This window comes from Phycodurus eques, chromosome 9 (assembly GCF_024500275.1).
Source record: "Phycodurus eques isolate BA_2022a chromosome 9, UOR_Pequ_1.1, whole genome shotgun sequence".
NCBI classification, from domain to species: domain Eukaryota; kingdom Metazoa; phylum Chordata; class Actinopteri; order Syngnathiformes; family Syngnathidae; genus Phycodurus; species Phycodurus eques.
In genome coordinates this window covers 14009912-14580537 of record NC_084533.1, presented here as the reverse complement: position 1 = coordinate 14580537, position 570626 = coordinate 14009912, and the positions used below count along the sequence as shown (strand labels likewise).

At 41.1% G+C, this 570626-nt stretch overlaps 27 protein-coding genes across 48 annotated transcripts in view; 14 read left to right on the top strand and 13 right to left on the bottom strand.

Moving 5' to 3' along the window:
• The window catches only part of LOC133407941 (neuroligin-3-like), a 186886-nt gene extending 23640 nt beyond the window's left edge, over positions 1–163246 (top strand). The window contains exons 2-8 of one of the 2 annotated variants that reach the window (XM_061686304.1): positions 18098–18761; positions 19676–19735; positions 34596–34655; positions 44626–44775; positions 98930–99115; positions 145706–146495; positions 162146–163246. In XM_061686304.1, coding sequence (XP_061542288.1) covers positions 18290–18761; positions 19676–19735; positions 34596–34655; positions 44626–44775; positions 98930–99115; positions 145706–146495; positions 162146–163004 — 2577 coding nt within the window. In that variant the 5' untranslated portion in view covers positions 18098–18289 and the 3' untranslated portion in view covers positions 163005–163246. The remainder of the gene's footprint in view (positions 1–18097; positions 18762–19675; positions 19736–34595; positions 34656–44625; positions 44776–98929; positions 99116–145705; positions 146496–162145) is intronic. The other variant, XM_061686303.1, reaches the window with a different exon arrangement.
• A 16038-nt stretch (positions 163247–179284) lies between these two features.
• On the bottom strand, positions 179285–185309 carry si:dkey-27i16.2 (regulator of cell cycle RGCC-like). 2 transcript variants are annotated; one of them, XM_061686558.1, is made up of 5 exons: positions 185230–185309; positions 183869–184036; positions 182622–182702; positions 182027–182089; positions 179285–179874 (listed from the first exon to the last, which is right to left on the bottom strand). In XM_061686558.1, the coding sequence occupies exons 1-5, from the start codon at positions 185249–185251 to the stop codon at positions 179867–179869; spliced, it is 342 nt and encodes a 113-aa protein (XP_061542542.1). In that variant the 5' UTR covers positions 185252–185309; the 3' UTR covers positions 179285–179866. The 2 variants fall into 2 exon arrangements, with proteins under 2 accessions (XP_061542542.1, XP_061542543.1); XM_061686559.1 differs by having other exon boundaries at positions 183869–184033.
• An 8101-nt stretch (positions 185310–193410) lies between these two features.
• On the top strand, positions 193411–202140 carry LOC133407570 (myelin proteolipid protein-like). Its single transcript, XM_061685607.1, is given in 9 exon segments — positions 193411–193455; positions 193458–193497; positions 193500–193547; positions 197431–197617; positions 197956–198112; positions 198412–198580; positions 199820–199893; positions 199971–200036; positions 200398–202140. Coding segments are annotated over 9 exon segments (867 nt in total). The 3' UTR covers positions 200479–202140.
• A 1280-nt stretch (positions 202141–203420) lies between these two features.
• On the bottom strand, positions 203421–210974 carry rab9b (RAB9B, member RAS oncogene family). The gene is made up of 2 exons (XM_061686247.1): positions 210885–210974; positions 203421–209581 (listed from the first exon to the last, which is right to left on the bottom strand). Exon 2 carries the CDS (start codon positions 209564–209566, stop codon positions 208955–208957), a length of 612 nt encoding a protein of 203 aa, XP_061542231.1. The 5' UTR covers positions 209567–209581; positions 210885–210974; the 3' UTR covers positions 203421–208954.
• Positions 210975–212529: 1555 nt separating this feature from the next.
• Positions 212530–223115, top strand: fut11 (fucosyltransferase 11 (alpha (1,3) fucosyltransferase)). Of its 3 annotated transcripts, none has more exons than XM_061685473.1 (5): positions 212530–212687; positions 214495–214833; positions 218317–218481; positions 220240–220862; positions 221939–223115. In XM_061685473.1, exons 2-5 carry the CDS (start codon positions 214495–214497, stop codon positions 222087–222089), a joined length of 1278 nt encoding a protein of 425 aa, XP_061541457.1. In that variant the 5' UTR covers positions 212530–212687; the 3' UTR covers positions 222090–223115. The 3 variants fall into 3 exon arrangements, with proteins under 3 accessions (XP_061541457.1, XP_061541456.1, XP_061541455.1); XM_061685472.1 differs by having other exon boundaries at positions 218101–218481; XM_061685471.1 differs by lacking the exon at positions 212530–212687 and having other exon boundaries at positions 214483–214833; positions 218101–218481.
• On the bottom strand, positions 215022–242896 carry znf185 (zinc finger protein 185 with LIM domain). Of its 5 annotated transcripts, none has more exons than XR_009769173.1 (32): positions 242687–242896; positions 241871–241934; positions 240900–241017; positions 240689–240784; positions 240573–240599; positions 240447–240500; positions 240013–240060; positions 239848–239919; positions 239671–239751; positions 238049–238153; positions 237683–237958; positions 236202–236267; positions 235895–235963; positions 235542–235622; positions 235109–235183; positions 233553–233606; positions 233273–233326; positions 232902–232952; positions 232762–232806; positions 231955–231996; positions 230984–231049; positions 230761–230832; positions 230571–230633; positions 230216–230305; positions 229982–230029; positions 227371–227409; positions 226216–226269; positions 226055–226129; positions 225939–225959; positions 224720–224822; positions 223217–223410; positions 215022–215676 (listed from the first exon to the last, which is right to left on the bottom strand). XR_009769173.1 is itself a non-coding variant. In XM_061685468.1 (31 exons), exons 2-31 carry the CDS (start codon positions 241878–241880, stop codon positions 223309–223311), a joined length of 2157 nt encoding a protein of 718 aa, XP_061541452.1. In that variant the 5' UTR covers positions 241881–241934; positions 242687–242896; the 3' UTR covers positions 222195–223308. The 5 variants fall into 5 exon arrangements, 3 of the variants coding, with proteins under 3 accessions (XP_061541454.1, XP_061541453.1, XP_061541452.1); XR_009769174.1 differs by having other exon boundaries at positions 215022–215673; XM_061685468.1 differs by lacking the exon at positions 215022–215676 and having other exon boundaries at positions 222195–223410.
• A 3472-nt stretch (positions 242897–246368) lies between these two features.
• Positions 246369–255168, bottom strand: nsdhl (NAD(P) dependent steroid dehydrogenase-like). The gene is given in 10 exon segments (XM_061685849.1): positions 246369–247905; positions 248426–248528; positions 251155–251255; positions 251257–251298; positions 252567–252695; positions 252781–252927; positions 254761–254832; positions 254834–254923; positions 255002–255028; positions 255160–255168. Coding segments are annotated over 10 exon segments (1050 nt in total). The 5' UTR covers positions 255166–255168; the 3' UTR covers positions 246369–247572.
• A 535-nt stretch (positions 255169–255703) lies between these two features.
• cetn2 (centrin, EF-hand protein, 2) lies at positions 255704–262902 on the top strand. 2 transcript variants are annotated; one of them, XM_061685851.1, is made up of 6 exons: positions 255704–255781; positions 255977–256058; positions 256152–256313; positions 256747–256875; positions 260007–260144; positions 260945–262902. In XM_061685851.1, the coding sequence occupies exons 2-6, from the start codon at positions 256056–256058 to the stop codon at positions 261032–261034; spliced, it is 522 nt and encodes a 173-aa protein (XP_061541835.1). In that variant the 5' UTR covers positions 255704–255781; positions 255977–256055; the 3' UTR covers positions 261035–262902. The 2 variants fall into 2 exon arrangements, with proteins under 2 accessions (XP_061541835.1, XP_061541834.1); XM_061685850.1 differs by having other exon boundaries at positions 255734–255880.
• Positions 262903–263481: 579 nt separating this feature from the next.
• On the bottom strand, positions 263482–270741 carry gcna (germ cell nuclear acidic peptidase). Of its 2 annotated transcripts, XM_061685985.1 has the most exons (14): positions 270661–270741; positions 269958–270063; positions 269688–269868; positions 269529–269601; positions 269374–269429; positions 267476–267542; positions 267333–267388; positions 266829–267251; positions 266480–266636; positions 266233–266377; positions 266004–266139; positions 264838–265042; positions 264503–264750; positions 263482–264130 (listed from the first exon to the last, which is right to left on the bottom strand). In XM_061685985.1, exons 1-13 carry the CDS (start codon positions 270735–270737, stop codon positions 264504–264506), a joined length of 1929 nt encoding a protein of 642 aa, XP_061541969.1. In that variant the 5' UTR covers positions 270738–270741; the 3' UTR covers positions 263482–264130; position 264503. The 2 variants fall into 2 exon arrangements, with proteins under 2 accessions (XP_061541969.1, XP_061541970.1); XM_061685986.1 differs by lacking the exon at positions 263482–264130 and having other exon boundaries at positions 264607–264750; positions 264906–265042.
• A 661-nt stretch (positions 270742–271402) lies between these two features.
• LOC133407703 (serine/threonine-protein phosphatase 2A catalytic subunit alpha isoform-like) lies at positions 271403–279808 on the top strand. Of its 4 annotated transcripts, XM_061685863.1 has the most exons (8): positions 271403–271487; positions 272240–272358; positions 273978–274187; positions 274293–274466; positions 274557–274646; positions 275254–275415; positions 278678–278796; positions 278911–279808. In XM_061685863.1, exons 2-8 carry the CDS (start codon positions 272257–272259, stop codon positions 278981–278983), a joined length of 930 nt encoding a protein of 309 aa, XP_061541847.1. In that variant the 5' UTR covers positions 271403–271487; positions 272240–272256; the 3' UTR covers positions 278984–279808. The 4 variants fall into 4 exon arrangements, with proteins under 4 accessions (XP_061541847.1, XP_061541848.1, XP_061541845.1 ...); XM_061685864.1 differs by lacking the exon at positions 272240–272358 and having other exon boundaries at positions 271414–271487; XM_061685861.1 differs by lacking the exon at positions 271403–271487 and having other exon boundaries at positions 272144–272358.
• A 2845-nt stretch (positions 279809–282653) lies between these two features.
• On the top strand, positions 282654–295873 carry sfxn1 (sideroflexin 1). The gene is made up of 11 exons (XM_061684965.1): positions 282654–282750; positions 286878–287047; positions 287129–287299; positions 288198–288296; positions 288374–288449; positions 288729–288814; positions 290063–290190; positions 290273–290322; positions 290438–290487; positions 291874–291921; positions 291990–295873. Exons 2-11 carry the CDS (start codon positions 286884–286886, stop codon positions 292084–292086), a joined length of 969 nt encoding a protein of 322 aa, XP_061540949.1. The 5' UTR covers positions 282654–282750; positions 286878–286883; the 3' UTR covers positions 292087–295873.
• On the bottom strand, positions 295300–321144 carry atp7a (ATPase copper transporting alpha). Its single transcript, XM_061684964.1, is given in 24 exon segments — positions 295300–297357; positions 297432–297534; positions 298517–298634; positions 301782–301847; positions 301849–301986; positions 304977–305119; positions 305201–305347; positions 305418–305631; positions 305711–305893; positions 307225–307419; positions 308040–308174; positions 308259–308413; positions 308568–308695; positions 313116–313207; positions 313290–313523; positions 313610–313832; positions 314476–314552; positions 314698–314859; positions 315061–315224; positions 315303–315533; positions 315648–316424; positions 317447–317951; positions 319341–319464; positions 320900–321144. Coding segments are annotated over 23 exon segments (4584 nt in total). The 5' UTR covers positions 319461–319464; positions 320900–321144; the 3' UTR covers positions 295300–297083.
• A 2289-nt stretch (positions 321145–323433) lies between these two features.
• Positions 323434–343568, bottom strand: atp10b (ATPase phospholipid transporting 10B). Of its 2 annotated transcripts, XM_061686218.1 has the most exons (21): positions 343066–343568; positions 341433–341637; positions 341117–341202; positions 339980–340086; positions 339434–339565; positions 339079–339206; positions 338751–339003; positions 337428–337627; positions 335819–335977; positions 334606–335098; positions 334422–334522; positions 334209–334335; positions 333960–334144; positions 330332–330599; positions 328487–328563; positions 327336–327461; positions 327045–327245; positions 326722–326802; positions 326545–326649; positions 325579–325751; positions 323434–324033 (listed from the first exon to the last, which is right to left on the bottom strand). In XM_061686218.1, the coding sequence occupies exons 1-21, from the start codon at positions 343473–343475 to the stop codon at positions 323793–323795; spliced, it is 3858 nt and encodes a 1285-aa protein (XP_061542202.1). In that variant the 5' UTR covers positions 343476–343568; the 3' UTR covers positions 323434–323792. The 2 variants fall into 2 exon arrangements, with proteins under 2 accessions (XP_061542202.1, XP_061542203.1); XM_061686219.1 differs by lacking the exon at positions 326722–326802.
• A 7111-nt stretch (positions 343569–350679) lies between these two features.
• gabrb2a (gamma-aminobutyric acid type A receptor subunit beta2a) lies at positions 350680–399355 on the bottom strand. The gene is made up of 10 exons (XM_061686588.1): positions 399107–399355; positions 398907–399007; positions 398621–398688; positions 377735–377955; positions 361859–361941; positions 358614–358751; positions 357592–357744; positions 355801–356045; positions 355266–355406; positions 350680–352918 (listed from the first exon to the last, which is right to left on the bottom strand). Exons 1-10 carry the CDS (start codon positions 399178–399180, stop codon positions 352562–352564), a joined length of 1581 nt encoding a protein of 526 aa, XP_061542572.1. The 5' UTR covers positions 399181–399355; the 3' UTR covers positions 350680–352561.
• Positions 399356–400485: 1130 nt separating this feature from the next.
• Positions 400486–411599, bottom strand: gabra6a (gamma-aminobutyric acid type A receptor subunit alpha6a). Of its 3 annotated transcripts, XR_009769237.1 has the most exons (11): positions 411433–411599; positions 411234–411340; positions 410737–410804; positions 410134–410354; positions 409971–410053; positions 409738–409881; positions 408971–409123; positions 407040–407290; positions 404418–404665; positions 401404–402197; positions 400486–401306 (listed from the first exon to the last, which is right to left on the bottom strand). XR_009769237.1 is itself a non-coding variant. In XM_061686589.1 (10 exons), exons 1-10 carry the CDS (start codon positions 411480–411482, stop codon positions 402176–402178), a joined length of 1347 nt encoding a protein of 448 aa, XP_061542573.1. In that variant the 5' UTR covers positions 411483–411599; the 3' UTR covers positions 400486–402175. The 3 variants fall into 3 exon arrangements, 2 of the variants coding, with proteins under 2 accessions (XP_061542573.1, XP_061542574.1); XM_061686589.1 differs by having other exon boundaries at positions 400486–402197; XM_061686590.1 differs by lacking the exon at positions 408971–409123 and having other exon boundaries at positions 400486–402197.
• A 294-nt stretch (positions 411600–411893) lies between these two features.
• On the top strand, positions 411894–413611 carry nudcd2 (NudC domain containing 2). The gene is made up of 4 exons (XM_061686593.1): positions 411894–412243; positions 412869–412917; positions 413008–413159; positions 413243–413611. Exons 1-4 carry the CDS (start codon positions 412055–412057, stop codon positions 413324–413326), a joined length of 474 nt encoding a protein of 157 aa, XP_061542577.1. The 5' UTR covers positions 411894–412054; the 3' UTR covers positions 413327–413611.
• Positions 413577–426088, bottom strand: ccng1 (cyclin G1). 2 transcript variants are annotated; one of them, XM_061686591.1, is made up of 6 exons: positions 425895–426088; positions 422986–423249; positions 420183–420436; positions 419998–420076; positions 416262–416372; positions 413577–414558 (listed from the first exon to the last, which is right to left on the bottom strand). In XM_061686591.1, the coding sequence occupies exons 2-6, from the start codon at positions 423247–423249 to the stop codon at positions 414364–414366; spliced, it is 903 nt and encodes a 300-aa protein (XP_061542575.1). In that variant the 5' UTR covers positions 425895–426088; the 3' UTR covers positions 413577–414363. The 2 variants fall into 2 exon arrangements, with proteins under 2 accessions (XP_061542575.1, XP_061542576.1); XM_061686592.1 differs by having other exon boundaries at positions 413577–414555.
• A 655-nt stretch (positions 426089–426743) lies between these two features.
• On the bottom strand, positions 426744–441372 carry LOC133407846 (septin-8-A-like). 3 transcript variants are annotated; one of them, XM_061686129.1, is made up of 10 exons: positions 440951–441372; positions 437989–438103; positions 437669–437864; positions 437158–437344; positions 436927–437088; positions 436333–436429; positions 434331–434499; positions 432262–432394; positions 432006–432193; positions 426744–427910 (listed from the first exon to the last, which is right to left on the bottom strand). In XM_061686129.1, exons 1-10 carry the CDS (start codon positions 441047–441049, stop codon positions 427856–427858), a joined length of 1401 nt encoding a protein of 466 aa, XP_061542113.1. In that variant the 5' UTR covers positions 441050–441372; the 3' UTR covers positions 426744–427855. The 3 variants fall into 3 exon arrangements, with proteins under 3 accessions (XP_061542113.1, XP_061542116.1, XP_061542115.1); XM_061686132.1 differs by having other exon boundaries at positions 437158–437245; XM_061686131.1 differs by lacking the exon at positions 426744–427910 and adding an exon at positions 427960–430204.
• Positions 441373–442584: 1212 nt separating this feature from the next.
• sowahab (sosondowah ankyrin repeat domain family member Ab) lies at positions 442585–443881 on the top strand. The gene has a single exon (XM_061686344.1). The coding sequence runs from the start codon at positions 442616–442618 to the stop codon at positions 443786–443788; it is 1173 nt and encodes a 390-aa protein (XP_061542328.1). The 5' UTR covers positions 442585–442615; the 3' UTR covers positions 443789–443881.
• A 3226-nt stretch (positions 443882–447107) lies between these two features.
• On the top strand, positions 447108–458564 carry gdf9 (growth differentiation factor 9). Its single transcript, XM_061686145.1, has 2 exons — positions 447108–447453; positions 457672–458564. Exons 1-2 carry the CDS (start codon positions 447117–447119, stop codon positions 458562–458564), a joined length of 1230 nt encoding a protein of 409 aa, XP_061542129.1. The 5' UTR covers positions 447108–447116.
• A 933-nt stretch (positions 458565–459497) lies between these two features.
• On the top strand, positions 459498–462465 carry LOC133407626 (cytochrome b-c1 complex subunit 8). The gene is made up of 3 exons (XM_061685700.1): positions 459498–459573; positions 459933–460108; positions 462289–462465. The coding sequence occupies exons 2-3, from the start codon at positions 459955–459957 to the stop codon at positions 462381–462383; spliced, it is 249 nt and encodes an 82-aa protein (XP_061541684.1). The 5' UTR covers positions 459498–459573; positions 459933–459954; the 3' UTR covers positions 462384–462465.
• A 3695-nt stretch (positions 462466–466160) lies between these two features.
• On the top strand, positions 466161–484851 carry hspa4b (heat shock protein 4b). Of its 2 annotated transcripts, XM_061686603.1 has the most exons (20): positions 466161–466476; positions 468597–468654; positions 468821–468961; positions 469492–469614; positions 469798–469897; positions 471406–471539; positions 471623–471867; positions 471959–472035; positions 472121–472272; positions 475233–475339; positions 475429–475562; positions 476991–477175; positions 477276–477368; positions 477541–477696; positions 477774–477899; positions 477979–478086; positions 478175–478294; positions 478413–478574; positions 480108–480328; positions 484763–484851. In XM_061686603.1, the coding sequence occupies exons 1-19, from the start codon at positions 466370–466372 to the stop codon at positions 480309–480311; spliced, it is 2532 nt and encodes an 843-aa protein (XP_061542587.1). In that variant the 5' UTR covers positions 466161–466369; the 3' UTR covers positions 480312–480328; positions 484763–484851. The 2 variants fall into 2 exon arrangements, with proteins under 2 accessions (XP_061542587.1, XP_061542586.1); XM_061686602.1 differs by lacking the exon at positions 484763–484851 and having other exon boundaries at positions 466162–466476; positions 480108–480637.
• Positions 484852–487183: 2332 nt separating this feature from the next.
• On the top strand, positions 487184–494668 carry gnpda1 (glucosamine-6-phosphate deaminase 1). Its single transcript, XM_061686604.1, has 6 exons — positions 487184–487604; positions 487750–487851; positions 488964–489146; positions 489258–489442; positions 491402–491576; positions 494487–494668. Exons 1-6 carry the CDS (start codon positions 487481–487483, stop codon positions 494543–494545), a joined length of 828 nt encoding a protein of 275 aa, XP_061542588.1. The 5' UTR covers positions 487184–487480; the 3' UTR covers positions 494546–494668.
• A 137-nt stretch (positions 494669–494805) lies between these two features.
• Positions 494806–504816, top strand: LOC133408107 (NEDD4 family-interacting protein 1-like). Its single transcript, XM_061686605.1, has 8 exons — positions 494806–495137; positions 495784–495877; positions 498105–498244; positions 498321–498408; positions 499792–499916; positions 500646–500712; positions 500799–500911; positions 503360–504816. The coding sequence occupies exons 1-7, from the start codon at positions 495102–495104 to the stop codon at positions 500903–500905; spliced, it is 657 nt and encodes a 218-aa protein (XP_061542589.1). The 5' UTR covers positions 494806–495101; the 3' UTR covers positions 500906–500911; positions 503360–504816.
• Positions 504817–505433: 617 nt separating this feature from the next.
• fgf1a (fibroblast growth factor 1a) lies at positions 505434–509463 on the bottom strand. Of its 2 annotated transcripts, none has more exons than XM_061685719.1 (3): positions 509207–509463; positions 507191–507294; positions 505434–507110 (listed from the first exon to the last, which is right to left on the bottom strand). In XM_061685719.1, the coding sequence occupies exons 1-3, from the start codon at positions 509229–509231 to the stop codon at positions 506886–506888; spliced, it is 354 nt and encodes a 117-aa protein (XP_061541703.1). In that variant the 5' UTR covers positions 509232–509463; the 3' UTR covers positions 505434–506885. The 2 variants fall into 2 exon arrangements, with proteins under 2 accessions (XP_061541703.1, XP_061541702.1); XM_061685718.1 differs by lacking the exon at positions 509207–509463 and adding an exon at positions 507621–508267.
• Positions 509464–509942: 479 nt separating this feature from the next.
• nr3c1 (nuclear receptor subfamily 3, group C, member 1 (glucocorticoid receptor)) lies at positions 509943–537878 on the bottom strand. The gene is made up of 9 exons (XM_061686690.1): positions 537554–537878; positions 535774–536897; positions 518820–518980; positions 517877–517993; positions 517508–517786; positions 517221–517365; positions 516959–517089; positions 516706–516863; positions 509943–516249 (listed from the first exon to the last, which is right to left on the bottom strand). The coding sequence occupies exons 1-9, from the start codon at positions 537584–537586 to the stop codon at positions 516097–516099; spliced, it is 2301 nt and encodes a 766-aa protein (XP_061542674.1). The 5' UTR covers positions 537587–537878; the 3' UTR covers positions 509943–516096.
• Positions 537879–544005: 6127 nt separating this feature from the next.
• Positions 544006–566952, top strand: LOC133407679 (BTB/POZ domain-containing protein KCTD16-like). The gene is made up of 2 exons (XM_061685795.1): positions 544006–545260; positions 565641–566952. The coding sequence occupies exons 1-2, from the start codon at positions 544462–544464 to the stop codon at positions 566090–566092; spliced, it is 1251 nt and encodes a 416-aa protein (XP_061541779.1). The 5' UTR covers positions 544006–544461; the 3' UTR covers positions 566093–566952.
• The last annotated feature ends 3674 nt before the right edge of the window (positions 566953–570626 follow it).

Below are 570626 nucleotides of genomic sequence, written 5' to 3'. Positions count from 1 at the left end.
AAGCACTCAGTGTAGCGCTTCAGTGCCTTTTTGAAATGACACACAGCATAGTAAGTGTTCAAGATGATCAGCTCTTCAAAAGACTGGCTTTGTGTGGTTTATTACCATATACTGTATGTGTTTGTGTTTTGGTCTCTGCAAATGACGCTTCGTATGTGATCTTATTGTAATTAAAAGTATTTTCCTTGCAGGAAATGTGCTCCTGTTTGTCAGCATTACCATTGAGAATATCATCCTTATCATCCAATTTAAATTTATAGTCTATGCTTTTTATTTCTCGCACTTTTATCACATTAGTACAACGGCCATCCTTGATATTAACTATGTAGATGGTCATTCAGGCCAAGGACAAGTGAGCGTTCTTAAAGACACACTCAGTAGTAGCCACACTTCAGCTGATGGTATATAATGCATGACCAATGAACATGGTGCTGTCATTTGGCGCCATCCATTTTCAACATCGCTTATCCTGGTTAGAGTCGCGGGGCGCTGGAGCCTATCCCAGCTGACTTTGGGTGAAAGGCAGACTACACCCTGAACTGGTCGCCAGTTAGTCGCAGGGCACATATAGACATGGACAACCATTCACACCGTCAATGAGAGGGGACTGAACCCACGCTGCCCGCACCAAAGTCAGGCTAGTGTACCACTACACCATCAGTGGCTGACCTCAATTAACTTGCAGCAAACCTCCCAGTGCAGGTCCCTGTGTTTGTGAAGTGTTTATACAGTAGCTGCTTCAAAAAAATGGCATCCCAAACGCAACACAGTTCTATACTCGTCCACTCATCCAATCAATGTTCTGTGCTCCACATATTGCGAAACATTACCGAGTTACACTGAGTGAAAGGTTATGATTCTTGCTCAATAATTGATCAATATGCATTTAAGTGAGGTCTCTTTTCCAGGCAGTAACAAGCAGGACAAATGAGTTCAGGAGCAAAGAGAGCAGCATGAGTAATACACAGCAAGTGGCTGTCATAAACATTGATTTTCTCTCTATATGTAGAAATTTGCCGCGACTATTCCGTACACATGCAGGAATTTTTATAAGCGATAAATCCCAGGACAGAAAAAAAATCCATGCGCCTTTCTGCTCTAAGCCAGAACTGTATGTCAAGGCTGCCATATTGCTGTCCTAACAGTAGTGAAGACCTGCGTGACATACAGTGGGTACGGAAAGTATTCAGACCCTCTTAAATTTTTCACTCTTTGTTATATTGCAGTCATATGCTAAAATCATTTAAGTTCATTTTTTTCCTCATTAATTTACACACAGCACCCCATATCGACAGGAAAAAATGGCACTATTTAAATTTTTGCAGATTTATTAAAAAAGAAAAACTGAAATATCACACAACCATAAGTATTCAGACCCTTTGCTCAGTATTTAATAGAAGCACCCTTTTGAGTCTTTTTGTGAATGATGCAACAAGTTTTTCACACCTGGATTTTGGGGATGGCGGCACGGTTGTCGACTGGTTAGAGCGTCTGCCTCACAGTTCTGAGGTCCGGGGTTAAATCCCCGGCCCCGCCTGTGTGGAGTTTGCATGTTCTCCCCGTGCCTGCGTGGGTTTTCTCCGGGCACTCCGGTTTCCTCCCACATCCCAAAAACATGCATGGTAGGTTAATTGACAACTCTAAGATGCCCGTACGTGTGAATGTGAGTGCAAATGGTTGTTTATTTATATGTGCCCTGCGATTGGCTGGCAACCAGTTCAGGGTCTACCCCGCCTCCTGCCCGATGATAGCTGGGATAGGCTCCAGCACATCCGCGACCCTCATGAGGAGAAGTGCCTTTTTGCCTCACGTTTTTTGGATACTGTTGCCTTTACGGATTGCCTGCTTGTGTACCGACCTCTGCCCGTTTATTAACCCTCAACTGGTTGCCAGCCAATCGCAGGGCACATACAAACAAACAAACAAACAACCAACCATTCGCACTCACATTCTCACCTACGGGCAATTTAGAGTCTCCAATTAATGCATGTTTTTGGGAAGTGGGAGGAAACCGGAGTTCCCGGAGAAAACCCACGCAGGCACAGGGAGAACATGCAAACTCCACACAGGCGGGACCGGGGATTCAACCCGGGTCCTCAGAACTGTGAGGCTGACGCTCTAACCAGTCGGCCACCGTGCCACTTTGCAAATCATGTTCAACCTATATTTAATTGAATACACTACAAAGACAAGATTTTTAATGTTCAAACTGATAAACTTGATTGTTTTTAGCAAATAATCATTAACTTAGAATTTTATGGCTGCAAAACGTTCCAAAAAAGCTGGAACAGGAATTTAGGGATTTCATCAGCTACGGTCCATAATATCATCAAAAGCTTCAGAGAATCTGGAGAAACCACTGCATGTAAGCGGCAAGGCCGAAAACCAACATTGAATGCCCATGACCTTTGATCCTTCAGGCGGCATTGCATCAAAAACCGACATCAATGTGTAAAGGATATCACCACATGGGCTTGAGAACATCTCAGAAAACCAATGTCAGTAAATACAGTTCGGCGCTACATTCATAAGTGCAACTTGAAACTCTTCTATACAAAGCAAAAGCCATTTATCAACAACACCCAGAAACACCGCCGGCTTCTCTGGGCCCGAGCACATCTAAGATGGACTGATGAAAAGTGTTCTGTGGTCCGACGGGTCCACATTTCAAATTGTTTTTGGAAGTTGTGGACGTCGTGTCCTCCGGGTCAAAGAGGAAAAGAAACATCCTGACTGTTATGGACGCAAAGTTCAAAAGCCAGCATCTGTGATGGTATGGGGCTGTGTTAGTGCCAATGGCATGGGTAACTTACACATCAGTGAAGGCACCATTAATGCTGAAAGCTACCTACAGGTTTTGGAGAAACATATGCTGCTATCTCAGCAACGTCTTTTTCATGGACGCCCCTGCTTATTTCAGCAAGACAATGCCAAAGCACATTCTGCACGTGTTACAACAGCGTGGCTTTGTAGTAAAAGAGTGCGGGTACTAGACTGGCCTGCCTGCAGTCCAGGCCTGTCTCCCATTGAAAATGTGTGGTGCATTATGAAGCGTAAAATACGACAACGGAGACCCCGGAGAATGGGAAAGAATTCCACCTACAAAGCTTCAACAATTAGTGTCCTCAGTTCTCAAACGTTTATTGAATGTTGTTACAAGAAAAGGTGATGTAACACAGTGGTAAACATGACCCTATTCCAGCTTTTTTGGAACGTGTTCCAGCCATAAAATTCTAAGTTATTGATTATTTGCTAAAAACAATCAAGTTGATCAGTTTGAACATTAAATATCTTGTCTTTGTAGTGTATGCAATTAAATATAGGTTGAACATGATTTGCAAATCATTGTATTCTGTTTTTATTTATGTTTAACACAACGTCCCAACTTCATTGGAATTGGGGTTGGAGTAGGGCTGAGACGGAACGCTCTGCACGGAACAATATCCATTATGGACCACGGTTTTTCGGTTTTGCATTAGGACTTTGCACTTGCGGCGAGTTAAATAACACAAAACATGGCTTTTATGTGGTTGCTGGGTTCCACCAAATTATCAGCATGACTGATGAATTTTCTGTATCTCACTAATATATTTGTTTGCCTCTTGCGATAAAAAAGCGCAAAACCCTTTTGAATATGGGATACGAGCTGTTGGGTTCTTGTGTGCAAAACCACAGAGAGGAAAAGCCCTGCTGCGATCCTCCTCTCTATCCCTAATTGAGTGGTACATTAGTTATAATGTATCACAGTGATACAAACAACTTGTTGCTTGTAGTCACCACAAATGGAGGAAAAAAAATAGATATGTTGTGCTATTGTTTAGTTTTGTTCAGATGTTAGTGCTTCACTTTATGTTGCTGATCAATGTTTGTCAAAGCACATTCTTTTGTATGCACTAGTTCAAGGGTAAGAAATTTAATAGCCATTTTATATTTACCGCAGCTAAAATAAGTATTTAACATGTCACCATTTTTCTCACTAAATATACTTCGAAAGGTGCTATTGACCTTAAAATTTCACCAAATATTGGGAACAACCCAAGTAATCCATACATACAAAGAAAGTAGAACATATAAGCTCAGAAATTAAGTTGTGTGTAATAATGTGACATGACACTGGGATAAAGTATTGAACATGCCAACTTGGTTATAGGCGCATATCTAAACTTCGGAAAGTTCCAGTGAGCACAGTTGGGGCTATAATACGTAAGTGGAAAGCAAATCATACCACCATAAATTTCGCAAGATTTCTGACAGAGTAGTGCAAAGAATAATCAGAAGAGTTGTCCATGCACCAAGGACCACCTCTGGAGAGCTTCAAAAAGACCTGGAATTAGCAGGTACTGTTATCACAAGAATAACTGAACTGGTTAGCACATCTGCCTCACAGTTCTGGGGACCGGGGTTCAAATCCCAGCCCCGCCTCTGTGGAGTTTGCATGTTCTCCCCGTGCCTGGGTGGGTTTTCTCCGGGCACTCCGCTTTCCTACCACATCCCAAAAACATGCGTGGTAGGTTGATTGAAGTCTAAATTGAATTGAATTCATTGAATGTGAGTGGGCGGCACGGTGACCGACTGGTAAGAGCGTCAGCCTCACAGTTCTGATGACCTGGGTTCAATCCCCGGCCCTGCCTGTGTGGAGTTTGCATGTTCTCAACGTGCCTGTGTGGATTTTCTCCGGGCACTCCGGTTTCCTCCCACATCCCCAAAACATGGATAAATTGGAGACTCTAAATTAATTCTGTATTTGTTTTTAGCGGATATAATATTTAGCCTGCTCACCAAATTAGTTAATTAGCACGAGTAGAGTATGATAGGAAGGCTATTAGTTTTGCACATATCCAGTCGTAAAGCAAATTATAAGGCAAATTAAAGTTTTGACCTCATGATGGTTCTGCATTAAACAGACAGGAGATCCCTGAAGTCATTAGGACTAATCCTCTGAAGACCAGGGCATAATTGCACTGTAACCCATCTTGTGCAGATATTACACAAGATCAAAGTGTTGGAACGACCACTATTTCTACAGTAGTCATGTTGTGCCCTCATCAGCCACAATACCAGCACAAGCACATATGTAGAGAACCAATGCAAGAACTGTACTGGCAGTGTCAACTTAGCCTTAACATGTTTTGATTGGCACTTTCTGAGGTATTCATTTAACAATGTTTAATGATAATTAATGATTTTATAAAGATCAACGCTTGATTGTAGACTATATAGTCATACAATTAAATTAATGTGAATAGATTATTGTTATTGTCAATTACTTGGCCATTTTTTACTAAACTACTCATCGCATGGTCATTCTTAAGCCACAGCTGTGTTAGCAACGTACCGTAACTAGCCAAGTAAACAATTGTAACGGACACACCATTAAATATGACACCCAGCAACCCCCAGTCACGTGCTGTTCCACATACCTGCCTCGGCTGCCCCGCTGAGCCAGTCTGTGTACACAAGTCATCTAAGGCCTAAGCCTTGTCTACTTATTAAAGGAGAAGCACGGGAGATTTAACTTCCCATACGGATGCTAAATGAATTACCAGCCAGTCCGCAGGAGCTCGTCAAAGCTGAGACACAGACACTGGTTTCTCACTCGGATGCTAAGTTAACTAACTTTCACCCAGCCAGCCTGAAGAGTCTCACCAACAAAGACTTATTTTTTTGGGACACTAGCTTGATGACCAAAAAGGTGAGAAACCCACTGTTCGGTGGCTCCCCATGAAACAACAGTGACATTTGTTCCTTCTGTCTGGGACAATGGATGGAGCACTAGCGACACCCACAGGCACAGAAAGCTACTGCAACTCCGGAGGAACTAATCCCAATCCGCACCGAATTTGAATGATGTATGATATTTTAAGAACTTTACATGAACGTTCCCAGTGTTACCATCACAAGAACGCCACTAGTGATTGTATTTCTGCAAATTTGAATGTCTGATGTCAAATCTGTTTGTCAACTGAACCATATGAGATGTTTCACCCCACTAATATTAGTGTTCTCAACAACCACATACAATTGAAACATTCATTACAGGAAGTAAAGAGGTGTATCACAATGCAAAGCTGGAAAATGGTCGCGTTATCCTAAATGCAATAATTAATATTTAATCCCACTGGTTTTAAAATAATCCTAGGATGGAAAAGTAACATTAAGAGGCAATCTATCCTTTGGCCCCGGGGTGCGGGGGGGACCACCCCATTTTGGCTGGGCATAAAGGCCGGAGCCCCTCTTTGTTTGAGTGCGCTCGTTTGACCAACTTGCTGAAGACTGGCTCTGCCAGGAAACCCCACCTCTCACCACAAGATTGGCTGGCAACCAGTTCAGGGTGTACCCCGCCTCTCGTCCAGAGTCAGCTAAGATAGGCTCCAGCACACCCGCGACCCTAGTGAGTATAAGCGGTTCGGAAAATGGGTGGATGTAATAGATCCCGCCCTGCAAATGGCATCTGTGGGAGCTTCGATAATGACTATGCCATGCGTAAAGCCTTAATGTGTTTACATAGGGCTCGATTATAGGCACACCTAATACTGAGCCTGTGGTTTCTCTAAGAATCCCTGTGGTCTGCTTGAATGATAAGCTACTTTCAGTGTTTATTTTTTATTTATTTTTTAATCGATGCTGTACTCTGCAGTGAATCAATAGGAGTTGCAATGAACTGTTAAATATGTATTTGTCTTTTTTAAGCATTGAGTTGTTTTCCTTCTAATTGAGTCTTCTCGTTTTGATAAATACCCGTTCTCTGTCATATTGTTTCTCATAGTGCAATACGAGGGTGCTGTTGGGCATAAAGCTCTACTGGGGCACATGCCCCTATACTAAACACTTTGAAAATGTCAGCAAAAGCATATACTGTGAGACATAAACAATAGCAAGTCAGTAAACTCAAGTTGGTTTATTATTTCAGTATGAAAGTTAGGGTTGGGCATCCAGAATGGAGAACTGATTGGAACCGGGACTAACTAATCGTTCAAATTTAAAGATTCGGTTCCCAGTTTCGATGCCTAAAGTCCGCCGACCCCGGAGAAAAGTGTGGAAAACTAACGAAGAACAACGCGCAAAAAGACGTGCTTGTGCACAACGGCGGCGGCGAACAAAAGTGTGCCTTAAATTTCACAAATTCAACCTTAAATTAATGACCACTCGCCTCAGTGCAATGCTTGGATTAAGATTATATTGTGCAAAGGAGGCTTTCACGATGTGTGGAAATCTGACGTGCTCCCTCCCACTCCGCACCTCAGCCTACACCGCGCAGAGCTTCAGTGAAGTCAACTCTCAGTCAGTTGGGTGAGTCAAAGAATAAAATACGTCTTTGCCAACAATGAGGCAACTCACAAGGTAAATGGTTGGTTAGACTTTTGCACTGATGGTTTTTAGCGGTTATTTTAGTCTTCAAACCAACATAAGAGCTGATGACAGAAAAAAAAGATTAACATTGAGCTAAAACTTCACCAAATGTCAAACTACCAACTTTACATCACAATGAATTGGGACAAAATTCACATAAACGTTGTCTCGCAGTATCACAAACGCTAAACCTGTGCCTCATCGGTGGGTAGGTAAAGGAATCAACGGTTTATAGCATTTGGTTCCATTAGTTTTGTTTTCAAAATTCACCGGTGTCGTGTGGAGTTACTTTTCGTGCCAAAATGCTGATTTCCGGTGCATACCCTTCAAAATAAAAGGCTACAACCTTAACTTTTAGCTCAAACATTACTAAATGAATATTAAGTGAATTGGGTTAGTTCCAAACACATCGCCTTTTAGAAAAAACACACAAGGAATTTTTCTCCGGTAGTTGGAGCCGCTCTAGTACGACAACAGACAGTCGATTGACAGAGAACACTTTTGAGACATAAAGACATTGAGAAAAACAGTCACTGAGGGACTCAGCTCATTTTTACTGGGGCATAGCGACGCCCCTTGCAAAATGCTCATACAGTAAATTGTCTGACACACACACACGCACACACACAAACACACACACGCACCGACATGGTCATTCAAGAGAAAAATAGATGTTACACAGAACAGAGTGCCTCTATTTGAAAATTCTTGATCACATCAGTCCAAATCATTGAGTCCAGGGGCACAAACAGTTGTTTCGAGCACCGTCAGCATCTCACAGTATGGCCATTATTCACTTGCTGAGCAGCCACAGAGTTCATCTCAGTGCCTAGTATTTGTCTTATTTGTCCCACCTGGATCAGCTAAATCCATCCATCCATGCATCCATGCATCCATCCATCCAACCAACCATCTATCTGCTTCTGATACCACTCATACTGATAAGGGTTTGGGTAGGGAGGGCTAAAACCTGCTCTCGCAGACTTAGGGCAAAACAGGCATATGCACCCTGAACTGATCACCTGTCAATTGTAGGTAGAGCAACCTTCAATTACCTTACCATATCTCAATAACTTGTCTCACTAAGCAAGTACAGGTTGTGCAGTCAATAATTCAACCAAAATCTTCAGTAAAAATACCAGCTCTAAGTTTGTACAAAACTTCAGATATCAAACCACCGTCATATATGACATCAACATTGGGAGGCACTCGTTACTGCCACCCATTGATGATCGGCCAGAGGTGCGCATTTGACGAATATGTCACGTACACTTCGAACTGCTGTTTTGAGAATAAACCAAAACCAAATCTCCGCCAGCACCCGCCACGTTGACGATTGTACAGGGGGGCGCACTCAACGGGCGTCCATAAAGTGCATCAACTTGGACATTGTGTTTTTGGAGGGAAATCTCTGCCAGCAACCCCTTGCCCCTCCAACCCCCCTTTGACAATCGGCCAAGGGCCAATTGATGGTACAAAGCGCTATCCGGTCAAGGATGCCTCTGACGTTTGTTCTTGAAACATATTTACGAACTATATCTCACTATTATTTCCAATTGAGTACATGTTTTTGAAATCCAAACAAATTAACCCTATAGATTCTTCTGTACCAGTGTTGTAGTTTTTGGGCAAGTAATGGAAGCAGGCCATTGAGCCAGAATGAGGCTTATGGCTGCCACAACCTGACCATGCCAGCATCACTGTGGTGATTAGCAGTCAGAATGTGGTGCATGTTTGTCCTTGATTTGATGCCAAATCTTCTTAGCTATAATGATTGCCGAAGAGAGGAAAGAAAGTGAAGGCGAGGGTTCATGGGCCCTCACCCTGCTGGTATAGTGTCTCTGATGCCCAGCAGGAACTCTCCAAAGCCACAGTTTGGTTTTGACGTTCTAATGTTGTTATTTTGCTACATGCAGGTCTCCTCGATTTGAAACGGTATGTTGGTGTTAATCAGTCCAGTGAATTTCTATGAGGAGCATGCCTGTAAGAGGAATGCTTGAGTGCATGTGTACATTAATTATTGATTTTGCTGTTTTGAAATCAATGTCTGTCTGTTTGAATGAAACACGTGCCTATTTGAATGAAACACGTGTTAGCCAAGAATTCATAGATATGTATTCTCCGTAAAATCGACACAGGGAGGCCGCAGAGCAATCCCTTCATGATTGAAGCTGGTCTCAAAGCGGTGCCCCGGCTCTCTGGCTTTCTCTCTGCAGTGCACATTGCAAGGCGAGAAGCTAAATTAAGTTTTTGCTGTTGCCTCTCACATTTTAATGAGTTCAGCAGAGGTAACATTCTGATTCCTCTGGTTCCTGTCTTTCTGTCTCTTGTCATTTGTGTAATGATGCATCCAGCCTTGGTTCTCACTAGAAGCGTTTGTAATCAGTGATTACAAACTCTCGGGTCACATCGGTTCACTTCATTTCAAGTTAGATGTTCCCCAGAAATAATGTGGATGGCTTTATTTGAAACTTGGTACTATAAAAGAAGGTGTGGTCATTCAAGAGTGGGGAGACTGTCAAACTGTATTTACCCAGAACCCTTTTCACGTGTCCGTTTCAGCTCGTCTCCAATGCTTGTGGAGGCGTAGGTGTATAATCGACTCATGTTTTTCTGCAATTTACAGGTGTCTATGTTGAACATCAATGCTGTGGTGGTGGTATCGAGGAGAAACATTGTATTTTCTGGGATTTATACTGCTGTAAAAAGGTGACGCCTCCTTTGTGATGCTGTTGTTTTGGCAAATCGTTTTCTGACATAATAAGTAAGGAAGCAATCTTGTCTTTGTGGGTTTTTATTTCAAAAAAGAAGAAATCTTTGCAGAGAGAGGAAAAGGTACAAGTCGTCACGAGTCGTTACCCCTTACTGAAGTCCAAGCAAAAAAAATCACCTCCGTTATATAGAAGTGAAAGAGACAGAGAAGAAAAGCAAAGCAAAACGATTATCTTTCTCCAGCTGCACTCAACTTATCTTTATCGTAAAACAGCTAGTAGTCACAACTTGGCAGGGAACAACTAGTATGCACAGCATGGCCAGAAAACAGCTAGTTTAACCTCAGAGGTTCCACAGAGCTACAGCTCTGTGGAACCTCTGAGGTTAAACGCATCTGTTCTGGGATGTTGCTCAATCATTTGTTGGTATTTCAAAATATTTTGTTTTTCTTCATATAACTTTTATCACCAGGAAGATTCTTGACTGTTGAATGAGTGTAAAAATGGATAATGTTTTTAATTGGCTTCCGCTTATGCCATGCAACTTCCAGTGCATATTGTTATTGTCTTTCCTCCTCTGCTCTTCTCCTAACACCACTTGTGTGGCTGAACAAGCGAAAGAACGGTAAATCCTTTGACGTCCATATTTTAGAATATGTGTACGTAGAAAAGAAAAACACTCTTCTAGCATCTTCTAATGCGCACTGATCTGGGGTCATATGTGTTATGCTGAGGTCTCTTTTTGCATATTTAGAGGCATTGTTTTCTGGAAAACTGTACAAGTGCCTTAGTGTGGAGTCACTTGCAGTGTACAGTATGTCATTGCAATTGTCACCATTCATGCTAATGATAGCGACGGCACACCTGCCAACAACTAAATTGAATCTAATTAACTCAAAGTAAAGTTTTGCAGCTCTTCCTCATATTTAGCTGGGCTTGATGTACATTGTATGGCGACAAAATTGGGATTTGTTAATCCCATATGGCCCTGTTCGAATTTGAATCATGACAGCGTCAAGAGAAACAAATGCATAGAATCAAGCCTCTTCTATATAGGGATCACAGATAGATTGATATTATATATTCTTTCAACGCAAGCCTGATGTCATGGCACTTCTACTTAAACAACAGACCTGAAAGGAAAAAAACAAAGAAAAGAAAAGCACGTGCTGTACATTAAATTATCAGTTACAATGCTACATTTTGTTATGCAGTTGTTTATGTGCATTTTAGCTGCATGCACATGTGTGTTGTCTCAGGAGTTTAGTAAATGTAAACAATGACGTGGGAAATGATTCACTTGAAAGAAGATCAGATAATCAGATGCAGGAACTTTATCTGAACTGGGCACTTGCAGTTGATCTGCACTATAAATCAGCCTTTTTCCAACTTTACTTTCAAATGTATTGAATACAATTTTAGTTTATCCCCTACATTCTTTTATCAATAATTTAGCCCTGGACTGAAAGGCCTCAGGTCTTTTTGTCCTGACTGACATTGATATTATAGCTCATGACCCAACTCGCAGTTGAGGTGCCCTTGACCAAAGCTCATAACTCCTCCAATGACTCCGATGTCACCAATCCAGTGTCTCTTTGAGTTTGCCAAATGACAACAAAAAAGATCTTGATTCGGAATAAGCATGGAAAGGAATTGGACCCTCTGAATGCAAACATATCCTTTTGAGATCTGAGAATTTGGGAGAGGGGTTTGCTTAATGGGGTGTACTCGCTGAAGTGCCGTGTTACATTAAAGGCTAATAACCTCCCTTGCATTCAGCACAACACCCCCGCTTCCTTCCTCAGCCCACATCAACTGGCCTAGTCGTATTTATTATGGGCAGCAAGGCCATGGTGATGAGACGATCAATATTTCTGGGATGATGAGGGAGAACTCGAGCAGTCTTTCCCTTTCCCTCTGTTCCCCCCTTGCCAGTGCTTCAGCAGGTAGAGATCAAAGCACCTCTGAGATGCTGTTGGGGAGCGAGGTGGAGGGGGGAGACTGATGAAGTCCTTGCTGCTGTGTGTCCTCTAAACACACACACTCAATCACACTGTCCTATGTCCTTGCAATGTCCTGATTTAAAATGGTTTGACCTGATGTTTTTTTTCTCAACCAGAGGATTTTTTCCACCTCCTGTTGCAGTTGTAGTTGGAACTGAAAATCAGTTTTTCTAAGAACACACATAGACACGCACAAATGAGCCATAATAAAAAGTAGCAGATACCCTTCGCCGCAGTAACAGAAGAAACATCCTTTAATACATCAGTCCAGAAAATATTCTCTTCATAGTCTATGAGGTGTCCCAAGAAGACTTATTTTTCCCAAAAGGTGCCACCCAAAGTAGAGACCAACGAAATCCAGACATTTTGCAGCTCTTACCTTTTTAGTACTTTTCTCTTTTAACTGTGGCCTGCAGTGCAAACATTTCTTGAGTGAATGTGTAAATGTGAAATATTATTTGGGCTACACTGTAATATGAGTGAGTGAGAGGGGAGTTAAAAATCACAAGGGAAGTAATCTTTTCATACAGTTAAAATTTTCATCTTCGTCTCAAATTGTGAGCAGCCACCTAAGACTTTAAACTTGATACAATTTGAACCCAAATACTGGAACCTAATTCTGTTTGTGGGTAGGTTTCCTAATTAGTTAATGTTGTTTAGATACTGCTCATACTGTAAACGGCTCTGTATTCAAATATATGTGAAAATGAATACTACTGTTTCTGCGATGAATACAACAATGACTATTACTACTACTACTACTACTACTAATGCTACCAGTGTTGTAGCTGAATGAGTTAGATAAATGAAAGTTCTTATTGTGTTCATATTTTAGGCATTCATGAACTGAACGAAGTGCATTTCTGCCTGATAAACGTGATTGTGAATGTGATCGTTCTGGCGTCTGTGAACGGTTTTTGAGTGTCAGCTCATTTTTGTTTCATAGAGTGCCAGGTTTACTTGGAGAGTTCCAAGAGAAAACCCATCTAAACGCACTGGAAATACGTGTTCATATTATTTGGCAACGCCAGCCACCAACATCGTACGACCGCATGCGTCATCAAAAAGCGATGCAAAAGAGACTTGCTTGCAACTCACAGCAGCACTATGATGGTACGGTATCTTCCTATTATAATTTTCATGAATTGCACGTTGAGTATTGCACTTTGAGGTATTTCCTTTGTTTCCTACCTCAGCCTGGTTCCTACCTCAGATTGTATTTATTTGCACATAAAGGATTACAGTCCTGCTTTTGTTTTAATTCCTCATAAAAAAAAAAAGACCATTCAAGCAACACATTTTTCCTCATGTTTTTTCGTACTGTATGGTGAAGCTGCAACTAGTTGCTAGTTTGCACTGAATGGCTAGGAACAATATATAAAATATGGCAGGATTTTGAAGTTAATTGCTCGCAGCAACATATCGAAAAAACAAACTGAACTAGTTCATTTTTGGAACAGTGAATATATGTGTGCATATATATATATATATATATATATATATATATATATATATATATATATATATATGTGTGTGTGTGTGTGTGTGTATATAATTATAATAATAATAATATGAATGTGATATACTTATGATATATGTTTACACTTCTATACAGATGTAAAATATACACGCAAAATTTTGACAAATTCTTGTTGTTTTGATAGCTATTATTTCACTGCTTTTATTAACGTTTTAGGTTTTTGCAGTGGTTTCATTGCAGTACTGGTATTGTATCGAAGTTGGAATTTTGGTATTGTGGCCACACTAGACATAAATATGAATATAAATATGAATAGTATTGTTCGGTTAATTGAAGACTCTAATTTGTCCCTCGATGTGAATGTGTGTAGTTCTGGTATTGCATTTTATTAGATTACAATGATGTATCTAATACAATATCCAGGGAGAATACAGGATCTATAGCCACTGGAGCAGTGTTAAGTTTCTGAACCAAATAGACATAGATGCATGACATACATTCCATAGTGTTGTAGCCCTGCATCTGTAAACCCATGCATCCATTTCTTATGAAGCAGCAGTCCGCTTGTCCGCTGATCAGCGTGCCACTCGTGTTTCTGCACCACAAAATGGAATTGCACTGCTCTCCTCTGCTTTCTCTGTTATGACCTTGGGCTGCCATAGTCAGCCACAGACATTGGGGAAGCTATAACATCCGTTCTCCTTCTCTTCAACCATTAAACCCCTACCGCATTCCCCTCCCATTACCAAAGCCCAACTAGCAAAGCCACTTCAAATCATGTTGACCTGACCTAGCCGCAGAATTGCATCAGAGACACCGCCATCAGTGGCACTGATCCCTCCTCCCAGCTGAGCAATGAAAACAATCCACATAGCCCCCAAGTCTTCCATCTTCAGTCAGGCTGCTTCTGCCTGTACAGAGGGTGTCACAGCTGCTTCCACGCAGACAGTGGAGCAGGTGCAGCTGGTCACTCCCTCATGCTATCTTCACTTTTGCTGATGACATCATGCTAATTCGATGACACACGTGGCTGGCATAGACTCTTTGTGAATGATGTTCCCGTGGACTGCAGTAGATTCCGTGAGCCGCTGCAAACCGTCAACAAACACAAGGCTGTCATGTCTTGATGCTCTTATTATCCAGGAGTGTATCAAGAGGCTATATAGATACTGTATCCCTCCCCCAACAGTTCTCACTTGGGTGGAAGTAATCATATAATCTCTGAGAGAGATAGCGGCTTTGACGGTTGAGCAAGCACAGCTTCTGGAAATGAAACCATATCCCACTGTGATGAGCAAAGTGCGTGGAGCTCCCCAAAACAGTCTTGTGGTGTTGATTCTGAATTCCTCATGAGGTTGTGTTGAATCTTACCAAAACGTGCAGTATATGCTTCAATGGTACAACCCCAATTCCATTGAGGTTATAAAGGGATGAAGTTATGTTAAACATAAGCAGCTCAGAAAATGGATGGATGGATGGTTTTCTGAAGTGTTCCTGAGCCTTTGTGGTGATATCCTTTCACACTGATTTATGCCGCCTGAGGGATCGAAGGTCACGGTCATTCAATGTTGGTTTTCGGCCTTGCCGCTTACATGCAGTGATTTCTCCAGATTCTCTGAACAATTTGATGATATTATGGACCGTAGATGATGAAATCCCTAAATTCCTTGCAATTGTACGTTGAGGAACATTGTCCTTAAACTGTTCCACTATTTCTTCACGCACTAGTTCACAAAGAGGTGAACCTCGCCCCATCTTTGCTTGTAAATGACTGAGCAATTCAGGGAAGCTCCTTTTATACCCAATCATGGCACCCACCTGTTCCCAATTAGCCTGTTCACCTGTGGGATGTTCCAAACAGGTGTTTGATGAGCATTCCTCAACTTTCCCAGTCTTTTTTTTCCACTTGTGCCAGCTTTTTTGGAATGTTTTGCAGCCATAAAATTCTAAGTTAATGATTATTTGCTAAAAACAATAAAGTTTATCAGTTTGAACATTAAATATCTTGTCTTTGTAGTGTATTCAATTAAATATAGGTTGAACATGATTCGCAAATTTAACACAACACCCCAACTTCATTGGAATTGGGGTTGTAATTCTGGATTCAGCTCAATACAAAATACATTGTCATAGACTCCACCCATGATCAGGATTATGTACTGTGAATTAAAAGTGTTAATTCATCATTTTCTGATGCAATTTTGACTGTATATGTTCAATTATGATAATAAATGAATCCAAAATAAAACAAGGAATGAATACAGCAAAATAGAATACATTTAAGCCAGGAAAACCCATCCATCCATCCATTTTCTGAGCCGCTTCTCCTCACTAGGGCCGCGGGTGTGCTGGAGCCTATCCCAGTTGTCATCGGGCAGGAGGCGGGGTACACCCTGAACTGGTTGCCAGCCAATCGCAGGACACATATAAACAGACAACCATTTGCACTCACATTCACACCTACGGGTAATTTAGAGTTGTCAATTAACCTGGCATGCATGTTTTTGGGATGTGGGAGGAAACCGGAGTGCCCCGAGAAAACCCACGTAGGCACGGGGAGAACATGCAAACTCCACACAGGCGGGGCCGGGGATTGATCCCTGGTCCTCAGGACTGTGAGGCAGACGCTCTAAGCAGTCGTTTACTGTGCGGTGTCAGGAAAACCTCTGTATCTATTTATATCATAAAAGAGATAAAGTATATACTGCGATGGTTTAGAAATAATAAAACCATGTGAGAGACTTGTAGGTGGTGTTGCATTTCGAAGCAGTCAAGTCTAGGGGTGTAATGGTGTTTGTATTCATCACAGTTGGGTGCATGCAGTCATCCGTTAATATGCCTGTGTAGATTGCAGTATCTGCACTCCAAACCAGGTGGCGGTAAAGCACCTTGAACTGTTTGCCAACCGCTATTAAACAAAACACAAAAAGAAGAAAAGTTGGCGTCACGGCGAGTTCATATGAAAATAAGACCCACCGGCTTCATTCACATAAGCTTTATAAGAAAATTTGGGCTTTCCTGTGGAGTACAACAGCAATGGCGATTTGATTGGTGGATCGAACAAGGACAGTGTGTCGGCATTGTTCAATATCTATTTGGTATGTCCGTGGAAACAGGTCAAACATGCTACTGCATATTAGACACTTATCCCCAATGTTTTTAAGAAGCCTTTAGATCTGAAATTGGTGTTTATTTTTCCTGTTGTACCAAACACGTACCGAACCGTGACTTCTGTGTCCTTATATGAATATGAAGGACAAAATGGTGCAACATTGAATTGTATTAAAAAAAAAAAAAAACTATTAAAAGCAGGGCTGTTTAGTTAAATGGAAGGTCTACATTGTAGATTCCATATGTACCTACACTGGTTACTAGGGACATCAGGTGTTGCCAAAGTGGGAGGGTAAAATTAGGTTACCACTTATGTCCAAAGTATCACGTGTTGGTGGATGCTCATGCTGATTAAATAATCGGAACTAAATACGACTTCAAGGTTTGCTGCCTTCTCAACTGTATTGAGCCGACAGTGTAACTTTTCTGGCACATAATCCTTCATCAACACGTAGTCCCAAGCAATGGATGCCTCTTAATCTTCAGATTGGATGTGAGGGGGGACTTTTTCATCATCAGCAGGTGCTCTGTGTGCATGAGTTTCAAAGCATAACAGTCCATCACGTGCATGTGCTTTTGTGTAAGTAAGTGATGAAGATGGGCTCATCTGGAGCATCCTCCCTATGTATGGATGGATATATGCTTGAGCCACAGTTCCTGCAGATGGGAATAATAACCCAGTGATAAGAGCACCCCCAGGAACAGCCATGCTGCTGATGCATTACACTGTAAATTATTCAAATCATCTTTTTGAAGGCAAGACCCTCTCCTAAATTTTGGCTTTTCTTTGTAGAGCAAATGTTGCAGGATGATTGGTGGTGAGGGGTGCTTAGCTGCAGAAATTGAAAATTGATCAGGCAGTGTGTGGGAAGGTGATATCCCAGGCACCACAACTTTACCCTGGGACTTTTGATTAGCGTTTAAAGCTCTGTCACAGGAAGAAGCCTCACTGCATATAGCTACATCCTTCTCTGCCCCTTTTCTCTCAGGCTAGTGGGAGTTTGAATCTAAATTGTTCATACAGTATCTATACCAAAGGAAGAAGATGAAAATGCTTCATGAATTTTTCATCATGTGACTATATTCCTGTGTATGCAGATTACCCCCCCCTCCCCCATTTTTCCTCTCCATGTAAAGTTTGGTTTTGAAAATAGGAATGAGGGAAAAAAAATTGCAGTTGTTGGCTGCCACATATATCATTAGCATTATCAAGCACATCATGACAAGATGTCATGAAGTTAATCGCAACATCTAAGTCACTTGATCGTTTAGTCTGATGGTGGCACTTGCAAGAATTCTTGTCACGTTTATGTAAGCTGTTTTATGTCAGGACACAAAAGCACTCCGGCAGTCAATAAATATAACGGCCTCAAAGTGAAACGAGGCACACTGGTGAGCTGTCAGAAAACTGTCATTAATTCTCCTTTCTTCTTCTTTTGTAGCACGGGATAGAAGATCTGACAAGCAAGGAGAGACCTCTGTGAAGAGGAGCTGCAAAACTGTTTCTCATCCTTTCCAAGCTGCCAGAGTCCAGTATATCAGCCCATGATTAGCCTTCCTGTGGCTAGACTGCACGTCTAAGCTAAAGAACAGGAAAGTTGTATGTTGGTCACTTGCACTCGCTCTCGAGGACCATGTGGTATTCACCGAGGAGAAGTCGTACCCTTTTGCAGAACTGGAATGGACCCCACAGTTGCCCCAGTATCATTTTGTATTTGTGGGTATTAACATTTTCCTGGTGCTTTGCGGCAGTGAGAGGCCAAAGCTACCACCCCACTGTCAACACACAGTATGGCAAACTCCGAGGAGTGAGGGTACCTCTGCCCAGTGAGATCCTCGGCCCGGTGGACCAATATCTCGGGGTGCCATACGCTACCTCCCCTGTAGGGGAAAAACGCTTCATGCCCCCTGAACCTCCATCCTCCTGGTCAGGGATCAAAAACGCCACCCACTTTTCTCCAGTTTGCCCCCAAAATATTCACAACGCCGTACCAGAGATCATGATGCCCATATGGTTCACCTACAACCTGGATATAGTTACCACTTACATACAGGATCAACACGAGGATTGTCTTTATCTTAACATCTATGTTCCGACAGAGGATGGTGAGTGTGTCTAGTAGTCAGGATGAAACAAGTTCTCTCCTCCCTCTCTGTCACTTCTTTTTTTTTTTTTTTTTTTGTATTTTGCACAAGCATGACCTGTTGTCTGGCGCATGCTTTGTCTGTGTCAATCATCTCAACCTACCATCTTTAGTCTTTTCATCAACTCTCCCCCTTCCATGTCACTCTTAAAGGTTCCTCTTTTGATGACGAAATGACTTACAATGACAGAATCAAAGAAGGGAGACATTGGTTGTGCACTTTCCTACCCTCACTGTCTTGACTGTCTCGGGGTTATTAGTGATTAGTAGCTTGTCTTGTAAGCGACTGATCTTACTGAAGGTTGGTGAAATGCTCTGTCTGGTACATGAGAGGCCTGTGGCATCAACGTAACCTATGTAAGACCCTTTACTCTCCTCCTGAAATGGAGGTCTTGTATAGAAAAAAAAAAATCATAATAATGTGAGCCACACATTTCAGATTTGGATGTTATGAATGGCTGATATTATGGCACCAATGGAAAACTGCACATCAAAATGTGCTTGACCTCTAAAGCGCTCACAAATTCAAATGATTCAAACTGGCATTATTTCAATGTGTTATCTGAAAGTATAGCTCCAAATTGAGAAATCTGACCAGCAACTGTTTGGCCTGTAATGGGTCTTAAATAGAAGTGCATGTGAATATGGGCTTCCTGTGTCCCAGGATGCAGCAAATTCATTCTACCACTTAGGAATATTTCTGCAGCACCACCCACTTACTTTTTCAACAGGTCCTCTGTCATTCTTGTTGATGACTAAGGTGTTGGGATGAGGGGTGGGGTGGGGGTGGGGGGTAACAGGCTTGTTGCATGTTACCTGCAATATTTTCCAGAGCTATCTGTTATTTTGTAGTTTTTTTTCCCATTCATTTTACAGTCAAAAGAATATCCAAGGAATGTGCCAGGAAACCCAACAAGAAAATGTGTAGAAAAGGAGGTAGGTAAACAATCCTACATGAAATGTATTGAAAAAAAAAAAAAAACAGGAGGGCGACGCATCCTTCCAAAGCTGCCAATATCACCCTCAACCAAGTCAAAGTTCTAATGGGGATGAACGCAGGAGACACATCATCCTTGACCCGAGTGCGAGAGATGAGCGAGTGCTTGTGCTGCCTTGCATGAGGCTGTGCATGCATGCACTGCTGTATCAAGGAATGGAAAAAAATAAACAGGCCACTAAATAAATGATGCCGTTTGTCAAGCAATAGATGAAGAATAACCTGTATCTTATTTATTTTTCATGTCACTGTATTTTTTTGTCCTTTATTTGTTTTAATCTTGACTGCATCTGTTGATTAAATCAGAGGCAAGAGTGGGATTTTGTGAAATTAGACTATCAAAATTTTAACTTTTGTTATGCAAAGTAATACTTTATTGTATTGTACCGTCTTTCGACGCAATTCTATTTCAATAATTTGTCATGCAAGACACGCGAAAGTATCTCAGACTCAGCCGAAAGTCCAGCTCTTTAAAAAGTATGTTCTCAGAACAATTTAATAGGATAGTCTTCAAAAATAATGCTATGTGAAGAAAACGGCACTATCCCTAGTCCTAACTGTTAATGAAATTGTTACAGAATATATCATAATAACAGAAAGTTTGGGCATAAAAATCCATTAATTGATTAATAGTCATTAATAATTTGTTTGCTTGTGAGCATTTCGTTGTTCAGTTATAATGTCTTGAAGCAATTGAGTCAAAGAGTTTCCAATTTGAAAATAGCAGAGGGGCTGTTGATTCAACTACTGTAGTTTGCGGTCTTAAGGAGAACAAAGTTGAGCAACATTAATGTTGCCTCTGTTGTGGCATAACTCGTTTGGGCAGAATTCTTCTCCTCAATACAACACTGACATCTAAACAGGAGTTCAGAACACTTAGGCTACGTTCACATTGCAGGGCATGATGCCTACGGATTTTTTGTTAATCCGATCTATTTTATGTAGTCGTTGACATTGCTAAAAACAAATGCGGCTTCTACTGTAGAAGTAACGTGTCCGTGACGTCATACACATGCGCACAAAACAGGAATCGCCGTGTTAACAGAAGTACTATAAATATGGCCCCTTGTGTAAGTCTCGTCATGACACACTTGTGGCAATTTGAAGGATTTTGTGCGACTGGAGCCAACATTTTCTTATATTTATCAGTTCTAACGGATCTTCTTTTCGCCACTATTTCTGCTCTTTCGTCCGCCGTTGCCGTTCTGTGGTGTGTCTGTTTTGTCGAACAATTTTGACATTTGTCGCCGTTTGATGATTTGTAGGTCGGCTGAGCGCCCCTTGAGCTTCCATAATGCATTCGGCGTCGCATACATATCCGATTTATATCCACATATGAAAGAGGCCTGGGTCAGATATGAAAAATCGGAATTGTATTATTCACATTGACATGAAAAAATTAGACACGTCACATTGGGCAAAAAAATCGGAATTGCTGCAGTGTGAGCATAGTCTCAGAGAGATTAACGAGATTAAATAACTTGTAAAGTAAATTTATAGGTTTGTTTCTAAATATATTAGACATAACTGAAGATAATTGCTGAAAACATGAAAAGACTGAGAACTATAGTATGTAATACTGAATTGCAGATATTGCATTAAACTGTTTTTCACCATTTGTGTGTTCCTAATTTTTTGGGGCGAGGCTAAAACAGCTGCCCAGTTGGGTGACCAGGATGAGTCCCCGCTCCACCACTATATAATAACAAAATTTAAGAAAATATGTTTGCTATGTTTATTGATAGCCGTGTTTAAATGGCTAATGTTCGCTGTTAACAATACTTTTCTCTATCAAATTTAGAAGACATGTTTTTGCTTTACAGGGACACCAAAGGAAAACAATTGATTAATTAATTGATTGACTTTTCCCCTCGTTGGTCAAGGAAATGTAGTCAAATGCCCATCCCAGCACTGTATAGCCTTCATTTGTCTGGCTTGCCGGAGGCAGTATTTCTATGAGGATGCTCAAGAAACAGCTTCAAGCTCATGTTTTAGTAAAAATGTTCAGCTCACCAGAATATTCTAGAATGTTTAAATATCCATACAATTTCCTCCTGAATGCTCATGAGATCATGTTGCTTTTGACTGTATTAATGTATAGTGTTCCTGTGATATTTCACTGGTATTAAAGCTTCAATGTACACACAGGTATGGTCAAAGATACAAAAGCATTGACGTGCATGACCAGTCCAATTGCACTTTAAAATCACAGTGTAGTGTAAAAACACATGACCTATTCACAAAGTGTGCCTACAGGACTCAATAATTACATTTATACACACCATATCTTGCTCTACATTAATGATTTGGTTCCCAATTTCCATAGAAGCAATAGGCAGTGTGTGGCCTCACTCTGTGCACCCATACATTCTGCTTTGGTAAAACCAATTTTGTTCGAGACAGGCCCTCCAGGCACTTGTGCTTTGGAATAAGTCCCAGATGTGGAATATACACAGAAATATCCCTTTAATATTCCCGTTCCACTTGAATTTTGTTGTTGTTGAATTATCTCCCTCAGATCCGGTAATAGTAAAATGTTTCATGGATTGATTTTATGATGCATTATGATACGAAAAGGTGGTTGTAACATAAGCCCCCTGTTGCCATAAACATGAGGGGTCTCATTTACCCTCAAACCCTCACTTAATTTTAATGTCACTTTTTTTTTTAAACAAGCACGTCTTATATTCTTGGTTTCTGTTGAATTAGTGGTTGAATTAAGCAGAATTTATTCTTCTTGGGTAACAGGAATCAACCTGTGAATCCTACGTGCTTTTAGTTTCCAAAATACAACCTCAATGGTTGACTGAAATAGTTACAATCACTTGCCTACATTTGCATTGCAAACATAACTATATTTATTACAATAGTCAGACTTAAACCGAACACTACAACAGTACTAATAGGGGATTCTGTTTCAACAGTTGCAAAGCTTTAGGCCTGTCGTCTAGCCATACTGCTAATAATATTTTAATTCCCAATTTTGCAATATCTATAAATATGGTCCCCTGCAGGAAAACATGATTAATCCTCAGAAATAAGATCATATGCTTGTTTTTCCCAGCGTCGGCCCTCCCGCTCAGCATATGAAGTACATTTCTTACACAGTAATGCTCATCAAATGTGGAAAAATAGCCAATGAACCCTGAGAAATGCATCTGAGTTGTACGTTTGTTAGGGTTGCTGCTTTAGCTGTCACAATATGTAATCGCATAATATTGGACTGGACCCAAAAGCAGACAGAGGTGGAGGGAGTAGGGGAGAATGGTTTATTAAGAAGTTGCTCCAGGTCGTATTTCCAATGCGTGAGGGTGTTCCGAAGGAGCAAGGAACTGGCAGAAGGTGGACGGGCTTGACGGCGTGGTTGAAGCGGGCAGTGAAGCAGGACACACGGAAGCAATACTGGAAGCCGAGAATAACACAAGAGGATCGGTACAAGTGCGGATAGCCAGATCATCATCTTACAGTAATAATGCGATTCGAGTGCGAATACTCTGGTGCCGGATCCCTGGGTCAGGCAGCCTTAAATACAGGCAGTGATGAGTGCTGATTGGGAACAGGTGCGCAGGCGAGGGGGTAGTAATTGCTGGGGGGAGAGAGAGAGCGGGCATAAAAATACAGTCTATTCATTCTACATATGTTGTGTTAGACAACAATACCTAACTGCATTTCTAATTTATAACGTCACTGTGGATGAAATAGCAACGCTCACCTTCATTGTCGCCAAAATGTGTGCGAGAGATGAACGTTGCGAGCAGGTTCAATTGGAGTGAGTGGGAGCCGAGGACGAGCCAAACATCAAAATATCCGCCTCTCTTTTTGTTTTCCCCCACGTCCCCTTTCAGCTCACGTCAACAATCCAACGCTTAGTGAATTCTCCCTCACAATGATAGTAAGACCCCACATTGGAGGATCCTAACGCGACGTCGCTATGAACGCTTGGCTGAAGCCCAAGCCACAAGGCACCGCGATATCGCCAAGGACAATCAGAGCAAAGCTGTTTTACATATCTAAATTAAGAATAACAGCGATCCAATCACAGCAAAGGTTATTTACATGTTGAATATTATTGAGAAATCCGGTCATCTCAACTGCCAGGTGTAAAAGACCAACTAGAATAGCTTGAAAAAGTGCATCCTAGGCACTTTCAACCCAAATTATCTTGGAACCCCAATAAAAGGACATCCAATATTATGAAAAATAAATTATGGCACCTTTAATGGATCTTTAAGAAATACGAAATTAACACACCATAATTGTCAAATACATCTGTATACCTTCTCTCAGCATGCTGTAAATTATTGAGGGTTGCTTGGAAATCAGATATCAACGCTGCTCTTTGGCAAATTTTGTAAAATCTAACTCTTGGATGTTTTCTACGTGATGACTCCGATATAATTTACGAGAACTAGCAGCTTTTTTGTTTTGTTTGCTTTAATAGCGCGCTGTGTGTCTTAAATAGCTGAGTAGGTTGTCACCGAGGTTATGTGGAGGTGGTCAAATGTGCAAGCTCAGCACTGTAGACCTTCCTGCTCTCCCCCTCTCGCTTATAGTGCTCACGCAGGGCCTTTAGGGCACCAGAGACGGTGACCATGTTTCCAGTAGTGTATTTACATGTGCATTTTGAAATATCACATTAAACCCCGCAAATATTTAATGTGAATGCTGAAATGGTCAAGAAGGAATGAGTCGATTACCATTTACAAAGGTTAATGTACTGTAGCAAGTCATAGCAATTCATAGACATTCTGCAAATATCTCGTTGCTGTCCGATGACAACTGTGACATACAGTATTTGTGACATCTGTTTCACAACAGATATTTCAGAAAAAGACACAATGGATTAATTTGTACAGCGGTGTAAGAATACATTGTTACCACTATACTTTCTGTTTTTCATTTGACTGTTTTCGATTTTAGGGCTAGAAGTAAGTTACATACAAGTACTGTATTTACTGTAATAATGAATTTCCGACTGCCCTTGTCACAGTAAGTGATGGACTACAACTTGTTTGACATATGTACAAATTCAGGTTACTTCCTCGGAGTAGGAATGGAACTCCATCGCTAACCGAGGACCCCCGTTAGCTCTGTGCATTTATTGTTTTAAAATGTTTATCCTTAGTGTCCATGTATGAAAGAAAAGTATAAATTGTCATCAACGGAAAACACAATGCTATCATTGGACAGCAGTGATACATGCCCCAGTATAGGGATGACAAGCTAGCAATCTGATTGGATGCAAGCCTTTTGAAGCAATGTCATGACATCATCTGACCACCTCACCTGCCAGACAAAAATGGAATGCTTTGGCACTAAAAAGTGTTAGGGCTGAGAAAAGTGATCAGTCACCTGCCATGAATCAGCCAGCCTTTTTATGTGATTGAGTTTGACATTTTGGAGACATGAAGCTGTCATTAAGTGTTCCGGGTACTAAATATATGCATAGTAATAGTACAAAAAAAGGAAAGCAATTAATGCAAAATTGTGTTAGTATGAGTATCTCTCAGTATTCATCCAAGATGGAGGCAAAAACAAAGGATCTGCATATGAGTCACTGATTTGCACACTAATACCCAGTTGGGATTTTTGGTTTTGACACTAAAAACCTTTTCTAATGAATTAATTAATGCACTGATCCCAACATTAATGCGGACTGAATGATGAGGAAATGAAAGACCAGTGTGTCACGCTTTGTAAGCGGAAGGAGTGGCACTAACTCAGCGCTTATCTCATTGAACCAACTCCAATTATTCGCATGTTGCTGGTGAGTTGAAGGGTGCAGAAATTCGGGCACCGGTTCTCAGAAAATTAACATTGTCGATCAAATTGGAATCCTGCCAGCTCGAGACAACAAATTTGAAATTGCTTTTTGCTCTTAGTGAAGGGAGTTTTATAGTGTAAGCTAGGCTTGCAATTGCTTCGATTTGGAAGGACAGGCTTTATCTTTAAAATAATTTCACTTTGACATAAGATTTTCTCAGAATCGCACCCTATTGCTCTAATTCTCTGGGGGCAGAATTCTGGTGTTAAATTGGGTATTCTTTCTGTCTTGTGTTCCATCTGTTTGTAAAATATTACTTTACTCCAGGTCTCTCTCACTGTGAGTATAAAAACTGTTCCTAGAGTTATTCACAACAGTACCTCTGAGTAAGAGCTTCTGAGAGCCACTCTGGGATCATCCTTCCCAAAATTCAGTTTCCACAATTAGTCTGTTTGAGAAAAAGACAGTGAAATCGGTGTTACATTTGCCTCTATTTTGGGACATCCGAGAATCATTCCTATAAAGGCTGAAGACTGCCGTAACAGAGCCAGGTGCCGGGACTGAACAATCCCATGCAAAGGTTTGCAAACCAGTCAATTAAAAAGAAACTTTGGGCACTTTACAGTCCTACTAGATGGGAGGCTAGAGAGGAAAAAATACTGTGAAATACAGTAAGGTGATAAAGTATTGGACCCCTTCTCAAATGCTTATATTTTTGCATAATTTGCTGACTTCAATGTTTAAGATCATCAAATAAATTTAAATATCAGACAAATGTAACCCAAGTGAACTTAAAATGCTGTTTTTAAATTTCATTTATTACTCTTCAGTTAACTGGCCCTGTGAAAAATTAATGGCCCCCTAAGCCTGATAACCGGCCCAATCCCCACATGCTACCAGATCATGTCTGATCTCAGAAGCTAAGCAGGGTCGGTCCTGGTTAGTACTTGGGTGGGAAACCGCTTAGGAATACCAGGTGTTGGAGTTGGGCACTAGTCAAATCACCTGCTCCTGTAAAGAAAAAAAAAAAAAAATACAGATTACAGAAAGCGCAATTGTGACCGAATGTGCCTCCTGCCATTGAGAGTTCTAACTAAGCCTAATAACTGGGCCCAACCAGTTATCCTCAGCAGCTACAACTAAAGTCAAGTGTTTTCTATAACTGGCAGTGAGTTTTTCACATCTCTGTGGAGATATTTTCGCCCACTCTTCCGTGTGGAATTGTTGGAATTCAGCAAAAAACCAATGACCTTTTTAAGGTGCAATGCATTTAAATCGGATTCAAGTCTGAACTTTTAACTAGTCCAATCCAAAACCATTTTGTTTTTAAAGCCATTTAGTAGTTGAGTTGCTGGTGTGTTTTGGAATGTTATCCTGCTGTAGAACGCAAGTGTGCTTCAGCTTGAGGTCACAAACTGATGGCTGAACATTCTCCTTCAGGATTTTCTGTTAAAGAGCAGAATTCATGGTTCCGTTAATCAGAGCAAGTTGTCCTGATCCTGAAGGTTCTCCAAGTTGTACGGCTGTGTTTTGAGCAAATTCCCAGAAAGCATTGACTACATGAAAAAGATTGATTATCTGATGTGATTCCAATGCCACAAAAATAAGTAAAGATCACTTCCCAGTGAGAATCGATTGGAATTTCTTACCCTAATGCCTCAGGGAAAAATGCTTTTATTGAGAGGGTACAGCAAAATCTCCATGAGAAATGTCAGACAATGAAGAGAAATTAACGACACTAATCGGCTGCTGCTGCACACAAAACCAGGAAAACTACATATTGTCTGGTATCAACAGAAAGCTTGCAGTTCTCTGCACCTGTGGATTTAAGTCAAATCTACGTCATTACACCTTTTAACCAACAAGAGGCCGTAATACAGTCCCTTGTGATGTAAACAAAACTTCCTTGTTGCTAAACGCCGCTTCTGATCTTTAAACAGACATACACTATATTGCCAAAAATATTCACTCACCTGCCTTGACTCACGTATGATCTTTAGTGACAACATGCCCTTCTTAATCAATAGAGTTTAATATGGTCCACCGTTTATAGCTATAACTGCTTTAAGTCTTCTGAAAAGGCCTTCCACAAGGTTCACGAGTGTGTGTAGGGATTTTTTTCACCATTCTTCCGGAAACACATTTGTGAGGTCACAGTGATGTTGGACGAGAAGGCCTGACTCTCAGTCTGCACTCTAATTCATCCCAAAGCACAAAGTAAGGTCCATATAGACATGGATGAGAGAGTCTGGTGTGGATGACCTTGACTGGCCTTACACCAACCTGACACCAACCTGATAGAACACCTTTGGGATGAATTAGAGCACAGACTGAGAGCCAGGCCTTCTCATCTAACATCAGTGTGTGACCTCACAAATGCACTTCTGGAAGAATGGTAAAAAAAAATCCCATAAACAGACTCATAAACCTTGTGGACAGCCTTCCCAGAAGAGTTGAAGCTGTTATAGCTGCAAAAGGTGGACCGATGTCATATTGAACCCTATGGTTTAGGAATGGGATGTCACTTAAGTTCATATGTGAGTGAAGGCAGGTGAGCGAATATTTTTGGTAATATAGTGTATCTTCACCAAATGTTACCCGATTACCACAATCCATACATCATTGGAAAGCATTTTAATGCCTTCTCAGAAAATGTATATAACTCAAAACACGGCCGTGCGACTTCAAATGAGTTTTGTGTTGGAGGGTCACCTATATACATACAATGTATGTACTGTATATTTTTATTTATATTCATGTCAGTTTTAAAGACCACTCAATGTAGCGGTTATACGTCAGTTTTTCTCTCTTACACGTCATAACTAATTCAAAATAACCACTGAGAGGTGTTATGACACCAACAGTTTTGTAAGCTGTGATTGATCATAGTGATGTAACATTATTCCAGTGTGGTACCTGTGCTTTCTCTCGTACTCAGAAGCCTGTGGTGTTAACATGTTTTTTCCATTATCCACCACTAGAGAGACAGCAAGATTTTCTTTTCTTTTTTCTTTTTTTAAAAAACAAAACAAAACAGCTTTTTATTGTTTTTTTACTTCATTTTTCTGAGAGCCGCTGCTGCACAGTGTGAATTTTTGGCCGTCCTTTATGGCAGGATTACAGTCTCCTTAACCTTTCAGCTGCATTCTCCATCATTCGCTCTTGTGTGTCCCTTCCAAGCTGTTCTTTAACCTCTCCTCTGAGAGACAGATTGAGAGGGACAGAGAGGAGGAAGAGAGAGCAAGATCACAGACAGGAGGAGATACAGATCCGGCTTCTCTAGAAGAGGAAAATGGCCACGTGAGGATTGGAGACTGAATATAACGGCTTCAAATTGTCAAGCCTGCAACATTTCACATTTTCACAAAGTGCCGTTCCACATTCTGACCTTTCTGATATTTAACTCCGAGGCTCATCAATTGTCACGGAACCTTTTCCCTTTGCAAAGGAAAGGCAGTTACCATTCAGCCCTTCCCCTATGTATTGAAGAATTGTGGATTCATTTAATAAATCTCATATATGAGTGTATGAATGAATTAGTGCATGGTGTGGTTTCTTAATGACAAACCTCCAAGCCAAACTCCTTTTTTTTTTTGTCTTTGATTGCGCACTGATAAAAAGTAGCACTTTGCTCCACTTAATGTAACCAACAAGTCAGTTTTGGGTTATTTGATCAGATGAATGTGACAGGATTCCATTTTCCTTGTCCATGACCAGTACTAGCTATTCTAGATGGAGTCTTGGAAGCCTAATTCATTTTTTGAGTATGCCAAACTATTTCACCTCCTTTGAGTTTCAACTTTGAAGCTCAAATATAGTCTTGTCCCCAGAGTCGCTCCATATTTGGGCTTCATATTAAACTGTAGGTCTATATTTGACACATACAGGCTCACCCACCCCATGATTTATCGTGACAGAGCTACCCTGTCGACACCTGCCATCCAATCCATGCCTGTCTGAAGCACTCATACTCAATATGCTCACTGTTATTTACCCGTGTCAAATCTAGAGGAAGCCAGAATAACAGCAATGTGCCATAAAGAAGACTGAAAGCAAGTTGTTTAGCGTGCTAGCTGTTATTTTTCTATAATAAATGCCCAGATTCCCAAAATGCAAGATCTAAAATAATGTAGTGACTAGTACTTCCTGCTAAAGGAAACCATGAATTACATCTCCCATCAAAGCAAAAACATAGACTTTATTGTCTCAAAAAAATTATGTCAAAATTGCCAATGCAATTCCTGGAGCTGTAAAATCAGATTTCAGGTTTTTTATAATTTGTTAATAGCTCTTCTGTGTTTCTGTCTAAATCTTTTACCCGCCCACACAGTCATTTTAAACATCTTAATGTACAACCAACAGTTCATGGATGACCTCCGCTAAGAGGCTCTTTACTGTGTATCCGGCTATAGGTGTTTGTACAGTTGTTATATATACAATATATACATGTATATTAGTGGTGCAACAATACATGTATCTGTATCGAAACATTCGATACAGTGGTCACGGTTTGGTACGCACTAAATGACGATACATCATTTTATATTTGCTGTATAAACCTCTGACGATGAGGAGCTGTGCTAAGCTACTCCGCGTTACGCCTTCGTTGAGAGCAGATCCACTATGCTGCTTCTCACATGTTCATTCCGACCAAGGAAGGATGTATTCGGAAATTCACCCTGACGCCCTAACTCTACTCTCAGAGTGCGCGGTCCCGAGTGTAACAGAGCAGCCCTGGAGTAAATTTCCAAACGCACTCCAAGCAGCTGAGACAGAAGCTAATGTGCTGTTGCAACATGGCCATAGACCGTCCAGAAATCACCATCTTTTAAATCTGGTGTTTGGAACTGCTTTGGTTTGATTGTTAAGTATGCCCTAGCTGGCCAGCGTGTCGTAGACAAAACTGTCACAAGATGCTTGTCTACATCAGTGGAAATGCAACAAACATGACATCAAATTTACGCCGGCATCACCCCAATGAGAAAATAAGTGCCAGACAAAAACAAGGAGCACACGTCCCACTTATTTGGACACCATGAGTCAAAGAGGGAAAAAGAAATTGATCGTGCGATTGCTATTTTTATTGCTAGACAAGACCAGGTTTTATATCATGCTGCATGGACACTTGAGCCCCGTTATAAGAAATTTGCGAAACTTGTTGTTGCTCGGACCTCAGGCGACTGGATGTCAAGAGCTACGCAGAGTTACTTGACTTAACTCATTTAGTTCCAGAGACATATTAATACATTTTCACAAACCCATCTACTTAGTGCCAAAGTCGTATTAACACGTTTTCCGTGTTTTTAAATTTTCTTTACAAAATAAATTGTAATAGAGGGTTTGGCGCAGCGTCACAATATTTACCATAGGCTTGGGAAGGATTTTAGTATGGTAAATCGACCCTAGATGGGAGCTGTTGCTTTGATCAGAGCTTTGTCAGAGGAAGACGACATTCGTTGAGGGCCCATGTGGGCGTGGTGGGGAGTTGTAGGACCGTGGTTGAGAGAGAGAGACGGTGATCGACAGTTAAAGCGAAAAATCGTGGATAAATACAGACAGCTTACTCTAAAACAGAATTTTGCTAACCCCATCATCATCCTCTTCCCAAAAAACGGGAAAGGGATGACGCTACAACAATAAAGGGCGTGTAACTCTGGTTGCGTCGAGCGTTCGAAGGCCCCCGGTGAGATTGCGACCATATCACGGTCCACTTCCCCCGAAACGTTGGCTGGCGACGGCTATTCGGATTTGGATTACAATGAGCCTGATCCAGATTCGTCCTTAACTGGGACCAGCAGGGCGTTCTCCCCTGAGCCCCCAGAAAGTCACGGAAGAGGTAAGAACTTGCTAACTTCAAAGCTAACATCCATAGCTTGAGCGATTACTCCATTTACCATTTTTAAAATGCAACGTGCATAAATAAGCACGACAATTTGTCCTACGATACTACACGTTTCAAATTATGCATCCTGTAGACAAAAAACGTGGTGCATCGGTAGCTACTGTAGATGAATTGGATAGATTTTTTTAATTGTCGTTCTTTTATTTATAGACAGTGATTATTTATAGATAGTGATTTGTGTAATGTAGAATTTTTTCCCCCTTTCCTCATCGCACTGTAGCACCAACATAAATATTTTGTGGTAATTGTACATATTTCTAGAAATTGCAGTTGGTGCATACAGCAGCAGATGCACTCCTACAAGAAAGTATTTTTCTCCACTTCATACTGCAGCAATAATATATTTGTTTTATATGCTAATTGTTTATTTTTGTATCATTTACAGGAAATGCATCAAGCAGTGGTGGGGCTGTTCATGGCTTGTTGTTTGCTGACTGAGAACCCACTAAACTCACACACGCACGCACCCACCCACACATGCACACGCACACAGACACACGCACGCACACACGTGCGCACACACACACACAGCTGTACATATTTCAAAGTTCATTCATCATCAATTTAAAGATGCATGTGCTATATTTGTGAATAAACTTATTTTGCAATCAAAATACCCTTTTTTGTGTTATTTATGTTGTAATATAGTAGTGAAGCATTGTTTAGATATTTGAGGTGTCATAAAAGCAAAAAAAATGCTTGGAATGCATCGTTTCACAAAACGCTATTTTTCTTAGAAACAGGTATTTTCAAGAAACTTACCCTTGAACTGCTGTTTACTAGAGAACGGAAAAAGGTAGAAATAGTTTTTTTCCTGATGAAAGAAGTTCTTGTCTATGTTGCTATAGTTAGTTAGTTAGTTAGTGCTGTAGGCTTTCAAAAATCAGTCAAAATTTTAAAAAAATGGCTGGCACCTGGCTCTCCCATTTTCTGAAAAACGGCTAGCATTAAGTGAGTTAATTATGGCACAGTATTACCTCCAATGTGTTGTGATTTTACATAGAGAAATACATTTCCCATCACCTTTAAGTTCGTCCCGAAGACATTTTTTTTTTGTATTTCTTTGGCTTCTGAGCTGCATTGTAGTGTCGGAAAAAATAAGTTTGGGCACATTTCCCAGAAAACTAATAGTGCTGAAACAAACTGCCAACAGTTTATACATTTGTGAGCCCTATTTTGGTATTGAGAGATAAGCATCAGACCTACGTCAGCAACCAGAGGATAAGCAATGCTAGCATGCAGCTAGCCACCCCACATAAAAACTTATAATTCCTGCACAGTTTACCTGATTTGGATGTATATACCCTCAAAATAAAGCTAAAAGTCTGCCGTTAAAGCTTGTTCGTTTCAACCATGGCTTTTCTGAACCGTTCCACCCCTATATATATATATATATATATATATATAGAGAGAGAGAGAGAGAGAGAGAGAGAGAGAGAGAGCGAGAGAGAGAGAGAGAGAGAGAGCACGAGAGAGAGAATTTTTAGTTGGTCATTTGAAAAGTAGTTCACAAGCCATGACAAAGGGTTTGGCCACTCATGCCTTCGTACATTCCATATTAAAGCATTACATGAATTACGTCCAAATTCTCTAACAGGAAACTTGTTCTTTCTCACTGTGGCACTTCATTCCATCATTGAATTGCTACGAGTATGTTAATAACTGTTGTTATTGGTTTTTTTTTTGACAGAGCAACAGTTTTAAATTAACCTTACAAGTGATTTATGTTGGCCTCGTGATTGACTCTTCCACTGATTGACTGACAGCAATTTGCTATCCACAGGCCCTACTGTTTGCAGTCAAACAGATATGCACGGGAAACAGCTAAACTAAGTGTACAGCTGAGAACAAAAAAAAAAATTAAAATAGACCTGAGCACTGCAAGATTACATGATGTTCAGGTGCCCTGGAGGGTTTGCACTTTTATGCAGCACAATGACAACATCACATTACTTACTGGGCAGGGTGCAGAGACAAATTGTTCACGTTGGTGTGTGTAGGTGATACTCACAATCTTGTGTTTTATTCAAATGTAATCTCTCTGGAAGCTGAAATCCTTGCTCTTGCTTTGGCCTTGTAGTTTAAAACCTGATCTCTTGAGCATGTTCGTGTTAATTAGCATGTCATTAGCCAGTTAGCCCATTGTCTGCTGGCTTTTTTTTCTCCTTCTCTAAAGTCTCGTTAACAGCGAATGTTGAGAATTGGTACAAGGTGCATTTCTGAAGCAAATGTAAATCCCCTAAAGTATCATTTCGAAGCACTCAACCCTTTTTCAAAACATTTAAACACTGGAAACTAAACAAACGAACTCTGATTCTAAGGAGGAACTAATTTAGAATCCAGTCTTCTTCATTTTTACAATTACTCCACTTTCTGGAGCTTGTTGATGCTTTTAAAGTTGGTTAATTATATTCCTGGAAATGTATTATGATTCTTAAGTGTATGAATATGTATTCTCCGACTTTGTATTATTTGTGAATTCTGTAGTAGTGACAAATACCATTATTTTCTTATTAATGTTAATATTATTATTAATATTATACCATGTTAAGAAGGAGTAGCAGTACCAGTCTGGGGGAAAAAAACAAAAAAACGTGAAAGGTTTCAAGAAGAAAGTTATTTTTTTCTCATGATGAAATACTGTTGATACTAATGATGTTTAGGGGACAATAATTTTTTGGGTCACGTGAAACAATCCTTTACATTCGTCTCATAATATAACTTATTTATTCTTGTAAAATAAAAAACTTTACTATCCAAAGATAGTAAATATATGACAGTTTTTTAAAATGATTTTTTATTAGATTGATTTTCTCAAAATAAATTGTGTATCTTCTCACTAGATAATGAATTAATTTCTCCAAAACCTTTTTCTCCTAATATTGCAACTTTTTCTCATTCCTCATTTTTGTATGATATATTACTTTTTTTCCCCCCTCTATGGTCCTAATACTCCTTTGTACTAAATGTGAATGAATAATGTCAATTTTATGTTTGTTATGTGATCTCAACTGCTGCTGTGGTATTTTCATTGAAGACAAATGCAATGAAATAATCCACACTATTCTTAGTGCTGTTGCTTTTTTTGAAATTGCTTGTTCCTCTCTATGTCTCTGCCTGCTTCACCAAACAGGGGCCCATGCAAAAAAACAGGGTGAGGATTTATCGGATAACGACGGTGATGAAGACGAAGGTATTTTCATGGTGAACAAAGATGATGCATGGTTATTCCAAAAATTTTATTTTTTTCTTCATGTATCATTTTCTCCTTATAATGAATCACTGTCACACTGCAATATTTATTTATTGATTTATTCATTCATTCTTATTGTATTTCGAATGAATGAATGTGATCAGCATCTAAATTGAACCAGCGTTATCGCAAAAGAGTCAGATGAGATCAGGTGGCAACCAAGATAAAAGTCCCGCTTAACCCTTTTGAATGTCTGGTGTTGACAAGGTGTTTTTACAAGCGTACAGGTGGCGGTAAGAGTCCCCTGTGGAGGTATGTCCAGCCACAGCATTTGTGGCAAAAATGGCCAAGAGGAAGCGAGGCAGCGGTATCATATCAGCCTATTCAGCAGGTCTGCCAGCAGATTTAGATGAGGAGAGGCAGTTCATGAGGACCGCTGGAGAGGATTAGAGGCGAGCGGTGTTAAAAATGGAATATTGCTGCTCAGCAATCGTATTGTTCACTTTCCATATTTATCTTGGGATATTCCAGGCTCAGGCTGGATCTCCTGGTGAGATTAGAATGAGAGAAGATTCATGTGCTGCAACAGAAATGTCTTAAGTCTTGAAATCTTAAGCAAACCCTTGATATCTTGCCGCCTTTGCCTCCTTTAAGCCACACCAGGCCAGGTGATGCAAGCATGGTGTTGAGTATCGAGATAAAGCACTGTCAAGGATTGCATTTTTATAAAATATGTTGACACATTCTGTGAGAAGAGACTACTGGAAAGTCAGCTCATATAGGGGGAAGACACTATTGTTTGGTATTTGACTTCTCATTGATGCCGCGCTTCCTTCAAATTGCTGAAATTGGTTGGATCTTAAAAAGGCCATTGAGAAGAATTGTTTCCAGATGTTGACTTGTTTTCTCATCTCTCCAAAAAGCCTGATATATAACTTGATCACAGAATAGGAAGTGTTATGGCAAATTCCTTCAAGCCCAGGGTGAGCTCTTGCAACTTAAGGCAAGTTCCTTCCAGTCTGCAGCTTTGCATCCCTTCAAGGGAGGCCACATGCGTCTGCCTGGAGTCCCATGGAAAATGCTGACGAGGGTCGATCTGTTTGTCTGGCACGTCTCAACAGGCGTGTTCAGCTTGTTTGGTCTCTAAGCTGTGCAAAACTAGCCTGAGTGATATTGTGACACGTCTATTCGTTACCAAGCGGAACTAAAGCTATTTACAGAACAGCGTTGTAGAAAGCACAGTACCACACCAATGGATTCTCTGCCGCAGTGCTCTAGCTAATGCCTGTGTTGGCCATCAATCCTTTAACATGATCGAGAAGATTTTCATTGTTCTGGTAAATATGTGCTTTTGAAGCATCAGCCTGTGACAGAAAGACGGAAAGAAGAAGTGTTCCGGGACTTCCCTGTTCCTCTGTTATTCGCCCCCAAAGTATTGCCTCTTGAAAAGGGCACCATTCACTGAAGGATGGATGAGAATACAAGGCAAAACAAAAATTCCTCCCAAGTTGCCTCGCATTTTATTCTAGCGTACTATTACTGCGGGTAATAGTAATCCCCTTCTGGTGAATGCACTGCATATGTCACTGATGAAAATCGAATGTTAGTTTTAATGTTAAAGGGCAAGTAGAATAAGAACACACAGAGAACTCCCACTCACTCACTCCTTGGTGTTTCATCTCCCATCCACATTCTCATTCATTGTGCAGAGCTGCTGTATTCTATGGCTGCTCAGCACCTCCATCGCTCTGCCTCTGCATTACTATGCTGCCTCACTTGGCTGACTGTCTATCTGGGGATAATTTCCTCCCTCCCACTACCTTTGAGCTGTCCTCCCCCATTTTACAAGCCCCAAGACATGAACTTCAGATTTAGTCTTTTTTCTTTTTTTTTCTTTTTTTTAAATTGCAACAAAAAGAGCTTTCTCTGAAAACATACGTTTATTAGTATGTATTTACAACAACACCTAACACAACAGAATAACGGTGGCTGTGTCTATAATGTTCACTTTCGTCCAAATATTAAATAAAAATATCCCTTACCTGCTATTTGAATATAAAAACATATAAACTGATTTCTCCCTTGTTCAGTGCCACACCCTTTCACACTTTATTAACTATCGGTACAGGCATTTCTTTTAAAGTAATATTCTAAATGGGCATGAGAGCGTTCCCCATTTCACCAGTTCACCAGCATAAATAACAATAAGCCCTACAGTATAATTAATAAAATGTGCGTAAAATTTATGTGGGGCAAATCCAGAAAGTGAGGACGAGAGGAAGATTTCACCTAGCACCTCCACTATACATTGCTTTTTCTTTTACCATTGTTGTTCACTTTGACTTATATTACTGTGCAGCCAGCCTCCTTAGAGAGGCAGGCGGTGTGGCTAATTTGCATAAGAGGCCCATGCCTCATGCCAGAGAGGCATACTATTAATATTATTGTAGATTTAGCTATATTGTACTGAGCAGCCAGCACACAACTGTGTATACCACTATTTGCGTTACGACTACATTGCAATAAGTTCATCATATATTGCTGAGGTAGCATCATAAATGACGAAAAAGAAAAACACACCTAAAACCTTTCTCACATAGTGAACTTCATATTTTTCCCAAAAATGTTGATCAGTGTTCATCAGAGTGCAGAGATCAACAGAGATCACTCAACAGAGCGCAGAGCCTGTGAAAATGCACACAAACGGCCAAAAGCATAGCCTCTTCTACAGGTTAATGCAAAGGAAGGGCAACGGTAAAATTACCTGTTCATATACTGTACATCTTTCTGTCTGTCAGACTGTCCCTGAGGCTTCCCCTCTGAACGTCTGTTTTTCTTCTTCATGTCTTTCGGAGTGACAGTCAACCCAGTGGCACCGCCATAGTCTATTCAAATTCATCCTAGAACTCCCTGCGGCAACATGAGTGTGTAGGCCAAGTCGCCGTGATTTACGTTGTCCCACAATAGAGACCCAATTTTCCAGAGGCTGTTATTACACTGTAAATAGGCCGGTGCAAGCTTCCAGTCACCTAACTGCTGTTGTTTGATAAAAGTGGCGATGGAACTAGAGGAAACGAGGCTAAACATGGCTTTTGTGGACCAAGGTGCTCCCACTAATGAAAAGTAAAATGTGTGTCAGTTCGCCTGCCCGCTGTTTGGCTGCAGCTCCATTCAGGAAGGAGGCCTCCTGCGAGAATGTACACCCCAAACCATCAAATAAGTAAAGCAGGCACTAGAAAGTATAACCAATGCTTGCTTCCAAGCACCGACGAGGATAGGCACACAAACACAGTGCCAGGCAGCAGAGCCGAGACCCACCTCCCTAGGTATTACCATTAATTCCATTGCACGAGGATAAATGGATGCCCATTTAGCAAAGCCCCCAGCTCATCTCGGGGTGCCCGGGTGGGGAATGTTGAATCGACTTGGGGAGCAATTTGCACACCATTCCCTCCATCCCATTCTTTCTGATGTGACGCAGTAAGTATTCACAAGAAGATATTTTTAACTCACTACTAGTACTTGCATAGTATAACATAGTTGTTAACCTCTGAAAAATTAGGTCATTATATATATACTTTTACTGTTGAACTGTCAGTAGACACTAGACACCGACATTGTTCTAAGAATACTAAATACCTCTTACTTGAGGTTTGTCAATTCACTTGAACCAAAAAAGGAAAGAAAATCATAACTCGCAATCGTCGATTGTCATGTAATTAAAACATGCTGGTCAGCTTGCGTTTATAATCAACAAGTTGTCAAGTTGTTTTGCTTTCATGGGTTGTGCATCCAGTGACCCTCACTCTGAAATCCATTCTGTGGTTCGAAAAGTGCTTCATGAAATGGCACCCTGTGTGGACGCACATATAGCGCATACCAGAAACGGCCACTGAATACATTATTGTATGTGTATGTAAATATTAAAACTAACAACTGATGCCAAAATAATTTCTATCACCGATTCCAGATACAAGTTGTATTATTTATTATGTTACATGTTTTAACCACTCCTTAGATCATTCGATTGTAGTCCATTAGTGCTCGACGCCGTCTACATTACATACAAATGAGACTAATTTTGGAAAAATCACTGAAGGGCTCAAACAGGTTCAATAATGGTCTGGTTGAGTTGATAGGTTGACTCACCACAGGCACTGGCAGCCCACGCTATCTTTTTCTCTTGCCCTTTTGAAGTGTGAAGAAATAATTGGTGAAGAACAAGCATGTAAGACATAAAATCAGTCAATCCTAAACATGACCATTTGAATAATTTCATTGAAAAAGTTAAAAGGTTGGGTGATACCACTAGAGTTAATGCACATAAAAATAGTGTGTGCCAAACTCCACACCCAGTAAGCTTTTTACACCACAGTCCTGTCTACCGGATTTGGTGGCTCCCTATCCAATTTGGCCCCAATGCAAGTGGACTGAAAGTGAAAATGAAAAGTTAAAATCAATTTGTTAATCTGTCAGAGAATGTAATGGCTTTATTTAATACAGCAGAGTTTCAACTACATCATGAAATGTGTTGTTTTGGCCACTTGTATGTTTTGAAAATGGTTTTATAGTTGGTTTTCTTAAATGTATAGATACCTAGAAACCTTTTGAAAAATGTAAGTGTTTTGTGCATTTCTGCTGCTCAAAAATGCCAAGAATCAAAATCGTCCTTTGCACATGCACATCAAGGTTTCATGGAAAACAGTTATGGAGTTTTGGTGTCAAGCTCGCTAACTGATTACCAGTAGCAACTCTCGCACAGCATCCTTCCTGTTTGTTGATTATAACTTCGTTTGTTTTTATAATTGTACAGCTTTGAGGTTTGCATTGATGATAGAAACACATTCTCATTTCATTCTGGGGGCAAACATCTGTCTTTGTGTGTTAGGGAACCTAGGGTCCCCTCAAGTTATTTTTCTCAGCTGTCATCTATCTTTGGCTATCCTCTCTTTTCTATGCAGCACACCACACACTCCCTCTTGCCAACCTCACATTTAGACCACAAACCACCAGCCAAGCAGGAAGTCACCTTCACCCAAAGGTCATTGCTGCCATTACTCGTGCAGTGGGGATGCAAAGATTCATAGAGGAGGCACTCACTTTCACACTTCTTTCATGCAGGAGCTGCCATGCCAAGATTTTATTTTATTTTTTAATATACACCTGTGTTAGTCATGGAAATGTCAAGAGAACACCCAAACCAAAACTGGAAGGTAAAACAATGGATGCCAGCCTCTGAAAGTCAACTGGCGTCTCACTATTTTTTAAATCGTTTGTGTTACAGCCTTTTCCTTCATGTTAGCATTTTTCCCTTCAAGACCGAGTCACACACTCACACGCACACAAAAACATATGCACACACTCACACACAGAGTAACTCATTTGATGTGGATGAAAGGGAATGAAAGCAGATATTCGGTGACATTCCAAATATTGTCAGTGACTTGTAGCAGCTGTATAATTTGGTGTAATTACACAAAATGTTTTGCAAGCAGCTCCACAGCAAAGAAGAAAATATGCTGGCACTTTTAAATATGAAAACAGCCAGTAATGGACTTGTCATGACTAAAGTGTGAACCTTGGCCTGACAAGAACATTACAGTAGGATGCGTGTCATGTCCTGCCACATCAGGACATTGTCACACATCGCAACCCCCGCCACTGCCCCCACTCCACCTCCACCCCACCACAGACCTCATTGCGAGCCACTGACAGCCACCACGTTGCACCAAGTGTAGAATGCCAGCCGCTCTTATCTCCGCTTGCCTCTGTCCTGTGCCACAGTGTCAAGGCCTGTTTTTAATGTCAGATATCTAACTGATTTCAGTGAAGATGGATAGTGTCAAAGCACAAAGGCACAGATTGAGGGGCACATGGAGAAAGAGAGGGGCTAAATGACTGGGTTTCTCTTACAGAAGTAGAATATATTGACTAGGCTCAGGACTGGAGAATAGGGCCTGCCAGCAGCCCAATCAATCCACTACTCACTTGAAAGGTTCTGCTCCCATATGTCCTGTTAAAAGACGTGCTTTGCTATATTTTTGGAACTTGTCAGCGGAAGTGTTGACTACCACTTTTTCTCATCTCAGAGCAGAATCTAACAAATGTTTAGTAGGATTTCATATACAATAAAATACAATGCTCTGTACTGTGCAATAGCCGTAACAGAACAGCCGTAAGCGCATAGAATTCAACATTCAACTAATGTTTCTCTAAAATCCTCTGAGAAGCACACAGCTTTAGTTTAAAATACCAGCATGCATAACGTCATTTTAGACTAGACTTTACACCAATCTAATCGGTCTGATCGGTATCGGCCAATATTTAGCATTTTATGCTGATCGACTGATCGGCTTTAATGTCATAATTCGCCGATCAATGACGTTATTGATACAGTTATTAAAAAAAAAAAACATGTCATAGGTGTGAGACAGACAAGACGTCTGAGACAGACAACACAGATCAGACTACAAGACACATTTGCTCTTTCACGATTGCACTATGTCAGACTACTGCAATAAAATCATGTATTCCAATACCACCGCATCCCGTTTTTTACGATCATTGGGCTTTATCTTGGCAACTCAAATGCGACCGGATACACTCGTTACCGTGGCGACGACAAGAAGAGTGGATCGCGCCAACTGTATTATAACAACAAAATGGGGATAAACGTGTGTTGGTGGTCACCGGTGCTCAGGAGAGGACGTTCGTTTAAGGCTTGCTTGAGGTATCCCATACTTTTAATACGATACGGCTTGCAAGCAGGCAACAAAACGTTATGTCGCCTAGCAAGCTAGTGCTAGCACTAACGGTTGTGTGTAAACATGGCGCCGTTCTGTCGAATCATGCTCTAAAGCTTCGGTGTGGGTGAAGTAATTTAATGACAATAATTTAATTACAGTAAGTTAGCACCCATTATTTCTGTCATGTTGTACTGTTGGTTTGACCTGACTGATTAGAATACACGATCTGACTAGAGCAGTGATTTCCAACCTTTATTGAACATATTTTACAATTGAAAAATCTCACGGCACACCAACAAACAACATATCACAAAAAGTGCATACATTAATTACTGTATGTACTTCCTGCCATCTAATAGAAGACCATTAATTTGTTCTGTCTCTCACTATGCCTCACTGGCATAAATAGAGGAACAAATATACATTATTTATTGTAAATATAATTGTTTGAGCAATTAAGTACAAAAGTATATACAGTAAATTAACAGGTCACTTAAATAGACACATTGCTCCATCTTGTGATCGGATCGGTGATCGGTTATCGTTTTTTTTAACTCGCTGATTGGTGATCTGCCCCAAAAATCCTGATCGTGTAAAGACTATTTTAGAACTCAGAATAACGTGCAAGACAGCATTTTTTTTGTGTGGCATTTATGCTACACTTCAAGGCTATTGAGATAAGAATAATGTTAGAAGAGAAGCAGTGAAATATAATAATGTATAATAAGTTCTCTTGGTTAAGGTAGAGTGTTGTAGTTTATTAGAAGTTGATAACCTATTTTTACACTTGTGTGAGAAGTAAAAAAACATGAGGTTTGTGTTTGACACAAATCACCCTCCTATTCTGTCTTTGTCATTCAGTGTTAAAAGTTAACCGTTTTATTTTTCACGTTTTATATTTGTTATCAACAGCGGTTCACTTTTTTCCACGAGCATAATCGTGAAGAATAATAAAATACGTATTTTTTCTTTTTTAATCACAAGTAAAAAGAAATGTCTTCCTGTAATATACATTAAACACATAACAATTTGAAATGATGGAAAATAATAGTGTCTTCGTGACTAAATATAGTATTTTGGGCACAGCATGTTTTTGGAGTGCGTCACTGTCAGGGTTTGTCGATATAATATAGAGCTTTACTTACTATTCTCATTACATCTCAATGTGCAGCAGACTAGTATACCGTCGATATTGGTATTTATCTAAAATAAGTTGTAAATGTGGTCAAAGGGTTTCAGAGTGAAAGTGCGTTTTTGTCTGTGAGGAAAGTGTCAGTCAAATAATTTTTGATTCGTCTCGTCAGTTATTGCAAAAACAGCATGTCTTGTACAAAAATTCATAATTTTGTCTTTTTTAAAATGTTTTATTATTTAAATTATTTTCAATTGTGCATGCAGTTGTATTCCCACTGTACTGATATGTGCATTAATGAACTCTCCTTTTCTTTTCCAGCACCGGACACAGTGCACCCATGAAAATGTTTGATGTTATCTTGTTTTCTTGAGTTTTTTTTAAGGAGGGGGTCAATTACGTGTTGATTTGTTTGCCTTGACATCGATGAAAGAGTCAGGTCACAGTGTTCTGACTTTAGATCCCTATACCAATTATCAAACCCTATCTCAATTGTTAATAATATCCACTCACATCCAAATAATGTTGCTACTCAAATATGGAAATTCCATAAAATATTCAACGACAGTATTTGGCACAATTGGGTAAGCGAGTTGTTTATACATCTGTATGACTCTTCCCACATTAGATCAAATACAAAAATAGCTCTCAACAAATAGACCTAAGTGTATTATGTCACACTCCAAAAAGGGAATGAACTGTTGTCATGGTGACATGATGTGAATCAACAAAAAAAAGTGACTGATGACATTGACGTGACTAATTTATTTTCTTTTGTTTTTTTATTTTTTATTTTTTATTTCTGCCCCTTGTTCCTGCCTCATCTCCTATGTGTCTGTGGTACATCTATTTCTTTGTCTCTGTTTTCCCTTTGACTGTACCTCCCACATTGCCTTTACATCACACATCCTCTCCTCCTGTTGTTTAAAGACACGTGTACACAGAGAGGTGTCAGCTGTAAATCATATTTCACTGTTGTCCTTCCAGATACCTGTCCAATAAAGGCACAGCAAATTAAAAGTCAGCATTATATTATTATATATGCTATGCACATACGTTTGCATCGCTCTTAAACGTGTATCAACAAAATAGTGCTGTTCAGGATGTGGTAGAACTTTTAGAGTTTTCGCAGTCACTATAGCAACCGGGATACCATTTTATAAGGCCAGTTCAATCCAAACCCCTTGGTGTGTATTTTTCTTCTCAATTTTCTTTAGTTTTCTGAACTTTACCCTTTTTTAGTCACTCTGTTGCTTTCTTCATCACTTTTTTCCCTTTGCACCCCTTTTCATTCGCACCACTCTCAGAGTGTGAAGGGGTGGGGAGAAGTTGCGGGAAAGAGATGGCAGGAAGGCAGGAGGCAGACAGGGGCGAATCTGTGATTGAAAATGATACAAAGTGAGGGAGGGTGTGTGGCGGGGGGGCTGCAGGAGTGTAAATGAGAGAGACTTTTTGTCTTGTCTCCCCACTGCTCACTAATTCAGAAGACTATTCCTCAGACAGAGGCTTTTTTCTTCCCTTTACAGCAGTAAATGTGCCTTATCTGGCCGAAGTGTGAGTCCAGCTGGCCATCCATCTCTGGTTTGGGAGTACAATAAATAGCCCACAATGTCCTGCAACTCTGTGCAAACAAGTTAGTTAGCGCACACTGGCCCGTACTGGGGGGAAAAAAGAAAGGTGCATTGTGTAATTAGCGAGTGCTTTTTCCGATCACCGTCGAGTCAAATTAGCCCCTCTCAGTGAGGGAATAGGTCAGAGTAGCTTCCCTACTTGCCCATATTTAGGAAGTCTGTGTGCTTCCTGGAAAGCCAAACACAAGTTTAATAGTTTGTTTTCTTAGAGGTCAATTACACGTCGTTTGCAGCTGAGATGGCAATTTCTATAACAGAATCAATCTCAATATAATGAGTTGACATTCGGATGCTGGAGAAGCAATCGGATGATGCTTCCTTGCCCGTTAGAGCCGGTATCTGGGAGGTTACGGTCACTTTGTTTGTCGACCATCAAGCCTATGTGAATGTGGACTGAGTCGCCGTCAGCATCAATGGGCGAGCATCCAATGTGAATGTGGTAACGCTGGCCACTCTTGCAGACATACGAGACACCGGGGCCAAGCCTGTGATGGTCTACATCCACGGGGGATCCTACATGGAGGGGACGGGCAACATGATTGATGGCAGCGTCCTGGCGAGCTACGGGAATGTCATCGTTATCACCCTCAACTACCGTGTTGGAGTTCTTGGTAAGTTGTTTTTTTTTTCGGCATTTTCCAGCCACATTGCTTACGTTAAAGGATCTTTTTCTGGAGTAACTCTGGAGTTTGCTTGCTGGGTTACCATGATTTGTCATGTAAAGACAAGGGAAAATGATGCACTGGAAAGATGCAAAAACATAATAATCTGATGCTTGTGTATTATTGATCAGAGCATTCACTCATGCAGTGCCTAGGGCATGTTTATGACTCAACTGCAGAAGGAACCAGGTTTCTATTAGAGTTGAGGCCACTACATGAGGAAATATGGAATGTTGTGTCTTTCTTGTGCTGAAATAAAATAGATTTTTGCCAGTATATAAGATGTCGAGAAAAATATGAAATTTCGTCTGAGTTGAGTTTGGTTGCAAATTGATTCACACAGCTATATCATTCAGAAGTGTGAATGTGTTTGTACCTGACTGTCTGTAAGTGTGTTTGTGCGTGTGCGTGTGTTCATGAGGGTGGGGAGGGGAGTGGAGAGTATCTGAAAAAGTGAATAGAAAATGGAGTTTGTTACCACACTAACCAAGCTTTTTACCTACAGTATTTCATCCATCATCTAACCATCATGAATATAATTTCCTTAATATTTTTTAACACTATTGAGACTACTTTATTATTTTTTTAATTAATAGAATTTACACCATCAATTTGAAGCGATATAGGATCTTTGTCCTCATTGTATATTTTATGTGCGGCGTTCATTATTGATATGGCAACAAATTGGAGCATATTGTTTCCCTTCATAAACAAAGCTCAGCTTTTGGATTTAAACAAACCACTGCAGAATTTGCACAAGAGTGGGAATTGTTGCATAAATAAACATTAGTCACAGAGTCCACATAGTGCCTCAGCAATGTTATTTACCTTGTGATATTTACCAGGTTTTAGTAACATGAGCTCATATTATCCCCTGTGAATTCAGTTCATGTGATTCCAGTCGGGCGGCACGGTGGCCGACTGGTGAGAGCGTCAGCCTCAGTTCTGAGGAGCGGGGTTTGAATCCCGGCCCCGCCTGTGTGGAGTTTGCATGTCCTCCCCGTGCCTGCGTGGGGTTTCTCCGGGCACTCCGGTTTCCTCCCACATCCCAAAAACATGCATGAATTGGAGACTCTAAATTGCCCGTAAGTGTGAATGTGTGTGCAAATGGTTGTCTGTTTATGTGTGCCCTGCGATTGGCTGGCAACCAGTTCAGGGTGTACCCCGCCTCCTGCCCAATGATAGCTGGGATAGGCTCCAGCACGCCCGTGACCCTAGTGAGGAGAAGCGGCTCAGAAAATGGATGGATGGATGATTCCAATCGCTAAATTATTGATTGGAGTAAATCTGTGACTGCTTTCAATGCTACTTGAGATGTTTTTGTATTTTTGTATAAAACTCAAAACTATTGAGTGTCATTCGTTAATTACCCTACATAAATGGTTGACTTTGATTGGCATTTTGAGATATTTAATATATATTATTGTGGTTTTAGTTGTCAGTGGGAGGCATTTTCATCCATCCATCCATTTCCTACACCGCTTATCCTCACTAGAGTCACGGGCATGCTGGAGCCTATCCCAGCTAACTGCGGGCAGGAAGCGGGGTACACCCTGAGCTGGTTGCCAGCTAATCACAGGGCACATATAAACAAACAACCATTTGCACTTTAGAGACAATTTAGAGTCTTCAATTAACCTACAGTGCATGTTTTTGGGATGTGGGAGGTAATCGGAGTACCCGGGGAAATTCCACAGAGGCACGGGGAGAACATGCAAACTTCACACAGGCGAGGCCGGATTTGAACCCGGGTCCTCAGAACTGTGAGGCGGATGTGCTAACCACTCGCCCGATGTGCTAACCACTCGCCCAATGTGCTGCCGGGAGGCATTTCTACACAGAATATTAAAAATACATCCCAGTATGATGTAGCACAGTCCTATACCCTTGCAAAGTCTCTCTGACAAACCAAAATTTATCACGTAAGTAATAATAAATACCTCTAGCTAAAAATACAAGTAGCAAGCAGAAAGTACCTCAATGTAATGGAGTAAAGGTAGCATTTCCTCTTCACAAAAATACGTAAGTATAAGTAAAATGTGTGTTGCAATGAAACCACCCTGACAAGTCTAATTGATCCAGAAATGTACTTCATATAATGCAGTTGATGTAGGTTGTTACTACCCACCTCTGGTAATCAGACTTGGGAGGGTGGTAAAGTGGACCTGTCGATTCCTGGTTCAACGTGCTACATCCAACCACTGGTTTAAGGCTCAGCATCTAAGGCTAATAGACGTTAGGCGCGTTCATGCTCACATTACATTTATGGCCCTTCAATTATGAGTCAGATGTTGCTACTCTCATCGCCACATTTTGCTAAATGTCATTCTACATGCATGCACACACACCCTGCAAACAGTCATGTCAGTGCTCTAAACATGCGCATCCTCATGCACGTGCATACAAACACACAGATTACGCAACATGAAAAGAAAATCAATACATGCACACATGTGCTTGGCTCACATGCACAAACACACAGAGTTGATCTCTTGGTGAGCTCCTTCTGAGAAATGAGCAGAGAAGAAGTGATGCGTGTGCTTGGGTGATAATATAGCATGGTCCGATAATCTCCCCATGGTGCAGCTTTAACTGTTATTACCGACACACTCATACGGCACAAATAAATCCAAGGCCAGAGAGAAATCTCAGCCGTCTGGAACACCATTGCTCCAAAAGTGTGACCTATCATTGCCCCAATATAATATGTCACAATTGTTTTTTTAGCTAGTTTTCACATACTGAAGGACAGAGGTGACACTCTGTGCTTAAAGACCCTGTACATTTTTTCAATACATGATATATGTTTGAAGATGATTGCTGAAAGCATGTTCCAAGACTAAGAACTATATAGTACTGAATAGTTTAGATGTAGCATTCAACTCTTTTTCACCATTTCATTTGTCCTGATTTTTTGGGGGGCGTGGCTATAATAAAGGCTAAAAATGTTAGCTAATAACAGAAAAAGCAAGACTTACTTCAATGTATTTTTTTAAATATATTTTTGAACGCTAGAAGCTGTTGGTTTTAAGATGCCTAACGGCACAAGACTCGACACACTCGCCACAAATCATTCTCGGCATGACAATGTCTGAAGATTCTCTCAAGCAGTGATTCTCAAAGTGTGGTATGGGCACTAGAGGTGGCAAATAAAATTTATAATTTACTTGCTGCATTAGCGGAAGCAATTCAATGTAAATACACAAACAAACAAATAAATAAATAAAGATTCTGAAAAGTTCTTTGAATTAAGCTGCTTAAATGGACAAAGGAATAATTAGACAAGATAATGAGTTTAAAGTAAAAGCAGAGAAGGCAACTCGAACCATATTTTCTGACACTATCTCTCCAATGCTATCTGTGTGCAATCGGATTCTGGCATTAATAATGCAATAAACACCTTTGAAGTACACCCAACAGTCTGAATATTTAACTCAGACTCCAGAAACAAAAGGCTCTCACTAACAAATCTGTACTAAAATTTCTTTCAATGTGTGAATCAAAAAAACAAAACAAAACCAAACAAAAAAACATTTTCTCCAGCTTATTGCAACAAATTGACTCCAAAACCTTTCTAAATGTCAGTGATTAATGTTATATTCATGTTTCACTTGTTTTATTTGAGTTACACCATTTCTGCAGTTATTGTTTCCCCCAGCTTTTCGATGTTACTCCTAATGGATCAAAATTATTGAGAGATGCTGCTCAGTGTATTATGAAATATAGAGCCCTTATTTTGTTTCCCAAAGACAAGCTACAGTGCATATAATCTATTTTTCAGCATTGTTTTTGCACTTTTGTGATTATGCAGTCAATAGACAAACTGCATGAGTTGTTTAAATTCTGTTCTGACTGTGATGTTTTTAAAGACGCTGCCACTCTTGTTCCAATTAATGACGAGTCCACAAAGTTACTATCGTCCTCCTGCAGCTTGAAGCTCTGTGCTGCTGAAACGGTAATTATTGCTTCAAAGAGAACACCACAATTCTCCTGAATCCCCATTTAGAAACTTTCACATCTCAACCTCTCAATGTGAAGACGATTGAACTTCTCAGAGTTAATCGTTAATCACTTGTTGAACCACCGCGGGATGATTAGCACGCAGTGAGCTCTGAGTTGGGTCAGTCACTTCAGGTCAAAAACGCAAGAGGAGAGCTTGTATGTTAGAGTAACACTGTTTGGATCGCTGCTCATTGAGCTGCATGTGTGTGGAACAAACAGTATGGAACTGTTGTAGCTACATTCCCCTAAAAAAAAAAAGTTGGATCCGAGAGGCCAATACCTTTGTTTTTGCTGAAGACTGAAAATATTTGGTGATGACGTCAAAAGATAAAAATTAGACAATAGATTAACATTTCAGGTATTTACATCTGGATTTTGGCAGTACAACTTAGAAGAGGCACCTTTTGTTTTTAGAATCAGAATCAGAATCCTCGTTATTTGCCATGTCAAAAACACACAGGGAATTTGTCTCCGGTAGTTGGAGCCGCTCTAGTACGACAATAGACAGCCATTTTGACAGAAAATACTTGTGAGACATAAAAACATAAAAACACATTACGGAGAGTCACTTTGCAATAAAAAAGTTACCGGTAATGTGTTAATGCTGATACAATTACAGTTGTACAAATGATACAGAGTCCTCTAGCTTTAATTTAATAAGAAGAGGGAAGAAGCTGTTGGAATGTCTGCTTTTTTTTTTTTTTAGCTCGCATTGATCAATAGCGCCTACATGAGGGAAGAAGCTGGAAGAGATGGTGACCAGGATGTTGATGGTCCAAGAGGATTTTTCATGCTCTTGTCTTAGTTCTGGCGAACAAAAGTGTGTCTTAACTTTGTTAAAATGAATGACCAGTTGCCTCAGAGCAACACTTGGAATAAGATTATATTGTGCAAAGGAGGCTTTCACGATGTGTACCGTCTGACGCGCTGCGAGCATCAGCCTACATCGCGAGGAGCTTCAGTCAACTGGGTGAGTAAAACAATAAAATACGCCTATTGAGACAGCTAACAAGGTAAATGGTTGCTTGCACTATTGCACTGATGGTTTTTAGCATTTATTTTAGTCTTCAAACCAACGTAAGCACCGAAGTCAAAAAATAATAATAATACAAACAAAGCTTAACATTGGGATAAAACTTCACCGTAGCAACTTTACATCACAATGAATTGGGACAAAATTCAATCATCTGTTTTATGCCAGTTTGTACGCCTGATCTTTTCCACATACAGTGGGTACGGGAAGTATTCAGACACCCTTAAAATTGTCACTCTTTTTTATATTTCAGCCATTTGCTAAAATCATTTAAGTTCATTTTGTCCCACATTAATGTACACACAGCACCCCATATTGACAGAAAAAAATGGAATTGTTGAAATCTTTGCAGATTTATTAAAAAAGAAAAACTGAAATATCACACAGCCATAAGTATTTAGCCCCTTTGCTCAGTATTTAGGAGAAGCACCCTTTTGAGCTAATACAGCCATGAGTCTTTTTGGGAATGATGCAACAAGTTTTTCACACCTGGATTTGGGGATCTGCCATTCCTCCTTGCAGATCCTCTCCAGTTCTGTCAGGTTGGATGGTGAACGTTGGTGGTCAGCCATTTTCAGGTCTTTTCAGAGATGCTCAAATGGGTTTAAGTCAGGGCTCTGTCAAAAACAGTCACAGAGTTGTTCTGAAGCCACTCCTTCGTTATTTTAGCTGTGTGCTTAGGGTCATTGTCTTGTTGGAAGGTGCGCCTTTGGCCCAGTCTGAGGTTCTAAGCACTCTGGAGAAGGTTTTCGTCCAGGATATCCCTGTACTTGGCCACATTCATCTTTTCTTCGATTGCAACCAGTCTCCCTGTCCCTGCAGCTGAAAAACACACCCACAGCATGATGCTACCACCACCATGCTTCACTGTTGAGACTGTTCTGGACAGGTGCCTGGTTTTCTCCACACATGCCACTTAGAATTAAGGCCAACAATTTGTATCTTGGTCTCATCAGACCAGAGAATCTTATTTCTCACCATCTTGGAGTCCTTCAGGTGTTTTTTAGCAATCTCCATGCGGGTTTCATGTGTCTTGCACTTAGGAGAGGCTTCAGTCGAGATACTCTGCCATAAAGCCCCGACTGGTGGAGGGCTGAAGTAATGGTTGACTTTCTAGAACTTTCTCGTATCTCCCGACTGCATCTCTGTAGCTCAGCCACAGGGATCTTTGGGTTCTTCTTTACCTCTCTCACCAAGGCTCTTCTCCCCCAATTGCTCAGTTTGGCCTGACAGCCAACTCTAGGAAGATTCTGGTCTTGTGTTTAAGGACTGTGGAGGCCACTGTGCTCTTACGAATCTAAAGTGCAGCATAATTTTTTTTGTAACCTTGGCTAGATCTGTGCCTTGCCACAATTCTGTCTCTGAGCTCTTCAGGCAGTTCCTTTGACCTCATGATTCCTATTTGTTCTGACATGCACTGTGAGCCTGTAAGGTCTTATATAGACAGGTGTGTGGCTTTCCTAATCAAGTCCAATCTTTATAATCAAACACAGCTGGACTCCAATGAAGGTGTAGAACCATTTTAAGAATGATCAGAAGAAATGGACAGCACCTGAGTTATATATACTAGTGTCACAGCAAAGAGTCTGAATACTTATGGCTGTGTGATATTTCAGTTTTTCTTTTTTAATAAATCTGCAAAAATGTCAACAATCTCGTTTTTTTTCTGTCAATATGGGGTGCTGTGTGTACATTAATGAGGGAAAAAAAATTACTTAAATGATTTTACCAAATGGCTGCAATATTACAAATAATGAAAATTTTAAGGGGGTCTAAAAACTATCCATAACCACTGTAGTTTGCATTGGCTTCATCCCAAATGGAGCACACCATCTGGTGTTGTTAGGTTATTAGTTTATAGGTTTTTGATAACAGTTTGTTTGTCAATGTTGTGAACTCATGCATGTTGGTTAAATAAAATTACTGTAAAATGTCAGTCCATTGGTAGCCCAATACAATTCAGTTCAAGCATAAATGCTTCATAATAAGCCAGTAGTGATACATTTGCATTTTTGTCCTGAGGGCAGACACAGCCCACACCCTGATAGTTATACATCGAAAGCTGATTGATTACTGCCAAAACACAAGGGATAAAAACTCATCTTATGCTCATTTGTTGTCACAATAGTGAAAACAACAGCAATTGACATAAAAACAACAGGCATGCATAGAAATATAGCTGTAGGAAACAATCCTACTTATACAAAACAGTGCTCATATAGAATATTTAATCTTGAAACACCGAAGGGGTCTAACATTTTGATCACATAAAAAGTAAGGTAATGTTTACACTATGTTCCTAAAGGCCATGGCAGACCTGTTTGCCCGAAATGGAGTGCAGTGTGGGATTTTTATGTCATTTCCCCCCCCCTCCATATTCAAAGTCCTGCAGCGTTTGCTCATGGTCTATCATGATATCCATGAAGGGCCATAAGGTTGACAGGGTTGCTGAGTCCAGGAGGCTCAAAGGAACACTACGTTTGTGCCCGCGGTTTACCAAGGATCCCAGTACATTCCCCTGTGTTAGTCTTATGACCATCCCGTTTTGTCCATAGTGACCTCAAATGGGGCTTTCTTGGCTGCCGGGAAAGTTGTGTAACTGTAGTCTAAGCAGAATGAATAAGCACAGATGGATATTATAGTGCGGCACGGTGGTCGACTGGTTAGAGCGTCTGCCTCACGGTTCTGAGGACTGGGGTTCAGTCCCCGCCCTACCTGTGTGGAGTTTGCATGTTTTCCCCGTGCCTGCGTGGGTTTTCTCCGGGAACTCCAGTTTCCTCCCACATCCCAAAAACATGCATGGTAGGTTAATTGAAGTGCTCTAAATTGCCCCTCGGTGTGAATGTGAGTGCGAATGGTTGTCTGTTTATATGTGCCCTGCGATTGGCTGGCGACCAGTTCAGGGTGTATTCCGCCTCCTGCCCGATGATACCTGGGATAGGCTCCAGCATGCCCACGACCCTTGTGAGGATAAGGGGCTCAGAAAATGGATGGATGGATGGATATTATAGTTAAAGAAATGTAGGGACTTTGGATTGTGTAAAAATTTTAAAAATTTAAAAATGTTAATTCAACATAAGGTTCAGCCCACAATTAATAATATCCCGGGAAAATCAAATAAAAATTAATAAAAATGTGGCAAAAGACTGTGAAAAAAATGTTGTATTTGTGACATCAACGAGGTATTCATGTTTTCCTGTACCACTACATCTTAGTCATCTTAGTCTTCTCACTCTATTGCTGAAGCTATCCAAACAGTATGTATCCGAATGGATTAATCTCAAATTCATAGAAAAGTCATACCATATTGTTTAAATAAATCTATGATGATGATTTTATTTTATTTTTTTAATGATGTATTGCTTCATTGTATTGTTGCTCAGCTTTTGTATTTTAACCTTAAGTTCATGTTCCATCTGGTTGCAGATTTGGTATCCGGTATCGGAGAAGATCAGACATAACAATAAAATTCAACATTACAAACTTTTACCTACAGTTGGGATTAATATATTGAATTAACATAATTTTTTTTTTTTACTTTTTAACATATATTCAATTGAATACACTACAAAGACGACATTTAATGTTCAAACTGATGAATGTTTTTTTTTTTTTTTTTTTTTTTTTGCAATTACTCTCTCATTTTGAATTTGATGCCTGTAACACGTTCCCAGAAAGCTGCAAAGGGGGAAACAACAGACTGGGAATGTTGTTTGGAACATTCCACAGGTAAACAGATTAATTGGAAATGTGAGTGTCATGATAGGGTATAAAAGGAGCATCCCCGAAAGCCTCAATTGTTCACAAGTAAGGATGGGGTGAGGTTCACCATTTTGTGAACAACTGCATAAGTAAATAGTCCAACAGTTTAAAAACATTTCTCAACATACAATAACAAGGAATTTAGGGATTTCATCATCTCCAGTCGATAATGTAAAAAGATTCAGCGAGTCCCGAGACATGTAAGCGAGCAGGCTGAAAGCAATATTGAATGCCCATGACCTTCGATCTTTCAGGCGCCACAGCATTAAAAACCGACATCATTGTGTAAAGCACGGGTGTCAAACTCATTTTTGTCATGGGCCACATTGTTGGTATGGTTTCTCTCAGAGGGGCGTTATGACTGTGAAACCATAATAATCTACCTTGATGTGCCGGCTCAGCAACTCTGTACACCAGTTGACAAACATGCATTTGATATGTTGTTCATTCACTAATAAGTTTGATAGAAACACTATCGACTTTAATTACTTGTGCTGGGATCACTGATAACAATACAGGCTATACTAACATATCACCTCACAGGTTCTTATAGGTGTTTGGACACTAAAAAAAGAATCCCACCGCACCACTCGACAGCAGCACTGCCTTCCCCATTTTCCCACATCCTGTCCTGCCCTTTTCTGTCCTCTCTTATTTGGTTCTCTTGGTTAGTTATTGCATGTCCTCACCGGGTGTTCCCCCTCTAACCGCCCCCCCACACCTCAATCTAAAAATAACTGTTGTTGTAATGTGACTTGTGTTTAAATATCTAGACTGTCTCATTATTGTTCTGCTGTGGTTCTCACCCCTAGTCCCCTTGTCCACACTCTCCCCCTGTCTGTCCCCTAAAACCCCTTTCTGTCCAGCTACATTTTCAATAAACATCAGATTACTACTTTTTTTTTTTTTTTTAATTAAGCAGAGGGAGTATTTCAAGCTCCCCTATTGCACAGCAAAACTGTTCCAGCACAAAGGCATACAGATCCACTTCTGCAAGGCCATCCAGCTGAACAGGACAGGTTTAAAAAAAAAAAAAAAAAAAAAAAAAACAAAGAAACCTGAACAATGTTTCATCACCTCACCATTAGTATTAAGTGGCGGCTTGTCAATAAAGGGCACTAGGGTGCCGCCTTACCACTGCTGAGTCAAGTTGTGTTGGACAGAAGTGAAATAATGAAAATTCAAAAAAAAAAAATTACAATGAAAATATGACAAATGATGTGCATATCTATTTTTTGAGAAGTATAGTATACAGTAGTAGTATACAGTTATATAGTGTAGTATATACAGTTCCATCCATCCATTTTCCTGTACCGCTTTATCCTCACAAGGGTCGCAGGCGTGCTGGAGCCTATCCCAGCCATCTTCGGGCGAGAGGCGGGGTACACCCTCAAATGGTCGCCAGCCAATCGCAGGGCACATATAAACAAACAACCATTCGTGCACATTCACACCTGAGGGCAATTTAGAGTCTTCAATTAACCTACCATGCATGTTTTTGGGATGTGGGAGGAAACCGGAGTACCCGGAAAAAACCCACGCAGGCACGGAGAGAACATGCCTACTCCACACAGGCCGGCCCGGGATTTGAACCCGGTCCTCAGAACTGTGAGGAAGATGTGCTAACCAGTCGTCCACGTGCCGCCTAGTATACAGTTGATGAGTAAAGTTGACTTGTTTATCTCTGATGCAAATTCTGGTTTAGGGCGCATTAATGTTTTTCCATTGACTATCATTAAATGTTTGACATGCGCAGTCAGTCCTCATGCAATACAATAGATATTGCCAAGGTAGGGCGTTGGATTCCAGTGCCCTTTAACGTTAAAAGAGTTACTGTTAAACCCTCCCAACCCTATCACTGTTAAAAAAAGGGGTTTGGTGAGAAAGAAAATGCTTGCAATATCTCAACGTGAATATTTATTAAACATTATGATTTGAAATTTTGGTACAGCTTTCAGCAAGAGTCACAGAAGTTGACGCAAGTGATTTTCTTTCGCGGGCCATATGAAATGATGTCTTTACCGCTATAGTCACTGGCGGGAGCATCATTATGTTGTTTCAATACACCAGAGGGATCTGTGATCTGTAGTGCTAGGATGTGGCACGCGTTTTGCTTTTACACAATAGCACACAGCAAAATAGATGTTGTTTTGATCTGTATGAATTTGTAATAGTGTCAGAACAGTTGCATTTAAAAAAAAAAAAAAATAATAAATCATTTTTATGAATGCATAGTTGAATGAAGTTAATGAGGAATTAGGATAATTTATGCACTTGTATCTACAGAATTTGTAGGACAACACATGTAAATTGTGCAATTCACATATCTGTTTATGTCCATAGCGTTGCACTTTTGTCTTTACTGTTATAAAGATGGCTTATTAATGGTGACGTTATGAGAGTTCTAAATGATACTGGGAGTAATAATTATTTTATGCTTAGCATATGAAATATAAGAATGGAGTCCACTTATATAGCTCTTGAACTACACCATCATGGTGCCCAAAGTGCTTGCAGAGGCTCATGCATTCACCCAGTCACACACACATTCAAACAACAACGGTTGCTGCCATGCAAGGTGCTGCATATTTTGACAGCACAGTTGGTGCTGGGATTCGAACTGTCAACCCTTCGGTCACTCGACGAGACTAGATTTAGACTAACTTTGTCATTCAAGTATGCGCAAGTGTAGCGAAATTTCAATTGCATTTGGCTCAGTATTAAATTTTGAATAAGTAAAGTCAAATACATTTTAAAAATTCATGCATGTTGTCAGTATATACTTATGCAGTGGTAATATAAAAATACATGGAGCTGGATTTTGAGGAGTGCAGTTAATGTGCCGTGCAATTTAGTGAGAGTCAAAAATTGTCACGCCCTTATTTGCAATTTAGCAGCTTGATGGCCTGGGGGACAAAGGTATTTCGGAGCCTGGTAGTCCTGCACCGAATACTGCAGAACCTCTTTCCAGAGGCCAGCGGGGGGGACAGACCATACTGGGGGTTGGAGGAGTCATGCTGCTGATATTCTCGTTTCGGGATATGCAGAACGTCTGTGCCATGTCCTGAATGGAGGAGAGAGAAGTACGAATGACCTTCTCCGCTGTCCTCACCACTCTCTTCCCATTCTTCCAGTTGGTTGCGCTGCAGGCTCCACACCATGCAGAGATGCAGTTGGTGCTTGGTGCTTCTGTGGACTGTAGTGAGGATGGGTGGGGGCAGGTGGGCCCTCTTTACCAGTAATGCAGTGTGTACAGAACAGGAGAAGTTATTTGTGATGTGTACCCTCAGGAACTTGGTACTGCTGACCACTTCCACATCTGTGTTGTTAATCAGCATGAGATTGGGGTGTGGTTGGGCGGTTCTTCCTAAAGTTGACAATGATTTTGGCACCTTTAAAAAATAATAATAAAAAAGAATCCCTATTTTTATGGAGGATCTAACACATGTTTTAGATGACAAAGTCCTCTATCTATTTTTGTCAACAAGAGAAAAACATCTTACACTGAATGCCCAACAGGCGGCAGCACGTTGGTCGACTTGTTAGCACATCTTCCTCACAGTTCTGAGGACCGGGTTCAAATCCCGGGCCGGCCTGTGTGGAGTAGGCATGTTCTCCCCCCCCTAACGGGTTTAAATCCGGCCTCGCATGTGTGGAGTTTGCTTGTTCTCCCCGTGCCTGCGTGGGTTTTCTCCGGGCACTCCGGAGAAAACATTCCTTCCACATCCCAAAAATATGCACGGTAGGTTAACTGAAGACTCTAAATTGCCCATAGGTATGAATGTGACTGCAAATGGTTCTTTGTTTCTATGTGCCCTGCGATTGGCTGGCGACCAGTTCAGGGTGTACCCCGCCTCCTGCCCGCAGTTAGCTGGGATAGGCTCCAGCATGCCCGCGACCCTAGTGAGGTTAAGCGATATAGAAAATGGATGGATGGATGCCCAACAGGCTTTACCACAAGAGATGGACATTTGGAAATGACTTTTCTGAACTATTTTAGGGAAATTTCAGGTATGTTTGGCAAAGACGAAAATACATTTCCATAGTAGAGAAAAAAGCAAGAAGTGTATTTCAGTGGGCCTCCACCATTTGACCTGTTAATGGATTCCTCTATATTAACAAAGCTTTGGCAGAATTGAAGTCTGGATAACACTGACGACTTCAAACATTCTAAAGGATGGGCGCTCTTTTATCAATGTGTTTCTAGTTTGCATACAGTAGCTGCAGTAGGTTACACAATTCCACTGTCAGTTTTTTAAGTATAACGCTATGTAGTTTTAACACCAATCGGTAAAGCTTAGAAGTTAAGTTCAAAGCTGTGTTAATAAAGGTGTTTTTCATAAATACAAGTTATAATTTGTTCATGATTTTTTCCACACAATTTTATGAAGTCTTGTTGAGATTACAATTGCATTGGACTGCCATGAAATTAGTGTATCTATCTCTTAATTGTCTTTACCGTTTTAACTTTGTCTTTACAGTTATGGCCTAAATTTTCAATCATCAATAACTTTTAAAATAGGACTTCAAGCATGACTATTTCAGTATGGGAAACATTTATCCATAATCAAACCAAGGCAGCATAAAAACATTGGTCATATACGTAACCTTATTTTTGTGTGAAACTGCAGATATGTCTCCACAGCTAAATTGTAAGTTATACTGTATGCATGGCGAGAAATGACAAAAATAAACTACTCTTGCTAATTTTAGCCTCGTTGATGAGCATTAGCGCTAAACAGTGCAGCTTTGTACTGCAGAGTCTCCATGTTGGTTTAGCGACCCTTCTTGCTTCGCTCGGTCTCCTTTCAATTAAAATTCTTAACGTGTCTAGCAGCCACGTCAAGAACTTGTTTGTTGTTGTTTGTTACTGAGTCTCTAACAATGGTTAACTAGTAGTGGTTTAACATCACTTGCAAGCAGACCAAATAGTTACCTTTCAATGCACAAGGGGCGCTTTTCAGGGGTTTTCAGAGCGTGTTTCCCCCCTTTGTCACCACCTGCTGTTGCTGCAGTGTTGTATTAAGATGTGCTACAAAAATCCAACATCCAATCTCCTGTCGTTGTTAAGTCTTGAACCCAGATGGCTAATGCACTGTTAAGGAAATTGCATGCACCTTTTTCCTTTTACAACAAATTGCAAGGCACAAATTACATTGTTTTCTCAGTGCTTGACATTTTAGAATAGTGTGGCATACAGGAATCAATTTCAGGATACACCAGTGTTTTTCACTAACAAGACGTTGCAATACTTTTGCTAGCATAGATCATTTTTGCCCTTGAGACTATATGAGTCCGGGGATGCAAATGTCATGGAAACAATGAGTCCCAACCGAGTCCCTGCAACTTTATCATCACGGAATACAGATACAGTAATCTTACGTTATATCATGGTTCTTGCTTCGCGGACCTGCTATATTGCAGATTTTTATTCCAGGTGTTACTCTATTTTTTATACTGTTTGTACAATATTTTTGTGTTATCTATTGCTGTTTGTTCCCTCTCAGTATATTTTTATTATATGTGTTCAGGCCTGTCATGATATAAACATTTTTAGAACGATATATTTTCCCCAAAACTATCACGACAAATGATAATATCGTTGAGGTTTTTCATGCCACTGATATAATGATATGAGAATATAATAATTAAAGTCTCTCCCATTATGACCTAATACGAATCCTGGAGTCATTGCTTCTTATTGGTCATGTTGTCCAAGTTTTCCTGGATTGTATTCGAGCATCTGACACAATGGGCAATTCATACTGAACACATAGGTATTACCATTGCACTCACACAGCTGATTTACCTTTGGTTTTTGGCTGCACTCTCAACATTCAGTTCCAAAATTGGTTTATACTAGGCTTTTGTATCACTGGCTACATTTTACACTTTGTGACAGGTTTTATAAGGCCTATTACTGTATTATGAAGTGACCTTTTGTTGTAAGCTATTAAATGAGTGCTTCCTCAACCTTTAATGTGTTATTGCTTCCCACGCCCCCATGTAACGTAAAGATTGCATGACTTTTAGCAATTGTAATGAATGCCGGTGAAAGGTGGCTGACTTGGGTTCTTCTTAGCTAGAGAAAAGTAAAATGGACTAGACTGTGTGCCTACAGGGCAATGAGCTAATGTAGTGTAAAGTACATAAAAAGGCAAATGTTAAAAAAAGTAGTATTGTACTTTTTCTTTTATTTCCTTCATTTATTACCTCAAAACGGTCAAGCTCCGACATCGGAACGGTACATCAGTGTCAAAGGATGCCATCAGTTCCATACGTTTTATCCACTCGGGATTTTTTTGTCCTAGATTCTCTGTCAGACAAGTCTATGCCGAAGCTTCTTCTTTGTGGTGCCTGAAAGCTCTCTTTGTGGTCATTCTTTGCTTGAATGCTTTGTTTCACTTAGTACTCTGCTCTGGTGGGAAGTGTGGGCTTCCTAATGGCAGCACATTTCCTTCTGACTGCATTTGTCCTTAAGGGATTTGTAACTTCACAAAAACATAGTCGCTTCTTCTTCTTCTTCTTCAGGGCAAAACATATGCAGGTAACAGTTGTAGTGAACAAACACCAGCATTTACACCTTTCAAATCAGCCCTGAATGACATTATTGATCATCCAGAAGAGCTTTGTCGGGGCACTATTCATGTGGAGGAAGGGGAGGAGTTGTTAGCACTTATTTAGTGGACATGATCAATATAGCTTTACTGTCAAGCTGAAAAAGTGCAATGCTGCAAACTACCTTTAATTAGACTTCCCTGGACAAAACTGCTCTAGATTCAACTGCAGATATAACGTACGCCTCTCTAAGATTCCTGGGATACACTTGATAGATCAAAGTATCGAAACACATTTTAATCAACTTAATAAACGAGTACATGAGTTTTAATCAAGTTCGCAGTCATACAAGAATGGCAAACGGCTACAACGTACGCCCAGTCACTCCACACACAGAGTGACTAACTTGAGCTAACGTTCAAGCTGAAATGATCCTTTGCGCTTTCATATTTGCTGACGTCACAAAGACGATTGTCAAAATTACTGCAAGACTCCCGCTTAATTATACAGTGGCATTTGAAGTCTTGAATTAACATTACGGAGCTGTGCTCTCCCGCAAAGTGTAAAAAAAAAAATATATATATATAATTTTTTTTAAACACATTTCGCATTTGCAATCACCTTCTGGCAGTGGCGTGTGGTGCATTTCGGGCCCTCAGTCCGGGTTTAAGTGTCAAAATCAACATTTTAATTCAAAGGTCAGTGCCCAATTTAACCACCTGACCGTGACCTGTGACCTTTATTGATAATCAACAGCTATGAAATTCCCATTCATGAGCCAAGATTATTGTTTTATTAACTCAAAGTAATGGTGATTAGCATTGAGTGGGTATAGTGGACAACAAAATGATGCGTTTCTTCATTTCTTATCATTGTAAAACAATACATAAAAGTCCATTGTTATGCATATAATACCCAGGTTCATCCATGAAGCCTAATGAAACTGGTTAGTTACGTTTCGATCAAGCTTATAGCCGGGGCTGACCTTGTCTTGTTCTGAATTACCCCTTAATTATGCTGTTATAGGCCTAGATTTCTGGCAGAGTTCCCATGATGCAAACATCTCTCTCCTCCTCTCCATCTGTTCACCTTCATATCCTGTTAGCGAATGTTTCTAACATCATTTGCATCATCTCTGTGGAGGGACGTTAGCAAAACACTGTGACAATGATTATTATTATTATTAGGACTAGAAGTAGTGTCAGCATGTTATTTGTGTTGGCAGATGGCTACACTGAGGCTTCTTGAGGTTTCTGTCAGAGAGGAATTTGTCCTCACCACAGTCATCAAGTGAGTGCAGATTTGTTGGCTGGATTGAAACTGTATTGTAACTTGCAATACAGTTTTATTGCAATTTCTTTTGCTCACGATAACTAATATCTTGATGCGGCCATTATCAATTTTGCGATACGTCAGCAATGATGCAGCATCACAATATGTATGTGAAGAAGTGAAGAAAATGTGTAGAAAACCATTAAATGTATATCCATCCATTTTCTGAGTCGCTTATCCTCACAAGGGTCGCGGGAGTGCTGGAGCCTATCCCAGCTATCATCGGGCAGGAGGCGGGGTATACCCTGAACTGGTTGCCGGCCAATCGCAGGACACATATAAACAAACAATCATTCGCACTCACATTCACAGCTACGGGCAATTTAGAGACTTCAATGAACCTACCATTCATGTTTTTGGGATGTGGGAGCAAACCGGAGTGCCCGGAGAAAACCCACGCTGGCACTGGAGAACATGCAAACTCCACACAGGCAGCGCCGGGGATTGAACCCCGGTCCTCAGAACTGTGAGGCAGACACTGTAACCAGTGGTTCACCGTGCCACCACCATTAAACGTATAATGTAATAATGCAAAAGTGCACCTTTACTTAATAATTTTTGTCCAATTAATTATTATTTACATTTTAAAATGGCTGTTATTTGCCAGAATGAGCATCAGAAATGTAAATAATTTAACAGTTATCACTGTATGTTGTAAATAGGCTACGACTATGATATTTACGGAAATTTGTTTTCGACACTACAACGCTGCAGCACTCATATTCTATCACAACCGGAGAAGACTACAAACAGTACAACACAACAGAGAGACAGAAGACAACAGAAACCACAGGCACAATTCATAAAAGAAGCAATGAGATAATTTAGGACCATCGACCATGGACCATCTGTCCACCGTGCGGACAGAGCTTTCAGCCTCTGCCCCCGCCCCGTCTTTGGAACGCACTACCAACTGACCTCTGAAACACAGACTCATTAACCCTCTCCAAATGCAATCTCGAGACAGACCTATCAGGACTGCCTACTCACCTTAACACTTCCATATCATTTGCCATTTTAATTGATGTTGTATGTTCTGTTTATTTTATTTGTTGTATTGCTTGATTTATTGTAACTATGTTTGTACAGGGATTTTGAGTGTCTGGAAAGACATCTATAAATAAAATTAAATATTACTATTATTAGTATTATTTGTAATAGTATTATTCTATAGTTAGAAATGACAGTTAAATAGTGTTAAAATATGCTTGAAAATAAAAGTGACGACAATAACGTTTTATAAAATGCATAGGCAGACTTCAAAACATTCACGGTGACAAAAATCTGTTGCGATGAATCGCAATATCAACATTTTGTCCAAACCCTGATAGAGACCTGTATCAGAAAACATCCATCCATCCGTTTTCAACACCTCTTATCCTGGTTAGGATCACGGGGCACTGGAGACTATCCCAGCTGACTTCGGGCAAAAGGCGGACTACACCCTGAACTGGTTGCCAGGGTACATATAGACACAGACAACCATACTCACACTCACATACACACCGTCACTGAGTGGGAACTGGACCCACGCTGCCTGTACCAAAGCCAGGCGAGTGTACCACTACACCATCAGTGAGTGACCTGTATCAGAAAACATTTTCAGAGAAAACAGCTGTTGCGGTCCAGGGCTTTGAGTAGAACAATTGTAATGCAGAAAGAGTGCGTACGGCATTTGAGATGCGTCCATCATGGAGTATATCGCATGTCTAGATGCATTTATGTCTCGTCTTTTACGGCATAAATCATCAGATGCCAAAGATGACCACCGAGGTTAGCCGTCCTCTCGTGTGACAAGCATTCCTTACTGCTTCCACTACAAAGCACTGATGTAGAAGGGCGGAGGGAGAAGGGAATAAAAGCATGACGAGAAAAATTTTAAATTGCCACAGTGAAAGTGGATGGAGGAGGAAGAAAAGGATGTTGGATTAGAGATGACCTGGGGGCGTGGTTGGCAAAGAGTGGCACTTGAGGTGGCAGTGAAGGAGATTACTCTACAAATGTAGGTGGACATTTTGGGATAATGGATGGAAGTGGGCAGCGTAGCTGAGAAGGGCAAATAACAGCGTGTGGTGTGCTGTTATAGTGTGTGCAGTTGTACCAGTTGGAGGTACAAAGGTTCAGAGAGAAACGTGTGAACAATGTCTGGTCACGATGTTTTTAATCACAGTTCTCGAGTGCGAATTACATTATATTTAAATTGGCAAGACGTGAGAAACCTTTTTAAGGCAGTATATTTACCGTATATGGAGGAAAGTCTACATGGAAGAGCAGTAGTACAAACATGAAAGGCATTATATTACCCATGAGGCAATTACTGTAAATTGCGTCTCTTGCCATTTCTAGCAGGTCCTTCTTGAAGGTTCTTGATGTAATTTAACTACAAGGATGCTATTGACTTTCTGAATCAAGCATTTATTCTGATCACATCTTTGTCAACTGATTCCAAGCTGGGTCACTTGATTTTGACTAATAACCATTTTGTAATGGTTTTTAGTTAATTTCAGTAAAACATTTTTAGTAACCAATTTTATGTTAAATTTTTTTTTCAAATTGTATCCTATTTTCAGCCCCAAAATTATGTGCAATCGCAAACTTAATATGCCCCCCATGTCTTTAATTAAAATGGTACAAACATGGCTCCAGCCAGCCGTGCCCATCAAAGTTGGCCATTGTCCTGCGACAGCACCGCCGTACAAAAAGCCTTTAATGCTTCACATAAAGCAAACACCTGTGTACATTATCTTCCCAAACTCTTTTTCAAAGGTATTAGAGCCATGAGTGATTCAATAAATAAAACGATGAGCTGACAAAACCTTTGTATATAATGATAATATTAACAATATTGATGATTATAGCATACAGTAAACAAAAACCTAAAATTCACCTCATCTCTTGAAACTATACTATTACATAACAAACAATCAGGAAATAATAAAAATGTTTAAAAAAATTGGCTAAAAAAACATCCAGACTTTCAATATAGGCAAACAATTCTGCCGCGGAACACACACTAGTTTAATCTGGAAATATGCTTGTCTTTCACTACTGACATCACCAGGCTGACGCAGGTTTGGATCTAAATATGGGCGTGCCAAAATCTGAAAATCAAATATATCATGAGAAAACAAGCCTAAAATTACTATTGAGTCTATTTTGGGGGGATTTTCTTTCTGCAGACGTCATTTTCAAGTCCAGAACTATGGAATAACCGTCGAAGGTCACAGCATTAGAGAGGAGGCTTTGAATGGATCTCAGTAGGTAAATAAATGTCTCATCAAAGACAGGAAAGTAATAATGGACAGATATGTAAAATTGTTGGCACCTTTCCGTTAATGATGAAAAACCCACAATAGTAACTGAAATAACTTTAAACTAATAAAAGTAATAAATCAATAAAAATCATGTTGATTATTTTTTCTGGCCCATCAGACTTCTTGTAAAAGGAAATATAATTAAACTGGCCTGGATGAAAATGATTGTACCCTTAATATTTTGTTGAATGACCTTTTGAGTTAATCACTGTTATTTAATGATTTCAATAACTCTCAATGAGAACTCTGCACCAGCAAGTATTTTGGCCATTCTTCATGAGTTGTGAACAAGCTGCTCTAGATGTCTCAGGTTTCAAAGGTTCCTTAGGTCAGGGCTCATGGAAGGCCACTTGAGAATAGTAGCTATAGCAGTTCTTGAGTGTTTTTAGCTTTGAGTTTTGGTTCTTTATCCTGTTAGAGGACCTATAGCCTGCAGCTGAGACCATGCTTTCTTGCACTGGCCATCACATTTCACTCCAGAATATTCATTGATAGTCTTAAGAATTGATTTTATCCTGCTCAGATGCATTTTGTCTAATTGTAGTCTTGTCAGTTTCAAGTTATTTCAGTGACCATTATGCAATTTTGACTTTACCGTGTGTTACAAAGAACACTTTGAAACAGGGAGGAGGTGCTCTACAGTACTGGACCTGAAAGTGCTCTGGACTGGTCAAAAATGATTAGGTAGCTACAGAAAATGGTCGTGATCATTGGTAGTCACAAATCATGGCCATATCGCAGCAAAGATAACTCTTCAGACTCAACTTTTTACTGACCTAAAAGTCAAAGGAGACTCACTCTAAGAAGACAGAATAAATAGTTTGGAAAGGAAATCTAAATGGCTTGAAGGTGAAATGAAGGAGGCTATCAAAATACAGAACCATCTCTCAGCAGAGGAGGTCTACGGGACAATTTACCAACAATCATGTCCTTCCTTTTTCCCCCCTGGAGATGTAACAAACAATCATTTGGCCCTGCATGACTCCAAATAATCCAACAAGTGTCGTTGACACTTAGCCTCAGATAACTCAAGATTCTCTGAAACAGGCAGGCGTACTATTGAAGCCAGTGATGTAAATGACCTTGATAACAATGCCACAGAGGTTAAATATCTGATGCAACACAGGTGTCACTTTGAACTGATGAAGAGTGGATGTTGAGTCAAACACTTTTAAGTACTGTAGTATCCCAGCTAAATTGTGCTGTAATATATTTCTCCTGTAAACAAATTATAATGATGATATCTTTTCGGTCTCCTACTCCATTTACCAGGGTTATACTAACTAAGGACAATTTCTATTACTCGACCTGTTTGTACCTGTTTTTGCATTTCCTAGCTTGCTGAGCTAAAAACCTATGGGTGAACTAATTCATAACTCTCATTCTCCTTCATTGTTGTTTGTAAGCATGTTTAATTCTCATTGATGCTTTCAATGTTACATAGTTCATGCAGTTTCATACACTTCTAATTTGAAGTAGATATCAGACAAGCATACCTAGACTGTACTGCTACTATGCAGTGCAAAAGTGTGATTAGTTATATAAGGAGATTCTGTTACCATTCTATGCGTATAGAAAAAAACACAGCAAAAAAATAATAAAATCCTTAATATGACAAGACAGGGCAGCACGGTGGACAACTGATGAGCACATATGCCGCACAGTTCTGAGGGCCCGGGTTCAGATCCCGGCCCCGCCTGTGTGGAATTTGTATGTTCTCCCCGTGCCTGCGTGGGTATTCTCCGGGTACTCCGGTTTCCCTCCCACATCCCAAAAACATGCATGGTAGGTTAATTGAAGTCTCTAAATTGCCCTTAGGTGTGAATGTGCACGATTGGTTGTTTGTTTATATGTGCCCTGCGATTGGCTGGCGACCAGTTCCGGGTGTACCCTGCCTCTCGCTGTTCAGATAGCTGCGATAGGCTCCAGCACGCCCGCGACCCGAGTGAGGAGAAGCGGTAAAGAAAATGGATGGATGGATGGATGACAAGACAGTGAAACTGTATTCTTCCTCATGGTGTTTCTTCATCTTCTTCTGACTCAGTATTGTATTTGTTTTAGATTTCGGGTATAGGAGGATGACAACAGAAAGAAGTTTTGCATCAAGAGCAGGCAAAAGAGGGAAATTAAATGACAGTAGGACAAAGCATCTTACAGAAAGGAAGTCGTGCAGATGGTTGATATCGAACAATTCATTTGAAAATTACATATTTAGAGAGAATGTCATGGTTTGCCTGCAAATAACCCGAAAGCAAATCAAAATGCCATCATCTCATGCAAAGAGAATCACACTCAAATAAAGCTTTGTGATTGCATGTGATGTGTGAGTGTGTATGTGCTGCAAGTGCATGAAGGGCAAGTCATCTGCACAACACCTTTAGTCAAATGAATAATCTGTTTAATTTCCCAAAAATGACATTTCGGTTTTGCACTCATGCTGAACACTTCTCCAGCATTTATCAGTAACTTGAGTTACGTTGTTTAGCAGAGGATTAAATATGTTTTTCAAGGGTTTGGCTTTCTTGCAAAATAATTTAAAGCAAATGCAGCTTTTTATTAAATAAATATTCCAACTTTGTTAGGTACCTCTAATTAATCTAACGAGATACAATGCAAAAGCTGTATACAAAATGTTACTTTTACAAAACAATAGCCATGGAGGTGACGATTGGTGGTGACCGGTCTGTGCCAAGCTGGCCGTATCGGAGCAACGAGGGTGTATCCTTTGACATCCGCCCGGCACACGTGACAATTTGTGGGCTGAAAGTCCGTCTAAACTTGTGCCTGCTGTGACCATGTCTAAGTCCTGCACAGTAGGTAGACCGTTGGTCTAACGCAGTTTTGGTACCACAGGCAGATAGATATGAGATTCTCGCAGACGTGGGTTGGATTTCATGACGTATCACATTCGAAAATACAGTATGTGAACAGCAGGCATCAAATCAATTCAATGAACGCTTAATTGTTATGATTATGATGATTATTATTATTGTTATGGTTGTTAGTATTATTATTGTTATTAATATTATTATTATTTTTTTACTCATTCCACTGGCCAGCAGAGAAGGCACACGTAGAATCCTGGGGGTGGAGGGCGGTTCTTAAAGTGCCCACTTCGCGACAAATATCTGTGATCGCCCCCCAAGCCAACTTTACATCATCCACCCGCCGAAGTCAGTTCCGTATGAACGTACTTTGGGCACTTCAACCTCTCGGACTCGAGCAAATTAGTTTGTTCTTCGCCTTGTCAAAGGTCAGTGCACTTCTTGTGCACTACATTTAAAGGGAATGAAAGGAGCTTTGATTGGACAAGAGTGCAGTTGGCTGTGTTCATGCCCACACGAGCACAGACTGTCCCTTTTTTAAATACGCCGACTACGTGCATCTGCGAAATTATGAAAACCCGGTCTAACGCACCTCCGCGCCAAGCCCCGTTTGCACAGTCACTGAAAATAGTGTTTCTGGTGTCAACGTTGTCATCCAAACCCTGGTGTGCACCGAACAAGCAGACTTAGCCTGTTTGAAGAGGTGGTCTCTGTTCGCTTGCAACGGTAAACTCTTGGAAAGTTGACTTAAATACAAGGGTCAATGCTGGATGGACTGAAAATACAGACCAGTGTTGTGGTTTGGTCTGAACAAATTGTGAACACAGCCTTGATGAAACCATTTTAATTGATACACCAAAGCAAGCAACCATCAAACAGTATGGGACAGCTCGACTTTGCAATTTTGATGTTGATGTGGTATACTGTGCTGTTTTGATTGACACTATAAAAGAAGTATTAAATTAAACAAATTGGTTTATTATTGTTTTTGTTGTTATTTGCGACGATATGAGGATGACCAAAATATGCTCTGAATCACAACAGTCTTGTAAAGGCAGCTTTTGTTTTGATATCAGTAAATTGTGGACTTGTGCTTAATTTTGTGGCTGCTGAGTCTATACACCCGATGTAATAAATTAGAATTAGAAGAAGAAAGGACATAAAATGCACATTTTATAATATTGAGTCTATGGATTTAATTGAACGGTCAAAAAGAAAGATAGGAATGAAGAATAATTATATTGGGTTTTGATCATTTTATTGCCCATTCTGTTCAGATTTTTTTTCTTAAGTGGGTGGGAGGAAGAGACTTAATCAGCAGCCTTGCTTAATTGAGATTACTCTATTGAAGAAAAAAAAGCATTGTTCCTTACAAGCGAAAGTGGTTCAAGGGATTCTTGTACATGTGCGTCAGGTGCAGCTGAACGGTGGTTTCTCTTGAATAATAGCGGTGAAATGTGTTCATAAATCTTGAATGTCTTGTTGGAGCTGCATAGCTTCAGGTGCTGCCTGACATTCTCTCTGAGGAGCTGCTTGTCAAAGTGATGCTGGGCCTCTGGAGTCCCGTCTGTCTATCTCGCTGATTTCTTTTTAATAGTACTTGTTTCTCTTCTGCAGTATGAGCGTGGAAGCGAATAGCAGCAACACTTCACTTTTTTGTTTTTCCTTCTATCTGCACTTTATTTCCCCACATCCAATTGTATTCAATTCTGTTATTGCTAAATCAAAGCACTCTTGCCCGTTGCTTTGGGAACGCTGCAAAACAGCAACTCACATCTGGTTCATATATTGGCCAAGTGCCCGTGTGAGTTGTGACCTCATGCCACTTGTCCTTTACACTCAGTGGCTGCATGCTGGCAAGTTGACCTTTATCATTAACCCTGCTGCGTGGCTGTTATTTGAAGTCTTTATTATTCATGCTGTCCTCTGGGTATATTGTATACAGAGGATGAGGAGCATCAAGGAGGGATGCAGGGCGAGTCAGTGCATTTGCACTCAGCAATTATAGGACATTGCATTTGAAACAACCAGAAAATCCAGTAATTATAATACATAGCATCCATCCATGTTCTGAGCCGCTTCTCCTCACTAGGGTCGCGGGCGTGCTGGAGCCCATCCCAGCTGTCATCGGGCAGGAGGCGGGGTACACCCTCAACTGGTTGCCAGCCAATCGCAGGGCACATACAAACTAACAACCATTCGCACGCACAGTCACACCTACGAGCAATTTAGAGTCTTCAATTAATGCATGTTTTTGGGATGTGGGAGGAAACCGGAGTGCCCGGAGAAAACCCACGCAGGCACGGGGAGAACATGCAAACTCCACACAGGCGGGGGCGGGGATTGAACCCCGGTCCTGAGAACTGTGAGGCTGACGCTCTAACCAGTCGGCCACCGTGCCGGCTTCTTTTTAGAGTCAGAGTCAATCCATGTTGCTCACACCTTCCCTATGATTATAAAACTGATGTCTTTTAGTTCTATCCCAAATCAATGACATCTTTATCGCAACTATTTCCATTATCATCCGCCTCTGCCACTTGCTTTTATTCAACCCCATGCTGCTGTGAGCCTATAGTCAGCAGTCTCTGTCAAAAAGTAATCCTGTGCCTCTCCTGTTGGGCTGTGATTGTTTCGGCAGCTGCAGCAAAACGCAAACATGCAGTTGACACCCTACTTCTCCTCTGTCAACTACTCCATTTGAAACACACAATGTCAAAATGAATCCGAGCAAATCGTCTGATTGTATTATGCAGCCAATGTATCACCTTGGCCGTTACTTCTATTGGCCGTACAACATCATTTTCAACACAGTTTTATTCTGTAGCTTATTCAACACACACACTAACACACACTACGGTGAAAATCCCATATATCCTGTAGAACAACACATTTAACCACATTTAAAATGTGTAATTTAAAAAAAAGAATATATATATATATATATATATATATATACACAAGAGGAGAACCAGCGACTTTGTCAACTACTGGATGCTGTTTCAGGCTCACGTTTGTGCTACAAAAGCAGGTATTTAGCTATGCATTATTAACACTATTCCTAAAAGATTTCCCTCATGAAAACATCACAGTGCTTTGTTTCTAACCATTACTACTTAACTTTTTAGAACAGGGATTTAACTTTGGGTCCAGCTACGGACACTTTACAGGAGGGACATTTTTCCAAGGACCTCGTCATAAATCTAACACCACTTAAACATCTCCTTTCTAGGGAAAAAAAAGGGCTCAGCAATAAAATCATAGCTGAAATAATATAAATAACAATAAGCTGCTGTTTCCCCAGTCACTGATGGTGTAGTGGTACACTCGCCTGACTTTGGTGCAGGCAGCGTGGGTTCAGTTCCCACTCAGTGACGGTGTGAATGTGAGTGTGAATGGTTGTCTGTGTCTATATGTACCCTGTGACTGACTGGCGACCAGTTCAGGGTGTAGTCCGCCTTTCGCCCCAAGTCAGCTGGGATAGGCTCCAGCGTCCCGCAACCCTAACCAGGATAAGCGGTGTTGAAAATGGATGGATGGATGGATGGATGCTGTTTCCCCCTTTGTTTTATTGCAAAGCAATGCAATCAATCAATAAACCTTTCTTAAGAACACTCAGAGGCCATTAGAAAACACATACATTACAGTACACAATAAGACGAAAGTACATCAGGAAAATCTTTATATTTAATGACCCGATTCCCTTACAAGAAACAACAAGAATCTAAGAAATTTCACCTGCACTGTCCAGTATGCAGGTATTTATTTCACTGTCACGCTGGATGAGTTTTTGGCTAAAAAGTTACTGAATCAATTTCCAGCCACTGAATCGTTTCGGATTGTAACCAAGAACGTGATAATTTGACTGACCAAAATCAGCACAGGCCTGATTATTGGATGATACTAAAGATTATTCTTACCGATTATCCCTTGGATGGCCAAGCCACAGTCTGTGATCGTGACTTTCTACTAGTGGTGGGCTGCTACTACCACTACGACCACTGCTACTACTCAGTGGTCAGTGGTCAGGGCCAGCAAGACTTTCTCTGCTGGTTTAAACACCATCAGAAGCACCGACCTTTATTTACAACAGGAATTCTAATATTTGTTCTATGAAATTCTAGTGAATTGACTATTGTCTTCATTTCGCAGTGTTTCTCTTGGCTGCAGGGCTTACGGTAGTGTATGTGGGTGTTAGCAATCAGATTTCAGCCTCTATGGTCTGCCCAGGACCTTAAGAATTAGTTGTGCTGGTCGATGTAAATTCAAATTCACCCTCGATGACGTCAGCAATTTTCCATCCTCTGATTGGGTTGTCTGAGCAAAACTTGTTCCAGCCAACTTCAACTAGCACAACGCTTGTTTTACAATATGCACATATTAATACATTTAATAATCAGCATCTTTGGTGAGTTAAATATATTTTATTTCTTTGTTGTCATGTTATTTGAAAGATATTGATTCTGAACTCTCCAGGTGAAGTACATAGCACAGTGGCATGCTGTTACGTCTACTAGTAGTAGTAGGAGTAGTAGTAGTTTTTTAGATTTTCTTGCAGTGTAGATACCCTGTGGCACCATGCTGCCGCTCGCAGTTAAGTCAGTCTTCTGGTTTGGGGTAAGAGGCTCTCAATTGTCAGTGGAAATATCATCTGTGTGGGGTGTGCTGTGTTGGTCATTTCAAGTATGCCACACACACGGCAGTGAGAACACACATATTGACTGCTTATTGCCATTTGTGACATATTTCTCATTTTAAAAAGCTTATTCGCTCTGGCATCAACATCCAGGCCATGTTCAATGTTAAACACCCATCCATCCATCCATTTTCTGAGCCTCTTCTCCTCACTAGGGTCGCGGGCATGCTGGAGCCTATCCCAGCTATCATCGGGCAGGAGGCGGAGTACACCCTGAACTGGTTGCCAGCCAATCGCAGGGCACATACATACAAACAAACAACCATTCACACTCACATTCACACCTACGGGCAATTTAGAGTTGTCAATTAACCTAGCATGCATGTTTTTGGGATGGGGGAGGAAACTGGAGTGCCCGGAGAAAACCCACGCAGGCACGGTGAGAACATTCAAACGCCACACAGGCAGGGCCGGGGAGTGAATCCCGGTCCTCAGAACTGTGAGACAGACGCTCTAACCAGTTGTCAACCGTGCCACCCAAAGTCAAACAAATCCCCTCAATTTAATTAAGAAAACTGACCATGTCTACATGCTTAAATTATCTTGTATATGCTATGATTTTGGCTCGCTCGATTTTGCATCGAGAAGAGGTTCACCTGGTTACTATATACACTTGGTAAGTCCAATCATGCATCATGTAATATAAATGCAAAACACTTTGGCCTTGCACAATTTCCCATCATTAAAACTGTGCAAAGGAGAGCTATGCTGATTGTAAATGGTAACATTGAAGATTGGCGTTTTTTCAACCCCCTTTACCCTGTCTGAATCAATTGAACAAACTGGCACTATATTTGATGGCCTGTGAGCTGCAATTATTTGAACAATATTATTGCTGATGTAAGACGTGAAGTACTCCAGTGGAATTCAAATGGTGTTTGCAAGCTATCTGTGCTGCTGGCTAGTCCTTCAGGAGCTGAGGAAGGGCACAGAGCTCAATAACTCAATTCTTAACAATTAGCCCATGACTTGTTCCCCAGAAATGACTGAGATTATACTTTCAAAGCCTCACACGACATTATCGAAGAACTTGTTACCCTTTTTTTTAATCATACTTGTCCACTGATAAGATCGGACTTGATAAGCACCAAATTCATCATCAAACTGTTTAGGTGGCTTTTCTATTACTTTTTTTGTCTGCCTCAGCACGGATCTCATCGTGAGCACCACTCGCTCCACAAAAAAGAACAACTTTTTCCCCAGAGTTGCTAATAATTAGCAGCACATTTACATCATTACAAAAAAAAACACAGAGGTCGTCGTTTTCAATTATAAATGCATTGAGTAGTGCTTGTACATCTTTGATCAGACCTCATTGACTGCAACTATCTATGTGATTACTAGTACCCCCGCTCTCCCACACCTCCTTAAATTTCAGTCCAGCAAGGAGCAACCTTGGACTTCAGGCGACCTCACTGCATCACCTGAGTTTGATGTTATTAGATTGTCCAGGAAGGAGAAAGGTTGGACAAGCATAAGCAGTCCGTTGCACCTTGGATTTGGTCTGTGATATCTGGAGAAAGCGTTCACGAGGGTGGAAGAACAAATAGTCTGTGGGTGTTTGTGTGTGTGTCTGTCTGTTGGTAAGCTGTGCTTGTGTCTGTTCAGCCACATAAAACATGGCAGTGACATTTGGAGTGGTCTGCTCAGGAGTGGCCTCTCACACATTCAGGTATCATGCTCATGCTTTCCTTTGAATCCAGATGGGCTCATTGATTGAATTCTTTCAATTCTATTGAATTATAATATTACTGTATGTTTTTATCAAGTAAAATATTATAGAGTACAATTCAGCCAGGACAAGCCAGAAATGCCATTCTAAATGTAAGCACACGCACGTCCCATTGGTGGCATTATTTTAATGTTTAAGTTTGCTGATGATATACTGTTAAATGCAGTTAGCTGTATTTACAGCTATTTAATCATGGACACTATATTATGATAATGCCAGTCATCGGATGACAATAGAAAACAATGAAAAAGTCGAATTATTTTCTGCTATAACGCTGCAAACAAATCAGTGTCCTGTGCCAGTTACGGTTGGCACCGCCATTTAAATGCCCATTTACTCCCACCCCATATTGTAAAAAGCTAAACTCGTTTCCTCTGGAGCCAATTTGGCTTAATTAAGCGGCTTAGGGAGGTCATATTACTGATTTCATTTGAACTTATCAAATAATGCAGTGAGAGAGTACTGCAATATTTGCCCACACTACACCCTATTAAACACAGTAAAACTGTATATGCTCATCTATGGTTAACTATAATCATCATATATGTCATTATTCATAAGCTTTCCAAACGACTGGCAAAAAACTGTCTGGTATCCGTTATCTTTCTGGCATGCTCCCAAATTGGGCCTCCAATGTTTGGCCACTGAGCAACCTTGTTAAGTGAAATAATGAATAAATTGCCCAAGTAATTATGAAAACTGCTCACAAGCGGGACTAATGCTCCTGCTCATATAATTAGAGCAGGAAGCTGCCACTCAGAGTTACTCCTTGTGCCAGTCCAGAGGACAGGATGGTGGACAAGGCGCCACTTAGGATCCCAATACGGTACAAAACTAACAGCATTACACAGATAAAAGACTGGATGTTTTGTTTTAGCAGTGAGCAGAACCACACTACTGGGTTCAGCTACCCTGAGCCAAAGACTGGGAAAGCAGTAAATCACCTGTTTTCCAATGTGGAAGCAATTGCAAAGTGGCTAACAATTGTTCGATTGAAGAGGCATTGTCAATAACATATGTCTGCTCGTCTTGGAGAGATAATTTGTAGACATTAGAGTGTATTATCTATGGTCTAAGCCGTCAGTGGACACTCAAGTGAGGAAAGAGATGTATAAACACAAACATGGAATGATTCGATCGGTTAATTTGCCTTTTTTTAAAAATTATTATTATTTTTTATTGTTCTACACCTGCGAGTTGTTGGCTGCTGATCCTATCATACAGTCAGAGGGCCTGGCGACTGAAAACAATGTCCACCTACTAATATTGTGAATCCTTCTCTCCATTAGAACGTGTCTGTTCTCCTCTCCTTATTGGCAATGTGGTTGGGTCAGTAAACTGCCTCTAAGGGCTAAAGAGCTAACAAGAAAGCGTGTCACTTTGGTGGTGGCGAGCAGTGTTGCATGGGGCCAGAATGAGGAGGGCCACATCGGCCTTGGCTACCCTGAACCAGCAGAATGCAGTTTTTGTTATGAGTCGTTACCCCAGTCATTTCATTGATACATTGTAGCTGCATGCATCCACCCAAGCTCAGGTGAACCTCTCACTAGAGGCAGACTACATATCCTCTACTATGGAGAAAGTTAAAAAAAAATTAATCCATTATTATATTTTAGGGTGCATAAAGCTCTGCCAAATATGATTTCAATTTCTTTATGTTAACATCAATGCAGTCAGGAGAGGGTCTGTCCAGCAATATGAACAATGAAGTAATGCTGAAGATGACATGCTAACTTTGCTTTCGAACTTCTAGTCACTCCATTCACGTTCTAAAGGTGTGTAGGCTTGCAATCGTGAGGTGGGAGAATTGCTCGCTGAATGTTCAGAGCTTCTGTTTCCATGCTATTGTCGTATTGAGCAGATTAATGTTGGCAAGAGGAGTTGATCCTTAGCGAAGGTGTGCTTGCAGGCTTGACGTCATGACATAATCCATTTATCAAATCATTCAACTCCACACAATAAAAAAGTCTCCTTGTATGAATAATGTGCCTACGCCTACCTCACACACAAAATACATCCATCCATTTTCGCTTACACTCATGAGGGTGGTGAGCATTCACTCTCACACTCACATTCACGTCCTTGAAAAATTTAGTCTTCATTTTACCTAACATGCATTATTTTTGGAATTAGAAGAGCTAAACAAACAAGATACAGTAAGAGATAAATTTTTCTGAAGAGAATATACATTTTAAATAAATCACGTTGCCTTGATTTGATTTTAATCATGACTGAATAAAAAAAGTCAAACAATGCGGATTCAGCGTTTGAATTCTTCCATCCATCCATCCATTTTCTGAGCCGCTTCTCCTCAGTAGGGTCGCAGACGTGCTGGAGCCTTTCCCAGCTATCATCGGGCAGGAGGCGGGGTACACCCTGAACTGGTTGCCAGCCAATCGCAGGGCACATAAAAACAAACAATCATTCGCACTCTCAGTCACACCTACGGGCAATTTAGAGTCTCCAATGAATGCATGTTTTTGGGATGTGGGAGGAAACCGGAGTGCCCGGAGAAAACCCACGCAGAACTTGCAAACTCCACACAGGCGGGGCCGGGGATTGAACCCCAGTCCTCAGAACTGTGAGGCGGACACTCTAACCAGTCGCTAACCATGCCGCTCGTTTGACTTCCTGTCATCACATATTTTTTCCTAAAATGCTAATATAATTCCATCAGCACATTTGGCAGAAATTGGTTACACTCATTTATGTCTTCGGAAGGTTTATAACAGATGCCTTCACTCATGTTGTTGTTTGCACTATGCCTGTTGTAAAGCAGCAGAATGCACCCCACATAAACCTGTCGGCTTATACACCACACAAATACATTAACATCTGCGAAGAAATAAAGCAAACAATACTCAATTAAGGGAAGATACATCTGTGGTGTAGTCCATCCACCCATTTTCTGAGCCGCTTCTCCTCACTAGGGTCGCGGGCCTGCTGGAGCCTATCCCAGCTATCATCGGGCAGGAGGCGGGGTACACCCTGAACTGGTTGCCAGCCAATCGCAGGGCACATACAAACAAACAACCATTCGCACTCACATTCACACCTACGGGCAATTTAGAGTCTCCAATTAATGCATGTTTTTGGGATGTGGGAGGAAACCGGAGCGCCCGGAGAAAATCTGTGGTGTAGTATTACATCAAATTAGATGACTGACAAGCCCACCGTCAGGAGCATATACTATGCAGTAGCATTTTCTTATCCCATAGCCCTCCTTGGAAAATGGATAGAGGAATGGTAGAGAGGGGTGAAAGTACCGGGACAGGGGGTCATGTATTGAGTGCAGCGACAATTTCTTCCAACATTGTCCTGTCTTTATTCTGCTTCATCAGCAGGTGCTCTAAAGCGGGGGATGTCGTATTTAATGAAATTACCCATAAGGGCTGCTCCTTCATTTATTAATTTATTGGGGGATGGGGTGTAAATGTGGGTGAAGGGCAATGGATGAACTCCTCTCAGATCAGTGTGTTTGTGCTCTCTGAAATGTGAAACATAGACGGCTGACATAACCAGAGCTGACAGTTGCAAACGTCCTCGGCTGAAAGAGGACTAGTCGACTATTCCAATTGAGCCTCGTTCAGGAAGCGAAGAGATAACCTTCTAAGTAGACTTTTCACCGATTTTATCGGCCTGATCGGTATCGGCTGATACTTAGCATTTTATGCTGCTCTGCTGATCAGCTTTAATGTCATGATTCGCCAATCCGATCAATGACGTCATTGATCGGCTTCGCAAAAGACATTTACTCCGCGTCGCCATCGTGCACAGTATATTTTAATCCAAAAGCAAGTTTATTTTTAGCCTTGTCGCGTGTCTTTTGACGTAGTACTGTAAATATCTGACGACCAATAAAGTTATGTAAAACAAAAAAACATGTCAGCGGTGTGGGACAGATAAGACGTCTGAGACAGACAACACGTGATTGCTCTTTCACGATTGCACTATGTCAGACTACTGCAATAAAATCTTGTATTCCGATACCGCCGCATCCCGTTTTTTACGATCATTGGGCTTTATCTTGGGCTTTAACTATATTATGAGGACAAAATGGGGAAAATCATGTGTTGATGGTCACCGGTACTTAGGACAGGATCGGACTTAGGACAGGATCGGACGTTCATTTAAGGCTTGCTTGAGGTACAAGCATACATTTTACATTTTAATAAGATACTTACAAGTAGACTTACCATTGTGATGTCCACTAAATTGTGGCAACATAATTGAGTTACCTTCTGTCTGTGTAATTTCCATTACTTTTTAAGAAGGATTAATCTGACTCCATTTTATCTGAGGAAGTTTTGTCTGACAGATTTGTCATTTGGTGTGCTGTCTGATCGTCGATGCTATCTATGCTAGTGACAGATGTTTGTGTGGCGCTCTTTTGCCAAAAGTCAGATCCATAAACCTTTTACTGACACCTGATGGATTTTAAGCTGATGGCTGAGCCCTGTTGCTTTTTCATCTCCAACTGACACCTGACTCTGACACCTGAGGATATCCCAGAATGTACACAGTACTCTGGGGTTGTTGTCAGAGGCTGTCAGTTTTGGAAAAAAACATTTGCAATGCAGAACTAGCAATAAAGTTGTGTTATTTTTATATATATGCGATATATATTTATATATAAACAATTAGGTGGATTATCATCCAGAATTGCATGCTTTAAGTAGCCGTAAAACAAACACACATCGGTTGCAACAAATAGATCTGTTATATATCTGCATTTCTGTTGATGAAGTTCATAGTTCACAATGCTTCTTTGCTCTCCAAAAAGGTGTTCTTGTATAAACAAGCAACCGCAACGACAGTTTTTTTTCTCAGTTTTTAGTCATATACAGCCCCAAAATACATTTCAAACAAATGTTGCTTATTAGTTAGCTTAAGTTTACATACTGGATGTTGCTATATACTGTAGTTCAAACACATTTTGCAATGAGTTTGCATCCACACTGAAAAAAAAAAAAGAAAGCTAAACAATGTATTGATGAGGACACATGGATTGGAGGACACTTTGAGTTTCACTTTCAAATGTGATGCATGACATAGCCAAACATTTTCATCGATCGATATGATTTGATTAATATACATTTGGCTGAATACCGATGTTCATTCTATATTATAATGCCTAAATTGTCAAACTGTGAAGAAACATGTATTTCATTAAAGCTACATTCAACTCACATTTTTGTCTACGATATCCATTTTTGTTGGTCATGTATAGTTAATTTTATATTGAATATGTTGTATCACCAGCGGAAAAAAAAATCGTATTTTTCTAGAAATACTGTGCATGTGCAAAAACCACAGCGACCGACTTCTAAACAATAGCGAGTCCACTCTGTTGCACTAAAAACCCAACCATTTGACCCAAAAATAATTGGTTTGGTTGGCCATCATTTCTTTTTAAAAATACATTAATCCTTAGAGTACACTCATTGAAATTCAGTATTCAGCAGACTATGGCTATTTATTCCATTACATAAGCAAGACTTTTATTCACTATTACTATTACTATTATTAAATAGCATTCTACTATCTTAGATTGCATTATATATTGTGAAATACAATAACTAAAAAGATAGTTTGACTACTTCATCATAGGGCGTCTCATTTTTAACATCCACTTGGGTTGCTAAATGTGTTTTCGTGTCTGCTCAAGGGTTAAAAGAAGAATAAAGGTAATTCACTTAAACCAGATAAATAGAAATGACTAATCTGTAGTGGTTCCAGTAATTAATTCTTACCGGAAAAGACTCATTAGGCCAAAACCAGATTCTGGATTTTTTCTAAAATGCAAGCACCAAGCAAAATATGTTGCTCGCTACAGTATCATGGTCACCCCTCCATCCTATTCTGTGGTCTGTACTGTGAGTGTAGCCAACTTATAGGGTGTGCGGCGCAAATCCACGGTGACATTTTATCTAACAGTTTATCTAACTGGGGCTTGAGCTATACTGCCGAAGTGTCAGGCAAATTTCAGGGCGATGAAGCGATGGAAGAAAGACAAACAAACAGAGGACTGGCACCGTCTCCCATCGCCAACCGCTGAATCTGTGCACAGGCAGCCGACATCTCTGGGGACTGCGGGAAGCTGAGATGAAATAGAAAGCAAGATCTAACCTTTTTATTGTTATTGTTGGAACCTAGTTTTTTCATCTGGCTAGAGTAAAAGGGAGAGTGACGCAGTGAAATGAAAAAGGAATTACTTCAAGACCTCTGCTTGAAACAGGACTTCAGTATCAATTGGAGGGGGAGAAAATAAAGCAAAGAATAATGACATCTTCTGTGAGATGGGTACAATGGTACATGCAGATTGTGTTGCAGGTACCAATCGCAGTCACACTACCTCTTCTGTAAAAATGTTTTGGTAATAATTCACAGAATTCCAAAGGGTTTTAATTCATTTTTCATTTCCCCCCCCCCCCCTGTTCTCAACGTGAGGGAACAGCAACGTTTCAACAACAAAGGAATAAATATGTAAGGCCAAGCGCAACCACACAGTTAAAGTAAATCCATTATACACATGATCCCACCATGTGGTTTCAGTCTGCACAGCAGACTTTGGACATCCAACTGACATAATGCCATATCAAAGATCTTCTTTGTCGGTAAGTATTCTTTGCAAGCCACATAAATACAAGCCTCACATTCAATTTACCAACTTGGAATAGGGAGACTTGTGGTATCCCCGTGATACGACAGGGACTGATGTCAGTGTACTTAGGAGGGGAGGCATCACAGTAGATGCTGAGACAGGTTCAATCTCAACTGCGACCCTAATAATGATAAGCAGTATATACAATTGATGGGTGGAGCATACAGAATGTAGACATACAGTAGCTTGTTCTCTCATTATGCCGAAAGTCACACACAAGTAATGTCCAATATCTAACTGACTTCACGTCTAAAATACACCACTATATTGTATCGTATTGCGTTGTATTGTATTGTTTACAAAAGTGGGTTGAACATACTGTAGATTGTCTTCCACAACTGATGAGAAGCACAGGGGGGGGGGGGGGGGGGGGGGGGGGAGAATACTGTATATATACTACATACTGTATATAGCTAGAATGTCACTCATTATAGGGCTGCTTTCCGCCAATGCAACTATACTAACAAAGAGAAACAAAGTTGTGGAGTGTCGTATTTGTTGCTGTCTGTTTGTTAATTTGCACAACTTCCTGTTTCATGGAGGATGATGACCAGATAAATGGTACCATTATGATTGTAAGGAGGTGGGTGGTTCCATTGATGTCATGAACCGTGGATGTGAAACTCATTCATTCAAATTCATCTTTACCCAGATCCTCTTTTTATATGTTCTTCTTTTGTCCATCCTTAGCACAGTTTAATGGAAATCAGTTTTATAATATATGCATAATACTTTTCTGTCCTACTATTTACTGTTTTATTATGAAACTTTAAAAAAATAATTATTAAAAAAAAAAGGCTATGGCAGCCTAACACTTTTGCATTACTTTATATATTCCTTAAGATGTACTAAGTGCAGATGTTGAGCAGCCTAATTAAAGCTACGGCCAAATGAGACCTTCCATCCCTACCCCCTCAAGTCTGTGGAGGTGGGATTAACCTCTTGACGGCTTTACAGGCAGATGAGGAGGAGCAGGAGATACCAACCACAATTCTCAATTGGAGCTGAATCCCCAAGAGACTCTGAATCTCTGGAGGAAAGCTCCAGTCTTCCCTGATGTAGCAGCCTGCACTGCCTTCACATCAATTGATCCTCTTGTACAGTGAAGAAGAAGAGAGTCACAGCAGTCATTTGGAGAAGAGTCCTGAAAGTTCAGATGTTGATTGAGAGATACTTTAACATTGAGGGGCAAGGAGGAAAGTCCAACATGCATTTAAGCCGACCAATGTTAAAGTTCAGAGGAGACAGTAAGAGGTTTGAAATGAGGTTTAGCACCTCTGCTTAGTTGCAGGAGACATTTGGAAAGAGGGTATAAACATCCTTTACAGGTGACGGACGCTGCAAACTCAGCCCCGACTCTGTTGTTTGATGGTGTCAAGCTTTGTGGAACTGCCCAGTGAGGAGGTTAGACCTTTTTAAACTTGTGTTTTGTGTGCACTCAATGTGATGGTGGGTACAGATCTTGCACTGTATTTCACAGTAAATATGTAGCATTACCACTGGCTCAAATGCTGGCTCCCTGTGCCATCGTTCCAGCACTTCATCAAATTGATATTGTGAGAAATACACAGCCATTGCCTGGTTGTTAGTTTGTAAATACAGCAATACTTTACTCCTGTTTCCACTGGCTCTAGCCCTGTTTTTTGTTGTTGTTTTAAACAATGGGAATGGTCACTTGGGAGCAGCTAATGAGAGTGAAAGCAAAAGTGCTGTCAGTTTAGCTAGATTGATTAAAGGGCCTAAACTGAAGCCTTACAGATCAGTGCATCTTTGAGAGCTGTGCAATGGGTTGGGGCAAAAGAAATGGAGGGTCAGGGGGGTTGTTTGTGGCCAAGGTGTACATGTCCTCCACGTGTCTAACTTGCACATTGTGCGTTAAGTGTGTTGCTGTTTGAAGAACTAATTGAAATGAGAGGCGATGTGCGAGTCTCAGCCAACACGGCCGGTCCATTTGTCAGGATGACATCACTGTACTCACACCCCATCCATCTACGCCCAACAGCACACAGCCATGCTCGTGACTAATATATATGCCTTTCTCACTACCTTGCATACAGTACACACCCTCGTCCCCTTATACTGCCATGGCGACACACATGCGCCAGTATAAACAAACAGATGGATGCCATGCTGGTCGCTTATATGCTATGGCACCGCCATTTACTTGCCTGAGCTTAGTGTCCAAAGTGTCTCTCGCTCACACACATGCACGCACGCACGCACACACACACACACACACACACACACACACACGGAGTCCCTGCTTTGTTTGGCTTGTGCAGGTTGTATACACTTGCTTACCCTTTCATTAAATATACCTGCACGATGTAATCAAGCCAACACTGAGGGGATGCCATTAATTCTATCTTTACGAAGCTTGTGAATTTACACCTTTTGTTGACACTGTCAGAGCGGTCGTAATTCTACTTTATTACTTGATTAGTGGAGTCATAGTGGCTGATGGATATGAAAGGCAGTGGCTTCTGGCTCTGTTCTCAGATGTGACCAATACATGAGGGATGCCTCTATAATCAATATAAAGTTTATACCTCTGTAATAGTGTCAATCAAAACTGAAGACTATTATTCTGGAACTTCGAAGGTTGCACACACGTAGAAACGTGCCGCAGCAGCTGGGAAGACAGATTTATTCTGGAATATGCTGATGATTCTGTTATAGTTAGCCTGCTACAAGGAAACGAAAAAGGCCATGGTCCATTTGTCTCTGACTTTGTTGACTGCTGTGACAGATCTTTTTTACAGATGAACATCTCCAAAACAAAAGACGTGTATTGAGTTCCAAGGGCTCAGAAACTCACCATCATAAAAGGTTAGACGGTGGAGTGTGTGGAAAATTATAAATATCTGGGGGGCCATTTTTGACAATAAGCTAAACTTTAAGGCGAACTGTGAAGCTGGGTACAAGAAGGGGAACCAGCGTTTACATTGTCTCAGAAAACTTGGTTTTTTTTACCTCTTTTTCTACTGCTGTTTTATTAAATCTGGTGGGCTAATAGACTGATAGGCGTCATAGCTGAATCTAGAATCCCTGTCTTGCAAACAGGTTAGCTGGGTCTATCCTCGAAGCAGGGGTGGTTTCTGATATGGGTTATATGGGCAGCCGCCAAGGGTGGCATTCTCTGGGGGGCAGCACTCCCTCTGCAAGACAAATGGCTCTATTTTCTAGACAGCTGTGCTTCAGCGTAAAAACTGGCGCATCTTGATTTTTCCCGAAAGACTCGCGGTGCATGTTTGCACCGCGTGACCACTTTGCACCAAGTGGGGCTCGTCGGCGCAGCGAGGGTGTGCCTTTGGAGATGTGCTTGGGGAAGTGATATTTTGGTGTCAGAAATATAAAATATAATTAATTAATTTAAAAAAAATAATTAAAATATAAAATATAAAATTAATCTAAAGTTTCGCCTACTGGGACCACATCTAGGTTTTGGTGTGGGTGATCTGGCGCAATTTTGGTGAATTTGATTGGGGCACATGCAGGCAGACAGACATGCAAGCTCCTCGTACATGAGTGGAAGATGACAGACTTATTTCAACAGCAGGCATCCAGCCCTCTCAGTCATTGTGGAAATCAAGTCATTGAACGCATTGTTATTATCATTACCATTATTATCCATCCATCCATTTTCTTTACCGCTTATCCTCACTGGGGTCTCGGGCTGCTGGAGCCTATCCCAGCTATCTTCGGGCGGGAGGCGGGGTACACCCTGAACCGGTCACCAGCCAATGGTAGGGAACATAGAAACACTCACATTCACTCTTACGGCCAATTTAGGGTCTTCAATTAACCTACCATGCATGTTTTTGGGATGTGGGAGGAAACCAGAGTGCCCGGAGAAAACCCAAACCCACCTAGCCACGGGGAGAGCATGCAAACTCCACACAGGCGGGGCTGGGATTTGAAACCCGGTCCCCAGAACTATGAGGCAGATGTGCTAACCAGTCGCTCACCGTGCCGGCATTACCATTATTATATTATTTTAAATCATTCCATGTACTGGCCGGCACACAGCTATGGTGTACGGGTGGTGGTGGAGACAAATGATCGTTGGAGGGCATATACTGTACAGTAGATACATGCGGTAGACAGACATATTTAAGTTGCCAGCAGTTTTCACCACCTCATTCTGTATTTCTAATAAGGGTACCCACCAACATTCAATGCTCCAGTCACGCACGGATCGCTGAGTCATCTTCTGCATATAGAGACGTCTCCATGCCAGACTATTGTGCCGCTTTTAAAGGGAATGACAGAAGCCGCTTCGACTGGACAAGACTGAAGTCGGCTGCGATGACGCCCACACCAGCACAGAAATCCAACTTTTAATTGCGCTAGGGGTACGCCAGTCCATGAAATTACTTAAACCGGGTCTAGCCCGCCTCCTCATAGAGTTATGCCAAGCGGAGCGCTGGATTTGTGCTAATCACGAAAATAAAGCCCAGTGTTTAGCGAGTTTACAACTGTAATTGAATAATATCATAATTGTGCAGATAAACAAGATGTCTTTCATATTAATTCATAGTTCATTTGCCTTCATTTAGCGTAAGCCTAACCTATAAAACCAAAATATGTATGAGATTAATTTATACAGATTAATTTATTTGTTAAAAAATAATAATTTGTTTGTTGAAAAAAATGTGGGAAAAGGACCTTGAAAAAATATCACATTGTCACGAACGGATGGAGAATGGAGGCGGAGGCTGGGAGGTTGTGATGTACAGTTTATTGAAAATGGAAATGCAGACGATCCTTGAGATGCGCTGGCGGGTTGTTGAGGCAGAGAATGCATGGCAGGCAGTGACGAGGACAGGCGGCTGGCTTGGCGGCAGTAATCCGCTTGGCGAGGGGCACGGAGGAAACACTGAGGACAAGGAAAAACACGGAGGTCAGAACAATGACAAGGGTTTGCGTAGTTTACGTGGAGACTGGGGAGCCGTTGTACTGCTGGAGAAACTTCAATACTGTGGTGAGAGTTTCCGGGATCTGGCAGGCTTTTATGCAGGTGGTAACGAGGGCTGATTGGTGACAGGTGCGCGGCCGAAGAAGGTGCTGGAAAGAGAGAGATGGGAGGTGAGAGAGAGAGGGCGAGATGGCTCCAACCGCAGTACTGCAGGGCGGCTCATGATACACATGATAAATCGCAGTCGTAAAATTGAGGGGAAAAAAATTGCAGTTAGATTATATTCCAAACTGGCCTAGTCAAAGTACAGACTTGAATCCGATTGAAATGCAGTGGCATGACCTTAAAAAGGCTGTTCACGCTCGAAAACCCTCCATTTTTGCTGAATTCAAACCATTCTGCAAGGAAGAGTGCGCCAAAATATCTCAATAGAGATGTGAAAGACATCATTGCCAGTTATAGAAAACGCTTGATTTCAGTTGTTGCTACTGAGGATGGCCCAACCAGTTATTAGGTTTAGGAGGCCATTAATTTTTCACACATTGGCAGGTAGTTTTTTTTCCCTTAATAAATTGAATCACCATTTAAAAACAGAATTTTATCTTCACTTGGGTTATATTTGTCTGATATTTACATTTGTTTTATGAACTTAAACATTAAAGTGGGGAACATCCTTTGCAACTAATTTGAAGACAAATGAAAACCAGCACACTGTGCCCATTCCTGTAGCCAAGTTTCATTGTAGGGCGAGCTTTCAGAAGACAAATAACATGACTAATTCTAAGGTGCCGTGCTAAACAGCGAGGGAACATTGTTCATGTAATGTGCTGCTGAGCTACAACGCACATTGGAAGGATTTGTATTTGACCAATACAAAGAAGAATGAAAAATGTGAAGGAAAAATGTGAGAAAATTATTGTACAACACCAGATGTTTAGCTATAAAATAGTTGACTTTCCACTATGTTCCAATAAGGATCACACAAAAAGTGAAAAAGTAAGTACCCCCCTTGTTAAATCATGAATTAATTTTGACTAATCACAATTTTTAGTTAATTTTCACAGATCACAGTCAGGCCTGATTTCCTCCATACCTGTTCAATCAAGAAATCACTTGAACGGAATCTATCCCGACAAAAGATCTAAAAAATTAATCTTATTATGTCTGTGGGAATGAGGAGTGCAACAACCTGTTGAAAGGAGAGCTTTGTATCTCCACTAAATGATGGCTCTTCTCAGTTGTTCACAAGCAAGAATTGGGCGAGGTTAACCACTGCATGAGCAAAGAGCATTTTAAGAACAATGTTTCTCAATGTACAATTCTAAGAAATGTAGGGTTTTCATCATCTACTGTCCATAATATATCAAAAGATTCAGAGAATCTGGAGAAATCTCTGCACGCAAGGCTGAAAACCAACAGTGAATGCCTGTGACCTATCCCCTCAGGCGGCACTGCATTCAAAACCGGCATCATTGTGTAAAGGATATTGCCAGGAGGGCTCGGGAACACGTCATTCCCAGACCATTGCCAGTTAACACAGTTCGTCCATACAACTGCAATTGAAAGTTATAGTAAATCTCTACCATGCAAACTGAAAGCTATGTATCACCCAGAAATGCTACCGGCTTATCTGGGCTCAAGCTCATCTGAGATGGACTGACACAAAGTGTGCTGTGGTCTGACGAATCCACATAAAGTGTTTTTGGAAATCATGGACATCGTGTCCTCCAGGCCAAAGAGGAAAAGGACCATCGGGATTGTTACTGTATAAGCACAAAGTTCAAAAGCCAGCATCTGTGATGGTATGGGGGTGTGTTAGTGCCCATGGAATGGGTAACTTGGACATCTGTGAAGGCCCCATTTATGCTACAGGTTTTGGAGCAACATAAGCAGTGTCTTTTCAGGGATGTTCCAATTTATTTCAGCAAGATAATGCCAAGTCACATTCTGCATGTGTCACAACAGCGTGGCTTTGAAGTAAAAGCATACAAATACTAGACTGTCCTGACAGAAGTCCTGAACTCTCTCCCAATGAAAATGTGTGGCGCATTATGAAGTGTAAAATACGACAACAGAGACGCCGGACAGTTGAGCAACTGAAGTTGTACATCAAGTAAGAATGGGAAATAATTCCACTTGCAAACCTTCAACAATTAGTGCCCTCAGTTCCCAAACACTTACTGAGTGCTGTTAAGTTGATCAGTTTGGATATTAAATATCTTGTCTTTGTATACTGTATTCAATTAAATATACTGTAGGTTGAAGACGGCACGGTGGGTGACTGGTTAGCACATCTGCCTCACAGTTCTGAGGACCGGGTTCAAATCTACCCTCCCCTGTGTGGATTTTGCATGTTCTCCCTGTACCTGCGTTCTCCCTGTACCAAAACATGCATGGTAGATTACTTGAAGACAATGAATTGCCTGTAGGTGTGAATGTGAGTGTGAAAGGTTATTTCTCGATATGTGGCCTGCAATTGGCTGGCGACGAGTTCAGTGTATATCTCGCCTCTCGCCCAAGGATCGCTGGGAAAGGCTCCAGCACGCCCACGACCCTTGTGAGACAAGCGGTACGGAAAATTGATGGATGGATGGATACTGTAGGTTGAAAAGTATTTTTAAATAATTGTATTCTGTTTTTATATTTATGTTTTAAACAACATACCAACCGCATTAGAATTGGGGTTTGTCGGTCAGATTTGCACATTTTCATGCCACACTTTTGAACTTACACAAACACATGCACACAAAGAGGTGGCACATCAGGCAGTTTCTTTGTTACAGGGAAGAGGGAGGGAAATGATCTTGACTATAAAAACGCTTTCTAAAAAGGAGTTGGAAAATTGTGAAATGTCTCCCAACGAGCCATTTTCTTCCAAGTGGAACCAAAGCGCTGCTTAACCTCGCAGTTGTGCCTCTTCAACACCAGTCTTTTTCTCTCCCTTGGCGGGATTGTGTAGGCACGCCTCCGCACCAGCTGTGAGATGCTGCGTCCTCCTCAATGTAAAAGCATTTGACTGCCTTTGACAAGTAACTGTCTGTGCTCAAAGCAATGATGTGTAGAAAGTGTGGTACTGGAAAAAAAATGCATGTAATGGAATGCTTTGCCAGTAAGGGAGACAAATGCAGCAAAAGTGAAAATGGACTGTAGAAAGGAGTTTGTCAAGCAAATAATGAAGCTTCTCCTGCAAAGTAAAAGAAATCTCACAAATGTTTATAAATTAATTTCATGTACTAAATCAATGCACTTACCAATCACCAAATGGGAAGAATACCTCTCCATGTGTGCTGACCGTAGCTACTGGATACAGATTTGTAACAACACATTTAGAATGACAAAAATCTACAGCTTATACAATATAAAGTGCTCCATAGAACACACTTTATTCAGTTAACTATGCATAAAATGGGCTTCTCTCCATCTAATATATGCGTGCATAGCACCAAAAATACCCAGGACACCTATTTTCATGCTATATGGGAATGTACACCAAGTCAATGCTTTAGGTCTTCGGTTATACAAAAACTCTCGTATATTTTAAACTGCAGGATTCCACTTTCCCCAAGATTGTGCATACTTGGCCACTTAAGCATAATTTACCTCCCTAATAAATATTCACAATCATTAGTTGTCGCGTTAGCTACCGCTAAGAAAACAATTCTATTAAACTAGAAAAACAAAAAAGCTATTAACATCAATCAGTAGCTAAATCTCATCATAGAATATATTGCGTTGGAAAAAATGTCAGCAGAACGAAAAAAATCAATTACACATATAAGTAGATAGCTGGTCACCTTTCCTCAACATGCTAAATGTAGACTCTAGATTCCTTTGCCTGAGTAGGGTGCCATTTGACAATAGCAAGACTATTTTCATAAGTGTGAAAGTAAACAATGGAATTCTATATTTTTTTGTTGTCGAGGTTCTTTGTTGTCGAGGTTGTTCTATTTATTCGAGGTTGTTCTATTTATTCTATTCTATTTATGTATTTTTATTTTCCCACATTTTAGATCGGTTTGCATGGTGAAAAGACACATGCATGCTGTGGGGATCTTCTCCTCTTGTCTCTGTGTTTGCTGTTCCGGAGTCTTTTTTTTCACTCCTTCCTGATCTCGGGGGTGGGGGGAAACCGCTGGGGTGACCTCCTGGGGAGTAATGGTGGTGTGATGGTGACTCGCGCATGTTCCGTGGGTGCTGGGGTGATGCCGGCTGGCACCCGCCTGGGTCCCCCTCTTTGGCATCTGGTGGGGCCCCCCTGTCGCTCTTCGGGCCTGCTTCCTCCTCTTCTTTCCGTTCCTTGCGTCCCGCTGCGGTCGCCTCTTCCTCCTACCATGGGGGAGCCAGGCGGTCCCCTGCTGGCTATGGGGCCTGCTGTGGGGTTCTTTTCCCTTCCTGGTTTGGGGTGAGGGGGTCCACATCCCACGCTCAGGGCCGAGTAGTGGGTGCTGGCGGGTGCGTGCGTGTGTGTGTGTGTGGGGGGGGGGGGGGGGGGGGTTGAGGGGGCAGGGTTGATGCTGTGGGTCTGGGTGGGATGGCCCTCTTCGTCGGTGGTTGTCCGGCCTAATGGGCCTGACCTATCATGGCCCGCGGCTGCACCTTATCGTTCCCTTGTCGGGTGCCCTTATCCGCCCTCTTTCCAACAAACAAGGGACAATCTCCCGCCCTCGGGCTGGGCGTGGACTGGCTGCATCACGGACCCTGCGGGTTGGGGGGCGTCTGGGTCTCCTGTGAGTGGGGGGGGGGCGTGTGTGTGGTGGGGTAGGTGGTGTGGGGTGGGCTTGGGTGGTTGGCTGGGCGGTGGCATTGGGTCCCTATGGCCTCCACTGGGTTGCCGGGTGTCGGGGCGCCTCGGTGGGGCCGGCGGACCGCCCTGGGTCCCTCGGTGTGGGACATGTCCCGTCCACCGGGCTGCTCTCGGGTGGACCCCTGGGCCTGATCCCGCCCCTCGATTGATTGGGCGGGTTCCTCAGCCGCCGCGGTGCGGCCACAGCAAATACTTCTGTCTGTCTTTGTGCATGTAAAATGGTATCAATTCACTTGCATGTATCTGCAGGCACACAGCCCTTGGACTCTTTCACTGGGTGTGGGGTCATGCACTTACTGAAACAAATAACTCACAAATACGGAAATTGGTTGTGTATCCCCTCACTTATACTCTCGTCCTGTAGACTTTCATAATTTACTTAATTAATGCCAAATCATTACATTATCTCCAACAATGCCACAAAAGAAGGAAAAAAAAGAAGAAGAAGCTTTATGAGTTTATGTCTGTCAGTCTGTCTGTCTGCCTGCCGCTAATGAAAGAATTAGACCAAGCTAAATATTTTCAAAACTTTTACCACAATTAATGTGACATGTAACCTCAACTGAAAAAAATATTTAATCTTTTTCAGAGGAAACGTCAAAAAAATACAAGTGGGATAATATGGTTGTACAAGTGTGTACACCCTCATATATCTGGGGATATGGCTGTGTTCTGAATTAACCAATTACATTCAAAATCAGTCACTGGGAGTCAGCACACATGCATGATGCTGCCACTACCATGTTTCACTATATGTTTGGTGTTCTTTTGGTGGTGAGCAGTGTTATATTTCCCCCAAATATAACTTTTGGAACTAAGGCCAATACAACTGGGTAGAGCTTTGCTGAGCGAGACACAACATTAGATACACTACTATAATTAATTAATTAATTCTGGAGCTGTATCAAACGTGTTTCTTTTACTACACATCTAATAAGTGCGGCACGGTGGACAACTGGTTAGCACATCCACCTCACAGTTCTGAGCACCGGGGTTCAAATCCCGGCCCAGCCTGTGTGGAGTTTGTATGTTCTCACCGTACCTGCTTGGGTTTTCTCCGGGAACTCCGCTTTTCTCCCACAACCCGTGGTAGGTTGATTTAAGACTCTAAATTGAATTTAATTCATTGAATGTGAGTGTGAATGGTTGTTTGTTTCTATATCCCCTGCGATTGGCTGGCGACCAGTTCAGGATGTACCCCGTCTCTCGCCCGAAGATAGCTGGGATAGGCTCCAGCACGCCTGCGACCCGAGTGAGGATAAGCGGAACAGAAGATGAATGAATGAAGTTTTGATTGACACTGTCAGAGAGATATTCTTTTAACACATTTTTTTCTAATTGTTTTTTTGTTTGTAGTGATGTAGAATTCCTCAGTATGATGCAGGGCAGTTCTATACTGCACCATATAATGGCTATCTGACAGTGGCAATCTAAATTGAGCATTATCGTTTTGGTAAAGACAGATTATTCATAAAAACAGATTATTCATTGGTCTATGCAGTTCTAGCTAATGGGATGTCCAGTGAGTGTACATAGTTTGAACAATTTTTAACCACTTTTTGTCCTATGGAATTGTAATTTTTGAAGTCTCTCGTCTCCTCTTTCCAACTCTTTCCAACTCTGTGTGATGTTATGTAAATGGTCTTCAGTGTTCAGGAAGCCATAAAGAGGCTTCCTTGTGCTTGCATGCCCTTTTTTTTGTCCCTTTCCCTTGCTCTCAGATCAGACTGATCTGACTCCAGCCGTGCCGTTGGGCATCGAGCTGTAAACAGGAGCCGATCCGAGTGGCAATCACCGTCATTCAAACCCATCCTATACTATTTTCTAAAAACCCAAACATGCACCACCCCTAACTCTCTTTGTGAATGATGTGCCACTGGTTTTCTCATTTTGCTTGTCGTGAGCTTGACACACAGACCCTTTATTTGCCCCCTTCCCTCCTCTGCTTCCTATCCACACCCCAGAGACTCCTATTCAGCTCGGGCCTGGCTGGCGGGAAGTTGGAGCTCTTTTGTAGTGTAGGATTCTTAAGGGAGGCTGTCAAGGCTGTGACTGTGTGGGCCTTTATTTCCCCAGAGAAGAGAAGGGGGGAACAGATAGAGGGAGAGTACAAGATAGAGATGGGGGGGAAGTACCGAGGAAGGGTTTGGACACAGACCGCCTTGTTAACCAGCACCCCCAAAGAGATAGAGGATGAGAGGCAGAAAGACATGGAAAAGGCAAAAAGGGATGAAAACTTGCCTTCCTTTACATCATCGCTGTTTTTCCCCAACCTCCTCCCTTTTATTCTTCTCCTTCCTATCCGTTCCCTCCATCTGTCTCTGTGTAAGCTGACTCTACAGCTCAATAAGATACTTTTGCCCTACTCCTCACCCATCTTTGACCCCACCTCACCTTCTGCCATTACTTCACACACATTCTATTATCCGGCATATCAAGCTAAGAGAGATGTCTTAGGTTGGAGCGATCGTTATCATCACCTCTTTCCGCTCTAGCGTGAGTTATAGCCCTCAATATGGAAACAGACATTTAAATCATAATCAAGCAATACGTATGTGGTGAGGAAAGGGTAAAGGAAATCACTCCCACAGCTCAGGAGGGAGAAAGAGACATGGTGGTTATACTGAGAATGGCGCACCAGGCTATTGATAAAATAAAAAAACATCACAGCACAAAATACATTATGTGGCAACACGCTTGGAAAAAGAAACTGTTCCAGGTGACGAAATATAAACGGAGAGCTACTACATATGATACGCCAATGGCCACAGCATTTCTCCACAGTGATGCTTCAGCGCCGGCAGCGAGGCCATGCTGCCTACCTTAAGTGACCCTCATGGCTCATGTGAAACTATGCACAGTTGTTCCCCGACAAGAACAATGCAAGGTGACAGGTGTATGCTGGCCGGACTGAGACCTGGTCAAAGCTCGACTCTGCCTCTCAGGCTGCGATCAGGTCTCAATCCGTGCCACTGCAAGAAAATACCATAGCACAAGAAGAGACATGGTCGTGTCAGAATGTCATCCAGTTATCAGTTCAGACATGTTCCGACAGGCAGAGGAGAACAGAGAGACTGATGTTAATCCATGCTGTGTGTTTACAGTAAATAAGAAACGCTAATCTAATCTCTCATCCATCTGACAAAGAGACGTCGGACTCCATGATCTGCCATCTATTGCAAAGATTTTTCAAGTTATTCACAAGCATGGCCTTAAGATAAAGATGCATGTAAGACAAGTTCACAGAAGAATTTCTGTTACTGTACTTGAATATTAGATTTAAGAATAAATTATTAAAGAGGCTTGATATAAATGTTTATTTGTATGAATCCATCTTTCTAGTGCAGTTCAACTTCAGGGCATACGCCTTTCTTTTGTCAAAACAAAGTGTTTGTCACAAAACCATTTGAGCTCAAACTGCAAAATAAGGTATTTTATCTAAAAGCATGTTTTTCTGTTTTTCTTGTGAATAAACTTTACCCTGTCAGCTTTTAATTATAGTATGTTAATACTATATTTGTTGATTTCAGTTATAATTGTTCTCTTTTATATTTAATATTGAATTCATTTCACCTCAGCCATCATAAATCTTTATTAACAGTCCAAGGAATGTGTTATGTAACATTTTACTATTACCGGTAATCACTTTTAATCATACAACTTAGCATTAGGCATAACAGTAAAATGTATACGTAAATCCCCTTTGACTAATGCTTAGTGTGGGTGTGTGGGCGCGCATGTGTGTGTGCAGACGCATACACAACTTTCCCATGTACAGTAGTTTCTACTTTACCGATTCTATGGTTATCAACCTCTTTGCCGTCGCTAGTTCCTTTCTGAGGTGGCAAAACAAGCAAAGAATTGCCCAAACCCACTTGGTGGGGTTAATCCTTTAGATGCTAACAGGGTTTACATCTCGCGAGAGCTGCAGAAGATTTAAAATGGAGATTAAGACATATATCCAGACCTCTAAAGCATTCGAAAGTTGAGACTCCCAGTCATCTTTTTTTGTGAGAAATTGATTGTTTGTACGTACATTGTTGCTTACAGTAAATCTAAAAAGCAGACTGAAAAGGTTGTTTGATACACAGCTGATGTATTTAAGGGCCAGACAATGGCAACAAACATCAGACCGTAAATGTGCGCAGTACGGCCAAGCATAAAAACAATTGCATTGCTATCTTAATTGCTTTCCAAAGAAAGTATTTCCAATTTAGCCATCGCCAGCAGCTATACAATTATTATTTCAACAGTAGTGCCTGCAGCTTGTCCTGTTGTTTCAGATAGTGGCTTTCCACCTCTCTACATTATAATGGCCACATTTATTTACAAATGCAGGTGCATCAGCCTGGTGAAACAAAGAGTCCCCACTGAACGAAGCATTGGATAGCATTTTATTCTGCAAGATGGTTTTGCAATTCTGATTGATCATATTTTGTCATCCTATAACGACTTATATCAACTCATCTTTAATTTCCAGAGTAAATTGTGGCTATTTCTTTCCATTTAGGATCGTAGTTGCAGTCAATCTCTTTGCTTGAAATACACATGGGACACAAGGATGGATGGACTTTACACCTACAAGTGTGACAGTGACAATGGAAGGAAATATGGTGTTGGCTTCCACTTTTGCAGATATCCAACCTTCTTCACTTGGGAGACTGTACAAGATTTTAGAGTGTTGAGGCACAGGTGTGAGTTCATTTAGAAGGGCCCGTATCACAATATATCTTTCATGTAGTTCATCCCAAGAATGTTTGATAATGTTGTAGTCAGGACGCTCCTGTTGCTTCATAGCAAACTCATCCAGTCCTTGCCTGTATGGACCTTGCTTTATTCACAGAAAAGAAAGAAAATTTCCTTCTTTTATACATATCCACAAAGTTGGAAGAATTGATATTCCAACAATATTCTTTGCACGATGAAGAATAAAATTTGTTTAACTCGTGTCACATGCACAGGTGCCCCAAACTGTTTGTGTTCTGTAGTGTGATTGTTTCTCTTGCTGGTTAAGTTCCCACTCAGTGGCAGTATGAATCTGAGTGTGAATGGTTGAATGTCTCAATAAATTATGTGCCCTGTGATTGACTGGTGACCAGTCCAGGGTGAAGTCTGCCTTTTGCCCGAAATCTGCTGGGGAAAAACACCAGCTCCCCACGACTGAACTGGAGAGGAATTTCTTTATTGTTTATGGATGGATGAATGTTTCTCCTGCCAGTTATCGATGATATACCACCACTTTGCACAGCAGAAATAAAGTAAACAAAAACAAAGAACTAAAAAAATTAGTCAAAATCACACAATATCATTACTCATGCATAAGAAAGTGATGTGATTGCCACTCCTGCCAGTTTGTAATGATAACTGCCACCATGCAGACAGAACAACTCCAGGAAAGCCAAGAAATCAGGACAGATGCAGTCATGTAATGTTTTATCATGAAGTGATGATACCCGTAAAAGCATGAATGAGTGCAGAGGGCAGCGTGATTGTGGACCAGTGAGCTATCCAATTGTCTTAGTGCGAGCCCGCCTTAAAGTACCTGGCCACACTCCCCATTGATTAATATATTTCATAGGGAGTGTGTGTCAATATCTAAGTCCATCTGATGTACTTCATAAGTTGACCGTCACACGGTAACCTAAATAAGTTTGATTCTCGGGATAGTGTGGTCTCTCTAACCAGCACCCAGAAGAAGATGGTACAAGTCTGTTGCCCTTTCGTGGGGATGGCACACATGGAGGAGCAGTGGGAGAAGAAGTGAATGAAAAGCTCTTGAAATGGAGTCTTCCCCTCCCCTCCTCTGCCTGTCTTTTTCTATTCCTCCGCCTGTCTCGTTGGCGCTCTCTCTCTCTCTTTCTCTGCATGTGCCACGCTGCTCTGTCATCCTCAGGGATGCGTCTGAAGGAGACCATCTGTTGATCCATTTGTCGTCTCCTTTGCTGCCTGTGCCACTTCCTACTCATCCTATTCATGGTCAGGCTCGGCTTTTCCGATGCCACACAGTTGTGGCCAATAGGTGGGCGGGGGCATGGCAGGTGCGATGTTGAGGGCGAGGCAGGCTGTCTATCATGGTGGATTCACACAAAGGGGAAAGATAAAAGGTCGTTAGGACAAACACTCTTCGGGCATAGCGTAAACAGCTAATGAGTCCCGAGCAGCTGCTTTCTAATCTGTGTTTATCCAAAGTGATCATTGCTCTGTCTGACCTGGGTCAGAAACACAGATTTTATCTTTTTTGTCTTCAAAGCATTTCTCTTTCATCCCACAGGGCTTGGAGACAGTCCTCATCATTACATAGAGGCATCAACCATGAAATAGAAACAAAGCTTTGAAACACTGAAGGGAATGCAAACCACAGCCACATTCACTGCTTGTGATATGTTTAGCAGTCTTTGGAGGGAGGGGTGTTTCTTTGTGTCCACACGTCTCAGAGTTGTCACCTCGCATGCATGTTCTCTGGTTTGATGGACACTGAGTCCACCGTCGGGACTTTAGGGAGCGCCTGCCTTTGATCTTCTCCCTTGGCTCTCGATTACCCATCATTCAGCAGGGCTCAGGCATGTGAGAGCCGGTTGGGAGTGGGCGTGTTAGTACATTATGAGGTCTGATGGGCCCAGGAGAGAGTCATTGTCCAAATCGGACATCATAGAGCAGATGACACAGTGGGAATGTACATGGATAGTACCTGCTAGAAATGTCAAGTGAGGAATGTTAAAGCTGAAGATAAAATATGCTCTTGTTGTGGCTTCAAAATATGACCATTGCACCCTTTTTCAATGACTCATAAGTTTTTCATCCGAACTGATCAATATGGGTGTTCATCTGGGGGAGACGTGACATTGATTTGCCGTAAGGTACGAGATGACGTGGTCTCACACACTCCTGTTTTACCAATAACCTTGTCATCTAATAAGTCATGATTTCACCCTCGATGTCAACTGGAATGATGGTTAGCAAATAACCTTTCAGGTTGAAGATGCATGGTTATAGGCAGTACACTATACGGCCAAACGTATTGAGAGACAACCACTGAATGAAACATGGACTATTGAAGGATGGACTATTCATGTTTGAGTTCTCATTTTTCTTTTAGACACAAACACTGAAAGAATCAGTCTAAATGAGACACTCTAACTAACAGTTGAGGAGAACTTGGACTTGTTGGCATGTCGGCCACGGTACAGTGGTACCCCAATTTACAAGTTTTTCCAGATACGAGCCATCGCTTGGCCAATTTTTATTTTATTTTTTTTTTTGTCTTGAATTGCGAGTGAAAATTTGAGTTCAAAGCTGTTTATGGCCACTTACAATTGAAGTTTACTTTAACACTAAAACAAAACAAAAAGAATTACACATTTAAACAAACGAAAAAACTTTGTCTCAAAAAACGTATGGCTAGCTTAATGCTAACACATAATGGCAAATGTCATAGAAAGGCTAATTATAAAACTTTTAGCAACTTATATTTGAACAAGCGGTAGCAACACATTTAGACCGAACATACAACAACACTCATAGGTATACTGTATATTCGTTTTTATTTGCAGAAAAAAAGCAAAAATCACTGCAGCTTAGTTACGCATTTTTCGTCTGTTTCATCGTTAAATCTACACGTGGAATGTCCGTATATATTACACCGCCCCCTGGTGGCCAAAGCACACACACACCAGAATGAGCAGCACAATGCCAATTGAATTATTATGATGCACAAATTGTTTAATTCTTTACATGCTATTTAATTATGTTATTTCAGTATGTTTATATAAATTATACAACTGTAAATTGCTATTTTTCTGATTAAAACCACATTATACAATTTTTGTTGATGTTGTTTGAGGCGCTGGAATGGATTAATGGCATTTCTATCGATGTCAATTGAGAAAGAGGATTTGAGATTCAAGCATTTTGAGCTATGAGCATTGTCACGGAACCAATTAAACTCATGAATCAAGACAACACTGTACTTTAATTTGAGAAGATATTGCAGTGAAAATAGGAGGCTGTGCGGTATAAAATTGCACTGTCGAGCGCTAAGGCATGCTAACATTAGCATTAATATTAATGAATGAATGTGGTTGGATGTTGGATTTCGTGGTCGGAAGGGCCGTAGGCGCAGAATGGCAGCCACGCTTCCGTCAAACTGCCCCAGGGTAGCTGTGGCTACACAAGTAGCTTACCCCCACCTGGGAGTGACTGTGGACTGAATGAATAATATGTGCAATTGCATCTGCCAGTGGAAAAGCATTGGTAGAAGCTAAAGTTATAGTCGGAGGACTAACTCCACATTTTACTTCATGTTGGCATAAAGATCACTTGTTCCATGGACCATGTTTCACGCAAGTCTCAAACATCCCACTGTGCTTAGACTTTATACAAAAGCACATTTTAGCACCCAGTATAAGTGTTTAACAATATGTCTACAATATATGCATTTTCAAATCTCTTTATCTGCATGTGTTTCAGGCTTCCTCAGTACTGGGGACCAGGCTGCTAAAGGGAACTACGGGCTGCTGGATCAGATCCAGGCTTTAAGGTGGATCAGTGAGAACATCGGCTTCTTTGGAGGAGATTCTAACCGTATCACTGTGTTCGGTTCTGGCATCGGAGCTTCCTGCGTCAGTCTGCTAACCCTTTCCCACCACTCTGAAGGTACGTAAGGTGCTGTCAAAATTGGGGTGGGGTTACGGGGTGAATCTGGCAAAGGCAGAGAGCCAGTCATTGAGTAAAGTACAGTACAGAATGACAAATATTGTATGGAGCAGGTGTTTGCATTTCAATCATTGTGTTGTTCAATACCACGGGGAAATTCCACATGTGGGTCTTGCGATGCTTTGCTGCTTTTGCGCGTATCCCCTCGCCTCCTTTTAGATGTCAGAGATGAGCCGGCGGGTATAATGTTTTTTTTGTGAACAAGATTAAAAAACATGATGCACTTTGGAAGAGCCATTCAGTCCTGCTAAAGGACGCACACGTACACACAGAGACAGACACAGACACACACCCGCACACACACACACACACAAACCACTCTTAGAATTACAATGTTGTTTCTCCTCAGGCTTCCTTAATGCTATCTCATAATGATATACTACTCTCGTTGGCCGTGTCTTTTTTACTAAATGCGGCATGTGTGCTTAACCTGGACTCGCTATAAGAATCCCTCATAGACGTACTTCCCTAATGCTTCATTGAATTAAGGAGCCCTACTGCTTATACGTAAATTCTGGCTTCGGCTTACTGCAACGAGCCACCGCTGTGGGATCCATCCGTGAATGTAAGCTTCCTGCTACACCCTCCTGAGCAGCGGAGTAACTGCATCATTCTTAACCTTGAATTATTACTTTCACTCACATATTTACTCATCCAGTTGAACTAGTTCTTTTGCATCCATTCCGTTGTAAAGTTATGTTTATGTGGTGGTTAATATTCTAAATTAGAAATCGTAACATTTTACATCCATACAAATATTTACTCTGCTTGTAAAGCAGCCACTAACAAGGTCATTTGGACAAGCATGGTTGGCAGCATAAAATGCTTTAACTGTACATACACGGCATTGAGGTGGATTTATAACCATTTTGCATGATGCTAGACAAGGTTGAATCTTTAAATAGTTTTTTATTTTTGATGCTCAGTATTTTTTTATATGTTTGCCGCACTCCAATTTGCATTCAAATATTAATAATTGCCTCGATTTCATCAGATGGGTGATGGCTGCCTCACAGTTCTGAGGACCCGGGTTCAATCCCCGGCCCCGCCTGTGTGGAGTTTGCATGTTCTCCCCGTGCCTGCGTGGGTTTTCTCCGGGCACTCCGGTTTCCTCCCACATCCCAAAAACATGCATTAATTGGAGACTCTAAATTGACCGTAGGTGTGAATGTGAGTGCGGATGGTTGTTTGTTTGTACGTGCCCTGCGATTGGCTGGCAACCAGTTCAGGGTGTAACCCGCCTCCTGCCCGATGACAGCTGGGATAGGCTCCAGCACGCCCGCGACCCTAGTGAGGAGAAGCGGCTCAGAAAATGGATGGATGGATGGATGGGTGATGGCTGCTGTTGGATTATTTTTTTTATTTTTATTTTTTTACTATTAAAGCTGCTTTTATTCCTACTCTATAATGCTACGCCTCATGTAGCATGTTATTATACTGCCAGTGAAACCATCTCCTCCCTCCTAGTAAATGGGATATTACCGGGTTTGTTCCCTCCACCTGAATGGTAATGTATGTGACACTGATGGGTGAAAAAGAGCCAGGAAAAACTCGAAAGTTATTTGGAAGTTAGAAAGAGGAAGCCAGAACTTGCAGCAATTTATCCAATGGCAATCTGTTTTAAAACATCATTTCATCAAATTTGGTATTGGATCAGAATTTTTTTTAAAAACAAATTAAATATAGTCGGCTACAACAACCTCTGCCTCCTCCATCTCTTCCATACCAATCTTTTTTTTTTTTTATCCCATTATACTGTCTCACTGTAGCCACAATTGGTAGGATGTTCATGTTTCCAAGACAACACAGACAACAAGAATAGAAAGCATCTGGAAAGCGGCGACGAAACTGAAGTAAGAATCCATATTCAAATGCATTATACAATGGTTCGAGCACACCTGCTTTTTGGTGGCCTCTAGTAATGGATTTGTGTAATGATTTCTTATACATGTTTGCATCTGCTCGTCGTTAGGAAGAAATATTGTGTTGAGTACCTTGCACTATGGAAATTAGAGTAGGAGACAAAATGGGAAACAATGTGTCATTGTTTTTAGCGCTTTGAAATATTTTTGGCCAGTGATGACAATAGAAAAACCTGTGTAGAGTCAAACTGTCACCATCATAAAACAGTGGACAGGTGTTGTGTTTAAAAGGGACAATTGTGAGGATAAGCGGCTCAGAAAATGGATGCATTTACTTTTTATAGTCAGGTTTGCAAACCAAGTGTGAAATTAAACAATCAAGTAAATCTTAAGTCATCTGCCTATTTAATGAAATTTTGTCTGTGATCGCTCACAGACACAATTTAGTTTTTCATTTCCACCCCTCTATTATCAAACTGTTAAGCTTATTAATGTAACAACCACCCTCACACTGAATTTCTCAGCAAATGACAGCAATGTTCAACAGCGAAAGAACCCCTTTGAGGAGGCAGCCGAAGCACTTTTTACTTACTACAATTACTGTATGTCAAATTCAAAAGATGCTGCAGTGTTGATTAGCGTTAGCTAATAGCAATACCTGCATTAGCTTCTGAAAACAATGTTACAGTTATATTCGACTAAGCTGTAGACGTGGCAGTGAGGGGTATTTGTTTTTGGCAATGTCATGTTGTCATGTCCAAAGCCACTACACTTTGCTACGATTGAAATGCATGTGAAAACTCAATTGGATCTTTATTTAATGTAGTTGAGACTCAGTGCCAGCCTCAGATTTGATCATCGCCATCTAACCGCCTCTCCAAGCACGAGGGAAGGGAGGAGGGGGAGAGGAGAAGCAGCAATAAAACAGTCCAAAATCCAGATGTCAGGGGGTAAGGCATAGCAAGAGGAAACTTGCACGTGGAACACCACTTTAGAGGTGTATTTTCCCTCAAATGTTGGCCTACTGTACTTCCGACCTCGAGCATTTGACCATATAGGTGCCACTGTAGAAACAGTTTTGTCAAACTGAATTTGGCACTCAGTAGAATATCATCCAATATGACAGCAAGGGATACGCCTTCATATACAGTATGCACTCACACGCATTGTCTTTCTTATTGTGTGGCTCAGAGGCAGGATAATGAGGCCCAGGTTAGAGAGGTAAATCAGGGATGGCACACTGTTTTAGAGCTCCCTGGTGTTTGTGTGTGTGTGTGTGTGTGGGTGTGGGTGTATGTATGGATGTTTTCTAATGACAGTAATCCCACTTGCACTGTACATAGCCTGTCATGGCTGCCTGCAGAGCGTGCTTTCTATGAAACGCAACGTCTTTCGGTGGCAGTGTGACAACTTACTTGAGATGCTCCATGCACCTCCTGAAGCCTATTTAATAAGCTGGATCCTCCTATATCATCCTAGCCCTCCGGCCTCTCTTTGATTGCCTGCTCCTCTGGCCTGGCCTTGGTGGCGTCTCCATGTGGGCATGCCAATGGCTTCCAGTCATAGGGTACATCCATCACGAGCCCCCCACTCCCTATGGCCCACATGAAGCCTGGCCTGGTCATCCTCTCGTGAGGGCTGCATTTTTTTAGACCCGGGTTCCTACCCGGCCTCTTCCATCTAATCCCCTCTTCACTGCACCCATCTGTCTCCCTGCCTTCACTGACAGTAAAAGCATGTTCGGGCCACACGCTTCCTCTCTATGTCTCCCTAGCCCTTTCTTTTCCCTTACTCATCTGCAGGATGTACAGTGTTTCACCATTAGTAAGATGGTCTCCCTGTCTGCTGTGTGCCAAACAATCAAGCTGCACATCTGAGACTCTGGAAGCAGGAATGGTCATTAAAAGCTCAGCCTCCCTCGGCAGGAGAGCATTTTTGACCAGCTTATTAAATGTAGATCAACAGAGGGGGATCTATGTCCCCTTCTTCTTCTTCTCTGGCTTCAAGACAAAATGGCAGCTGAAGAAGTTCAGATGCAAGGACATTAGCCAGTCCTGAGGATTATGTATCTGGCATCGCGCTGGCACTTTTTGAACATGCGAATGTGTCTTTTTCTCTATGTCCTAATCATAATTGGGATATTTTGCATTTTTTTTTCTGCTAATGAGCATCTTACCAAAAGCATGGGACAATATAAATGCATAATGCTTACAGTATTTGTTCAACTGAACTTGTATGATTTCCCATTATATACCACAACAATAAATTTAAAATATATCAGGTTCCCTGAAAATGGGAAGTTGGGTTAAGTTAAGTTAAGTTAAGTTAAGTTAAGACCTGTGCACATGTAGACTTTGCTTTGGTATCCAAAAAAGAAAATAACTTGAATGCTTTTCTCACAGAGTTCACACAATGATTATATTTGCTTGGCAGCATCAATTTCTACATCACATACTGTATAGAGGCAACACTTAGATTAATAAGGTATGTCTGCACGTGTCCACACAGGTTTGTCGTCCACAGACTTGGGGGAATGGGTTGCAGAAGCACTGAAGGTCGTTTCCCCCCCCCCCCCCTCTTCCTGTAAGCAATCAGGATAAAAGCTCTGCTTAGGAGCAAGTGCTTCTGTTTTAATGGAACATCTTGGAAATTAAAGACAGCAAGTGTGGAGGATCCTTCATGCCAATGTCAGCTTTCATTTTTATTAAGACTTCTGGGTTATTGGGGACTATAAATGTGTGTGTTAAATGCCTTGGCTTTATTACACTGGTGCAACACGTGCTGTCTTTTGAAATTCAAGACACCGCTTAGAAAACAGTCCAGCCCCTAGAAGCGCACTAAGGGAAGAAAGAAGCTTAATTGTCAGCAAAGTGTGACAGTTTTCTTTTTATGTGTGAACCATAGCCTAGATGCTGGTTAAAAACAAAACAGGATTGGACATCCTGAAATATTCAAAACATGAGCAGCTATTACTTTAATGGCTGTTCTATAGTATCTCGAGTCCTTCTGATTAATGCACTTTGCAAAGGATGTGACTTAATGTGTACATGATGTATTACTATACATTTTTTCTTCACTGATTAGGTGGGAAACACACAGTCTTCAATGAGAGTGATTTAAGTGTGATATAATGGCACACTTTCATGCCTCGTATGCTTAAAATGAACAGCCTAATTCAAATTTACTCTGCAATCACTACTTTGGTAATGTGTTTTTGCCAACTGAGGTTAATTTGGGAATATTTGTTCCAGTAAACTGTACAATGACTGCTATTCACTGAATTAAATTGGCAAATCTAATAATTACTACAATTTAAAAATATATTTCATTTATTTGATCTTGGTGGCACGGTGGACTGGTTAGCACATCTGCTCTAGGACCAGAGTTCAAATCCGGCCTCCAACTGTGTGGAGTTTGCATGTTCTCCCCGTGCCTGTGTGTTTTTTATTCCGGGGAACTCCGGTTTCCTCCCACATTCCAAAAACATGCGTGGTAGGTTGATTGAAGACTCTAAATTGCCCGTACGTGTGAATGTGGGTATGAATGGTTGTTTGTCTATTAGTGTCCTGCGATTGGCTGGCAACCAGTTCATGGTGTACCCCGCCTCTCGGTCAGAGTTAGCTGGGATAGGCTCCAGCACGCCCGCAACCCTAGTGAGGATAAGCAGTATGGAAAATGGATGGATGGATGACCTTGCTACAGTCACACCTCTATTAAGAACATCTGGTCTTGATAATGTGAGAGATGTAATTGCCCTCATTTTTTGCAGCTCAGATTGCAAAGACTGGAAACATCTTTTACTCAGCCCTAAAATAATAAATCCCCTTTCCTAATTTTCAAAATTTAACATTTTTCTTCCACCTTAATCTGAACAGTTGTCCCATTAATCCAAATGTGTTGTCACTGTCACGTTCACTAGCTGTGAGCATTTGTGTAATAAAAACTGTCAAGCAGATAATGCCAAATTTGATAGCAATTCAGCCTTTAACAATTGGATATTGAGTAATTTCTTTGGATGTTCTTTTTAAATTGTGACTGTTTCAGTCACATCATTTTTATGTGAACTTCATTACTGTTGTAACGATGCACTGTATTACAGTTTCATATGTACTGAATAAGGAGCATGGGCTTCACAGTATTACATGCTATTTATTACGCTTGTTACTACTAATGTCTCTGCTTACAGTACTTGAAATTTAACTCAGGGAGCACAATATTTCAAGGTATAATGGAACTGTAATGAATACCACCAGCATGACTTCACTAAGAGCATAAACAGACATCCCTTTACGGCTCCACATGTGATTTAACGGCACACGTCTGACACGACTGCTGCATTGCTCCTGGCGTGTATTTAAATATGTGGCGCAAATAAGACCGACAACAATATTATTGGACCGCAAATCAGTCTTAATCTGTAAATCATGCTGATACAGTTGCTGGATTTCAAGTCCACATTGCTCTGAGGTTCCAGCCTCTGCTGTGCCCGTCATTTAAAGTATGCATTGAACACCATCTCTTCCAGGATGCTTGTCATCCTCAGATTTGTTCAAGGTTAGAATTCATGAGGAAATGATTGAAATAATCAGTTCCAAGGTCAAATTCATCATTAAAACGTTATTGACTGTACAGGTTTGAAGTAACATTCTAACATTATTAAAGTCCCTGTAATGTGAAAATCAATGTCTTATAAATTAGACATACCACAGAGAAGAGTGTTGTAAACAACCCTGCCAGCTTTGAATGATCCCCAAGTATGTAAAATGAGGCTTCAAAATTGTGAAAAATCAAGCCGTTGTCTTTGCCCTCAAACGCTGTGGGCGTGTCCACTAAATGAGTGAATGATGGATGCTCCCTTGTCTGGCATCTTTTTTATGCCTACACATTCCTACACGTTTGAGCCTCAAAATATATATCTGCTTAAAGCTAGCGGTGGCTGGAATATACTGTATGCAACGCGTTGCGTCAACGCTTTCCGTGCCGCGACAAGATCCACAAACTACCTCACAGCTAACTGGCTTCCGGGACTCCTCTTGCATGGCGTCGCCTCCTTGCTTGGGAATTTAATTAATGACACCATGCTGTTCTGTAAATGGTGGCATCCAGGGAAGATGCATTTCTGGGGTATTGGCATGGCTAGCTAGCTAACTGTACGGTGTAGTGGTGGAAATGGGCTATGTAATAATAACTAAGTAAGTCACAATTGCGCTGATAACCACTGATGCAAATGAAGACACTCAAGTACAGAATATACAGTATATATATAGTTGGGGAGGGGCGACTCATGCCCAAGTGCCTCACTGGGAGCTTTTTTTAGTCATGCCTCAAAAATTGAGAAAACTAATATGGTGAAAAACAGTTTAATGCCATATCGCTACAATTCAGTACTACATTATTCTTCTTCTTTGCACGTTTTCAGCATTTATCTTCAAACATATGTAATGTATTTAGAAGTGTATTTTTTTTAATTGAATTGATTTCAATAAGTTAAAATTTTGGTTTCATAGTTTATCACATTTTTCCTCATTTGCCAATGCTGCTACACTTCTGTTGTGGCATCACTAAAATCAAACCAAAAAAAAAAAAACACACTTGAGGAGTTCTTCGTATAGGTGCTCTCTAGACTAAAGCCTAGTGATACACTGGAGGCTGCCTTTTTATGCTGTAGTCTGACAAAGGCGGTTCAAACTGTTTTTTTTTTTTTTTTTAATGCAGTTTTAGAGGCTTATTTTTGTGATTAAACACAAAATGATATGACAGGTTTTTATTTCGCTACTTGCTATTCTGTGTAATTTTTCCTAAATCTTCGTCTGATTAGGAGAGCCAGCGTCCTCCTCTTATCTTTAGAAGTCAGACAAGGAACACAGTTATAACAATCTCTCATGCTTCCAATTGCACATTAACCAAACCTAAAACTCAAAGAGACATAATGTCGGCCCACCTCCTTTTGCATTCATCAAACCGAGCAGAAAAGTTACTGGAAATGGTTTGCCCTTATTCACTGCTGCATCTTGAAATATCGACATGTAATCTAAGGTCAATATGAATGCTGCCCAAAATTACCCATTGGTACAAAATGGAAAAGGAGGCTTGTAAAGCTATATAGATGAAGGATGTGTAAGAGTTGTGCTATAGCTCTGCCTTAACTTTATTTTTACACCTTTGAAAATAACGTGTGAATTTGCTCTATGAAAGTGAGACAGCCTAGGAAACTCCCACTGTGGAATCAACACCTCCATAATGTCCTCTCTCAGTGCTCACATCTCAAGGTGGTGATCGCTCTCGGCGTAGCTATCCATTGACAGCAGACTTTTAACTTTTAAAGGCAGCTTTGCTTGAGCTTGGAAGAGGGAAGATAGCGGCATATAGGCACAAGCCTGTGGCAGCCATTGTTGTGCAAATGCAATGTGGTTGAGGGAAAACTGAACAATTGTCAAAAATGAATAGAACCCATTTCTGAGCTGTCAAAGGGTTTCGGCACCTCGACACTGTAAAGTTATCTTAGTGTTTGGTGCTTTCTGATTTTCCTGTTTGTTGAAAAGGTCTCTCTACATATCACGGTGTGAAAAACAGACATGCGAGATGAGAGACTGGGAACACACACACACACACACACACACACACACACACACACACACACACACACACACACACACACACACACACACACACACACACACACACACACACACACACACACACACACACACACACACACACACACACACACACACACACACACACACACACACACACACACACACACACACACTCCCCTACAGACAGTACACGGTGGCCGACTAGTTAGAGCGTCAGCCTCACAGTTCTGAGGAGCGGGGTTCAATCCCCGGCCCCGCCTGTTTGGAGTTTGCATGTTCTCCTTGTGCCTGTGTGGGTTTTCTCCGGGCGCTCCGGTTTCCTCCCACATCCCAAAAACATGGATTAATTGGAGACTCTAAATTGCCCGTAGGTGTGACTGTGAGTGCGAATGGTTGTTTGCTTGTACGTGCCCTGCGATTGGCTGGCAACCAGTTCAGGGTGTACCCCGCCTCCCTGCCCGATGACAGCTGGGATAGGCTCCAGCATGCCTGCGACCTTAGTGAGGAGAAGCGGCTCAGAAAATGTTTTTGGACTGTGGGATAAGGCAGGAGCACCTTGAGGGTGCTCACACATGCACAGGGAGAACATGCAAGCTCAACACCGAACGACCAGAGCATACTCATTAACAGACATGCATTATTCAAAGAGAAATTAGCAAAAAGTGGCACAAAAAACATTACGAGGTTAACATAAGTAAATAAATAAATACAATGAACGGACCTCACCTTTATCTGGATTAGCACCAAAATTTCATGGGTTTCCTCTTTACCGAGTTTCATAGAAATAAGTAATTTCCTAGTTTTTATCAATAGACAAGTACATAATAATGTACTTGTACTACAGAGTTAATGCAATGTTTTAAAAAGATGGTTCCAATCCAGTGTGAGGTAACACTGCTGGGCTGTCCATCAGCTGCAGGCAGATTTAGTCAACCCATGCCAGTGGAGAGGGGAGGAATGAAAAATTGACAAATTGCCCAAAAACAGTGTGAGCAGTTGATTCTGCTGGTCCTGCCATCAGTCTGTCTCTGCTTGCCGCAGGTGCTTGAACCTATAAAACATGGAGTTATAGGTGCTAAAATGTCGAAAACTAACTCATTGAAAATAGCAGGGGGGTGATTGAGTGCTTCAGTAAATCCTTCCTTTCAAACGGATAGCTCAGGTCAATGCATACATTGGCGCCTCCAAGGTGGCACACAACCCCTTACGTGACAGTTATCCACTTCCAATTTCTTTGGTTTTGGTTTTATTATTCCCCCCCCCCCCCCCCCCCCCCCCCCATTGGATGTAATGTGGCGGCATGGTGGACGACTGGTTAGAGCATCTGCCTCACAGTTCTGAGGACCGGGGTTCAATCCCCGGCCCCGCCTGTGTGGAGTTTGCATGTTCTGCCCGTGCCTGCATGGGTTTTCTCCGGGCACTCCGGTTTCCTCCCACATCCCAAAAACATGCATTAATTGAATACTCTAAATTGCCCGTAGGTGTGAATGTGAGTGTGAATGGTTGTTTGTTTATATGTACCCTGCGATTGGCTGGCAACCAGTTCAGGGTGTACCCCGCATCCTGCCCGATGACAGCTGGGATAGGCTCCAGCCCTCCCGCGACCCTTGTGAGGATAAGCGGCTCAGATAATGGATGGATGGATGGATGATGGATGTAATTGACTTTAAATATACATGTAACATGACAGAGTCAAATTGGCAAATAGGCAAAATAACATTCTAAAATGTCTTATTTAAATGTGAAGTGTAAAAATAGGTTAACCACGCAAACATTTAAAAAAAAGTACTCAGTTTGATGGCTGATGATTTATAGAAGTGTAGTGGGAGTTGCGCTGAATGAAGTTAACTGTTGTATATAACACCAAAACAAAATAGAAATTGAATGAATCTTTTTCATAGTTGTAGCACATCTGCCTTGCTCCCCGGTTCAAATCTCAGCTCAGGATCTCCTGTGTAGAATCCTGTGGTGGAGACTGCGACCAAACTGCGACCTTTTTTTCAGCTTGTGTGATTACAAATTTCATCTTGTTGCATTTGCGCGTTTTAATGGCTGAAAGTCGCCTTTTTTTCCACTGCAATCTCCTCCTCTTGCACGCGCGCAAGCGAGAGAGAGAGAGAGAGAGCGCTGTGACGCCGCGTCAGTCATTGTTTTGTAATTCCATTTGAGTCAAAAGCAACCTGCTTGGCTGCCTGCTGCAACATACATAATTGACTGCTTCTTCCTGATAAGACACGCTATTATCATAGCACCGTCACGTACATGCGCATCACATGGCGGTCCAGCACACCTGGGATAGGGTCGAGCACACCCGCGACCCTACTGGGGATAAGCGGTGCGGAAAATGGATGGATGGAACTACCTACTCCATGAATTATGGTCCAAAAGAGCATTAAATTCTTTTTTTTTTTTTTTTTTTTTTTTTTTTTTTTTAAATCACTGGATTACGTGAAATTTGTGTTACTGGCTGGCTAGCTCCCCACGCTGTGCATGAACTGAGCCAGTCTATCTATGACTGCCGGGCCACTTTTCCCCCCCAGTCCGCCCCTGATCTATCTATCTATCTAAGTCTGTCTGTCTGTCTGTCTGTCTATCTATCTATCTAAAACCTGTTAGCAGACGTATGACGATACGTGCAAAGATAAAAAGCCCAAACTCCTTTAAAGAGGTTTGTATAGGAAAACAAATTATCATTAAAATAAACTGCAATAATTGCAGTAGTAATGATTTATCCATGTTCTGTTTGGGACAATGATTTTAAATAGGTACATTGGTTTGTTTTGGGCGGCACGGTGGCCGACTGGTTAGAGCGTCAGCCTCACAGTTCTGAGGACCCGGGTTCAATCCCCGGCCCCGACTGTGTGGAGTTCTCCCCGTGCCTGCGTGGATTTTCTCCGGGCACTCCGGTTTCCTCCCACATCCCAAAAACATGCATAAATTGGAGACTCTAAATTGCCCGTAGGTGTGACTGTGAGTGCGAATGGTTGTCTGTTTGTATGTGCCCTGCGATTGGCTGGCAACCAGTTTAGGGTCTACCCCGCCTCCTGCCCGATGACAGCTGGGATAGGCTCCAGCACGCCCGAGAGCCTAGTGAGGAGAAGCGGCTCAGAAAATGGATGGATGGATGGTTTGTTTTAATTTGCAAAATAATAATCATCAAAATTCAGTAGTTTTCCCAAGGGATGAGGGCTAGGAGCCCTCACTATAAGAACTGGCCCCTCTGAGTCGAACCAATAATCAAATAAAAGTAAAGCCTTTTTTTTTTTTTTTTGTTTGTTTTTTTTTTTATACATTTAACTGACCTGTTTTATCTGCTATTGCATTGTTGCGGACAAACTTCTTGTTCACAGTCACATATTTTGCAAATATTATATCTCTCGTCACTACCAATCAAAACTATGGTATGCCTTGGTCATGCTGTACATAATTGTATTGTGGTGGGACTGTAAAATGGTGGGATTGTAAAATGGTGGGACCAAATCAAGTCTGATGCGACAAACCTTTTTAGTCGCAATAGTGCTATTCGTGCAAAGGTTAGTGTAGAGCCCTGTCATGCTTACCTTGGAGTACAGGAGTAAAGTGGGTTTCCTCCCACATTCCAGAATACATGCACATTAGATTAATTAAAGACTAAATTGTCCATAGGTGTGAATGTGGGCGCGAATGGTTGTTTGTTTGTGTCGTGCGATTTTGGTGGCCACCAGCCCAAGATGCAGTCCGTCTCTCATCCAAAATCGGCTGGAATAGGCTCCAGCTTAGCCTGATGACGACAAGTGGTTTAGAAAATGGATGGTGGATGTTCCAAAGTAAAACTGTTGCCATTACAGAAACTTTAAAGACAATATTTTAAGTGAGTAGTTACTTTTCTGTCATACACTGATCTCACGTGACCTCACTCATGACTTTCATATTCGGCAAGTTTTAGTGCAACCTTCCCTGGATGGCTGTGAGAAAGTCAGCTATATGAACCACTGCTGAATGAATGATCATTTTGAGGCATATTTTTTTCTGAATTTTACTTTCATGTCAAATTCCAATTTGAGAAGTTGGACTTTTAAAGTTGCGCTGTACCTGTAGCCCAGGTCTGCAACCGTACCAACGGCTTTGGCAACTTGTGCAACATGTAGCCCACACAGGCTGCCTCAGCAATATTCTCCAAGACAATACAAGAAGAGCCATCTGGTGATGTCGCACTGAGGTTGCTTTTGGAATCTAAATTGCGTCTGATGAACGAGGTGACAAAAGACGATGTTGTCTCTTGATGAGCCGCAGTCCCCCAGCGAAGGCTTTGGCTAAGTCATTAATTCAGGTGAATGCTATCCACAAATCATCTCTGATAAATTATTGTCAAGAGTGTATTCATACACATGCTAATGGACAGTGACAGCCATGGAGGAGGTGGCTGCAGCTCCAGGCTGTGCCCCAGCATACTTTGATCCTGTTAGTATTTAGATCAATTAAAGCAACAGCGTCATCATATTACAGAGCAGAGGGTCTCGTCTGTTTCCTGTCTCGGTCGGTCTAATAGCTTGATGGAGATGTATGGCTGTCGTTCCGTCTAACAATTTTACCTAATCTCACAGGCATTTTCTTAACCTCCTCTCGCTGCTTCTGACAGCATTTTCGTTCTCGTCGCCTACCCTCCTTCGTGTTCTTGCACTCTCTATCTCTCACTCTCTCTGGCAGCGGTGTAAAGCATCCTTTATAGAGCCATGCATGGGTGTCTGTGTGAGTGGGAGAGAGCGACTTGGCACTGCTCGTGGTCCCACCTGCAGAGGAAGCACCGACAGCTGAGCACCAGGGGCCCAGTTCATCCCACCTCCCCCCTCTATTGCCTCTTCCTCTGCCCATCTCAGCATCTCCACTGATCTCCCACCTCCTCCTCCTCTTTTCACACCTTCTCTCGCTTTCCATCTCACCCTCACTTTGTTGCACACAAATTTCGCCCACTTCCTCCTAACACCATTTTATCTTTGTCAGACATTTTTCGTACATTCGCCATTACACACTTTTAATGCTTCGTAAAGCCCGTTTGCCATATCTTAGCATGCAAGCTGCAGAGGCCCGTGTTGTTTAGCTGTTTTCGTGATTGTTTACCAGATGAACAACCACAGTGTAATTAACCAACCTTTGCCCGTTCGTGATGACCACAAGCCTTGTTTGCTTGTTGTTGCTGGCAGCCCACCTCTGCGGCGAGCCAGGTCGCCTCTTCAGCAACTGTGCATCTGTTTCTCTCTGCTCAAAGCACTCCGTGCCTTTGAATACAAATAGATACCGTGGCTATGACTAGGAGTGGTCGCTGTTCCCTTTGTCAATTTCACAGGTTTGAAGCATGTGATTTATAAACGGCTTCCTCAGCAGGAAGGGAAAATTACCTTAAACTGTATTACCATTTTTTTAAATTTATTTATTTATTTTTTGAACACTGTTGACTAATTATGAGCTTGGAGGATTATGATACTACCCCAGAACATTCTTTTCATCACTGTGTGATAAGAAGCCCATTCTGTACAGTATACATTACATAACCTATTATGTTGTAAATATATTCTGGTGTGTTTCTCCATGTGATTGAAAGAATGTAATCCATTAAGACCATCTCGTTCTGTGTTTGTGCGTTACTGTGTGATCATGCCCTCACATCAGCAGCCTGTCTGCTGAGATGATCCCTGTGCAATGTAAATGCATTAGCCTTCCATGTGAAATTTGCATAGTTGGAGCACAAAGAATTCCCAAATGAGAGAAACTTGGGCAAACGTGCTGACAAGCAGGAAGCGCCACTATAAGGGGCCAACACTGTGCAACCTGACAGAACAAGAGCATGCAACGTGTGTGCGGCTGTAAAAGGTTTTAAATTTAGAGAGGCAATAGAGGCCATTAATCCTGCTCAGTGCTCAACAGCAAATCGACTGTACAGATCCAGCGCCACTTTTGGAAAACAGTATTACCTGTTTACGATCCTGTAACTTTAAATAGATTCCCTTCGTGTACATAAAAAAAATCAATATCCAATTATGTAATGTATACATTCATAAGTACCCATATAAAATAGATGCATCGTCACAATTTGCATGTAGCTGCATTGCCATCACGCAACCCAACTAGTGACTTATAGTGCTAGTTCCAAAATCAGCCGAACAAATTGACTTTTGACGTGGTAGCAGTTTGACACAGCTTTTGTATTTCAAATATGTGCTTTGAGAAATGTGTTTTGAAAACTGGACTCATCATAGGTCAATCAACATCACAGAAAATATTTTTTTTCACTTTATCAGATTTTTTTTAGTTTCAAGAATAAAGTGGAAATCGTGAAAAGAAATGTAATGATAACGTTCCAATCATATTTTTACCAGAAGATCAGGGCACTAAGTATATAAGTAGATTGTTCTAATATTGTCCCCTATCCCGCTCACAGCCCCGAAGGCTTCTCAGACATGCTCTCTGGGGATTGCTTTGATATGCTGCGACGTATTAACGAGTTGTCGTGCCTAATTCATTTCTGACTTTGGCACATTTTCATGGCGACAGCACCTCTCCTCATTCTTACACTAGAGAATTGCAATTTCTATTTCTGCCTTTTAAAGTCTGCCCAAGTTTTGAGTTAACATTTTCACTCTTAAAATGCAAGCACTGATTTTAAACAGCAATGCACCTTGAAAACTAGCGCTAGCGCAACAAATTAGCAAGAGGCTTTTGTGAATGCATAAGGAAATGCTTAGAGGTTTCGTTGACAAGAGAGAGTGATGAAGTAAATCACAAACGAGTTTTGTCCCCGTATGTTCGATGACAAGAAGAGCAAATGAAAGAGTAAAACAAAACTCCATCCATGAGCAGACTAACACAAGAAAGCAAGTGTTTCCTCAAAGTTGTTCGTAATGAGCTCTTCAGTATTCACTACCGAGGCACTCGTAAGTAGCTGTGTGAAAAATTTGCGGAGTACTCCAAACTGCCTACTTTCACACCTAAGCCAATCCATCTAATTGCTCAAAATGAATACTGTAAGTGTAGACTCTCAGAATCACGAACAGCCCCTCTTGAAAAGCATCCTTCATAAAGAGCATGCTCCAGTCCTTGCAGCTAACGGGACTGTTGAACTGTTAGTCTTACTCCAAGGTGACCCACATCAACATCGTCATTTAACTCAACCAAATAGTGCTTTTTATGAGCACAAGATAATGCTGCATCATGTTTTTATTAGTAGGCATCGCTCTTAAAATATTCCTGCGTGCTTGAGTGAAGAGTGGAGAGCCTGCAACCTCTGCAGTATTTCACATGTGAACAAACTGATATGGCATACCATTAATCTTGATGAATGCTCATTTACGCGTACAGTATAATGACGTGGAATCCAACCTTTAAACCTGCTGATTGTTCTTCAAGAAAAGCGTTGTGCATTCCACTGTCATCGATTGTTTTTACTTCCTAGCACAGGACCCATAAAAGTCTTTTTTCGCCTGTTATGCTATTCTTAGGCGGCACGGTGGGCGACTGGTTAGAGCGTCTGCCTCACAGTTCTGAGCACCAGGGTTCAATCCCCGGCCCCGCCTATGTGGAGTTTGCATGTTCTCCCCGTGCCTGCGTGGGTTTTCTCCGGGCACTCCGGTTTCCTCCCACACCTCAAAAACATGCATGGTAGGTTAATCGAAGACGCTAAATTGCCCGTAGGTGTGAATGTGAGTGCAAATGGTTGTTTGTTTGTATGTGCCCTGCGATTAGCTGGCAAACAGTTCATGGTGAACCCCGCCTCCTGCCCGATGATAGCTGGAATAGGCTCCAGCACTCCCACGACGCTAGTGAGGATAAGCGGGTCAGAAAATGGATGGATGTATGGATGCTATTCTTACAGCTCCACTCAGAGCCACTATCTAATTGGTGCCTTTGTGGTCGTATTGGCGACGCTATCCTCCACCCAGACCTCTTATGAGGCCTGTGAGTAATGCTGATTCTCTGCCTGGGTGTCTGTGGCTGTTCTCCTCCACGTCCCGGCACTCCTGCTTGCTCGGTGAAGGCTTCATTAAGCAGGAATGGGAGGTGGTATCTGAGAGAGAGAACAGCTGTTAAGCTAAGCGCGTGCATTGTTAGCCAGCCTCTTCCGTATGGCTAACTGCCGAGATCAGTCCCCAAGCTTCTAATAGAATGCTCATTAGGAGGGAGGAGGGCGAGTCGATGGGAAACAGCGCCGCTGTGCATTCTCGGCCATTTGTCCTCTCCCTCTGGTCTCTATTAAACAGGTGTATGGAGCAAACCATCCCTCCGTCGACCGAGCGCATCTGAACCATGACCCAGGCACCCTGCAATGTACAGTGGCTGCATAGTGAGCCGAGTTCTCCTTGGAGACAGCTACTAGCGGGTGTGATACCAAAAACATGCAGGTACGGAAAGATGCAAGGTTTAAAACAAACAGAAACCCCACAGGACAGACAGGCGATACCTTGTGTGTCAGCGTCCTCGAGATAGGATCTGTGTGTGCTTGCGTGCGTGTGTTCAGACAATGTCCCTCCAGCATTGCAGTGTTAAAGTCTTCAAACACTGTAGATGGTACTGCATTAATTTGTCAGAAAGCCAAAAGCACAAGTGTGTTTCCTCGTGTCACAACTCATGAAGATGGTAAGGACGATGGAAAGCTGTGACACAGAGAGATGCCACTGTGAATATTTAAATTGTGCTCATGGGAACAGCGACATATCAGAGCCAAAAATAGGCTCTCTGTCACAGCAGAAACCTACCCTAGGCTTGATTTCACCACCACTGACTGCGAGTAGAGATTTGCCAGCATGCAAATTCTTTCATTCTTTCATTCATTTTCCGTACCACTTATCCATACTAGGGTCGCAGGCGTGCTGGAGCCTATCCCAGCTATTTTTGAGTGAGAGGCAGGTTACACCCAGAACTGGTCGCCAGCCAATCGCAGGGCACATATAGACAAACAACCACTTGAACTCACATTCACACCTAGGGGCAATTTCGAGTGTTCAATTAACCTACCATGCATGTTTTTGGAATGTGGGAGGAAGCCGGAGTACACAAGAAAACCCACGTAGGCACGGAGAGAACATGCAAACTCAACACAGGCGATGCCAGATTTGAACCTGGGTCCTCAGAACTGTGAGGCAGTTCCAAGGCATGATGATGCCGCCCCTATATTATATTATATTATATTATATTATATTATATTATATTATATTATATTATATTATATTATATTATATTATATTATATTATATTGTATTATATTATATTATATTATATTATATTATCCATTTTCCATTTTCCATCCATTTTCTGAGTCGCTTCTCCTCACTAGGGTCGCGGGCGTGCTGGAGCCCATCCCATCTATCTTCGGGCAGGAGATACTCTGAACTGGTTGCCATCCAATCGCAGGGCACATACAAACAAACAACCATTCACACTCACAGTCACACCTACGGGCAATTTAGAGACTTCAATGAACCTACCATTCATGTTTTTGGGCTGTGGGAATAATTATATTATATTATATATATATATATAATATTATATTATATTATATTATATTATATTACATTATTTATAATATATAAATTATTTATATATATATATATATATGATATATATATATATATATATAAATCTGCAATCAAGTAAAACGCTTCAGCAGAGAACAAACATGGCTTTATATTTATGCAGTTAATCAAAACAGTATCTAACATCTAAAACAGCATTTAATTGCCTTTAAAACAGAACAATTTTGATAAAAACAGAAACTCAAGGCACAATCACACTGTAATAATCACCTCCATACAAAAGCGCACTTGACACACACAAAATATGCATTGTTTGACTCGTGGGAGTGCTTTAGACCAGGACTGCACTGTTTATTGTTTTTTTATTTGTTTGTTTTTGCAGGAATTTAGAATTACAACTTTATTCACATAATTTTACGATAGTGTTCATTTATTTTCATAATCCAAATAATCATATCAATTGAAAGGAAAAGTTACATTAATTCCATGTATCAGAAAATGATGACATACTCTACATGCTTGGACATGGATGAGTGGAGGGCAGGGGAGGGAAGGAGAGCCTTACGACAGTACTTACTAAAGTCTTGTGTTTTTACTTTGTGCACACAAGGGTCATTATCCCAAAAACTACAAGGAAGAAGCTTGCTTCTAACAATATCAGTGTTATGTGTTGGATGCCCTCATATCCATTTCTGTGTTACGACACTGAGTACACCTGCATGATATAATGACGTCCAATACGAGAGCTGTATGAAATTCTGCCTTCACAAAGCTAATAATGCTCAGTTTGGGTTCTATTATAGCCACTTTTGGACAATTCAAATGCAAGAAAACTTTTTTATTATTATTCCTTATTTAGAGTTGAGTTAAACACTTCGAGTAAAATGGGTTCCATTCTAGACTCAACACATGAGAATTGAGAATGTGCCAAAAATGGCCACAAGCAATCTGAAAGGATAAGAAAACTGAACAAGGCCATTCTGTCAGTAAAAAATATACATTATAGTAATCCCCAACCACGGAGTCATGGACCCGTACCGGACTGCAGGCTGTTTGGTACTGTGTCTCACAGAAAGACTAAAAAAAAATGGAATCAGAATCAGAATCATCTTTATTTGCCAAGTATGTCCAAAACACACAAGGAATTTGTCTCCGGTAGTTGGAGCCGCTCTAGTACAACAGACAGTCAATTTACAGAACACTTTGGGGACATAAAGACATTGACAAAAAACAATTGTGCAAAAAGATGCAGAGTCCTCTAGCACTTAGAGCAGTTCGAATGACTAATATTGCAATAGTACTACTATTCGAATTAGTCATTCGAATAGTAGTTCGAATGACTAATATTGCAATAGTCCATTGTGCAAAGGGCGCTGAGACTTCAAGGAGTGTATGCGGTTTAAAGTGACGAGTAGTGCGATCATCTGGGACAATGTTGGTTGTGCAAATGTTACAGATACTCCTCAATCAGTGTGCAAATGGAGCAGATGCTACTCTGGCATGAGTGGCCAGTATATGCAAATAGTGCAGCATGGCGAGACAACTACAGTCAGTGCACGAGTAATACATAATTGGCCCCACAGAAAGGTGACAACGAACTCAAGTCAAAAAAAATAAAAAATAAATAATAATTTCCAGCTTGTTGTAATGGAATTATAGGTTAGGTGTTTAAGAAGTTGATCGCAAGAGGGAAGAAGCTGTTGGAATGTCTACTAGTTCTAGTTTGCGTTGATCGGTAGCGCCTACCTGAGGGAAGGAGCTGGAAGAGCCGGTGACCGGGGTGCAGACGGTCCGAGAGGATTTTGCACGCCCTTGTCTTAGTTCTGGCAGCGTGAAAGTCCTCAATGGTGGGTAGGGGGGTACCGACAATCCTTTCAGCAGTTTTGATTGTCCGTTGCAGTCGGAGTTTGTCCTTTTTTGTAGCAGCAACAAACCAGACTGTGATGGAAGAACAGGACTGATTCGATGACCGCTGTGTAGAACTGTCTCAGCAGCTCCGGTGGCAGGCCGTGCTTTCTCAGAAGCCGCAGGAAGTACATCCTCTGCTGGGCCTTTTTGAGGACGGAGTTGATGTTGGTCGCCCACTTCAGGTCCTGAGAAATTGTAATTCCCAGGAACTTGAAGGTCTCGACGGTTGACACAAGGCAGCTGGACAACGTGAGGGGCAGCTGTGGCGAAGGATGCCTCCTGATGTCCACGATCATCTCTACCGTCTTGAGCGTGTTCAGCTCCAGGTTGTGTCGGCCGCACCACAGCTCCAGCCGCTCCGCTTCCTGTCGATATGCAGACTCGTCACCGTCCTTGATGAGGCCGATGACAGTGGTGTCATCTGCAAACTTCAGGAGCTTGACAGTCGGGTTCGCTGAGGTGCAGTCGTTCGTGTAGAGAGAGAAGAACAGCGGAGAGAGGACACAACCTTGGGGCGCCCCAGTGCTGATGCTGCGTGTGGATGAGGTGGCCTCCCCCAGCCTGACCTGCTGTGTCCTGCCCATCAGAAAGCTGTAAATCCACTGGCAGATGGCAGGTGAGACGCTGAGCTGGAGAAGCTTGGTTGAAAGCAGTTCAGGGATGATGGTGTTGAACGCTGAGCTGAAGTCCACGAACAGGATCCTCGCATAGGTCCCTGCACTGTCGAGGTGTTCTAGGATGAAGTGCAGTCCCATGTTGACTGCATCATCCGCAGACCTGTTCGCTTGGTAGTCAAACTGCAGGGGGTCCAGCAGGGGACCTGTGACACTCTTGAGGTGGTCCAGCACGAGACGTTCAAAGGACTTCACGACCACAGATGTCAAAGCGACAGGCCTGTAGTCATTCAGACCAGAGATTGCAGGTTTCTTGGGGACTGGAATGATGGTGGAGCGTTTGAAACAGGATGGAACTTCGCTCATTTCCAAAGATCTGTTGAAGATCTGAGTGAAGACTAGAGCGAGCTGGTCCGCGCAGACTTTGAGGCAGGATGGGGACACATGGTCCGGTCCTGCCGCTTTGTTAATCTTCTGTTGTTTGAAGATGCGTCTCACATCCTGTTCATGGATGGTTAACGCAGAAGTCAGAGGTGTGGTTGTGGTCGCGGGTGCGGCCGGGTGGGTGTGTGGAGTGAAACTGTCCTTTTCAAATCTGCAATAGAAGGTATTCAAGTCGTTGGCTAGTGTGCTATTGTTCTCAGCTTGGGGGGATCGTCGCTTGTAATTAGTCAGTGATTGGAATGCATGCCAGACTGATTTTGAGTCGTTCGCGCAATCAGGCAACTACATCCAGTTTTAATGGTCAGTTGTATTTGTAATCATTTGTTTTTATTTGTTTCTACGGTGACCTGTCAAAATGTCTTATTAATAGGCTTGGGGAGCACTGCTTTATTGTATGTGTATTTGGTAGCTTGAACATACAGAAAATGGAGGAGACATGGTCACAACACACACAACCCCGTAGATATGGATACTGTACAACTGTTGCCCTGGCATCTCCAGCTCCTATGGGATTAAATGTTGTTAAATTTTGGCCTGCGTAAATATTACTCCCCTCCCCCATCTCAACCCATCTCACCTCAGATCCGTGCACGAGCAAACAAATACACACGTCCACACGCAGAGTGCACGTGTACATGTAAGTCCATGTATCGTCCCACTTCAGGGGATTTGATGTAGCTACAGCTGTTCTCCTCCTGGCACGGGAGGCAAGGAAACACAACAGAGAGAGGAGAGTATGTGAAAAATAGGGAAACGGACAGATTGCGGTGAATTGCCTTTTACTACGGAAGTAAAAAAGAAGAATTATGCACTCTCTCACGCACCTATTTTCTTTTTGTTACCCCTCTACTGCATACAGCCTGGTTCAAATGTATAAGACTGATAATCAGAGGTGTGTCCGCTGATGCAGAAAGCGCAACTTAATGCCCTCGCTGCACAGCGACACAGCCTCCGCCACAGCAACAGCAAAAAGCTATGTGGCCCCTAGGCGACACTTGACGTGCGCACGGCACAAATTGTTGCCACGGAGATCATCTCTCGTGATTGGTCCGTTTTAGTCACATGCTGTGATGACGTACTCAGCTATTTAGCCGCACATAACACCTGCGCTGCCGCCTTCTCGATCGATTTTGCAATATAATTAAACGCTGGTCATCTAGGTCCATTTGTTCTAGCAGGCACTGTACCACGGTCGCCATTGTTGTTGCTTTGTTCCTTGTTCCGGAAAGTAAAAACGGCTAGCAGAATTGGCCATAAAATGCAGAGGAAACTCCACCCTGTGGTGTCCTAGCCAATACCATCCGTAGCGACACCCCCGACTTGGAGGAGTACTGCAGCACATTTTCAAAAGAGCGCGCGTGGGTTGCGCTCGAGTATGAAGGCAAACTGCGCACGGGATAGCCTCAGTGACGTCAGCGTGGTCGCCGCCCGCGCGAGTCTAAATAAGTTTAAGACTGCCAACATTGTTCCTCAGCATGCACTATATAAACAAAAGTATTGAGATACACTTCTTAAGTAATATTTGGGCTGACTGTTAAGCCTTCATCTTTGCAAGACCTTTTGAACAATTCAATACTTTTTACTACAGTTGCAAAATTACGGGAATTTAGAAAATTTAAATATATGGGATTAATGGGGATTAAAAGGAAATTACAAAATTGCAGTTGTGCCCTTAAATTTAGTTGAAATGGGAAAAATGTATTATGCACACTTATGAATTACAAATTCATAACTGGTGGCACGGTGACTTGGTGGCACTGGTTAGCACATCTGCCTCACAGTTGTGAGGACCCTGGTTCAAATCGCGGCCCAGCCTGTGTGGCGTTTGCATGTTCTCCCCGTGCCTGGGTGAGTTTTCTCCGGGCACTACGGTTTCCTCCCACACCACATCCCAAAAACATGCGTGGTAGATTGATTGAAGACTCTGAATTGCCGTAGGTGTGAATGTGAGTGCGAATGGTTGTTTGTTTCTATGTGCCCTGCGATTGGCTGGCGACCGGTTCAGGGTGTACCCCACCTCCCGCCCGAAGATAGCTGGGATAGGCTCCAGCAGCCCGCGACCCTAGTGAGGATAAGCGGTAAAGAAAATGGATGGATGGATATTTATAACTGACACAGTCAATATTTATGTTACTTTAATTGCAAGTCCACTGATGAATAAACAAAATCCTCTTATTTTATGATCGCTATGATTAGAGCTGCAGCCATCGAATACTTTAGTATTCGCGTATCCTACTAAAACTTTTGTCGAGTAATCGAGTATTTGGATAATTTTTTTTGTTTGTTTAATTTTTCATCTAAATAAAATGTAATTTATTTTTGTAAGTTTTGCTTGCTTAAAGTGCAGTTATGAATACACAAGAAAAAACAACCCATTTCACTTTATAATTATTGACCAATTGGTTTAGTTTTTTAGATAACTGTATTTTTTTCTTAAATTCACACTGAGCAGTAAACTGTATTTTATTGTCTCTTAAACATTTTCAATGAGGCAATTTCAAACACAAATAAAAATAAATAAAAAACAAATATAAATCAACTTCTGTTTAAACTTTGCATTCTTGTAAGTATAAAAAACATAAGGCATTAATTTAAAAAGGCATAAACAGCCTTTATGTTGTGCGCGTTAACTAGAACAGTTAGCATTTTAGCATCCAACATAATACAGTATGTGCAGTACACGGTGTATATGTGGCCTACGGTATATATTTTGACTCTACCGATCAATTGCAATACCGCTTGTTGATGACGTCATTGTATCTGCGTTGTGTGAAAAGGGCTTCAAGCATGTCTGACCATGGAGCTGGAGGAGCTGCCAGCCCTTTAAGTGCTACGTGCGTCAAAGTCAAACAGTCAGCCATCCTCCCTTCTTTCCTGGCTGCTCGAGAGCTACTACTTTATCCGTTTTTACTTCCAAAGGGTGGAATGACCACGTGTCCCAGTATGTTTGTCCATATAGTGTATATTGAAGCAGATTAAACCCCTCAAGGGTAGAAATCACACAATTCCCCTTACAGTATCTGGGCCACAGCCCAAGCAGCTGTGCTGGCTTTCGGAAGGCTTTGCTCAAAGCATTTTAATTTAACTGTATGTAGTGCTGCTCTGCCACACGTCTATAAGGTCATATTGGTTTACTATGCTCTGAAACTGTGAGTAAATATGAGCGTGTGTATTAGATTTGGGGGGCCCCGAGATGAAATCTGATTTTCGTGAGCTTAGCGGGAGCGATGGCTTGCTGTTACACGTCCACACATTCAAAGCCACATCTGGGAGCTCCTATCAAATAGACATAAGGTTCATGTTAACCGTGAGCCTATTTCCTTGAAACAACTCCACATCCTTGTTTGTGTAGCACACCGTTAACATTGACTCTTTATGGATAAACATGCTATGGCATCCCTCTTTCACATCGGTCATTGCAATTCCTGCCAGAGCATGCGGGGATGCTTTTTAGGAGGTGGATCTTGTAATGAAGACAATTAAGCAGTGAGATGACTCAGCGGATATTGAGGAGTGACAGTTAATTTTAGTCAGAGGTGTGTGCCAATTGATAACAGATTGATGTCACAAACTGGCTTGGACAAGTAATTAATATCTATCACACCATCTCCATTTAGGACACTAATGTATCATATTGAATGTCATTGGAGAAAAAATTGGAGTGACAGGAAACATCTAAATGTCTGGCTCTGTGTCAACCTCGTTTGAGCTTAGGATCATATACGTTGGCCAACAACCCCCTTCATACATAGCAGGTCAGAATTTAACTGATTAATTACAAGTCAGCATCATTCCATAGATATAAAAAGGCAGAATCGTGACACCTGTATCTTCTTTGTAATGAGTGCATGCTCAGTGCTATTTTCTCATGCAAAGAACTTCTACTGCCCTTAATCCCCTCTTATCCTCCCATGACCTGCACCCCTCCCCCCACCACTCTGCCTTTAGTGGTAAAATGAGAATGGATGCCCACAAACCCGTTTATCCATGTCTGTGTATTTTCGACTTTTGCCTTAGAGTAGGCAGAAATCATCAATCCATCCATCCATTTTCTGAGCAGCTTATCCTCACTAGGGTCGCGGGAGTGCTGGAGCCTATCGCAGCCACCATCGGGCAGGAGGCGGGGTACACCTTGAACTGGTTGCCAGCCAATCGCAGGGCACATATAAACAAACAACCATTCGCACTCAAATTCACACCTACGGGCAATTTAGAGTCTTCAATCAACCTACCATGGATGTGTTTGGGATGTGGGAGGAAACCGGAATTCCAGGAGAAAACCCACGCAGGCACGGGGAGAACATGCAAACTCCACACAGGCGGGGCCGGGGATTGAATTCCGGTCCTCAGAACTGTGAGGCAGACGCTCTAACCATTCGCCCACCGTGCCACCTAGGCAGAAATCAGGGAAGCCAAATTGATGAATGCTTTTGTCCGCACGTTTTAATCTCAATTACCAAGTCAGCATCACCACAACACTGTGTCTCTCTATCAAAATAAAGCGATTTAAATTGATTGATTCACATTAGCGTTGTGACTGATCACGGCTCACGGGCTGAATGTTGAATTCCTCTGTGGGCAGCACATTTAACTCTTAAATGTCTGAATTTCTAGTTGATTTAATTTGTTTGAGTCAGTTTCATGGTCAGCCAGAAGAACTTTCCCAAGCCAAATTTATGGCAGCAAATGTCATAACCTCGTTTTCTCAATGTGCACTTATAGTAAGTGGCTAAGGTAGCTCAAGAGTCTGCCACAGTAATTGACTCAATGGGACTTTACCGTATGAACCAAGAGGCTCTGAATGCAGACATAGTGCTCTCCAGGGATAGCCTGTTGTCAAACTGCTGCTATTCAACACAGATAAGACACACAAACACACACACTCTCACTCATGCACACACTAGAATGGCACTCAAAAGACAGCACTATTTTGGATTCTGGGAAGGGCGTTTGTGACTCAAATGAGAAAAAGAAGATATTCAATTAAGATTATTAGTTGGTTAGTAAGGATGTTACTTCCTGGTTCACAGAAAATGCCATTTGTCAGTGGATGGGACTTATTAGCATTTGCAACAACTATAAGATAATATAGATTCCTCTATTCCTCCAGCAAACCGTTATCTAAAACAGTTTGTGTTTTTACACAAACATGCATTGCACATTAATTTAAGATTATGAATTGCCCATAGGTGTGAGTTTGAGTGGGAATTGTTGTTTGTTTATATATGGCCTGCCATTTGCTGGTGACCAGTCCAGGCTGTCATCAAAAGTCAGCTGAGATAGGCTCCAGCTCATCCACGCCCCCACTGAGGAAAAGTTCAGTAAGAAATGGATGGATGGATGGTATGTACTGGAGTAGGCTCCCTCTTGGTACTGGAAGATGACGTAAAACTGCAGAACCGTACCATTTTTTTATTCAGGAATGGGACAAACTGTCCTAATGTGACTCAAACTGCAAGAGAAAATACATGGGTTTAATAATAGTGGAAGAAATGTGGAGTGGTGTATTTGTGGATACTTGCTGAGTCATTAAGCATAAGCATTCTGGAGTGGTGAAACAGTTCCATTCTGACCCAAATATGAAAAAGCAAAAATAAATACTTCTGACAAAAGTGAAAAAAATCTGTGCCCCCCAAATTTTTGTTTTTTTTGGTTTATATGTCCATGACATTGAAGACTACTTTCTGGTTAATGGAGAATGTCAGAATATATTGGGTGACAAGTCTATTAATTCCATTCCGCAAGGAGAACGGTTCCATTTTGATGCCATTCATCAATTCATCCATCCATCCATCCGTCCATTTTCTATACCCCTTATCATGTTCAAGGTCGTTGGGGGCTGACTCGGTCAAAAGGTCAACTGCACCCTGGACTGGTCACACTCAATCACAGGGCACATAGAGACCAATCAACCATTCACACTCACATGCACACTGTCGCCAAGTGGGAACTGAACCCATGCTGCCTACACATAAAGAAGGCAATTAAATAACTACCAGTTACTCCATTGTGATTCATACAGCAACTATAAGTAAATTGTTCTAACTGTATGTTGTTGGGTTGTTGTTTTTTTGCACCATTATTTCATAGGTTCTCCCGTTGCTTGGCACTTTTTACATGGCTTCAGAAAATATTGTCAAAATCAGCTGTGTAGTTTTTGTTTAATCGTGCTAAAGAACAAACTTATTTTTGTATTTTTTTGAGTAAGGCTCATGTCCACGGTGTGTGTGGACTAGGCAAGCGCCTAGCATCTCCATCCTATTTCCATTCACTGTTCATATGGCATGGCACGAATTAGGCTAAGCCCGCATGGCATCTGGCCACAGGGTTGGTGGCACAATGAGCAGAGCAGGGGCCAGTGGTGTCAGACACTGGGCGAGAAGCAACACACAAATGCACACAGCTGGAAGAATGTTTACGCTGCTGAAACCTGAGCCCAGTCTTGCACGTTCATGTCTGCTTCTCAAGTTAATCAGCTTGGATGCAGCTGCTGGTGTGACCGCTGACCCTTAAGGAGGTTGTAATAGGTGGAGCCATTCTAATAGGAATAGATCTATCATTTTGCAAGAGGAGCAGGAATTGCAGAACATCAGGGGAGAGACTTTCTTTTTCCAAATCCTTCTGATTATGGTTCATTAACAGTGTTTTACAGCATTGTTGATGGTCTTGGTCAGGAAAAAAAGGTTGCACTGCGTGTGGTGCCTAATTAGCTTGCTAAATTACATGACTGAGTGTGCCCACCAGTGCTCGTCTTGTGGGTGTACTGTATTGTAAATATGACATTTAGCCTAAAGATATTTGGCATTTGCTGGAATAGGATTGGACAACCATTGAGAAACAATTCATATGCAGAGGGTGCGCATGTGCAGCACGTTTATGCTCTTTGTGTACATGCAAATTGTGTACCCTTTGAATGGATGCTGTAGTCAGATAGGATCAGACAGACTCTTAAAGGCTTCTAAGCCAGATCAAATGTATTAAAAGAAAAGGGCCGTCATAAGCAATGCGATCCACCCACTGTCTCCCTCTAGATTGGTATCCATCTCTCCACCTTCAATACCCCCACAGCTAATTTGTTTCTGCAAGCGCTTAGGTCAATTTGCCGTTCAATTTTTGCCTGTCTTTATTTCTTCCCATCATTGGTCTAAACCCGTCTGGATCCCCTCAAGGGGACGTAAACCCCTTGAGATGATTTGTCTGTCACAAATGCAACTGTGCCCTCTCAGTGGCTTTCCTTGGCTCAAAAAAATGAGTTACATCCATCCCATCTGGCTGTCACAGGCAAAATGTAGCCAAGAATAGAAGCTTGCCATCCTTCCACATTTCATGGCTGAGCTGACAAAGTCATGTGTGACTTATATCTTTGACCCTTCAAGTGACATACTCTACATCTGATTTGTACTTAAGGAGCTTTTCAGTGTACTCTTTGTCTCTTGTTGTTGGTTGTTGCTGCACATGAGCTTTAAGGTTGCTCAGATGTGAAAAATATTGTATATTTAGAAACATTAGGCATCATGACTTTGACTCCTGTCGCACTGCTATCACGCGGACCATCCTCCAATTAAGCACAGTGTCTGTGGAAACTATAGGCTATAATCATTTCCTCTCAGCTCCCTGATCTGGAATCTATTTGTGGACACAGCAGGAGGTGAGGGAGAAATCAGAAAACATCTTTAACAACTTGTCTCATCTAATGAGATTAGCAGAGCCGCTTACACAGTCATGACATAGAGATACACACAGATAACCCTGTAATAACTCATTATTCTTCCCTTTCCCGCGTTGGCGCCGATTTGAGGTGGCGTGCATGTTGTTGTGCCCCATATCAGACCCATATCTAAACACAACCACGGAATTGAGCGAGCGTGGTGAATGTCGCCTCGAATGCTAGAACACAATGAAGGACATGGAGATAACAGCCTTTGCTTCTCACAGACTGCGGCATTAGTGACACATGAGTGCAAATGGAAAAATTCAGCTTGTAGGCACCTTGTGTTAACGCTCTATTGATACTTCCATATTTAAACTACCCAAATTTTGGGGGAAATACGCCTTTAAATTTTAATTATCATCATTAGCAACTTCATGCCAGACTTCAGTCAGTATCAGTGGGTTAACTCTGTGTGTGTTTTGCATTTACTTTGTCTTTTTTCTTGGCTGTAATGTAAACCTGACGACATAATAGAGATTAATTATGTGATAATCCTTCTTATTTTTCCACTTGCATGACCTTTCAAAGTCTAAACGTTATGCCTGGATCAGACTGCAAGACAAATTTGGTCTTTCACATTTACATAATGTCAGACTACTGCCATAAAATCTTGGCATATCCGAAAACCACGGTATTCCAAAACCACCGTATCCCGTCTTTTACAATCACTGAGCTTCATCTTGGCAAATCAAACACTGTCGGAGTGGCTTAATCAGAAAACGTCTCACCGGATGCACCATGGCGACGACAATAACAATGGATCGCGCCAATGTATTGTGTTGGGAAAAAAAGAACAAAATGAGGAAAAACGTGGTGGTCATTACCAGTGCTCGGGAGAAGACGTTCATTCAAGGATTGCTGAAGGTATGTTGCCGGCATTCTGTCGAATCAAGCTCTAAAGCTTCGGTAAACATTGGTTTGTGCACATGAATAAATGTTGACAACTGTATGCAAGTATGTTGACAACGTCAAGCACGGGAGGCGATGCGCCAGTCCCAATACACAATCCTATTCGTCGACATCAAGGTGCGCTGTTGGAGAGTTGTCAGTGATATGTCACATGACAAGGAAGATATCCAAAAAAATGAAACATGCTATACTTCATTCCAGCGTCGTAGAGCTATCGTAGGGCCAAATCGTTGGTCATGGATTATGTCACACTAAGCAAAGCAAAGCAAATTTATTTCATACACAGGGTAACTCATTGTGCTTTACATGATAAAAAGCATTTAGGGAGTCATCTTCTTGCTGGTCTCGTTGCTAATAGTAGGCTTGTGCTAATTAGCAGGCCACGCTCACGTAAGGGGGTATCAAAAAATATTGGAATATGGCAACAACTGACTACAAAAAATGTACAGTCCCACAGGTTTACAAATATCCAGTAGTCGCTGCTTCTAATTTTTTTGGAAGAAAAACAAGCTTATCTGTAAGTAAAATGTAAACAGAGGCGAACCAAGCAGAGCGAGCAGAAAAGCATTTGGACTGTGTGAGAGTGTCTGCACTGCTGCTACTGCCACAACAGAAAGTTTTGTCCTTCCCGCCAAAATATGTCGGGCACGATCTGGGAAATTGCCCGCAATAGCTAATCAGGCCAATATTGGGGCTAAAATCCTGTAGTTTGATCTAGGCATAACAAGCTCACCGCCTGCTGACAAGCTGTTATAGATGCATCAATCCATTTTATACCGCTTATTCATTTCAGGGTCACACCCTGGACTGGTCACTAGTCAGTCACAAGGCACAAACAAACCACCATTCACACATACGGACAAATTAGAATTATCAATTCAACTCAAATGGATCTATTTTGAATGTGTGAAAAAGCCGTAGTACCTGGAGAAACCCCACACAAGCATGGAGTAAACATGCAAACTCCCCACAGAAAGGTCAGAGCTGAGATTTAAATCCAGAACCTCTGACTATGAGGCAGAAATCCTCGGCACATATTCCACTGTGCCGACAGCTTAGTACAGTGATTTAATGATTTTGCGTCCTTACAATTATTTTTTTTTTTTACTCGATGTAATTGTTACTCGTGTGATAGTTAAGAATGAAAAAAAATGAGGTGCTTGCCTTGAAGAGGCACCATAACTTTTATTTATTTGTCATGAAATTTAAAAGTCTAAAGAGTGTTTTAGTGGGAGTTTAAAAAATTATAAATAGATACATGAATAAATGAATTAGTAGATTAATAAATAGCTAACTAATTAATAAATAAATTAGCTAAACACTAAACCAAACAGGTGAGTCTTGAGCCTCCTTTTAGAAGCATCAACAGTCTCTGTGTTCCTGATGCCGTCTGGGAGGCTGTTCCAAATGCGTGGGCCGTAATGACTGAATGCAGCCTCTCCATAGGTTTTTGTTCTAGTTTTTTTAAGAATGAAAAGGCCAGAGGACCTCAGGACCCAAGAGATATATAATAATGATATGATGGGCCAAGATCATTAAGACATTTAAAAACTAGTTAAAGAACCTTAAAACCGTTAGGGTCATGGATGAGCTGGAGCGTGTCCTAGGTGATGCGACAGGTGGGGTGCACAGATTCACACTCACTTTCACACCAAAGAGCAATTTAGAGTCTTCAATAAAACTAACACGCATGTTTCTGGAATGAGGGAGGAAGCCAGAGTACCTGGAGAAAACCTATGCAAGTACAACCCCAATTCCAATGAAGTTGGGACGTTGTGTTAAACATAAATAAAAACAGAATACAATTATTTGCAAATCATGTTCAACCTATATTTAATTTAATACACTACAAAGACAAGATAATTCATGTTCAAACTGATAAACTTTATTGTTTTTAGCAAATAATCATTAACTTGGAATTTTATGGCTTCAACACGTTCCAAAAAAGCTGGGACAAGTGGAAAAAAAGACATCAAACACCTGTTTGGAGCGTCCCACAGATGAACAGGCTAATTGGGAACAGGTGGGTGCCATGATTGGGTATAAAAGGAGCTTCCTTGAATTGCTCAGTCATTCACAAGCAAAGATGGGGCGAGAGTGTGTGTGAGAAAGTAGTCAAACGGTTTAAGGACAATGTTCCTCAACGTACAATTGCAAGGAATTTCGGAATGTCATCATCTACGGTCCATAATATCACCAAAGGGTTCAGAGAATCTGAAGAAATCACTGCATGTAAGCGGCAAGGCCGAAAACCAACATTGAATGCCCGTGACCTTCGATCCCTCAGGCGGCACTGCATCAAAAACCGACATCAATGTGTAAAGGATATCACCACATGGGCTCAGGAACACTTCAGAAAACCAATGTGAGTAAATACAGTTCAGCGCTACATCCATAAGTGAAACTTGAAACTCTACTATGCAAAGCAAAAGCCATTTATCAACAACACCCAGAAATGCAGCCGGCTTCTCTGGGCCCGAACTCATCTAAGATGGACTGATGCAAAGTGGAAAAGTGTTCTGTGGTCCGACGAGTCCACATTTCAAATTATTTTTGGAAATTGTGGACGTTGTGTCCTCCAGGCCAAAGAGGAAAAGAACCATCTGGACTGTTATGGATGCAAATTTCAAAGGCCAGCATCTGTGATGGTATGGGGCTGTGTTAGTGCCAATGGCATGGGTAACTTACACATCTGTGAAGGCACCATTAATGCTGAAAGGTACATACAGGTTTTGGAGAAACATATGCTGCCATCCAAGCAACTTCTTTTTCATGGACGCCCCCCTGCTTATTTCAGCAAGACAATGCCAAACCACATTCTGCATGTGTTACAACAGCGTGGCTTCGTAGTAAAAAAAAAAAATGTGTGGCGCATTATGAAGTGTAAAATATGACAAAGGAGACCCCGGACTGTTGAACATCTGAAGCTGTACATCAAGCAAGAATGGGAAAGAATTCCACCTACAAAGCTTCAACAATTAGTCCTCAGTTCCCAAACGTTTATTGAATGTTGTTAAAAGAAAAGGTGATGTAACACAGTGGTAAACATGACCCTGTCCCAGCTTTTTTTGGAACGTGTTGCAGCCATAAAATTCTAAGTTAATCATTATTTGCTAAAAACAATCAAGTTTATCAGTTTGAACATTAAATATATTGTCTTTGTAGTGTATTCAATTAAATATAGGTTGAACATGATTTGCAAATAATTGTATTCTGTTTTTATTTATGTTTAGCATAACGTCCCAACTTCATTGGAATTGGGGTTGTACAAAGAGAACAAAAACTCCACTGGAGTCTGAAGGCCATAATTGAAATTCAGACACAGAACCTCAGAAATGTGAGACACACTAGGTCATCTTGCGTTTTTTTTTTTTACACATCCGAATGTAAAACTGTTACTTAAAATATTGCATATACAGTAGGTTTTATGATGGTGATAGCTTGACCCCGTAGCAGATTCGTTCCATCATCCATTACCAATCAGAACAAATTACCAAGTTTATTTAAACATATTGTTGTTTGGCCTTTAATGTTCCACTGTACTAAAAAAATAACCGCTATAACCATTAAGTGATGAGACATAGTCTAAGTCTATGTTCAAACTGCAGGGTATGATGACCAATTCAGATTTTTTTGTCAAATCCGATCTTTTTATGTAGTCGTTCACATTACAAAAACAAATGCTACATCTAATGTGGACAAAATGAGTCTGTGGTGGCATCATACACATGCGCATAATACAGGACATCACCATGTGCATGTGCACAAACATGAGGCGCTATCTGTTTACAAAACAAAAGTAAAAGTGGCCCTGCGTGTAGCAAGTTTGTGGCAATTTCAAGGATTTTGTGCAACCGGAGCCAACATTTTCTTATATTTATCAGTTCTAAAGCATCTTCTTTTTTCCACTTACTGTGACTAAGTCCGCCATATGCATTTGTGTGTCTGTTTTGTTGAACAATTCTTACGTTTGTCACCTTTTGATGACATACTGTGCGTCCAAACTGCACTCGCATCCGACAGAGATTCAATTTATAGCCACATACAAAAGGGCCGTGGGTCGGATTTAAACAAAAATGGAGTTGTACTGTTCACATTGACATGAAAAAAATCAGATCCATGTCACATTAGGCAAAATAAAAATAGGAATTGACCTGCAGTCTGAACATGGCCTAAGTGGGTGCAAATACAATAGCATTTCCTCCACACATGGATTCAATGTCATTTTTAAATAAATAAAAGCATTGTACGACTTGGAGTGCCACATACAAGTCTATCGTCCCAAACAATACATCACAAATGCAACAAATTTCTAAAACAATCACACAGAATTGATTTAAACAATTCTGTTTTAGCCTGTTACGACATTATACAAAACACGGCGAAACATTCCAAAGTAGTAAGCCTAAAGAAATTCAACAAATTACAGTGCAAATTATTTTGTACTCAGGTTCTGCCTCCCTGATGATGAACAGCCAGAATAATGCGTTCAAGTAGGAGATGGAACCCTGCTGTACTGTGCATACAGACAGAAGGATGTGCTTGTATTGTATGTGTGAGCAGTGTGTTGTATTGACCAGTTAATGCTGCTTGTCTCATCATAATTTTTAGGACATACAACACTCACCAGTCTCGGATGCATATCGATCAGCAGTATAGCCCGTCAATTAGGTCATTTTTATTTATCCTCTTCTTACCCATTCTTGCCTCTTGCCATATCCTCTCCTCTCATTTCTCACTCACTTCCCTTTCTCCTCCAACCTTCCTATCAGTCTTCTTTGCTCTACTTTTCTATTTCCTCCCTTTTTTCCCCTCCATCCACACTTACGGATCAAACTCTTTATCTGGCCAAAGCTGTTGCCTGCAGGCAAGCAGGCAAGCTCTTCAGCGGCTCGAGCTGAAGACCAAACAACGTTATATAAGGTTAGCATGAACCACGTCTCACATTGATAGATGACAACACCGGCCCCTCAAACACGGCCTCTTTTATGGTCCGGATAAAGAACAAGAAGGTCAGTCCTTCTGTTTTAAACTCTGCTGCTCTTAACTAAAATACTGTATTGCCATGGCAACTCCAGGAAAGTGAATTTAAATTGTGTAGGTTGGTAGTAGTCTCTTTTGTGCCTATTTATCACGATTATACTTCCTAAATGTATAAGATTGAGGAACCATGGCAGGTTGTATTTGGGGAATCTCGTGACATTATATTTGTTGTGTCCAACTGTACATGTAATACAAAGTAACAGCCTTATATGGATTACTGCTCACACATGCAAACACACTCTGTAGCTTAGATACAAGGATTGCACCATCCAACTTTCCATGCTCCTGATTCCGTCAGATGCATTTTGAAGTTGACGGGTTTGATGTTGGACAGAGACTTAATGGACCAGAAGCATGATGTAAAGTAGGTGCTGTTTCTGGGCTTCTGGACCAAATGTGAAATTATCCGTAGGCTAATGCATGATTTGACCACAGACCCTAGTGTTTAAGTAGCTGTAGCCGCAAGACTGGAGCAGCAAGACGGTAGCCATGGCGACAGGCAGCTTTAACCCTACGACTGCAAGTGACCAAAGATGTAAACTGGGGCTAATTCATAGACCTGAGGTGAAACAAACCACTTCAGATAGCTTTATCATCCATAACATTCATCCATCCATTATCCACACCGCTTATCCTCACTAGGGTCGCGGTTATGCTGTAGCCTATCCCAGGTAACTGCGGGCAGGAGGCGGGGTACACCCTGAACTGGTTGCCAGCCAATCGCAGGGCACATAGAAACAAACAAGCATTCGCACTCACATTCATACCTACAGACAATTTAGGGTCTTTAACCTACCGTGCATGTTTTTGGGATGTGGGAGGAAACCGGAGTACCTGGAGAAAACCCACGCAGGCACGGGGTGAACATGCAACCTCCACACAAACAGGGCCGGGATTTGAACCCCGGTCCTCAGAACTGTGAGCCAGATGTGCTAACCAGTCATTCACTGAGCCGCCTTAGCTTTATCATTTGGTGTAAAATAATGATTCCTTGTTGGAGATGAAGCTTAAAATGAATAATAGAAAAAACAGCATAGAGGGAAAGAGTGAAACTTCGCAAGATTTTCACTACACATATTATTTAGTTTTTCATTTTTAAACAGAGGGTACGCTGTATAGTGCACTGGTCTGTGGAGATTTGCTTACAGTGAGAAGATGGTGAAGGTAAGATAGCTCAGAGGATTCAGCCTTCGTTGGGCGCAGGCTTATGCCTAATAATTAGAAGGGGGGAACTCAGCACGGGCCCACGGAACAGAGACAGCGAGAGCTCGATCGAGAGCGATGCAAAAGAGAGCAAGGGAAAGATTAAAGAGGAGGAAGAAGCATGTAGAACATCTAGCAGGAGCTGTAGGGAGAGAGCAGTGTGAAAAAGAACATTCTGTTTGTCTTGTCATATTGCTTGTGAGGAAATTTGAAAGATTTAGATTAGATTTAGATTAGCTCTTTGAAATGCTCAGTTTTGTTTTGGATTTGCAATGTTTGTCAAATTTGACTTTGATATACCAAACATTCAAGGTCATCCGATAGCTATCACATTTTTCCCTTTTTCCACTCATCGGTAACTACTCAGCTCTGCTCTACTCTATTCAGGTACTAGCTGGTACTATTTCTAGTACCTGGTCAGTCAGGGTTCAAAGCATGTGGAGGTGATACAAACAACACTCGCTGGTCACTAAAATACATGGAAATGCAAAAAATACACGTTTGTATGCTGCAGTTGTGCTGTCTAGTCTCTAAATTGCTGCTTTTTTCTTCCTGCTCAATCACCATGTACCGTGAATACAAATCTTCTTTCCTGCAATGTTACCTCCACCAAGCGCAAAGGTGAGCGGTTTCGTTGGCTCCCATGAGTTGATTGGTTTGTGTTTTAGTTACAAAAATATAATTTTACACTTTGCCAGGAATGATTTATGTTAGTATGGAAACCACATTCTTTCCACTACTGTCTTTCTAGTAGTTGTTCGTTAGCGAGGCTTGTGACTGATACGCAGCATGGTTTTCATGGTTTCTATTTTTTTAGGGGGTCCTTGGTTTATGACGGTTTATGACGGTTTATGACTGTATAACATTACAAAGTTACAAACAGTGCACAGGAGTAATTTGTGCAGCGGTTTTAAGAATACGGCATCATTTGGCATGAGAAGTTGTTGTGATTTCCAAACAAATATTTTCTGTAATTTTGACTTATATGTTAGTGTAGGTTAGTGATAGACCTTGGTGTGTTGCGGTTTATTATACAAATCTGGGTCATGTTGTTGTCATAAACCGAGGGCCCCCTGTACTTTTCCACTGTACAGCGAAGCCAAGGAAAGTGGTCGAACACTACAGATTTTCTTTGCTCTCTTGATGACATTATAAAGGCCTTTTCACACTGCACATAGCGGATCACACCTATTCATTGTTTATGAGCTGCATCGCAATGGCAAACGCCCAAAATTTAAAATGTTCAATTCGGACAGCAGCGCACTGTGACGACAGGCAGTGCATCCAATAGGAGAGATGGTGATGGAGTGATTTTAGAGTGACAACAGCAAGAGATTTTGGATTTGGAGGACATAATAATAACGCTGTGAACCAGTGTCCCCATCTTGGGGACAAAAGATAAATGATGTACCGTGATTTGCTAAAAAGGCACAGTGATGCATGGAGATCTCCACTATCTTGAATATACTAGGTTGGTTGAAAATTGTAGAAATGTGTGACATTAGCAGTTTTAACTATAGAAACGTTAAGCTAAAATATAGCATAGCCCCACATGCGTCACTTGTATCACAACTATCTATCTAACTATAAGCAAGTAACTACTGGTACTTTACGTTACACCAGGCTACTCCTTGTTTGGTAGGTCCGCAACCAGTACCAAATAGAGTATGTACTGTACATACTTGCGCCTGGCCGCCATCATCCTTGCACCATCCTGTGCTCTGCCCAGCAATGAACACCATGAAAACCAAGGGCACTGTGAAAACGGATTAATACTGTAACGTTTTGTTTCTTTATTGTTTTTTTAAATCGCCTCCTATATCCCAGGGCTAAACTGATGAATTTCACTCCTGATGCTCCTGTTACATTTGCCAGCTGTTCCAGATTACAAACTATCACACTCATTTACAGTGCTTTGTGGCTTCATCGCTAACAGAACATCCTTGTCCATTAACACACATACATGCTGCTAATTGCAGGAGCAGTGATCCAAAGCACTCCTGTGTCATGTTACTCTCTCCAGAGATGGCCTATTGGCTTGTTCAAACCAGAATTTAATCCAAATTACACTTGTCCAAAGATAGTGTGAGACCGCAGTTGTGAATTGTGGCTCTCTAACCTATCCAAGAGTCATCAACTTTTTTCCCCTCCCTATATCGACAATAAATTATTCCCAGAACCCACACTACCAATCCGGAGCCTGAACCACATGCCCGTTTAATGGGTGTCTAGTGAGGGGGCAGTACGGCCAAGGTCAGCTCTCCACAGCGTTGAGATGGCAGCGGTGCTCTGCGACAGCATTTTAGCAGCGACCCAATGAGCGATTACCTCGCAGCTCCAGTCATAATTCAGTGTGACCTCAATCTGCCAGCAACGCTATGCTTTGATGGATCTGCTCATGGTTTAGGTGTTGGGTCCTAGCATGTCAAACAGGCAGATAACAATAGGGCGATCTGTTGCTTCTACAAAGGAAAACCATTTAGATAGGAACTTACAGTGAGTGTGTTTCTTTTTTTAAGCAACGTAAAGAGTTTCTTAACTACAATGTTACTAACATTAACCCCATCACGATGATGCATGTGTGCCGATTTATCATCTGTATGTCATATCAATCAAAGTCAGCTCTGACACACCTGCACACACACACACACACACATATACATCCTGCTGTGGATAATTAGTGGATTCTGTCAGTGGGTGATCAGTGCGAGTGCTCCCACCCCACGGCTCTTTCTCTCTCTCTCTCTCTCTCTCTCTCGCTCTCTCTCTCTCTCTCTCTCTCTCTCTCTCTCTCTCTCACACTCTCTCTCTTTTTCTCGCTGACCTTCCCCTGTGGGCTTGCTAACACAGTGGGGCTCATCACACACAGCTCTAATACATATTTATTGCCCCGATGACAGCTCCTGTGCGCTAGATTTATTTGATTCTTGGAAAACAATAGTGAAGCCCAACTCACTCTTGCGCTCTTTCATCAAACAAAGCAAAAGATAAATCTCGTGGTGTCAGGCCTGTTCAGTTCTCCTCAGCAGTCAGCCATCTGCAGCTTTTGACGCACACGCTGGCAGGACCATGCAGGCCCTGCATTCTTAGCATTCCTTTAAATTTATGTAAATATACTTAATATAGGCGGCACGGTGGACGACTGGTTAGAGCGTCAGCCTCACAGTTCTGAGGACCCGGGTTCAATCCTCGGCCCCGCCTGTGTGGAGTTTGCATGTTCTTCCCGTGCCTGCGTGGGTTTTCTCCGGGCACTCCGGTTTCCTCCCACATCCCAAAAACATGCATAGTAGGTTAATTGACAACTCTAAATTGCCCGTACGTGTGAATGTGAGTGCGGATGGTTGTTTGTTTGTATTTGCGCTGCGATTGGCTGGCAACCAGTTCAGGGTGTACCCCGCCTCCTGCCCGATGATAGCTGGGATAGGCTCCAGCACGCCCGCGACCCTAGTGAAGAGAAGCGGATGGATGGATGGATGGATACTTAATATAAAGTACACTGTATGGACCTCTCAGAGGATGGAAAGATGGGGCCTTTGGTTACCATTATTGCCTGCAGACAATGGTTCTGCACAACTTGCAAACAACGTTACATACGACATCTGATATTTATGTACCGATACTGAAAACAGAAAATGCCTTAAAATGGTACCTTGACTTACGAGTTTAGTTCGTTCCCTTACCAAGCACCTGACCAAATTTACTCATATATCAAATACATCCCCCCCATCCCCAAAAAAAACATTATTTGTTTTAATAAAGAAAAAAAGCTCTGTATTGTATGAAAACAAAAGAGAATGTAAAAGTGTAATTACTGCTCTTACACTGTAGTGTTATTACTGTTTGTACACTGTAGTATTCGTGTGTTGATGTGTGCTTTTAGGGGGTGTGGCGTAGTGAGTGACATCAGGAGCTGGAGCAGGTTAGTCTGCATGTGACAGCTGGGTGTGAGTTGGCGGCCTACAGCAGCTCCTTGAGAGTGTCCTCATTTAATATTTGTGTGTTTGACAGTTTGTCCCTTCAATAGACATCTGACAGTGCATCGGTGACTGTGGCTATTTAGTCATCTTATCAAGTTTCAGGGTGAACTAAGGTGTCCACCCCAACTATCTTTGCTCACTTAACAGATTAAGAGCTGTGTACCAATACTTTCAACCAAATATGCCTTGTTGATCACAGACCTTCCCTCCAGGCAAATATGTTCTCCTTCAACGTATGATCAAAATGTTTAAAAGTGGCGATGGCAACAAAGGGCAAACTCCCTGAACCATCTATGCCTTTTCTTGCTCTTCATTAAGTTGAGATGTGAAGAAAGGACTAAGGAGAGGGGAAACAAGGGCAGGGGAGGATAGTGAGAAGGATGGTTAGGTGCAATACAGTACATCCTCCCACCCACACCAGTAAATTGCATTTTATAGCTGTCACTCTGCTTTCAAAGTCGGTGTAATCCTCGACATCTGCTTCTGCTACCTGAGATGCAGCACAGGCCGGCACCCTGCATAGACGCACCGCTGATAGGTCAGCTTGAAGGGCAGTGGTGCTCATGGTGGCTTTCACATCCAATGTGATTCATTTTGTCGAAAAAGAAACAACGAACAAAAACTCCAGATTTACAGAGAAATCCATTTCCCGCAAATCTTCTTATTGGCATTTCTGACAAATACTGTATGTCTGTGGTCCAGAGGCTATTTTGTAGTGGTCAAACTGTTTTAAAAGTAAATTGTTTTGGCATTTTCTATATCGCTTGTCCTCTCATTAGGGTCGTGGGTAAACTGGAGCCTATCCCAGCTGACTTTTGGTGAGATGCAGGATACATCCTGGACTGGTCGGCTGTCAGCTGCAGTGCACATATAGACAAACAACCATTCATATTCACATTCACACTTGGACAGTTTAGAGTCTTCAATGAACCTACTATTCATGTTGTTAGAATGTGGGAAGAAGAAGGAGTACCCGAAGAAAAGCCACGAAAGCACATGGAGCATATCCAAACTCCAAACAGGAAAGCCTGAGCTAAGATTCAAACCCAGAACCTCTCGACTGTGAGGAAGACGTTCTAAACACCAGTTCACCATGCTGCTGACTATATTTCACTTTATGCCAAACAAATCCAATCCACCAGCATTGTTGTAACTAAACGAGCTCAATGAATGAAAGTTCATGAACTTGTTTTTTGCGAACGTGAACTCAACTTAGTTCATTTCTGCCTCATGAACATAATTGAGAACCCACTCATTCTGGCATCAAAGAACAGTTTTCCAACGGAAGTTCATTTTCATTCAAGAGTGCCAGGTTTTGTGAGGGACTTCCAGGAAAAAATTGTCTTGAACACACTATATCGGCAGATAAATGTTGTATTTAGCAACTGATTCAGTGCTGCCATGGCTGCCATTCATGGCAGGCACTTCGCAGCTGTATTCAGGGAGATTATGTACGTGAATGTGTTCTTTGATGGTTCTTTTGTAATACAGTACATAATTGTAAAAATTGATTAGGCCTACTAGGAAAATTATTTAAACTTTAAAATATGAAGCTTTGTTATTGATGTATGAGGTTCCATGACTGGTGTCCAAAAAGATAATTAAAACCCAAAGTACAAGTTTTCCCCTTCAGTGTAAACCAGACGATCAACCAGCACGTTTACAGAGATCCTGTGACATTTGCTTCGTTCAGTATGCGAAAAGACTCAAGAGCTGTGGCAGGACACCTCATGGCTGCTTCACAATGACATCGCTCCTGGGAAGCTGACTGGTCCTGGTCTAGAACAACATACCCATGCTGGAGCAACCTCCCTACTCACCCGACCTGGATCTGTGTGATTTTTTTTCCTTTTTCCCAAGGTCAAGAGGGTTATCAAGGGGACCTGTTTTGAAGACTTGGACGACATGAAGATGGCCGTGACAAATGAGCTGCTGAGGATGCCGGAAGAATCCTTCCAGGAGTGTATGAAGGCGTGGGAGAGAAGGCTGCGAATATGTGTTAGATTCCGGACAGATTATTTTGAATGGGGAAAACGTAGTTTGGATTTGAAATATATGTTTGGTGACATCAGTCCTGGAACCTTTCTGACACACCTCGCAAATAGTTTTATATACTGTATAGTGCTCCTCATTGGTTGAGGTCAAAATTCTTTGAAAGACAAACCAAGACGTGTTTTGAATATATCTTTAAAGTTTTAGAATGATTGGATGGTCAATGAGTTATGACCAATTTGCTGCTTAGCCCTGTCCCTGCATAGAGGTTTTGGTTTATGGATCATGGCCAATAAAATGCCAAAGGAATAACTTCATAGGACTATATGACTATAACGCAGGATAATTCATTTTAGCAAATGAGACCGCATGTTTCACATTATTGCTATGTCAATGTCTACAATATCTATTGTCTTTGCATCATTGCAATTAGAGTGGTTCACATAGCTGATTTAAATGTAGGTGGCAGGGGATGAATTCTCATTCAGTGTGCAGTTCACAAACACAATTGTAAATGATCAGTCTAGGTTGTCTCAACTGAGATAGGTTCTTCAGAATAGATAATCCATCCGGAATAGGGCTGGATGATATATTGTTTGAGCATCGTCATCGCTATGTACGTGTGCGCAAAAGACAAAATCGCAGGGTCCGCTGCGATGTTAGTGTACTTAATATGCAGTGAATCAACTGTAATATTAACAAAGACCAGCAGAGGGACATACAAATAAGATTACCGTCGACGTTACGGTAGATTATAACCAGAGGTGGGTAGTGTAGCCAAATATTGTACTCAAGTAAAAGTACTGTTACTTTAGAATTATATGACTTAAGTAAAAGTAAAAAGTAGTCCTCCAAATATTTACATGAGTAAGAGAAAGTACTCAGTGAAAAAAACTACTTAGAGTAACTGATGAGTAACTTCTGATAAAAAAAATAAAAATAAATAAAAGATCAGAGCATGACCGTCAAATAATATAAAAATATTTTATGGGAGTCCACACACACCTGCCACCATTTCAAGTCCCCATAAACCAACAACACATGCATTGGGCATGAAACATTATTTCCTTTATTCACTTAAATGACCGAATAAAGAAGCTGTTTGCTGACCAGACTTATTGATAGTGTGAATGTGTGTGAGAGAGAGAAAGCGAGAGAGAGAGAGAGAGAGAGAGAGAGATTAAGATTACATACAGCATGGCACATATCACCAAGAATCATGTTTTACAGTGTTTTATGACCATAAAATAGGGCTAATGTTGCAAGGTGCACTGCCAAAACAACAATAGAAACATCTGCAAGTTCCTGCAGGATGTTTTCTCAAGTCCGAAGTGGGCTGAAATATCCACGTTTGGACAGACGCAAAACAAAAAGCTGTTGTTTTTTGGAGTCTCTAAAGTAAACACTCGCGTGGCTGTTTTTTTCCCCCCCAAAATGAGTCATTTTGATAGGCCTGTGAAGGCTTTGTGTGCGGTCATGTGACTTCCTTGTACCGTATGATTGGTGACTTGAAGTCAAATGACACGAGTGATCACGTTGGATTGGCGCAACGGCACCCTACGCGGAAGTCAAAGATGAAGTATAAAAGTAGATCGCGCACGCAATAATGGATAAATAAAAGTAGCGAGTGGCATGTTGATGATTGTAACAGAGTAAAAGTATCGATTCTTCTTAACATAAATACTCAAGTAAAAGTAAAAAGTATGGTGCATTCGAACTACTCTGACAAGTACAATTTATCCAAAATGTTACTTGAGTAAATGTAACGGAGTAAACATAGCGTGTTACTACCCACCTCTGATTATAACCCTTCAAACAACACACAGAGCAGCCCAGACTGTTATATACTTATCTCATTGTATGATAACTATAAATGAGGACACAGGAAACAATGTACACCAGCTGCGTTTCATGTATCGCTCTTCAGAATGAAATTAATGTGCGTCGCAACAGATTACATTTGGGGGGACAGAGGGGTGTACTCAGGTGTACACAACAAAGTGTGTCTTTTAAACTACTGTACTCAAATATAGAAATAAAATAAAATGCATATTATGTTAAAACGTGTGTTTAAAATAACAGATTGATTTTAAAAAATTAAGTGCTAGAATGTGGTGCAGTATAACTGGGCATGAAAATAAATTATTTCAACTTTGTGTCCGGACTGTTACCTACTCAATACTACAGTGCATTTAAATACTGTGTAGACTTCACACAAATGACGCAGTAAAAGTTTTTTGCATAATTTCTTTTCTACTGAAACTACTATAAACTGCCGAAATAACATAGAGAGGGGAAAAAGAGAAATGTGTGCTGGTTTTCACGTCACAAGTGTTATCCTGTATTTTTTCATATTGCAATGTACAGTATATCACAGGTTTATAAAAATTCAAAATGTCATTTTTTTCCAATATCGTGCAGCCCTAGTCCGGAACAACCTGCACATTTTGCTCTTGAATAGATTTGAACTTTTTTTTTTTTTAGAGATGATTTTTCTATTAAGCGTGATTTTAAAAATATGGATATTTTTGGTGCACAGCAATTTCTGTGCTGTTGCTTGTCTCAGCATTCACACAACATCCGCACAGAAGGTATTACTATCAGAACCTACAGCAAAGTGTACCTTGTAGTGTAACTTTAAAAAACATTTAACAGTTCACCCATGCAGACAAATTAATTCTACTTACTACTTGCGATCAAATGTAAATGGGAGTGTAAATAAACACTTAATCTTTGCCAAGAAGAAATAAGCCCCCCGCTGCCACTGATTAAGGCTACCAAAGTGATATATCTGGCACTTAAGTCTTCTGTTTACCTCATAAGCACAGAGACTTCAGCAGCCACCCACACTGATGTTGAAATATTACTCTTGAACTCTGCATGCCAGCATGTGTCTCCACACGACGTAGTGGAAACATCTTGTTACCACTCGTAATGACTTGGCGTCTTTTGGGCCTGCCACCATCACAATGTCAGTGGAATTCCATCACTGTGACCATAACGATGACATAAACAATAAAGCAGCATGGTCAAGCAGTTGAATCTTGGCCTCTGACTCAAAGATTGGTAAAGCAGCACTGGTGCTGTAATGCTGAGACACGATAAAAGATGCGAGGAAATCATATCGCAAACAGAGGAGATGTCACCTTTAATCTGCTCTATGTAATGTGAAACATTTTCAGAGGGGTGCAATTTAATTATTTCTGAGGAAATTATATTTCCTATTTGGGATGTATGCCTTGTGGTGGAAAGTCATCTCGGATTTCCTTTATTCTGCACTGCAACTAAACAGTGATTTAATTTGGGAGAGAACCTATGAGACTGTATATTTGTTTGTGTTGGTTTCCGCTACACACACAAAACACTATCAACTAACATCATAGGAGGTCGGTGTCGTAATGTTTTTTATTGCCATACATCACAAGCGCTTTCTTTCAGTGTATTCCACCAAGTTGTATTTTCTTGGCAAATAAATCTGCACAACTTCATTTATTCCGTACATAAAGTGTAGTTTACTTTTATTTATAGCAGTCCACCCACAATGTCAAGTAGAAGGAAATGTTCATGGACATTTTCAATGGGGGGCTAAAAAAATAAATACAATAAACAGTTGTATAAGTAGTTGTATCTATAAAAGGTAAATGGCAATAGAGAGAGACTTTCATGAATAACCAGCTAAGTGATTGATATATCATTCAATGTCCATGACTTGTAGAATAACACGATAACAATGACAAAAATAGAACCGTGAATATATGTATGAAGAGCAAGAATTCAACAGTATATGTAGATTCTCAGTCATCCAGGTCATTAGTAACCCACAAAAGTTGATTTGAAAGCAACAAGACAATTTAGTGGTCGTTTCACTTTAAATCCAGAAGGCTTTCACCTTTAGTCCAAGCCTTTTGGAGGTTGAGGAGAAATCCAATTACTTTTGATTCCACTTTTGTAAAATGTATGGACAACAAATATTGACACCTTTTCTGTAGTAGCTCAGTTATCAGAGCGAGATACTATTTGGATAACAGTGAGTCTTTACTGCTATCAGTCCAGTTTGTACCCCATCCAGTCAACTGGTGTTGACTCCGGCTTCCCCGTGACCCTGAATAAGATAAGCAGTAGAAAATTAATGAATGATTTAAAGTTAAAATGTATTCAGCTTTGCAGACCTTACTTCCCTGAATATTTATTTTCATGTTCCTTCTGTTCTATGTGCCCTGCGATTGGCTGGCGACCAGTTCAGGGTGTACCCCGCCTCCTGCCCGAAGATAGCTGGATTAGTCTCCAGCATGCCCGGGACCCTAGTGAGGATAAGCGGTACAGAAAATGGATGGATGTTCCTTCTGTTTTTATGCATTGTTTCTGTGCATTCTCTCATTGTGGCAAAAAAAAAACTGCAGCGCCATATTTGCAGCATCTGCCTCAGACGAGCATACAGATTATTACTGTGGGAGTTGTAGAGATGGGAAGGGAAATGACAGAGTGCCGGTGCTCTTGTTTCTCTGCAAGCAGTCTGTAAGACCAGGCCATCTGTGCGTTCATTATCACAGACATGATTCTATTATTGTAGGCATCTATTATTGTCCAATGCGGGAGCAAGAACTTGTTGTCACTCTGGGCTTTGTTGTTCTTATCAGCTGTGCAGCTGACAGTCAGGTCTCGAATATGACAGCAGCCAAATGAACAGCTATTGTGTTGTGTAGCACCTAACTGAATTATCCATGAGACACACCAAGTATGATCTGTTCTTTGTGTTCTTGTGCAGGCCTCTTCCACCGAGCCATCATTCAGAGCGGCTCAGCGCTGTCCAGCTGGGCGGTGAATTACCAGCCGGTCAAGTATACACGTCTTCTGGCGGAGAAGGTGGGCTGTAACGTCTTGGACACATTAGACATGGTGGACTGTCTGAGGAAGAAGAGCTCCAGGGAGCTTGTGGAGCAGGACATACAACCCGCAAGGTACCACGTGTCTTTTGGACCTGTAATCGATGGCGACGTCATACCAGATGACCCTGAGATCCTTATGGAGCAGGGTGAGTTCCTCAACTATGATATAATGCTGGGGGTCAACCAAGGCGAGGGGCTGCGCTTTGTGGAGAATGTGGTGGACTCCGAGGACGGTGTCTCTGGAAATGACTTTGACTTCTCTGTGTCTGACTTTGTGGACAGTCTGTACGGATACCCGGAGGGTAAAGACACTCTGAGAGAGACCATTAAATTCATGTACACAGACTGGGCAGACAAGGAAAATCCAGAAACCAGGCGCAAAACGTTGGTGGCTCTGTTCACCGACCACCAGTGGGTGGAGCCCTCTGTTGTAACGGCAGATCTCCATGCTCGCTATGGCTCACCCACCTACTTTTATGCCTTCTACCACCACTGCCAGAGTCTCATGAAGCCTGCCTGGTCAGATGCCGCCCACGGGGATGAGGTGCCGTATGTTTTTGGAATTCCAATGATCGGTCCAACTGACCTTTTCCCCTGCAACTTCTCAAAGAACGATGTCATGCTCAGTGCTGTGGTAATGACCTACTGGACCAACTTTGCCAAGACTGGGTGAGTCAATGCCTATCTTTGAGGCCCCTTATTAAGGTGACTATTGTTAGGATGTTGTCAGGATTCTATAAAAAAAAAAAACATAAAAAAAACCAGTAAAGTTTATACAGTGATATGATATAAGGAATAAACAAGGTGATATCAGGACATTTCTGTATTAATTAAATGTGTCAAGTTAAACGAGTTTTAAAGTTAAACGAGTTTTAAATCAAAACTTGCTGCACTATATTATAACATTATCAGTGGAAAGTTGCAGAAGAAATCCAATCAGAGTCCTATTAAAGGGAGTTGTGTACCACATGAAATAGGATGTAGCAAAAAGGAAGTGCCACAAAGGGCACATTTGGGACTGGGGAAAAAAAAAAGTAACTGATATTTTTTTTAGAGGTGTCTTTGAAATAAATGTGACACATTGAAAACGAGGAAAATTAAATGTACCTCCAGAGTGTGTGCAATGCAATGCTCAGCTGACTTTTTGGATTGAGTACAAGGCCTGTATGCGTCTGTGTCTGCACCTTTCGGTATTTTATTTTGGACGGGGGAGTTGAAAATGCTATCTGTGCTCCATTGTAGTCAGGTCCTGAAAGATACCATGACTTATCAGAGAGGCAACAGTTGCCCTCGCTGGTATTGATTTCTTCAGCTTGGACCCAGACGCTCACTCAAGCCCAGGGTGACCCTCCCTACCTCCATTCTCAATTTCACCTCTGGCCATTACAAAGTACAAGGCCATTTTTGCACAACTACTCATCATTTCGAATAACTGAAATTTAATTAGACAATCCATGCATGCTAGCAAGCTATTGATCTCATCTTGAGGGGGCTATACTGTGGGGGGGAGGGGACAGACAGTGTCTACATCATCCACTGCTCAATCAGGTTGACTCTGACATCCAAACGTCTGGCTTATAGGCCAGCGTGGCCACCAGCACAACTTGATGCATGAGCTGCTAATGACAGACAAGTGCAGATGGACTGATGTCAGCTGTTTGGCTCCTCAGGCGAACCACTGAGGTCGGACCCAACAGCTGTCTCCTCTGCCTATTTTGTCTAAGCATATTCAGAACATAACTTGGTAGACATACACAGAAAGTATAGAGAATGACTTGTGTACCTCATATGTACATGAAATTTTAGCAAATCTATAATGACTATGTATAATTACAATATTGCGCCATACAGCACAGACCTCAACCTAAGACCAAACTGCTAACAAACGTGATCAGGTATAAACAGTAGTTATATACTTATGTACAGTGCTGTAAAAAGTATTTACCCCCTTCCTGATTACTGTTTGTTTTTGCATATGTATCACACCTGTTTCAGATCATCACACCATCACCATGGGGGGTGGCAATCAGAAGTGGTCTTGTTGCAGCATATTCTGGTAGTCATTCGGCTTTACACGATCAGGATTTTTGGGTTTTAAAAAAAACGATAACCTATCACTGGTCCAATCACCTGCGTGCGAGCCGTATTATATTAAAAGTATGTGAACATACCTCAAGCAGTCCTTGAATTAAAGTCCTGTCCTGAGCACCGGTGACCAACACCACGTTTTTTCTCATTTCGTTCTTATCATACACGTGATCCATTGTTGTTGTCGTCGCCATGGTAACGAGTGTATCCAATCGTGTTTGATTTAACAAGGTAAAGCCCAGTGATCGTAACAGACGATAAGCGGTGGTATCGGAATACAAGATTTTATTGCATTAGTCTCACATAGTGCAATCATGAAAGACCAAATTTGTCCTTTAGTCTGATCCAGACATTACGTGTTGTCTGTCTCAGAAGTGTTGTCTGTCCCACACCGCCAACGTTTTTTTAAAAATAACTTTATTGCCAGTCAGATATTTACAATACTATGTCAAAAGACATGCGACAAGGTTAAAAATAAACTAGCTTTTGGATTCAAATATACTGTACACGATGGCGACGCAGAGTAAATGTCTATTGCGGAGCCGATCAATGACGTCATTGATCAGATCGGCGAATTATGATATTAAAGCTGATCAGCCGATAAGCATAAAATGCTCATTATTGGCCGATTCCGATCAAGCCGATCAGATCGGTGGAAAGTCTAGTAGTCATCCAGTTCCTGAAGCAGTCCCAGACCAATAGCTCAAGTTCTATGTTATTTTAACAACACATAATCTGAGTGTTGCCAGTGAAATTTAACTCAGCTGTCCAAAAACTATGGTTAATCACACTTAACTCATGATTTAACAAAGGAGGGCATTTATTTTATCACATAGGGCCAGATAGGTTTGGATTTTATTTCCCTTAATAACTAACATTTTCATTTAAAAACTGCATTTTTATAGGTGAGATATTAAAATTGGCTTGAAGGTCTGAAACATTTTAGTGTGATAAATATTAAAAGGTGGAGACACGGTGAAGGACTAGTTAGCACATCTGCCTCACAGTTTTGAGAACCGGGGTTCAAATCCCGGCCTCGCCTGTGTGGAGGTTGCATGTTCTCCCTGTGCCTGCGTGGGTTTTCTCCAGGTACATCCCAAAAACATGCATGGTAGGTTGATTAAAGATTCGAAATTGCCCGTAGGTTTGAAAGTGAGTGCGAGTGGTTGTTTGTTTATATGTGCCCTGCGATTGGCTGGCGACCAGTTCAGGGTGTACCCCGCCTCTCGCTCGAAGATAGCTGGGATAGCCTGCGAACCTAGTGAGGATAAGCGGGACAGAAAATGGATGTAAATGGTAATATTCAAAAGAATGAGAAATCAGCAAGGGGGCAAATACTTTTTGTACAGTACAGTACACAGTACAATAAGTATTTGGGAACTGAAGACACTAATTGTTTAAGCTTTGTAGGTGGAATGTTACAAGTATGCTCAGAATCTGAATCAGAATCAGAATCATCTTTATGTGCCAAGTATGTACAAAAAACACACAAGGAATTTGTCTCCGGTAGTTGGAGCCGCTCTAGTACGACAACAGATGGAACACTTTTGAGACATAAAGACATTGAGAAAAACAGTCACTGAGCAATAAAGTGTTGCTAGTTATCTGGTAATGCCGGTAAAAAAATATTATTATTTTTTTTGACAATTGTGCAAAAAGATGCAGAGTCCTCTAGCACTTAGAGCAGTTTGAATGACTATTATAGCAATAGTCCGGTGCAATGATCATTGTGCAAAGGGCGCCGAGAGGAATGTATGCAGTTTAAAGTGACTAGTATTGCGATAATCTGGGACAATGTTGATTGTGCAAATGTTGCAAATACTCCTCAGTCAGTGTGCAAGTGGTGCAGATGCTATTCTGGCATGAGTGGCCAGTATTGGTCAAAAACAGATATGCAAATCGTGCAGCATGGCGAGACTACTACAGTGAGTGAACGAGTAATTTATAATTGGCTTGACAGAAATGTGACAACAAACTAAAAAAAAAAATTGGCAGCATGTTGCAATGGAATTGTAGGTTAGCTGTTTAAGAAGTTGATTGCAAGAGGGAATAAGCTGTTGGAAAGTCTGCTAGTTCTAGTTTGCATTGATCGGTAGCGCCTAGCTGAGGGGAGGAGCTGGAAGAGCCCGTGACCGGGATGTGGTGGGTCCGAGAGGATTTTGCATGCGCTTGTCTTAGTTCTGGCAGTGTGAAAGTCCTCAAGGGTGGGTAGGAGGGTACCGACAATCTTTTAAGCAGTTTTGATTGTCCGTTGCAGTCGGAGTTTGTCCTTTTTTGTAGCAGCACCAAACCAGACTATGATGGAAGAACACAGGACTGATTCGATGACCGCTGTGTAGAACTGCCTCAGCACCTCCCGTGGCAAGCCGTGCTTTCTCAGAAGTTTTGCACTTTATAGTGTGTGTCACATTTTCAATGGGAGAAAGGTCTGGGCTACTGGCAGGCCAGTCCAGTACTACATAGCGTTGTTTCTGGGTATTGTTGATATATGGCTTTTGCTTTGCATGGTAGAGTTTTGACTTTAATTTGTAGACGTAGCGATGAACTGTTAATTGACAATGTTTTTTCTGAATATCCGTTTCACCGGTTTTTAATACAGTGCCGCCTGAGGGATAGAAGGTCACGGGCATTCACTGTTGGTTTTCAGCCTTGCCGCTTACGCGCAGAGATTTCTCCAGATTCTCTGCATCTTTTGATGATATTACAGACCGTAGATGATGAAATCCCTAAATTCCTTGAAATTGTACCTTGAGAAATGTTGTTCTTAAACTGTCGGACTATTTGTTCACAATGTTTTTCACAACGTGTTAAACCTCACCCCATCCTTGTTTGTAAACAACTGAGCCTTTTTGGAATGCTCCTTTTATACCCAGTCATGACACTCACCTGTTTCCAATTAACCTGTTCACCGGTGGTATGTTCCAAACAGGTGTTTTTTTGAGAATTCCTCAACTTTCCCAGTCTTTTGTTGCTCTTGTCCCAGCTTTCTTTTAAAGCTGTTGCATCGAATTCAAAATGAGAGAATGTTTGCAACAAACAATAACGTTCATCAGTCTGCATCATCTTTGTAGTGTATTCAATTGAATATAGGTTGAAAATGATTTCCAAATCATTGTATTCTGTTTTGATTTACGTTTTAGACAATATCCCTACAATGGAAATGGGATATATATATATATATATATGTGTATATATATATATATATATATATATATATATATATATATATATATATACACTGTATATGCATGTGTGTGAAGTTACATGATGAGTTGAGCATCATCATCTTGTTCTGTGCACCTACAGAAAACACTCTGTGCTTCTTCAAAGAGTCATTTTATTCCAAATAAAGGACTGTACCATCAGTTCTTGGTGAAGACTCCTCAAGCCTATTTCCTATAGTTCATTGTCCTCATTTATACCACACTTGGGGATAAACAGCTCACTCCAGCGCCACCCAAGTCCAGTCTGGCTCTGGAGGACATCACTTTAATTAGGATCTGGTTGAATTCCTTTTGACTTCTAAGCTCGCAACAGCAGTTCTCATTCCTTCCCCCTTTTCCAAATGCTCACGATGAGCGAACCCAGATCGCACTTCCTCTCCTCAACTGTAAACCGCCTGTCAAAACATGTGTGACGCTATGTTGAGACACTTGTGCTGCATGTCAACTGTGTGTATGATACCGGCTTTCCCCCTAAAGCCCTTCCTGTCCCTGGCTCTCATGTGTCATCTTTACAGAGCAAATTCCATCCCTTGCACATTTTTTTTTCATCATAGTCACCGAACATAAAAGAACACACAGGGTACTCACTGTCAAATCTTCTTAGTGTGCGTGTACAATTTTGTGCATGGTTGTGAGTGTGTGTGTTTCCTCTTTTTTAGGGGTGACAATGGTGATATAGTTCCGCGATTTATGAATAGAGGGATAGTTGGACGGACAAATGATGCCTGGATGGAACTGTCGTTCCAGTTAGCATTGTCTTTTTCCTAATATCTATAGAAGGACTAATAGATAGATAAATAGCAGCAGAAGAAGACCAATGGACAGTCCAAAGAATAGATAACAGAGTGATAGTTGGACAGATAGATTGATTGACAGAGGGACAGCTAGATAGATGGATTAATGGATGGACAGAAGGATAGATCAACAGATTGATGGATATTCAAATTTATGGATCAACAGATAAACAGAGGTGCTGATTGACAAGGATAGTCAGACATATAGACATAAGTATGGAAGAACAGGATGGAGCAATGTTTGGATGAACAGACAGATGGAACAATGGATGGCACGATGGACAGAGTGACAATGTAGATGAAAGAACAAAGCAGATGGATGGATTGATAGGCAACGGAATTGCGACTGTATCAATGATGCAGGGAGAGATAGATGCTGGCTACATTAGCAGAAGATGACATAAAGAACATATTTAGATAAAAGAACATTCAAAACATTGCATTGCATTACAATCGCTGACCAATTACAAGCGACAATCACCCCAAGCTGAGAACAATAATACACTAGCCAACAATTTGAACACCTTCTACTGCAGATTTGAAAAGGACACTTTCACACCCCACACCCACCCAGCCGCACCACCATCACACCTCTGACGTCTGCTTTGACCATCCACGAACAGGATGTGAGACGCATCTTCAAACAACAAAATATTAACAAAGCGGCAGTCCCAGACCTTGTGTCCCCATCCTGCCTCAAAGTCTCCGTGGATCAGCTCGCTCCACTCCTCACACAGATCTTCAATAGATCTCTGGAACTGTGCGAAGTACCATCCTGTTTCAAACGCTCCACCATCATTCCAGTTCCCAAGAAACCTGCAGACCTGGACCACCTCAAGAGCGTCACAGGTCCACTGCTGGACCCCGAGGCGCCCAAAGGTTGTGTCCTCTCTCTGCTGCTCTTCTCTCTCTACGAACGACTACACCTCAACGCACCCGGCTGTCAAACTCCTGAAGTTTGCAGACGACACCACAGTCATCGGCCTCATCAAAGACGGTGACGAGTCTGCGTATCGACAGGAAGTGAAGCGGCTGGAGCTGTGATGCGGCCGACACAACCTGGAGCTCAATACGCTCAAGACTGTAGAGATGATCATGAACTTCAGGAGGCATCCTTCGCCACAGCTGCCCCTCACGCTGTCCAACTGCCCTGTGTCAACCGTTGATACCTTCAAGTTCCTTGGAATTATAGTCGCTCAGGACCTGAAGTGAGAGATCAGCATCAACTCTATCCTCAGAAAGGCCCAGCATAGGATGTACTACCTGCGGCTTCTGAGGAAGCATGGCCTGCCACGGGAGCTTTTGAGGCAGTTCGATACCGCAGTCATCGAATCAGTCCCGTGTTCTTCCAAAACAGTCTGGTTTGGTGCTGCAACAAAAAAGGACAAACTCCGACTGCAACGGACAATCAAAATTGCTGAAAAGATTGTCAGTACCCCCCTACCCACCCTTGAGGACTTGCACGGTAAGACAAGAGCATGCAAAATCCTCTTGTACCCTCCAAATCCTGGTCACCACCTCTTCCAGCTCCTTTCCTCAGGTAGGCGCGACCGAACATCCATCCATCCATCATTTTCTGAGCCGCTTCTCCTCACAAGGGTCGCGGGAGTACTGGAGCCCATCCCAGCTATCATCGGGCAGTAGGCGGGGTACAGCCTGAACTGGTTGCCAGCCAATCGCAGGGCACATATAAACAAAGAACCATTGGCACTCACATTCACACCAACGGGCAATTTAGAGTTGTCAATTAACCTACCATGCATGTTTTTTTGGGATGTGGGAGGAAACCGGAGTGCCCGGAGAAAACCCACGCAGGCACGGGGAGAACATGCAAACTCCACACAGGCGGGGCCGGGGATTGAACCCCGCACCTCAGAACTGTGAGGCAGAGGCTCTAACTTGTCGGCCAGCGTGCCGCCCGCTACCGAACGATGCAAACTAAAACAAGCAGACATTCCAACAGCCTCTTCCCTCTTGCCATTAACTTCTTAAACAGCTAACTTACAATTCCATTTCAACATTCCTCCAATTTTTTGTCTTGAGTTTGTTGTCACATTTCTTTCGGGCCAATTACACATTACACACAGTGACTTGGATAAGTAACTTGATTACCGGTCTGGAAATAGTCATGTATTAGTTTACTTGAAAAAAAAAAAAAAAGTCATCATATTAGAGTGGCATCACTGCAGATAACAAACCAATTATATCACATGAATTTTCTTCGACAACAACCTTTGAACCGTGCCTCCAAAACCTTTGTCTTGTGTCCACATGCTGCAACTTTCACACAATCGCAAACAACAAATAGAAGCACAGCGTGTGCACAGACATCCAAAAGCACTGGCGGAGCACTTCAGAAAAAGACAGAATGATGAAAAGGAATCAAAGATCAGTCACTACATATCATTAGTGCTATAAATATGTCAGTCCAACTTTCCAATTGGTTGTTTTTTTGTGTTTTTTTTTTTACTGCTGGCTTGTGCTTATTTCCCTCATCTGTGTGTGAGTACTGCCACATGCTGTGCAAGGTCTTGCTAGGTATAGTTAAAGAGCACAGCACAGTCATGTGTTGATTCTTTATTTATTCTTTTGGTCTTTCCCTATCCCTGCTCCATCTTACTCTCTCATTAGTCTGTAGAGCCTACTAAAATAATACTACTCTAGCTGAGCTAAAATATACAGGATTGATTGCTTTGTCTCCAGCGACTATGTACAGTGGGTACGGAAAGTATTCACACCACCATAAAATGTTCACTCGTTGTTATATTGCATCCATTTGCTAAAATCATATTAATTCATTTTCTTTCCTCGTTAATAGAAACACAGCACCCCATATTGACAGAGAAAAAATGGAATTGTTGAAATTTTTGCAGATTTATTAAAAAACTAAAACTGAAATATCACACAGCCTTAAGTATTTGAACCCTTTGCTCAGTATTTAGTAGAAGCACCCTTTTGAGCTAATACAGCCATGAGTCTTTTTGGGAATGAAGCAACAAGTTTTTCTCCACACATACCGCTTAGAATTAAGGCCAAAAACTCAATAGATGCAAATACAGTGAATGCATAAAACTCAATAACATTAGTTTGTAAACCGAATTTTCATTTGAATATCCCCGTCAATATAGTGACTTGTCAAGGACGGTACCTCGCTGTTGTTCTGCTTGACCATTGGTCAGTCGTGCTCGGTCACAAACTTCAAAGAACTCGAGAGTTGTGATTTCCCTCTCTATTTACTTATGGCATTTTTGTTTTTGTTCTTTTGCTGCGGCCAGTCGAACATTTGGAAGTCAAGGCAGCCGCAACAACAATTGTTAATAGTGTGTTACCGTGACATGCCGCCTTTCCGCCAATGTGCTCCGGGGCAGGGGGGGAATCCAAACCTACATGGCCATGGCTGACCGCAACCCCCCCCCCACACACACACAGACACACAACACACACACACACACTTAACTGGTTTATCATTTCATATTTCAATTTCTGTAGCCACACCCAGGCGTGATATTGGCACACCTGTTCTCATGCTCTAAAAATAGGACCTGCCTGAATAAGTGAAGCAGACCAAAAGATCCTCAAAAGCTAGACATCATGCCAAGATCTAAAGAAATCCAGGAGCAAATCAGAAAGAAAGTAACTGTGTGATAAACCATGAATGAAACCATGTATTCTGCTGTCTACCAAAAATTCCTGGAGGAGAATGTCCGGCCATCTGTTCGTGACTTTATTGTCACTGCCACAGGAACAATGAAAATCCGTTAGGCATCTCATAATTTGCAGCATTGAGAAAAATTAATTTTCAAAAAGACACACTGATTTACACAAAATAGAATTATTTATTAATATTCACATTTGGGATAATTTCCATATTATGACATGGTGGTACTGTAATTATTAACATTCAGGTATTGCACAGATTTTTTTATTTGAAGAAAATTGAAATATACATCACAAAATGTATCGAACATACACTTGAAATAGAAATAACAATATGACGTTAAGAATTTTTTTTTTTAAAGAACATAACATATTTAAATACAGTATCTACATTTTAGCTGGAAAGCCTCAGTCTCATGTCATTTATGTTTATATTCCTCTTAAAGGAAGTCTTGAATTACATTTTGTGTCTCTTTTCTTTTTTTGCACTAGCTGGGCTTGTAGTTCTGGAGTGTTGTGTGCTGTTGTGGAAGGTGGTCTTGTGTTAACAAAATGGCAAAAACTGGTCAAAGCCACTGCAGTTAACCACACACCTATGGGGGAAATGGAGACACTGCGTAACAACACGGTGCCCATAAACAATGTGATGCCGATTTAACCAATGACAGAGCAGTGCGGTGAGTTCACAGAGGGACCAGACTTTCTACGACTTTGGGAAGGGGTTGTCCGTGCACCCTCCAGTGGCCAAAATTAGCAACAACAGTTAATTGTATTTAAAAATGGCAGTGAATGTGTTCTCTATCCTCAAGGGCCGAATCACAACCCCTGACGGGCCGGTTCTGGCATGCGGGCCATACGTTTGACGTCCCTGGTTTAAGTAATGCAGAGATACTGACATGCTAACTTGTCTAACCTTTGTACTAGCTTGGCTATTGCTCTGTTTACTTTCATCGGTGTATGGAGTTGCTATCGAGTGATGGGAGAATTGCTCTCTGAATGTCCTGGACTTCTGTTAACATGCCCGTGTTGTTGAGCAGATTGGATGTAGGCCCTTGTTAACATTGTGCTGTTCTTCTTTAGACCAGATAATAGTTGAGACTGAATTGACAGCACCTCTCCTGGTTATAGTCAAGCCGATTAATCACAGATCATTTCCACACGTAGTACCCAACCTGCAGTCGTTGAAACACCATGGCCACAAACAGCTCTATGTCCACTCCACTGAATTAGGCACTCAATTGATTGGAGATTGATTGTTACTATTGTCGGCAATATTTGGATTTGGATCTGAGAAGGTAAGAAGTGAAGTAGCTCGTTAAGGGGTGTGGATACCATTGATCAGTGTCCATGCCAAGGGCTCAATGGAATGAGAGGAGGGGACGTAAATCTATATAGTGACGTCCATAAGTTAGTGGTTGTTATATTGATAAATGACAACTTTAACAAATGTAGACTATTGATATGGTGGTTTCAATACAGAAAAAGGAATACAGATAATGTACTGAAGGAGTTTCGTTTTTGCTGCTCATTTAATGAAAAAAATAATAAGGAATGGTCCAAGAGCTGTGTCCTCCAACACCTCAGCACTCTCCAAAGTCACATCGTTTCGCCTCGCATCACTTAGCCCATTGAACTGAAGGCTGCCATTAAATATAAAGCATGCATCACTCAGCCGTCCACCCCAGCATACAACCACACCAAGGGCAAAAGAGCACGGCCTGATAATTTGCACGCTGTCCTACGAAGCAGCTGACAAGTATTAGATAAAACGTGTTTAAGAAAAAGCAACTCAGAATGCAAGGTAAAGTGTTTGGAGTGAAAATTCAAATGAAATGCTTACTTTGTGTTACCTGGTAAGTAGATAAACAGCTGCAGGTGACGCATTTGTTACACAACGTTAACAACAATAACCTCAACCTTCAAAAGGCTTTAACTTTGCATATTTTAACAGCTTAGCAAAATGAGCATCAGTGCCTCAGATTTAATGTGCCTCACTTCGCATTATATGGTGAGGCTATAACTTAGCTCTGGAATTCAGAGATGTTGAGTGTAGTGAAAATAGATTTTTGTCTTCTGCCTTGGGGCAGTTAAACGTGTCTTTTCAGATTTGGTGATGTCTAGGTCTATGATCATTCAAGCGCTTCAAATTATATCAGGATGAAAAGAGGAGGGAGGTACATGGGAAAGGGAAAAATGATATTCATTCTATCCCCTTATCTACCTTTTACATCAGAGCTTCCAGACAGTGTTTGGAATAGATAATGAGCCTAGAGTTGTTCTAACTGTCATACATATAAAGTATAAGCATAGTTGAGTTTGTCATGCATGTGGCACATCTTCTCATGGAGAAGCTTTAAAAATTTCATTTTAAGGCTGGAGAAGATCACTGTCTCCACTACAGTGCACGTGCGGCCCTTAAGTCATTACACCTGGATTGCATCTGTAATGCAAAGGCACGTTCACATAGGAAGACAGCTACACAAGCCTAAGAGACGAAAACATACTGCACATGGTCAATGGATTGCATTTATGTAGCGCTTTAATTACACCATCACGGTGCCCAAAAAAAAAAAAAAGCGCTTTACAGATGCTCACTCATTGACGCACACTTTCATACACTAATGGGCGGCTGCTGCCATGCGAGGTGCTGCCAGTCCCAGTGGCAGCATTTTTTGGCTGTGTCTTGCCCAAGGGCACATTGACAGCGGACAGTCGGAGCCGGGATTCAAACCGTCGACCCTTCGGTCACTGGATGACCGGCTCTACCAATTGAACCACAGCCTCCCCGTACATAAACTTACTTACATCCACAAACTCCCAGTCAATCACAAAAAAAAAAACGGCAACACTTAAACCTATATTATGTAAGTTGTCACCCCCTACGCTCTAATTCAGTATTACAACGGACCCGTCAATTCGTTATGACGTAGGCGTATGTGATCATTCTACAACATTTTTCGTCTGTTGTAAAGAACAGCAAATGGGAAAAAAGGGATTCCACGGAAGCGGCAGTTGTTGTTTTGTGCATACATTGCTTGGACGGTATAAACGTTGTTTATTTTACGTCAAGCACCTTCTTGGGCAGCCAAACAAGGGTGAAAATGAGGTTGATGTTTTTTTTGTAAAACAACAAAAACAAAACAAAAATTAAAGTGTTACATACTCTAGTTTTAAACACGTATGACTAGCCAAGGTCAGAGTGGGTCAGTAGGCCAAGCAGAGAGGCAGCGGGGACAATGGAAGCTGTGCTTCATGGTACCACAAGCTTGTGAACACATCAGAATGGGTGTGAAAGGCCATTAAAACACCTTTTATCAGTGTAAAAATCCTCCTCCAGTGCCTGAAGTCCAGCCACAGCTCAAGTGCAAAAGAAAGTTTGAAATGATGGTATCGGAAGTGTTAGTGGAAGACACACAGCATATTACAAAATTAAAGAAAATAAATCTTTTGTTCCATTAATTTGGGTTAAGCCTGAAACCATGTAAAATCCATGTTTTGTTTAACTTGTCCTGACTGCCCATCCAATCTTGGGTTTGCCCGGTTAGTAGATTAGCTTCATCATTTTCATCACTTGTTTTTGCATGTGCAGGTCTTTAGTAAATCAGGCCTTTAGCGCCATTTTTAACACCAGAGTTTATCTGATCAGCATTTAGAGTCAAATCTGCATGCCCTATTCAGATTGCTATATTTTAATATTTATTATATTATATATATATATATATATATATATATATATATATATATATATATATATATATATATATATATATATATTGTATTTAATATTTTATAATTTTCCTTTGCTGCTATTCCGAAATTTGGGAGATGGGCTGACACTTTTATCAGGTTAGTGTTTGATTGTTAGCATGTCTATATACTGTATATGTATAAATCATAGGTCAGAAACACCATCATTTTCCTTATAAGGTTTTCTTATATGACTGTAACCAGTGTTATTTAAATCACGTCTTGACTTAGAAAAAATATCATACACCATCAATTTTGTGTGTGTTTCAGCAAGTTGTTCATCAATTTACAGCTATTTGCAATGGCAGGCATTACCTAAGCATGTTTGTTGTTCATTCAAGTCAATTTAACCACAGATGGATGCCCTATCGAATTCTTTGTGTGCATTCATTTTCAGCTGAAACAGCTTTTTTAAACTGCATCTAGCACTCTATCTAAACCTGCTCCCTGCGGACACAGATTGGTTTATGAGATTTAGCCAAGTACTTTTTAGCTCTTTTTGTTATCACAATTCGCCAAATTGACCCAGCTGAGATGTGAGCTTTCATGGCGTATATGGAACTGCCCGGAATTTCCATTAACTGAGATTGCTCTGACCCCCTCATTGTTGTCATGGGCGTGTATGTACATGGGCGGTGGAGATTTGCGTGAGTGTGTGTACGTGTGTGTGTGTGTGTGTGTGTGAAAGAGGCTGGCAGGCTGCAGACAAGCACGTCTCCATTGACGTCCTGTTCCCTGGCATGTTGTGCACAGGGAGATCAATATGACCTTACCTCCACCAGCTGCTGCTTTGAAACTTAATTACTGATATTCAGCTACAAAGTCATCATAGTCTGCCTGTCAATATTCATTGGGGATCATTACGGGCCTAATAAAAGTGGTTATTTACAGGCTGCTCTGCTGACATGGGCCCAGGTCCAGGGATTCAGCTTTAGCCATCTCAATTTGTTTTACCTCTCTCTCTCTCTCTCTATCTCTATCTCTCTCTCTCTCTCTCTCTCTCTCTCTCTCTCTCTCTCTCATACCTATCCCTTTCTTCCTATTCAGCTCTCCCAGAAGCACTGACCTGAAAAAGAAAAATTGATAGCAGTGAAACGACCTTCTGGCATTGTTTTTAATTCTCTTGTTTGAAAGTTTCCAAACATAAGGTCCAATGCCAAAAATATTCTCTAAATCCCAAAATAAATTTGAACTTGGCGTGCCACTAACATGTCAATCAAACCCGCAAAGGGAAATTTCATGACATTTGTAGAAATGTCACGCGGCTCCTTGCTTCTTTTCAACCTCTCGTACTCAAGTGATTATTGTGTTTTCAAGGCTGCGGCATTCTTTTTCAGGTCTATTCTTTGCAAACAAAAGTTACAGTGGTGACTGTGGAACTTCCACCCACGACACTTTATTGAAATAAAGACTTGTTTGATTGCGGGAGATTTCTTTATGATGAGTAGTATAATAAATATGCAAAAGAGCGTCAAGCCTGAAATGTCAAATAGTGAAACAGTGAACTCTTTAGCGCAAACGTAGTACTGCATCTAAAAAGATATCTCACCGTCTTTTGAGCTTTTCCTGGTAGCCACTCACACACACACACACACACAGTGGGTTGCGCATATCCCACTCAATATCTTGATTAATATGGTCCACTTTACATCAGTTCACGAGATGCCAATGCACACTGCGCTGCCTTCCCTGAGCAATTAGCAGAAGGGCTCCACCAGTGTTGGATTATCAACAACAAGATGCCTCCTGACGTGAGCCCTAAAGCCTGCTGATTTATTCATATGTGTTTACTTAAAAAGCCCCTGCCCTGGTTTTTGTGGCCAGACTGCATCCGAACTGAATTAAGAGCAACATCTGGGGAGGGAGACGAGATGGCGAGTGTAGTGGCTGTGGAGTGGGGGTTTGGGGACGAGATGGCTGAGGTTTAGTAGTCTGCTGAGTGAGAGGCCCTACAAATGCTGCATGGAGATGTTGTGCTTGAGCATTAACCGTGCATGTGGTTTTGGGAATTGAACTGCATGAAGTGGATTCAGCTTCTGAAGGTTTAGTAGGGACCAGTGTAGTGCAATGTAGTTCAATTAAAAACTGCAGTCTGTTCTGCCATGAGCTTTTTCAAGGCCCAAAAAACAGGTTGTGTTTTCTTTTGTGTTTGTGAGTGCCTCCTTGAAATCCACTTACTAGTGGATTTCAAATCCACTAGTAAGTGGATTTCAAATCCACTAGAAATCCACTTACTAGGCCATAAATGTAAAATAATGAAATGGAAAAACTAACAACAACAAAAAAAGAAAAATTCCTTAGCTTTGCTGCTGTCATTGGACTGCAAACTTGATTGGGTAGGAAACTAATTCATTGCACGCCATTCGTAACCACGAAACGTTGTAAGTAGAGACCACTGTAAACCGAGGACCCCTTGTGAGGACCGGAACTTCTATCTCTGTGTGTGGTAAATTTCACACAGCACTTTAACATTAGTATGACATCTCAAGTGGTAAAGATGGCACAATATAAAATAACAAATGTATGTAACTACAAAACCATCATTTGTGCTATAAAATAAAAATGTGTAAAAAGAAAATTATATACAATTTTTAACACTGCATCACAATGCATATTCTTTTAACTTTTAATGGGCAACCTCTGAGCCCATGATAAAAATTTGCGTATGAAGTGAACGCTAAGCAAACTGGACCAAATGCACAACATACAGTATATCTCCTTACATTGGTCCAGCTCAGAGTGCCTGTGTGTGAACACAGCTTAAGTCAACTTATTTAACGATCCTATTGCATCTGTGTCTTCTCTGCAGGGATCCCAACAAACCCGTTCCCCAGGACACAAAGTTCATCCACACCAAGGCCAACCGCTTTGAGGAAGTTGCATGGTCCAAGTACAACCCCCAGGACCAGTTGTACCTTCACATCGGCCTCAAGCCACGGGTCCGCGACCACTACCGAGCCACCAAAGTGGCCTTCTGGAAGCACCTTGTGCCCCATCTGTACAATCTTCACGACATGTTCCACTACACCTCCACCACAACCAAAGTGCCCCCGCCAGATACAACGCAGAACACCCTGTCCACCAAGAGGCCCAACGGTAAGACCACCTGGCCCTTTAACACCAAGCGGCCCCCCATGTCGCCGGCCTACAACAGCGAAGACAAAGACTCCTGGAGCGACGACAAGGAGTCTGGGCCTCTAGTGGTGGAGAACCCGCGGGATTACTCGACAGAGCTCAGTGTCACCATCGCGGTGGGGGCCTCTCTGCTCTTCCTCAATGTACTAGCATTCGCAGCCCTCTACTACCGCAAGGACAAGCGGCGGCAGGAGTCGAGCCACGGCCAGCCCAGCCCGCAGCGCCAGACCACCTCCAACGACATTGGGCACCACGCGCCCGAGGAGGAGATCATGTCGCTGCAGATGAACCAGACGCACCACGAGTGCGAGGCGGGGAACAGCAACGAGGGGGCGCTGCGCTTGGCCTCGCTACCCGATTACACGCTCACCCTGCGGCGCTCTCCGGACGACATTCCCCTTATGACGCCCAACACCATTACCATGATCCCTAATTCCCTGGTGGGGATGCCCAACCTGCACCCTTACAACACATTCACAACAGGCTTCAACTCCACCGGCCTGCCGCATTCCCACTCGACCACGCGCGTATAGCTTTAAGGAGGCCAGATGAGGAGGTGGATAGGCAGCGATGCTGATGGAGGAGAAGCAAATGATTCAACATAACGGAGCGGAGGATTGTGTTTTATAAATACCACAGAGATGGGGGAATGGCAGATTAAAACGTGAAGAGATTTAACGAGACTTTTTCTATGGGGACAGTCGCTGAGAGCTCTCTACGGATGTGAAGTTGTGCAGAGCTGCCAAAATCAAACTGCTTTCCTTCTCCTCATCAGGGGAGGGATTGTGTTTTTTTTTCTTGCGTTGTGTCTTTTTTTTTTTTTTTTTTTTTTCTAAAAATCATCATTTTAAAAGCCTTTTAAGTGGACTAAGAAAATAGCCACTGATTTTTTTTCTTGAATTCATAACAAAAACAAACTAAAGTGCTTTTTAATTTCCCAATCCTCCTTCCTCCTGGATACTCGCATCTTGTTTTTAATTGCTTCTTTCTTTTGTTTTCAATGCCTTACAAAGCTTGTTCTTTTTTGTCATAATTTCTGTTCCAACAGACTATACTGAGAGGAGTGTGACAGAAAGACTAACTTCAGGATGGGAAATTAGCGGATATGCAGATGTAGAGATTTTAAATCCCGTTTTGGGAAACTTTTTGGTTGGTTTTTGCTCCTGTTTGCTACACAACATGAATGGTTAGATCTTTATTGGGTTAGTTTGCATAGAAGGGTTTGCCAATGACAGCTCTGGCTTGGGGACAAATGCTTTGTTACTGTGATTGTTTTTGTTAAGAAGTGCATCTTTTACAGCCAATTTACCTGTTAAGCTATCTGATCAGATTTCAACCAAGTGTGCACGTACACATGCTGCTTGTGTGCTGTGTACCATGAGTGTTCCACGAGGAACATGAGAGGTGAGTGAGTGAACATGTGAGTGTACGCGTGCGTCTACTTTTTCGTTTTTAGTAGGTTGTGCAATGTGCTTTTGGGGTGGGGGGGGGATCAAGGCAGAATACTTTTTCCATGTTGTTGATTTTGGTTGATCACAAGTCGTGTTTCTGCTGCGTCTCTTGGTGTCTGTCTTTGCGAAATAGCACTATTGATATTTTTTTTTTCAAAGTTATATATGTCTAATTTTGCTTAAAGATGATAAAATAAATCTATTATTTTACATGTAAGAGAAAAAGATAGCTTAAAGAAGCAACTGAACTAACTGGCGTGTGCACTTTGTAAGATTCTCTTCAAGAGCAGCAGACAGTGGCCTGTTTGCACTGAGAGAACCTACATCAGTGCACACTTGTACGTATTTCTTTCAATATATATATAAATATGGGCATACATACATATATGTATAGGGCTTCTATGGCGAAACCGATCCCACTTACAAAAGAAATATATAAAAGCACCAACACAAATGATTCCAAGATGACCATCCCTAGCCAACAACACTCAAGGTGTCTTTGTAAGAGCTCTATATGTATATTTATGTATGAAATATTTAATATTTATTTATGTATACCAGATGCATACATGCTGATTGTGCCATGTACCAAATTAAAACAGTAAAAAAAAAAAAGGAATACAAAGTTTCACACGTTTTTCATTTCCATCTTCTCTTCTTTGGACTTTCTATCATTTCCACTTGAATGAGTAAAAGAAAAAATATTCTCACACAGCAAGAGCGAAGTCAGCCTCGGGACATCCTCTCTGTACCTCCCTCATGCTCTCTTCACATCTCAATTTTCACTCTCTCTCTCTCTCTCTCTCTCTCGTTCCCTGTCTTTCTATCTCAGTCTCTCTGCTGAAACCTTTGAGAAAGGGGCTAACAATTTAGGGCCTGTGTGCATAACTCTACATTTTACTGTAATTCATGCAAAGTAGTGCTGCAGCAATGGGAGATTGTGGAGCGATTGCATTGATGCACATACTCACATTGCATCTTTTAATTTATTATTACTCTCAGGGTTTACTGATTCTGTCATTAAAACTGACAATTTCCATTAACCATCATAGCTTTGCACAAATTACCTCCCAATGTGTCTAAAAGAACAATAACACAATCTGACTGCTTGAAACTAAATCAGTCTTCTTTGATACCTCAACATTATTCTATTAAAACCTTGATTTAGGATTTGGAGAGTAGCAGAGCGAAAAATCCCAATCTGGTCAGATCATCACAAATCCTGCTAGTAGCAGAAAGAGGAAAAGGGTTATGTGAGGGGAGATGCTTATGGGTTGATCTGTGTGAGTCATCTGTAAGAGTCATATTCTAATCCTGCTTTATATGGGTCACACCTCCTTGAAAAACACAGTTGGAGTCTACCTGCTGAAAAATTATATATTGTAATGCTTTAATCATATGTTTTCGGAGTTCGCACGCTGCATCTCAACTTTAAATTGGATTGTAAATGGTACAAATTTAACATAATTTGGGTAGGAAAAAATACTTTCAATGCTGATTGAAACACAACATGAATTAGTTTAGTCATCATTCAACTGTTTTTGTCTTTCTCTTCCATTTTGTAAATACGTATTACAAATAGTCAAAGGTGGGTAGGAATGTTTTTCATTTACTCCGTTACATTTACTCAAGTAGCATTTTTGGATAAATTGTACTTGCCGACGTAGTTTTAATGCAGCATACTTTTTACTGCAACTTATATTAAGAAAAACGGTACTTTTACTCCGTTACAATGATCTACATCCTGCTTGCTACATTTATTTATCAATTATTGCTTATTTAACAATTTTTTTCCTGTGCGATCTGTTTAGACCACGACTTCCACATTGGGCGCTGTTTGCTCCAATACAACGTAACTGCTGGTGACGAACGCAAGTATTATAGCTATCTGCACTCCTGTGTCAGAACACAAAATCAATCTTTACGCAATGATATCCTTCTTTATTTACAAGGACCCAAGTCATCACTTCATTAATTTTTTTAACCTCATTATTACATTTTCGCAATTATCAGAATATGCTATCAATTGGTCAAAATCAATAATACTCCCTATAACGACAAACTCATGGAATCCTGCGGACCACAATCCAAACTTTCCAATTCCGACAGGAAATATCAAATAGCTAGGCATTAATATCACAGCGAAACAGAGTTAAATAATCTAAACCATGTACCTCTACAGGAAAAAAATTGCGATGACTTGTAATGTTGGAGCATCCTTCCTATCTCACTTTTAGGGCGTATAGCTACGATACACGTTAAAATGTTACCTCAAATTAACTATTTCTTTTCAATGACCCCATTCAAACCCACGTTAAAATGGTTCCAAATGCTCGACTCTGCCATTTTAAATATTTACTCTAAAAATAAGAAAAATAGAATTAGCCTATCTACCATACACAAAGGTAAAACAGAAGGGGGACTTGACATACCCAACTTCAAACACTATCACTTAGCTAGCCAAATACAGTACCTCATTAAATGGTTACATCCAAATGTTGAACAACAATCTCGGCTGGATCTAGAACAGAACCTCCCATGTATCAGTACAAGTCTCAAATGCCACAATTGTTTTGAGAATCCAATTATTGCAGCCACTTTATCAGCTTGGTGGAAAAATCTAGAAACCACGCAATCTCAGTTAGCACTGTATCATTCCTCCCCAATCTGGCACAATCCAAATTTTGGGATTAACAAAATATCCCTTTACTGCAGCACATGGAAACAAACTGGAACTGGCCATCTACATCCCTTATTCAAAAATGGAAAATGGATGGATCGTTTCATCCATCCATCCATTTTCCGTACCGCTTATCGTCATTAGGGTCGTGGGCGTGCCGGAGCCTCCCCCAGCTATCTTTGGGCTATCTGAACTGGTCGCCAGCCAATCGCAGGGTACATGTAAACAAACAACCATTCGCACTCACATGCATACCAACGGGCAATTTAGAGTCTTCAATTAACCTACCATGCATGTTTTGGGGATGTGGGAGGAAACCGGAATACCCGGAGAAAACATACGCAAGCACAGGGAGAACATGCAAACTCCACACAGGCGAGGCCGGGATTTGAATCCAGGTCCTCAGAACTGTGAGGCAGATGTGCTAACCAGTCGGTCACCGTGTCGCCGGATTCATGTCATGTGAAAGATTATTCCCAGAATTTCAAATTAGAGGTGGCAACTTCCCACCACACCACTCATCAGTAGCACTGCCTTGCTCATTCACACATCCTGTCCTGCCCTTTTCTGTTGTATCTCATCTTGTGCTATTGGTTAATTGTTGCATGTCCTCACCAGGTGTGTCCCCCCCCCCTTCCCCCATCCACAAATAAGAACACGAATTGACTGATGTAACGTTACATGTGGTCCAATATATAGACGGTCTAACTATTGTTCTGCTGTGGTTGGCACCCCTTTTCCCCTTGTCCACTCTGTCCCTCTGTCTGTCCCCTAAAACCCTTTTCTGTCCAGTTGCATTTTCAATAAACATCAGAATATTTAAAAAAGAAGCAGAGGAAGTATTTCAAACTCCCCTGTTGCACAGCAAAACTGTTCCAGCACAAAAAGCATAGAGATCCAGCATTCTGCATGGCGATACAGCTGAACAGGACAGGTTTAAAAAACAAAACAAAAAGAGAGAAAACAGCTTGTGGTAAGTTTCAGATGTTTTTGTTGTTGATTTGGCTCTGCATATTAGCTCACATTAGCCCTATTTTATAGTCATATAACTGTAAAACATTTGGGGTACGTGCTAATCTTAAACCCGCGTGCACTCCAAACACACACACACACTCACACACTGCACCTTCACATTTTGTTATAGTTTATTTTAGTTGTATTTTATTTTATTTTCATGCTATGACAAATCAGAAGTTCACCATTTACTCTGTAATTGATTAGTTTTCTTCACTGAGTACTAAAGTATTTTTTGTGAGGATTCATTTTTACTTTTACTTGAGTAATATTACTTTTAAGTAACAGTACTCTTACTTGAGTACAATATTTGGCTACTCTACCCACCTCTGCAAATAGTTCCAGAAATATTTGGACAGCTTTATTAATATATTTTCTACAACCCCAATTCCAATGAAGTTGGGATGTTGAAACAGAATACAATGATTTGCAAATCATGTTCGACCTATATTTAATTGAATACACTACAAATACAAGATATTTAATGTTCAAACTGATAAACTTGATTGTATTTAGCAAATAATAATTATCTTTGAATTTTATGGCTGCAACACGTTCCAAAAAAGCTGGGGCAGGGTCATGTTTACCACTGAGTTACATCACCTTTTCTTTTAACAACATTCAATAAAGGTTTGGTAACTGAGGACACTAATTGTTAAAAGCTTTGGAGGTGGAATTCTTTCCCATTCTTGCTTGATGTACAGCTTCAGCTTCTCCGTTGTCGTATTTTACGCTTCATAATGCGCCACACATTTTCAACGGGAGACAGGTCTGGACTGCAGGCAGGCCAGTCTAGTACCCGCACTCTTTTACTACGAAGCCACGCTGTTGTAACACGTGCAGAATGTGCTTTCTCATTATCTTGCTGAAATAAGTAGAAAAAGACGTTGCTTGGATGGCAGCATATGTTTCTCCAAAACCTGTATGTACCTTTCAGCATTAATGCTGCCTTGACAGATGTGTAAGTTACCCATGCCATTGGCACTAACACAGCCACATACATACCACCAGTGGTGATATCCTTTACACATTGATGTCGGTTTTTGATGCAGTGCCGCCTGAGGGATCGAAGGTCTCGGGCATTCAATGTCCAAACAAGTATTTGATGAGCATTCCTCAACTTTCTCAGTCTTTTTTTGCCACCTGTACCAGCTTTTTTGGAACGTGTTGCAGCCATAAAATTCTAAGTTAATGATTATTTGCCTGCGATTGGCTGGCAACTAGTTCAGGGTGTATCCTGCCTCCTGCCCGATGATAGCTGGGATAGGTGGATGCATGGATGGATGATTATTTGCAAAAAACAATAACGTTTATCAGTTTGAACATTAAATATCGTGTCTTTGTAGTGTATTCAATTAAATATAGGTTGAACATGAGATGCAAATCATTGTATTCTGTTTTTATTTATGTTTAACACTCATGTCCCAACTTCATTGGAATTGGGGTTGTAGAAAATATATTAATAAACCTGTCCAAATATTTCTGGAACTATTTGCAGAGGTAGGTAGAGTAGCCAAATATTGTACTCAAGTAAGAGTACTGTTACTTGAAAGTAATATTACTCAAGTACACAGCATCACATAGAATTGGGGGGGGGGGGGGAAGAAACAAGACTGATGCATAAACTTTCAGCTTTGTTACTTACTCAGAGTACCTCCCTACAAAGGCTTCTCAATGACAGTATTTGGACAAAGTAGCATCATTGTAACCACTATACTATACTATAATACATGAATACTTACTATACTCAGAATGAAAAGTTTATATTAACAAGACAAATCATAGTCCACGAAAAATCAATCATCCAAAAGAATGACAACGCATCATATATGTTTCAAAAACAATCTTAAAGCTTCATCATAACATAAGTTAACATGGTTGTAGCCCGTAAAAAGCATTGAAAAACACCCTTTTGCCTTGCCCAAATGTTGTAAAACCCTCATCACCTTTGCTATAAAAGGTTTAGTTTAGTCCATTATCGGTTTGCCAGTTGGACTCAGGAACTCCACTTCAACACACCTGCACTTCGGAGACAAAGGAATCCCCATTTTCTGGTAACCTCAAATTTGTTTCTACCAAATGGTGACATTACCTGAGAAAAGTGATTCTAGTATTGACTAAAGAAACTCGAGCTAATGCTTCCTTTGCCTATGATATACTTTAGCTTACCATATGCAGAAGAGGAAATAGGCAAGTGCATGACTAATATTTTTGTGAAAACTCTTAAAGCTGAAAGTCTACACTTCAATTACATTTAAATGTTTTCTTTCCAACCCTTGTGAGTATAAGCGGTTAATAAAATGGATGGTTGGATGTTTCCTTCCAAATCCATTATGGGGGTATATAAAGACAATGATTGAAATTGTAATTGTACAAATACATGTGGCGCTAACTGTAAGTGAACTAGCGCTTTTCAAATTGGTTTTCGAATTATGTTGGCCTGCTTCTGATCCGTCTGGGAGGTCAGTTTCACCACACACACGCACATACACACACGCACCACACACACGGGCAGTTGGCTAAAATTGAGTGGTGGAGTTGTGAGTATCAAAGGGAAGCAAATGTCATGGGAGGGCAACTTGTTTTTGCCATTTACTTCTCCCATATGCTGCAGCAGCAGAGCAGATGTCACGGACTATTGGCTGGGTGGACCCGGTCGTCTCTGTGGACCCTTTTTTGCAGGATGCGTGTGCCTGTGAAGAGGCTATATATCATTACGTCTGTTGGCCCAATGGGGAAGAACTGCAGCAAGAGAGGGATTGGGGTCAAACTTCTTGTGCCATCAGAAAGCGGCGAGAAATTAGTTCAAACTTGCTGTGACAAGAATCACCATAGGCAGAAAAATAGGCCACTTATGAAGACGATTCTTCCACAGTGGAGATTAGTTTGCACTTGACTGAATGAGTGTTTTTGGAAGTGATGTCAGTCAAGGCCTGGTTGAAAGAAGACCCTGGTGGGCTTTGTTGCGGCTGAAGCTGAAGTCAGTCAGTGTTTCCCCAATGACGGAATAAAGATATAGCTTTTCGTCCAGAGAAAAAAATATTTGGCGTAGCCTATTTACAGACATGGCCAATGGTTCTCGCAATGATTCATAGTTTTTGTTCCGCTGCTTTCTTTACCCAAATTGAGATTCACATGGCTTTTACAATGTTGCAATGAGCAGTGTCACAAAGGACTTCCTGAATTTCTCTTTTTATAGATTTTAAAATATAAAAATACACGATGTAGAAACATACTTAATCAGTACGGTGGGGGGTACAGTGAACACGTCTTCTATTTCCAAGCCTAGTATGTTGTATATTTTCAAGTTTTCCTAAAGAAGCACCTCTGCTCTTATTAAAAAAAAAAATAATCCACTGCTTTTGATTTTGTTTTATTATCCACAATCCTGCACAAACACCAAAAATTCATGCTGCAATGTTTGCTTAGGCATGACACACCGAAACCTTTTCCAATTTTACATTTTTTTATTTTTTTTTATCTGCTACAGACTCCAAACATAAAGATAAAAAAAATCAGGCATTCAACAGTTTTGGTCATCAGGTGTGTGGTGTGTTCTGAGAATCTCAACACAGCAGACCACACACATTGCATTCCCGATCTCACAGTCTTGCGTGATCACACGTGAGCTCACAAAACCGAAAAAGAAGAAACACTTCCGGATGCACGCCTATGTTTCCCGAATTTTCCCGAAGGTTGCCGGAGTCAACAGCCTTGTACAATGTTGATGTTCTCGAAAAACGACTTGCTTTGGCAAATACTTCTTACCGTCTGGGGAACCCACTTTTCTACATAAATAAACACAGGGTAAGACGCTACAGTATTTGTCAATCTTAGGTGCTTCTTTGATTGGCTATGTTCTGTTCCACATCACCACTGTTGACGTCATGACTCGGGAGAAGTCGGTGTTGCCCACAGACATGAAGAGTTTTGGTTGTAAATATTGACACATTCATTATTTAAGATTTTCGGGCCCGACCCTAAAATCGGGACCTAAGGTCAATCTTATAGGATAATCTTGGTCGGGAAGAGGCAGAATCAACACAAAAACAGGCCGATGGTCTTTGGGTGTGTACTGGGTCTTAGGCACTGGCAAGCGGTAGCACATGCCTTCACAGTGATCAGACACATAAAATCAGAAATCTTGGCAAGTCGGGCCATAGGACTACATTGCACCACATAGCGAAGAATCAACAGGCATGGCATGAACAAAACAGCAATGTAAAGATTATGAGGGTATAATGCACTTTATATACGGTATACACATTTGATAGCACCTAGTGGTGCCAGTTTTTATGGGTTCTTTGAAAGGTTTCTGTGAAAATTGGAAAATGCTTCATCCTGTGCACAGAAAAAGCTGTTTGGATAAAGCATTTTAGATTATGTTTAAACTTTGATTTTTCAGCTGACCTCAAAGTGAACATCTTAAATCAAGTTAAGGTCATTAAAAGCAGAAGCAATATGGCTGTTTTATATACTCTATAGAAGTGTAAAGAACAACAGCATTCTATAGTCTATTTATATAAGCAGGCCCACCAGTCCCTGGCTTAAAGCTGCATGTCTCCCACATAATGATCTTAAAGATGTATGGTCTCGAGAAAGCGGAAGCTGCTGGGGCTAAAGCCTGTATGCTCCCAGTGTGTAGAAACGGCAAATAACAAAGTAGGAAACAAGTAGGTTTGATCCCTATGCACTCTTATCTGTCCTGTATGGTGTACTGTAAAACCTCTACAATGTGTGACACCTCATTTGTCTTAGTGCTTGTTCCTGGGAACTTTTACAGTAAGGGTATATTGTTGTCTCTAACTACACTCATATTTCTAAACATTATCTTGCAGCCTCATGGCTACACTGCCTGGTCATTCATCGCCTCTTGAAGATTGCCTCGCCTTTGAGCTGCATCAGCTGGAGTTCACCGTCAGATGGCAGTCCACTAATGCAGCGGTCCCCAACCACCGGTCCGCGGACCGGTACCGGGCCGTGAGGCATTTGTTAGCAGGCCGCAGAGAAAGAATGACCAATTTATATCATTTTTGTTGTATTGCAATTCGCATGTCAATGTGTTTTATTTTGAAAATTGACCGGCTCTTCTCCGCCGCAACAGCTGCCCTTCTCAATTGACACGTCGAGACTGCACAGAACGTTTCCGTTTCCGGTCCCAGCCGGCTCGAACGCTTCTGTTTCCGGTCCGAGTGGGCTGGCTAACGGCGGCAGAGTTCAAAGAACGAAATCATTTCATAAACTAATTCAGCTCATTACGTTTACTGAAAAGATTTGTTCTGATATTAATGAGAATACCATGTTTAGACTAGTAGGGGCACATAGAATAGAGAAATGAAAATAAATTCTAGGGTTTAAATCCCTTTAAATCCTCTTGTGTTTTCATGCATTTTTCATGTGAAATGTGCATTGATACACAATATTAAAACCCTATGTCAAAAGAATTACTTACATAATACAAACCCTAACCTCTAAACAAAAAACCAACCTCAAACCAAAACTGTAACCTGTGATTACAAACCCCAAGTCCAATGAAGTTGGGACATTGTGTAAATTGTAAATAAAAACAGAATACAATGATTTGCGAAGCCTTTTCAATTCAATGTTGCTTTTTGGCATCGCCGCTCACGTGCAGCGATTTCTCCACATTCTCAAAACATTTGAAGATATTATGGACCATAGATGATGAAACCCCTACATTCCTTGCAATTGCGCGTTGAGAAACATTCTTAAACTATTGAACTGTTTGCTCATGCAGTTGTTCACAAAGTGGAAAACCTCGCCCTATCCTTACTTGTGAACAACTGAGCCTTTCGAGGTGCTCCTTTTATACACAATCATGACACCTGTTTCCAATGAACCTGTTCATCTGTGGAATGTTCCAAACGGGTGTTGTTGTTTTTTTTCTTTTTAAGCAATCCTCAAAATGAAAGATCCCAGTCTTTTATTACCCCTGTCCCATCTTTTTTGGAATGTTTTTGAGGCATCAAATTCAAAATGAGAGACTATTTGCAAAAAAAAAAACTCAGTTCGGTTTGAGCAGTAAATATCTTGTCTTAGTAATGTATGATATATAGGTTGAAAATGAATTACAAATCATTATATTCTGTTTTTATTTCAGAATCAGAATCATCAGAATCATCTTTATTTGCCAAGTATGTCCAAAACACACAAGGAATTTGTCTCCGGTAGTTGGAGCCGCTCTAGTACAACAGACAGTCAATTTACAGAACAATTTGGAGACATAAAGACATTGACAAAAAACAATTGTGCAAAAAGATGCAGAGTCCTCTAGCACGAGCAGTTCGAATGACTAATATTGCAATAGTCCGGTGCAATGACCATTGCGCAAAGGGCGCTGAGACTTCAAGGAGTGTATGCGGTTTAAAGTAACGAGTAGTGCGATCATCTGGGACAATGTTGGTTGTGCAAATGTTACAGATACTCCTCAATCAGTGTGCAAATGGAGCAGATGCTACTCTGGCATGAGTGGCCAGTAGTTTATGGTTTACACAATGTACAAACGTCTTTGGGATTGGGGTTTGTAGAACCTTAATTCTAACGCAACACTAACCACTAATCCTAACTTTAATTTTACCTATTATAACACGAACTCGAGGGGCACGGTGACCGACTGGTTAGCACATCTGCCTCACAGTTCTGAGGACCGGGGATCAAGTCCCGGCCCCGCCTGTGTGGAGTTTGCATGTTCTCCTCGTGTCTGCGTGGGTTTTCTCCGGTTTCCTCCCACATCCCAAAAACATGCAGGGATCTCTAAACACAAGCGCGAGATATAGCATTATTATGCGTCCCACTTGAGTTCTAGGAAGGAAACACCCTGCTGCAATATGATTGGCTGCTGCATCCAACGGGAAAGTATGAATTGGCCTTTGCACTGCCCCAGGTGACCAAGGCGCGCACACAAGAATGAGCAGCACAACGTGCATTGAAATGAATGAGAAAGTTTGACAAAAAAATGATTATTTTTCATTCTATTTAATTATCTGTCCATCCATCCATTCTTTGTATCACTTACCCTCACTGGGGTTGCACACCTACCCCAGCTGATTTCGGGCGAGCGGCAGGGTACACCCTGAACTGGTGACTATCCAACAGCAACTATTTAATTATGTCATTACTGTATGTTTTTATTATGTATAATATTATAGTGTGCTATTTTTCCTCATTAAAATAACACATTACAAAATGTGTTGTTGTATTTTGGGGCAGCTGGAACAGATTGGCACTTTCATTCATTTCAATGAGGAAAGATGATCTGTGCTTGTTATTTTGTGCATGCATATATTTGTGTTTTGAGTTACAAACATGGTCAAAGGTCAAATTAAACTCATATCTCGAGGCACCATTGTATCATACTTAACATACTGTACTGTATAACATGGGTAATGAGGAACTAAGACGAATGTGGATTATTCAGAACATTAAAAAGGTTTTTCATGGCTAGTAGATAACTTACAGTCAAGATAGTAAAAGGCCAATAGATCAATTGTCAATAGTGTTAAGGTTTCAGTTGTGATTTCAAGTAAATGGTCTGTTTGAATTCAAAGAGGAACTGTGGAGTGAAATCCCCATTCAGTCAGCTGTGACGTAGTGGTTCATTTTCAGTGTATGGAAGGCCGCGTGACTCACATTCTTTGGGCATGATCTACCCTGACAGGAGTTTCCTGTTGCATACAATGAAGACTGTACAGTCTGAGAGACAAACAGGAAACGAGGTGGCGTAGGTGGATTCTGTATTTCCAGTATATTAGGGCAGCTACAAACATCTATATTTTGTGAAAGTTTCCATTGCACGACTTTAACCACTACACTTCTGTTGTACTGTGATAATATCCTCAATATTAAGTAATTTGAATGTAGTTTTGTTTAATGAGATATGCATCAACTTAATATTTGGCTCAGGCTCCCCACAACCCTGTACAGGATACGCTGTAGGGTTCAACTTGAATATGATGAGTGACATTTAAGTTCCCTTCATAGACAAAACTGAAATGAATTACTTTATGTTCTCATGGATATATTTTTCTATTTTATAGCAAGTGATCCAACATGCAGTAATATTTGTGGTGAAAGCCACAGTCAAGCTGTTTGTGGCTTAGGTTAGCCATTCGTTCTGCTGTGGATCAGAACATGGCGTTTGCTGCTGTGTCACAATACATAAAAAGCTTGCTTTGATGCCATAGTAAAGTTGACAGGTTTTACTGGTTCAACCCCTCGCGCTACTTTCTGTGGGTTCAACAAAGGAGTGATGCGGGTCCTCTCAGGCACCAGTGAAAATCAATGCACGTGTGGTCGCGTGTGTGCTGTGCGGCCACAATTGGCCCACAGCGCAGGCCATATCTCGAGTTCATTTACTCCACGTCTGATAATAACAAGTGTCTCCTCTCTGCTGTACTCAATTACATCTTCATTAGGTTGCTAACTTGCTTCCAACTAACCATCAACGTGCATGCAGATTTTAAGTCTGTGTGACATTAATTTCCAAGATGCCTGAGTCCACAGGTGAAGGGAGTGAGGGCTACACCATGATACGTATTATATCTTCATCTCTCAGGAGCATTCAGTGTCTTGAGGCGCAGTCTCCGGTCTCATCATAGCATCAATTCATTTTAAATTATCCACTGAACTCAGTTCCTTCATCATTTACTCTAGGCTGTCTCCAAACAAGATGAGTGGCTGACACAGTGACCTCCCTTTGAGTGTCTGCCAGTCAAATTCAAGACGCATTATAATTAGTAGATAAACAGTCTGAGAGCGTTGCTATTCCAGAAGCTGATATGCTGTATCAGATTCCACTGAAGAGCACAGACTCATATTGCATAGTTAACAGCAATACACTCCCTGGACACCTCATTAGGTACAGTTTACACAATCTAATGACATGAAGTAACAAGCGCTGTATCAAACGTTTGGCTTTAATTAACGTAATAATGCTCAGTTTTAAATAACACTGTCACAAAAGTAGTATTAAGTATTTTACCCTCTTGTGTACATGTACTGAAATAATGTCCTCTGGTAATTATAATATATTAGAAGTAGTAGCAGTCATAATAGTAGAACAATAGTTGTATTACTCTCTCAAGGTAAACCAGCTTAGAAATAACAAATGCACTAAATTGATGTCTAAATGTTCTGGATGACACAGCGTGACTTTGCAATGTATTCATATTTGTATGGCAGCATGGTGGATGAGTGATCACCACATCTCCCACACAGTCGGTCCCGGTTCAAATCTCGGCTGAGGCCCTGCTCGCCCCATCCTTGCGTGGGCTTTCTCCCACATTCCCACAGGTTCGTGAAAACTCTAAATTGCCCATAGGAGTCAATGTCTGAAAATGGTTCCTTGTTTGTTTGTGATGGACTGGCCACCAGTGCAGGTTGTATGCAGCCATCCCCTCGCCCACAGTCAGCTAGGATAGACTTCTGCAACCCTGATTAGAACAAGTGGTACAGAAAATGGATGGTTGTGTTTTATCTATTCATTGTATGTATGTATGTATGTATGTATCACAATTGTTATTCTTGTTTTCTATTTTGTAGTATTAATCTTTGTCATGTATTTAATCAAAATAAAAATTGTATTGTCATTATCATAGGATTTACCTCCACCACTTCTGTCATGTCTCATTTTTTGACTAATGCAGTACTTCTAGGCTGTAACGGATCCCTGGATGGTGATTTTTTTTCTAGACAATTGAATTTTAAGTCATTGGAAGAGGGCTTCTCTTTGAATTACATTGAATTGCTGGGCAGCTTCTACCTCCTGAGACACTGCGTCCTTTGGCGAGGTTACAGTTGGGCAGAATTCTCTGCATCCCTATTTGTCACTTAAAGGAAGTTACAGCGAATGACAAACAGATGCAGCTTTGAAGAAGCTTGAGCATTTTTAATGATGATTATTTGCAGCTACATTAGTGCTGTTTAAGAAGAACAAGACAATGAGAATAAGAGGAACAAGATAATGTATATATTTTTGTCCCCCCATGGCTACACTCTCCTTCATCCCTTTACAAATCAGCTCCGGCTTCTTTCTCGCTCAGTGTAGGTAAAATATTTGGATAGAGTTCAGAGAGGAGGCATAGTCCGTGAAGCGAAGGGCTGTTAATAAGACAAACAGTGAGGGAGAGTATCTTAAATAAACAGCCCTCCTTCCTTTGGCCACTGGCGCCATGTCAACAAGTAGCGTGTGTGTGTGTGTGTAGGTATGTGTGTGACGGCTTTCAGCAGACACCTCTCATACGACGTTTAAGAAGGGGAAAAAAAACTTAAAACTAAGTCACTGTGACTTTAAGCAAAGGACTATACATTCCTAGTCGAATGATTTTTCACCGGTCCATCTCTTATTGTGTTAATAAGAAAGAGATTTTTATTTAATTAGGGTATATGAATATCCATCCTTTTTCTCTAGTGCTTGTCCTCATTAGGGTCGCAGGTGAGCTGGCGCCTACTGTGGCTGAATTTGGGTGAGAGGCAGGACGCACCCCGGACTGCGTGGTCCCCAGTCAGTCACAAGGCACGTACCTTATAGACATACAACCGTACACACTCACACCTGTATTAAATAAATACAACTGGGGGGGGAAAAAGCATTTATTTGAAGAATAATTTGCTATTGTTAGCTGCTAGCATTATCTGCTAACTAGCTAGCCAACGACTGGCTAGCTGCTCATCACTTGTTCGTGCTGCATTTTACAGTTGTTAACACCTCTTTATGCTCGTGTGACAGGTATCGAGATACATAAATGAATGTTTCATATTACTTGGTGCGCTTCTTCTTACGCATGAATAATTGGAACATTTTATATAAAACGGCTGTAGAATTATAAAATAATTTTTGGACAATTTGACTCTTGCGAAAGACTTAGTGCCACAGTGAAATGTTTTTTTTTTTTAAGTTACACAAAAATAATGTTCATAAAATGATAGTATTATGTGGGGGGAAAAGGCATTCGTTACTTTTTAAGAGGTTGTATTTTATGATGTGAAAGTTGTAATAGAGCTTCACAGGGTATTTTATTTATTTCTATTTTTACTTTCAATGTGGTTAAGTATCTTTATAGACTGGATTAATTAAGTCTTATTTGTTTCTTATGGGACAAAATGTCGACCTCCAAGGTCAGCATTCCAAACAAGGTGTCTTTTATACTACAAAGAGATATTTATTTTATTTTTTTACAAAATCTCATTAGAACATTCTGTCTCCATCGTTAGAGCGGGGGTCACAGCCTACATTGGCTTGCAGAACAAAGTTAAAATGTGCATTGTTGTTTCACAGTGCCTTTGACGCACTTCCTCTTCAAGCTGTCTCGTGTCTGAACTAAATTTGTGGCTTTCCTGATGTGTTGGCAGAAGTGAAACTCAAAGCACCATCAGCACACACATACAGGAAACAAAGGTACAGTGCACACAATGAAGAATGGTTGAGGACGTGCAGCAGACATCAGACATCTGCTTTGTTATAATACACCGCAGCAAAAATCACACTGCAGCAAATGTGAGGCCATATTGAATGTTGTTTCTTGTCAAGTATACATTTGAAATGTTCGTGTTGAAAACAAAATGTGCCCAGCAAATGTCACCCTTTTTATTAGAAACTAAATCCAATGTATTTAACTTAACAACTTAAAGGGCACAAAAAGGAAAGAAGTCCTACCAAATGGAGCTTTATTTATAAACTACATGCATTCACCTTCATGACATTTGATATATATATTTTTTAAAAAGAGCAATAACAAGAACTGTACAGTGAAAATAACATAATACAAATGACATTTTTATATTACTCAGTAGGGACTTAAAGTTAAACTAAAGTGCTGCATAGTTTTGCTTCACAAAGCCTCCTTAAAAAGCATGCCAAAGGAATTGGGGCGATTTCCTGGTTTAGTACAGTTGGGAATTTCAAATGAGGCATAAACTTATTCCGAGGACTGGAGGCAGCTTTCTTCTGTCAGACAGATGGAGGTTTATCTAGATTTGGGAATATGTCACACATCTTGAAGACGATGCTGCAGGCTCCTCGTCTTGTGGACAAGGACGCAAAGTCGTCGGGGGTTTTGTGCCTTTTTTTGAAACACCCTTTTAATTCTGACTTTAACCTTTTCCCTTAAAGCAACGAGAGGAGGGCTCGCTCCCTCGAATGTGCTTTGGTTTAGATCCGTCCTTCTGCTCGGCGGCAGTCGGCCGCGCTGCCCCCCTCCAGCCTGTTTTCGCCTCCTCTTAACGCGGCTCTTCACATCTCTGCAAAAGAAAAAAAGATGAGCATAATGCTCCGCAGGCAGATTAGGAGACGGGCATATGAGATCTCAAGCAAACTTGTGTGGACTAAGATGGGCGTTTTCAAGATAAAAGGGTGTAATGATTCATTTGTAATATTAATGATCTTTTTGATGACAGTGCTTGTCATGAAACAGCCAAGCTTTACTGCTCACACCAGAAGAAGAATCACCTTCATTTTTATGATTACATGCATATTGACAAAATATGTCCTCTGCCTTTTCACCCATCACAGTATTGAACACAGCAAAGACTGTGCGAAAATATGTTGTGAATAAGTTACTTGACTGATGACTTGTCTAACCCAAGCAACGACTTGACTTAACATGCTTGAAATTTAGTGGTGACTCGATTTTCCTTAAATAAAATGTATCCATCCATTTTCTACACAGTTTATCTTCACTGGGGCCGCGGGTATGCTGGAGCCTATTCCAGCTAACCTGTGGGCAAGGGGCGGGGTACACCCTGAACTGGTCACCTGCCAATCACATAAAATGTATTTAATATAAATTACTGTAATCAGCATGTATATTGGCTGATGACTAGAATGAAATTGACAACAGAACTTTGCCGAAAAAGATACACAATTTATAAGGTTATTTCATAACCACCATTGTTGAGGGTCAATGACTTAAACAGTATATTCTGACAAAGCAACCACCACAAAGATCTTATGTGCCCTTATGCTGCCTGCTAACAGGCCAGCAATACCTGTAAAACACCCAAAGTTCCTGTCCCTGCTCCATTAAGTGTCTGTCACAAATTTTCAAAGGGTGAGTGGTTATACTTTATTTTAGTGGTAAACTTGCTTATACAAGTAGTTGATCAACAGGTAAGAATTTAGAAATATTACCTAAAACATTGCCTGGGCTCTATTTTCATGACTAATGCAAATCAAGAATTGCGCTTGGCGTAACTCTGCGAAGAGGCCTGTGTGCTGCGTGTTGGCCAGTGCTATGATTTCAAAATATATAATAATGATAAAAATAATGAATTAACTCAAAGTCAATGAGCATCATGAAGCAGATGATTTTATTATATGCGACAGTATTGTCTTGCAATTTTGTGGTTCCTCTATACTGCACCCCACTTGAGCCTGTGAAGACATTTGGTCTGATTGCGACAACAACAGGAGCAAACTTGATTGCGCATGCAAAGAGCTGATCTACAAACCAGGTGCACCCAGAATTACTTCTGTCAAATGGGCAAAATTGCATACTAATTTTGCATCTCCCGACCTGAATGTGTAGAATATTGAGAGGCATGCACAATGTGATTCATCAAACCTGAGACAAATTTCAGTGGCTCATTTACATAGCGCATCCAAAGGGAGGGGTAACTCGGCACCACAGTTGAGTTGAAGCGACGGCAAAAACGGATCTTTTCCGATGAAATGCCAGAAACACAAATGACTGAGACGTGCGGTCTATTCAGCAAGCCAATTTTGGATCTTCTGAATAATCAAAGGGCTGACTTGGAGCAAGTCACAAGAAGGAGTCATATATCAATACGACAAAACTGCATTTTCTTGTGTCGGGGTCGGTTCATCGCAATGTGACTGTGTTTTTCTGGTGTGCTATCTAAACTTTTACACAAAATGTTATGGATGGACACACACAGTACATCAAATTACCATCCACTTGATGCGTTACTTTGGCTTCGCCAAAATTATTGGAACGATAGATTACTTTTCTGTAACTCAGTAATATGTTTTTATGCCTCTTCCACTAAAACCATTCCATAATTCCATCACTTCCAATTTCATTTTGCACTTGTGGTGCTTTCTCAAATGTTCCCTTGGTGAACACCATCACAGCTACCAAAAGTGCAAAACCCCCATTTAAGGAGGCCGGTCCCCATCACATTTACACCTGTTCCCAATTAGACCACAATCTGTTAGCGGGAACACACAGTTGAGGACCCCCTATTTGTGATATTCGTAAATCAATTAAGCCTATGGTGTTTGTGCACAAGAAGCACTCAGTGATACAAAGAGAATATGGCACTATGTATGTGGCTTTACACACTACTACTGTGGCTTTCCGTGTCTAAGTGTGTCATTGAGGAAGAGCAAAAAAAATGACTGATAGAAGGTATAATTTCCTTAACTACCCACCAGCAAGTTCCCGGTCCAACACATCAATAAAGCTCTCCAGCTCTCTTGTGTCTCCCAGCTTGGCTGCAAAAAGAGGACAGAGAGAAAAAGAATCAGGGGAAGAAAAAAAAACACAGGGCAATGGAAAGATTTTGAAGCACAGTTCATTTTTGTAGTATTTCCATTGAATCATCTGCTGTGAAGTAACAGAATATCAGATGAACTGCTTTTAGACAAGGAAGATATTCTATTTTATTTTACAAACTGAGTTAAAGTTCATCCAAAAAACTTGACAGCTTGGAACCTCCCACAGGATTCTGTCTGCATAACTTTCTGACGTGGAATCAAAGGAATCGGCTCCTCCTGGCCACCCTTGTTTGTTCCCATTGAAATGTAACAGTCCTCATACATATGCAGCCAAATACAGCTGCATACAAGATGAGGTACTGTGACACAACACAAAAGGCGCTGCAGGAGACACCCCAGCCACAGAAGCATAGGCATTGTTGTGTAAAAAAACAAACAAACAGCTTTATGTGCCAAACGTGATAGTGATCACAGCGAGAACAACAGCGATCTGGATGGAGATACGCATGCTGAAGGACGCCTCCAGTACCTTTTGGTGGCAGCGTTAAGCCTGCTGTGTGCAGCTCCTCCTCGCTAGCGTTCAAACTGTTCCCCAAAGATGCTTCACTGCCTGCGGGGGAGAACAATTACAAGACTGCACTCACTAGACACAACATTAGGTACATATATGTGTACATACAGTATTTTGTATTATTTATATAATCATAGAATGTTTTCGAAATGTCTATTATTGAAACAGGTTCTACTATACATATAGTGTATTGATTGGCTTACAATATAAATAATCATTTGAATAAATATCAGGTTGTGTTTAAATATGTTGAGTTGTTTGTAGTTTATTGTAGTAATAGTACTAATAATAGAAATTAAATGTAAGATATTTCCTTTTATTATTTTGATCACTGATATAAGTTTACATGTACAATACTGGACAAAAGTCAGGAACCGTTAGGTGAGTTGTTTTGGCAATTCTATAATGACCATATAGTGTATCGCTAGACCTCCGCCAAGGCTGAACCTTTACAAAAAAAATGGGGGAAGAAATAATTACGTGTCATAATTATATGACATTATATTATTATTATATTATATTATTATTATATATATATATATATATATATATATATTATAATAATATATATATATATATATATATTATATTAATTATATGAAGCCATACAATTCTAAGTTAATGATTATTTGCTAAAAACAATCAAGTTTATCAGTTTGAAGATTAAAATATCTTGTCTTTGTAGTGTATTCAATTAAATATAGGTTGAACATGATTTGAAAATCATTGTATTCTGTTTTTATTTATGTTTAACACAACGTCCCATCTTCATTGGAATTGGGGTTGTATTATATTAGATTTCAATAAATTGCTCAGGTATACCTTGTATACAGTCGTGGCCGTCAAGAAAAATTTAAATAAAGCAATTCAACACAAGTAAAGAGCTGTAGGCGACAAAATAAAGGCAAATGTGTCCAATGACTCCCAAGGTTTAGCTTTTGTCCAAAGCTTCCATTGTGAAACGTTAGAGATCAAAAACACATAGTCACGAGCACACAAGGGAGCAAAAGGACGCACTTCAATTTTTTGTCTTATGACTATCACGCAGTAAAAAGGCACTATTATTCAAGGTATATATGGATGTTATCCTCTGGTACCATTCAAATAATGCAAATTAAAAGTGCTAAACTTGGAGGAATTATCAAGAAAGAATATACTCCTACACAGACTAATATTGGGTTTTAGAGGTTGATCATTTTGCCTACTGTAATCAGAGTCTTCAACCTCGCTGTCGTCTCCCAGTGCAGTGCGACTCTTGGCCTCCAGCAGCACGTGCTCGTATGCATGGCGGCTGCTTTGAGGGGCGGCCTGCAGCTCCTTCACCACATCCTGGAACTCTTGCAGCAAATCATGCAGCTCCAGCTCTAAGTCTGCTGGGAAAATTTCACAGCAGTTTAAGACAAATTACATATACGCACTGAAAAAGCCTGTGAGAAAGGATACTTTAAAAAAACAAAAAAATCCAATTTCATATTAATTTGGGCAGCACGGTGGACGACTGGTTATCGCGTCAGCCTCACAATTCTGAGGAGCGGGGTTCAATCCCCGGTCCCGCCTGTTTGGAGTTTGCATATTCTCCCCGTGCTCGCGTGGGTTTTCTCCGGGCACTCCGGTTTCCTCCCACATCCCAAAAACATGCACGTTAATTGAAAACTCTAAATTGCCAGTAGGTGTGAATGTGAGTGTTAATGGTTGTTTGTGTTTATGTGCCCTGCGATTGGCTGGCAACCAATTCAGGGTGTACCGATGACAGCTGGGATAGGCTCCAGCACGCCCGCGACCCTAGTGAGGAGGAACGGCTCAAAAAATAGATGGATGGATGTTAATAAGCAGGGTTGTATTAAAGAGAGCACCTATGGTGTTTTGGGGGCATACAAAACAATAATAAAAAAATACCTTTCCAAATCAAATATGTTTGATTGAAATCAAATAAAACCTTCAGCCTATACTGAAAGTCAATGTAATAGGATACTTTAAGTGAAGGTGGGCGAATAAACAGCCCGTAAGGCATAAAACATCTCGGTGGTGATAAAACACCCAAACTGTTAAGTGTGATATTGATCGTAATATCTCAAATAAAGCCAAATTGTAAGCTGTGGGCTGTGGTTAAATGAAATTTTATGCAATTTCTATAAAATGGGGAGGGGGGGGGATACTTCCAATTTTCTTTAAAAGGAGAAAACAGTCCCTTGTGGAATATACTGAAGTTAAGACATTGACAAATTACTTTGGAGTCTGAATATATGCGCACATTTTGGGGAGGAGAATCAGCACTTGTTGGATGACAAAAATTGTGTCTATGGTGCACATTAAAATGAAAGTAGAAATGTCAAATATGAAACATTACAGCTGTTATAAAACAGAATGTGAGGTGAGTAAAAAGTGAAAGTGTAGCACAGTTTAAATAAGATGTGACTGGGCAAGAAATAGGTTTCTAAAAGACAAAATATAGCTTACAGCTTCTCTGAGAACAATTCTGTTGGTGGCTGTTTCTTCTTAAATGGCTATCTGATCCTCATCAGTACACCACTTGTAAACTAATGGCTCATATAGATACTGGACTCACCTGAAGTCACTCCTGAGGACATAGTCGCACAAATCTAGAGAAGAAATAAAGAGAGGACTGCTGGGATCAAGGCGTTTCTGTGCTGGCTGAAGCTGACTGTAGTTGTTATATACAGCTGAGATTGGGGGAGGAGGAGCCAGACGCATGCTGGAAAACTTGACTTCTACTGTAAGTGGAAAGAAATGGGAGGAGAAGCTTGAAAGAAAACCACACATGTCAGACATACAGGAAAGGGCTATTACGCAACATAGGCTGAGGCTTAAATGTTTTTTCCTATGAAATGTTGTGGAATTCCTCCTTTCACTTACTTATACAGGCTGTGCTTAGTAACACTGATAGTAATATAGTACATTAAACACTGAAATTATAATCATCAGTGCATATGCGTTCCTAATATCCCATAATAGGCAACACTATGCATTGGAAAATTAAAAATGCCTTTTTGCAAATATGCTTTCTAACTAGATTAACAAAAACTCAAAGTTGGGAACTTTAATTGTGACAGAGATATTGATGAGTCTTGAAAGGTTACTGACGGTGTAATTGTTCACTTGCCATGCAGGCAGCGGGGGTTCATTCCCACTCAGTGCTGATGAGTGTAAGTGTGACCGGTGGTTTGCAGATGTGCCCTTTGATTGAGTTGGCGACCTGTGCGGCTGGTCAGCGCCCTTTCAGCTCCCTTGCCCTGTACCGGATGGCTGTTTAGGTGTCCACAGTAGCAGCTGGTCAATAGAGAAAACATTATTTTCCTTGAAAACAAAATAGTTAAATACAAATATTGATAATACCTTGTGATTAGCTGGTAACCAGTTCAGGGAGTACTATATATTTGTATCAATTTCACATGAGCAGTATAAATAGTATAGTTAATGATGAATAAAGCTGTTTTGTTCATCTCTTTTGGCTGATTTCGTGACTTATCTCCAGTCTTGAGTGCGCAAATCTTTTACCAATGATTCTCGTCAATGCCCCTCTCATCATCCCAAATAAGCAAATGCTGCAACTTTATCTGTAAAAGCAGGCTTTTAATACAGATCTAATATTTGATCACAATACATTGTCCCAAATAAAGTTTCTGGTATGCAATATTTACCTTCTTAGTGCAGCAAGACATACACAATGAAACTGGCCTCACAGCAGAAAGTTACCACTTCCTTTTTGTGTCTTTCCACAACTGCTGCTCCGGGCACTCCGGTTTCCTCCCACATCCCAAAAACATGCATGGTAGGTTAATTGACAACTCTAAATTGCCCGTAGGTGTGAATGCGAGTGCGAATGGTTGTTTGTTTGTATGTGCCCTGCGATTGGCTGGTAACCAGTTCTGGGTGTACCCCGCCTCCTGCCCGATGATAGCTGGGATAGGCTCCAGCACGCCCGCGACCCTAGTGAGGAGAAGCGGCTCATAAAATGGATGGATGGAAATGAAATTTTTAGCAGTGCAGGTATGCATTGCTGCCTCATTACTTCAGGTTCCCTCACTGCTGGGGAACACTGGTAGCCTGTGGCCTAATGGGAATAGAGCTTCTCTTTACTGGGCTGAAAGAGTGAGTCAAGAGTCAAGCCAGAAGAAATGTCGTGAATATCAACTTCTTGTGGAATGTCATTACTGCAAGAGAGAATCACTGTGTATTGTTAATCACCTCATGTGCACCTTACAAAAGTATAAATGTATTTAAGGTGTGATAGAGCAGTTGAAAAAGAGTTTGGTGAGAGTAATTGCATGACTTTAAGTTGGGCGGACACCCCATTTCCTTCATTATACAGATGTCAGGTTTTAAAACGAGCTGCGCACTGAGGCATGAAGTTGAAACCTTAACTCTACCTTGGAAAACTTCAATAGGTGGTCAGGCAAAAATAAAACAAAAAGGATTTCAAATCATGAGAAAAATGGAATACACAGGCTTTTTTCTTTTATCGTGGAGAAATAACACATACTGCTCACAGCTGGTTCCTTCTCTCATAAGAATCTGCTGGTCATGAGCCTTCCAGACACAAGAAGTGGAAGAAAAGGAGTGAGGTATTTTGGCTGGCTCAATTTTCCAGATCCAAACCAATTTATGACTCACGAATATCTGCGTATGGATAAAACACAGGGAATGTCTACACTACTGAGCAGGAAAAGGATCGTGAAGCAGTCTTCCTCGAGGTGACTGAAGAAAAGAGATGCATTATTCTACACAATGTCATGGGACCCACAGAAGACCTTGCACAGTTTACCCTGTTATTGCAGACATCAGTAGCCATTGTTTCCACCAACAAATAGGCCTACAGTACAGTTCCATTCAGCAAGTCACTACACACTTTTGAAATCCTAATCTTGTTGGTCATTATACCATGGGGTGTGTAATTGGGATGAAGATAGTTTAGCCATCTATGTAAATAGTCTGACATCACACCATGATAAAAATAAGACACAGTGTAACAAAGAAGAGGAATGTGACATAGTAAACAAAAGATAATAATGGTGGACATTCTGCATTTGTTTTTGTTCTTCTTGGAATGTGTTCTTCCTAATCCCATTGTCTCACAGAGCAGACAATTCTGTCAACCAATGACATGACTACAGTGTGTGTAGCTCCACCCTTTATGTACTACTTTGACAAACCATTTTTCAGGCAAGAGGGGTGTTTTTTTAAATATTATGTTTCAAACAAGTACCGTAACTTCTCATGTATAATGTGCACCCATGTATAATACGCACCCCCAAAGTTGACCTCAAAAAATTCTGGATTTTTTTATCTACTGAGATACACCACACAACATATTGGTGTTTCAGGACAGCGCCACAGACACAGATATACTCCCCGATTCTTAGAATCTCCGTGCGAGCCAAAAAGATCTTTAGCCTTAATAGCCTCACTGGGCACATCAGACCAATACACAACATCCACAATTCCAACACTGACAAGCTTTTTTTGTTGTAATGGTTAGCCAGCAGCAATCACTGCCTTCCACCATACACTCAGGTGTCATATATTCTACAAAATACAAACCAGGAGCCAGTGATAACTATTCCATCCAAAGCACTGCATCAAAGCAGGAGTACCGTGGAGCAGAGAACCAGCCCACACCTGTCTGGAGTTTTAGAATTTGATTGACAGCAGCTTTCAAGACGCTCCCTTTGAATGTTTTCTTTTTAACTTTGAGCTCTGAAAATGATAAATATCTGCTTTCCACCTCAAAGACATTGCGATGTAAGGTGAACATCTTATTTTACCTGGTAGTACGCCGACAATTATCTGAAGCATTTGACATCATTTACATCCAAACATGTCATAAAGGTGTTATAAAAATGCCACAGAGAATGCATAAACAGTTTGAGGGGGTAAAAACACTGCTCAAGATGCAGACAGTGTATACAAGCTGAACAAAGACATATTAACATATTAGACCATGGCACAGGTAATAAAATAAAATAAAATATATAAATAAAATACCTCTACCTTTGTGTACACAGATCTGGAAAGAGATACTAAAACTTTTTTTTAGTATGCAACTATATGCATACATGCAAAGTGGTACTTACTGTATATTGTACAGTGGTTTGCTTGCCTGACTTCCATGGAGGAAGTGCGTGTTTAATTCCTATTCAGTGATGGTATGAATGTTTGTCTGTGTCTGTTTGTCTATACCTGTTTGTGCCCTGTGACTGACTGGCGATCCGTCCAGGGTGTAGCCTCCCTTTTGCCTGAAGTCAGCCGAGACAGGATCTAGTTAGCTCTTTTTTTTCTACTTTTTTGAGAATATACCAAGAATTGAAACAGACATCCATCCATTTCTGAGCCGCTTCTCCTCACTAGGGTCGTGGGCGTGCTGGAACCTATCCCAGCTATCATCGGGCAGGAGGCGGGGTACACCCTGAACTGGTTGCCAGCCAAACGCAGGTCACATACAAACAAACAACCATTTGCACTCACAGTCACACCGATGGGCAATTTAGAGTTGTCAATTAACCTACCATGCACGTTTTTGGGATGATGGAGGAAACCGGAGTGCCTGGAGAAAACCCACGCAGGCACGGGGGAACATGCAAACTCCACACAGGCGGGGCCGGGGATTGAACCCCGTTCCTCAGAACTGTGAGGCAGCCGCTCTAACCAGTCGGCTACCGTGCCGCCTTGAAACAGACGGTTGGATGTTATTAATTACAGCAGACGGCCAAAATGCACTGTACATGGGACAATGGCCTAGCAATCATCCAGTCTATTACATTTCTTTAACCAAGGTCATTGTAGAGGACATCAGTTTCAACAATCCAAAAGTAGTCTTTCCCAACAGTACCTTAGAGTTCAACTGTTTCTCCAGCAGCCATTTCTAGTGCAAAGATCATGAAGGTGTACACAGTATCAAGTGCAGTCACTCTTGAGTAGATTCACTGCCAAAGGCTGTCATATTGGTTCAACGTTTGATATTGAGAAACATTTAGGAGAGCATCATCACTTCATTTTGGACAGTCATGCAAGGAAACTAGCTCCACCTATCACCATGGTGTAGGTTAATCTGCTGTTGAATGAGAGAGCTAGTGTTGGCGCGTTGCCAATTGAACAATGCATCCACCTGGACAGGACTGCCTGACCTTTTGGTTTAAAAAGCTTCAAAGGTTTGTCTGACACAGTCAGTGTACTAGGGTGTGATGCTCACATCCATCTGCTAGCTTGGTGGTGGCAACTGCTCTTATCCTCAAACATTGGGGGAAGAAATCAACAACACAGCAAGAAAAGGCACTTCGATGAGAATGACATTGCACCCAAAGACAAATATGCCTTAAATGAGTGGTGAAATTAAGCAAGCAACATGTCATCTTCATTTGCACACTGTCAGGGAGAAAATAAGCCTGAATAGTAATTAAATATTTGTTAAAGGCTTCTTTTATTTTAATAATGCAGTTTGTTGAATGTGAGTGTGGATGGTTATTTGTTTATATGTGCCCTGCGATTGGCTGGCGACCAATTCAGGGTGTACCCCACCTCCCGCCCGAAGATAGCTGGGATAGGCTCCAGCAGCCCGCGACCCTAGTGAGGATAAGCGGAAAAGAAAATGGATGGATGGATGGTATGTTTGGGACCCTGAAGAAGGTTAATTACACATTTGAGCCTTTAGCTGAAGAAAGTTTGGGATGCCCTGCTCTAAACGAGGTACAATCTACACTAATGTACCCCAAAGGTCGAATAATTTGATTCCAGGGTAAATGCTTGCATAATTTTCCAGGGCCAAAAAAGCAGTAAAAGTGTCAAGGGCACAAAAGCAGTACCTTTGCGGGCACACTGTAGGGACTAGCCTTTGTTCTTCTAAATATAGTACAATGCTGTACTGTCTTTTGCAGAGAATAGCTCTGTGAGTGTTTATAAAATATATATATTTATATATATATATATATGTATATGTATATGACATGAATGCATGAATGAATCGCTGCAGTCACCACAAAATCTCAGCAGGGCATCACTAAAACCCTCATAATAATATAGTCATCAGCCGAAGGGATTGCATTCCCTGTGACCCCTGCAGAGAAAAGTCAACCTCGGTAATGGACTCCTGATATGATTGGGCCTTTCTCAGAATCGCACCTCTTATCATGTTGGCGAGTGATGTAGTTAGACACATAAAGGAGATGTATTGTTCCCCCTGTGTGGAGGTGGTGAAAGTCCCCAGAGAGGAAGCAGGATGACGAAAGTCCCCAGGATGACGGCGGGAGGCCCTACGAGAGCCAGCTGACGGAAAGCCAAAGGTGAGGCTTATTCGCTTCTCAGTCACAGAGTTGGATCGCAACCAAAAGTTATATTTGATTGTAACCAAACAGGCTCATTTTTTTAATCAAAGCAACCATACTATGTTCAAATAAATCAGTTAATAATAAATCAGTTAATCTGCAAATTACGCAAATTGGGCAGGGGGGTTTTACCTGGGGTTGTAACATAAACAAACACTTCACACCAAAAATTCAGGTACCACTAATGGATTATACCAGAAAGAGAGGTCAGGTGCTGTCCCCTCAGCAACAGCACTCCACAATGTAGCATGAAGATTGACTTGACTGGGTACCATATTCTATACCGGACTATATAGCTGCCGGGGTAAGCAGCTCCAGTCTTCTTCTTTTCCTTTGGGCTTGTCCCTTTAGGGGTCGCCACAGCACGTCATCCTTTTCCATGTAAGCCTATCTCCTGCATCCTCCTCTCGAACATCAACTGCCCTCATGTCTTCCCTCATGACATCCATCAACTTTCTCTTTGGTCTTCCTCTCACTCTATTGCCTGGCAGCTCCATCATCATCATCCTTCTACCAATATACTCACTATTTCTCCTCTGGACGTGTCTAAACCATCGAAGTCTGCTCTCTCTAACTTTGTCTCTAAAACATCGAACCTTGGCTGTCCCTCTGATGAGCCTCTCCTCGATCCTCTCAGTGTCCCACGTCTTCTAAGCTAACCTTTTTCCTTGTATGATTTCATTCAAACCAAGGTTGAACATTTTGGCCATAATTCCAAAAGGTAGTTTGTCACAAAAACAACATTGATCATCACCAAAAGAACACCATACCTACAGTGAAGAATTGCACTGGCGGCATCATGCTTTGGACTGTTTTTCTTCAGCTGGAACTGCGGCCTTAGCTAAGGTGGAGTGAGTTCTGAACAGTTCAAAATAGCTGTCAGTGGGTTCTGCTAGAAAACACAAAATGTCAGGGAAAGCCTACTAGAACAACTAAACTTTATTTGGTATTAAAAAGCGGCACTTTCAATGGTAGAAGGTGTGTGCTGGTTAATTTTGAATACAGTCACATCCCAGTAATAAGAGGGTGTGCACACCTGTGCAACCACATTCTTTCAGTTGAATATTTTTACTTCCTCTCTCCAAAGTATGGTGATGGGGGGAAATCCACATTTGAGCGTAGTAAAACATGACTTAACCGCCTGGTTAGAGGAGAGTAAGCCTTGTATAACTTGGCTGTCTCTCTGAGGATTTTCTCACTGGTAGCTCCAAAATAAATTATCTAATGGGGCTGTTCTGTCAGAGTAATTTGTAGAGGAAATAAAAAGCTCCATGACAAAATCACACATCCACCATTTGCAAAATTATATATTTCATGAAACGAACTCACGTGGGGCCTAAATTAAAGCACATTTTTTAAAAAAATTCACTTGCTGATAATAGCTAGACATTTTTCAAGACAGGATTATTGGATGTTAAGCGATGCAAAGGATAACGTTATGGAATGAGACTTGGGAGAGGTTGTGGCAGAGGAAAACTGCCACCTTGTGGTCGTAATGAAGTGCAGGCTTTTTTGCTCTCTCTTTTCTTTTTTGGCCTGAGCCTATTTGGAAGTTCTTTGAAATACCAGGACAAAAACTACAAGATCAATTTGTTCATTTTCGGATTCAGATTACTTTTTTTTTTTTAGATACTGGGCCCAGGCAATCACAGGGCGCAGATTCAGAAAATGTTATACCCGGAGGACAAGTAAGGAAGCAGAGAGCAGCACAGTTATTGACGTTTGATAGATAGATGATGAAAACTCCTGAGCCCTGATTCAAACCCTGAACCTCAAAACTGTCTAAATGTGCTAAATTACCCCTAATCCACCATGCTGAGCATACAAAGCAGAATTTTGACAAATATTCACATTTATTTTTGTATGATATTTTTGAGATCTTAAATTTAAAAAATAAATTCCAATAGCCAAGAAAACTGACACACATTCTTTACATTGAGTTCCCTACTGGGCCTGGAATTTAATAATGTTGAAGATAATTTCCATTAAATTCTGTAAATTACCATTTATTCCTGAGGGAATTGGTTTCCAATTTAAGAGTTATATGAATTTTGTAATCCTCGACATGACTGACCAAAACTGACGTTGTCCCAATTTTTTATTTTGGCCCACCGTGAATTTGAGTTTGACATCCTTGACCTAAACGAATCGTGTCCGTTTCTCATCCTGTTTAAAAGTGACTTTAAAGTTTCTGCAAGACTCCAAGATAACAGTGATTGATTTTTTTTTTTTTTTTTTTTTTTAAAGTCCCAATTTGCATGTATTGCAAGTCGCTCTTGTACGAGAATGCGTCTATGCATAAAATAACAACGAAGTCTGTGAGAAACTTGGCCTCTTCATAATCCCCCCCCCGCCTTTGGAGCTCACTGAAAGGCGACATTGTTGCTTTAAGGTTGTTGTAGCAATCGCCGATGGCTCTGTCCATTGTTGGAGGGAGTTGGATTGATAACACGGGGGCCGAGTTGGCGGATTCGGTGCATATCGTCAGTGGAAGAGCTGCAAGCAGGACACAAGCCCTCGCGTCCTCAACGCATCCTGGCAGACATGGGTGAGACTTCAGCCTCCTTTGCTTCTCCTTTTGCTTTTTTTTTTAATCACTTCTGCTCGAACTTCACCCTCGTAATTTGGTTTCACTGGCGGACGCTATTGCCGACGTAGAGGTCTGCCACTCAACAAGTGACGCTCCACTGATTTGTAAGGGACTATTTCATGCTTTGGCTTTATGCTCTAATTCATTTTGTGTAACGTATTTAAAACAAAAAAAAAAGTTTATTTGTAACTATTAGCGAGTACAAAATATAACTATAACTTCTATATTTATATAACTATCACTTTTACAGCCTCGTCCTTCGCATGACGTCACGAATTGGTTAATTGCCACAAGGTGCCTTTTGATCGTTAATACGTGTGCGCCACTGTGGAGCCACTTCGACAGTACTGGAGGCACACCAATACAATAAGCTGTACAAAACTACAGATTCATAGTGCCATCTGAATAAGATGAAGAACATGTGGTTATGACAATGACAATCATAAACTTAGTTACATTAAAATCTCATCATAATTTGTAAGAGCAGCTCTAATGTTTGAATGTGGAGGTGTACCTAATGTTGTGGCCACTCAGTATGGGGAGCGATTTGTCTCCAATTTTCTTACACAAATATAATTGTGATTTACGCGTTTTTCAGATCCACAAATATATCCGCGTTTTACACGTGTTTTTCCAAATCCACAAATATATCCACGACTTTCAACGTTTTTGAGAGCCACAAATATAGCCGCGGTTTACAAGTTTTTTTTTTTTTATGTTACGTGTGTTTATCATGACTTATCATTTGTAAATATTCCCATAAAAATTCATCAACGGAGACAGCAACACTGCCGCCTAGTGGATGGAGGGACGGGCCTTCCCACTCGTGTGAATATTCTCAACTTGTGTGTATGAATATCTTGAAACCTGCGTTACGTTTGTCTCAAAAATAAATGCGCGTGGCGGCTGATCCACAAACGCACCTTTAACAATTCACAAGCAGAAGTGAATATTTACAAACGATAAGTTACAAAACATACAAACATACAACATACAAAAAACATACAAAAAAAACATGTAAATTGTGGATAGATTTGTGGATTTAAAACGTGTAAATCGTGGATATATTTATGGATTTAAAAAATGGGTAACTCGCACATATATATTTGTGTAAATAATTTTGAGACAAATCTCTCCCCTCAAATCAGGCTGTTGTGTTTTTGTGCGTACAGAATGGGCTTTTGATGCTCTCACCTGCCTCCCAGTGGGTGGAGGTGGGGGACTAGCAGGGTGTTTTTGCTCGGAAAAGGTGTGAAATAACTGTGAATGATGTCTGTCTCTTTCATAGCCTGACTGTGATTTGCTTTGCAACTTTGTTCAGGCTCTCACCCAATAGCAGTTGAGACTGGCCTGTGGCCATGTACCAAACCTTTAATGGATGGTTGCGTGTTATTTTCTCCCTGCTTCTCTGCTGGTCTAATGTGTGGGGGGGTGGGGGGGGAGATTTCTTCCCTATAGGCTGTGATTTTGAAAAGTGGGCCACTATGAGTAAAGCGAGCATGCACACATACACACTTGGCTAGTACAGCTATGTCCTTGTGTTACGTACTGTACCGTATATGCTTGGCACCACTGCATTGGTACCAACCACAGTCTGTCATCCTGTGTGTACATACTTGCATGAAGTTTTGCATTGGCATGGATTCACACTGTTGGATTGTTAGCTTTTACAGCCACATGACTGCTCGCCACTATCACACTTTCTCCTCTGAAGGAAGTCAATGAATGTGTGCGTACGAATCTTAATCATAGAGGTGCCTCTGGGCTTTGTTTGTGGGACATTGGCGGCCCTTGTGCCCCACCACGCCGTGGGACAAAGACTGTTGTCTTTGCAGGCACAAAAGCAGCATCTCTCTTCGTCAACCTCCCCCTTTTTCTCACAGTGGCCATGCTGCCTCATGAATGGAGTCAGGGTGTGAGCTGGGGTCACATCAGACGCATGCCCTTGACCACTGCATCCATTCAGACAACACATCACTTTAAGAATTTGTAGCTTTAGAAAGTGAAGAAAGATTTGTTTGGCAGCAGATGGCTGTTGAGAGGGACCCATACTTAAACGCTATGGTAATGCAATAGTTAGGTTTTTTTTTTTTGGGGGGTGGGGGGTGAAAATATGTTCATTTTTATTTAACGAAGAAGCCAATGTGAAAAATGTTGAACACGTCATATGGAATAGAACACTAAATTTGCTCTGACAAACTCAGGCAGACATAACAAATTTAACTTATTGTAACATGAATTTGTAGAGAAGAATGGACAAACTACCGGCGCAGTATAAAAATTCATATATTGAAATTCCCTCTTTATTCCCATGTCTCGAGTTTCCTCGCAATCCATATAATGTAAGGCAACTGATGCAAAAAAGGGAGCCATTTTGTGAAACAGAATTTTTTTTTATCTTTACCAACAAATATTCCCTCATCGCAAGGAGGCAGACAGTGTTAAATGCCCTTTGTCAACATCACCATTCATTCATTCATTTTCCATCGCGCTTATCCTCACGCGGGTAGCGGGCATGCTGGAGCCGATCCCAGCTATCTTCGGGCGAGAGGCGGGGTACACCCTGAATTGGTCGCCAGCCAATCGCAGGGTACATATAAGCAGCCATTCACACTCCCATTCACACCTACGGGCAATTTAGAGTCTCCAATTAATGCATGTTTTTGGGATGTGGGAGGAAACCGGAGTACCCGGAGAAAACCCATGCAGGTACGGGGAGAACACGCAAACTCCACACAGGCCAGGCTGGATTTGAACCCGGGTCCTCAGAACTGTGAGGCGGATGTGCTAACCAGTCGTTCACCATGCCGCCCTCATATCACCAATGAAAGCACATTTAAATGGTATGATAGTAGAATACAGTCGAAGTGTGAGTAAAGCGTAAACGATGATGTGATTTAGTATGGCTTCATTTGTCCTGTCACAGTTTTACTTTCTAATTTGTGGTATTCTCAAGAAGTAGTCTTACATATATATTCTTATTCACTTTATTTTATAGGTAACACACAGAGGTAACATGGCATCCATATTTCTACTTTCTGCCACACTGTTCTTTTTTTTCTTTTTTCTTTTCTCATTCCTTCATCTTTTATCTATGTACTCCTTTTACATAGTGCCCCTAGTGTTGATATGGAATTTATTTTGATTTGTAATACATCCATCCATCCATTTCCCATACCGCTTATCCTCACCAGGGTTGCGGGCGTGCTGGGGCCTATCCCAGCTGACTCTGGGCGAGAGGCAGGGTACACCCTGAGCTGGTTGCCAGCCAATTGCAGGGAACATACTGTGTAAACAAACAACCGCACTCATATTCACAGGCAGATGTGCTAACCATCACCGTCATCTACCGTGGCATACATTTTGTAATATAAGAATACATAAAATAAAATATTTTCATATAGTCAGCCAGAACTTCTAGTATTGAAAAGTTATCAATGCGTGTTTTTGTTTGCACGTTAAGGACAAAAGTCCTGTTTTTGTTTTAATTCCTCATTTAAAAAAAGCCCATTCAAGCAGCACATTTTTCCTCATGTTTTTGAGATTGTAGGGTGAAAGCTGCAGCTGGCTACTAGTGTGGACTGAATGGGTGCCAACAATGGAGAAATTCAATGCCAGTATTTTGAGGGTAATATCCCTTCAGCAACATATTGAGAACAAAACAAAAACAAAACTAGTTCATTTCTGGAATGGTGGATTTGGTTCGAAATTTTGAATTATGAACTGAAGTAGTCATTTTTGAAATGGTATACAGAACTTTGAACTAGTTCGCGTAGAAAATCAACTTTCCCAACACTGCCAGTCGCTAATACAGTCTGTCCCGACTTGGCGGTGGTTGCAGGTTGCTATGAGTGCTGTATGCGTTGCCTGGGTGGGATACCATACTGCTCTCTGGTCGCCACACTGCTGTGCTTCTCTGGCATCGCCCTCTTCTGTGGATGTGGACATCAGGCACTCACCGAGACCGAAAGGCTCATCGAGACTTACTTTGCCCGTAACCTGCAGGATTACATCACCCTTGCTTACATGTATGTGGTACATTTAATTTAGGGATGGGCGTTTAATTATGTATTTGGTTAATGGCGAAAAAGTTGTTTTATTCATGTTGCGACTAAACTATTTGATTCATTATCATGCTATAGTTTGTAGTACATGTCGATGTTTTGCCAATACAGTTTTGTCACTTTAACCAAATTTCGAATATGGTTCATGAGTTGATAAATTTGGGGGATAGCAGATGTCATGTTGTTGTTCTAGTTAAGACAGAATAAAAGTGATTATTTCACAATCAGCGTAATGATTGGATTATTAGGTCTGTATTTTGAAAACCTGCATCTTGACCAGTGGCTCTCCTCCTCCCTCTTAGCATTCAGTATTTCCAGTACGTCATCTACGGCTTGGCCTCTTTTTTCTTCCTCTACTGCATCATGCTGCTGGCAGAAGGCTTTTACACCACCAGCGTTGCCAAGCAAACCTTTGGGGAGTTCCGGAGCACCATGTGTGGCCGCTGCCTCAGCTCCACGGTGAGAGGGCCCGCAGTGGGTACGAGTAATGGGGATCGGGGAGATTGGATGTGGCTTAATACACATCGGTCCCGGTGTGTGCCCGAGCTGAAAATTCAAAGGCCTGTTAAAAGCTCTTTGGGGAAGATGAGGGTACAAAGCATGTGTGAGTGATTGTGTAGAAGGAGGGGTAGGGAGACATAAAGACATATTAAGTGAAGTAATCAGAGAAGAGGTTAATGTGGTCACCAAATGAGGCACATAAAAACACACTTGGAAGGCTCAGAGGCAAATGATGTTCATCCTGCTTTCTCGCGTAGTTTATAGTGATGACATACGTGCTGTCTCTGCTGTGGCTGTTGGTGTTCGCCTTGTCGACTCTGCCCGTCTACTTCTTCTACAACATGGGTGCCACCTGCCACACCATCGACGTCTTGACCGAGACCCCGGCGAGCATCAACCAGCTGTGTGTGGATGCACGGCAATATGGTAAAGTCCACATCGTTGTCCGCTGATGTTTTCCAGCGAATCCCAATTCAGTCCAACAAGTAGTCAATAACATATTGACTTTATTATTCTTGCCAAAACAATATAGATGTTGGAAAGCTACCTCCAGCAAGAAGCTTTAGATTTCAGAGGAAAGGGGGAGGGGTTGTTATGTAAAAGTTCCTCTCAACAGTTTTCAATACCCCAGCATGGATTTTTGATGGAAAATTTTAATGTTGGATTTATCTCACCCAACATTATAAAAAATAGACACAAAAGGAATGAAGACGCTGGTTTATTTTTCTCATGAGGAGGGCGCATGGGAGATTGTTCAGGTTACAGCCTCTCAACACGCTCTAAACAATCTCCCCCGTCGTACATTTATTTGAAAATAGGAGGGTTTTACAAGACACAATGTTCTAAGCACTAAAACACAACACAAAACATGGGACCAGACCAACACCTGTCACGTCCCCGACCACATCCGATCACGTCCTTGGTCAAGGCGCCCTTCCATGGGATGATGCTGAGTCATCTTCTTGAAGGCGAGACATCTTTCTTTCTAAAAAATGTCCATAATACTAATGCAAGCTAAGCAAATAAATGATAACTTCTAAAATATATTTAACACTCTCCAAGAAATGTTTATGTGCGCATGCGTGTGCATGTTAGACTTGGTTTCATAAGATCTCAAAAGTAAGGGCGCTGTGCACATGACAATGTAGTAGCTGATGGCTTTAGGAGCTGACAGATATTTTCTTATCTAGTTATGAGAAAAAAAAATGTAATTAAAAAAATCTTCAAATTATATCCTTTTGTTTCGATTTGAAAAAAAGTTTATGAATCTAATTCACATTGTGTATTTGGCAGCTTTTAAAACATCAAACATCCTATTTTACACACTTAAAGCAAATAGAAATATTATTGGCTAAGATTTTGTTTCCTTTTTCTCATTCATTTTGCTGGTGAAAAACCTCTGCAGGGAACTCCCCTGCTGCTTTTTAATAAACAGGAAGTAAAAATAACAGGCTGAATTTCTAGCAGTCGCTCAAAAGCAGAGTTGTTTTTTTTTTTTTTTTTTTTTTTTTTTTTTGTTAATGGAGACATCAATAAGCTTTGGGACCGAGGCTTGTGAGGTTTCTGGGTATTTTATAGAGTGTGTGGAGGAATAACAAGCCTGAAATCATAAATCGTGCAGGTGATGATTGCATCCAATTGATTAGAGCAACCTGACGTCAACAGGGCTCCTGCCGTGGAACGCAGTGCCAGGAAAAGCTTGTGGAATAACTCTGTCTACAGTTTGCAAGACCAGGGAGGTAATGGAGGCCAGAGGCTGTGCTCTAAATAGACATGTTACAGTATATAAGCACTAATGCAAATCCTCTCCTATCAGTACCGAATGACCTACGACCTCTACATCGCTGCCTTCGTCGGCGCGGGCATCACGCTCATGGCTCTGGTGAGTTATTATCCAGCCATTGGGGTCCTTTTTCCTTTCGCTCGTACACAGCGGTATTTAAGGCTCATGTGAGTTGTGACGCTACAAGCGGAGGCGGCGAGGCATCTCAGGCCTGCATGACTGATGACTTTTAGGACTATCGCTTACTGTTCCCCATTCTCAGCTGACAATAAACATCATCATAGTGCTGTAATGTCTGCTGGTTTCCCAGCCAGGCAAATGGTGGGCCCATTATACTCCCATGCCCCATTACATAGCCTATTACACGGGTGGGATCAAATTAATGTCATTACCACTTAATCATGTCTTTGTTTTTCCTGTCTTCTAATGAGTCAACCCGTCTGCTGTTTTCTTTTTGCAGCTGACCTATACCATGTCAACCACCTATAACTTTGCGGTGTTGCGCTATCTGGGGAGGAAGGGCATAGGTGCACGGTGTTAGGCTCGCCAGCTTCCTGTCTGCACACAACAAGGCTGAATTAAAGGGACTGCAACCATTTTCTTCCTTCCCATCACTTGTCAGTGTAACAACTTTTCGGGGTCTTCAGGGCCACAGACTTTCAAATGTTTTTTGTTATTTCTTTACATCTTGCATTGTTGTTTTACTTTTTTTATGAGGGCTGAGGGTTGCGATACATTTTACTCTTATGTCACACCACTAAGCCTGTGATTTCGAGGATGAGGGCTTTTTACTTGGTTAACGGTTAGTGTCTAGATACAATTAATGAAAGATTATACTTTCCACTATACTCAAAAATAGCTCAAAAAGCAGTAATTAATTAACATGAACTCAATAACAGCCAATTTGCAAGCACATGCAGCGGACAATGGGGATTATGCGGTAACCTTGGCTGTCGTTCCTCACATCTGGTTGTCATGGTGACAGACAAGCACGCATTTGCAGTCTCGCAGCTAACCTCTGGGACTTTTCTCACGAGCTGGCGAGCAGCCTCAACAATAGAGTTGGGTCTTTTTGGAAAAAGTGGCCAATGAGAAGTTAGTTTGGGGGCCAGCTGCAAGACAAGTCTCCACCAGAGGTTATGTGTCAAGGGGAAAGGGTCCTGTAGACAAAGAGAGGTCGTGACCTTTCTACAGCGTCCATGGGGCTCCTCTGGGACAGCAACCATGACCTCCACTTCTTGTTGAATAATAGAAATGATGGATTGTGAGTGAGTTGGCTAAAGGAATTGTAGATAATTTGGCTATTTCTTCCTCACAACAAAAGGACTTTCTTGTTAAGTTTGAACGAGTACGATCTGAATTTGTTTCTCATACTTGTGAGATGACTAAAGTGTTAAATTGCCAAGTAACCTCACTGGACAAAAATCACTTCTGAAATGACTCAGCTTTAAAACCACAGTACAGCACACTTACTGTACCTGCCATTCTTATAGGATGAACACTAATAATATCGAGAAACATTTGCAAGAGCTCTTATGAATTCCACCTTAACACGTATAGCGTGCTTGTCGCACTTTGAGGTTTTACTGAATGAAAATCGAGTTATAAATCAACTGTATTATTATTATTATTACTACTCTATTTTGATTGCCACTGTGAAATGTATTTTGGCAGTTGGACTCCACTGCATCATACTGAGTGGTCATCTAATGGAGCTAAACAAGTATAGTAACAACATACAGTATTAGAGAACACCTCTTATTATAAGACATGCATTTCTCCACAATTGCAAACTATAACTACAACCTGTTCGATAGCGTCAATCAAAGCTAAGCATTAGTATATTTTCTAAGTCAGAGTGAGTGTTATAGCTCTTGCACTAGATGAATTGGGACACCATGGACATTGCTGTTCTTGTATAGAGATATTAATGACTCATTTTATTACATGACTGAGGTACTTTGAATTTGCATTATGGCTCGCATTCTCAAGGAATTTTGTTGTAGTTCTTGTATAACATCTTTTGACTTACTGAGACAGTATTAACTTTTAGGCTTCTTTTTTTTTAACTAGCAACATAGTTTTATTTTTGGTGAAAGCTTTATCTGGCTGCAAGTAGAGCATTCGTTAAGTGGCAGCTGGCTGTTTGATTATACTGTATGCTTTTCTGTTGTTGGTATTTGATAATAAAAGGAACATTTTAGTTTGTGTGCAGAGTACCTGAAAGATGTATTCACCCTGCATCCTTGGCTTCTTGACACATTGTGCTGCGGGGATGCAGTGTTTTTGTTAGCCATTTTGTATTCGCTCCTCTTTTGTCCTCCATGCAGCTGGCGATGAACCAGGAGAACCTGAGGAGGCTGAGGTGCAGGGCCAAGAAGGGAGGCTATGACCTGCATGGCCAGCTTCTGCAGGATCGAGGAGGAATGCTGTGCTCCCCCTACCCTGAAAATTTATCTGACAGTTCCTGACAAATGTCATTGTAATTAATTACTGTTGCAACCTATGATTCCCTTCATTATTTTCTGTTTTCATGGGAAATTGGCTTTTTTGTGTTTGCGTACTGAACCATTTTACCCTGATTGCTTGCTAGTTTTGTTTGAACTGAGCCATTATAGGTCAGTATCGAGTGCCAGTTTGCTGTTCTGATCTTCCCTGACTGTGCCTATATTCCTTTCGTTCACAATATAATCTGTGGGGAATTAGAGTGTGAGTGGTTAATCCGTGCTATGGGTTTTTTTTTTTTTTTTAAATTGTGAAGGAAGAATAAAAATGCAATTACCCACTGCAAGAACAGAAATACTGGGCTACCTGGCCATTGCACCTGGACAAGAGGGAAAATTTCCCTTCTTAGCTGAAGCAAACAAAAAATGTACTTCTGTTTTACATTAGAACAGTAAGTATGAAGAACCAAGGGTTCTAATCTGAGTCTATATTTTACCGATAGTGAAAAAGGACTACTTGGTAAGAATATTTTGTGGACTCGACTGTTAATTCAATTGTTTCTGGAAGCAATTGAGGACAACATACAGTGGTGTGAAGAGGTGTTTGCACCGTTCCTGATTTTGTATATTCTTGCATGTTTGTCACACTTAAATGTTTCACATCATCAAACAAATTTAAACAAAGACAACGCATAAACAAAAATATATATATATTATAAATAGAAAAATAACATAGTTGTTTGGTCAAATACCAATTCCTATTATATAGTTACTGTACTTGTAACAAAGGAAATTGAAAGCCAATACCTACTGCTAATTTGCAATATAATGAATGTTTCACTTGTGAGCACTCTGAAATGGCATCATAATGTATCATTTTGACAGTGGAGGTTATTGCTGTAAATGCAAATATTTCCAGAGAAATATTCAAATTATAAAATCATAACAGTGCACTATTTCACAGATCCACAAGGCAAGACAGAAGCACCCACTGTTGCATGCACAAAAACACAAAATAGGTTTCATAGATTTAGTTTGTTTTATTTCACATTCAATCAATGACAACCAGTCTTATCAAATGTAGTGCAAAAAGTTTAGCAAGGGAAGAAACAAGATCGTGAAAAACAAGTTGGACATTACAACTTTCACATAATTTTAACCAAATTCACTATTTTGAACAAAACAGATGTTTAGTGTCATTTGGGCAATTACGAAATATGTGCCCCTTGATTATTTGTTTCAGGCATTAATGGGGACCGCCCAAATTAGGTTTTACATTCATAAATATTAAAACAACGAGATGATAAGTACTGTAGGTCATGTGATCTGCTTATGAATAACAGACTTTTGTCTATGACAGATTTCAGGTAAACATTGTTAGGCTACATCTTTTTAGCAGGACAAGGAACACTGAATATTGAAATGTACCGGGAAGGGCAAAAGGATTCTGTTTAAGTCAAAGAACATCAACAATGACATGTGAGTGGGATGGCCTTACAATGCCCAGCTCAGTTCACACTCCAGACACAGTACAGGTACACACTCTCTGTCCAACAATTCATCTTTAAATCTACTTACTAAACTTATATTTTAAAAAAAAACAACAACAACAAAAACAGGCGGGCAGTACATGAATAGCTTGGGTTCAGTTTCACAGTGACGCTTGATTATACACACCCACTTACAGTGAGGTCCAGAATCATTTGGACAATGACAGTGACAATTTGTTTGTGGTTGAAAAGCTCTTGAATTGAAGTCTACACTTCAATCACATTTCATCTTCAAATCTACTGTGGTTTATGAAAGCAAAATTAGAAAAACCTTGATATTGTCCACATACAGTATTACTGGAACTACGCGCACACACACGCACACTCACAGCTGTTTTATAACACAGATATTATCAGCAGTAAACACAAGGCTGGCAGCATAAGACAACATGTGAAAACATGGTGCTACAATGCCATGGAAATCATCTTATTAAAGCAACATGTTGTGTCCAATACAATAATTTAAGCAGCAATCAATATATTGATGAGAATTAAAAATCACAAATATTTTCTAAAGGTTTTCAAAAACTTGTACCAAATGTAAAGTCACATGTACTGAAGACACGTTGAAATGAAATTGAAGTACCACTTAGCAGAAATTAGGTAAACATCGTAGTTTTGGGAATACTTAAATGTATGGTTCACCCGGTAGTGTATGGATGACGTTTAGAAGCGGTGTGCAATGTGCACGGCTTTATCTTTGTACTCACATTCAACTGAGGTCTACATGTGTGTAATAGAAGCTATCAGTGAAACCAAGGAGACCTTCGGAATGAGTGTAGTAGTGAGTGTAGTATTTTTATAAAAGGACTGGATTGTTAAACCTTGTCACACAATCAAGAAGGTAGAATCAAAAGCATGCCCTAATTAGGAAAACATTTTTTCAGTGCAATAATCATAGCCTCCTTTTCACAACAGAGAAACAAACCCATCCATTCCTGGTACAAATAATACGCAGTGTTGGCAAAGCGAATTAACGGCACACAAACGGAATGGAGGGGATTCTCACAGAGAAATAAACAGCAGTTTATAAACAGTTAGAGGCAGGGAAATTAAAAAACACTGGCCAAATACAGTACGTGAATCACCGGAAATAAAATAACACCTGGAGCTTCAGTTTAGGTTGGTCGTAAAAACAGCAAAACAGCTGCGGGGGGGGGAACAAAGCTCACAATTCCCTTTTTATTGATGACAATAAAGACAATAATACATATTAGAGCTGTGGCAATCGCTGCTTCGTACCGACACTGTATCAGTTATGATCACGTTCATGCCTGGTTGGATTACAGATGCTGTCAGCTTACAAACAGTAAATACTTTACTTCTCCTGATAGCATTCAACTGTTAACGTATAACACTGGCTGCTGAGTCACTCCAGGAGATATTAAGTGTGCTTTGAAAAACATTTGTCCATTTGTGTACCTAATAACTGACATTTTTTACTTCACTGTCAACGAAATACTCCTGAACCTCCATAGCTGAACGCCCCAAATGTGATAACATTTTAGTTGAACTCCAAATTATATGGAAACATATTCCTTGAAAGTAAAGTCAAACTGTTATCATGCAAGACGAGATAAAAGCAAATCTCATGAGATATCAGCTAACTGAGTATTTAAAGCATGGTGTCAAACTCAAGGCCCGGGGGCCAGATCCATCCCGCCACATCATTTGATGTGGCCCGCGAAAGCAAATCATGTGCGTCAACTTCCATGATTCTTGCTAAAGTCTAAACCTAAATTTCTAATTGTCATACGTAATAATAATGTTGAGAGTTATTCCTCAATCTGTTGTGTATAATGTAATAAAATGATGAGGCGATTAAACAGTTACAGTTACAAATATTTGTGACCCCTTCCTGATTTCTCTTTTTTTTTTTTTTGCATGTTTGTTACACTTAAATGTTTTCCATCTTCCAACAAATTTAAATATTACTCAAAGATAACACAAGTAAACACAAAATGCAGTTTTTAAATGAATGAATGATTGTTGTAATTCAGCCACATTGGATGTTTTTTTAGCATGAACCACCTTTTTAAGGTCATGCCACAGAGTCTCAATAGGATTCAGGTCAGGGACTTTGACTAGGCCACTCTAAAGTCTTCATTTTGTTTTTCTTCAACCATTCAGAGGTGGACTTGCTGGTGTGTTTTGGATCATTGTCCTGCTACAGAACCCAAGTTCGTTTCAGCTTTAGGTCATGAGCAGATGGTCGGACATTCTTCTCCAGGATTTTTTTGTTAGACATCCAAATCTATGGTTCCATTTATCACAGCAAGTTTTCCAGGTCCTGAACCAGCAAAACAGCCTGAAGACCATCACACTACCACCTCCCTATTTTCCTGTTGGTATTTTTCTGAAATGCACAGTTACTTTTATGCCAGATGCAATGGGACACACACCTTCCAAAAAGTTCAAATTTTGTCTCGTAAGACCACAGAGTATTTTCCCAAAAGTCTTAGGGATCATCAAGATGTCTTCTGGGAAAATTGAGATGAGCCTTAATGTTCTTTTTGCTCACAAGTGGTTTTCATCATGGAACTCTGCCATGCCGCCACTTTTGCCCAGTCTCTTTCTTATGGTAGAGTGATGAACACTAACCTTAACTGAGGCAAGTGAGGCCTGCATTTCTTTGGATGTTATTGTACGGTCTTTTGTGACCCATTGGATAAGTCATCAGTGCACTTTTGGGGTAATTTTGGTCGAACGGCCACTCCTGGGAAGGTTCACCACTGTTCTATGTTTTTGCCATTTGTGGATAACTGATCATTTAAAAATGGCTTTATAACCTATTGCACACTGATAGACCTCAATTACTTTCTTTCTCAGTTGTTCCTGAATTTCTTTATATCTACAGATGATGTGTAGCTTTTGGGGCTCTTTTGGTTTACTTTACTTTGTCAGGCAGGTCCTATTTAAGTGATTCCTTTCCAGGTGTGGCAGTATCGGGCCTGGGTGCAGCTAGCGAAATTGAACTCAGATATAATAAAGCACAGTTATGTTTTAACAGCGGGAGCAATAATTTTTTCACACAGGGCCATGTAGGTTTGGATTTTTTTCTCTCTTAATAATAAAAAAACTTAATTTAAGAACTCCATTTTGTGTTTACTTGTGTTGCCATTGACTAATATTTAAATTTGTTTGATGATGGGGAACATTTAAATGTGACAAACAAACACAATAAGAAATCAGGAAGTCGGCAAACACTTTTTCACACTACTGTATATGGTTTCACTGTCATCCCAGCCGTTGAGGAAAATCGTAACTACAATTTGGCCCGCGACAAAAATGTGCTTTTTCACCCCTGATTTAAAGGATTACTGTAACTCCAAGATGGCCAAGAGAAGTGTGATGCTAATCATAGAAAAGAAAACTGTGGCATAGGAAATTGCCTGACTGCTTACTACAATATGAACAATACAATTTTAAAAAGTGAATGCTAATATAAATAGCAGGGTGCTGAAAGCAAAAATGAATAATGAAAACTAAAACTGTAAAACTTTACTTGGGGGGGTTATGAGGTTCTTTCCAAATTCCATATTTTCCCCAAAACTATCAAACTATTATCAAACTATAATATCGTTTTTCTTTATGCCTCTGAAATGATGAAAAATAAGGCCCGCCCTCAAGCTGCAAGACTTTGTGGTTGGTCCGCTGAAGACGAGCCCTTCACCTGTCAATCAAATATATGTTGATGTTCGCTGTATTTAACTACTGGCTGAATAACGTGTGCCATTGAGGTTACGCTTAATAACCAGTTAACTTGTGTTAACCGGGGACTAATACACACAACAACACGGAGCGAGCCGCTGACATTTTCAACTGGTTTGCCGCGGTGGAGCGAGATGTTTAGCTCCTTAGCTCATGGGCTGGCAAACATAATAAACAATTAACTTTCCCCTGTGTATTAACTGGGGACTCACAACAACTCAGAGCAAAGTGCATTTTAAACGACGTTGCCGCGATGCAGTGATCTGTTAGCTCCTTAACTCATTACCTCACAAGCTTGTAAGCTAGCAAACATAATAAACAGTTAACTTTCCCGTGTGTGTGTTAATTGGAGACCAGCACACACAACAACTCGGAGCGACGCGCTGATGTTTTAAACAACATCGCTGCTGTGGAGGGAGCTGTTTAGCTCCTTAACTCCCTAGCTTGATAGCTTGCGGGCTAGTTCGTTAGCTTGCAGGCTAGCTTGTTAGCTCGTGGGCTAGCGACCATAATAAACGGTGAACTTTCCCTGAAGTGTCTCTGTTGCGTGAAACTACGCGCTGCACGAGGAGCAAGGCTGTGAAGTATTGGAGGGAGCAAACACCGGCAAGAGTGTACCGGTCTTCCGGTGTTCCATGAACCCACTAGCAGCAAATGACACAGCCATTCAACTGTCAGCCCACCACAACAACGACAATTTCTCGAGTCCGGAAAAACTGTCGTGTCCATTTTATTTGTCAAAAGATAAGTCGATATAGTAATTGTTGTGACAGGCCAATGCGCAACCCTAATGAGGACAAGCAGTATTGAAAATTGACAAATGGTTCCAAAAAGTAACTTCTCTTCGAGCTTAGTTGAGAATGTTTAAATGTCACTTGAAACCTTACTTGAAATTAGACCAACATGAAGTCAACCAGCGCCACAGAATGGATTGTGTTCGACTTTGGAAGTTCTACTTGTAATCGTTCTGGAAGCAATATGGATGCAAATCTGTATGAGACAACGGATGCAAAGTTTGGTATGAGGATGAGTGTGCAATGTGCAACATTACTGGAAGCAGACAAAGCACAAGAAGAGTGTTTCAGCACGGCTGTACCTTGGTTGGGGCTAAAACCCTTTTATAACGGCAGCACGCTTGACACTGCTCTCCTCAGATTACACCTTATCAGCATTAATAAAGAATTAAGCCTCCACTGTATCTTATCCAAAAAAAAATCACAGAACAACATGTACCTGCTCTACATGTACCATAAACAGCAACTCACTGGCTCTCAAATCCACCCACGGGCAGAGAGGTTTCAAACCTGACCCGTCAGCAGCAGGACCTATGAGATATTTTGCGGTTGCCATGGAGATCTATAGTCCCACTCAGTACCGAGTGGTCAATATGATCCTCGGTGGCCAAAACCTCCCTGACAGCTGCCTCGAATGCGGCTGTGACATTCGTGTCGTCCTTAGCGCTGGTCTCAAAGTAAGGACAGCAGCCGTTCTCCTCGCACCAGGCCCGCGCTTCGTCCTCCCCTACTTCCCTCTGCTCCATGTCCACCTTGTTGCCCAGCACCACAAAAGGGAACCGCTCAGGATCTTTCACATCAGAGTAATACATGAACTCCTTCTTCCAGCCGCCAAGGTTCTGAAAGCTCTGCAGGTCATTCACGGCAAATGTAAGCAGGCAGCAGTCAGCGCCTCGGTAGAAAGGCGTGCGCAAGGACTTGAAACGCTCCTGGCCGGCGGTGTCCCAGATTTGAAGGGTGACAAGACGTCCATCAACTTCAAGGTCCCTGTTGAGGAACTCTACACCGATGGTGTGAAATGACTGAGAGTCGAAACGATCTGTGACGAAGCGGTTCATCAAGGAGGACTTCCCCACTCCTCCATCGCCAAGCAGGATCACCTTCAGCAAGAGGCTCTTCCCGCTCATCATGCTCAGCCCTCCTCCCTGGGTCGCAGACAACAAACAGCAACTCAATTCATTCTTAAAGGAGACAGGATGTCAAAAACATTGCCGGTAATCAAAAGACAGGTTTTAACAAAGCTGAGCCCAGCTTTAAAATTGAAAATAACAGTCCTGTAGGTTGTGGTAATGCCCATTACAAAGAGGTTGACAGGTGCGAAGCAACTCAAAGAGAATGTGAATGACAGGCGTTTCCACAATAATACAGCAATCCCCACTATGTCAGATTTAGCGGTAAGTTTGTAAAGGGGTGGAAGGTTTCTACAAGTCGAAACAAGTGGACAAAAAGTCTACACACCCCTGTTCAAATGCCATGTTTCTGTGATATAAAAAGTGAAACCAAGATAAATCCCTGTATATTCTCTGTATATTATGTGTCATGAATGTTTTTAATGTGTGGAAGGGTAATTTCTGGCTTAAACTATACAAAAATCTCTTAAAAGTCTTTCGAGGAGTTTGACTTTTCGCTGCGGTTTTTTGGAGGGGAACCCACATGAAAAACAGGGATTACGGCATACATAAAGCATTCTTACTCTTACCCATATTTTTGTATACCAGTAAGCACAAAAACTAAATCAGTCATACCCAAAAAAAAAAACCTTGATTAAAAACTAACAAACATATAAACAAATGCAGGCCAAAACAATATTAAATATTAAATTATACATATTACACTTTCATATATACCTTATACATTTTGACAGTGTCATTTTGGTAACTCTCGTCAAATTGCTACTGTGTGTGTGTGAAATTCATGTACAAAGGCTAAAGCACTGAATGACAGCGTTGACGAATGTTCCTGTATTTAACAATGTTCTAGATGTTAGAAAGTAGCATTTGTCGAATACAGCTACCTATCAGTGACTCATATCATTATGTTAACCAACAAGAACAACAAACTTAAGGTTTATTATAGCCCAACCCCACAGCGTCAACAACAGTGACGTTTGAAACCACCACTGCACATGCGCAAACATGTACCGGCTTGCATGAAGCTAATTGCTATTATCGTTTTACTGAGTCTATATCATGAGAAAGTGTTTTTATGAGCACACAAAACAACAGAGTTTAAAACAAAAAATCTGACGTATCACGAAATCTCCTTTTCAACTAAGTTGGCAAGCTAGCCGGCTACTGTGGTCGGCTTGTTTACATTCCATGCTGATCATGCTAGCCTATAGCATCAGAGCATTCAAAGAGTTTGAACATGCTTTACAAGCTGCATACGAACGAGTTAGGTAGTGTTATACTACACTTCCATGTCGAAGCATTTAATACGTGCACTTACCCCCGTCCGTGATGGTTAATATTATGTTATTGTCCCACTCCCCTACATCGGACTGAGATTGCTTGTAGTGACGTAAGCGCGCCCATTGGGTAGGCGCAAGGAAGGCACCACCCAGAAACAGCAAGGTCTCAAAGACAGTCAATTTACTTTTCGGATTTAGTCACTTGGGGTGGCCAGGGCAAACCACTACGACTGCAAAGAGTTTGTTTATTCATGTTTATCTTCAACTATCCATCCATCCATCCATTTTCTGAGCTGCTTCTCCTCACTAGGGTCACGGGCGTGCTGGAGCCTAGCCCAGCTAACTTCGGGCGAGAGGCGGGGTACCCGGAGAAAACCCACGCAGGCACGGGGAGAACATGCAAACTCCACACAGGCGAGGCTGGGATTTGAACCCCGGCCCTCAGAACTGTGAGGCAGATGTGCTAACCAGTCGCCTGACGTGCCGCCCTTTTGAGACATACAATTTTAATTCACACATTGACAGATAATTGTAAACAAAGACCTTTCGTTCTTTCTTTCTTTCTGACACACATGATGATTCGCTGATGTGTCTAATCACCACAGTATAGTGCCAACTACTGGCGAGGAGTACTTACACCATGTCAGTTTTTTTTTTTACCTTAAGTATCGGTAGCTGGTATCGGCAGCCTTCACGAGTACCCGATACCTACAAATAAGGCTGGTATTGGCCCGATATTTAGTCGCATGGGAGGCATGGTGGTAGACTGGTTAGCACATCTGCCTCACAGTTCTGAGGACTGGGGTTAAAATCCCGGCCCCGCCTGTGTGGAGTTTACATGTTCTCCCTGTGCCTGTGTGGGTTTTCTCCGGGTACTCCAGTTTCCTCCCAGATCTCATAAACATGCATGGTAGGTTGATTGAAGACTTTAAAATGCCTGTAGGTGTGAATCATTGTTTGTTTATATGTGCCCTGTGATTGGCTGGCGACCAGTTCAGGGTGTAGCCCGCCTCCCGCCCGAACATAGCTGTGCAGCACGCCCGCCACCCTCGTGAGGATAAGCGGTACAGAAAATGGATGGATGAATTTAGTCGCACATTAAGTTGGTTGATTTTAATGCTTTTATGAGTTTTTATTTTTTACAATATTGATTCATTTGTTTCTTAAAATCATATAATTAGTTTAATCATTAGTTGTATTAATTTATATATTCGTTAATTGATTTATTGTAATTAATAAAACAAAATAGAGTAAATAAACATTTTTGGTTAATTAATTCACTTATTATAAATGCCATACATAAATGAGAATTATTTTTTACATTTTACAAACACATTTTAATATTTTTTTAAATGTCATCCACGAATGACTTGGATCATCTATTCGTTTTAAAAGTAAAATGTGGCCCGACTTTAGCACAAGTTTTCCCACCTCTGGTTTAAACCATATATGACACAGGTAAAAGTCAGTTATTTTAGTTGCACTATTCTTCAGTAAAAGCTGTCCCAAAATCATGTGCATGTGTTTTTCTTTTATCACGGCAAGTAGAGTGGATGATTCTAAAATCAATTTACGCATTTGTAAACCTGTGCTGAGCCCTTACCACTATTGAACTCCAGGGGGTAACAGTGTGTAGCTGTACTGCTTTGGAACGTAGAAGAAGAATCCAGAAGTAGTGTTTTTTTGTTTTTTTTAATTCCCTCCAGCTTCATGTATTCTTTGACCAAACTGCATCCTGTCATCCCATAGCAACCATAACATTACTTTAACCCAGTGTATTAAATTCCACTTTTGGATACGTAAGAGGTCGGAACTTCTATGCGTCTACAACGGTAACGAAGGTGAGAAGTACTTTTTTGTTTCCCCCAATGTTAAATGCTCTGACAGCGCTCTAAAGCAAATCTGCGGTTATTTAATATGAGCCCGAAACATTTAAAACCTCCGTTGCACGGTGGACGACTGGTTAGCACATCTGCCTCACAGTTCTGAGGACCGGGTTTCAAATCCCGGCCTCGCCTGTGTGGAGCTTGCATGTTCTCCCCGTGCCTGCGTGGGTTTTCTCCGGGTACTCCGGTTTATTCCCACATCCCAAAAACATGCATGGTAGGTTGATTGAATACTCTAAATTGCCCGTAGGTGTGAATGGCTGTTTGCTTTTACTCCACTATGACCAAAGAGCTGTCAAAGGACACCAGAAATAAAATTGTAGACCTGCACCAGCCTGGGAAGAGGTAAGCAGCTTGGTATGAACAAATCAACTGTGTTTTTATTAGAAAATGGAAGACATACAAGACCACTGATAATCTCCCTCGATCTGGGGCTTCAGGCAAGAGCTCACCCTGTGGGCTCAAAATGATCACAAGAACGGTGAACAAAAATCCCAGAACCATACGGGGAGGGTGGGGGTATGACCTGCAGAGACCTGGGACCAAAATAACAAAGGCTACCATCAGTAACACACTATGCCACCAGGGACTCAAATCCCCCTGCTTAAGCCAGTACATGTCCAGGCCGTCTGACGTTTGCTGGAGAGCATTTGGATGATCCAGAAGACGATTGGGAGAATGTCATATGGTCAGATGAAGCCAAAATAGAACTTTTGGTAAAAACTCATCTTGTTGTGTTTGGAGGAGAAAGAATGCTGAGTTGCATCCAAAGAACACCATACCTACTGTGAAGAATGGGGGTGGAAACATCATGCATTGGGGCTGCTTTTTAGCAAAGGGACCAGGACGACTGATCCCTGTAAAGGAAAGAATGAATGGGGCCATGTGTCGATAGATTTTGACTGAAAACCTCCTTCCATCAGCAAGGGCATTGAAGATGGCTGGGCCCTTCAGCATGGCAATGATCCCAAACACACGGGCCGGACAACGAAGGGGTGGCTTCGTAAGAAGTATTTCAAGGTCCTGCAGTGGCCTAGCCAGTCTCCAGATCTCAACCCCATAGAAAATATTTTGGTTATCAAGAACCCCACGTCAAATGTTCATTTTTAGTTAATGCTGCAGGCTGTTAAGAAAATGGATGATCATAATTTGGACACCTTTTTTTTTTAAACCATGCAAACGTTTTTGACCCAGCCCCCTAAAAGAATCTGAATCGAGAATCGTTTGGAACCGGAATCAAAATGAGGAACCTGAATTGGGACCGTAATCGCTCAAATTCAAACTATGCCCAACCCTAAAGAGGACTGACCACGCAAAGGAGGCACATCTATAGGGAACTTCATAGTCACCTCTACTTGTAGCTCTGGTGATTCTGCCTGAAGTTGGCTTCAGCCTCACATAATCTGTTAATGCTGGTGATGTGAATCTGTGGAGTTTTGTATATACTACAAAAGTATATAGTATAGAAATATCGTAAATTATAATAAAAATCTTTAAAAGTGGCAAAATGTAATCGATTACGTTTCCAGTACTGTATATGATAGTGATGGCATGAGATCCTAGCAAATATTTTGAGCGCCCTTTTATGTAACAATTCAATCTGTTTGAGAGTAACTTCATCAGCAAGAGTCCAGTTTGTAAAACAATAGTTGATGTGTGAGTAAATCATAGCATGTAAAAATACATTTGCTCCTGTATGAAGAATGTGTTTTGTGCTTTATGATAACTTGCTAATTATAAATGTTGCATTATGTTCTTTCAGATGGCGGGGAGAGGCAGGCTGGTGTCCTGTTTGTGTTTGGGTCTGTTTGGTGTCCTGTGTTGGGTGTGGGTATCCTTTGCGTCCTTCCCTGATGAACAGCGTATCATGGTGTCATATGATACACTGGACCAAGGACCTTTTAAGCCCCAGAGTGCTCTCAGTGACATTGAGCTTTCCCCAATGAGTTCATACCGTGGGCCTGGCAACCAAGACCAGCGTAGCAACAAGGAACTGCCTATTATCCTGTGGTGGAGCGCAGGCTTATTCCCACATTTTCCTGGAGATACTGAACGAATTGACTGTGCCACATCGTCCTGCCTGGCCACAAGTAACCGCAAGGTACTGGAATTTTAACAGTGGTTCTCAAATTTCTTACAGTGAGAGTACAGTGAGAAGAAAAAGAATGTGAACCCTTTGGAATTTCTTACATTTTGCATTAATTGGTCATAAAATCTTCATCTAAATCCTGAGAATAAAGGAAACTTCTTAAACTAATATCACACAAACAATTATAAGGTTTCAAATGTTTATAGAACATATGGAAACACTCACAGGACAGGGAGGAAAACTAAGTGAACACTTGGATGTAATAACTGGTTGACCCTCCTTGGCAACCTCAACCAAACATTTCCTGTAGTTGCAGATCAGACGTGCACAATGATCAGGATGAATTTTGGACCATTCCTCTTTACAAAACAGTTCCGGTTCAGCAAGATTCCTGGGATGTCTGGTGCGAACGGCTCTCTTGAAGTCATGCCACAGCATCTCAGTTGGGTTGAGGTCAGGACTTTGTCTGGGCCACGCCAGAACATGTATCTTATTCTTCTCAAGCCACTCTGTGTTTTGGACTGTTGCAACACCTATTCTCTTTTGAGCTGCAACTGTTGGCCTCATGTTCTGCAAAATCTCTTGATAAACTTGTGAATTCATTTTTCCATTGATCATAGCAATTGATGAGTGATTAAATTAAGTGTAAAGTAACTCTGGTGGTGGGGAGCAAAATTAAGAAGACAAAGGCAGAGTAGAGAGCCATGTGTTGGAAGCTGAGATAGGATGAGTGTTGTGTGGCTTTTCGAGAAGGGGTGAGACAGGCTCTTGGCGGGCAGGAGGAGCTTCCAGAAGACTGGACCACTACAGCCAAGATGATCAGAGAGACGGGCAGGAGATTACTTGGTGTATCTTCTGGTAGGAAAGGGAGAAGGAGACTTAGTGGTGGCACCTTAAAGTACAGGAAATAGGTTAGCTGAGAAGTGGGACACTGAGAGGACAGAGGCGACATGAATACATTGAGATGCGACATAGGGCAAAGTTAGAGGTGGCAAAGGCCAAACAAGAGGTATATGATGACATGTATGCCAGGTTGGACAGTAAAGAAGGAGAAAAAAAATCTATACATGTTGGCCAGACAGAGAGATAGACATGGGAAGGATATGCAGCAGGTTAGGGTGATTAAGGATAGAGATGGAAATATATAGAGATGGAAGTATGTTGAATGGTGCCTGTAGTGTAATGGATAGATGGAAAGAATATTTTGAGGAGTTGATGAATGAGGAAAATGAGAGCAAAGGAAAAGTAGAAGATGCAAGTGTGGTGCAATGGTTAGTAAGGGGGAAGTTAGAAAGGCACTAAAGAGGATGACAAATGGACAACAAAGGCCCACTGGACATACATGTGGAGGAATAGAAGCATCTAGCAGAGGTGGGTGGGTGTTTTTGTTTTACCAGGTTGTTCAACAAAATTCTCGTGTGTGAGAAGATGCCTGAGGAATTGAGGGAAAATGTGCTGGTGCTGATGTTTTAGAACAAGGGTGATGTGTAGAGCTGTGGGAACTATAGCGGAATAAAGTTGATGAGCCACACAAAATTTATAGGAAAGAGTAGTGGGGGCTAGACTCAGGACAGAAGTGAATATTTACGAACAACAGTATGTTTTCATGCCAAGGAAGAGTACCACAGATGTATTATTTACCTTGAAAGTGTCAATGGAAAAGTACAGAGAATGTGAGAAGGCGCTACATTGCATCTTTGTAGATCTAGAGGAAGCCTATGACAGTCCCCAGAGAGGAACTGTGGTACTACATGCGGAGGTCTGGAGTGGCAGAGAAGTATGTTAGAATAATACAGGAGATGTATGAGGGCAGCAGAACAGTGGTGAGGTGTGGTGTAGGTGTGACAGAGGAGTTTAAGGTGGAGGTGGGACTGCATCAGGGATTAGCCCTGGGCCCCTTCCTGTTTGCAGTGGTGATGGATAGGCTGACACATGAGGTTAGATTGTAATCCCTGTGGACCATGATGTTCGCAGATGACATGATCTGCAGTGAAAGCAGGGAGCAGATGGAGGAGCAGTTCGAAGTAAGGTACCATATACCTGTCTGTGCATGAATGAGAGGCATGGGGGGTGGGGGTCGGGGGGATAAGTGAGGCTACAAGGAGAAGAGATGGCGAGGGTGGAGGACTTTAAATACTCGGGGTCAATAGTCCAGAGCAATGTTGAGTGTGGTAAGGAGGTGAAGAAACTGGTCCAAGCAAGTTGTAACAGGTGGAGGAAAGTGTCAGGTGTTTTGTGTGACAGAAGAGTCTCTGCGAGGATGAAGGGCAAAGTTTATAAGACAGTGGTGTGGAAGCAGAGCTGGAGGTGGCGGAAATGTAGATGTTGAGGTTCTCTCTAGGAGTGACCAGGTTGGATAGGATTAGAAATGAGCTCATCAGAGGGACAGCGAAGGTTAGATGTTTTGGAGAGAAAGTTAGAGAGAGCAGACTTCGATGGTTTGGACACATCCACAGGAGAGAGAGTGAGTATATTGGTAGAAGGATGATGAGGATGGAGCTGAGTTCGAGGAAGACCAAAGAGGAGGTTGATAGATGTAGTGAGGGAAGACATGAGGTCAGTTGGTGTTAGAGAGGAGGATGCGGAAGAAGCTTACATGGAAAAAAGATGACGCGCTGGAAAAGAAGATTGCAACTAAAATAAATAATAATTGTACCTGAATCAATGTTTAAAGACAAACAGTTGTTCAAGGTAAAATGCAAATATACTGAACAGTTAAATACAACTGAAATGTACTTAGCCAGTGATTCTTTTGTGTACCATTAGAGGGAGCCCACATCCTGCTAGTGTACTTGCAGAGCCATAAATTATCTGGACTGCTTTAACCCCGTTAGGGTTGCAAGTGAACTGGAGCCAATAACTGCTGATTTTGGGCGAGAGGCGGACATGGACTTAGTCGCCAGCCAATCGCAGGGCACATACAGTATACGCATAAAAATAACCATTCACACCACTGGACAATTTAGAGTCTTCACTTAACATTCATGTTAACCATGGGGAGAACATGGAAACTCCACACAGGTAGGCTCGAGCTGAGAGTTGAACCTAGAACCTTGGAGCTGTGAGGCAGAAGTGCTAACCAGTAGGCCTCTGTTGTCCAAAAACTAAAATAAAGTAAAACTTCTCAGCTTTTGATGTCCTATGGACGTAATGGAGAGTAATATTTAAAAAATAATGCTTTTAATTAGTCATCATACTGTACTTTCAGCTGGAATTTATAGGTAATTTCTGTATGCAATGTAGTTCAATCAGTAATCTTTTGAATTGAATGATCGTAAGGTCCAGCTGTACAAAAGGACAGCATCCATCATCTTCTATGGAACGGACTTCCGCGCCTACGAAGCACCGCTCCCTCGTCTCCACCACCAGACATGGTGTCTTTTCCATGAAGAGTCCCCCATGAATAACTACCTCCTATCTCACGGCCCGGGCATCAGGCTGTTCAACTACACTGCTACGTTTCGCCGGGAGTCTGACTACCCTTTGACTCTGCAGTGGCTGCCATCTCTGAGCTACCTGCTGGAGCCTACAGTGGTGTCTCTCAAGGAGAAGAACCGGCTGAGGCGAGAGGGCTTGGCCCCCGTACTCTACATGCAATCTCACTGTGACGTGCCCTCTGATAGAGACAGATACGTCAGAGAACTCATGAAGTACATTGAGGTAATGCACACGCCATATTTGGTAAAAGTCAGTGTTTGTGGTTGTTTACAGTAATTTATTTTCAAGTAAACTCTTGTTTAAACTGAGTCCTGCAGTAAATGTTTAGTACATGAAATCAAATGAAAGGCTGATCATGTAGTCATGCAAGGAGAGATTCAGATGAAAGGTGAGCTGGGGTGGTGGAGACAATGCCAGCCAGCAGCAGACTAGCAATTCTGCAACAACTAGCACATTTTTGTCCGGAGTGGGACTTGAACCAGTGTCCTCTGACTCCAACACCAAAGTCCTAACAGACGGTGGTACTGGGTTTATTTTCCTCTTTGAATAGTTTTCCTTCTGAATGCACCAACTCTTACATTTTATTCAGTTCATTACATTAAACACATTAACTTTGACTTGTCTCTTATTTAAGTTATGCCTGGATGAGACTACAAGACAAACTTGGTCTTTCCCTGATTGCACTACGTCAGACAACCGCCATAAAATCAGTGGCAGTGGCAAAACTAGACGACATGTATTCCGATTCTGTCTTTTACGATCACTGGGCTTTATCTTGTCAAATCAAACACTGTCGTAGTGACGGAACCAGAAAACGTCTCACTTGTCGACGCAACCGGATAAACTCGTTACCATGGAAATGACAACAACTATGCGCCGCCCCAATGTATTGTGAGGGTGGGGGGGACAAAAGGAGGAAAAATGTGTGGTGCTCGGGAGAGGACGTTCATTCAAGGATTGGTCGAGGTATGTTCACATACTTTTAATACGATATGGCTCACAAGCAGGCAACAAAACGATATGTAACCTAGCAAGCTAGTGCTAGCACTAACGGTTGTATGTAAACATGCAGCCATTCTGTCGAATCATGTTCTAAGGCGTCAGTAAACATTGGTTTGTGCGCGTGAATAAATGTTGACAACGGCGTGCGAGTATGTTGACAACGGCAAGCACAGGAGGCGATGCGCCGGTCACAATACTATTGGTCGATGTCAAGGTGCGCTGTCGTTGATATGTCCCACTACACGGAAGATATCCAAAAAATCAAACATGCTAGACTTTTCATTTTGGCGTCATAGGGCTATCGTAGGGTCAAATCGTTGTTTGTGGATTGTGTCACACTACAAGATATTTTGTCTTTCCCGACAAAATGAGTCAAGCCCGATCTTGGAAATCGGCTTGCGATAGCGTATCGGGCCAATATCGGGGCTTAATCCTGTAGTTTGATCTAGGTATTAGCTTCCATTTCTTATTCCCTATATTTATTGTTTATTATTTCCTGTTGCTAGCCTTTCAATATGTGTGGCAATAATAATTGTATGTTTCTTTATTTATTACAATATATTTTCAATTTCTTTTTAATTTAAATAGTTGTTTCAACATCATGGATTGAGTATTAATATATTTTTGTTTTATGGAAAGGATATTGTATTTTATTACTTGTGTAAAAAGTTCTTCCATATGAAGCTAGAAATGTTTGTTACTACTACAGTGAACTCCCCTCTATTCGTGGGAGATAGGGTCGGAGCCCTGCTGCAAATAGCTCAAATCTGTGGATAATTGAAGCCCCCACTGCACAAAAAGGTTTATAACTGCCTATCGATGCCACAGCATGTGGCAAGCACTACTTTGGTCTAAATGAAGCTCCTCAACTCATTTGAACATAGTTCCTAGGCACCCCAAAAAAGTCTGCTAATATGTGAATTTGCATATGGCGAAACGCATATATATGGGGTTCACTGCATAGTTTCTCCTCTTCAGGTGGATTCTTACGGTAAATGTCTGAACAACAAAGCTCTGCCTGCACATCTAGAAGACACATCCACGGCCACAGGCGAGGAGGCCTCCTTCATGAGATTTGTCGGCCGCTACAAGTTCCACCTGGCGCTGGAGAACGGCCACTGCCAAGACTACATGACTGAAAAGCTATGGCGGCCCCTCCGCCAGGGCTGTGTTCCTGTGTACCGGGGCTCTCCTGTGGTGGCAGACTGGATGCCCAACAACCACTCCATCATCATAATCGATGACTTCCCCTCACCTAAAGCTCTCGCCAGCTTCCTCAAATTTCTAGATGAGAACGACAATGAATATGCCAAATATTTGGCATTCAAAAACATCCACAGTGTCACTAACACTCATTTGCTGGAGGCTCTTGAGACCCGCGAATGGGGGGTCAACGACATGAGCAAACCCAACTACTTGAATGGATTTGAGTGCTATGTGTGTGACCGTGAGAATGCACGGCTGGCTGCAGAGCGAGCCAGTAGAAAAGCTCCTGAGATAAACCTGCCTCCAAAACCAAAGATGGCCACCAACGCTCACATGGGATGCCCTCTTCCCAGCCCGGGGTACAGAGAAGTCCAAGACCTGCCTGCAGATGACGGGTGAGTCAGTTCTAAACTCAGCTAGTTCTGTCCTTCCAAAGCCTTGTTGCACGAACTGATGAATCTTGCTCAGATGACAGGCGAAACGTCTTCTAATACAACCAGAACAGTCCAGTTGTGATCGATTCAATGCCCAGAGAATCAAGAGTGGTGTTTGTAGATGAGCGGAGTCCAGCACCATAAGCTAATTTAGCATTTTTTTATTAGTCTATTCATGTTACCAAATCAGATATTGTATATAATTCACAGTAAAACGATGATTTATACTTTTGTGACTTAATACATTTCAGAGTCTGCACTTTTATACTTTTAAGAACAGGAGCTGGATCAGTGCTTTTACCAGAGAATTTTTGAATGCCAGAAGCTGGTGGTTTTTAAGCTGACAAAGGCACAACGCATTTGCCATGAATCATTCTTGTCGGCAACAACATCAAACAATTCTTTAAAATAAGTCCATGGATGGGGAATAATATCATTGCTCATCCAAATCTTTTGCTGGTGTCATTAATGCTCCCTGGTTCCTCCATGTCGGTGCTGTCAGTTTTTTTCCCCTCTTCATAAGACTGAGATTTTAGTTAATCAAGAAATCCATCGCATCATCTCTTTCTTACGTCACTTTTTTATCCGTGGAGGTGGTTGGGAAAAAATAACAAGGCTACTGTATTTTGACAGTGTACAGAGTAGAAAGTACAGATATCTGTGTTCAAATGTGGGGAATAAAAATATAATCTGTCAGAAAAATATATACGCCATTAAACTACAGATACCTGAAAAATCAGTATTTGTACTTTGTTCTTTCATATCACTGGATGCCATGATGTCCTTAAGGCATCATTGGATCCCTTGAAAGGGGCTGTATAAAAATATAAGTTATTGTCTTTTATTATTATGACAGCAAACTGGTTAAGATTGAATCAACAGCGTCTCTGCTGGTTGCAGCCAAGCAGTGCACTCGGCTTCAAGATGATTAATCCGCACAACAGTTTTAACGATCAATTAATAGCCTAATCTATGATGCCCACGTTTAATTAAAATATCTTCTGTGATGGGTTTAATGTTGACGTGTCTGTCTGCAGATGGTTGCAAATGTGGCCTCAGGACTACTGGCAGAGCCTGGACCAAGCTGAGGGGCTGGAGGCTCTGATAAGGACAAACGAGTCGGATCCTGCACTGTTGTGGAAGCACATCCAAAGAATCACCGTGAGGCGAGCCAGAGGCAAACATTGATGGCGGCCTTAAACAGGCCAAGGAGGATGGAAGACATCCAAGAGTCCAGATGTGCTCCACAGAATGCAGAAACTTTTTTTTTTTCTTTCTAATGAGGGAATGAAGCACATGCCTTATTTGCACCTGCGCTACAAAACAGCTGTTCTCCAATGGGCAGTTCAATTGATTTTGGTATTTTTTTTAAGGCACATACTTCAAGTTCAATAATGTTAAGGTGCTGGGCATTAACTTTAAATTGTGTCCAGCACAGTTACTCCGTAGGGGCACATTGTCATTCTGAGGGGGGGGCGTGTTTGCATTGGAGTGATGCCAAGCTCAAATTCAGTGTGCCAAGTGAGCCCTGCCCAACTGTGTGTGAGGACAATCAGGACAGAAGCCACTGGACTTAATTAGCGCCCCCCCCACCACCCCTTTTTTTATTTTTTTTTATGTGACAATGCAAAGAAAAATTTTACTCAGCTGATATTTTAACAGTTTGCCACCAATTGTATGACATGGTGTAATGATATGTGAAATTATTTTTTTTTTATCAAGCTTTTTGTACAACATGCAAATGAGCACACTATATGTTTTTATACCTGTATAAATGTTTTATTTTGTGAACAAGCATCAGTAAACCAGTGAACAGACATGTATTTAGAATATTTTGTAAGAAGTCATATTTAAGCTAATTAAATATAAATATATTATACTCCGTAATGGCAGTATTATTCAATACAGATTTTCAGTTAAGCCCAAAATTATACATGCACGACCAAGTTTTGAGAAGATGGCTTTTTTAAATTATTTTAACTTCAAGCACAATCCTACAGCATTCTAATGAACTTTTTTTTTTTTTTTTTTTTTTAAACATTTGACATCTTCCAAGGTGTTTGAATTGGACACAAACAATAATGGGAATAGCAAATGCATTTTCCCTTAATGTCTTATTGTTTTGCCACGTGTCAACTCAAAATGTGGTCATTGTACGAATACATTTGGGCTTAATTGTATCTGACGTGCCGACAAATCCTTAAGTTACACTTTCACCAGCAGGAAAAAGAACGTGTTTTGCCAATGAAAATCTTGTCTTGCGTGAAAGTAATTGAATGTAATTATTTTTATTGCTCGTTAGTCTCTTGGCTCACCCTAAACCACCATCCTTCTCGCATTGAAGCAGTCCAAACTTGGTGGAAGAAGGCCGCTTCTCACTTTAAATGCAAATGACGAGCCGCTGCGATTAATCGAAGGCTGCAGAGTAGCAACTTTCACAGTGGACTTTGCCTTTGTGCAGGAACATGTTGTAGATGAGGTCTCCCATCGGCTTCCAGCATGAGGCACACTGAAATTTAGGGAAGGGGTCATTAGAAAAAGTCCTTAAATGGGGGGGGGGGTTACTCATTTCTTTGCCCCTAAACACACTGGTGACAACTACATAATAATAACCCTAAATAACTATTGACACACACACACAAGAACACGAAACCCTATGCTGCCTCCAGGACATCTTAATGTCCAAGGATGGAGCATGGTGCAATTGGTGATTTCTCACTGTCATCTTATCCTGGTCTCATCTCAAGTTCTCTTGTAAAACCTGTCGTATAAATACCAAAACAGGATACTGAAGATGGTTTCTACCTGATGTACTGCTCTCCTATCACAAAAAGATAGCGTGCAATAAAGGCAGATACACCCATCCATCCATCTTCTAAAGCGCTTGTCCTTATTAGGGTCACGTTTCGATGAAGCTTTTCTTAGCTGACTTGGGGTGAGAGACATTGTACACCTTGGACTCATTGCCAGCCTATCGCAGGGCACATAAAGACAAACAACCGGTCGCACTCACACCTGTGCATTGTTTAGAGCCCTCAATTAACCTAACAAGTCTGTTTTCGGAATGTGGGAGGAAGCCAAAGAGAGGAGGAGGAGAACAGGCAAATTCCAACACACGAGAGCCTGAGACAAGATCTGAACATGGGATCGCTCAGCTGAGGCAGACGTGCTAACACCTACGCTACTGTGCTGCCCATAAATTTAGATACAAGTATGCAAGCATACACACTAATGAGTGAGGAACAAGCAGCTACAAATGAGACCTTTCCCAACACACATTCTTCCGGTGTGTCGACAAGAGCGGCAGTCCTTTCACTGCTCTGCTTTTTATGTTACCATTTGCTTGGTCAAATTCATTAATGTCATTCATGTATTTTATTGTATTGCTCAAGTTGTATTAATCAGTCAGACAGACCTATTACAGTAGTTACATGTCTAGTTCTATGGTTATCATCACACTTTTCCACGGCACCATTGGCACCCTAGTGTAGTGGCATCACAAAAAAAAAAAAAAAAAAAAGAAGCCAAAAGGGAAGCAAAACAAACCATAAATACAAAGGTAAAGCATGTTTGAAGGAAGGCGCAATGGGGTTTTATATTTGTATTTCTCGGCACGTGCCACAACCAGTCGGGCCTCAGGAAGTCACTGGCCAAGAAAGACTTTTGCCTCTTGGCAGTCATTGTGTCAAACTTGCTTATCAATTTATTCTTATTTATTCCTCCTTTAAATTTGTTTTATTTGAAAGCACACACAATGATCAGTCCCCTCCTAAATTTCAACAGAAATACAGTATATCAAAGAACTGATACCGAATTACCTTGAAACATTGCGGGTGGCAGCTAATGTTAAGGTGCTCGATGGTGATCTTGGCATCATTGCCCACCAGCTGCCCACAGTATGTGCAGGGGGAGGAGAGAGAGCTGCAGGAGGAACACATGAAGATGATTTTGGAGGCAATTGCTTGAATCAAAAACATCAATAACCTATCACACTTTCTATTAGGATACTTGGAATTCTAAAAATGTCTCTCCTTAGCTCTGTAGTGGAACTATTAAGTATAAATGATTTTTAAATGAAGAAAAAGTTTATAGACTGCAGCAATTAAGCCTCGACTAACTGGTGGATGGATGTCAAATTACAAGACACATTTCAGAAAGACGGGATGTGAAAAATCTTTTTTTAGAAAAAAGTATGAATATATGTATGTTTTCATTGATTTTGCAAAATAAAATAAAAGGCAGATTTGATGTTATATGTTTTTGGTTGTTACAAAAAACAAAGTGGAGAAAATAGATAATAATAACAATAAGAACAACAGCAATAATAATACAGTGGTGCCTGGAGATACAATTTCTATGACCGTGCCCGAAACGCAAAACATTTGCATCTCAAATTATCTATCCTCATTGGAATGGATTAAAATGAGTTTAATCTGTTCATCATATGAGTCTTTTTTGGAGAGGATAAAGAATATGCATGTGAGTATTGTTACATTGTCTCCCTACATGTGTTCCTGCACCGTTTGTGTTCAAATAGCCATTGCTTAAAAGGGTCATGACACCGCAACACAGATGCTATTCCTTAGCCTGTCTATGGTGTTTTGCATGGTCTGTTAGCATTAAGCTAAACAAACTTATCTAATGCAAAGCTATGTTGTTGTTGGTGTTTTTTTTTTAATACACAACATGTAATTCTCTTTGTTTGATGTTTAGTTTGACAGTAAACAGATTGAGAGTGGTGATGCCAAATGATGGCTCATATCTCGAGAAACTTGTAAGTCTGGTCACTCATATCTCAAGGCACCACTGTAGTCGTAGTAGTAGTAGCAGTCATAGTAATAGTAATACTAATAATAATAATTCGTTGCCAAGCATCTAAAGTCCACACTGCGTGGATTGATAGAAAACAGTTAAGATCTGAACATCCGTGGAAGAACTACATATGGAATTATGATATTTGGAAAACCATCAAGAGGGAGTTCTGTACAAAGAAAGCAACAACCTCATTCAGATAACCTCCTTGGTGGAGGTAGTTACCTGGAGTAAGAGGAGGACCAGCTGGAAAAGCCGCAGACAAAAGGCAATGTCATCAAGATGTGAGCCAAAATCATTATTCAGCAGTATTTCTTATCAATAAGATAAATAAGACATACCTATTGATTGCATCTGTGGCATTATGGGAGGACATTTCTGTGGTATCGACATACTCCTTCACGTACACAAAAGCCCTTAAACAAGCACGAACACACGCAGGATCAAGATGAGTTTAGACATCATGAATATTAGTTCTCACTTTGATTGAAATTATTCTCACTTTTTGGTGTCGGGTTCTGGTGTGGGGGTGCGTGGGGCCTCCACGAGCACGGTCCTGGTGTCAGACAGTGCATCGTTAGTCTCATCGCTCACTCACGGGTGACAGCGATGATGCGCACACACACAAGACACACGCTGCATCTGCTCAATACAGCTCAGGAAGATAATCATTTTCTGTCATCGCCGGTAAATGTCGTGCTGCTTGAAGAGCCGTTTGACAAAGGGATACCTCTAATGCGCATCGTTAATCGTGTGGGGTGGTGGTGTTAGGAAGGAAACGAAGAAACTGGGCGACAGTAGGAAGGCAGATGAAAATTGAAAGAAATTTCACTGATGACTTGCTCCAAGTAGGTGTTGCAGTCACTACTGTTTATGGTCGCGAGTGTGCTGGAGCCTATCCAGCTGAACTGGGCCAGAGGCAGGGTACACAAAATAAAATAAATACACCTTGTTAGATTAATTGAGGGCTCGAATAAAGAACAAAGTCAGTTACATATACATTCAAACATTTTTCATCTATGAATGACCTGGCCCATCTGTCTGTTGTAAAACTCTAATGTGGCTCTTAGCACAAAGGTTTGCTCACTCCCTAACCTGGATAGGTAAACTCAATTTAAGAAATAATAATTCAAATTTTGAAGTCATTAAACATTAGTTGAATAAATGAAGTGAACTACCTTTAATGTAGTCAAGCGCCTAACAGAATGGAATATTTAGGTTAAACGTACTCATAACCAAGTTACAGGAACTGAAGTTTAAATTAAATTATTCCCCACTCATTTATTTAACTCAGCCTGTGAAAATTCATGCCCATGTTAATTGTGCAAAGTGACAACCTCACACATAGGCCCTTCCGGTAAGCGGCCTCCATTTGTTCCATTGTCACTTCATCCAGTTGTAATGGCCCTGTATTTGTTTTGACATTATTTAGCTTCATATGCAGATAGAAATCTCAAAATAAGCCCGACATGACAAATGTGTGAAGAGCAAACAAGGCATTTCTCTCATCAAGCAAATATGATAGTCATACATAATAACATTGTTGTTCAGCCTCACCAGACTGATAAAAGAGCTTCGACTGCAAGTGTGTTAGAGCAGACAAGATGACCAACCAGCAGAGCAAACAGACCGAACTTTCACAAGATCACGAACTCACCGATCCATCGACAGCCCCTCCTGTTCGCTGTAGTTCTGCCTGGAATATGAAAGAGAGCTGGATTAGACTTTCACTGTCGGTTGGAGCTGTCAATATGCTGGACATGTTCCAGTAAAGAGGGATTTTGTCCATCCATCCATCTCTGAGATCCTCCTGGATGACCGAGCTTCTCACCCTATCTCTAAGGGAGAGCCCGGATACCCTGCGGAGGAAACTCATTTCGGCCGCTTGTATCTGTGATCTTGTTCTTTCGGTCACGACCCACAGCTCGTGACCATAGGTGAGAGTAGGAACGTAGATCGACCGGTAAATCGAGAGCTTCGCCTTTCGGCTTAGCTCCTTCTTTACCACAACGGATCGATACAAAGTTCGCATCACTGCAGACGCTGCACCGATCCGCCTGTCGATCTCCAGTTCCATTCTTCCCTCACTCGTGAACAAGACCCCAAGATACTTGAACTCCTCCACTTGGGGCAGGATCTAATCCCCGACCTGGAGAGGGCACGCCACCCTTTTCCGACTGAAGACCATGGTCTCAGATTTGGAGGTGCTGATTCTCATCCCAGCCGCTTCACACTCCGCTGCGAACTGCTCCAGTGAGAGTTGGAGCTCACGGCTTGATGAAGCCAACAAAACCACATCATCTGCAAAAAGCAGAGATGCAATACTGAGGCCACCAAACCGCACCCCCTCTACGCCTCGGCTGCGCCTTGAAATTCTGTCCATAAATGTTATGAACAGAATCGGTGACAAACGGGCAGCCTTGGCGGAGTCCAACCCTCACCGGAAACGAGTCCGACTTACTGCCGGATATGCAGACCAAACTCTGACTCCGGTCGTACAGGGACCGAACAGCCCATATCAGGGGGTTCGGTACCCCATACTCCCGAAGCACCCCCCACAGGACCCCCCGAGGGACACGGTCGAACGCCTTCTCCAAGTCCACAAAACACATGTAGACTGGTTGGGTTACCGCTCATGCACCCTCAAGGATCCTGCTGAGAGTGTAGAGCTGGTCCACTGTTCCACGGCCAGGATGAAGACCACACTGCTCCTCCTGAATCTGAGATTCAACTTCCCGACGGACCCTCCTCTCCAGCACCCCTGAATAGACCTTACCAGGGAGGCTGAGGAGTGTGATCCCCCTGTAGTTGGAACACACCCTCCGGTCCCCCTTCTTAAAATGGGGGACCACCACCCCAGTCTGCCAATCCAGAAGCACTGTCCCCGATGTCCACGCGATGTTGCAGAGACGTGTCAACCAGGACAGCCCTACAACATCCAGAGCCTTTACTCCGGGCGAATCTCATCCATCATCCTCTCATCCTTGCCACCGAGGAGCTTTTTAACCACCTCGGTGAACTCAACCCCAGAGATTGGAGAGCCAGCTTCAGAGAACCCAGACTCTGCTTCCTCATGGGAAGGCGTGTCGGTGGAATTGAGGAGGTCTTCTATTCTCCCCACCGGCTCACAACGTCCCGAGTCGAAGTCAGCAGCGCCCAATCCCCACTATACACAGTGTTGATGGTGCACTGCTTCCCCCTCCTGAGACGCCGGATGGTGGACCAGAATTTCCTCGAAGCCGTCCGGAAGACTTTCTCCATGGCCTCACCGAACTCCTCCCATACCAGAGTTTTTGCTTCAGCAACCACCAAAGCTGCATTCCCCTTGGCCAGCCGGTACCCATCAGCTGCCTCAGGAGTCCCACAGGCCAAAAAGACCCTGAACCGGTTGCGAGCCAATCGCAGGGCACATAGAAACAAACAACTAGTCACACTCACATTCACACCTACAGGCAATTTAGAGTCTTCAATTAACCGACCATACATGTTCTTTGGATGTGGGAGAAAACCGATAAAACATGCAAACACCACACAGGGGGGGATTTGAACCCCGGTCCCCAGAACTGTGAGGCAGATGTGCTAACCAGTTGTCCACCGTGCCTCCATAGGAAGTTAAGTTGGGGAATTTTAAAGGTGGACAACATAAATCTGTAAATGTTTGTAAATTAATGTAGCTATTTTGTCTAATAAATACAAATTAAATCAATCAATTTTGTTTTTCATAAACGGACAAGCATGCAAACTGATTCTAAAAATGTGGATGAATGAAATGTTTTCATTGGTCGACGGACATTATATCAATTGAACATATTTGCGGAGCCAGATTTATTTTTGTTACCCACCCATCCATTTTCCTAGTTCTCATTAGGGTTGTGGTTAAATTCACACCTAAGCACAATTATATTACATTAACTCCATTGACCGCCATGTTTTTGAAAGTGGCAGGTAGAAGGAGTACCTGGAGAAAACCCACGCAGACATGGGCAGAACATGCAAAGCCCACCCAGGACCTCAGAACTATGAGACAGACGTGCGAACCACAACACTTATTATTTGATGATATATATCATTTCATATATCGAATTTTAATCTTAAAATTCGATATATGAAATGGTATATATCATCCAAATGTGGTCTCAATACCCTTACTGTAGCATACAGGCTGATTTTAGCTGATATTTGATTTTACTGTATTTCCCTTACTTCCCACTTCTTCCCATTATTTCCCCTGGAGAGGATCCAAGTTTGAAAACTCTTGAATTTCCTACCTGACAGTGGTGATGGTTGTGACTGTGTGCATCTGCGAGTCCTCTAGGCTACAAAACACATCAAATAGCAGCATTATGTAAGTGAAGTTTCCACTTAGGTTTAGCTTGTTTTCAATTAAATGCTTAACAGCCTCTTAATTTCCACGCACTCATAAATCCTGCTAGAATGGTAAAAAGGGAAGAAAAACGGATTTAATTTGCATCTAATGAGCTCCGCAATGGGGAGATGAATACCTCTCCTCCTCCTCTTCCAGTGTAGTGTTAGGGATAGTATACATAGAGGGGGACGTCCACCTGTCCCATGGTGAGTCATTTTCTTTGGACCTGAAAACACAAGACAATGGGGAACCTCACATCGTGCACACTATAGGAGAAAAAGGCATGCGTTGACCACGCTTATGACAAATCTATTTCTGATATCCGACCTATTTTTATCAGCACCAGTGCACAATGTATTCTGGCTCGACGAACAGAGTGTTCATGCTGCAAAAGCCTCACCGTATAGTGAAAGGGAGTCGGGTCAGACGAATAAAGGGAGCAAGATCGCTCCAACCCTCCTCCACCGCTTTTAAATCAAAAGGTGACTTACTTTCTCTCAAACATAACCAGAGTCTGTTGTTCCTCCTGTTGGCCTACACCTGGAGCCTCTTGGCTGAGCGAGAACGAGAACACATACATTGAAAGGCTTTTAGTGTGTAATGGGCAAGGGGCAGAGCTGAACTAAACATGCTGGACTACACCGAGTGGAGGCGTAAGAGTAAATCGAAGTGTGTCATCACCTCTCTTCTGTGGTGGTCTGCAGAGGCGTTGTTGTTTCCCACGTGCGCGCCCACGACCGGTGAGTGCTTAGACTGAAGAGGAGGTGAGACATGATGGAGGAGTCGTGGCGCATGGAGCCGCACAACAAAATAAGCGCATTGTTTAAGAAAGGGATGTGTACGGCTCCCCACACTCACTCATGTATCCATTACACATTCGCGCGCACCAAGCTGAGGCAAATACCTTGTGGCGGTGGTGTCGATAGGGATGACATCATCTACAAGCGATTCCACGACCTGACTGCTTATACTGGTCAAAATACACACACAAAACACAGTTAATCAATAAAAAAATGGGCATGTTGACGTGGGTGGTGGATTGTGGTAAGCACAATCAAATGTTCTGGGTTCGAAACTCGGCTCAGACCGTCATGCTTGCAGATTCTATATTGTCTCCAGTGATTCTCCATTTTGAGTGGGTTATTGCCAGGTGGTTAAAAATTACAGGGGGTCTTCAATGGTTATTGCTGCCACAGGAGCGTCAACCAGTTATTAAATCCAAGGGTTCACTTACATTTTTCTCCCTGTCCTGTGAATATTTACGTTATTTTCAATAAAAATATCCAAACGTAAATGTTTGTGTGGTATTAATTTAAGCAGACAATTTAGTCTTGTGATTTAGATGAAGATCAGAACAACTCATACACATTAACAGAATGCATTTTCTTCATGTTCTCGTGTTCTTGCATGGTTTTCTGTAGGGACTCCAACTTTCTCCCACAATCCAAAAACATGCATGTAAGGTTCAATGAAGACTCAAAATTGCTCCCGGGAGAAAAATGTGAGTGTGAACCGTTATTTGTCTATATGTGCTCTGTGATGGACTGATAACCAATTCAAAGTGTACCCCATCTGTCGCCCCTCAACCTTAATTTATTTTCGTAGTTATATCTCATCGTGTCTTCTTAGGGGGACAAATATTTAACTTGGCTTCTAGTGCTGACATGCTAAACTGATTAATTAAACCATTAACTGATATTTAATCAACTTAAATGGCCTAAAGTCATTTGCTAATTTATGTCAACACAATGTAAAAATTTAGTCAAGAGAAATATGCATTTAATAATGCAAAGCATTACTAGATTAATTAGAATAAATAATGACAGACTTCAAGAGCTTACTTGGTGTCGGCTTAGTGGAGATATAAGAACTTACGTGATTTCTGGTTCTTTCTTCTCCATGAAACTGTGTGATGAACTAAAAAAAAGAAAAAAAAAAGCATATTACATTTAAAATAAAAATATAAGCAAGGCTTGTTAAAGCCAGAGTAAAGTCATATTTCTCACAAGAATTAGTGAGATATTATAACAAAAGTAATGCACTGCAATTAGTAAAAATCTAGTTTAAAATGTATTATACAGTGAGACCTCAAAAGGACAACAACCTGAAGGCACTTTGGAGCTCTTATTATGTTACATTTTGTTCTAAGATATTATTTATATATTTAATCATTCATTCATTAGGGGGGGGGGGGGGGGTTCTTTTTTGTGTACCAGTGATGTCAAAGGGGGAAAATTGTATAACTAGGAAAGGGTCACAAGGCTTTATGAACTGAATAATAATAATAATAATAATATATAGTGGTTTAGCTTATGATAGCTTATGATAAAAAAAAAATAAAAAACTTAAAACATTGTCTGTACAGTTATAAAGGTTTTCTAATGGCAACAATGTGACCCTGGAACTAATTGATTCACTTTACATTATTTGCTAAGACACAGTTATTAGTCCACCGGCACCACTTTGTGTTGAACTTTAGGGGTTCCACTGACAATTTTATTGTAATTATTTGATTAATTGTTGTGAGAACATATTGGAAGATGATAGCAGCTGATTACAATACAATACACAATGAAACTGTTGTAGTCCCAATCATAACACGTGCCTCTGCTCGTACTGTATGAGCAGCACAAGCAGCACTCACAATAGAGGAAGGTGGAATTTGTATGACCCATTCTGTACCTGTTGATGGAAATATCTGAGAGGGGCTGCAGCAGGTCAGAGGAGCTGCAGAAGAGAAAAGTGACTCATAATCACATCGTGCTGCATTATGCATGACGCGAGCTTCAAAACAGTCACAGCTCCCAACCCAATATGATTACCTGTTTGGGGATGTGGTCCCTAACGGGTACGGATCAAATGGATCAGCTGAGCTGAAACACAATTTCACACTGATTTCACTCTCAATTGTCAGCACGACGCGTCTGGTGTCACATTGACTCTTAATGGAAATATGTAATGTGTTATGAATGGTAAACAGAAAGACAGCTGGACTGGGCGGCCAAGTTCGAATTACAATGATGATCAAAATGTCTTTGAACAATTTAGTATTCTGCTGCTCAGTTGCAAAATCAACCAAACTAAATCATTACTATTTAAATTCATCGTCACCCCGATAAGAATAAACACAAGGAAAAATTGAACTCTTCACCACATTCAACCAAACATGCCCAGTCAAAGTGAGTCAAACTACCTGAACTCAGTTACTGTGGTGGTCACACGTGAGTTTAAGTGGTCGTGCTCCTCGCTGCGAGGTGATGGCGAGGTGGAGAGGGAAGGAGCGAGGGAATGCATGAATGACGTGATGAGTGGAGAGAAAAAAAGGGCATGCAAAGGTTAGTGTGGTTTTTCTCATGCACTATTTACATTGACAGTACTGACAGACACGCAAATATTTGACCGGGACAAGATGGATTTTGTGTGTGTTTGTGTGTGTGTGTGTGTGTGTGTGGGGATGTGTGTGCTTGCCATACCTGTTCTCAGTAATGGTTACAGTTTGGGTGGTTATAGTGACAGTCTCTGTGTTGCTGACGGGCAGAGAGATACAACATTCAGAGTCAGTACAGATGATTTATTAGTCTCCAGACCCAAAAAAACATTTTCTACAAAGACCTCCTCTGATTGCATCTAACTTTGGATTGTTTTCAGCCTAACTGGGTACATCAGAGGCTGGCGGAGACAAACAAAGCAGCGGTACTTCATCAGAACAGAACATTCTCTTCTATTGTCAGTCGTGCAGATAAGATGTTTCAAAGTGTCAGCTTGAAGAAACCTTTTTTTTTTTTTTTAAATGAATTTACAGTTGATCTCATATTAAGGAATGGTACATGGAATACTGAAAACTAAAGTGCTTTAGGTAAAGTCAATGGCTACTTTGCAGCGCTGTCATGCCATGCATTTTCAACACATATGATCAAATCAAACCTTTCTAAAGTTCCACCATGTTGCTACTCACAATCATATATACAGCCTCGCTGTATAGTCTTTGCAGTCAGAAGTGACGTAAAACTAGCCAGCAGAAAATGCATTACAGTCTTCTATATTTCGTTTTTATATCATTTTAAGATAGAAAAGATATTAATTACAGTCTGGTACAGCATGTAACTAGAAAGGCACTCACATTAATCAGTACCGAAGAAGTAGCTCTCACTCTCTCAAAAAGGTTGGTGAGCCCTGGTCTAAATGAAGCTCCTTCAACATATTTCTTTGGCACCAAGATGCCACAAAAAGGTGGCAAAGCAATACTTTTATTGTTTTGGCTTGAGCACAAAAACAGTGAGTGAGTTTTTCGGGGATAGCCTGCCGCCCAAAAATTTGCAATTTGGTGAATTTGGGAATACCAAACCGTAAATATACAGGGCTTCACTGTGTAACATATTTGCAGCTACTGTCTGAAAGTGTTCAATGTATTACCACCATATGGTCACAAAATGGTGGGAAATGACCATGAAATAACTAAAGGTACAATGGGTCCTTAGTTTCCTTCATACGACATTTTGAGGTTACATATGACACGCGGCATAAAAATGGATGGATGGATGTTTAACTTTTATGAAAACTAAAAAATTAAAACTCTGTTGTAAAACCGAGCACCCGCTCTACTGTTTGCGCATGAGAACATTGTGACAGTACATATCAATGGTTTAACCTCAGGCATTTACAGTTGGCATCTTATGGATGTTGTACATTCAGTAGTTGTACATAGGAATTTGCATAATCCTGTCAAAAATATAATTAACTTAAAAAAAAAAAAGAGAGAGAGAGAGAGAGAGAGAGAGAAGAAGTGTACACAGCGGTAGATGTCTGTGCTGATAAGAATTAGCAGTGCAGTCACAGATGGCGAGCAAAGGCTTTTTCAACAGTTTTCCTCCCTACGTGCTTTCTTTCGACTGCATTAATTTGAGGTAGAACTGGACTTTGCTGGATATGAAATGCAAAGCAACGTATACCTTGCCACTGACAAAGAAAGCACTGATTTGAAATGTAATCAAAATATATTTTCTTTTTTTCTTTAGGGCTTTTTCTGTACCTTTCAAATTCAGTGTGCAGATCCTGGCTCCACTGTACGTGGCTGGAGGGATCAAGCAGTTCAGGTTCATCTCGACTGCAGAGGCGGAAAGATAACAGGAGGTAAAGGGGGGGGGGGGCAAAAATAAATACGAATCACTAAAGTAAGGAAAATTATTCTGATCGGTCTGACCCAGGAAATGAGAGGAAATATGAAAGGTTACATACCAGAAGAAGGTGCAAGTGGAGGAGAATGTTATGTTATGTTATATTATGTTATGTGTTTTTGGTATGATATATGGTGGGTTGTGTTACAGGTACAGACTTCAGAGCAGAGCAGTTTAACTTAAGCAGAGGGAGGGAATACTATAAAAAAAGCCCAACAGTGCCACCTTGTGATTTGAGTTCTAAAACAATGTTAGTGCCTTTCATTTGACTGTGTGTATTTAACAAACCCAGAAATGAGATTCAAGAGATCGAGATCCTCTGTTCTTGCTTCATGGTTGCTGAGTGCTGGAGTTGGATCATGTTCCTTTCTATAAACATTAACACAGATCAATGAACCTACTTGGCACACACACACACACACACACGCACGCGCATACACACACACACATGCATGTATGCACACACAGAATTATGTCTTCTTTTTAGTCATGTCTAATTTGGAACCAACCCTTGTCTGGTATTTTTAGCGAGCTGTAAATGAGATGTGACTACTTTGAAGTGCAGAGTGGAGAACTGCCATTATGTGACTTCTTGCCAACACTGCCATGAAATGAAAGAGAAAGTAGTTTTAGTTGTGTACCCGTCCTCTGAGCCAGTGTCCGCTGAGCCTTCCTCTTCCTTTGCCAGCCCTGGCTCGCCATCATTGAAGCTGAAGTGAAAATGAAGAAAAAAATATGCTGTTTATCTTCTTATCAGATGGCATGCTAAGCTGAGACATAACATGTCAGTGCCAAAGGGGAGGGGGGTTCCTCCTTCCATTTACAAACAGGTGACAAGTTAAAAAAAATCAACAATAAGTTTCTTTCTCTCAGGCTGGATTGAAAAATACTTGATCATTTTATGTACTGACACATATAGATTTGCACATGCAGTGTTGCCGCCAATACCTGGTTGAGTTTGAGTCTGATGGAATGAGGTTTTCATACAAGGCAGTGAGCGTTTCAACTCTGGAGCTGTGAAGACAAAGAGCAAATGCATGGAATTCCTGGTCAAATTCTCCTTGACACATTTGTCAAGACGGAATGCAAGCTGGCTATTGAAATACTATACATACCACTGCTAATCATTTAGAGGGCACTCACAAAAATTCAAAATTTCATGACAAAAATATACAGTACTGTAAAATAATTATAAATCAATAGAGTATAATATACTTTTCTTTCATTACATGTAACTATAACCTATAAGCTGTGTCATATTGGTTTATGTAGCACAAAAGCGCTACTGGGCCTGACATTTGACAGTTAGTTGCAGTTCTGATTTGGATAACTTTCATTTGAATCTGATCTGTGCTCCAAATATTTGCATTCTTTGGATATTAATTATTGAATTATTTCAATATTAGGGTAATGATCATCACAAGTAACAAGGCATACCAAAAAAAAAATAATAATACGATAATAATACTATGATACTAATAATGCCATGCTTATACACCAGTCACAAAAAGTATATTACACAAAAAGGATATTAAGCTTTAGGCTGAAATTTCAGCATGAACCTACATTGCACTTTAACCTTTACAGTTGACCTTCTCAAACATTTTAAAAGCCCATGTCCAAGTTCTCAATGTTTTAGAACCTTTTGCACAATTTGCTGTCCTCAACATGTGTTCCATCCATGAATGGACCAATACATTTCCTGGCTCTATTAGAATTGTTATTTTAACAGTCACACGTTCACATTCTGACATCATGAGACCAACACGACACCTTACAATTACCATCAAAGGACTTCAAATAGAATTTTCTCAGAGGGAATGGGCTACTGAGCTTCGTGTCACCAAATGTCATCAGCAGGTTGCATCAGAGATACACAAAGACTGGAGGAGTCACAGAAAGGCATGGAAGTGGACATACTTCCATTCATGGATCAAGCACCAGATCCTTGTTCGAGAACAGAAAATTGTGAAAAAAGTACTAAAACACAGAACAATTGGACAAACGTTTAGAGATGGTCAAATTAGGTTCACCTGTAAAGGTTATAGTGCATTTTAGGTTTGTCCTGCAATTTGACCCGAAAACCTAATATCCCTAACTTTTTATTGGCTTATTACACTGTAGCTATCATTTTCTAATCACCCTATGTATTATAATTACCCTATGTAACTACTTCCGGGGAGCATAATATTAGAAACAGTTCACAGAGCAGTATTACACAGCTGTAAATGACAACGACAATTATTAACACTGCCAAATGAATACCTCTGCACAGATGTGCACAGATGCTGTTTTTCTTCAAAACGGTTCTTATCCGCATTAGCTTTTGCATGTCAGACTAAGTTATGATAGCAACACAAGGTTAAGTAATTAAAATATTTCTACAACTGATCCAGCTACAATGTTCAGTAACTTGGCGAATTTCTGACCTTGAACCTTCAGAAACTTCTGGTTCTTCATGAATTGGGACAAGATGAGTGTCAGCAGCTTCTGCATCATCATGTTCGGAATGGGTGGAAACAACGTGAAGATAATCAGCGATGAGTTCGGGGAGGGGAACGGCCACCTTGATGCAGTCTTCAAACGAGTCCTTGTCCGGAGCGGACACCGCAGGGGGGTCTTCTTTCACAGGCTCAGGGCGGGCCACCTCCACCTTTGGAGGCTCATTAACAGTGACAACAGATGTCTTGACACTTGAGTCGACTCTGTTAACAAGACAGACAATGTGGCAAATTGACAGGCGAGAGAGAAGACCGCTGATTGCCATTCTAATAGACACTTGGTAGAGGATTTACTTGTTTTGTGTTTTGGGTGGTTCTGGTACAGAAGCGACAGATGTGATGGGGATGACAGGGGAGGGGAGCACAGCGTGGACTGAGGCATCATCTGCTATCGCCGCCCTGCACATATGGAGCACACACACACAAATACAAGTGTTTGAGGTAGTCTGCATTGGATCACATTGAGTCTCTCTACTTATCGTACGATTTCTGAGAGACAAGCATTCGCAAACATGAGATTGTACACCATAAAAAGTACGGTATTATTTTTAAATTACAGTGGAACTTCCAAAGTTGAATAGCCCAAAGGTGGTACAATTTGGAGTTCAATTAAAAAAAAAAAAAAAAAAAAAAGAGAAAAAGTCAAAGTCATTCGCAAAATCACCTATTCGTAAATATTTTTGGGAATCTCTCCTCCGTTATTTATGAAAACCTCACATATTCACTGTTTTTGTATTCAAGCCAAAGTAATACAATTATTACTTTGGCGCCATCTTGTGACATTTTGGTGCCGAACTATGTTCAAGTAGGTTGAGGCTCTTCATTATGTAAAAGTAGTGCTTTGTCGCCATTTTGTGGCATCCAAAAGCAATTATTAACCTTTTATTGGTGGGCATCAATTATTCGGGAATAGTGGGTGAACACTGTCATAAATGTAAAACAAGAAAACCATCATCATGTGTGACATAATACGAGAGAAGTGAGCAAATCTCGCGAGACTTCAGTTCAGTTAAGGTTTAACACTACAAGTGTGTTTTTTATTCTTTGTCGTGATGCCACCACAGAAGCGGTACCAGTGATGACGAGGACGAAAATGTGACGATAATAACCATTGAACCAGAAATTGAACTCATTACAACGCAGGAAAGGGGCAAGCACATTCATTCCAGCAATACATATTAATTTCAGCAACTCCCATAAAATCCTACGACGTGACAGTATCACTCTGAAACAAAACTTTCTATTCCTGAGTAGTTACACTTTTTTTTTTTTTCCTAAACAAAATTGACTTTACATTATGGTGGAAAAGATATGTGAACAATTCTTCTGAATCCAAACATCTTAAACAGCTTGCGTTCTACTTTTGAGGTTCCACTTTGCCATGTGTCTGCTGAGGGAGTTAAGCATTGAGAGTAACACAGTTGATTATCTTAAAGCACTTAATACCATAACTTTATAAAGGGACAAGATGTTCCTTACAGATGTTTGACCTAATTTTCTCAATCCAAACACTTACAGGTGCTAAAATACTGGATTTTTCTCTCGAATATGATCAGTGTATAAACGAAGAAAATAAAATGATGGAATGGCATTGCTGGAAGATCACAGCACATCCTGGCACTTACTGATCATCCGATAAGATCGTTCTGATGATCAATACGAAACAGAAAGCATATTTGCAACATACCTGAGGATGGATATTGTATGCTGTGATACATTAATGTAATAGTCATCAAAAAAGTTATATAGCTGACTTTCTGATACAACTTTAGAGGGACTAAAGTATTTTACCTTTTAGCCTCAAATGGTGTGTGTATTTTTTATTTTTTATTTTTTATATATATACATAGAGACTTCTTATAAGAGCAGAACATACAAGCACGTCTTTTCCAAAGCTGCAGAAAGTCAAGACATACTCAAATTTCTGAGCGGCAGAGAGCACATAAGACCGTTGTCTGGCTGCAGATTTGTTGAGGACGTTGCTGGCTGCTGCCGTGCTGAAAAGGGAGACAATGTGGTGTTAATGCGATCTCTCAGCAGGTAAGGTTTAAATTGGACACTGTGTGCGTGCAGGCGTGCGGAGAAAGTCCTACCGTTTCATCTGCTCCTCATTGCTAATCTTGCTCTCCTCGTTCTCATCAGCGGGCTTCGCCGTGTGTGGAGCGCTAAGGACCACAAACACATAACCGCGCACGCCTCACGATATTCATTCATATTCAAGCTTCTTCACAGTCAATACAACTGCTTTGCGAGCTTACATTTTCTTGTAGCCCTCTGAATGTCTTTTGGTGAGTTTTGATGTCCCACTGCCAAAACAAAATATACCACAATGAAAAGCTTAGGTCACAAGTCTGAGAACACAAGGAGATCTAGTACTTAGAGCTATACACAATTCTGTTGGTGGAAAGGATTGTGTTGTTTCCACAATACATCAAGTTGTTGGCTTATGACTGTAAAAACTCATGCATGATTTTATGACCTTTCAGATAGATTATGGTACAACTATCGGGCTCCTTTCCAGTGGATCCACCTTCAATATTCAGTCTAGGGGGCAGAGACCCTCTCCGTATTTTAGAGAATACTACTTCTTTTGTCTTCTTTTCCAACTCTCTCGTCTTAGACGCTTTAATATTGTGCAACTGTACATAATGCTGTGGTTAGTTAGCGTACGAATCAGAGCGGTGGCCCTTACCTAATGCCATTGGAAGTACTTGTAGAAGAGGAAGCAGGCTTGGTGAAAACACCCCTGTATGAACAACAAAAATCTATTCATAAAGTATTCTTAGTTCTGCAGTATTTGCACCAGTGTTGTACTTACCTGATCATGAATCCTGAAGTTGGTGATCTAAATTTAAAACAAAGACTTCATATCGGCACATATCATGTCATCTTTTTCAAATGAGGAAATGCAATTGTGATTTACAAAGCATTTACTTTTCACTGTCAGCCTTGATTGGTGCAGTGGAAGTGGGTGAAGACACTGGACTGGTTGGTGCTCCATTCTGACGTCTGGCCCTTAATTCTGCCATCCTGCAAGAACAGACGATGGCTTCTTTTAATCCGTCCAGTTCATGAGTCAGTCAGTGAGTGAGTGAGAGAGTAGGGAGGCAATGTAAATATTCAGAAGTGGGAGGGGCAATCGTACCACGGCTTCTCTTCTTCAGGTTGAACCTCAGTTTCACTGCTCTGGTTCATCCAGCTGCCATCATCCTTCAGCTTGGTCCTGACTTTGGTGGTACGAAACACAGTTGCTTTTTCCTCCCCTGAATATAAAATAAATAACTTGTTAACATTTATAATGATATTTTCCCCGCACATATGAGAAACACTTTTCAGAATGATGCAGCGCAGTTTTACACCGAACTACAACAGCAATAATAAACGTTACCCGATTTCCTCTCTGACCGTATCAATCAAAATTGATCATTAGGATCTATTGGCTTGCGCTAAGGCCATTCAAGAATATTATTCAGTTAAAGAATGGCAAGCTAAGTACAATGCGAACCACAAAGCTACAATCATAAATTCGTAAATGCCATATTTTTTTGTAAACATCTGTGACACCACTCCAGTCATCCATGCACTGGCTCCCTGTAAATTTTAATTTCACTTACAGAGCCCTCAATAGTGCGGTTTCTCCATACTTGGTGTCATTATTGTCCTGTTAGGTCACAGTGGTTGCTGACTACCTTTTAATGAATGTCCCTGACATGGGATTAAACACTGTGAGTGGGTATTTTAAAAAATAAGTTCAAACAATTTTTTTTTGGGGTAGGCATTCTAGTAAGACTAGATTGTTTTTCATTTGTTTTGATATTTATATATTTTGATTTATTTTTTTTCCCCTTTCATATAAATAAAATGTACTTACTGGTACTCACATCTTGATAGGTTTATTTCTAGACCATTGTGGATACAGTCAGGTAGAATCATAAAAACTCCAAAATCAATCAAAATACTTCAGAACATAACTATTTTACCTTTGAGGGTGGATAAGAGCAAGTATGCTCCCTTACAATTGCATACAATCAGAACAATGAGACAATAACATTCCCCATCTCAGAGACACGCCCTGTGATGACCCATTATTGGGCGAGACACTTTCGTCCTACTCACCCGTTGACATGCTTCTCCCAGAGGTTTTCTCTTGATTCGTCTTCACTGGTTCTTATCAGGCCGCCTGAAAAATATGCACGACACACTCAGATATGGGAGGGCACAAACGAGAAACAGTACAGATTAACTAACGAACGGCTGTTTTGATAGGAATCACCCTTCCCACACTTTGTTCCCTCCCCAAAAAAAAAAGAACATGTGTGCTGAGAGGAATTCCTTTTACTCAATCTTTAAATATGTAGAGGAGCCTGTCTTTCCACTTCCCTAAAAGAAAAGAAAAAAGCTGCTATTGCCTAAATAGCCAAGCATCCTCTGGAATAAAACATGTCAACAGAAGGATTTGTGTTATGCTTGCTTATATTCAAACGCCTTAAACGCATTTTCAGTCCAAAAAAATAAACAAAATAAAAAATGAAAAAAATGAAAATCCCAGGAAATGTCATAAAAAAAGACAATGAATGTTGCTTTATCGAGAAAATGGACAAGCAACCAATTGGGGTGAAATTCCTGGTGCAAGTACAGGAAAAACTCCCACAATTGGGAATTCACTCCCTCAGTATCTTATGAGATTATTATTACCGCAATAATTACTGCGAGTAAATACACACAGGCCTCAAAATACCAAGGTTTAAGACACTTGTCCGCATAAAACTATCGATGATTAATGAAGCGTGTTTGAAAGGTGTAAGAAACAGGACAGACAACTTCATTGACAGGCAACTGTGGCAAGGAAACACAGAAATCATTTGCACAGAATGATAGATGACTTCAATCATTCACCCTAAAACAGGAAGTATCAAAAATGACAGTACCAACCTGTCTCACTTTATTATCCAGATGGGCTCCTAGCAGCGTATTGTCCTGCTCAGCGTGCCAGCTGAAAAGTAGGTATGTGTACGTATCTGTTTGAGGTCTTGTGTCTGACAGGTGTCTTGAGCTTCAGGTACGGGCGTGAACGCTAACAAGCCAAGCCAGTCAAGGAGGGGAGCAGACGTGTGGGGTGGAGCACTGTGTTTGTAACACTGTGACTAATACAGGTTGCTTGGCAATCACTTTGTTCTTTGAGAGTGAGCGAGCAAATCGCTGCTTTGCATGTGGCCGAGTACCAACAGGGGAGAAAAGGATGACATGGCAACAAGGGCCGAGACGTTGGTAATGTCTCCGGCGGCAACGAGAACTGCTCTCATGCTCATGAGGCACGAAGCACACGTCGTTAACATGAGACCAGCAGCAAATACAGAGTTGAGCGAAATACTGAGCAAAGATTATGAGCAAGGTGGTGGTAGGTGCCTTGAGATATTACTGTACTAACATGCGTAGTGGTGGGAAGTAATGAAGTACAAATACCTTGTCATTGTACATAAGTAGATTTTCCAGATATCTGTGAGTCACTGGGGCATTATTCATTTTCAGAGGTCCTTTTTACTTTAACTCTCTTCATTTGAAAACAGATATCTGCACTTTCTACTTGTTACGTCATCAAAACAGGTTTGTTGCATTTCTCTAATGTATTTCTTTATTGTAGAGAATTGTTTGATATTGTTGGCTGCAAGAATAATTTTTGGCAAATGAAAAAAAGACACGCTTCTGATGTTTAAAAACATGTGTAGTGTATTTTTTGGTCTTTGTTAAAATTAGGGAGCTTAGCATTTATCGTTAGACACTTCACAATGTTAGCAAAGCTATGGGAACACATTTAAATAGCATAAAAGCCAACGCGAGCTCGCTCTTTGCAACATGTCGTCTTCTAATATGAGCAGTGCAAGTGAATAAAACAGGGAAACAACTTTGTGTGTAGAAAGTAAAAACAGGGCGGCACGGTGGCCGACTGGTTAGGACGTCTGCCTCACAGTTCTGAGGACCCGGGTTCAAATCCGGCGTCACCTGTGCGGAGTTTGCATGTTCTCCCCCATGCCTGCATGGGTTTTCTCCAGGTATTCCGGTTTCCTCCCACATCCCCCAAAACATGCATGATAGGTTAATTGAGGACTCTAAATTACATTTTCATTCTAATATGATAGGGGTACATTCATTCATTCATTCATTCATCTTCCGTTCCCCTTATTCTCACTAGGGTCAGGGGCATGCTGGAGCCTATCCCAGCATATAACTGCATATACGTAGAGTTGTGCTCGTAAGTTTACATGCCCTGGCAGAATTTGTGAAATATTATTATCATCATTTTTTTTTAAATACAACTGATGACTGAACAACAACCATCATTAATTTCTTTATGGTTAGGTTTTGTTTAATGATAATGCTTTTCTGAAATGCTTGACAGATGAATTTGAATCCCATTAAAATAAAAGAGAGAGAGAGATTTAGCCACTGTGTACGACTGATGTTGTCAGTTAAGGTCGTCGACAGGTCAGGAGGAATGTGGTAGTGTTTACTTCATTTTGTTACTGTTTGTTCACTATAGAGATTGAAAGAAGACTGGCAGCTGTTTCCATCTTCCCTCTATCCAAGCCACCTGCTATGGATAACAATTAATTCTAACTAGCAGTGGCAGGCTATATTTAATGATGATATTTACTGCTGATTGAATGATGTTTACTTTAACAGAGAAATGCAGTTCAGTAATTTAAGCCAATTTTACTTTCAAATAGGCACATTGCTCTTTAGCTTCTCTTATTAAATGAGCCCAAACTTGGGAAATTCTCCATCTTTAAAGCTCTTCTTTTCCTCCTGGCTCACGCTTACTGCTATGTGAGTCAACAGTGTGGTAAAATAATCACAGCAAAATCCCGCAATATAGAAAATAATCCATGATATAAATACAATTTTAAAAAATCCCATGATGATATCGCGGGGGACGACTACTTTGACTTTTACCATGTTTTTGTTTTGTTTTACACAAGTATCTGTACTTCTACTTAAGTACAGAGTGCGAGTACTTTTGTACAGGGCACAGGTAGGTAAAAAACATGGCAACATACGTATGTCCTGAACATTTTGTGCAGCAGGAAAACACATTATGGACACCTGTTGTTTCTACAAAAAAACAATCATGCTCTGGAAAAAAAAAAAACATTTACAATGAGAAGGGTGTGAATCGATTGTGCAACAAGTCTGCAGTCAGATGGCGAAAGCAAGCAAAGTTTCACTCGGCGTGGCACATGTAAATGCTCGGGTCTATTGCCTCAGCTGGATCCGTCTCCCTTTATTTCCCCTGAAGCGGCAAACCAGTTTGACGGCCTTGGCCAAGTGGCTGCGATTCCAGCAGTCAATCATGAGGAATTACGGTTGCTGGAGAAGAATTAAAAAGAGAATGTAACATATCTGGCCATGATGCCACCAACGTAATAAGGCCAGATGTTTGATATATTGAATATGTGGACAAGTGGACAGAGTTATTTAAGAATGAATAAAATTAACACAGAATCTCAGCATCCTGACAAGTTACAACACGGGTGTCAAACTCGAGGCCTGCGGGACAGATCTGGCAAAAGCTTGCCACAATTTTTCCACAACTTCTGTTCAAAACTAGTTCGCGATCATAAAAAATATAATATTCAAATGCAGAGACAATTATGTATTTGACGGAGTGATTATTAGAGTTCCCACAAAGAATATATTAGAAAAACGACAAGGAATGTAATTGCCTCACGATCTAGCCATACGCGTTGTCCATTACAAACACAGTGCAGCTCAGCATCTGTCTTGTAGACATCATGGTTAGCGAGATGCTTTTGGCAGAATACCAAACTTGGTAACTCATTTGAAACAGCATCACGTGACTGTGAAGATCAGTGCAAAAAATTGTGTGGTGCAAAATACAAATCAAATACATTTTTAGTACTGTTGCATTTGTCTGCATCCTTTATTTCCCAAGAAAACAAACTATTGATGTTGCACTTCCCTAAAAAGAAAATATGCTGGCTGTTGGTTATAGTTTAGATGCCATTAAGTCTGTTCCTGTTTTCACAAAACTTAAGCAGTTTGTTCCCTCACTCGACCCCACGTAAACCATGACCTTCAAACCAAGGTGCATATCGAATGGTGATATTTAACATACAGTTACACCCCTGGCGATTATACATTTATGGGGCTGCTGATGCAGAGTGGAAATCACTATGAGAGCACAAGGGGAGAGAAAGCAAAATGCCAGGGTCACAGAACTTACATGACAACATAAATCCAATGTTTCAATTATTGGGCCTTATTAACTCTCCCTAACTTTGGCTCAGGACTCAATGTGGGTTGTCGTCTATCAGTATAAAATCCAGTGAGCTATTTGTCAAATAGATAAATTCATGACAAAGTGCTTTTTAATTCACATTTGCTGTAATAAGATATCAGTTTGTTGTGTTCTTCATCATATTTTTACTCTATGACTATACATGATGTATTGTAATACATTTGGGTCCCAAACTGGCCTGGGCTGCGAAATGTTGTTTTTACAGGCCAGAGCACTCATTGAAATATTTGGACGGTTCAATTCAAGTACTGAATTACAATATTTTAGTCACTTCACAACAACAACAAAATCTTTGCATTTATTTAATTGTATTGAAGTACAGTACATTTTTATAACAGCTTTCTATCATCTGGGAAAGAGGTCCAATAAGATATTTAGAGTTTGGCTACAGGGCTCTTAGCATTAGTGAGAATAGGCAATAAAGGACAGGAAGAGTCAGTGTTGTAATTCATTACATAAAGCATCAGATGAAATGGAAGGCAGCCTTCAAGGGCCACTTCTGTTCCTTGAATCAAAAAATACAAAGGCATATCTTCATGGACTTTTGCTTTGCGCAATACACTCACTACAATGCGGGAAAGGGAAACAGAATTTGGGTGCTCACTTGTAATGGCAACTAATAACATTGCGGACTGATAACTTGGACAGAACACAGAGATAACATGACATGTCTTGTAAAAAATATCTTGAAGCAGTTTTTATTATGAATGTGTGTGTATAGAACAAGAGCCTCCAATCTACGTAATCCAATGAGATCCAATACAAAAGATAGAACAAATATTCTGCCTAAAAACATAATGTTCAGTTTTGATTGACATTTATTATTATGGTTATATTTAAGAGTGGACTAGAACTGCCCTGCATCAGATTTGTTAGCTTGTTTAGCAACAGTTAAACCCCGAAATCATTCATATCTTGGACAATTTTGGGGCATAAACACATTTTTCTTTGTTGTGGCATGGAAAAGGACATACTGTGCAAATGCTTTTCAATTTGAATAATTCTTCATATACCTAATCTTTCCCAAAATATGAATCACCATCCATTTTCTACACCACTTATCCTGTTCAGGTTTATAGGGAGCTGGTGCCAATTCTGACTAAAGAGATGGATGAGATGACCCTTCACGTCTGTCATTGGGAACTGAACCCACGGTGCCTGCACAAAAGTCAGGCGAGTGAACCACTACATCTGTGAACTCAATATTAAACGGTGTTGATTCTTCCACCCTTTGACAGTGAATAAGCATAATTACAGTTCTAAATCCAGTATTTTAGACTCATTTTCTATTGGATCACATTAGATACTGCAGGTGTGGTTGGTGAACCTTCTGACTGAAAGGACAAACTACTGCTATCTGCTGGTGCAAATGTAACATTACAATAGAAAAGGCACAAAAATGCTGCCCACCTGCAAGGTTTCATAGTTTGAAATGGTGTCCACTTAGATTAGTCCATTCAGTGCATGTGCCTCAACTGCTACTATGACTTTTACTCTACTATTAAGCATTCTGCCTGAGATGAGGATAGCTTTGCACAGTACGTGTGATCCCCTCCTTCAGGCTGACCAGCGGCTTGTAGCCCATGTCCTGCTTGGCTCTGTCACAGCTGTAGTAGTGGTGGGTACCGGCCAGAGCCACTCTCATTGGCGTAAACGTAGGTTTGAAGGACATCAGGGGGCGAAGCAGCAGAGCCAGCAGCCAAAGCAGAACGGCCAGACCATACACGAGCATATAGGGCAGGTGGTAACGTGGAGCAGCGTAACCCAGACCAACCAACAAGTCTGACATGAAGTCCCAAAACCGAACCGGTTCATCATTAGTGATATGATATGGCTAGAGAAAACAAAACAAAAAAAAAAAGTTTTCAGCAGGCTAATGCAAAATATATAGAGGCGTTTCCCAACCTTTACTGAGCCAAGGAACATATTTTACATCAGAAATTCTCACTGCACACTACCAAGCAAAAATGTCACAAAACCTATGTTTACTGAAATAATGATGATCTGGTCTCCATTTTCTCCCAAATGTACCTACTCAGTGCTAAATTCTGGCCTGTTTAATTGAGCACAATGCTATTATTCTGTAGTATGAATGGTAACAAGTGCATACACAGCTTAATTGTACCTTCTGTCATCTAGTGAAAGAGCATTTAATTTTTCCACCTGTCACTATAAATTGCTGGCATAGATAGAAGAGCAGAGAAATTATTTGTAGGATATAAATAATTTTGGACCAATTAGCTGAAATCGGATAATGTCCTGTGGCATATCTGATGATCTCTTTGGAGTCAAGACACGCTGTAGCTGGGATTCACTGGTGTACACTATACGTTTTAGATTTTATTCCCACTCACCTTTCCACATATGGGAGAGTCGGGCCTCAGGTGCTCAGCAGCCAGGATGTGTCCGTGTACAACGTTTTCTACAAAGGTGAAATCCACCAGGTTGGTACCGTCACTGGAGAACACATGAAATGAAGACCAAAGGCAAGAAACATATTTGAGTCACCTTAGTTTTACAAAGCCAAAGGGCTGCCATACATTGATTTTTAGTTGGGGAGGACTGCAAATCACTCCTTGACACATTAGGTTAGATCAACAGAAAGTGTGTATGCTACTAAAACCAATACATTTTTCAATAATCGACCCAACACGTGAATGTGGTTATAAGTTGAGGTATTTCTATATGTAAAACTAAGTGAAAAATAAAAGAAAGTCCGCACAAGATATGAACATACAGTATTCCACAGAAGAAACACGCAACAGCTACCTAGTTTACATACTCTACTTTGTGAATTAAAAGGTCAACGGAAAATACCCAGCATACCGTATTTTTACGACCATAAGGCGCACCGTATTAAATGGTGCAGTCTCAGTTACGTGGTCCATTTCTGTATTTAACACATCCATAAAGGCGCACCGTATTAATGGGCGAAGGCTTGGTAAAACATACGCTAGCTTAAAACATACGGTAGTATGCATGAACGCTAAAACAATGTTTTTAAAAAGGCAGCGGGAGCAAAACTGAGTTCGGTTGTACTTTATTGAAGTATTTAACAAAGAACTCACGTTATTTTTTGATCAATCCTCATCCACAAATCCATCAAAGTCCTCATGTTCTTTATCCGAAATGAACAGCTGGGCAAGTTCTCAATCAAACACGGCAGGTTCGCGTCAGTCTCGTTGCCGTACGGCTTTTACGAAAGCTCGAACAACAGTGCAAGCAGACACGTTAGCCCAAGCATCCACAATCCATTCACTAATTGTGGCGTAACTCGCCCGGCACTGCCTCCTAGTCTTCGTAAAGCTGGGTTCACCCTCTGTCATCCATCGCTCCCACGCCGCTCGCAACTTCACTTTGAACGCCCGAGTTATTGCAATCAGTCGAATGATGACTGTAGAGACTCTTCTCGCGGCTGTTCTTTACTCAATCCATTGGCCGAGTTGGTCTTCCAACTCAGGCCACCTCGCCTTGTTTCCACATTTTGTTTTTCTTTTTTTCCCCGTGGAAACTCAGCTTCGTCTTCTTGACTTGGCGAAGCTCGTTTTCCTGGTTCCTCCACTTGCGAACCATGGATTCGTTGAGCTTGAATTCTCTCGTGGCTGCTCGATTCTCACGGTCCTCCGCGTAACTAATAGCTTGCAGTTTAAACTGTGCTTCGTAAGCATGTCTCTTCGTGGGTGCCATTTTCGGGGGTCCTTAGCCAAACCGATGCACATACCGGAACTATATACCGACTGGGGGTGTGTCTTTAGCCTCCTTTGTCACGCGCACCCTTCCCCCTTTATGTCCGCATGCTGTCCTCAGTCACGTCCGCCTTCCTCTATATAAGCAGCGTGTCGGCAGGAAATGCTCCCAGTCAGTCAAGCGGAGCGCTCATTAAAGTCGCACAACAACATTTATAGAGTTTGGAACTCGGTGCACACATAAGGCGCGCCGCATTGTAAGGCGCCCTGTCCATTTTGGACAAAATTTAAGACTTTTAAGTGCGCCTTATGGTCATGAAAATACAGTAATTGGCTTTCACGTCACTGTACCTAGTCAGCGAAGCCCTATACTAGCTATTGTATTCCCATTGGAAATAGCACCTTATGAAATACAATTTCTAGTCCTGGTAAGCCAAGTAATAGCACATGAGTGTTTCCCACTGTAACAAATACAGCCAAAATAGACATCTGTCAGCTTACCCTGTTGCTGTCCCTTAGATGCTGCTGTATTATACTCCACAGTCTCCACTTTGCTGCAGGGGCCCATTTTCTTTCTTACCTCAGTCTCTTTTGATACAAATGTTTCCCTTTAGTGGCCATCAGCCAGAAAGTAAATACTGTACAGTAGACCCTCATTCTCCGCCATTGGTGTTTGTTCGCGTCTCATGCGTACTGATGCGCGGAATACAACGGATTTCACGGTTTCTCGTACGATTACTTTGAATAGGCAAATTGGTCATGGTGGTGGGGATGTATTTGGTCATGTGTCCATGCGTCACATACACCCACGGCGTGTATGATTTGCTGTCTCCACAAGTAAAAACTCCCGACACATCCCGTAAATGTAAGTCGCTCTACTCATAATGTCAGGGCTCCACCTCCCCCCAAGGGCAAAGTAACAGAAGCCAGGCACGCTATTGGCTCAGCAGTTTATAGGACGGGGTGCCCGATCATGAACGGCTAAATTCAGCAAGACAAGAAATAGGGAGGGTGACACGTAAAATAAATCTTGATCATTGGGGTAATTTGACAGAAGCGTGTCACAGACATGCTGTTAAGACACCTGGGAACTATATTAAATAATATATTGCATTAAATAACGAGAAGTAGCTCAGTTACACTGTGCATGTACTGAGTGACGCATGTTTTTGAGAACATTCAATAAATCATGTTTTGTCAGCAGCCTTCAAACGGGTGGGTGCAGTTCTACAAGCATTGCAGATTGCTATGCCGATAGTACAGCTGTAAAACACGACAGACAAGAATCAAATACTGCATGTAGTGACAAACTGCTACTGCCACAATGCTATGCTTCCACTGCAACATTTTATAGATCAACAAATAAATGAATTATGAATAATATAATGCTGACTCACCCAATGATGAACTTCATCTTGCCCTTGCGAGCTGTATCCACCAGAATGGGGACCAGCTGCGGGTCCCGAGGTCCGAAGATGCCATGAGGACGGATGGCAACAGGTGACGAAACCCTTCTGCTTGTCACAAGCCTCCAGGACCAACTTGGACACAAACATGCAAAAACAAAATGCGAGAAAACATGCATTAGTGTGACAGTTTGTGACTGAAGGCAAGTGGTAAAGGATTACACTATTTTTAACCACAGCGTTGTCAACGGTTTTTATTTAATTGATGTTGGATGCAGTACAAGTGTGGCCAGTGACCAAAAGGCCCCAGGTTTGATTCCCCCATTGACACAGGTATGCAACGCTGACGTGCCTCTGAGCAAGGCACCACAATTGCTTCCATGTTTCACTAATTATGTTCCCTGGTACTATAATTATGCCGATTTTCTGGAATTGAACACGCTGTAGACTATTACTAAGGCAGAAATACAGTAACTATTTGTATGAAAAACACTTTTAGGCCATAATTATAAAACTGAAATAAAAAGGAGCAAACGTGGTGGTAAGTGGCTTGTGATGACATTCTTACGCCACCGCACAAACTAGTTCATTGCACGACATTGGTAACCTCGAAACACCGTATGTCGCTAGTCGTAAACAGAGACCCATCTGAAGTTTGATGTCTCTTCACAGAGCTATGAACACCATTACTCTGCACAATACCAAACTGGTATGGAGTTCAGAACATAATTAAAATTATATTTACCCATTTACAATTAGCCCCCTTTTTTTAAGGTCTTGTATACAGTATTGTAGTTAGTTTTCTACCGTAGCTGATAAATGTATTCACCTTTATGCGACTAGATTAGATCCCCCGCTGTACTGACTCAGCAGCAGAATCCCAGCTCCACATTCAGAACCAAAACAAGCAATCTCTACTAAACTGACCTCAACACTGAGCAGAAAGTGGATCAATTGCCACTCACACCGTTTGTAACTGAATTGCCTGTAATCATTGGTGCATTATGAATATAGTGTTTACTATTTTAGTTGTAAATATTTGATTGTTTTTTTTGCTAATCTAGCATTTTACCAAATATGTGATTGATGAAAAACAAGGAAGTGTGAAATGAGAACTTTGTTTTTTCTTTTCCGTCTTCTCCTCCCTTGCCCCTCAGTGTAGAAGGTAAAAAGCACAAAGCAGGAAAATGACACAGGCAGGTTCAAATGTTAATTTCAGTATATACCGCAGGGAATAAAATAAATAAAAAGTGGAAAAAAACGCCATGCTGCAAATTTTGTTTGTTAAATAAAGTTTGGAAACCCCTGTATGCAGAGGTGGTGTTAATGCATGCAAAAGTACATCATAATGTAAAACGATGTTGAAAGATGCCAAACTACATTGAAAATGTCCTCTCTCCTACCTTCTCTTGCTCGATCTTGGTCTCTGTGTAGTAGTCAATAGGCTTCTTGGCATAGGGCAAATCTTCTCTCCCATTCTTTATGTCAGATCCCTCAAACACCACGCTAGCACTACTTGTCAGCACCAATTTCTGACAACAACAAAAATGTTGAAACCCTTGTGTATTCTCTCTTATATGTACTACACCGCTGACCTCTTTAGCCAGCTCGTCTCACCTGTACTCCGACTTCAGTGCAGGCCTGAATGACAGTGCTTGTACCTTGAATGTTGACCCTCTCAAACAGGCCCCTGTCGTCACTAGCGGGTGACGGAGAGGCACAGTGGAACACCAGAGAGACACCCTTAAGTGCTGGCAGCAGAGCCTGAAGGAAAATAGCACAAAGTAGTGGTCTCCAACCACCGAGCCGCGGGCCATTTGGTATTGGGCCAAAGAATTGTATCAATTGTGTTGAACTGATTGTTGATAGCGGCACTGTGGACGACTGGTTAGAGAGTCTACCTCACAGTTCTGGGGACAGGGGTTCAAATCCCGGCCCCGGCTGTGTGGAGTTTGCATGTTCTCCCCGTGCTTGCGTGGGTTTTCTCCGGGCACTCCGGTTTCCTCTCACATCCCAAAAAAATGCATGGTAGGTTAATTGAAGACCCTAAATTGCTCGTAGGTGTGAATGTGAGTGCGAATGGTCGTTTGTTTAAATGTGCCCTGCGATTGGCTGCCAAACGGTTCAGGATTTACCCCGCCTCCTGCCCAAAGATAGCTGGGATAGGCTCCAGCACTCCCGTGACCCTTGTGAGGATAAGTGGCTCGGAAAATGGATGGATTGAGGGATGATTGTTGATTCAAGGTGACTCGAAACAAATGAGGCTGAAGATAGTGCACTACTCTGCTTCAAACAACAGAGATTAATTCTCAAGTACTTTGTCATTTACAGTCTACAAAAAGCAGAAAATGGAGTCAATCCATCCATTGTTATATATTGTTTGTCCTCATTAGGGTAGCTGCAGCCTATCCCAGCCGACTTTGGGTGAGAGGCAAGGTACACAAGTCACTCGTCACCAGTCAATCGCAGGGCACATATAGACAATCATTCACACACACATTCATACCTCCTACACATTAATATTCCTCTCGTTTGCGTTCTAGTTTTCTGGTTACTCCATGAGTGAGGAGGTTGCAGCCTAATAGTTGGAAAATCCATTTGTGCTGCGCCGAGTTGTCAACTAATGGTGAGCATCTGCAGGGCATTTGCATTTTCTGTAAAATACCATGTCCATTTCTAAAAATCTTTTATGTCATTATTTGGACGATGCTTACGCTGTAAGGAGTATGGCCCCATACAGTAGTATGAATATGAAGGACAGACTCACCATTCAGTTGCACCGTGAGTCACCCCTTTGTTTGGGATCATCATCAATCTATTGAATGTCTTATAACAAAAGGCAACACCGTTTTAAATGTACAGCATAAATTCTAACATTATTGGCAACTTCCCATGACACATCCATCCATGTTCTATCGTGCTTGTCCTCATTACGGTCACAGGAGAGCTGGAAGCTATCCCAACTGACTTTGGGCAAGGTGCTGGGTGGACCCTGGACTGGTTGCGAGTCAGTCGGGGCACATTTATTAAAAAACATTCACACTCACATTCAACTTAAGAGTCTTCAATTAACCCAACATGCATATTTCTGAAATATAGGAGGAGGCTCAAGTACACAGGGAAACCCCATGCAAGCATGGGAAAAACATGCAAACTTAACACGGGAAGGCCCAAGCAGAACTGCAAACCAAGAACCTCAGAACTGCGAGGCAGGCATAATAACCAGTCGACAACCATGCTGCCCCACATAATATCAAAATGAATACCTCACTGACAGTATCCAACCAATTTTAGCATTACTTTTGTAAATAAGTGATGATTTTACCGTGAAAGCGTACCTACTTTTATTGCTGGGGACTGTGTATCAGTAACTTTGTAAAGTAAATAAATTGTGATATTGTGCATTTCTGCCATTTGGCATTAAGCTTCTTGGATCAAAACTCTTTACCTATGAACAGAGTTGAATCAACTTTTCTATTTTTAAAGAGCCATGTTACCCACTCGAATTATTCAGGGAAGGAGCCTTCATGAAATCACGCAAACATTCAGCATGCAGGTTGGAAGTTGTTCTGCCGGCCAAGAGGATGGAGCCCTCACCTGCAAGTTGCAGAGGTCTCCCTGGTGGAAGGTGACGCCCGGCAGCTCGTAGCTCTGTCGTATGTCGAATACCTGACACAGTGTAGCCACGCTCCACCAGCTTCTCCACCAGGTGTCTGCCCAGGAAACCTGAGCCCCCTATTACCGCACAGCGCTTACTACTCTGAAAGACACATGGCGTCATCTGGTCAGACGCCATAAGAGAAAACTTTTAGAAGAGAAACAAACTGGTATAACTCACCGGTCGAACCCGCGTGGCCATATTCAGCTGGAAAAAAATAGGATAAAGTAATGGTAGTGTTGTGTGATTTTAGATTTTAAAACACCACAGACAGCCACGAATGAATGTGTGACGCTTTGTTCCAGTGAGTTTTGAACAGGTACCATGTGTGCTGTTACCTGCATCAATGAATCGGCCGAGTGAGTTCTTACCACTGATTGGCAAGCATCAGAATGACGTTTTATATCAGCCAATCAGAAAACGAAAACGTCAAAGAACGCCACAATTTGGGCCAATCACATACGTTTTCTGTTCCTGCGGTTGAAAGAACCACCACGGGTTGGACACTATTCATTTGGTAACTTGTTAATTTGTGTAAACAAATCCAGTTTTCATTATTAGTCACAACTGAGACGGTCCTAAGAACAATAAACATCAACACGGGAGAATATATTGTTTCGTTATTGTATTATCCTGCCTTAGATTTTTCCAAACGCCTGTATTCATTCCGTCACAGTAATAACTGACGGGATCTTTTCAAAAGAAAATCAATATAATATATATTTTTTAAATTCTATATATTATAAATGATTGCGATTCTCACGTTTTAGTTGTTCACAGTGTACCAACATTATCGTTTTACTATTTCCGTCCAATCGAGTCGCTTTTTCCCTATCCCGTGATTATCAACAACCAATCATCGTTTTCCCCAAATGGTATATTTGATTATATTTACCACTTCCGCCCGTTCCAGCTCCCCAACACCATTTCTGATGGGGTTGTCTTTTCCGGGCAAAGAGAGTGAGCAAAACAAACGTCTCCAGAACCAACAGCTGCTTCTACACGAACGACTCTGGAAAACGTTCCGTTTATTTACATCCTCGTCACTATCCATACGGTGTAAATTCCAAAGTTGGTTTTTTTGAGGCGAGGTGGTGGTGGTTGATATGTGCATCTGAATTTAAATACAAAAAATACATCCCTTTTTCTCTCCAGGGAGTCTCCGAAGCCTGTAAATCCAAGTTACATTAACTGGATAATAGCGGATTTGCTTAGCCAGGCAAATACATCAATAATGGTGAGTAAAAATAACTCACGATGTTGACGGATATGACTCGATTGTATACAGTACATGTTATCATCTTGAGAGGCTTGTTTGCGTGTCCACTAGGCGTGTGCCAAGAGGCCATCCTTGCAGGGGCCGGTGCCTCCCCCTCGTAAGAAGACGAACCCCAAACCTGAGCTTACTGAAGAGCAGAAGCAGGAGATCAGGGAAGCCTTTGAGCTCTTTGACACCGATGGCGCTGGATACATTGATGTCAAGGAACTCAAGGTAAAGAGGGTTCCAACAGGTGTGTATCGAGACAGGATGGGGGAAAAAATTATCATCTAATTATACAAATTTTAATCCACAAGGGAAATGCATTGGTTATTATGTATGGAACTATTTAAAATACATTTTAATTATGTACAGTATTTCTTGAAATAGTGGTCGTCTCCTCAATCAAAATACACATATGATAAAGAATTACAGTACACTCAACATGTATTTGTCACCCTCTGGTTGAGATTACTTGATTTTGCTGGGGCAGTACTATCATGCAAATGCAAACTACACCTTTGATTACAGTTAGAACAGGGGACAGCGTTGCGACAAAGCAAGGGACACTCAGTGTTGCTACCCCTGGCCAGTATTTGCATAGTAGATATGGTGGTATTTATTTAATAAAAGTAGTATATTCAATTAATTCTGTTCTCTGTGCAAGGTTGCCATGAGAGCTCTGGGGTTTGAACCAAAGAAAGAGGAGATTAAGAAGATGATTGGTGAAGTCGACAAGGATGCCACAGGGAAGATCTCCTTTAGCAATTTCCTCAGTGTCACGACACAGAAGATGGTAACTATATTAACCTATTGGTTAGAAAATTTCAAGACATTTACACGGGAAAAAAATTGCATTTTTTCCCCCCCCCAAAATTGTTAAATCTATAATATAATCTATTATATAATATAACAACTTTAATATAATCTATAATATAATTATGGACTTTAAATAGTGTATAGTTGTGAAATATATTGTAGCACAATTATGGTTAATATGGAATTTAAAAAAAAAAAAAAAAAAGTTCCACGAAAAAAATGGCACAAACACCCTGATTTGCACTATGCATTCCATCACATGCAATAATCATGTCTAAAAATGGATGAAAATTACAGGCCTCTCTCATATTTTTACAGTAAGTGAGAGAACTTGCACAATTGGTGGCTGACTAAATACCTTTTTGCCCCACTGTAAGTAGTTTACTTGCTACCATGGAAGCGATGGTCATTGACTTACAATGCGTTGACAGAGGACGCAAGGAGAACTTTCGCCTGTATGGCTTGGCAGCGGGTGGGGTGTGGGGGTGGGGATAGCGTGCACCAAGCGGCTGTTCAATGTGGACGCGCCGGTAAGGTCAGACACTGAATTTTTTTTCCATTATACGGAAGAATCAGTGTTACGGCCGTAATGAGTCAACGTTTAGTGCTTTCCGTTCCAAAATACGGACATTCGATAACATTTGGCAGCTCTGTAAAACAGTGAGTGCATGAATAATATACAGGTCTTTGACAGAGATGTCCAAATTGGCAGCATGTTGCTATGAAATTGTAAGAGGTTCATGGCAAGAGGGAAGAAGCTGTTGGAATGTCTGCCGGTTTTAGTTTCCATTGTTCGATAATGCCTACCTGAAGGAAGGAGCTGGAATAGGTGGTGACCAGGATGTGGAGGGTCCAAGAAGATTTTGCATGCCCTTGTTTTAGTTCTGGCAGCGTGCAAGTCCTCAAAAGTGTGTAGGTGGGTTCAGGAATTCCTTAGGCAGGCTTGACTGTCCGTTGCAGTCTGATTGTGTCCTCCTTTGTTGCAGCACCAAACCAGACTGTGATGGATGAATAGAGAACCAACTCAATGACTGCTGTGTAGAACTGCCTCAACAGCTCCTCTGGCAGGCCGTGGTTCCTCAGAAGCTGCAGGAAGTACATCCTCTGCTGGGCCTTTTTGAGGATGAAGTTGATGTTGGTCTCCCACTTCAGGTCCTGAGAGACTAATTCCCAGGAACTTGGTCTCGACGGTTGACATAGGGAAGTTGGACAACATGGGGGCAGCTGTGGCGAAGGATGGTTCCTGAAGGTCACAATAATCTCTACCATCTTGAGCTTGTTCAGCTCCACATTGTGTTGGCCGCACCAAAGCTCCAGCTGCTCCACTTCCTGTCGATACTGCAGACTCGACACGGTCTTTGATGAGGCCGATGACTGTGGTGTCATCTGCAAACTTCAGGAGTTTGAGAGTTGGGTGCATTGAGGTTTTCCCAGGAACTTGGTCTTGACGGTTGACATAGGGCAGTTGTACAACGAGGGGCAGCTGTGGCGAAAGATGTTACCTGACGTTCACAATAATCTCAACCATATTGAGCTTCTTCAGATCCACGTTGTGTTGGCCGCACCAAAGCTCCAGCCGCTCCACTTCCTGTGGATACGCAGACACGTCACCATCTTTGATGAGGCAGATGACTGTGATGTTGTCTGCAAACTTTAGGAGTTTGACAGTCGGGTGTGTTGAGGTGCAGTCATTTGTGTAGAGAGAGAAAAGCAGCAGAGGACACATCCTTTGGGGGGCCCCTGTGCTGATGGTGCATGTGGATGAGGTGGTGTCGCCTAGCCTCATCTGCTGTGTCCTGCCCATCAGGAAGCTCTAAATCCACTGACAGATGACAGGCGAGACGTTGAGCTGGAAAAGCTTAGAGGAGAGGAGTTTGGGGATGATGGTGTTGAACGCAGAGCTGAAGTCCACAAACAGGATCCTCGGATAGGTCGCCGTTGAGGTGTTCCAGGATAAAGCGCAGTCCCATGTTCACTGTGTCATCCATCTGTTTGCCCGATAGCAAAGTGCACGGGGTCCAGCAGGGGTCCTGTGACGCTCTTGAGGTGGTCCAGTATGTGGCGTTCAAAGGACTTCATGACGACAGATATCAGGGCGACAGGTCTGTAGTCACTGATTGTACAGGGCTCTGTCCCTACTCTGATAGGTGTCCTCTTAAGCCTGGCGAAAGTGGTGAAGTTTGGCAGAGAACCACGGCTTGTTGTCACTGAACGTGCAAAATGTTGGTCCACACAGCTTCACAGAAAGCTGATGTAGAATGTAATCGTGTCTGTACGTTCAGCCAAGCTGCCAGTTGAAGTTTCAAAGACACGCCCATATGTCCAGTCTAAACAGTCTTGAAGTTCCAATCTTCGCTTCATTGGTCCACCTCTTCAGTTTTCACCACAGGCTTCACACGTTTACGTTTGTTCCTGAATGTTGGTATTAAGTGAATTAAACAGTGATCAGACGAGCCCAAAGCTGCACGAGTCCTTCAGTGTGGTATAGCAGTGGTCTAGAACGCTGTTTTCCCTGGTGGGACAGTCAATGTGCTAGGGAGTTCGTGGTTGAATTTTGCTTTGTTGAAGTTCCTAAGAATAATGAGGGGTGAATCTGGGTGCTTTTTTCAAGTTCGTTTACTTGTTCAGCCAGCGTTTGCGGTGCGGCGTTCGTGTTAGCCTGATTTACAGACTGACTTACAGTTCAAAAACAGTGACTTCATGTCCGGGCTGAAATGTGTGATGAGCTCTGTGACATCGCTACACCATTTTTCGTTGATGTAGAAGCATAGCCCGCCATCTTTTGTTTTCTCTGAAAGCGCTGTGTCGCTGTCCACTCAGTGAGGCCGGGGCAGCAGTATGGCGCCGTCGGAAATACATTCACAAAGCCAAGTCTCCGTGAAGCAGTGGGCGGCAGAAAGTGCAAAGTCTTTACTGGTCTTTGTGAGGATATGAAGCTTGTCCATTTTGGTGGGTAGAGAGCGCCAAGGCGTCCACCCGTGTAGGCGCCAAACTTTTTCAAACAGTAAATTGATCAGATACCTTTTAAGGCCTCAGTCAATGCCACAGAATTTAGATTTGAACGTTTCATCACAGGTTTGAATAAAACTGCTCTTCATTTCATTCAAGGCCGATAAGGATTCCAAAGAGGAGATACTGAAAGCTTTCCGCCTATTTGACGACGACGAGACCGGTAGGATCTCCTTCAAGAACCTCAAGAGAGTCGCAAAGGAGCTTGGAGAAAACCTCACAGATGAAGAGCTGCAGGTAAGAAATTTCCCAAAAGTTTCCAGTAAATTTCAATGGGAAGTTAAGTAATTTCGTAAGTAACAAAGTGGGCGACTGGTTAGCACATCTGCCTCACAGTTCTGAGGACCCGGGTTCAAATCCGGCCTCCGCTGTGCCGAGTTTGCATGTTCTCCCCGTGCCTGCGTGGGTTTTCTCCAGTTTCAATATATATGTGTGTGTGTGTGTGTATATATGTGTGTATATTAAAAGGTGTGACATTTAAACAGCTAATTACACATTCCACTAACACAACCCTTCCCTACCTAAATATTAACAAAGTCCCATTTGAAATGTTAAATAAAAAGTGCCCCTCTCCATCCAAAAAGTCCCATTCAGCTTGCAAATACACCTTTCAAACATCTCAAGTGTAGAAGTAGTTTTGTATATTTATCATTCTTTCCTACCTTGTTAAATTATTGTTGATAATTAGTGAGAAATCGATTAGTCTTCATATACGTATTTTTGAACAGTAATTACACAACTGAAGGTAATTTTGTTAAATTTTTAATGTATCATTAGCATTAATCAGTAACTAACAAGTAGCTCTCTGTCTTTACTGACACCTATAACCAATTGTAAACCAGTACAAGGGAGCACTGCTAATTGGCAATTACTCTATAGGGTTTCTGTTCTTACCGCAACCCATGTGAGGATAAGCGGCTCAGAAAATGGATGGATGGTTGGTTTGTGTTGTTAAAAAAATTGGGGTTGATTGGGTTGCAGATATGATAATGATCTTGCTGCTTGATTGACATGTACACCTATTGTCCTGTATGAAGGAAATGATTGAGGAAGCAGACAGAGATGGAGATGGAGAAGTGAACCAGCAAGAGTTCCTAAGGATTATGAAGAAAACCTGCCTGTACTGATGGTAACGTTTGGTGTCACATGGAAAGCCACCTCGCTTTTGTCCTCTCTCAAATTGTATTGTATTGTGTCAAAAGATTGGACGTAAATCGTGTTAAATCTCATCAAGAGGTCCATTAATGTCCAAGATGCTCTTCTTCAGGATGCTGCACTTTTGTGAAGATTATATTGGCAATTGCTCATTGTTGAAAAGATTTCAGTGCTTGCTTTAATACAGTCCACACAGCTCATTCCAACGTTATCGAATACCGTCTGTCCATTTATATTGTCTATTCTAGATTGATTGTCAGTCAGTATGAACAGTCAATTATCTAACCGTGATCAGGCAGGCATCAGTGAGTGATGGAGCAGAATAATAAAATGGTATCAATTTGAGAATTTCCACCCAAGTTTCAGCGTGGAACAAAGTGGTAAGTTCAAATCACATGCAAACTCTTACATGATCAGTATTATAGTTACACATTATGGATGCTGTGCTGATACTAGTTTTGCTGTGCTCTGTATTTTTCAATGTTTATATATTGTATAGTGCATGTACAACCCCAATTCCAATGAAGTTGGGACGTTGTGTTAAACATAAAAACATAATGCAATGATTTGCAAATCATGTTCAACCTATATTTAATTGAATACACTACAAAGACATTTAATTTTAAAACTGATCAACTTGATTGTTTTTAGCAAATAATCATGAACTTAGAATTTTATGGCTCCAACACATTCCAAAAAAGCTGGCACAGGTGGCAAAAAAGACTGAGAAAGTTGAGGAATACTCATCAAACACCTGTTTGGAACATCCCACAGGTGAACAGGCTAATTGGAAACAGGTGGGTGCCATGATTGGGTATAAAAGGAGCTGCTCAGTCATTCACAAGCAAATATGGGGCAAGGTTCACCTCTGTGAACAAGTGCGTGAGAAAATAGTCGAACAGTTTAAGGACAATGTTCCTCAACGTACAATTGCAATGAATTTAGGGATTACATCATCTACGGTCCATAATACCATCAAAAGGTTCAGAGAATCTGGAGAAATCACTGCATGTAAGTGGCAAGGCCGAAAAACAAACATTGAAGGCCCGTGACCTTTGATCCCTTAGGGGGCACTGCATCAAAAACCGACATCAATGTGTAAATGATGTCACCACATGGGCTCAGGAACACTTCAGAAAACCAATGCCAGTAAATACAGTTCGGCGCTACATCCGTAAGTGCAACTTGAAACGCTACTATGCAACGCAAAAGCCATTTATCAACAACACCCAGAAACGCCGCCGGCTTCTCTGGGCCTGAGCTCCTCTAAGATGGACTGATGCAAAGTGGAAAAGTGTTCTGTGGTCCGAAGAGTCCACATTTCAAATAGTTCTTGGAAATTGTGGACGTCGGTTCCTCCGGGCCAAAGACCTGTCTCCCATTGAAAACGTGTGGCGCATTATGAAGCGTAAAATACGACAACGGAAACACCGGACAGTTGAAGCTGTACATCGAGCAAGAATGGGAAATAATTCAACCTACAAAGCTTCAATAATTAGTGTCCTCAGTTCCCAAATCCAAAACATTTATTGAATGTTGTTAAAAGAAAAGGTGATGTAACACAATGGTAAACATGACCCTGTCCCAGCTTTTTTGGAACGTGTTGCAGCCATAAAATTCTAAGTTAATGCTTATTTGCTAAAAATAGTAGTTTATCAGTTTGAACATTAAATATATTTGTAGTATATTCAATTAAATATAGGTTGAACATGATTTGCAAATCATTGTTTTTATTTATTTTTAAAACAATGTCACAACAACTTCATTGGAATTGGCGTTGCAAAACAATTCCAAGAATAGCAGTATTTATGGTACAGATAAGAATAAATATTTAAGCATTGCTGACGTTTCATTTGTTATTAATCTGTTATAAATAAGGGACAGAATGGTGGATGAGTAGTTAGCACATCAGCATCACAGTTCTGAGGTTCGGGGTTTGAATCTTGGCTCCAGCCTTCCTTTGTACAGTGCATGTTAACCCCCGTCCTTTGCGGCGGTTTTTTTCCTCACACATTCCCCAAAAATACACGTTATATGAAGACTCTAAATTGTCCACAGATGTCAGTACGAGTGTGAATGTTTGTTTGTCTACTGTGTGTCCTGCGACTGACTGGTGACCAGTCCGGAGCGTACGCTGCCTCTCGTCCAAAGTCAGCTAGGAGAGTCTCCACCTCACCTGTGGCCCCAATAAAGACAAGGGCTGTAGAAAATTGATGGATGTTATGAAGACCTGTTGCCTCTGCACAAGAACTTCATTGTAGGCCTGCTGCGAAGCCAACCAGCCCATATTACTATCCTACATATTATCAAAAACTACTTCATTCTTATTCTGCCATTCCCCATTCTCCCCGACAAATTTTGCATGCACCGTCTAACGTAGCTGCACAAATGAGGTACCAAAAGATTTGGCTCAGATCGCAATTAATTTTTATTTTTTTTTAACTTCTTATCATGACGACACAATTCCCTAAAACTACCCCAAAAAAGTCCTATTGAAAATGTAGCGCCGTGTCAAAAAGTGTAACATTGTTCCCAGTACGTATTCAAAATGTTCAGCTCATTCAATTTACCTTGGGAATAATTTTCAACATTCGAAAAATTCCCAGGTACCAAGATTTTTTACATTTTTCGTCAACAAAATCCCCACATCAGTACGTAATTCACCATGTTCTTCAACATTTCTTGAACTATTCAAACTACAAAATATGTTATACATTACCCAAATTCTTCTACAAAATTGTACATTATTCCACATACCCACAAAATTTGCAACATTAGCACTTGAAGCTTGATTCTTTTTGCCTCGGAATGATCATCATACAGCAATGTAATGTGACCAAATCATATCTTGTCATTTTAGACCCCTGTGCACGCCATAGGGTCACTTGCATGCACTTGAACCCCTGGTCCTTCTGGATCTGAGAGGTGGGCCTGTGGGGATACGGGGCCTGTTTCCCCGTCCTCCTCTTGGGTCTGGTTGTGTCAGTGTTGCCCTCCTGGGGGATGCCGGTCCCGGGGCTGCTCTCAGTCCCTGGGTGCCAGGGAGGCGCCCGCTATTTTCGTTAGTTCTGCACGGACAGTTTTAATTTTTTCTCCTCTGCATAAACCAAACAAACTCGTATGATACTATATCATAGAAGTCCACTTGATTGTTGGCTTTTTGAATTTTATTATTTCAATTAAATGAACTTTAATTTTGATACATAAAAACTATTTGTAGTCAAAACTTGACAATTTGAGCAGCGATAACAACGAACTCATTAGCTGCCATCCATATATAAAAGTTCACAATCTCTACTCACGAACCTAAACTGCACAATCACATTCAACCATGACCATTTCACTGAAAAACATTGATAGCTGCGCTCAAGTTATTGTTATTAGGACATTGCAGATATTCAGCAGGTTTTATTGTCATTCTGTTGCTATGTTCCACTTACCTCAGAGGTCTGAACTTTGAAAGTCACTTAGTTTATTCTTAGAGGCAAAGTCTTTGCTGAGTTTCCGCATGACTTCTGCATGGCTCTGCTTTGCCAGCTGCTGGCGTACAGACCCATAATTCTCTTTCACAAATTTGGCGAAAGGCGTAGGAGGACGAGGCTTGGATGATGTGAGCAGGACAAGTTTACCGGTGCAACGTGCACACACGAACTTCTGGGTGTCCAGGGACTTGGAATGACGCCCGATCCTGCAGACAACCGCAGCCTTATTAACACTGAAGTAGGTGTCACATGAAATGCCTGTTTCATCTGAAAAAGGGAAGTATGTCACATACGTATTCTGACAGCCAGTGCACTGGTACTGGAATTTGTACTTGATGTCATAATTGTGGCAGCGATTCACCATCGGCAGCTCAGGGTGCACCAGGGTGGACTTCCTTGCATATAGCTTCCATACGCTTCCGTGTCCATCCCTCACGCCGTTGATCAGCCAGGTCGCAGCATGGCACATCTCATGGATCAGTGTGTCTCGGAGGCGATCTAGGAGGGCCGGACGTTTCCATCAACATTTTTGGGAGAAATTGTACTATGCATGACTAACTTTACAATTTCAGAGACCTGCAAACAAATGTTCAACAAAGATCTCCAAACTTGATGATGAATGCTACCGGGTTAATGTCTGTTGTGCAGTAAGGGCCATATTTTCCTGTGTGCATTTTATTTTCTCTTTATTTTGCACTGCAGTTTTGTGCAGTATGGCAACATTGGCAAACACCTTTATTGACATGAAGGCTCCGCTCTCTAGCCAGACGAATCACCCCCTGACAGGTGCTTATGATTAGGGCACGACCGATATGGATTTTTTGGAGGCCAATACAGATTCTGACATTTGGCAGAAAAATAAATTTGATAACCCATTAATCGGCCATCTAATTTTAAAAAATATAATTAATATTTTTGTATTTTATTTGCTACTCATTTATTTTTGGGTTTTTCTTTTAAATATTAAAAGTTGACTTTTGGTAGTTATATGTATTGGATCGGGACTCGGTATCGGCAGATACTTAAAATCAAAGACTTGGACTCTGGTGCAAAAAAAGTGATCAAGACATCCCTAGATTAAATAAACATGCCCTCTTACAAAGTGTGAGTGTAGCTGGGGCGGAACTGACCAATTACCTATCAGCTACATTAGGCATTTAAAAATTTAATGTGTGCATTTGCTTTTTCAAGGATTTATATTAAATTCACAAGTCTGAGGAAAGGTACAGATTACAGGCTTTCCACACAGCCTCAGCTATCATAAATCACGCCTCTTTTGTGTTTCCGCATTCATTCAGAGTTTATGCGTGGTGGGTGTGTATGGATGGGCGAATACGTGTCGGGAGACTATGGCCCCAAGCGTTCTGTTGGATACAACTGTTCACTGATCTACACATTACATACCATATTGTGATAGTTTTCTGGCTAAACAGTAGAACCACATTAATAAAAGGACTACCTGCAGAATCACAGACTTTCTCGGATAGTTCGATGCGAGCGTAACGGTCCCCTCTACCTCGCTCCTGTCCAGTGATACAGTAGCCTGCTGTTTGCCGCATCTTTTTGTTCCAAGTCACGGACATATTGATGGGGAGCTAGAGAGGTCAGTCAAGAAAACAAATAATTTAATAAGTCATACAAAATGCAAAATTTCATTAAAGAGATGCAATGAGGGGAAACTACTATACCTTTCCATCAAACACACTGCTGTTGTACATCTGGTACAGTTTGCCTGTAAGTTCTTCCTTTTTTTGCTTAAAATAATGGCAATAACTGGAGGCAGGGTTCGATAGGGACTCCAAGAAGCAACCTGGGGTTTTGCACAATGCTAGTCTGGAGGAAAGACAAACAACAAAAGAAAGCAACTGTTGTAGGTACAGTATATGTGAAAGCATTTCAGTCTCGGGTCAAGAAAATAATTTAATAAAGATGTACCTGCTGATGGAGGTGTGTCTGGGCTCTGTCTGGCTCAGTGTCAGCTTTAAGGTGGTGCTTTTCCCAGGAGTCTTTGCATCCAAAGTTTTTCCACCTAATGACCTGGGTTTAGCCAGCTGCTGGATGGGAAGTGACACAGGAGGGTCCTCACTGAATTCTGCATGAAAAAAAGAAAAACAGGAGACGGCAGATATTCAACCAAAATGGTCAGTTTCAGAGCATTTATCATATGATTAATATGTGCCCCTTAGAAACACAATGTAATATGTCCACCGAGAGCAAGGCATGATGGCGTGACAAAAACACTTTAATATTACTCCCAAACAAACATGATACGTTTTTCTTGCACCTTTGTTGGTCTTAGGTGTGCACATAGCACCAGTGAATGTGTTCTTCTTTCTAAGCCTGTCCAGTAATGACATGAATTCCTCTTCTGAACTGGATGAGTTCTCCAGCTTGGAAGGAGCTGAAAGTGTCCGCTTGGGAGAAAGCGGAGACGTTGCAGTACGGTGGGAAGGCCGAGGAAAAACGAAGGAGATGGGCGGCGAATACGGTGATGGTGGGGTGTACGTTTGGTCGCAAGGCACGGAGTTGTTCTCATTGGGTTTTGGCAGAGAATTTGGCTTTGAGCGGCGAGTCCTCCAAGTGGTCTTGATGGTAATATCATCCTCATCCTCACTGTCACTGATGAACACCGAGGAGACACATTGAGACAGTGGCAGTGGTCTCCTGAATTTATTTTGGGTGGCCAGAGTGTTGCTCTTCTTAGGCACTGGAGGATAATGGAGAGGAAACAATCACAATTGTGCAGTGTGACAAGAAAAGTCAGTGCTGATGAGATCAGTAAGAATACCTTTAAAGGATGATTTTGTCTGAACGAAGTCATCATCCACAATGAAATTTTTAAGGCTTTTGGATAAAAACAGATTTCAAAGATTTTTAGAGCAGCAACTGTAATACAGTAATACAAATTTGGATTACAATTTAAATATTCACCTGTCCTCACTTTCACTCTCTGATACTTTCTTGGACTTGGTTGATGGAGTTTTCACACGTTGCAGGACTAAATATACACAGAAAGATTAGTATTATGTCACATACGATCGTCAATAATTTCAATTCAGCGGGCCATTAATCAAGCTTGCTTTGTCCGCCAAAGGGTGCACACCTCACCCCGTGACGTGCAGCGGGCCACAGTTTGGGTGACAACCCTAACGACGTTGCGCTGGACTTCCAGAAGCTACTCTGATTGCTATCGGGCTGGCAAAGGGCCACGCAATTCCGTCGAATGGCCACTGCATGGAATAAGGGCACTTGGTGTTCATGTAGTGGGGCGGACTGACTTGTGCTGTTCCCTGGTGATGTTAGCGTGACCCCGTTTTAGCCCTACCCAAAAAATCTGGACAACTGAGATAAGGCTCAGTTTTTATTGACACAGTCAGAGAGGTGTTGATATTTATGGTTGTGGTTTGTAGTGGTGTTCGATGGGCCAAACTAGCAATTCTCAGTGGGATGCTGTGAAATTGTACACCACTGCAAACTGCAATCAAATGAATAAACATGTTACTTAAAGGTCCCGTATTTTGCCAATCCAACTTTTTTCTAGTAGTTGGGATGTAATATTGTCTCTATGGTACATCAGTGAACTTGTGAAATATAAATTCAAATTGTCCACGCATTCTTGACCTCCAGACGTTTTCTCTACAGAGGCCTGAAATCAGGTGATTTGAATTTCTACATCTTATCTACGTCACTAGCGAAGATCTCCGCCTACCTCTCCGCCCCTGAGCCAGCGCTGTCAAAATAACGAACACAAGCTCTCTCAAATCGGTCTTCTACACTGAGGTAACCAATCAGAGAAAAGGGGGCAGTCTTAGCCAAATACGGACAAAGTGGATGCAAAACTGGGTCAATCAGAAGTAGCTGTCAGAGGGGCCTTTTCACTGGCTATATGATCCAGCTCACCCGTTGACCCTAGTGAAAAAAATGGAAAGGATGGATGCATATTTAAAGAACAGTGCTAATGTTCAAACTGCATAATGCTACAGTGGCTTACAACAATATTAATTATACTTTTGAGGATTAAAACATCTATTTTTGATGAACACTTAGTCCCACTGCACTACTGTATTTAAATGTTGGTCATTATGGTGGTACTTGGAAGGCCAAGTATTTTCTTTTTGTGGTACTTGGTGTACCACTGCATTAGATAATGCACAAATGAATGGACTATTATGCAGTAAAAGGCATCTTACATTTTTCAAAACCACCACTATCATCATCATCTGAGCTCACTACAAGAACACAAATTGTAAAAAATGAACACGTTAGAAGTGGTTTTCAAGGTGACGCCTTATACAACTCATAAGCAAAATGAAAACTGTATTCTACAGGTGTATCTTCACAGAATTGAAGGTAAGTAAACATACCTTCTTTGAAGTATGTTTAGTTTTTGGAGTGCACTGGCTCACAAGAACAAAGGAATGAAATAAACAGTATTTGCGGAATTGGTGTAATGTTAGGTTGATTGGAGACACTAAATTGCCCGTAGGTGTGAATGTGAGTGTGAATGGTTGTTTGTTTCTATGTGCCCTGCGATTGGCTGACGACCGGTTCAGGGTGTACCCCGCCTCCTGCCCGAAAATAGCTGGGATAGGCTCCAGCAGCCTCCGACCCTAGTGAGGATAAGCGGTAAAGAAAATGGATGGATGGGTGTAATGCTAAACTATCTAATGCTGATGCACATATAGGCCTACTACACTACTGTATTTAAATGTTGGTCATTATGGTAGTAGTTGGAGAGTATTTTCTTTTGGTGGTACTTGAAAAATATGACAACCACTGCATCAGATAATGCACGAATGAATGAAATCTATTTCAAAAAGCCAACTTACATTTTTCAAAACCGCCACTATCATCATCATCATCATCTGAGCTTACTGTAAAAACACTTGAATTGTAAAGAAAGAACAAATTAGAAGTGGTTTTCAAGGTGAAGTCATATACAACATGCTGTATGCAAAAGCAAAGTGAAAATACTGTATCCCACCTGTCTGTCTTCACAGAACTGCATGGTTTCTTTGAGGCACATTTAGTTTTTGGAGTGGCCCAGTTCACAAGAACTAAGAAATGTAACAAACAGTATTCATGGATTTTGGTATAACGTTAAACTAGGTCAAATGCGGTTCCAAGGTTTCATCTCACTCACGTTGGTCAAATTCATCATCACTGGAGTCAGTCAAAACAGGGTTTTTGTATACATTGCCGTTGAAGTGCTGGTTCTCTTTGTCTTCCTCCTCAGAGAGATAATGGACAGGCGACACTGATTGGTCTCCAAAATGATCCCCACTTGTGGCACCACGGCGTTGCTTCCCAATCACATTAATCAGCTAGAAAAAGGAAGTAAAAACTAACATATATTAGCAGATACAAATGAAGGCAACACATTACATCTACTATTCGAATACCAATGACAAACCTTCTTTTCTGCAATGTCCAGCCCATCGTACCCCGTCCAGCCCATCTTTTTGGAAACTCGTTCAAATAACTTGTGAGTATCATCATTCATCATTTCCGCCATAAAACTACACAAAACAGGAAGAGTCATTTAATATCACATTTCCGTTTGATTTTCATATGCCAAAAAGCATACAGTAAGAAAGGAAATTAAAATTAGCCGAATAACAATGACAATATATCAGAGTTCGTTTTCATAATACTTAAAGTCGCTTTACTGGGGGGGAAGGGGAAAAAAGCGTGACTAGGGAAAGGCAAAGACACATGAGGGGGGTGAAGCAAAATAAAATAGCATAATAGCCTAAACCATCTTAGGTTACTGGCACAATCTCAATTAAAAAAAACACTAATGTGCTCGCTAATTATTGTGTTTTTCTTTTCTGTCACTGTAGATTCTGAGTCATCCAGGTCATGGTAATTCGCAAAGGTTGAATCGCGACAACTGTACTCTTCTTGTTTGCTCTTGTTTTCCGAAAACGTATAAAAAATAAAAAAATAAAAATAAAAAATAAATGCCTTGGGCAATTATGCCATTAGCTAACAACGTCAACAAGAAAAAGACAACTGTGTAGATGATCTAGTTAGCATGAAAGGTGCTATATGTGCTCCAGCAAAGTAACGTTACTCGACTCAGTTGTTATTTCTGAGGTAGTTTTGAGAATTACCCAAACGCTTGCAAAAAGACTTGTTCCGAGATCGTGAAATTTTCTTCGGCGGCTTGGAAAAAGGGGCGACGGCACATAAGTAGAAACTGCAAATTCGAATCCCGTGGCCTTTCCTATTCTTAATGGACCAATGAGACCAGGCTTTATTCTACAGTGAAGGACCAACCACGGAAGAGCTTGTACAGGGTCTGCCTGATTTGTAGGCTACGTCACAGGTGTCGACACATCAACGCACGAGCTCAAAACAGATAAATGCCATGCCTCCGTGGCGACCATGTTTGCAGGGGCAACGTTCAAAACGGGTCAATCACGATCGTCTTTGCAGCTGCAAAGTTGTAAAGAGTAACTGTGTTGACTATATTTTACTCGAATATGATCCCTCTTAAGACATTTGTGGTGATAGTAATAATTTAGCCCCGCAGACTGCTCATTTGTGACACGTCAATGACGTGACGTCATATTTAGTAGACGAGATTAGATTAGATGTCCTCCACCGTTAAAAAATAAAATAAATAAAAAATATATATATATATATATATATATTCATTCCCAACCGAGTCATGCTTCTGAATTAATCGGCTGTGTCTCCATTCAGTGTGTCCCCCCGTACCCCCCGTCGGAGGCTGCATTTGAAGGATGGTGACATCTTTGGCCCGCTCGAAGGGTGTCTGAATTCTAAACACAACGGCTCCTTCCAGTTGACGACTTGTCTTTGTCCACTGCTCAGCCAAGCTCTCCATCCCGATAAAGTATCCTAGAAGCATATTTCATTATTCTTTACCCGAAGGCGCAAAGTCTGGATGATCTAAATTTATCAAAATGTCATTGTAAGTACTGTTCTGTTAAGTACTGTTTTTACTTATTTGAACATCCATCGTCTTGACATGTATCCGTCAATCCCCTAAATATATATATTGTTTTGTTTAATAAATGACGTTAATAAGGCTGAACGTGGACACAGTGCTGGATACAGAAAGCGTGCTTCACAACATCATTTTCTTCTTAGGAGCATCTGTGTAACTGTACTATGTAAAATGTATAAATGTATTTACCCAAGTACAGTACAAAACCGCATGGCAAACATTGAAAAAAAAAAAGAAATGGGATTAAGTGGAATATTTTGTGTTTGCTGGTGTATTTTTTTCATTATTATTATTATTATTATTATTACGATAATGCCAAATGTCTGTCAAATTTCAATTTTTCCAATTTTGCTTTTTTTTGTTTCAGATTTAAAACAACAAAGAAGTCACTTTTTCGTGTTTAAATTGCCAAGTGAAAGTAGAGAGAACAAATGATACAGTATTGTTTTATCCCGATGCGCGCCAAGGATTCGATTGTTCTCATTATCCGCAGCATGACTGTTCCACTTTTTCCAGGAGAGGGCAGGCGACCCAACAAAAGAGCGCACGTCAGGGTGACATAAATTCTATGATGTAATAATACAAACAAAAGCTATCATCTCCCTTGAAGCGATGACACGGGCTGAACATTGCTCAAATAAACATACACCCAGTTTGTTTGGACTTAGTATGACCCGTTTATGTTGTCCTCATGATTTTCCTTTGGGATTTGAAAGGAGGCACCAACTTGGACATGGATGAAAAGTCAGTCAGTAAAGAGTTGGACATGTGGATTGAACAGCTCAATGAGTGCAAGCAACTGCGGGAAAATCAAGTCCAAGAACTTTGTGAAAGGGTAGGACTTGCTATGGGAAAGGCACCTTACATTTTGAGATCCATTTGCACCAGCTGCATTTATTGCACTGTAAAGTAAATAATGTCAATGTTTGAGTTACTATGTTCCTTCCAATTGTGTTTCTTTTTACTGTATATTTTATTTTATTTATTGTTGTTGTTTGCTCCAGTTGTTAGCACATCTGCCTCACAGTCAAGAGGTAGAGGTTCGACTCTTGGCCCGGTCCTTACTGTGCGCCGTAGTACTTCCCCCCCAGATCCTAAAACCTGCTTTTTAGGCTAATATCGAAAAGTCTCAATTACCCACTACTCGTGTGAATGGTTGTCTGTCTATTGCGATTGGCTGGCGACCAGTTTAGGCTTGCTCCAGCTCAACCTTGACCCGAATGAGGACATTTCATGAAAAATGGAAAGCTGGATAAAGCATGCATGACTGCCTCACTGTTGACATTCAGGTCCTGGGTTTGAATCTTTGCTCAGGCCTGTGTGAAGTTTCCACTGTTCTCACTATCTCACACACACACACACACACACAATGCATCTTCCCTTAGTTTCTTAGTTCGTCTGTAGTGTGTGCGCCCTGCAGAGATGTTGAAAATGCGGCAGGGAACCCAAGCAATTGCCTGTAGAGCCCTGAGCTGAAGGGGGCCCCAAGAGATGGCTGACATTGGCCCACATCAATGGCAAAACAATGGCACTGCTTTAAACACTACGACAACAGGTCGGGAATCCCCCCCATAGTGCTCCTTACTTGCTATTGCTGGGAAGCCCCAAGAAATGGCTGATATTGGTGCGGTGGAACGACAGACGTAGACACTGCAATGACACATCGGGGTTTAGGAGTCTTCCTAATTGGCCCCCTTACAGCCAGGCTTGTTTTTGTTTTGAGGGGAAGTGGGGATCCTTGCCTGGGGTCCCCAGGGGGTCTAGAAACACCCCTGCAATTGAACTCACGACCACTCCATGGTGTATCCTGCCTCTCACCCAAAGTCATTTGGGATAGGCTGCAGTTTACCCGCGAGCCTAATGATGAGAAAGAATCCCTATAGAAAATTGATCGATAATTCGGTGCTGGCCCAAGGCTTTGTGAGGCCTTAAGTAGAATTTGATTTGGATGCCCTCTCCCACAATGTCCATCCATTTTCAACACCGCTTATCCTGGTTAGGGTCGCAGGACACCGGAGCCTATCCCAGCTGACTTCGGGCGAAAGGCGGACGACACCCTGAACTGGTCGCCAGTCAGTCGCAGGGCACATATAGACACGGACAACCATTCGCACTCACATTCACAACGTCACTGAGTGGGAACTGAACCCACGCTGCCTGCACCAAAGTCAGGCGAGTGTACCACTACACCATCAGTGACTTCTCCCATAATGTTTACATGTTTAATGTGTTAAAAAAAAAAAAAAAAAGCCATTTAGTTTGCTTACGCCCCTGGCCGGTTCTGAGTGAATTACTGTACATTGAGACAGCTTTTGATGAACATGGAAAGGCATATGCTATATATAATAATGTTGGTGTTTTGGAGGCTTGTCTAAGTCCCAAATGTATGCTGCCCACACCCACACTGCATCACGGTGTCCCCCATTCTTTTGTTTCCTTTGACTCCATGTCAAGGCTAAGGAGATCCTGGAAAAGGAGTCCAACGTGCAGGAGGTGAGATGCCCGGTGACGGTTTGTGGAGATGTTCACGGTCAGTTTTATGACCTCATGGAGCTTTTCAAGATTGGCGGGAAGTCCCCCGACACCAACTATCTCTTCATGGGCGACTATGTGGACAGAGGCCATTATTCTGTGGAGACAGTGACACTCCTTGTTTGTCTGAAGGTATAAAAACGATACACTGCAGCGATCGCACTATGATTGCTCTTGTACAATAGGAGGAGAGCACCTTTGCCTGATTCGTTGAGCTGCTGACATTTTGGCCCCCAGGTCAGATTTCGTGAAAGAATCACCATTCTGAGAGGGAACCATGAGACGAGACAGCTCACACATGTGTACGGCTTCTACGACGAGTGCTTGATGAAATATGGAAATGCCAATGTTTGGAAGTACTTTACTGATCTTTTCGATTATTTGCCCTTGACTGCTCTGGTAGATAACCAGGTGAGAATCTGTACAAGATCCAGGTAAACCCCGTCTCGGCAATGCATGTAAAGTCAATGTTCTTTTTAAAAAAAACTTTTTTTTAAAAAGATTTTGTGCCTGCATGGAGGATTGTCTCCTTCAATAGTCACACTGGAAAACATCCGAGCACTGGATCGCTTGCAGGAGGTTCCTCACGAGGTACGAATTACATTACAGTGGAACTTCAAAGGCAGGTGTCGGCAAAGTACGGCACAGGGGCCACATATAGCTTGCTACATTCTTTAATTCAGCCATTGAACTTTTACATTATCAAGAGTCTTGTAATATTTTATTAGCCTAATAACATATATGTTATTAGGCTCACGATATGTTGCATCGTTTAAGCTGATTTCCCCCCCACCCCCACCCACCCAATTTGTTTTTCTTTCATTCATATCATTGGTTAATTTATTTATTGTAGATAAAATAAAAGGGATGGACAATTTTACATATTTTGTATTTATATCTGTGCTGGGTTGAGAGTGTCACCATCATTAAAGCTTAATCAACTGTTGGGATAACAAAGTATGCTTTGAACATTACCATACCAATAACTTCACCACAAGTAATAAGTAAAATACATTGATAGAATAATTAATTCTATAATATCAAAGGGGCAAGGCAAAGGTGAGTCATGAGTCGGGTGTTCAGTTTTAGAGATACATTTTTTATATATATATATTAAGGGGCATGTGGTCTTATTGGACCGTAACGTTTGGAAACCGAAGTGTACAATAAACAACACTTGTTTTTCTCCGCATTTTAGGGTCCAATGTGTGACCTGTTATGGTCCGATCCAGATGAGCACTGTGGATGGGACATCTCGCTCCGTGGTGCCGGTTACACCTTTGGCCAGGACATCTCAGAGACTTTTAACCATGCAAACGGCCTTACTTTAGTTTCACGAGCCCACCAGCTGGAAATGGAGGTACCTGGTGAAATCTATTGGGATCCAATACGCGCTGTATCAAAAATTCAGACTTTACAGATATAACTACAACGTATCCTTCCAAATTGTTTAAATGTGGTATATGAACAGTATAAATTCAATAAAACAACCAGGCTCCAATTTTAAGGTCAGCTCAAATGAATTTAATAACTGACTTTTCAACAGCTAAAAACTAGAACTGGGCACCCAGTCGTTGTCTATGATCCGTGATGTGCACGCGTAAATATTTACTTCAAAAGTGTTTCAACAAAAGTGTTTTGCTTCTGTCTTACATATACAGTGACTGGCTACAACTTTCTGACCGACTAACATATCAAAAAGCTGTACACAGAATTCTGACTTTTTAGAGATAATAAGGTAATCTCAAGGACACTGTGAGAGAGGCAATCATTTCACAATGTCTTCATAATTCTTGGTTGTAATTTGCAGTCGTGTAGAACTGTATTACACCAGACTGACAGGTGTGCTGAGTACTTTGAATGTCATGTAGCTACTGTAGCTGCTAATAAGACGACTGTCTTAAAAACATCACCTTGCTATGGAAAGCCATTGAACTATTTAATTGATATCCTTCATAACCACCTTAAGGTCCATGTAATTAGTCCACTTTCTTGCCCTGTTAATTGAATACCTCTCTGAAAATGTCAAATGAAATCCAAATTATTTCTAAGTTACTTAGTAAACAGCAGCCTTTGAACAAAGTATACTGTACAAGAATAATATGAGGGGTTACATAAAAGATTAGGAACAAAACAAGTAAGAATATGAAAATGTAATAATGTACACAAGGACAGAAAGGACAATCAAAATCAACAACTCATGCTAGGTTGAAAGCCAAAGTATAAAAATTAGATTTAAAAACATTTATCGAAGGTGCCTGTCTGATGAAGAGTCAGTGGCAGTATCCGTCAAAACTGAGCATTATTTGTAAAGGATGATTTGTTGATACATCTCTTGTATTGGAGCTTCAACGATTGTACATAATGTGTCAGATACAGTGATACCTGGACTTACAGTGTGAGCAGAGGTGGGTAGAGTAACCAAATATTGTACTCAAGTAAGAGTACTGTTACTTTAGAATAATATGACTCAAGTAAAAGTAAAAAGTAGTCCTCCAAATAATTACCTGAGTAAGAGTAAAGAACTACTCAATGTAAAAAAGTGAGTGACTCCTGAGTAACTTCTAATTGTTTAAATCAGAGCATGAACGTCAAATAAAATTTAAAAAACTGAATAAAATATGAATGTGCAATTCAGATACTGCTGAACAGTATCACTTCATCTAAACTATAATTAATCCAATCTTTACAAAATAAAATCTTTGTAAAATAACAAACGAAGGCAAATTCAGCTCCAAGAAATATTCTTATATTGTTTCCACTTGTTAAACAGCACAATACTGTAGGCCAGTGATCTCCAACCTTTATGGAGTGAAGGCACATATTTTACAATTGGAAAATGTCACGGCACACCAACAAACAAAAATGTCACAAAAAGTGGAAACATTAATTAGTTTACGTACTTCCTGCCATCTAATTGAGGAGCATTTATTTGTTCTGTGTCACTATGCCTCACTGGCATAAATAGAGGAACAAAGATACATTATTTCTTGGAAATTAATAATTTTTTGAGGAGTTAAGTAAAGTTTGATAATTTCCCACGGCACACCTGAAGATCGCTCATGGCACACTAATGTGCCAAGGCACACTTGTTGGGAATCACTGCTGTAGGCTCACCGGGCAGACTACAAAAACAGGAACAAGGCTTCAGTGGATATTAAAATGTAAAATAATTTTAAGCAAGATAAATGATTTAAAAACGTTTTCCACCATTAATGTGACCTATAATTTGAACAACTCAAATGATTCATTTGTATCTTTTTAAGAGGGGAGGTGAAAATAAACAACTGAAACAAACTTGCATGTGATTGACTTGGACTTGATTTAACTTGCTGCATTCTTGGCCAGGTCACCATTGCAAAAGAGATGTTCTGTTTTAACTGGTCCTTTACCTGGTTGAATCAAGTTTAAATCAAATAAATACAAATAAATCTGGTTGGACAATGATGCACTCCCTCTTATAACTGGCATGTGGCAGTGTTCAGAAGTAACCGATTACATTCAGACCCATGTTCAGTGGGAGTCCACGCACACCTGCCGCCATTTCAATGTTTAAGTGGAAAAAAACGACGCGCACAGCTCCCGTCGACTGCTTCAACAATGGAGCCACTGAACATGTCTCCAATCTCCATCAGGATGTGGTCGAAGTTCTGCTGGAGGCACGATTTGAAACTTTTTCTGACGGGACTCTGCCAGGCGTTCCCTGCAGACCCTCACAATACGTTTGGGTCTGCCAAGTTGGACCGGCATCTTCTGCCACCATTGGAGCCAACACCACCAGGTGGTGATTTGGTTGACAGTTCCGCCCCTCTCTTGACCCGAGTGTCCAAGACATACGGCCGCAAGACCAATGACAACCACAAAGTCAATCTTCAAACTGCGGCTTAGGGTGTCAAGTACACATACAGACACCCTTATGTCTGAACATGGTGTCCATTATGGGCAATCCATGAGGAGCACAGAAGTCCAATGCCAGAATACCGCTCTGGTGGAGGAATCTCAGGGTGGTCCGTTCCTTTTGATCACGCCCTTCCAGGTCTCACTGTCATTCCCCATCTGAACATTGAAGTCCCCCAGCAGAACAAGGAAATCCCCAGCCGGCGCGCTCTCCAGTACCCCCTGTAAGGATTCCAAAAAGGTTGAGTACTCACAGGCAGAAACAACGGTCAAGACCCATCCCCCTACTCAAAGGCAGAGGGAGGCTACCATTTCGTCCACCGGGGTGAAGCCCAACAAACAGGCAATGAGGCGGGATCAATAAGTACCGTATGTCCACACCTGCTCGGTGCGTCTCATTAAGGCAATAAATCATGATGCACAAACTGTTTAACTAGGTGCATTCTATTTAATTATATTACTTCTGCACGTTTTTATAAAACAACAATACTGCATAGTGCCACGCAGCATATTAAAAAAATATTGGCGGGTGTTTTCTTGGGGGCTGTAACGGATTAATGGAATTTACATTCATTTCAATGGGGAAAGATTATTTTAGATACAATTGTTTTGAGTTACAGGTGTGGTCACTGAAGTGTTACACTCGTAAGTCCAGGCATCACTATATTCTTTTTGTCTGTAGCCAATGCAGACTAATCATGTAACCCTCAAACCTCCCTGTTCAGGGCTTTAACTGGTACCATGACAAAAATGTTGTGACGATCTTCAGTGCACCAAACTATTGTTATCGTTGTGGAAACAAGGCAGCGATCATGGAACTTGAAGACACACTGAAATGCTCCTTGTAAGTTATTTTCTAACATTCATTTAGAATTTTGCAATAATGAATTGTGACTGAAGCTCTTTAAGAATCCATCATTCGAATTTACACTGACAAATATATCTCTTTGCTTGCCAGCCAACAGTTTGACCCCGCCCCGCGCAAAGGAGAGCCCCAATTGTCGTGGCGATCTCCAGACTACTTCCTCTAAAGATCTTGAGATGGTGAACTTTGGTCAACAAATGTGTGCCACCATATTGATAAAGAACTGGAAGCAGGAACTCTATCATAGACCTCTGCACATCAAAAAGACTGCAAAACTATTGTCAAACAGGAAGGACATTTGCGTAATAGCACTTAGGCCAGTGATGTATCATTATCAGAGATCTGAAATTATTCTGTTCTTTGTGCAATATTTAATTTTCTGTCAGAGCAATGGCATCACATTTTGCATACTCTGCAAAATTGCAAATGGTATCAACGGTGATGATAACGTCATAGTTTGCAGACACTAATTAAGCACAGATGCCTAGAAATACTTAATTGAGCGATGATGGCAAAGGAAAAAAAGACTGTCTGGGTGATACATAACTGCATATCATATAAATTCACAGATACCATGCACATAGGGCTTGTAGGGTCTATGAATAGCGTGGGGGTTGCCATCAGAGTAATCTAATTTGACACATGGGAAGCGTTATAATTTTCTGTCATGCTGTGATGTGATCTCTCTTTGCAGGGGCAGATGAGTCCCAAATACCGCCAAAGTCGAACACCACAAAAGTGGTACAGCTTGGACTTCTACCAATTTTCTGGGGGCAAAAATAGGACTTCAATTTCACCAAAAGTGTTAAAACCATGTGTAACTGTCTGTGAAACCGATTTCATTCCCTATGTAAATGTATTTTTCATGTTATAAAAATACAAATTAGATTTTGAGTTCAGGAAGTATTTTGAAAAATTAATAAATAGGAATATAAATAAAAGACAATAAATAGAGTTAAAAGGTTTATGTAATAGCAAAGCAAATTTATATAGCGTATTTCATACCCAAGGTAGCTCAATGTGCTTTACACGATTAAAAACATTTTAAAAAAAAGAAAAACAGCTTATAAATATTTAAAACAAAGATACAAATAAAAATACAATCAAAACAGCTTTCAGTGCAAGAAAGATCATTTCAAAATGGAAGTGCTCTAAAAACATGAGAGAAAAAGAGTTTTTAACATGCACTTAAAACATTCACAGTTGGAACTGATGTCACTTTTGTTGGCATCTGTTTGCATTGTTTGGGCGAGAGGCGGGAGTATTTTAGGGGGAACTGTTTCCGCAGACACAGCTTTTAAGTCCAGAATTTTGGAATTACCCCCCCCCCCCACCTCAGGTGAGTAAAACGCACAGACAACAATTATGGGGAAACACAAAAACATCTAACATTATGATTGACACGTATAGTTCCCGCATTTAGAACATGTCGATAGGCATGCTGAGAAATGGTCCACTTCTCCAGTTGCTACGATACGTACTTTAATAAATATAATTGTGATATTGCACCAACGCCTGTGTGCGCGCGTGCATGCATGCTGCGTGCGTGCGTGTACATGTGTTGAATACAACTGTTTCTTTTGACAAACCCCTGGCCCCCCTGACTGAAATTGGTCTAGAACCACCACTGGATGAACACTTATGACTACTGTGCTACTGTATTTTAATGTTCATAATGGTGGTGCTTGGAGAAGTAAGTATTTTTTAAGTGATACTTGGTGTAAAACGTTTGAGAGCCACTGACTTAAACAATATCTAATGTTTACATGGCCAAGCTGCCTGACAACTCAAAAATCATTCCGGCAATACTTATTAAAGCCACGAGGGAATGTGGCTTTGCATACACCGTCCTGACTCTTCTGCATTCTGTCCCTCAAGCATCAATAATTTTAAATTATTGGTATTTTATTTATGGTTAGCCTCTGCACACTGTTAACACTGTTTTAATTATTACACTGTAGAGTTTCAAAGGTTTTATGGTAGTAACAGTTTCACCCAGAAACAAATGTATCCACTTTACATAAGCTAGATGCAAAAGATTCAATTCCTTAACCCTCTCGACCAGGGATGTCAAACTCATTTTTGTCGTGGGCCACATTGTAGTTACGATTTACCCCATATAAATGTTTAATTGCCTCATATAATTATTACATGGACACAACAACTTGAGGGATAACTAGTTTTGAAATCAGAAGACAAGGATGATAATTTATTCAACTATCATTTAAGTTGCTGTAAAAAGTGGTTTGGTAACAAAAAAATGCAATGTAATATCTCAACATTATTGTTTATTTCATATGACCATTTAACATTTTAGTACAGATTTTTCACAAGAACTCATGGAAGTTGACGCATATGATTCAGTTTCACGAGCCACATAAAATGTGGCGGGCCGGATCTGGCCCCAGGGCCTTGAGTTTGACACCTATGCTCGAGACCAGGGGTGTCAAACTCAAATTCACGGGCCAAAAATAAAAACTGGGACAAAGTTGCGGGCCAAACTCAATATTGAATGAAAAATCACTGCAATGTGCATGTTTCCCCTTTCTGCAGAAATGTAGTTTAAATGTTGCTTAAACATTGAATCTGCAATAAACAAACTTTAACATTATAAACACGAGAAATCAAATTTGCGATAAAAGACATCAGTGGTAGTTGTTGTTTTGTATTTAAATAGATAACATGAATTCTTCTGTCTCTCCATCTTCTATTTATTTATTTCCAACTACCGTTCTCTTTGATGTAAATCTTTTTTTAAAGGTCAAAAACGAAACAACTCCAAAAAAATAAAGTTTTTCAATAAAAATCCAAACCTCAAACTATTAACAGTGCCCTGCCTAGGAGTTGATAAAGGGCATTAAAAAAAACTTTTAAAAAAACATAAATTCAATTATGTTATATTCTTGGTTACAGCCACGTTGCTCCGCACACGACAAACAGGTCTGTCTTTTACTTTAGTGAACTGACAATCTGCCTCCCACCTATCTTGGAAGTTAAATGTTTTCCATCTTTCGTTTGTCCATTTTTGGGAAGGTGAAGTGTAAATTTGCTCGAGGAGACTGGTAGCATAGTTGCTAACGACTGCAACAGAAAGGGAAGGGGCGCTCGCCGGCCTAGACTGATGGGCCGACACACTAGCAAAACTTTCTCGGATTTGTAATATTAGTGGCGCATGTGCTATAGACTGGCGGGCCAGCTCTTAATACACGTTTAATATGGTCGTGCGGGCCAATTATAATTACATCCTGGGCCAAATTTGGCCCCCGGGCCTGAATTTAACATGTATGCTCTAGACTGAGGCATTCCGTCCTGCCTCAACTTCAATTAATCTAGCATGCGTGTTTTGGGGGCGTTGGAGGAAGCAGGAATACCCAGAGAATACCCACTCAAGCCCAGAGTGAGTTTGCAAACTCTAAAACAATTCCGTGGCTGAGATTCGAACCAAATGATCAAAAGTGTAAGGAAGATGTGCTTTAACCACTACATCACTGTGCTGCCTCTTACATAAATTCCTATATATTTTTAAATGAATATTTTTTTTCTTTGGAGGTTCCACTAAGTTGTTTATGTGCTTGTGTGTCTGAAAAGCCGCTACACTAAAAATGCATCAAGCCAGCATGTGTGAAGGGGCCACTACGGGAAGCTCCGTTTTAAAATAAAGGTCTCTTCGTGAAACTGGCAAACGGTGAAATGAATTTTCTCAACTGACCTAATGTCGTTTCCCAGCCGAATTAAAAGATTATATTAAAAAAAAAAATAATAATAATCTTCCCACTGAGTCGCGTACGTGTGCTTACTTTTAATGTGTCGTCCGGCTGCTTCCGGTATGGGTCGTGTGCGATGTGGCGTGTGTGCGGTGCTGACTGTTCGCTAAATTAGCTGGCTGCAGCCATTCAGGGACATCTCTCACGGAGCGCCGGAGCCCTCAGTGCAGTAAGTCATCTATTATTCAAAGTCCAAATGAAATGTTGTTGCGAGCGTGTTGGTGCGCGTGCCGAGGTTGTGTGGATGTGGCGTCGCTGTAGTTGAATCCTCCTGAACGCACAGCTGCCCGCACCGCCGAATTCATCTGCGCTCGAAACGGGATATATTGTCCATTTATTTGCTCCCAATTGTAAGCTCGCTGTTTTGTTTCAAGATCCAGTCCAGATCGGACTGGTTTGGTTCAGGTTGTCACGCACAGCGCGTTGAAGCACTTCTCGGAGGTGCGCAAAAACAGAACACCCCCCCCCCCCCCCCCCGAAATTGCTGAAAATATAAGCAATATTAAACGATAAAATGATGTGGATCGTACGCAGACAATTGGTGGTTAATGTGTAGCCACGCAGGCCCGCTGTGATTGGCTGAGAGTGACGGCACACGCCGCTGAGAGCTTGCTGATCACGGTCCAAAGTTCATCCTCCCCACATCACCTTCATTAACAATTAAAAGTATTGATTAACGCAGCGCGAGCCCAACCCCCCGCTGGGCTTCATACAAAGCACAGAATCAAGCAAACTGGCCTTTTTTGTTTTTTTCTTCTTCTGGCTGTTCCAACCCGCGAGTTGAATTCAATTGGAAGAGCGTGCACATCCTTCCAGCTGCACATTAGTGTTCATGTGTCACTCAGTCCAGCCAGCAGCCATGATTGGTGCAATTCCAGGAGGAGTTTCATCACCCTGCAGCAAATCCTTGCAGAGATTTACATTTGGAGCAAAAATGGTTAAAAACCAGATCCGACTAGGAGCAATGCGTCCACAGAACATGTTCATGGCAGTGCAGGCCAGTTTTATCTGGCTGCCTGTCTTTCCTCTTACCCCGACACAAACTATAATGAATGCACCAACATCTAAATAATTGTTGTATAATGTGCACTGAAATCCTTCAAAGCTGCTTGTAGGCAGCTATGAACGGACGGTATGGAATAGCAAGCGTAACCGTAGTAACATGATATACAGCACCTACACATTCAAATGACATTTATTTCTGCAGCTGTATCCAAAAGTGTGCCTTTTACACACGTGTCTACTAAACTGCTTGTAGACATATACTCAAGAATATTCAACAGTTTAAAAACACGCAAATTGAAGAGTATATTCAGGTTCCATGAAGAAACATTTCAATTCGGGATAGTGGATCCCACTGGCATCTTCTCATTGAAGGCTGTCATACTAATTTTTGTCACAGCTCACCGGCAACGTTGGTTTCCCTCACAGGGTCTGTTATGTCTATGAACCCATGCGTGCAGTAAATGTATAATTCTCTCATCACATTATTATACAGAGAGTTCACAACAAATTGATGGATATGTTTCAAAAACAGAAGGGAAACAACTATTGGTCAACTTAATTTTGAAAAGGGATATAGTCTGGTTCTTTTAGGAAGAAACATGAGGTAAACACTCAATTTGCAATAGCGGCCACTGTAAAAGGACCATAACTTTGACATCCGTGTTCCATTGCATTCTAATACAAGGGGTATTGGGTTGCAGTTGTAATAAAGTCACAATTAGAGTCGTGGAAAACACATCAAGGCTACAAATACAAAATAAATCAAATGAAAAAAAAGCAATTATGGTGGTAACTGAGCGTGGATTCTTGTGCCACATGACAATGTATTCCTACGCCGCTGCCCAAATGAGTTCGTTGCGCGCTGTTTGTAAATTCCAAACGTCATAATTTGGGATGTACCGTCTGTATACAACTTTATTTCTTGAAAATATAACTTTTTTCTAAAATATACCACTCCCACCCAAAAAAGTCACGACCTTTATAAAAATAGGATTTGCTTTTTTTCCATTGAAAATCTGTTACCCCCCCCCCCCTCTAATTACTTTTTTTCTTAAAATATACAACTAAAAACTACAAAATTGGTACTGAACCCAATCACGAATAGTAAGAATCCATGAGTAACTTACACCCCGGACTGCTCAGAAAAGGTTTATTATTGCCTATCGATGCCACAGGATGCCACCAAAGCACTACTCTACTGAAGAAGCACCTCAACTTACTTCAACATAGTTCCTTGGCACCAAGATGCCACAAGATGGTGCCAAAGCAATAATAATATTGGCTTGAGCACAAGACAAGCAAACAACAGCGGATAGGTTACAAAATAATTCAGCAAATAGGTGAATTCGCAATTGCCAAACTGCGACTGTGAGGGGGTTCACTGTATTTCGTGAAAAGGGACACGGTATATATTTGTATAAGAAAAACACTTCTTGGCAATTAAATGAAAATAAGTACAGTGTTTCTTGTGCAGCACTATTTTTTAGGCTTTACATGATCAGGATTTTTGGGACCGATCAGCGAGTTTAAAAAAACGATCACCGAGCCCATCGCAAGATGGAGGAATGTGTCTATTTAAATGACCTGTTCATTTACTGTATATACTTGTGTACTTAATTGCTCAAAACATTATATTTACAATAAATCATTTATCTTGGTTCCTCTATTTATGCCAGTAAGGCATAGTGGCAGACAGAACAAATGATAAATGGTCTTCTATTAGATGGCAGGAAGTAAATACAGTAATTAATGTGTACACTTTTTGTGGCATTTTCGTTTGTTGGTGTCCCGTGAGATTTTTCAATTGGAAAATATGTTCCTTGGCTCCATAAAGGTTGGAAATCACTGCTCTAGTCAGATCGTGTATTCTAATCAGTCAGCTCAAGCCAACATTACAACATGACAGAAATAATGGGTGCTAACTTACTGTAATCAAATTACTTTATTTTTGATTAAATTACTTCACCCACACCGAATCTTTAGAGCCTGATTCGACAGAACGTTGGCATGTTTACGGCCGACCGTTCGTGCTACCGCTAGCCTGCTAGGCTACATAACATTTTATTGCCTGCTTGTGAGCCGTATCGTATTAAAAGTACCTGAACATACCTCAAGCAAGCCTTAAACGAACGTCCTCTCCTGTCCTGAGCACCGGTGACCACCAACACACGTTTTTCTCCATTTTGTCCATATAATACAAAGTCGGCTCACTCCACTCTTGTTGTCATCGCCACGGTAAAGAGTGTATCCGGTCGCATTTGAGTTGACATGATAAAGCCCAATGATCGTAAAAAACGGGATGCGGTAGTATCGGAAAACAAGATTTTATTGCAGTAGTCTGACAGTGCAATCGTGAAAGAGCAAATGTGTCTTGTAGTCTGATCCGGCAATTACATGTTGTCTGTCTCAGACGTGTTGTCTGTCCCACGCCGCCGTTTTTTTCTTTTTTTTTAATAACTTTATTGGCCGTCAAATATTTCCAATACTACATCAAAAGACGCGACAAGGCTAAAAATAAACTAGGTTTTGGATTCAAATATACTATGCACGCGGCGATGCGGAGTAAACGTCTTTTGCGGAGCCGATCAATGACGTCATTGATCGGATCGGCGAATGATGACATTAAAGCCTATCAGCCGATCAGCTAAATATTGGCCGATACCGATAAGGCCGATAAAATCGGTGTGAAGTCTAACTATTTTGTGTCATTTCTAGCCGCGTAAGCCTGAAATGTTACACCAAAACGTTGATAAGGAACCTGCTCGGCCAATGTGCGACCAGTGACCGTTTACGTAACTAACATGGCATCGGCTTGGCACATTTGGAAGGCTGGCAACCTGCTTTTGTCAATGGAATGAATTGCGGCCAGAGTACTAAATAAAATGGTTGTTTGTTAGAGCATGGTGGAATTGTGATAATCTCTTTTGCCTCACAATTCTGTGGTTTGGGCTTCCAATTGTTCCAGCCTTCCTGTGTGGCGTTTACGTGTTCTCCCAGTAATTACGTCTTTGTCCCCTGGCAACTCTGGCTTCCTCCATTCAAAAACATTCAGGTTAACTGAAGACTCTAAATTGGCCATCAGTGTGAATGTGAGTGTGAATTGTTGTTTGTCTATGCTTTTTGTGCCCTGCGATTGTCTGGTGGCCAGTTCAGGTTATCCACCGCCTCTCGCCCATACCAGCTGGGATAGGCTCCAGCTCACCCGTTATTCTAACTAGGACAAATGGTACAGAAAATTAATGAATGGATGGCTTTATTTTAAATTTTTAAACAATATTTTCCTTTCACCAGATAAATATGGCTGCAGAGCTCTCCACGTCCATCAACATCAAGGAGCCCCGTTGGGACCAGAGCACGTTTATGGGCCGCGCTAAGCATTTCTTCACCGTCACTGACCCACGGAACGTCCTCCTCACCAATGAACAGTTAGAACGTGCGCACAAAATCATCACCGACTACAGGTAAGCCAGGCAAGCAGCTGCCAAAGCCACCGCCGAACGCACAAAGCCAGAGTTCTTATCCAGATGTTTACGGTCCCCCAGAAAAGGCGTAGTCTCACCGGGGCTGACAGAAGATGAATTGTGGAGAGCCAAATATGTCTTTGACTCCGCTTTCCATCCGGATACCGGCGAGAAGATGATCCTGATTGGCCGCATGTCAGCGCAGGTTCCGATGAACATGACCATCACTGGATGCATGATGACATTTTACAAGTAAGAGCTTGCAGGAACTTGCTAGCTGCTACAAATAACTAGAATGGTTGGACCTGTGGCTCTGCAAAACCATCACCACATCATTCACTATCAAAATTGGGTGAGTGAGAGGGTTGGAGCCACTTTTTTTGACCATTCAAGGTTGCCATACTTTTTACTAATGTTCTGGGGCAGTATGTTCTAGTGCTAGGTGATATGGCGACATATCAGAATCAGATCAGAATCATCTTTAGTTGCCAAGTATGTCCAAAACACACAAGGAATTTGTCTCCGGTAGTTGGAGCCGCTCTAGTACAACAGACAGTCAATTTACAGAACACTTTGGGGACATAAAGACATTGACAAAAAACAATTGTGAAAAAAGATGCAGAGTCCTCTAGCACTTAGAGCAGTTCGAATGACTAATATTGCAATAGTCCGGTGCAATGACCATTGTGCAAAGGGCGCTGAGCTATATCGTGGGGACAATAGAAAAATGTCTGTTGTGTCGGTTTTCAAGCAAAGATTTCTACAATGTATTCTGTAGGGCTGAAACGAGTCAGTTCAGTGCGAGCGTCTTCTCCGTGGTCCTTGCGAGTGTTTTTTTTTTTTTTTTTTTTTTTAAATAAAAAAAATAACCAAGCCATGGCTCTTAACTAAAAAAAAAAACCAAAACTCTTAAGTTGGGCCACTTGTAAGTCAAGATACCACTGCAGATATATTTCTGCTTGCTCACTTCCTTAGTTGTGGTAATAGAACAGATATTTAGGGACTTTCATATACATACACTTGTTATTTGTAGTTAGGTGTTATTAGAAAAAAGTTGCAAATTGAAAGCAGCGGAGCCCCGCTAACCCCGTAGAACTAATGAGAAACGTACGAGAAGCTGTGTGAATGTTCTCCTTTCCGCATCCCTCAGGACCACTCCAGCTGTGTTGTTCTGGCAATGGATCAATCAGTCTTTCAACGCAATCGTGAACTACACCAACAGGAGCGGCGACGCTCCCATCACGGTCAGGTATGGCAGCAGCAGGCATGATGCCTGGATCCCATCAGCCCCTTCATTCGCCGCTGATGTGCTTCTCTTGTTTGCAGTCAGCTTGGCACAGCGTATGTATCTGCCACCACAGGGGCAGTAGCCACCGCTCTAGGACTAAACGCACTAACAAAGGTATCAGTTCATCTAACTCCATTCTACTTCTCATTTTAACGGGCTGACCTCAAGCGCTCGGGTAGTGCTGACATGATATTAGCCGTGCACAAATAGCCTCTTTGTCCAAGAGGAGCCTAATTATTCACGGGGTCGTGCTCTGGAGTCGGCGTGTCTCCCTGCCAGCTCAGTGTTATTCATGCTGATTTATACTCGGGGAAACTTGGATGCATACGCCATTTCAGGGATGGATCTTGTTCCTCTATTGTGTTTTTTGAAGCCTCTTCTCTCTCGCTGCAGCACGTCTCACCTCTGATCGGACGCTTTGTTCCGTTCGCTGCTGTGGCCGCTGCAAACTGCATCAACATCCCACTGATGAGGCAAAGGTAAGGTGTGAGGAGTTCACCTTAAGACAAATAACTTAGTTGGGATTAGTTCCCCAATTTATGTTTGTTTAGTGAAAATGCCACACTCTTACACACACAACAAACACGAGTCACATGTTCAAAGTTGTGTGTGACACCATAAACCCTTCACAGTGTTTCACCCTGCTGGCCTTTCACAGAGGATAAAAATTCCAACTGGAAACTCACAAGCTCGTTTCCTCATATTATGACTAGATCTAATACTGTATCCTAGCAGTAATCATGGCTCCACAATTTTAAAAGAAGAAAAATTATATAGTACAGAAAGTGAAATCTCTAAAGCTGAACACAATCCATTGCGGAACGCTGGTCAACTTTAGACCTATAGGAAGTACTGTCCCTACAATTAAAAAAATAATAATAATTGGTTCCGGTGTCCAAATTGTCCCTATCATAAATCCTCAAACTCTGTAAGCTCAAAAATGCAATTCTAGTAATTACTAATGCATCCATTTTCTAAAGCGCTTGTCCTCATTAGGGCCACGGGTGATCTGGAGCCAAGCTCAGCTGTTTTGGGACAAGAGACAGGGTGCACCCTAGACTGGTCACCTGCCAATTACAGTGAACATATAGACAAAGAACCATTACCACTCACATTCACACGTATGGAGGATTTAGTGTCGTCGCTGAATCTAACATGCATGGCTTTGGAACGTGGGAGGAGCCAGAATACACTGAGAAAACCCGGGCAAGCACAGGGAGAACATGCAAACTCCACACAGGACGTAGGGATTTCAACCCATTTGCTTGCGTGCTTCATGTAACCTCCTGTCGATATTCTTCCATTGTGATGTCCTTCTTTTGGAATGAGTACCACAAAAAGCCAAACAAATATCAGAACATGTTGCCTGAAAAATGAATATGTTGTTGCTTACGGAACTGAACTCTACTAAGATACAGTAAGGTTGTGAACTAAGAAATTATATGTGACTTTAAAGGAGTATTTTCCCTTGTTTGGTCTGAATTGAACTTCAACAACTATGACAGAAAAAGAGTAATAGTGGTTATAATTTGGTAGCGGTGATGATTTGAGTTGCCTTGGGCACCTTGACAGTATTGCAAATCACTCTGCTTTACTGAACATTAGCTTGAATTACAGTGGCCTTTAGGGTCAGAAAGGTTCAACACATACTTTTGCATAGTCTTCACATAAAAGCGTCATCCTTCAGTTACTATAAAAGTTGAATTATCTTTGTTCCTTGTCTCCAGGGAACTGAAACACGGCATTCCCATAACAGATGAGAACGACAACAGGATAGGAGAATCGACCAAAGCGGCTCAGCAGGCCATCTCTCAGGTTGTAGTCTCAAGGATCCTAATGGCCTCTCCAGGAATGGGTACCAGGATCTACTTTGCATCATCAGTCACATGCAAAGATGGCTTTTCTCTATCTACTCTTCCTCCTCCTTTTCTTTCTAGCCATCCCACCCTTTCTAATGAACCATTTGGAGAAGAAGGCCTTTCTGAAGGTAAGACATGAAGATTGATTAAATAGTGAGGGTCAGATGTTGTTCACACAGAGAGAAAGAAGCAGCAGGGCATAGGGAATTCACTGTGTTTGTCCCCCCCACCTGCTCCTTTCAGAGATTCCCATGGATGAGTGCACCAATTCAAGTCAGCCTGGTGGGATTCTGGTGAGTGGTCTCTGACTGTCAACCTAATTAGTTGGTGTTTCTTCCATACATCTTTAAAGTGAGTTGAATCACTTAAGTTTTGAGTCAAACACTGTAAAGTAGCTAAAAATTGTACTCAAGAGTAGTTACTTATGATGACAAACTGAATAGTAAAAAGTAGTCCTTCAAATAGTTACTTGAGTAAGTACTTAGTGGAAAAAAATAAAAAAAAATAATTGAAATTCCGAGTAACTGAGTGTTATCCACATAACAGTGGAAGCGCGAATTGAATTTATGGAAAATATTCCCAAAAGGTAGGCTATAGGCTAAAAAATGGAGGGGGTGGGCATACATACATTACATATACACAACAATTGTATGGATAACTTATTTTGAAATCAGAATCCGGTACAAAATTACTTGTTCAACTATTATTCAATTTATTTTAAAAAGGGGGTTGGTAACAAAACAATGCTAGCAATGTCAACTTTATTCAAAATGAGTACAATTTGCTATTTTGGTATTTTCTCTTTTGGCAAGAAACATTAAGTCAACGTAGATGATTTGCTTTCACGGGCCACTTAAAATGATGTGGCGCACCGGATCTGGCCCCCGGGCCTTGAGTTTGACACCTGTGGCCTATACTGTTTTTTTTTTTCTAGTTGAGCAAGCTCAGGGTACATAGTGAAATTCAAGGCCATAGCTGTAGAAAGTTGAAAGCATCAAACAAACGAAGACTCAAGCATGAACCTGAACCTGAATCTAAAATATGTGCCTGAAGCAGGCCTATCCTAAGACCAGAGTCAGCTGCCAGAAGGTGGTTGTTGGTGATCTTGCTGGTGAATAATGGGCTGTTCAAGGGTAACAGGTCAGCACGAGGCTGCGGGGGATGTGCCCATTATTAGTGTGCCACAAGTGCGCAACAAATTGACACCTCGTAAGTCACGCCTTTTTTTCCCCCTCTCTGATCGGTTATTTTTTCTCGGGCATGGTGGTTTCTTGTATTTCAAATTTGAGGCACAGATTTTTCCACAGGTCAAATATTTATCTTGTCCTACTGTCCAGTCCTAATGACTGTTTTAACAAACATGACCAAAAAGTGATTTTCTTTAACATTTTAACATGTTTGACTATCACAATTGCAAAAAGAAGACAAACCACTTTTAATGGTAAAACAAACAAACAACCCCCCAAAAAAACACTGCTTACAACTGATGACGCCTTTGGTGGAATTAACAAAAGCTTTCACAAAAAATTAAAAGTCAAACACACACACACACTTGGTGACTTTGAGCCGCTGCCATCTAAAAATTAACTAACACTTTCCATAAAATGTCTGAATTAATTGTTACAACCTTGGTTTCCACCTTAACGCTACATTCATCACGCTTTCATTGCCGTTTTCAGCCTGGTGTTTGCAACTCCGCTGTGTTGTGCATTGTTCCCCCAGAAGAGGTGAGTGAAAGGCTAAAATCTGTATAGAATTTTGAAGATGGAATTAATAATACGCATGCACCGTCCAGCTCTATTTCGGTTAGTCGCCTGGAACCTGAGCTGCAAGAGAAGATCCGGGCCAGCCAACCAGGCCTGGAGAGAGTCTACTTCAACAAGGGGCTATGAGAGCCTCGCCCACCAGTGTCCAAACGCCGCCATGACCAGGTCGCTGGTCCTCCTCATTCAGTGTGCCAAAGTTAAGTTTGCATCTGCTCATTTCACACGGACACTCTTGCCTCTGTCAATAGTGTGAATTTTATTTTATTTAAATGCCATTTTTGTGTATGTGCAGTATTTTTTAAATAGTTTTTTCACTTCATTATTCAAATATCTCTGGAGTTGTGCCAAATCTACATTACCTCTGAACGACCTCAACCTGCTGTTTCATTACATTCCCTCAATAACTTTATTTTTGCCAAATGAGCGACCATTCAAAAAGGCTTATTTATCTCCAGGGAACCACTTTTTAAATGGAGGCAACCATTAATTGATCAACACGGTGCTATTTCAAAACCCTCACGATCCGTTTTCCTCATTTTATTTATTGTGCTTGACACAAGCACTAGCAACCACTCCTCACAACATTCAGTAGCGCTTTTATTCTTTTCAATATTCTGTATTTCCTCATAGTATGGGATAATTTACCAAAATTTGCTTGCTTGTATTTGCTTGTCCACCATGCTGGAGATCGAAGACTGAGTCATGTTTGTTTTCGTTCTACTCAGTTAATATCAGCTATGCTATACATTTTCCAATCACCTTAGGTGTGATAAGATGAGGCTATAAAGTGGGCATAGTACCGTACAGAGCAACTTTGGATGCAGTGGCAAAGACAGGACATGATGACAAAGTGATAATGAGGAAAAGGGATAGATACAAATGGATGGCTGGACGAACGTTCTGACATCTTTAGGCTGCCAACTAGTTAAAACTGAATCTCTGCCGGTTGCAGTCAAGTAGTGTACTCCCTTTAGCCTCAAATGCTTTAACACACCCTTAATCTACAATCAATTCCACACAGTTGAGAAAATTCTCATGAATTATGCCCATCCCTAATAATTACAACAAGCTTTTCTCTGAGCGGGGAAAGGAGCTGTCAATTTGAAGTGTCGCATGTAATCACATCGGCTATCTGAGGCCACTATTTGAGGAAATATGGTACCAGAAATGTTCATTTTAAATACGTCATGCCTTACAGAAGTTTATTTGATGTTTTAAGCAGCACCTCATGAGGATTAAACTATACCACAGAAAGTGGTTTTAGAGTGGTGAATTTTAACAATTCAGTTTTATAATGGTACAATATGTTATTATACTATTTTAGTGTAATTTTGAGTTATTAATAGACTTGAGTATTTGGAAAGCTTACCAAATACAGTTTACGACAATAATAGAATCCAACATCACGCTGGCACAAGGCAAGCTCATTTACAGTGGGTACGGAAACTCTTTGTTATATTGCAGACATTTGTTAAAATCATTTTTCCTTTTTTTTTCCCTCATTAATGTACACACACATGTACACTATGTTGAGAATAAAAACTGAATTGTTGAAATATTTGCAGATTTATGAAAAAAGAAACACTGAAATATCACACAGCCATAAGTATTCAGACCCTTTGCTCCGTATTTAGTAGAAGCACCTTTTTGAGCCAATACAGCCATGAGTATTTTTGGGAATGATGCAACAATTTTTTCACACCTGGATTTGGGGATCCTCTGCCATTCCTCCTTGCAGATCCTCTCCAGTTCTGTCAGGTTGGATGGTGAACGTTGGTGGACAGCCATTTTCAGGTTTCTCCAGAGATGCTCAATTGGGTTTAAGTCAGGGCTCTGGCTGGGCCATTCAAAAACAGTCACGGAGTTGTTCTGAAGCCACTCCTTCGATATTTTAGCTGTGTGTTTTGGGTCATTGTCTTGTTGGAAGGTGAACCTTTGGTCCAGTCTGAGGTTCTGAGCACTCTGGAGAAGGTTTTCGTCCAGGATATCCCTGTACTTGGCCGCATTCATCTTTCCTTCGATTGCAACCAGTCATCTCATCAGACCAGAGAATCTTATTTCTCACCATCTTGAAGTCCTTCAGGTGTTTTTTAGCAAACTCCATGTGGGCTTTTATGTGTCTTGCACTGAGGAGAGGCTTCCGTAGGGCCACTCTGCCATAAAGCCCCCACTGGTGGAGGGCGGCAGTGATGGTTGACTTTCTAGAACTTTCTCCCATTTCCAGACTGCATCTCTGGAGCTCAGCCACAGTGATCTTTGGGTTCTTCTTTACCTCTCTCACCAATTTCTCAGTTTGGCCGGAAGGCCAGCTCTAGGAAGGGTTCTGGTCATCCCAAACGTCTTCCATTTAAGGATTATGGAGGCCACGGTGCTCTTAGGAACCTTAAGTGCAGCAGAAATGTTTTGTAACCTTGGCCAGATCTGTGCCTTGCCACAATTCTGTCTCTGAGCTCTTCAGGCAGTTCCTTTGACCTCATAATTCTCATTTGCTCTGACATGCACTGTGAGCTGTAAGGTCTTATATAGACAGCTGTGTGGCTTTCCTAATCAAGTCCAATCAGTATAATCAAACACAGCTGCACTCCAATGAAGATGATCAGAAGAAATGGATGGCACCAGAGTTAAATATGAGTGTCACAACAAAGGACCTGAATACTTATGGCTCTGTGATATTTCAGTTCTTTTTTAATAAATATGCAAAAATAATAATAATAATCTGTCAATATGAGGTCCTGTGTGTACATTGAGGGGAAAAAAATAAATGTAATTTTAGCAAATGGCTGCAATATAACAAAGAGTGAAACATTTAAGGGGGTCTGAATACTTTCCGTACCCACTGTACTGCCTTACTTAGTTTTTTTTTATTTGATAGTTTTATACTATTGACCTTGGAAGTGTTTTCCTTCAAATATTTACAGGACTTCTGGTTTTACAACTGCATTGGTGTAGGTTAGTGATAGACCATTGGGTAATCCAACAAATTCAGGTTAAGTCGTCACCATAGGAACAGAAATCTGTTGTAAACCAAGGACCAATGTACGCACTTATGATGGTTCACACGTCCTCATCATCATGTCATTTAATTGTAGAAAGCTTTATCAGTATTACATAAAGTTTAAGACTCAAAGGAGGATATTTAATATCAAAATAAGCAGGCGCCATCTCGCCTACCTGGACTATAGTGGTCACTTTAATTTATACAGCACATAATTCTAAATCTGGCCAGAGAACCTGGCCACTTGTAAAACATCAGGGATGGCAAAAACAAAACAATATATAGAAGAAAAAAAAATAATTACAAGCAAAAACCTTGATTGATATTTTGTATATCGAATTTAATCCAACAAATGCACGTTTAAATCAAATGTTCGTGAACGTCAATTCCATTGCTCATCATCATGGTGTGATCACTGTAAAGATGTTTAATAGTCTCTGAATCTACTATTGGTGTATTGTACGAGTAACTTGATTTAAATAGTGTTTCCAGAGAGGTGTTTGCAGCTGGTATGAAGTGGCATCTGTTCTTGTCGTCAAAGTGAACTGAATGTAACGTTTTCCTGCTCCAGACAAGTCTTCGTCCACGAAAGCACAATATTGGAATGCTGACATGAAATGCTGCACTTTTGTTTCATTTTTTTGTAACCCTTCAACCAATGTTGTTTAGTTAACCTTTGACCAGCTGAGGGAGTAGCACAAAATTCCTATTTTAATGTTTACTTGACTTTTTTTACATTGATTTTCTTAACATAATTGAATCCAATGAGAGATAATCCCTCTTGAATGCTGTACATCTCAAACTACTACACAAACTAGTGGAAACTGTCCCAAAAAATTAAATAAAAAATACAAGTGATCATGTGAAGGAGTAAATCATAAGAATTCTGTATTTCAAAAAATTAAATGGCGTTTGGTTGTGCAGTTCACCGACTCTGTGATTTTTATGTGAATGATGAACCTGCCATCGTTAGGCACGTGACAAAAAACATGATTACATAAAATTATTATTATTTATTCCAAGGCACAGTATCTTAGAACAGGGGAGGAGGTTTTTTTCAAAATCATCCTAATTTCAACAAAAACATAACATTGAACTAATGTTATAATTTAGAATAAATTATGAGCATTTTGGCTCATTTTGTGTGTGTGTGTGGTGGGGGGTTGCTGTTGCGGATTCAATGTTTTTATGAGTCATAGCCCTAGGTTCCCCACTTCTGACTTAGGACATTCAGGGCACACTTAACTTTATTTAACGGTACATGTACACAGAATGCGTTGCTTGGACAGGCTGGTGTGATAATGCTCAGTGGACTTCAGACACGTCATTGGGAAAGCAGCAAAACCAAAGAGAGCGGGCGTGGACTCTGGTGTGACAAAATGCTGACTTTAAAAAATGCAGACAGCGCCAAAAGTGAAGAGGGGGGGAAAAAAAGCAGTAATATAGCCTAACAGTAAACCATTCATTATAGTAAGATGTGCCACAACTTATGCAAACACACAAGAAGCTTTGAAGCAGTAACACATGACACTACATTAACGCCATGCGACCAGTACTGATGGCCTAAATGCACTTGTGTGACATCAATAGGAAACTGCATGACAATGAGCAGCACAAATGTAACAAGATAACAGCACATTACATCCAGTAAAGTGAACGCCTATACGTCGTCATAGATGCACGTGAGGATCCAAGGTGCTTTCTTTGGAATGTGCTGGACTTTGCCATGATGGCCTTTCCACTGGCACTTGGCTAACACGGTTTCCAACTCACTCTCAAGTGTCATTTGGATCTTCCACATAGATTTAGATGAACATAAGATAAATACGGCTAAATATAAATATAATATACAACAATGAATGAAAAAGAACTAAAACATGAAAAGGTCTTTGGATACATAGCCGTGTAGGACGGCTTGTCTGAGGATGCCAGAGGGCTCTGACCTCAACATAAAGAAACATGGGAGAGAAGAGCAAGTGAGCCGGTTTGCTCTGAAGTGCTCGTGATTCCGAACGAAGGCCCACACGCTCTCTTGGAGTTAAGTGTGATGCCATCCAGACAGCGCCATTAGCGAAGACGCACAGGGGGGAAGAACGCAGCTACCTCGGGCACTTTGTGACAGGGTCCTTCAGCAGACGTCCTCGTCGCACGGCGGCTCCCCCACCAGGAGCGAGTGTTTGTCTGGCTCACTGAGCACCAGGCTGTGGATCGAGTGCTTGTCAGAGCGCAGCGAATTGATGGACGCCCGGCTGTAGTTGACGATGCGGTCGAGGAGGCTGAGCTTGGGCGAGGATCGCCGTAGCTCGCCCATGCCGATGTGGACGCTGACGTCGGACAGGCTGCCCTGCCGCCTGTCGCTGCCCAGCCGGGTCTCGAGCTTCTCTGCGCTGGGCTTGGTATAGCTAAACAAAAGGCGCACAGTGAAAAGGCGGACTGCGTGAATGCGGATTTAAAGGCATGTCACAGGGAAGATTACCATTTGAGTAGAAGCGAGGACAAAACCACAGAGACTGAAGATAGCGCCATGGCAGCAGAGCCCATCCATGGCTGTAACACCAGACCAACAGGAAGGAACACACCTGAGGACGCACATGCTTCAATTTAACACTAATTTGATCTCAACAGAGTGACAGTGAGAAGATGCTGAGATAAAAAAAAAAATTTCAAGAAAGGTGTAATTTTACATTAAAAAGTTGTCATTTTCTGAAAACAACCTAGTGAGAAAGTTTTAATAAGGAAATGTTTGTAGTATTATTATTTAAATGAATAATTTTTTTGTACAACAATAAAACAAAAACAATGAGAAGGAGAATAAAGTCATGATAAAAAATGTTTCAAGAATAAAAGTGAAATATGGACTGAGGAAAAATAAATTTAAAAAAATAAATTTGAAGTGAGAATAAAAAAAGCACTCGACTCAAGACCGTGGGAATACATTTGTATTATTGCAAGACAAATTATTTAAATGTTGGAGAATAAAGTAAAAATATTTCAAGAAACTCAATTCTAGATTTATGAGACCATATGAAAAGCCAAGCATAAAACCTGAATATTAGGTGAGAAAAACAAATGTAATTTATGAGACTAAAGTAATATTCTTAAGTGAATAAATGTGTAATATTACAAGAATAAAAACGTACTGTACATTTATAAATTTACAGGCTTAATGAGTAAAAAACAAATTGAAGAATAATGAAAATCAGAATAAATGTTAAAAAAAATAACAAACTTTAAATGTTTAAGTACTTCCCCTCTCTAAAATATTTTTTTTCCCAATTGAGTTGCACAGATTATAGGTCACATTAATTGTGGAAAAAGTGACGAAATGATTGATCTTTGGCTCATGTTTTTATATCACAGAAACCAGGAAATTGAACAGGGGTGTGTAGACTTTTCTATATCCATTTCATGCACACGCATACTTCTTACTTGAACATTTACTGTTGAGATGAAGATTGTTCAGCATTTTGTCAAGTTATATTTTAGTGTACCAATCACAATCTTTGGTTTCCAGAGCTGTTGAGGCCCTTTGCGATCAGACACATGGCTGTGGTCTTTTACCTGCAGCGATGGGAATGCCAACCAGATTGTAGATGAGAGCAAAGACAAAGTTGATCCTGATCCTCTTGACTGTCTTTTTCGAGAGGTCGATACTGCTAACCACATCCAGCAGGTCATTCTGTCAACACAAGGAGAAAAAAAAAAAATCAAAATAAATCACTCGTATGAAGAGTAGTATAATACACACGAATTTGAAGCTTTTTCAAACAAATGACAAAAAGGTTTACCACATTTGAGAATTGCACATCAAAAAGTCAGTCAACAAAATTAAGTGTAAATATATGTATTGTTAGCTCAACGTTTTCTCTTCAGTTACACACAGAAATGACAAGATTGCTCAAAGCAGATTCTCAATACCAGTCCATCGAAAATTTACATTAGTCCCAGTTGTGTAATTTTTGTTGCATTAATTTGTTTTGTTTTTTTCTCCTAAACTTGGTTAATTAAAATGTATTTGTCTCATTCATTCATCAAATTAAATCAGTTAATAGACACACAGTATATTGTAATTGTAATTAAAACTAAATATATTAGTGACTGCGATTGGCTGGCGACCAGTTCAGGGTCGCCAGCCTCTCGCCCGACGTCAGCTGAGATAGGCGCCAGCACGCCCGCGACCCTAGTGGTGATAAGCGGTACAAAAAAAAGGATGGATAATATTCATGAAATGAACTACTTTTACAGTAAAATGCATTCAATACATTTATTTGAATAACAATTAATTTTACATAATAAAATGGAAAAAGGCGGCATGGTGTACGACTGGTTAGAGCGTCTGCCTCACAGGTCTGAGGACTGGGGTTCAATCCCCGGCCCCGCCTGTGTGGAATTTGCATGTTCTCCCCGTGCCTGCGTGGGTTTTCTCCGGGCACTCCGGTTTCCTCCCACATCCCAAAAACATGCATGGTAGGTTAATTGAAGTCTCTAAATTGCCCGTAGGTGTGAACGTGAGTGCGGATGGTTGTTTGTTTGTATGTGCCCTGTTCCGGGTGTACCCCGCCTCCTGCCTGATGATAGCTGGGATAGGCTACAGCACTCCCGCGACCCTTGTGAGGATAAGTGGCTCAGAAAATAGATGGATGAATGGAAAAATTTACATATCCCACTGTCGGTTCAAATCCTGGCACCATGCGGGCTTTCATGTGTCTTGCACTGAGGAGAGGCTTCTGTCGGGCCACTCTGCCATAAAGCCCCAACTGGTGGAGGGCTGCAGTGATGGTTGACTTTCTACACCATTCTCCCATCTCCCGACTGAATCTCTGGAGCGAAGCCACAGTGACCTTTGGGTTCTTCTTTACCTTACTCACAAAGGCTCTTCTCACCCGATTGCTCAGTTTGGCCGGACGGCCAGCTCTAGGAAAGGTTCTGGTCATCCTAAACGTCTTCCATTTCAGGATTATGGAGGCCACTGTGCTCTAAGGAAGATTAAGTGCAGCAGAATTTTTTTTGTAACCTTGACCAGATCTGTGTCTTGCCACAATTCTGTCTCTGAACTCTTCAGGCAGTTCCTTTGACCTCATGATTCTCATTTGCTCTGATATGCACTGTGAACTGTAAGGTCTTATATAGACAGGTGTGTGGCTTTCCTAATCGAGTCGAATAAGTATAATCAAACACAGCTGGAGTCCAATGTAGGTGTAGAACCATCAAGGATGATCAGAAGAAATGGACGGCACCCAAGTTAGATATATAAGTGCCACAGCAAAGGGTCTGAATACTTATGGCTGTGTGATATTTCAGTTTTTCTTTTTTAATAAATCTGCAAAACTTCCAACAATTATTTTTTTTTCTGTCAATATGGGGTGCTGTGTGTACATTAATGAGGAAAAACATGAACTTAAATGATTTTAGCAAATGGCTGCAATATAACAAAGAGTGAAAAATTTAAGGGGTCTGAATACTTTCCATACCCACTGTATACCCTTGCGCACTAACAACACAACACTGCTCCAAAATCATGTTCAGGCGGAAAATGTAATATTCTTTATAAAAAAAATTACTGCGCTGTCTTAAATTCAAATTGATGGATGCGTCACTGGGCACCAGCTGTCCACATCACAGTAAGCAGAGACCAAGACCGTACAAAAAGCCTTTAACACTTCACAAAAGCGAACGACTATGTCACATCATCTTCTCAAACGTTTTTTCAAAGGTCTACTGACAAACCCCACGGATTAAACGGATATTTTACTTCCATATTATAAAAATTTACCTTTATGGCTCACGGGCTTCCTTCTGCAACAAAGCATATTGCGATCGATTTTAACAAAACGAGCCCCACTCAAATGTATCTAACGTAACTATTTTAAACTGTTATTGTCTATTAAAAAACATCCAGACTTTCAATCTCGGCGACAATTATGCTGCACGGCTCCTGCAGACTAAGGGAAGAGGCAGAGTTTTATAACACTTCTCCAACAGTTGAGCGTTCAAGAGCATTGATAGATTTGTTCTCAAGCTATTTTCAACACTTTAAATTGGTTAATGTGTAAAATAACAGATTAGGTTGGGACAGACTGATTTATGAAAAAATAGGAAATTGCCCAACGGCACGGTGAAAGACTGGTTAGCACATCTGACTCACAGTTCTGAGGACCCGGGTTCAAATCCAGCCTTGCCTGTGTGGAGTTTGTAAGTTCTTCCAGTGCCTGCGCGGGTTTTCTCCGGGTACTCCAGTTTTCTCCCACATCCCAAAAACATGGGTGGTAGGTTAAATGAAGACACTAAATTGTCCGTAAGTGTGAATGTGAGTGCGAATGGTTGTTTGTTATATGTGCCCTGCGATTGGCTGGCGACCAGGTCAGGGTGTACCCCGCCTCTCGCCCGAAGATAGCTAGGATAGGTTCCACCACGCCCGCGACGCTAGTGAGGATAAGCGGTACAGAAAATGAATGAATTAATTAATTACATTGACCATATTTGGACATACGGCGTTTCCTCCCGACGACGGTATGTCACACACACATTTAAACTATCCATCCATTTTCTATTTTTTTTTTTTATACTTCATCTACAAATTACTTTCCATTTTCAAAATCAAATGTGACCCTTGAGCATAAAAGTTTGCCCAACACTGCTCAAAATCAATACAGGATCTGTATCCAACAATTCTGCCTTTACAAACATAATAAAGTTCAGTTTTGATTGATGGCTCCAGAGGTATTTTCTTAAGGAAATAAACTTGTAACCAAAACAGCACTTCTCTAACAGTTCTAATCAGAATGGCACATTTTCTTATGAGAGCATAAGAGCAAAACATTCGCACCCTGATCAAGACCACGTCAGCTGCCTCGATGGCCACATCAGTGCCGGTTCCAATGGCAATTCCGACAGTCTGCCATGGCCAGAGCGGGTGAATCATTGATGCCGTCGCCCACCATGGCGACCCTTTTTCCCGACTGCTGCAGCTGCTCCACCTTGGCCACCTTGTGGGAGGGCAGCACCTCCGCAAACACCTTCCTGATGCCCACCTGAGGCAGGGAGAAGACATGCAAGTGGGTTCAATATTTAGATTTATGACTGCAAAATTGCATTAATTCTCAAAGAGAATTAACCAGGAATTGATTAAATTAAAAGTTGGCTCTTAATAGAAAACTTACCGTAAATATAGTTGGGGAAAATACATTTTAGCAGAATTCTGACTAAAACAACCAGCTTTTATGTACAACCCCAATTCCCAAGTTGGGACATTGTGTTAAACTTGAATAAAAATAGAACACAATGATTTGCAAATCATGTTCAACCTATATTTAATTGAATACACTATAAAGACAAGATACTTCATGTTCAAACAGGGCAATCTAGCATACTACTTGCACTTTTTTACTACGAAGCCACGCTGTTGTACCACCTGCAGAAAGTGGTTTGGCATTGTCTTGCTGAAATAAGCAGGGCTGTCCATGAAAAAGATGTTGCTTGGATGGCAGCATATGTTTCTCCAAAACCTGTATGTACCTTTCACCATTAATGGTGCCTTCACAGATGTGTAAATTACCCATGCCATTGGCACGAACACAGCCCCATACCATCACAGATGCTGGCTTTTGAACTTTGCATCCATAACAATCCGGATGGTTCTTTTCCTCTTTGGCCCGGAGGACACGAGGCCCATAAAATTCTAAGTTAATGATTATTTGCTAAAAACAATCACGTTTATCAGTTTGAACATTACGTATCTTGTCTTTGTAGTGCATTCAATTAAATATAGGTTGAACGTGATTTACAAATAATTGTATTCTGTTTTTATTTGTTTACCACAACGTCCCAACTTCATTGGAATTGGGGTTGTATATACCTGTGTACTGTATACTGAGTACTGTATCCATCCATCCATCCATTATCTGTACCGCTTATCCTCACTAGGGTCGCGGGCGTGCTGGAGTCCATCCCAGCTCAAAACTATTCTCTAGCATTTTAGACAAAAGTGAAAACATCAATGACCACTAGGGGGCATTCAAGGATGGGCCACTGACATAGGTTTAGGTCAAATCAACATTACAACATGACAGAAATAATGGGTGCTAACTTACTGGAATTAAATTATTTTGCAATTAAATTACTTTAATAAATACTGTTAATGACACACTTACTCTAACTTTCTCACTGTCCCGCCTATATGTACGGGTGTTGTCCAGAGTTTGCGTCCGTTTGGCTTTTCCTTCCCCCACCATGCTGCGTTGCGTGAACGCGGCATGTTCCTCCTTGTGTACATTCTACAGGTGCCCGATCAAATTTGTTGTGTTGAAGCATTTAGCTGACGTTCCCCACGACGTACTTCAGCTGTGCCCAGACTGCAAATAACTTAACGTGTTGTTTGTCTGAGACACCGCAAAATAGTCCCACACCGAGGATGTGTTTTTTCACCAACAAGATTGGGAGGGGAAAAATAAATAAATAAATAAACGTTCTTGGCCGTCAGATAGTTACAGTACTCCGCCACAAGACAATGCTAAAAATAAACTAGCTTTTGGATTCATACGAGACGGCGACACGGAGTTAAATGTCTTTTGCGGAGCCGATCGATTATGTCATTGATTGCATCGGCTAATTATGACATGAAAGCCGATCAGCATAAAATGCTAATAATCGGCCGATACCGATCACACTGATCAAAAAAAGAACTCTGTTAAGCTCTAGAAATCATCATACATGTCTATAAATTTTTGCATCCATCCGAAAATCTTGACAACCTCAACTGACTCGTCACACCATGCAAAATACAGCGGGAAATATTCAGAAAAAAAGTGCAGTTATCCACGTACCTTGTAAATGCATAAATAAAAACAAAAAAATTGTGGCGGTGCATGAAAAAAAACAAACCCAAACCAAACTCTTTTGTACTAAAGCTGTTTACTGACATTTTCTACTATTCAATTGTTTAAAATATTTCTACAGAGGGAGTAATGTTGGTGGACAATATTAGGTTCATAAGTTAATTAACAACATAAATGCTTCCTACCATATATATATATATATATATATATATATATATATATATATATATATATATATATCATTATTTTGGTACAACTGAATATGTTTATGTGCAAGAGACTATTATTAGTGGCTAAGACATCTGAGACTGTAATGGGGTCCTTCAAACCCATAATAAGGGTCCTGTAATTTTCAAGTGACAACATCTAGCTATTGTCGTCACACGTGGCTGTAATTGCTGCTGATGTGCTTTGGGTTGCAGTTGAGTAAGAGTGCTAAAGTTATAGTCATAACTTGGGGTCCTTCAAACCTGGAAAAAGGGCCCTTTAATCTTCAGTAGACAATCTCCAGCTATTGTTGTCACATGGCTGTAATTGTTGCTGATGTGCTGTGTGAGGCAGTGTTGGACAGTAAAAGAGATTATTTTTCACATTCCCCCCTCATGCCTGGATTTTTGTGTGTGTGACAATAATGTGTTCTCCATCCCACACAGGCCAGATTGGACCCTCTGACGGCCCAGTTGTGGCCTACGGGCTGTAGGTTTGAAACCCTTGACCTAGACCTTTTTGAAAGGAGAGAGGCTCTTTTCATTTAATGTTGTGAATGAAATTTTGTTTATGAATCTGTTGGGTCTGCGGGATGAGTAATATTTAACACAACATTTAACATGATTTTGTTCTTCAATGAAATAAATGGTTATTCAATCAAATATTTCAAACTTAAAATGTCATACTTTTTAATTGTATTATTTGCTTGCATGTCTAACCATGACAAAACAAAAGGTTTGTATCTATGCTTGTCATGTGTCATATGGTTACTTTCCAAATTTCCCAGCTAAACTTTCCATGGAAATTTACCAAAAACTTTCTGGAAATGTTCCACCCTTTTGCAACCACACACAGAATTGTAGTGTGACATTATTTATAATGGTGATGGCACATTTTCCCGAAAGGCTTGATGAGCGCCAATGTGTATTAAAATGAATATGCAGCCACAGAGATAACACATTTCTGCGAGTGAGGCCCACCTGTGCAGCAATGGCCCGTGCCGTCTTGCTGTTATCTCCCGTCATCAACACAACCTCCAAGCCCATGCTGGTCAGAGTTTGGACTGCCAACTCAGCTTCCGGTTTCACTGTGTCCGCTATGGCTATCATGGCACACAGCAGATCTAAAAGGCAGCTAAAGTTAAACATTTTCTTTTCATATTTTAAATCTATAACATTCTTGTGTTTTCACTTTCTGTACTCACTGTCTACAGCAACCAGGACGGCAGTGCGTCCTTTGCGCTCATGCTCGGTCATGGCATTATCGATATCATGCGGGATCTGCAGACAATTCCTCCTCATCCACTCACGATTGCCAATGAGGACGATGTAGCTTGCAGTCTGGGCCAGGCCTGAAGACACACAACACTTAATTAACACCACAACATAGAGTAGAAAATGAGTGTTGGAAATGTGGCGTACTGAGTGGCTGTGGGTCCATGATAAGAGGATGGGAGCTGGTGGACGTGAGGGTGTCTCTCATCTGAACAAGCATGCTGTTGCGTTGGTTGTTGTCCTCGCTGTCGCTGTCTGCATGCTTTGACAGCATCTCTGTGTTGGTGACCAGACACCGGATGCCGCAGCCCGGCACGGCCTGGAAGTCTGTGCACATGCCGAGCGAGTCTGTGCCAAGCTCCTGCATGCACATAGCAATGTATTGTCACCTATCCTAGTGCTCAGAAAACAGCACTTAAATGGTTTAGGTTGAAACCAACCTGCTTGCAGTACTTGGTGATAGCCGCTCCCAGAGGGTGCTCGCTGTTGTTCTCTGCTGTGCCCACGATGGCGAGCAGCCGAGAGCGAGGCATCTTGTTACCTTCCACAACTATTTTGACCTGGATAACGTCTGGAGCGCCATATGTAATGGTCCCGGTCTTATCAAACACCACTGATTGGACCTGTGAAATTATGTTTTCTTTTAGTAATTTAAACAGAGAAACCTTCGACGGTATTTGCCCAGGAATCTAGAAGCATCTACAGTATTGTTAAAAAGTCTTAGGATTGTGTTAGAAAATCACCCAATACAGCTAGAATTACACCCAGGCAGAACTGTTAATGCAACATCCCTCAATAAAGTTTTGTGGAAATTAATTTTATATTATTGGCATAACCTGTTTCCTTAATGTTCAAAATGACTGCTCTGGAAAAATGTCAATTAAACCAGCAGTAACCCAAGACTTGCCTGGGACTGCCTAGTGACCAATCTAGGGTGTAGCTGCTTACATATGATGTATTTTCCTGTGTAGCATGGTGGACTTGTGGTTAGCATGTCCGCCTGACAAGATTTGGGATTCTTATCGGAGCAGAGGCCTCCCTGAGAGCAGCAATGTGAAAATATTTCCCAAAAATGACAGTCTGTCAAAATGCTGGCTGGAATGGCTGCTTCAACCTAAGTACAACGCACTAAGTATTTTGAAAATCAGATGATGGGTTTTGAAGAATTTTTTTGTGTGTGTCAGATAACGTTGCTTTTTTTGGCAAACATTTTTGTGTAATATCGCAGATAGAAAATCTGGTCAATAAAACACCTTCAAATTAGAATAAACAACATATCTCAGAATATCTCCTGGACTCTTTCATTTCATCTGCTACTTGGGGAACCCCTTCTCCGATTGGCTGACAAGTTTCAGTCCCAAATAGCCAACAAATAGCTGGTACGGGCCGAAATTCCAAAGGGTTCTCCAAGTCGACATTTACCATGTAAATTACGGTGACATCTCAAACGACCCTAAAAACTCAATTTAAGCAGTGCATTATTCGTGAGAAGAGCAGTATTGGCAGTAGAATAGGCCATGTCTCTAGCCATCAGTTGTTTTGTCCTGATTTGTTAGGGGGATTTTAGAGACGTTTGAAGTGCTCCTTCCAAATAATAATAATAAAAAAAAAAAAAAAACTTAAGAAAATTCCACAAAAATAGTGACCATTTGTCACATGGCTACTGTGAGTTTACATTTTTCCCCATGCTTTGTGGGTTTTCTCAGGGTACTCCAGTTTATTAAGACTAAATCATCCATATGTGTGAATGTGAGTGCTTGTTTGTCTATAGGTGCCTTGCAATTGACTGACAACCAGTCCACAGTGTGCACCGCCTATTGCACAGTCAGCTGAGATAGGTCCTAGTTCCCAACCAACCAGCCTGAGCGTTTAGAAATGAATGGAAGGACTAAGTCTTTTGCACATTACCATATGTATTTTCAACACGCATGCCTGAGTACTGTTATTAACACACCTTATGTGCCATTTCCAGAGGTTCCCCTCCTTTTATCAGGATGCCATTTTGGGCTCCAACCCCAGTGCCCACCATGACAGCCGTTGGGGTCGCCAGACCGAGGGAGCAGGGGCAAGCAATGCACAACACAGTTATGGAGGCCTGAAAAGCGAAGCGAATCACTGCCTCCGTCCTGGAAATGCTCTTGTCGTAACCCTGCAATGAGTAACGGGAACATTTTACAAAACTGAACTGCAAACATTTCCAACCCTATTTTTGCAGGAACCTTTAAAAAGGTTGGACAAGAGCAGAAGAGCGTCAATGGATAAGTGGAACATTAGCAGCCATGTTCTAAAAGTATATATTAAAAAAAATAAAAATAAAGGATTTGGAATTATCAGGTAATATAGATGCATCTGAATAAATTTTAATATTTTATTAAAATAAAATTTTTCCAAGTAGTTCAGTTAAAAAAGTGAAAGTCTAATATCAGAAGATTAAATATAAATCACATTTTTATCATTTCTGTTCACAAATGTTAATAATATATATCTTGTATTTAATATGATTAATAATATACACTATTAATATACAAATACAAATTAATATATATATATATATATATATATATATATAACGTTCAGTATTTACACTATAATATGTATAAGAATAAATAATCACACTTAGTGGACCAACTGTTTTTTGTTTTTTTTTATGCCTGGGTGAAAAAGGATTCTATCTGAGATCTGAGGTGCAGCTTGTTTGTCTATTCAGAGAACAGGCAATTAATTGATGGCCATATTTGAGAAAATACAGTAAATCACCAGAACACTCACAGGAAAGTATTTTTCCACAAGAGGGAAATCGAGGAACCCAATTACAATCCAGGAAATCAAAGTGAGGACTGACACGCCGACGATGAAGGGTACAAAGTAGCCACTGATCTTATCAGCATACTGCTGGATAGGAGCCTAAAAAAGAAACACAGAGAATCAGACGCCTTAATCACATGGAAGAAAGAGCATACAGGCCAGATTCAGAATCCCATGACGCACCTTTGAGGTCTGAGCCTCTTCAACTAGTTTGACAATCTGTGACAACGTGGTGTCCATGCCAACATGTGTAGCGCTGACAAGCAGAGAGCCATTCTGGTTAATGGAGCCTGCAATCACAACACTCCCTGGCTTCTTTGTCACGGGCATGGCCTCACCTAGAGTTTCAAAGCAACAGTTGGTCAGAAAGAACCCGTCTATTGTAATTAGCTTTCCAATTTCAAGATCATAATTTAAAAGCAATCAGCTTTCCAGTTTTGAGCTCTAAATTTGAAAGTTACAACTACTTGGCTTTTTTACAGTGAGACCAACCTGTGATGAGAGACTCGTCCGCCATGGAATGTCCTTCAAGAACTCTGCCATCAACTGGAAACTTTCCACCAGGGACTACTTTTACCACATCACCCCTCTGCACCAGCTCAACATCCACTTGATCCTCACTGGAAACAAGCCACAGGGAAAGACCGAGTCAACAAGAATTGCGTGCTTGGAGACGACTCTATAGATATTGTATATGGGCACAACATCATGACCACTTTTACAGTATAATGATAATGAAGACAAATCTGTATCAAATATTCTGCCTTTACAAAAAAATAACGTTAAAGTTTTGATTGACACTGTCAGGGAGCTATTCATTTAACAATATGTTCGTAATTTTAATGGTAGGTGTATTTTAACAGGGAGAGACAGAATATCAAAAAGGAAATCCAGAAAATCACATAAAACGTAAAATTTACCGTATTTTCCGGACTATAAATCGGTCCAGCCAAAAAATGCATAATAAAGAAGGAAAAAAAACATAAGTCGCACTGGACTATAAATTGCATTCGTCTGGGGAAATTTATTTGATAAACTCCAACACCAAGAACAGACATTTCATCTTGAAAGGCAATTTATAATAAAAAATAGAATAGAGAGCATCAGGTTGAATAGGTGGACGGTATGCTAACGTAACACATTCAGCTAACGTTACCGCTAATGTTGAAATGATCAATTTTCAGAGGTACAGAAGTAGCAGGTACAGATACACAGGCCTAGAGCGTCCCCTTGCGGTTGTCAGTGTGAAAATAATGTGAAATTATATAATAATGTGTTAATAATTTCACATATACATCGCTCCGGAGTATAAATCGCACCCCCGGCTAAACTATGACAAACACTGAGATTTATAGTGTGAAAAATACGGTAGATTATTTTGCAACCCTAACTGAGGGAAACATGTATTTGATCTCCTATCAAAACATAACTTGGTAGTTGGTGGAGAACCCCTTATTGGCCAGTACAGAGGACCACTCCTCGTTGCAGATTCTCTCCTAATCCATAAGGTTTCGAGTCTGTGCCTTGACAACTCGGAAGCTTCAGCTCCCTCCACAGATTTTCTATGGGATTTAAGTCTAGAGACTGGCTTGGCTGCTCCATGACCTTAATGTGCTTCTTCTTTAGCCACTCTTTCATTTCCTTGGCTGTGTGCCTTAGGTCATCGTCGTGCTGGAAGCCCCATCCACGACCCATCATACATTTTCCGGGTGAGAGGAGGAGGTTGTCACCCAGGATTTCACAGTAGAAGGCTCCATCCACATTTCCCTCGATGCGGTGAAGTTTACCTGCCCCCTTTCCAGAAAAACACCCCCAAAGCATAATGCTTCAACCTCCATGCTTCACAGTGGGGATGGTGTTCTTGGGGTCATAGTCTTAATTATTCTTCCTCCAAACACAGTCCAGTCAAATTGATTACAAACAGCTCAATTTTTGTCTCATGTGCCCACATCACCTTCTCGCAATCATTCAGGTGATTATTGTCAAACTTCGGACGGGCCTGTACATGTGCCTTCTTGAGCAGGGGGACCTTACAGGCGGTGCAGGATTTTAATCTATTACGGTGTAGTGTGTTACCAATATTTGTCTTGGTAACTGTGGTCTCAGCTGCCTTGAGATCTTTAACAAGCTCCTCCCGTGTAGTTCTGGGCCTCACTTTTCTCTTGATCATTGATACCCCCCACAAGGTTAAATTTTATGTTTATTCCATTTTCTAATTATTGCACCAACAGTTGTCTCCTTCTTACCCAGCCTCTTGCCAATGTCTTGTAGCCTATTCCAGCCTTGTGCAGGTCTACAATCTTGTCCCTGATGTCCTTAGAAGGTTCTTTGGTCTTAACCATGATTGAGACGTTGGTGTCTAATTGATTGATTCTGTGAACAGGTGTCTTTCTACTGGTAACAAGTTGAAATAGGTGTCTTTCGCACAGCTAATGGGTTTAGATTAGGAGTACTCTCTTAAAGTGAGAGGACTTGTTTGTGGAAGCCACGTTTATTGTTGGTAGATGATGAAATATTTCACTAAATGAAATGCAAAGACGTTTTTATCTTTTTTTTTTTAAAACGTGATTTTATTTTAGATATTCTGTCTCTCACTGTTAACATAAAACTACCATTAAAATTATAGAATGCTAGTGTCTTTGTCAGTGGGTGAACTTACAAAATCAGTGAGGGATCAAATAATAATTTCCTCCACGGTATGTCCTTAATGCACACTACTACCACCTGCAGTTCAAATGAAACTGTCTTCTGAATTACATAAAACCAAAGAAAAAAAGAATCTCTAATTTCCTCGAAATTAACAAATATATTTTTTGCCATGTTAAGAGCTCATGTACTGTGACAAACAGAAAATCTAAAAAAAAGCCAAATGTGTTCTGTGCACCAAAACATTTTAAGATCTATAGTACCCATTGGGGCTTTGCCCGGTGGGGTACAATAACTAGTTTTGTGGGGCTTTTGGATGAGAGTTTTATATACAGTGCCGTGAAAAAGTGTTGGACCCCTTCTCAGATTCTTATATTTTTGCAAAGTTTCCCACTTTCATGTTAAAGATCATCATCAAAAAAATGTAAATATCAGACAAATATAACCCAAGTGAACTTAAAATGCTGTTTTTAAATGGTTATTTCATTTAGGGCAAAAAAATAAAAACTATTCAAAGTTACCTGGGCCTGTGTGAAAAAGTAATTACCCCACTTGTTAAATCATTAATTTATTATGGGTAATCACAACTTCTGGTTAATTTTTACTGATCACACCCAAGCCTGATTACCTCCAGAACTGTTCAATTAAGAAATCACTTAAAGGTCAGATGACAAGCAGCTCTGGGGTCAGTTAAAATTCATATTTGCATTTATATGTAATACATGCATGCAACTTCCAGCAAGTTTTCAATCATAGTTTAGCTAAAAATGAGGTTTTTATGACGCATATTGAGTCCTCCCCGAACATACCCGAAGCTCAAGACACCGGGGTGTGGTTATTCTATCCACCACAAGGGCTACCAGAAGTGACGTCCTAATTGACAAACACAGAGCGCTACACTCTATACACAATGGCGAGCAACGTGTTGGAATATGAGGAGGAGGAGCATTTCGACATACAGGAGCACCCAACTGAACTTGGCATCGTCAAATCGTACGTGTTTGAGCCGATCAGGAGGTCGGAACAGTGACGACGACGAGCAGCCAAGTAGCAGCTGTACAACAGAAAAAGAGAGTGGCCACTGGCTCGATGTGACGGTATGTCAAAAGCATGTCTTTTTATCCAGTCATGCCTTGAAATAATGGCACGCCAAGAGTACCAATATTTTTTTAGCACGACTATACGTATTATATATTCATATATGTTTCAGTGATTCGGCACAAGCTTTTACATAGTATGCAGTATTCCTATATATTGTGTGCCCCTCGCTCGAGTAGCGTTATAACACGCCAGACAGAAAGTCTTTGCCGTGTCTGTTGGCTTGTCATGTAGGCAAAAGTACAGACGATAGTACTGAGAAGTATTGCGTGGATCTTTTTTTCCTACTCGCCAGTCCATAGTAACCATAATAGAGTCGGTAGGTATATACAAGGAAATGCTCACCTCTTGTCTGCGCCGCTACACCGCGGCACCGTGGTGGCTGCGAGATTAGTTTTCTTGCTGGTGGTTGAGGTCCCAATGGCCGTAGGAAAAAAGGTTGGCACTGCAGCTGGTTTCAGGCTCTACCACTGTATTCAATTCTTTCTGCTAAGTCTTTCTCATGGCGGTTCTAAGTGATCAGCACAGTTTGGAATGCTTGCTAGGCACCCATAGCTGACCACGTTTCTATCCACTAGTCACGAATGCCTTTTTCAATAAATGTTTTTAAATCTTTGTCCTCTGACCTTTAAACAGAACCTGTCTGACAAAAGATCTAAAAAAGCTGCAACAAAATGGCACGATCCAAACAAATTCAAGAACAGTCAAGAAATAAAGTAATTGACATAAATCAGTCTGGAAAGGGTTACAAAAGCCATTTCTAAAGTTTTAGGATTCCACCGAACCATAGGGAGAGCCATGAACCTCAAATGGAGAAATTATGGAACACGGGTGAACCTACCCAGGAGTGGCTGGCCTACAAAGATTATCACAAGAGAACAGCAATGCCTCATCCAGGAGGTCACAAAGAACAACTTCTAAAGAACTGCAGGTCACTGTTAAGGTCAGTGTTCATGAAACAACAATAAGGAAGAGACTGGGCAAAAATGGCACCCATTGCAGAGTTCCAAGGCGAAAACCACTACTGACCAAAAATAACAAAGGCTTGTCTTTTGCAAAAAATAAAAACAACTGAATGATTCCCAAGATTTTTGAGAGAATATTATTGAACTTCAACTTTAAAGTGGGGAAACTATGCAAAAATATAAGAATTTGAGAAGGAGGCCAACACGTTTTCACAGCACTGTAATCCTGTGGAGAATGTCAAATATGGAGATTCTGTTGCATCATATTGGCCTTAGCCAAGCACAAACATTTACACAGTGAGTGACCAAAAGGATCACAAGCAAGCAATACCTTAGAATGGATGAATTGCTATTGAGAGTGACCACTGTGGCCTCAGTGGCTTGCAAAGACATGAGCTTGGAAAGAGCCTCAGAGGTTTTGCTCTAAAGGAAGAAATACAGAGAAAAATATATGGGCTACTGCAATTCCACATGGTACATTCAATGTCTTATCAATAATTTCAACCTTGGCTATCTGCTCCAACCAGCGTCCCATGGAGATGAAGACAAAGAGCATAGGCGGTGTGTCGAAAAAGGTGATGGGGTTGACTTTTGCTTTCTCCACCATGGCCACTATTAGTACGATGGAGGAGTACGTGAAGGCTATGGAGGTGGCCAGGACTATAAGCACGTCCATGTTGGCAGATCTGTGTTTCACTGCTTTGTAGGCTTGAATGTAGAAGTAGCGACCGCCAATGAACTAAATAGAGAAGACTTATAAGAAAGGCTTCAGCCACTGATCTACACACACAGGTGGAGGAGTAGGTAAGAAACCTTATGACTCACCTGCACAGGCACACAAAAGAGGAAAGAGAGGAGGTTCATGACAGAGAGGCCTGGGAGCAACTGTCTCTCCAGGAACATGGTGGCATGGAAGAGGTTGAGGTCCTTGGCCGTGGCGTTGTGCTGGTGTGAAACGTTCATCTGGTGGTCCATGATGATCATGTATATCATCATACCCATCACCGGCAAACAGAATATTAGGCTCACCAGGAAAGACTTCCTCCACCTCAGAGAGCAGAAACATTTGAAGTTACTCAGAGAAACATCAATATAATGAATTTTCCCCAAATTCAAACACAATATAAAGGATGCTAAAATCTCATGCCCCCGGCGGTAACAGGTCTTCATTTCATGGGACTTATTTCATGAGATTTTGTTCATCTTTTTAACTTATGGCAACTGAGCACTATAACTAGAACTACTATAACTCCCAAAAGGGCAGCTTTTTCCTCATCTATTTTGGATCATGTCTCTGGAAGAGCCTTCTTGTGGCCCCTCAAAACGTATGTGAACTTGAGATTTACCGTCACAGACAGGCTTTCAGTTCAATTATATTATTATTATTTTAACAACTATAACATTTGATTTTCAATTGACTTATTTTCTCTTATCTTGTGTACAATGTATTTAAAATATTTATTCAGTCATCTGTTTATTTATAGCTGCTGTGTGACTGTGTGTGTGTTTAATTGATCAAAAAAGTGGAAAGCAATTGTGAGTTATCGTAAATACACTGTTGTTAGGTTTTTGAAAGTAGCAAAATGTTTTATATGTGGGATTGATTTTTAGTACTTCAATCTCAGAATTCCAAAGTATGTAGAGCAAAGAGTTTTGTTAAGATATTGCATTTGTTGCAAAATTCTTCTCACTGTCGTATCTCTTTGCTGTGGTCCAAGTGGCTGGCAGCACGGTCCCTTCTCACCAGTGATGCTTCAAAACCCAAATTCTAAAAACACAATACAGCATTGATTTTGTTAAATTTGTTTCAAAACTCAACCTCCAACTTTATCTTAAAAGTAAATTCATTTTCATTCCGACTGACAACTATTGAACAAATACAAATACTGAACAGCACCAAAGAAGTGTCGTACCCTAATCAGCTTGATGATGTCTCGTGGTCCTATCACTTCGGAGTCGTACTTAATGTGTGCTTTGTTGGTTGCTAAGGCAACAGAGGCATATATAATCCCATTTTCTTTCATAAGGCTGGATTCGATTTTGTGGACACATGAAGCACAAGTCATTCCCCTTACCTGGAAATAGGTGGAATAAACAGACGAAAGGTACAGAGGTTTAACAAGGTGACGTGAAATGATTTAACACTACTGCGGCCCAGTAGTTGACGACCTCTGCATTACATAGTCATCTTTTTCAACTATATATGGATTTTTTTTTATTTTTTATTATTGTGTATGTAATTACAGTGTTGAATAAACAACTGACATATAACTCACCACTAATTCCAGGTTTCCATCTGAACCTTCATAATTCTCCATGACTGAGGCAGAGAAGCCGAGCTCGTTTACACACTCTACAATCTTCACAGGGTCAATCATTTCGGCATTATACCGCACCTCGGCCTTACTGGCCATTAATGCTACCAGAACGGTGTAGATACCTGCCAAAAATGAATATTTTGAAGTCTACAAATGATTCAATTTAAAAGAAAACATGTTCTCTACATAATGTTACCGACCAGATTCATTTTTGAGGTTTCGCTCAATGTTTGCCACACATGACGCGCAGGTCATGCCTCGAATCTGGATGAAACACTTGTCGGCACTTGAGTGCTTGTCTCTCTTGTCCCTTTTGCAATCCAGGGGTATCTGTTTGAGGGGGCTGCTGTCGAGTTCCTTATCTTTCATTGGTGCTACACTTGAAGACTTGAGGACACTGGGACATGACACAGTTGGGAGGGGATTGGGCTCTGTGGGCAACAAATCATTGCAGGAAAAAAAACTTGATTAACAATAATATAACATGACAGTATTACAGCAGAATTTTATTATTCTATTAAAATTGATGATGGTGATAGTCTCACCGGGTATGGAGGCATCAAATCCCATATCTTCTATGGCATCCCTCAGCTCTTCTGAGGAGGTCAACAGGGGGTCATATTCAAAAAAGCCCTGCTGATCGGCCAGAGAGACGTGGGCTGACATCACACCTTTCCTCTGAGACATCATGCCTTCTATTGACTGGACGCAGGAATTGCATGTCATGCCCTCAATGTAAATCTTGGCCATGGATGCCAGAGGCTGGATAAAACAAGGTTGGGAAACAGCAGGTTTGGCCAGGAATCCTTCAAACGGTTGAGGTGAAGATAAAGCAGGTGGAGGGGAGTTTGCTGGAGGGCTTAGAACCCCAGAAGAGTCCCAGGGTTGAGTCTTGAAGTTGCCCGGAGGAAGTGCTTCAATTGCCTGCTGCAACTGAGGCACTGCGACTTTCAGTGGATCAAAGCAGATTGAGGCTTTCTCCTCCTCGAGAGAGACCACCACAGAGGATACACCAGGTAACGTGGAGATATTGTCTTGGATATAGACCACACAGGATTGACAGTGCATGCCTTTCACCCTGAGCGCCACCAGAGTCGTGTCAATAAAGATTTCTGTCTCTTGAGAAGTGTCTAATGGCAAAGAAGCACTCGTTTTTTGAGAATCAGCAAAACGTTCAACTTCACCAATGGACAATTGCAGAGGGCGTGGTTTAGACTTTACACAGGCCTTAAAGCCGGCCAAAGAAATCTGGTCAATGATGGTCTGAACACTGATGAGGTAAGGCAGGTACACAATCGTAGCTTCCTGAGAATCTAAAATTACTGCGAAAAATTAGAGAGTGGAAAAACACAAATGTCAACAGAGCCGCAGGCTGTATAAAATCTTCAGCTTCTACAAAAGACAAGAATAATGGTCAGTTTTAATTTACATTCTCACAGCCATATTTAGTATTCATGTACTAGTGTTATATAACTAATCCTGAAAACTTTGTCTCAGCCTTCTACCAGTTGAAGAACATATCCAGAGTGAAGGGGTGCATGTTCCAAGAAGACCAGGAGAAATTAATGCATGCTTTTATCTCCAGTAGACTTGACTATTGTAATAGTCTCCTGACTGGACTCCCCCAAAAGAGCATTAACCAGCTGCAGCTCATTCAGAAGGCTGCAGCTCGGGATCTGACCAGAACAAAGAGATCAGAACATATTACTCCAATTCTAAAGCCTCAACGCTAGCTCCCTGTCACCTTTAGAATATATTTTAAAGTTCTGCTACTGGTCTATAAATCACTAAATGGTTTAGGTCCTGAATACATAAAAGATATACTAATGGAATACAAACCCAGTAGGGCTCTGAGATCGACAGACTCAGTTCAAATGGAGGAGCACAGAATCCAAAGCAAAGATGGTGAAGCAGCATTTAGCCATTATGCTGCACACAAATGGAATAAGCTGCCAACCGAAGTGAAGTCAGCTCTAAGTGTGAATGTTTTTAAGTACAGGTGGAAAACTATTATTTTTTTCCTCATGCTTATGATTAAGCATTTTAGAGCATTTCCATTTTTTTTAAATGATCTTTCTTGCACCATACTTCTCTTTAGAAATTTTAGAAAGCTGTCTTTTATTTTTCTGTACTTTGTTTCTTAAATGTCTTTTGATCTTTGTTTTTAAAATGTTTTTAACCATGTAAAGCACATTGAGTAACCTATATAAATACATTTCCCTTGCCTTGCCTATTGTGTTGACTCATTTTGGCTACAGCGCTCATTAGGATTCAGTGCAGTTCGACACCAGTGAAAACTACAATGACAGTGTATTAAACAGCATGATCAATAATTAGGTTTCACCTTTGACCTTTTCAATCCCTTTCAATTTTCCAATCTTCCCCTCAATCGTGGTGGTGCAGGAATGACAGGTCATGCCTTCAATGCTCATCTTCAGGAGCGCTGCTCTGGTTTCGGTGTTGTGAGATGAAGATATGCGCAAGTCTTTGGGCACAGGGCTGCTAGGAGTGGCATTCTCAGATGGCGAGAGGCTCAAAATGACTTCAGTGAGCTCCTTCACTGCTGTCAAAGACGAGGCAAAGGTGACGGTGAGGCCCTCTTCCGTCTGACTCTCTCTGACATCCAGTACTCCTGGAATCTGAGACAGCATCTCCATAGCCTCCCTTCGAGCTACAGACGTCAGTCCTGATGTTGGGATCAGCTGGGTGTCAGTGCAAACGGGTGTGGTCGCGCCGGACGTAGATAAACTTGATTCAAACCCCATGTCATCGATGGCCTCTAACAGGGATGTTACGCTCTGTTGGCTGTCATTAAAAATGATTGTGGCATTCGTCTGCTCTAAAGAGACCTACAAAATAAGAACAACCATGTGTTGAAATTACTTTCAAAAGGATTTACAAAATTCAATAAAAATTTCGTTCGATTGGTTTGGAGACTTTTGTCAATAAAATTCATAACCATTTTTCAAGTAGGCAGCAAAGAAGGATATGTATTTGGGATGTATAATGACAAAAAGAACGACTAATTCAAAAAAGAGGAATTCCAGAAATTGTCCTCATGGTGTTTCTGAGAACAACACAGCGTGAAAGTGCATCTACTACTTAAGCAAGGCAGGATAAAGTGAATAGAAAAAGGTAACGATACCCCAGTATTTCATTAGAAACTTGATGAATAAAGTTTACAATCCAAATTATTATGGAAAAACACGCCTCTAAACGTCATAGTTGGAACCACCATCAGGCATGATTTCGAGCACCTCAGCATATCTCATGGCATAGTTCAACGAGCATCACATAAGTAACGTGCAGGGCATGTTTTGCTTTTTTGGGTGACACTAGTTTCCACAAGAACAGCCTCAACCAGGGGTGTTACATGAAGAACATGAGACTAAACACAAACAGTGGGTGTTAAAATATTTCTGTAAGTTTTTACTCATTTTATTCAGATAAGGGCCATTTTTAAAATGTAACCATAAATACTACCTTCATTTACTGTACATTTTCACTAAATGTCATTTCAGGCTCAAATTAACGCCAACTGAAAGACTATTTTATCTACATTATTACTGCAGTATGAAAGAAAGATTATAAACTGGGTCCACATGCTTTTAACAACATGATGATCCTTGTTGTTCTCTTCTTTCAGAAAGCAGAAACATGTGACACACTGGAGGGATCATTTGACTCAGTGATACATTGCAAAGCAAAGTGGAGGTTTAGCACTCTGGATTAGATATTTGTTTTTGTTTCAATGAGAATTGGGACTAAGGTCTAAGAATACCACATATATATAGATTACCATAAGAGGGCCGAGATTCTGTAAAAAGACAAAGACAAATAACATTTCCTGTGGGTGCGGCGTATCGACCGGCTGTCAGAGTCCTGCAAAGGGCAGAACTCCATCTTGAACATACAACTGCATTATCTTTGTCATTTAATCTCAGCCTGGGGGTAAACAAAAAAAACAGGCCTCAATTACTGCAATTTAGCCCTTGTGGCTACATTGCTATTACCTGGTTTTAAATCAAGATTGGCCTGGCTAGTCAAGAATGCGCTGCAAAACGTCATCTTTGATCAGTTTAATACAAACAGAAATCTCAATCCCTATGTGTTCAGATTTTAAGAATTATCACAACGTGATTAAGATTGTGGTTTGAACCGGAAGCATTTGTGTCATAGGTCTGCACACTGCTGGTGGTGAGATGAAATCAGTTATTAAATGAACAAATAGTAATTACCTTTATGTGTATTACACCTTGCAGAGAACCAATTTTCTGCTCTATGGATTGGACACAGGAGCCACAAGTCATGCCCCCCACACCAAGGGTGACGTCACACACACTGCCTTCCTGTGTCATGATTCTAAAACAAAAGGACAACTTTCATCAGGCAATTTTTCTGTACCGCTTATCCCCATAGGGTCGCGGGCGTGCTGGAGCCCACCCCAGCTCAAAATTATTCTCTAGCATTTTAGACAAAAGTGAAAACATCAATGACCTCTAGGGGGCATTCAAGGATTGTCCACTGACATAAGTTTAGGTCAAATCAACATTACAGAAATAATGGGTGCTAAGTTACTGTAATTACATTACTTTATTCCATCCATTTTCTTTGCCGCTTATCCTCACTAGGGTCGCGGGCTGCTGGAGCCTATCCCAGCTATCTTCGGGCAGGAGGCACGGTACACCCTGAACCGGTCGCCAGCCAATCGCAGGTCACATACAAACAAACAAACACTTACATTCGCACCTACGGGTAATTTAGAGTCTTCAATCAACCTACCATGCATGATTTTGGGATGTGGGAGGAAACCGGAGTGCCCGGCGAAAACCCACGCAGGCACGGGGAGAACACATCTTCGGAATGCTTTAAAATGAAATTATTTTCAATGGCCATTAATTATCCGCAAAATTCGTTATTTGTAGTCTGGAGTATCCGGAGAAAACCCCCCCAGGCACGGGGAGAACATGCAAACTCCACAGAGGCGGGGCCGGGATTTGAACCCCAGTCCCTAGAACTGTGAGGCAGATGTGCTAACCAGTTGCTCACCGTGCCGGCTAATTTACTTTATTTTGCAATTAAATTATTTAATTAATACTTACTCTAACTCACTTCAGTTGTGCACAGACTGCAAATAACTTACGTGTTGTTTGTCTGAGAGACCACAAAATTGTCCCACACCGACAAGAATGAAAACAACTTTCTTGGCCGTCAGATAGTTACAGTACTGCGCCACAAGACACGTGACATGGCTTAAAAAAACTAGCTTTTGGATTCATACGCGACGGCGACGCGGAGTTAAATGTCTTGTGCGGAGCCGATCGATGACGTCATTGACCGGATCGGCGAATTATGACTATTATTATGACTATTATAAAATCCTAATTATCGGTCGATACCGATCACACCGATCAGATCGGCGTAAAGTCTAGTATAAACATAACTACTTGTTTAAAGTTAGTCATCAGGGGAATGGTACAAAGGACCACAGACGACAGTAATTACCTGTTTGAATATGGCAGCAAATGAGTGACGGTACAGAAATCTGGTTATTCTTCGATTGATGATTCAAAAGAAAATCGGTGCTGGTTTCACCCCGAATGTGAGGAAACACTGAGCAAACAGGAAGGCTATTTGCTGACTTGCTTCGCTGAAGAAAACACATTGTGTACGACTTCACTATTTAGTAAGCTGCGGAGTAAAAACCGATCTTTCTTGGAAGGAACTGCAGTACAAAATAAAGTCGACCAAAAAGTAAAAAATTGAAAAATTAAAAATGGAGACACGAAGTTCTTACCTTAAAACTAAAGTGGCAGTCAGCTACTAGGGTAGTAGCATTAGCCACCTTGCTTCTTGTCGTCACCCTTCCTTGCGTGCTACAATGCAGACGAGTTGTCTCAGCATTGTCTGCGCGTCGAGGAAACTGCTCTTAATAATAGTCTCCAAAAATAGTTGTTTGTCACTGTGACAAAACTCAACGCAGTCGAGCTCTTTTGTTTCCTTTTCTCATACCGACGTGACTGACTGACTGCTACCGTGCGACGTCACTACAAATGGGCGTGGCTGAGCCAGAAAAATCCATGGCAACCGTACAAGAGATTGTGACCCCGATTTTTGTTTTACAGGCTACATCATTTGTAATGACACGATGACGGAATAAAATCTTATGGCAGATCAAGAGTGCCGAAATAAAATAAAATAAAATAAAATAAAAATGTCATGAAGTATTTATTTATTTATTTCAGTACTTGTTTATTTATTTCAGTATTTAATTATGTAAATGTATTTCATAATTTTAATATTATTTTGGGTTTTCCAAATGGTCAGGGCCCCTAAATGACCAATTATTTAATAAGAGAAAAAACAAATACCACATTATAAATACATTTTAATTGAGCAATTTTTAGGGGAAATCTGCAGGCCATAATTTCCTTACTCATAGTCTGACAATTAAAAATAACACAGGTGCAACACAACAGCATCTCCTTCTCCAAATCATAGTCACCATTAAATAAATGAGTCCAACGACCATAGCGTATGGTTCATGGCCTTTGTGTTGCTTCATGGCATGGCACAAGAAGCTACTTGGTGACAAGTCAAGCGGCAATTGTAATCCTTGAAAGGGGAACGTAATATGGAAAATTGACTTTTTAATTGCTTGTATGCAAATACTGTATATGGGTGTTCGGAAAGCCTGCACACCCACTAAGAGTGAAATTCTACAGCCAAATTAATCTTTTGTGAGCTGCCTACTTATCTAGGGGGGGGGAAGGCATCTATGATTGAGCTCATTTAGCAAATGTACATATCACTGCCCTCACACTAAGTTTCTCCACTTATGACATGGCAGCCAGGTTGGAACCATTTTCAAGCAACAGCCAGAGTCCAGCCGGTGGAATACATGGAAGCCAAAGTACATAGTAATGACAATGATTACATTGTAATGTGGTCGTGGATTGCTGATTACGACCTACATTTAAAGCTCTACAACCTTCGCCTGAGTATTAACACTTTGTGGCTCACCGGCCCACCCTCGTACTTCCAGGTTTTTTTTGTGGTATGACAGTAACTATCCTACGACCCTCTACTGTAGTCACCCGATTGTTTTCTTCCTAGTGGTGGGCAAGTGAAACCTCATGAAACACTGAGGCTTTCGTAACAATTGTGCCGGGAAAGATTCAAAGCTTCAAGGCTTCAGTGACGGTGACATCAGGTGGACAACGGAAGCCATAGCAACCTCTCAAGAGCACCACTGAAGCACAGGCACTGTTTCCCATGACAGCAATACAATTTCAGAAAAGTCCGTATGACCATTCAAGTGTTTTGTTGATTCATACCAAATAATGATTATATCGTAATTACAATATACAGATGCTCTCCCCCATTCTCTAAAACACATTCCAGATTAACCCAAAGAATAAATGAAAGGCTATTGAGCCAATGACACACACTGAAAGACTATGAGCCAATGAAAAGCTTCGAAACATTTTGAAGGAATGAAGCGCCAAGCGAAACAGTGATGCTCGAACGTCATCGGTCACGTGACACTGTTATTTTTGCTACAAGCTCCGACACAACGTTTCGAAGCTCCAAGGCCTCGGTATCATTTGCCCATCACGAGTTCCTCCTCATCCCCAGTGTTCCTCCTGTGCCTTCCTCGCCGCCTGCTCCAGCCGCGCCGCCAAGCCGCTCCAGCTGCTCACGTTCCCGCTTCCTGCTCGCTCCTTGTCCTGCCGGTCCACCACCCCGCCTCAGATACCCTTACCCTGTGCCAACCTGCAATAAACCATTCTTAATCTACTCCCTCCGCCTCAGTCTGCTCTCGGGTCCAATCCAACTCTCATCGTGAGACAAGGAACGTTTTTAAATTATTAAAAAAAAAATCCATAGTTTGTCACATGTAAAATAGAACGATTAAAAAATTTGGCATAGTACACTGTAGGATCTCCCATGTCCAATTGGTCTGTGTATATTTGTGGCATCCTACACGTCTTTATTATAGTCTCCAACGTGTCTTGAATTGCTGCGTATTGTACAGACGAGTGTAGTGAGGCGCAATCGACCATTTTAATGTCTCCTCGTCTGTCCCTTTGACCTTTGTGTAGTAGTATTTGTCCAACACTAGAGCGCAGCATCGATTAAACTGCAGGTTATGGGACGTTATGTAACTGCTCTGCTCGCGCTACTACAGTATACTGAAGTATGCCTATGATAAGTCAAGCCCTTTTTTTACAAGTGGTTTAAGTTAAAGCATTGCATTTCCATAATACTTTCTTCTATTAACTATGCAGTGCATTTGAAGAGTTCAAAACACACACACGCACACACACGCACAGACTAACGACAATTAATTCCATCACATAGGCAGTGAAATCATGTGTCATTTACAGAGTTAAATTTAAAAAAAATCCCTCCACAATGGGCATGTTTTACCATGTGCCCTGAATTCCCATCAGGACTTTAGCTGGTTGTTGTTCACTGTGGCACCGAATGAGTAAAAGAAGAAGGTTGAATCACATTTCATGTCATAGGAGACTGAAGTCTTTCACTCCCTACTGAAAGTGCTCCATGAAGAAAAGCTCCACCATGGGACATTTCCACTGGTGAGCTACCTCCAGGTGTAAAAAAAAAAAAAATGTTCATAATAAATTATCCCTCTCATTGTAGTACAGTATTTGTGCAGTCTTGTTTTATATTTTAAATGACCTCAGTGTGATTTCATTCCCTAAGGAATCAGGGGAAGTTGGGGTCCGAGAAGTGGTGGGAGAAGGTGGAGTGCAGAGCTCGGAGCGTTTGACCTCCTCTCCACCCCTGAAGCCCCTCCACTCTTTGATCCACGCTTCCTTTGTGGAGGCATCCAGGCCGTCCAGATGCCGGGCTTGCACAATCGGGGAGGGGGAGATAGAGTTCCTCATCACGTGAAACATGTACCTGGGGGAAAGAGTGCGCTGGTGAGAAAGTAGGCCAGTGAAAAACATGCTGCACTTTGATGTAAATCAGGGCATTCCTTCAAAATATCATCACTTTGAGAGACATCGACGGGCAGGGGGATGCTGAGAAGTAGCCATTCATGATCTTTATAGTTAATTATCTTTGTAAATCTTTACAAATCCAAAACAATCTGTTAATAGTGGAATCGTGAATTTTAATGAACCGAGGGCAGTTAAAATGGCAGCAATTCACAACAGACGTTTATCTAAATGTCTACTTTTTCAAATGTTATTGACCAAGAACACACGGTACCAAATGTATATGCCAATACAGCAATGATTCTCAAAGTGTGGTACACGGGCTCGCTCTGATGGTATTCAAAAGAATCAATAAGTTAAAAATACAAATAAAATGTACATTTAAAACATGCAGTACAATCAAAGGTATTAGAAGGAAGCTTGTAGCTATGCCTACAAACTGTTAAAACTACTAAAAGTACATTTTTTAAATTTTCAAGCACAATACATTTTTCAAGTACAGTTCAATTGTATTTAACTTTTAAGCACAGGACAAGCACATTTCTAATTGCATTGCAATTTAATCATGAATAGCTGTTTGTTTTTAAACATATACTTAAGTCAATTTTTTATTTAAATTTGATGTGCAATACATTATAATTGAATCCTTATTTAAGTACAGTATTTTCTTTTCCTATACTTAGGCAAAGTGCTAATCTTCAAACTGCATGTTACAGTTGCTTAAAGGAATAGATTATATTATTTTCATAAGTATGTATCATAAATATGGACGCACAGTGGACAACTGGTTAACACATCCGGCACACAGTTCTGAAGTCGTGGAATCTGGACTTCTTGTGTGGAGTTTGAAAACATGGACGGTAGGTTAACTGAAGAGTCTTAATTGTCCGTAGGTGTGAATGGTCATTTATGTGCCCCGCGATTGGCTTGCGACCAGTTCATGGTGCACCCCGCTTCTCAGCGTCAGCTGGGATAGGCACCAGCACACACGTGAGCCTAATGAATATAAGCGGTACAGCGAATGGATGGATATAATAATATCATAAATACTTTTTAGGAATAAAACCTCTGCCCATTTTTTGATGAACACTTAGGCCAACTATTCTACTGTATTTTAATTTAGGCTATTATGGTGGTACTTGGCGAGCTATGTATTTTTTTAGGTGGTACTTAGTGGAAAAAAGTTTGAGAATCACTGTCAGAGTCTTCCTCTGCTATATTCCAGTTCATCGTTCTCACCCCTGCTATATCATTCAGCGATGGTTTTAATCGTTTTTTACAACATTCTCACATACCCTCGCACGTGGGAAAGGAGAGCCACGGATTTATTGAACTCAGAGAGAATAGTAAAACACATGGACACAATTAGCACACTTACGCAGGAGCTGTTGTGGACCACAGATCACGCCCAAACACTCACTGTCACTCATTGACTGTCACCTCCACAAAGCTAGGCCTTGAGTTGTTTCAGTGTAAAGCAAAGTTGAGACAATATTTACAATGGTACCTGGGCAGTAGGGCCACCACTGTTGTGATGATGCAGATAAGGTAGAAAATTGGGTCTTTCAATTGGTTCTGGAGCGTCCAGTGGGAGTTGCAGGTAACACAGGAAGTGTATAACAGCGTCAGGATCAAGGATACAGCAACACTGCCTAGCATGATGATCCAGTGAACCACAGTCTGCAAAGCACACACACAAAAAAAGCAATGGCAACACTGTAGTTCCATATTTTGTCAGAAACATTGACAGTTTAACCACCAAAGTCAAACACTCAAAAAAAATGGTACAGTTAGGCCTGCGGCCTAAAGTCATCAAGGACAATGCTCGTTGGCAAATTGTGACAAAAGGATCACTCCAAAATACTGACATTGTCCTGGTTCTTTTTTTTGTTTTGTTTTTTGGAGTGGGCTTCCAAAGTCCTTTTTGCCTGCCCCCCCCCCAAGGGGCCTAGAAACGCTCCTTAGTTTGGAAGTCAAAAAGAAAATACTGGAAATATTTGCCACAAAAGACAAAACTTCAAACCATCATAATGTGTGATGTAACATGAAGAGCTGCCTTTTTCTCTTTTTCTTTTTTTCAATGCCACCAAAGGGTACTATTGCACCAGTAATGACAAAGACAATAACGTGAGTGTCCATAGAAACACACAGGGAAATTACTGCATCCTGGAAAATCATCTGCTGCTCAGTAAAATACAATTAATTAAATACGAATATCATACATCAATACATTTTACCAAGCAGATGCTAATAATTAAATTCATGTATTATACATGACATTAATTGTTAGACGTTTTAAAATGCAGTGAACATTGAATAAAAGATGTGTGTTGGCAATAGTTTTAGCCTGGAAGAAATAAAATCATTCAAATTAATTATCTTCGACAGTTTTTCTATTGTTTTATAATGGTTTTGAAATTAAAACAACTTAAATTTAACCAGTGTCATGACTTTTTTTTGGTTTGGTACTCACCCAGGCTTGGATCTCTATTGACAGATGCAACAGGATGGTAATTAAGGAAACTGCATTTAAAGGAGTTCCAAATGTGAAAACATCAACATCCGAATCCTGGTACGCCTGCACAAAATAAAACATGGTGTAGTGAAAATGTAGACTGATGGTAGACTCCACAGCCAAGTGTTCTCTTACCAAGTATGGAATGAAGAAGCAAATGAGACTCTGATAGAAGGCATCAAGCATGGAAACCCAGAAGGTGGAAAAACGATATTTCTAAAATGTTGATGCACAAAACATGTCACTATATTAAAGCTTTGACTGGATTTACCTACACTCTCCTTATGAGCTATTAGACAAATTGCTGGCGTTTATAATTTTTCAAATGCCACTGTACAAGGAAAGTCAATTTTCCTGTGACTGCCTGGCAACCATTCCAGGGTGTAGTCTGCTTTTTTTTCTCTGGAAGTTGCTGAGTTAGGTTTCAGCTCTAGGATGCAATGGATGGATGGACTGACCCCTGCACCTTGTCCGGTCCGATAAAGTTCAGGAACACCGAGCAGCACCTCTGCCGAAACATCTTTGTCCATGATCCCAAACATGATGGGAGGTACAGATGTGAAGAAGAGGTTGAAGAAAATCAGCAGCCAGTAGTCCAACATGGCGGTCGCTGTGAATCCACAATAGAACTGATACCAGAAGAGCAGATTGACATTGGCCTGGAGAAGTGGGTGACATGACACAAAAGTTGGTTAGATGACCAGAGGGCAGGCAGAGTATACATACCCCAGCTCCATATGTAGACCCACCAAATTCTTAAAGAAGAAGTAAATGATCATATTGGCCAAACGAGTGTAGCACCAGTGTCCGTGAACCAGCAGCAGCTTTTTAAGGTGTTTGAAGCGAGAAATCGCAAAATCACTCGCCATGACTGCCTGCAAATGACACAACGCAATTACACATTTGTAATATGTCTGTGTAGATTCTCTGTCATAGAGATCATGGTAATAAACCCGACTGTTCTTGTTTGTTGAAGACGTTTCACCTTTAATCCAAAAGGCTCCTTCAGTTCTAAAATTTTAGATTTAGAGATTCATGAGCCTGGAGGGATAGCTCATGGCTTGTGCCCTCTTCTGTTCATAGATTATCTCAATTGGTGGTGAATAGAAGTGGAGGGAGTTGGAAGACGGGGGGGATGATATTCAATGATTTTGGCTACTCTGTTATGTGGGCCTGGGTGGCTGGGTGGTTTCAGCAAGCTGCACAATGAAGGACAGGGGTATCAGTTATTGGGTGGGCTTCATTTATTGTTTTCTGGAGGGCAGTATTGGTTGTTGCGGCCCTTAGATATCTCAGTGCTATTGCTTGGTGGTGTTGTCTTACAGTTTGAATGCCCGTTATGGTATGAGTATAATGGTTGCTAATGTTGAATGGGAGTCTGTTTGCCAGTTTTAATGTTTTGCTTTAAATGGTTTGCAAACATTTCAGTTGATTGTCAGAGATAGTGATCCAGGCGTAAAAAGTAATATTACGAGCTGTTTTGCAACAAGACGTGTGAACGATGCATGCAAGACGGCCATTTTACCAACCAAACTGGACAACAAAAACAACCTATTATTGACCACCCCCAAGGAACAGACCCACTGACGCATACATAGGGAGACTCCACACCTAAAATTGTACAACTAAAGAAGCCTTTTGGATTAAAGATGAAACGTCTTCAACAAACAAGAACAGTCCAGTTGCCTTAATCCAACCTTTGCGGATACATATTTGTGTATTTTTTAATCAAAAGTATTCTATGAGGAATGTTAGACAGTCCTTAGTATATTTTTCTATTTTACAAGCAAACACATTTCATGTCAAATACAATATTCCATGTATTGACAGATAATATTTCAAACATTAAGTACAGTTTCACTCAAATTCTTGCGTCTTGGGTAAAAGGCTTGATTCTAACCTGCATACCCTCCTGACCGGAAATCCCGATCCCAATATCGGCTGCTTGGATCATGTTAACATCATTGGCACCATCACCTGTGGTCACATTGTTGGATGTTGTAATTTGAAGTGCAGATGTGGAGGTTTGTTAATACATTAACATCCATTGACTATTTAGAAATTCCTTTTGATTGTAAAAGCAAGCATTGAACAATGTTCCAATCTGCTGACTCATGCATGCCATGGAAGTGCACTAAACACAACAAACTTGCTCCTCTTATTTTCAATGAGTCTCTCTGGGCAAAAATAACGGGACTGCTGATAGAAACAAAAAAACAAAAAGAGTTGGTCTCACTTTTGCATCCATAACAACTTCTACGCTTCGTCACAAAATGCATTTGTGGGAATTTCTATTCATCCAAATTAACATGTGTGAGCTGATATTGGACCAGCTCGGTCTTGCTCATGGTCTCCATTATAGTTTCCTCCGAAGATGTTTGCTGGGTTTGTTGAAAGGGCATTCATAGTCTTCAACACAAAACTCATCCAAGCATTCAGTTTTGGGCCTCAATTTTTTTGCACTGGAAAACTCAAACTGTTCTCCACCCAGTTGCAAACATATACTGTACACAACTCACAAAAACATAGATTTTACCATAAATCTAAATTGCACTATATCCATAACAAGTTAACTTAATTTGACCTTCTCTCAACTTTTGAATTAGAAAAAAATACCTCTACAGGCTGCACGCAGCCACTCGGCCCGTGCCTTTGGAACAGCCTGCCAAACGGCATCAGCAACACAACGACTGTTGATGCTTTTAGAAGGAAGCTCAAGATTCACCTGTTTGGTTTCGCTTTTAACTGAATTATTTATTATTTATTGAGCTTTTAAATGTTTTCTCGATTATTTATGTCGACATTTAATCATCTCCTCATTTATGTATTAATTTATCTATGTATTTTTTATCCAATTATATTTTATCTCCTATTTTCCTTCAGTTTTTATTCTGTCCTATTGTCTCATAGTCTTTTTAAGTTTTTGTCCAGTGACTCCTCATGAGAGCCTCCACGCTGGGACATGTGTTCGGTCTGCCCGCGGTGATGTCATCCTGCAGTTTCCCCGGACCCGGTCTACCCGGTCATGGTGGTCTCTGTGGCGGTATCCTCTGTGGCTGCGGGGCATGGCACCTCTCGGTGTGGATGGCTCCCATAGGTTGTCTTTCCTCAGATCCTCAGTGCCTTGCCATGTTTTTACACTATCGTGTATGCATAAGTGCGAGGGTGTGTGTTCATATGTGTGTGTTTGTGTTTAGGAGGGCTGGGGTTTTGTATATTTCTTGCTATTTTAACTGTAATATTTTTTTTTTTATCTCTGTAGAGCACTGTGTTGTATTTTTTACATATTGAAAGTGCTACATAAATAAAATTGTATTTGAATATCCTTAACCTTTTGTGAGTAGTGTAGTTTTCCAATATCTTGGTGATGAATTAAAATTCCGGACAACACAGGGCCAACCCCTGAATGACTAATTAATTCATTTAAGAAATGAAAGAGATGTGTCCCAATACCTTTGTCCAAATGCTTCTCAGTAAGACATGGCTGGGGGAAAAAATAACTATTGGGATGAACTAAACAAAGTCTTTCAGGAAACGTCTCTCCTGCTCAATGACTTTGGTTGCCCTAAAAACAAACATTAGTCTACAGTAATCAATTAATTGGTCTATAAGGACAAAGAACGTTAAACAATTACACAACAACCCTGTTGTTTTTCTGCCTGAGAGAGGATAACAGGATCAATAATGAATGACAATATATAGTTTAACACAAGTCCAAACTGTAGAAACGATCTTATTGACCTACCGACAGCTAGAGTCATGACCCTGAGCTTCTCCCTGATGAGCTTCACCACTCCGCGCTTCTGCAAGGGTGTGACTCGACAGCAGAGCACAGAGCGGCAACGCTTTGCCAACTCCACAAAGCGGCCCTGCAGATCTTTCGACAGAAGCATGGCCAGGGTGCGTCCATCGATCACGAGCGAGATGTCTGGGGTAGTATCCACGTTACGAGGGTCGTTTTCATAGCTCCTCACCTCCTCCAGAGTGCAGTCCAAGATGGAAGTGCATACAAGCTAAATAAACATGAATATTATTTAGCTTTGAATTCCAGTTACAGGCAGTGAAAATATAAGAAAATAAGTGACGTCTGACTATGGGGTGCCATTTGTAAAGCTGTTCACGCCAAAAATAACAGCAACAATTTGTCACATTTAGCTTCAAAACGTTTTTACGAAACTGGTGTGAATTTTCGAGAGTCACTTTTCTGCACATTTAGAACAATATTTGTCAACTTAAAAGTTAAATGCAAATATTAAATATTACACCTAAATCTCAAATCTAAATGTTAACATGTATTTAAATGTTAAATATTTATGTAAATATAAAACCTAAATCTAAATTTTAAATATATATATATATATATATATATATATATATATATATATATATATATGTGTGTGTGTGTGTGTGTGTGTGTGTGTGAAATTTAAAAACTAAATGTTAAATATAAATATGAAAATTAAATATAAATGTTAAATGCTAAATATAAATGTTTCGGGTCGAACTAAATATTTTGTTAATATGCAAATCCACACTGCCAAGAAACGGAAGTACTAAAATAAAAGCTGCGTTTGTAGCGTCAAATAACATTTAAAAAATAAATAAAATAAAAATGAAATAAATATACAGGGAAAATGAGCCTGGGAAATATATTATCACTCCCTAAAATAACAAACCAGTTCTGGAAACTTTATTTGACGAGTACTTTGAGTGTTTCGTGTCACTTTTCTGAAGAAGTGTTACGTGGAACTAGCCAGAGACCGCCAGAACCAGAGACCGTACTCTGAGGCCTGCCCGCCTCACAGTGCTTGCTCGCCAGCCGCAAAAGAGCGGACGTCAGCCCTGGAGGTAGATTTGGAAAAACAAGTGGCAAGGGGGTGAGGGGAGAAAAAAAGAACTTTTGCTGCTGCTGTAGTTCTTCTTTTCCACCCTGGCATTTCAGCACCACCCTCCTCCTTCCCTCCTTGCGCTCCCGGCTCCCGCGACGTCCACACGAATGGTCGCTTTCTGCTTCGGTTGTCCAGCGCTGAAGGTGGACGGCGGCCGATGGCAGAGGCGCTGCGGCAGATGCCGGCGGCTGTGTTAGCTAGCTAGCTTCCTTGCTTGAGAAAGGAGGCTGAAGTCCCAGCCGGTGACGATTTCCGGAGGGAGAAGCGGCATCTTCCAGATGCACTCAGCCATAACCCATTGCAGAGCTGTGGCGAAGTGGCACTTCTTCATAAAGGTGACATTAAATACTCAAAGTACGCGTCAAATAAAGTTTCCCCCAATAGGTTTGTTATTTCAGGTGGTGATCATCTATGTTCAAGGGTCCATTTCCCTGTATAAGATGTTTTTTAATACGGTTTTTGACACAATAAAACACACACCTGTTATTTTGGTACTTCCGTTTCTTGGCTGTGTACATTAGCTAAGTATTTCTTTCGACCTGAAACATTTAGATTTAACATTTATATTTAAATATATATTCAACATTTAGTTTGAATATTTATATTTAAAATTTATACATATACATATTTAAGATTCATATTTGGATATACATGTATTTAACAGGTGGCACAGTGGCCGACTGGTTAGAGCGTCTACCTCACAGTTCGGAGAACCTGGGTTCAATCCCCGGCCCCGACTGTGTGGAGTTTGCACGTTCTCCCCGTGCCTGCGTGGGTTTTCTCCGGGCACTCCGGTTTCCTCCCACATCCCAAAAACATGCACGGTAGTTTAATTGACGACTCTAAATTGCCCGTAGATGTGAGTGCGGATGGTTGTTTGTTTGTATGTGCCCTGCGATTGGCTGGCAACCGGTTCAGGGTGTACCCCGCCTCCTGCCCGATGATAGCTGGGATAGGCTCCAGCAGGCCCGCGACCCTAGTGAGGAGAAGCGGCTCAGAAAATGGATGGATGTATTTAACATTTTAATATATATTTAGCATTTAGATTCAAGATTTAGGTGTAACATTTAAAATTTGGATTTAACTATAAATTTGACAAATCTTGTTCTAAATGTGCAAAAAAGTGACTCTCCAAAAGTCACACCATTTTTTTTAAACACTGTTTGAAGCTAAATGTGTCACAATTATCAGTGTGAGCTGCTTTACAAACGCCCCCCACACCCCCCTACAGCTGACCACAGCCTAACATCATAGAAAATCGGTCACATATCCTGTTTTGTTTCTATCAACCCTGCACAGTCAAAATATTGATATTATATATAATATTAAGTGTGAAGTGATGATGGCTGGTCAATGCTGGTAAAAAAAAATAGGTGAACCAATAAGGCTCCACTCTAAATCACAGGAAAAGAAACATTTCCTGTGAGGGTTCAATATTAGGTTATTAATTAGATATGAAAGTTTTAGTTATTGGATTGGCAGGAACTGAGTCCATGTATCATCCATGGTAAGCCCAAAGTGAGATCTAGAAAGCTCCCTGTGTATCACCTCCAGACCAAAAAAGATGTACTGAAATTCAAGGCTATCTCAGACATTTGATTAACATACTTGGGCAGCTCGTTATAAGTGGCTCCAGCCTTTGCTGCATCACCGGACACTCGGACATTTCTCAGAGAGATTTGACCTTTTGTTATATTATAAAAGTGCTCAAATTTTTAGGTGACTTTAAAAATGAGGGGCAAGTCAATGTCAAAGTTTAAAGCTTAATTAAGTGACCATCACGAAAATTCAATGCGGTCTTCTGAAATTGGCGATGAGAAATATTTTCATGTCACAATATAATTCAATAAATAGTATATTTTTATTCCTGTGAAGTTTTACATTCACATCTGAGATCAAGATAAATAATTGGAAAACCTTTCCACCATTAATTCGATCTTTAACTTGTACAACGCAATGAAAAATAAAATATTTTTTGTAATGGCAAATTTAAAAAAAACAACAACAGCAACTGACATAAATTGGTTGTACAAGTGTGCACACCCGCTCATAAGTGGGGATGTGGCTGTGTTCAGAATTAACCAGTCACATTCAAACTCATGTCAAATGGGAGTCACCTCATACCTTGCTTGCGTGGGTTTTCTCAGGGTACTCCAGCTTCTTCCCACATTCCGAAAACATGCATGTGAGGTTCAATGAAGCCTCCAAATTGTCTTAGGTGTGAATGTGAGTGTTTTTTTTTTGTTTGCTTTGCTTGTTTTTTGTCTCTGTGCGTCCTGTTATTGACTGTTGACCCATCCAGGTTGTACCCTGCCCCTCGCCAAAATTCAGATGGGATAGGCTCCAGCTCATGCGTGACCCAAATGAGGATAAGTGCTATCGAAAATGTAGATATGCGTGGATGCATGGATTTAATAAGCCTATTCTCTTCTATTTTGTTGATGCCACAAGATGCCACAAGATGTCGCCAAAGCAACACCTCACCTTGTTTTTGCAGCTCATGTTAATCACCAGGTCTTCGTCTTCCAGCAGCCTGCAGGCATAGCCGATGTTGACAGCCGTCTCTGGCTTGTCACCAGTCAGCACCCACATCTTGATCCCTGCTTCCCGCAGTGCCAAGATGGTGTCTGGAACGCTCTCTTGCAGACGGTCCTCAATGCCTGTCGCCCCTATAGGAAGATGATTTACAGACATATGTATGTTCTACAGGTGTGCGGATGGCTCGGTTGTTACCCAGTAGGGTGAGGTTTGTCTCCAGCTGCACAGCAGTGTCCATAATGAGTTCCTCTCTGCCGTCGATGGCAGCCATAGCGCTCTGTCTGTTCACGAACCAGACATCATAGTCTTTGGCGCTCACAACCTAAAGCGCACGCATCAAAATCAAGGCGCTGTTGCAATTGCAGGACAAAAACATACTCGTAATTGTTCATATTCTTCAGTGTCTACCTTCTTTGCAAAGCAAAGCGTACGCAGCCCTTCTTTAGCATAGCAGTCAAGGTGATACTGAGTATCTGCTACAATATTCTTCTGGTTTCCACTAAGATGTTCTGAAAATGAAGAGACAGAAAAAATATTCATAAGATTTCATTTTGTATATTAATTCATTACAGCATTTACAAAGTATCTTTACCCGCATATGGTGCACCGAGCAGCTCCATGATAGAGTAGTCTGCACCTTTGGTGTACAGAACACACTCTTTGGTGATGGGATGTCGCACCAGCACAGACATTCTCTTTCTGTTGGAGTCAAAGGACAGGATGTCGAGCACCTCAAAGGCCAGGATCTGACCCAACGGCAGCCTCACTGTCACACTGTTGGGGGTGCGGCTCAGCAGAATGAAGCCATACGCTTTGGCGGCATACACCAAAGCTGCCTCGTCTGGACTCTCTGCCTCATAGCACATACTGCTGGACTCATCACTCCTACCACGTGATGTGAAAACTCCTGAGTCATCCACTTTTTGAAAGGTGGTAAAGCGATCGTCCTCTTTAAAAGAGGTCTCTGAGAAGGTTCTGTCCCTTTTGGATGCAAATATGTTGCGAAGAGAGCTTGCCTTTTTGAAGAAGTTTGAGAAATTATCCAATGGATTAGTTGACTGGAAGGAGCACGGATGCTCTTGCGTCTGAAAAAAAAAAGAAACATTTGTTTATCATAGGACATTTTTTCTAAGCTGTATGGTGATGGCAGCTATCAGCTCTGTTTAAAATGTTAAGTCACAATACCAAGGGACAGCTGATTTCCCCAATTTTCCAGCTTCCACAATAACTAAATTAATGGAAGTGACCCCGACTGTCCTGAAAATCTCACCTTTAATACAAAGCTAATTTAGCAAAAACAAATTAGGAGCAATTTAGCACTGACCGCAGTGCTAAACAAATGGATAATAAATTTCATTCTGAGAGAAGCAAATAAATTTGAATTAAACCTGCAAGAAGGTCAAATCATGTATAACCCCATGACAACATACTTAAAATCATCAAATAAGGAGCATGCAATATTTCAGTTGATTCTGAATTTTGAGCAGAATTTAAGACCATTTCTTGGCAAATATTTTAAGAAATGGGAAGACTTGCTGCAATTCTTAAAAAATAATCCAATCTTCTTATGTTAATCGGGGGAATTGAAAAATAATTGTACTTTATTTTTCTTTTGTTTTTTTATTCGTAAATAATTAAAAAGACTGACGACAATGTGTGAGGTAGGCCCATGTGGGTTGGCCACTTGGTGTATGGCACTAAAACAAAATGTCTAGTATTTCTATTAAAAGAACAAAACCCTGTGTCATCTTTTCTCGCTTTCATCGTTATTTCCCATCCACAGTGACAGTAAACAGAACACTCACACTCTGTCTCCGAGCCGTTGCCATGGAAACCACCACCGTGTTGCAAATGGCGAGAGCCAGAAAAAAGTCTAGGCATGGATCCATCTTCTGGCTGCTGCTTCGACTCTCTACGTTGCTGACCTGCTGGAGCAGCTTCCTGTCTGGAATCACCTGTGTTTCCTGTGCGAGTGAAGTGGATCAGGCTATTAATTCTATAGTTTGTGAGGATTTAAAAAGCTGCTTACTCTTATTTAGGGTAGGGGAGAAGAGTATATTTGATCATTCAACATCTTCATAACATCTTCAAAGAATAAGCAGAAAAAAAAGACTCTGTATCATGTTTACATACAGTAAATATATAGACAGGTGGACAGATGGATGAACAGCCAGGTACACTGTAGCTACTTTACATACTGTGTAAAGTACATCTGGTCTGAGGGTTTCAGTTTGAGCTCATTGGATACTTTTTCAGTCACGTTTCTTTTGGCCTCTTCCCTCCAGAGACAAATATTGACACAGAACTACTCTACCGTAATGTATAGTATGATGAATCTATTTTGCATGTTTTCCGTTTATGTGACATCGGTGGTCCAAGCCAAATGGCGCCCAGCGTGACCATATGCCCAATCACGGACACTTGGACAACTTTGAGCCAAGATGAATGTGCTCATCACTGACGTCTCATGGTTTCACCATCTGCAACGGCTGTTGGGCCCAAATAGTCTATTGACCAAAGGATGAGTGAATACAAATTGGTAGTTTGAGCTTTATAGTGATTTTATGGGCAGTATGTTCAAAAAAGGCCCTTATGCGCTCTTCTTATTTGGAGATATACAGAACTGTGCAAAGGTTTTAAACCACTATTAGCTTTTCTTTTCTTTCATTTAATTCCCCGGTAGCTATTTTGACATGCTAAAACAATAAATTAAATTAAATAAATTGTAAGTCACACGTAGCAAGAAGAGTAAAAAAAATATAAAACTATTTCCAATAAACTTTGTTGAAGGGCAGCGCAAGAGTCAAGAATTTTGGATTCCTATTAAATTATGTGAAGATCTGGATAAAGGTGTGAATACAGAAATGTATTTTCACAGTTTAGTCACTGACATCAATGGATTCTTCCATTTCACAAAATTATAACCATCTGTGTATTTGTCGTCCTCCATGCACAAGGATGTAGCCTGCTAACTAACAAACACTATTTTCATTTTTTTTTGGTTATTGTTTGTCCTTGACGCAGGTACAGTATATGCACAGTATATGCAGTTGAAATCGTATATGTTCTCCGACATTCATTGAGGAAAGCAGCTGTAAGTAGTTCATAAAGTGTCATTATTTGCTGTACATTTTTATAAACCTTTTTAAGCGTACCTTTATTGGCAAGTGGGACCAGGTAGTTATTATTATTAGTAGTTATTAGTCCCATTATTAGTGTGTAGGAATGAGTGTTTTTGTAGACCTGACCTTGGGTAACCTATTTAGACCCTCGTGGCTCATGCACAGTCAAGACAATTACTGATGATTGTTCCAGTTGTTTGGCTGCCTCATAGTATCAAACCAAGCAAGTCTAAAGCCCCCCCGGATCCTTCTAGCATCTCTAGAATCAAATCTTGACTGGCGCTCATCCTACCAGGGGACTGCTGAAGGCCACGTTGCTCTGGGCGTTTTCTGCAAACTTGTTTTTGTGTCTGCTTTCATGACGCCGTTGTCTGCCTTCATGGCTACGGTCTTCAGCATCCAGAGACCATACAGGCTGTGGGGGTTGTGGCTGCTGGTTAAAGATGACCTCCTCTTCGGATTCTGGCTCATCAATAACAGCCAAGCGGATGGCTGAAACCCCCCCAAAACAGTGTTATGTTCTGATTTAAAAACAAGTGAACCTAAGATTAGATCCAAACAATCCGAAAGTATTTTACCCAACATTCATGATATTTACCGTCCAATGAAAGACCTTGCTTTAACACTGTCAACATTACTTTTCATCTTATCTGCTAAAATAATACAGTTATTTCTATGTAAAGTATGTTGTTGAAAAAAAAACAAAAAAAAACATTCATTCTCATTTAAAGTGTCCAAATTGTGGAAGTAAATGTTTGCAAAATTGCATTGGTGGTTACTGGAAGGTTTCCAAAATGTTACTGAAACATTTTTAACTCGTTGGAACTGGATTGAACAATAACTCAATACGCAAAGCTACATGCATAACAGCAATCTGGACTAATGAGCAATTTTCCTCACTTCCGATCAAAGTCAGCAAATGCCGAATCTCATAGGTCTGACAAACAAGACTCAATTGTTAGCTCGTGTAACATTGTACAACATGTCTCACAAGTCATTCACCACAATAAAAAAGACAATGAGAAGAGTTTACAATCACAATTTTGTAACCGGATAACCTAAGCCTAGCTTGCTGGTTAGTCTTCGTGTACTATTCTTTCTTGCCGTTTCTATTTTTGGGGAGTCTGGATGCCCTGTGGCATCATGCTGCCTTTTACAGGTCAGTTCCGTTACTACAATGGGAGACTTGCGATTGTCGGTGGAGATCTTGTTGTGTGTGTGGGGTGCTGTGCTCGTCATCTCAAGTACACCGCGCACTATAGGAGCAGTAAGAATACACCTGCTTTATACACTTGCAGAGCTAACTTTTTAGCAACGAATTCTCACTCTGTTCACTACCACAATCCGGTACATCTTCATTCTAGATTTTAAAATAACACCCTCTAGCATGTCGACATGCCATTGCAGTGAGCAATTGTTTGTAAAAGTTCAACAATGGACAATAAAGTTACTATCTTTGACACTGAGTCACTATTGGTTTCTTCTTAAATATTGTTGATACTTATCGAGGTATTCGTGCATGAGGGTTACTTGCACAATGCGTATGAAATTCAAATATGATATAATACATAAACAAACAAAGTATATCTGCTGTAAAAGGCTTGCTGATGTTTACCGTTCTCTTTGTGCGGGTACTCTGTGCCCATGATGGAGCAACGTCGAAACACCATCTTGTTTTCGGTGAGCGTGCCTGTCTTGTCGGAGAAGATGTACTCAATCTGTCCCAGGTCCTCTGTAATGTTCAGAGCTTTACACTGTATTCGGCTGTCTGTCTCTTCATCATAAAGGTCTATGTCATGAGTAATGAAAAGGATCTGGCCAATCTTCACCAGCTCAATGGAAACATAGAGGGAAATAGGGATCAGGACCTGGAAGAAGATATGGCAATCAATAAAAAGTCAACTTTTTCAAAGATAAATTAAGAGGTCAAGACTTGTTTCCACCTGCAGCAGGATGATCATGCTGAAGAACATGTAGAAGCTGGACAGACTGGGACTGTCCACATGGCCGTTGTTGTCAGGCACCAGGTAAGGGGGCACACCAGGTAGTGCCTGCCGCCAAAAGAAGTGACCTAAATGTGTGAGGGCATGAGGCTTAATCACATCGACTGGCACAAAGAGGGAGGCTATTTTTGGCGTCACACCTTTACCCACCCCCCATCGTCATCCAGCAAAATGGGCTTGGGGGCAAAATGACCATTCAACAGCTGGTACAAATGAATCACCGGTTTGAAAGCTTTTAAACATAAACTGATGTGCATAATGATTTCATGATTTAGTTATGTAATTCATCACCGACCTAGTGCTCCGACGAGACACATGGCGAGGAGCAGAATGACGCAAAATATGACGTCCACGTTCAGTTTCCGCTCCAGTTTGCTGCGCTTGTATCTTGGCCCGTTGTTGTTCAGCATTGCCTTGGTTTCATGGCCTTAAGGACGGGACAATAAGGCTTTAGCATTCATTTGAACACACACACTCAATATGACTCTAATGGGGCCAACACTGGAAGAAAATTGAACATTAAACCTTGAAAATGCCTTTGTCGGGAACGCAAATCAGGAACATCATGGATACAGAGCTCATTTTGGCTTTTGTTTTGTGCTAATAAGTCAGTGTTAACACACTAACAGATGATTGCTACCAAACCTACTCACCATTAGCATCCTGCCTTACAGATCCCAGAAGATATTAGCTAAAAGAGTAAGAGTGTGTGTGTGTATATATTACATATACATACACAGACAGACATAGATAGATAACAAAATTTCAAAAGGGCAATCATATGAACTGTATATGAAGTGTAAATCCTTCTTTTGAGATGGTAGAAAAAGCTGAACAATACCTGCATACACCACAAAGCCGACAGCATGGTCAGTATTTCTGACAGTGCAACCTCGAAGCAGCAAACTCTCAATTCCCGCACCCACCTTTTCTTTTGTGGGTTTCTCCCTGTGGCAGAAGAAAGAATATTCCTTGTTAGACATTCATTGTATACATCCCACATTTTCAATCATCTGCCTTTAAGGACGTAGCTGGGCCGCAAGATTTGTAAGCCCCGGGGAAATTGATTTGAGTCTATTACAGCTCTAATGATGCCTCTGATGGTATCAGAAAGTGCAGCGAGTGGGTAGGAATTAGGTTTTACTTCGCTCTGAAAGGTTTCATGAATCCAGGGATCGATCCATCTCTAACATCAAATCCCTTAAACTATTTTTGTTTTGAAAAAAATATACATTGAATGTTAACTGTGTGTGTTTCACCTTTTCCTTTTTTGAAACCTTTATTTTGACAAGGAGGACAATGTCAAGAAAAGAAGAAAAATATCCACTGGAAACTCATTTAAAGCAGCAAGATTCCAGAGATGTCCAAACATTTTTGTCCAACATTACAGATTGCTTCAGTGTCATGATAGTTTTAAATTATTGCCAGTCACCATCCATCCATCCGTTTTCGACCGCCCACGTACTCATTAGAGTTGTGCGTAAGCTGGAGTCTATCCCAGCTGCCTGGGCGTAAGGCGGAACACGCCCTGGACTGGTGGCGAGTCGATCGCAGGGCAGTAGATGACTAAGCAGAATTTTTGGGGGGATTGTGCTGTCTGGTCTGAAGAAGTGCTGAGTGAATATGTAAACTGCTACATGTTCTCATGCTAGCCGTAAATTGGTTAGTTGCCCAATTCTTATCACTTGTGAACAAATTATATTACGTTTATTACCGGTTTTCATTTTTCTTATCATAATTATCTTGCAACGGTCCATTTCTGTTGCAGTCAGCTATGTTAAAATGTCACTCAAATCATTGCCTGAACAGTTAATATATGCTTCACGATGGTGACTGTTTTCACTACTGAAATAATTTTTCTGAATATAATTAAACTCATTGGGAAATCTTGATTTGAAATCTGATCCATTCAGAATGGACCAGTGTCACGGAATTGATTGTGTTTGACTTTTGAGGTTCTACGATGTTTGATACTCACACATAACACTTGAAGTGATTCAGATTGTTGTTGGGCCTTTCACACACCACAACGCTGTTGAAACTTTCAGGTTGGAAGTCGGGCTCCTATGGAAAGTAAGCGGGGCTTGATGTCATGTAACCAATCCTTCCCAAGTGACATCATGATAATTCGTTCAGACACCCAGCAACGCACCACTTAAGGTATGGCATCCAACTGGTGCGGTATTCATATCAGCAGCTTTCATCACTAATTGTGCATATTCGGTAAGCTTACGTTGCTTTGGCCGTCATCACTAATGACAAAAAGAGTGAACGTAATTACTGGTTGTGCTCACCGTGACGCAGAGGCCGGGAACCACCTTCCTCTCTTTGAGGTTGGTCTCTCCATCCAGATTGGAGGACTCTATGTGGCACACGCCATTGCGGTCTGATGTGTGCAGGAGCAGGAGGTCTGCAGAGATGATTTCATTGCAAAGCGCCTTCACAAAATCACCCACTCGCACATCCTTCCAACGCCGCTCCACAAACTGCTTGTGTTTCCTGAAAGACCCACCATTATTGTTTTCACAGGAGACATGAGGAATTTGTACACCCATGCATGCCACTTGTAGAAATTGAATCAAGAGGCCTTTCTGCCCTCAGGTTGTGAGGTTTCCCATGGAAAATATTGTGTACGTAGCTGTACTGGAAGTGCTGGCTAATTAGCAGTGACAGACAACTGCAGGTATGCTGCTCTTCATGTATGACCTGATCGGGTAGCTTCCTCACAACACCACACCTGGTACACAATGAGCCGGAGTGTAGGCTATGTAATTTTAGCCTCTTGTGTTTTGCCATGAATCACTTCTATATACCTGTATCCATCCATTTGCACTTTATATAGCATAAAAATGCCTTCTATCAATCTATCGAGCTATCTATCTATTAGATATTCTATTTACAATTGGTTCAGATGTGTTCAACCTGTCATTATTAAAGAGAAAGGTGACCTTAGACAACCTTAATGAGCTGGCCTTGAAGATTAGCAATAGTTTCTTGTTTGGGACACTTGAGCGCAGGATTGTTGACAAGAGTGTGTAGTTGAGATAAAGTAGATTAGATGGCCCGGATGATAAGGCACATCAGAGCGTTCTCTTTGTATGTGTGTTGAAACCCACAACAGACTTTTTGCAAGAACTTGTTGTTTTGGAAATTAGCCATCCATTTTGTTGCACTGACTTTAAAACACTCTCGCCTGCAAATTACCATCGTAAAAAAGTATAGCATGTCCAACCAGAGAGTTAGGAGAGCTGCTTATTTCACTGCTTGAGGGTGAGGTGACAGGTGTCTGTCTCGGGTCTCCACTCACTCCACCTGGACTGACACACAAACACCCCAACATCCCCGCTGACTAATTTTTGTGCGAAGTATGAAAACAAGCAGCTGCCGGTTCGAATGATAATCCCTCATGGAGGTTAAACTCATCACTGGGAAGTCTTGTGGAACATTTCAGCCTCACATGCAGAGGAAATCCACACACTCCCCACCTTCTCCTCCTCCTCTCACTGTACTCCAAAATCACACCACTGAAAGGGTTGGAAAAATGACAGTTTTATCCTCCTTTGTACATTATTCATTTTACACCAGTGATTCAAAAATAGATACCCGCTAACCTTAGTGTCTCTGCTGACACAACACCCAGTTGAGGCTTTCATCAAATGTGCACAATGCCGTGGCAAGATATATTGTTGTGAGCCTCTTCAAAAGAGAAATAATCTCCCACACAATTTCTATTTCTAAGTCAAGAATTCCCACAGGGGGCTCAAACACAGAGGAGGAGGAGGAGAAAACACACACATGAGCACACACACGCACACACACATTGTGGGACACTGGGCGCACACACTTATGCAGATGTTCAGTTTGATCACAGGGGTGCCACGAATGCACCGTTCTCTTTTCAATGCACACGTGAAGTTAGGATGTTACCTGCTGTAGATGAAGCACACCATGTTATTGAGCTTCCTGTCCGACTGGTACCTCCTGAAGTCCTCCCAAGCGTCTTTGAGGGCAGTGAGAGACAGGATGACACAGATGGGGATAAGAGCCACCTCAGGCTCAAAGGCGTTCACCACGGGCACAAAATTGAGGATAGCCAGGCCAACGAAGTAGAGGTTTGCCAGACGGTGAAACTGTTCAAAGAGGTTCATGGGTAAAAAGAGGAGGAGGGTGTATTTGGTGGTCTTGATAGCGTTTCCGGGCAAATAGCGGTTGGGTTGCTTCTTCTTCGCCAGGCCTTCATAAGGCAGATTGGACGCCAAGTGGCGGAGGTCATTCTCCCTTATCCTTTGACCTCTCAGGTTATCCCAGATCAGGGCCAGAGGGTTCCACCACGCCATGGAAAAGCTCTCTGTTCTACTGCTTCTCAACAAGCTCCCTTTCTTCCCATTCTCTCTGCTGCCTCACTCTTTCAGCTAGTGTGTATAGCCTTATTCAAGTACCAGCACCTTGCTGAGTAGCTCCGCCCTTTGTATTGACAGGTGTGTTCACATTCCTAAAGTCATTCAGTTTCCAAAAGAGAAGAACTGCAGTGTCATGTATATGTCTTCGGACTTCATTATTTTACCTATCCTGTTTGGCTGCTTGGTCATGCAGGTGGCGATGCAAGTTTTTATTCCAAAAGAGTTTTGCTGTGCAACAGCCGAGTTTGATATACAGTGTTCCAACATATTTGCAATTTGTGAATTCACCTATTCAGATTTTTGGGGGGCTCTATCCTCTATTATTCACTCAGAAACTTACTGATTCAGTTTTTTGACCGAAAATAAAAGTGTTGCTTTGGCGACATCTTCTGGCATCTTGGTGCTAAGGAACTATGTTGAAGTTAACATCAACACACTGTAGTTCCTCCATAGAAGAGCTTAGTTTAGCCATTGCCCTGTCTAGTAGAAAAAAAGTAGTGCTATGCTGCCATTTTGTGACATCGATAGGCAATTATAAACCTTTTCGTCTTTTTGTAAGTGTTTCGACTTTTGTTTTTGTGTTTCCTGAAATGTTAGTGTTTCGTCTTTTGTGTTTGTGTTTTCTGAAATGTTAAAGTGTTTCACAATTTGTTACATTGTTTTGCTCTTCCAGGCCACCGTATATAACACACAGAGAGGTTCAAATAAAACAAAAAATGATAAGTAAATAAATTTAAGACAAATGTCAGTCATAAAAAGAGCAATAAAATCAGCAAAAAATAAAATAAATAAAGATAAAAGAGTCAAAATCTCACTGGGAATCAAGACCAAGGAGAAGAGATGACTTTTAAGAAGTGACTTAAAGAGGTAAAGAGGATGTCTGTCTAATGTGTTGAGGCAGTTTGTTCCATAGTTTTGGAGCGGCAACTTCAGCCGAGCTTTAGGGACAGTCAGAATCAGTTGGCTAGCCAACCTAAGAGAGCAAGTGGGCTCATAAGGGTGAAGAAACTCAGAGAGGTAGAATAGGACAAGAGCATTTAATGATTTAAATGCAAATAAAATAATTGTAAAATGAATACTGAAGTGCAGTGACAGCCAGTGCAACGAAATGTGCTTAAATGTACATGTACTAGTTAAATGACGTGCAGCAACCTTCTGTACTATCTGCAGACAACATTTTTTTATTTTTTTTTTGGTCCTGTTCGGTCAAGCAAAATGAAGGTGCTAAGGTATAATCTTTATGCCGGAACAGTTTTACTGTGTCACAGTGGAGTTTTTAAGCTGCCGCTGTGGTTTCTTAGTATTATAATTGATGATTATTTTGAATCAGTCGATCAGTCGAACACCTGCACGTGCAGGACTAATTATAACAACTTCAATTAGCATAATGGTGAGTTGTATTTTTTAAGCGGAAATAAAGTCAGAGGTCAACACTTCTTGTTATATTGTAAATGTCTTCTTTATCTGATGCAGGTTACTTCAATCTACGATTTATTCTAAAAAAATACTTGTAAAACACTGCATCGTAAGCCGCCATCTTTACATCATTCTGCGTGCAAATGTCACGAGAATATAACGTAACATGGCCCCCTCCTTCATGGAGTGCAAGTGACGTTAGAGATAATATACAGTAGCTACTAGCTATGACTTTCCCTAACGTCTGAGCCTAGTTTGTTAAATGAATTGGTAGGAACTGCAACTGTGTCAGGTTGTCAGCATCAATGGTAAGTGTGCATATTCAATTTTGTATATTAAAGTGGCTCATAAAAGTACTCCGCCGGCTCTCGCGAGTCTATTGGGCATTTCTGTAGCTAGCTGCAAGCCGCTAACGTCAGCGAGCTAACGCCGTTATTAGACCATTTAATCAATGACAGCGTAATAAATTTAGCAATTGAATATCATTTCGGGACGGTGTTGATGTTACTGGCAACAGTAGATTATGGTAATATGAACTGCAGTCAGGACAGCATCCAGTCAAGGAGTCAAGGTCGGGCCGGCAGGGCTGCGCTGGCCTATGGTCAATGATAGGTGAGCGTTGTTCATGCCGGAAGCTTTGATGAGGTGCGGTGGCCAATTTCAAAATAGAAGCATAACAACAATTCTCAGGGCATTAAAGTGATTGCAACTGGACTGTTCTGTTTGTCCAGTGTGAACAAGACAAACGAACAGGATGTTAAGCATGTCTTTAAATAACAAAAGATCAACAAAGCGGCAGCCCCAGACAGTGTGTCTCCCTCCTGCTTGAAAGTCTGTGCAGACCAGCCCGCTCCAGTTTTAACGCAGATCTTCAATAGATCAAGTCCCATCCCGCCTCAAACGTTCTACCATCATCCCCAAGAAACCTGCACTTTATCTGTTTGTGGACTTCAGCGCTGCGGCGTTCAACACCATCATCCTCAAACTCCTCTCCTCTAAGCTTCTCCAGCGCAACGTCTCGCCTTCCATCTGCCAGTGGATTTACAGCTTCCTAACCGGCAGGATACAGCAGGTGAGGGTGGATCTCATCCACACGCACCATCAGCACAGGCCCCACCCCCCCCCTCCCCCATGGATGTGTCCTCTCTCTGCTGCTTTTCTTTCTCTACACAAATGACTGCACCTCAACGCACCCGACCGTCAAACTCCTGAAGTTTGCAGACGACACTACTGTCATCGGCCTCATCAAAGACGGTGACGAGTCGACAGGAAGTGGAGCGGCTGGAGCTTTGGTTTGGCCAACACAACGTGGAGCTGAACAAGCTCAAGATGGTAGAGATTATTGTGAACTTCAGGAAACATCCTTCGCCATGTTGTCCAGAGAGGTGCTGCCAATTTTGCACATCTCTGTCGGACACCTGTATATTATTCATGCAATCACTGTTTTACAGAACTGCCAAATGTTACCGGACGTCCGTATTTTGTTAAGGAAATCACTCAACGTTGAGTCATTACGGCCGTAACATTATTTGTTTCGTATATTGGGGACAAAATTCAGTGTCTGACCTGACCGGCACGTCCACATTGAACAGCTGCTTAGTGCACGATTCATCTTCAATGCCCTTGCTGATGGAAGGAGGTTTTCACTCAACATCTCATGATACATGGCCCCATTCATTCTTTCCTTTAAACGGATAAGTCGTCCCGGTCCCTTTGCAGAAAAACAGCCCCAAAGCATGATGTTTCCACCCCCATGTTTCACAGTAGGTATGGTGTTCTTCAGCATTCTTTCTCCTCCAAACACGACAAGTTGAGTTTTTACTAAAAAGCTCTATTTTGGTTTCATCTGACTATATTACATTCTCCCAATCCTCTTCTGGATCACCCAAATGCTCTCTAGTAAATTTCAGACAGGCCTGGACATGTACTGGCTTAAGCAGGGGGACACGTCTGGCACTGCAGGATTTAAGTCCCTGGCGGCGTAGTGTGTTTCTGATGGTAGCCTTTGTTACTTTGGTCCCAGCTCTCTGCAGGTCATTTACTGGGTCCCCCTGTGTGGTTCTGGGATTTTTGCTCACGTTCTTGTGATCATTTTGACCCCAAGGGGTGAGATCTTGTGTGGAGCCCCAGATCGAGGGAGATTATCAGTGTTTTTGTTTGTCGTCCATTTTCTAATAATTGCTCCCACAGTTGATTTCTTCACACCAAGATGCTTACCTATTGCAGAGTCAGTCTTCCCAGCCTGGTGTAGGCCTACGATTTTGTTTCTGGTGTCCTTTGAGAGGTCTTTGGGCATAGTGGACTTTGGAGTGTGACGGTTTGAGTTTGTGGTCTTTTATACTGATGATAAGTTCAAACAGGTGCCATTAATACAGGTAACGAGTGGAGGACAGAGGAGCCTCTTAAAGAAGTTGTTGCACGTCTGTGAGAGCCAGAAAGGTGACCAAATACTAATTTTTCCACCATAATTTGCTAATAAATTCTTTAAAAATCAGAAAATGTGATTTTCTGGATTTTCTTTTTTTTTTCTCATTTTGTCTCTCATAGGTGAGGTATACCTATGATGATAATTACAGGCCTCTCTCATCTTTTTAAGTGAGACAACTTACACAATTGGTGGCTGACTAAATACTTTTTTGCCCCACTGTAGTCTCGAGTGTGAAATGATCTATGGTCTTGTATGTTCAAATTAAAGAATGTTGGCACACTCCAAACTTTCATTTGTCCACAGCTACATTTTGCAGATGTTTACAGTTTAAGAGATGCAAACATCATCCATTTTGGTGGCATCTCAATGTATTCGTTGTTAGAAATCAAACATTAGTTGTGTATTATTATCAGCTAGAACAAAATCCCTTTTAAAATATTAAATATTCAGTGTTTTGCAATATGAAATATTCACTATAGCAGCCATTTGAGGGCTGTAACAGTGTTGAGGTCAAGGAAGCGAGTGCAGCAGAGTGGAGTGATAAATAACTCGTTTTCCTTTTCTTCCTCTCCATGGCTTCTTTTTTTCCAAGTAGTCATTATTTCCTGTGGACCCAAGTGAACAAGGTGCGTCCACACGAATGTGGCTCTGCATTTACGTCACCTCTTTTCCATCCATAATGCATCCCAGGTTTCAATGCTCACATCTCTATTCGACCCCCCTTTTCTACTCGCTCACTGTATCAGTTTTGTTGTTCACCCACTCGTACAGAAAACAGATACAAAGCTACATATAGTTGAAACCAGATGTTAACATATTTTATATGAAAAGACATACACTTTTTTTCCCACTGTCTGACGTGAAATAAGACAAAACATTTACTTTTTTAGATCAATTTCAATTACCAAAATGATTTCTATTTGGGCACGGTGTGCGATTGGTTAGAGCGTTTGCCTCACAGTTCTGAGGACCGGGGTTCAATCCCCGGCCCCGCCCGTGTGGAGTTTGCATGTTCTCCCCGTTCCTGCGTGGGTTTTCTCCGGGCACTCTGGTTTCCTCCCACATCCCAAAAACATGCATGGCAGGTTTATTGACAACTAAATTGCCCGTAGGTGTGAATGTGAGTGCGAATGGTTGTTTGTTTTGTATGTGCCCTGCGATTGGTTGGCAACCAGTTCAGGGTCTACCCCGCCTCCTGTCCGATGATAGCTGGGATTGGCTCCAACACGCCCGCGACCCGAGTGAGGAGAAGCGGCTCACAAAATGGATCGATGGATTTCTATTTGCTAAATGCCAGAATAATAAGGGAAGTATTTTTAAGGACAGTTTTTCATTACTTTTTTCAAAGTCATAAGTTTATATACAGTAAGATCACTATGGTTTTAAACAATTTGGAAAGCCCAGGTGATGGTGTAATGGCTTTGGAAGCTTCTGATAGGTTTATTGACAAGATATGACTTATTTAGAGACACACCCGTGGATGTATTTGAAGGCACGCCTGGAACACACTACTTCTGTGTGTAACATCGTTGGAAAGTCAAAAGAATCAGGAAGACATTTTTGGACTTGCACAAGTGTGGTTTCATCCTTGGGTGCAATTTCCACATGCCTGAAGGTGCCACGTTCATACGTTAAAAAAATAAAATAATAATAATAATAATAAATAAATTAATAATTATAATATTGATAATAATAATAAGAAGAAAACCATTCCACTTGTGGGCAACATGGGTTTGTTTTACTTCAGAAGGGCCTGGGGCACTTCACAAAATAGATGGCATTATGCAGAAATAACATTATGTAGAAATAACGAAGCAACGTCTCAACATCAGCCAAGAAGTTAAAGCTTGGATGCAAATGGGTCTTCCAAATGGATAATGACATGAAGCATACTGGCAAATTAGTTACAAAGTGGCTTCAGGATAACAAAGTTAATGCGAGCAAGGCGGTCTACAAACTTTGCTCAGTTACAACAAGTGCTATGCTCAAGAGGAATGAGACAAAATTCCTGCCAAGTATTGTGAGAATCTGGTGGAAGGATATCCAAAACCTTTGACCCAGTCATACAGTTTAAAGGCAAAGTACCAAATACGAACGAAATGTATGTAAAATTCTGAATTTGAAGAAAGTGAGGAGAAATTGTCTAAAAATTAAAAACAATCCTCTACTTATTCTGGCATCTAGCAAATAAAAATAATTGTGGTAATCCTGAGTGACCTAAACAAAGAAAAGTTTAGTCTGATATCACATCACACAGTGAGGGGAAAAAAGTGTTTATGTGGTGTATGTAAACTTCTGCTTTTAACTGTATTTGGCAACGAGTCAAAATGAACACCACATGCCTTATAAACATACAGTAGTACCATGTGACAATACGAATGACAAAGTTATAATTGAATACAGTGTCACCAAAAAAATATTACATTTCATAGTTTAATAACATAGTCAATTCTTGCTCAAATGACTTAAAATTCTAACGGGTAAAGGCTCAATTAAGTTCGTTTTACTTGATGAAAATTAGCATTAAAAGGCATTTTGTGTGTTAGGATATGCTCGAAAACAGGCAAACGTTTGCAGCACACGTTTTTTTTTTGTTTTGTTTTTTAGGACGTTTAATAAAAATACAATTAACTGAAAAGAGGATTTGGACATGGCACAAAAAATTCAAAGAGGAAGGCTGTCTACAGACGGCAAAGAGATCTGGACGATCACCGGTAGCGCACAACTCTGAACAGTACTTGCACCCTTTTTTGACTGTTCTGAGTCATTGCTTGACCTTATTCCAACACAAAAAAAATTATCCGCAAAGGTTGAATCAAGGCAACTGGACCGTTCTTGTTTGCCGTGACCTGGATGACAGAGAATCTGCACTAACAACATACAAAATGCCCTTTCATTGCTAGTGATGTCATTCTTCACCCTCTGAAAAAAAAAATAGTAAAACATTAAACTGAGTTTGTTTTTACACATCTCGTTAGTATTTGATGTCATTTGATTAAACTATGTGATTAAACTACGAAAATATCGGGGAACCCCTGTGTAATGAGAGAGAAATAGTCACTGACTTCGATGCGGGCAGCGTGGGTTCAGTTCCCACTCTGTCACAGTGTGAATGAGTCTGAATGGGTGTCTATCTGTACATGTGCCCTGTGATTGACTGGCAAACTATTCCAGGGTGTTATCCGCCTACTGCCTTTCACCCAAAGACAGCTGGGATAGGCTCCAGCTCCATCTGAGCCTGAACAGGATAAGCAGGACAGTACAGGAAATGGATGGAAAGAGAAGTACAGCACATTGAATATAAAAAGTCTACACACCAATGTTCAAATTTCAGGTTTTAGTTATATATAACAAATGAGACCAAGATAAATCATTGAAACAATTTCTTCACCTTTAATATGGCCCAACTCTATTAAAGAAAAAAAATAATCTTTTCGAGAGGGAAAGTAAAAATAAACAACTGCAATAATGTGATCGCACGAGTGTGAACATCCTCTTGTAGCAGGGATGTAGCTGTGTTAAAAATGAACCAAACACATTCAAACTCATAAGGAATGGGAGTTTCCAATCATGTTTGTGAGTGCTCAATGAAGCAATAATAGTCTTATTAGTGTGAGCCCTGCCAAGAAAATGCCACCTTGCACTTTGTTATTGAAGTGATAGACTGTATTGTTTTAATTGAATTTAGATACATCTTCATAGTTGTTGACAATCATTACACAACATATTTACAGTCTTTATGAAATATTACAATTGGAATTTACATAAACTTTGTACAAAATATGCCTGACTTCAATGCCTGGATAGCAGGGTCCTTGTGTTAAGTTGTTTGCAGAGAACAAAACATGGACCCGGTAGCCACTGGTGTCTGGAAGTGCTTCAGTTTCAGCAAGGAGGTGCTTCAGTCATTCCATTAAAAAGAAAGAAAAGGAAGAAAAGTCCAAAAAGCACATGAACAGCAAAGTTGTGAATTTGTGTTTCATTTGTCTTTTTTTTTCTTTTCTTTTTTTTTTTTTTTTTTAACTCTGTTGAATTGCTCCTTTCTTATTTTTTTGACAGAATGGAAAATTATTTATGTGTAATTCAACTGCAAAACAACAACAGTTAAATAGAATAAATTGATATTTACACGTGAGTATTGATTTATAAAAATGAATCATCTCTTTTTCTTTTAACATGATTTATATTTATCTACATTTTTTTTTCAGAACAGAAACCTAACCACAATGAAACGTGTCATACTTCTATCATTCAATTCTACTGTTAAAAATGATTGTGGATTGCCATGTTTATGCAGCTACTCATTGCAATGAAAGGGTAGCCAATTAATTTCTACCACCAGTTTGTCCTGTAAAGCCATTCCTCGCCTCTAAAGCTCTTCTCACCATGGCATAAAATAAGGAAGAGTCATGTTCTTTTTTTGCTTAAAAAAGCAAAACACGGTGAAATGGACTTGATTTGGTCCGTGCTGCAAAAGCAAAAAGCAAAACATATATGTGAAAATGTCCAACAATGTCGCTCCTTCATGACATGTCCATGTGTTTTTCCTTTTTCGATCCAGCATTGGCACCGCAAATGTCATCCAAAGCTGCTTTTTCCAACTTCCACACTTTCCTTTGCACGACATCATCACTATCGTTCTCATCACAAATAAGATGCAAATGAAATCAAACGTGAGCATGCTTTGTAAAGGATGTTTTGGATTTACAGTAATTATAGGAAAATAGACTATCAAGGATGACTCCTTTTAAAATCATTTATAAAGCTTTCCCGGATGCAGACGGCTCGGCTACCAAGTAAATAGATACTGAATAAAACAAATCCTTAAAGTATATGCAAACACAAGCATAAATATTTGATCCACAGAGTAAGCTACGAATGACAAGTATTAGTGATATATTGAAATTCCTGCACCATTACTGTCCTTTGAAAACTCTTGTTTTTAAAGTTTGTCCAATCCGCAGAAGGTGTTTCCCAAATGCTAAAAGAGTCACAGAAGTGTTGGTGCTGCTGCTGTCTGTCCAAAATGTCTTTGCATTCTCCTCAAGTTGTCGAAAAGGAACCCGCTAAAAGGTGGTGCACCGATTCTCTCTCATTCACTCAATCACACCATCTCTCTATTCCCGCTAAATTCCCAGCTCCCCATCTTTGCGTGCCTGCCTCAAGATGGCCGCCGCGCTTAATGGACGTAGTAGAGCCAGTAGACCACATTGAAGAAGGAGAAGACGGTGGGGAAGATCATCCTTGACCACTTATCAATAGAGTTCACGTCGGACAAGTCCGGGATGTTCACCTTGAGCTGCGAAGCCCGTCTCCGTAGACGCGACTTCTTCTGAGCGTGGCGCTCCAAGTCGCTGTGGCCATAGTTCTGGCGGGCCATGGCCGCCCGGCGGTACTGCAGTGTGGAGCTGTCGTAGGCCAGCATAGTGTTGCGGGGGTCTCCGGGCGCTCCCAACCCCCGAGACAGATCCCCGGCACCCCCCATTTCGTTCTTCATCTCCAGGGTGCTGAACAGGATGTTGTCATCGGGAGTCATCTGTAGCGTGAGGTTGCAAAGATAGGTGGCGCCATGAGAAGTGACTGCTCGTGAGAAATCTAAGAAAGCTAACGTCAGCTACACAATGCACACATGAAGTGAACATTTTACTTACTACAGAGGTAATGCACATTGTCACTAGCGATACGTTCTAATGACTTAGAAAAGCAGTACAGTGGAACCTCTTTGCCGGTCAAACTATTCGGAATTTACAGTGGACTAACTGTAAGAATTCTGTTGACCGTGCGGAGCTGACCATTGATATATTCGCACGGTCGTGATTCTGGAACCTGTCCTTCTTTATGCACTGATTTTGTCCTCAGACCAAAGCCCTGTCTTATATAAAATCATCGCCATATAGGTGACAAGGAACTAAGGGGGTGCTTCAATTAGCAATCTAATCGAAAAGTCGTGCGTGCTGCCATCTTGTGGCATTGATGTATCTGTTTGGTATGATATTTATTCATTGAATCCGTTTTTTATTGTGACTGACTCTGTAGGCAGGCGAGGTGGGGGACACATGGGCACAAACTGTACATGTCATCAGTGTACACGCTGGGGAAAAGGCAATGAGCGATTGTCATTAAAACAGCGTCATACATGGCCATTCAAGGTGTTTTTTGGTTTTCTTTTTTTACATTTTACATCAGGTACTATTAGGATTTAGAGCAGCGGTTCTCAAAGTGTGATACTAGTACTACTGATAAGTGAGCTCCTTCTCGTGGTACAGGAAAGAATCACTGAATTAAATGCTCAAATTGTACATAGAGTTACAGTGGATTTTTTTTTTTAATCCATCAGAGTACATTTTTTAAGAACAGTTCAGATATATTTAACTTTTTTTTTCCAAGATGGCGCTGTGAAGTAAGCATCCGTCTTTAAGCGCTGTGGTGCTGTTAGTTTTTGTTTTGTGTGTGTCTTTTTTTTGCCATTTGGTGTTTGTTGTCCCTTGTGCGGGCCCGTGGTGGACTTTGTTTTGATTTCCCCTTATTTAAGCAAAGAACAATACATTTGAACAATAAACAATATTATTAGATAAACCTAAAAAAAATACACTGCCTCAATGTTGACGAACGCTTAGGCCTACTATGCTACTGTATTTCGACCAATGATGCAATTCCTCAAGCAATGAAGGCAAAATACTTTTTTGAAATAACATTTTAAAATATAGATAACCCTATTAGAGGCAGCACAGTGGACTATTGGTTGGCACATCGGGCTTACAGTTGTGACGTCGCCTTCCCGTGTGGAGTATGCATGTTCTCCATGTGCTTGTAAGTACTCCCGTTTCCTCCCACATTTCAAAATCATGCTTCTTAGGTTCACTGAATACTGTGGATAATAGTGTGATTGGTGACTTGTACTGTATGTGTCCTGCGATTGGCCAGCAACCAGTCCAACATGTACCCCACCTCTCACCCAGTCAGCTGAGGACAAGCACTATAGGGGATGATGGATGACAGTCTTTATGTGAGGTGCCCTTTGGAAATTCTATAATAATATATTCCAAATCCAAACAAATAGGACGAATGGTTTGGTTTTGATTTATGAGGTTCCACTGTGCATTTTCTAAACTATTGATCATCTGCCACAGTATATGATAATATAACCACAGCACTTATGACATAACATTCCTGGAAAAGCAAAACACACTCCACAAACTAATTTAATCTCAGAATTTCAACCGGCATGGCTGAAATTCTATTGATTCTCAACAAAGACAAACATAATTAAATCAAAGACGAAGCAAGGCAAAGGAAAATGTGACAGGAGAAGGTTGAGAGAAACTGTAGGGACTTGGCAGAGATGGAGGAGAGGCTAAAAAGGTTCAGGTGGGTCAGGAAAGGTGAATTCACGTGAACATTTCTTCATCCATCGCCTGACTTCTAAGGAAAACGTCCCAATATCAGCTAATCGTCTTGTTGGAAATTGAGTATTGTTTTTGAAGTGAAGCCACTAGAAGTCATACCACTGAATGATCAAACAATCCTATTTTACTCACAGTGACTTTACTGTATTTGTATCTCAATTATTCTACTATAGCTACTGATGCGTTCTCCTCTTGTGTGATATTGGTAATTGTCCATCGATTTTAATGTACAGCTCAAGTTGAATTCAGGGTAAGCCTGCAGAAATTAAACTGCTAAGCTGTGGACGTCAGGAAAATGCATGAAGAGCAAACCAAGAGAGGGAGAAAAAACACAATGGTGGAAGTGATGATCAAAGTTGCCTTAAAAAAATCTAGAGAACTCAAAGAGATGCACAAAAAACTAACAGCATTTTCCTCTGATCGGGATCGATTCAGGTAGATGACATCATTAGTTTTGACTTTCAAAACCTCCAGTACCTTATTTCTTTGCTCGCCTAGTCCTAATGCGGCATCGTCCACAAAGATGGGATCCCACATCGAGTCATACGCGTCAATTTCCCTCTGTTTCATTCTGGCATACAGAGCATCATCTCTCTGAACTACATTTCCCACCAGCCACTGCAAGCATACAAAATCAGCACTGTTACTTCTGGAAAGTTGTAGCTTGCCACACTCACAAGGAAAGGGTGTTTTTATTTCATGTCATTGTTTTAATGTTGCTGTTGTTGGCGCTAGCTTCAGAATAAAAGAAAAAATGGGGAGGCCACATCCTGGGATTTTTGCAAGGTGCCTTGCCCTTTGAGAGACACAGCAACATGGAGATCAAGTGCAACAACGCCACTCATAGCTTCTGCATTCACTCCTTCGGAAGCACACACAAGTATAAATGGAGTGTAAAGAGAGATTCAGCATTGGTCACATTGATCTGGAGAGAAGAAGTCATTGGCAACCAGCACACACACGCACACACACATAACAAATCTTCTCACAGGAGCAGTGCCTGCACGTGTACCTTGTTGGGGTCGGGTCGAAGCTTTTCGTTATTGGCCGTGGCTGCCTTCTCAGCCGCTTTCTTCTGCCGTTGCGGGCCCTGGCCAAAGAAGATGTAGTTGACGAAGGCGTACTCCAGCAGGGCGAGGAAGACGAACACGAAGCAACCCATCAGGTACATGTCTATGGCCTTCACATAGGGGATCTTAGGGAGCGTCTCTCGCAAGTGTGTGTTGATGGTGGTCATGGTCAGCACCGTGGTGATCCCTGGAAAGCAGCCACACCATTAAGGAGAAGATTGAGTTCAAGCCAAAACATGGAGAGGTGTGCTATGGAAAATTATGAAATTTCAATTTATTGGACTGAAAATGTATATTTATTCACTACAAACGTATCTTCTATCTATGCCAGTTACGTGTAGTGACAGGCAGAACACTGAAATGCTCTTCCACTAGATGGCAGAAGGTACAATTAACCCGTTGCCATTCAAACAACTGAATTATTATCAATTACTGTTATTTCATTATATACATTTTTGGGTGACATTTTTGTTTGGTGGTGTGCCGTGAGATTTTTGTGATGTGAAATATGTGCCTTGGCTCAATAAAGGTTGGGAAACATTGTCTTTGCAACGTGTTTGTTCATATTTCAAGAAAGGATGAAGGGCAATTTACACTGAACAAGAACATAAATGCAACACTATTGTTTTGCTCCCATTTTTCATTAACTAAAAAAAAGACAAATTTGCCCAAAATGTCAGTCAAATCTGCAAGACGTTAGTTTGCCAGTATCAAAGCATTAACTCGTATACTCAAATATCCTGTAAAAATCTTTTCTTCTTCTTTTTCTTCATCTTCTTTTACTGTTTCTTCGTCTTCTTATTATTATTACTCGTATTACTATTGTACTTGTTCACTATGACCATGTAATAAAATGATGCAGAAATATCTCCCAAAACCTCGATGGAATAAAAGTGCATGTGTGTGTTGATGAGTTAATGAGTGTTTATAATGTATGCAATTACATGACAAACAAACTGTAGGCAAAATAAATTGCAAACTGCTATCAAACATCTGCTGTTAGTCAACAGCACAAATCACCTGTTTTTTGTGTTGTTGTTTTTTATGTAGACGCATTGTGCTTGATACAAATTAGTCATCTGCATGCACAATCTGCATTTGGTCAGATTCACATGTATTATAAATAACACAGCGGTCTGTGTAGCTCGCAGCCTCATGTCTCATTGGCTGCACTTGCTCGCTGCTGCACGTTAGCAGGACGCTGCAAGCGGGCAGATCACGAAATTACGTTAGCCTCCAAACATCCCATGCGGGGTTCCAACCTGCATGTGTCCCACTTCGGAACACAAATGGTGCGTGACATGAATGACACGCATAAACGCTCGGAGCCAGCTCCTCCTGCGGCTCCGACCTTGCGAGCTGAACAGAAAAATTGAGCTTCGTGGCATTTTATTTTAGTGTGGCTAAGAAATATGAAAAAGTGTGTTAATGTAAAGGGGCTTCACTTAGCTAGCCGGTGAGAGACAGTCAGGCAGAGAGAAAGACAGCACGCTTCAAGGTCGTGCCGCTTTGGCTCTCTCTGCATGAGTCATGCATGGAGTCATTTGAACAGCAGACATTTAGCTAGGCAGCCTATCACAGTCTGCTATCAGTAGCATGCTTAAAGCTAATGAGAAAACCAGTCAAAACACACATTAGACGCATGAAAGACACAATGGTGCCTTCAATGTATGTGAAATGGCTTTCGATGATGTAACTCGGGGTTATTGTTAGCAGCAGCCAGGCCATCCTACCCAGGGCCACTCTGGCAGCAGAGGCATCGTAGTTGATCCAGAAGGAGACCCAGGAGAGGATGGTAATCAGGATGGAAGGCATGTATGTCTGCAGGATGAAGTAACCAATGTTCCTCTTCAGTTTGAAGCTGAGGGACAGGCGGGGATAGGAACCTGAAGGAGGAAGAAGGAATGAAAATGGATTTTTACTCAATGATGCCCACTAATGTCCATACTGAGCAATTGTATCTGACAGTAATGTCAAATCCAGGGATGTCAATCGATCAATTTTTCATATCAGACATAAACACACTTGAATTGTGATTAATCGCCATTAATCACAGGCGCCAGATTAAGCACACAGAGTGCCACATTTTGCTTTGAGATGGTATTTTAAACTTGAGCTTCGATGAAAAGAGATTTCAGTGCTGCGCTGTATGAAAATGACCTTTGTTTTTTTCAAAAGTCCCATCGGGGTGACTTTTGAAGCAAAATCTGCCGCCGAGCACACCGGTCGGAATCTCCTTACTTATAATTTCCACTGGTGTAAAAATTGACCCGATCACTGACCATATAGAAACCTGCACCGCATTTAGGATATTCATCGGCCAATTAAGGTAAAGCAGCGTGTGTGGCCAAAATAAACTGTGTGATTAATCTGAGGTAATATATATGAAATATGTTTTTGTGATTAAGCATGAGTTATCCCTTTAACTTTGACAGCCCTGGTAAAATCTCAGTAATTGTTCCCCCACATATTTGATAAACTGCCTATGTGCTGAGGTTGTTGTTTTTTTTCTTTTGGGGGTGGGGGTGGGGGTGAGGCTAACCTCTGTTATTGACTAAAAAACTCATTTACTGTATTCACTGTTTTTGTGCTCAGGCCAAAGCCCTCTCTAATATAAAAGTATTACTTTGGCACCATCCTGTGACCTCTTGGTGCTAAGAAACTAAACTTCAGTGTCATTAGTTGGGGCAGCACTCAGTCCCTGAAACACTGTACAGATCTGGTCAGTGAGAAGAGTAAGTGTCGCTTTGGGTACCTGTAGAGAAGACCACCTTCGTGGAGATGAGTTTATAGTCGACGATAGAAAACTGTGGCAACTCGATCCTGTCAACGCCGGACACTGCACCTTCTCCTCCTCGCCAGTAAAACTCAATATCATCTGTAGTGTAACCATCTGTCGAGCAGAAAGCAAAAAGCTGTACACTTAGGGAAACACACACATTTCACCTCATTTCGTGGACATCATGACAACCACAGGGTCCGTTGTTAGAGATAATGTCACAAATCAGAATGAACACATTTAAAAAAAATAAAAACATTCAGAAATGGCCAATGAAAACAGAAACATATTGTACTTAATATTTTCCTAAAGGCTCCATTTGGGATTAGCCTTTGAAGTTGGTAATAGTGAAAAATGAAGTGAAACAGACAATGATTTTAGTCAATTCTTCTCCAGTATGAGTGCTTAAAGAGGAGGATGCTATTCATGTGGCACAGCTTGAAGCAGGCATCAGGTGCAGGTGGAGATGGGCCTGGCTCAAGTTGGAGGCCAAAACAAAACAGCAAAGAAATGAGGCAAATTTAAGATTGTAAATCTTAAATTACAAATTTAAGATTGTAAATTTAAGATTGTAAATCTTAAATTTGTACATCAACATGTATTTGAACGGTGGAAATAAATGTTTTTCTGCGTGAAGGAAAATGTGTTGATTTTACCCTGTTGTACTCTTCAGTCTTCCAGATTGCTTCATTTATGTTAAAATTTAAAAAAATTATCTGCGTGGACCGGGGGATCCCCCAGATGCCCCCCTATAATGTTTTTTTGTTTTGTTTTTTGTCACCTTTTTCATGCCTTTGGTGTTTGCATGTCTGTGTGTAAAAAGTGTATTGACATGTTTTTGGAACAATATATATTATGTTTGGATAAACCTCTTGGAAGGTTGATTGCTTTTTGTGTATGTGCGTGTGTGTGGCCTCTGTCTGCATAAGAAGTGAAAGCAGCAAAGATGTGTTTTCCGGCCATCGAAGGGAATCAGGTGCCTAATCAATCATTGGAGATTTATTGAAATGATCACAAAATTCTTAATTTCTGTGCTAATGAAAGAGAAATTCTTCAGGGCACCACTAATGATATCAGTGATGAGAATGTGGCCATGCACTTAAAATAACAGGACGCTTGACTGCCTAAATTCAGTGTTGCATGTAACAGTGTGATGTCATCGTTTGGATCGACTTATGTTCTGAAGCCTCAAATATATGGCAACCTGACCAATTTGCTATTGTTAGAACCGACATAACCAGACTTGGGTAGTAAAATGGCACTGAATGTAGTAGCAGCTTGTCAAGCATAAGGTAGCAAAAGAAAACACTGACATGATGTACACTATCTTATTTTGTTTGGGTTACCTATCCATTTTCTATACCGCTTATCCTCCTTAGACACAAGATTGTGTGTATAAAAAATAAGACCAAGAAAAACAATTTAAAAATCTATTTCCACCAATGTGCAACGTGACACAATTTTCTTCAGTCTTTTTTAGAAAGGATGCGTACACCTTCACATTCACATTTGAGCCTCGTTTTTGGGTGATTTTGTTCTGATCCCATGAAACCAAGATTTAACTTTTGGGCCATGATTCCAAAAGCTACAGTATATTTGCCACAACGACAACATTGCTCAGCACCAAAAGAACACCATGCCTACAGTGAAGCAACAGCAGCCATTGTGGCCGTTTGTCTTCAATTGGAACTTTACAGTCCTAGTCAAGGTGGAGGGAAATATGAACTGCTCCAAATACCAGTTAGTGAAAAGAAAAAAACTTCAGCCTACAGCTAGAAAACTAAAGAAAATTTCAGGAAAAGCATACTGGAACATCTGAACTTTCTTTGGGGTTAATCAGAGGCACTTTATATGGTGGCTGTTGTGTGCTGACTCCTATTAAACATGAGTTTGAAAGTTACAAGGGTGTGTGCACATTTGTACAGCAACATTAGCTCAGTTGTTTATTTTTACTTTCACCATTGAAAAGATTGAAAATAAAATCGAATGAGTTTTACAGATGATAGTACACATTTATCGTGGAAACACTTTAGAAATGATTTCTTGTTCTCATTTTTCTAATATCACAAAAACCTGGTATTTGAACGCGGTTGTGTAGACTTTTTATATCCACAGTACACTTGCAATGAATGATCAAATGTTACTTAATACATTGCCTGTATTATTATATTATAGTTTTATTTCTATTGTTTCCTATGGAAAATTGCAAAATCCAAACAAATCAGAGCTAAACCAATGTTCAACCAGAGGTTCCACTGAAAATGTTCTATGCCTCGGTTACAGCACAGCATGCAGAACAAGTGGCGGCGTCCTTGTTGCTGGAGCACGGGGCTATCCGGGCTTTTAAGACTCAGGTCTGTTAAAAATGTATCAAGTTTATCAAGTCAAATGAGAGTTCTCTGCGCTCATTAGTCTGAATAAAATAGCATGTTCTGGGATGAAGCAATTGCAACGTTAAAACTGCTGCCAGTTAATCCATATGAGAGCACATACTGTCTGCTGATCAAAACCGGGCCTGCATGCCTCAGTGTGTGTGTGTGCCTGACAGGAGAGGGGGAGAGGGAAAAAAGAGGTTACGAGTGATAGAGAGAAAGAGATAAAAAGGCTGCAGGATGAGAGTGTGCAAAGAAAAGAGATGAGGAAGTGATGAGGAGAGAGATGCCAAGCGTAATGGAAGAGGAGCAGAGAGAAGCGGTTCTGACCCACCACTGGGTTTTTTTTTTCTACGCTTACCGCCGGCACTTAATTCCGGCAACACTGTGATGAAACCCAGAAAGAGTGAGCCCTACACCGCATCGCAGCCCCATAATCCTCCTCCCCAGGGACCCAGATAAAGCACAACAAGGACCTCATCTTTGTCTCTCATATTCCACTCTCGCTCCCCTCCTCTTCATAGTGCTGTAAAATCACAAACTCCATGAGAAATGAGCTCTTTGTACCTTGCAAACATGCCAACGTAACATCTACAAACACTGGACCTAATCAAGCCAGTGTAGCTGAATTAATTAGGGTGGATGTTATCAGTCGGTGAACCATTAGTGATGTTCCCGCTTCTGTATTTCCTCATATCTCATCAGCCTCTCTCAGCATTTTACATCCCGCCTTATCACGTCGCTTTCTACCGTGCGCTTTCTTCAAAAACCCACAGACCTGCATGCGTATGTGGGATCTACGTTGGTGAGTGGGAGTGAGAGCCCGTTGTCAGGGACGACGGTACTTACAGCTTTCGATCTCCAGGGTGCAGTTTTGCTCATCGAGAGGGTAACGGCGCAGGTCCATCATGCAGGCTGCCGTGGTGGTGATCCTAAACGCACAAAATACACCGGTCCGTTTGCTTTGAGCTTCATTAAAGGGTAGGCGTCTCGATAAAGCATAATAATAACAAGTATTCATAGAACAGAACAATACAATAAACAATATCATCAAGTGTGAGGTTAAAAAACTTGCCGGTTTTGAAATGACTCTTGAACACAGACGCTATTGATCGCATTCCAGTTATTATTCACGCATAGCATTTTTATGATTTACAGATTGCACGCGATGAAGTAACAAAGCAGCTTTTCACTCGACAATGTGAACTGAAGCTCGTTTTCTACTACACAGTGGTTACTTGCACCAAGTTTACCATTAAATGGGGTAGCAGCAGTTTGGCAGATAGAGGATAATTGTTTTGTTTTTTTAAAAATAGGCTTCAAGCTGTTCAATGACACTCCAAGTTGAAGCTCACGCTCAAACTAAACATACAACAATGAGAATTACACTTTCTGTATTTAAAACAACCAAATAGCTTTTCCTCAAAAAAAAAAAAAAGTTTGCTTAACTTAATGCTGACAAACAAGTTAAAATGCCATAAATGGGCTAACAAATAGGATCAATGTAGCTATGTTATAACGCTTTAACAAACAGATATTTGAATACAAACAGTGCATCAACACATGTAGACAGACAATATAGCCGCGTCGATTCGTTCCTCTAAGAAAAACAACATATTACTGCAGCTTACTGAGTCACTTACAGTGGTTGTGAACCCCTTCTTCATTTTTGTCTGCATGACGGTATTGTACTGTCCCTGGCGGCCAATTTGTGCACACCAGAATGTGCCACAATGAATTAATCATGATGCACAAACTGTTTCATTCTTTTAATTCTATTGAATTACAGTATGTAATTTCTAGATATTTTTATGAAGTACAATATTGTAGTGTGATATTTTTCTTATTAAAAACATTAAACATTGTTTTTTTTGGGGGGGGGGCTGCAATGGATTAATGGCATTTCCATTGATTTCATTGGGGAAAGATGATTTGAGATACTTTTTATGAATTATGGGCGTCTCATTGAAATAATTTAACTCTCAAGGCACCACTGTAATTCAATATTTTAAGTCACGTCAATATTCTCAATTAAAACTAATTAAAAACCATTCCAGTCCCCCCCCAAAAAAACATGTTATGTTTTTTTAATAAAGAAATTAAACTATAGTCTCTTTTGGCGATTTCCATGATTACAATTTTAGTTACAATTGAAAAATAGCCGCAAAAGCTCAGATTTCTTTTCATATCATTTCCTCCTACTAAAGCCAACACTTGTGATTTGCCATTCTGCTGTAGTCTCAAACAAACATTTTCCACACTCTTAGCCAACCTTCAATAATGGTAAAGACATGGCCCACTGAATTTCCTTTTGAAAATCAATTAATTGTATTGATAAGAGTATATGAATTATTGGCAGTTGTTATCCATCAAAAGGTCATAATTGTTTATAATAAAATACAATTATTAGAAAGTAACAGTTTTCAAACTTTAAATGCCAAAATGTGTTTACCGTTAGGTGTCCGAAATTAAGTTTAATGATTTGCAACATCTTTTCTTAAGATGCCTGTGAATATTCTAATTCATCCTGGTCATTTGATTCTCGGGGCATTGAATCGATCGCTGCTGGACAGTTCTGGTTGTCTTAGACGACGTTTCGCCTCTCATCATTTTCTGAAGATGCTAATTAGAATTTTGGATATTGAGTACATGTACAGGATTTTTCTTCTATTGCTGAGGATACCTTTTCCATGAAAACTAACACAAATGCATCCTAGTGTCTTCAGAGTTCCTTTTTTTGGTTCTTTTACAAACAGTCCTTCTTTGTCACTGAAGCTGTCTTTACCATTAATGCCGCTGGAGAGAGCCTCATTACGTTGTTGCAATAGACCAGAGGGATCTGTGAACTGAAGTGCCAGGTTGAGGCAGTCATTTTGCATTCACACAATAGCAGACAGCAAAATAAATGGTGTTATTTCTGAGATATGCATTCATATGTATGAATTTGTGAAAGTGTCTGAACTATTGCATGTCTTTACCGTTATTATGATTGTATAAAGAGAAACTGTAATGTGTTTAATGGATCGTCAGGATCATTGATGCACTTGTATCTGCAACACATGTAAATTGTGTAACTCACCCGATTCTTATATTGCTGTTTATGTCTTTACCGTTATGCTCTTTTGTCTTTACTGTTACAAAAAGAACTGTATTTCAAAGTGCCACTGCCTTTTGCTCTGACAATAAGGATTGCCTTTACTATGAATGCCTAATATTTGAAATCATCAATAATTGAATTGAAATTGAAAAGAGGACTTTAATAAGCATGCCTGTTTCAGCATGGGAGACATTTACCCAAATAAAACCAAAGTGGCATAAAAAAATGGCTAAATCTTCATTTGTGTCATTGAACAACTTATATGAAAATGACCCACATACTGACCATTATTTTTCTGACTTATAAAAAGGTGGTCCATGGATGTTGGCGCTCCTATGTCTGCGCATGTCCGCATGCATGCGCGTGCGTGCATGCGCGTGCGTGCGTGTTTCCTGACATTTCCCCCATGCACATGTCCCTGATATTTGCTCTGGGGGGACACACAGTGCGCAAAGTGGAAATGTAAAAATAAGAAAACAACATCATCCAGGCTGAGATGCTATATGATTTAAGTAAAGTCAATTTTTAATAGGAAGGATACTCCCATTTGTCTGTGTGTAACCAATTAAGCCTACATAAAGCAAGCTTCAATATACAGTATAACCAATCTTAAGTCTGGTACACATAACATTATTTTTAAAATGTGACTGAAAAAAATCCACATGGCTGTTGCAAATGGCTGGTGAACAGTCCACGTTTTCCCCTAAAATCAACTTGGACAGGGTGCAGATTACTCTTGACACGAACAAAGACAAGCAGTATAGAAAATAGATGGTTAGATGGCCATGTATGTCCTTTAATGCCTGTGCCATGTCTGTCCTTAAAGTCGTAAGAAATCATCAAATGACGCCATCACCTTATTAAAGAAAATGTTTCTTTTCCCCCCCGCAATTTACAACAGTTCCCAGTTGACAAAACATGTCTGTGATCATCAAGGAACAAGAATTATAGCACATGTTGGCGCGAGTCACTTTTTTGAAAAACAACTATCGGGGTCAGAAAAGGCTAACTATAGCGACAAAGTCACTAAGTTGGCGACACCGATCTATCTCATGTGCCAAAGCAGGAGACTGGTGCAGTACAGAGATTGAGCAATGAGAGGAGGCATGATGCTACAGGGCATCCAGAATGAAGGAAAACACAAAGAAGAACGAGGAGTAGATGAAATAGAGGAAGCAACGGTTTTGCTTACTGTATCCGGTAACTACAAACCCCAATTCCAATGGCGTTGGGACATTGTGTAAAAGGTAAATAAAAACAGAATACAATGATTAGCAAATCCTTTTCAACCTATATTCAATTCAACACACTACAATAACAAGATATGTCATGTTCAAACTAATGAACGTTATTGTGGGTTGTTTGTTTTGGGTTTTTTTTAGCAAATATTCTCTCACTTTGAATTTGATGCCTGCAACATGTTTAAAAAATCTGGGGCAGGGACAAAAGATTGGAAAATGTGAGGAATGCTCAAAAAACAGCACTTTGGAAGATTCCACATGTGAACAGGTTAATTGGAAACAGGTGAGTGTCATGGTTGGATATAAAAGGAGCATCCCCTAAAGGCTCAGTTGTTCATGAATAAGGATGGGGAGAGGTTCACCACTTGTGAACAACTACGTAAGCAAATAGTCCAACTGTTTAAGAACAACATTTCTCAACATACAATTGCAAGGAATTTAGGAATTTCATCATCTACAGTCCATAATATCACCAAAAGATTCAGAGAATCTGGAGAAAGGCTGAAAACCAAACCATGGCTGCACATGACCTTCGATTCCTCAGGCAGCACTCCATTAAAAACCGGGATGATTGTGTAAAACATATTGCTACATGGGCTCAGGAACACTTCAAAAAAACCATTGTCAGTTAGCACAGTTCGTCGTTACATCTACAAATACAAGTGAAAACTCCACCATGTACAGCGAAAGCCATATATTAACAATACCCAGGAACGCAGTCAGCTTCTCTGGGCATATGCTCATCTGAGATGGATTGACGCAAAGTGGGAAAACTGTGCTGTGGTCTGATGAGTCCACATTTCAAATTGTTTTTGGAGCTCATGGACGTCATGTGCTCTGGGCCAACGGGGAAAAGGACCATCTGGATTGTTATCAGTACAAACTTCAAAGGCCAGCATCTGTGGTGGTGTGTTAGTGCCAGAGGTGGGACCAAGTCATTGTTGTGCAAGTCACAAGTCCCACCTCTTTGCCCTCAACTCCTGAATCAAGACCCAAGTCGAGACAGGCAAGTCGCAAGTCTTTTCGAATCATTTTAACACAAATAACAACAAAATAAAAATATATTTTAATATATATAATATTGGCGGTGGACGACTGGTTAGAGCGTCAGCCTCACAGTTCTGAGGACCCGGGTTCAATCCCCCGCCCCGCCTGTGTGGAGTTTGCATGTTCTCCCCGTGCCTGCGTGGGTTTTCTCCAGGCACTCCGGTTTCCTCCCACATCCCAAAAACATGCACGTTAATTGAAAACTCTAAATTGCCCGTACGTGTGAATGTGAGTGCGAATGGTTGGTTGTTTGTATGCGCTCTGCGATTGGCTGGCAACCAGTTCAGGGTGTTGCATTGAACCTTTATCAGAAAACTGGGGGTCTGATCAAAATGTTTGCTCTTTCAAAGCCAATCGTCAAGGGCTCAGTACATTACCCATTCAAAACTGATGGATAGTACGTTTTCAGTTATTCTATGAAAATGCTATTCTATGACTTACTTTTTGTCACTTTATTTCTGAAGGGACATTAAACAGACCAAACCCAAATAATAATTTGCATCCAGTAGTGCAGCAATTAGTTATCGAATATTCTACTGACAATTCTATCGGAATAATCAAGTATCATGATAAAATATATTTTTGATTTGTAAAAGAGCAATTGTGAATACACAAGAGAAAATGAGACATTTCACTTACTAAAGAAAGACCAATTGGTTTCTTCTTTTAAATAATGAACAGTATTTTTGTTAAATTCACATTGTGCATAGAGCAGGAAACTGCATTTTGTTGTCGACAAACTTTTCTAGTGAGAACATTTCAAATAGATTTCAGTTTAAACTTGGCATTTCTTGTGAGTATCAAAAACATAAGGCGATGTTTAAAAGGAGGAATACAAGTTTGTCATCTTGTCATAAAGGCACAATTTTTTTTTTTTTTTTTTTTAATGTATACCTTATTTAATATTCACATTTATAGCTGATTTCTGTTGTAGTTTTTTTTTTCCATGTGTGTCAGAGTGACAGCTTGTTCAATTCCTTTACAAGAGCATGCCCATCAGGGCGTTAACGGTCTAAAGATAATACAAACTAACTATAGTGTGGTATACTTTGACCTTAAAAAATCAGTTATATCTGCAACATTATGTTGTCACTATTCATATTTTCCTGTAGTATAACAATACGTGACACATAGACCTAAAGAGAAACTACGAATTTTGGTTTCTCAGTGCTTTGGTCAAAGTACCAAGTCTTTTCAAGTCAATGGGTTCAAGTCCAAGTGAAGTTACGAGTCATTGCTGTTCAAGTCCAAGTCGAGTTGCAAGTCTTGTAACATTGTCAAGTCAAATCTAAAGTCATCAAATTCATGACTCGAGTCCAAGTCATGTGACTCGAATCCACATCTCTGGTTAGTGCCATGGCACGGGTAACTTGCACATCTGTGAAAGCACCATGAATGTTGAAAGGAACATCTCTCCCTAAGATCATAGTGAGGATAAGCGATAAAGAAAATGGATGGATGGATGAGGTACATACAGGTTTTGGAGCAACACATGCTGCCATCCAAGCAACGTCTTTTTCAGGGACGTCTCTGCTTATTTCAGCAAGACAATGCCAAGCCACATTAGACTGGCCTGCCAGTTGTCCAGACCTGTCTCCCATTGCAAATGTGTGGTGCATTTTGTAACGCAAAGCAGTTATGATAACAGAGGCCCTATCCAATTATCAACATTTTATATACAATACTGTGCAAAGGTCACCATCTCCACCTTGTTATGACCATTTAATAAACAAAACTGCTTTGACATCAATTTAACTGATCCGCAAGGCAGCTTTTTCCATTCGACAGCCTTCAAGCTTGTTACCACTCGTTTCTCTGCCACTTGAAGTGATATTGTACATGAACAGAATTGTGATCATTGTTAGATTATCTTATGTCACATAAGAAAAGGAAAAAGGGGCCATATTGTGGTCACACAGTTTTTAAACAAAGAGCGAATCAGTCTGACAGTTCCTCTTAGCATACGCCCAGCAACACGCACACGACAACTTGGTCCGAGCTGAGTTGGGCAGGGCCAAAGCCCGGAGGCTGTTTGGTTGTAACCATGGAGACGTCATCTACGCCTTTAAGCTTCATACACACTGATTGATGTAAAACATGATAGCATCATGCCAATAATAACAACCATAATAATCTGTATTGGTTGTGGCCTTTGGTTGTGGCCTTTGGTTACCTTGTCATTCATGATCACTCTCAAGTCCATCCATTCATTCATCCATACATCCATTTTCTTCCACTTATTCGGAGTTGGGTCACGGGGGCAGCAGCCTAAGGAGGAAAACCCAAACGTCCCTTTCCCCAGCTAATTGGGTCAGCAGCTTCAGGGAGATTCCGAGGCCTTCCAAGGCCACCCGAGAGACATAGTCTCTCCAGCGTATCCTGGGTCATCCCTGGGGCCTCATCCCGGTGGGAAATCCCAGGAACACTTCACCAGGGATGTGTCCAGAAGGCATCGGAACCAGATGCCCGAGGCAGCTCATCTGGCTCCTCTCGATGCGGAAGAGCAGCGGCTTGACTCTGAGCCCCTCCTGGATGACCAAGCTTCTCACCCTATCTCTAAGGGAAATCCTGGACACACCGCAGAGGAAACTCATTTCGGCCACTTGTCTCTGCAATCTTGTTCTTTTGGTCATTACCAACAGCTCGTGACCATCAGTGAGGGTAGGAATGTAGATCAACCCGTAAACTGGGGCTTTGCCTTTCGGCGGAGCTCCTTCTTCACCATAACAGACGATACAGAGTTTGCATCACCAATCTGCCTGTCAATCTCCCGGTCCATTCTTCCCTCACTCACGAAAAAGAGACCAAGATACTTGAATCCTCCACTTGGGGCAGGATCTCATTCTTGACCTGGAGAAGGCACTCCACCCTTTTCCGACTGAGGACCAGGGTCTCAGATTTGGAGGTGCTGATTCTCATCCCAACCGCTTCAACTGGGTTGAATATTGCAGCTTGATGGAGCCAAAAAAAATTCATTTACAAAGAGCAGACACACAATACTGAAGCCACCAAAAATTCTTAATACCAATATTTTTGAGGGGGTGGGCAGAGGGGGGGGGGGCTGACAAGTTTTTAGGGGCGCTGAAGCATTCTATAATAAAAGCTAGTTGAATTGAAGTCGATTAATCGATGGTGTCATTGATAGTTTTTTAGCACAGTACTGTGGTCCTTAAGCTTTTTACACCACACACCAGTACATATTTCAATGCACATGCAGAGAAACAAATTAAAAATATATATATTAAAAATGCAACTTAAAGTAAGTGTAACTATTGTAATTACTGGGAATCCTGTGCGTTTTCTCTTGAACAAGCCGGCCGGTCTCATCTTGTGCCATAGCATAGCATGTTGTAAGACAGGATATCGTAGGCAGGCTCCATAAAAATTAAGCATTTCTCTTTTTCATTGCTTTTATTTCACTATTGCTTTTATTCTACTTGAGGGTAGACTTTCTATGTGTCTAATTTCTAGTAAAATATTTCCACATGCTAGTAGCATCCATACAACTGCATAGTTTACTGACGACAGTATCGTAAAGTGACACGTGTTGCTTTCAGTCTCGTAAAGCGAAACAAGTGTCGTGTTGCTGGTGTGTGTTGTACCACAACTTCTATGATGAATAACATTTTCAATATCACACAGTTGTTACCCGCGCATTATTGGACATTAAATACGGCGACAAAAATGGTGTTTCACTTAACGCCTCTGCCGTCGTTCCTCGCTGCCAGGTAGTACGGTATGAGACAATCGTAATAGTTGAAGCTAGCGTGGCTAACCGCTATGCTCTTCCACAATCAGCTAATTTTTATACTCTCTGGCCGTGCAGATGTACGCAGACTTGGCGTGGTTGTAGAGATCAGCAAGGCGGGGAGCACGGAAGGAGCACTGAGGATGAGGAAGAATACGGAGGTCAGAACAATTGTGAGAAATGGCGTAGCTTACGTGCGAGTAGAGAGTCGGTGTACCACAGGTGAATGTCAATACTCTGGCAGTGGAGTCCTGGATCTGGCGGGTTTAAATGCAGGCAATGATGAAGACTGATTGACAACAGGTACGTGGCCGAGGTGGTGCCGTTTACTGGGAAGAGAGAGAGAGTGCGAGAGGGGCGGAAAACGCCACCCAAGCCCCAACATAGGAACTGCTGGGCACAGCAGTGACAGTACACCCCTCTCAACGGTCGCCTCCTGACGTCCTGCTTCTCAGGGTGAGCCGCGTAAAAGTCCCTAATCAGGGAGCCATCAAGAACAAGCTTGCGGGAGATCCAGGAGCGTTCCTCCGGACCATACCACTCCCAGTCCACTAGGAACTACAAGCCCGTGCTCCTGGGCGTCACATCAAGGATACACGAAACTGTGAAGGCTGGATGGTTGCCGATAACGCGGGCGGGCGGAGGGGGTACGACTGGAGAGCTAAGAGTGCAGGTGGAGACAGGCTTGAACAGTGACACATGGAACGTCAGACGGATCTTGAGAGATTGTGGGAGTTTGAGTTGAACTGATGTGGGATTGATGATTTTAGTGATCGGGAAGGGACCAATGAAGCGAGTTTACGGGATTCAGTCTGGTCATGGGAGGAAAGCCAAACCGTCTGACCCACCTTGTAGTCAGGCGTGGGGGAACGACAAAGGTCCGCGAGCTGTTTATTCCTCTCAGCAGACCGATTTAAAGCCGCCCTGACATCCTTCCAAATGGACTGGACGCTTCGCAGGCGATCCCTCACCGCAGGACCCGCCACCGCATGCTCCTGTTCCCTAAACAACGGAGGTTGGAAACCATAACAGGCCATGAAAGGAGACATAGCAGTGCCGGAGCTGGTGAGGGAGTTGTGGCCATATTCAATCCATGGGAGGAATGCGTTCCAGGAGGTGGGATTGCATGTGGCAATGCAGCGAAAAGCCAATTCCAGAGTCTGATTTGCCCGCTCCGTCTGGCCGTTGGACTGTGAATGGTATCCGGAAGACAGACAGGCTGGCTGCTGCGCCCACCGCTTTACAGAACTATGATATAACCCCAGAGAACTTTGGAAATGACTTTGGACAAATGGATTTACAATGTAATAAAATGTAATGTAACTTTACCAATCACATAGTATTCTGTCCGTCTTGGAACAGTAATTAACTAACCCCAGCCCCACCAGCCCTCTTTCCCTGTTGGCGCCCAAATTTCCAATGGAAAGATCTACAACAAACTGTTTTTTGATCAGATTTAAACAGTGAAAAACGTTTGTCAGCACCACCCCCATTCGATTATCAGGGGGGCGCCATCTAGGGGAATCGCACAGGGCACCATCGCCACTGCTCAGTGGCAGTCTGGCTGGTTAGGGATTTTATGTTTTGAGCTGTAGAGACACACAGTCTTCCTCTCTCTCACATTCTGCCTCCTTTTTTTTTTTTTTTTGCTCTCTGGGCTCTTATGTAAGAGCCAGTTAGCAGGGCTGTGGCGCATTGGGGAATTAACACGGGAGTCAAAATTCTGCCATAGTTTACCCATTTCTGACGAAAATGTTGTTTCAATGTTTGGCATTCTGGCAAGTCATCGATCGCTCCCCATCATCAGTGCCACTAAATCATTACAGAAGCGCAGAGAAAGCGAAGTGGGAGAAAGGAACAAAAATGAGGCCAAAATGGCAGGGTTATAAATACCAGGCTATTTATAGCCCACCTACATCATCAGCAGAAGTCTTGAAGCCTTTCAGTCTGACAGAGACTGCAACACTCATCAAGACCGTCTTCAGCAACCCTTAGCCGACCTAGCATGTCAGATACTAACAATGAATAAACAGCAAACAACGAGCAAGGTGATAAGAGAGATTTTTGTGCAGGAGTCGCCTTCCTGTCTCCTTCCTCCTGCTGTCTTTGCTGCTGTGAGAGTGGACCTTTGCAGCACGCAGGCTTGTTTGCTCTTCATCTCCATCACGGCCGGGCTGGGCCGGTCCAAGCCGGTCCCCCCTCTCGGCCCGACCTGCCGGAGGAGAGGCCTCGCTCGAGCATATCACGCAGATTCAAACACGCTACATTTGCTCTGCGTCTGAGCTAATAGGACATGCAGTTCTAAAAAAAAAAAGGCTGTTTTTGCTGCATGTTCCCAGCCTAGCCACTGTGTGCGTGTGTATGTGTGTGTGTGTGGCCCCTTCCTGAGGGGACATGTGCACCTTTGTTACCAATGACCTTGTTTACGGACATAACACAACCACCACAAATTCCCAGACAGAATCCCATTTCGAGACAGCGTCACAGCACAAAGTGAATTCAAGAGTGCAAGTTTATGAATGTGAGCGCGTCGTAATCAACCTGACATTTGCATCCAATCGTATTTTACCCTCTAATGAAGCTGGACGTCCAAATGAAGATGGAGTCGATGCCTCCATTTTGGACACTGAGAGAGCTCTCCGTGAAGCCAAATTTCCAAATAAAATGTCTGCTGTACCAAAGCACTCTCCATTTTCTAGTCCAGGCTCATCTGCACACACTGAACATACAAACCACCCTTGTTTGATCATTGGCTTGAAGGTGATATTGATAACTTTAAAGGCCTGTGTTGAGTGTATCGATAGGAAGAGGGCTAAATTCAATTCCTCTTCCATTTTGAGTGAAGTCTGACCTTCATGTCTCTTTCTCTCTGGATCTCCCTTTTCTGACCTTTGCCTGTGAATTTTGAGCAACATGCTTCAGGAGGTTCTGTGGTCTTACTTCTCACTAGATATTTTGTTGTGTGTCATCTGTGTTAATGGTTTGTGATTTTTTTTTGGGGGGGGGGGGGGGGGGTGCTGTATAATTAGATCACAATGCCTCTCGCTGTATAATTAGATCACAATGCCTCTCCCTGAAAGTGACAGTTGGGAGCACTGTTGTCATTTGCAGGTCCAGGTGATTGAAGACCAGGAATCGGGAGAATTCAGAACATACTATACTGAATTCCGGGACGGACAAGCAAACACATGCATGCACCTAATACTACTAATAATACTCTAAACACTAGGCTTTACCCGATCAGGATTTCTGGGGCCAATCACCGATCAGCGAGTTTAAAAAAACGATAACTGATCACCGATCTGATCACAAGATGGAGCAATTTGTCTATTTCAATGACTTGTTCATTTACTGTATTTCCTTGTGTGCTGTATACCGAGTATATCCAAAAATATTCTCTATTCAGGTCATGTATTCTAATCAGTCAGGTCAAACCAACATTACAACATGATATAAATAATGGGTGCTAATTTACTATAATGAAATTACTTTATTGGAGTTAAATTACAGTGCATTTTTACGAGAACGAGTACTATACACTTGCATCCTTGTTACTTACTGACGCGCTTGCTTCACTAGATCGTTTCATATTTACGGCCTACTTGTGTTTTTCATGCACACTGTGATATTGATTTTACTTCTGCGTTAGCCTAGGCTAGTGTTAGATTACGGCACATTCCAATTTACTTCCAAATTCCGGAATGGAACGGCGTCTTAAACCGAGGAGCCCCTGTATTTGATCATTACACTATTTTCATTTATTAATATACTTTACAGGCGGCATGGTGTACAACTAGTTAGCACATCTGCCTCACAGTTCTGGGGGCAGGGGTTAAAATCCCGGCCCCGCCTGTGTGGAGTTTGCATGTTCTGCCCGTGCCTGCGTGGGTTTTCTCCAGGCACTCCGGTTTCCTCCCACATCCCAAAAACATGCATGGTAGGTTGATTGGGAACTCTAGATTGCCCTTAGGTGTGAATGTATGCGCAAATGGTTGCTTGTTTATATGTGCCCTGCGATTGGCTGGCGACCAGTTCAGGGTGTACCCCGCCTCTCGCCCGAAGTTAGCTTGGCTAGCCTCCAGCATGCCCACGACCCTAGTGAGGATGAAGCGGTACAGAAAATGGATGGATCATGTACTTTACAGTATACACTTTGAGAAGTATGAAACATTTCTGTGAATGTCGAACACTTTCAGCATTCACTGAAATTAACATCCTTGTTCGTTTGATAAAGTCACGCCTATAAAAAGAACAAGGATGTGACCTTGTTCATTTTACAGGCACGATTTTTAGTCATGACTATTCCAGCATAATCAAAACACTCACATTATGATAAAATATCAAAGCACATCTATCCACACATCTTGGTTGGGCTCTCTTAGCCAAGTCCCACCTCCTCAATTCTCCCACGATTTTCATTTTGGAATAGTTTTGTTAAAAAATTATGCCAGTGTTAAAAAAAAAATTAAAAAATTAAAAATAAAATAAAAAAACACGCAAATTGTAGTATGCCAGTGAATTATAGTATTTGAGACTCTAGCAGGATTAACATGCAAATGAACGCCAGCCCGTATCACCGACATGCACTGTGATTCCGTGACGCGTTATTAGGATTCCCACATCGTTTCCAGGAATGACACGCCCTGCTCCAATATTACTGGCTCCAGGACATGCGCCGATGCACTATGAGTGGCTGTTGTATCCCTGTAGAACATGGCCTAATAAGTATGTGACTTAAGTGTGGCGGCGTTATGTTTCCCACTAACCCTAACCCACCCTAATCCTAACCACAACTCATCCTAAACCGGTTTAAGCAACCGACCCTAGCCCTAAACCTAACCATAACAAACTTCTTTGTTTTTATTTGGTACAAATGTGATGCATGTTGGGATGCTCATCTCGTTACATCTGCGTAGCCTGCCCTTCCCTCGACGCAGGAGCCAATTATTTTCTAGTGGGGTACGTCCTGGGAATCCTAATAACGCGTCCGTGACCAGTGATACATTAGCATACATCCTGTTTTCCCAGTGAGAACTCTTCACTCTGTTGGCCATCTTGTGCACATCCACTACAGCCCTTGCAACCAGACCGCCCGTCTCTGCAGGTATGTGTCAGCCTGCTCAGAGCACTCAGGCATCTGGCCGGCCTGACTCTGACAGCAGCTTGTGTCTGGACGTGCTAGCATCAAATAAAACCTGAACCAAACCCACGGAGCAAATAATGGAGGAGCCGGGAGGCACTGACAAGGACGACGTATGTGAGGTAACAACTGCATCTCTCTGCTGCACGCACGCCCTCAAATTCACAACAAGCCCTCTCCCATCCTCCATTTCTTTTGGCAGTTATGCAAAGCATATGTGTTGGGCTTATATAATTGGCTCAGAGTGTTATGAATTACATTTCTCAACAAAATGTTGGGATGAATAATCTGGCGCAGTGCAGATGCTTTAATATTTTAAGGAGCCTTTGCGCAAGAAAGGCATCTCCGTGTCTTGCGAGAGAATGACTGAATGCAGCAACATCTTGAATTAGAAACAATTATCTTTTTTTGTTTTAAAAGCGTGTAAACTAATTGGAGATCACGTGCAATCGCGCAAACACGCTGCATGAAGGCATAAAGGAGGAGGAGGAGCCGGATCAGCAGCACAGTGACAGATGGACCACGCCGGCCTGTGCGGCCACATACGCAGCTTCAGTGCAGCTACAGAGTCGGTGTTTGTATTAAACTAATACATTATTGGTTGGGAGTTATCAATTATAGATTCCATTCTCCTCTGAGGCATGCCGGTCCAACGCCAGGCAGAGTTGACTTGCAGACGGGCTGAAGCATCTCAGTGCAATCAGACAGATCGCTTGTTTGTATCGCACTCCCTCATTATTGATCTGGACCAATCAATGATTGATTTTCATGCTCATCAAGGGACATGGGCAGCTAAATTAAGAAAGTGGCGCTTCTGCCATACACATCTCACTGAAAACATCAAAGCACCTTGGCATCCCAAAGATATACTAACAACAAGAATAGAGAAGGCAAGGACAGTCTTTCTAATACTGAAGCAAATATGGTACTTAAAACACATACTGTATCAACAAAAAAACAAAAAAACGACACATCTTTAATTGAAAAAAAGTCAGTCTTAATCTATAGATCATAAACATGAAGGACCACAAAAACAACCACCAGAGCTTTTCAAACAGATGCTCAATTCGATTTGGGCGGTCGGTTTTCCACTGCACAGTGAACACATCAGTTTAAACAAGACGTAGGCAAACGGCAATGGAGGACAAGGAGTGTCTTTTGTATTTACTGCTCAGCATTTGGGGTTTAATTGGAGAAGAGACTGAGGGCCGTGGACACACTGCTGCACATCTGCCTCAGAGTTCTGGGGACCGGGGTTCAAATCCCGGCCCCGCCTGTGGGGAGTTTGCATGTTCTCCTGGGTGGGTTTTCTCTGTGCACTCCGGTTTCCTCCCACATCCCAAAAACATGCATGATAGGTTAATGGAAGTCTCTAAATTGCCCCTAGGTGTGAATGTGAGTGCAAATGGTTGTGTGTTTCTATGTGCCCTGCGATTGGCTCGCGACTGTACTCCGCCTCCCTCCCGAAGATAGCTGGGATAAGCTCCAGCAGCCCGCGACCCTGGTGAGGATGAGCGGTGAGGAAAATGGATGGATGGATGGAAGGGCTTCCAGCTTGTCAGTTTTATGAGCTGGAAGCCCAAATTATGTAAAAATAAACAAATAAATACTTGAAATTGTTGAAGTTGTGGGCCCTGAATCTATAATCTATGAAAGTTTAACTTTTTGGAATGGAATTATGGAAATAAATAAACTTTTCCATGATATTAAAATTGTCTGGAATGGGTCTGTATTATGAGCGTTTGTGGGACAGTAAACCCCCACTTGCGGACCGAACCCTGCCAATGATAGCAAAAAAGTAATTGACACCCCCCTAAAAATGTTTGCCTATACTGCCTATATCAAAATTTGAAAAGTTTGAATCATAACTATACCACAAACTATGATCCCAAAACACTTTGATCTCATTTCAAGCTCTTCATACAACATTACCCTTAAAAATAAGTGACTTACAGAAAACTTGATTTCTATACACACGCTGTCATAACTTCCTCCGGTAATAACCTGGGCTAAACTTAAATCCTCTCCAACATACAAAAATCTTCGAACAGTCTAGATGTATCACTTGAACATATTTTCTTTACTCCAATTACTACTTTCCTATTAGCCAGGGTTTTGGTACCACCTTGTGGCATTTTAGGGTGTTGCAGAGAGAGCACAAAAAACATGAATATGTGAATTTGTGAATAGTAAACTGCGATTAGGCAGGAGTCCACTGTCCATGGTTTTATTTGTTTTAGAATTGCATGATAAGCTGGATGAAATGCTCTTGCACCACAGGTTCCTCATTCCTGCTTTAGATATTGAGTCAGTCAAATTATTGGTTCTGATATACCAGCACATGTGATTAAAAAGGCCCTGTTAGATGCAACAGATACAACTTTGTTAGCTCATTATGCTTTGTAATCAATGCATTAATAACGGCACACAAGGGCTGCTTTAAGCGGCTTACCTGAGTCCATAAAGCACGGTGCCATCAGGATGCAGGCGGATCATCCTGTTCTTGACAGTGACGCCGTGAACAAAGGACTTTTTGTCGTTGAGAAAGTAAGTGTCCGGTACCCACAGCTGGTCGGCCACTCGGTTGTCCAGAGTGAGGTTGTAGGCGATCTCGGAGTAGGAGAGCCGCTTATCCCGCCACGCTTGCTGGAAGTACATAGTCAACGTGTAGTCCTACAGAGGAGAGGAGGAAGGCAATGGGATGGCTGCTGATCCGAATTACATAAATACAATAATTCAACACACTGGATATGCCTCTGTGGAATGTTTTCACAAGGATTTAGAGTAGGATTTCAGATCAATCGCAATTAGTTGTCTATATTCGTGGAGGTTTGGTTTTTACCTCCGTCAAGCACAAAGCGCAACAGACTAGCCTCAGCATTTTAAAACGTGTAGTTTCTACTATATAGGGTGTCACTTAAAGAAGGGTTTGCAGTTTAAATAAAAAATTTAAAAAATGTCATAGTATACAGAATGTTAAAACTGCCTATATCATCGGACATTAGAATATTATTAAAATGATCTTTTGAAAAGTCATCCCTCTCTGGCCCCAATTTTATGCCTCTTTATTATTATTATTATTATTATTATTATTATTATTTTAAAACTTGTCCCACCGTGACAGGAAGAGCCTATCAGAGACTGTTGTAGCCGAGGGCGTGACCAAAGAGTGTGTCAATCATCATCACACAGCACACGCTCATAATCATGGACGCTCAGTCTACCGCACACAGCAACCTCACGCTTATAGTTTTCTTGGGCGGAGTATTATACTCCAGTTAGCAAAAAAAAAAAAAAAAAAAGTTAAAAAGAAGGAATTGGACAGCTCTCAAGACAAATCAAAGGTAAACATAATGCAATAGCTATGTAAACACACCGCCAGCATCACCATTCTCACCAGGTCGTCAGGTAAATTGATCACCTCTATAATATTTGTAATTGGTTGTACAGTCCCAAAAAAAAATCTAACCAGCAACATTTCGTGTATTGCAACTTTCCAACAGGACTACGCCATGCATGCTACCAGCGTCGTCGCTGTGGCTAACGTCAGTTAGCAGTCTCATACACCATCGTGACGGGCATGGTTTTGGTCAGGGGCGTGTGGGGGATTAGGAGTGGAGAGAGGCTACATCTTGCTAGCATCTTGAAAACTGCAGACTTCACAAGTTTCTATACATATGTTTTTTAACATTTTATTTTTCATATCGTTCAGATACCTTAAAAAATGTCCTTGATCAAAGATTAACAACATCTTTAATTGGAAAATAAATAATATTTGTGTAAAAAGTCTAATTTAACGATGAGTCTTCATCCGAAATTCTCGAGCTCAGAGGAATTTGAGTGACGTTCGAGGTTCCAAGAACCAAGAAGTTACCTGCTCGCAAACATACGGATAAACAAACAAACACAAATACAGCAGTAACACTCTACGACTTTTTCACACCAATACACACTGTACACAACTTATTTTTTCTCGCGCTGATATCACAAATTAGTACAGTGAACCCAGACTATTAATAGGAGGAAGGAGACCAAGACCTGGCACGAATAGCAACTAGCAATATGGTATTAAAGGTTAAACTCAAAATATACCACAAACTATGATCCCCAAATACTCAAATATAATTTCAAACTTATCTTACATTACCCATAAAACAAATGGCTTGCAGAGAATTTTTTTTTTTAATGCACCATATGCATATGTCACCTTCGCAACCTGTGAAAATAGCACATACTCCTTTCCTATTAGCCAGCGCTTCGTGTGCTGAGTTTTGCAGATTCATTCAGAGCATGTGTAAGTTGATGTACAAATGATGTACGCTGTCATCGCTATCTACACCATCAATCAAACTGCCAACAGAGTCGGCCTGCACGTAGATGTAAATATGACCCCATCATACATTTGTGGCCACACTCGGTGCACGCTCTGCATGCTAAGAAGGTCATCCTAAAGGTCGTTTGTGGACTGAAAGGCCACTGCTTTACCACGGGCTATGGCGACTTCGAATTTAACAATTGTCTCCTAATTTTGACATCATAACCGGTGGGTAACGTTCTCAGCTGGCTGCCTGTCGTGCTAAAAATATCCGTTTCTGCTGGAACAAATGACGAAACTTTCCGCTTTATTGAAACCATTTTGCCTGGGACGCAAATGGCCTATAGCTTTCTCCAGCTGGGGCTTCACCGCTCTCTTTGCTCCTGGCTCGCTTTGCTTTTAATTCTGCTTCGTGATGAAGAACCAGAGGTAACGAAGAGATGGCAGCAAGAGCTAAATATTTGTGCTTTTACACCTCATCTCTCTTTCTCTGCTTCTCACTCTTGACACCCACACACCCACAGAGAAATACAGCACTGCGGTGTTATGTACTCTTTTACGGTGTTGTGCAGAGCCATTTGTGTAATGAAGGCATACAGCCTGTAAAACAAGGCCTTCATCATGGCTCACTACAATGTTTTCCCTGAGTCATTCTTTTTTTCATTGCACACCGCCGTGACAAAGCAATCGCCACTTTTCGGGTCTCGCTCATTCGCAACCAAAATGCTGTATAAAACGGTATCGAAAAATACATGAGCTCCTGCCATGTTGATGTTGTTGCAGGAGTGAAAAGTCAAGCAAGGACTTTGGTGTCCTTGCCCCGTTACCCAGAGTTCCCACTGAACCTTCTCGTCTCACGCTCGCTCCCTCTCACATTAGCTGGCTGCTGATCGCACGGCTCCATCACCAATGGGATCGTTAGCTGCTGCTTGACAGACACGTCGCACACACTCACGCAGCATCTCGGTCGCCATGTTGAGGAAGCACAGGCAGTTTGAATTGTTGCAATTGTTATTTATTCTATGTCCCCAATTTCCATTTTGACTCAAACCTCCTTCTTTTCGCTCAAAGCTGTTATCATTGCAGTACCTCCACATTTTTGGTCATTACATTTAGGATGTGACATTAAATAGGACAGGGACAAATACAATAAATCCTGCAAAACTTAAATTTGCTTTTCGTTCTCTTTTCAACTGAAAGTTGCCTCTTTATTTATTCTCAATTATTTAAGTTTTGAATCGTTTTTGCAATAAAACAAATTTAGTTAATTAAGTGTGTTAAGAATTGTCCATGCCTCACCTACAATAAAATATAACCATTAGTGATGAGTATTAAAAAAAAGTTACCGGTATAAGAAATAAAACACTCATTCACTTCTCCATTATAACATAACGATTCCAAAAACATGCACGTTAAGTTCACTAAAGACTCTAAATGTACTCTATATGTGCTACATACGTCCGCATTCCGCGAAACGGGTGCAAACACTTCCTCTTGGTTCGGGTGAACGGTGAAGGGGCTCTGACAAAGCAACCCTAGGGACTTTAAACGTCTACAGTGTCTTTTTTTAACAAAAGATGTTACCACAGAGCCACCAAATATTACAATACTTACAAATATCATATAATATTTGTATCAATAAATAATATATATGTATTTTACTTTTGTCCGGATACACCAGCCATAAAGAAAACAAAATTCCAGTTCGTCTTCAAACAATCATGTAATCAAACCGTAGTTATGTTCGTTAGCGTAGCATGCGGTGAAAGTCAGCTATCTCGTTTTCAGGGTTTGGTCACGTGACATTCCGCATATAGCGGATTGCCCATAGGTGTTAAAGCGAGTGTGAATGGTTGTTTGTCGACATGTGCCCTGTAATTGGCCCTGGCCCTCACCCAAAGACAGCTAGGATTGTTTCCAGCTCATCCGTGATCCTAATGAGGACAAGCGCTATAGAAAATGGATCGTAGGAAAAAGGGAAGCTCTAATCAAATCATCATTGCCTCTCTTCTTTTAAAGCGTCAAGCCAAGACAGTAGGGGAGTAAAAAAAAAATTTAAAAAAAATTAAATCTATATTATTGGAAATTAGCTACAAAAATAATCAATTTTAAAAAGAGTAGAATAGCAGAAAAGTAGGAAATATCTTAGCGTGTAGCTCATGGCAGTTTCTGGTTTGTGCAATATTTGCGGCTGCACAGGGCGACATTTCTGGGGTGGCTGCAGCGTACCCAAAAGAAAAATAAATTGCTACGTGAAATAGTTTTCCATAGGCATCATTGCATGTAAATCATGAATGATTGTATGGAAATTTGGTACCCACTTATAGAGAAACCCTCTGTCGAGATTTGAAAATTGTCAAGGTTTTGGTGTCTTGTTTTTATTCGTGCCCAGTTAAGTGTGTGTGTTGTTGTGTACATTTGTGACTATGCTGATGCAGCGAACACCTGCATGTTGCCTCCTGGCTGTGCTGTGATGTTGCTAGCGCAATTAAGTTTACAGATGGTACCGTCACACGCACACCGCTGGGCATTTCTCCCTATTGATAATCCTCTAATGGAACCCCCTTCTGAATACATTGACTCCATTTTGCTTTGTGATGACACATTGGAAATATCCATACTACACATTGGGAAACATTTATTTGGGAAATCATGCATCCATTTTCTATTGTACTTCAGTCTCCTTTGGGGTCATGAGTGAGCTGGAGCCTATCCCTGCTGGTTTTGGACAGGGTATACCCCGGACTGGTCACCAGTCAATCACGGGGAATGTTTAGCAAAGTTCTTTTTATTTTTTGGCAACTCCGGCAAAAATGTTTGCCCCCACACAGAGGGGCACTTTGCCTGAAATAGGGGCACTTCTCCAAAAGGTGGGACCCCCTGTTGCGTCGCCTCTGTGTATATATATATATATGTCTACGTGCATATATATGTACTGTATATGTGGCGCGGTGTCCGACTGGTTAGCACGTCAACGTCACAGTTCTGAGGACCAGGGTTCAAATCCGAAGTACAAAGTACAGATGAGGGAGAGCGGGTGAGAAAGGCAGCACGCAGCATCCCCAAAAGGAGCAATAACCGAGACCCCGTGTAGGAGTGTGCGTTCGCAGAGCGACCTTCACTCTCCTTGTCACAAACTCCATTAACGTGACGCAGACAGCTCAGTGAGCACCAATGAGGGAGACATCTTGTGGAGTGGAGAGCACTGAATAAAAAAGAAGCATGACAGCACCCCGAATGCATAAATGCAGTGAGGATCCACAGAGGGCGCAGCCGGCTTGGAATGCATCAAGGCTGGTTGCACAGCGACAGCAGCATCACGGTTGTGTTTGTGGGGCTAACAACCGCCCATTAGGAATCTGACAGATTGACAACGACTATGTTTGTGTTTCCCTGAGAAATCTGACAGGCCACTGTTGTTACAAGACCTCCATTACGACTACATCAGCCGTCATAGCCGATACGGGAGTGAAGTGCCGATGAACACACATTTATGTTGCACGGATTTGATGTCTCTTCGCCACGGAACCGCGTCCTTCTCTGTAGCGCCAACCAGTACAGAGGAAACAGTTTATGCTTTATCTGTAAACTGTAATCAAATTCCAAATGATCAGTATCAACTGCTGTTTTCACCTAAATAGCGGATGTGTTTTTTTGCTGCAGATGAAAAATGAATTCAAAATAATTAGTCCTGCGATTGGCTGGCAACCAGTTGAGGGTGTACCCCGCCTCCTGCCCGATGACAGCTGTGATAGGCTCCAGCACGCCCGCGACCCTAGTGAGGAGAAGCGGCTCAGAAAATGGATGGATGGAAATAATTAGTCTGTATGCTACAGCACAGTGCCCTAGTGGTTAGCACAGTTCTGAAGTCCGGGCTTCGAATCGCAGTTCTGGCCTTCTGGTGTGGAGTTTGCATGTTCTCCCTGTGCTGGTGTGTTTTTTGTCTGAGTACTCCAACTTCCTCCTGCATTCCAAAACCATGTGCGTTAAGTTAACTGAAGACTAAATTGTGCGTAGGTACAATTTGGTGCATTTAAGTGTATTTTTTTTACATTTCTTTTAGCATTCGTGACATGAAAATTGTATGCAGTTTCATCTCTAGTATACAATTTTGGCATTTCCATGGTCAAACATTTTGCGGCAAGTACCAAAATAAGTAAGCACTTTTTAGCACCCTTCTGTATGGGTACCAACTGCCGTTGATGGTGCTGAAGGGTGGAGGGATAAAATTGCACATCCACTGTTCACAATGTGTTCATTCAACTGCGCTCATTGTATTTGCTTACACGGAGACTGAAAATGAAACCCTGTATTAAGGGTTAAAACAGCATCGGAACGACCTGACCTGACATTGCTCGTATGATGCTCTTTGGCGTTTGCAGTCAATGAGCTGTTTTTCAGCCAATTAGCTTCAGTGGAGAAAGTGCCTGACAGAATGATTAAGGAAGTCATCAACACATTAAAGGCCCTTAATGGAGATGTCTAACTAACAACCAACGACAACTTTTTTGACCCTGCACCAGCCTTTATTCGTCTACAGTGGGGACAAGTTCAACCTGGCATCCCTTTGGTACTGAATAGTCTTGAAAAGAAATTGTTTTAAAACCAAAAATCCATTTGAAATTTCATACCTCCGCCATTCAATTTACACCCTGAACTGGTCGCCAGCCAATCGCAGGGCACGTATAAACAAACAACCATTCACACTCACATTTACACCTACGGGCAATTAATTAACCTACCATGCATGTTTCTGGGAGGAAACTGGAGTACCAGGAGAAAACCCACGCAGAATATGCAAACTCCACACAGGCGAGGGCGGATTTGAACCCAGGTCCTCAGAACTGAGAGGCAGATGTGCTAACTAGTCGTCCACCGTGCCGCCATAAAATATAATATAATATAATTGGTGTGTGAAAGTGAATGTAAACGGTTGTCTATATGTGCCCTGTGATTGACTAGCGACCAGTCCGGCCTGCCTCACACCCGAAGTCAGCTGGGAGAGGAGCCAGTTCACCCGAGACCATTATGAGGACAAGCGGTACAGAAAATGGATGGATGGATAATATAATAATATGCAGTATTGTTCATGTTTTACAAATAAAAAGGCAGTAATGGCTCATGTCATGCGTCACAGATATACAGTACTTAGTATTTACAAACAAGGAAGGCCCAGTCTCCGCGGATTAAATATAAAGCGGAAAAGCCCAGTTTGCATGGAAGAAAGCCCTGGGATTAAGTGTTGTTCTTTGCTTATAATTATGCTTCTGACCATATTAAGATGCACGTCCACTTAGCATAACTAATGACTTTGTCCTGCAGCTGCCGTTCGTATCTTAAAAGCTGGCTGGAGAGCTCAGTGGAGTCAACAGAGCATTCCAAAATAAATGACTTTTTGCAATTAAAGCATAATTTGTGCCGATAACAATGATGGATGGTCAGGAAATGAAAGTAAAACAACGATCAACGACAAAGATTCGTGTTTTGAATAATACATTTTCATTATTCATTTCAGTCATGCGATTAATACAGCTGCTGTGTGCTCGAAGTTGGCATAATCAGGATTTAGCGCAACTTCCCATCGTTAATATCATGTTGTTCTTCTGACTGAAAACTGCAGTGGTGCCATCAGGTACGAGTTTAATTCGTTCTGTGACCACACTCCTAACTCAATACACTTGTATCTCAAATCATCTGTAAATGAATTAAATGAATGGAAATGCCATTAATCCATTCTGTCCCCCAAATAAAATCAAAAATGTTTTTTTAATGAAGACAAATATAGCGCTCTATAATACTGTATTTTAAAGTAAAAACATAATTAAATAGAGGCGGCACGGTGGACGACTGGTTAGCACATCTGCCTCACAGTTGTGGGGACCGGGGTTCAAATCCCGGCCCCGCTTGTGTGGAGTTTGCATGTTCTCCCCGTGCCTGCGTGGGTTTTCTCCCAGCACTCCGGTTTTCTCCCACATCCCAAAAACATGCAGGGTAGGTTAATTGAATACTCTAAATTGCCTGTAGGTGTGAATGTGAGTGCGAATGGTTGTTTGTTTCTGCGTGCCCTGCGATTGGCTGGCGACCAGTTCAGGGTGTACCCCACCTCCTGCCCGATAGTAGCTGGGATAGGCTCCAGCACTCACGCGACCCTTGTGAAGATAAGCGGAACGGATGATGAATGAATGAATAATTAAATAGAATCTCAAGATGAACACGTCATGACTTAATGCCTCAATTCAATACATTGTGTTGCTCCTTTTAGTGTGCCCACCTTGACCACAGGAGGCAGCATAGTACAGTCATACAGACATCAGTAAGCTGTTATAATACTAGTTGTATTTCGCAGAGAATAAAGACTATATGCCTGTGAGAATTGCAGCCAAATAGTGCATTCCAAGTAGCTTCAGTTGCTTCAAGATGTGATTAAAAAGTAATCCTCAATGAACAGGAATCAGAAAAATCAATTCATTTAATATTAAGCCTTTGCCAAGTAACTAATTTCCCAAAGGTGTTTCAATGTTTTTGTTAAAAATCAACAGACTGACGGCTTCCGAACATTAGCAGAATAAAAAAAATTAATACATGAAAAATTCACCTTATAATCATCACGTTTTTGAATGAAAGCATTTCCATCCAATTTGAACAAAATGTGCAACATATATGCTGGGTAGCTAGTTTAAACCAGATGTGATTCACCTGGAAAATGTTCTACATACATGTTTTTTACGGTTACATCTCAATGTGAAATGTCATCAGGCCTGGTTGTAATTTGAGATTTTACTACACCCTTGAATTAAAATTGTACAGTATATCCTTTTTAGTTTTTCAGATACTGCTGTTCACTTATTGATTTTGTAGGTGGGAAATGTGTAAGCCTTGGTGAAGGTCTGCTATCTCCGAGTACATGTAAACTAATAAAAAGAATACACACCAACAAAACTGTGCACGCATCTGCTAGAATCTAAATGTTCGAAAGATGTTTTCTTCTCTTGAAGAAAATATCCTCGGATTCCGCAAAAAAAGAGAGTGAGAGAGAGGTAGTGTTGTCATGGCAACGCTGAATAAAAATAACACAAGCTTGTTTTCCACACACTGAAAATAAAACAGAACAGGATCAGTTTGGACAAACGCGATCAAAATTGTCATTAAGTCACACACGCACACGCACACACACACACAAGAATGCGTCTCCCACGCAGACATGCAGGAACTTGTTTTGTTTTTTTATGCCTGGTCATGTGACGGCCACGTCCCATTACTAATGTCAGTGTAATGACGGTTCTAAAGGCAATGCTCACGCCTCACTAATTCCTCCGTCGTGGAAGCCACCACTGCGGGTTTGTTTAAATCTTTAAATTCAAAGGCAGCTAATTAACATTCAGAGAGGAGTTTTATTTTGCAGACAGCGAGCTCAGGTATTTTACATGTAATTAACAAGCAGGATGAGGTTTGGGGGGCATGGGGGGGGGGGGGGGGGGGGGGTGTACAGCCTAATTCCAGCCTGGCACTGATTGTTACGATGGACTACATGCCGAAGATGCAACGCGGACACATAGTTTGAATTAATCAGCTGCAATTCTCATGCACATTTGGATCCCACGTGTGTGCTTCCGCTGTTACGGAAAAATATGCAACCCGTCAGAATTTTGTCACCCCAGGGGGCATTTGGGAGTTTGACAGCAAATGAGAAGAACACTTACATTAATTAATCGTAAATTGCGACCACTGGATTACAACTACTTGAATAGAGAGGGGGGGAGGGAGAATTTAGAGATTTCTTGTCCTTGAGTTCTGAATACAGCTGTTACAATTTATGATAGGACAACCTGCCAAGTTTATGCCGGTAATGTATTTCTTCTTCTTCTCTTTTACTGTCAAACTCTCAAACGCACGCAATGTCCGACATCGCCCCCTTGGGTCACAAATTCAAACGGTTGCAGATTCTTCCGGCCATCACTCTACATCTCACAAGACAGCACCTGAAAAAATAAACTATGTTGGACCTTCCTTGTGTTTGTTCATTTGTTAGTTAAGAGGCTATTTCCTGGTTCGCGAAGAATGAGCTGGGCATTCCATTTGCATTCTGGGGCACGGGAGACACTACCACGATACAACAAAAAGAGAAAATAAGGCTAGATTTACACTTCAGGTCCAAGTGACCAATTCCAATTCAATGCCTAGACTTATCAGATTTTTTTGGGAATGTCCGCATTGAGGTTCAGGGTTCAAATCCAGACTATGGCTTTTCCTATGTGGAGTTTGCATGCTTGCGTGGGTTTTCACAGTCTTCCTTCCACATTCCCAAAACATACACGTTAAGTTAATTGAAGACTCTAAATTGTCTTTATGTTTGAATATGAGTGTAAATGGTTGTTTCTCTATATGTGGCCAGCGATTGGTTGGCGACCAGTCCTCACCAAAGGTCAGCGAAGGTAGGCTGCAGCTCAAAAGCAATATCCATATCGATACGACTGTTTTTACATTAACTGAACACGTGAAACAAACTTCATGCACAATCGCCCAAAACACACGCAAATAACTCCACAATTGTCAACTCCGGGCAGTGAAAACACAGAAGTAAACAATAATTCATAAACAATACAAAAATTAACCATTATATACCATTTAAATTTGGGTAATCTTAAGGTTACTCAACTGGCCTCCATCCGCAATTATCTTGCCTCTTTAATAATTTACACACTACTAATGTAGAATGCTTAGACCATTTTTAATGGTCAAATCAATTGCTGTCATTTTGATTTTCCCTGAGCGGCATTCCATATCGCCCATATCAGAAACCGCGCCTGGACTGATTCCGATATCCAGTTTCATGTGTTTTATTTTCTATTCACGCTGCCATGATGCATATACGAATTATGGTAGTCAAAAATCGGAATTGTGTCACTTGACCCATGCGGTGGAAATGCAGCCTAAATTCCTGCAACAAATTTGCATTGGTTTGTCCATCAGTGTGTTCATGAAAGATGACTTAATGGAAGGACAGGGCTGACTCTTTTGGGTTCATGGACATGGTCACGGTTCAATCTGAATTCAAAAGGAAATAAAGAGAATCAGTCCCTATAAAAATAAATAAATAAATATGGATATGGGCACCATATTCTCATTTGTCTGTCAATTTATGAGTGAGCAAGTTACAGCCCGGATTACGGTCATGAAGAATAGACAGACAGGACTCAACCATTTGCATTCTGGGGCAGGAGGAACGACCAAAGATGTTTTGTGGTTATAAACGGTGTGCAATGAACTCGTTTGTGCCCCTTTCAATGTGCAAGCCAACTGCAGGAATACATTTTCTTTATTTGTCACTGTTTTTCATTCGATTATTTTATATCTATGCGGTACAACAAGACAGTTGTTGTGACTTTCGGCTTCACCCAATAATTACACTTTATAAAATCAATTGATTTCTTTACCTTCTCTATTTTAAGTTTTTAGACAATGCACTGCTTTTTTTTCTTTATTAAAACACAACAAAAATGGTGATGATATATTGGGGCTGGAACAGGTTACTAACAATTCAATTAATTGAATTGAATTGAATTAATTGGAGTAAATTGAATTACGATCTTGGTCACAGAACGAGTGGAACTTATATGTCAAGGTACCACTGTATTACAGAAATTGGTTGTGTAGTTTTTGTGTGATCCGACCAAGAAAAAAAGCAAACAAGACCTCTTGCCTTTATGCAATAAAATTTAAAAAAAACAACATTCACTATGACATGAGTCCAACTACAAATTCCTGTTCCATTCCAAAACATGCATCTACTCCGCCGCCTCGGCAACTTCATTGAGCCCAACCAAAATGTTGAGTTCATTCTCCACCAGAGGCGTTTGTATCTTTAATTAGACGAGCGGGCAGCTGTTCACAACCCAGACCCGCTCACTGCTATGATGACGGGCCAACAATGATCTCACGTCAGCTTCTTTCACACGTCCTCCATTTTGCTTCATCCCCATATCACTTTAACGTTGTTCTAAGGCGATGATGTAAAGCTCCAAGTCAGTCCTGTCAATGCATGAATTACTTAAGAAGCCGATGAATGTTATTGTATTGGCTAGCGTGTTTTTAAGTGTGAGCTCATTCTGATGTCATGGTCTGCGTTTTTGGGTTCTGATTATTTAGTTTAGTTTAGTTTAGTTTAGTTTAGTCTCGGCGGCACGGTGGCCGACTGGTTAGCGCGTCAGCCTCACAGTTCTGTGGACCCGGGTTCAATCCCCGGCCCCGTCTGTGTGGAGTTTGCATGTTCTCCCCATGGCTGCGTGGGTTTTCTCCGGGCACTCCGGTTTCCTCCCACATCCCAAAAACATGCATTAATTGGAGACTCTAAATTGCCTGTAGGCACGACTGTGAGTGCGAATGGTTGTTTGTTTCTATGTGCCCTGCGATTGGCTGGCAACCAGTTCAGGGTGTACCCCGCCTCCCGCCCGATGACAGTTGGGATAGGCTTCAGCACGCCCGCGACCCTAGTGAGGAGAAGCGGCTCAGAAAATGGACGGATGGATAGTTTAGTCTCTTGGTTACAGTCTCCCACCTGTTCTCGTCAACCAATCAGCTCCCTCCAGCCACTCGTGTCTTGTCCAAGTGTTCCTCATTGTGTCTTGTCAGTTTGCTTGTATTTAGTTCCCTGGTTTCTTTCAGTCCATGTTGGGTCATTGTCGCATGTCATTTGTTGCTCAACAAGTCGACTAATCTGTTCAACCACGAGTAACTATAATATTAGAAACAGCTCTCATTATGATGCAGGGCATTTGAACATGAACACCACTGATACCGCAGACAATACCTATAGATATAATTTTTGTTTTGATCTCATTAGATTGTAGACAGTGTCAAAACATGGATGATATGTATTTGGACTTGGATAATAAGATCACAGATCTCATAAAGGTTTCATCAACTAGGCACGACAGCAGGGCGAATCAAAAGTCATCTTTAAATTGGTCGATAGGAAGACGAGATGCCAAAAACGCGTGACTAGCGATTAGTCAACTTCAAGCGTTAAACATCGATGTGGAGTAGTCAAGTCGACTAATCGGTTCAAGCCCAAGTAACCGCAGTATCGGAAACAGCTCTCAATAGTTGAACATACTGCAGTTAATACCCCCTAACAAAATTCTTATTTTGATCTCATTAGATTGTAGACAGTGTCAAAACATGGTGTGATCTGCATGGCTGTAGACAATCCCAATCCCAATGCACAGTTGTTTATGACACCTTATGGAACAAATCAGATTTCACTAACATTGTAAGGTCAGTTTCCTTTGCTTTGATAGTTGCTTTACACATACTGGTCATTTTATTAGGTACAGATAGGGCAGATCCATCTGTTTTTTCCCCCCACTTGTCCTCACTCGCGTCACAGGTGAGCTGTAGCTTATCCCAGCAGAGTTCGGGCAAGAGGCGGTGCACACCATGGACTGGTCGCAAACCAATCACTCACGTTAAACACAGATGAAGAATTTAAAGATTTCATTGAACCTAAGAAGTATGTTTTGGGAATCTGGGAGGAACCAGGACTGGGAGAAAATGCACTCCCACACAGTGGGAACATGCAAAGAGAGAGAGAGAAAGAGAGAGAGAGAGAGAGAGAGAGAGAGAGAAGGAGAGAGAGAGAGAAAGAAAGAGATTCAAAACCCGAAACTGAACTGTGAAGCTGACCTGCTTACCACTATCAATCAACCAAACTTCATTTACACAGCACTTTTCATACATAAAATGCATCTCAAAGTGCCTTTGATGGATTGAAATCAAACCCTCCCGTCACTTGTGCACATAGAATATACAGTTTAAAAATATTGATATAATGGCCTAAAAACCTGAGGCTGGGTACAGAGCATCCAGGTGAGGAAACATCAACTCAAGGAGCAGTCTGCACCAGGACCAGATCACAGCCCACAGGCACGGAGTCCCCAATGCAGCGGTGCAGCAAGTGCCACTCAACAGCAACGGAGGACCCCAGGAGGCAGGACCGTGGCCACAGGCCATTGCAGCTCCCATTGCAGAGGGTTCCTTCGGACTATTTCACAGTGTTGCCCTCTTTCCAGAGATAGTAAGTACTAATTTAACAATGCCTTTGTCATTGTGATTGTCGGTGGTGTAGAACTACGTCTACACTACAACACAATACTGTAAGTTTCGAATACCTCTCATCAAGCTAAATAGTGTAACTAATAGGGATTGAACGACATAAGATTTTTTGGGAGTCGACGATAACGTGATGAAACTCGAGCCAAAGTCAATTAATCGATGACATCATTGACATTTTCCAGCTCAGTACAGCATGAATGTCGCGCTCCGTGTCGTAAAGCTACATAAGTGTCGCGATGCTAGTGTGTGTTGTATCGTACAACTTGCATCCATTCATCCATTTTCTATACTGTTTGTCCTGCTCAGGGTCATGGGGAGCTGGAGCCTACCTGGTTCCGGGCTAAAGGCGGACTACGCTCTGGACTGGTCGCCAGTCAGTCGCAGGCCACATATAGGGACAGAGAACCATTCACTCTCACTTTCATTCCGTCACTGAGTGGGAACTGAACCCATGCTGCCTGCACCAAATTAAGCCGACCACTACACCATCATGACTGCAATAGAACTTCGATGAAGAATACAAATATTTTGGCGAAGAAGACGTTTCACCAGTCAGTCCCATGATCCCACTGTCGCTGGTAAGAATCTTTTAAGTCTAGCAGCAATCGGAATAGCTGAAGCTAGCAAGGCTAACCACTGCGCTCTTCCACAACTTTTTTATTTTCATACTCTCAGACCCGCAGAGGCGTATGAAGACTGTGTCGCCTTGTTGGCCGGACGATTTGCTGCACTGCAGAGTGTAATAGTTTGGCGACGGCAGCAGACGGGCTAGTAAAAGACATGATGAGCGATTAGTCAACTTCAAGCGATAAACGTCAACAAATCGACTAATCTGTTCAACCACTAGTAACTATAATATTAGAAACAGCTCTCGTTATGATGCAGGGCAGTTGAACATGAACACCACTGATACCGCAGGCAATACCTATAGACAGATTTTTTGTTTTGATCTCATTAGATTGCAGACAGTGTCAAAACATGGTGTGATGTGTATTTGGAGCAGGATAACAAGATCGCAGTTCTAATGATGGGTTCATTAGCTGGCCAAAAAAAAAAAAAAAAACTTGGATCAGACAACGAGAGGAATAATAACCTTCACCTCTCCCCCACCTTCCTCATCCTCCCTGTGTTGTTTGCTAAAAGCATTCTGGCCTGATGTGGAAGATCAAAGCAACCCAGCACCAAGTGGGGGTCACCAACTTCAATCCCCACAATCATGCTTGCACTGCTGATATTATTGATTTCGGAGAGATCGATTTTTTCAGGTTCTGTGATCTCCTCCATTTGAAGAAAAGGGGAGGACGTTGCGACCTGTTATGTAAGTTGCAGGGCGATAGCAACCAAGTTTGAGCGCAAATGTAGTCATGTCAGATTTGAGACAGATGTGGCGGGCTTTTCATAAGACAAATTCTCTGTCATGGCATCAGGGGGCTGCATGACGTCAGTCACCATTCAGCGTTTGAGCACAGTTTTGTGTTATGCTCCACACAAGGATGTACGAAGCAGTGTTTTTTTCCACATGAACGCTCGCGTGGACACCCAGTTCTTAAGTAAGAGGAGCCTTTGGAGCAAGGCAGAGGTGGATTACATGGCTCCTGATGCCAGAGTCACAGCCAGGGATCCAGTCAAAGCAGTGGGAGGGAAAGGATGGAGGCGGGAGCGAGAATGGGAGGTGAAAAACCAGTGAATGGGTTTCTATTTCAAATCTCCCCCGGACCCCCGAGGCACTTCCGCTGTGGCTGCATCCTTCACCAAAGTAAAGCATTTTGCTCATCTCAGACCATTCAGTTGTTGTGATTGTGCGGTGCGAGCTCACGTATACGTCTGTGTCCGTGCAGCTAAAAAAATGGCCTTCAGTGGCACTTCCGGCGCACGTTGCAGAGGCGCACAAATCAAAACCTACAGAAAACACTTTGATGGCTTTCGCTTAAAAATGGCGCTATGAATAATTGAAAACACCACCACTTCCAAACCTTCTTACTATTTTTCATGCTATTATATAACAAGTCTCTTCTGTTGGGCCATTTTTTTAATCCTTCTGCAAACAAAAGCTTTCATATACCGTACAGTATTTCCTCAATGGACTCCATGCCCCAATTAGTCTGCAAGTGCGTCATCCCCTTAAGACATAGAAATGCCTCCCTCAAACACATGCAAACTTTCCCAGTGCAAAAAATATATATTTTACCTGCAATAACCTCCTACTATAAATTGACAAATTTGAAGTTTGAACTCTGTTGCACCTACTGAAGCATGTAAACCACAGGTATCAAACAGAAGGCCTGGTGGCCAAATCTGAGCCGCCACAACATATTTTGTAGCCTACTAAAGCAAATAAAGTGTCTACTTGTGTGTTTCTTGGATGAATGGATTTATTTTGCCAGAAAATCTGTACCGAAAATTTTCTTCACTTTTTAGACTTTAAAAAAAAAACAATAATAAAATCGAGCAATACAGTGGTGCCTTGAGATACAAGTTAAATTTGTACCCTCACCACACTCGTAAATCAAAATACTTTGACATCAAGTCATCTTTCCACAGTGAAATCAATTCAAATGCCATTACTCTGTTCCAACCTCCCCCCAGAAAATAATTTTGTGTTTTTTTTAATGCGGAAAATTAGCACTCTATAATATTGCAATTTATTAAAACATAGAGTAGTAGCATAATTCAATAGAATGAAAAGAATTAAGCAGTTTGTGATTTAATGCCACAATCTAATTGATCGTGCTGCTCCTTCTGGTATGTCCACCTTGGCCACCAGGAGGCAGTATAATACTGCACAGTCGTCTAGACACAAATGAAGAAGATTAGACTTCTTCTACTTCTTCTTCTTCTTCTATGATGACTCATTAAGGTTCTATAATATTAGTCATTTTTCAGAGGATAAAGAATACAGTATATGCCTGTGAGTATTGTTGCAATATCTGTCTATGGTAGACATAGACTACCATAGACAGATATACAGGCTTGGAAGAGGCCTCCCCCTCAGATATTGTCTGTCTGCTCTACCATTTGTATTCAAATATACATTGCTTCTAAAATGTCAATCGCGTTTTGTATTGTTTGTTAGCATTAAGCTAAGCATATTTTCCTAAGGCAAAGCTATGTTGTTTTCAATACACTATGCATGATTCTCTTTTTTTACATTTACTTTTGAACTTCAACTGAGAGGGCCACTAAGCAGCTTGAAGTCTACTTTTTGATTAATTCTTCACTAGTTGCCAACCTGCTGTTTATTGCGAAGTGACTTGAGTTCACTTCCACCATTCAGAGCTCGAATCTCAAGTTTGCGCTCGCAAGTTAAAACAAAAAAAATCGGCCAAAAGATGCATCTTGAAAAACTCACTCGTGTCTCAAGGCACCACTGTAGTTATGTACTTCAGTATTTGGTTGCCACCTTTGACCCTGACTTTTGATTTCAAATTCCGTTTGTTGTTAAAAATACATATAATAATGAATTGCAGAGCCAATTGTGTTTCAGATAATGAGGTGATTCTACATACATTATTTCCACAGTCATAACGGCCCACTGAGGGAACCCATAACTACGATGTGCCCCATGATGGAAATGAGTTTGACACCCCTGACAGTCTCTCCGATGAATTAAAATGTGTAGGCAAACCCGGCTCAGTACTGAGATGATCGACTGCTTAATAAAAACGTTTTACATTCCAGTAAATTTGTTTTAAACTCCAGTGTCATTTTCCGAAAGTTAAACATACCACAAATATTTGATTTTTGTTCAAATGAAGGAAGGGAAAGGAATTTATAACACCCACTTCCACTCTAGTTACTGCTGGTGAATGTAGGTTAGCTTCACAAAATGTGAGCCATTATTAGGTGATCCTCTTGTACTAAATGCTTAACTTTTTGCACGGTTGTCGCAACCAAAAAAAGGAATCCAGAAAAAGGGTCTGTGCTTGAGGTTTCATCAACACATGCAAGCATTCAGTTTAACCACACTTACAGCCATGAATGTTAAGACGAATCAAGAAACACTTTTCAGCTAGAGAGCACCAAAACCCTCAGCAAACCAACATCGGTAGAACCTCTAAAGTTTTAGGTGTTAAAATTCTGTGTTTGTCCACAGTGGTTGTCTTATTTTGACATTTGTTCGCCAGTTAAGAATGTTTAAAATTATAGATATACGAGGCACCTCTGTGACACAAATAACTGTTGACTTCTCTTTGATAAACACAACATTTATATCCATCCATCCATCCATCCATCCATTTTCTGAGCCGCTTCTCCTCACGAGGGTCGCGGGCGTGCTGGAGCCTATCCCAGCTGTCATCGGGCAGGAGGCGGGGTACACCCTGAACTGGTTGCCAGCCAATCGCAGAACATTTATATCTTTATCAATAACTCCCTTTGGAGCTCACTTGTCAACCACCTGTTTCCCTCTCCCAATCACCGTCACTCCCCTTACACACACTGCGCATGTCATAACCTTCTGTCTGTTGGACAGTAGAGGGTGCTGGAATACAATGGAGTAATGCAAGAAACTATGGTGCATCATTTATTATATGATAATATAATAAATGATGCACCAATGATGCACCATAGTTAATAATAACCTTCTAATCTTGTATTTTTTATTAACATCTTAACTTTTATGACATTTATTTTACACTTTTATAACAGTTAAGAATGTTGAAATATTACTTTTGCTGTTGTTGTTGTTGTCTGTACAATTCAGGTTTCAATCATGGCCACAGTTTGAATGGAAAGGACTTTGTTCTATTTCCTAATCACCATTTTTTTTTAACCCTCCAATCTTTGTGAGATTATTACAATACTGAAAACCTTTTTTAAGATTTTGTTTTTAAGATATTATGATTCAGTTTAGGACAGTGGACATCGGAACCCCAGACATGTGAAACTGGACCTAGATGGCAATCAGTTAGTCCCAAAGACAATAACAAAAAGTGAATATAAGAATTTTCACATTTTGTTTTGCTTTGTTGCGCGTATTTGGGATGATACTTCACAAAGCAATTCCCCTTTTTGGAAACCCAAAGGAGTCACTGATGGTGTAGTGGTACACTCGCCTGACTTTGGTGCAGGCGGCGTGAGTTCAGTTCCCACTCAGTGACGGTGTGAATGCGAGTGCGAATGGTTGTCCGTGTCTATATGTGCCCTGCGACTGACTGGCGACCAGTTCAGGGTGTAGTCCGCCTTTCGCCCGAAGTCAGCTGGGATAGGCTCCGGCGTCCCGTGACCCTAACCAGGATAAACCGGTGTTGAAAATGGATGGATGGATGGATGGATGGATGGATGGATGGATGGAAACCCAAAGGAATACCTTGCATCTTTATGACATCAAGTTCAGGAGGACTTCGTCTGACCACCATCTCTTCCCTTCTTTTTCAAGAGGTTATGATGCCCTATGATCTTGCATTCATTGGGAACCCTGTTATTCATGAGGGAGTTAGGGAGGGTGACTGCCCATTGTAAAGAACCTGTCAAAGAACGGGTGGGTTCCTTGGGGAACAGACTTGTCCAAATGAAGAAGTTTGAGTTTGTTCTCCAATGCCCTTTCCACCTGTAACTCTGAAGGTAGTCTTGTCTTGGTATACCACAAAGTCTCAGATCAGACCAGTTGGTGTGGCCACCACCAACTATCACCATCAATTCAGTTGGGTATGGTTTGCCCGGGACATACTGGCACACTGGGAAGTGACCAATAAATGGAACCATTTGCTCATCAATGCACAATGTTCTTGTCCTAGACAAATTCAGACATCCTTGCCTCACTTTGGGTCAAGCGGGGCTTGCTTTCCCACAATAGTTTATTTCTTTTTTCGTCTAAAACATCAAGGTCATTGACGATTTGAATGGAATTTCTTCGGTTGTAAAATGGCCACAATTGGAACTCTGGTGTTTGAGGCCCAAATACATTTGAATGTTTGGATATACTAGACAGTCCATGTAAATAAAATTGCCAAAGAATGTCTTCAGCTCTTAGAAATGGACATTAGTGTTACTCCAGAAAAACAGAACAAAATACAGTAAATAACTACTAATGTCCACTACGGAGGACAGTTTTTAAACTTTTGAATACTGTGCTTAAGTATAGTTAAAATAATTCACGCAATGTTTCAATGTGTTTTTAAGAGACATACAAAATATGCCAACAAAATTTCAAGCCAAAATGTGTTCAATAAACTGTATACTGCACTTAGTTTTCCCGTAAAATGCATTTGCACTGATGGACACCATAAGTAATGGGTGGGACATTGTATTCAAGTCTACAAATGTTCTCTACAGAGGACAAATTTAATCACTGTATTCCGGGGCGGTTTGTGATATGGGCGACATGGGCAGCCGCTGTGGGTGTGCAATTGGATGCCCATACTCCGATTTATACTGCATATATTATATATTAGTGGGCTTGTTGTTACAGTTCTGAAGTATGTATTTGATTTCAGAATTGCACGATGGACTGGATCAAACGTTGCTGCGGGTCACGTGTGGCCCGCGGGCCTTAGGTCCCCCACCCATGCTCTAATACATGCAAACCCTTGAAGTGACGTGGGTGCGTGTCAACAAAATTACACCAGCGGAGCAAGGGAACGTGATGCGCGCACGCTCGAACACGCACGCACGCACGCCCACAGCTCTGAGCGCGCGTAGCCGCGCCAGTGCGTCTGAGTGCGCCACTGACTGTGTGTTCGGAATTCAAATGCAGCCACAAGAGGAGAGCTGCAAAATGCGGGACTGAGACGACTGGAAACGAACATGCAAATCCAGCGTTCAGAAAATAACAACACACCAATAATAATAATAATAATAAACAACGACAGACTGTACTTTATATATCCACATGTAAAAAGAGTGATAATTGGCCCAAATGCCAGCTGCGCCATGCATGCACATTATTTTGTGCAGGGTTGAAGATGCACCTACCATGTTGACTTCGGACACCATGTCTATGCTGGCTATGTCTATGTTCATACCCACGGCCACTGGTGCACCTGCAAAGGCAGGCAGACATTCAGAGGAGGACCAATCTTCTCATATCAATTTCATCTTCGCGACACAACACGCCGATGATCTATTCATTAATGTTATCTTGTCAGCGGCTTCGATCGACTTATTCGTCGCATTTCGTTTGTCTAACCGCATTATGTCAATTAATGCAGATTTTGCGACCCATCATCGCCACCGCGAAGGCTTGTTTTTCGCGTCTTACCTCCAAAATCAGGCCTCAATCGAATGTCGTATCCGTTCAGCAGTCTGTCCACCGTCTCTTTGACCAGAGGCATGTTGCTTGGATCTTTTAGATCCTTAACGCTAAAGGACAAGAGGGGGAAAAAGGTGGTGTCATGACAAAAAATAAAATAAATGAAGCTAATCATAGGATGAAACACTACAGACGTGAAAACAGTTTACCTCTGAGTCCAGACAAAAGTAACCAGAAGCGAAAAAATCAAAATCCCAAAGTGGTTTTTCCTGATCCTCCCCATCTCAACAGTTTTTGAGGCGGTTTCGGGATGCGAGTGGGGAGCGCGGACATCCAACTTGCCGGAGACGGTGCAGAGGAGCCAGTGAGGTGCGCATGCGCACAACCGAGCCGAGATCAAAGCGCGGAGACGGCTGATGGTGCATGAGAAGCTTCCATTGCAGCGGAGGAAGAAAATGCATGACAGGCACAAGTGCACGCGCTTCATCAAGACGCACTATGGGAAACAGGCTCTTTTTTTCTCTCTCTCTTTCTTTTTTTTGTCCCGCACATTGCACAAGCACTTGTAAAATAAAATAAAAAAGGTCCAACACCATGGAGCCTTTACATGCATGGTCAAAAAGAAGTTTATTACCCCCGCCAGGGAGGTTGTGTTTTCATCCATTTGTTAGAGTGCAACTTCCTGACTACACTTTCTTATTTATCAAGCTGGCTTGTTTTCATAGTGTTGGAGTTTTATTAGGAATGGTCAAATGTAGTTTTGGTGAGATTCCAGAATAGGAAAAATCTCACCCATTGTAAAATACTGCGCTTAGATCAAATTTCTATTTACTTTAAAAGGAAGTCACGTTTAAAATCAAATAAATACATCTCAGGAAAATACTTTGCTTTGATCAAATACAAATTTAATTCAAATAAAAAGTAAATTACATTAATGAGCTCACAGTATAACTTGTGCTTAATGAGGATTTGAATACAGTAAATCCCTGTGATTCGCAAGGGAATCGAGACCGAGTCCTGCCCTGCCGTAAATCGTAAATTAATGCGACAAAGTGACAGCCCCCAGTACTCTATGTTTAGAATTGCCTATTAGTTTCAACTGTAAATACACCACAAACCATCATCCCAAAAGACTACTTTCATTTCAAGCTCATCTTACGACATTACTCGTACTAATAAATGGTTCACAAGGATTTGTTTCAGGAAACAAATGCACCATAAATGGGAGGACGCTGACATGTGTGACGCACTTTGCAACTTGTAAAAATAGCAATTAACAAGCAATCACGAGGCCTCTGTTAGCGTTCATATTTTAATAACCACTCAGCAAAGCAAAAACATACTTGTGGCAAAGGCTTTCTCTCTCTCTCTCTCCCTATATATATATATATATATATATATATATACACACACACACACACACATATATACACACATATATATATATATATATATATATATATATATATATATATATATATATATATATATATATATATATATATACACACAAACCCAAATTCCAATGAAGTTGGGATGTTGCATAAAACATGAATAAAAACAGAATACAAGGATTTCCATCCATCCATCCATCCATTTTCTGAGCCGCTTCTCCTCACTAGGGTCGCGGGCGTGCTGGAGCCTATCCCAGCTATCATCGGGCAGGAGGTGGGGTACACCCTGAACGTGTTTTGTAGGTTTTGTAAAGAGGAATGGTCCAAAATTCATCCTGATACACGTCTGATTTGCAATTACAGAAAAGGTTTGCTTGAGGGTGTTGCTGCCAAAAGAGGGTCAATCACCAAGGGTTCACTTACTTTTTCCTCCCTGTCCTGCGAATGTTTACGTTATTTTCAGTAAAACTATGAAACCATATAATTGTTTGTGTTGTATTGTTGTAGTATCAATTTGTTTATCTATGTGGTTTAGAATGAGAGGGGTGGTGGGGGAAGAGTGAGGCTACAGGGAGAAGAGGAGGACTTTAAATACTTGGGGTCAACCGTCCAGAGCAATGGTGAGTGTGGTAAAGAAGTGAAGAAACGGGTCCAAGCAGGTTGGAACGGGTGGAGGAAGGTGTCAGGTGTGTTATGTGACAGAAGAGGCTCTGCTAGTATGAAGGGCAAAGTTTATAAAATAGTGGTGAGGCCAGCCATGATGTACGAAATAGAGACAGTGGCACTGAAGAGACAACAGGAAGCAGAGTTTGGAGGCGGCGGAAATGAAGATGTTGAGGTTCGCTCTCGGAGTGACCAGGTTGGATAAAATTAGAAATGAGCTCATCAGAGGGAGAGCCAAGGTTCGATGTTTTGGAGACAAAGTTAGAGAGAGCAGACTTCGATGGTTTGGACACATCCGCAGGAGAGAGAGTGAGTATATTGGTAGAAGGATGATGAGGATGGAGCTGCCAGGCTAGAGAATGAGAGGAAGACCAAAGAGAAGGTTGATGGATGTCGTGAGGGAAGACATGAGGGCAGTTGGTGTTAGAGAGGATGCGGGAGAAGCTTACATGGAAAAGGATGACAAGGTGTGGCGACCCCTAACGGGACAAGCTCAAAGGAAAAGAAGATGTTGTTTAGATACAGATCAGACCACATTTTATGACCAATTTATGCAGAAATACAAGAAATTCCAAAGACTTCACGTACTTTTTCCTCCCACTGTGCGTGTGTGTGTGTGTGCCCACAGTTGCGAAATGAACCCCACAGCGACATGTGTGGACAAAGGTGGGATGCAAAGCCCACCCCCAGCATGCATTCTCTCAGCTTTGAGCACATTTTGGCGACATAGAGAGGGAAGTGGACTTTGATGTGCTAGCAGTGGGGGCTGTGCCTCTATAGAGGGCAGCCTTCTGAAAGCATTGGTTCACTCTTGCATCACCAGCAGGTGCAGCCATCATAGATGATATCGTCCGCTTTCTTTTTCATGTGTCTTGTGCGGTTCCCGTGGTACCACTCGTTCCGTTGTCAGCTGTCGCTGTCTGGTTTCCGAGGTCGGCGGGCTTGAAAGCGTTCGAGGCCCGTGAAGGGCAGTTCGTCAGCCTACTGATCAGAACACAAGCGGGCCGCGGTCACAGCCTGCGAAATGAATGAATGTGCGGCAGCAGAATAAATGAGTTTCTGATTCATTTCCTCTGTCAGATGAGAGCAGAACAAATGCTGAGAGCTTCAGAGAGCGAGAGAGAGAGAGAGAGAGAGAGAGAGAGAGAGAGAGAGAGAGAGAGGGGAAGGGGGAGGGTGGTCTCTCGCTCTGCACGTGCCCTTTTCCTGGTCCTCTCGCTTTTAGGAGGTTGGATCCACGTCCCTGCAAGACCAGAATAAATACAGCACATTTAGTCCATCTATGTGCACTGAAACACATGTGACTCCTAAGCACCACCTCCTCCAGCAAAGTGATGCAGTGAAAATATGTGATTCAGCTCTTCTCCACGTTCTCGCTCTCAAACAAGCACAAAAATTCTCTGACAGGAACACGAGAAGCATGATGAGCAGATTTGCGCTCCCCAGGCGTTACGTAACACATCTCTCTGCCTCTTTTCTCTTTCTTGGTTGCGTTGGAGAAGTGGCCCACTTATTATGAGTCGTCGTTCAAAGTGAGCGCTGACTTATTTGCCCCTGTGACCAAGTCCCCGTGGAGAAAGAGAGTTTTCATTAAAGCGTTCTGGGTTTTGGCAGCCCTCAGGTAACCCTTGTATAAAAGCGTGATGCATTCACTGGCACGTGCTGCGTTGAAGGCACCGCACAGGCCTGAATGGAACACCGCCTCGTAAAATTTGACACCTTTTTTTTTTTTTCATCTCTTGGGGCTACATCAGTATTACCCATGATAGACATAAAAGTACAGACAGGGAAGATATTGTTTTTACTGAAACACTGCAATATAAGAAAAACGTTATGTGACTATTTTACATTATGTTAGCCTAATAGCATAATTGCAGAAGTCGTTTTTGAACATTTTCAGAAAACAAGAAAGAAACTAAGCAAATTCAAGAAACAAAAAGGGCCTATTGCTTTAATTCTTCAACCTGTGCAGATTACCATGACCCGGATGACTGAGAATCTACACTGACTTAAGGTGAAGCTCTACATCAAAAATATTGTACAAACAGTATAAAAAGATTTATCTGCAATATAGCGGTGGATTACTGTACTTTACTTTTATTTTACAGTGGTTAAATTTACTGATATGAAGGCATGTAAAATCTTACTTTGAACCTACAGTTATAAAGGCTTTACGTTGGCAAAAGTTTGAACCAGTAACGTTACATTAATTCAGATTTCCTTCCATTGTATTCAACATTTTATATTTAGTGTCGTTACTGTTCTTTTTCTATTTGCATAGAAGGCCTCTTGGTATCTGCTAAGCAACAATAGGTCATTCTGCCAACGTTTATATATGACCTTATTCGAGGATACATTTTAAATAAAATGGTAAAATACTGTGAAGTGGAATCTTTAAAGTTAAGCGCCATGAGGTTCTACATTTTGTGGTGTGACAATAATTTTCAGGGAAAAATAAACTTCTGAAGTGACACAAGTAAAACCAAAAAATGCACAGTCGTGGTTGAACGCAGTGCACCGGGCATTTCCCAATTGTTAGAGTTATTTACAGTACTGACCAAATTAGACCACCTGTCATAAAAAAGAGAAGAAACCTTCAAGCATTCTAAAGTGCTTTAATGTCGACCAATGCAGACCAACTGACTTCACCTTTTGTTGTACCCAAATTTGAGCTGGTGTTTTGTCAAAACAACCTCCTTGCCGAACCGCACTGTCGCGCACTTCTGCGCATGCGCAAGCTGAGCTATCGAGTTGGGCTTTTCGTGAAAAAAGCTTACACTGTGTGTTTATCTTTACTCATTCAATTTTTGACAGTTATATTACGCAGTTACACCAAATATAAATATGAATAAAAACTTTGACTTAATAAAGAACTCAAATGAGTGATACATAGGAAAGAGTTGTTTCCGACAGGCGCAGGCGCAATGGCGCTGGACAGATCCGGTCAACATGCGCATGAGGCTTTGGTAGTGCAGTTTGAGAAAGACGCTTGACTCGACAGAACACCAGGTTACTGGACTTTTTTGACAGGTCGGAAATTAATCAAGTATAGCAATCAGCCACAATTTTTTTTTCTGCCCAGGAAAGAAAGTAAATTCATGGGTTAAAAAAAAAAAAAGTTGTTTTCAAAATGATAATTTTAATTCAAGTGTTAAAGTGCCTATACATACTAGTTTATATGTATAACGTAACAAAAAAATAATTCCTGTAATTACCAATGCTGTGATTTCGGACCGCTGTGGCATATCCATTGGATAGTGATCTGTTTAGCACTGTGTATGTCAAACAAAACAACCTCACTCCAGTAATAAGGTCAGCTCAAATGATAGGATTAATTGTCTTGTTTTGAGAAACAATGTAGTAAAATACAAACTTGGTGTGTGATGAAGTTATTTACACGCAGAGTAAAATCTTTGTTGTATGCACTGTATATGAAAAGATGAGTGACTTCTAGTGAGTGTACCTGGCTGTCTCCATGGTGTCCTTGCCCAGGTAGATGTACCAGTAGACAAGGTTGAAGAGGCCAAATGTCAAGGGGAAGAGAATGCGAGCGTACTTGTCGATGGGGCTGGTGCCGGCCAGCTGTGGGATTTGGGGGAAAGCCGAGCCCTGCTGGAGGAATATTGGCACAGGTGGAGCTTCGACTGGTTCACTGGGACACACAGAGTGGTTTCTCCTCTTCAGGCCTTCTTGACTGCTGATGTTGGACTCCTGGAAGGTGAGTAGAAGACGTGAGTGTGGCACTGCAGTGATTATAACACAGTGTTGTCACGTCGTATTGTTTGCTCCCGTGGGAGCTTTCCAATGGCATGCCAATACACTATTAAAAAACACAGCAGGTAATTTGATGAACGCCCATACGAGGCTTGCAGATTATGCCGTGCTGGAATTCTTCTCACACTGAGGCTATTTTTAAAACATCTAACCATGAGCCCCGCGCTTGAGACAGATCCCAAGAGGATGCCATGGTGGCTTACTGTATTAGCATAAAGCATGTACTGTAGCTACAGATCAGAGCTCTACAACAGAAACTATTACTGTTTAATGTGTAGTGTGCCCGGAATGGGAATAATGGAAGAGGTGGATTAATTACTTGGAAATGCATTTGAAAAAAAAAAACGTCTTCACAACTGTAGCTTTGTATTCATCATTAACATTCTTCATCCATCTTCAAGCAGCATAGTGGAGAAAAATGACCACATTTACCACAGACTAATGCAAATGTATAAAATAAGCTCAGGCTTTGCATCTTTTAGGAAGTTGCTATAGTACACCAGCACAATCTAAAGCTACATTTATGATATGTTCCCAGCGGCCACAGCTGCCCCGTTTTAGGCCACTGTGGTCAAAACAGGACGGTTGGGCAAACTCATCAGGTCGTGATTGCTGTGGATGCCCTGCAAGATTTGTAAACTATAAAAACAAAATTGCCGCAGTAGTTGCGGAGCAGATGAGAAACGTAGTTGGACGTAATAGAACAGTGTTGAGTGCGTTTGAGTGTTCAACAGCAAAAGAGAAGAATATTCATGTTAATACAAAAAGTACTTTAAAAGCATAAACTAGGTTTTGTCAGAATTTTTAATCCCAGGGGTAAGTTTGATTAAGTCTGCATGTGGAAATTGATGTCTCTCTGTATCTGTCGGTCAATAAATTTAGTAACTTTCCATTTCTTCATGATGGTTTAATAACAGCTCATACAATATTGCCCCCCGGGGCCACCAACAATGGTCACAAATACTGCCTAAACCTTGTTTACACCATATATATGAACAAACAGGTAGATATGACACACTCCTTTTAACCTGTGTGCCTACAGCGATGCTAAGCTAGGAGGGTCAAAGTCGTCAGCGCACTCCATATGTGTGGATGGGAAAAAACTAAACTGAAAGAGCAAGGATGCTGGCAAATTGTGCTGCATATGGTTGCAAACAACACCGTACAATTACAACAAGGGAAGAGGGAATAACCTTTCACAGGTACAAAACATTTTTTTTCCCCCATATATTCTGTATTGATAGGACAGACTTTGGCAGTGACAAAAAAGGTAAGCCTTGTGAAAATTGGCTGAGAATTGAGAAAGTTACAACATAATTTCAATGTCCATGGTGAATTTGATGGGAACGTCGGCCCTGCCGACATGGCCACCACATAAGCACGTCGGTTAGCCACGGCAATCACAGCCTGACACGTTTGCCCATCCCGAGCTGTTGCTGGCTGGTAGCTAGTTGGAGCCCCCGAGAGATGATTGGTATTGGTCCATATGTACAAAACCAATTTCAATGAAGTTGGGACGTTGTGTTAAACATAAATAAAAACGGAATACAATGATTTGAAAATCATGTTCAACCTATATTTAATTGAATACACTACAAAGACAAGCTATTTAATGTTCAAATTGATAAACTTGAGTGTTTTTAGCAAATAATCCTTAACTTAGAATTTCATGGCTTCAACACGTTCCAAAAAAGCTGGGACCGGTGGCAAAAAAGACTGAGAAAGTTAAGGAATGCTCATCAAACACCTGTTTGGAACATCCCACAGGTGAACAGGCTTATTGGGAACAGTTGGCTGCCATGATTGGGTATAAAAGGAGCTTCCCTGAATTGCTCAGTCATTCACAAGCAAAGATGGGGCGAGGTTCACCTCTTTGTGAACAAGTGCGTGAGAAAATAGTCGAACAGTTTAAGGACAATGTTCTCAACGTACAATTGCAAGGAATTTAGGGATTTCATCATCTACGGTCCATAATATCATCAAAAGGTTCAGAGAATTTGTAGAAATCACTGCATGTAAGCGGCAAGGCCGAAAACCAACATTGAATGTGAATGCCCCTTACTAGAAGGCTTCTTGTCAAACCGCAAGCAGCAGTTTAAAAAAAATGCACCACCATTGTATTGCTTACCTATCACCGCCGTGTTGTTTTAGATAGATTGTTTTTCATTCATTTTGTAAGTAAATTATTTAGTAAAAGATATATTTGCTTATCCATCATTCGGGTCTGTGTTTTTGGGGGGCTCTATAGTCTTTTTTGATAAAGCAGTGTTGATCTAAGCATAAATCGTATTCATAGTGATTCTGTCCTTACCGAAACTGGGTCGTCATCGTCACTCGCGGTAGCCAAAACCTCTAGCTTATCTTGTCGAGCTTTTGTCTTCTTCAGGCGGTTGGCCTGCAGCGTGGCAAGGTAGTTGACTGCTGCAAACTCGACGAGTGCTGAAGCCACGAAGGCGAAACACACGGCGATGAACCAATCCATGGCTGTGGCGTAGGCCACTTTGGGGAGCGACTGACGGGCGCTGATGCTCAAGGTAGTCATTGTTAGCACTGTGGTGATGCCTGGGGGAAAAAAAGCATTACAAAGTTTATATGCTGTTAATGTCGCGTTCTCTCTCTCTCGCTTTCTCTCTCACACACATACATGCACAAACACACACACACCTGTTAACATGTTTTTATGACACGTAAAAATGAAATCACTGTTCCCACGAAATAAATGTTTAAATAAAGCATAAGCAGACATGACAAATGCCTTTGCATTATTGTTATGGTTTCTCATATATTATACAGTATTATTATTCCCATTTGCATTCCTCTCTCTTTTTTTTTCTTATTTTTTTTTTTTTTTGTCTCCAACAGGCATAGCAATCCAGCCATCCATTTTCTATACCGCTTATCCTTATCAGGGTCGCAGGTGAGCTGGAGCCTATTCCAGATGACATCAGGTGCAGTACACCCTGGACTGGTCGCAGAGCACATATAGACAAACAACCAACAACCATGTTCACACTGAAGAAAAGATGGAGTGACCAGAGGAAACTCACAGTAGCGCACAGAAAGGCAGAGCACAGTGCTGTCTGATAGTTGTAGCAATAATATTGTATAAGTACAGCTGTCAATAATCCGCACAAGAAAATAGTGTAGTATCTGCAATATGTTTACTATATACTACTTAAATAAGAGAACTGTTACACTGAAAAAAAGCAACCTATAGAATTTACCCAATTAATTTAGGGTAACAATTTGAAGCCACTTTAATAGGGTAAATTTAAACCACATATTTTGGGTGAAGAATACCTTACTTCAACAGCTATAAAATACTTACAAAACTTGGATAAGGTACCATCCATTTGGGATTACATTTCAACCACAGGGGCCATCATTCGGACGATTCTTCGGACGATATTTGAGGTACAAGCGCTGTTTGGTGGCAGTGAACTCAACTCACTTCTCAACAAGGAGAGGCACCATGCGTTTTAATATCACTCCCAGTTGAATTTCACTGACAAACTAAATATAAAACTAAGAGAATTACACATTTAAAAACATAACTTTGTCTTAAAGTACGCTAGTTTAATGCTAACATATAATAGGAAACACCATCGATTTATACATCTATGCGGCTGTATTATAACGCTTTAAGCGGATAGTTAGACAAGCAAGCAACACATATAGGCAGAATGTATAACAATACTCACAGTTACAGGCATATATTCTTTATCCTCTACGAAAAATGATTAACATTACAGCACCTCACTGAGTCACTTACGGTAGATGTGAAACTCTTCTTCATTTGTGTCTGCATGACTATATTATACTGCCCCCGGTGGGCAAGTCATGCAGACCAGAAGTTGTTATTCCTATATGTTTTTAAAAAATTTAAATACAGTGTTATTTTCCTCATCAAAACATATTTTAAAAAAATGTGTGGGCAGGATGGAACAGATTAATTGCATTTCTATTTATTTCAAATGGGAACGATGATTTGAGGTACAAGTGTTTTGAATTATGAGCATGGCCACGAGACAAATAAACTAGTATATCAAGACTTGACACTTTTTTTCTCTATTGAATAATACAATTAATTGGTCACATTATTTATGTTTTAAGTATAAATATGAATTATCATGGTCATATTTTTAAATGGTATTTTAACAAGGGGTCGTTGAATTGCTAATCAGATATGCACACATGGATGCGTGCTAACTGCATTTTAAATTCACAGTAATTGGGACATACCGGCGACTGTACGTGCAGGGACAGACTCCTTATTGATCCAGAAAGAGACTTGCGACAGCACGACAACCATGATAAGTGGAATGTATGTCTGAATGAGGTAGTATCCCAGCTTCCTCTGGAGGTGGAAATGGACCACCTGCACAGAGTACTGACCTGCAATATAAACAGCGTGTGTGAGGAGAGAAGCCCTGGGGGACAAAGCAGGGCGAGCGCACAATCAATGCCCTTGCCTGCCCTTGAAACAAAATAGCTGCTGGGAACGGAGCATAGAGTAGAGCTGTACAGAAACTGTACCGCAAAAGTTAGAGAGTGGATAGAGTGTGGGGGGTGGCCTCCAGTGTCATTATGCGCCAAGTCGCTCAGTCTAAACACATGCTTGCTTTCACAGAGGAAAAATAAGCTGCACACACACACGCACACAGATTCTCCTTCTGCTTGATGAATGGCTATCACTGCTCTATTCGTCAGCCTTTTCCTCGTCTTTTCAGGATTCTGCTGGGTTCACAGCAGGGGAACGTTTCTTCATCTGGTGAAAAGACAAAACGCTCACACGCCGCCATCTTTCCTCTCTGTCCGCGTATGGCTTTAAACAATGTACTGTACCTCTTTCAGTGAAGGCACACTATTAGGCCCGATCACTCACGTCTTGGAGAGGCACCGAATTAATTGGACAGCTCTCAAACCAATCGCATGCTTTTCACTTGTGGACGACAACCGTGAAGGCAGACATACTGTATCTACTTGTGTGTGTTTGTGTGTGTGTGCACCTGTGCTTGACTTGAAAATCTCATTCGACAGTATCTGCCCCACCAGATCGTACTGCAAAAGGCTCATGGACTCTTTGGGACAGTCGACAGACTTTATCGGCCCCTTCCTCCAAGTGAAAACGATTTCCCTGCTGGTATAGGCATCTGAAAAGTGAAGTTTAAAAGAAATGTTGGTAACATTTGTGAATATTCCTTCATTGCTTTTGTTTATCATAATCGTCCGTGTTACCCACAGCTTCCAAACCTGAGAGGACAAGCATGGCCATCCATGGGGAAGTCCATAAGATTCATTGGACACGCTGTACTTATTGTCAGTCTAACAACAACAGGATGAAGAGAAATCATTTCTGCATTGTCAAAAATAAATGATTCATAAAATAATAAATATATAATTACCTCATTGTGTAAAGGACAGTCCCATTTTGCATAATACGGAAAAGCTTGTTAGGTGTGGTCATGTTGTGGGAAATTGACTTTTTGGAGTTTCGGAAGAAGGTGTCCGGGGTCCAGATCTTGTCAACCATGAGGTTGTTCAGACGCAGGATTTCAATTGGACCCACAAATTTCAGCCGCTCATCAACCCACATTTGTCGAAAGAACATGTCTGTGGTGTATTCCTAAAATGGGAATAAAAGCAGCAAATGAAAACCTCCCCATCATATCGCACTTTGCATTCATCCTCTCGCTGCAGTTTCCTGGCATGCATAACAACACAGAAAAGGTCATTTCAACTTTCTCCGCTTGCAGAAACAAGACGATGCAAAGACAGTTGCTTGTCACTCAGCAGATAATCATTAATCAGTCCATTAAGCCATCCCTCACTGACATGTTGTCATATTGATTCAGAAGCCATCAGTAATGGCGTTATAGAGCTGGTCAAACAGATTAGAGCTCATTAGATGTGCTAATGGCAGGATGCCCATAAAGCAGACAGTCACTGGTCACTGTGTGTCTCATACTGTCAACGCGACTCTTTGCATTGCAGAATAAATATCGTACCATCTCAACATCTGACACAGGTCCAAAACTTGTGACAAAGATGTCTGTTTTCACCTCAGTAACGCCACCTGCAACAAAAACCAAGATGCACTTTCAAACAAAATGCAAGACAATCCTCTGGTATATAATTCATCTTTCTCCCCCATAGAATTTGTCCTCATTAGGGTTTTGGGGGAGCTGGGGCCTATCACAGGTGACTTTGGGTAAGAGGCAGGCTACACCCTGGACTCAGGGGTCGAAAGACAGTTGCGAGTACAACAACCATTTACACTCACATTCACACCTATGGACACTCGAGAGTCATCATTGAATCTAACATGCGTGTTTTTTCCAATTTCCACACAGAAAGGCCGGAACCCAGATTCGAACCCCCAGCCTCATAGCTGTAAGGCATGCTAACCACTATTCCACCGTGCTGCCCCTGGCATATATTGATTGTAAACATACAGGTGTAAGGCATTGTGTACAATTTTCCTGTCAATCCTGGGCAGAACTACCTCCAGATCCAGGTCGTAGTCTATTGTCATAACCATCCAAAAGTCGATCCAGAATGCGAGTGATGTTATCTGAGTAAATCTTCTCATTTGAACTCACATTGGCTAGACTTTAAAGAGAAAAAGAACACACTCAAACAAAACATAACAATGTTAAAATGAATCGTTCTGTGGCAAATGTAGGACTACACTGAGGACCTACCTTATCCCACAGATACAGGCAATAATACAATTCACGAAAAAGATGGCCATTTCTCGAGGAAATTGTTTCTAAATGCTGCAGAAACTCCCTTTGCATTTGATCATAGATAACGTTTTAAAAACTATAAAGTGAGGGGGAAGGGGGACAGTTCTTATTGGTGCGGTAACCTGTCCCTGTGCATAAAGGCAGTCCAAGGGACATCAGGGAAGGACGAGTAATCCAATTAACAGATTATTAAATCCTCTCCTATTTTAGACAAACTCTATATTTTGTTGGATTTTACCATGAATAAATCCCCATGTTGCTGAGATAAATGCTACACAGAGAATGATCCAGTTGGTTTATTTATTATTTTTAAGTGTTTAAAAAGCTTAAAAACAAAAACTCGGACACATAACCGTACATTTTGTTTTTAATAGACACTAGATGGCACTGTAACACCACACACGACCGGAAATGACTGTCACTGTGACAAGAAGAAGAAGTTCAGCGGAAAAAGTGGCAAAACAACAAACACAAATCATTGAAGAGTTTTTTCAATACAATTTAAGAATTATTGTATTACATTGCAAAACGTCATTTACCTTTTTAGTGCATTACAGTTGCTCGCGAGCGGGGCGGCATGTCGGTACACTTCGACGAGAGGAGTGGGCTGGTGCCCTGTCAGACAAGCTGGGGCTCATGGAGCCAAACCATGGAGGAGGTGTTCATCGAAGTCAACGTGCCCCCCGGGACGTCGGCTAAAGAAGTCAAGTGTCATTTGGGAGCAAGAGATATCGAGCTCAACCTCAAAGGGACAGAAATAATCAAGGTAGCCCGCCGTCTTTGTGTGAATAAAAACATTTTGTATTTGTCCTGTTCAATAAACTAATGAAAGTGAATCGACGACTGTTGCTGCCCTTACTTTCACACCACTGGAGTGGCAGCATATCTGAAGCGCACAAAGGGCCTAGGTTGAGGTACCGTTGTGTTTGTTCCATGAAATTATATTAATTTATTCCCAACAGTCGATTCTCTTCATTTCATAAATTTTCTCTTGGCTGCACTGCCAGTGAGATGTTAGCCTCTATGTGCTGCCATGCCATCTAATCTGCCCAGGGCCTTTAGAATTAGTGTTGCTGTCGATGTAATTTAAACTACACATAGCACTGATTCTTTAACCCATCAGATTCCAAATTTGTCTTAGAGGGCTGCTAGCTGGCTAGCATTAACGTCAATTGATTGCTTGCTCACAGCAAACCAAGTCAACAAGCACATCGAACGCGGACGTAGTGATCTGCACACACATATACATTTACTAAATATCTCTGCTGAGTGTGATTTATTTTTTATTTTTGTCAGGTTATTAGATAAATATTGATTCTGCTGGACAGTGATCAGAAAATGAAAATTGTATTCCACCTTCCTCACTTTGTCCTATCTCCATCTTTTGACAGGGCAGATTGTTCGGCACAACTGTGTCTGATGAGGCTACGTGGACACTCGGTAGGTTGCGCCACACCAGTCAGTGCGCACATAATTTACAGGCTGTTGGCCAGATTCGTGTCTTGTCTCGCTCACCTGTTTTCCCCATAGAGGACAAATGTCTCATTCGAATTGTGCTGATGAAGACAAACAGAGAGGCAGGAAACTGTTGGTCGTCTTTGTTAGAGGGAGAATACTGTGCCAATGCTTGGGTCCAGGACCAGATGCAGAGAAAGCTCACACTCGAAAGGTTCCAGCGAGAGGTTAGTTGCTCTGATTTTCACTTGTTTGTCTTTACTTTTATAGCCAATGAGAGAGCTTAATTAATTGAACATTTCCTCTCCAGAATCCTGGATTTGACTTCAGTGGCGCAGAGATTTCAGGAAATTTTGCTGGAGGCGGTCCAGACTTTTCCAGTTTACAAAAGTGACCTGCACAAAAACTCATATTGTGGATGTCAGGTTGGCCTAATGACCGCTATTGCTGGTATCACAGCACACAGGACATATGGGTCTCATAATGTAAAGACTTTCAGTGTCAATACACTGTGAATATCCCACCAGTCTCTTCCTGATGGTGAACAAATGATTTGACAGAACTTGAGCCCATTAAGAAGCAGAGTAATAGTTGTTCCCTTTTGACACATTGGTGTTGCTTTTGAAACCACAAGAATGCACTCATTCATTTTTCAATAAAGTTTTATTGAAAGGTACAAGTCAAAATGTAGCTGGTGTATTCAGTCCTTTCGAATTATTTTTGGTGGGAATTTAAAGTGACACTTTTAATTCAACACAAATAAACAGAAAAGGAACTGCAATGCAAATTCCAGATCATATTTCCACTTTTCAGACCAAAAGGTACCATTGTCTTCAAAACTGAAAATCAGGAAGAACATGTGGCACTTCACACTGTGCCAATAAATCTATCAAATGATGAAAACGACTCATCTGTAACCCCTGATGACCATTGTGTCAATACCTTCAACTTGCTTTATGAACAAAAAATAATTATCACCTTGGGTAGGAGTGTGCATTCCAGACAGTTTAGCAACCTAGGGTGGAAGTTAAGGATTTTGGGCCCGATTTCTTGGTTCCATATTTTTGTTTCTCAAAATCCTTCTCCCTCCTCTTCCACATGGTGGACTGAGGACCTAGGTGGTTCAATACTTATTAGCTTAAAAACAGGAATCCATTCCATAAAATACCAAACACCATGGTATGGATTCAAACAAGAACATACCTGTGCATTCGCACACCCTCGGAACTAAAACTGAGCAGAAGAGTTCTGGGTGATGTACTACCTGTTATTGCATGAGAAAATCATTTTGACTTAAACAACACCATCTCACAGATGAGGATCTTTAAGTAAAAAATGTGAGCACAGTCACCTGACAAGTTGCATGAAATCACAGAAAAATAAAAGATAAAATTGGGGGGGGGTGTCAGGCGACAACATGGCAGCTAGAGTTTAACAAGCCGACTCTGGTATGGTGGGAAGGTGAGTAATCTTGTAGTAGCTGTGCTTCAGCTGGCGTGCCGTTCTTCCCGAAATAGTCCAGCGAAGTCTCTGGCTGTTGGGCCTGGAGCACTTGGCGGTGGCATATTCAGTCAGGCATTTTCCCACCAACTCACGCACACACACAAGATCGCCATCTCTGATCTGCTGACAAACAGTCACAATTGAAACAGAACAGAGATCGTTAAAGTTTTATTTCCTCTCTCTAAATTTAACCCAAATGTAGTATAATTTTAAATGTTCAACAACACAGTTGAGCATATACAGTCCCCCCCAAAAGTATTGGAACAGCAAGGTCAATTCCTTTGTTTTTGTTGTATACTGAAGACAGATCAAAAGATGAATTATGACAAAAGTTCAGAATTCCAGCTTTTATTTTGTGGTATTTTGTATTCATAAATGTTCAATGTTCAACTCAGGACAGAGTACCTTTTGTTTGAAGCAGACTTTTCAAGTGAGCAAAAGTATTGGAACAGACAAATTAAAGTGAATAGCATTTAATATTTACTAGCATAACCCTTACTTGCAATAGCGGCATCAAGCCTGCAACCCTTTGACTTCACCAGAAAACAGTCTTTATTTGAAATGCTTTTCCAGGCCTTTACTGCAGCCTCCTTCACGTCATTCGTTTCTAGGGGTTTCTACCTTCAGTCTCCTCTTCAGGAGGTAAAATGCATGCTCTATTGGGTTAATGTCCAGTGATCAACTTGGCCAGTCTGAGACCTTCCACTTTTCCCCCCTGATGAAGTCATTTGTTGTCTTGTCAGTGTGCTTTGGGTCACTGTCTTGTTGCATGGTGAAGCTTCTCTGGATTAGTTTGGATGCATTTTTCTGTAAATTTCCAGCCAAAATTGTTTTTGTAGACTTCAGAATTTATTCTGCTGCTGCCATCATGAGTTAAATCATCAATAAAGATTAGTGAGCTTGTTCCAGAAGGTGCCATGCAAGCCCAAGCCATGACATCACCTCCACCATACATCACAGATGAGCTTGTGTGTTTTTGATCATAAGCAGAGCCTCTTTCTCTCTCCATACTTTGGGCTTTCCATCACTTTGGCGAGAGGTTAATCTTTGTCTCATCAATCCATAAAACATTGTTCCAAAACTTTTGTGGCTCTCTGTACTACTTTGCAAAATTCAATCTGGCCTTCAGATTCTTTTTGCTGATGAGTGCTTTGAATCTTGTGGTATGGCCTGTATATTTCTTCCCTCAAAGTCTTCTTCGAACAGTGGATTGTCATACTTTCACCCCTGCCATGTGGAGGTTGGCAGTGATGTCACTAACTGTTGTCTTTGGGTGTTTCTTCACAGCTCACATTTCTGTCATCAACTGCTGTTGATACCCTTTTCGGATCAGTTCAATGTCTGTTGCTCAGTACACCAGTAGTTTCCTTCTTTTTCAGGACATTTCAAATTGTTGTATTGGCTATGCCCAATATTTGTGCAATAACTCTGATCGATTTCCCTCTTCTCTCACCTTTAACATGGTTTGCTTTCCTCTCAGACAGCTGACTGGTCTTCATGTTTGCTTAACAGCAAATGCAATTTTAACAGGTGAAACCCAAAGCCAAAAACAAGCACTGTTTAAGAAATAATTCTAAAAGGCAACACCTCTGCAACTAGAAACACCCATCAGTCACATGGGAGGGTTCAAACAAAAGGTGCTCTGTCCCGAGTTGTTTAACATCTAGATGTAAATACCATGAAATAAAAGCTAGAATTCTGAGCGTTTGTCATAATCATCTTTTGATCGGAAACCCAAATGTCTTCCCTATACAACGAAAAACAAAGGAAATTACGTTCCAATACTTTCGGAGGGGATTGTATATCCAGAGATACATGGTACTTACAGTTAGTAGCTTCTGCAGACTTTTGAGAGCCTCAGAGAGTTGGTCCCTGTCCTCTGGGTCATGTTGGTCCTCTACCTCAAGAAACAAGAGAGCCATGGCAAGTAGCGATGGCTGCAAACAAAAAAGGGTCAGAATACTCACTTCCAGTAGAATTTATCATCCATGACACTTTACAATAGACTTGGGCGTAATGTGGTAGACCAACCACTTCTTTGGTATTAGCATGTATGGTGTTAGAGCGTGTCATCTGATAGCACAACCCTGAAAGGAGGATCATTGCTAAGGGCGTGCACAAGGAATCAACTACAGTGAACCCTCGTTTCTTGCAGCGAAGATAGTGGAACAGTTTCTGACAAAAAAAAACTTTAAAATATATATATATTTGAAAATAAGGATATTGAGAATACTTTTATAACAAAAATACATTTTGCATATTTTTTTAAAACACTTTAGAATATTTGAACACCAAACATTTTTCAACACGACTGAACATTTCATATATCCAGTACCATACAAAACCTTTAGGCTACCAAAAGATTTTTTGTTTTAGCAATGTCATCATGATCAGCTAAGTCCATGATAGACGTCCACAAAGGCTGACCTAGGAATAAGTGAAAACATTATCCATAGAGTTTTTGTATTTGGGTTTGTTTGTCCAGCTATGTGTGAGCTAGCAGGCTATTTCGTGGAGGATGGGGAAGAGAAGGGAGTTGTCAATGATTCTGGGGGGGTGGACTGTTCTATTGACTTGTAATACATTGAATAATAATGTCCTAATTCAGATCCAAAGCAAAATATAATTAGTCTCCTGCAGCATCCTTCTACAACGTTTTGTGTACAGTTTTTATTTGTTGTGTATAATCCTGCAAAATGGTATATGTCATTAAGTTTTAAAACTCAATGTTAAGTGCAATGGGATGCAGTGATAGTAATCCTCCCCTCCATAACTTACATCGGGGTACATTCCAGACCACCCCGCAAAAAGTTAAATCCGCGATATAGAAATACCCTGTTTAAATACACCCTGGGCATGTTTTCATATCATTTACAGAACAATTTGAAAAAAAGGTCTTTATACAAACTTGAAAAACAAACATTTATACACATCATATATTGAGACCAAGAGCAATGGATGACACAAATATTGTACAAACAGTTTTAAAAAAAAAATAGTAACAACTGTTGCAATATTTGAGGCCAATCTCAAGGCCACATTTTGAAAGTCTTTGTCTCTTCTCGGACTCGACCCCCAAAGGTCTTGGTCTCGTCTCGGTGTCAGACTGCCTGGGTTCGGGATTTTTCCATCGACTAGCCGAGACCAGGACTGAGCTGCTATTCATCAACTTTATTATGGCGATAAGGAGAAGCATGTTGTAAAACAACAAATACCATTAATTTTGTGTTTCAAACACAGGTGTTAAACACAGGTAACCTAACTGTAAGTAACACTGGCGAATGTACTTTTGTCTTTCTCAGATGAATATTTCTGGAAGAGGTTTTATTTCCACCTTAAATTGGCTTCATTTAACAGTATTATACTTTGGCTATAACTTATGTCAAATCAACTAAATTGGCTATTTTTTCCCCAGTCTTTGTACCGTTAGCAGCACTCGTAAACTAGCGTTATACTCACATTTCATGTTTAAATACATTCAAAGATACATTGTTTGCAAGAATTCTGTTGAAAAGAATTTGTTCAGATTTTTGCATGTTGTGCTTTGAAAGACTTTCATACACTTGTTTTTGCTGTCAAATGTATGTAAGAGAAATTAAGAGAATGGTATTTAACTCTTCAACCTTGTCATGAGTTTTAAAATATATTTTTGTAGTCTCGGCCTTGTCACAGTCTCGGCCTTGATTCAGTCTCAACTGACAAACGATGCGTGAACCATGATCTAGAGGGATTACATTAAAAAAAACATGGTGACCTAAGACTTTCACACAGTACTGTGTAGGCTATGCGAAAGCGTGTATATATACAGTATAGAGGTGCAACGATTGACAACTTATTGATTATCAAATTAATTGACTATGATTAATAATCGTTTAGAGACATTATTTAACTTAGTTGTCCAAATCCTCAGAATTTTACCCTCTCAACAGTAAATAATAATTATATTTATTTGAATAAAAACAATCCACCCATCCATTTTCTACTCCGCTTATCCTCACTAGGGTCACGGGTATGTTGGAGCCAATCCCAGCTAACTGCGGCCAGGAGGCGGAGTCCACCCTGAACTGGTCGCCAGCTAATTGCAGGGCACATAGAAACAAAAACAAACACTAGGGTCGTGGGCGTACTGGAGCCTATCCCAGCCACCTTCGGGCGGGAGGCAGGGTACACCCTGAAACAGTCGCCAGCCAATCGCAGGGCACACAGAAAAAAAAAAAACATTCACACTCACAATCACACCTACGGGCAATTTAGAGTCTCCAATCAAACTACCACATGTTTTTGGGATGTGGGAGGAAACAAGAGTGCTTATTACCTAAAAATAATTCACACACTTTTGACATGAAGGGAAGTGTTTGGAATGCATCACTTGCTAACCTGTACCTCTTTGAATTTGTGATAAAAAAATTATTTTTTTTTTTTTGTGATAAAATCATGCCTGTCATCAGTGAACTCTTCAGCTAGGAGCAAGTAGCTTTATAACACGCCTGGCAGACAGACTTTCCCTCGTCTGTCTGGTACAAGCACACCCTAGCTGTGAAGTATGGAGCCAACATAATTCAGTTAATATGTGAGTCTTGTTTCTCCGCGAGGATGTGCCTTTAAGAGGCAAGACCTGGTGGAGTAGCATGTGACATTGGTGAGTTTGTGTCCAAGTGTCTTCAGCGAGAGCCGTGGGTGACAACCGCTTCTATGAAAGTGTGATTTGTGTTTGTATTTTATTGTTCAACAACCAAATGAAAGGTGCATCCGTGACTATGGTTCTCCTTTCCCACATGCAAGACCATTACAGTAAGTATACTGTAAAAACCCAAACACAGTCGCTTTTTTCTGTGGTGCAAATAATGCATCACCCATACGGCTGAGGAACAGTCGTTTATTCCCACTAAAAACAGGGAGAAAAATAGGTATCTAGTGGTTTATATAAAGTAACTTTAAAAATAAGAACGTACTACAATTGAATATCCAGAAAAAAAACGAATAAAACCAGTAACAAATATTTTAATTGCAAAATAACCACTTAAAGCATATTCTACATTTGAATAAATAAAAAAAAAATTGTAAAACCATGAAAAATAATCTTAATAAAATGATACTTTTGAAGTTGAAAATAAAGTTTACGTTTTTTTTTTTTTACGGTCAGTATATGGTGGGAACAGCATTTGCTTTCTCCACATGTACAGCAATACACACACTATCATGTAGTGAGGCTCGAGGTGCTTGTCCTGCCCCCATTTGCGTGTGCCTAATTTGGAACGCCGTTCCTGCAGTGCATGTCTTGACCTCTGAAGGGCAGTGTGGTGCACGCAACGTGTGTGTATAACGGAGTAAAAAACTTGTTGTGATCACGTGGGCTGTGCATGATGTCCGGGTGCTGCTGGATTGAAGTGCTTGAGCGGAGCATGGAATGGATTGCTTTTAAGAGTGGTAAAATCTGAGATTTTAGACCCAGTCTGATCCGATCCGATATTCTTTTTTTTGCTGACATCGAACCGATTTCCGATCTCAAAGATTGGATCAGGACACCCCTAATCCTGAGTGACCATTTAAAGAGATGCCTACCTTCATTTTGGAGAACACAAAGGCGCAGTGGCAAGCTTTCAATTGAGCCTCCAGTCTCTCAAGGCTCAGTATCTTCTTGCTGTGTAGAAACAACATCTCTTGAAGAATAACTACTTTTATTTTATTTGCACAGTAACGATTCTGCTGCATAATTCCTCTAGCCAATTATAAGAACTTGTCCTCACCTATCTGCACCAAGCTCCCCCTCGATGTAGCTGTGAAAAAGGCGGAGGAAACGGAGCGCAGTGGGGGCCTTCACCTTCCAATTGAGTTTCTCCATAATGATCTTCTCCATCCGCATCATGTCAGACACCGTGAAGCGGTTCTGACTGATGCGGATCAGGTCGTTGGCAAGAGGGATGTTTTTTTTCTCTTCTGAGGACTTCACAGCAAGGTAAAAGCAGCATAGACCTACGCAGGACAGGTGCTTTGGTTGAATCTGAACAGAACAGGACGAACGTCATTTAGGCACTTCCTTCACAGACAAGATTGACGAGTCAGGCATTTTTCAAAAGATGCTGACCACCATTATCCCCTCTCAGGAACATTTTGAATATTTTGTCCGAAACATTTTGATTTGATCAAGAACATTTGCATCTTAACCAAAACAAACATACGGCACCAGTGGCAGAGCTGTGTTTCTGCGATCGATTGCTATTCCTAAAGTACCCAGATCTGTGTCACAGCTAATTTGAAAGTGAATTTGTCAAACTGAATCTGAATTGAGAAGAATAAATGTGAAAATATATAGATTTGAATTTTCATTGAGTATCAAATCTTACATTCAGTTTCAAGGTTAGTGGAGTTCAGTTCCAAACTAATAAATTTAATTTCAAATTATACTAGTATTCAGATTTTCAATGCTTCAAATTAAACAATACTAATTCAAGTTACATAATTCACAATCATTTTTAATGCAATTCAAGTTTATTCATTCATTCATCCAATCATTTATTTTCTGTAGTACTTATCCTCACTCGGGTCGTGGGCGTGCTGGAGCCTATCCCAGCTATCTTCGGGCGAGAGACGGGGTACACCCTGAACTAGTCGCTAGCCAATCGCAGGCCGCATATAAACAAATAACCAGCCACACTCACATTCACACCTACGGGCAATTTCGAGTCATCAATCAACCGACCATGCATGTTTTTGGGATCTGAGAGGAAATCGGGAGTATCCGGAGTAAACCCATGCAGGCATGGGAAGAACATGCAAACTCCACACTGGGGATGCCGGATTTGATCCCGGGTCCTCAGAACTGTGAGGCAGATGTGCTAACCAGTCATCCAACACGCAGCTCTTATTCAAGTTTAGGCAGTTGAATTAAAATATAAATGATTCAGGGTGTACCCCGCCTCCTGCCCGATGACAGCTAGGACAGGCTCCAGCACGCCCCCGAACCCGAGTGAGGAGAAGCGGCTCAGAAAATGGATGGATGGATATATAAGTGTGTGTGTGTGTGTGATTCAAATTCAGTTTGGCACATATTTCAGCCCATACACACATAACGTTACAGAATTTCTCCCTATTATTATGGATAAGGGAACCGATTGGACATTTGGCAAGATTCCAAGGAATCATTACCTTTAGAACCGGTTATCGACAGCAACGAGTTTTCGATTCCCATCCACAGTGAACATAATTTTTCATATGAATTTTTGTTTCAACAAATTATGTTTGTAATAAATCTTTATGTTACAAGTTCTGCTGTTCAGGATCTCGCTGCTCTTGCAATCAATAATGCACAATAAACTCTAATTTAACGATAAAACAAATTAATCGCACCGCACTAATAGATAACACACATCCATCCATTTTCTTCCGCTTATCCGAGGTCAGGTCGCGGGGGCAGTAGCTTGAGCAGCGAGGCCCAGACTTCCCTTCGCGAGTCTGTGTGTGCGTCTTGACACAATAAACTCAAATTTAACGATAAACTAAATTAATCGCACTGCACTAAACGACTGATCCAAATATTAAATGTTAGGCTATACTACAGCATAACCAGGCTTGACAATAAAAAATTATCCTTAAGTCTGGCTGGACTGTTTACCTGCACTAAACTAACAGTGCACTAAAGTAGACTTCACTCAAATGACATTACGAGCAGCCTGAGATTTACAGGAACATATAAGAGAGACAATAAAATGTACCCACAATAACCAGATAGTTACCTAGCAATGACAACTATAGATATACTAACGCTAGACAACCAACAGCAAATGCCCTTAGAGACATGCTATCTGACAAACTAACGGCAAAAACGCTAACTAGTTGCAAGAACAGTGTCGTGACAACTACAAACATGTAATTACCAGAAAGGAAACTATGATATGAAACAGGACATTTTTATCTAAAATTGCCATTGACACTTTCGATTCAGTATAATAACAAACATAGTTAGAAAAGAGAGGTAGTTTAGCCATGATATTAGCATCGAAGCACCACTCTGTAAGGAATACGACCATGCCCCTTGCACCGAACGTCACAACATTAAAATAAAAAAAAATTAAAAAAGGAGGTCTTTGGTGAGTCGTTGGGTGTTGAAAATATATGTTGCGTACATACATATGCGTTTTTCAAGTTTGTGTTTTGTAAGTTTCTTTCCCATTGTTTGTATTTTGCTTAGGCAGTATAGTCACCATCATTTTCTTCAATACATGGACTTGTTATGTGGCGGCTCCGCACGCGTCGCTGTTTTTTTAGATCCACAAGACGAGCTATCTGCTGATAGTTTGAAATTTGCCATCCAAAGAGGCACACTGCTCGATGTAGTTGGAACAATAGTATAGATAGAAAAGTTGCACTGGTAACTAAAGTGAGCGATTCCTTGTGTCAGCCAATCAGAAGCTGCGGTACATACATGTCACACACCATGTGATACTCACTCGCTATGTGGAACATTTAAACCATATGCGAAACACATCACAACTGCCCGTAACAAAATATGACGAAATCGGAGCAGTTGGCATCTCTGATCATTGTACAAACCTTCATGACGGAGAGGAAGCGGTCGAGCAGGCTGATTGCCAGAGAGAAAGTCTCTGAGCTGAAACCAAAGAACCTGCTCAGCGTGAGTAGGTCCTTCACCTCCAGCTCCCTCAGTCTGCTGGTCATCCTGAGCCCATTGTCAGAAGCACTCTCAATGATCCTCAAACCACTGAGCTTCGGCTGATAGCGGCCCTCCAGGTCTGTTAAAGCCTTCAGTTGTACTGCAAAAGGCAATGCTCCGGATCCTGTCACTGTGTCAATCATCTGTGTGTAGATCACAATATATTTAGCACCAAAGCGCCATGTCACGATAAGCCAATGTAAGTAGTCCTAACAGAAAACAAGCAACAGCTGTATGTAAAAAGCACATCCTAGCAACAAATGAGACTAAGCAGTCCTTAAGTATGCATAATTTGCAAACCCACCACACTGTTGAGGAAAGTGACGCAAAATAACATTTAACACATTTTTACCACAGTAAGTTGATTTTTTTTCACGTAACTGTAATTAAGTAATTGTTTTATGAAAACTTTTCACTTTTACTCCATACAAAAACTACTAATCTGTCAAAGAGGGGTTCCCCCCAATCAAAAGCATAAAAGTCAAGGCAACCTCGCTCTTAAAAGCTCATTCTTAAACACCGGTAACATGATTTTGTTTTTCCTTCTCAGTATGGAAACTATGCAAGTTAATAAGGGAACTATTTTGTGCACATAAGATTTTTTGTTATTATTGTGCCAAGTTATCAAAACGGGTATTGTACATAACCGGCAGTAAAAAAAAAACAAAAAAACATTGATTTAATTTTGTACTTGAGTACAGTTCAGTCAGTACTTTTAACTTTTACTTAGGTACACAAATTTAATCAGTACTAGGCTTTACACAATCAGGATTTTTGGGGCCGATCATCAATCAGCGAGTTTAAAAACCGATAACCGATCCGATCACATGATGGAGAAATGTGTCTATTTAAATGACCTGTTCTGTACTTAATTGGTCAAAAAATTATATTTACAATAAATGTATCTTTATTCCTCCATTTATCCCAGTGAGGCATAGTAACAGACAGAACAAATGAATGTATTCTATTAGATGGAAGGAAGTACATACAGTAATTAATGTATCCACTTTTTGTGACATTTTTGTTTGTTGGTGTGCCGTGAGATTTTTCAATTGTAAAATATGTTCCTTGGCTCCATAAAGGTTGGAAATCACTGCTCTAGTTATTCTAATGTGTAATCTAATCAGTCAGGTCAAACCAAAATTACATGACAAGAATAATGGGTGCTAACTTACTATAATTAAATGACTTTAATAATGGGTGCTAACTTACTATAATTAAATGACTTTATTAAATTACTTCACCCACACCGAAACTTTACAGCATGATTCGACAGAACGGCGGCATGTTTACGTACAACCGTCAGTGCTAGCAGTAGCTTGCTAGGCGACATAACATTTTGTTGCCTGCTTGCGAGTCGTATCGTATTAAAAGTACGGGAACATACCTCAGGCAAGCCTTAAACGAATGTCCTCTTCCGAGCACCGCTGACCACCAACACGTTTTTCCCCATTTTGTCCTTATAATACGAAGTTGGTGCGCAACACTCGTTGTTGTCACCAAGGTAACGAGTGTATCCAGTAGATAAAGCCCAATGATCGTAAAAAACGGGATGCGGTGGTATCGGAATACAAGATTTTATTGCAGTAGTCTGACATAGTGCAATCTTGAAAGAGCAAATTTGTCTTGTAGTCTGAGCCGGCATTACGCGTTGTCTGTTCCACACCGCCGACATGTTTTTTTGTTCGTTTTAAATAACTATTGGCCATCAGATATTTACAGGACTACACCAAAAGTCACGCGACAAGGCTAAAAATGGCTTTTGGATTCAAATATACTGTGCACGATGGTGACGCGGAGTAAATGTCTTTTGCGGAGATCGGATCGGCGAACTATGACAAAGCCGATCAGCATAAAATGCTAATTATCGGCCGATACCGATAAGGCTGATAGAATCAGTACCTCTATTTTTAATGTAGAAGTACTGTACTTTTAATGTCTTGTTTAACACATCAAGATGTAAATACCATGAAATAGAAGCTGGAATTCTGAACTTTTGACTCATATCCATGTTTTGATCTGAAACCAAAATGTCTTCAGTATACAACAAAAACAAAGGAATTGACCTTGTCGTTCCAATACTTTTGGAGGGGACTGTAAATGAACACTACGGCTTCTGATCACAAGCTTGTTTACATGCAGCGTCTCTTGCAGACGTGACTTTTCACAGTCAAGTTATTCTGGTGGCCTTTTGCAACTCAACAGCTGTCAAACTGGGCTCAACCGGACTGGAGGGAGGGGAGAGTTAACGGAGAGACGTCACAGGGAGCCGCTATATATATATATATAAAGTTTCTTCCAAATCAATTTAAATGTATCAAGTTAAGGTCGGAGACTGTTGTGTTATATTATAAATGCAGTGGTCGTGCGGAACGTTTCAAAGCATTGAAAAGTAATAGCCGTGAGGGAGTAAGGCTGTGCTAACATGCCCGGACATGTTCCTGCCGAATGCTCATGCAAAGTAACAGAGCTAACACTAGGCCTGGTAACAACAATAAACCAAAGCCGTATAACACTACTTCCACCTAGATATCAAAAACAAAAACGTAATGGCGACAGTTTAAGTGAGACATAGGTCCTGATAGTAGATAACCAAGCATCTAAACGTTCAAGTGTTGGTTAGCACAGCTAATGCTACCCATCGCTAAATCCACTACAAACGATCATGCAAAGACGTTTACATTCGGATGACTTGGTGCGTTCAAATGCTTTCTTGTGATAGCGGATGTCAGAATATATGATTGCTTAAATGTAAAAACAAATAATAATAATAATTAGTTTGACTTACCTTGGCTCAAGTTACGTTGTTCGTACAATTAAAAATAATAACCGTAGGGGTAAAAAAGTGTGTTAATTAGGTGTAAAACACCAGAAAGTGTAAGTATGAACTTTATTTAAAGAGTTTTAAGCATAGATTTTATACCTGCCTATGCACACCCCCGACCCTTGGAGTAAGGCGACGGGGAAAAGGACAGATTTGGAGTTTAATACGGACTTAAAACCAGTCCAATGTCCTAACACGGGGAGCTTTCATTGGTTACTGATGGCTAGGGTTCATTATACTGTAATTCCATTGGACAATTTCCTCGTCTTTCATAAATACGCCCGGCCTTTTATAAACAGTGGAGCCAATCACACGACGGAAAGGAGCCACCTGGTTGAACGTTTCTTCATACGGTTGTATAGTATATGCTAAAACTTCATACATTAACATTAGAATCGACGCGAAAACGCAAAAATCTAACTCAATTATAGATTATTCAATTAAACCTCACCAGGCATAAATAATTTTAAAGACTAAATACTGTATGTTTGTAGATCATTGGGCCATATAACAATAATAATAATAATTATTATTATAATAATACAACGGTATCATATGAATAACCTCTATTTAACATCTCTGAAAAACACTTCAGTGCAGCAAACTGACAATCTGGCTAAGAAATCTCACCTCTTTTTCAACGTTGACCTTTTCAACATGGATTCCTCGTAGGAACCTTCTATGAACAGTCTGGAATTAGGCTAAATCTGTAACAGCTATTTTCTTGAGGACACATTCTGTTTTGATTTGAAATTACAGACCAAACAAGGTGAATTTTCAATAAAGTTAGTATTTATTACATAAATTGGTCAACATAGAGCAAACATTTGATCATACATTTAAAGATCATGTGTGTAAGTGCAAATTACCGTTCTGACACTATTACCAATTTTGATGCTACACGAGCACCGTAAAATACACATTCAATGGCCGTGTCATTAGATGTAACCCAATAAAACTGCTCAATACACCCTGTCTTTTTATAAAAAAAATTTTTTTGCTTAGATTTAATAATATTTGTACTTACTAAACTTACTAATGCCTCAAGATACTGCTAGTAAAATAAAAACAATGTTTAATGACAGAAGCAGGCTTCCGCCAGTAAAAAAATATAAATAATAATCACTGACGGAAACAGGCTTCTGCCACTAAAAAAACAAAAACCATAATAATATATATATATTTTTTTCGTCACTGGCAGAAACGGGCTACACTATTAATGAGGGTTTTTGAGTTTTTTTACTGGTGGAAACAGGCAAGTAAAAATGTAAAAAAAAAAAAAAAAATTATTTATTGTTTTTACAGCTAGAAATGGGTTTCCAAATTGTCAGGTCATGGTTGAAAAATATTCCTAATGTTTACCTGTTCTTATGTATGTAAATTAGGCCAAATAGCAGGAGTTCAATAGTCATATTTTATTGCAGAATTGATGGCAGAGCTGTTTTACTGAATCACATTGGTTCATGTCAGTGAAACATACACATTTCCAGTTATAAGTATTAACTGTTAGTACGACAAGGTGCTGATTATGCTAATGAAAGTCTATTATAGTCTCTGATTAATACATAATTTAAATGAAGAAAAAAAATAATTATTTAGTATGACCTTTACCAACAATGCCATGTCACTTTATGGTATAGAATTATGTATTATTTCACAGTGTAATCAGTCAAAAGTACATGGTAAATTAAGGAGGAGCACATTCAAAACTATGACTTTTTCCATTGAAGGAAGTTTCATTCTTGGGAAGATGGTTATATGTCATGCACAATCCATGCTACTACATAGCAAAGGGGGAAAAGAAGACTTGGCAATTAATTCCCAGCGTTTGAAGTGCATTTCCATAAAAGTGCTCATTCAAGTGTGAAAAATAATACACTTGCTTGTCCGTCTATCACTGTCTGGCGTAGTTAGTAGAAAGTCCACTAATTCAAATTCCTGGATGATGTTAAGGAGCACGCAGAGGGAAGACTAAAGAAGCTATGAGAAGAAAAGACAAAACATTAACATTATATTATACACAGTCCAAGTTATTTGTTAGTTGTTAGTGAAACGAAATATGTACTTTAGCTTTTTTTTTTTCTTCAGAGGCACACCTGTAATAACCTAAAATGCTGTAGTCACATTCTGTAATGAAAATATTAGGTGCAGTAAGAAGCCTTTGTTATGAGACACACTTACTGGAGACTGCATTGGGAACTCTTACACATTCTAATGAGATCCAATAATGCATAAATTCTGCCTTTTGAAATATTTCATTTGATTGACACTGTCAGAGAAGGACAGTATTAGGAATTTGCTTTTTTTGCGGTTTGCAGTAGTGTATAACTGAACTCCACCATACTGAGAGCCATTTCTAACATTTTGATTAACTTTTTTATTGTTTGATTAATAAATGATTATTTCTGACAGTATTTTTGTACCTACAGTGGATATAAAAAGTCCAAACACCACTGTTCAAATGCTAGGTTTTGGTGACATAAAAAATGAGACCAAGAGAAATAATTTCAAAACTTATTTCACCATTATTGTTACCTTTAACCTGTATAATTAAATTGAAAAGAAATTGAAAACCTCGAGACTAAGGCCCCAGTTCTAGCTGAAGAAAAAAAGCCCCAAAGCATGACGCTGCCACAACCTTGCTTCATTCTAGGCATTGTGTTCTTTTGGTGGTAAGCAGTGTTGTGTTTGCACCAAACATCCATCCATCCATCCATTTTCTTCACCGCTTCTCCTCACTAAGGTCGCGGGCGTGTTGGAGCCTATCCCAGCTATCTTCTGTTGAGAGGCGGGGTACACCCTGAACTGGTTGTTAGCCAATCGCAGGGCACATACGAACAAACAACCATCTGCACTCACATTCACATCTATGGGCAATTTAGAGTCATCAATTAACCTACCACTCATGTTTTTGGGATGTGGGAGGAAACCGGAGTGCCCGCAGAAAACCCACGCGGGCACAGGGAGAACATGCAAACTACACACAGGCGAGGCCGGGGATTGAACCCATGTCCTCAGAACTGTGAGGCAGACGCGCTAACCAGTCGTCCACCCTGCCGCCGCCAAACATATCTTTTGGAATTACAGTACGGCCAAATAATGTAGTTCAACCTTGGTTTAAAAATTACAGAAAAACACACTTGAAATCTCCCAAACGCATGTGGAAAAATGTGACATCATCCAATGAAACCAAGGTAGAACTTTGTAGCCATAATTCCAAACGGTAAATTTAGCGCAAAGACAAGACTGCTTAGCACCAACACAACACCATACCTGCAGTGTTACCACCACCAGTGGCAGCATCATGCTTTGAAGCTGTTTTTCTTCAGTTGAAACTGTAGGGTTAGTCAAGCTGGAGGGAATTATGAACAGTTCAGTGTTAGCACAAAACCTTCAGGCTTCTGCTAGAAAGCAAAACATGTGAAGAAAAGTCTATTAGAACAGATGAAACTTATTTGGGGTTAATCATAGTCACTTTAAAAGGTGTGTGCTGACTCCTATTAAAGTTTGAATGTGATTGGTTAATGCTCAACACAGTCACACCCATTACAAGAGGTGCAACCACATTATCTCAGTTGTTTATTTGACTTCCCCGATCTCTTTTTTTCCCCCCAATTGTGTTGCACAGATTATAGGTCACATTAAAGGTGGAAAAAGCTTTGAAATTATTTATATTCGTCCAATTTTTTGATATCATTAAAACTTGGCATTTAAACAGGGGTGTGTATACTTTTCATATCTATGTAAAGGCAGACACTTTCATATAAATATTGTATAAGATCTCATTCAATTGTACAAGTGTACCTAATGGTGTGACCAGGGAGGGAGTGTCTAATTTAATGTACATTATAAAAAAACAAAATCCTAATTTTATTATGAACACTATGATATACTGTTCGACTCGTGAATTATGAGACCATAAAATGATATAATAAAATGAATATGTGAAATATACTGATATTAATTTACAAAAATCAGTTAATTGTGATCAGCACACTGATTATTTTTTGACAGAAAATTTGAACCCACATTCAAGGCAAGGACATAAAAAAACATCAGCTACAAGTATTGAAAACAGTCCATTGATTTGTTTTTATGTGTCTCACAGAGTCAGCATCAATACAGTGAGCAAAGCTAGCGTTATCATCGGTAAGTACACAGTGGATTACAGCGGGTGCATTCATATTCAGGGTCATACAGCACCACAGGCTCTTTGACCCATGCTGACGGCAGACACATTCATGGTTTCCCTGGATGATTGTTCCATAAATCAACTGAAAAGGGACAAGACATACAACAACAAAATATGGCGGGAGGTGAACAAACATAGGATTAAAAACACAAAAGGATGACGTGGCAAGGGATGGGTCAGTTTAATCTGTCCTTCAGGTCTTGTGATAGCCTGAAACCAGGTCTGTAACATGGTCAAAGTGCTGGCTTTAATTCCCTTACATCCTCCTACATTTCCCTTTTTTAATCCTGAATATCAGGTGTGTATATTTTCTGCACATAACTCCTCTTGACATATGGTGTGTCCTCCTGTGCAAAATAATTTGGTACTGTGAGGTCATCCGTGTCAGCAGTGAGACCAGTCGTACGTAAACACAATTGCCCCTGCCTGATACCATCTGGCAGGTCAGCCCGCAGAGACAGAAGCATCAGGCTGTCAAACTGTGATACATCCTACTGTGTTTGGGCACATAGTGTCACTCTCAATCTGTCCCTGGATCAGGATATGAGCAATACATGGCTCCTGGGAGGATGTCACTACCTTATTAATCACGTCCCATCTACGTAGGCTACCGCGGAGAACAGGCTACTGTCCACGCTTGCATGATAGCCTTTAATCACATACCCTTGCTTGGCTAACCAAACATGTGCACTGGAACCTATAAGGTAAAGCACAATCTGTTCCTGGATGCTGGTTCACCTCCAATTCCACAAATTCCTTGTGTGTTTTGGACATACTTGGCAAATAAAGATGATTCTGATTCTGATTCTGATTTGTTCAGATTTAGCAATCATTTTTTACTATAGGAAATAATGCCTATAGAAATAATTTGTTCGTGGTGCTTAAGCTGTCATCATTATAAAATATTCAATAATTTCTTTTTGATTTATAGTATATTTATATATTCTATTAAATCACTTTTAAGAAACATTTTAACCTGGTTAACCACTATTAATCTATAAAAAAACAGTCCTATTTTTCATGTCAAAGGCATAATACAAGGACAATGTTGAACCTTGAATCTTACTCTTCTGAATATGAGTCGCCTACATTGTTTTCCAACCTTTATCCAGCCAAGGCAACTCTTTTACATTAGAGATATCTCACGGCACGCCACCAAACAAAAAATGTCCAAAAAATGTATCGTGAAGGAATAATCTTGTCTCACTTTACACATTTATTTAGTGTGAAAGCTGGGCCTGGTTACTTGAACACAAAGCTGATATATTCGCAGGAAGCCATGACATGACTCAAGTGTCAAAAATCAATCGGCATCAGGTGACTACACAGGTTAATTGTACCTGCCATCTAGTGCAAGAGCATTTACTTTTTCTGCCTGTCGCTGGCATAGATAGATGAACAAAGATGTTGTTGTAAACAGATATTTTTTTTAGAACAGGGCAGCTGTGGCCCAATGGTTCAGGTCATTGCCTGCCACCATGGGGGACCTAGGTTCAAGACCCTGACCAGACCATCCCCTGGACTCATGGCTGTGGTGTCCTTCAGCAAGACACTGATAACCCAAACTGCTCCCTGGGCGTTTCAGCTGCCCCCTGCTCCCGTGTGTTACACTAACAAGTGTGTGTGTTCACTCTGATGGGTAAAATGCAGCGAACAAATTTCTTGTGCATGCATGGTAATGACAATAAAGGTGATTCTTCTTCTAACAATTAAGTGAAACTGGATAATTTTCTCTCACTTTCGTGGCCATTTTTTCCGAAGAATGTGGGTCAAATTCCAAATTATACTACTTGAGTGTTCTATTTAAGAAGTTTTTTGCCACATTTTTTTTTACAAATCAAATGTCATCAGATTCACCCAAAATTAAAGAAATGGGTACTTACTTCTTCTTGTCCTTGTCCTTCTTGAGAGGATGAGAGGCACCTTGGAGAGGCTGGCCCATCAGTGTCTCTGTGGCAACCCTCCTCCTATTGAAAGCATTCATCTCTTCCTCCAGTTCCCGTCGTTTCTCCTCTAGGTTCTTCTTTTCTTCCTGGTGCAGCCGTTTGAGCTGCTCGAACCTCTCATGGAGCTAAAGACGGAGTACAAAATAAAAATTGGACATATTTTCCTTGATGTGTTATTTATGCAAAGCATCACCTCTTTTTCCTTTTCTTTCAGCTCTGCTTCAGTCTCCTTTACTTTGTTGACAAACATCTGCCTCATTCCTTCCTCCTGCTGTTGCAGTTCTCTAAGGAACTCCTTCCTCTTCGCTTCATATGTCTCCTGCAAGCTGCAGATCAGGGTAGATGCAGTTTTATTCAATTTTACATAATACTTGTTTTCAATTTGTGTTACAAATCTAATTCACAGACTATTAGTGATAAGAACCTTGAGATGGCAACAATAATTCCACTGATGACTTCTTCATGTTTTATCATTATGATCATTTCTAAACAATCTCATCACTGTGGTGGCACAATGGAATAGTGGTTAGCACAGCTGTCTCACAGTTTTGAGGCGCGGAGTTTGGGATTCCTGTTTGGAATTTGCATGTTGTCCCTTTGCTTGTGTGGCTTTTTTTCAGAGTATTTTGGTTTCCTCCCACATTTCAAAAACATGCATGTTAGGTTAACTGCAGACTCTAAATTGACCAAAGTTACGAATATGAGCGTGAATGGTTGTTTGTTCACAGTATATGTGCCCTGCGATTAACTGGAGGCCAGTCCAGGGTGTCCAAGTAAGACTGGATAGGCTCCAGCTCATCAGTGACTAGCATTGGTACCTTGCTTTATGAGTTTAATTTGTTTCGCGATTAAGCATGTAACTCAATTTACTTGTATTTCAAATCCATAGTCCCCATTGGAATTGAAGGCTGACACGGGAGTGGATGTTGACTCCCGCTGCCTCCCACTCCCACAGAGGTTGATCCCACTCCCTCCCAATCCCAAGTGAGTGTCTAAAAAAATTCCACTAGCTCCCACTCCCTCACAATTCCGAGTGTTTAAAAAAAAATCCCGCCCAATCCTGTTTTTTGAAATAAATTAATAAATAATAAATTCCCACTCCCACAGAGATTGATCCCAATCCTGAGCCAAAATTTTCCAGAATCCCACTCCCATACACCGCCTGCTTTTTTTTTTTTTACTCCCAGTTAATCCTGTTCCAGTTTTCCTCCTTAAATATGCAGTACATGTCTGCCTTAGTTACCGTAATAAATACATTGAAATACCGAAATGATCAAGAAACAAAACAAAGGTTTATTAACAAAAGCCGTGTTAGTCCCTTAGTTTACCAATGTTTACCTCAATGCTGAAAGGAAATGTTCAAATATCAATTGGATTAAAAATAAAATAAAATATAACTGCATGAGGCAGCACAGTGGTTAGCACATCTGCCTCACAGTTCTTAGGACCCGGGTTCAAATCCAGCCTCCCTGTGTAGGTTTTCTCTGGGTACTCCGGTTTCTTCCCGCATTCCAAAAACATGCATGGTAGGATGATTGAAGACTCTAAATCAGTACGTGTGAATGTGAGTGTGAATGGTTGCCTGTCTCTGTGCCCTCCGATTGGCTGGTGACCTAGTTCAGGGTGTACTCTCATCCGAAGTCAGCACCAGTGGTTCAGAAAATGGATGGATGGATAACTACATCATGGTTTCAATCCCGTGTTAGCACTCCTTTCCATTCCTCATCCTGGTTTGTGCTCCCGATGACCTTACCTTCCTGCCAAATACCATGATTGATGGTGAAATCCACTCCTATCCCAAGGGACCCGGTGGAAATCCCCAAAAATGTCAGCCTCTAATCTGAAGATCGCTCGTAACTCAAATTTCAGCTCACAGCACAAAACGACGGCTTGTAAAAAAAAAAAAAAAAAAAAAAAAAAAAAACATTTCAACAAAATAAAACTTTTTTTTTTTTAATCCAGGTTGTTGTTGTTGTGGGTCAATGAAAGGTATTTACATTAGTGTTTTGTTTTCCTGTTAAGAACAACAGATCAATTTTCTTTCTTTTTCAAATAAAAAGAAATAACTAAAGTGGACACAAAGTATAGAACAGCACTACAAAGTTGCACAAATACAAGCCCATGACAATCTACAGTAGATACAATCTCCTTTGCAGAGATTACAAATGTCAGTATCATTAAGTGCCACTCCTTAAAAATACATATATAGAGAGAAACAATGTACAATAGTTTCCATGTGGCAACATTTAGGCCTTATATCACCTGAATGATTTGCTGTTGGGGTCTGCATCCTTGAAGCCCATCTCCTCCAGCTTGCAGCGGCGGTAAAGCTCATAGTGGCGTGTGTGCGTTTGCTCACGAAGATCCTCCATGTTCACACGCAGCAGCATCTCCCTCAGCTTCACAAAATCACAATGGCTTTCATTCTCCACTAGGGGACAAAAAGGGTTAGGGTATAAAATTATTCCGAATCTTGATTGACTTTTTAATATCTGGTCAAGATGCATAATAAAAACCTAATGTTTAGCTAAACTATAGTTAACAACTTGCTGGAAGTGACGTGCATGTACAACCCCAATTCCACTGAAGTTGGGACGTTGTGTTAAACATAAATAAAAACAGAATACAATGATTTGCAAATCATCTTCAACCAATATTTAATTGAATACACTACAAAGACAAGATATTTAATGTCAAACTGATAAATTTTATTGTTTTTAGCAAATAATCATTAACTAATAATTTTATGGCTGCAAAACATTCCAAAAAACCTGGGACAGGGTCATGTTTACCACTCTGTTGCATCACCTTTTCTTTTAACAACATTCAATAAATGTTTGGGAACTGAGGACACTAATTGTTGAAGCTTTGTCGGTGGAAGTCATTCCCATTCTTGCTTGATGTACAGCTTCAACTGTTCAACAGTCCGGGGTCTCTGTTGTCGTATTTTACGCTTCATAATGCGCCACACATTTTCAATGCGAGACAGGTCTGGACTGCAGGCAGGCTAGTCTAGTACCCGCACTCTTTTACTACAAAGCCCCGCTGTTGTAACACGTGCAGAATGTGGTTTGGCATTGTCTTGCTGAAATAAGCAGGGGCGTTCATGAAAAAGACGTTGCTTGGATGGCAGCATATGTTTCTCCAAAACTTGTATGTACCTTTCAGCATTAATGGTGCCTTCACAAATGTGTAAGCTACCCATCCCATTGGCACTAACAGAGCCCCATACCATCACAGATGCTGGCTTTTGAACTTTGTGTCCATAGCAGTCCAGAGGGTTCCTTTCCTCTTTGGCCCGGTGGACACGACTTCCACAATTTCCAAAAACAATTTGAAATGTGGACTTGTCGGGCCACAGAACACTTTTCCACTGTGCATCAGTCCATCTTAGATGAGCTCGGGCCCAGAGAAGCCGGCGGCATTTCTGGCTGTTGTTCATAAATGGCTTTTGCTTTGCATAGTAGAGTTTCAAGTTGTACTTACGGATGTAGCGCCGACTGTATTTACTGACATTGGTTTTCTGAAGTGTTCCTGAGCCCATGTGGTGATATCCTTTACACATTGATGTCGGTTTTTGACACAGTGCCGCCTGTGGTATCAAAGGTCACGGGCATTCAATGTTGGTTTTCGGCCTTGCCGCTTACATGCAGTGATTTCTCCAGATTCTCTGAACCTTTTGATGTTATTATGGACCGTAGAGTGTGAAATCCCTAAATTCCTTGCAATTGTACGTTGAGGAACATTGTCCTTAAACTGTTTGACTATTTTCTCATGCACTTGCTCACAAAGAGGTGACCCTCGCCCCATCTTTGCTTGCGAATGACTGACCAAATCAGGGAAGCTCCTTTTATACCCAATCATGGCACCCACCTGTTCCCAAATAGCCTTTTCACCTGTGGGATGTTCCAAACAGGTGTTTGATGAGCATTCCTCCACTGTCTCAGTCTTTTTTGCCACCTATCCCAGCTTCTTTGGAATGTGTTGCAGACATACAATTCTAAGTTAATGATTATTTGCTAAAAACAATCAGGTTTATCAGTTCGAACATTAAATATCTTGTCTTTGTAGTGTATTCAATTAAATATAGGTTCAACATGATTTACAAATCATTGTATTTTGTTTTTATTTGTTTAACACAATGTCCCAACTTCATTGGAATTGGGGTTGTATTACATAACATATAAACAATGCAAATGTGAATTTTAACTGACCCCATAACATTTTTGTCATCTGACCTTTAAGATGCGTGAGTTGGACTCACCCTGTACTGATCCCCAAGGGTACAGTCTTGCTTTGACCATTTTATTGCCTACTTTGACATCTTCCACACTGCTGACCACAGCAAATGGCAGGTGAGTCTATAAAAGAAAATGAAAACTACTGTTGCCACATTCTGAGTCATTGTGCTTTGGTGATAAATGAATAGGCTCATTTGATAATACTATGACTGCAACCATTCAAATTGAAATTAAAATAAAACACTCTCATGTACCCCCAAGCAGTGGGAATGCCTCTTTTAAAGGAACCTCTGCCATCTCCTGGCTCTTCTCAGCATTGAAATGGAGCGCAAAACTAAAACACTCAATCAGTGGTGACTTCATTTGATGTTTAGAATTGTAAAGTTTTTTAAATAAGAAATTAGTGTAAGCATTGCCATTGTTTGACTCCATCCTGTAGAATCTCCATGTGAATCCCAGAATTATTGACAGTTGTCTAATAAAAGATGAGCAATCTGTCTCCCGGTCTTCGTGTGCTGCATCCTACACGTATTTTGTGTGAGTGTGTGTGTGTGTGTGTGTGTTGCTTTTATGAGTGCGTGCGTACATGAGTGAGTAAGTGCGTGGGAGACACTCACATTCATGGAAGAGTTGATCTCGGCCACAGCCTCATCCTCTGTCGGAAACTGGTATATCTGCACGCCATTGCTGACCAGCTCGCTCATGATCTTGATCTTTAACTTGTCCAGTTCACTCTTGGATACAGTGTCTGCCTTTGCAATGACAGGGATGACGTTCACCTGCAAGCAAACAACAAACCTGAATCATTGTACTAACTGGAAATAAAACACCCACCATTTAGCGGTCACCTTGCTGTCGAGCTTCTTCATAGTGACGAGATCCAGAGACTTGAGAGAGTGGCCATTGGGAGCGATGAAATATAGGCAGATGTGGATCCTCGTGTCATGGAAATTGCACAGGGAACGTTTTATTTTTAGCTCCTCTTCAAGGTACGTTTCAAACTGACTGTCAATATACTCTACAATGGGTTTATGACTGTACAGGAAAAAAGAAAGCACATATTATTTTTACTCATTACATAAGGAAACATTGTGTTTTTATCTTTGTAAAATCACTGTCAATCACTACTTTAAGAATCTATTGAGATCTTTGTACAAGCAGTCACTCCAATGTTTTTGTTTTTGTTTTTTTGTTTGAGTTAAAGTGCATCCATTCATTTTCTGTACTGCTTATCCTCACTAGGGTCGCGGGTGAGTTAATGTGATAAAAGAAATTATCTAGGTCAATACATTCAAAGAGTGACAAGAGTTTAAGTTCCTTTCACGTGATTGTACATTTTCTATACCGTTCAACCGTCACCTTTCTTCTTTGTTGATCTGGTCCCCAAAGCCGACAGTGTGCACAATGGTCAGCTTGAGGTTGACGTTGCTCTCCTGCAGGTCATACGTATGTGGTCGTAGAAGCACGTCTTTCTCATAGTGGCTGGCTTCTTCATTTTCGAACCTTGTATTGAAAAGTGTGTTCATTAAAGTGGATTTACCAATCCCTGTCTCCCCTACAGGAGAAGTACACAAATAAAAGACAAGTGGTGAACAGACATGAGGGGGAAAGGAAGAGTGAGTTGACATTTTTATTTTAAAATGAATGTGCAATATTGAAAACACTGGGTTTTGACTTGCCTATGCAGAGAATGTTGAAGCTGAAGCCCTGTGTGACTGATTTGCTGACCAACTGATCTGGAAGACTGTCAAAGCCTATGTGGCCCCCAAGCTCCAAGGTTCGTTTGTCTTCATTCTGAAGTGATGGAACACAGCCGTGATTCTAAAGTATGCCACGACTATCACCAGTGGAACGCAAACTACAATAACTCCCTAAGTACAGTTCATTTGTAATTAACTTTGACTCCAATTTCATACGTTTGCATTTAATCTTTAATAACTGTTTGTATTTAAACCTTTATTTAGGTAAAATTTTTATCAGCAGTTTGTCTTCATTCACAAATACGAGTGACTAGACGGACAAGTTTTTCCAGATACAAGCCGTAATTCGGCTGATTTTTTTGCTTTGACTTGCGAGCAAAGATTTTGGATATGACTGCTTTATGGTGTCAATTGACTCGCCTCAGCTAACTTCAAAACAAGCAGCAGTTTTGCATAGTGAACAAAACTATATGTATAAAAAAAAAGGCTTCAAGTTGTTTAATGCCACTCCCAGTTAAAGTTTACTGTCAAACTAAACATCAAACAAAGTGAATTACATGTGTATTTTAAAAGTTAAAGCACTATATAAGTGCAATCCATTTACCATGTATTAAAAAACACATTATAAAACTTGTTGGTTTTTTTAGGTGAAATCTTATTTGAGATACACGTGTTTGGAGTTACAAGCGTGCCTACGTAATGAAAGGTTAGGGTTATCTCAAGGCACCACTGTATTTTAACTGAATCACAGTACAGTTTTAATTCTCCTATATTTAAACACAATCTTCATGTTTAAAATGTGCATAAAGTTAAAGTGGCTTACAATAATATTAAATGCACTTTTTAGGAATAAAAGAAACACTTTGGCCTATATGCTACTGTATTTTAATGTTGGTCTTAATGGTGGCACTTGGAGAGCAAAGTATTTTTGAGGCAGTACTGGTAAAACTGGTATACAGAAAAAACACACGAAAATGAGTACATGTATAGCACTAGAAATTATTTTACTTTCTAACATTAATAGGCTTAGTGTTGCTATGCTAAAAAACTAACTAGCAGACAGAGAAGGAAGTTTATATACATTTAACAAACAGGTTAGATTTAGGGGGGGGGGGGCTAAAATAATGAAAGCACTTTATAAAAAATGCAGTGTAAAGGCCCTTGTGCCATCCCTAATGTCTCCTTTGGATGTCATTACAGTAGATGGTGTGATTTATTAGATGTAGTGTTAACATACAAAGATGGTTCATGCTGCCATCTTTGACAACAGCTTTGTTAGTCTGTCAAATTTCCTAAAGTACAACATTCTGCGTGGTTTTATTGTTACATGACTCACTGTAACAAATGTACCAGTAAATTGGCCACTTGTGACAAAATGATTTACGGATGGTATGTTTATTGATTGCCTATCTGTCGACCTGCAGCATTTGTATGCATAGTGCCATCTAGTTAGATGTGCTGGTCCATACTGATGAGAAATTGGCATTTTGCAAGAGCCTCAGCATGAGGACCGGGATGTGTTCAATACAACATTCATTCTCTGCCTGTTTGACACACACATACAAAGAGCTCTTTATCTAGATGTTGTTTCACAAGATGGGAGGCTATCCAAGCTGCTAGCCTGGTGGTACCCATAAGCCACTCAGTCCTCACCGTTGAGGATGTCACATTTGCAAAGCATCCTCTAAAATCTCATATTTGTTATTAAGTCTCTGAGCATTGAAGAATGTTAAAGCAAGTCACTTGATTCGGCTGCCACTTATCCTCCTTACCGCGTTGCTGCATGCTGTCCCATATGGAAAGCTGTTCGAGCATTTATCTGATATCCTTGATATGCAGCTTAAGGTCCATGTATTAGTACGCTCTTTGTCTTAACTCAAATTAATTTATCGAGCATCTAAGGAGCAAAAAAAAACAAAAACACAGCTGAAACAAAGTGCTGTACATATAAAAATGTAGCATAAAACAAAACCGAAGATAATTTAAAAACAGTAACAACGTTAAAAACAAATAAGACACTAAACACTACTACTAGTGACAATATAAAATTCTATAAGTTAGCATCTAGCACTTCACTTGTAGCACTAGTAGTGCACAGATATCAACTAGTGCACAGTTTTGCCTCATTAGTAACATGTCCTACTAGTATGCCAAAGTTGTCCAACTAATGTGATGAAAAAACGTTTTACTTGTAAGACACAGTTGTTCTACTAGTGCACCCTAATTGTTCTACTAGTGCGCTGACATTTCTGCACACTGTTAGGACATACTAGTATGAGATACTGTACATGTTACTACTGAGGAAAAACTACTAGTGGACATTTTGGTGCTACTAGGGTCAAGGAGGTTACAAGTGCATGACACAAGTAGCGTTACTTCTGCTCCACAGTAGTCCATTTTTAATTGCACGCTAGTAGGCCAAAATTGGCACTCGAAAAGGACAGCTCCCTGGTTGTTCTGCTATGCGCTGAATTGTCTTGTGATGACAAGGTGCATATACTGGTACACGGATCTTAAGATGGCTATGAAGGATAGGGAATCAATGCTCGAACGGCTTATTTGTTATGAAGTCGCAGAGCATTGCTGAATGTTAGTGCAAGTCACTTGACTCCGCTGCCATTTATCCTCTTAACTGCGTGGCTGCATGCTGCCCCCGTGATTCATTCAAACGAGACGCATTCGAGTGTGCATGCACAGGTAGAGAGCAGCGCGCAGGGACTCTCGTGCGCTCACAACAACAACAACAAAAAGATATCTCTCTATTTTGAAACGACAGCGCATCATTCTCAATGTGCAGCCGCAGGAGAAAAGTCGCATTTATCCCCGAGTCATTGCGCATACGCGCTCTCAAAACACCTCCATCCGTTGATGTTGCCCGCACACGTACGCGCATACGCTTGTGTGAGACAACTCGATGCGTATGATAGATGGTCCTACTTACAGCGAAAACGTCCACCTCGCTGGCCGCCATGGTCACAAGTGTCTCCCTCCTCATCACCGCTGCTTTTTTAAATATGGCCACTTGGAGGCAACACCCCATCAGCACTGGAGGACAACATGACAGCCCTCCTTCCACTGCATGGTGAACGAGCACAGTACAAAACAAGCACAGTGGCGCTTGTTTTGCTTGCGAGTCATCTCATAAACTAACTGTTTCCCCAGTCAGGGCCTCCGGATGTTGCTGTTAACGTGTGCAAACGAGCTGCGATGTAAACCCGTCGCCCTCCCTGTTCACCCGTGTCACGAACATATTGACTGCACCGGGAGCCTAATGAGCGGACTTTCAATGAAAACCTTGTGACTCCAATCCAGTTTTGGTGCAAAATAGTAAAGGAAGGTTTATCCACCCAAATACTGTATGTGATGTTGTTGCATTCGGGTGAATGGACGATGGAGAATGTTAGAGTATATTTCGCCAATTTATTACGCAAACGTGAACGAAGCACGCGTCCTAGCGCCTCTCTGTGGCACAAGCATAATATTGCAAATCGCCTCAGGACATGGTGTCTCTCGACACTATACGTAAAGCTTATTTTACCAGTGAAAACAAAATTGAGACAGTATAGAGTACGATTGATGTTTGACAATTCGAACTAACTAAATTGGTAAACCTTTTTTTTTTTCAATCCAATCTTTTTGAGACAGTATGTTTTATCAGTCAAACAATGAAAACTAATTAGGACACTGTGATATACTCATTGAGCCATGTCCAATATTTTTACTCTATTTTTTATCAAAACTACTTGCAACAGTAAGATTTATTTTCGTATGTTATTTAAAGCTGTTTTCGGGACCTAAGTTACAAAATCTTTAAGTTACTGTATATATTCAGTTGTAATAATTATACTACACACCTACATTAGAAAACGTCATAAGCACTTAACAAAGTGTCTATGAAGCGTTATCAGCTCATATCACAGTTAATCACCAGTGTGTATTTTTGTCTTGAGCCCTCAGTGAAAACCGGAATAACTGAACATTAGCCTATATGAATGTAATACAGTCACAAAAATGCCCTCTTTATTTACAGTCGATCTATTTGTAATTGTTTTTACTAAATGGAATAAGTGAAGTGACGTCAGCCCCAAGTGTGAATGTTTTTAAGTCCAGGTTAAAAACTCTACTTTTAATCTCATGTTTTTAGAGCATTTCCACTTTTAAATGATATTTCGTGCACTGTACGCTGTTCTAATTGTACTTTTATTGATTTATTTTCTCTCTTTGTTTTAAATGTTTATAAGCTGTTTTTTGTTGTTGTTTTTTTTACTTTTGTTTTTAAACGCTTTTAATCATGTAAAGCACATTGTGTATGAAATGCGCTGGGTGAATAAATTTGCGTTGCTTTGCTTACTATTTATTTTTCTATTTTGATCCACATCCACATTCACAGTTCTTGTGTCATACATGCTGCCTGATGACAATGATTATTGTTATCTTTTGTTAAAAGATAACAATAATCATAATAATGATAATGTTTTCAAAAAGGGGAGGGGGTAAGGGAACGCACCGGAAGCGACAGGTCGGATGAGCGCACACAAACTGGGAGGAGATTATCCCTGCCCGCTGCACAAGGCTTTATTTCTCGTCGCGTCCCGGTCGGACAACAATGGCGATGGCTTTGACCCAAGAGTCCGTTTTGTCTTTTTTACTGGAGCGGGGAGGCAAAGTGAGGAACGCTGAGCTGCTCGGCCACTTCGGCGCTCTCATCCACGGCGCCTCGCCCGTGGAACAGCAACACAATAGGGAGCTGTTCAAGAAGTTGGTCAACAGCGTGGCCGTGGTTCGCCAGACGGACGGGGTGAAGTTCGTGGCGGCCAAGAAGCGGTATCAGGACTTTGTGAAAGATGTGCTGCACGACACTTTGTCTACTTCAAACTCGACTTTTTGCGCATCGCCTCATCCACTGCGAGCTGCTCAGATCGGTTATTCGGATGTGGAGAATAATAACAATGCGTGCTGCCCGTCGCACGTGAATTCGCAAAGAAGTAACTCGGACACTACTCTAAAAGTGTTGAACATTTGTGGAGATCGAGTGGGTAGCAGCAGATCATCGGGAGCTGTGTTTGCCGTCATAGCGGTCCCTTCGCCTCCTTCCAAAGTGTCTGCACCACAAGAGAAACCAAAATCTCCATCCCAACCTCATCTTCCAGCTTGCAATGACGACAGAGCCCCGCAAAACCGGAGAAACGCTTGGGCAGATGACCCGAACAAAAGTCCTCCGAAGCAGGCCGATGAAGCCGAGTGCTCGGTGCCCCTGGAGCCCCTGGATCACGAGTGGCTGGTGAAGTGTGCCGCCGGGCTGTGGGGGCACGTCCATGCCATGCTCCTGCAGGACGCCCGCCTGGCTCAGAAAAAGGACTTCATATCAGGCTTCACGGCGCTGCACTGGGCTGCCAAGGACGGCAACGGCGAGATGGTCCACAAGCTGATGGATATCGCCCGGAGGAGAGGGGCATACGTTAACGTCAACGGAAAAGCCCACGGGGGCTACACGCCTCTTCACATCGCCGCCATACACGGCCACACGGAGGTCATGCTTCTACTGGTGGAACGCTATGGAGCGAGTGTCAACGAGAGGGACAATGACGGCAAGAAGGCCTGCCATTACCTTGGCACTGGTGTGTCAGAGGAGATCTGGGCCCGCATGGGAGGTGTGCAACTATCGAAATACTGGGACAAGACGGACGACGAGGATTACTGGGAGCAACCGAAAGGTCTCAGTAAGATGTTCCAGCCTCACAAGAAGCACAAGCATGCGACAAGGCTCACTCATGACTAGTGCAAATCAGCAGGCTTTGCTTATCTTGTTTGTTATGTGCTGTACCCGACCCAGCTACCAAGTGATTGGATGTGGCTCCTCCTTTGTGTGTGTGTGTGTGTGTGTGTGTGTATGTATATATATATATATATATATATATATATATATATATATATATATATATATATAAATTGTAGACTTTACATCGATTTTATCGGGCTGATAGGTATCGGCCGATATGTAGCATATCGGCCGATAGCAAAACAACATAGATTCCTGGCATGTGCGACATGGAGCCACACGGGGACACATTTTACTTGTTACTCATACTTGGAATCTCAACACAGGCTAAAAGACCCAATTTTTTTCCATCCATCCATCCATTTTCTGAGCCGCGTCTCCTCACTAGGGTCGCGGGCGTGCTGGAGCCTATCCCAGCTGTCATCGGGCAGGAGGCAGGGTACACCCTGAACTGGTTGCCAGCCAATCGCAGAGCACATACAAACAAACAACCATTCGCACTCACAGTCACACATACGGGCAATTTAGAGTCTCGAATTTATGCATGTTTTTGGGATGTGGGAGGAAACCGGAGTGCCCGGAGAAAACCCATGCAGGCACGGGGAGAACATGCAAACTCCACACAGTCGGGGCCAGGGATTGAACCCGGGTCCTCAGAACTGTGAGGCTGACGCTCTAACCAGTCGCCCACCGTGCCGCCCCCAATTTTTTTGACAAGTAAACATTTTGTAGAGAAACTATTATTCCCCCCATCAGTTAGAGCAGATGGACTATAATTGTGCCTTTATACATTTGGCTCATTTGAATGCAAGACAAAATCCAAAATACATTATACTGTACATTGTGGTTCTCTACAAACATGCATTTGTAGCGACACTTTAGATCCCGTAAAGACTCGGCTTATCTAAATTGCAAGTCCAGCACTTGTTGTAAGCTTTTCCTATCTTTCTACCTTTTAAAGTATGTATTTATGGAACTTGTGTGTTTCTATTTTTATTCTTAGATTTTTTTTTCAGACATGATGAGTGAATATGAAAGTATGACATTTTATGATGCCTTCATCATGGAAGTGAAATCCATTGAATGTGCATTTGCATTTTGAGGGGACTTGTGTAGGGTTGGTTATGCAGATCAGATCATTTTTTTGGTGGACATGTGGTTGTCATGGATACAGGGGCATGGGCCCCATTTTCTGGCAGAGAGATAGGATGGAGCCTCCAGAGCTGTAATTGGATTATTGATTAGACGAATAAGATCCATCCATCAAATGTACAATACAGTGTTAACAATACTCAAGTTTTACTTGGAACTGACCCAACACAAATGATGACTTCTTAAAAATTAAAGGGAGCCAACAACCAGCATTAAAATGTTCCTTTTTTTTTCATATCTGGAAAGTATTCTGTGTGCATGAAAATTCACTCATAGCAATCACAAAAAAATACAGCGACATCAGTGTTCAACAAACTGAGGTGAAGAAACAATTTAAGCAAATGAACACATAGGATTTGTTTGATAGCACACTGCTATTAAGGGTCTCAGTAACTAGTTGATCCAGTCTTCAACTAATATAAGCATATTTTTGGAATGTGGGAGGATTGCGGCATAGGCGCAAGCCAAGTGAGAACATCCAAACTCCACACTGAAGGGCCTGAGCTGAGATTCAAAACCAGAACCAGAACCAGAACCTCTAAACGGAGCCAGATGCAAAGCACTAACCAATTTCCCCATAGTTGATCAATGAAATGAAGTCAAATGACCACAAAGATCAGACACACTTATTTAGGAACAGCATTGTTATAGACCCTGGAATTGCTCTGAAAAGTTAAAGCTTTGTCTTTTTAATAAAGTATCGTTCATCTGTCCATTTTCGATAGCGATTGTCTTCATGAGGGTCACAGGTGAGCGGGAGCCTATCCCAGCTGACTTTCGTGAGAAGTGAGGTACTATACATCCTGGAAAGGTCACCAGCCAATCACAGGGCACCTATAAACAAACAATCATTCACACGTAAGCTCACAACAACAGAAACAGAGTCTTCGGTGAATTGAACATGCTTGTTTTTTAATGTGACAGGAAGCCAGAATACCTGGAGAAACCCCATGTAGGCAAGGGGAGAACATGCAAATTTATATAGAAAGGCCGAGATGCCAACATCGACCTCAGAACTGTGGGGCAGACGTGTTAACACGTCCGCTGTGCTGCCCATACTGTATAGTTAGGCACATATTTAGTTAAAAATCCATTTAAGGTGCCCCTCTATCAAATGTAGGAATTTATTTTGTATTGTCTTTTATGTCGTTTTATCATGTTTGCAAGATAATTTAAGTTGAAAACTCCCAGAAAGTCCTTTTTCATGGTATTCTGGTTGGTCTTTTTGAAGGCCAGATTTGTCCTTAATATCCGACATGTAAATAAGCATTGCTCTGATTGGCTCACTCATCTTCTCAATGTAAATATGGAAAACAGCTTTGCTCTGATTGGCCATTGCCAAAGGGCACTATCTCAGCATCCGGGCCAAGCATTCATTTCAAATCTATGTGGGGGGGGGTCTTGCTATCATCGCGAAGCAGAATTCAAAAATGCACATCCAGCTATGTGTGAAAGCTTATTTTACAAAGCCCTCCTCCACAGAATGTGTCGGAACCCAGCACAATTCTGGTTCCGAAATGGTTAGGAATTGCTGTAAAAATAAATTGAAGCCCTATTTTCTTCCACTGGTCTGAGTTTGGCAGGTGATGCAAAGCTTTGCACATGACACAGCAACCACGAAGTGGCCAGGTACTTGAATAATGAGCTGACTTTTTACATAACAAATCCATGCAAATCTGATCTGGTCGTTTTGGATAGCAATACTTGTACTGCTTGGGCCTGAGTATAAAAACGACAAAGTGGTGAGTTTTTCATTGAATAACAGAGGATTCCCCCCCCCCCCCCCCCCCCAAAAAAAAACAATCTGGTAATTTGCATTGTTCACTGTGTCATGGAAAACAATAACATAGCACATGACCTAAGAGCTGTAACAGATACAATAGAAAATATATTCCATTTAAACATCTCAAAACAAATTTATGTTATTAAATGTCAAGAAAAAATAAATACAATAAATTATTAATAAAAAATAGATTAAATACATTTAAAGAATGAAACTGCTAAAAGTTTCCGTGCTAGCGGCTGGTGACGTTATATAGAGTGCCGGTTGATTGGCAACACCTGCGCTTGTTGATCAGGGGCGCCACGTGCGCACAGTTGGAGCTTCAGTGTGGCGATTTTTCTTTAGCTTTTCGGCCCCCGTTACCCCTGTTTGTTTTGAGTGAATAAAAAGCAGATGTTGATGTCACTTGCACTTCGTTGTTTTCGCGCTGTACTGTTGTTGCTGCTGGTCAGCAGCAGCTGCCCGCCGCCGGTTCGGTGCTCCCTGAGCGGGTTGAGCCAGTACGCCTATGGGACCATCCTCTCCCCGCTGTTCAAAGCTCTGTCCGAGCACGGAGGCTCCAGGTGGAACCCGTCATCAAAGATCAAACCTGAGCCCAAGTACATCAAGTATTTGACGGATGTGTTCAAGAGAACGTCCGGAGCTCGAAGGAGTCTAGAAGGGGACGCGGTCTACAACGTCGTCAGACTGATCCAGCCACAGGAGCATTGTCTTGCTAAAAGCCATAAAGGTGAGCATAACTGCGACACGACATTGGCTGCACCGTGGAAGCGACCGCAACACCAGCAGAATACAGTGGAGGGGTCTATTAGCCTATGATAAAAGTTAGTAGCTGCGGCGACAAATGAGTACAAAGTCCAGATATCTGTTCAGAAGTCGTCAGAAATATATCGGAATTAGTCAAGTACAGATATCTGAAAAATATACTTCAGTGGTAATTCGCCACTGAATTCAACGAGGGAGTTACTCAAACTTCTTTAAATTATCTTTCTGACCCAACCCACGCGGAAGTGGGTTCTTGTAGCGAGATATTGTTCTCAATAGTTACTTTAGAATAAGACATAAGTACAAGTAAAAAGTAGTCGTCCAAATAATTACTGGGGGAAAAAAACTATAGTGAGCAACTATTAGCTGATTTATTTTTTTAAATAGTGCACCAATGGCAAAAATATAAAATGGGAATATGCATTTTCAAATAGCCCAACAATATAACAAACCTTTTAGAAATAATAAAAATAAGGCAAATTCAGCCACCATAAATGGTCTTAAGTTAACTTTTTTTACACTTGTGAAAACTGCACAATCAGATCACCAGGCAGAGATTGTGTAATTTTATAATTTGATTATATTGAATTTCGATAGCGGCACGGTGGATGATTAGTAGCACATCTGCCTCACAGACCTGGATTCAAATCCGGCCTCGCCCGTGCAGAGTTTGCATGTTCTCACTGTGCCTGCGTGGGTTATCTCCAGGTACTCTAGTTTCTTCTCACATCTCAAAAATATACATGGTAGGTTAATTGGATACTCAAAATTGCCCGAAGGAGTGAATGTGAGAGTGATTGGTTGTTTATATGTACCCTGCGATTGGCTGGTGACCAGTTCAGGGTGGGGCCCGCCTCTTGCCCAGAGACACCTGGGATGGGATCCAGCATGCCAGCGATCCTAGTGAGGATAAACTGTATGGGAAATGAATGAATGAATGAATTTAGACAAATGGATTCATCCACATTTATCAGTAATGCTGACAACTTCAGTGGTGTGCATACATTGTGGATTTTGTTCTTCTTCCCTGCTCTTTTTGAATGCGCACAACCCTTTCTAAAGCGAGGAAACGAGCACTTGAATGGGTCGCTCAAACTGCGATGTGCATTCATATGCTGTGGATTGACCTGCTTGTTTTATTCCACAGCACATTTTGCAAATGCAAATTGAGACATCCTCTCGTATGTTTCTCAAGTTCAAGTGTAGTTCTCGTAGGCTGAAATGCCAACATTTTAGGCAGACACGGATAACAGTGCTGTTTTTTTCCGTACTCCATCCATTTTCAATACCACAGCTGGAGCCTATTTGTAAGGTAAAGTAAGGTTTAAGGTGTAAGGTTTCTGCCATGGTTCATGTAAACAAGTCACTTTGAAAACTTTGCTTCTGTGTGAGGGGGCATGGCGATTGTGTGCGGTCATGTCACATGACTACCTGGCTCAGCTTTGTTGGTCAAATGGTCAAACTTCGCTACTAGTTACGTTGTCGTGGCTTGCTCATTAGATGTTTCATGGGAGTGTAACAATAATGGGGTCTCTAGTCCCATGATGCTTTTTTAATATATATATAAATATATATAGCTCTTCAGTAGCTTACGCCAACAGACTAACCAGGTGAACCATGCGGAGGTACCAGGGAAATTTGCACAAGTGACATTGTAGAAGATCACCCTGCCTGGGCTACCTTTGCTCGGGACACCATCCAGGCCAATGAAGATGCCGGCTCAACCCGGACTGGGTGAATGCCACTTCAACAACAACAACCGTTCCATTGATTGGTGAAACGGAGTCATGTGACAAGTCTGGCAAACCAAGATATATTGCACAAGCAATAGTAAAGGGACGGTCTAAAATGCTTAAAGGTCCCGTGCCATCAAAATCAAATTTTTTTTCTACGGTTTTATGCATAACGTTGGTCAAAATTAGTGTGTGACATGGTTTAAGTTTGACGTCTTTGCGATTTGTCCATTGAATACAAAAGGCAATTAACGGCACAAGTCTTGCAAAAAGACTGGATCAGATTTCCATGTATTGGTGATGTTACGGTGGCCTGGAAGTGCAAAACAATGTAACAAATTGTGAAACACTTACATTTCGGAAACCTAACAAAACCCGAAGCACTTTTACATTTCAGAAAATAAATTAACAAAACCAGAAACATTATTACAAAAGACTAAAGAAATTACACAAGACGAAACACTCGGAAAGGCAATGTCCCATTTCACAGACATTCTTTTGAAATCCCATGCGCTTTCTCGGCAAGACCCGCCGCACTTCAACATGATTGGCTCCTGCGGGACGGGTAGGCTACGCAGATGCAGGAGTTTAATCCATTCACATTCCTCTTTCAAATATGATTTTATTATGTAAAGTCGAACTGATTCTGATCAAAATTAAAACTATGTATTCGTTAATTTAGAACACTGTAATTGTTTGGTGACCACCTGGACTGCTACATTAACTGAAAACCGGCCAGAACTGGATTGCATATGCCCGTGAAATCACCAAACTTGGCAGTCATTTTTGTGCCTCTTTCGACAGAGAGAAGCTCCTGATGCTGAAAAGGTAAATTCATCAAATTGCTTCGTTGTTTTTCAAATGGTGCATCTCTATTGAGTTTTCTTCACAAATTGAAGATAACTTACCCAATGTATACGTTTGTTTTTCTCTTTTTTTGTCACAGGCAGCAGGTTTTAAGTAACGTTAGCCAGCACTAGCATAGGTGCTAGCTAGTTTAACTATGTGTGCAGATTGTAAAAGCTGCTCATACCACAAATAACACATTTAGCTTCGAAATGTGATAAAAAAAACTGGTGAGTTTTCAAGTCACTTTTCTGCGCATTTAGATCAATATTTGTCATTCATTTATGAATTCTGCCTATCCCCACTAGGGTCGCGGGCGTGTTGGAGCCTCTCTCGGCTATCTCCAGGCGAGAGGCAGGGTACACCCTGAACTGGTCGCCAGCTAATCGCAGGACACATATAAACAACCAACCATTCGCACTCACATTCATACCTATGGGCAATTTAGTCTTGAATTAACCTACCAATATTTGTCAACTTAAGTTAAATCCAGATATTAAAATGTGAAATCTGAATGTTAAATGTATCTAAATACAAATTGGCTGGCGAACAGTTCAGGGTGTACACCTCCTCTCGCCCGAAGATAGCTGGGATAGGCTCCAGCACGCCAGTGACCCTAATGAGGATAAGCGGTACAGAAATTTGATGGATGGATAAAAATCGTAAATCTAAATGTTAAATCCATCTATAAATGTTAATCTATATCTAAATATAAATCTTAAATTTAAATATATTAAAACAAAATGTTAAATGTATATAAATGTTAAATATACATTTAAATATAAAAAAATATAAATTAAATGCTAAATCGGAATGTTTCGGGTCGAACTAAATATTTAGTTAATATGCAAATCACACTGACAAGAAACGGAAGTACCAAAATAAAAGGTGTGCGTTTGTACCGTCAAATAACAAAATAAAAAATAATCTTATACAGGGAAATTGAGCCCTGGAAATTTATTGTCACTCACTGAAATAACAAACCAATTATGGAAACTTTATTTGATGAGTACTTTGAGTGTTTAGTGTCATTTTTCTGAAGTGTCGCAGGGTGGGAGGCAGGGGGAAGAAAAGAGAACCAGCCAGAGACCGCCAGAGTCACAGACCACACACTGAGGCCTGCCCGCCTCAGAGTGCTTGCTCGCTGGCCGCAAGACAGTGGACGTCAATCCTGGAGGTGGATTTGGAAAAACAAGTGGGGAGGGGAAAAATAACTGTTGCTGATGCTAATCTTGTTTTGTTCCCACCCCCTTTTTCTTTTTTCTTCTACTTCACTTCTAATATTTATATTTAGATATCGCTTTAACACTTGGATATAAATGTAACATTTAGTTTTAAGATTTAAATTTACATTTATACAATATATTTATAACATTACGATTCATAGTTAACATTTTATATATAACACATTTAATATTTACATATATATTTAACATTTTTATGTCCATAACATTTAATCATATTTAGATATATATTTAGCATTTAGGTGTGACATTTAATATTTGGATTTAACGAGTTGACAAATATTCTAAATGAGCAAAAAAGTGACTAGAAAATTTGTAAAAAAAAAATGTAACCACTGTTTGTAGCTAAATGTGACAAAATATTGCTGTTATTTTCAGGCTGAATCGCTTTACAAACGGCACCCCATAATTTAGCTGCTAGTTTAGTTACTAGCTGAAATGCTCTATTTGTGTGGTTAAAACTATGCTAAAAGGTGATATTGGAAAACTTGTATCTACTGTACAACATTTTCACAGAGAGCAAATATACTGTATATATTGTTTACATTTTGGGTCACGTTGCTGAGTGTTGTGTGATGTCCGTACCCCTAGATGGGAGCAATGCCTAAGGCATGGAATTGAGGGGTGATAAAGGAGGAAATGAAAGCATTCAGTCTCCAGTCCAAGACTTCGTTGTGATACTTGATATAAGAACACATTTGACTGTCTTTGGAGTCATACTATGGCTTAATTTAGAGCAAAAGACAAAAATATGTATCTATATATGTAATATGTGACATACGGAGCAAACGAAGTTAGCGCTGTATGACAGAATGCACAGGGAACATATTGAGTTTTGCTGTATCGCTTTGCGCTTTTGTAATATTTGGTTGTGGTCTTCATTAATTAAAACAGTTCATTTGGTTCACTTCACTAACACATTTTTTTCCCACAGGAACATTTTTGCATTCAGAAAAGCTCTAAAGTGGTAAGCACTATTACGTGTTTGTCAAAATCCTGAACATAAAACCGGAATAACCCTGCGATATATATACAGTGAGGACTCCAAATTGCCCATACATGTGCATGTTCTCTCTTCAATTGTGCTAATACAGTGGGTATGGAAAGTATTCAGACGCCCTTAAAATTTTCACTCTTTGTTATATTGCAGCCATTTGCTAAAATCATTTAAGTTCATTTTTTTCCCCCACAGTAATGTACACACAGCAGCCCATATTGACAGGAAAAAAACTGAATTGTTGACATTTTTTCAGATTTATTAAAAAAGAAAAACTACAATATCACACAGCCATAAGTATTCAGACCCTTTGCACAGTATTTAGTAGAAGCCCCCTTTTGAGCTAATACAGCCATGAGTCTTTTTGGGAATGATGCAACAAGTGTTTCACACCTGGTTTTGGGGAGCCTCTGCCATTCCTCCTTGCAGATCCTCTCCAATTCTGTCAGGTTGGATGGTGAATGTTGGTGGGCAGCCAGTTTCAGGTCTTTACAGAGATGCTCAATTGGGTTTAAGTCAGGGCTCTGGCTGGGCCATTCAAAAACAGTCACGGAGTTCTGAAGCCACTCCTTTTGATATTTTAGCTGTGTGCTTAAGGTCATTGTCTTGTTGGAAGGTGAATCTTCAGCCCAGTCTGAGGTTCTGAGCACTCTGGAGAAGGTTTTTATCCACGATATCCCTGTGCTTGGCCGCATTAATCTTTTTTTCGATTTCAACCAATCTCCCTGGAGCTGAAAAAACACACCCACAGCATGATGATGACACCACCATGCTTCACTGTTGGGACTGTATTGGACAGGTGATGAGCAGTGTCTGGTTTTCTCCACATTTCCCACTTGGAGTTAAGGCCAACAACTTCAATCTTGGTCTCATCAGACCAGAGAATCTTATTTCTCACCATCTTTGAGTCCTTCAGGTGGTGGTGTTGTTTTTTTTTTTAATAAAGCAAACTCCATGCGGGCTTTCATGTGTCTTTCACTGAGGAGAGGCTTCCGTCGGGCCACTCAGCCATAAAGCCCCGACTGGTGGAGGGCTGCAGTGATGGTTGACTTTCTAGAACATTCTCCCATCTACCGACTGCATGTCTGGAACTCAGCCACAGTGATCTATGGGTTCTTCTTTACCTCTCTCACCGAGGCTCTTCTCCCCCAATTGCTCAATTTGGCCGGACGGCCAGCTCGAGGAAGGGTTCTGGTCGTCCCAAACTTCTTCCATTTAAGGATTATGGAGGCCACTGTGCTCTTAGGAACCTTAAGTGCAGCAGACTTTTTTTTTGTAATCTTGGCCAGATCTGTGCCTTGCCACAATTCTCTCTCTGAGCTCTTCAGGCAGTTCCCTTGACCTCATGATTCTCATTTGCTCTGACATGCACTTTGAGGTGAAAGGTCTTATATAGACAAGGGTGGCTTTCCTAATCAAGTCCAATCCGTATAATCAAACACAGCTGGACTCCAATGAAGGTGTAGCACCATCTCAAGGATGATCAGAAGAAATGGACAGCACCAGAGTTAAATATGAATGTCACAGCAAAGGGTCTGAATACTGAAAGCTAACATAGTAGGAATTAAGAGGATTTGTGCCATATCCTTTGTAAAACATAAGTGTTAAATAAACAGGCATGACTGCAATATTTCATTGTATGTCAATATTTTTAAAGGTTTTATGAAACAAGCACATCTGTAAAGTACAGTATTTCCTTTTTTTTTTTTTTTTTTTTAAGAAAACTGGGATCTATAGTTCAAAAACTTGACGTGATCGAGGAAAAACTGAGATCAGTTTTGATTCCGCACCAAAAAATGTGTTATAAACGGCTGTCAGACCTAACTTACCAAAAATTGTCTTCCCCAGTGTTATTTAACTAAAGGTATTTTGGAAGTGATTCCCATGTTAATTATTTTAGGTTAGGAATCATCTTTATTTGCCAAGTATGTCCAAAAAACACACGAGGAATTTGTCTCCGGTAGTTGGAGCCACTCTAGTACGACAACAGACAGTCAATTGACAGAGAACACTTTAGAGACATAAAGACATTGAGAAAAAACAGTCACTGAGCAATAAAGGGTTGCTAGATATTGCAATAGTCCGGTGCAAAGGGCGCCGAGACTTCAAGCGAGTAGTGCGTTAATCTGGGACAATGTTGATTGTGCAAATGTTGCAGATACGCCTCAATCAGTGTGCAAATGGAGCAGATGCTACTCTGACATGAGTGGCCAGTATTGGTCAACAACAGATATGCAAATAGTTCAGCGTGGCGAGACTACTACAGTGAGTGCACGAGTAATGTATAATTGGCCCCACAGAAATGTGACAACAAACTCAAGTCAAACAATTGCCTGCATGTTGTCATGGAATTGTAGGTTAGGTGTTTAAGAAGTTGATTGCAAGAGGGAAGAAGCTGTTGGAATGTCTACTAGTTGTAGTTTGCATTGATCGGTAGCGCCTACCTGAGGGAAGGAGCTGGAAGAGCCAGTGACCGGGATGTGGAGGGTCCGAGAGGATTTTGCACGCTCTTGTCTTAGTTCTGGCAGCATGCAAGTCCTCAAGGATGGACTCTTTTAAACTTAGTTTAACTTTAAAATGGCACCTTGCAACTAGGAGATAACCTGCTTGGCTTTGCAAACAAACAATTATTTGTTCTCTGGTTCCATTTTGTGGTTTAGGGGAATAAATACACACCAAACTTTTTTTTTTTTGTCTTCTTTCACCCCCCAATACGGCGGATGACTGGTTAGCACATCTGCCTCACAGATGTGAGGAGTGGGGTTCGAATCCTGGCCTCGCCTGTGTGTAGTTTGCATGTTCTCACCATGCCTGTGTGGGTTTTCTCCGGGTACTCTGGTTTCCTCCCACATCCCAAAAACATGCGTGGTAGGTTGATTGAAGACTCTAAATTGCCCGTAGGTGTGAATGTGAGTGCGAATGGTTGTTGTTTTTTTATGTGCTCTGTGATTGTTTGGCGACCAGTTCAGGGTGTACCCCGCCTCTGGCCCGAACATAGCTGGGATGAGTCACGGGCATGCTGGAGCTTCAGTGAGGATAAGTGGTACAGAAAATGGATGGATGGACACACCAGTGCTATGATTCATTCAGCAGTCATAGGAAAAGCATTATAACACCGGGTTTATAGTATATTGAAACTTATAATGGGAGTTAATTGTGTCATAAAATGGACAAGGGATGATAGTGTATAATCTATCTCCTGTTTGTAATAACTTGGAAATTATCTTTTTTGTTCAAAACTGTGTGGCCAAATTATAGCCATCTATCATCATCAAACTAACTAATAGACTCAACAAAAACACAATTGTGACACCACAGATTTTAATTTACTATTGATGTAAATTATGTTCTCGTGTTCAATTCCGCTGTGTGACGATGTAGATGCTGGACACGAGTGCATAATCAAGGGAGTCTGTGGCTACATGGATGAAGATCCAGAAACCTAGTCCAAGAATATGTGGCAAGTGTTTACCACACCATGGTACAAAATGTGAGATGTGGGTGACAACTTTAGAATTTTGGTAATGAGGAAATCTGGGGCATGTCAAATATTTTGTAGTTGGAATGGTTTGAATAGGTCAAGAAATGTTGGAGCAGAGACTGATTTAGAATATAACCTAAAATAGCAATTTTGTTTGTGTAAAAAATGTGGAAACTTTTGATAAATTGTGGCTTTTGGTGTGAGGGAAATTTTTGGATTTTTAATTTTGAATGGGAAGGATGTGACTGCATTTTGTTTGTCATGGGAATGCATGGGAATTTTGTGGGTGAAAACCTAAATTTTTGTAAAACTGGAGTAAGTTTTTGGAATGAGAAAAGTGCAAGTACACATGGTGTGAATTCTTGCAAAAAAACAGAATTCATTTGGCTTTGGTTAATTTTTTACCTTGTTGCTTTTTTGTAGGGACTGGATGATAGTGCTTCCACTGAGACCATTGAAGACACTACAATGGGCATTTATGTCCTCAAAGAACATGCCTCAATTGATGACTCTGTATGATGGAGTTGTCCTTGAAGGCATCAAGGTTTTGCAAAACTTACATAGTGTAGCACTAGCCATTGCTATGCTTTTTAGACTCATTTATACAATAATCTCAGATACCCCAGTGACCTGTTACACCTTTGAGGTAGTGGTAAAGATTATGGCCAAGTATGGCAGGAAACTCTTCAACAGAGTCCTGAAAAACAGTCTGCTCCTGCTCTAGGTGCAGTAAATGTGCTGTCAACAGAAAAGCATGTTAAAGTTCCAGTTTAAATTTGTATTTTATTTATTTTAACATGGGTTTTCCGTTAAATAGAATGACTCCTCAGACTTGTAGTTTGTGTATATTTGACTGTTGTAGTTTATTTTTTATATATTTTGTTATTGTATAATCTTTATTTGATTTGTATATTTTATTGATCTCTATTTTGTCATTTTAAGCTGTGAAGTAGCAGACAATTGTATTTGCGCTGTTTCAAACTGAAATTCTAAAGATTCTGTTTAAAAGATTAAATGTTAAAATACATTTTGAGTATGGAATTGTTTCTCTTTAGTGCAAATCAGTTATGCATATGGTTTTAATACATTTTGGGAAGCCAAATTTAAAAATATTTGAGCTAAATTTGGTACTACACTGAATAAAATGTATTTTAACATGTACAGTACATCAGTTGGACTTGATTAAAATGTAGTAAATTAAGTAATTTTCCCCTTAAATCACACCAATTTACCACATATAATCATGCACAACCAATGTATATGTTCAAATTGAGTAAATTCAGTTTCTTTTGGTTTTTCTTGCAGTGTAGCGACAATGAAATTACTTTAATGCAGTCGAATACCTTCATTTAGTATTAACATTGAGAATCAATTTAAAGCTACATTAAAGCCTGGACATGATGAAATTAACTTTACATAATGAATAGGTGTTACATACCTGTACACTTGCATAATACAATTAATATTACTGTTAGATTTATAAGCATTAGTTAAGTGAGGTAAAGAGGAGAAAATGCATACATTTACCACATTTTAATTATGTGCAACCAATGTACCTGTTCAAGTAAATTCAAAGGACTTTCTGTGTAGTTACCAATTATTCAAGTACCTGCCCACTTTGTGATTGTTACCCACCCACTCAACTCAGCTGAACGACAACACAGCATGTCCGGGTTTTAAGCGAACAAGTCTCAGCCACAGCCAAGCCACACAAATAGTCTAAAGTATGCATATGTTGTTTTACAACAATGCTTAACTATATTTATAATATAACTGGCAGAAATAGCATAACATACTGTCAGAATCTGATACCAGCCCATGCCTAATGGACAGTAATTGTGAGTATATTTTAACACTGTTGTTTTCACCCATTTTCTTACAGAGCGTTTCACATTGGATCTGTCCTACAGCCTTGATCGAGTTAGAGAAAAGGAACAGCTCAGGAAGGTGACACTGCTTTACAGTTCCACTCACATTAACTCCGTGTGCTTCCTGAGCATCAAGGAGCAGGAGCACTCGAACAAGTGTCCGCTATGTCCCGGCATCCACCAAGCTGTGAACTTCACGGCCACTGCGGATGGCTTGGGAAGAGAGAACTGGGTGGAAGTTGACGTCACTCAGCTTCTTCTGCCGCCTTCAAACTTCCCAAAGCAAAATGTCCACCTGCACATCAATGTCGTCTGCCCCGTGGAGAAGCAACCTGGGAACGAAGGCCATTTGGAGTTCACCGTGGGGTCCCCTCCAATACTGCTTTATCTTCATGATGACAGCAAAGTGTCACACCAGACATTGCCACCCACTGCTGCAAACATGCTTAATGAGCAGATGGTTTTCAAATCCCATCAACAAGTGCTTCGAGCCAAGAGACGGCGGCTAAGGAGGGAGTCGGCAAAGAGCAAAGGAAGCGATAAAAGCCTGGACATCCACTTGCCGGAGCTTCTTTCAGGCTCGGAATTTCCAACAAGTTACTGTGCTTTATATGATTTCAGAGTGCGATTTAGCCAGCTTAAACTGGATGACTGGATCGTTTTCCCACCCAAATATAACCCCAGGTACTGTAGAGGCATCTGCCCGCGGACCAGTGGCTTCATCTATGGTTCACCGGTCCACACCATGGTACAAAACATCATATACGAGAAGCTCGATTCCTCTGTGCCGAGGCCCTCGTGCATTCCCTCCCATTACAACCCCATGAGCGTCATGATCTTTGAAGACGGCTCCTATACTTACAAGGAGTTTGAAGACATGGTGGCAACCAGGTGCACTTGCCGCTAAAACAACAAACGGACAAACCGCTCACCCTCACTCAAAATGAAAATATTACCATAAACCTTTGGGCCACTATTCAAACATAAAATGTTCTGACCAGGCTCTGTGATTTCATCAAGGGTTAAAATCATTGTGCATAGATGTTTGTTCTGGAGCAGGTGTGTTAACTTAATGTATTTTAACATTGGGGGAAAATGTCACATAATGTTTAATTTTTTTTGATACATTATCAGAAAAGATGCAAATTCATCCCATTTCACCTTTGCAATAGAGTACTGATATGAAACACTGGATGAAAAAATGTGTAGTAGATTTATTATTATTATTATTATTTTTTTTTATTTTTGTTAATTTATGTGTGGGTAGTTTGTCGTTATTTAAGTTAACACAGTACGTATTAATTCACCCTGTTCTGGACCAAAAGCGAAGAAAAATCAGTCACAAAATCTTATCAAACCTTTTACATATTGTTTTATTCCTGGGCATTACAGAGAGTTGTTCTGAGTGGCGGCTGTCTTCAAAATGTCCAGAATGAAAGATGTCAAGGTGTCCGTGTGTATTTATTAATTCTGGTCACTAAGTGACTGCATACCTATGAATTTATACTGGTTAAATGTGACTACATGCATGCCTTGTCTATTTATGCCAATTATGTGAATTCACTGTCTGTCTGTGTTCAGCTTCCAAATATTCAAACTGATGAAAATAGGTCAACGTTCTCTGAAGAGTTGGGAAATAAATAACAGCATGCATACATTTGGTCTTTTTGGTTGTTTTTTAAAATTTGTTGTTAAAAACAATATGGGCAGTAGCTTGTTCACGCTTAAACGCTGACCTTTTTTTTTTGTTTTTGCACAAGTTCTGTGCTGTCTGTAATCACATCATGGAATCCTGCAGTGATTTGGTCTCCAAGCCGTTAGATGGCAGTAAAGCACTGTACGTTGGACTCCACATAGTCCTAAACGAAGGACACGGGAACCTTCAGGAAGCGACGACGACGACGACAAGACGGACGGTAAGTATCACTGGCAATACAAACTCTTTAGTGTTCGTGCAGCGATGATAGACGACCATCTCTAATAACACTGATCGGTGGATTAAGAAGACCTTTCTCTGCCTGTGGGGTGCCTCCCTTAACGACCAGAGACGAAATGGCTCAAGGTCTATGCTGTAGCCAGGCCACCGAAGCTAATGCTAAAACTTGCCGTTGCCCTTTGACTCAACTTTGTTTTCGCAATCATTTAGCAATAACTGAATTGCTATTTTGATTATGCATGTCCGGTCATGTTTACTTAAATTAGCACATTTTTGGCTTCTCGTCTCGTATAGGCTTTCTAATCGCGTCCACAAATTGTAGTCCTTTGTGTTTCACAGTTCGGTTGCCATTCGGTTCAACATGGGCCGTCACTTTGGAGATTTGGCCAGGATCAGGCATGTCATCACATACAGCCTGTCCCCCTTTGAGCAGAAGGCATTCCCAAACTATTTCTCGAAGGGAATTCCCAATGTGTGGAGAAGGTTCACGTCGTCTTTCTTCAAAGTAGCCCCTCGTGAGTATCTTCTACACTGTTCACTATTTATCAATGTGGTGGAATACAGTCGCACAATATTTGAAAATCCAATCACATCCACAGTTACACAGTCCTCTGTTTATGACAGCCTTGACATACTGTACTACGTTTTGAGGTTAGATTTGTGCAGTGAACCAGTTTGACCAGTGATGATACTCAACTACTGCTGTACTTGCTGTTTACTATTTAATTTGTTTGCTTTGCAGTGGTTGGCAAATTGTTACTGTAATTATGACGAAGTTACAAACACAAACTATCTTGTGCAGTGGTGTAAGAATAATGTTAGATTACAGTGGTGAACCCCCTTTTATCACGGGGGATATGTTCCAGACCCACCCGTGATGTGATCTATCGCCATCTAAAAAAAAAAAACATTTTAAGCCCTCCCACATGCTTGAAATACATTTAAACTTAGTAAAACAGAAGCACATGCAGGTATTTGCCAAAAAAATAGAATGTTGAGGGGAATGTCCGTTCAGTTCAATTTGTTTCAAAAAGTGAAACCTGTTATATTAGGTCACCACACAGTGAAATATTTCAAGCCTTGTTTCAATTTTGATAATTATGCCAGAAAGACCCCAAAAAACATCCAGTATTTCACAAAATTTGAATATTTCACGTGACCAACATAAAAGGATCTTAAACACAGAAGTGTTTGTCTTCTGAAAAGTGTATTCAAGTAATATGCCATCAGTACTTTCTTGGGCCTCCTTTTGCATTAATTACAGCATGGAGATGATCAGCCTTTGGCACAGTTTAGGTGTTGTAGGCCAAGTTGCTGTGATATTGGCGTTCAGGTTGTCTGCATTTCGGGCTTTCGGTTCCCTTATCTTCCTCTTGACAATACCCCATAAATCTTCAATGAGGTTCAAGTCAGGCGAGTTTGCTGGCCAATCAAGTACTGTTATTCCATGGCTATTAAACCAGGTGTTAGTCGTTTTTGCTTTGTGGTCAGGTGCCAAATCCTGCTGGAAAATAAAATCATTTTCTCCAAAAAGCTCGTCGGCAGTGGGAAGCATGAAATGCTCTAAAATTTCTTGGTGGACAGCTGCGTTGGTTGCAGACTTGTTAAATGACATTGGACCCACACCAACAAGTGACATGCTTTCCCAAACCATTGCCGACTGTGGAAACTTCACACTGGACTTTAAGGAGCTTGACTTTTGTACTTCTCCAGTTTTCCTCCAGACTCTGGGACCTTGATTTCCAATTGAAATGCAAAATTTACTTTCATCTGAAAAGAGGACTTGGGACCACTGGGCAACCGACCAGTACTTTTTCACCTTAGCCCAGCACAGACGCTTCTGATGTTGTTTTTGGTTCAGGGCTACAACTGTAGCCCATGTCATGCAGACATCTGTATGTGGTGGGTCTTGATGCACGGACACCAGCCTCAGTCCACTCCTTATGGAGCTCCCCCAGATTTCTGGGTCGCCGTTGCTTGACAATCCTCTCAAGGCTGCGGTCATGCCTGTCTCTCGTGCAACTTTTCCAGGCAGCATTTTCCCCTTCCTCTAAACACTGTTAATGTATTTTGATACAGCGCTCTGTGAGCATCCAGCTTCTTTTGCAATTTATTTTTGAGAGCTTTTCTCCTTTATAGAGGGTGTCATTGATTTTATGCACAACTGTCAAGTCAGCAGTGTTCCCCATGATCCTGAAGTCTACTAAGCCAGACTGAGACTGTATAAAGGCTGAGGAAAACCTCTGCAGGCGTTTTGTGTTAATTAGCTGACAAGTTTGGGACACAGGAAGCCTACAATGTTGAACTTTGTCATGATATTAAAATTTTGTGAAATACTAGATTTATTTTTTTGGTCATTCTGCCATTAATCCTCAAAATTGAAACAAAGGCTTGAAATATTTCACTTTGTGTGTGGTGAACTAATATACAAGTGTCACTTTGAAACATTGAAATAAATGGACTTTCCCTTGATGTTCAATTGTTTTTGGCACATACCTGTATGTAGTCTCAACACAGAATTTAGCCATTTTTATTTTTTATTTCCCTTATAAGAGAAATTGTCTGAATGAAGTCGAATAAATTATATTGACTTCACTGGAACAAAATGCAATCCGTAGCTTCTTTTTTTGTTGGTTGCACAGAAGGTTACAAAAGCTGAACTAATGCATATGCTGTTCCATATGTTCATTTGCAGCAATGACCCTCATGTACCTGACCTACTCGTGGGGCAACAGTGTTCATGAGCAGAGCAAGAGGAAGAATCCTGCTGACTACGAGAATGATGAATAAACTATTGCCAGCTCTAGGCGTCTTGTTGTAAAATGCTGCTTCTGCTTCCCTATTAAAGATGAAAAAATATTTGTGAAATCAATTCCAATTGTATTAATCATCCATTTTCCATACTGCTTATCCTCTCTAGGGTCGCAGGCCCATTTGTATTCATTCTTCCTTTCTTGTTTAGCTCATGGCATGCCTGTATTGGAAGGGTTGGTCATTCTTATTCTTATACATTGTGTTTGGGATGTGTAAAAGGCAAGACTTAAAATTTTACTAAATAAGGTAAATGGAAGGTGAACTGTGTACGACTGTTTAATGGAAGTTAAGAACAAAAATATATTGGTAGAAAATAGAGATTGAAAACCGTGGATAAAACACAAGTTCAAATTTTGTGATATTACTGGAAAAGGACCGGGGTTAAATCCCCGGCCCCGCCTGTGTGGAGTTTGCATGTTCTCCCTGTGGCTGTGTGGGTTTTCTCCGGGTACTCCGGTTTCCTCCCACATCCCAAAAACATGCATGGTAGGTTGAGTGACAACTCTAAATTGCCCATAGGTGTAAATGGAAGTGTGAATGGTTGTTTGTATGTGCCCTGCGATTGGCTGGCAACCGGTTCAGGGTGTACCCCGCCTCCTGCCCGATGATAGCTGGGATAGGCTCCAGCATGCCCGCGACTCTAGTGAGGAGAAGCGGCTCAGAAAATGGATGGATGGATAAAAGAAATGGAATGATAATTTCAAAATATTCCCAGATAATGTGACCTATAACCAGTACAACTGAATAGATGTTTTTAAGGAATATCTAAGGGAAAAACATAACCATACAATAATGTGGTTGCTTAAATATACACACCCTCAAATACTTTGCAGCACTTTGGCTCATATAACTACTCAGCCATTTTGGGTATAGAGTGTTACAGTATACTTTTTCCACAGTTTATGTTACAACCTCACCCCAAAATGGAATACGGAGGCCACTGTGCTCATCGGAACCTTCAAAGCAGCAGACATTTTTCTGTACCCTTCCACAGATTTGCGCCTCGAGACAATCCTGTCACAGGTCTACAGACGATTCCTTAGACTTCATGCTTGGTTTGTGCTCCAAAATGCCTCGTCACCTGTGGGACCTTGTATAGACAGGTGTGTGACTTTCCAAATCATGTCAAATCAACTGAATGTACCACAGGTGCACTCCAATAAAGCTGTAGTAACCTCTCAAGAATGATCAGTGGAAATATGAGCTCAATTTTGAACTTTGTGGCAAATGCTGTGAATACTTATGTACATGTGAGGTTAGTTTTTTTTTTTTTATTTGCAAAAAAAAAAAAAAAAATTCACATTAAGGGGTGTTGTGTGTAAATTTTCAGGTGAAAAATGAATTCAATTTTGGAATAAGGCTGCAGCATAAAATGTGAAAAAAAGTCAAGCACTGTGAATACTTTCTGAATGCACTGTAAAAGTCTCCACAGTGTGGTACATCTTAATGTAGAGATATTTCCATCCATTTTCCATGCCGCTTATCCTCAAGGGTTGCGGGTGTGCTGGAGCCTATCCCAGCTATCTTCGGGCAGGAGGCGGGGTACACCCTGAACTGGTTGCCAGCCAATTGCAGGGCACACAAAAACAAACAACCATTCGCACTCACATTCACACCTACGAGCAATTTAGAGTCTTCAAGTAATGCATGTTTTTGGGATGTGGGAGGAAACCGGAGTGCCCGGGGAGAATACCCACGCAGGCATGGGAAGAACATGCAAACTCCACACAGGCGGGGCTGGGGATTGAACCCCGGTCCTCAGAACTGTGAGGCAGACGCTCTAACCAGTTGTCCACCGTGCCGTCCGTAGCAATATTTGCCCACTCTTATTTGCAAAAACACTTTGAGTCTGCCAGATGGCATGCGATCTGTGCGCAGCTCTCTCCAGATCACTCACGCAGATGTTCAGTGAAACTGTTCTTCATTCCTTCCTCCCTCCTTGACTTAAGGATACAGTTCCAGGCACCTGAAGAAAAACATCTCCAAAGGATGATTTCCCCCCCATGCGTCGCTGTTGGTATAGTGTTTTTCTGGTGATGAGCAGAGTTGTACTTGCACCAAACATACCTTTTCGAATTATGGCCGAAACGTGCAACCTTGGTTTCATCTGAACAGAAGACATTTTCTGCACATGAGTTTGGAAGAGTTAGTTTTTTGCAAAATGTACAGTACCAGGGCTTGGATGTTTCTTTTCTTTAAGATGAGCTACATCCCAGACATAGGAAGAAGACGGAAAATTGTTGCATTTACTAAATAGCCAGTTCTTGCCTGAGCCTACAGCTCCTTCAACTGTTCAATGTTGCCATCTACCTATTGGCAGCTTACCACATTTCTTTGTCTTTTCAGCATTTTTGGATCAACATTTTGTACCTGGGCCTTCAGTGGGGACTTACCCAATTTTAGCAACCTCTTAATACCACCACTATCATAAACACGATATGACAGCACACAATTGTGCCTCGTTATATATCATTAAGAGCTGTTCAGAATCAATATTAAACTATCAGGGCTAAAACAAACAAAAAAAGGAATATGTCACAGGCACGAGAGATGCTGATTATTGAATGTATTTTTGTGTGCTGATGATACAAACATGTTTGATAGTCGAAGTTGACTTGCTCTGACTAACCAATCAGAGGACGGAAAATGGTGTCATCATTGGGGGCCAGCTGGCTGGTCCTCTGAGGCGAATTTGAAATCTGATTGGTTAAACAAACAGTCCCACTGCTTATATAATTTAAGTCACATTTGTTGAGCCAAGGCACATATTACATGAGAGAGAAAATCTTTCAGAACACATCCAAACAATGTCATAAAAGGTAGCATTTGATTGTTCTGTCACTATACATCACTGGCATCTATCTATATAGATAGATGAACAAAGATACATTATTTGTAAATAAGTATTAATTTTCTGACCAATTTAATGGTGTAGACGACTAATTCTGAAAGCCCTGGGAAGACAAGATGTTTATGGCAAACCATAGAGGCTGAAATATGAGTAGACAAAAAAACAAAAAACATTTACATACTTGTACTGGAAGCACGACAGCCAAGTTTGAAATGACAAGAAAAGACTGTGAGGTTGTAAATGTAAGTCAATCCTTATCATAGTGTTTAGGCCAAGAGATAATGACTTAGATAATGATAATGACCTCGTGATCAACATTGCCCCAAACAACAGGAAAGATAATTCAGATGGTGCTAATAGAAAGACTTAGTAGTATGATACCGCCTTGGCAGAAGTAGAAAAAATGCTCACACTCAGTACTTATGTAGAAGTAGTTTTTTTGCTGCCATTTAAGACCGCAAGATTTCAACCAATCAAGATCTCAAACCGCAGTTGACCTTACCTCTCTTTATTTTCATCTCTTATATGTTTATACGCGTTTTCCATAATACAATACTATATATACATTTTGTCTTATTAAAAACGTTACAAAGATTTATTGTTATTGTTTTATGGGGGATACAATGGCATCTCCATTCATTTCAGTGTGAAAGATACGAGTGTTTTGAGTTACGAATTGAACTCGTAAGTCAAGGCACCACCGTACTGTATTTGCAAGTGAATTGCATATACCGTGACAAAGTATTTGTACTTTGGTTATTTCCCACCTCGATTTGCTCACTCGCCGCGATGTGATGCATCAACATGGCGGAAGCCCTGCTTCGCTACAATCTCTTTTATGGCCGTCGGGTGTCGCAATGGCATCCTACCCCGGCCTCGCACGCTATTGGTTGGCGACACGGATCGAAAATTCTTGAAGCCTCGCTCTTCTGCCGGTGTAGCGCATGCTGCTACTCAGCTTCATGGAACAAGAACAAGGGTGGACCAACCACGGCCGCTGAGTGAAATCCTAACCCTGTAGCTGCTCGGTCCTCATTTTACACTGAATTGTACCGCTGCTCTTCCCGCTGTATCCGCTGTAGACTGCACCGCTCCGTTAGCTACTTTCAAAATGTCAGTTGTCGGATTCGACGTAGGCTATTTGAACTGCTATGTAGCAGTAGCTCGAGCCGGTGGGATCGAAACTGTCGCCAATGAATACAGCGACCGATGTACACCGTAAGTATGGCGGGTGGCTTTTGGTTTTGTCTCGCCCGCGCGCGACAACAATTTGGGGATGAGTGCGAATTCACCTGTCCTCAACGTCTTGTGTGAAGCTAACGACGCTAACTTGAGGAATTAGCATGCGAACGAATTTCACAACTGGAAACGGCATGTGAATGCTAATGCTAGCTAGCGTGACATCGTCGCGATTTCAAAGGCGACTCTGTATTTCTTCAGTGGCTGAATATATAATCGCAATTGTACGTTTACACGGTAAAACCGCATCAGTGTAAGAGAATACAATATAGAACAGTTAAGCGATCGACCGTTTTTTATGCCAATCCCAAGTGGGCACGGAAAAGCGCGTGATGGGAGGAGGCCCCGTACTGGCTGTCAAAACGCTTCATCAATTAATTGCACTTTATTTATTTATTTTTTATTTTTTTTAAAATAAATTTTATTAATCCTCAACGACAGCTTATTGCTTGTGACACGTTTATTGTACAACCCCAATTCCAATGAAGTTGGGACCTTGTGTTAAACATAAATAAAAACTGAATACAATGATTTGCAAATCATGTTCAACCTATATTTAATTGAATACACTACAAAGACAATATATTTAATGTTCAAACTGAGAAACTTTGTTTTTAGCAAATAATCATTAACTTAGAATATTATGGCTGCAACACGTTCCAAAAAAAGATGGAACAGGTGGCAAAAAAGACTGAGAAAGTTGAGGAATGCTCATCAAACACCTGTTTGGAACATCCCACAGGTGAACAGGCTATTTGGGAACACGTGGGTGCCATGATTGGGTATAAAAGGAGCTTCCCTGAATTGCTCAGTCATTCACAGGCAAAGATGGGGTGAGGTTCACCTCTTTGTGAAAAAGTGCTTGAGAAAATAGTCAAACAGTTTAAGGACAATGTTCCTCAACGTACAATTCCAAGGAATTTAGGGATTTCATCATCTACGGTCTATATTATTATCAAAACGTTCAGAGAATCTGGAGAAATCACTGCATGTAAGCGGCAAGGTCAAAAACCAACATTGAATGCCCGTGACCTTCGATCCCTCAGCGGCACAGCATCAAAAACCGACATCAGTATGTAAAGGATAACACCACTTGGGCTAAGAAACACTTCAAAAAACCAATGTCAGTAAATACAGCTTGGCGCTACATCCGTAAGTGCAACTTGAAACGGTACTATGCAAAGCAAAAGCCATTTATCAACAACACCCAGAAATGCCGCCGGCTTCTCTGGGCCCGAGCTCATCTAAGATGGACTGATGCAAAGTGGAAAAGTGTTCTGTGGTCCAACGAGTCCACATTTCAAATTGTTTTTGGAAATTGTGGACTTTGTGTCCTCCGGGCCAAAGAGGTAAAGAACCATCCGGACTGTTATGGAAGCAAAGTTCAAAAACCAGCATCTGTGATGGTATGGGGCTGTGTTAGTGCCAATGGCATGGGTAACTTACACATCTGTGAAGGCACCATTAATGCTCAAAGGTACATACAGGTTTTGGAGAAACATGCTGCCATCCAAGCAACGTCATTTTCATGGACTCCCCTACTTATTTCAGCAAAACAATGCCAAACCACATTCTGCACGTGTTACAACAGCGTGGCTTCGTAGTAAAAGAGTGCGGGTACTAGACTACCCTGCCTCCAGTCCAGACCTGTCTCGCATTGAAAATGTGTGGCGCATTAGGAAGTGTAAAATACGGCAACGGAGACCCCGGTCTGTTGAACAGCTGAAGCTGTACATCAAGCAAGAATGGGAAAGAATTCCACCTACAAAGCTTCAACAATTAGTCCTCAGTTCTCAAACGTTTATTGAATATTGTTAAAAGAAAAGGTGATGTAACACAGTGGTAAACATGACCCTGTCCCAGCGTGTTGCAGCCATAAAATTCTAAGTTAATGATTTGCTAAAAAAAATCAATTTGATCAGTTTGAACATTTAATATCTTGTCTTTGTAGTGTATTCAATTAAATATAGGTTGAACATGATTTGCAAATCATTGTATTCTGTTTTTATTTGTTTAACAAAATGTCCCAACTTCATTGGAATTGGGGTGGTACAAAATGTTTAAGGAGAAAGAAACCGATTTGTCTTTTCTATTCATAGAGCATGTGTTTCTTTTGGACCACGGAATCGATCAATTGGTGCTGCTGCGAAAAGCCAGGTACGATTTTATTGGAATTGGTACACATGACCTTAACTACACCAATGTTTCTGGAGTCAGCATGCGACGAATGTGGCATGTATGATGATGATGTGAAACACAATGCCAAAATGTGTTCGCTCCGTTTTATTACTTTGTTGACGTTAGAATGTTTGTGGTTGAACAGGTTGTCACAAACTGCAAGAACACAGTGCAGGGCTTCAAGAGGTTTCATGGTCGGACGTTCTCAGATCCATTTGTGCAGCGCCTCAAATCTAGTCTGGTCTATGATGTTGCACAAATGCCCACAGGGACAACTGGAATCAAGGTAAGCACATAGTGAATCATTTACAGTGAACCCCCACATATGTGCAGTCCTGCACCTGGGGATTCACCTATTCACAGAAAACAAAATTCCCCCAATTTTTTTGTTTTTCTCTTTTTTGCGGGGAGGACCAACTCTGCAAACACTATTGGTGGTCAAATATTTACAGTACTACGTCAAAAGAAATGCGACAAGGCTAAAAATAAACTAGCTTTTGGATTCAAATATAATGTACACGATGGCGATGTGGAGTGAAGGTCTTTTGCGGTGTAATGACGTCATTTATCGGATCGGCGAATTATGACATTAAAGCCGATCAGCATAAAATGCTAACTGACGGTCGAGACCGATCAGGCCGGTGAAAAGTCTAGTTTCATCCTTTTTCTACAGAAAATAATTCACAAATAGGACACGTCTACAAATGGAATAAGTTCATCCAGTGAGGTCTGTGGGTCATGGAAAAAAATAGCAATCAACAACTTCTGGTGTGCATTTGAGAACCAGACCAAAATTATTTGCACCCCTGACTATAGGTCATGTATATGGAGGAGGAGAAGGTGTTCAGCATTGAACAGGTCACCGCCATGCTTCTCACCAAGCTGAAGGAGACGGCAGAAAGTGCACTGAAGAAGCCCGTTGCTGACTGTGTTGTCTCTGTAAGTATCACAATACAATCGAGAACATGCAAAAATATCAACCTCCACATGCAAAAATCTCAACCTCCACACACCCTTATCCTTTTACCTGCAACAAAAACCTCCATGGCTCATTTCATCTCCATTTAAGGTTAAATAGGTGTGTGTGCATGTACATTTTTAACATTTCCTGGTCTTTCCCAGGTTCCCTGCTACTATACTGACTCTGAGAGGAGATCATTGGTAGATGCCGCGCAGATCGCAGGGCTCAACTGCTTGAGGCTCATGAATGAAACGACTGCAGGTGTGTACTGCTTGCGTGTGTGTGTGTGAGTGAGAGAGAGTGTTTTTAGTTCTGTAGGGTAAGTAGCACAGTCAGCATCCATGGTAGCTTTTCTACTACTTTCTGTAGTACTTTCTGGCTGAATTTGCACTGTGGGTCTATGTGCCCAATTCCTATTTAGTGCCTATACTAGGTCTGAAACAATTAATTGAATAATTTGATTGCAAAAATGTCAGTGAAATCTCTCCCTCGAAGTTTCACAGTGATCATTATTTCATACGGACAAATTTTGCTGTAAACTCACGTACCTCTCCGTGTAGAAATCATTTGGTGCGATGGTGGGGAGCCAGGAGGAAAGACAGAATGTTTCACTATTTGGGAACATTCACGCAAACATTCAGTGGCGGGTGATACATTTCGGACATGGGCCTTTGCTCAGCAGCGATTCAACCTTTAAACGACTGGAGTTTGCTTAGCCAAGACACACGCTAGGAAATGAATATAAGAGACTTGGAAATAAATTAATACCTTCTTATGTAAGTTGTAAATGCAGGTCAATGCTTTTCATAAGGGTTAGGCCAGCAAAGAAGGGTCTGAAGGCCCCCATTGCACACCACTGCAAATATTTGACACTTATAAAAAGAGAGTGGAATGTATGTGAACTAATGTACCAGAACAGCACGTCTGCAATTGCCAACACAAGGTATCGATGTTAGCCAAGTTATTTGTCTACAACCGCTAGCTAGAATGTATTGTAATGCGGCTACACACACAAATACGCTGATGTAACAACAAATGGCTTCACCTGACCACTCTCTTAACAAAAGTTTTACAACCAGTTCAGGGTGTACCCCACCTCCTGCCCGATGACAGCTGGGATTGGCTCCAGCACGCCCGCGACCCTAGTGAGGAGAAGCGGCTCAGAAAATGGATGGATGGATGGATGGATGGATTGATGGATGGAGGTCCTGCAGTCACAAGAAAAAGCAACACTCCATAGCATTCAAACTGACTAGTCAATGAGCAACATTGCTCCAAAAGTTGCTATTATTTTCTGAAGATATGTCACATCCAAAAAACCGACAGTGTTAGGCAACATGGATATTAGATATTTCCACTTCATGAACTCACAATTAGCATTTTTCCTTGATCCATATGATGCAATATACAGAATGACTATTTTCATGAGCTTCATTATTGCTGAGAGCAGCCGTGACCTCTTTTTTCGGGAATTCTCTAGATATTTGTTGTTGCTAGGATACCAAGCACTTTCTTCAAGACGGTCCATAGTCCCTCTTTGTCAATTACAACAATTAGAAACAGAGCCATGGCAAAGGAGACATGGGCTCGTTCTTACTTAATTAGATACTAGAAGCAAAAAGTATTGGTATTCAGCCAGCCTTCATTTCATCAGTCACACCCTTGCTTGTCTTGCCATGGCATGTTTACTGTCAGTACACGAAATACACTTGGATGATTCCAGCCTTTGTTCCGTTCTGTTAATATTATGTAACAACTGTTCTCTACAGTGGCTCTGGCATATGGGATCTATAAGCAGGACCTACCTGCTCCTGAAGAGAAGGCCAGGAATGTGGTGTTTGTGGACCTGGGCCATTCTGGATACCAGACATCAGTGTGTGCTTTCAACAAGGGCAAACTCAAGGTTGGGGATTGTCACAAAAGCGTGCTGTCTTAGCTCTTACAGGTGTTATGTCAGCTATTTGTTCCTCCTCCTGTCTTTCCCAGATTCTTGCCACAGCCTGCGATCCTGAGTTGGGAGGCAAGGACTTTGATGAGGTAGTAGTCAAATATTTTTGTGAGGAATTTGGCAAGACTTACAAGCTGGATGTGAAGTCCAAGCCCCGGGCTCTGGTCAGGCTCTACATGGAGTGTGAGAAACTGAAAAAACTCATGAGTGCCAACTCCTCTGACCTGCCGCTGAACATAGAGTGCTTCATGAATGAGATAGATGTCACAGGAAAGCTCAACAGGTCAGCCCCCCATTTTGTAAATGAAAAAAAAAAATTTTTTTTTAATTTTAATTCAAGTCTCTCACTTGTCATTTTTTTTCTCCTTTACAAGAGGTCAGTTTGAAGAGATGAGTGCTGACCTTTTGGCCAGAGTGGAGCCTCCCCTGCAGAGTCTGTTGGATCAAGCCAGTGAGCGTCACACCATTTACTTTCCTTTTAGTCATGACACAAGCGCAATCCTCCAATTCTTCAACTTGTCTTCATTTCTCCGAAGAACTTAAAAAGGATGACATCTACGCGGTAGAGATTGTAGGCGGGGCCTCCAGGATCCCGGCTGTTAAAGAGAGGATCAGCAAATTCTTCGGGAAGGAATTGAACACCACACTGAATGCTGATGAAGCAGTGGCGAGAGGATCTGCTTTGCAGGTATATCACACTTCTGTTTACTGGCGCGCACTTTCTTGAGCCCAAGCATTTGGCATAGCTTGACTAGAACTGTTCAAAGTGTTTCTCATGCTGCCATTTTATCAAGCAATCTCAATTCTCCTAAATCTAAATTGGTGAGGCTCCACTGAGCAGCTATAATCTAGGAACCACTGTTTTCTTTCAGGAAGTCTTTTAGCTCTTCATAGTGACTCACAACTTGTAACTGGCACAATCGTTCACATCAAGAGTTTAGCTTTCATTTGTATTTGTTTTTATTTTAGTTTAAATTAGGGATGTCACTATTGAATATTTTTAAATCCATTGTTCTATAGATAATTGTACAGATTTGAATGGTGGGGTGTCGTGGCCTAAAACGCCCAGTACAGTACAAAGTTATTGTAAATTAATAATAAAAAAAGCTTGAAAATGTTTGAAAGTTTCACATTGACGTACAGTGCTCATCATATGCAAGTCGCCGTCATTAGTCGCAAGGAATTAGTGTGCTTCCTAGTTCCAAATCTGTTACAAAAGGTGTACAGCTTGGGGGGGGAAAAAAACAACACAACTTGTTACTGTACCAAAAATGGCATGTTCCAGTATTCCCTCAGAGTTTTGTCAATGGCATTTTAAGTGACAAATTGAAACCATTTTAGGACACATTGTCCAGTCCCGACAGTCCGTTATATCAGAGTCCGTTTTACCGAGATTCAACTGTACACCTCTGAGGCTGCTTTTGGTTCAACGACATGTCAATAACAGGTTATTCATACTACAGCTGCAAATAACGATTATTTATAGGCTTTACACGATCAGGATTTTTGGAGCCAATCACTGATCAACAAGTTTTAAAAAAAATAAATAAATAAATAAAAAAATAAAAAGATCCAATCACAAGATGGAACAATGTGTCTATTTACACGACTTGTTCATTTATTGTATATACTTGTGTACTGTATCCATCCATCATCCATTTTCTGTACAGCTTATCCTCTCAAGGGTTGCGGGCGTGGTGGAGCCCGTCCCAGCTCAAATTATTCTCTAGCATTTTAGACAAAAGTTAAAACACCAATGACCTCTAGGGCATTCAAGGATTGGCCACTGACATAGGTTTAGGTCAAATCAACATTACAACTGACAGAAATAATGGGTGCTAATTTAATGCAATTAAATTACTTTAATAAAATACTGTTATACATACACCCTTACTCTAACTTTCTCACTGTCCCGGCCGGCTATATGGACGGGTGTTGTCCAGAGTTTGAGTCTGTTTGAGACACCCCCCACCGCCGTGTTGCTTGAACGCGGCATGCTCCTCGTGTACATTCTTCAGGTGCTCGATCAAATTTGTGTTGAAGCATTTAGATGACGTTCCCCATGACGTACTTCAGTTGTGCACAGACTGCAAATAACTTTTGTCTGAGACCCTGCAAAATAGTCCCACGCCGACGTGTTTTTTCACAGACAAGATTGAAAAAACTTTATTGGCCATCAGATAGTTACAGTACTGCGCAACAAGACTTGTGACAAGGCTAAAAATAAACTAGCTTTTGAATTCATACGCGACGAAGACTCGTTAAGTCTTGTGCGGAGCCGATCGATGACGTCATTGATCGGATCGCCAAAATTGTTTTTTTTCAAAATTGTTTTCCAAATTAAAAGATGAAGTTTGCAAATGTCTTTCCGTATTTTACCAAGCACAAAGATGATCATACTGCTTTTATGGAGGACTATAGAAATCAGGCTATTTACTATTGAGAGGCTGAGATTTGGACAGTTAAGTTAAACAATGGCTCAAAATGATTAATCGATTGGCAAAATAGTTGTTGATTTTTTTTATTATTATTAATTGTTGCACCTCTAGTGTAAACATGGATATTTTGCTTGGTTTCCATTTTATTTGGGCATAAGCTATTAATTCTGAAAAGATGTAATTTCACGGAACTACGCAATCAAACTGTAATTAGGATGTAATGTTCTCAAATAAATTGAGTCAAATCAAGAAAATAAAAATGTCCACTAAAGGAAGTTTTAATGACTCAGTTTTTGCATTTCACATACAGCGGTGCCCGGTACCGGTCTGCGGCTCGGTGGTTGGGCACCACTGGTGTACACCTTTTAACTGTTACTTAATGATATCATACTTTTATTTTTAATATAATGGAGTGCTATTTTTCCTCATTAAAATACACATTACCTTTTTTGTGGGGGGGCTTTAACAGATAATGCATTTCCATTCATTTAAATGGGAAAAGTGTTTAGAGTTACGAGGGTGTTCACAGAATTAAACTTGTATATCAAGGCACAACTGCCATACGACTTTAATACAGTAAAAGTTAAAATAGTCTTACTAATGCCATAATTGTTCTATAATATATCCTTTTCAATTTGTTAATGTTTGAACTTACTGGTAGTCTTCACTTAATTGCATGAGAAACCGCACCATATCAACACCCCTGTCCATACAGTATAGTGTACATATGGACAAGTCACAACAAACATACGCTGCAAGTGGGGGGTATTAAGGTTGGGAAAGCCCATTTACAATCGGCACTGCTCGTAGTAGTAACATGCATAAGTTGTGCCGAATAACATATATTGATCATCCATCCATTCCATTTTCTCTACCGCTTTATCCTCACTTGGGTCGCGGGCGTGCTGGGGCTTATATTAAAGTTAATTTTTATTCTACATAAAGTGGACATGTTGTGACTAATAATTCTACCACTGAGACGATTCATTGATGACACAAGCCATCTTTAATTGCTTTCCATGAAATGATGACATCGAAGAGCTAACGTGCCATTTCTTCAAACATGTCCCTCCTTGACAGGATCTTTGATGGGAAGAGCAAATGTAAACAGAGGAGCAAGGATTAGATAAAGAAATTAGATTTACCCAATGTGAAAGTGATTCATTTTGTCTCCATTGCAACATGTGACAACAGCACTCATTTTCCACAGTGCGCAATCCTGTCACCTGCCTTCAAAGTGCGTGAATTCTCCATCACAGATGCTGTTCCATATCCCATCTCCTTGAAGTGGCATTCAGCCACTGAGGAAGGCGTGAGGTAAAACGAACCATTCCTGCTACATCTTATGTGGTCTCCACTTCTTATGGAATGTAGCATTGATGGTATGACACCGTTTTGTTTCGTAGTGATTGCGAGGTGTTTCCCGTGAACCACCCAGCACCTTTTTCCAAAGTGTTGACATTCTACCGCAAAGAGCCTTTCTCTTTGGAGGCATACTACAACAGTCCTAATGGGCTGCCCTACCCTGACCCGACCATCGGTAAGCAACTAATGTTGGACCCTCTAAGGTCAAACACAATCTGTTTTGGGAAGCTGGTAGACCTCCGCTTTGTTCAGGCATGACAACTTTTCCCATAACTCGTTCATGCCAGGGCCAAACTGTTTCCATCATTAAAATTGACACTTAACTGTCTTTAAAATGTAAAACTAAATCAACCACTGTGATATAAAAACAAAATCCAGTCTTCTACAAATTGGAGTGTTGTCTTCAAGACCACACTAGCCGTGACTAAGACTTGCTCGAGACCAGAGCCTACAGAGACAAGACTAAGACTTTTGGGGGTCGATACTGAGTCAAGACCAAGACAAGCTGAGACCGTGGCACGACCAAAACCATAAAGATCTATTTTAAAAAAACATGACAAGGTTCAACTACATTTGACAGCAGAAAAAACTGTGTCTGCAACTCTTTCAAAGCATAACATGTAAAAATCTCATAGTAAAAAAAAAAAAAAAAACATTTTGCAAAAAATACATCTTTGTATTTAAAAATGTATATTTGAAGAAGAACTTGGTTGCATTTAAGAAACGAGACTGCAACATTTTGTAACCTAAACGTGCACAGTGGGGTCTCATAACTATGAGACCAATGTGAAATCATAATAATGAGACCCCACCATACGTAGAGTGGAAAAACTAGGCAATTTAATTGGTAATTTAATTTGATTTGGCATAAGCTGCAGCCATCATATACGTTTAACGCACGCTCGTACACTCATTTGATGCACACGTGACGTGTATATGTATATTCTTATGTTCTCTCTCCATCTTTGGAATAATGTCTCAAAAATGACATGACTTGTTTTGTTTTTAAACACATACTGAAGTATCCAATGATGCTTGGTGAGTGCTCCACAGGTATGCTGAGAATTAATGCAATATGCTGCTGATGTCACAGGTTTTTCCATGAGTCCTTCTTTTGGAATAAGTCTTGCAAAAAAGAAAAGAGAAACGTGCAGAATAAATCCATTGGTGCTTGCTGTGAACTGAGGTTATTTGCCCTATGCAGTGGTCTCCTGAGACATCCATGATGCCAATCAGATAAGTTTTGGGCAACTTAAGGCACATTGGCTCAAATTCCAACTTCTCCTCCAATGGTTTTCCATCCACAGCCATCCAACTTCAGCTAATTTCATAGTAAAAAATGTGTTTTTCCGAACATCAAAAGCAAAAATAAAATCTTGTAACTATGCCTTGCTAATCTGCAAATTGTTAGCCTATTAGCATAATTGCTTCAGTCGGTTTTAATTTACTGTAACCAAATAAAAAAAAATACCAATGTACTTGCTAGAAAAGTATGACTTGGGCAACAGTGCTATTAGGCTGCAAAACACTAGCACACAAATTTGTGTTCCCATGTGTGCCATATTGGTTCGTAATTCTTCCCTCTTCATTTTCTTTCAAACAGGTCAGTTTCTGATTCAGAAAGTTGTCCCGCAGGTATCCGGTGAGAGCTCCAAGGTGAAAGTTAAGGTCAGAGTGAATATTCACGGAATCTTCAGTGTGTCCAGCGCCTCCTTGGTCGAGGTGATCAAGTCAGACGAGACAGAAGAACCCATGGAAACGGAGCAGGCCAATGACAAAGATGGGGAGGTAATAAATGACTGTTATCTGGGACCGATTATTGCCATTAAGTTGCAGCTGGATTTGTATTTGAAAGAGAGGGGTGGGAAATATCTGTCCCATTCTGCAGAACAAGATGCAAACCGACCAGGAGGAGCAGCTGCAAGATGAGGGAGATGGTGAGAAAGAACAAGAGATGTCACGAGAGAATGAGGAGATGGAGGTGAATTGAAAATGTTTTTCAGCACAGGCATACGAATGATAAATATCGACAGTTTCAGACGGATATTGTTTTAAATAGCATACACATCAAGCCTTTCCGTTAATGCCTTTAGAAAAGTTAGATTTTAAATTGTAATGTAAACCTTCATTTTTATATATTTTTTTAAATAAAGACTACCACAGAAGAGGGAAAAGGTGAGAAGAAGTCTGACCAGCCTCCACAAGCCAAAAAGCCCAAAGTCAAAACAAAAGTATTGGATCTTCCTATTGAAAACAGTCCACAATGGCAGCTAGCAGATGACATGTTGAATCTTTTTGTCGAAAACGAGGTACTAACAACTCCGAACATGCACGCGTTACCAAAACAATCTTATGATACTTTTTACACAAAGTGTTCTCCCCTCAGGGTAAGATGATCATGCAGGACAAACTGGAGAAGGAGAGGAACGACGCCAAGAATTACGTGGAAGAGTACGTGTACGACATGAGGGACAAACTGCACGGCATGCTGGAGAAGTTTGTTGGCAAAGCTGTGCGTTAACACTTAAGACCACTTGGGAAGCAAGACTGTGGCTCGCGTTCCTAATGTGATAATACGTTTTTATTTTTAGGAAAGGGATGCGTTGTCATTAAAGTTGGAGGATACTGAGAACTGGCTGTATGAGGATGGAGAGGACCAACCCAAGCAGGTTTATATTGACAGGCTGGCAGACTTAAAGGTGATTATAGTTTAAATCAACATTTGTATTGTTTTGTCAAATGTTTGAAATTATATTTGGACAGTCTTGAAACAATGGCTTTCTGCAGAAACTCGGCCAGCCGATCCAGGAGCGCTACACAGAAAGTGAGGAGAGACCTAAAGCATTTGAGGAGTTGGGGAAACAAATCCAACAGTACATGAAATTTGTTGAGGCGTGTAAAATGAAAGTAAGGTTTGCAAAGCTTGGTTAACATTTCTGCATCTGCAAACCTGTGTTAAAAAAATAAATAAATAAAAACTTTTTTGAATATTTGTCATCTAACATTAAATTTTTCTGCTCGTCAGGAGGAGCAGTATGATCACATAGATGAGGTTGACGTCGCCAAAGTGGACAAGCTGGCCACAGACTCAATGATGTGGATGAACAGCGCCATGAACCAGCAAAGCAAACTGAGCTTGACGATGGATCCCTCTGTCAAAGTTAAAGAAATTCAAGCTAAAACCAGGGTGAGGAACCTGCATCCTTGCTGCAGAGTACTAAAGAGGCTATTGTACTTGAAAAATACTACATATTGTAGATTATAATGTTGAATAAATGCACACAAACAGGCTGCTGTGAGGCAGTTATTGATTTAATTCTTGTAACTAACATGCCAGTTTTCCTTCTGATCAATCAAAGGACACAACCTGCCTATCTCCAATCATAGACAAGCATATGTACAAAAGGCCTCCTCTTCAATAAATACTTGGAGCCTGATCTATTAAGATCCCAAATAGTGGGTGTTTCAATTGATCACATCTCATGCGCTGTAGACAACAGGTTTACAAACCCCAATCCCAATGAATTTGGCACATTGTCTAGAACGGAGTACAATGATTTGCAAATATTTTTCAATTTGTATTCAGTTGAATACATCACCAAAAGGCAAGATATTTAAACTTTCTTTTTTCTTTTTTTTTGTTGTTGGAAAAAATAACTCAATTTGAATTTGATGCGTCCAACACTTTCCACAAAAGCTGGGATAGGGGCATGTTTACCACTGTGTTACATCACCTTTTAACAACACTCAAACATTTGGGAATTGAGGACACCGATTGTTGAAGCTTTGTAGGTGGAATTCTTTCCCATTCTTGCTTGATGGACAACTTCAGTTGCTCAACAGTCCGGGGTCTCTGTTGCCATATTTTGCGCCTCACAATGCGCGCCACATTTTCATAGGGATACCAGGCCTGGACTGCTGGGAGGCCTGTCAATGTTTTACAATGAAGCCACACTGTTGTAACATGCAGAATGTGGCATGGCATTGTCTTCCTGAAATAAGCAGGGACATCGCTGAAAAAGACGTTGCTTGGATGGCAGCATATGTTGCACATCTGTGAAGGCACCATTCATGCTGAAAGGTATATACTTGTTATGGAGCAAGTTACATATGCCATGGGCGCAAACACACCCCATACCATCACAGATGCTGGCTTTTGGCTGCAGTGCACTGAAATCACTCAGATACAAGGAAATACAGAGTTGAAAGGGGTTTTCCCCTTGTGATTGGCTTCATGTCAGTCCCTAAATCCTTCAGAAGCTCCAAAACTGAATAAATATGTTGTGATAATTATCTAAAATTTCATAAATGTTAACACGAGCAGAAAAGTTCTCCCACTGTCCCTCACTTTGCCAGCACTAGAGCTAACACAGCTGTTGCGCCTGCCATTCAAACGTGCATTTAGATGAAAAATCAGGCATTGCAATCCGTCTCAGGTTTGATAAATCACGTTGTTCCTCCCAGAATGCACCAAATAAACCTCAGCAATTGTGCCTGTTCGGTGGAATAGTTGCAATCCTTTATGTGCACAGTTAAGTCGATTAGCTTCCAGTTAGATCAGCTTCCACATCTGTTTGCGTGAACAATAATTTTTTTCTGTGTCCGTTTTTGCAGGTGCAAACCTTATGTAAATCAGATTATTGGTACTACTATTTGGAGAAAATAATTTTTGACATCAGTGCATTTTCTAATGTGGTCCATTGTACATAAACATTTCCAGGAGCTATTCTCTGCCTGTAACCCTACCGTGACCAAGCCTAAGCCAAAGGTGGAGCTGCCCAAAGAGGACACGCCAGCCGAGCAGAACGGGCCCATGAACGGACAGGAGAAAGCCCAGGAAGAAAGTGCAGACAAGGAAACGACGGAAAACAATGGCAATGCCACTTCAGAAACAGAAAACAAGCCGGAGATGGACCTTGATTGAACCATCCTCAAACCCTGGCAAGTTTGGAAGCTAGCTACTTGAGAATTAATTGCTGTCTTGCGTGTGTATCAGTGCAGGTGGAATGTTTCAGGAAATGCACTTAAGTCAACAGCAGGCAGAGTTTTTAGCACACTAATCCCAGCTGCGGGTGGTGGCTCTGTCTGAATGCCATGGCATCCATCTTTCATCTCCCCCCCCAATGACATAATTCTGAAGCCAGCTGCATTAAGCTTGTTGGACAACGAGCGGCATACACATGATGGTATTTATTTCTGTTGTGTGTTCTGGTCCGTGTCACATGATTTTAATAAAGGTATTGAAAATCACTTGTACTGTAAGGAAAAAAAACTTGCAAGGCCTAATTCTTCAATGAGATCTATACACTAAACCAAAACACATTGCATATGCTCTGACAGACCACAACACTGGCAATGTGGTGTGTGCACAAGCTAATGTAACCTAATAGAACTGTATCCGCGATTATGCTTTTGCTAGGATAAATCTTTTTAATAACACAACCAGAATGGAATTTTTTATTTGTAGTTGCAGTAGTAATAGTTCACTATGACATGGGTTATGAATAGTTTGAGCATAATTGAGGGGGGAAAAACAACATATTACACACTTAGAGGTGACTAAAATAAACATGCCAATAATCCAGAATACTGTGTATATAAAATAAGTTGAATAATGCATAGTTTTAGCTTTTTAGTCAAATTAATATACATTTAACATGTACATGCATTGGACTGTACATGGATCAAGAAACTGCCATTGTCTTATTTATTTTTAAATGACGTTACTGTCCGAAGTCCTTATTGGATGATGGCGTTTAGGGCAAATGACGTCACCAATGATGTTCGAAGCCTGGCGATTTGTGAGAAATGACACTGCTACTTATTTCCATGAAACCTTTGAGAAAGATTGTTTTCCACAATGTGGGAACATTTTGATCTGTTCGCTCCCTGTAAGTTATAAGTACACCTTTGTTGTTGTTGTGACTTTCGGCTTGTTCGCCAGAGCGAGTGACTTGCACGATTTGCTTGGCAGTTTTGTAATACTGCAGTTTTTCTTTGCATGCTTTTATGCAGTAACTGTTTTTGTCCCTGTTCTTTTAACCCGAGGTGAAGTGTTTGCGTGCGTGCTTAGGTATTGGGATATAACAACAACACCTCACCCATATGCTAAGGTATTTTCGTGTTCTGAAAAAGAAAAATAGGTGAATGTGGCTCGACCCATCCTAGGTGAGGCATTTAAAAATATCCTCTGTAGGAATATCCATTCTTGACATACACTATATATTGCCAAAAGACTTTGCTTACCTGCTTTGACTCATACACTCCCCTCCAAAAGTCTTAGAACGGCAAGGTCAATTCCTTTGTTTTTGTTATATACTGAAGACATTTGGGTTTCAGATCAAAAGGTGAATATGAGACAAATGTTCAGAATTCCAGCTGTTATTTTGGTATCTAGATGTGTTAAACAACTAGGACAGAGCACCTTTTGTTTGAAGCCACCCACTTTTCAAGTGAGCAAAAGTATTGGAACAGTCATTATTAAATTAACTTAAAATGAATAACATTTAATATGTGGTGGCATAACCCTTACTTGCAATAACTACATCAAACCTGGGCCCCATTGACTTCACCAGACTTGCATTCTTCGTTTGAAATGCTTTTCCAGGCCTTTACTGCAGCCTCTTTCAGTTCTTGTTTGTTTCTGGGGGTTTCTCCCTTCAGAAACTGTTGGGTTAAGGTCTGGTGATTGACTTGGCCAGTCTACGACCTTCGACTTTTTCCCCCTGATGAAGTCCTTTGGTGTGTTGGCAGTGTGTTTTGGGTCATTGTCTTGTTGCGTGATGAAGTTTCTCCCAGTTAGTTTGGATGCATTTTTCTGTAAATTGCCAGACAAAATTATTTTGTAGACTTCAGAATTAATTCAGCTGCTACCATCATGAGTTACATCAATAAAGACTAGTGAGCTCGTTCCAGAAGCACCCACTCAAGCCCAAGCCATGACATTACCTCCACCGTGCTTCACAGATGAGCTTGTGTGTTTTGGATCATAAACAGGTAGGATCCTGCTCATGAAAGAGAGAATCCTTTCTTCTGCCAACCTTTGGCCTTTCCAATCATATTGGTAGAGGTTCATCTTGGTCTCATCAGTCCATAAAACCTTTGTGGCTCAATCGCTGTACTTTGCAAAATCCAATCTGGCCTTGTGATTCTTTTTGCTGATGAGTGGTTCGCATCTTGCGGTATGGCCTGTATATTTTTTCTTCTCGAAGTCTTCTTCGAACAGTGGATTGTGATACCTTAACCCCCGCCCTATGGAGGTTGGCAGTGATGTCATTGACTTCTCTTTGGGTGTTTCTTCACAGCTGTCACAATGTTTCTGTCAACAACTGCTGTTGATACCCTTGGCCGACCTGTTCGTTGTCTGTTTCTCAGTACACAAGTAGTTTCTTTCTTTTTCAGGACATTCAAAATTGTTGTATTGGCTATGCTCAATGTTTGTGCAATTATCACGTGACGCACATGTCATGGAAACAATGAGTCCCAACCTGGGAACAATGAGTCCCTGCAATTTATCATCACTGAATACAGATACAGTAATCCTACGTTATATCGGGGTTCTTGCTTCGCGGTCGAGCTTTATTGCATATTTTTATTACAGTCGTTGGTCTATTTATTTAATATTGTTTTTACAATATTGTTTCTCTTATCCATTACTCTAGTTCTTTGTCAGTATGTGTGTTTAGGCCTGTCATGATAGTAAATTTTTTAGGACGACATATTTTCCCAAGGTGGCACAGTGGACGACTGGTTAGCACATCTGCCTCACGGTTCTGAGGACCCCGCGCGGTTCAAATCCCGGCCCTCCCTGTGTGGAGTTTGCATGTTCTCCCCGTGCCTGTGTGGATTTTCTCCAGGCACTCCGGTTTCCTCCCACATCCCAAAAACATGCATGGTAGGTTGATTGAAGACTCTAAATTGCCTGTAGGTGTGAATGGGAGTGCAAATGGCTGTTCAGGATGTACCCCGCCTCTCGCCCGAATATTGCTGGGATAGGCTCCAGCACTTCCGCGACCCTAGTGACGATAAGCGGTACAGAAATGGATGGATGGATGGATGGATATTTTCCGAAAAACTATCATGACAAATGATAGTATCGTTGCTGTTTTTTATGCCACTGATGTAATGATATTAGACCATAATAATTTAAGTACATCCTTATTAAGAACAATTCACTTTTAATTCTAATTATAAGAAGAATGAACATTGACATTGTAATGTATAACAACAAAATATCTTGGATAAAAATGATAAATAAAACAGACTCTGTGTCTGCTCCCAAAAATTGCCCTTCGACAGATACTAAATATTGGCACAGCGGTATAAATTGTCATTAATGCCTTAACGGGCAATATACTGCCAATGAATTTTTCAGTTGACGAAGAAAAAGTGCCAAGTAGCAACACAAGTAGATCTAAGCAACCTGTTTTGATTCGTGTACTACTATTTAAAAGTCTGCAGCCTTTCTTTAAACGCTGCTTTGTCAACATGTTCAATAGTTATATCTCTCTACAATAGTAACGCTATGCTGTATATAATGTAAGCATATGTGCGTCATATTTACATTTGTATTTGCATTGTTGGGCAAAGGGTTCCATAATTGCAACATGACAGGAAACGGAAAATGTCTCACTGGTGTTTTTTGTTCCCAGTTGAAGAAATTGGGTGAGATGGTTGTATTTAAAATGGATTTTGTCACTTTGAGGTTTTAAGTTTTGTTGTCTTTAATGCGACTTCATACAAATTCGACATACCAGCTCGTTGTTAGCGGGATGGCCGCGTTCATCTGGCTTGAATCCAATATTTTCCCACATTGTCGCAGTGGTGGCAGGTGTACGCACCCTGTGTTTTTTCCCCTTTCTGTTTAATTTGCTTCTTCGTCTTATGGCAGAGCCGGCCCACTGGCCCATCGGGGATATCCCCGGTCTCCCCGTACGCCTGTCTGGCCTTGGCTTGGATGCAGCTGCTCGGTCATGGAAACCCATTCCATGAAGCTCTCTGTTGCACAGTTCTTGAGCTAATCTGTAGTTCACATGAAGTTTGGAGGTCTGTGGCGATCGACTCGTCAGAAAGTTGGCGACCTCTTCGCACTATGCGCCTCAGCATCTGTTGACACCGCTCCATCAGTTTATGTGGCCTACCGCTTCATGGCTGAGCTGCTGTCGTTCCCAAATTGCTTCCACGTTCTTACAATACATCTTATAGTCAATTGTGGAATATTTAGGAGCGAGGAAATGTCACGATTGGATTTATGGCACAGATGACGTCCTATCATAGTTCCACGCTGGAATTCAATGAGCTCCTGAGAACGATCAATTCTTTCACAAACTGATTTATATTTTCTTCTTTTAACCTTTATGTTCACCTTCTCTTTAGGCTGTAAAGGCCTCGGTTGAGGACAACTACAGAAAGCTGAGGTCCAGAAGGTCTAGCAGTGGGATATCTGTGGACCACTGCCTCCTGAGTACCATGTGAAAGTGTTCTCCAAAGCCGGAGAGGTTGTTTACAAGAAAACAAACAGACTGAGTCCGAGTCTGAGCACAGTAGAAAAACTATTGTTTCTGTATAACAATGAACAGGGGCATTTTTAGTCATTTGGATGTCCAAGGCAACCCCAGTCATGTGACCCTCCACTTGTGTGTACTGCAAAAAATTGGAATACTTGTTCATCAACTAAAGAGTGTGGCGTTGTCGTTAAGCACAGGGCTTGACATTAACGCCCGCCCACCTGCTAACTGCGGGTCAATTTCTAGCGTAGCAGACTAGCACTCCCACAAGCCACTTTGGCACCGCCCGGCCCCATCCACCGTTGATGAATGCTTTTCGATTGGGAAAAACTTTGCTCAGAATCAAATTGTTGGAAATTTATTTAATAATCGATGTCATCTTTTATTTTTTGAAGCTTTGTTTTTCTCTCAAAACTGCCCTCGTAGCCTCCCGCTGATGCCGCACTTATCTGCCTTCTATGATGATGCACATGCGCATAGTGGTAATCCGGGTCGGCCATGATGTTACCCAAAAAATACCAATGTTATCAATCGGCAACACCCTGCCCCATTGACCAATGCATTTTCAAAATGTTGACCGCTAGAAACTCTGGGAAACCAGTAGCCACAGTGGCTGATGAGCAAAAAAGTTAATGTCAAGCCCTGGTTATGCAGTGTCACTGAAAATGGTTGAAACCTTTGGTAGTTTTAATAAAAACTGTTGTCTTCAGGGGCAGCACAGTGCGCGGTTGGTTAGCACATCTGCCTCACAGTGCTAAGGTCCCGTTCAAATCTGGCCCCGCCTCTCGCCCGAAGTCATCTGAGATGGGCGCCAGCAGACCCGTGACTCCAGTGAGGATAAGCGGTTCGGAAGATGGATGTTTTCCTCTGGTCTCTCTTGTTTTGCTACCTTCCTCCTTAATCAAGTCTGCATATGCGTAGTACGAAGATTGAATAGTCCATTGCACTAGAAGGGATGGCGAGCATCTGAAACTTGCATGAAAGATTAAGCATTTTGTTTTTAAGGGGGTGAATTAAGACTAAAACAATAACCACATTAAATCAAAGAAAACTTTTTAAATCCGTTTTTATGAGATGTTTGAAGGCCCAGACTGGGAATCTCACAGTTGCAGGCAATTGCCTGTGTTTGCCTAATGGTAAGTCTGCCCCTGACAAAATCACCCCAGTTTTCACAAGCACAATTGATGTCCCATTTCTGTCCCGTCCTTTGAAAACACTGCAACACTTCTAACAGGACATCGCATGTCCTATTGTATTTATTTAATCATCGTCTGAATTCATACTGGTAGTAATTAAATATATAACTCTGTCACCATTACTCACGCATTAATTAAAAACATTTGATGAATGGATGAACCACACGAAATCAAATTAATGTGTTTTATTTCTATTCGCAGTGACTATGCTCCAAGAGGCCTTACAGTTTAAAATACATTTACGTTTTTGACCAGCAGAGGTGTTTGTGTGCACATGAAGCCTCAAGTTTTTCAGTTTTGTTTTTTTAAGCCTCAAGAAACACTGCGCAGATTTTGTTGAATGTTACGTCGAAACACTAAGCATATCAAGTTTACATTTAGCTGGTAAGACAAACGTGTTTGCGAGAATACAAATTTTAATTATCAATCCTATTTGAAACCTTAAATCTTTGTTCCAAATGAGTTAGGATTCTAGCAAACTGCTAGCCGTCAACGCGGAGAGGATGTAACGTGATGTCATTTCCGCAGTGACTTCCGTATCCAATGGAGCAGAGCCGGCTCTTTCAAGCTCGTTAAAAAAAAGCGACAGCAGGAAATGAAGGAAAATATGCACACGTTTTGATTTTGTTGATGGTTCAAAGGCAGAGTGGAGAGCATGCAAAAAAAAGAAAAGCTCTACAGGGCAGGCTACACTGGAATTAAGGACTGTCCACCCATCAGTGATAATGAAAGAAAAAAAAAACAAGCAATTGAAACTTTCAATTGTTGTTTCTACTGGAGCTCTTGCTACTGATGCGGCAGTTGTTACAGTATCATGCATTACACCACGACAACAAGAATAAAATTCAAAGTTAAAAATCGGTAAATGTTCAATTGTAAATTATTCATGTTTTTTAAATGTTATTTCTTTTTTACAGTAGTAATTTGTTTTGCGCGTTATTTTACATTTTTGCTGGTAATAATTTAAGCAACGACAAAATCCGAGGAAACGTTTGGGAGCCTATTAAGTGAGCCGACCCAAGAAAGCCGCTTCTCTGAAGAACCGGAATTCCCATCACTAGTATCCATCCGCCGCATCGCGGATCACATGACCTAACAAACCGCGCACGCACACACTTTGAGGCAGTAGCAACCCGCAACTATTTTCTGTACTGTCGTTAAAGTTTTAGCTTTAACGTGTTCTGAAAGTTTTTGTGTAGCTTATTTTTGCAACTCTAATACAACATCATTATTCTAAACGTACTGTAACTAGATTAGGTTGCTAGATGAGTCTAAAGTCCGATTAGTCTAAAGTCTGATGAAGGTGTGTTTTGTCCTCAAATGCATCGTGGTTAACTTCAGATAAACTGCTATAACTCCTCTTTTTTATTTTTATTTTTACAAACGGGAAAATGAAACTGATTATCCTCAATGACTACGACGCGTCGAGCGAGTGGGCAGCAAAGTACATCAGGAATAAGATTTTACTTTTCAAACCTGGACCCTCCCGATATTTCACCCTTGGTCTTCCTACTGGTGAGTATCTGACAGCCCCACGGTTTTACAAATTTTACACTAACAATATGGAATCTTCTATGCACAAGACCAGTGAACTAGCTACAACAGGGCCTAGTAGAATCAAATGTTGCAATCAAAGCTTTTTTCTTTTGCTCACCTCCAGGAAGCACTCCGTTAGGCTGTTATAAGAAACTGATTGAGTACTACAAGAAAGGAGAACTCTCTTTCCAGTATGTCAAGACGTTCAACATGGATGAATATGTGGGTAAGTCATCACTTTCTAAAGGAGACATTTTTTTGCATTGTTTCCTCCACCTTTATCAACAGTTCCCAGTTATCTTAATATCCTGTCTGTGACTGTGCTTGTGTCAAAATACCCCAAGGATCAGGAATGAAAACAGTTTTTACACCATATTCCCTGTCTTGCTGAAATCAGCTCGTTTTGTCATGCAAGTGAGCCAACCCTCATCCTGTCCCAATGTCCCCCCCACATGGTCAAACACACAATACCTTTTGATTTTTAGATGATTGTGCTGCTTGAAAGTGTTTCTATAGCTCTGGAACTTAGCTGCCAAGTTCTTGGCTGAGAAACTAAATCAGCCTCACTGTTATGTAACTGTGCGACGGAAGTGTAAAAACGCTCACTCATAGACACATTTTCAGAAATACGCAGATTACTGAGACCCTATGAGCCGTTGCTTGGTCGTCTTCTTTGCTTTATGCCGCAAACCAAAATATGAGTTATGAGTGTGTGTGGGGGTGAGGAGGGGGGGGGGGCGCAGTTGCAGATGGACTTTAAGACATTTATTGAACATTACAAGCAGTCAAAACACAAATATCCGAATGATACTTGCAAGGTAAATAAAGCAGACGGCAGACGCTCACACTGAACTAACTGGCCAACCTGAGTGACTCCGGCTCATGATGTCACTCTGTATGCCACGCCCCTAGAAGGCACACATCAACACACAAATACTCCAGTGTATGAGACTTTCAGCTTAATTACAATTAATAAAACCAGTTAAATGCTTTATATTCTGTTCATGTTTTTATACAATACAGTGCTATTTTTCTATGTTAAAAAAATATGTAACAGAATTTTTAGAATGAGTGTTGGGGGATTTGGGACATATTATTTGCATTTCTGTTCGTTTCAATGGAGAAAATTGATTGTATATGCAGATAAATTGATTTGCGAACAAAATAAACTCTTGATTCAAGGTATCACTGTAGTTGGTTGTTGAATTTCACACTTAATGCGTGGGCATGCGCGCCAGAGACCCAACGTTTTGTATCCAAATAATCAAAAGTCAATTTCCCGTAATATGGCCCCTTTAATGTTTGACCAATGCGCTTTGCTAAAACCCAAAAATCCAGGACTTCCCAGAGATCACCCTGAGAGCTACCATTCCTTCATGTGGAATAACTTCTTCAAGCACATCGACATACGAGCAGAGAACACGCACATCCTCGACGGCAACGCTGCAGACTTGCAAGCTGAGTGTGACGCCTTCGAGGAGAAAATAACAGCGGCCGGGGGAATAGAGCTGTTTGTTGGAGGTATGGAACGAAGCCCAGATTAAGCAATCGTGTGTTTACGACATCTTATCTTGTGGTGGCCTCAAGACATCAATCTGTTACGTCACACAAATGTTATTCCTATCACCTTAGGAATCGGGCCAGATGGCCACATAGCCTTTAACGAGCCTGGATCAAGCCTGGTGTCTAGGACGAGGGTGAAGACTTTGGCAAGGGACACCATTGTGGCCAACGCCAGATTCTTTGATGGAGACCTCTCCAAAGTGCCCACCATGGCACTGACTGTTGGAGTGGGCACAGTCATGGATGCAAAGGAGGTTAGATTCACGATCAATGTCAACACGTCTTTTATATCTTCCCGAAGTGCAAGAAGGCCTCATATCTTTAATTGATTTGTTACTTTCGTCAGTGTTGCGTGGTTTATACTAAGGGCTTATCTCAAGTCTGTTAATTGCAACATTCCTAGAGTCTCGCTCCTTGAAACATTGAAAGTGACCCAGAAGTTGTTCTCATGCTGCCATATTAAGGAACATCTTAATTGTCTTAAACGCTCATCGAGGTTTGAGGATTCATCATCGAAGAGGTTCCACAGGATATCTTAAATCGAGGGACCTCTTGATGTATGCTCTGCGGAAGCCTTATAGCTCCTCGATGGTGACGTACAGTGCTGCTTGAAAGTTTGTGAACCCTGCTGACATGGTCAGTCTTTTAGTAAAAAAAAACAACAACCTTGTTAACTTTATTTAATTCAACAAGCATGCCCCCCCCCCCCCCCCCCCCCCTCAAAAACTGATAATTGTATGTATGCAAAAGTATGTGAACCCCCAGCCCAGCTGCATTGGTTATATTCAGTAGGTAAAAGACAGGCTCAACATTTGAGGGCTGATTAAATAATTTAAGCAGACCAATGAAATAAGTGAAAGAGTTTGGCCTGCACTAATTAAGAGAGAGATGCAAGCAACCAAACCAACTGTGGTCCCATACAAATCAACAAAACCAAGAGCAAAGGAGAGAGCAGAGGACATGAAGAAGGTATTTACTGCCCATCCATCTAGGGAGGGCTGTCAGACCATTCTTGAAAGATTCCAGCTCCATCCATCCACTGTAAGACAAATCATTTTCAAATGAAGTCTTCAACATGACACCAACTCTGCCAAAATTGGACGCCCATCAAAACTATTACCCAGAAACACCAGGGGGAAAAAATAGGTAAAGGCTGAACCCGATATCACCTCTAGAGAGTTGCAGATCTCTGGTCGCATCTCAGATAAATGTGCATGTGTCTACTATTAGATGGAAATTGAATAGTCATGACATTCATGGGAGCGGTTCTAGAAGGAAGCATGTGTTCTCAAAAAAGAACAAATCTGCCCTTTTCAACTTTCCAGAGAGTACTTGGACAAGCCAGAGGCCTTTTGGAAGTCCTTTCTCTGGACAGACAAGTGAAAAATATAATGATTTGGTCGCAATCAAAACCACCGTGTTTGGAGAAAAGCCAGCACTGCATATGGTGGAAATGTGAAGGTCTGGGGCTGCTTAGCACTTCTGGACTTGGACGAATCCATCGTATCTTAAGAGCCACGACTTTCCAGGTGTATTAAGAAATTCTTGACCAGAATCTCCTGCCATCATCCGGGAGTTGAAGCTGGGATGGAAATGTATTCAACAAGAAGGCAATGAACCAAATCATTCCAGCAAAATTACAAAGGAATGGCATCAGAAAAAGAGGATCCATATTGTGAATTGGCACAGTCAAAGTCTGGTGCATACCAGATGTCACTCCAACTCTCTCAACTGGCTGAGTTTTACCAGAACTAGTGCGCAAAATCCCCATGAACAGATGTGAGAGACTGGTTAGTTAATGTCTGGTGGAATTCATGGTTCCCAGGCCAAACCCTTTCCCCAATGATGTAATTTCATTGGTCTGCTTAAATGATTTAATAAGTACCCAAATGTTTAGCCTGTGTCTTTTGCTTGCTTGATTTAACCAACGCAGCTGGAGGTTCACATACTTTTGCACACATACAATAATTGGTTTTTGTAGAGGAAAAAAAAATGTTTGTTGGATTAAATAATGAGAATATAGCTCTTTTTGTGTCGGAGTGTACTATTTGGAAGGTATGATGTACAAATTGGGATTTGGGTGTATGTTTAACAAGGTTAGTTGAATGTTTTTTTTTACCAAAAACAGAGACGAGAAGAGAGACGTGTTCACCACTAGGTCACCGTTCTGCCCTCATATCTTCAAAAGGATTACTTTTTAATTGTATCCACAGGTGATGATTCTCATCACTGGAGCTCACAAGGCTTTTGCTTTGTACAAAGCCATAGAAGACGGCGTGAACCACATGTGGACTGTGTCCGCATTCCAGCAGCACCCACAGACTGTTTTTGTATGTGACGAAGACGCCACTCTGGAACTGAGGGTCAAGACTGTGAAATATTTCAAAGGTGAGATATAATTACAACATTACAGAAGCGTATTGCTGCCAGACTAAAAAAAAAAAAGTCACAGTATCATGTAATGACCTGGAAAGTATTACAGAATTACGTGAAAAGTTCATTATCATAATAATATCGTGTTATAATGTGAACCTATGAATCCGCCTTGGAATATGCGTATTGATGACAATCCCATCCACGGTGCTTAATAACTGTAGAATCTCACCATGTCTCAAGCCAAGTATAAAGTGCAGTGTGGGTGAAGAGTAACTAGGCAATAAAAATTGGTAATAAAATCCAGATTCCTATTACAAATTGATTGAATCAAATGAAACATGTTCTTTATTACATGGTAAAATGAAAGTAAAGAAAAAGAAAGTTTGCCTCTGTCTTAGCTCGCTTCTGAACAGTCAAGTGACCGCCCATCTGAGAAATAATGACAATAAGAAATACCCGTTAGTTTTGTCTGTTTGAAAAATGTTTTCGTAATGACTTGAGTGATACAAAAAAATTATATCAGAAATTTCTAATGTCTGCTTAATTTCACCCAGCCTGTAGAATTTAATTGAATCGTCTGAACGAGCCATGTTCTTGCTTCACATCTCTTCCATCATTTAACGTGGCCTATTTATCTTGTTTTACCATGAAAATATCACATCTTGAAATAACGTGACAATTTCACGTTATAACGTGAAAACATCATACAGTGGAACCTCGATAGAACGGACTAATAGGGGCTGGGGGGTTGTCCGATATACTGTAGCCGATTGTCCAATACGTTGAAGCACTTTATTTATTTATTTTTTTAGGCCATATGCACCCATTTTACTGTACAGTACATAATTAGTGTTTTGTAGGTTTTTTTTTTTTTACGTGGTCTACAGCGCCCATTACAGTACAAAGTTGTTGTAAATAATATTTTAAAAAGCTTGAAAATGTTTGAAAGATGGACATTTTATCCAAACTCAGGGACCTCGTTTGATGTGCGTCCCGCGTCTCAAGACGCACAAAAATTAGCAGGGACGCATAAAGTACAATCAATCTGCGTCTTAGGACGCAGATCTATGTCTTACTGCGTCGAGGTGCTGGAAATCTGGTGTATGACATTTTTTTTTTTGACTAGAGAGCAACTAATTTGGTTGCATATGCGCCCTAATTTCTGAATGGTGCAGCAAAAAAAACAACAACAAAAAACAGGGTGTCTAAAGGTGCCCAGTCATTTGAGGAAGAAAAAAAACATTTCCGCGACTTTAAAGCACACATGAAACCCATCGTGTTTTCTAAACCAATCAGAGATAATGAAGGGCGGGGGCCCTCGGTCTGATTGGCCGTGTGTGTATGTGTGCGCATGCGTTTAAAATGCAGGTGCTCGCGTGCAGAAACTTTTCTGACAGCGAGCCGGGTAACTGCACAGTTACAGAAAATTGAGCGGCATCAATTGAATAAGTTCCAAAGCCTGATGCCACCGCAACGACGTGGGAACATTTTGGATACATCCATGCCGCTAACACTAACGAGCTGGTATTTCAAATTCGTATGACGTCGCAACAAAGACAACACAACTTAAAATTTCCCCTTTTCCCGTCAGCTTGCAATAATGGAGCCCTTTGCCCAACAATGGAAATACAAATGTGAATATGGCGCACATATGCTCACATTACAGTATATCGTTACTATTGTACAGAGATGAACCTGTTGACAAAGCAGCATTTAAAGAAAGGCTGCTTTGATCTACTTGTTGTCGTTAATCTTGCTACTTGGCACTTTTTCCTAATCAACTGAAAACTTGATTGGCACGATATTGCCTGTTAAGGCATTAACAACTGTTTATACATCTTTGCCAAATGTTCAATATTTCAGTGCAAATTTTGTGAATAGAGCCTGGGTCTGTTTTATAATTTTTTTAATCCAAGATATTTTATTTATTGTTATACATTACAATGTCAATATATATTATTCTTAGAATTAAAAGTCAATTGTTCTTAAAAAGGAGGTACTTGTATGATTATGCTCTATCATTATATTAGGGCATAAACAAATATACTGAGAGAGAACAAGAGCAAAGTATTACACAAAAATATTGTACAAACAGTATAAAAAATAGAGAAACAACTGTAATAAAAATCTTCAATATAGTTGCACCGTGAGATAGCGGAGGAGTACTGTATCTGTATAATGTGATGATAAGTAGCAGGGATTTTTTCTGTGACCTGCATCTATGCAAACTTACCCACGCCTCTGTACATGGTCCTGGTGACTTTGTTGATGTACAGTATTCATCATAGGCGAGTCAGTTTCATGAGCCGTGAGGAATTAGTGTGCTTCCTAGTTCCAGATCCATTGCCAAGGGCGCACGGCTTGACATTATTATTATGATTATTTTTACTGTACCATAAATAGCATGTTCCAGAATCCAGAAACTTGTTTTCTATTCTTTAGAGTTAACACTGCCGCCATGCCACTCACTCTCTGTTCTGCGCTCTATGCACAGTAGACAATAGATATAACAAGCATGACATGGCCACCACGTCAAAGCCCCACTTTCAACATGGACGCCACGTATGCACGGGATGCACGTCATTTTTTTGTATTTGATCTAGTCATATTGGATATCTGTGACCCGGAAATACTGTACGTCAGTCCCCACAGCGCTAGTAAACAACAGCAACCAGTTCTGGAACCGACAGACTGTCAATGGCAGTGTTCAGTCCCGATGGTCCGTTTTATCCGATATCTGTTATATCGGGGTCCATTTTATCGAGGTTCCTCTGTATATTGAAATAACATGATACAGTTAGTTGAGCCCTTGAGCCTTTTTTAGTGTGGCAGCAATACGCTTCCGGACAACATCGGTCAAGATAAAAAAAAAATATATATATATATTCAAAACGCTTATTGTTTTGTTTCTCTCTCCTGTAGGGATGATGCATGTGCACAACAAGCTGGTAGAGTTACCTGATTTAGAGCCCAAGAAATGAGGATATTTTAAATAAAAAATTTTTTGTGATTATGCATTTTAAGAAAATACACATTCCAATGACTCCTCTGTACTAAGGCAGGGAAACATGGGTGGAGAATCAAGTTTTTGTTTTTACAACTGTTTCACATTTATAATAAAGTGATTTGAAGTTGCACTTTGAATGACGCCTTGTTTTTCCTCGACACCAAGGAATGTCCCTAAATGAATAGATGCAGTTGTACAAAGAAAAATGTGAGGAGATAGTTTATACAGCTCGCGTTGATGACTTCGGTGATGCCTGTTATTTATAATAATAGACCATGAAACCTGTTTTGTCGATTTTTTGTTTGTGGATTTTTACAAAATGTGTGTCGCTGTGACTCGCGAACAATCGATTGCACATTTTTCGAAAGCCATGAAGGCATCATTAGACCTTGGAGGAGCGTGAGAAGGAAGAAGGTGGCCGACCCGAGGCAGCGTTATCACCGCTCTTTCCGTCGGCTGAGGCCGTTCTAAATTCACCATATTTTCACCGCCGAGGTGGGAAGAGAACGTTTTAATTACTTTCGTCCACGATGGCAGAGCAGAACAGCAACGTCAGATATCAAGAGGTAAATCTAGTCTAGCATAAACAACGCTCGCCTGATATCTGCCCTCGCGGTTAGCCTGTCATTGGCGTTAACGAGCTAACATTTGGATACGAACGGACTGTAGTTGGACTGTAGTTTCCCCCTGTATTAAATCATACACAAATCACTTAAAACGCGTAACGAACCGTGTGTCAAGCGATTTTCTTAATATGAATGTTTGGTTTCGTATTTCCCAGCGTGAGCTAGCATTAGCTGGGCCGAAATGTTATTTGCAAAGGAGGCAACTTGAAATGTCATCAATCAACAACAATGTCAGAGAACACAAACTGCGTGGATTTAAGATTATAACATCCATCTAGCTGGACGTTTGCTCGTGTAATGTTTACGTCCGGTAATTCAGTTGATGAGATCTATTTTTTTGGGTTATAATTAGTCAAATATTTTTAATCCTGCTCGTTGACGATATCTTCTTACGACCACTTGTTGCACGCCACACGAACGCACATTATTTTCTTTTAACATCCGTTTAGTGGTTACATTATTTTTTTATCGATAGGTTATATTTAGGTTAATGTCTGCCTCAGGTTTACGTTCATCCTCGTCAGCATGTCGAGTTTTTGCCAAACGGGTGCATTTGGTCTTGACAAGTTCATTGTTTATCACCTAGCTGGTGAACGAGGAGGAGACCCTCCCGACATCTCAAGATGGTCCTGCCCCGGATGCACCTCCTCCCTACAGTAGCGTTGCTGCAGCAAATGCAGGTTAGGAAGCATTCTGCCTCGTCACATTGACTTCCAAGTTGGAACCAGCAAGTGGGAGATTTGCGAACCCTATATAGTATAGTATTGAGGCATAGTGTCTCCACTTTAATGATCATGAAACAAATGTTAAATATCAGACAGAGCTAACCCAAGTAAACATAAAATGTAAATTTTAAATGATTTTATTTATTAAGGGGGGAGAAAACTATTCAAGGCTACCTCGTCTCTTGTCGAAAAGTAATTGCCCCCTTTGGTATTATATGACTATGATTTAACTGTGGCTAATTAAATTTTTTTGGAAAGCTGAGTTCATTTTCACTGACCACACCAAGCCTAATTACCCCCAGACAATGTTCAATCAAGAAATTACTTTATAATACGTGTCTAACTAAATTAAGTTGGCCAAAATAGCTCAAAAAGCAACAACAAAATGCCTCGATTCAAACAAATTTAAGATCAGATGAGAAATAAAGTAATTGACATCCATCAGTCTGGAAATTGTTAGAAAGCCAATGCTAAAGCTTTAGGACTCCAGCGAACCACAGTGAGAGACATTATCCACAAATGGAGAAAACATGAAACAGCCTACCTAGGCTGGCCTACAAAAAATGCTCCAAGAGCACATCTAGAGAATTGCAGGCCTCCCTTGCCTCAGTTAAGGTCAGTGTTCATGACTCAACAATAAGGAAAAAAACTATGCAGAAATTAAATCCATGGCATAATTCTAAGGTGAAAACTACTACTGACCAAAAAGAACATAAAGGCTAGTCCTACTTTTGGAAAAATTCAGGACCTAGATGAGTTGCTGTGATTGATGGAACCATGAATTCTGCTCTATACTGGAAAAGCCTGTAGGAGAATGGTTAGCCATCAGTTTGTGACCTCAACCCTAAGCGCACTTTGGTTCTGCAGCAGGACAATAATCCAAAACACGCCAGCAAGTCAACTTCTGAATGGTTTAAATAATTTTTTTTAAATTAAGGATTGGGAGTGGCCTGGTCAAAATCCGGACATGAATCCAATTGAAATGCTGTGTCATTATATGTGGGGAAACACTGCCATCATGATCTATATATTTTCTTTCTGAAGAACAGACAAATGTTTATTCATATGACAAACTGTTATTCTCACTGATGTGCAAAACATTGATTTCCTTTGTTAAACTTACAGTAGATTGAAGTGTTAAAACAGGTTTTTGGTAATGCTCATAGTATTACCACTTTATTTTTGTAAAATTAGTTTAACCAGTTAACCCCCCCCCCCCCCCCCCCAACATTATTACCCAGTCTTTCTTGTAAACTTCAGTCTCCTACCAGTGCTTTTTTTTTTTTACTACATAAAATATTAGCAGTAGCTCTCAGTATGATACATTTTAGTTCAATACTTCATGGAGAAGTATTATCATGTTCTAAACGGCATCTAAATATTATAGATGGATTTGGATGCAAAGTCTTCACCAGTAGTGTAATTCATGGCCAGATCATACATGTTGTAAGTGAGTGTGAGTCCACTGACTCACTTGACTGCAGTCGTTGAATTTGGGTAAAACACAAAAGCAGCCGTTAATACGCAGCACATGAAAGGCTTGCCTTGCATGGAATGGACCATAAACACAACAGTAATGATGGATATCACCCTAATGTATTCCGCCCTCTGCCTCCCTTCTCTGCTTTTAGTATTCGCCATATGCAGGGGGTCCTTTGTTACGGTGGTACCAACGCAAGATGTTTTGAGGTTATGGACGCTGCTAATTTGTGGTGTAAGAGTACGTTGGCACGCTTGGGCTGCGTTCGTAATCTCATTCCCTACTCACTAATCACTATACAGTGGAACCTCAATATAAAGGACTAATTGGGGCAGGGGGTCGTCGGTTACAGCCGATTGTCTGTTATATTGAACCGCTTTTTCTTTTTTTATTCCACAACGCCCCCCCCCCACACACTTTTTGTGGCCATATGCGCCCCGTACAGTACAAAATTTTGTGCTTTTTTTCGTGGCCTAAAGTGCCCAATACAGTACAAAATTATTGTAAATAAATATAAAACAACTTGAAAATGTTTGAAAAGTTTTAAATTTCATGCAAACTTACCACACTGGGGTGCTTGTTGTCATAGTGTGTGTGTTTGCTGTGATCACTACATTGAGGTGTTAAATGAAAAGGCAACATTTCATGGATATGCATTTGTTCATGAATAAAATAAAACCCATGTGTCTTTCCCCTCGTCAGTTTTCTTTGAATACAAGGAAGATGGTGGCAGATTCCCCAACCCTCCGTCCTACAGTGTCGCCACGACTTTGCCCTCCTATGATGAAGCGGAGAGAAGCAAAGCGGAGGCTGTCGTTCCCCTCGTCACCGGAACAGTCACGGTACGTCTTTGCCCCATCACCAAACACATCCACTTTACTGCCACGAGACAAAGCACCATTACTTACATACTTGCAGGAGGATGACTTTGTGGCCCGGGACAACTTTGAGGATGCTGACCAGCTGCGAATAGGCAATGACGGCATATTCATGCTCACTTTCTTCAGTAAGAAACATGTTCACCCTTTATTCTCTTGGAGATGTTTGCATTTAATTGTGCTACAGTGAAACTGATGAAGAGGAGCATGTTCTATTACATGACACTGGTCCACCTCCAATTTGTTCAAATTTAAACCAATTTTTCATCCATTAATTTTTTTTGTAGCGGTTATCCTGATCAGGGTAGTAGATTAGCTGGAGCCTATGCCAGCCAGCTGACTTTGGGCAGGAAGCAGGGTACAGAAATAGGGATGGAGCACTGCCACGAATATTAAAAATCTGAGCGTAATTGAGGACGCAGGATAGGTTCCCAAAAAACATGCAGTTGTAAACTAGTGCAGTCTTGCTTCACTAGTAACATGCAGTTGTCCTATTAGTATGCCACTATGGAAAGCTGTTTGAGCCGTTTTCACTATCCTTCATAGTCAACTTAAGGTCCATGTACTAGTAAACTCTTTGTTCTCAATAGTAAGACAATTGAGCACACTAGTAGAACAACTGTTGTACTAATAACGTTTATATCCACGACTGTATGACATTCCTGTACACCAGTAGGACAACTTTGGTGTACAAGTAAGACAGTTACTGGTGAGGGAAAACTGCACAAAATAACATCTGTGTACTTCAAGAACTGCTAGTAAGGTCCTAGCAGAATTTTATATCACCACTAAAAGTACTAGTAGCACACAGTTGTCAAGTAGTGCAGTTTTGCCTCACTAATAACCAAGGTGGGTAGAGTAGCTGAAAATTGTATTCAAGTAAGCTTACTGGTACTTTAGTATGATTTGAGGAAAAAAGTAAAAAGGCCTCTAAATAATTACCTGAGTACGAGTAAGTATTCAGTGATAAAACAACTCAAGCAGTGAGTAAATGTTGGGTAACTTCGAATCCATTTTAAATCATGAATGTCAAATACAATATAAATTTGCAAATTCAGCAATTACTGAACAATATCACGTCATCTAAAATGTAATCAAATCTGTATAAAATAACAAACAATACAATCATTGTAAAATAACAAATTAAGGCAAATTTAGCCTCGAGAAATGATCTTATACTATTTTGCTCTCTCTCTTCTCTTTTTCATATAAAATATATTTGATGTCCAGCTTAAGGTCCATGTAGTCACGAGTCGTGAAAAAAAACATTGCTTGGAAAACAGTCGGCACGCTGGAAGAGGTGAGGACAACGATTGTACGAGTACCATGGACCTTAAACTGGATACCAAAGCTATTGAATAAATGTTCAAATGGCTTTCCATACGTGTTGCAAGATAAGCCAAAGATAAAGGAAATGCATGTTCATTGAACTGAAGTCAGACACTGTTGACCTGCTAATATGCAACTTTAAAAGATTTTTTAAAAATGTATTTACAATTTATGTCTTCCAGTGGCATTTCTCTTTAACTGGATCGGCTTCTTCTTGTCCTTCTGTTTGACCACGTCAGCTGCCGGTCGATATGGAGCCATCTCAGGCTTTGGCCTGTCCCTCATCAAATGGGTTCTTATCGTCAGGGTGAGAGCTAGTTAAGATTAATGACATATACGCAGTGGTGGTTCTAGAAAGTTTTACCTGGGGTGGGAGGAGGTTCAGTTGGTGGGGCAGAGGTTATACCCCAAACGCTGCCACATACACATTTAAAGTTCAGATTTTATTTTCTCCATTCCCTAATAAATATGTATAGCATAGCTTAATATTGAACGCTAACCCTGTCCTTGTAGCCTATACAATAATTCTCAAACAATTATAATTTTTTGTTTTTATTAGAAATATTGGACAGGCTACATTGAGTCACAGTCTTTCACACAGTCTACATTTATCACCCCTTTCATATACTAGTGAGGTAAGTTTGGATAAACTTTAAAACGTTTAAAAATAAAATGAAATTAAAGCTTCTTTTTTTTTTTGCATTTACAATAATGTTTTATTGTACTGGGTGTTTTAGACCCTGAAAAAAAGTACAAAACAATTTTGTACTGTACTGGTGTTTTTAGGCTACAAAAATGTGCTCCAATTTAACAGTCTGGTTTAACAGACGACCCTCGCCCCATTAGTCCATTAAGTTGAGGTTCCACTGTAATTTATGATTGATGGACTCATTGCTGACCGTCGTGTTGGTAACTGGGGTGGCAAGGCATTTTAAAATTGTATTATTATTATTTCTTTTTTTAATGGGCAGATCCGCCAGTGCGTATATAGTATCTCTATCTTGTGTTTTGATTGGTTGACTTCTGCTCTTTATAGTTTTCTACCTACTTCCCTGGCTACTTTGATGGCCAGTACTGGCTGTGGTGGGTCTTCCTGGGCTTGGGTGAGTTAAGAAAAAAAAACAAAAACAAAAAAAAAACGTTTTAATTGTTGTCAGAATGGTACACTTTGTCTTTCTTTGCATTGCAGGCTTCATGCTGTTCGTCAGGGGCTTTGTTAACTACTCCAGAGTGCGCAAGCTGGGAGATCCCACCTACGCCAGTCTACCCCGAACAAGGGTGCTCTTCATCTATTAGACCGAGGTGGGCCTGTCATGACGTAACAGTGTGGCGGAAGTAAAGAACCGCTCACTCACATATACGTTGTCAGAAATAGGCCTATAAGTAAAGATTTGGTTGTTAAATTTCCCGCTTGATGGGTGGACAGGCAACAAAGGTGAGGAGAGTAACCATACATTGGACTCAAGCGTACTGTTACTTTAGAATAATGTGAGTCAAGTAAAATGTAGTCCTAATATTTACTTGCATAAGAGCAAGTATTCACTGAAAACACAAATACTCGGGTACAGATTAACTCATGAGTAACTTCAGATTTTTTTGTTTTAATCAAAGCATGAGCATCAACTACATAAGAATGTAAAACGGGAATGTGCAATTTAAGATATTGCCCAACAATATCACTAAGTCAAACAATATCACTAAGTCAAACAATACTAAATTAAATCTTCAGGCAAATTGTGCCACGAGAAATTAAATAGTGATGCACCAAATTTTTGGCCGCCAAAACAGGATGTTGTTATGGCATAAGCAAAAACCGTGGTCGGCGTGCAGTTATGTAAACAATATAATGTAAAAAAAAGATTTTTTGCCAAAGATTTTCTATGGAGTTGAGATCTGAAGACTGGCTAGGCCACTCCAGGACCTTGAAATGCTTCTTACGAAGCCACTCCTTCGTTGCCCGGGCAGTGTGTTTGGGATCATTGTCATGCTGAAAGACCCAGCCACGTTTCATCTTCAATGCCCTTGCTGATGGAAGGAGGTTTTCACTCAAAATCTCCCGATACATGGCCCCATTCATTCTTTCCTTTGCACGGAGCAGTCGTCCTGTTCTCTTTGCAGAAAAACTGTCCCAAAGCATGGTGTTTCCACCCCCATGCTTCACAGTAGGTATGGTGTTCTTTGGGTGCAACTCAGCATTCTTTCTTCTCCAAATACGACAAGTTAAGTTTTTACCAAAAAGTTCTATTTTGGTTTCATCTGACATTCTCCCAATCCTCTTCTGGATCATCCAAGTGCTCTCTAGCAAACATCAGACGGGCCTGGACATGTACTGGCTTAAACAGGGGGACATGTCTGGCACTGCAGGATTTGAGCCCCTGGTGGGGTAGTGTGTTAATGATGGTAGCCTTTGTTACTTTGGTCCCAGCTCTCTTAAGTCATTCACTAGATCCCCACATGTGGTTCTGGGATTTTTGCTCACCGTTCTTGTGAGCATTTTGACCCCACGGGGTGAGATCTTTTGTGGAGCCCCCAATCAAGGGAGATTATCAGTGGTCTTGTCTTGTCTGTCTTCCATTTTCTAATAATTGCTCCCACAGTTTATTTCTTCACACCAAGATGCTTACCTGTTGCAGAGTCAATCTTCCCTGCCTGGTGCAGGTCTACAATTTTGTTTCTAGTGTCCTTTGACAGCTGTTTGGTCTTGGCCATACTGGAGTTTGGAGTGTGACTGTTTGAGGTTGTGGACAGGTGTCTTTTATACTGGTAACGAGTTCAAACAGGTGCCATTAATACAGGTAACGGGTGGAAGACAAAGGAGCCTCTTAAAGAAGTTGTTACTGGTCTGTGAGAGCCAGGAATCTTGCTTGTTTCTAGGTGACCAAATACTTATTTTCCACCATAATTTGCTAATAAATTATTTTAAAAATCAGACAATGTGCTTTTCTGGAATACATTTTTTTCCCTCATTTTGTCTCTCATAGGTGAGGTATACCTATGATGAAAATTACAAGCTTCACTCATCCTTTTAAGTGGGAGAACTTGCACAATTGGTGGCTGACTAAATACCTTTTTGCCCCACTGTATAAGTTTAAAAGTAAATTTAAAAATATTTATGATAACCTTTATTAGTCCCACAATGGGGACATTTTAATCGTTTCAACAGCGACACAGGAAATAAAAAACGACATTTGGCTGCAAATGCGTCTGGCATTACAAGGTTGATTATAATAAATCAAAATAGCAAATACTGAAGCCATGATTTAATGATTATGTTGTGCAATTGAACAGTTTGCAGAATTATTTTTATCCTATTATGTAAAGTACTACAATAACTGTCCCACGGTAATTTTAAAAATATGGGAATGCAGACAAATTGATCTGGAAGTGAATTGCTGTAGGTTGGCAGCTCTGCAGTCATAGCCATAAATGCGATTTTAATAATAATTGGCATAGTAATTTGTTGAATGTTTACGTTTTCGGGGTTTTAGCCAAGAATTTTAATTTCAGTGCATCACTAGTCTTAAATTAGCTAGATATTACATAGCCATTCTTTTCTCTTGTTGTTCCAATGTTCCATGACCATTTGTCACTTTGAAAACTTCTGTGAGAGGCTGCAGAAACTCCGTGTGCTGTCATGAGACTGCCTGGCTCCGTTTGGTTGTTCAAATGGAGTCAAACGTCACTAGTAATAGACAGTCATTTTTGTCTGACAACTAACATCATTCTTATTTTCTCAATTGACCTGCTCAGATGTGGCGGAAGAGGACATCACGACACAGCGTAGAAATCAAACGGATGAAGACGCCTCTTACGCAAACAAACGATTTGGGGAAATAGTTTACTCTTTGGTTGCGATTATATTCATGGTAAGCGGTTAGCAGTACTCTTCCCTCAGTGTAGTCATTAGTGGCGCATGTTATCTCCATCTTGTGTGTAACATTTAATAAGTGATGCCTTAATATTGTTTTGCTAGAATTACAAGCATGGCTTCTTGCTTTCCAGGGAGAGGCTGGAAATCACAGCAGGTCTTTAACATGCACCACATAAGCATGCGGCTCACTCTATAGCGCCACCTCATGGTTTTATTGTGACTTATATAGGCTCTTGTCACACATTTGCACAGCTGTAAATGACTCCGCCACATCGCTCAACTGAGGGTTCGCAGTGTTGTCTCCTGACTCAGTCGGGGAATACTTTCAAGTGAAGTCAAATGACTGTGAAATAAAGTAATTGGGACACAATGCCCTTATACGTACAGGAGGTTTTTCACAATACTTTGTCTCTTTAGTGCAGTGTTTCCCAACCTTTAATGCACCAAGACATATTTTACATAATACTAAAAAAAATAATAATACGGCACACTACCCAACAAAAGTGTTACAAAAAGTAGATGCGAGTTGTAGCCAAATGTGTTGAAAAGCAATTCATTGTTCTGCCTGTCACTATATGTCACTGCCATAGATGAACAAAGACGTGGTAAATAATTTTCTGACCAATGAAATGAAATTGGATAGTTTCCCTTGGCAGATTAGTAGTTGGGAATCACTGGTTTAGTGTACATGCTTGTCATGCATGTGTTTTGCACAACTCCGGTGCAATGTCCAGCATTGCACGCGTGTGTCGTGATTTTTGCCCGTGTTTGCTGTATTAAATCAGAGGAAATTGTTATTATTCTTCAAAATGGATTTAAAGTCAATGTGGGGTTACCCACTGAAAAATGAATAAGAAAGTACCAATATCCTGAGTCATTTGTGCTGGTATCACACCAACCTAGTTGAGATTTTTGAAGATAATTTACCATTCTGTCTTTACAACATGCCTAGACTGATCAAAATTTGGCTTTTGTTTTTTTCCTTGTGATCTCGAGTTTATTTTCATGTGTTTAAAATTGATGCGTTCGAGATGTTTGCTGTCTTTGGGTAAAATAAAAATCGAAGAATGTTGTATGCAGGTGCACTTTTACGTGACTGACAAAAATCATTTGACCTCGAGCTTAAAATCGCAGTCTGATCACTTTTCTGATTTGCGTGTCAGAAGAATTTTCCATGGAAGCGCAACAGTTTTCTTTTTGCCTTAATGATTTTAACTTTACTGTCCGGGCTTTGATGTTAATTTCAAGTGATGTAGAGCGACATCTTTGAGGTTTTGTTGTTATGACTCTGTACAGAAAAGAAGATTTGGTTCATTAAATGTCACTTTTAAATACCTTTCCTGTGTGTGGTCTTTCTAGTTGCGAAGGCTACAAAAAAAAAAAAAAAGTCAAGTTTATTTGTACAGCCCCTAAACACAAAAGCGTCTCAAAGGGTTTCACAGGCACACAGTTGGCAATGATTGCCATCAATGAAAAAGCAAGGTCAGCTTTGCTGTGCAACATATTCATGTTCATTTTTCACCAAACACAAAAAGTAGGGTGGTATATTTCATTTTGTGAAATGTTAGTACTCAACTTTAGCAATCAGCAAAATGGCCATATAGCTAAAGCTACAGCATCAGTGACTACCTCTGCATTTGGTTAGCAGTACTGGTTTGGATTCTTGTACGTACGACCATCTTATCTTGACTGTTTTTCCATTTGATGATTTTTGTTCTTCTTAACCTAGAAGTGTTTTTCACATTATCTACAGTATTTTAAATAATGAATTTACTACAGTTCTACATTAGCGTAGGTTAGTGACAGAAAACATGACACCAAGGCACCTTCCGCCAGGTACAAATTTGTCGTAAACCGCGGACCCTGTAATGTTATTTTAAAAGCTGTTGATAGCTACTTGGATATTGCAATTCACGCCTTGACCACAAAGTGACTCATCAAAATTGCTGGAGTGTTACAAGGGCATTTATTAGCTGTAGTTCATTTAAGTCCAGTTTTCTTTGCTAATAAATATAATTTCACACCATAAATGGTAACAATTTAACAAACTATAGTATATATTTAATCTTGTATATTTTAACTTCTCTTTCATGAGCTAAGGCATTAGCTAACTGGTTAACACTAAAATGTTAACACTGTAAAAAAAAAAAAAAAAAAAATCCATGAGTCGTGTTAGCGATCCAACTGAAGAGTTTGTGTTAGCAGCCAGCTGGATGGCACTAACCTATGTGGAAAACCTAACAGTTACATATATAGTGTTAAACAACAATCACTGAAAAGTTAAGTTACATAAATAGTGTTAAACAATCAATCAGGTGTGTTAGTCATGAAACAGCACATTAGGACGCAAGTATTTGAACGATAAAGTTTGTTTAAAAACGAGAATGTCGACCTGCATGATGGAATCCGCACAACCGCCACTCGGTGATTGTATCAGTAAAATCACCATAGTTTCATTAAAATAAAATAAGCAGTCGACATCCATCGATTATCCTGTTCACGGTGGCAGAAAGCTGAAGCCTATCAGAGGTGACTTCAGGCAAAAGCCAGAATACACCCTTGACTGGTCGCCGGTCAATCGCAAGGCACATACAGCATATAGAGACAGACAACCATTCAGACTGAGTAGGACCACAACCCACGCTGTTAGTCAGATGAGTGAAATATTACGCTAGCAGTGATGCAGTAGGCATTCAGTATCTCACAAAAGTGAGTGCACCCCTGCTATAATGGCTTAAACCAGAAAAAATACAGATAAAAAAATCCAGTAGGTACAGTAAATGATGTTAAGTCCAGTTCAGCTGTATTGAACTTTGAAGTACAATGTGCATTCAATCTTTTATTTAGGTTACAATTTCATTTGAATTCTATGTGCGATTTTTGCATTTTGATTTTATTGAATTATGATTCAAGTAACAGTTTGTATTTGTCTATATTTAAGCGTAGTATGACTGTTGAAACAGTGCATTATGTTACAGTGGCTTCCAACAATACTCAAGATACTGTATAGGAATGAAAACTCTTCCAGCTCCTCAGTTATTTGCCATGAGGTGCCACACGGAATTTTCCTGTAAGCAATCTTAAGAGAGTGTGAGAGCGATAACACCAAATTTACTACACCTGCTCTCCGTTCACACGTGAGACCTTATGAGGGAAAATGGGTACTTGGGCCCAATTCAGACAGTTTCACGTCAGGGCGTCCTCACTTTTGTTGCCGCTGATTTAGCCATGAATGGCTGTGTGTTGAGGGGACAGTAAATTTACTACTGACCACATGCAATTGTAGCTAAGTTTCTTGAGTGATGTCCCATTAAAAGATATTGCAAAGAAATGTGAGGGCGTACTCATTTTTGTGAAACACTGCACACACATGTTACACATTTTGAAACAAATAGAAATAATGTCTCATGAGTCAGGACATTTTTGGTAAGTGCTGGTGTCAGCATCCAGCCGGCGGGGGAGGAAGAAGATGGCCTTTTGTCCAATGTGTGTCCGGGGACCCAGCTTAGGTTTCCCATTCTTCTTCAGGGCCACGTACCAGCTGTTCTCCTGATACTTGTGAGACCGGTACGTGTTGTAGCGGTTCTCCTCCAGCCTCTCCAGGAAGCGACACTCGTCATTTACAGACGGCTGAGAGACGACACGCGATAGATGGGAAGAGTCACTTGGAACGGATGCCGTCAATGTTGGCAGTGTGATCAAAAACTCACCGAAGCGTACAAGCGGCCCTCCTCGTTCATGGCTAAGAAAATCCCCGTTTCTCGTCCTCGGATAACCACCACACCTGGAGCCACAGCCTTGAGCTGCAAAAAAGCTGACAAAAAAGACCACAGCAATCATCGAAATTCATGCATCACCGTTGGTATCAGAGGGGCGGCACGGTGCCAAAACTGGTTAGCACATCCGGCTCACAGTTCTGAGGACCGGGGTTCAAAAGTTTGCATGTTCTCCCCGTGCCTGCGTGGGGTTTCTCCAGTTTTCCTCCCGCATCCCCAAAACATTCGTGGGAGGTTGATTGAACACTGCAAACTGCCCGTAGGTGTGAATGTGCGCGCGAACGGCTGTTTGTTTATATGTGCCTTGCAATTGGCTGGCGGCTTGGCTGCTATTGCAGGGAGGTTCGTGAACGCCTCATCTTACTGTGAACGTCCGTGTCGTCCCTCTGGCCGCGGACCGTCCCGTCGGGGAGAATCTGCAGGTGATGTCCGCCGTTCATGCAGTACAGCCGGATGGAAGTCATCCTCCAGCGGGCCTCCAATAGCGAAGAAAATGGGCTTCAGAATCGGCTTTTTTGGGGGAGGGGGGGGGGGGCGGGTGTGCGGGCATACGCGGGCACGAGGGCACACTGGGGCGGATGGAGGCGCGTGCCCTAGCTGGGACGCTCCCCAAAGACGAGTCAAGTACGGAGGACGAGCAGGGACAGTTTTACACGATCCCTTTAAATGGCATATCACTTCATAGGTCATTGTAAATTCATTACCAAATACACAAAAGAGACAATGTCTATTTATTGGCTTTTAAATGCCATCGTACACATGTATGCATTGGGTCATTTCAAAACAAAATACACATCGTGTAGCCCATAATTGCATAGATAGCTCAGCTATCTTCGGACCAGAGGCGGAGTACATCCTGAACTGGTCCCCAGCCAATTGCAGGGCACATATAAACAAACAAGCATTCACACCTACGGGCAATTCAGAGTCTTCAATCAACCTACCGTGCATGTTTTGGGGATGTGGAAGGAAACCGGAGTGCCCGGAGAAAACCCACCCAGGCACGGCGAGAACATGCAAACTCCACGCAGGCGGGGCCGGGATTTGAACCCCGGTCCTCCAAACTGTCAGGCAGGTGTACCCTGCCTCTCGCCCGAAGATAGCTGGGATAGGCTCAGGCACGCCCGCGACCCTAGTGAGGATAAGCGGAACGGAAGATGAATGAATGAATGAATGTACTTGAGCGGTGTAAATAAATGTTTTTCTGCGTCAATACAATTTGTTTATTTTGCCTTATTGTACTCTTCGGAGTCTTCCAAATTGCTTAATTTATGTTCAAATGAAAAACATTATCTGTGGGGGCCCAGGGGATACCCCCCCCTCCCCCCCCACAATGTTTTTTTTTTTTTTTTTTTACCCTTTATGCCATTGGTTTGCATGTCTGATATTAGCAATAGGACTGCTTCTTTAAACAATTATAGAGTTGAAATTTATCCTCACAGGGCCAGCAAGCCGAGATTTTTTGGGTCAGAGTTTGACAAGCAAACACATTAATAATAATAATAATAATACTGTGGCAATTTACACGCAGATTTTGGGTCCAACAGCCCACTTGTGACCTAATGATCTTTCACTGCTGTAGAGATTGTTAACATTTGATCCACTAACTTATTTAGTCTCCTAGTAAATAAAAATGAATTCCTACATTTTCTCCAAGCAGCTTGACTGTCTTTATTATTATGTTTTTTTAAAAATATATATAACATTTGTCTTTTAACTGGATGGCACGGTGAAAGACTGGTTAGCACAACTGCCTCAGTTCTGAGGACCCAGGTTCGAATCCGGCCTCGCCTGTAGTGAGTTTCCATGTTCTCCGTGCCTGCGTGGGTTTTCTCCGGGCACTCAGGTTTCCTTCCACATCCCATGGTGAATTGAAGACTCTAAATTGTACATAGGTGTGAATGGTTGTTGTGGACAATTCATGTTTTTTTTTTTTTTAAGATTCCTTACTTTTCCATTGCTTCACACTTTCCATTTTCGGTTCCGCTTATCCTCACTAGGGTCGTGGGTGCGCTGGAGCCTATCGCAGCTGACTCTGGGCGAGAGGCGGGGTCCATGCTGAACTGGTCGCCAGCCAATCGCAGGGCACATATAAATAAACAACCAATCACACTCACTTTCAATTTAGTTTTCAATTAACATTCCATACATGTTTTTGGGATGTAGGAGGAAACCGGCGTACCCAGAGAAAACTCATCAAAATCAAGATGTATCAAGATGTGATGTCTGCAAGACAAAAGCACTGATGCCAACGATGACATGGCAACATCACAAAACACTGATCATACTGCTTTGATATCACTTGTGGGCATATCTGATGTCATATGCGAGGATTGCTTTGACATGCTATGCTTCATTAACCACGTCTTAATTTTTCAGCTCGGTGAATAGCATCACTCGGCATTGACACACTTTCTGCATTTTTGTACTTTCATGTAGAGTTTCTATGTGTGATCAGCTCAGCAAAGATCACAAGCCACTTTCAAGCTGTGTTTTTAATCCCAAATTAACGGCATTTGACAGAAAGACTGTATAATTATCAATATAAGAATAAAGGTGGTACAGTATTACTAATGTAAAAATAAAGAAAATTCTGGATTATATTCCACAACCTACGCATCGTGCAAACTGAAATTCGAAAGGTTAAAATCTAAAAATTACTATTTTATAATGATGTCAATCCAGCGTAAGTAGTCAAAACAGTCAGTAAATCAACAAATCCAGTTGCCAGATGGGAAGCGCTTTTATTTGATGAACAAGTACTTGAACACTGACTTACAAAGAATTACATGACTGTCTTTATTTTTTTAAAATCTGGGGGTCATGGCAAACTACAGCATGTACAAGCCTTTACATTAGGATGGATGAGAGGTACCAAGCGCAAAGACAAGGAAAATATGGAACAGGAGTGGCACTACAGCAGAAAGAGGAACCAAAAACACGAGAGCGTATACAAAAAAGTTCCCCTTTGTCTTTACACAGGGTGAGTGTGTGCACACACACACACACACACATACATATATATATATATATATATATATATATATATATATATATATACACACATATATATATATATATATATAATGTGTATATAATGTATACATGTATACATCTCTCTCTCTCTCTCTCTCTCTCTATATATATATATATATATATATATACACACACACACATACATATATTTACTACTAGACTTTACACCGATCTGATCAACCTGATAGGTATCGGCCGATAATTAGCATTATATGCTGATCGGCTTTAATGTCATAATTCACAGACGTCATTGATCGGCTCCGCAAAAGACATTTACTCCGTGTCGCCATCGTGAACAGTATATTTGAATCTAAAAACTGGTTTATTTTTAGCCTTGTCGTGTGTCTTTTGATGTCGTACTGTAAATATCAGACAGCCAATAAAGTCATAAAAAACATGTCGGCGGTCTGGGATAGACAACTTGTAATGCCCGGATCAGACTACAAGACAAATGTGGTCTTTCACGATTGCACTATGTCAGACTACTGCAATAAAATCTTGTATTCCGATACCACCGCATCCCGTCTTTTACCATCACTGGGCTTTATGTTGTCAACTCAAACGCGACTGGATACACTCGTTACCATGGCCACGGCAACAACAATCGATCGCGTCGTGTGTATTATAAGAACAAAATGGGGAAAAACATGTGCTGGTGGTCACCGATGCTCGGGAGAGGACTTTAATTCAAGGATTGCTCGAGGTATGTTCACTTACTTTTAATACGATATGGGTCGCAAGCAGGCAACAAAATATAATGTAGCCTAGCAAGCTAGTGCTAGCACTAACGGTTGTACCGGCGTTCTGTCGAATCATGCGCTAAGGTTTCGGTGTGTGTGAAGTAATTTAATTACAGTAAGTTAGCACCCATTATTTCTGTCATGTTGTAATGTTGGTTTGACCTGACTGATTAGAATACATGAACCTGACAAGACATTTTTAAAGAAACTCAGTAAACAGTACAAGTCATTTAAATAGAAACATTGCTCCATCTTGTGATCGGATCGGTGATCGCTTATCGTTTTTTTTTTTTAAACTCGCTGATGATCGTGTAAAGCCTTATTTTATATATATAGTGTATGTACAGGAGAAAAAAAAGGTCGTATTTGCCCTTGACAAGACTACAAATGTCTGCATAGCATTTGTTTGGAAATCAATTTTGTACAACAGTTGGCTAGTGCAAATCCCGTTCAAGCCGGCTGATGACTATTATAAACACTTAGTGTGGCAAAAACTTTTTTTTTTATCCTAGGCTATTCTATTCACAGTTTTACACAATTTCACCGAAGCCATCGTGTTTCATTTTACAAAAACACAAACCAAAACAAAACAGAGAGCTACTTGGTGAGTTTGTGTGGAGAGTAAGTGCTTTGGTCACCTTGTATTCAAGCAAACATCAGTTCTGTGTGTGTGTGTGTATATACGTGGTCTGATCCATGTTTGTATGTGTGTTCCTGAATGTCTGGCCTGTATGAAAATAGCTTATATGTGACGTGGTGGTGATAGTTTATCTGTCGTTTCTCTTGCATATTCTGAACAAGACGAGGCAAGTATTAGTACGTAAAGTATTTGTATATATATCTATATGTGATACAAAAGAGCAGCAGCAAAGATTTTTGTACACTAATGTGAAAGTAAACCTTTAACAAAGATGGCAAAAAAGTGCTGTTTTTTGATAGGCAAACCTATAAAGGGAAAAAAAAGCTGACAGCTGAGGACCCAAAAAAAAAAAAAAGGAACGAGATTTGTCATTCTCTTCTGCTTATCTGGAGTTGAGTCGCATGGGGAGCATCTTTAACAGGGAAGCCCAGACTTCCCTCTCCCCAGCCACTTCATCCGGGCTCTACCTGAGGCGTTCCCGGCCCAAGCGGGAGATGTAGTGTCTCCATCATGTCCCGGTCGTCCCTGGGGCCTCAACCCGGTGGGACGTGCCCGGAACACCTAACCGGGGAGTCGAACATGAGGCATCCAAACCGGATGCCCAAGCCACCTCATCTTACTCCTCTTAATGCGGAAGAGCAGCGGCTCCACTCTGGGCCCCTCCCGGATGACCCGAGCTTCTCACCCTATCTCTGTGGGAGAGACCGGACATCCTGCGGACGCCACCTATTTTGGCCACGGCCACGACCCACACCTCGTGACCATAGGTGACGGTAGGAACAAGACTGTACGGTAACTTGAGAGCTTGGGCTTTCAGCTCAGCTCCTTCACCACGACAGAGTCCGCATCACTGCAGATCCTGTAACAATCAAATCTGACTTGTCGCCGGCAATGCGGATCAAACTCTGACACCTGTCGTACAGGGACCGAACAGCCCGTATTTGGGGCCGCGGTACCCATTTTCACCCAGAGCACCCCTCACAGGACAGCTCAAGGGAGACAGTCGAACACCTTCTCCAAGTCCCCAAAACACATGTAGACCGGTTGGGCAAACTCCCATGCACCCTCGAGGACCCTGCCGAGGGTGACGAGCCGGTTCACTGTTCCACGGCCAGGACTAAAACCACACTGCTCCTCCTGAATCTTGAGATTCGACTTCTCGACGGACCCTCCTCTCCAGCACCCCGGAATAGACCTTACCAGCGAGGTTGAGGACTGTGATCCCCCTGGAATTGCAACACACCCTCGGCTCCCCCCACCGCCTCGGTCCGCCAATCTAGAGACACTGTCCCTGATGTCCATGCGATGTTGGAGAGGTATGTCAAACAAGAAAGCTCCACAACATCCAGAACCTTTAGGAGCTCTGGGCGGATCTCATCCACTCCCAGGGCCCTTCAACCACAGGGACAGGAGAGCTTACCTCAAAGACTAAATAAAGGCAGACCAACTGGGTTGAAGTGATATGAGGAGCTTCATTGAGACCAAAGTAGTGCTTAGTGCTACCATCTTGTGGCATCTAAAAACAATTATAAACCTTTTTAGAGGAGCTTCCAGTACTTGCAGACTTTCACTATTCACGGCAGTATTTTTGGGAAATGTTTAATAGTTCCGAGGGGGGCAAATAACTTGAAACTTATCTGTAAAAGTGCCTCTTTTTTTATTATTGTTATTAGATATTGTGAACATTTGCTGGTTCAATGGTTTTGGGGTTATTATAATTCAAAATCATTGTCTTGGCTGATGCCTTGTATTTCCAAAATAAATGTGGCCTCGTTACCACACAATGCGCCAATAATCCACCCGAGTTCATGACTTGTCCAATTGATTCATCCATGTTTTGGACTCAATAATCTCACAATTCAAATTCATTTTATAACACTGGAGTATTTTGCGCTTCACCCACATGACACACACATCCTGACGGCATTGAACACATCAAACGGAGGCTGAACGGCTTGCAGCTCCAACCCAAGGACCATGCGAACGCAAAGAGCGTGGAGCTTATAGGTGTGGTGGAACAACGGGTAGCCCGAAGAGCCCAAATAAAAACTATTTCAGTCCAGCGGCTGATAGAAACAGTCACACGTCCCGCATCGGCCACAACACACCATGAGGCTGTTTGGCAAGCAAATACTGTTCTTGCCATGAGGAGGAGGAAGGGTCATGTTGGTCTTCCTCACTAGCCTGTGGTGCTTCTCGACTGAACACACTTTAAAGTACTGCAGCTAACGTTTTAAGACAAGGTGTACAAGGGGACTTCACAGTAGGGGGGCAAGGAAAATAGTGACCTCTGATTTAATGAATCGGTATGTTGAGTTGCCCACTTGAATAAAGGCTACACATCAAACGTAGCTGAGAGAAAATCCTAAATTTGCACCCAATTTTATTATTATTATTGTTTTAATCAGGGAAGATCCTGTGATTACTCCATCCTTGCAAAAGAACAGTTCAGATAAAGTACAGTACAATTAACATTCATGCCCACAACTGTCTAATGAAGAGGGTTTTCGCCAAAATGCCAATTTTTAAAAAGGAACTTGCCCTGCCATTCTATTGTCTCCAGATTTATCTATGTATACTATTCAATTTACACTCTGCGAAGTTTGTAACATTTGATTAATAAACTTAACAACTTGGTATAAAAACCTGATCTGAACAAGGAAACGGGTTCAGCGATGCAAAATAGTCCAAAATCAGAAGAACAAACAGACAAGTTAGAAAAGTGTGTTTTTCTTTTTTTTGTTCAAATGTTTTTTGTGATGTGATCACGTGGCCTGGTAAACTCAGTAGGCTAACGTTGCAGAAAAGTCCGCTGCATGTTCATGTTCTGTTTAAAATGAAAACCCTAAAAATGCATTTCTGGATGTAGAGCATTAGGAACAAAAATATATTAAATAAATTTCACTAAAACTTCTAGCATTTGCACATCTGGGTAAATATTATTTCTCTCAGACTAATCCATATGGATTTTTTTTTTAGCCTTTTGGAAAAGAACTCTTCATATACATGTTTGGGTCCTGGGAAGGAAGCAAATTCTAATTTGCGTCTTGAATTTATACAATTTAGGAAACCCTTGCCATATACAATAATATTATAGCTATGATAAAACATATTACATTGCTGAACCATTTTAAAATTAAGAATCATTATTGAACATAAAATATAATCAGTACAAAAAATAAGGATTCTTTCTAAGCCAAACCTCAATAGCACTCTCTCTTCAGTAGAATAACAAAGCCACTACATGAGGAAATACTGTAACTATTAGTGATGTGTTTAACTTTAAAGGCGTAGGTGGGCATATTTAGTAAAATACTGAGATGATTTTGTTGGTGACACATGGATCAATACCCGCAGACACAAAGTGACGCTAACACTGACACACACACACACACACACACACACACACAATCACCATCACGGCTGAACGGTTGCACCCTTCAGATGCACTAATAAGGATCTCTTTTCTGATTGGTCGACGCGAATCACATTCTGTTAAATTGAGTCGAGGGCGAAAGTAAAGTGGGGGTGCCAAATTGAGCTTAGGCTGGCTAAAACCTAAAATCATGCATGAAGACTACGACTAAGCCATAGCTGTCCTTCACAGTCTTTTAAAGCCTATATAGAAGGACACAAGGTGCTAACATCGCACTTTGGCAAATTAATGTGTGGGATGATGAATATTCACACGCATTCGCACATCCACTCAAAGGACCGAGGAAAACACAGCCGTTTAAAAAGAAAGCATTGCAACTGCATGTTGTACAATCAGGGTAAAACTGCGACGGTCTGAGGAGAGGCACGCCCCGAGAGGTATGACGACATAGCTGAGATGATATTTAACGCAAAAAAAAAAAAAAAAGGCACATTTCTTTTCCCTTTTCATGAAACGACGTGTGTAAACCTGGAAGAGGTCATCTTGGGGAGAAATCATCCTTTTGAATGGCTAATGTATAATAAAACAGTACTTGGGAACTATTTTAACATCAAAAAGGACAAAAGCACAGAATGAAGCTCAATAATCAAGGAGGGTTGCTATCTAGTCGCAGCCTCTTATGAAAACTAAAGAGTTAAAAAAAAACAAAAAAACAACAATAATTAGTCATGAAGTTTCTTCCATGTGATTACAACCTGGAAAACTCCCAGGATGTGAAAATACGATTAGAATCTGTACGGAGTTATTTATGTGTAGAATCTATTGGATATAGTTCCGTATTTGAAGGAAGCCACCTGAGACAACATGGGTGTGAAGCGCTTTCGTCTCCAAACAATTCCTAAGAAATCTTAAAAAAACCTCTGTGCACCTCCGACTGCTTCCTCCAGACCTCTCACTCCCAAAGACCTCTCACTCCCTGTCGCTCTTCAGGGTGAAAGTAGGTGTTGGTCTCTCGTATTAAGGCATGTTGTGCGTTTGGAGATAGCAGTCATTTCTGGTGGAATAGGAGCGCTTTGACGCCCCCGGCCTTGACTTTGGGAAGTTGGTAGCTGATGATCTCGGCCAGCATCTCGGGGAACTCCACACTCAATGATTTATTCACGAAGGTGTAGAAGCAGAAGTTGAGAAGCCCACCGACCATCTGCACAAACAGACGACGGCAACATTAATGCAAGCACCCACTGCTTTTTAATAGTGATCAGCAGGACAGAAGATGGATGGATTGATGGACTTGGATTGAAATTATTTGCAGACAATGGGCCTCATTCACTAATAAATGTGTAGAAATGTTTGCACTCTAGTCGGGCAGTTTCCAAATGTCAATACCTGACATACTTAGTTTCATTTGTCTTGAAGCAGCAAGGGAATGGACCGGACCAGGACTATTAGGCAACAATACTATTGAGTCCTGGAAAATAGAGGTACTTTGCATAAAATGGTTGTAATTCCTAAATGGTGGAAAAATCGTGAGAACAAACAATTCCAATACTCACTGTCAGGTCCACTGTTATTAATGTATATGACAACGTTTGTTATTCTTCTGTGTTCCTGATTTTATGTTGACGAGCTCCTGTGTGATTGTGTCCCGGTTTCTAACCTCGTGCATGGAGTCCAGCAGCTTGGTGAGCTGGTAGAAACGCTGCCAGTTCTGGCTGGAGTTCTCCTCTCGCTTCACGATGGCTTTTCCCAGCTCTTTGATGTATGACATGCGGATCTCGTCGAAAGCCGCCTGACTCTTCAAGCCGTCTTTTGGCACTGCAGAAAACGTGAGGTACAAACATGCGTGTTCATCTCAAGCCTCTGAGGACTGCTTCAAAGTATACGGTGATCTGATCTGAAGAGAGACTCACCTATACTGAGCAGGAGCAGGACCTTCATGCACAGATACTCATCAAGGGAAACCTGCAGCCGGACAAACTCGCTGCTAATCCTCATCATCTGCTCACACTGGTCGGCCATGTATGGCAGCTTCATTCGCTCTCTTCAATCACAGAAGAAAAGCAAGTGGAAACAGCGTGAGTCAAGGCGCAAGCAGTGTGTTCAAGGGGTCCTTCAGACACAGTTTTATTTTTCTTTGTAGATTGCTTATGCAAACAAGTCATTGCCACATACTCGTTCACGATTAGGTCAGGAGCAAAAAAGAGGATGTTGCCGTTACACTGCTGGTAAGACCTCCAGCCCAGGCTGAAGGACATGAGGAAGAGCCAGGAGCACTGGAGCAAGGTCATCTGGTCGTCAAGGTGGAGGTTCCTGAAACCTGAGTGGAAGGAGAGTCCGGTTGAAGAGTGAGACAGGAAGTGGCAACAAGACGTCACTATATGGAGATGGTTAAGAAAAGTCGGTGGCTGACTGGGGATGACGAGCTTCTCTCCACAACTAGCTCACCAGAATAAACCCACCTGGCAAGGCTTTGGCCCATTTGACTGCAGAGGTGAGCTGTCGGCCGCCCAGTCTGTTCAGGGAGGTCAGGAAGCGGGCGAGTGTGTCAGGCAAGGAGCTATCGTAGCCTGAGTAGAGGGTGTCAGGCTCGATGGCCTTCAAAAGGGACAGCATGGTGGGGGCCAGCTGAGGCATACACTTGGGGACAAGTGCCTGGGGTTCGGCTGGCTTGGGGGGTAGCACCTCGGGCGGGTTGCTCGTCTGCATACCTTTTAAGCGGTTCTTCTTGGTTTTACGTGCTGAAGAAGAGTAAAGACAGACAAGTCAAGAAGACGACTAAAAGGACTCCAGGCGGGATATACTGTGCGCAGTCAACCGCGTGGCTGTACCTTCTAGATTCATGCCCGCCATCAGACACTTGCGGAAGCGGCAGGCTGGGCAGTTCTTCCTCCTGATCTTATCTATGATGCAGTCATTCCTTCCAGCGCATAAGTAATTATGTTGTCCTGAGATGCACAGCAGAATAAGATTCATGTTAACAGAAAGTTGCAACAACAAAAAAACTCTCTCCGCTACATTGCAGTTCATCCTTCACGCCCCAGCTGCAACGCGGACCTTTAAACAATTATTTTGTGGGGGCTTTTACACCATACAGACAAGTCTGAATTTTGAATTCTCCACCTAAAAATGCATTCTATATTGGCTCTTCGTAGCACAGATTTTCTCTCTTTTGAGTCCCACACAGGTGACATTCGAAGCATGTAAACATTAAGAAAGAAAATAGTTAGGAGTATCCATTCGTACAAACTTCAAACTGAAGCTGACTAAAATGATTATAAAGGGACTGCATGGTTTACATGCCTCTTTTGTTATTTTAAACTTTCTGTTAAACAGAAAAGCACAAATGCAAGTGGGTCTATTATTTACATAACGGCTGGCCTATTCCACTGAAGTAATAAATGACACCACAATTCTCAGAAAAAAACAATTCTCAGAAAAAAAAAATCTCAGAATAGTCGTGTCGGTCTTGTCTGTGGTTTAAGCGACTTAAGATTTTGACCTATTAAAACAATGCCTGTGCCAAATAAATTATGCTAATATATACATGTCATAAACCTACGGGCAATTTCAATTTTCAAAATATCAGCCAGTCACAATGCCATGTTAAAGAGGAATTGGTGAGCTTTTCAGATGTCGGTCTCGAGTCGCACTAGTGAACATCGCCCTAACATTACAAAGTGATCACAGTGTCCCCCAAACAACGGCCTCAAGCAAATATGAAGTCGTATATGCACGAGTAGGAGAGATAATCATGTCTGGTGGCTGCTTCACCTTCCACTGCTCTTTTGAAGAACACCTTGCAACTGCCACATGTGAGCACACCATAGTGGCACCCGGAAGCCTCATCTGAGCACACCAAGCAGATTTTGTGAGCGCCACTCTTTCCTTGGGTCGACGACGGTGCCGTGGTCCCTTCCGGTGGGGAAGTCAAGCTGAGGGGAGACGTTCAGATAGAGAGAGGTGAGGCGGCTATCTAAAATCCACTCTCATTCCTCCACACAATTGTAATACAAAGGAAACAACATTTCCATTTCACAACAGTTCAATTAACGATTCAATACACAAATCGCAACAGACACTTACAGGCCCTCAATGGGCAGGCTAATCCTTGTTTGATGGACTTGATGTCATTTTTATTGTCATGTAGGAACACTGCGGTCTGCTGACTGCCTTTTACTTAATGGCCCTCACACAAAATTAAAAGCTAAAGGTGACAGACCCTTGCAGTCCATTGCCCCCAAATTGGGGAATGCACATCCTTTTGAGCAAAGAACTGCCTCTTCATTTTGAAAAAGCAGTTAAAACTCGTTTAAGCAGGCCTTACAGTAAGACTAGCTTGTGTTTGATTTATTAAATGTGTTTTTTCAACACTTTGATTTGACTTCTGTTTTCTTGTATCAGCTGTAAAATATTGTCTGTATTTGAGATGTATGAAACAATGACACGACAACTAATCGATTATCAAATGATTCGACAACTATTTTGAAATTGATGAATCATTTAGAGACATTGTTTGGCTTGAAATTGTCCAAATGCTCAGAATTTCAGTTACTCAACAGTAAATATTATTCGATTTCTTCAGTACTTCATGAAAGCAGACTTTCACACCTTAGCGTTAAATCAAAATAAAACTTAAGCTCAAAATAACTGCTTTTACGTTGGAAAGCAATGATCAAGATTTATGCGCATTTTCTAACATTACAGAGCAAACCAGTCACTGAATCATAAATTGTGCATTTTCTGCACTGCTTATTTGAAATAATATTCTGTTTTAGAATAACGGTATGAAAATTACAAATGTTTTTTTTGTCAAGATTCATCGAAAGAAATTAAGTTCAATCGAATATTAAAATAATCGTTAGCAGCACTCATCCTCTTTGTGAAATGTTTGAATAAATAAAATATAATTACTTAGAACTACTGCATAACTAATCAAAAATGTTTTGAGTGACATATTTACTGATTTGTTGATACAACTGTTGTATTCAATTTCATCCGATTATGCAAATATTACCATCCGAGTGCACTGAGATGCAGTTTGTCAAAACTACCACAAGAGGTCACCTGGCTTTGGAAAATGCATCCAAGGTCCACACTCCCTTTCCAATCCAGTGACTTCAGTGTCAATTAAACCCATCTTGAGCTCCCATCAACTGTGTTTGAGTGTCTGTGCGTCTTAACTCTGCGTGAGCATGACAAAACATTGTGTATTTGATGAAAAAAGCTCTAGAATGCACGGAGCACACTGTTAAGCCACGTTTGCATAATTGCGCAACACAAGGACGCACGGCTGATACATCGGGGCCAGATCGCGGCAGTCGGTGGGCGTAGCAGGGCCGGAAAACCTGAGACACACAACAGGGCCCCAAAGTCCAAGAATTCGGCATCTTAAAAAAAAAGGAAGGGTGTCACGCAGGTGCCCCAACTACAGTAGTGTGGAAGACACATTTTAATTAGCACAGAAGACTTATTCAAGATAAATGGTGAGCTTGCTTTGCTTCAGGTCAACAACGCAACATCTTTTCCACAACACAAACCAAATATTTTTCTGTCTTTGGAATATGTAACTAGACGTAGATTAAAAAATAGTTTAGTCGTACGGGGAAGTTTGAGATATATATTCTCTTTGGGTTCATTTTAATTAATCTGTGTTGAAGTTTCATTATCTAGTTTTAAACCCAGTGCAATAAACAGGCACTGAGGTGAAGGGTGATTTGGAGAACACATTACTGAGATCATGCAGTAAAGTTTAGCAAATAGATCAAAACCCAGAGTGTTCACATGCAGAGAGAGGCCAATAATGAGTCCACTGTGAAGAAGATGATGATGTCATTGAGCATGGAGGGGTAATGACTTCTCCCTTGAAAGGCACAATGAAATGGTGTCCTTTGGACTTCTTTCCTGTAAAGGCTTTAAGCTGCTCATTGAAATCCAATTACTCTCACGCATCTTAAAACCAAGGTAAATGTCAGAATGATGGGGAAAGTTAAGGAATAGGAAAATAATCTGTCATGTTCCAAAGCATACTGAGGTGGTGCCTTGACTTACACTTTTACCTCTAAACATTTGTATCTCAAAACATCATCTTTCCATATTGAAATTAATGAAAATGCCATTCATCCATTCCAATACAATGTGGCCCGCGACAAATTTTTTTTGACATCCCTGTTTTATTTCATTGTGTGGCTCTATCTGGTGTGTTTGCCATGGCAACCAGGGGGTAGTATAATACATACATAGCAGTGACATGCGGTCAGTATGGGCAAGTGAGGCAGAGCCCCACTGCCCCCTAGCGGCCTTTCCTTTCCACTGCATGTGAATAGTAAAAAAACAAAACAAAACTTAAGTACATTAAATTGTTGCATTTTAGTTCTATGGTCCGTACTTTACATTGATTTTATTTTTCAATCCAATAATTTCAATGATTTGATCATTAAAATAGCTGAATTTTCATATTTCCTGTTCAAATGCATAGGAAGCGCAGTTACGAGTCACGTTGACTCATCGCTCGCGTGATGCTTCAAGAGACCACGAACACATCCATTCAGGCAGGCTGTGATTGGTCCGTGGCTTCACACAAGAGACATTACATCGCCAATAATATACGTTTTATCACACACGTAGTGCACTTACTGACATTTAACAGACTGTCTAATATATCTAATGAAAGTGTGTGACATTTAGTGTTTCTTTTCGACCAGAAAAGCCACTAAAAGTGCACAGTGGAGTCTGGTATGTACAGTGCCACAACCAGCATGTGGCAGTGTTGAGTTGAGCTTCAGTCACGTGACGTAGTCAGTGCCTCACCAATCATGAACCTCATCGCACGTCACTGATACATACGTATATATTCGAAGACTGTCACAACACCTCAGTTAGATGCACTGATATTAGTAATATTAGTCGTTTTTACAGCGAGGATGAATATATGTGCCTGTGAGTATTGTTATACTGTCTGTTTAAATGTGTTGCTGCACCGTTTGTGTTCTGATATCCGTTGTTTAAAGGTCTTGTATTCTGGCGATTTAGACCTCCATAAAGTGACATGGACTTACTATAAAAGTGCCAATTTCATAAAAATAAATAAATAAATAAAATACACCTTGGTTTTGTCATACAGTGTCCAGAAAAGGCCCCTCTTATAGCTACTTCTGTTTGACCCAGTTGTGTATCCGCTTTGTTCATATACGGCTAAGACTGCCTCCTTTTGTCTGATTGGTTGCCTCTGTGGAGAAGACCCAACCCTCACTACTTGTGAGAGCACGTGTTTGTTACGTTGACAGCGCTGGCTCGGGAGTGGAGGAGTAGGCGGAGATCTTCGCTAGTAACGTAGATACGCTCGAGAAATTCGAATGACCTGATTTCAGGCCTCTCGGCAGAAAAATGTCTAACTCAGGAGTGCGTGGACTATTTTAACTCATATTTAACATGTTTACTGAGGCACCATAAAGCCATTATAATATCCCAAATACTTGAAAAAGTTGGTTTGGTAAAGTATGGGACATTTAAAGAGTTATAACGCAGCGACAACGCTACTTTCGTTAGTCCATCTCTGGTGTTTTGCATTGAGTGGTATCATTACGCGAGCTAAGACAAAGTTATGTGATTTGGTAATTGTCTTTGTTTTATGCTTTTATAATAAACCTGAACTGGTAGTGCCAAGAAAAATCTTGAGGCAAGCACTTGACCTCTTTTTTAAAGAATCAGTCCCTTTCTGCTAAACTGCTGTTTGTTGTTAAGTTTGCTGCCAGAATCTAGCGGTCGTAACTTAAAATTTGTGGTTGCAATTGAAAAGAAAAAAGAAAAAAACTGACGAGGGACGGCCTATATCGTCAAAAACGTTTTAAGTCAGGTACCACTACATTATGTGTTATACATGGACACACCAGAACATGTCTAAGGTTAGTTGTAGATGATAAAATCAGTGATTTTTGACATTGTTTCTGAAAGCATCTGTTGAAATTAAATGAGTGTGCTCCGTCAAAAGGAAGTTGCTGGCTTCCCTCCGAGTTAACTATCGGTCAGGGTTCATACTCCCCCAGCGCTGCGTCATAGAGAGCGGCTGTGACTTCAGCGAGAGCTGGCTTAAGAAGTTAATCGCTTGCATTTATATCTGTGATCAATCAGAATGGCTTTTACAGAGATAGGCTAAGTTTGAGATAATGCTGGTGGCCCAGTGACCATTTTAACAATCTGTAATCTCCTTTTGCCCAGAGTGCCATGTAGTTTAACAGCTTCATAGAGGATAGCTATACGCATACACCGATGTATTTGCATCTTCACATTAGCAGCAATTTTCCCAATGCAATATGTTTATTAAGAATAGATTATTTTGCGTTTAGTTAACATATGTTTACATCACATTCCCCAGGCTACTGTACTGCAAATTGATGAGATATGTTTAATAATGTGGTTCAACAGATTGATCTAGGGCTTACACGTCAGCATCGACCCAATTGTAACTGAAGATGTTAAGGCCATTGCTTTTGATGAGATATGTTTAATCACGTGGTTCAACAGATTGAGCTAGGGCTTACAAGTCAGCATCGACCCAAATGTAACTGAAGATGTTAAGGCCATTGCTTTATCAGAAAAGGGGGAGCAGACCAGAGGTGCCAATGCAGGGGTACGCATCTGGCAAGAGAATTACTGTGGTTCAACTTTTGGAATAATGTACAGTATGGTTGAAAGCAGATATAACTATAGGTTTTGTTACATAGACTTTACTTTGGAGCTGAGCCCAGGAATAGGAACAATGGGCCCAAGTATGAGTGATGAACTGCAATTCAGATCAAGAGTCACAGAGGGCAGCTTCAACAGCCACCAAATTCTTCCTGATGGTATTTTTATTGAGGGTGACCCAAGGATGCGCTATTCCATGCAATATTTGTTTGCTTCCGAAATGCTGTTATTGTGGAACCGGTGGTACTGCGGCACAGGCAGATTACAGCTCGCCTTGCACATCAGTACAGTCTGGAGTCATGCCATGTGTTTACGCATAAATTGTAGATGGAAGATGCAGTCATAAATAGCTGATGGCCATGTAATTGAGAGGGGACTAAATTTACAGTGGTAAAATCTAAATTTGATATCTACAACCCCAATTCCAATGAAGTTGGGACGTTGTGTCAAACATAAATAAAAACAGAATACAATTATTTGCAAATCATGTTCAACCTATATTTAATTGAATACACTACAAAGACAAGATATTTAATGCTCAAACTGATCAACTTTATTGTTTTTAGCAAATTATCATTAACTTAGAATTTTATGGCTGCAACACGTTCCAAAAAAGCTGGGACAAGGTCATGTTTACCACTGTTACATCACCTTTTCTTTTAACAACATTCAATAAACGTTTGGAAACTGAGGACACTAATTGTTGAAGCTTTGTAGGTGGAATTCTTTCCCATTCTTGCTTGACGTACAGCTTCAGCTGTTCAACAGTCCGGGATCTCCTTTGTCGTATTTTACGCTTCATAATGCGCCACACATTTTCAATGGGAGACAGGTCTGGACTGCAGGCATCCCAGTCTAGTACCCGCACTCTCTTACTGCGAAGCCACGGTGTTGTAACACATGCAAAATGTGGTTTGTCATTGTCTTGCTGAAATCAGCAGGGGCGTCCATGAAAAAGACGTTGCTTGGATGGCAGCATATGTTTCTCCAAAATCTGTACGTACCTTTCTGCATTTATGGTGCCGTCACAGATGTGTAAGTTACCCATGCCATTGGCACTAACACAGTCCCATACCATCACAGATGCTGGCTTTTGAACTTTGCATCCATAACAGTCCAGATGGTTCTTTTTCTTTTTGGCCCAGAGGACACAACGTCCACAATTTCCAGAAACAACTTGAAATGTGGACTCGTCGGATCACAGAACACTTTTCCACTTTGCATCAGTCCATCTTAGATGAGCTCGGGCCCAGAGAAGCCGGCTGCGTTTCTGGGTGTTGTTGATAAATGTGTTTTGCTTTGCATAGTAGGGTTTCAAGTTGCACTTACGGATGTAGCGCCAAACTTTATTTACTGACATTGGTTTTCTGAAGTGTTTCTGAGCCCCCGTGTTGATATTCTTTACACATTGATGTCGGTTTTTGATGCAGTGTCGCAAAAAACAAACAAACAAAACAAAAAAATACAGCCATATCGGCAGCCATATTGCGGAAAGACACGTTTCATGTTGATGCGCGCGAGAGGTTTCCCTACATACCAAACAGAGATGAGTTGACTCAGAGGCTTTGTACATGCCTGTACTGTACGGGCACTCATACAAGGCGCATGATTGGGGCGCGACATCGACCAATGAAAGCACGAGTGGATTTATCCTGTGAGCTGTTTGGCTGCGCATCATCGCAGTCTCACCCAGCATCTTCCCTTGTTGTGTCTCGCCAGTCTCGTCCACGCTGTTGTGTTCGCAATAACGTTTTTTGTTTAAGCGATAATTTTTTGATTAGTTAAGCAAGCCCTTACAATGCCGCCGAAGCGCTGTGCCACTGCGAAAGCTTCCTCCTCCACGCCATTATGGCGTAAATGAATCTACAGTGCGGTACATCAAGAAAGAGGAACCAAAGATCCGCAAAACTGCTTCATTAAGGAAGCGAAACGTGGTAACGCCGCGTAATAAGAGACAGGGTTATGTCTTTGTACAGGGAAATTTTGAAGCAAAAGAAAAAACAAAGACAACTACCCATCACCATGTTTTTCTCCAAGGTAAAACCCCAGCTACACCATCAGCGCCTCCAGCAGAAGAGTATCAGAGTGAGCCTAAAGCCTCTACGAGTCTAGTGAGAGCCTCTCCTCCGCCACCAACGCAAGCCTCTTCGCCTCTCTCAGAAGGCAATGTTGATGAATGTTAATTACTGTATAAGGTTTTATTAAAGATTTAAGTAAATACGTGTACTGTTGTAATCTTTGTCTCAAATATGTCAAGTATAAATACTGTTTTCATAGTTTAAACATTCTGGTACCCACATACACGAAAATTCCTGGGGGGCAAATCCTACTTCGCGGTTTTTCACCTTTCGCGGGGGGGTTCTGGTCCCCATTAACCGCAAAAAACGAGGGAACACTGTATAGGTAGAACATGATTTCCAAATCATTGTATTCTGTTTTTATTTATGTATTCTGTTTTTATTAATGTTTAACACAATGTCCCAACTTCATTGGAATTGGGGTTGTAGTTTTAGACAGTAACCTACGATGCATGTGAATATTCTCATTCATCCAGGTGATTTCCTTCTCTGGGCCTTGAACAACTGGACTGTTCTGTTTGTCTTGGGAGACGTTTCGCCTCTCATCTGAGCAGGCTTCATCAATTCACGCAACAAGTCTTAGTTAGGATGGTCTAGAACAGCACAGAAGAGTGCAGTTGCGAGAACAGCAGCCTAAAATAACTTCTCCTATGACCAGATACATGTGCCCGACATATGCCATCCCTACTGCATAATCCAGTAGTTTCCAACCCTAATCGCACACTGGTAAATCACATGAAAATGCGGCTCAATACGCTTTTATATGTTTTTAGTGAAAGACATAAGAATGCAGACAATATGCAGCTTCAAAGAGTCTGCTATCACCAATAATCAATATATTTAATTGTCCATTAAAATTGTCTTTTTTTTCCTCCTTCTGTAGTTCCTCGAGACTGAAACAATTCACATTCATTCAGACATTGGACAAAAGGTTACGCACCTTTTTAGGTGAGAACTGTTGTCAATCCAGACCACAAAACACTAATTGCAAAAATGTCAAAGTGGCGAGGATTATTAGGCATATTGTTTAATTGCATCATCCAAATGTGAATTTTAAAATGACCCTCAAAATTTCAGCTGAAAAACCTTCCCACAAAATTCCCTATGTTGTTTTCCATAGAGGAGGACTTTACAAAGGGGTGACAAGCTCATAAGATGGTTGGTGTCATTGCTGAGATTCAAACTGATATAACTGAGTCCACTTGTGTCATGCAAAGGAGAGCAGAGAAAGGGCGATGTCCTCTTTCTCAGAGCTAAGAGCCACCAATATAGAAATAGGAACTGGTTTGCATGCGCTGCATCACTCTCACATGGAGAACAGCACTGCTATTTCAGAGTGGAGAGACAATATTTGTTGAGGCACAGACTATACATGAAGGCAACTGGATGTTTTTTTTTTTTTCTTTCTTTTGCATCAAAACAACTGTGCTAGTTTCTGGTCTAAACTGTTGCCACCAAGCTGAAAAGTGGGTCCGGTTTATGCCTATGGTACTCACGTTCCTGCGTTTCAATTGTCTAAAGTTGTTTATGACTATAACACCTGTTCCGAACTGAAATACAGTAGTTTTCGGCACCCATTCGTTATGCCGCCTCTTTACTCATTCAATGGGTTCTATCAACAAAGCTGTGACAGAATTTAAATCTGGATAAGACTGATGCAAAACATTATCTTGTAAAGGGTGCATCTTTAATCAATGTATTTCCAGGTCGAATGGCTAAATTCCACAATTTGTCACTTGTTCAAACTATAATGCTAAAACGTTTTAACACCAATAGGTGAAGTTTAGCTTTTAAGATCACTGCTGATTTTGTTTTATTATTGGATAAAGTTGTTCTTCATAAATAAAATGTATTGCTAATGATTTTTCCCATTCAAGTTTAAGAAATATTGTAGTTTAGATTACAATTGAATTGTACTGCCAAGAAATTAAGTGTATTTATCTCTTGATTGTCTTTACTACTAATGCCTAAAATTTTAACTCATCAACAACTTTTTGTAATTATGACTTTTTGTCCTAGATGGCGGCGCCCAGGTCGGCCACATTGGCTTGTGACAATTACGGATATTTTGACCAAATTTCTTCACCCGTGACGCCAAAAATAGTAAAGACATTACCCACAGCAAATGAGCATATGATCGCCAGTACTTGTTGATCCCTCATTTATCGCAGAGGTTAGGTTCGAGACCCATAATAGGTGAAATCTGTGTCATGGAGTGAACTTCCACAGCTACGCTGATGATACGTAGCTACACATCGTGTTTCCTGATGACACTAGGCCAATGGATACGCTTTTAAACTGTATTTTAGAAAACAAATCCTGGATGGCAGAGAACTTTCTCCAGCTTAACCTGGGAAATACTGAAGTTTTAGTCATCGGCCCTGATGCCCTAACAGAGAAACATCTGACTAAACTCACAAGGGCTATAAATTTAAACTTTTTCTGCTGGTGAAAAATCTGGCTGTTATTTTAGACTCTAAGCTCACTTATATTCCATCAATCCCTTTTCTGTACCGCTTTATCCTCACTAGGGTCGCGGGCCACTTTTATTCCACACATCAAAAACAGAGTCTGCACCATTATCTCTCGGCCCAACACTGAGACGCTAATGCATGCTTTTATTTCCAGTCAGATTGACTATTGTAATGCCCTTTGTGGTCTTCACAAAAAAAAAAAATAATAATAATGATAATAACTCTTATTTTTCTATTTATTTTTATTTAACTACAGAACTCAGCAGCATGTGTCCAGACAAAGACCAGAAGGCTGGAACACATTACTCCAATTTTAAAATCACTGCATTGGCTCGCTGTGTGTTTCTAGATTGACTTCAAGATTCTTTTGCTGGTTTTTAAGTGTCTTAATGGTCTTGGGCCTTCTTATCGCTCATTGCTGCTTTTACCATATGAACCTTCACAGGCCTCGAGAAGAAGAATCACATTTTATTGTCATGAACATGCATGCACATGAAATTTGTTCTCTCCATTTAACCCATCACAGTGAACACATACACATGTTAGTGGAACACACTGGAGCAGGGGGCAGCTGAAGCGCCCGGGGAGCATTTCGGGGTATCAGTGTCTTGCTCAAGGACACCGCAACCGTGAGTCCGGGGATGTTGGCGGATGGTCCAGTTGGGGTCTTTAACCTGGTGGCAGGCGATGATCTTAACCATTGGGCCACGGCTGCCTAAAGTCAGGACATACACTCAGGGTGATGTATTGCTCCTGGTTTACGACCCCCGTCTGTGGAACAACCTGCTGGAGCACCTTAGGGCTGCAGATCATTCATGTTTTTAAGAAATTGCTCAAGACCCACCTTTTTAACTTAGCTTTTAACTAAGATTTAAATTTTCCTTTTAACGTACTTTGAAGTGTTTTATCCTTTTAACTTTATTTTCAATGTTTTATGATTATTTTTAGTATATTATATATATACACATATATATATACACACACACACATATATATACACACATATACACACGCGTATATATACACACACACACACATATATATATATATATATATATATATATATATATATATATATATGTGTGTGTGTGTGTGTGTGTGTGTATCTCTCTCTCTCTGTTAAATTACTTTATATAATATATTGGAGTCTGACAATGCATTTTTTTTAAAAGTCCATATCAGTTACCACTGACTTGGCAGCCAGGGTTTAATTCATCAGACCCTTTGAGGTATTTATTAATTTTGTTTCTAATAAGAGCCATCACCTTCCCTTTTATGACACAGCTACATTTTGTAGCCCCAAGCAGCAACAAACTTATTTTAAATTCTACAAATGGCGGAGCACAAGAAAAACAACCCGAAAGGACTTGCTTTCCACATTAGTCGCCATAATTGGTGGTGTGTGTGTGTGTGTGTGTGTGTGGGTGGGAGGAGGTTTCCTGCCTTAAGAACGTTACTGTGCATACGCTGTCGCAGCTCGAGCTGGACGTGTGGGAGGAAGTTTGCTGACTCGACATGTAAACAATAGTAAGACGAGAAGCTTGACCTGCATGCATAACTTGAAGGGAAAAGTTTCTGAAGTCCAATCTTAATTGGTGTCAAACTAAACCCAAGTATGAAAATGCTCAATTGTGGTGTGGGGTCGATGCGGTAACAGAGCAGTAGTGACTGGAATGGCTGGCATCCGATCGAGTGCGTTCAACAGGCGCCAGCTGTGGACAGGGGGGAAGGAAAAGTAGGTCAGGGAAGTGAGGGCTTCACGGCGGAGCTCTGTGGTTCCGCCTGACTTCCTCTGAGCACGTACACATGCACACACCCACACCCTCATGCATTATAAACAAAGCTAACTGATGAATTCAAGGTGATATAAAAAGCAGCCCAAAGACTTTGGTGTATAAAAAGCAGCCCAAAGACTTTGGTGAGACAACTGAACCAAACTGAAGAAATTTAATGACACCTGGGGGAAACCTGTGCAGGTGCTTTGAGTTTAGTAGATGATTAGTGTGTGACAATCAGTTGAAAACATTTATGTCCTGAAAAATTTGGGCTGATTTCTTCACAGTATTCTAATTTTTTTAATTTCCACATTTTGTGGGTTTTATGAGCTGGGAGCCCAAATTATGTAAAAATAAACAAATGTTTAAATTGTGGGCCCTGAATCTATAATCTATGAAAGTTTAACTTTTTGAATGGAATTATGAAAATAAACTTTTCCATGATTCTACTTTTTTGGAAAGTGTCTGTATATGTGTATATATAATATACACGTATACACGTACATTATACAGCACACCAACCACCCATAGCATTATGTGTCATCCCAGACTTTGTATAGGGGGCTGCCATTTCTTTGTTAGTACCATAGAGTCTACAAGTAAATTATGCTTCTTAACTGACGGGGGAGCCCTGGAACAAAATCAAAACCATTTTCTTTAAGGCCTCTTCATACTCCCGCGCTCGACAACGCCCACATTGTATCACGTGACCGACACATTAGCCCACACGGCCCCTCTGCATCACTATCTGCGCACACGGCAAACATTGTTGCTGCGCGTAGAACGCCGCGGAGATCATCTCTCGTGATTGGTCCGTTTTAGTCACATGCTGTGATGACATACTCAACGTGCCCCTTGGTTCTACATACCATCTAAGCCGCCGCCTTGATCGATTTTGCAGCATAATTAAACGCATCATCTGGTCATCTAGGGCCATTTGTTCGAGCAGACACTGTTCCACGACATTGTTGTTGCTTTGTTCCTTGTTATGGAAAGGAAAGTAAAAACGGCTACCGGAAATGGCCAAAAAAATGCAGAGGAAACTCCACCCTGTGGTGTCCTCGCTAATACCAGCCGTAGTGACACCCCCGACTTGGAGGTGAACTGCAGTACATTTTCAAAACTACACGTGTGGGTTGCGCTTGAGAATAAAGACAAACTACGCGCAGGGTAGCCGCAGTGACGTCAGCACGGTCGCTGACCGCACAAGTATAAAGAAGCCTTTACTGCTATATTAATAAGTATTAATTATTGTTTAAGGATGAAAGATTTGACCAGATTTAAATGTTCTCTTACAATTCAGTCTCCTGCCACCCCACATTTTATCCAATCTAGAAGAAACTATGGCGAAGGGTTGGATTAAAATTCTAAGAGACATCCGTCCTGTAGGGGGAAGTCATATTGAATAGTAACCAAAAGGGGGTCGTCTTCTTCTTTTCCTTTGGGCTTGTCCCGTTGGGGGTCCCCACAGCATGTAATCCTTTTCCATGTAAGACTATCTCCTGGGTCCTTCTCTCTAACACCAACTGTCCTAATGTCTTCTCTCACCATTTATCAACCTTCTCTTTGGGCGTCCTCGAGTTCTCTTGCCTGACAGCTTCATCAGCTCCATCCTCATCATCCTTCTACCAATATACTCGATCTCTCGCCTCTGGACGTGTCCAAACCACCGACGTCTTCTCTCTCTAACTTTGTCGCCAAAACATCTAACCTTGGCCGTCCCTCTGATGAGCTCATTTCTAATCCTAGCCAACCTGGTTACTCCCAGAGAGAACCTCAACGTCATCATTTTCGCCAGCTCTGCTTCCTGTAGTCTCTTCAGTGCCACTGTCTCTAATCCATACATCAAGGTTGGCCTCATCACTGTCTAATAAGCTTTGCCCTTCAACCTAGTAGAGACTCTTCTGTCACATAACACATCTGACACCTTCCTCCACCCATTCCAACCTACTTGGACCCGTTTCTTCACTTCCTTACGACACTCATCATTGCTCTGGACTGTTGACCCCAAGTATTTAAAGTCTACAACCCTCGCCATCTCTTCTCCCTTTCGCCTCACTCTACCCCCTCGACCCCTCTCATTTATGCACATGTAGTCTGTCTTACTTTTGGCTAATCTTCATTCCTCTCCTTTCTAACTGTTTCTCCACCTGCTCCCCACTTTCACTGCAGATCACAATGTCATCAGCGAACGCCATGGTCCACGGGAATTCCAGTCTAACCTCATCTGTCAGCCTATCCATCCCCACTGCAAACAGGAAGGGGGTCATGGCTGATCCCTGATGCAGTCCCACATCCACCTTAAATTCCTCTGTCATACCTACAGCATACCTCACCACTGTTCTGCTGCCCTCGTACATGTCCTGTATTATTCATACTTCTCTGCCACTCCAGACTTCTGCATGCTGTACCACAGTTCCTCTCTGTGCACTCTGTCATAAGCTTTCTCTAGCTCTACAAAGACCAAATGTAGGTCCTTCTGACCTTCTCTGTACTTTTCAAACACCCTCAGGGTAAATAATGCATCTGCGGTACTCTTTTTAGGCATGAAACCTGTTGCTCGCAAATGTCTTGAGTCTAGCCTCCACTACTCTTTTCCATAACTTCATTGTGTGGCTCAACTTTATTCCTCTATAGTTCCCACAACTCTCTGCACATCACCCTTGTTCTTAAAAATGGGCAAGGGCACAATTTTACTCCATTCCTCAGACATCTTTTCACCCGCTAGAATTCTGTTGAACATGCTGGTCAAAAACAACACAGCCACCTCTCCTAGATGCTTCCATACCTCTACAGTTATGTCATCAGGACCAACTGCCTTTCCATTTTTTTTCTTTCTAACGTCTTACTTCCCCCTAACTAATCATTGCTCCTTCCTCATCCATCACACTTGCCTCTTCTGCTCTTCCTTCTCATTTTTCTCATTCATCAAACTCCTCAAAGTATCCTTTCCATCTATCCAGCACACTACTGGCACCAGTCAACACATTTCTATCCTTCATCACCCTAACCTGCTTCACATCCTTCTCATTTCTATCCCTCTGTATGGACAACCTGAACAGATCTTTTTCTCCTTCTTTAGTGTCCAACCTGGCATACATGTCATCATATACCTCTTGTTTAGCCTTTGCCACCTCTACCTTCGTCTTACTTCTCCTCTCCTCAGTGTCTCACTTCTTAGCTAACATCTCTGGTTTCAGTGGTTTCAGTTTTACATTCTTATACTGCTGCATTTATTTGCCAGGGTGTGATTTATTCAGTCAATCCAGTTTGAGATGCAACTAACAGTGACTTATCAAACAAATAGAAAGCGTAAAAAAATAGGAAAGACTGATGAATTGAAGCCTACAAAATTCTGTCTTGCATCTAGGATGTGGGAACTACTCTATTCAATGAGATGGACACAAACAATGCCCCCCATTCACACTAAAGTTGAGTCAACAGCCCACGGGAAATTCAGAACCAGAATGTGTTTATCGGGACAACATGACAGACATAAAAAAATACTACTGATTTGGTCAGACCACTGGGGATCAAAATGTGGCACTGCTTAAAGCAGTTGCAGGGTAAGTCCACATGCTTAGGATTAAATCATAATCATAATCATCTTCATTGGCCAAGTAAGTTAAACACATAATGAATTTTGTCTCCGGTAGTTGGAGCCACTCTAGTACTACAAAATAAGCCACTATGTCAATATACATTTAAGACATAAAAACAAGTACGGAGAGTCATTGAGCAATGTAAGGGTACCAGTAATGTGGTAATGCTGATACAATGACAATTGTGCAAATGATCCAGAGAGTCGTCGAGCAACACTAGTAATGTGATAATTAATCCATCCATCGTTCCACTTATCCTCACTAGGGTCGCGGGCGTGCTGGAGCCAGAAATATTGGAACAGGGTGTGTCCTGCCAGGACAGCACACGGGATTCCTATACCGCCGATCTCGGTTATAAGCAGTGGGCATATTTCCTCGATCTGACAAGAATGTACGTGAAAACAGCCAATCAGAGATGTCCTTTTCTGGCTCCATTTCCATTTGCAAGTTGCGGGAACGAAAATAAACCACACTCCCTCGGCTGGCTCGCCCTGTAGCAAGATCGAGAAGCCGACACAACAGGCTCTGAGCCTCTGGTGGCCCGCCCTCGCTCTGGCGACGGAAGTCCACGAGTACCCAACGGCGGTTGTGTGGTAGCATCTCCAACGCGACGTGGAGCAATGCTATTAAAACTAGTCAATGTGTAAGGTATGTTGCCGCCCTCAAAAATTGACAACCCTGTGTTTAGTCATTTGAAGAAGTACCACCCAAGAGATTATGTGGGGAAAAAAAAAAGTGATTATAGTCAGTACGCTGAAAGTGTCACTCACTGTTGCCAGCTGAAATAGCATTAGCAGTTAGCCACTGCTAGCGGTGAAGCCACCAGCAACAACAATCAATCGTGTCACTATTATTCAGGTGATTCAGAATGGCAAAACTAGTTCATCTGTCTTGTTATTAAAGACAATACACATCTGAAAGTAGCAATAATGTTAAAAGGATACGTAGCCTCATAACTGGAGAATGATCATGTTTCCTATTCAAGGTTAATTTTGCATGTTGTACCTCCAAAAATACTCAGGACTTCAAACTAGTGCTATATTTCTCTACATTGGCTGTACTGTTGAGTGTTCTTATATTTTTGTATGTATTTTATTTGCTTATAATGCAAATATCATGTTGGGGTTACCGTTTTATTTACTGACTATGAGTGTTGTTTAACAAAAGGTGTTAATAAAATCTTGAAGTACTCTAACGTTTTTAGTACATTTTAAAAATTTTGATAATAGAGATTAAACGATATGAAAAAAAGAAGTGATTTTATACATCACCCAGCCCTAAAACAAACACATAGAACAGGTCTGACAATACAAGCTAAAAACATTTAGATAATCTTTAGATAACAACAATGAGCAGTTTTACTAAGCAAAATCCAAACTCATTAAAACCAAATTAAATGAAACATCGACATCCTGATGTTTCAGCCACCAATCTGCTTGAAAGTCCTTTATAAGTGTTCAAGATGAAAACTACAGATGTCCCGATCACATTTTTTTTGCGTCCGAGTCTTTGATTATAAGCATCTACTGGTACAGAGTCCTGATCCGATACATACACCTACCAAAACTCAACTTTCAATATTTAAAAGAACAGCTAAAAAAATCAATGAGTAATGTGAAATAATAATATAAAACAATAGAAATAAAAATATTTAGCAAATAAATAATTTTGGTAATCCTAATTCACCAAACACAGGAAGATTTCAGTCTGCTTTTTTGTGGTGCGATTTAAAGCCATTCTTTACATAACAACAGAATCAATGAACAAGAAAAACAAGGAAAACTTCTGCTAAATTTGAAGAACCATTATATTTCTTTGTTTTACGATAAAAAGAACCAACTCAACTGAGATAAATGCTGTTGAATGAAAAGTGACCATAACTAACAGCCCCCTATTACACTGCATGTAATAGCCACAATCGGGTTGTGACGTTTAACACCTGAGGCTTACTTCTCACTGCTGCCCTGTTTCTGAATGGAATACTAATAATTCTGAGCTGTCTGCAATGCAAAGTAAGTTAAATAAAACAAAATAATAAATGTCAGTGCAGCAAGTCAGTAAGACTAGAATGACAATCGCTCACAATTCAGCGAAGCACTGCTAACTTGTCTTACCTGGAAAAGTTGGTGTTGTAGGTAGGAGTGGCTGAGAATGACTCAGAGGCCTGATGCAAGTCTGACACTGGCCCAGGAGTCAGGCCTCTGATCCAGGGTGCACCAACGGTGGCAACAGGAATAAACTGGCACGTGACAGACTTCTGATCCTTCAGTGGCTTTGTATCGAGTCCAAAGTGGAAGCTCTGACCTCCCGAGGTGCTCACCCCACAGATGGAGATGGGACTAGATGTGGGCAGGTCTGGGGATGTGGTGCTGCTTATTTGGCAGTAAGACATCTTCTCTTGTTTAATCACATCTTGAGTACAGAGCTGAATGAAGCAGCCATCTTTTTCTTTCTTCACCAAAGTGGTTGTCGGGGTTAAGGTGGCGGATATGCCTGAGCTGGACTGATCAGGACTTGCCACGTTGTTATTCCCACTGAAAGCAATTGGGCCACTGCCATTAGTGCTTTCAGTGGTAACTGGGTTGATTTCCTTCTCTGAGGTGACATCCACAAGCAGCCCGTCATCAGCCAGGGTGGAAAGGAAAGCATCATCCCCAACGTAAAAATCTGATGGGGAGCCGGTGAGCTCGAAGTCACTGAGCAGATCCAGAGTGTTATCATTGAAAAATTTCTGGTTCATGTCCATGTCTTTGCCAATGTGCTCAATGGCATGATCGAAGTCAGTAGGATCGTGACCTACTTTTTCCAAAGAGAAATCCTCAGTTTTCATGGTGAAAAAGCTAGGATCTGACCCCCCAATAAGGGAATCCATGGACGATGGGGTTAGGTGTGCTATTCTGTCACCTGACTGCAACTGCTCCTGGAAGTTTAGGCGACTGGATGAGAGCAGCTTCTGATCTTTGGTCAGGCCCTTAGGTTGTGGATCTTCCTGCAAAGTGCTAACCGTGGCAGTGATGGAGGACGCGGTGACTTCCACTGGAGCAGAGCTGCTGTTGTGGCCGTTAGACTGTCCAGGCTGCATTAATGGGCTGGATGGGAGAATACCAGAAGCCGTAGAACTAATGGCACTGTGAGGCGGCACTTTCAATTGACTGCCCCCCGCTGGGATTTGGGTGTAGACCAGTTTACCTGAATGGTCATCTCTCCTTAATGTTATATTTACTTCACCGTTGTCCATCTTTTTGTATGGAGAGAGGGAGGGGGAGAGAGAGAGAGAGATGGAAAGGGTGAACAGTTGCAGGTTTGATAGCATATACAGCCACAATATGATACATCAAGCCCCATAGAATGCAAATTTCGATTTTGACGTTGTATTCCTCACACCAATCTGTTTTCAGCCATGTCATGTCTTTCAATCATCTTTTTAGTCAACAACATCTTTTACTCACGGGACGGGGTGTGACGTGACCAAGGGAATGGGGTGCTTCGAGACTGCAGGCGGGTGGGAGGGGTTTTGTTGTTTTTGTACTAAACGTTTTGTGAAGAACTTTGTGTTTCTTAACATAAATAAAGGACGATTGATAGAATAAAAACGGGGGAATTAGTTAAAGTTAGCCAGATGCCCTCCCCTCCCCTCCCCCCAATAACAACGTTAGCAAACGGCCACACACCACGATTAAAGCTGCCCTGACAGCATAAATGCACACACAGACGAAATACATTAAAGTCTGTAGCAAATAAAGGTTGCCTTATTGGTGGTTGTTGCCGTACCTAGTAATGTGGATGGCGTGCCAACATGTCTCGAATGACACTAAAACTAAAATAGCCACGATAGCTGCGTATTTTACACAACAAGCGCATCTCGTCAAACCTCGAGGAAAAACTTTGATTTACCCTTGAAACGACTTCTTGTTGATGAGAGTCCATTGGTCGTCTGTCATCATTATTATGCTTCTAAGTGGCCGACCACAACACGCCAATACTGACTTGCTATTTGCGAATTCCTCTGGCGTCGTATCCTCCTCCTACGTGTCGATGAAAAGAGGAAACCGAGCCGAGCTGATGCTGTACAGGGAGCTTTTGTTATTACGTCTCTCGATTCTTGATGAAGGCCTGACAATCAGAGTGCCTCTGCAAGTAAACAAGCTGAGCTGTGGTGCTCCCAAGCTAGCCTTTAAGGAAGTACTATACGCGCTAACCTTCGAGCTAAACATACAAAATGGAGAACTAAGCAAGCGAGCCCACACCATAGATATATATATAGGTAGATATGACGACTGCCTTTGATCTGCGTGTCAACGACGACGATAAACTAGGCGGGTCACAGTCGTCAGTGCGGTCCATGAGTGTGCTGCCGTACAATTACGACAAGGAAACTGTGTAATCCTTCACTGATACAAATATTTTGGGGGATGTATTAGCAAATGTTATGTACTGATAAAGCACACGGTTTGATAAAAAATAGTAAACCTCATAAAAACCGGTGGAGAAATGAACGAGTTACTATTTTATTTCAATGCTTTTGATGGGAACAACGACCTTTCCAAAATGGCCGACACGTAGGCATGCCCGTTAACCTGGCAGCTACAGCGCACAGCTATCTCTTGTCTTCATATCTATGACCTATAGCATAGCAGTCCTATTTGTAACCAGCAGCGACATCTTTTGGCATTTATGGATGACTACAGTCAAGCCACAAAATACAGGTGCGTCTCAATAAATTATAACATGGTAAAAAGGTTAATTGATTTCATTAGTCCATTTAAAACAAACCTGAAACTAATATTATACCGGTATAGATGAATTAAATACATGTACTATTCAAAAATTTACAATAAAATCATTTTGATTGTCCAGCTATCCATTTTCTCTACTGCTTGTTTGGAAAGCCATTTTATTCGCTGTCCTTCCTTGGCATTCATCTTAACCCGAGTCACACCGAGAAAAGAACAAACAAAACAAAAAAAGAACGAGAAAAGAATTTGATACACTTTATTACCGGTTGCATGACACATAACAACCAGTTTCAACCAAGGAAAATATTGCCTCGAACAACGAAATATTGCATTGCAATCTGTTAAAGGCACAATTCTACTGATTATATCCTAAAGAATAAAATCTTGCAAACACATTTCTGATGGAGTGATTGAACTAGTATTGCTGGTCTCTGTTGAAACGCACAGGAAAACCTTGCATTTCTGACATTTCCACCTTGACACTCCTTTTGGATGAAGGTTCCATCGCCCTCAATTTTCACAGTGAAGAGGACAGTGTGCCAAGTTGTCAGAGCGCACCTCTGGTTGTGGTTTTGGCCGTGACGGTCTTGGATTGTAGCTAGCCCGTCCTCCGTGAAGGTCGACCAACTTTGGATGCTGGCATATTGACCTGGGTCAAGCGGTGGCATACTGTCAAGTGAAACCGTTTGAGAAACTTTGGTTTGTTCAGGACTGAAGTTGGTTTGGTTGGTTCAGAAGCCAGGCCATGCATAAATTACTTAGTAAGGGAATAATTTCAGCATATTCATGATATAATAACACTGAATGTTTTATATTTACAGCAATGGATGAGAAATTTGATTTTATACTAAACAGTCCATTTTTATTATAGCGTACATTAGCAACCCTTATCGTACAGCTATCAATCAACTATTTGGTTGACCACATTTTCCCAAAATTAATAAACGCTGAATTAGTCTTTTTATTTTTATTTTTGGGTGGTATCAAGTAGCACATCAAGTAGGTATCAAGTAGCACAATTCTCTAAGATGATCTTATGTCAAAAAACTATTCATACCTTGTTTTGACAGTATTAAAAACTGTCCATGTGTCTAGGGTGAGGTTTTGCTTTTTTTTTGCGGTAGGTCTGGGTCCCTAATCCCTGCAAATAGACTAAAAATGATAATAACCAACTGCAGTGGCAATTATGTGATGTGGGAAGAAGAAGACATTTATATGTTCATGTTTTATACTAAATGCCAATAAATCTACATTGAATGGCAATTGTTTTTGCATATTACAGTATACTGTAACATGTACTGTGAATTTAAAACCAAGGTTCGTACCGAGGCGGCATGGTGGCCGACTGGTTAGAGCGTCAGCCTCACAGTTCTGAGGACCCGGGTTCAATCCCCGCCTGTGTGGAGTTTGCATGTTCTCCCTGTGCCTGCGTGGGTTTTCTCCGGGCACTCCGGTTTCCTCCCACATCCCAAAAACATGCATTAATTGGAGACTCTAAATTGCCCGTAGGCATGACTGTGAGTGCGAATGGTTGTCTGTTTGTATGTGCCCTGCGATTGGCTGGCAACCAGTTCAGGGTGTACCCTGCCTCCTGCCCGATGACAGCTGGGATAGGCTCCAGCACCCCCACTCCCCTAGTGAGGAGAAGCGGCTCAGAAAATGGATGGATGGTTCGTACCAAACAGTAGTATTTGGCATACCATTATATCCGTAGCGATTATGCCTTCATGTGGTCTCACCGTTATGACCGGCCTCCTGAGGGCAACCACGTGTGGCCCCACGATAAAAACAAGTTTGACACCCCTGCCTTAATACATTACAGCAACATTCAAATTTAAGCATCAAAACCGCACAGTACAGAAAACTGCATGCTCGTGGAGCTCTAAATCCTGACTGTTTGAATCCCACTCAGTCCCCGGTGGCTGCTTAGCAACCCTTCTCCAGCACAATGTACTCGGAATTAACAGGGCAAAGTGTGACCGCTGCCTCCTCAAAAGCAGGAGTCAAGGGTGCTTTACTGTCATCAGCACTGTGGAAATAAAAGCCTCTGCTTTAAAACAACCAGGCTCCAAACACACAACAAGCAAACGAAGCAGAAAAACAAGCCGATGATTACTTGCTCCTGCATAATTCTTTACATAAACCTAATATGGCGCTCTACATTGACAGAGAAGCGTCAAACCTAAAATACAACATATTCTACGGTGGCCGACAGGGGCAAATGTACTGTGGGCCTGTGCTGCATAGCTGTGATGACGCAAGACAAAAAAACACACAAGCACATAAAAAAAACTGCAAAAAAAAAAAAGCAGCAAGATAAAAATGCTGCAATCATAGAAAACAACAGCAGAAGAAAAAAAAAGAAAAATGCTGCAAACACAACAAAATACACAAATCCATGCTGCAAGTTCACGCCACACAACAGAAGTCCGCCAGGCCACTAGGGGGCCCGTCCTCTGGGACGGACCAGTTCTGTGAGACCAGAGTCATCACAGGTATGCATAGGTAGACACGCCACGCCCATTTTGAGCTCCTTGCCGACGGTGACGCTAAACTAGGGAGGTCAAAGTCGTCACATCATTCCACGTGTGTGGACGGCGAGAAAACCGAAAGACCAAGGATGCCGGCACATTGTGCTGCATTTGGCTGAACGCCGTAAGGAAACTGGGAGTCCATTTCACATGTAAGTTATTTATTTATTTTTTGCTTTTAATCAAATGTTGCGTATTGATAGCATACGCTTCCCCAATGACAAAACATTAAGGTCACGCCCCCGAGTGACCTGGCAGACGTCCGTTGTGTAGCATGAACGTGCACATTTCTCTCTTGCGGTTGTTTTGGGATTTGTTTTTTTTTTTGTGTGTGTTTGTCGCATTTTTCCTGTGCAGTTGTTTTTTGTGATTGCAGCATTTTTATCTTGCAGCATTTTTCTTTTGCTCTTGCCTTCTGTGATTGCAGAATTTTTAAATTGCAGCATTTTTGTTTTGCTGTTCTTTTATGAGCTTGTGTGTTTTTTGTTTTCTGTCATTCCTGCATTTGCAGCATATGGCCGTTTGCAGCGTATTTGCCCCTGTCGGCCACCGTAAAACACCCCATGTCTCACTTCCTCCTAACTCTAACTATTGATGGCAATATGACAAATTGTTTGACAGAAAGCCCCAAGCAATAACATGGTCCCCAGTCCTTCCCGAGAGTAATCCTGTCATCATAATCCAGAATAATGTGACTCAAATTGGTCCCTCCCTTTGGCTTTCTTTCTTTCTTTTTTAAATCAATTCATTTGATAGGAAGAAAACACCAATGATCCACATCTGGTTGGACTTTATGGACTCAATTAAAAGCAAAATATAAAACATCTTAAATGGCATGGGCAAAAAAGCTTTGCCAATTAGCATCATCCATCTGTCTGGGATACCTGCTTCCGATTGGGGCTCATTTGGGAGAAATCCATAGCTGAAGTTTGTCAAACTATAAACCCTGGCGTTTGCTTCAAACTGAAATGAATATCATCCTGTTCAATTACGGGCATGGGTCCTGGAGAATATTTCTTACGCACTGTTATAGAGAGGCGGCGCGGTGGACGAAATTTTCCTCGATGAGGTGCTCCTCGCAATATTTGTGACAGAGGAGTGCAAAGAATAATCAGAAGAGTTGTCCAAGAGGCAAGGACCACCTGTTGAGAGCTTCAAAAAGACCTGGAATTAGCAGGCACTGTTGTCACAAGGAAAACAGTGAGTAATGCATTACGCTGCCATGGCCTGTATGTACACTCACCATGCAAGACCCGTTGCTGAAAAAAAAAAAAAAGAAGCATGTCAAAGCTCATTTAAAGTTTGCTGAACAACATTTGGACAAGCCAGTTAAATACTGGGAGAATATAGTCTGGTCTGTTGAGAGCAAAATTGAACTGTTTTGATGCTATATTTGGATGCCATAATGCACACCACGTTTGGAGGAGAAATGACACTGCACATCACCCTAAAAACACCATACCAACAGTGAAGTTCGGAGGGGGGTACATGATGGTGTGGGGCTGCTTTTCAGCAAATGGTACTGGTAAACTTTGCACTATTGAAGGAAGGATGAATGGGCAAATGTATTGAGACATTCTTGACACAAATCTGCTGCCATCTACGAGGATGATGAAAATGAAACGAGGGTGGACATTTCAGCAGGATAATGATCCAAAACATACTGTCAAGAAAACTCTCAATTGGTTTCAAAGAAAAAAATAAAGCTGCTAGAATGGCCCATCCAATCCCATGACTTGAATCCAATTAAAAATCTTTGGAAAGAAGTGAAACTCAAGGTCCATAGAAGAAGTCCACTGAACCTTCAAGATTTGAAGACTGCTTGTGTGGAGGAATGGGCCAAAATCACACCAGAGCAATCAATGCATGCGGCTAGTTTCTCCATACAGGAGGTGTATTGAAGCTGTCATTGCAAACAAAGGCTTTTGTACAAAGTATTAAATAAATACCAGTTGGCAGTTGGGGGTTCAGTACTTTTTCCCTGAGTCATTTCACATTTTTACACCCAACCTCACTTCTGAGTTGCTGTTCTACTTTGTTTGGATGTATGGATTACTTGGGTTGTTCCCATCATCTGGTGAAATTATCCAGCCAATAGCACCTTTGGAAATATATTTTTAGTGAGGAAAATGGTGACGTGTTAAATACTTATTTCAGCTGCTGTATCTAATCAAATTCAATGAATGTATATAGCAGTTTTCATACATTAAAATGCAACACAGAGTGCTCTATGGAGATAAAAACAGAGAATTTAAATAGCAAAAAAATACACAAGAACCTCACTGCTCCCATACTCACATATAAACGCAAAATCCCCCCACACGAACACACGCACACAGCACACATTGATTAATAGTGTATAGACATGGCAAAGCAATGAGTAGTCATTTATTATTGTATGGGACAATAAAATAAATGTTGTTATGTTTTTATATTTAGATGGGTAGGTTGATTGAAGACTCTAAATTGCCCTGAGGTGTGACTGTGCACCCCCGCGACCCGAGTGAGGAGAAGCAGTAAAGAAATTGGATGGGTGGATTTGGAGTTGCCTGGGATCTGTCCGTGGTGCTGAAACAAGGACTAATTTTGAATCGATGATGCCGATGCCATGGCGTTTCCAATCCATCGATTCGCGTGACAGAGAGGAGACCAGCGTTGACTTGAATTCATTTCAAATGTATAAGTCAGATATTTAATGACAGCAAGCGAGGCCTGGGCTGCATGTGGTCCCACATAGCTGTCACGAGCGCTCTCTCTCTCTCTCTCTCTCTATCTCTCTCTCTCTCTCTCTCTCTCTCTGGTTAAGAGCACACATGTAAATATGGGACAGTGTAAAAATGGATTAACATTTGCAAGGCTGCATGATAAAACTACATTAATCGCCATTTCTGCCCATTGCCGGTGTCTGGGTTAGAATTGCATTTAAAATAAACACAGACATACATAAGGTCTTTCGTTATGCAAATGTTGTTTGTCTTTAAGATGATGTAAGATATAATTGGACCCCGCGCTCTCTCTCGTTCACAGCTTAGCTCAACATGATCTGAAAGCGTCTGCTGGCCGCACTCAGCACTTTGGAGGCATGTGGGTGCACTTCGGAGTCCCCGCGCTTGCATCCACTTCTCCGCGTGCACCGCCTCTATACGAGCAGCGTGCAGCATCCAGCCAGAGTGGAATTGGGACTTTTACGCACTGATCTAAAGAATAGGCTTTTTTTAAATTATTATTTTTGTTTTTAAAAGGGGGATTTGTACTTGGTGTGTTTGAGAGAGAAGATTAAGTTTCTCTTGAGGCGTCGCAGTGGATGCGCGTAACACGGTGAGGTTATGCTGATCGATTGCTTAGAAGAAAAAAAGGATGCGCCCACTTACGCACGGGGTGGAAGGATTTCAGCCCGGGACACACCTCGGATTGTGATGACCGCATCTTGGGCTCGTGAGTGCTTTTCCGGCATGCATCCGCGCCGCACGCCCTGAACTCGACGCCATCGATACACTCACATTCCAAGGCAAGATTGAGAGGAGAAGGGGGGGACATGAGCGAAAACTGCAAGCCCGCTAAAGAGGCCGGCTCGGCGCAGAGCCCTCCATCGGATGTGATCGAGCTGAATGTTGGGGGGCAGGTGTACTACACTCGCCACGCCACCTTGACCGCCTTCCCGAATTCCCTACTCGGGAAGCTGTTCTCCAACAAGAAGGGCTCCTGCAACGACCTGTCCCGGGACTTTAGAGGACGTTACTTCATCGACAGAGATGGCTTTTTGTTCCGGTACGTATTGGATTACTTGCGGGACAAGCAAGTCGTCCTGCCGGACCACTTCCCCGAGAGAGGAAGGTTGAAACGGGAGGCGGAATACTTCCAGCTGCCGGATTTAGCCAAACTTTTATCGTCCGAGGAGTCCAAACTCTTCCCGGACGACTACAGCGATTTGGACGATGCGTCCGTGGGCAGCGAGCACAGGTTTTATCCGTCTTACTCTCTAGACAGGAGGTACGGCTACATCACGGTGGCTCTCAAAGGAGCGGCGGCAGCCAAAGAAAGCGAGCCCGACTCCAAGAGTAGAAAGTCGCCGAGGATCTTCATCAGCAGCAGGATCGCGTTGGCCAAGGAGGTCTTCGGAGACGCGCTCAACGAGAACAGAGACGCGGACCGACCCCCGGACCGCTATACGTGCAGGTTTTACCTCAAGTTCAAGCACCCGGAGAGGGCGTTTGACATGCTGTCAGAGAGCGGCTTTCACATCGTGGCCTGCAACTCCTCCTTGACCGCCGCCTCTGTCGCTCGTTACGCGGAAGACACGCTCTGGTCCAATTACGCGCAGTACATCTTCTACCGTGAGTCCAGCGCGCACGCACGCACGGCATCGGCCACAGCACACATTTCGCCATCACCACTCGTTTGTTTGCACTTTGACAACTTTTTGATGTACTATTTGTTTTAATCCGCCTCACAGTGGACCTTCCACCTTCCTTTGTGAAATTTCGACTCTTTATTTTGCTCTTATTGAATTATTTTATTGCACTGGTGACGGTGTACAGCACGTTCATGCATTTCTGCAGACGCCACGGGTTCGATTCCCACCCACCGGCCCAATGCTCATGCAGCTATGACCGGTCTCAAGCACAGCTTTAAAATAAAAATACAAATGGATGGGTTGCGTCAGTACGGGCATCTATTGAAAACTTGCGCCTCACAAATGACATTGTATTATTTTGTGGCAATAACTCAGCTCGGCAGCGTGGTTAGCACGTCAGCCTCACTTGTCATGGGCTCCCCGAATTTGTGACCTTCCTCCAGGTATGTCATCTCCTTCCCAAAATTCCCAAAATGTGCATGTTATAATAACTGAGGACTCTAATTTGTAGGTGTGAATGTGAGTGTCAATGCTTCTTTGGCTATACTGTATGTGGCCTGCGATTAGCTGGCAACCAGTCCAGGGACTACTCCACCATTCGCCCAAAGCCAGCTGCTATAGGCTACAGCTCACCCCAACCATGACGATAAGCGCAACAAAAAAGGATGGATGAATTTTTACATCAGGAATTAGCTGGGCACAATGGGGGTAGCATGGTTAGCATGTTTGCCTCACAGTCTTGAGATTCAGGGTTCGAATCTGAGGAACCCTGATCTTACTGTGTGGACTTTGCGTGTTCTCCCAGTGCCTGTGAGGGTTTTCTCCAGGACAAAAAAAAACAATGCATGTTAGTTTCATTGAAGACTATATTGTCATTTAGTGTGATTGGTTGTCCAGGGTGTGCGATGCCTCTTGCTTAATGTCAGCTGGCATATTGTACATAGGTGTAAAAAATACAGACCCTTTCCAAAAAATTTGAATATCATGGAAAAGTTTATTTCCAAAATTCCATTCAAAAAGTTAAACTTTCATAGATTATAGATTCAGGGCCCACAATTGAAAAACATTCAAGTATTTATTTGTTTATTTTTACATAATTTGGGATTCCAGCTCATAAAACCCATGAAATCAGGAATTCTAAAAATTTAAATACTGTGAAGAAATCAGCCTAAAGTTTGCAGGCCATAAATGTTTTAAACTGAGTGTCACACACTAATCAGCTCCTAAATTCAAAGCACCTGCACAGGTTTCTCCAGGTGTCATTGAATTGCTTCAGTTTGGTTCAATTGCCTCAGTTGGGTTCAATATGGGGAAGACGGCAGACTTGACAACTGGCCAGAAGACCATCATTGATACACTTCCTAGGATGGGTAAGCCACAAAAGTTCATAGGTAAGGAGGTTGACAGAGTGCTGTGTCCAAGCATATCAATGGAAAGTCTAGTGGAAGCACACGATGTGGCAGGAGAAGACGCACCAGCAAAAGAGATGACCGTGGGCTTCAGCGAATTATCAAACAGAGAAGATTGAAGAATCTAGCAGAGATCCAGAAAGAGTGGAATGAGGCAGGAGTCACTGCTTCAAAAACCATCAAGGCAGTCATTCAAGCAAACGGATTCCCAACCAAGTATTGAAGATTAACAGATCGTTTTGAAAGTACCATATTTTGATTGATTTAATGTGACCCTAATTTCTTTCTTTTTTACCTCCAAAAACTGAGAAGTCAATGGTGATTTCGTCACAGTATTGAATGAATTCCTGATTTCGTGGGTTTTATGAACTGGAAGCCCAAATTATGAAAAAATAAACAAATAAATACTCGAAAATGTTTAAATTGTGGGCCCTGAATCTATAATCTATGAAAGTTTAACTTTTTGAGTGGAATTATGGAAATAAATAAACTTTTCCATTATATTCACATTTTTTTTGGAAAGGGTCTAAATTGCCCGTTGGTGTGACTTAAGTGTGAATGGTTGTTTGTTTGTTTGTGCCCTGCGATTGGCTGGCAACCAGTTCAGGGTGTACCCCGCCTCCTGCCCGATGACAGCTGGGATAGGCTCCAGCATGCCCGCGACCCTAGTGAAAATGGATGGATGGATGGAGGGTCTGTATATGAATGACTGAATAATCCATCCATCTATCCATCCATTTCTGTACCGCTTATCCTCACTAGGGTCGTGGGCGTGCTGGAGCCTATCCCAGCTGACTCTGGGCGAGAGGTGGGGTACACCCTGAACTGGTTGCCAGCCAATCGCAGGGCACATGTAAACAAACAACCATTCGCACTCACATTGGCACCAACAGGGAATGAAGTGTCTTCAGTTAACCTACCCCGCATGTTTTGGGATGTGGGAGGAAACCGGAGTGCCCGGAGAAAACCCACGCAGGCACGGGAGAACACGTAAACTCCACACAGGCGAGGCCAGATTTGAACCCGGGTCCTTACAACTGTGAGGCAGATCTGCTAACCAGCCGGCAATACAATTTCATCCAAATTCCACCTGACTGAATAGTCCTCATAAATGTTTTCATTATAGTTAGGTATATTACTATTGCCACATTTCTGCAAATCGTGACCCATCCCTTTATTTAATCAACTGCAGATCAGACAGGAGTCTATTGGGGTTGAAGTCTTTATTTGTGTAAACATGTTTTGGGGGCTAATATTGTCAAGTGACTTGACTTACAAGTGTCCTATTCTGCACCTGACTCACGAGTGACCAAACTTACAAGTTTTTTTTTTTTTTGCGTTACGAGCCGTTGCGTGGTAGATAGTTTTTTCATGTATTTATTTATTTTATTTTGTTGCAAGCCAATATTTGCAAAACGAACAAGTTTCAGCTTCACTGCACCCCCCCCCCCTCCCCCCAAAAGGACAGTCGCCGATGCACTTTCAGCCATTTATGGAACGGTACAAACAGTCAAACGCACAAATACAAAATAAGAACACTAGTAAACTAAAATACAGTCAGGTAAAACTTACGTCCAGAAGCTCACTAAGACTAACTGGTCATGACCTGATGTCACTCACTAGTCCACGCCCCTTGAAAGCACACATACAACACTACAGCTGTCCTTATTGTGACTCGGCTTGTCCAAACGTACAGTATTCACTCTTTATATAAAACTAGTTTATTTCTTCACATTATATTTTTTATATTTTTATATAATACAGTGCTTTTTTTTACTTTTATTTTCGGGGGGTGCTGGAGCACATTAATCTTCATATTGATTTGAATTGGAGTTAATTGAATGAGTTTAGTCATGAAAATAATTAAACTCAGAAGTCAAGGTCCCACAGTAAAAAGGTATATTATGGAGAAATGTAGAGAAAACATCAAGAACATTGGCCGACAGTGGAACAAATAAGTAATGTAGGTCTCTCATTCAATACTACACAAGGAACTAATGTGAGGGACTGTTTAGGTGTTGTTGTTCTGGTTAGTTGGTGTTCAAAAGGGCTCAGCAGTTCCCTGAACTGAAGAACTACAAAGAAGGGTTGAGTCACAATCCTGCTGCAACTCAAGTAGATGTGTCATGTGTAGACATACTGTGCCTGCCTGCGCCTATGAATTATATAGCACCAGTAGGCAGCAGAAAAGAGAACGAATAAAATCTGACTGTCGGTGCTTCATTCACTCATATCCGCTTTGTATTGGGAGTTTCTTCATCAGCAAAAAACAGAATTAGCTTCAAATATGGCTTATTTGCAGGGACGAGTTGGACCATATGGCCAATTAAAAAATCACTTTGTTCATTATTCTGAATGCTTCCCTTTGGAATTCAAGAAGAAAAATCCCTGTTAGAAGTGCAGGGAAGTGAGTGAGTGAGATTTATCTCCATCCATCCATCCATCCATTTTCTGAGCCGCTTCTCCTCACTAGGGTCGCGGGCGAAATTTATCTAAAAATTTGTTACTATTGACAACATCTGAAGGGTGTAGCCTACACTACAGTGAGTGAGTCATTTAACATGAAATAGCAGCTCCAGGTCCAGGTTAACCCCACTTCCTGTACATGGACACTGTTCTGGAAAGATGGTTGGGAGCGGAGGGATTATTTTTTTTGGAGTGGCGTGAGGAAAACAATGAATTTTAAGAAAAAAAGAGAGGGACTTGGGCTGGAAGGAAAAAAGAAGGCAAGCAGATGGAGGCTGGAGCGGATGAAGCAAGAGTGATAAGGGAGTAAAAGTTGCATGAGGCCTGGCCAAGGGGTAAAGAGAAGTGTGGCAGAAAAAAAGGGAGAGGGAGCTGGGAGCAAAAGCACTGATTGAAGTAAGGATCTGACACCAAGGTTCATGGGGGACTTGGAAGGCAACAACCCATCATTTTGTTGGTATACGTCAAAAGACAACACACATTGTGATGCGAGATAGGATTCCACAACCGAGTCAGGACAGAGTTGTCATTTAGCACTGTGCTCAATATCCACTTTAACCTGGTTCTGAATATGGGACAGTGGCTGACCAAGGGCAGGGTCTTCGAAATTTGACACATCAAGGTAATAACCCTGCCAAATTTAAATGATTACAAACAAATATATGAAAATTAGAAACGCATATAAAATGAGGCTTCAAAGTGTTTAAAAATGAAGTCGTTCTCTCCGCTCTCAAATGTTGTGGGCAGTTATCAGTTCAGGAAATTACAACAAGTTAGTACAGTATTCTGCAATCAAGGGACCAGTTAAGACGCTGAATTCCCATTTCTTTTATGTACAGTACATAGTCCCCTGCTGACTAAATCAGATGATTCCATTCGTCGATTCTGTCTTGGGGAGAACAAGGCATTTATCAAAGAAATGTTTCTTGTAGCTGATGGTGATTAAACCCACATTTGAGCAAGTGCAATTTGTGCATCCTTTCAAACATTTATTTGTCCCACGGGGCAGTTTTTGAATAAACTTTTCAACAAATCTGTCATAAGTATTTAGTACCTATAAACATCCATCCATCCATTTTCTGAGCCGCTTCTCCTCACTAGGGTCGCGGGCGTGCTGAAGCCTCTCCCAGCTGTCATCGGACAGGAGGCGGGGTACACCCTGAACTGGTTGCCAGCCAATCGCAGGCCACATAGAAACAAACAACCATTCGCACTCACAGTCATGCCTACGGGCAATTTAGAGTCTCCAATTATTGCATGTTTTTGGGAGGAAACCGGAGTGCCCGGAGAAAACCCACGCAGGCACAGGGAGAACGTGCAAACTCCACACAGGCGGGGCCGGGGATTGAACCCGGGTCCTCAGAACTGTGAGGCTGACGCTCTAACCAGTCACCCACCGTGCCGCCTACCTATATGTCCATACATACAACTAGAGTGCTGTGATAAAATATTAGCCCTGCTTTTCAAATTCTGATTTTTTTGCAGTTACCCCGCTTTAATGTTTAAGACCCTCAAACACATGTAAATAGCAGACAAAGGTGTTCTATCAGGTTGAGGGCAGAACTCTGTACAGGGCAGTCAAGTTCATCCATACCAAATTCTGTCACCCGTGTCTTTATGGGCCTTGCTTTGTCCACTGGTGCACAGACATGTTGGAACAGGAAGGGGTATTCCCCAAACTCTTTGACTGTCCAAAATCTCTTGGTATGCTGAACCATTCAGAGTTCCTTTCACTGGAGCTCGGGGCCAATATTTTGGACATTTACAACTTTGTGGAAACAGTTTTGAGATGGCCCCTTCCTGTTCCAACATGACTGTGCATCAGTGCACAAATCAAGGTTCATAAAGACACGGGTGAGAGAGTTTGATGTGGATGAACTAGACTGGCCTGCACAATCCTGACCTCAACCCTATACAATACTTTTGGATGAATTAGAGTGGAGACTGAGAGGCAGGCCTTCTCGTCCAACATCAGTGTGTAACCTCACAAATGCGCTTCTGGAAAATTGGTCAGAAATTCCCCCAAAACACACTCCTAAACCTTGTGGAAAACATTCCCACAAGAGTTTAAGCTACTGCAGAGGGTGAAGCAATGTTGTATTAAACCCTATTGATTTAGAATGGGATGTCACTTCAATGAATATCTGAGTCAAGACAGGTGAGCAAATACCACGCACATGGACACATCGTAATAAAAGCATTGCATACATTACATTTTATTTCGACTTCATAAAGGTCGTGAGGGCCGGTCAAAGACTGCACTGGCCAAAGGATGGACTGTTCTCTGTGGGTAAAGATTTTTGCACCCCGAGGGCGGAAACACATCACAAATCAGACAACAAAGATGAACGAAACAACTGTCTAGCCTGCTCATCTAAACACAGATAGAGATATATTTTCAAGTATTTAAATTTTATCATTTCAGTTTTTTGTGGTGAGTGGTGGTGCGGCACCGTAACAGCCTCAATTGGCCTGCTGCCACCAGTGTGTGTGTGTGTGTGTGTGTGTGTGTGTGTGTGTGTGTGTGGTTTCAAGTGCTCGGTCAATGCAAGCCCAGTGATATTGGATATAGGTCACCTGAGAGTAGCTGTAAATAGACAGTCTGATATAGGCACTAAATTGGAATTAGGCATATCTACAGTGTAAATGAAGCCTAATACAGATATTCTGGTTGCAGCAGCTTGACAGCATCCAGAGGGATTGTGCGAAGGGTTATTTATCACAAAAAAGTAGGTCATCCTGCACAATAAGGACATTGGCAGTGGTGATAATATTCCCGTTAGGACTAACAATTCCAAACTCACAGCTGGCATTTTGGGACAATCTTATTATCACTAATTATGTCTAGGGAAAGTGAAGGGTGTTGGCTGATTAAAAAACAATCTGCGTTCCCAAAAGACACAATTTGGAAAGATGAAGGGTAACCTAGTTTAAAGGCTCCTTAATCAAATCATACATTACTGGCCAGTGAACATATACAGTCAACATACGCATATTCGCGTTTTGCTTTCCACTAATTCACCTATTTGGGTTTTTGGGGTGGAACCTATTCTCAGTAATTTACTGAAAAACATTTTTTGTGCTCTTTCTGAAACCACCCTAAGATGCAACAAGATGCCTCCAAAGCCTTGACTTATAGAAAAGTATTAACTGGTGTCAAGGAAGTACAGTATGTTGGAGTGACACATCTTGAAGATCTTTGTATGTTGGGGAGGAGCTAAGTTTAGCCGGGGTTGCTAGACCACTAGACCATGAAATTTTAAGGGTAATTTTGTAAGATTAGTTTGAAATGAGTGTTTTGGGATCATAGTTTCTAGCATATTTATGGTTTAACTATTAATAGATGATGATAAACATTTTGGGGGGGATGTCAAATACTTGCTTTTTTTTCACTGTTTGACAGCTTGGTCCCTAACCTTCACGAATAGTGGGGGTTTACAGTCTATAGAAAGTCTACCAGCTCAATAGAAAGTGTACCAGCTCCATCCGCTTCTGTTCCATTTCTCGAGAGATTGTGTGAGTACATGTTGTGTGGTGGCACATGGTCAATAACTACATGGTGGCATGGAGAGAGGAGGAAAGTAATCCATTGGCAGGCTGTAATGGAGGCAGCAATTGGGCCAAGCCTGTTTGGAGTCAGAATGTATTGGCGATGCCTCCAAGAGATAGATTATGCCAACCATGAATAACTCATCCATTTCTGATGGAGCACCTGTGCAGAGAAATGGTCAGAAGTAAGTCATGGCCGTGTGCCGCTGCCATTTTGCACTACATCACTTCAAGTAGACGTGCCTCACCTTGGCAGCAAATAGGATTTTATATTGGAAATGTGCAGACTCAACGTGAAAACATACATATTTGAATCGATCATTAGAAGGTGATCATGATAGATAGATAGATTAGATAGATAGATTTCACAGCATTATGCATCACACGACTGATGAGCCTCACTTGAATCTGACCCAAAACTTGAATACTCAACTTTTAGGATGCCATTTAGGAGGCCAATATATATATACAGATACAGAGTACACATAGGAAACTCATGTCTGCATGATGAGCATTTAAAAAAAAAAAAAGGAAACTCACTGGGCAATTCATTAGGTACACCTGCACCATCCAATTAGGTGGAATACAAGGACTCTGAGGTATCTGAAATGATAATTAAAAGATATTCCATTTGTTAATTATCATTTAATTATCATCAACAAATTATCAGTTGTCTGCTGTAGCCATGCTTGAGGAAGAGCACATTCCTTCTGCTGGGGTAAAGCTGGATAAGATGTACTATTGATAGTCCATCATTCTGAAGAGACTATAAAGTACAGGTAAAAGAACATCACATACACATACAGTGCATGAAAAGCGTAAGAAGCTGACGTCGTTGCCTGTTGAAGGAGTTCCTCTTTCCAGGAATTAACGTTTAGACTGTACTCCAACACGGTGACATCATTTAGGCTTTATAAGCAGGTGCTGAAGGCATGATAGGCAGAGCCCTCCAACTGGTTAAAATGTTGGTAGACATTGGCTTGATGATCAGGCAAAATTCTCTTTGACCAACTAACCTGTCTCAACGAAGACTTCCATCATAGCCCGTTGATCATTCTCTACCACTCTAGGGAGACAGATGGCCTGATTTAGCCACAACAACTGTATCAAAAATTAAGCATTCAGCACGGTTTATTGAAACATGATTGTTTAGTTGAAAATATACATTTATGATGCAAAATTGTAATAATTAGACCTAGTTACTTTGCATAAATCCTTAGTTTTCAGCTTACCAAGTCTTTTGTTGGTTGACATTCTGCTCTTCTCGACACTGCATTATTGTGCTCCACAGGCTCCACTCTGCTGCAGAGGCCCCTTTTCTTGCTGGCCTCAATCTCCTCTTGAATAACATTTCCATTCCTGACAGTGGCTAACAGCCACACGTTGAGAAGTAAAATACAAGGGACGCATGTTCACAATTGTTTCCATCATTCCAACTGAGACGTTCAAGGCGACGTGGTTTTCGTCATTTCAGCAGTACTTATTACTTTGAAGTGGAAAAATGAAAGAATTTTTTTATACATCCCTTTGTGGAAGTGCACTTAAAGTGTTGATTGGTATAAGTGTGGTTATTTGTGAAGGTTCAATTCCAAGTAAAGGTTGTCCTTGTGATGCTACCAAATAATTCAAGGATTCATCTGGATGGTATCTCTCTGTTGTAAGTTCCCCATTGTAGCCCCTCCATATCCGGGTCAATTAGTCCTTTTAAACAGTGTTTGAAAAGGTGAAACAAGTCTATGCATGTTTCGTTGCTGTCTGACATCCATCTCCTTAATGATCCCTCCAGGGAGGCCTTTAATGGCGGTTTGAATGGTGTAATGTGGAAGGAGGGGACTTTTTAGTATGACTTTGTGGCAGTGGAGTAAAAATAAAGCGGTTACAAACTCTTGTTGTTTTGTTACATGCTTTAAACACATTTAGGGAAGGCTGTCACCATCAACTCTTTTTAGAATCGATAATCCTATCTTATTGTCCCATTGTATAATCGAGTAAACGCCCTCCCTGACCTGAACCACTCCGCCCCCACCCCCTGTCGTGGCCTATTATTGAGTTGAGTCCCCGATCTAGTGTTGTTCCCCGTGTATATGACGTAATCAACGACTGCCGATCTGGCATCTATAGGACACCTCACGACCACGACACAGCCTGGCTGCACCATGCACTCGTTCTTCCTGTGGAGCCAAGCTCTGGTTAACCCCACGGTTCCTGCGCTTTTGTCCTGCGGTGCTGCTGCCTGGACTCTTACTTCTTGTCCCGCCTCCCGGAAGACGTGCGCCGTCAGACTGTGCTCTTGGCGACAGCACGCGATGACCGGGCGGGGTCTGATCGGTGTCCTACTTGTAGTGTGGCCATTCGTCCTGTCCAAGACACAGAACAAATTTATGACATCATGTCTTGAAATTTTACATTGCGACCTTCGTGAACGAGAACAAACGTCAAGTACTCTGAGCTCGGCATGAGACAATTTTTCCACTCGCCCTAGTCAAGACACACTTTTTAAAACTATTCTGCCTCTTTTTTCACTCTCTCGCTTGCAGTTCTACGTGTATATTTCATTCATTCATTAATTTTCCCGACTTCTTATCCTCACTAGGGTCACGGGTGTGCTGGAGCCTATCCCAGCTATCTTTGGGCGAGAGGCTGGGTACACCCTGAACTGGTTGCCAGCCAATCGCAGGGCACATATAAACAAACAACCATTAGTACTCACATTCACACCTACGGGAAATTTAGACCTCAATTAACCTACGATGCATGTTTTTGGGATGTGGGAGGAAACCGGAGTACCCGGAGAAAACCCACGCAGGCACGGGGGAGAACAAGCAAACTCCGCACAGGTGAGGCCAGATTTGAACCCAGGTCCTCAGAACTGTGAGGCGAATATACTAACTATAAAATACTTTTCCAGAAGAAACCGTGTGGTCTTTAGATGTATGACAGTTGTTAAGACCCACATGACATCACATAATTACACTGTGTGCAGAATTATATAGTGAACAGGAATGTTTCAGAAATTAAAAGTGAGGTTTCGGCTTTCTTAGAAGAATATCAATATGTGGACAATTATTAGGCAATTACTGGTGTGCAGAAGCCACTTCTCCTCACCCTAGTGAGGAGAAGTGGCTCAGGAAATGGATGGATGGATGGTGTGATGAAAAAAAATGAAAAACACATTTTCCCATCTCACTTTTTTATTTTCATTTGTTTAAGTGAGAATCATAAAAAAACTTGTCAATAGAAATCGATAGAAACTGATGTATATAAAAAAGTGACCAATATAGCCACCCTTCTTTTGAATAACGGTGATAAGCCTTCCATCCATGGATTCTGTTAGTTTCTTGATTTGTAGTCAATCAAGTTTTTGTGCAGCAGGAAGCACAGCCTCCCAGACATTCTTCCCAGAGGTGTAATGTTTTTCTTCACGGTACATCTCCCGTTTAAGAACTGCCTACAAGTTCTCAATTGGGTTCAGGTCAGGTGAAGAACAGCATCAGTTTTTCATCTTTCAAGCTTTTACTGGCCAGCCACGCAGAGGAGTACTTGAATGCGTGTGATGGAGCATTGTACTACATAAAAATCTGTCTTTTTGAAAAATGCAGACTTCTTCCTGTACCACTGCCTGAAGAAAGTGTCTTCTAAAAACTGACAGAATGTTTTTCATACTTCATTTTGAGCCCATTTTCAACCCGAAAAGGTCCAACCAGCTCATCATTAATAATACCAGACCATACCAGCATCCCCCCTCCACTTTGCTGGCATCTGAGTCGAAGTGGAGCTCTGTGCCCATTAGTGATCCAGCCACGGGCCCACCCAGCTGGTCCGTCAAGAGTCACTCTCATTTCATCAGTCCATAAAACCTTTGCGAAATCTCTCTTCAGATATGTCTTGGCTCAGTCTAGAGGCTTCAACTTATGTGACTTTTCTTAACTTGGTGATGTCTCTGAATATCTTGTACTTCGAGGTATTCCAGGTAGGTTGCAGTTCTGAAATATGACAGAACTTAAAAATAATGGGTTCCTGCTGGTTTCACCCTTGATTCTTCTCAAATCCTTGGGAGTTAATTTGCATCTTTTTCTCTCAGCACATTTCTTGCGACCCTGTTGACTATTCACAACAAAACATTCGATGGTTCTGTGATCACACCCCAATAGCTTAGATATTTCAAGAGCGCTGCATTCTTCTTTGATAATTTTTTAATTTTCACAGTCAGTTAAATCTCTTTTTTGGCCCATTTTGCCCTCAAGAAAAGAAGCTGCCCAATAATTACGGACACCTTTATATATCCTTAGGCCACACCCACACATACAAATACATCTGCTATGCTTAAATCCATTAAGCATTCAGGTTTATCAAGCTGGGAGCTAGGAAATATCCCTAAAAGTGATATGGTCAAAATACTTACTTGCCTAATACTGCACACAGTGTATATTTTAGACCAGCAGCACGGTGGATGACTGGTGAGCATATTCACCTCACAGTACAGAGGTCGTCGGTTGAAATCTGGGCCCTGGCCTCCCTGTGTGGGTTTTCTCCACGTACTCCGGTTTCCTCCCACATTCCAAAAGCATTTGAGGCATGATAGGTTAATTGAAAACTTGCGACCCGAGTGAGGACAAATGGTACAAAGAGTGGATAGATGGATATTTTAGACCAGTTTTTGGGTCAGATTGTATTCACCCAACAGCAAAATCACATTTCACCCATTTTGGGGTATACAATCCCAACCCAACGTGCAGGGTCACACCTATAACCCAGCCCAGCTGGTTTACAATAACCACTGACTGGGTCGGTCCAACTTTAGGAATGTGTCGAGTTACCAAAATAATCCATATTGGGATATTTTTTAAATAAGCAGTTTTCAGGGTGTTCTACGGCTTAGTAGGGGACCTTCTTCTTGCTTATAATTACTCCGCATCCACAACCAGTAGAGCTCAGTTTTGCCTGGCATGTTGTGGCACAACATGGTACTACACTGAAGGTGCACCTCTAAATAATTCGGACTTGCCTTAAAACTGTAAAAAGCCATGAAAATGATTGCTTCAAAATCCAAGATATCGTAGGCGCACCAATGATAAACTGTATAACTTCTATAGACATTTCAGCCTGTCTGCATTGTTGGTTCATCAATTTTGGCAGTCACCTTTTAAAAAGGACAGAGGACTTGTCAGAAACGATCAGCAGGAGAAAAAGTCTGTTTCGCGTAAAAAAACAAAAAGAATAAAAAATACTTTAGCTTCAGGCCACAAAGTAGCAAGACATGTTTGCGGATTATAGGTTAAGTACTCCAAAGCCTACGGGGCTCCCACGTGTAACCCTGGAATATTGCTCACTATTTGACGTACTGTCTGGGCTTATTTCAACACCATTGGCTGGTTGAGTGTAAGCACCTTATATTGACACATTCAAATGTATGCAAATGTTCCAAGATGCTGTGTGTGCTGCCAATCAGTGAGGCAGCTGCAGAGATGCTTGTGTAGCAAACAGGATCGTCGTGGTCAAACGGATTTCTTTCATGCTATAAGGACGGTCACTTTGCAAGACTCTTCCCCCCCCCCGCTGCTGCAAGGGCACACTGACCTAATTCGTAAGCTAACAAGCATGTAAACGACACTCCCCCTGAGGCAGTGCTAGCTAGTCTAAAATGTATTTGTGTGGATGTCAAAGAAGGGGACGCAAGACGGCTGAGAATATCCGCAATTTACCTGCCAGATAAAGTAACCTGAAGAAACATTTATTTAAACAAACTAAAAATGACCAAAACTGTCCTGAAATTATACCGTACAACAGTTGATGTAACACCCATGAGATGCTGTGTGAACTACAAGAGGGTACATATATACGGATAATCAGACCCAAATGTGAGTCTTCCCCCTTCCGATCAAAGACAGCAAAGGCTCAATTCTTGGCTGTCTCTAAAAGATAATCCTGAACGATTATCCCGTGGGCATAGCCTATAATTTTCCTGAGCACTTGCCATATATTCATTAGACATTCCGCCCCCCCCCCCCCCCCCCCTTTGCAACACTAGAGAGGAGCAACTGGTTGTGCTCAGTGTTTGTATACTGTGTCTCGAAAGTCGTTCCCCACAACGAAAAGGACAAGGAGATGAGTTTGTAACTGGAATGCAGTTACCAGGTAAGCTATCAGTTAGCATTTCTTCCATTTCTTGTTCTACTTCACTTTCTTCTTTGTATTTTACAGCAGTGTGGATGCAGGGACGGAGCCAGAGAATATTCAGTGGGATGGCCGGTGTGAGATCAGGGCGTAGTTTTGGGGTGGCACATAAAACGCTAAACGTGTATAAAATAGCCATCTAAAAAATAAGGAAATAATTAAGCCACCTATACACTGTAACACTGCATTGTTCAACATTCAGAAGGTAGTGGAATTATCTAATACACAGTCAATGTATCAGTTAACCCTTACTGAGTATAAGAAGTCCAACCTTCTGTATTACTCCTAGTCCGACAGTATATACAGTATTTAGCTCAGCAACACAATGTTAAATTAATTTTACCGTTAAAGGTCAGGGACACAGACAAACAACAAAACAGCCTTTTGAGGCAAATTAAAGGCTCATAAAAAAAGGACACATAATTTAATTCAATGCAAACCCCTGCTACCTTACCTATTACAGTATTTTACTACAGCTGTATTCTGAAATTACGTTCGTTGGTAGAATATATATATATATATATATATATATATATATATATATATATATTCTACCAAGTATAGAGATTTTGCTCGTCTTAACTGACAGATAAAAGTAAGATTGCTCAGTCTGTCAGGATATACAGGATATAGTCTTTACACAGCCTTTGTGTTACTCGCCAGCATAAACTGACGTGACATTAAGTATGAGTGTAAAATGTCAACGATTGATTTGAAGGCATCGTAATCGTAAACTTCTGACTTTGAAGAAAGAAATGAAAATTTGCCTGAAAAATCCTTCTCTTATTCTTCTGGCATTTAGCTAGTAGCAATAGTTTTGGAAATCTTATTTGACCTAAAATAGGAAAGGTTTAGTCTGATTTCATGTCAGACAGTAAGTCTGTAAGTTAGATTTTTTTTTTTTTTTAAAACATAAAAAAAAAGCAAACACGTTACACAAATTCTATAAGTATTTAAACTCACCCTGTGGCATCTACACACAACAACATACGTGTGGGAATACAGGTACTTCGCACGAGGTACGTTCAAAGACCACTCACACCATGGTCATGAGACTACAATAGCTAAACAATGTGGGGTTTCTAACAGAGTGTGCAGGTGAAATGCTTCCTTGGTGTACTGCAGCTCCTTATAAATATTCCGCCCAAAACACGCACGATGGGGGTGACCATAGATATGAATAGGTAGATACAACATGTGCGACACTAAGCTAGGAGGGTAAAAGTCGTCAGCGCATTACATATGTGTGGATGGCAAGAAAACAAAAAAACAAGGATGGCGGTACATTGTGCTGCATATACAGTTACGTACATCACCGTACAATTACGACAAGGAAACTGGGAGTAACCTTTCACCGTCAAAAATCTGTATTTTTGGCTTGTTTTTTAAATGTTATGTATTGAGAGCACATGCTTTGCCGTTGACAAAAAAGTAAATCTCATGAAAATCACAGATTTGGTTATGTGTGTGCTGTGTTGCTCATCTTGGGTACATTAAACATGAGTAGTAAGCACACAAACATGTTGATTTTTTTTCCTTGTCATGTGTGGGGTCTTTCCCATTTAAAAAAAAAAAACATTAAAATGTTAAAACAAATCACTCTGTGTGTACTCTGAAGAAGTCCTACTGTAAATAAAAATCTTTGCTGCTTCAAATGTTGAAGATCGAGTTATCACAATAACTCACATTTTCACAGAGCTTTCTCTTCCTGCCCATTGGGCTCATTCACCTGCAGTTTATATTTAATGTGAGCGAATATTGCAATATTATTCCATGCCATAACTTGGAATCTAAAAGCCACTTACCTATAACAATACCAACGAAGAAGCATCCTTTTGTCATCGCATTCCGTACAATCATTTTCAGGTTATATTAATGCGCCCCATACTATTGTTCCTCCCTTAGCAAAATACTTTTAATGAAGAAGATGAGGAATGCTTTATTATTCCCTTGAGGGTACAAGTTGCACACTCATAGGGCAAGAAATGCTCACTTGTACAAACATGACGTGATAATGCAGCAGAGCCTGTCGTAAAGTTATTCTACAGTTAATTCAAGTGAAAAAGGAAAAATGAGCCCAAAAAGAGAACTACATGAGAAGTCATGGGGCTTCAGTGCCTTGCTCGTGTGCATCTGCAATTCCCAATTTTCTATTTTGGCCATACCTGCCGGTATATATTCTTCTTCTCCTTCTCGTATTACTCTTCTCTTTAAGTGTTGCAAAAAAACTGAAGAAAAAGCAAAACAGTCATGTGCAATTAATTGTTTGTTGTTCACTAAACTGAGCTCTAAACTGAGTCTCATGACATATGTTGCCATGCATGACAGCGGTTCAAACAGTGATATGTAGTTTTTGTTTTGTATGGCTTAAGAGAAATGTTTTTCTAAGGACGATTCCAGAACAGAATGTTCCTGTATTTAACCTTTCAGGCCAAGCCCCAAAACTCCTTTCCCAATGACAGAGTATATGCAAGAAGTGTGTTAATTTAGAAGCAAGCAAACAAACCCAGTGACATTTGCGTTTGTCTGAGCCCGCTGCCTTCAGTCCACAACATGTCCTAATTCTTCTGCCATTTAGGACAATTTAACAGCTAAAAAATGTCATTTTAATGAGCACCCAAGCTGGTGATGTTACGTAAAATGAGACGCCACTCCTATCAGGACAAGCATTCCTGCTCTCCTTAAAGACAGAATGGAGTTTAGCTCGGGAGTGTTACTTATGAAAAATGCGGAAGCAGAGTTTGCTTTGTACATCAGTTCCAGTCTTTTAATGGGACGGTAACAGGATCTCTTAGTATGGACCTGAGAACAAAGACACAACGATCAATGGCTTCCCTGAAAAATACCAGAGGATGCACGCCCACTTGTTTAAACATACCCACACATATGATTTGACTGTGTTTCCCTCCTCATCTTTTGGCCACTTCAAAACTCCATCACGAGCACGAGCACATTTTGTTTAAGGAGCCACTGAATTGAATATGAAGTTAAACTCCAGGCTCGGACAAGCTCCACACTCAGAAATACCGTATTACACTTTGTGCCAAATGGATTCACAGAGTTTTTATGGATTCACGACAATAAGCAGAGTGCCAAGACGCAAGAATGGGAAGACATTTGAGTCATTTATTTGCTATCCTACATATCCATCTTAACGGCCATGTACTTGTACTCTCTTTGACGTCACTAGTAAGACACTTCAGTGCAGTAGTACAAACCCCGATTCCAATTAAGTTGGGACATTGTATATAATGTCAATAAAAACAGAATACACTGATTTGCAAATCCCTATCAACCTTAACCTGCAACAAAAAGTTGGGACAGGGGCATGTTTACCACTATGTGACATCACCTTTCCTTTTAACAACACACAATTTGCATCTGGAAACTGAGGACACTAATTGTTGGAGCTCTGTAGGTGGAATTCTTTCCCATTCTTCAGTTGCTCTACAGTTTTGGGTCTCCATTGTCATATTTTGCACTTCATAATTCGCCACACATTATCAATGGGAGACAGGTTTAGACTGCTGGCCAGTCTACTCCTCGCACTCGTTCACTTTTACCGAGCAGGCTTTGTTAGTTTTGGTGAGGGGGAACTTAACTATTTATGCGACAATTTGGAGGCACGCCCCAAACCACGTATGGTATAATTCTTTTGGAATGCGAAAAAGGGGTGAGCCGGGAGGCTGCCTGGCAGAGAGGCCGTTGTCAGTCCACAAGAGTCGTTAGGTGGAAACTCCTTCATTAATATTCCATTCAGTTGTAAAGTGGTAGTGGAGTTGCCTCACGGTCAAGGAGGCCATGCTAGATATATATATATATATATATCTATATATATAATTTATTTCATGCAGATGATATTCGTGCAGCAACAATTTCTAACCTAGTAACTCACGTATTTGATGAAACAAGATATTAAAAGCATGTTTCGTCTTTTGCGCATACATAACGTGTTTAGTCTGCTTGCCATTTCTTGACTTCTGATTTTAGTTTGTTTGTAAATATTTATGAAAAACTGCAGCAGCAATTTTGGTCGAAAATGCTGAGTAGAATATACGAGATGCGTCCAAAAAGTTCCAGAATTGGTGTCACAAAAGATATATTTCAAAGTTTTCCATTTCAATGTGGGTCAGACAATCAATCAGCAAGTAAACAAAGAGATCCTGCAGCGTTTGCTTCGTTCAGTGTGCAAAGAGAGGTGAGAGTTGTGGCAGGACAACCTGCGACTGCTACACCATGACAACGCCTCTGCTCGCAATGCCGTGAGCATCCCACAGTTCCTGGACGAGAAGAACATTGCTGTGAAGTGGCCTCCCAACTCACCCGACCAGGAGCGAATTAAGGTATGGCAAAGAAAGCTAGGAAAGTGCATTAGACTGCAGGGGGATTACTTAGAAGGGGAAAACGTGTAGTTTGGATTTCAAACACTGTAAATCTTGTCACAACAGACCTGGAACTTTTCTGACACACCTCGTATATTTATATGGTTCTACAGTTGAAGTGAACGGGCAGCACATACAGTATACAGTACATGGCTGAAAGGAACTCCAGGTGATTTCAAGTCATACAAATCATTCCCCTACATGGATTGAGAATTGCACAGAGCTATTATTGGGAGTTGGCGTGTTGCCTTAATGGGCTGCCCCCCCCCCGGGACTCCAGCCTCCATCCATTTACAAACAATACACACAACGCCAATCCCTCCTCTGGATCCCGGCCACTAAAGCGCCTACATCCATTTGCGGAGTGCTGCTTGTCTGCTAGACTCAGCTCCATTCATTTTCTGTGGGGGGAAATTGGTGAGTTGATTGGTTTCTTTACTCATGGATTAGCCATTAAAAAGCTGTTAGTGACGCTCTCACTATCATCTCAATACGATAAGGTCATTATTACAGTGAGCGCAGAGAGGTTAAAATCCCCCCTTGAACTCTGTTCACGAGGAGCTAATGGACAAATTATTGCTCCATGTGATATCATTGCAACTGAGGACATATCATCATGCTAGAAAAAGGCCATTAAGGGGTGTTTAGGGTTACCTGCATGATTTTATCGCTCAGAAACGGATGTTGATGCGACAACTGTACTTTCCTATTTGCTAGTACATCAAAAAGTGAGACCTGTTTTTTGAAATAGCGACAGTATCTTCACAAGCCAGTAAAAGAACCGCATTTCCTCTGTTTAATTGACAACGTGGGAGGATGTGTTGAGGAAGAAAAGTTGAGGGTTATGGAAATGAAATTCATGCCCCATTATTGTTTTGTGGTACACTCCCCCGTATTACTTTCACAGAATGAAGTAAAATAAGAAGAATGGTACTGAGTCAAGCACAGACCTCCACTAAGGCGAAACAGTAATGGCAGATAATGATAGCTGGCTCATAACATAGCAGTCGGTGTAATACTATATGGTGCAGAAATGGAGCAAATCAATTTTGGTTGGTTTGGGTCCAGGACCCAACCTTACTAAAACACAAACCCCAATTCCAATGAAGTTGGGACGTTGTGTAAAACGTAAATAAAAACAGAATACAATGATTTGCAAATCCTATTCAACCTATATTCAATTGAATACACTACAAATACAAGAAATCGAGCGTTATAATTTTTAGCGTTATTCGGAAACAACAAAAAACAACAAGTTCAACAAACAAGAAGAGTCCAGTTGCCACGATTCAACCTTTGTGGATTAGCATCACCTGGATGACTGACAATCTACACACACATAAGATAATTTTTGTTTTAGCCAACACATGAGTATTTTTTATTGATATCGTAAAAGTAAGTAAAAAATGACTTAGGCAATTACGCTATTAGGCTAACCATGTATGACAAAAAATGTTTTTTTTTTTTTTAAATTGCACTTTCCCTTTAAGTAAAGCAAGTCTTAACTAGATTCATGCTAAATTATTGGCCTCTTATCAAATAATACCAGAAACGACCTTCCAGTCTTGTTGGTTTTTTGAGAACGTGTGATACTGTGCCACTGATTTGCCCACCTTATGCAACTGTTCCTTCTGTTCAATGCTGGAATCTGTCACTGTCTCGACAGAGGGTGTGTTTAAAATTGCAGAAGACAAAGAGTTCGCTTTAAGAATAGCAGGATTGTATGTGGTAATAACATACAGTGGCAGATTCTGGCATGCGCATTATGTGCGGCCACACAGGGTGCCATTGCTGGGGGTGGGGGGGAATAAATTAAATTAAATAAAACCTACATTAATTGATTTTCTTTTGTGTCATGACATTAAGCATTGGTGTTTGTATGGAGAATTTGCACCCGGTTGTGGAGTCGCCCTCTGTAGAAGATATGAAGGGTAGGGAGCAGAAATAGATTTATGTGATAGGGAGAGCAGATATCATACAATCACATAATAAATGATTTAGCATCATGGAAGGCCAGAAGGCAACACTTTTAAAATAATTTAATAATCTAATCCTGAACATTAAAGCAAGCCACAAAACAAAACCAATATTATTGCAATACGGTTCCTTTTAGATTTGTCATTTGTGCAATGCAGTACAGTATTTGTCTTTTTGTAGTTCTCTTTCCTTAATGTTTTCTTTGTATTCTGTACTCTGTTTATAGATGAAAATATTTTAAAGAAAATATGAGGGCCACTCCAGTGTGTTTTCACCTGTGTTTGTGTGTTGGTGGTGGAGTGGGGTGTCCCAAAGGGGGGTCTTGCACGGGGGCGCCATACAAGCTAGGACCGCCACTCTCAACACTTGAACATAGATTTGTGTGTGTTTGTGTGTTATGTAGGTGGGCCCTCACAGTGGTCATCCTCACACTGCGATTGCTGCTGCAAAAGCCACAAAAGTGAGCGCGAGGGAGAGAGCGGCACTTCCTTCAACGAGCTCTCCACTTCCTGCTCCGAGACCCAGTCGGAGGCCAGTTCCCCTCAGGGGACCGTCATCTGTGGTCCGGTTACTCGACGCCCCAACATCCAGTCGCTGGACCGACCCATGCATAAAGGGCCCGCTCACATGATGCAGCAGGCAGAGATGCGTCGTAAGACTGACATGCTGCGCGGCAGGACCTTCGGAGTCCGTGAGCGAGAGGCTGCCAAGAGGAAAGCCAATAAGGAGAAGATGACACCCGAGCAGGAGCTGGAGAAATGCATCCAGGACTTCCATCGCATTAGGATTCCCGATCGCTTTCCGGAGCGGAAGTACATGTGGCAATCGGAGCTTTTGAGAAAATACCGTCTCTGAATATGGAGTGGAGGGCAGCCTCATGTCACCAGGTTATAGTGTCACCAGGTTATAGTGAGACACAAACTATGCTATTACAAATTATTTTGTCCACCCAAAAGTAAAGCTTGGAATTTTGAAATTTTCAGTATTCGGGCTTAAAACTGCTCCACAATGTTATGCATCCCCACCATAAATACACGAGCACACAACTCTGAGTTCGTCTGTGAGGTGAAACAGATCCCTCCCTGTTGACATTTTAAAGTATCTGTCGACCTCTCGAGAGCGTCCGAATGGAAAGTGTGCATCACAAGCACCATTCAAAGCGAACACTATTTTTAGCACGATTCTGAAGAGTCGCACAATAAGTACAAGGCAGTGTGAGTCATTGATTTGTAAAGTGTACCACTGTGTATGATATGCACACGTGTAAATCAGGTTACTCCTGTCGGGGGGCTTACATCACTATTCTCTTCATGTTGGAGGTGATCTGAAGCAACAAAGCAACCTCAGGGGCAACATCTTGTCAAGCTATCACATTATCGACGCGCTCTCAATTGGAGATGGTGCTTTGAGTTCACTATAGTCCACGGACAACACAAACTTGTCGTAGGCCTTGACAATGGCACCGCATGTCATCTCACTCTTATCATAATTGTGTAATATCACAAAAGATGGAGTGGTCGGATTGAGAAAGCACTGCCTGGTTGTGTCTGCCACTGTAAAACATTTTGTCTCATGTCATTGTTGGGTTGATGATGCTGTGTACACGTAACACAAGTGGCTATTGGATTAATCTTGTACGTGTGAATAAATACAAATAAAAGGGTAATGATTGTATGGGCTGATCGTGAACCTTCTTAGTTGCAGGCACTGAATCAGTCATTGACGTTTACTGTGAGAAAAAAGTGAGTTTGCATAATATCTTCATGTCAACCTTCCATCCATCTCTTTAATATAGTGCTTGTCCTCTTTTGGGGTGAAGTGTAGCCTATCCAAGCTGACTTTGGATGAGAGAACACCATGGACTGGTTGCCAGCCAATCAACCAGATAAAATAAAAGTACCAAAAAAAAACAGTAAATCCAATGCTTTACATATACTAGTTTTACACTAATTCACGCTTTTACTGTAGAGCTAAATAAAAACAAATCTACAATGAAATAAATATTATACTTTACTATAGTTTATTTTATTTGACCATACATCATTTCACAAATCAATAGTGATTCCAAAATCTACAAATCAAAGACCAAAAGGTGTAGACTGAAGCCCAGGCTTATATCGGCTACCATTTGAGCATAATATCAAAAGGTCACGACAGCGCAAAAGAAAATATGAAAGGATGAAAGAAACAAACTAAAAGGTAAGATATTGTTCGAACTGGCTTGGTCTTGATTATTGCAGCACTGAAATTCATAGAAAATTTCATCCACGCAAAATATTGTATATCCATATATTATATAACATGGACTATGAACACATCATTGGGTTTGAAGACAGAAGTCAAGATTATTCCTTTCCAAAAAAAGATCAGTTATGATTGACACTAAAGAGATAGTAAGCCATATTTCATACTAGTTTTAATAATTTGCCCCAAAAAGGTACCAAAACGTTAAAAACATCTCTCGAGCTGATGTAACGCAGTTCTATACCGCTACAATAATAAACATACTGTATTGTTAAATTAATACCTCTCGCAGTGTCAATAAAGGCAGAATTTCGAATACATCTTTGATAATGCGTATCATTCAATTGTTCAGGTATGCCTAATCAAGTATCCGCAGACTTTGTAACTATCGCATTGTGAGTACTATTTTTAGTGAATCTTTTGCAGTTGCTTTTTCCTCGTGGCATCCACAAAGAGCGTGGGCTGGGGATCATACTGCATGCTGGGAAGTCTTAAAACAGCCTGTGTGATGATAGATGAAGCAGCGCTTCTCTCCTGGGACAGCCCGTGCCCAGGGCTGCATTAGGCAACGACATGACAATATCCAGATTTACAGAAAGACAATTGTGCTGCCACAACCCTTCTGTTTAAAGTTGAACATCTTGACCAAAACAGGCAGAGAACTGTAAAAATTGCATATCCAAGGTTAACTTAATACAGCAGAAGATAAACCATTTAGTACCCTAGTTGATATCCATTCACTTAAAAAAAGAAAATGATTGGATTGTTAGTGATTGCAATGATATGGTAATTGAATAGACCTGGAAGGATACTGTAATATGATTGTACTGTAATTCTTCTTACCCACACTTGACCAGAACTCATTATGGTAAATGGACTACAGTAATGAATGATTAGGACTCATTACATTATATGGACTAAAGTAATGAATGACTAATTAATCAATCAGGGTTGGGCTACGCTCGTTTCCCACTGCATGGTGACTTTTGAGACTTTTCCTTTGTCAAAAGTAGTGACTAAAAGCAGCTATTTCTAGGTGATGTAGAACCACTGCTGGTTGGTCATTGGTCAATATCATCATTACATTAGAGTATATATGGCTACAAAATGACGTTAAGATTTGCTTGCTATTTTGCACTGCCTTGCTGCAGTATTAAACGGCACAGTCTCCACTTTCATACGGTGGTAGCGTTTTCTTTGTGCCCACAATCTCTTCTTGAGTGATATATCTTCTTATCTAAGTGAAAGTAAATACAATAAAGTTCTTTGTTTGCGAGTCTCAGTCCAACTGAGGCGCTCAATGCTTATCTGACAGAATAAGTAGGGCTGGCCAATTAAATAAAATTTGTCCTCACAGGGCCAGAAGGCTGGCCCTCAATAATGTCAGCATATTTCCGTTCTCTGACTCGTTGGTCAGAGCAAAACTTGTTACAGGCAATTTCAAGTAACAAAACATGTCTGTAGCGTTTTGTAAACAGCATTTCTGGTGAGTATGATGAATTTTATTTAAATAGTTTGCTTTTGGCACGTGGACGACTGGTTAGCACATCCGCCTCACAGTTCTGAGGACCGGGCTTCAATTCCTGGCCTTGCCTGTGTGGAGTTTGCATGTTCTCCCCGTGCCTGCGTGGCTTTTCTCCGGGTACTCCGGTTTCCTCCCACATCCTAAAAACGTGCGTGGTAGGTTGATTGAAGACTCTGAATTGCCCATAGGTGTGAGTGTGCTTGGTTGTTTGTTTATATGTGCCCTGCGATTGGCTGGCAACCAGTTCAGGGTGTACCCCACCTCTAGCCCGAAGTACTCTAGCATACCCGCGACCCTAGTGAGGATAAGCGGCACAGAAAATGGATGGATGGATGGTTTGTTTTTGTCACGTTATTAAATAAATATTGATTCTGACCTGCTCCAGAGGATGGATGTGGCAAAGTTGTGCGCTGTTGCATTAAGTTTTTTTTAATAGTGTTATAGCGTTCAATAGTGAGACAGTCTAGATATTTAAACATAAGTAACATTACAACAGTTATTTGTAGATTTGGGGTTGGGGGGACACCCGGTGAGGACATGCAATAACTAACCAAGAGAACCAGATAAGAGAGGACAGAAAAGGGTAGGACAGGATGTGGGAAAATGAGGAAGGCAGTGCTGCTGTCGAGTTGTGGGGTGGGATCCTTTCTTTTAGTGTCTAAACACCTGTAAGAACCTGTGAGTAGATGTTAGTATAACCTGTGTTGTTGTTAGTGATCCCAACACAAGTAATTAAAGTCTATAGTATTTCTATCGAACTTATTAGTGAATGAACACCATATCACATGCATGTTAGTCAACTGGTGTACAGTGTTGCTGTGTCGAGGAAGGGCGAGCCCGTGCAGCAGGGGACACAACCAGGGGGACCCCACCGACCACCCGGGACCCAGGGACCCAGGGCCCGACCGAAGTGCCCCGACCAGTCCCAAGGGGAGGGACAAGGGCACCGGCCCCTACCCATTAAAAAAAAAGGAAAAATCACCGGGACCGTGCGAAGCTCCCCCCGTGCCAAAATGCCGAGTCCCAGCGCGCACTGCCCAAAACAAGAGGCCACAAGCCCAAAGCAGGAAGCCAAGCCAAAACCCGCACACAGAAACCACCTGACGCCACGAAGCAGCCCCAAACAACCACTTCGACAACGCTACGTCCAACTTAGGAGTCCAACCAAGAGAAAAGTGAAAACCCACCACCCACCCTGTTATTATGGTTACCAGGTCCCTGACCGATAACCGTTATCACTGTACCGTAATTGCGTCTGGTGGGGTGTAGTGCATTACAATTGGAGAAACTGATGGGGGTGAGGCGAGACGGCCACAGGGCAACAATGACCCACAACCGTCACCCCCACCCAGGCCGACCAGCTCCCCAAAGGTTATGCGAAAGTGTGTAGTGCATTAAAAATCTACCGGAGAGTGGCTATTAAAAAAAATCTGTGAATTTGATTGTGCATATTCGTCAAGGTGTGACCGAGTCGGCCCAGTTGACCTTGGAGGCCTATCCCACACAAGAACCTGAATGTGGTCGTTGCCCCTCCGCTTCCTCTCCAGATCAATAGGCTCAGATCCTGGCCCCGTCCTGTAGCCAGCCTCTCAAGCACTGGGTCGATAACCAACATCCTCT

Coding starts and splice junctions, on each gene's coding strand:
- si:dkey-27i16.2 (XM_061686558.1), bottom strand. CDS start 185,251: ATGTCCTCAGGAGTGACTTCAG. Junction 184,037..185,229: donor GTCCTCAGGAGTGACTTCAG/GTGAGTCCAGTA, acceptor AAATTTTCCCAG/CAGACTTAGAGCTGGAGCTG. Junction 182,090..182,621: donor CTTAACGCTGCCACCAAAAG/GTACTGGAGGCG, acceptor CTCTTTTTGCAG/CCAAGCTGGGAGACACAAGA.
- rab9b (XM_061686247.1), bottom strand. CDS start 209,566: ATGATGAGCGGGAAGAGCCTCTTGCTGAAGGTGATCCTGCTTGGCGAT.
- fut11 (XM_061685471.1), top strand. CDS start 214,483: ATGTTCTTTCAGATGGCGGGGAGAGGCAGGCTGGTGTCCTGTTTGTGT. Junction 214,834..218,100: donor TGGCCACAAGTAACCGCAAG/GTACTGGAATTT, acceptor AATGATCGTAAG/GTCCAGCTGTACAAAAGGAC. Junction 220,863..221,938: donor GACCTGCCTGCAGATGACGG/GTGAGTCAGTTC, acceptor GTCTGTCTGCAG/ATGGTTGCAAATGTGGCCTC.
- znf185 (XM_061685468.1), bottom strand. Junction 230,306..230,570: donor CTGGTTATGTTTGAGAGAAA/GTAAGTCACCTT, acceptor TTGTGTTTTCAG/GTCCAAAGAAAATGACTCAC. Junction 223,411..224,719: donor GCCACCCGCAATGTTTCAAG/GTAATTCGGTAT, acceptor CCTAAATTTCAG/TGTGCCTCATGCTGGAAGCC.
- cetn2 (XM_061685851.1), top strand. Junction 256,314..256,746: donor TTGATGTCAAGGAACTCAAG/GTAAAGAGGGTT, acceptor TCTCTGTGCAAG/GTTGCCATGAGAGCTCTGGG. Junction 260,145..260,944: donor TCACAGATGAAGAGCTGCAG/GTAAGAAATTTC, acceptor TCCTGTATGAAG/GAAATGATTGAGGAAGCAGA.
- gcna (XM_061685985.1), bottom strand. CDS start 270,737: ATGTGCCGTCGCCCCTTTTTCCAAGCCGCCGAAGAAAATTTCACGATC. Junction 269,430..269,528: donor AGTTCTGTGAAGACAGACAG/GTGGGATACAGT, acceptor TTACAATTCAAG/TGTTTTTACAGTAAGCTCAG. Junction 266,378..266,479: donor AGACACACCTCCATCAGCAG/GTACATCTTTAT, acceptor TCTTTCCTCCAG/ACTAGCATTGTGCAAAACCC.
- LOC133407703 (XM_061685861.1), top strand. CDS start 272,215: ATGATTTTCCTTTGGGATTTGAAAGGAGGCACCAACTTGGACATGGAT. Junction 274,188..274,292: donor CACTCCTTGTTTGTCTGAAG/GTATAAAAACGA, acceptor TTTGGCCCCCAG/GTCAGATTTCGTGAAAGAAT. Junction 274,467..274,556: donor CTGCTCTGGTAGATAACCAG/GTGAGAATCTGT, acceptor TTTTTTAAAAAG/ATTTTGTGCCTGCATGGAGG.
- sfxn1 (XM_061684965.1), top strand. CDS start 286,884: ATGGCTGCAGAGCTCTCCACGTCCATCAACATCAAGGAGCCCCGTTGG. Junction 288,297..288,373: donor GACGCTCCCATCACGGTCAG/GTATGGCAGCAG, acceptor TCTTGTTTGCAG/TCAGCTTGGCACAGCGTATG. Junction 290,191..290,272: donor AATGGCCTCTCCAGGAATGG/GTACCAGGATCT, acceptor TTTTCTTTCTAG/CCATCCCACCCTTTCTAATG.
- atp10b (XM_061686218.1), bottom strand. CDS start 343,475: ATGGCGTGGTGGAACCCTCTGGCCCTGATCTGGGATAACCTGAGAGGT. Junction 328,564..330,331: donor GGTCATGACTCTAGCTGTCG/GTAGGTCAATAA, acceptor ATGTGACCACAG/GTGATGGTGCCAATGATGTT. Junction 327,246..327,335: donor ACTTCTTCTTTAAGAATTTG/GTGGGTCTACAT, acceptor CCACTTCTCCAG/GCCAATGTCAATCTGCTCTT.
- gabrb2a (XM_061686588.1), bottom strand. CDS start 399,180: ATGGGGAGGATCAGGAAAAACCACTTTGGGATTTTGATTTTTTCGCTT. Junction 398,689..398,906: donor ATTGAGGCCTGATTTTGGAG/GTAAGACGCGAA, acceptor CTGCCTTTGCAG/GTGCACCAGTGGCCGTGGGT. Junction 358,752..361,858: donor CACCCTGGAGATCGAAAGCT/GTAAGTACCGTC, acceptor TCTGCTCGACAG/ATGGTTACACTACAGATGAT.
- gabra6a (XM_061686589.1), bottom strand. CDS start 411,482: ATGGCCATCTTTTTCGTGAATTGTATTATTGCCTGTATCTGTGGGATA. Junction 411,341..411,432: donor GCCTGTATCTGTGGGATAAG/GTAGGTCCTCAG, acceptor TTCTCTTTAAAG/TCTAGCCAATGTGAGTTCAA. Junction 409,124..409,737: donor GATTTTCAAGTCAAGCACAG/GTGCACACACAC, acceptor TTTATATTGCAG/GTCAGTACTCTGTGCAGGTG.
- nudcd2 (XM_061686593.1), top strand. CDS start 412,055: ATGTCGGTACACTTCGACGAGAGGAGTGGGCTGGTGCCCTGTCAGACA. Junction 412,244..412,868: donor AAGGGACAGAAATAATCAAG/GTAGCCCGCCGT, acceptor ATCTTTTGACAG/GGCAGATTGTTCGGCACAAC. Junction 413,160..413,242: donor TCGAAAGGTTCCAGCGAGAG/GTTAGTTGCTCT, acceptor TTTCCTCTCCAG/AATCCTGGATTTGACTTCAG.
- ccng1 (XM_061686591.1), bottom strand. CDS start 423,249: ATGATTGACACAGTGACAGGATCCGGAGCATTGCCTTTTGCAGTACAA. Junction 420,437..422,985: donor GCTTCCTCTCCGTCATGAAG/GTTTGTACAATG, acceptor TGTTCTGTTCAG/ATTCAACCAAAGCACCTGTC. Junction 420,077..420,182: donor GGGGAGCTTGGTGCAGATAG/GTGAGGACAAGT, acceptor GTTTCTACACAG/CAAGAAGATACTGAGCCTTG.
- LOC133407846 (XM_061686129.1), bottom strand. CDS start 441,049: ATGGGGTGTTGCCTCCAAGTGGCCATATTTAAAAAAGCAGCGGTGATG. Junction 437,345..437,668: donor CAGATCAACAAAGAAGAAAG/GTGACGGTTGAA, acceptor TTTCCTGTACAG/TCATAAACCCATTGTAGAGT. Junction 434,500..436,332: donor CCCTTGGGGATCAGTACAGG/GTGAGTCCAACT, acceptor TTTGTCCCCTAG/TGGAGAATGAAAGCCATTGT.
- sowahab (XM_061686344.1), top strand. CDS start 442,616: ATGGCGATGGCTTTGACCCAAGAGTCCGTTTTGTCTTTTTTACTGGAG.
- gdf9 (XM_061686145.1), top strand. CDS start 447,117: ATGTTGATGTCACTTGCACTTCGTTGTTTTCGCGCTGTACTGTTGTTG. Junction 447,454..457,671: donor TCTTGCTAAAAGCCATAAAG/GTGAGCATAACT, acceptor ATTTTCTTACAG/AGCGTTTCACATTGGATCTG.
- LOC133407626 (XM_061685700.1), top strand. CDS start 459,955: ATGGGCCGTCACTTTGGAGATTTGGCCAGGATCAGGCATGTCATCACA. Junction 460,109..462,288: donor TTTCTTCAAAGTAGCCCCTC/GTGAGTATCTTC, acceptor GTTCATTTGCAG/CAATGACCCTCATGTACCTG.
- hspa4b (XM_061686603.1), top strand. CDS start 466,370: ATGTCAGTTGTCGGATTCGACGTAGGCTATTTGAACTGCTATGTAGCA. Junction 466,477..468,596: donor TACAGCGACCGATGTACACC/GTAAGTATGGCG, acceptor TTCTATTCATAG/AGCATGTGTTTCTTTTGGAC. Junction 471,868..471,958: donor GTCACAGGAAAGCTCAACAG/GTCAGCCCCCCA, acceptor CTCCTTTACAAG/AGGTCAGTTTGAAGAGATGA.
- gnpda1 (XM_061686604.1), top strand. CDS start 487,481: ATGAAACTGATTATCCTCAATGACTACGACGCGTCGAGCGAGTGGGCA. Junction 489,147..489,257: donor AATAGAGCTGTTTGTTGGAG/GTATGGAACGAA, acceptor CTATCACCTTAG/GAATCGGGCCAGATGGCCAC. Junction 489,443..491,401: donor CAGTCATGGATGCAAAGGAG/GTTAGATTCACG, acceptor TTGTATCCACAG/GTGATGATTCTCATCACTGG.
- LOC133408107 (XM_061686605.1), top strand. CDS start 495,102: ATGGCAGAGCAGAACAGCAACGTCAGATATCAAGAG. Junction 498,245..498,320: donor TCGTCACCGGAACAGTCACG/GTACGTCTTTGC, acceptor ACATACTTGCAG/GAGGATGACTTTGTGGCCCG. Junction 498,409..499,791: donor ATTCATGCTCACTTTCTTCA/GTAAGAAACATG, acceptor TATGTCTTCCAG/TGGCATTTCTCTTTAACTGG.
- fgf1a (XM_061685718.1), bottom strand. CDS start 507,720: ATGACTTCCATCCGGCTGTACTGCATGAACGGCGGACATCACCTGCAG. Junction 507,295..507,620: donor GGACGACACGGACGTTCACA/GTAAGATGAGGC, acceptor CTTTTTTGTCAG/CTTTTTTGCAGCTCAAGGCT. Junction 507,111..507,190: donor AGGGCCGCTTGTACGCTTCG/GTGAGTTTTTGA, acceptor GTCGTCTCTCAG/CCGTCTGTAAATGACGAGTG.
- nr3c1 (XM_061686690.1), bottom strand. CDS start 537,586: ATGGACTCTCATCAACAAGAAGTCGTTTCAAGG. Junction 536,898..537,553: donor AACAAGAAGTCGTTTCAAGG/GTAAATCAAAGT, acceptor CCATACAAAAAG/ATGGACAACGGTGAAGTAAA. Junction 518,981..535,773: donor TACAACACCAACTTTTCCAG/GTAAGACAAGTT, acceptor GTCTCCCCTCAG/CTTGACTTCCCCACCGGAAG.
- LOC133407679 (XM_061685795.1), top strand. CDS start 544,462: ATGAGCGAAAACTGCAAGCCCGCTAAAGAGGCCGGCTCGGCGCAGAGC. Junction 545,261..565,640: donor CGCGCAGTACATCTTCTACC/GTGAGTCCAGCG, acceptor TGTGTTATGTAG/GTGGGCCCTCACAGTGGTCA.